We start from the raw sequence: 475,165 nt of genomic DNA, 5'->3' as shown, positions 1-475,165 counted from the left end.
TAAACGCAAGGGAGTCTCTTCTTGGCATCCGAAGCAAATTGATGCATGAAGCAGAAAAGCAGGCATGCCATGATGTTAAGCACCGAGGCACCAGGTGGAGAAGATAAGGTTCAACAGGAGCTCGAGGGGGGAAACCTATTAGCAGTGGATTGTGGCATTGTCTCTCCCTCATTTGCCACAAACAGAAACCAACTTTTGATTGAGTACAAGGCCATTTCCCCCTGCGATGAACCTCTTTGGGATTTAAAGGCTATGTGGAAACAGTTCGTCAAAAGAGCAGTTGGTTTATGTATTGAAAACACCAAGGAGGGGGTGGTAATTTAGGTTCAAATTAAGCCTCTTGAAGAGAAAAGTCATAGCCAAAGAGCAAAGAGGATTCCACACACACCGAAAGCCATCAAAACAACCAGCCAGTTTCTGGAGAAATTCCAGCTCACCTCATTAGGAAAGTGGTGTGAAATATACTCAGAGTATACTCAAAGTGATTTCATGCTCTTTATTCAGCTCATAGTGGTGAGGAGGAATGAATGAAAGTCCCCTCACAGTATCTGCTTTATATACATTATTTACACAATGGGCTGCACATGATTGGCTAATTCCGGAATTCTACTGTAAGCCAATCAGGTTGTGGATTCACTTCTATCTGGAGCAGGATTGGGTGGTTCCTGCCAACCAATCAGACTGCTGCATTCTGAATCCTATTGTTCTAGGACCAATCAGACTGCTGCATTTTGGATCCTATTCAACTCAGTACATAATATGGTGGTTTTTTAGGGTTCAATCTCCAGTAAAAATACAACAACCAAGCAGTAGCTGAACAGAAAGACTCGTTTTTCTGAGACCCTGGGAGGGTCTGCCTCTGAAGGCAGACATTCCTGGGTGAAATGGGACAATTAGATTCACCTGCTGTAAGGCAACTTCCTCTGTGCCTATATTTTGATGTTTTCCTCAGGTAAGTTCACATTTGCTTTTCAATTATAATCCTGTGCCGCGAGATGGCAAAGCCTCATCCCTCCAAACAATATCAGGAACCTATTGTAGAAAGTTATTTCTCTCCAGCTGCCAGTTTAAATGCTGAGTGGCCTCGGCTAATTGGACCTTTATTAGAGTTCTTACCTGCCATTTACCGGAAAGTCCCAGGGCAGGCTACAACAATGTAAAAACACAATCCTTTATTACTTTGGGGGGCTCCTTGGCAATCTAGAAAATCGCCAGAAGAATATGAACACACACAAACACGCACACTTGCCACGACGCGGAATGGAATGGAACTTCCGAAAGAATTTAATACCTCATTTCGTGTGTAGTGACGTTTTAGTATCGAATTGTGTTTAGAAGCTGAGAACACAGCCTCTTCTTGCGCTAACAAATGCCGTATGGTCCACAAAATCTTCATGCCATCATTTTATTATCATTATTATTCAGGAAGGGGCCACTTCACTCTTCAGGGTTTTGTTGCAACCACCTAAAATGGCTACCCCTCTAGAACGTGGCAGTGTTGGCTTGAAACAGTATTCTGACACACTGAGCAGCATCCAACACAATTGTCCCATTAGCAGAGTAGCTCCCAAACTGTTTTCAGGCCACTGCCCACCTGGCTCCATAAACTCATCCCCGGTGCTCTTGCCCTACAAAAAGCATTATTCAGAATAGTGTAGGGTTACCAGACGTCCCCGTTTCCCCAGGACAGTCCCCAGATTTGCGAATAAGTCACTGGACAAATTCCATCCCCGAAATGTCCCCGGATTTCATCTAATGTCCCTGGGAAACGCAGCAGCGGCAGTCTCAGCAGCCCGGAGCAGTTGGCTCTGGCTGGCTTCAGGAGCTGCTCGGAAGTTCCCATATGATGGTGGTGCAGGGGCTCTGAGATGTAGCTTCCGGGCTGCCTCCACTTTCCCTGACCCCAGCAACTAAGCTGTGAAGGGAGGCTTCATGCTGCCTATCGGAGCAGCCTCCCAACTCCTACTTGCGTGCAAGCAGGAGGGAGCAGGGATCTCTCAGGCAATGGGAAGCTTCCCTTCCCAACTGAGGGATCCTCGCCCCCTCCTGCTTGCCCGCAAGTAGGAATGGGATTGGGTCTGCTCCAATGGGAAGGGAGGCATCGCGCTGCCCAAGCCTCACCACCGCCCCCCTTGGCCCTCCTTCTCCGCCTTCCATGCCTTACCCACCGTGCACCACTTCACCACCACCACTGAAGAACCAGCAACTCAGGGGCTGCCCAGGTTCATGGAGAAAGAAGATAGAAACCTCGGAGGAAGGGGAAACGTGGCAGTTGAGGTCAAGGCGGCAGCCGCCCCTCTGCCACCACCATCACTGCAGCAGCAAAGTCCCAAACATGTAGTATTTATTTATTTATTTAAAGTGACCCCAGGTTCATTGAAAAAATCTGGTAACCTAAGAATAGTGATTTGCACAACCCACTGAGGAAGATAACACCACAATAAGATTCAAAACAATAATAATTAATTGTGGGTTCCCCAGTGGCCGCTGCTATGACCAAGTTAAGTTTCCTGATTCATCACAATGCTGTGGGTACTGAAGAAATCAACCACAAATCCCATTGCACCAGACAGCTTCCATCATTTCCAGTGGTAGCCCCAAGACCTACTTTCCTCAATCCCATTTCGACTTGGAAGTTTTCCATTCCAGGCTGAGTGGAGAAAGACGGACTAGAAGTGGCAGGGACACTGCCCAAACATCAGAGCATAGCCTGTCTGACTTACTTGCTTATTGCTCTAGTGAGGAAGCACCCAGACCCCATTATGAAAAAGCCCAGGCGGCCTAATAGGCAATTCTGCTGTAATACACACTGTAATAAAATGGTTGTCTGTAGATATCTGTGTTCCGATTGGTTCTGTGGTTTGGAGATCAAAAGTGAAGGCCTCTGGAACTTTTGAGTCAGGGGGAATTCACTGGACCCCTTGCCCTAGACCATCCTTGTTTGAGGACCAGGACATTTGCAGGGAAACCAAAATGCTTGTTTACAAAGCTATTGTACTACCAAGCTTACTGTATGCTTGTGAAACATGGACCACTTATAAACGCCATTTCCAACTCCTCGAAAGATTCCATCCATCTCCGCAAACTTTTACACATCACTTGGGAAGGCAGGCAAACTAATGCCAGTGTACTGGAAGAAGCAAAGATCACCAGTATCAAAAAGATGATTCTTCAACATCAACTTTGTTGGACTGGTCATGTTGTGTGGATGCCTGATTATCGTCTTCCAAAGCAACTACTCTATTCTGAACTTAAAAATGGAAAGCACAATCCTGATGGTCAACAAAAGAGGTTTGAAGACTCTCTCAAGGCAAATCTAAAAAAAAAGTAGTATATACACCAACAACTGGGAAACACTGGCCTGCAAGCGCTTCAGTTGCAAAACAGCCTTTACCAAAGGTGTCATGGACTTTGAAGACACTCAAACTCAGGATGCAAGGGAGAAACATGCTAAGTGGAAGGCATGCTTGGCAAATTCACACCGTGATCAACTCCTGCCCGGAAACCTATATCTCCACTGTGGAAGGACGTATGGATCCAGAATTGGCTTCCACAGTCACTTACGGACTCATTGTTAAGACTGTGTTCATAGAAGACAATCTTATTCGGCTACGAATGGTCGCCAAAGAAGAAAGAAGACGACTCAGTTTGCTTCATAGCTGAGTGAGAATTTGAATTCAAGTCTTCCCTTAAACAGTAGACTATGCTGGATTTTCAGTGGCATAGTATTGTGGCACCTTAGAAGAAGAAGAAGAAGAGTTTGGATTTGATATCCCGCTCTATCACTACCTGAAGGAGTCTTAAAGCGGCTAACATTCTCCTTTCCCTTCCTCTCCCACAACAAACACTCTGTGAGGTGAGTGAGGCTGAGAGACTTCAGAGAAGTGTGACTGGCCCAAGGTCACCCAGCAGCTGCATGTGGAGGAGTGGGGAAGCGAACCCGGTTCACCAGATTACGAGTCTGCCGCCCTTAAACACCAAGAAATGTACAACAGTGCAAGGTTTCTTGGACTATAGTCCATTTTGTCAGGTGTGTGAAGTGTTGTTTGAAAACTCATGCCATAATAAATTCCGTAGTCTTTGAGGTGCTATAGGACTCTGTTGTTTATGCTGCAAAAAAAAGAGCAATTCCTCTGCAAATTGTTAGACTTAAACAGTATTTGATCATTGGCACGTAACAGTATTTTCTATCAACAGTATTTAATAGTTGGCATACAGTGGTATTTTGAATTTCACAATTGTTGATATCTGGCATGCAATGGTATTTCGCATGTGGCTGTTGGCATGCAATGGTATTTAGAATTCGGCCGTACAGTACTTGATAGCTGGCATGCAGTGCTATTTTGTATCTGACAGTTGACATACGAAACTTTACAAATATTTGATGCCTTCCACAAATCAAAAGATGCAAGGAAAGGCGATGAATCCAAAGAACTCAAATTTCAAAGGCTTAGGCTGAAATGCGATGCAAAAAGCTAAAACCTTCACTTGGAAATTTGAATATCTACAATTATTTGAAATTTCCCACTGCCTCTGCTAGACATGGATATAGATATTAGATTACAATGTGGTCCAGGGTTAGATAGCATGGTGCCCTCCAGTGGTCAAGGATGATGGGCTTTGTAGTCCAACAACATCTGGAAAAGAACACATTAGCTCCCCCAGGCACTATTACACCACTGTCCTGGCTCTGAATTAAGACATCACCTTATGCGTTTTTTAGAGTTAAAAGCTTGTTGCTGCTTTTGAAATGCTGGCTTTCATAAATAGTCAAATTCTGGGAAAGTTAAGTGCAGGATCCAGTATTGCCAAGCAGAAACTCAGAGGAGGCTTGCGACCAGAAACCGCCCCAGACTCATCTCCCCAACCGAGACTGGAGACTGGGGCAGGCCGGCTGTGGACGGGGCCCCTCCCTGCACCACAGCCGGTTTAGTAAATAGATGCCTGGCAAGGGAGAGCGGCCAGTCTGTCCTGCCACTTCAGAGTACAAAGCAAGAGGGAATTTAGCATTTAACATCAATGTCAGCAGAAATGTTTCATGACCTTCAACAGGCCTCCTGCTCCCCGCAGAGTTATTCATCAGGAGGGGGGGGAAACATGACCAAGCTGTAGAATCATCTCAGACACATTTGAGGGCCTCCTGCAGAGAGCATCAAGGGCCGGCAGCACCAGCCGTGATTAGTCTCTCCACCCCAGCTGGAGTTGCAAAGATGCTCTCCCCCAAAAGATGCTTTTGATCAGGCCGCTCAGTCTTGTCTGGGAGTGGGAGAGAGACAGAGAGAGAGAGAGAGAAAGGGCCTTTCTCAGTGATTAAAAAACAGATTTCAGCACAACGCTTCCTCCCTGGTCCAAGTAGCCAAGTAGTGTGATATCTTGCCTCTGCGTAATGGGCTGGGAATAGTAATTTGTTCTCTCTCACACACACAAAGAAATTGAGATGTGATTTCTGGAGAGGGAAAAAGGAGAGGCGTTTGAAAAAGAAAACCCCACAGACAGAGGGGGAATAATTCACAAAATGATAGGGCAATGCTGGGCTAAAGAGGGGTGGTGGCATAGGAGACAGCCTACTGCTCTGGCCATTTTTACTTTAAGCTACACGTCTCCCCTTGCACTTGAACGCAACAGTGCACAAGACGTACCCTGCAAAGTCTTACAATCGGTCCTGGGGGCCAAATACAGTCCTCCAGGCCTGTTATGTACTGAGTTGAATAGGATCCAAAAGGCAGCTGTCTGATTGGTCCTAGAACGATAGGGTCCAGAATGCAGCAGTCTGATTGGTCCACAGGAGTCTCCCAATCCAGCTCCAGGTGGAAGTGAATCTGCAACCGGATTGGCCTACAGGTGAATCCCAGAATTAGCCAATCACGTGGGGCCCATTGTCTAAATAATGTATATAAAGCAGACATTCTGGGGGAACTGGCATTCCTCCTCACCACTATGAGCTGAATAGAGCATGAGCATATTTCAAGGCCTCTCTCTCTAGCTCTCTTTTTTTTATATAAATTTTTTTATTAGTTTTACAAAAAATTTTAAAACAATACAAACATATAAAAAGACATACAAACACGTATAGTTTCATAGCGTCTTTTTCGTAAACCTTGTTTCTCAGCCTCCCCCATACCTCCCCTTTCTGCATCCCAGTGTCCAAAATTTTTTAGCAACTTCTAAATATTTCTGTCAAGCCTCTGTCCTCTTAATCTTTCCTTCAGTCTAATCTTATGTCACTGTAACCCTTTCTTTCTCAAAACCTCAACATTCTAACATTCATCGAGTTTATAGTAGTCCTTAAGATAGATTTTAAATTTCTTCCATTCTTCTTACGCCGTCTCCTTCCCCTGATCGTGGATTCTGCCAGTCATCTCAGCCAGTGTCATATAGTCCATCACTTTCATCTGCCATTCTTCCAGAGTGGGTAGATCTTGTGTCTTCCAGTACTTTGCGATAAGTATTCTTGCTGCTGTCGTAGCATACATAAAGAAAATTCTATCTCTCTTTGACACCAATTGGCCGACAATGCCCAAGAGAAAGGCCTCTGGTTTTTTAGAGAAAGTACATTTAAGTACCTTTTTCAATTCATTGTATATCATATCCCAGAATTAATCTTCGGGCATGTCCACCAAAGGTGATAGAAAGTACCTTCAGTTTCTTTACACTTCCAACACTTATTGTCAGGCAGGTGATAAATTTTTGCTAGCTTGACTGGGGTCATGTACCACCTATAGATCATTTTCATAATATTTTCCTTTAAAGCGTTACATGCCGTAAATTTTATACCGGTGTTCCACAACCATTCCCAGTCAGCAAACATAATGTTATGACCAATGTCCTGTGCCCACTTAATCATAGCCGATTTAACTGTTTCATCTTGTGTATTCCATTTCAGCAGCAAATTATACATTCTTGACAAGTTCTTAGTATTGGGTTCTAACAATTCGGTTTCTAGTTTTGATTTCTCCACCTGGAAGCCAATTTTCCTATCTTGTTTGTAAACCTCCATTATTTGATAATAATGGAGCCAATCTCGTACTTTAGGTTTCAGTTTCTCATGACTCTGTAATTTCAATTTGTCTCCATCTTGTTCCAAAATTTCCCAATACTTTGGCCATTCGGCCTCCATATTGGGCTTTTTGAATGCCTTAGCCTCCAAGGGTAACAACCATCTAGGGGTTTTATTTTCCAACAAATCTTTATATCTTGTCCAAACATTAAACAATGCTTTTCTGACAATATGATTCTTAAAGGCCCTATGCACCTTAATTTTGTCATACCATAGATATGCATGCCAACCAAATGTATTATTAAAACCTTCCAAGTCCAAAATGTCTGTATTCTCGAGGAGCATCCAGTCTTTCAGCCAGCAAAACGCTGCTGCTTCATAATACGATTTTAAGTCCGGCAGGGCAAATCCCCCTCTTTCTTTAGCATCTGTCAGAATTTTAAATTTAATTCTGGGCTTTTTGCCCTGCCAGACAAATTTCGAAATGTCTTTCTGCCACCTCTTGAAACAATCCATCTTGTCAAGGATTTGCAAAGTTTGAAACAAAAATAGCATTCTAGGCAATAGATTCATCTTGATAACTGCAATTCGGCCTAACAATGATAGTTTCAAATTTGACCATATTTCTAGATCTTTTTTAATTTCTGACCAACATTTTTCATAGTTGTCTCTCTCTCTAGCTCTCAAACCTCCACCGCCACCAGCCAAACTCCTCCATAGCTCTGCCTCATAGACATCCCTGGTTTCACATGATAACTGCTGCTTCCCTGGCTGGAGTTTAGAGATGGGTGTGTACAGTATAGAAGAACAGCCTATTGCACAAATGGGGGGGGGGAGGACTGTTGCTGTCAGTTTTTCAGTGTCCCTATTTTCCTAGGACACCCCTGATTTAGAGAAGCCGTCCCAGTTTCTCATTTGATCCCGGAATGTACCGCTTTTCCTCTGTTGTTGTTGTTTAGCCGTGTCCGACTCTTTGTGACCCCCTGGACCAGAGCACGCCAGGCTCTCCTGTCTTCCACTGCCTCCCACAGTTTGGTCAGACTCATGCTGGTAGCTTCGAGAACACTGTCCCACCATCTCGTCCTCTGTCGTCCCCTTCTCCTTGTGCCCTCCATCTTTCCCAACATCAGGGTCTTTTCCAGGGACTCTTCTCATGAGGTGGCCAAAGTCTTGGAGCCTCAGCTTCAGGATCTGTCCTTCCAGTGAGCACTCGGGGCTGATTTCCTTCAGAATGGAGAGGTTTGATCTTCTTGCAGTCCATGGGACTCTCAAGAGTCTCCTCCAGCACCAGAATTCAAAAGCATCAATTCTTCGGCGATCAGCCTTCTTTATGGTCCAGCTCTCACTTCCATACATCACTACTGGGAAAACCATAGCTTTAACTATACGGACCTTTGTCGGCAAGGTGATGTCTCTGCTTCTTAAGATGCTGTCTAGCTTTTCCTTAGGACGTCCCTATTCTCATCAGAGAAATGTTGGAGGGTATGGAGTTATCCGACCCCCAAGCCTTCTTAAGGCAATCCTGTTACCCAGGAAATAATGTCTCCATGAGCTGCAAAAAACAAAAACTGTTCCCCAATATAGGGGAGGAGGTTTCAAAGGTGAGCCAAGCTGTTTAAGAACATTATCAGTTCATTCCAGGGCCTTGAATTATTCCAGTGGATTTGTGCTGAAGAATAGCAGACCAGATGCTGAAGTGCAGCTATTATGGGATATTATATTCACTGCACAGTTCTTCTCAATTCCAGGAGCAAACTTCTCTGCATGGCTCTTTTCTGACCCACTGGGCTTCTCACGTTTGTGCTGACGGAGTCTTTGCTGCTCCAGGTGTAATTCCAGCAGTTTCATCGGCTTCCACTGCCAGGGAAAGCAAGGAGTTCGGTAAACTGCTTGCGTGAACAGAAACCAGCCGGTCGGCTCCTTGCTCCCTGCCTACGGGAGGTTCAGGGTTTGCCAATTCCCCTGCGAAACAGCAAATTGATTAATTACATGTGACTAGCACAGGTTATTTACTCGGTAAGGGACTAGCATGGTGATCGCTATCCCTTTTCTGCAGAAGCATTGTTAAGTCTCTTTGATCCGGCACTTTGGTAAATAAACAACAGGTTAATGCGATTTCAGAATATGAAGCTTGCGTGACAGTGACAGCAGATCATGCAAAATGCGGAGCAGATGGCACCTCTTTTTCTTCCACGTTCTTGCCAGCAGAAAAAACAAACAAACAGCAAGCAAATGGACAGTGAGGCGCCGGTATGCGGCTTGCAGGCAAAATGGGAAATAGGAGGAAAGCTTTAGAGGTTGCAGCGTGACAGTGATGGCAAACTAAGGCCGTTCTGCTGAGCTTCTGAAGTCCTTTGCATGCAGAAGGTCCCAGGCAGGATTAGGAATCCCCCTAATGCCACCACTGGTTAGTGCAGGCAACATGAAGGACTCAGCTACATTAGTCAGAATACAGCGTTACAAAAGCGTTATGACACTGTGACACCAGGTGGCGCGGCAGAGCTGAAATCACAACTCAATGATATTTCAATTGTGAACTTTACAACAGGTTTTTTTTGCAGAGCGTTTCTAGAGCGTTTTTTTATAGCTGCATAGATCTAGCCTGCGCTAGATGGACCCCAGCATCTGAGTGGGTGCAAGGCAACTTCCTGTGTTCTGTTTTGCAATGTGGAGCCACTGCTACAGTACAGCGAAGGCAGCAATCTGTTTCTGGACATAGCTAAGACAATTGAGCAAACGGAGGCATCATTGGACACAGAACACTAAGTCAAATGTCGTGCTTTGGAACATGCCCCTGATTTTTACCTGGCCACTTGCCTTTCCCCATGGGCCCAAGTTATGGGAAGACTACCTCCCTACCTGCTCCCAACTGCCTGCCTGATTTTCCCATTGTCCACCTATTCAAGTGGCCCCGACTCTCTTCAGCCTGCAAACTGTCCAGGGAGGAATGTTCCCATCTGCCAAAGCTCATGGATTCACGTTGACTCGGCTAGAACCAACGCGGATTCTAGTATTTCATGACCAGGAAGAGCCTACATTGGGGAGGCTCACAGGTGCCGTAAGATGCTATTATTTTATCCTCCTTTGTGTAACGGATGCCCAGAGAGATCTCCTCCATCACGCAGGTCTGCAGAGACTCCACAGCCAGACGTTATGTAAATTCTGCTTCTATTTTAATACTTTTGAGGTAGCCATCAGCAGATGGTGTGCTGAAACGCTCGTAATTTTAGCCAGTGGAATTGCAATTACCAACTGTCTTCTTTAGCGTGCCACGATTAGATATATTGCTATTAATAATCCCTAATAATGAAACGCAACGGCCGGTGCCTGGAGCCCTTGTTCCCAACAGGAGAGAGAAACTGCCATGTTGGTGCCACACTTGCTTATGACAGTCTCTGCAATGGGGAAGTATCTGGATCAACTGCGTCTTTCGTAGCTATATTTTGAGCACACCGGAACTAAGAGACAAGGAGTCGGTGCTTTTGAACGACACCATTTCCAAACTCTATAAAGCACTTCCCAAGTAATAAACGAGCAGGAAGCAAGACCCCGGGGCCACAGTATGGAGCAACTCCTTAACAGCAAAGAATTCCCAGGTGGCGTGATCCTAGGAATGCAGAAGGCTGTCTTGTATGGAGTCAGACCATTGATCCACGTAGCTCAGTATTGTCTACACTAACTGACAGCAGCTCTTCAGGATTTCAGACAGGATGTTGTCACGGGCGATCAAATTCCCGGCTGAGGATGTCAGGATCGTGGGCAAGATGGTGAGGTGGGAGCAGGAACGAGAGGCCAGAAGCCAGAAGTCCGAGGGTCAGGAAGCAAGGGGTCAAGAAGTCAAGGATCCGAGGATCAGGAAGCAAGGAGTCATGAAGTCAAGGGTCCTAGGATCAAGAAGCAAGGAGTCACGAAGTCAGGGGTCCGAGGATAAAGAAGCCAGGAGTCACAAAGTCAGGGGTCCGAGGGTCAGGAAGCAAGGAGTCACGAAGTCAAGGGTCCAAGGATCAAGAAGCAAGGAGTCACGAAGTCAGGGGTCTGAGGATCAGGAAGCAAGGAGTCACGAAGTCAAGGATCCAAGGATCAAGAAGCAAGGGGTCAAGGAGCCAAACACAGCAAGGCAGGAAGCGTGTTGCTGTGGCAAAGAGCCGAAGGGAAATGCTGACCTTATATCCCTTCCCGGCTCTTGCTACCAGGTGCTGTGAGTTACCAAGCGGCCTCACCTGTGCGGCCGTGCCGTGCCTCTTCAGAACAAACTTAGGAAGGCCCCAGTCCTGCAAGTCCTACTGGTCACAGGGCCTGGCTCCTGCACACACTCCTGACAGATGTTCTCTGAGCCGCACCTGAGATGCTGACGATTGAACCTGAGACCTTCTGCATTCATAGCAGAAGTAGTAGAAGGCAGAGCTTGCAAGTGTAGCATCTCGCTTTGAAAATCAATTATGGGGTATTACAGCCCAGTTTTAGCTGCCCAGTCTCCTCCCATGGAAGCAAGAGCATGGAGAGGAGTCAGAGGGGGCTGTCAAGACCTGCCACCTCCAAGCACATTATCTTTGCATGCCAGCCAGACTGGAAAGTGCAAGGAGAGTGAGTTCCACCTAGCTTTTCAGCTGCTGGGGGTTTTGATGCCACATCAATCAATCAATGCAGTAGCTAAGGGGCCCATAGAGATATAACAGGGGCACAAACTCCGAGACTTCGACTTACATACAGATTCTTAGCAGCAGCCGCCGCCGCCTTTGGATCAGTGTTTTCCGACAGCAAGAAAGCAGCAAACATGCGTCACTGTGGCAAACTGATTTGTATTCCACATGGAACGCTCGGTGGAGAGTTGGAGGTAATCGCAGATGGGGGGTGCTTTTTATTTTTAAAAAGAAATGTTTGTGTTTCTGCCCTCCCCCCCTCTTTTCCTACACATCACTTCAAGGGGTTTTAATTAAGCCAACACCTGATTATGACTTTGGCAGCCAAATTATAGTTTGCAGGGTCTTTATCACGAGAGATGATTGTTTTCCAGGGCTAGCAGCTATTCTGTGCTGCTCACTGCTAAAATCTAAGTGACAGGCATGTGTTTAATTCCATGTGCCCATAAGAGGGAGGAGGGAAACAGAAGTTTTTTTTTTAAATTACACACACACACACACACACACACACACACACACACACACACAGGCATGCATTTTTGCTTCCCTCTCCAGCATGCAATTATTTAACTGTGGGAGCAATCCTATATGGGACTTATTCTGGCTAAGGGGGCTTTAGGAATCTGCAGCAACGCCGGTCCTTTGGGCCAACCCCAGCTACGACGGCAGCACAAGCAAAACGCCAACATAACACTCTCAGTGTGCCAGTATATTGACTAAAGGGCGCAGGACTGGGGTGGGACAATAGAGAAGCCCACACACTCCATATCCTTTTGCTTCTCCGCACCACCACTGTGAATGGCGCCAGGCCTGGTGCTGGAATTTCCTTTCCATTCAAAAATGGCTGCCATTGCCTTGAGGACAACACCCCTGCCCACATTGATGCCACTCAGTAACGTCTGGCACCCCCCAAAAGAGGGGCAAAAGTGTGGGGTGGGTTTCAAGGGGTGGAAGAGGATATATTAATTGCAATATATCCCTCCAGGAATTTCAACATCCCATCCTTGACAGCAAAATTAAAAGCATGGGGATTGGGCATCAAAACCTTTGTTTTGAGCAAGTCCAGTTACAAAGTCCAGCTTACCTCACTTAACAAAGAATCGGGCAACAACTTGGGAAGTAAGTGCAGAAATAATATTTGCTTACTTTATAATCATGAGTTGGTTCGCAGCAAAGGCAGCAGTAAAAACCATACAGACAAAATACTTATATATACAGTACTACACAAGCTTCAGGTATGTGCCTCAAGCTGGAGCAGGAAGGCACATCTGAGAAGAACAGGAAGTGCTATAGGCCGCTTCCTTTCAGGAGAGGAGGGGAAATGACATCACACAGAGCCCTCTCTGCCAATTGTACGTCTATGGTCTCAGTATCTGCCTATCAGCAATACAGCTCTGTGGACTTACTGTACAGTGACTTACACCTGAAGGAGCATCTCCAGCCCACCCCCACCCCCATCGTTCTGCCCGGACACTGAGGTCCAGCTCTGAGTGCCTTCTGGCAGTTACCTCGCTATGAGAAGCAAAGCTACAGGGAACCTGGCAGAGGGCCTTCTCAGTAGTGGCACCTGCCCTGTGGAACGCCCTCCCACCAGATGTCAAAGGGAAAAATAACTACCAGACTTTTAGAAGACACCTGAAGGCAGCCCTCTTTAGGGAAGCTTTTAATGTTTAACAGACTACTGTATTTTAATACTTTGTTAGAAGCCGCCCAGAGTGGCAGGGGAAACCCAGCCAGATGGGTGGGGTATAAATAATAAATTATTATTATTATTATTATTATTATTATTATTATTATTATTATTATTACACAGACTTACAAAAACATACATACGGAGAACATACTGAAATGCCTTTTGGCATTTACAGCTTACTTCTGTGACGCAATTCCTGTTTTCACCTTTAAGCCGCTAAGCCGAATTCAAGGCAGCTTCAGTTTGCTCTTTTTATTTTTGAGGCACAAAACATTGGTGCGAACTCACCACCAATCCAAAGCTTTGTGCATTTCTCATCTGAAAGCATACCGTGCATCGTGGAGTCATCCGTGAGCAATTTTCACAACCTCCCATCATTCTTGTCAGTGTCTCCATGCACCTGAGAGGTGCTTGCCGTGCCTGACCTTCCCTACACACTTAAAAAATAAGGTCTTGGCACATGGCATAGGATGAATTCGGGTCCTTGTGCCCTTTAACAGCTTTTACCTGACAGGTTGGTTTCCCTGCTAATCCAATTGTCCTCACGGCTCAGGCTACATCTCTACAGAAACCCGGTCAAACGTCTGCCAATACCTCACTGTTTCTGTCTCCCGTTTTCTTGCGCACGCCTCGTACAAATCACCTCACCCTTCCCACCCACGAGGCCCAACAATTCCATATTAAAGTGATAAATTTACGCTATTAAACATTTAAAGAATGATACGACAGGAAAAGGAGAAATGGTGTATACATATACCGTATTTTTTGCACCATAACACTCACTTTTTTCCTCCTAGAAAGTAAGGGGAAATGTCTGTGCGTGTTATGGAGGGAATGCCTACGGGTGGCATGCCTACGGATTTTCCTCCTCTAAAAACTACGTGCGTGTTATGGTCGGGTGCGTGTTATAGAGCGAAAAATACGGTATATACTTTTTAAGCCTCAAACAATTACTGTATATGTTCAAATTTAAAATGTTGCATTAAGCTTGATGAAGCTGGGCTTTTCATATCTTACCATTTTCACAAAGAATGCTCTGTAATTACCACGTATATTAAGAAGGCACCATCTTGTCATTTTTGTTCCATCTCTGTTGTCTCCCCTTGACTTTTATGGCACCATGAGTTTGTCAGCGCTTCTAAGTATGCAATATTTAATTTTTGCCTCTTCTGAACCCTGCTCAGTTTTAAAGACTCCTTTTTCTTTCTGGGTTTCCTGCAGCTTAAAAGCCTTTCAGGGATTATTCCTTGCAAACCTGTCAGGACCTGTCAGCTGCCAAGGCCTGAATCAGAGAGGACCAGGGCTGGCCCAGCCATTGGCCTGGAAGAGGCCCCTGCCTCGGGTGGTGGAAGCCCCAAGGCAGTGTCAGGAGGTCCTACACACGAGTAGGAGTCCAGCAGAGACACATGCCCGACTGACATGTTCTCTCCCTCCTGGTAGATCAGGAGATTCAAAATCTTTCTCCAGCCCGAACATCACAGCGACTGATACCTCAGAGGCATCAGCACACTTCAGGACCAGCAGAGTATAGGCATTCAGCGTTCAGACTCAGTCCTACATCGTGGAAACACAGTACAGTGGTACCTCGGGTTAAGTACTTAATTTGTTCCGGAGGTCTGTTCGTAACCTGAAACTGTTCTTAACCTGAAGCACCGCTTTAGCTAATGGGGCCTCCTGCTGCCGCTGTGCCGCCGGAGCACGATTTCTGTTCTCATCCTGAAGCAAAGTTCTTAACCCGAGGTACTATTTCTGGGTTAGTGGAGTCTGTAACCTGAAGCGTATGTAACCTGAAGCATATGTAACCCAAGGTACCACTGTAATAAAAGCATCCTGACTCCATCACTTCCCACAATGTGGAATGAAAACATACAGCGTCATGTGATAGAAACAATCCCATGACTGCAACACGGGGAAGGAATCCTAACAGGCAGCGCCCCCACAGAGAGCCAGTGTAGTGCAGCGGTTAGAGTGTTGGGCCTGGGAGAGGCCAGGGGTTGAAAGCCCACTCAGCCATTAAGCTCACTGGGTGACCTTGGGCCAGTCACTGCCTCTCAGCCTCACCTACCATGAGAGATAGCTCAGTCGGTAGAGCATGAGACTCTTAATCTCAGGGTTTGCGGTTCGAGCCCTACATGGGGGGGGGGGAGGGTCCCACGTTGCAGGAGGTCAGGCTAGGTGACCTGCATGGACCCTCCCAACTCTACAGTTCCTTCAGGTCTACAGGGACGAAGCCACTTAAAGGCTTTAAGCACTCTGAATTGTGCTCAGAAACGTACTGGGAGCCAAGATGGCTTAGCAGTGGCTCCCCAATTTTGGAATGCCCTCGCCAGGGAAGTTCGCCTGGTGCCTTCATTAAACACCTTTAGGCACCAGGCAAAAATGTTCCTTTTTAACCAGGCCTTTGGTTGATTTGATTGAAATCCTATGCCCTTTTAAAATGTGGGGGTTGGGGGGGGAGGGTGTTATTGGCTTGTTTTTATTTTGATTATATATTTTGTGGTTTTATGTTCTGATTTTGTTCTGTGAACTGCCCTGAGACCTCCAGGTATAGGGTGGTATATAAATTCAATAATAATGATGGTGATGTAGGTCTTTCAGGACTGGTGTTATTATTAGTATTATTATTATTTAATAATAATATAATATAATATAATATAATATAATATAATATAATATAATATAATATAATATAATATAATTATTATAATTATTTATTTATTTATTTATTTGTATCCTGCCCATCTGGCTGGATTGCCCCAGCCACTCTGGGCAGCTTCCAACAAAGATTAAAAATACATTAAAAACTTCCCTGGACAGATGTCTTCTAAAAGTCAGATAGTTGTTCATTTCCTTGACATCTGATGGGAGGGCGTTCCACAGGGCGGGTGCCACCACCAAGAAGGCCCTCTGCCTGGTTCCCTGTAGCTTGGCTTCTCGCAGTGAGGGAACCAACAGAAGGCCCTCGGCGCTGGACCTCAGTGTCCGGGCAGAACGATGGGTCCTGGCGGCTGCTCCCAGTCACCAGTCGGGCAGCTGCATTCCGGATAAGTTGTAGTTCCTGCAGGATGAATGGCTTTCTCCATATAGGAACACAGGAAGGTTCTTTATTCCAAGTCTGACCCTTGGTCAATGTATCTCAGCATCGTCTTCACAGCCTGGCAGTGGCTCTTTGAGGTTTCAGATGGGTGCATTCCCAGCCCTAACTGGCGAACGAACCAGGAAACTTGGGCATCCAAACCAGATTTTTTCTCTTTAAGTTAGAGTTCTTCCCTAGGTTGCCCCCTTGCTGGAACTCCCAGCTGCCGCCAGAACAATCAGCCCCAGCCTTGATGAAACAATGTTATGGCTCAAAAAATAAAAACCCCTGCTGCTGATTCTTGTTCCAGCCTGATATAATTAGGAGAGGAAAAACGATTCTAATAGCACCAAGCGTCGTTCTCTTTCCCCTGGTCTCCCGCTAATCTTTTCTCCCGCTTTTGAACTCGGCTGCTTTGCACCGTATCAAGTTCAGTACATAGATTTAAATATAATAAGGCGGGCTGCGTGCATTGATTTTCTGCGGAGGTCAGGTTGATAAGATTATATGGGCAGCGAATAAACACAGAGTTTTATTAAAGAGGAGGAGGGGGGAATCAAACGCCTATCTGTGTTAGATTAATTAAAGATCCGCTGTAAAGGAAACATCCAAAAGAACATGGAATTTTTCCCAGCGCGCGCAGGCTAATAGCTGAACCTCCTGCAAGATCAAAAGGCGGGCGCTGCCGGCCGAACAATATACAAATTCCTCTTGGAGAAATCGCAGCGGCAGGCAGAGCTGTTCACAAGCACAAAGGTTACTTTGCCCTTCCCCTATTTCAAGGAGAAACCACCATGTAAAATAAACAAACTTTGTAGCAGAACAGCCACTAGCCTGCTTAATTTTTTACCACCATTTACCAAGGCAACGCGAGGGGGCAGGGAGGAGGGAAATGGGATGTAAATGCTCAGTCGCTTCTCATATTTTCAGCTATCCAGCACTATCATAGAATTGTAGAGTCGGAAGGGGTCCCCAGCGGTCATCTAGTCCAACCCCCGGCAATGCAAGAATCCCAACTAAAGAATCCCTGACAGGGGGCCATGCAAACTCTAGTTCCAACGATGTTAATTATGCTAATGCAGGGCTTGACGCACAGGTCTTGGCAGGGATTGCCTCCCGAACCTATTTCCTTTAAAAATAATATTTTTGCAACGATAACAACAAGGATGCTCTTAGCCCAGAGATGGAAAGAAGAAAAAGTACCGACCAGAGAACAGTGTGTAATAAACAAAATCTGCCCTTATTCCCTTATAGGGAACACAAGAGCCCTTATGGAGTCCTTTGTAAGTTCTCCATCGATAGGAGAAAATAACAGACGCCAACCAGAGAATATTGAGAAGCAAAGCAGCTAGTAAGCCTGATCTTTCTTGATCTGTTGCAACAGGGTGCTCCCCTCACACACAGGAGAGGAGGACCCAGAACAAAGCTGTGGCTGGACTTATATAGACATTTTAAATTGCCTTCCCTGGAGCTCAAGACCACCCCTCCATACATCATACATACATCACAGAAGGGGTGTAACCCAAGACCACCCCCCACAAATATCACACCTACATCACAGAAAAGGCGGTCTACAACAGAAATTTGAATGTTGTTGTTTTTCCTGTCTGCCAGGTTATCTGATAGTGTCTTATCTGATTGCCTTTCCCAATTCCTGAGACAATGGGAAGGTTCCCTCACCCCCTCCCTCCTTGTTTGGTCAGTTTGGAAGTCAAAATGGTTTCAGGGCGGTTTTCCTGCACTGCTCCAGATGTGTGGTCCACATATCCATGTACGTGCTTGGTTGGTACATTTATGAACATTTATGATATATATATAAGACCTTAATTTTTTTATTTCAAGCAGCAGACCAAGCTGATGGAATATGCCAAAATGGCAAGATTGACGGGAAAGGTCAGAAACCAGGAAGACCAAATATTTGTGAAAGACTGGAATAACTTTTTAACGTATTTGAGAGACCACTGTTAACAGTTGAAATGATTGGCAGAAATACAATGACACTTGTAAAGTAACATGAACTTTGGATACTATGGATATATAATAGATAGCTTACAGTAAAATATGCAGGAATAAAATTTAGAAACGGAACCCAGGGAAGGAGGGAGCGAGGCAGGTCTGAAGGTTCGAGAGAACGTTTCCCCCCTTTCTTTTTGGTTTTTTCTTTGGAATAGTTACGCTTGTGGTGTATAATCTCTATGTAAAACTAATAAAAAATGATAACTAATAATAACAACATTTTATTCTTTTTCCATATTGAAAGTTATATTTGTTACTCAACAGTTATACCCGAATTCAACAAAACTGGCGACTTATCACTCCCCCAACACCAATGTTTATAACCCAAATTACCTACAATTGTGTTTTAAGGTTACGCCTTGTCTAATTTCATCCTCTTCAACATGTTTCTTAATATATTCTGCTATTTTCTTACACTTCAAACCCCACTGTGCTCTTTGCATATGGGAAATAACTTTTTTAATAGATTAGAAAGGGTTTCTTTAAAGGATTCTAAATCTGCATCTCTTACCAGTGACATCAGTTTTGGCATCTCTGCATCTTCCAAGATTTTCATCAACCATTTTTCCTTTGAAGGTTTTCTCTTCTCCTTCCCTTTCTGTGCACAGAGAATCCTTGACCCCCAACCTGTTTCCAGAGCTGCTTATTTTCACTGTCCTAATCTTGTGCCTTTAAAGGTAACGAGTAAAGGGACCCCTGACCATTAGGTCCAGTCATGACCGACTCTGGGGTTGCGGCGCTCATCTCATTTTATTGGCCGAGGGAGCCGGCGTACAGCTTCCGGGTCATGTGGCCAGCATGACTAAGCCTCTTCTGATGAATCAGAGCAGCACACAGAAACGCCATTTACCTTCCCACCAGAGCAGTACCTATTTATCTACTTGCACTTTGACGTGCTTTCGAACTGCTAGGTTGGCAGGAGCAGGGACCGAGCAACGGGAGCTCACCCAGTCGTGGGGATTCGAACTGCCAACCTTCTGATCGGCAAGCCCTAGGCTCTGTGGTTTAACCCACAGAGCCACCCACATCCCTCTTGTGCCTTTAGTAGCAGCTAAACCATACTAATGAGGGGATTTTTCCTCATCACCCTACCAGGAGCGCAAGTGATGGGCTGCTGCCAAAGGCACAGGAGTAGAGTAATTTTAGAAAAGTGGTACCCTAATGTCCATAAATAAAGAAAGAAAAAAGGAGAATTCCTTTTATCATATTCTGGGCAAGGTAGGGAAACAGGACCATGGACAGCGACAAATGAGTTTTCACAGAAACCAGGCAAGAGGAGCACACATTGGACCAGTGTTTCTCAAGCTTTTTCCGACTGTGGCCCCCTTCCGACCTTGTTTCCTTCCTGTTGCCTCCCCCCATATCTGCAGTTAAAGGGGGCATGGGGGGCAGCTGCCACCCAACAAGTAAAAATCAAATCAATGCAAATCCAAGGTTCTGCCCCCCTAACAAAAATCCTGGCTATGCCCATTACCGCCCCTCCTGTCTTACTGGTGGAAAGGTAGCTATTAAAACGTTTTGCCCCACTTACCAACCTGGCAGCTGCATTCTGCACTAGCTGCAGCTTCCCGCCTGTCTTCAAGGGCCGCCCCAAGCACAGTGCACTGCAGCAGTACATAAAGTAATACAACACAAATGGAGAAGCAGAGAGTAGAGGGTGGGGCAAGGCAGGTGGAAAGAGGCCTTGCCTGACGAAATCTCTCTCCTCACAGTTCTTCCTCTAGGCACAGCTCCCTCATGAGGAGTCCCAGGGCCAGGGGTTGGGGCAAGGCAGGTGGGGAAATGTCACAGTCCCGTTCACGGGCAATCGAAGTCGTGCCTGGGGACATCGGGACCGGGGGCAAGATGGCAGGGTGGGAGCAGGAATGGGAGTCCAGGAGTCAGGAAGCCAAGAGTCTGAGGGTCAGAGATCTGGGAGTCAAGAAGCCAAGCGTCCAAGGGTCAGGAGCTGGGAAGGGATATAAGGTCAGCATTTCCCTTTGGCTTTTTGCCACAGCAACACGATTCTTTCCTTGCTGTGATTGGCTTCTTGCTTCCTGATCCTTGGACCTCGGCTTCTTGACTCCTTGCTCCTCAAACCTTGGACCCTTGACTTCGTGACTCCCTGCTTCCTGACCCCCAGACCCCTGGCTTCTGGATTCTCGTTCCTGCTCTCACCCTGCCATCTTTCCCCAGGTCCTGACGTCCTCAGCCGGGACTTCGATCGCCTGTAGAGCAGACCGTGACAATGGATTTGCTGTTTGGCTGAATTCATCTCCAAATCATCCACCTAGAACACAATGGTTTGAACCATCCATCCTTCTTCTCAAGGAATTCTGGAAATCGTAGCTCTGTGGGGGGAATAGTGGTCTCCTCACTAAGTTCAACATCCTAAGCAAGCTATAAAAGCTAAAGGTAAAGAACCCCTGACGGTTCAGTCCAGTCAAAGGTGACTATGGGGTTGCTGCACTCATCTCGCTTTTCAGGCTGAGGGAGCCGGCATTTGTCCACAGACAGCTTTCCAGATCATGTGGCCAGCATGACTAAACCACTTCTGGCACAACAGGACACCATGACAGAAGTCAGAGTGCACGCAAATGCTGTTTACCTTCCCGCCGCAGTGGTACCTATTTCTCTAGCACTGCTGTGCTTTCGAACTGCTAAGTTGGCAGAAGTTGGGATAGAGCAATGGGAGCTCACCCTGTCGCGTGGATTCGAACCGCTGACCTTCCAATCTGCAAGCCCGAGAGGCTCAGGGGTTTAGACCACAGCGCCACACGCGTCCCTACAAGCCATAATAGTGTTTTAAATGTATGGTGTGTGGCTGTGGCTTGGCCTTCCAGACAGAGACACATTCAGGGACTGAGGTCCTTGTTGGAACATTTCTTGCAAAGCTCCTGTTAAATTTCAGTCGGTCCTGCACAGCAGAAGTTCTCAGCTTATTGTGCCCTCAAGATTTTGGTTCATTTTGAAAACTGTGAACTTGGGACTAAGACTACATAAGAGAGACAAAAGTATTTATTCTTCCTGCTTTGCAATAAGCAAGCAACTTCTGACACCGAGGCTGCTCCATTGCACAAAGGCCTCTGGTGGTTGAAACAATTGCCATCAGTGCACTGGGCATCTGCAAACGAACATGGCTGAAAGGAAGAAAGGAAGGGGATATAAATATATAGATATTTGCCTGCAACACACAAACTGTGGATGACAGGGGGTGGGGGGGCACAAGGCATTGGGTTGAAACAATGTGCATACTTGAGCATGCGGTGGACCAAGGCAAAACACTAAATAGTTCTCATTTAACTGGAGTTGCCAGTATATCCGACTCAAAAATACATGATTGTAACAGCTCCTTAGTGTGTCTTTCCGTTTCCATTTTGAAAAAAGGGATGGCAGATAATAAACCACAGCAACATCCCATGAGCTCAGAGGGTTTAATGAAGAATTAAGGCGGTTGTAACCGCACAGCTGAAATAATAGGAAGGAAATTGAATTATTCTCCCCATATTAAATGCATATATTCTTGAGCAATTCTGCCAAAATTACTTTGCTAACCCGCGGTGTGAAATATAGGCTGTTTTCGCTGGGGTGCATTAAACAAAGAAGGCTGCTTCTGTGCAAGTGGATTTGGAGGGGAAGGAAGAGGAGGAGGAGAAGGGGGTGAACTCAGGATGAAGAAGCGCACCCAGCTTATGGTTATATCGGCTCTAAATTGTCTCACAGCTGTTTCTGGCTCCATTAGACGGAAGACCGGGTAATTTATGGAAGTCATTTTTAACAATTTGATTGTTGGTATATATCTGCTGAATTGATTGGTTGGCGAGACAGATCTTTATTTTTATAATAGCAATAACATCCTTTGCACATTGCTGCTCAATTTATCCCCGATGTTAACAGTGCCAGCCTGCATCTATCAATTTATAATGGGGCGGGGGGGAAATACGCTGCTATTTCTTAATTAGCTGTCTAATTGTGAGGGAGCAGGCCCACTGCACCAGCAGATGAGCCTGGCTGGACAAACGTGGAAGCTCACATAGCACTACTGAGTACGCATGCAAAGCAAAGGCAGTGGTTCTCACGGGACTGTGCTGGGGTTCACAGAATGCTTACCTGTATTCCTCAATGGGAAAATCAATAGGTGATAAACTGCCCATGAAAGGCAACTAATCCAGAATGTGGCAGCTAGACTGCTGACCGGGAGCAGCCGACGGGACCATATAACACCGGTCGTAAAAAATCTACGCTGGCTCCCAGTATGTTTCCGAGCACAATTCAAAATGTTGGTGCTGACCTTTAAAGCCCTAAACAGCCTTAGCCCAGTATACCTGAAGGAGCATCTCCACCCCCATCGTTCAGCCCAGACACTGAGGTCCAGCTCCGAGGGCCTTCTGGCGCTTCCCTCATTGCAAGTAGTGAAGTTGCCCTGTTTGGATTTGGATTTGATATTCCGCTTTATCACTACCCGAAGGAGTCTCAAAGCGGCTAACAGTCTCCTTTCCCTTTCTCCCCCACAACAAACACTCTGTGAGGGGAGTGGGGCTGAGAGACTTCAAAGAAGTGTGACTGGCCCAAGGTCACCCAGCAGCTGCAGGTGGAGGAGCAGGGAAGTGAACCCGGTTCACCAGATTACGAGACTACCGCTCTTAACACTACACCACACTGGCTCTCCCATCATTTCATTCATTCATTCATTCTTTTCATTTATTGAATTTATATTCCGCCCCATACCCAGAGGTCTCAGGGCAGATCATAAAAAAGATCATAATCTATAAAATCACAATAAAAACAACACTCCAATAACGTACCCCCTCCCAAAAAGAGCCACATTTTAAAGTGTATAGGGTGTTAATCAGGTCAGCCAAAGGCCTGGTTAAAAAGGAACATTTTTGCCTGGCAGCAGGTGAACTTCCCAGGGGAAAGCATTCCACAGATGGGGAGCCACTGCAGAGAAGGCCCCGTTCTCGTGTTGCCACCCTCAGGAGGGCCTCAGAAGGTGATCTCAGGGTCCGGGTAGGTTCATATGGGAAGATGATGTCAAGGAGATAATGACTTTTAGATGACATCTGCAGGCAGCCCAGTTTAGGAAAGTTTTGATGTTTGATGTTTTATTATGCTTTTGTATGTGTTGGAAGCCACCCAGAGTGGCTGGGGCAACCCCAGTCAGATGGGCAGGGTACATGTAATAGAATTATTATGGCCCTGCTACTCATCTTTCCCTACAACATGCAGCCACAGGACGGTGTTGGGTGCATTCTAGGTCACACCGACCATAGAAAGCTCCTTTATACTAAGGCAGACTGTTGGTCCATCTAACGCAGTACCGCTTACACTGACTGGCAGCAGCTCTCAGACGTTTCAGGCAGGGGTGTCTCTTAGCCCTACCTGGAAATCCTGGGTGTTGTCCCTGGAGCATTCTGTGTGCAAACTTGTGCAACAGTTCTTAAACTGAGTCAGTCTGTGCGGACAGGGAGACCCAACCAGTTTGAAGATGGAGTGTGCCTGAGCACAGAGATTTCCAAACTTCCTACCTTCAGGAAATACTTTCCACAGTGGCTTCTGAAGACACCTGAGCATTTACCCTAGAGCCTGCTGCATCTTTCAGGGCTCATGCTCTGTTGGTAGCAAGCTTCCAGGATCTCCATGAGCAACTTTTTCAAACTACTGCCCAAGCTATTGCCCCAGAGGATGCTGCAGCCCATTGAACTATGGTTATATAATTCAGACTGTATGCACCCTTGTAATGGGACCCAGTGTTATTAACAGGACTGTAAGGTAGGGATGTTTATACAGGTTTGCCAAGCAGGGTTTATTAACAGGGCTATATGCACCTCCTTGGCAGAGGGGATCATACAGAACCACCTGAAGCAAGTGAAGGCATTTCTATATCACAAAATCTTTCCTGGACCCATGCATGTATTTCCCCACTCCCTTCTACTGTAGATATCTTCTTTCCACGCGCTACCCAGCCACCCACAAAATTGGTTTGTTTTGATGGAATCATAGAATTGTAGAGCTGGACAAAGGTCCGTATAGTTCAAGCTCTGGTTTTCCCAGTAGTGATGTATGGAAGTGAGAGTTGGACCATAAAGAAGGCCGATCGCCAAAGAATGGATGCTTTTGAATTATGGTGCTGGAGGAGACTCTTGAGAGTCCCATGGACTGCAAGAAGATCAAACCTCTCCATTCTGAAGGAAATCAGCCCTGACTGCTCACTGGAAGGACAGATCCTGAAACTGAGGCTCCAAGACTTTGGCCACCACATGAGAAGAGAAGACTCCCTGGAAAAGACCCTGATGTTGGGAAAGGGCACAAGGAGAAGGGGACGACACAGGACGAGATGGTTGGACAGTGTTCTCAAAGCTACCAAGTTGAGTTTGACCAAACTGCAGGAGGCAGTGGAAGACAGGAGTGCCTGGTGTGCTCTGGTCCATGGGGTCATGAAGAGTCGGACACGACTAAACAACAACAAGAGCTGGAAATGACCATGAGGCTCATCCAGCCCAAACCCCCTGCAATGCGGGATCCTTTTGCCCAACGTTGGGCTCAAACCCACATCCCTGTGCTCTGCTGACTGAGTTATCCCAGCTGGCTTCGATTGCTTTGAGTGTGAAAGAAAGAAAGAAAGAAAGAAAGAAAGAAAGAAAGAAAGAAAGAAAGAGAGTCTAATAGACTTCATATAACAACAAGCTTTTTGGAGATAGGCCAAGAGGTGATCTGTAAAACTGCAGGATATTAACATGTTGTTCATCTAAAGATTTTTATCCTACCTTTTCACCCTGAATATACAGTGCTCGGAGCAAGTCACATCAGATTAAAAAACAAGATGCAACAATAACAGAGCTATTGATTTGCAATGTGCTTTGTATTTGGCTTGTCTTATTGTATATGCAGTTTTACTGTTGATATTAGGCTGTTTGCCACCATAATATTTTTTTATTAATTTGGGAATTGTATATATGTGTGTGTGTGTATCCCTTTAATGCACAGCAATTATTTGTGTTAGGGATGAATAATTTGTATCATACATAAATACATAATTTTATTTGCCTGCTCAAGGCTTACATCATGAAAACAATGCTGTCAGGGGCTCAGGGACAGAGGCACAGGGGAGAGAGGAGATGGAGAGCGAAGGGGAAGGATCTGAGGGCAGCATAGGGGAGTATGACAGTGACCCGAGAGATTCCATGAGCTTCTCCAGTGAATCAGAAGATTCCCAGAAGGAGGCGTCGATGGTCAGGGCAAGGGGGGCCAGCGGGGACTCCCAAAGCAGCAGCTGGAGATCAGGGCCAGCTTCCCCACCAGAGCGTCGTGGGGGGGAGGAGTCCCAAGTGTCAGGTCCAACGGCTCCTCCAGCAGGGAGAGGAGATAAGTCGAGACTGACCACGCCTCTATCGGAGAGTGGGGGAAGCAGTGACAGGAGCAGTGTAACTGTCAGGAGGAAGGTTACCGGCTCGGCGCGCGCGCTAAGTTCAAATGTACAGGCGCGCGGGACAGCAGAAAGCCCGGATCAGGAACCAGGTCCTAAAGCCCGTCGGAAGCAGGGAGAAGACTCAGGGGAATCAGCGTCAGAAGAGTCTAGGAAGGGCGAGACCCCAGCTGACAGGCGGACCCAGAGGAGGAAAGAGCGGAGGAAGAGGTGGAGCAAGGCTAGGGTCTTAAAGTGGTGTCTGGGGGGAGGAGACTCAGACGGAGCTTCAGCGGTCTAGAGTTTCAGACGTAGAGCTGCACGCTGCGGCTGTGATAACGAAAATGAACTTCAATAAAGACTTTTGTATATAACAACGGAGTGGCGTTGGTCCTTTGTGAGCTGGGACCTAGGGCAGCTCTGACAAATGCATTTTAAAAATAGTGAAACAATAAATAAAACATTAAAAAATACACAACCAAACTGAACAACTGTTTACTTACAAGCTCTCCAAAGGTCAGATTCATGTGCTTTATCCATACAGAAAACACAAGCAGTAAAACTTGACTTATTTACAGTGGTGAAAGTTCCTAAATTATTGGTATAGGCACATAAGAATGGCTTGTAAAAGCCATGCAATCTGAGCTTGGAGCAACCAGCTCAAAGCTCTTTAAACACTGAGCTTCTCAGGTAGACTGAGGTACAACAATATGCTTGATTACCTTCCTCCCAATGTTAGGGCGAGTGACTTAGTTAAGCCTGGCAGGACAGCTTGCTCTATGGCATTAACCCCTTCATGCTTTAACTAGATTTAAACATATTGGTTATATAAGGCCATATCCCACACAAATGCCAATTCAGGTTTTCAACCAGTAGCCATTTGCTCCAACTGAGCTTTAAAGAGCGGATTTTCACAAGGAAAATACTGGAGCTAAAAAAAGGGTGAGGGGGGAGGTTCTCAGACACAGAGCTTCAAAGTGTGGACCACATCTAAAAAGAATGGAGGACAGGTAAGTGTGCATAAGTCCTCAGATGAGTTTAGAGCCCTTCTGAGACCTGTCCATTTAACTGCTCCCTGGGTTTCTGGCAGAGAGTCGCTCCCACCCCTGCCTGGAGATGCCAGTGTGGTGTAGTAGTTAAGAGCGGTGGACTCGTAATCTGGTGAACCGGGTTCGTGTCTCCGCTCCTCCACATGCAGCTGCTGGGTGACCTTGGGCTAGACACACTTCTCTGAAATCTCTCAGCCCCACTCACCTCAAGAGTGTTTGTTGTGGGAAAGGAAGGGAAAGGAGAATGTTAGCCGCTTTGAGACTCCTTCGGGTAGTGATAAAGCGGGATATCAAATCCAAGCTCTTCTCTTCTTCAGGGATTGAATCTGGGGCCTCCTGCCACTGAGCTACACTCCCAGCAGGCTCACCTTCCCTAGAGCTATTTAAGCAGAGGCTGAATGTGTTGGGAATTCCATTCCACCCTTTGCTGCAGATATGTGGGATTGTTACATGACACATGTCTGTTTACATTCCAGCACAGATTGCTGGAGTCCATTGAGTGGAACATCCGCTCTGTTTTGCTTTTGTTTTCTCTCTCTCCGAGAAGAACGACAAGGAGAGAGGCCATGTTTTTCTTTGTCCTGATTTATGTGGAATAAATGCATAGTTTAGTACAGTATCCATGCCTCGCGCCTGATCTGTTGTGTGTTTACTCTGTTGAGTAATGTGTGCTCTTGCATGCCCAGCAGCTTGAGTCGCAGATACACGTTGGAGGAACATGACTGGTGGATCTCCACAGCGGCAAGGCTGAGAGGGGAGACGCTCCTGGTGGGGCCAAGCCAGCTGGCTTTTCATCCCCGGTTCCAACAGGGTGGTCATCTCTGCTTGCAAGACTCCAACACTGGGCATGGGGTAGATAACCTGCACAGGCCCTTCCAACTCCAAAGTGCTCCCATCCTAAGCAAACATTGGCACCTGAGAAAGCGTATACGTTTCTGCATTCCCTCCCCAAAGTTCTGTCGGATCTGTGTGGTGCAGTGGTTAAGAGCGGTGGACTCGTAATCTGGTGAACCGGGTTCGCTTCCCCGCTCCTCCACAAGCAGCTGCTGGGTGACCTTGGGCCAGTCACACTTCTCTCAGGTCTCTCAGCCCCACTCACCTCACAGAGTGTTTGTTGTGGGGGAGGAAGGGAAAGGAGTTTGTTCGCCGCTTTGAGACTCCTTCGGGTAATGATAAAGTGGGATATCAAATCCAAACTCCTTCCTTTCTTCCTTCTTCCCTCCCAAGCGACGCTATTATCTCTCCCTGAATATTTAGATTGGGGTGAGCACTTCTGGGACTTGTCAGAGCGAATCAGAACTAGCCACCCTTCAGCTTGCAATGTGTGGCTTGTAAGCGCCTCTCAAATCTAATTTATTAAAAACACATTTGTCTTTGAGAGCATCAGATCCCTGATTAATTTCCAGCGCCTGGGCTTTATTTAACGCCGCAGGTTGGATTGTCATTTCTGATTTTTCCAAAGAATGCCTGATTGATAGAAGCTACTGAGAAGGTGTTCATCGGCTGCATTGTTCTTGTCAAGGAAGGAAGGAAGGGGGGGGGACTTGTTGATGAAAATAGCAGAGTGTCTTTTGTTATTGGGCTAAGTCGTCATGCTAATGGATCCCGGACGGGGGGGGGGCACACAATATAAGTAAGTAAGTAAATCACACACCACGTTAATGTTGTGCAAGAGGTACGGCGAGCAATTTAATTGCTATGTTCACACGGCACCGTTCTATTTCTTTAATTTATCTTTACCCCCCACTATGAGAAAGACATCGCTCTGTCCTCCTCGGCGCATCCTCTTGCTGAATGGTTGGGGTGTAAATCCATGTAAATGAGGATTTTCATTTGAAAAATAACTCTCCGCTTTAATGGCTAGCTCCCTTGAAAGGAATTTTTCATGCCTCTCGTAGCTGGGCCCCTTTAACTCCCCCAAAGGCAACGCAAACTGCGGCAGTTCCCTTCGCTTAGGAAAGGTGAGGCATGTTGTTGTCATTGTCTGTCTTGGGAGACAATGGAGTGTGCCTCTGGGGGTCAAACTGTTGCATTAGCGGCACCAGAGTGAAATCCCTGGGACGCAAGCCTGGCCATAGTGTGTGGAGGTCCTGGTTTGCCAAACAACAAGACCCTCCTCTCGGCTTCGCTGGTGTGGTCCAAAGAAAAGAAGAAGAAGAAGAAGTTCGCGTCTCCGCTCCTCCACATGCAGCTACTGGGTGACCTTGGGCCAGTCACACTTCTTTGAAGTCTCTCAGCCCCACTCACCTCACAGAGTGTTTGTTGTGGGGGAGGAAGGGAAAGGAGATTGTTAGCCGCTTTTTTAAAGGGAGTGAAAGGCGGGATATCAAATCCAAACTCTTCTCTTCTTCTTCTTGAACTGCTAGGTTGGCAGGAGCAGGGACCGAGCAACGGGAGCTCACCCTGTTGCGGGGATTCGAACCACTGGCCTTCTGATCGGCAAGCCCTAGGACCTGTGGTTTAACCCACAGCACCACCCGCGTCCCATTTGGGACCCGATTAGTGGGACATAAATGTAAAAATCAATAGTGAATTGGCATGGATCAAGGCTTGCCTGAGAGCCAGGAAGGGGTGGAGCCTCCAGTCTTCGCTGCTGAAGCCACAGCTCCAAGTGGCAGTGTAAAGTCTTCCTGACCAGGGGTAGATTGAAAGGTCTTTGGCCTGATTCGGAAGAGCTCTTCGGATGTGACCTCCCTGCCGGAGGGGGCCTGCCCTTGCATTTCCTCATCAAATTGGCTGTGTTGCGAAGGTCACACACACCTGAAACGGAATTAGGAGGGAGAGATTTCTTTTGGAAACACAGCCTAGAGATGTTTTTAATAGCAGAGGAAACAGCCTATGCATAGAAATGGGCCTCTTTACAGGTAATCAACCAGTCACATCCTGATGGGCCGCAGAAGAGAACATTTCCCCCCCAGGTAGGAGATCGCAGCGGTTTGCATAGCCTGCGGTGTGAGCTTAGTATTAGCGGAGGATAGTTCTCAAAGAGTCCGGAGCTCCGAACACTTTATAGCCTGGACCCCTGTGCTAAATGAACTCTGCAAGTTGATACAATCAATGCAAATGCCCTTATTTGCATAACCCTTTCCCTTTCATTTGCATATCTTCACCTCTTCAGAGTTGCGGTCCCTTTTTCTTAAGAACAAGATGGGTAGCCATCTGTCCCATGGGTAGGCAATCTAAGGCCCGGGGGCCGGATCCGGCCCAATCGCCTTCTAAATCCGGCATGCGGATGGTCCGGGAATCAGGGTGTTTTTACGTGAGAAGAATGTGTCCTTTTATTTAAAATGCATCTCTGGGTTATTTGTGGGGCCTGCCTGGTGTTTTTACATGAGTAGAATGTGTGCTTTTATTTAAAATGCAGAACAACCCGTGAGGCCCTCAGAGAGCAGTGCTGAAGGGGCCTGCAAAAGCTGGAGCCAATCCTCACATCCTAAATTATTCCTGGAGCTTACAGCTAATGGTACAAAAGATTAAAAACAGAGGAAATAAAGGGAAAACCAAACAGCAGCATACCTTTGCTGTTCAATGAGTTGGGGCGCTGGCAAGGAACACTCCGTTTCACTATTAACGTTAAATTAGCTCATTCAATCAGCTAATTATGCACAATATACACAGATCTCTCCACCTAGAACAAGCAAGCATGACAAGGGCGGGCTGTTCGGCTGCAAGTAGTTTGAGGAAGCCGCTTTCCAAGGTGAGTAATTCTGGGATTCTGGCCCCGTTTGATTCAATCAGATCTTGGCACGAGTCCAGGAGCCTGCTCTTGCCACTGGCTGGTATCCAACGCTTTGCAGAAATATTAACGACATCTTGGGCTAACTTGGCAATATTTTCAAAACTCTCAGACAGGCTAGTAAAAATATCAAAAGTACGTTTTTTTTTTTATTAAAAAAAGCTGCTTGCTGATGCAAAGAACCAGCCTTGATGACCCAAGTTATCTTTCCTGCACTAATTTACACCATCTTAAAAAACAAAACAACAAAAACAGCAAAATTAATGCAAGTCATTAAACTCAAGTTTTCCCAGTGGCTATAATGCACAGAACCGCCCCTGTGATTGCATCCAAGTGTATCCAGATTTGCCTTTGAACTACCCTACCCACATCCAGGAAACTGTGATGTGTATACGCCATACGACAGCATGTACAAAGGAACAGAGGAAGAGAGAGGTGAGTCAGACCATATGGTCCATCTATGCCAGTAGGATGTATGGAAGTGAGAGCTGGACCATCAAGAAGGCTGATCGCAGAAGAATTGATGCTTTTAAATTATGGTGCTGGAGGAGACTCTGGAGAGTCCCATGGACTGCAAGAAGATCAAACCGATTCATTCTGAAGGAAATCAGCCCCGAGTGCTCACTGGAAGGACAGATCCTGAAGCTGAGGCTCCAAGACTTTGGCCACCTCATGAGAAGAGAAAAGACTCCCTGGAAAAGACCCTGATGTTGGGAAAGAAGGAGGGCACAAGGAGAAGGGGACGACAGAGGACGAAATGGCAGGACAGTCTCACTTCCATACATCACTACTGGGAAAACCAGAGCTTTAACTATACAGACCTTTGTTGGCAAGGTGATGTGTCTGCTTTTTAAGATGCTGTCTAGGTTTGTCATGTTTATTAATTTCGGGGGGGGGGGTACTCTGAGAAAAACATAGTTGAATATCACCCCTAGTGTTATGAATCACAGAAGAGTTGGAAGGGACCGCAAGGATAATCTAGAAGCAGAAACCTTTTCTCTACTTGCCTTTTCTCCAAAGTAAACATTTAGCTCAGTTAGCTAGAGTGTGCTGTTGATACCACCAGGGTTGTGGGTTCAATCCTCATTTAGGCTACCTGCAGATTCCTGCATTGCAGGGGGTTGGACTAGATGACCCTTGTAGTCTTTCTCAACCCTACAGATCTATGATTCTAAACAGGGCCAGATTTAGGTTTGATGAGGCCCTAAGCTACTGAAGGTAATGGGGCCCTTGATATGTCCAGCTGTCCTTTGTCAACAACAAATGGTCGCATTTTTGTGTTGCATATATGCTATATGGTAATTTATGGACCTAATAGGTATCTAAAGCCATTGGCACACAACAAAATATGTATTTTATCAAAGTAATTGTTGAACTGAAATACAATTAAGAATAAGTATATTAATAGTGAAATTTTTTTGGGGGGGGGGCCAAAGAGTGGGGCCCTAAGCTATAGCTTGTTTAGCTTATATGTAAATCCAGCACTGATTCTAAACCACACGTAAGGATTTCTTTCTTAGTAATCCTTAACCCTCTCATAGAATTATAGTTCTGATAGCTAATTTGCAACTAGATGAGTAGGTGGCTGTGGAGTAATAAAATCTTGGCAGGTCTATTGTTTGCAGTGTGGGCATGTGTTACACTGGGGGGACATTTCTAAATGATTTTTCTCCTCCCCCTTGGAATGTTGAGTTATTTGTTTTGCAAATAAAAAAATAATGCCCATCAAACTCACTCCCGATTCATTAACTCAAATCAACAATTCTTAAAGTTGGTTGGATGCTATCCATCGCGTTGCTTCCCCTCACCCCAAACCTAGTCAAATGTTCCCCTCATCATTTTGCCAACACTTCCGCTGCAAATTTACACTTCCACAGAACTGTGAAGGGAAACAAATCTCATTATTAACCCCCCCCAACTTTCCTTTCAAAGCAATTGCTATGCCATTGTGCCAGCTTACCTGGTATGCAAATGCGATTTTTAAAATCCCTGCCACAGCACCCTGCGGAGAGAACATATGCCGCGGTCTCCGAGTGTGAAGCTAGCAGCTGTGCGGCAGATCGAAATGAAGTCCAGATATGCCAAAATCGCCCAACAAACAAGCCATTGAGAGATCTTTTCAAAGCCCCCACTACCGTTGCAATAAGGTTTAATGACAGCAACTAGCGTCTGCTTGGGAGCAGCTTGATGCAAAGTTTCCTGTAGAAGTTGACAGACATCTTCTTCTCTGTTGCATTCTGGGATTACTGTGTTCCAGTACGTTTCCGGGCGCAATTCAAAGTGTTGGTGCTGACCTTTAAAGCCCTAAACGGCCTCGGCCCAGTATACCTTAAGGAGCATCTCCACCCCCATCGTTCTGCCCAGACACTGAGATCCAGCTCCGAGCGCCTTCTGGTGGTTCCCTCCCTGCGAGAAGCAAAGCTACAGGGAACCAGGCAGAGGGCCTTCTCGGTAGTGGCACCCGCCCTGTGGAACGCCCTCCCATTGGATGTCAAGGAAATAAACAACTATCTGACTTTTAGAAGACATCTGAAGGCAGCCCTGTTTATTATTCCTGCTGTGCGAATGGCACTGAAAGAGATGTAATCGGTGGTGGCCAACTTTTCATTTTCTTTCTACAAGTGTAGCTCCACAAGTCAAGCTGAAAGTGTTACAGTGGGGATGGGGAGGTAAAAAAGTAAAAAGGTAGAGGACTCTTGGATGGTTAAATCCAGGTGACTATGGGGTGCGGTGCTCATCTCGCTTCAGGCCAAGGGAACTGGCTTTTGTCCACAGACAGAGAAGCCACCCAAGATGCTGAAGGATGCGTGACTCTGGTGAGAGGCAGCTGACCAAAACATGAGAGGGCAGTGGAGTGTTCCAAGCTGTAATTCCAGCCACATCACGCACAGAGAGGATGGCTCAGTCAATCCTAGCACCATCTGCCAAGGTACATGTGTAGGGGGGAATCAGGCAGTTTACAAGGTCAGGACAAGCGACCCGCTGACCTTGTTTGCTGATCCAAAGCATATGGGCTCAATAAACGAAGCAATAATTAAGGTTACTACAGCGTGTCATTGACCTAGCTGCTTAGCACCAACACTGGGCTTTGGTTCCCTTGAAGCAAGGGCGTTTGTGAGGTTTCAGGCGCCAAGAGCAAATGCAATCCTTGATGTTAGAATCACGGGGAGACAGGGAACAGCTAGCTGGCTGTTGCTTCAGTTGGAACAGCTTGGTGGAAACGTGCACATATTAAAGATCCAGAATGTTCAAGTCCACACACATTTCCTCACGCAAAACCAAAAGAAGAGAAGACGAAACCAGAGTGTGATCACGTCTTGCACTCGTTTAACCTGTGTGATTTCAGCTGTATGGGGGTTGGTTGAAATTGAGCAAGTTAACGGTAAATCCAAGCAAGGCAGAGAGTTTAAAAGTTCTTTTTTTGTGCCAAGTCCACTTGTGGTTACCTGTTGTGGAAATCTTTTTTTTTAACTCTCCGCTTTGCTTGGGGAGTAGAGGGCAAGGTCCTTTTGGTGCACTGGCTCTGGGAAGCTCTCGCAAAATCTTGTGAACCCCTCTTGAGTTCCTGCGATATCTTGCGTAACCATCCCTGGCCTTCCAGAGCTGGTCTTGCCTCCCAAGCAAGATGAGGTATGAAGTGAAATGTGTAGACACTATATTCTCATCCTTTGTTTTGTGACAAACCAACCTCTGTTTGCTTATTTATTTGGAGTGTTTGCTTTCTCCCACCCCTAGGGAACAATCCTGTGCACACTCACACCTTTATGATATGATATGATACGATAATCTTTATTGTCATTGTTCTCTACAGAACAACAAAATTGGAAAAATCTACATCAGACATTCAAAAACCAACAAGCCTGCTATCCCAACTATCCCAGCCAGGTTAGCCCCTAAAAACTCTGATACCCCATTTTAAAATACAATATACTCCCATAGTGACTACCTTACACTGCGTTTAAAACCAAAATCACATTTGGATAGAAACTGTTTCTCAGGCGGCTAGTTTTAGTCTTTATAACCCTGTACCTTCTTCTAGAAGCCAGAAGCTGAAAGAGATCATTTCCGGGGTGCGCACTATCCTGCACTATCTCTGCAGCTTTCTTATGGCACCTGGAAGCATAGATTTGATAGAAGGTGGGAAGAGTGCACCCAATTATTCTCTCCGCAGTCTTTACAACCCTGGACAGCATTGGTTTTTTCCCTGACTGTGCAGCTCCCAAACCACACACAGAGACCATAAGTTAATACACTCTCAACAGTACAATGGTAAAATGCCATCAACAGATTATTTTTCCTCAGGATTCCCAGAAAATATAACCTCTGTTGTGCTCTCTTCATCAGGTCTTTGCTGTTTTCTCTCCAGGTTAGGTCATCTCTCAATTCCATTCCCAGAAATCAAAACACCGAGACCTGTTCCACACACTTCCCCTCAATAATAAGTGGGTGAATATTCAATTTACATTTCCTAAAGTCCACAATAATCTCTTTTTTTTCCCCTTTAAGTTAAGTTGTTTTTCCTGCACCACTCCCCCAACTGCTCAACTTCCTTCCTATAGGCTGCCTCCCCCTATCCAGCCATGATTACACCAACCACCGTTGTACAGTATCATTTGCAAACTTAATGATCTTATTACTGGGGTATTTGGGGCACAGTCAGCTGTATAGAGCATATATAAAAGTGGGCTCAACACGCACCCCTGCGGCGTCCCCGTATTCATGATGAGATTCGCAGAGAGGTGTGAACCCATCCTGACCTGTTGGGAATGGTTTGATAGAAAGTCTAATATCCACCTGCACAAACACTTCAGCACTGTGAATAGACTGTCCCTTTGTTCCCATGGTACAGTCCCAACATTCCCATCATGTTTTGCTTTCCAGCCAGCTGCAGCTCGCTGCTTCATTGCATCTATATCGTAACATCTTGGTGGTAAAGCAAATACATGGCGTTCCAGGTTTGATCACCAGTATCTGCAGGTAGGGCTGAGAAAGACTTCCTGGCTGAAAACTAAGGAGAGGCGCTGTTAGCCAATGCAGGCAATATTGAACTGGATGGGCCAATTGTCTGAGTCAGTGTAAGATAGCTTCCTATGTAGGTCACTGTGGGAAACCAGGATGCAGGATTATATGGGCCTTTGCTGTGATGGAGCAGGGCCCTTGTGCTTCTTTTTGTTTATTTTTCATATCCTATCGTTCCTTCCCGAGGGGAGACCAAAGCAGCTAAAAACAAGGCAGAAAACAGCGTGAAACAGCAGAGTGAAAGTCAATAACAAAACGTCGTGTATATCAAGTAAAAACTAAATGCATGTCACACAGTCACAGATACAACTTATTAAGTCCAAAAATTAATAGGATCCAAGTCCCACTTCTGGCATTAAAGTCGCATACCCCGTACTTGTCTTCCTAAGGACAGTAGGAACCTTCTTCGCGGTGCAAATCTCTGCAAAGGCAGCAGCGACAGGTTGGCCTGAGCAGAAAAGAAAAAAGTTGCTCTTCCCTGTGATTCCTGAGCCAATCTAATCACCAGAGCTTAATTTCTAAAGAGAGAAATAATGAATCAAATGCTTGCTTGAAAAGGCACACCTTTTTTTGGTAACGCCTGCTCTCATTGGCTGAGGCTGAGTGGGCAGGCTGTAGTTATTCTATAGGGATGGGAAGGCACTCTGTACGTGCTTATAGCTACACCTATATTTTTGCTTTATTAGAATATGTGCCCCGGGACTACTGAAAAGAGGGGTGAAATTAAGCAGCAACAGAGTCTGCTGCAGACAGAGCTCTCTGCCCACCCACCCCCCTTAAAAAAGCTGCATTAGCAACAGCATTTTTTCCAAAGGTTTCTGTAGCATATTTGGCTTGTAATGTCTGCAGCCAATTGACGAAGACGCGATTGAACGATCAAGGAGATGTTCATAACCCAGGGCTATGCGCTTATTGCTTTTTCCCGTGGAAAATAAAAGTCAATATAGGTTTTATTACATCCTCTCCAGTCCCTCTTCTCCTCACTCAGTTGAGAAGGGGGTAAAAATCACACTGACAGTCGTGTTGTTCACCCTTGTGCTGCTATTGATTATTTTCTGTTTATCTTCTTGGATTCATGGTCTGTTACCTGCAGCTTATCTGATCTATTGCTTGCTTGGATGCTGCAAGGCCCAAATAGCCTGCGAGGAGGAAGGCATTGCGATGGATGCTTCCTTTCCATCAAATAGCAGCTAAAGAAGTCACATACTGGCTTCCCCTGGGCAGACCCATCCCTGAAATGGGAGCGCAATTTGCCGCTTCCCTGCTTGCTCAGAGCAAACAGCAAATGGCCGCTAGGTGAAGAAAAAGTGCCTGTATTATTATAGCACTGATAAACAGTATGGTGTAGTGGTTAGAGCAGTGGTTCTCAAACTTGTTTGGGCTCATGCCCATTATTCATAATAGTGGTTTGCATGACCTATTAAGATAACAACACAATAAAATTCAAAATAGTAAGAATCAATTGCACGTTTATTTAAAATCCAATTAAAACCCTTTATTTTAATTAATTCAGCAAAACTGATGAACTTCATCCAGTGTTGCCAGCTTTTCAAAGTCTGAAAGTCTTTATAATGCAGACACCCCCCTGCTGCCCCTTTGCCTCTTAGCATCCCCCTAGGCAATCCCATTAACCATTGGGGAACCACTCAGAGTGTCAGGCTTGGACCAGGAAAACCCGGGTTCAAATCTCTACTCAGCCATGGAACTCACAGGGTGAGTTGGAGCCAGTCATTTTCTCATAGCCAAGCCTGCCTTAGAAAGGCTTATCTTGCAAGCCTGCGGGCAGGGACTGTCTTGTTTTAATTGATTTTATGTAAGCCACTCTGGGAGCCCTTTTGGCTGAAGAGCCCTGAACAAATGCTCCAAATAAATAAATAGAAATATTAAAAAAAAAACTGTTGTGAGAATCCCTTGTGCTTTCCTGAGCCCCTTTGAGGAAGAGCGAGGTGGAAAAATACAATAAATAAATGATCCCTGGTGGATTTCGCAATCACTTGTAAAATCTGAAGAACTACACCTCTGTTTCTGCATCCCTGATGGATTTTGCAAGACTAGTCTCTAATGCATAAAGAGTAATAATATGGATAGAAAATCCAGGGGATCAATATGGCTCAGTCAGATGCTGTAGTGCAGGGACAGGAAACCTCAGCCCTGGGGCCTAAATGCGGCCCTCCAGGTCTCTCTGTCTGGCCCTTGGGACTTTCCTCGGACCACATCCCCTCTCCCCAGGTTACACTTCTTCCCAGACCAGTTTTGCATCCTCCTTGAGTGCTTTTGCCTGCCTGGAATGTGGATTTGAACTCTGATAATGCTTCTTACTAGCCTGAATGGAGGATAATTAGGGGCGTGTGAATGTGTGTATATACTGCCCAAAGCTATGTTCCATGTTCGTTGCTTTGGCCCGATTTGCCTCCATCAATCCTTTGATACTCGCTGCTTCCCTAGTTCAAGGGTGCAAAAGCCGATGGTGTAAAAACTGATGGAGTTTGGCAACATCTGGACCAAGGCTACCCTCCGCCCCACCTCTCAAGATGAACTTGGTGCTGTACATTGAAACTAGTCAGTCACATTTGAAAGATTTCTTTACGTACAACCATTTGAACAATAATCTTGTCTTATTTTCTATTCATCAAAATTTATATGCTACTTATTCAAGTGGTAATTAAAAAAGCCTCTTAGTACTGTATTCAATAAAATATATAGTTTTAATTCTATTAATGTTTATTTGTTTTTGGTTTTTAATCATTGTCCCCACCCACTTCTGTTTTTAGCTGTTCCTATTTTATCTGTAAGCCGCCTTGAGTCCTTGCTGTGAGTCCCTGTCAGGGAAGCAGGTGGAGTGTGTATGTGTATATATATTTGTATATATGTATGTGTGTGTGTGTGTGTGTGTGTGTGTATAAGTATCTACTACTCCTACTACAAATAATAACAACTGATAAAACAGAATTAAAAATGGTAGATGTAATAACATAATCAAACTGTAAACTAAATCAGTAGTTTAAAAACAAACATTCCTAATAAAATCACGTTTGTGTAGGCTTGCCTAAACAAAATAGTTTTTTAGCAAGCATCAGGAAAGGTACAATGAAGGCAGCTGCCTAAAATTAATAAAAATGTAATATTATTAATAATGTTAATTGTGTGTTGCCTTTTTCTTGTTACGACTACGAGCGGTTTCTTCTTTTCCATCTTACCGCAAGGTGTTTTGTGAATTTATCATCATACTAAATAAAAAATCAGCAAATATGAAAAGCAAGAACCCAAAATTGCTATTCCGCTTCTCTCGCTGCGACCGCCTCCATCCTTGGTCCATTTGCCTCCCTCGCCTCTCCCACCTGTCAGCCTCCACCTGAGAAGCCGCTGGCAACTACAAGCCCCAGAGTGCAACGCGCGAAGACGCGCAGCGCCCGGCGTCCTCCCCGCCTCTCCCCGGCCGCTATAGGGCGATTGGCGGCTAGGCTGCGTGCGGATTGGCTGGAAGGCGGAGCGCGGGGGGCGTGGGCGGGCTCGACCCTTGTCGGAGGCTGAGCCCAAGATGGCGGCGTCTGAGGCGACTGGCCGGTACAGGAGCAGCATGAGCAAAAGCAAGGACCCTTCCGGCCTGCTCATCTCCGTCATCAGGTAGCGGGGCCGGCCCCTCTCCCCAGGGCCTGAAGGGAGGTCGGGCAGTGGGGAGCCGCCCCGTCCCACCCCCTCACCTTCGCGGCTGCACCTGAAAGGCCCTCAAAGGGGCCTGCGCGTGAGGGAGAGATGCTCTGTGAGGGGTGTGGGGTGTGAGAGAGTCGGTGGCGGAGGCAGGAGAGCCAGCTGGGCCCTGGCAACGGCATTTGTGGGTGCCCGGCCCCTTCATGGTTGGATGTCGTGGGTGCTCGGGCACCCCAGGGAGTTGGCACCTATGGGGGTCGGAGAGTGTGTGCCTCTGAGAGGAAGGAGTGTGTCTGAGAGAGACAGTGAGATTGTGCATCTGAAGAAGTGTGCATGCACACGAAAGCTCATACCTAGAACTAACTTAGTTGGTCTTTAAGGTGCTACTGGAAGGAATTTTTTTATTTTGACTATGGCAGACCAACACGGCTACCTATCTGTAAGTGAGATTGTGAGGAATTAATGCCTGTATGTGTGATAGTGTGTGTGTTTGTGGGAGAATTGCCTGTGTGTCAGAGATTGTGTCTCAGAGGGAGTGTGTTTTTGTGTGTGTGTGTGTGAAGAGCAGTCATAGGCAAACTTGGCCCTCCAGATGTTTTGGGACTACAACTCCCATCATCCCTAGCTAACAGGACCAGTGGTCAGGGATGATGGGAATTGTAGTCTCAAAACATCTGGAGGGCCAGGTTTGCCTATCCTATGCCTGGTCAAGAGAGTTTGGGAGAGAGAGAAGGAATGTGTGTGTGGGGGGGGAGAGATTGTGAGAACGAGGAGGGGAGAGGTGTGTGTGTGAGAGAGAGGGAGAGTGTGTGTGTGCAAGAGAATGTAGGTCTGTGAGGAACTGTCTGTGATGGAGAGTGTCAGTCCCAGAGACACAATGATCCCTGGAATCCCTTGCATTATTGGAGTTCTCCCCCTTTAACTCTGCTCTAGAGCATAGCTGTCAACTTTTCCCTTTTCTTGCCAGGAATCCTATTTGGAATAAGGGAATTTCCCTTAAAAAAAGGGAAACGTTGACCGCTATGCTCTAGAGAGATACCTGGGTCTGGCTTCTGTCACCGAAACCTGGTTTGATGAGTATATTTGTGTTACCTTCTCCCAAATGTGACAACCTGGTTGTTGGTGGTGGTGGTTGTTGTTGTTACATACAGTGGAATCTTGGTTGTCGAATGTAATCTGTTCTGGAAGACCGTTCGACTTCCAAAAAGTTCAACAACCGAGGCGCAATTGCCATTGAAAAAATGGAGAAACGCACCTCAGAAGCCATTCGACTTCCAAAGCACATTCGAAAACAGAAGCATTCACTTCCGAGTTGTCTGTGTTTGAAAGCTCAAATGTTCGACTTCCGTTTGACAACCGAGGTTTCACTGTATTTATTTATAACCCACCTTTTCCCCTGACAGGGACTCAAGGCGACTTTCAGATAAAAATAACTGCTTAAAACCTGAGGAAACAATAATTAAAAAGAATTAAACATGGCCCGAATTTAAACTTATTTATCTATGTAAAACCCATTAAAACAATACAGATAATTACAATAGAAACTGCACCACACCAACTCCTTCATTAAAAGTAGTCAGTTTTCAAAATTCCATAGAAACAAGATCTTCTTAACCTGCCAGTGGAACGATAACAAGGAAAGAGCCAGTGTGGCTTCTATAGGGAGGGAGTTCCAACATGTGGCAGCAGACATTGAGAAGGCCCTTCACTGTGCAGTGACAGGTGGGGTGGGAAGCTGCCTAATACAGAATCAGGCCATTGGTTCATTGGTCCATCTTGCTCAATATTGTCTGCACTGTCTGGCAGCAGCTCCTCATTCTTTCAGGCAGAAGACATTCCCAGGCCTACCTGGAGACGCCACTGGGGATTGAACTGGGATCCTCCCACATGTAATCTCACTGTATACAACTTGTACAAGTGACAATAAAGTATTTCAGTGTAAGGGCACTGAGCTACCGTCCCTTCTCCAAGTAAAACAACTAAACAAATATAAGTCATGTTTGATATGATGTGATTTAACATGGGTTTTAGGAACATAGGCCCTGTGCTGAGACCAGCAGTTCATCTTGTTTACACTGTTTGGCAGTGGCTCTCTAGGCTTTCAGACGGAGTCTTACCTGGCCCTACCTGGAGATGCCAAGGATTGAACCTAAGAAATTCTGGGCCCTTATCCAGCATTGGTCCAGAAGTTGCTTGACTACAATCCCCCTTTGTTCCTGACCATTTGTCTTGCTAGCTAGGGTTGGTGGGAATTGGTGGGAGATGTTCCTACCATTGATCAGGTACCCTGCCCAACAGTTGGCCACTTGAGCAGCTCTACCTAGGTTTTTTTGGAGGGGGGGGGGGTCTCAAAAAAAGGGTGGTGAAGTTCTCCACTCTGTTCTAGCAGTATTTCCGCTTGAATTGGTGGAAGTGAAGCCTTATAGCCACAGGAAAGTGTAATATTAATGCCTAAACTAGGAGTTCATTTCAGAGGGGTTGGACTTCCTGCATTGCAGGGGGTTGGACTAGATGACCCTTGGGGTTACCTTCCAACTCTATAGTTCTATGAGTCCATGAAGAATAAGGCAGTATTCATGATCCTCTTCCCTCCAGTTTATCTTTACAACAACCCTGTGGTCTGAAAGAGAGAGCAACTGTCCCAAGGTCACCCAGTAAGCTTCATAACTGACTGCATATTTGAACTTGGGTGTCTCCAGGCTTGTCTAATACTCTGTCCAGGTGCAGCAGGGCACATGTTGACTCTTCTGTGCTGGATCAAGGGGAAATGATGTTAGATGCAACTGCATCAAAACACTCCAATTGTACAAATAAGTACCTGGAAAAGTAGAGGGTTGTGTTAGCACCCCTCCTTGGCTGAGACTGTTTGTGTAGAAGTGAGTGTTCCGAATCAAAATCAGAGTGGCTTTACAGCTGCAGAGGTAAAAGAAAAAATTTAAAGGACCGGCTAGAAAGGGCCTCAGCTTCTTTTAATTTGAGAGACTCCAATGCTGTGGAGAATGTGAAGTAGTAACAAGAACGCCATTGAGTAGGCTGAGATTATATTGAGAGGGGGTATTAGTTAGTGATGTAGAAAGGCAGAGGTAAGACTTGCATTCATGCATTTTAGAAATGAAATGAGTCTTCTCACATCTTCTGGTCATATCTGTATATGGGTCTGTGGGGCTTTCTTTCATCTATTTCTTTAGGTCCAGATTCAACTAAATAGGTGTGCTAGCTGCAGCCAGTCCAACAAGTACCACAAACGTAACTGGCCATTTTCCGCTTTTCTCTTCCTGTGCACTCCTCCTACAAATTGACTCAGGGGAGGGGGTGAGGAGAACCCCCAGGACAGAGTGTAGGAGAAGAAGAGAAGATTTCATTCCATCTGGCAAGCAGAAATGCTTGCACTGTTGAATCCCACCCTCAATTACATTTATGAATCACTATGAAATATCCTGAAGCAATTTAATAAAACCATCAACAATAAAAACATATATAAAACAATTTCATATATATAAAAACAATTTCATATCCAATACAGTTATTGATGGGATAAAATGGTCCTCTTTGAGGGAAGCTGATATTAGTTGATTTAATCTGTGCTGCCTACGTCTTGTGAGTAGGTTGGCTAGAGCCAGTGTGGTGTAGTGGTTAAGAGCGGTAGTCATGTAATCTGGGAAACCAGGTTCGTGTCTCCACTCCTCCACATGCAGCTGCTGGGTGACCTTGGGCCAGTCACACTTCTGTGAAGTCTCTCAGCCCCACTCACCTCACAGAGTGTTTGTTGTGGGGGAGGAAGGGAAAGGAGAATGTTAGCCGCTTTGAGACTCCTGAAGGGGAGTGAAAGGCGGGATATCAAATCCAAACTCTTCTTCTTCTCTTCATTGTTGCTTTCTGAAATGAGCCTTTCCTCAATTTCGTTTTTTGGTAGTGTTCCAATTTGTTGACTCTGCCCACTTTTGGAGTATTGTAACTTTCCATCTGGGTGGACGCGGGTGGTGCTGTGGTGTAAACCACTGAGCCTAGGGCTTGCCGATCGGAAGGTCGGTGGTTCGAATCCCTGCGACTGGGTGAGCTCCCGTTGCTCGGTCCCAGCTCCTGCCAACCTAGCAGTTCAAAAGCACGTCAAAGTGCAAGTAGATAAATAGGTACCAGTCTGGCGGGAAGATGAACGGCATTTCTGTGCGCTCCTCTGGTTCGCCAGAAGCTGCTTAGTCACGCTGGCCACACGACCCGGAAAAATTGTCTGTGGACAAACGTCGGCTCCCTCGACCAGTAAAGCAAGATGAGCGCCGCAACCCCAGAGTCGTTTGCGGCTGGACTTAACTGTCAGGGGTTCTTTACCTTTACCTTTTAAACTTTCCATCTGCACCGTGTTGCTGTTTTGTTCACATTCCTTTCTAAAATACGGGTAGATGGTATGGCACTTATGATCACACACTTGGTTGGTATAAACTCATGTGTCAGCCTATATTTATGCAGAATCCCTTATTTATGAATGTGAATGGATTGGTGTAACATCTTTCATTTTTTTTGCACTTGTGAAGTTTCACTCCGTTTAATTTTGGAATGCAGTAAAGTGGGAACCTTAAACTGATGTGGATTGGGTCCCCCTCCCCCACAACGCCTCCAAAATCATATCCCAGAGAGTTAAAAGGGTCTTGCACTCTCAGGAGCTTTTTTATAGGGTAGGTGTGGATCTGGAAAAGCAGGACAGAAAAGGAAGCTCCATTGTGTGCACTTGGAAGTCTGTTGTGTAAACGGAGCTGCAGAGTTGGATATATTCCTGTGCCTCTCCAAGATGATCTCACCTGAACTACCTTTAATCAGTGAGGCCATACAATTATTATTTTTATTTTTATTATTATCTTATCAAGTGATACAAATAACTTTGCCGTTCATCATTTGATATTATTATTTAAGTTGTATTTAACCATATGTGTTTTAAAGAAGGACTGCATGAGGGCCAGAGCTCACATTTATTTATTACTTTTACACAAGCCCTTTTTTCCAAGGAGACCAGAGTGCTGCTTGCAGTTACCTTGTTTTATTCTTACAGTAATGGTCAGATGGTGATTTGTGAACTGCATAAATGGATAAATTACCTTGCATTTTTGCCTTCCCCTTTCCATATATTGAATGTGGGGTTGAGAGACCTAATCTAAGGTTGTTCATTTCTGTAGCTTAGGTTGAAAATGTAAGTTAGAAGATTATACAACAGAGCTGTTAATGAAAACTGATCTCATGAGTTCTGACATTTAGGATACAAAAGAAATCGATTGAAATAGTTCTTGTGTGGGCACTGGAAGCTTGCTCCTGCCGTGTTTGCTATCAAGGCATTGCGGTGCTGAGGTACAATATGAGGTTTTGAAAGTAAAACTGACTGGAAATGAAAGGTGACCTATTAATTTTATTGTCCAAGCTGACTGCAAAAAGTAAATGGCACATAGGAAATTAAAGTGGATGCTCTTTTAGCAGGAGCTTGGGTTTTAAAAAAGAAAAGAAAGACTGTTCTGAATAGGCGCCATTTTTTCCTTCCTATTATGAAATTCTGAAAAAAGGGTGTTTTCAATCATGATTGGATTTCTGGTGGAGTTGAATGAATTTATTTGCCGCTGAGGGCCTCAGTGAAATCGAACATACTCTGGAGGCTTGAGGATGACATATCTTTTGCTAAAATTTACTGCAAATTGGATTCCTAGATGTGGCTAGATTGCTGATGAGGCAACCAGCCAAGCAACATACAACACCTCTGGTCTAAAACATCTGCACTGGCTGCCCATATGCTACTGCATCAGGATCAAGCTTCATATGTTGATATACACAGTCTTGAACAACTTGGGTCCAGGGTACCTTATGTCCCCTGAGCCCTTATATCCCACCTTGATCGTAGAGATCATCCGGAGGAGCGCTATTAGTTGTCATCAGTGTTATAGAGGCTTGACTGGTCTCAACTAGAAGGTAGGCATTTGGTGTGGAACACTGTTCCAGCAGAGATTCAGCACATATCCTCACTTTTGACTTTCAGGCGTCTCTTGACCTTTTTATGCCGGCAGGCCTTTGCAGTTGTTTAATATTTAATTTATTGATTAATCAGTCACTTTAATTAGTATTTGCATTATTTTTAATGGTGTTTTTATTGTTACACTCCACCCTAGTATTTTATGATATGGTGGTATAGAAATAGCTAGTAGCTAAACGAATGAATGGATGATGCCACTGCTTCTTCAAATAGGCCCATTACCTTTGACTTTATTGCCTAGCATTTAATTCAGGAAAACAACTAATGACTTTTTTTGGAAACCATAATGGGATATTTTCCACGGCTGAGACTTTTAAGTCAGAAGTGTCTTCTGCTTTTTGGTCCAAGGGCTACATGCATCCATCTCCAGCCCCCCTGGGACCTCATTCCAATCCATAATCTTTTGTGCACACAGGCACTCACAGCAGCACTTCACCTCCCACAGCTGACCTGTACTGATCAGCTGGGAAGGGGGTTATTGCCCCACTCCACTAATTAAATAATCAACTTGATCTGTATCCCTACTGGGGTGCTGGGCTGGCAGAGAGGTGTTCATATTATTTATTTATTGCTGCTACTACCAAAATTGGTGAGATCTGAGCAGGACAGAAAAAAATGCTTGGGGGGATCAGCTCAGCTCCCAAGACTAATGTTTAACCTCCCCTGCTTTAAATTATTTCAGATAGTGCAGGCCCTTTTTTAGTGGACAGAACTTCTGAATAAACAGAGATTCTTACAGATGTGCCACTTGTCAAGTCCCAAGGAGGATATAGTCCTGCTACTCTTAAAAAGATAGCAAATGTGACAGAAGTAAGGGGGAGAAAGAAAGTCAGATCACTTTAACAATAAGAATAATCCATCAAAAAGATAAATAATCCATCAATCCTAATGTAAACATATATTTTACCGTAACCTCTCCATAAGTCCAAATAGGAAATTGACAATTATAATATGCATTCAAATAAAATCAGGTAAGATCTTCAGACTATTGAGGAATGGATAGTGAGTGTTTGTCTTTCCAACCTTGAAGTATATATAGAAATCTTTGCAGCAATAAAAACTTGCAGGATCCATTTTTGTTGTCCATCTGTTAGTCCCCTCATCACAAGAATCCACAAATATCGAAGTTAATATGGACAATGATTTCTGACCAAACGAGCAACACCAGAGGACATACCCACCTCATAAGCCTCTTCATGTCACTCTTAGTGGATGCTATACTATTTAAACATCTTGCCATCCTAATTGCATTGAGATGGTTTAACACTCTGGTAAGCAAGAAAGGCTCAGGAAAGAGCTGTGTCTCTTCTCACCCAGAGTCAGCTTTGGATAAGAACTGAAACAGGTGTCCCCCATCACCCCATCTTTCTGCAGAGAAGAAAGATTCTTTCTCTTTGCCCAGTCCTTCCGCAGGCACAGAGGGTTTGATGGGAAGGCTGCCTGAGGCTGCCGTGGGTCTAGTGCCTTTATTTTGCCTAGCTGTCTAGATCCCTCTTTCTGTGTCACTTGCAAAACTAATGTATGGAGAAATAGAAAATCATAGACCTCTTGTCTTTAAAGTGTTGCCATGAATTTGGGGAAAAAAATGCATCTTTTGCTTTGCAATGTTTATGGACTGCTTTCATTTTCTAGTTTATCTCCTCAGTTGTAATGTGCTAGTGAATAATCCACTGACCATTTTTTAGGTATTTGTTAAAGTATCAACATTTCTTCAGAGTTTTTTAATGCACCAATTTACGGTGAAATAAAATTGTGCTGGGTATAGATTTAAAGGCATGGTTGACAACTACCTAATGGATGTAAAAATTCTAAAGGCTGTAATTGTAGCTGCTGTCTAAAAACCTCTTGGTGGACTGAGTGTTTGAGATGCAACTTGATCTGTATTTGTATCTTTAAAATGTAGTGTACTGGGTGGAGAAATCCAGCCAACTGGTGAAGGACAAACTGGACAATATTGTCTTCTAGAGGGATATGTTTATGTGCTTCTATTGATTTCTTTCTCTCCCCTCCTCCTCCTCCTAACCTTTTGTTTTGCCCTACTTGGTTGGAACGGCTTTTGTATTCTGAAACAAGCTATCTGGCATTTAGCAAATGCTATGTCTTGGTGAGAGCTTGTCAGAATTTTTTTAATTGGTGAATGTATCTGCCTTTATTTATTGTTAGGATTTTTGTTATCTAGTTCAGGCTGCAGTCCTATGCACACTTACTTGGAAGTAACCCTCACTGAACACAATGGGACTTCTGAGTAAACTTGCATAACGCTGGACTTGTAAGGATTGCTTTAAAAATGACAATCCCACCAACCTTCTATCTTAAAGGCCTTCTTTAATTGGGAAAACAAAGTTTGGTTGTTACGTAATGAGACTGTTTTTGTCATTGGGACACACTCTGAATGTTAGGAAGGATTATCTGGTTTCAATAAAGTTCGAATTTCAGAAAGGAAATAGGGAAATAGTATAGAAAGGTATCCACTAATACGGAAATGCACACTTAACTTGAGAGCAAATCCTGTTGAACTAATCTGGACTTACTATTAAGTAATGAGTGAGTTTATATATATTTGTAAATACTGAAGGAGAAGGTAGTCATAGCTTACATATACTGATGGATGTTCTTATAGGATCGTGAAAGTAGTAGAGGCCCAGTTCACTAGGCTAAACCATGGCTGAGCATGAATGAATGAGTATGCAGGGATGCACAGGAAAAATTGCAGCTTCTTCGTTCCTCCTTCATTTCTGCTGCCACCACACTACCCCACGATAAGCCATAGTTTGGCTTACTGTTGCATCTGAGTATGTCTTGCTCTAGAAAAAACATGAGCCATAACCCAGGCTTGTTCTTGGCTTACCAGTTACCACTTGAGGTTAGTTTGTGGGAGATAAACCATGCATCCAGGTTGGGACCTAACACAAGCTACATACACTATGACTTACCGTATTTTTCGCCCTATAGGACGCACCGGCCCATAGGACGCACCTATTTTTTTTGGGGGGGAAATCAAGGGAAAAATTTTTATTTCCCCCCAGGTTTGCGCAGCCATCCCCAAGCTAGAAGAGGGAGACGGAGCACTTCGTCTCCCTCTTCTGCCTTCAGGGACAGCCTCCCAAGCCTCTGTGGGGAGCGCTGCCATCCCGCTATTCCCCGACCTGATCTGGAGGTTGTGGGGCTGGCGGGGGGAGAAGCAGGCTTGCTTCTCCCACCCCCAGCCTCCAGTTCAGGTGGGGGAATAGCGGGATGGTGGCGCTTCGCCATCCCCCTATCCCCCGAGCTTGTGGGGCTGGCGGGGGGAGAAGCAAGCATGCTTCTCCCCCCGCCAGCCTCCAGATCAGGTCAGGGAATAGCGGGATGGCGGCGCTCCGCCATCACCCTATCCCGCGAGCTTGTGGGGCTGGCGGGGGGGGGGGAGAAGCAGGCTTGCTTCTCGCCCCGCCAGCCTCCAGATCAGGTCGGGGAATAGGGGGATGGTGGCGCTCCCCCACCCCCCTATCCCCCGAGCTTGTGGGGCTGGCGGGGGGGAGAAGCAGGCTTGCTTCTCCCACCCCCAGCCTCCAGTTCAGGTCGGGGAATAGCGGGGTGGCGGCGCTTCGCCATCCCCCTATCCCCCGAGCTTGTGGGGCTGGCAGGGGGGAGAAGCAGGCTTGCTTCTCCCACCCCCAGCCTCCAGATCAGGTCGGGGAATAGCGGGGTGGCGGCGCTGCGCCTCCCCGCTGTCCCCAGCTTTTGGGTGCAGGCTGCTGCCCGCAAGCCTTGCGAGCCCGTGGGACATCCCGCCGAGCTTGCAAGACTTGGGATAGCTTCCTGAAGCCTGGAGAGCGAGAGGGGTCGGTGCGCACGGACCCCTCTCGCTCTCCAGGCTTCAGCGAAAGCCTGCATTCGCACCATAGGACACACCCAGATTTCCCCTTCATTTTTGGAGGGGAAAAAGTGCGTCCTATAGGGCGAAAAATACGGTAGCTCTTGGTGGTGGCAGCAGGAGCAGAAGAATAAGGCAGCCATGTCCCTCCCCGCCCCCCGTGAGTGCTTACATGTTCATACTTAGTGTTGATTTGGTCTAGCATAATGTCTGAAACGGCCCAGTGATTTCAAACTACCAGGAACATTTGCTAAGAGGTACCAGCAAGGCAGTTGAATTAAATGTGTTTCGATAAGGCACAAGCTCTCATCTAGAACAAGATCATCATCCCTCTGCAATTCAGGAATCTTTTGCCCAATGTGGGGCTTGAACCCTGAAACCTGAGATTAAGAGTACCATGCTGCTCCAAAAGCACATTGTTAACTCACTCTTTGGCTTGCCTGTTTGTGGTTGGTGCCATTAGTGAGAGCGCGTCTCATGTTATGAGCAGCTTCGGGTTACAAACGGACCTCTGGAACGGATTAAGTTCATAACCGGAGGTACCACTGTAATACAATTCAAGTGTTCTGTGTACCTCATCTTAATTCGGACAACAGTCATGTCTTATCATTCTAATATTGATGGGGTAAGGATAGGTTGGAAGCTGAGGCTGAAGGAAGCAAGGTTTTCCTGAAGTACCTTGTTGAGGCTGTGGTTAAGCTGGGTTTGCTTTCCTCAGAGCAGCAAACAAGCATAGTTAGTGTCTTATAATAGAACTAAAAATTCAAGTCCATCTCTACTGGCTTGTCCCATTGAGCCTGATGCCTGAGAGCTTCCTAGTTTGGCAGTGTGATAGCAGTTGACAACACATTCTCCTTTCTGAGAATTAGAGCTATATCACAAATTCCACTGAGGGAAGGATTTTAGTTGTGTCTGGGCACTTGTCAGTTCTTGCTGTTGATATCCCTCGTTCCCACAGTCCATCTCTATTAACAGGTACAAACTGATATACCTTCCAGCAAATGGCTGGTTCCCCAGGTGCATATTTTATCTCCCATATATTTTAATCTGTAGCCTTTTCAGCTCGCCTTTTTTGTTCCACATGCCCTGCTTTCTAAATAGGTATGCTCAGTGAAATTGAAGAAATAATGAGATAATGTGTTATGCATTTTAGGTTAAATCACTAAATATCCCTATTTCATTTATCTTGAGTATATTTTAGCTTATCCCCCCCCCCGCCAATTTGTGTAATTGCTTCAATGGGATTTCAGAATGTATTATCAGATATCTATTTTGAGGTTAAGTACTGCCAGAAGCTGTAGATAATTTCATATGGGAGTTGTCCTTAAAAATAACTTTTCAATTATAACATTCAAATAAGATTTCTTACATTCTGAAAGCAGTGAACACACACACCTCTGGACACTTACTAGAATATACTCCATGTCCAAACTTGGGCTTTACATAATGTTTATTTATTATTATTTATTTGAGAATGCTTAAATTACCAGAGTTTCTGTCTAAGCAGTGTACATAAAAATTAAAAAGCATGCAGTGGAAAAATGTAGCGGTGCTACATTTTTTGGATGCAGACCAGTGGCTGTTGTCAGTGATGACTGGTGATCAAATACACTTTTATTGTTTAGGGTTGACAGAGTGAAATGCAGCCCTGCTCCCTAGACATATATAAGCTGAGATAAAGATTTTGGAAGGCTTGTTGAAAGAGGAATGTCGTTTTCAGAGGCCAAAGACAATAGAGAAGGAACATAGTTTTCCTAGTTTTCCTTTCTATAGTATTCAACTCATTTCACACATTCTCATCCAGCACATCTTTAGCATAGTGAATGTGCTATGGTATGTGAACTCCATATGTATGTTTTAATAAATTACTTTTTTATAGATAAGCTAATTCCTGTCAAAAGGTGGTTCTTCATCCTTTTAAAATGAACGGCTAGATGGACTTTTCCAAGAGAGGCCACCACAGAAAGAATCCTGTTCTGCTTCCTCTTAGATTTTACAGCGTGAATAAATGTTGCCTGAAGTAGACCTTTTTTAGATGATCCCAACAAGCTTGTATGTGAAGTAATCCTTTGTTGTTGTTTAGTCGTTTAGTCGTGTCCGACTCTTCGTGACCCCATAGACCAGAGCCCACCAGGCACTCCTGAAGTGATCCTTAGGACTACCTGATTAGGCAAAAGCTCTATCTAGTCCACTGTTCTTTAGCGAACAGTTTTATCAGGTTTCCAGTTTTTTTGTGCATGGCCAGAGATCCCTGTCAGCCCTAGTATCTGAACTATGTAATGCTATAAATGCTCAGAATTACGTAACAAGACAAAGAAAAATAAGCCCATTCAGATAATATTGAAACATTTGTTTTCATGTGAAGTTGTTCAGATCTCTGTGCTTCCAATGCAAAAGAAGCAACCCTGTCCATGATGGATCTTTCTGTTCTAGCAAAAAATTGATTTTATGCAGATTAAACCATGAGCCAGAGTTAAGGTAGTGGAGGAAAGAATTTAGCTGTAACTGCTTTGTGAATGGGACAGTCTTGGATAATGAGGAATATCGTTTATGGAATCAGAGACATAGGTACAGTGCCTCTAGCCAAAAACATTTTCTCTAAGGGCCATCTAACATGGCCAAAGGCATTTGCTGAAATCTTAGGTGTGTCTTTCTGGCAGAATAGTAAGGTTGGAAAAATACACATTCATGTTTAAAGTTGAACATTAAACCATGGAGCAGATTTAACTCAATAAAACAATGATATAGCTTGTAGAATAAATATATCTTAGCTGATGTTTAAAATTGAACTTTAATGAAACTCTATGGTAAAATATGTGAAATCAAGTTAACATAAAGCCTAAGGAGTCATATTCCTCCTCAGTTTTCCCATTTAGATGTGGAATGGAAAGGAAAAAATATGGCACACAAGGACAGATGATATTACATGTGTGGCACATGTAGTCAGTCTGAGGATGCTTCTTTTATGTTCTTTGTGTGGTATCTTTCTCCACATGTAATTGTTGTGATGACAATCTTATGGCAGAAGTTCACTTCCAGTATGTGTTTTTTAGAGTAGCAGGTTGTCAGGGCTGGCGAATTATCAAATTGTTTTCTGATTGATTGCCTAATATTGCAGACTGGTGCAGTAATTATCTGTTGTTCCTCTGTATCATGCAGTAGAGTGGAGTCTGTAGATTTGTCTTGTGAGGTCTTAATTCAGTGTTGCTTCTTTCCACGGCTATGAATTGGGGTTGTCAACTGATCAAATGTTTTAGTTGATTAAGTGTTGTGCTTTAACTCATTAATCAAAGTAAATATTGTATTACCTCAATGAAAGTGATATTTCTGAGGACATGCAATGAAGACAGCAGTTGCTTTCAAGTAAATAAAACTGACAAATTGTTTATTCCCAGGAAAATGATTTCAGATGTCTGAATCAATTCTGAGATGTATAAAAATGGTTCAGGGCAGCACTAAACCACCCTTAAAAAACACAACCCAGCCACCTTGTTTCTTGGAATCTAGATAAGCAATCCAGTCCTCCTTCTGTTGCATCACAGTACTCTTGCAGTGGGCAGAGCTGCTTCCATGGATTCAGGCCCAGCTCAATTTAAAGTTAATTGTGAGTGCTGGTTTAGCTAGGCAGTCTTTTTGCGAGCTTTGTTCAAGAACTGATCTAACCAGACAGTGCTAGATCTACAGATTTTGCCATGGGACAATGGTCTGCGCTTCTGTCCCCACTCTCCCTAATTATGAACTCCAGTCAGGGAATATGATGGTTATAGTCAGTTTTCAGTAGCTGAAGTTCGCGATAAGGGCTGCTGTCCCCAATTCAATAAATAAGATTAATTGTATTAAAGCTGGCTTTCCACCTATGCAGGATACACACACACATAGAATCATATAACTGTAGAGTTGGAAGGGACCCCAAGAGTCTTATAGTCCAACCCTCTGCAATGAAGGAATCATAGCTAAATGTTCCCTGACAGATGGCTACCACTCAAACATGCCATTCAAAACTAATAAAGGTGACCAAAAAGAAAATTATAGGCCAACCAAGAAAAATATCATGGTGGTTTTTTTAAGTGCTTCCTAATTCCTTTGGGAGTCTCTCCATATTCTTTCCTTCTCAGCTTCCTGAGTGTGGTGATGGTACCATTCCCTGCCAGCAGCCCTACTCCTTAGCCCAATGGGAGTGGCTGACTTACTCCCAAGTAAGCCTGAGGGTAGCAAGGCACCTCCTCCTACAGCAGAGGCCCACCCAAGGGCACCCTTCCCCATATACTTGATTGGGTCTGGCAGTCCATGGAGCCTGCCCAGGGAGAGGTGTGGACTGGTGGGGGCACCTCCACCAGTGCAACTGAGCATGCTTCGGAGTGCTCCTTTCTGCCCGATCTGCAGTACCTCCCTCCCTCTCTCCTTTTAGTGGCTACACCATTGAGGCAGGATGTGTGGGGCAGTGTGCTCCTATCTTTTCTTCCTAGGACCCCTCGTCTGCCCTGCCTGCCTTCCACAGGGCTGCGGGAAGGGGGCTTCCAAGGACAAAAGGGTCCCTCGGAGGCTCCCATGCTTGCTTCACTAGAAGAGCAGGGGAGGGAAATTTTACTGCCCCCTCTAAACTTCAACCTGGAGCACATGCCTCTTTTCGCCTCTGCTAGATCCAGACCTGTAATCAGCCCCTAGTAGTTTGAAATTTTTAGAGGAGTTAAAATCCTTAGAAGCCAATATTAGACTTTTTTTTTTAAAGTGCCAGTCACATAAAGTATCAAGCATTTTGCTTCTGCATAAATGGATAGGCACTCAACCACCTGAGCTGGTTTTTAGAAGGGAGTGATTGCTCTCTATGGAAATGCTGGTTCAGTGCATTTACCCACATTTGTTATTTTAGGTGAATCTTGTTGTCACTAGTATTTTCTGTCATGGCAAAAAGCAGGGATGGAGAGTGAGGAATCATTTTTGTCTTTTGCAACTCCCCTCTACTTGCATGAAGCACATAAGGCACATAATCTGGATCTCACCCATTCCTCCTTGATTTTACTTGGTAGCTGAAACCTAGAGACACCCTGTCCTGCCTTTTCAGCTTCTTGTCGGTTTTTTGGCCTTTAACGAATTAGCCCAAATTAAAAGTACACACTTTAATGCCTTTAAAAAACAAAACAAAAACCTCAACCTTCTATTTCTTTGTTGCTGCTCAGCCTGGATGAGTAGCCAAGTGGCAAATTGCATGGCTGTTTGCATGTTTTCTAACACTCCCATTAAAAGTAACTTTGTGTTTTTAAAACATTGCATCTTATTGCAGTTCTTGAGTTGGCAGGCTTGTCCTCCATTTATAAATGCATATATCCATTTTTCAAGAAAAGCTTTCATAGAAGAATACAATAAAATCACAACAGTGCAGCCAAAATAAACATTTAAAACATAGGGTTGTATCTAGCTAAATTCTGCTTGGAGTAGGCCCATTGAAATGAATAAACTCTAGTTAGTCATTCTTGTTAATTCCAATGGGTCTACTCTGACTAGCTTTGGATGCAACCCACATAGATTATCCAGTCTATGCAATGGCAAAACAAGAGGTGCTGTTGAGAATTCCTTCAAATAAATATTATCTTTAAAGATTAAGCATAATTAGTGCTTGCCTAAATAGAAAGGACTTAAATGCCTGCCTGAATGGAGCAAGGTCCTAGATTTAGATAATGTACTAGCAGGGCATTGTACATGACTTTACTTCATTATGTATATGCCAGAGGTAGTTTTGAAACTGAAGGGTGGCAAATAAATGTGTTTCTGAAATATATGTTCCAGTGCATACAGTTTCAAGATACTATCCTGCTTTCGCTGGCATTGCATAGTCAATGTTGTTTTGGCTTTGTGGCCAGATCTAGTCCGAGAGGGGCAGATTCAATATGAACACACAGTTAACCTCTCAGAGGAGCTGCTGGAGATAAGGCCTTTTGGAAAATGCAATGCTGGTTTTGAAAAAGTGACAATTGGTAGAACAATGGGGTTGCTAGTTATCATAAGGTAGATTTTTGAGTGATTTTTGAGTGTAGTAGATCTTCAAGATTTTTTACTTACTGTTGTTTAAGAATAGTAACCCCCCCTTTTTAAAAAAAAACAAAAGGCCTCCCCCTTTTTAAATTTAGTTGGCATCCCCTAGCATGGTCTTTCTGGGCCTGTGAGCAGGTTTGCAAACTGGAGAAGCTGTTGTGACATTGTGCATGCTCTGCACCCTTTCACACTCATTCCCTGCCCATGAGCAATTACCTAACTGGAGTGTGGGAGGGATGATTTTGAGGGGAATCACGGTTGCAAAGAAAGGGTTGGCCCTTACCATTACAGTTGCAACCCCTGAAATTACTGTTCTCCTCCACCTATGCTGCAGTTGGGCTTGAGAAAACAACAATAGATATATTTCAAGCCTAATTTCAGCAGAGTGGGTGGGTGGGAGACAGGACACTGCAGGTGTCAGGGAATGTGCCCCATGGGCCAGAGGGATCATGAAGGTTTGGAGGAAAAACCAAGAGTGGATTTTTGTGTGACAGGACTGTCAGGTTAGTTCTGATACTGAAAGCAAATTCCTGGACTTAATTCTAAGAGAATGGTGCCACCTCTGAACCACTTGCTGGTGAGGTTTATTTTGCGGCTTCTAGCAACCCCCCCCCCCATTTGATCCCACAAGCCTGAAGGCTGCCCACCCTTTATCTAGGTAATTAATGCAGTATAGCTTATTATTTTCGGAGGTGCGTGGTTGCCAGCAGATCAAGTTGAAATACACACCAGCTTTTTAATATTTATGTATTTATTATCCTGCCTTCTGTTTGCAGTAGTGTTTTCAGAAGTTTGAAAGCAGAAAAGTTTTTGGGTTTTTTTTTTGCTAGGGCAAACACTTCATTTCTCCTCCTCCCTACCTCCTTTGCAAACACTTTGTTGACTTTGCTCCGACAAACATTTTAATGGGACCACAGTGAGTGTTCAGATTCCCTTCATTTACTTTTCTGCAATCTCAGCAGGAATGTATGTAGAGTCCTGAGAATATTAAGTATCTCTTGCCTTGCTCTGAAGGAACATAATGTTTGGATCATAATGGCACACCTGGTGATTTTTTTTCGGAGGCTTTTTGCTAGGCTCTGACTGAAAAGAGCATGGTAACAGTCTGAATGTGAAGAAAAACTTTTGTAGTAATGATAATAATAATAATAATAATAATAATAATAATAATAATAATAATAATGGTTCCCAGCTAGATTGAGGGAGGATTTTTATTATTGAGGAGAAGGATAATTATTAATATGGAACAAAATATTGTGGACTAATAAAAATAGAGTCTTGTGAAAAAGGTTCATAATTTAATGGGAGCAGTGGTGGAAATGGGCCCTGGAAGATGCATGCCCCGCATAAGCCATTTCTTCCTCCCATGTAGTGCTTTTTACTGGGGGGGTGGGGGGCTTCCCTTCCTTACAGTCTAAAGGATTCTATAGAGAGAAGAACTGGGCTTGAGTCCCATTGCTCAAGCTGCACACTTCTCAGTTCAAGAAAAGAGGCTGCAACAATGCAGTTGTTACCTCTGCCTCATGGGTGGGCAAATTAAGGCCCGGGGCCCGGATCTGGTCCAATCACCTTCTAAATCTGGTCAAAATATGGTCTGAAGCTCAACATCAAAAAAACTAAGATCATGGCCACTGGTCCCATCACCTCCTGGCAAATAGAAGGGGAACAAATGGAGGCAGTGAAAGATTTTACTTTCTCGGGTTCCATGATCACTGCAGACGGTGACAGCAGTCATGAAACTAAAAGATGCCTGCTTCTTGGGAGAAAAGCAGTGACAAACCTTGACAGCATCTTAAAAAGCAGAGACATCACCTTGCCGACAAAGGTCCTTATAGTTAAAGCTATGGTTTTCCCAGTAGTGATGTATGGAAGTGAGAGCTAGACCATAAAGAAGGCTGATAACCAAGAATTGATGCTTTTGAATTATGGTCCTGGAGGAGACTCTTGAGCAGCCTTTCTCAACCTATGGGTCCCCAGATGTTGTTGGACTACAACTCCCATCATCCCCGAGCTCTGGCCTTGCTAGCTAGGGGTGATGGGTATTGTAGTTCAACAACATCTGGGGACCCACAGGTTGAGAAGGGCTTGCCCCATGGACTGTAAGAAGATCAAACCTATCCATTCTTAAGGAAATCAGCCCTGAGTGCTCACTGGAAGGACAGATCCTGAAGCTGAGGCGCCAATATTTTGGCCACCTCATGAGAAGAGAAGACTCCCTGGAAAAGACCCTGATGTTGGGAAAGATGGAGGGCGCAAGGAGAAGGGGACGACAGAGGACGAGATGGTTGGACAGTGTTCTCGAAGCTACCAGCATGAGTTTGACCAAACTGCGGGAGGCAGTGGAAGACAGGAGTGCCTGGCGTGCTCTGGTCCAGGGGGGTCATGAAGAGTCAGACTAAACAACAACATCAACAGTAGCTAAACATTATTGACACATGTTTCACAGCTTTTTTTACTTCCCATTTAAGTCTTGCTAAGACACAATAGATGATTATCCTGATGTGAGTGTCGTCCTTTCATTTGATCAGCATTTAGTGGCATGAGTTATGTAGTTATTTATATATATTTCTTATTTTCTTGGTATTTTTAATGTTCTAAGTTCTCTGATCAGTGCTTTCTTACGAATGTGACAGGTCCAAAGCCATCACTTTGGAAAAGAGGCTTGTGCACTTGAGTATTTCTGATTTGGGACTTATTATTAAGAAGGTCTTGCATTCTGCTCCCACTGTTCTTTCCAGTGTCTGTACTGAAAGCTTTTGGGCACATTTGAGAAATAATTTCCTTCCTGTTTTCTCAACCATATAATTATTATAGGCCCATTTCCATTTATTCTTCTGCAGGTACTGTTACTTCCAGAAAAAGAGAGGACTTATTATTTGACTGTAATTCATTCTCACTTTCTCCTGTGCTTCTTCACTGTGTCGGAGGTGAAATCTACACACATATAAAAAAACGTGAAAATGCTTTTTTAAAAAAACATTTTGAAAAATACATTGAATTTGCCGTAGCTCACTTTTGCCATCTAGTGTCACATTTGTATATTGTACTTTACAACACGTTTAAAACGTTTTATTTGCAGCTGTATAGCTGAGTCCCTAGTCTTAGGTGGGCATAGTTTCAGTTGTTTCAACAAGTTCAGAATTGAAAGGCAAATTGTACAAGAGTGGAGAGCTATGTTGACCTTCAGTGATTTTCCCTTCAAACCACTTGACCTATTGCTCAAAACTATCTGAGCAGACCTTGAAAAGGAAATAGACAAACACTTTTGCTTCCACGCATGGGCTATTGGCAAGTCAGAAAGGTGAGAGCCAGGACTGTTCTGACATTCTATTAAAAATAGTGGGAGAAAATTCTAGCTGTTTGGAATAGCTGAGACCTGCTGCCACTGCTAGTTCCAAAAGTTCAGGATCATACTGAATTTTGGGGAGGGGAAAAATCATTATAGAGGTTTTGAAATAACGAGATTCAATTTGAAAAAAAACAACAACCAGTACAAGATTCACTTAGGCACTTTGTATGTTGTTACATACAGTCAGTACCATGTAGGCAGCAAAAGCCTTCTGTTGTCTAGTCTTGTGACAAAATAAATATGCTGCCTATGTTCATTTTTTTCTACTCAGAAACTATATTTGTTTTGAAAGTTCGTGCCTAATAATTAAGCTGATAGGGACAGTCTTTAATGGTTTGAAATTAACCCGTATGGTAGCAATGAGATTGCTAGGGAGGAGCAGGCATGTGTGGACTCTTAGCATTTGCAATATATTTCCACATGACAAGAGAACGTCTGTATCTGGAAAGGCCCCTAAAATTGTCTGATCAGCCCCACTTGCTCCAGAGTGAAAATCTTTCTGCATGCTTGAATATAGGGTACAGATTCAGGCTTTCTTTTGTTCTCCTCTTTGTTTCCCCAGGATCTGATTATCTGTTGTACAATATGAACTCTTTGCTGGATATTGAGCCTTCCATTTCACATAATAGGGCTAATAAAACCCTGAAATCATGAGACGGAGTAGGATAAGAATGAATACATAAATTATAATAAGATGCACACAGGTGATGATGGTGGGAGGTCTTTTCAGATCCGATGAGTGTGACCTCATTAGTCCTTTCTTACAATAGCTAATGAGGATTTTAAAGGACCTCTGGCTTATACAGTGTGATGCTAGTGACAGGTTGTCTGCGTGCAGTTATGTGATCTGAAAATAATATTCAGTGAATTATAAGGAACAATAAAGTAGTGGCACCTTTCCAGGATGGAGGCCTTCTGTGTTGTGAAGCCATTTCTTCAATTGCTTTTTTTTCTTCTTCTTTTAGGACTCTGTCCACCAGTGATGATGTTGAGGACAGGGAAAATGAGAAGGGTCGCCTGGAAGAAGCATACGAGAAGTGTGATCATGATTTGGATGAGCTGATTGTTCAGCACTACACTGAACTTACTACTGCCATCCGCACCTACCAGAGCATCACGGAGCGCATCACCAACTCGCGCAACAAGATCAAGCAGGTGAAGGGCTGTGCAGTGCAAAAGAGAAAATGCTTCATTTCTGCCAATATGCATTTGGTTTTTCCCACACAAGCCTGGATTTAATTTACTTACTTATTTACCTGCTGTTCTGTTTTTACAAGTAACCAGAGCACTACACAAATCATGAAGCACTCCATTAATCATAGTGAAATCAACACAAATCCCTATTCAGTTCAGGGGTGAGTCCCAATGCTTTGGTCTGCTTGCTTAAATAGGCTTGTAAAGCCCTAGAGGTTCACCCACCAGACTGACCAGGCCTACCTTTCCTGGGTCTGATATTATAAGTTGTCAGGTGCTGGAAAGTTTAAACCATGGGTAAACAGAAGAAGAAATGAGGGCATGCTTGTAAATGTACTCCTGATTCTTCCTGTACATCCCTGGCTTGCGTTTTTATATTGTAAACAGCCCTGTGATCTTCAAATGAAAGATGGTATATAAATTTAATTTACAGCAGCAACAGCACATTTCCTTTTCAGCCATGGCTTGAACTCATAAGAAACTGCATCTGCAAAGGAAGAATAGCAAGCACACTTAAAAGTAGTCTCCCAATTCTTTTGGTAATGTCATGGTGAATCAGGTGATTGACATGTAGGCAGCTTCTTTTGGTAATGTCATGGTGAATCAGGTGATTGACATGTAGGCAGCCCACTTGTCAAGGGAGCCAACAGGAAGAAGCTCAGGATCTGGCCTGCTAGACGGATTCTGTTATCCAGCACTGCAATAAAGCATCAGGAGCTGCTGAACATTGCTTCATGTGGCAAACTGCTCCTTATCTAGGACTACCTGTGCCCAGGCTGGACATCGGCTGTTCCTGGGTGGAAAGGAGTATAAGACTGGTTATTGTCTCAGTGGTGCTTTGCTTGAGTGATAAGATCTTGTGTTTTGATCTTGCTCTTTGTTCCTCATCCCTTGCCTGTTCTGCTGGTTCTGCTCTCTGTTCTTGATCCTGACTCTTGGCTTTTGTGGGTGTGGGTTGGTGGTGGAGGGGAAGCCAGGGAGCAGGAATTTCTTCCACCCACACAAGGAACGTTTTGTTGCAGTGTGAAATTTTACACTCAGAAAACCAACCTAAACACAAAACTCAGCTCTAGAGTCAGTAGCAGGTCCAGTCCTTGAATAAAAACCCCAACATCAGCCTTCAGAGAGCAGAAAAGGCTTCTTGAACTTTTTAATATTATTATTTGGCAACAGAAACTAGTTAGGGCTGACTTTCCTTGGGAGAGAATTCCACAATTCCTCCTCACCATTGCAAATATTATTTGTGCGCAGAGCACAAATAATACTTCCTCTTTTCTTTCTAGCTGCTTGAAATACTTTGATGGTGTCTGAAGAAATTTTAGCTTGGTTATTGTTTCCTAATTCATTTGAATTTAAAGGTTAAGAATTACAGTGGTGCCTCGCAAGACGAAAAGAATCCGTTCTGTGATTCTCTTCGTCTAGCGGTTTTTTCGTCTTGCGAAGCAAGCCCATTGACGGATTAGCGGATTAGCGCTATTAGCGGCTTTTAGCGCTATTAGCGGCTTTTAGCGCTATTAGCGCTATTAGTGGCTTTTAGCGGCTTATCTGCTGATTGGATCAGCTGATAAGCAGCTTAGCGGCTTAGAAAAAAGGGGGGGTGGAAGGGAAAAAAAACCAGCAGGAACTCGCAAGACATAGTCGTCTTGCGAAGCAAGCCCATAGGAAATTCATTTTGCGAAGCATCTCCAAAACGGAAAACTCTTTCGTCTAGCGAGTTTTCCGTCTTGCGAGGCATTCGTCTTGCGGGGCACCACTGTATACTGAAAACATCAACATGGAACCGATCTACATATCACAGACATGTGTAAAAACCGGCAGTGTTTTCTATAGACCAGTGAGCGGTGCTTACGTTGGCTTAAGAGTTGTCAGGTGGACTGTGACTACTCAGTAGTGTGGGAAAGAGTCCGCACATATGTTGGAAGTTGCCCATTTCATTGTTACCTTTTGTGTCCTGGGTTGATTCATAAGAGGGAGGGAACCATACCTTGGTGTGCGAGAACATGTCTTGCATCTTTAAACTTTTGGTTTTATTGCCTAACATTAATTTTAAAGGAGCACAGTTAGCATTGCTTGAGAAAGATCTCTCATTGAGATCATTGTCCAGTAGCACCTTAGAGACCAACTAAATTTGTTCTTGGTATAAGCTTTCATGTGCATGCACACTTCTTCAGATACACTTCAGATACACTTGTGTGAGTGTGTGTTTAAGTTAAAAAAGGTAAAGGACGCCTGGATGGTTAAGTCCAGTCAAAGGCGACTATGGGATTGTGGCGCTCATCTCACTTTCAGGCCGAGGGAGCCAGCGTTTGTCCAAAGACAGCTTTCTGGGTCATGTGGCCAGCATGAATAAACTGCTTCTAGCACAATGGAACACCGTGACAGAAACCAGAGCGCACAGACACGCTGTTTATCTTCCCACCGCAGTGGGAAGTTGATATGCATGTTTGCCCAAATAGTTCAGGAGGCCTGACTTTTCAGCTCAGGCACATTATCATCCAGCTCTTTAACAACGTGGTGGTGGCTTCTAGAATTGTAGAATTACTTCTTCAGCCTCAATAGGGCTTGGGAATAAAAATGTGACAGAACCTTGCTAAATAGTGATGGCAATATTTCTTCAGTCCTTCCTGGAAGCTTAGGGTGTCTGCATTTACATATATTTGCATCGGTTTCTGTGAACAAGGAATAGGATTGTGAGATTCTGCATTTGCTTGTGATTCCTGCCAAAAATCAACAAATGTTGCAGAAAGCAGATGAATGGGTATATACAGGTGTGCAGAATGGAGTGAACCCTGTCTGGAAGCATAGGCATGCATGGTGGAGTACCTGGGTAGGTAAAGGCTGGGCTGAGCATATTATGCATAGAATGGAATGTCCTGCTTCCCAGGCAGAGTGGAGGGTTCCTTTCAAACTGGCAGTCTGTGAAGAGAAGGGCATCACTCCTCTGGAGACTGTGAATGGCAACCCTTTTGAACTTTCAAATTCATTTAGTATTTTCAAAGAGGAGTGAGGCTAGCCTGATCCCTTCCAAGGGTGGGAGTTCATTTCAGGGATTTATGTACAAAGCTCAGCTCTCTGTGAAGGCAGAGATCAATTACACGAAATTTGAAATAAACCATAGTCCAGGCTTACTCAATACAATTAAGCTCTGCACAGGTCAAAACCAAATGTATAGGCGTAGTGACCTTGAGATACCACCTTAAAATAACCACAGAGGATGAAGGACCTTTTGGTATTTACTGTTCCTGATTAGATTCAGTCAACATGTATTGAAGGAGCTTTCCTTTAACCTCTTGGGAAGTGACAGTCAGCATACTAGGTCTGATTTCTTTTTCTCCCTCCTTTTTCTTCCTGATTGCCCTGTTAAATTAGCAGTCTTACCGTTTTTGTGTCCCCTGTCTCGCCCTCACAGCTATAAGGTGACAGATTTTATAGACCTGGAGAGACTTCTTCCATCATAATATATACTTGATTCAGACTTTTTTTTGGTCTGCCTTTGTCCTTGGAGTGATTGGTTTGGGATTGAAAACAACTCTAATACAGCTTTTTCTTTCCTTTTGAATTTTCTTAGAATTGTACACTGCTTTATCACCCAAAGGTCATTGAGGCTTATTAATCTTTTCTTACATTATTAATTTGCTCATCAGGCTTGAGAGGTAGGTTAGTAGTTGTGTGTATGAGAGAGAGTTTCAAACCATGTCTCTAAGAGAGGTAGGTTCAAAGCATTCTCTAGTCTAGCGTCTAGGTTTTAGAACCAGGGTGGGGGGAAATGATCTGTGAACTGCTTTTTTCTGAGGGGACGCAGCTGTACACATATCCCTAAACATTTTGTGAATTTAAGTTTGGCGTCATTGAGGAGCAGTATTTCAATAGGAGTAGGAAAATGAGAGTACCTCTAAACATTTTTTTTAAAGCACTGGTTAAATAGTTCAAAATATTGTCGTACTTTACAGTGGTGCCCCGCAAGACGAATGCCTCGCAAGACGGAAAACTCGCTAGACGAAAGGGTTTTCCGTTTTTGAGCTGCTTCGCAAGACGAATTTCCCTATGGGCTTGCTTCGCAAGACGAAAACGTCTTGCAAGTTTGTTTCCTTTTTCTTAACACCGTTAATACAGTTGCGACTTGACTTCGAGGAGCAACTCATAGAACGCAGTGTACATAGTAGCCTTTTTTGAGGTTTTTAAAGACTTTGGTGATTTTTGAAGCTTTTCCAAAACTTCTTTTGCAGCCATTTGGTAAGTTAAGCTTTTAAAACTTTTTAGGGGGTTTTGGATTTTGGGTTGGGGTGTTTGGAATTCAAGGACTTGGTGTTGGGAAGGGGTTTGCAAGAATCTGGAAGCTTGTGTGTGTTTTTTCTGCATTTTTATGATTTTCTGTGACCATTGGGCCACTCTGCTGTGTTTTTTTTAAAAAAAATCTGGGTTTGAATTTTGAAATGCTCTTTACAGTATGTGTGACTTTAAAGAGCACTTAATAAACTCTTGTTGTACCAAATTTGGCTTTGTTTGGACTTTTTTTGACCATAGGAACGCATTAATTGATTTTCAATGCATTCCTATGGGAAACCGTGCTTCGCAAGACGAAAAATTCGCTAGACGAAAAAATTCGCGGAACGAATTAATTTCTTCTTGCGAGGCACCACTGTACTTTGCAAGTAAAACACCTGGCTTTCTTTTGAACAGAACTCAGCATTTTTTGCTTAGGGACATGATCCCTCAGATCACCAAAGGCAACATCTGAGAAAGCTTGTGTTCCTATTCAGAATTTTCTCTTACTAGCAACAAGGATGTAAATAGCACAACACTCAGTGGAGGCTGGGCTATTGGGGCATAGTTCTCTCAAGAAGAATGTCAAGCAATTTAAAAGAAAACATTTTCTCCAAAATCTCACAGCCACAAACTCTTTCCTACTCCACACACATTTTAATACTACATTTAACTCAGAGAAGCTCTGCAGACATTTTTGTCAACCTACTGGTCTGCACCACTTATACAGTTCTAATCCGAAAGTATAACTGTGACAAAGATGTCCTTCCCTGGTCAGAAAAAATGATGTGGAATTTGAGTGTTGGGATAGTTAGCTTTCCAGCCCTTGTTGTGAGGGTTCCCTCTCCCTCCTGTTGTTATGAGGGCAATTTCAGCCTCTGTAGGGCTAAGTAGGGCTGCTTGAAGAGCAGTCCTCCCTGCTTTCTGAGCATGCTCAGAGTTATTTCCTTGAAGACCATACCTCCAAACATATCAAAGCACATTCTTTGTAGCTAGCCAGAAGAAGGGTGTGATTGCTATTTTAAGCAGCTTGTTTTTGATTAATATTTGTTAAGAGAACAATGGTGGCTGCTTTTCCTAGTCCACTTGATATCCTTCCACACTTAACAAAAGGTTGGCCCCCACTGCTTTAAGCTTTCTTTCCATAAATGAAGCCACAGTTTGTACATCACTCAAAACATTCATTGCAGTTGTGGAATTGGCACCTGAGTCTTGATCGGCATCGGCTAAGGTGCAAAACTTTGAAGCCAGATTAGAAGAGAACTTCCTGAGCAGCTCTAAGGTTGATCTATGGACCTATTTTCCCATTATGTGTTAGTTTTGTGTGGGCATTTGGATTTAGCATTCTGTTACATGTATGGGGCTTGTATGAATGGTGCTATAGTGGCATCCAGGGGTAGGGAACCCGTGGTCCTCTGGATGTTGCTGGATTATAACACCCATCACCCCTGACCATTGGCCATGTTAGGAGGGGTTGGTGGGAATTGGAATCCAACAACATCTAGTGGGAGATTACTCACCCTTGCTGTAAAATCCAGTAGCTGGAATCCAAATAACTACTTCAGGAATGTTGAGTGGGATATGTGACTCCCAGTCCCAAATGCGCTTTAGATAACAGAGTCCTCTGGCTAACAACAATCTGGCTTTGCATGTTCCTGCAGTGTTAAAAGCAGCTGGCCATGTGGGATGGTTCACCTCTTGTGGGTATAAAACTAGTACTGTAGAGTAGTTCTCTGGAAGTAGTGTAGTTCTCTGGATCCTGGCCAATGCAAGGAAAAGCTCTGGCCTTTTGTTTTTATTGTTGGCCTTTTCCACTTAAAGCAAGCTACATTTTGCAGGCTTTCGTAGCAGCAGCAGTGTGGAGGTGTACGAGATCAGATTCCCTTAAAACACATATTTGTGCATTGACATGTCTCCATATTTGTGCTTCAACCTGTTTCATTTCCCGCCTACTGATAACAACCCCACTCAGGAGGTGTTGCTTGCTTGTCAGCCACCTGTTAAAGAGGGGGAAATCTGCATTCTGTGCAAGACCAGAAGGGGGAGAACTGAAGTTTCTGAGTTAGAAGGAATTGGACATAATCCAACAAAAGTTAGGGAAATCAATTCCATTGCTTTCAGCTGGGCTTAGTACTAATTCTTACTGAGCTATGTACGTTATGTTGCTGCTACTTAATTAATTTATAAGAACTCTGCTTCTGTTCTTAAGCAGCACATACACAACCAACCATCTTTGCTGTTCACTGCTGTTTGTAAGAAAAAAGTTTTTGTACCATGTTGGGGATATACCAATGTATAGCTGCTGCTTCCAGAGGTCAGTTGTCTGTATCTGTGTTTGGAGAGCAGGAATTTGCAGAGAGATGTCCAGTGTTTACTTGTATGTGTGTTTTAAATCCTTCCAATGAAAATCTGCTAAAGCATAAGCAAGAATGTGTCATAAATCTTTCTCTGTAGACTGGCTTTAGGGAGAAGGGTTGAGAGATCAGCATCTAAGGTTGAGAGTTTTAGCATGATGTTTTTTTAACTGTTTCATTCAGGTTTTTGTAATTCAGTTATGACCAGAAGCTTGCAGCCTCAGGCTATAAATTGATGTGTAGTTCATCACTTCTCCATCTCTACTCTTTTCTTATTTTGTTTGACCTCATTTTAGAAAGTAACTTTGTTTTTCGAAATGGAAGCCATCTCCATTTTTCTGAAGAACTATCTAGCTAAATTCCTACCCATTATTTCTTAAAATTTCCTTGGTCCTTGGTCTACTGCCTTCTCAGGTCACTCTGAGCTTCTGTTTTCCTAGACTCCCAGCTGCTTCAACTCCCCATTTCATCTGGACTTTGCCTGTCCTGCCTGTCTAGGACTGGAGGAACTTGGGCAATGATAACCAAAGGCTGTCTCGTCTCTCTGACGTAAGGGCAACTAAGCCAACCATTGGTTTCACCTTTCTCACCTAATCCATAATCACTGGCAGTTTTTAATCTGTTGCTACCTACCCTGAGCCTTCTTGGAACGGCAGGCTATAGATTTGAAAAAAGTATTGTGTGTGTGTGTTTTTGTATGTTTTTCCCTGTTAGTCTAGGTTGCAGCATATCGTGGTCTGGAGTGTGGAGGCTGATGTGTAGATAATTCTTATTTGTAGTGGCAAGTCAACCTTGATGGCCCTCATATACTTTACATGTGGGGCCTGAAAAATCATGTTGTAATGTGGAGTGCTCACGGCTAGCTTGATCTCTTTCCAGGATATTCCATTTCATTCACCCTCCTTCTTGGTTTTCTGTAGCGTGGACCACAAACTCAGTATTCCATGACCAATGGGCATGCTCAGTTACAGGGATGTTTTGGAGGATCTCCCCCCTGCTTGAGAGCTCCCCAATATATTTTTGTACCTTCGCAAACTTTGGGGTCCCTCCAAGCCTGCTCATACCTCCCTCTTGTGCACATGGTGGATCCTTTAGGGCTATATAAGGGCTGGACCGTAGAACCAAAATCTATTAACATATATTTTAGTACTATGATTTGACATGGGCAGGCTTGCTCTAACCAGAAGTCTGTTGATTCACTTGAGCTGCTGTGGTGTATTTTTTTCCAGGTCAAGGAGAATTTGCTTTCCTGCAAGATGCTTCTGCACTGCAAGCGGGATGAGCTGCGCAAGTTGTGGATTGAAGGCATTGAGCACAAGCACGTCTTGAATTTGTTGGATGAGATTGAGAACATCAAGCAAGTGCCCCAGAAGCTGCAGCAGTGCATGGCTAGCAAGCACTACCTCACGGCCACGGATATGCTGGTAAGAGGTGATAGCTGGTGCTTGACAGACAGCTGTCCGATAAGTGTCTGCTAGATTTGCTATCTGGGTCTGAGTAATTAGATCTGCCATTTACTCACCTACTGTATTGTTCTCTCTGCCTGTCTCATTTGCCCTCTTCTGTCACTCACTCCTTTTTTTATCTTCAGTCTATTAACCTCTTTGGTTGCTTTGAAAACTCTGCTGACTTTGACCCTGTGTCCTTAACCTTGATTCATGCCTTCTCAGCCCTTGGCTGCTGTTTCTGCTTTAAAAATTTCTGTCTCACTTGTGTCCATATTCCAGGTGTCACTCTAATAGACTATTACAGACTCTTCCATTTTGTTACCTCTCACTTTGCCATAATTGTAATTTCAGAATGACTCCTCTTCTGCAGTTGCAATGATCACATCTGCATTGTCCCTGCATTGTCCCTCCTGTTGCTTTCCTTGTTTGTCCCAAGATCCTCATTTGAACAGTATTTGCCTTTAACTCAGGATATATTTAGGCAACAGGCTTTCTGTAATTATGTTCCCTCAGTGATATCCTTAATGAGTATGGAAGAAGTCTAGTGTTATTGTAGAAAACTAGATTGTTGTGGTTGATGAGAAATCTGGTGCTTTCCATGGGCCATTGAGAAGTAAACCTTTTATTGATGATCCAGTTCCTCAGTTCTGCAGGTATCCTTGTGAAAAGGGGAAAAGTAGTAATTTGAGTGCACAAATGTTTGCTCCCCTCTTTACTCTATTTCTCCCTCTGTGTTCACATCTCCTGTTTTCTCCTTGCATGATGCTCCCTTCCTCTGCTAAATTAACTTGCCCTGTCCTCCTAATTTTGTTTTCAAAGCATTCAAAAGAATATGATGCTCAAAAGAATTAAACCTCTGGTTATCCCATATGTGTCAGTGCCTTATTAAAGATCATCTATCACTGCTGTTATGTGAATTTAAGTTGCACATGTCTGTTCAAAATTATGGCTGAAGAACTCCCAGCTTCCTGATAGAGAGCAGCAATAGCACTGTCAGCTTTTGACATATTGGAAAGCATCAGATAAATTATTTAATTTTGGGTTCTCCTTAAAAAACAGTTTTGAGGGTCATTCCAGCCATTTCATTTTGGAAATACTTTAAAAAATGTGCAGCTAATAATGCAATATGTGACTGCAACTGACACAGATTTGCAGACATTTGATCATAGTACACTGACCAGCGAACAGTGACTGGCTGAAGTCTTTGTTGAGGGTACCCTTGATGGCAAACCTGTGTAATATGTCATTAATTGACATCTTCAGTTTACTCATTATTAAATAACACTTTTAATTTCCAAAGTTCCTTTTCAAATGCTGCTGTTTCCCTTCAACTATGAAGCTATTAAGATGTTGTGTTGCATCTCACAGTGAGACTGCTTAGGTGGAATGCAGATCTTCCATGTTCAAGTCCTGCTCTTAGTCCACAGTCATTAACTATTATGTATTTCGTAGCTATATATCGCCTTACCCCACATGTGCCCACTTGGCCACTTTGTTCTGCATAATTGGCACTGCTACATGTGCCGCATAATAACAGCATTTGTAAGAACTCAATTGTTTAGTTACATTTTGGAACTCCCTGCCTATTCAGATCAAGCAGGCGTATTCACTGTTCTCTTTTTGGCACCTGCTAAAAACATTCTTGTTTAGACAAGCCTACCCAGATGCTGAGAAAGTTGAGGTAATTTTTAGTATGTTAACTTTTGTATGTTTTAAAGTACAGTTGTGATTCCTCCCCCTCAGGTTTATTGTTTTATCTTTTGGTAAACTCCTTCGAGGCTTTTTATAATCGGGTGGTGAATAAATTTTATGAAATTAAAAAAATAAATAGTTCAGTCAGTAGAGCGTGAGGCTCTTAATCTCAGGGTCGTGGATTCAAATTCCACGTTGGGCAAAAGACACCTGAATTGCAGGGGGTTGGACTAGATGGCCCTTGTGGTCCCTTCCAATTCCACAATTCTATGATTCTGTGAAAACTTCAGACTGGTTAATCTCTTGGTGCTATAGTGGACTGACTTCTCTGATTTGTGGAAATGCTCTTGCTCTCTACTGACTCAGCAGTGTAGGCTTGCAACCCCTTTTTTCTGATAGCACAGATAATTTTTGCTGCATCGGTGTGTTAAATGCCTCTAGAGTGGAGCTCCTTGGCGTCAGCCTTCTTTAGCCTAGCTCTGTCTCCACATTAGAAAGATGCGGTAATTGTGCTCTAGCTGTTGGGTAGTTCCATTCTCTTTCATTGTATGATCTGAGTGGTATATAAAATAATTATTAAACTGTCAGGGATGCATAATGTTTCTTGTCCTTCGTCCTCAAGGTAAACAGCTGTTGGCTTATCAAAAGCCTAAAATGATCCAACAAAGACACTGATCTCTCGTGTGTTGAAATGGGAGAGCTGATAAATATTGTTGCCTGTAGCTCTGTGATATGTGCAGTCTAAATTAGACCTTTGCAGTCATTGTGTGGGCTTGATGCAAGCGCATTAATGGCATAATTTCTGGTTGCTGCATCACATTTCTGCAGTCTGTTCTTTGTATTCCACTCACATTAATTGAAGTAATTTTGCCACTGAAGCGTGTTTCCAACCTCTGCATTTAAATTGAAATTTTAATTCCCTTATTGTTTGGCAAAGACGTCTGAAGATGGCTTGTTACAGGTTTCATTATCACTCAAAACACTCCAGCTGGTTCTAATGTACAATGATTAATTCTGGAAAGACTTATTAATGTAAGAAAGGCAACCTTTTCCCAGAAGCAGGAGCATAGCAGCAAAGGTATTTTGGTGACGGCTGGTGTTTATATGAAGCTAGATGAAGAAAAATATGTGTTTGCTGCTGGCTTGTGACGCCAGCTTAAAACTTATTGGGGTGATCTTTGCAGATTATCTGGGTACAGTTCTATACATTTATAAATGAATGGACCCAGCAAAAATAATTTTGGAATTTTGAATGCCCTGTAGTTAGGCTGGAAAATAAATCCTGAAAAGACAAACTTGCTAACTATGAAACGTCATGTTTATGCTGGCATGCGGGGACAGGGACTCCATCTTTTATTACCTCAAGGAGGAGCAGAAATTATTAAGTTAGGTTCCTGGTGAGTTGGATGTGAATGGGGAGGCTTACTTATTTTGTGTGCCCTACTCTCTGTTTGCACCCAATGTTCATGTGTGAGTGTGCATTCTTCTGCATATTGCTTGCATGAATCATCTTGGGCTGTTGTGTCTATAACGACTTATCCATAGTGCATTTCCTCCCTGTAACACCCGGTGGCCTAGGATGCATTGACAGGGGCCTGTCTCATTCCAGGGATTGTGTCGGGCTTTTTGTGCTGTATTTTGCCGCAGGGAAGCAAGAACAAAAAAGAATACTTGCTCAGGGCATGACTCTCAGCGGACTTGGAAGAGAAGAAAACATAAAGGCAGCTGGGGGTGGGGGAGAGGGATTACTGAGTAGGAAGTAGTGCTTCTGAAATGGGTTTGGGAGCTCTAGGGGAATAACAGATGGAATATGAATCAACAGTGTGATGCTTTGGATGAAAACCCAATCTTTTTTCCAGTTGCATCAATAGGAGTGATTTGTTTCCAAGCCAGTTTCTCACCCAACATCTTCAATCCGTAGTCAGTATGCATAATGAAGTACAGTGGTACCTCGGGTTAAGAACTTAATTCGTTCTGGAGGTCCATTCTTAACCTGAAACTGTTCTTAACCTGAGATACCACTTTAGCTAATGGGGCCGCCACACAATTTCTGTTCTCATCCTGAAGCAAAGTTCTTAATCCGAGGTACTATTTCTGGGCTAGCGGAGTCTGTAACCTGAAGCGTCTGTAACCCGAGGTACAGCAAGGGTAGTAAACATAGTGCCCTGCAGATGTTGTTGGACTCCAATTCCCAGCAGCACCAGCAGCATGACCAATGGTAAGGATTTGTAGTCCCAAAAGTATCCAGAGAGCACCATGTTTGCTCCCCCAGATATACAGGGAAATGTGTCATGCTCATGCATATGCCCTGCCCATTGTGTGCATAGCAATGTATTTCTCTGTATGCATATAACCAATGTGCATAATCTATATTTTGCAAAATTGGGAGGGGGATGGATAGCATGGTTGTATGATGTTTTAAACACAGAAGTTCTCCTGTACCACCATGTGTATAAAGTCTCCATAACTGGGTGGATCGGGCTAGAGACATCTAGGTGAGCTGGCTCCAGAACTTAGGAAGCTTTCATACTACTACCTTCCATCTGAACGACATTCTCTTTGAAATCCTGTTTTGTGCAGCATAGTTGTAGAATGATAATTGCTGATCTGAAAGGATTCCAAGAGCAGCCAAGGTGATTAAAGGTTCTGAATCTTGTGTGGAGTTGCTAATGTAATCAGGGCCCTGACTATATATAAAAATAAAAGATTTGGTGCTACATTTACCCAAGAGAAGCTAGGTTTGATGAACTGTAAAAACTAAGCAAGCCATCACATATTTTGCATAATTCTGCTGTTTTCGTTGAAGAGGGGCAAATAATCACTGCTGCATTTGGTTTTGAATGATTCTGGCTGGTTCCTCAGCCTTCCTGTGTTGACTGTCATTGTTGGGGCTTTTTTGCATCTGTACAAACAGCACATAGCTCTTTATTTCTGCATCTGAAGGTGAATAATAGCATTCCGAGTTCCCCCCTGAGTTAGATGTTTGCTTCTTGGACCAAAGCCTGCATTGCTGCCACCTTCTGTTCCGTTCTCAGAACTGAACAGGTGGAGCCATCAGTTTTCTATTGCGTTCGATTGGAATGTGTTCAGCCAAAGATAATTTGTTCAGAACGGGAGCCTTGTTTGCAGTCAAATTAGCTCATTTCCTATTGTTGTGCTGACACGGCAGGCCCTGAAGCATGGCAGTTTTTCCCACTGCACCTTTTTGTTGCTATATTTGAACCTTGGCTTCAGAGCCTACCTTATTAAGCTGCGAGATATTTCTACCAGTTTGGGTCAAGCAGAGTCTATTTGCTTGGTGCTGTGAAAAAGAAATTGGAAAGCGGCTGGATTGTCCATGAGCTTTCATCCATTCTTAATGGCAAAGGATTGTTTGTTTGGGCCTGCTGGGGTCAGAGACAAATGTTTTCAGGCAGTTCAGGAGCAGTCAGAAGAAAGTCAGTCCAGAATCAGTTGACATGATCTAAGATGGCCTGGTGGTCAGGTTCTAGTGCAGTCAGACAAGAGGGCAAGTCAACACAGAACAGCTGCTCTGACTGTTGAGCCAAGCCTAATCCTTTCTTTAGATAAGACTAGCCGGGCCCCTATTGGCTCCTCAAGTCACCTGAATTTGCTGAAAGCCTCCCTTGCTGCCACTGTTAGAAGGATGCTGTGGAGCAGTAAGGCTCAGGCCAGCCATTCCTTCCCTCCATGAGCTGTGAATTGTGCCTCTTGACACTCAAGTGGGGAATGGGTGCTAGGCCCAAATTTGACCCCTCCCTTGTTGAATGTGTTGGTTGTTCTGGCCAGAGTGATTGGAGTGGGATGATAGTACCTTGTTACCCTCAAGGGCTCTTATTGGCTGCCGTGGGCGCACACATGTGGGGAAGACAAGGTACATATTCACTGCTCCCCTCCCTGGTGCATAGAGACCCCCATCTGGTCTGTACTCCCCTCCTGTTTTCTGACTGCTGGTTTTCTCCAGCATCTCCTACTCCCACCAACTTCCAACCATAGCCCTCTCCTCACATTCCAGCATCTTAAAAAGCAGAGACATCACCTTGCCAACAAAGGTCCGTATAGTTAAAACCATGGTTTTCCCAGTAGTGATGTATGGAAGTGAGAGCTGGACCATAAAGAAGGCTGATCGCCAAAGAATGGATGCTTTTGAATTATGGTGCTGGAGGAGACTCTTGAGAGTCCCATGGACTGCAAGAAGACCAAACCTATCCATTCTTAAGGAAATCAGCCCTAAGTGCTCACTGGAAGGACAGATCGTGAAGCTGAGGCTCCAATACTTTGGCCACCTCATGAGAAGAGAAGACTCCCTGGAAAAGACCCTGAGGTTGGGAAAGATGGAGGGCACAAGGAGAAGGGGACAACAGAGGACGAGATGGTTGGACAGTGTTCTTGAAGCTACAAACATGAGCCTGACCAAACTATGGGAGGCAGTGGAAGACAGGAGTGCCTGGCGACTCTGGTCCATGGGGTCACGAAGAGTCGGACACGACTGAACGACTAAACAACACATTCCAAACCTCCCAATGATGAGGTGCAACATTAGATGAACCCTGTTTAACGAAGCAATCAGCACGGGGACATAGCCACTGCCACCTCCCACCTTCCTGCAATGAAAATAATATGAAAGTGGCATTTCTTTTAGCTGTTTGAAAAGAGATTGTAATGGATCTTAACAAGCACAGTGTGAGAGATATATGTAGTTGAAATAATAACCTGGGAGTGGACCTTTAACTCCTCTGCCTCTGCTGCTGTTTTAATGCAAGCGCCTCTTTACATAGGTTTCCTCAGTTTCCCCCTATATGCTGAATGGGGATAGTTCTTAATGAGACACTCTAAATGTTCAAATAACGAACAGCAAGCAACACTTTATGAGCATGTATATCTTTAAAGTGCTCAGCATTATACTCAGCCAGATTTTTCATTATTGCTTCTAATCCCATTTTCTGATCCTGTTCAAGTTTTGTTTTGTTAATTTCATCATCGAGATGTAAAGATATTTTGAAAGCAGGAGCACACAAGCAGAGAGAGGATTTCTTTCCCTTTGTAACATCTTATCGCCTTTTCTTCCTTTAATATACTTATCAATAACTTCATCTCTTTCCTTTTAATCTTGTAAATTCCATTATCTGAGGCATTTTGTTGCATTAAACCATTAGTGCCTCCCATTGCCTCATTTGCATTGACACGTGCTTGACCTCGGCCCCTCTCCTCTTTTCGTTAATGCATCAACAAGCACTGATATCTCTCTGGAGCATTATCATTTGGCTGTTAGCTCAACTAATAACAACCATTCATTTAAGCTGATGGAGGTTTATTAAATAAAAATGGGCGGTAATGAAGGTGGTGGAGGAGCAATAGCTAGCATCCTCATTTTTTATAGTGAGGGCATTCAGTCTCTCCATAAAGTGTGCTGGGTTTGGTGGAGGCGTCTTGGCGTTCAAAGGCAGGTGTTATTGGGGTCTGGGACAAGATCAAGATTAATTAACTTGTCACAGAGCTACTCCCCCCAGCAGCAATTTTGCATCTAGTTCTTCCTGTGAGGTTTTATAAGGAAGACAGGTGTCAGTAGTCTGTTTCCTGCTCATCTACCCTCCAGCAGAAGCCACCATTGATAGAGAGGGGCAGAAAATAAAGTTGTGATGTTACGACCCTGAGGCCAGGCTTCTTTTCTTCAAGGGTTGACGCTAGACATATGAAGTGGGAGAAGGAATTTCTTCCGGGGCAGCCACAGGAATACATAACCAACCAGAAGAGGAGTCCATGGTGTTAGTATCTCTCCAGCTTGAGGACTTTGCATTACTCTCCTCTGACTCAGAGGTCTCCACCCCAGAAGTTCTAGTGGAATCATGATCTCCCTTGCTCTGTCAGCTGACAACTGCTAAAGTGGCCTGGGCCCCTTTAAATGAAGAGGCTGGTCATACCAAAGGCAGAACTTTGGATATAGCAAAAGCCCCTCTCTCGTCACACCATGCCACAGACCTAGAATGGTGCTGGAGGGGGGGGGGGCTTGCTCTGGCATAGTACAGCTGGGGTACTCCTGATTCAGGTGGAGATCCGCTGGATCCTAAATCTCATCTCAGGGGATCTTACCTTAGGATTGTGCCGCAGGTATTCTTCAGACCAATATGAAAAAACGTTGTGCAATGTTTCCTAAATGTGGATTGTTCAGAAGCTAGCTTCCTTTGGCTGTTGTTGTATTTCAGATGCTGGAGAGGATTGGCTATCATAGCACTGAAGCTTTCCTAACAGACTGGATGGTTCATCACTGCTGATGACTTGCATTTTAGTTGAGCTGGAAGATGTCAGATTGCTAGCCAGCATCATCCATAAGAATTTTTTTTAATGAAAAGCCACCTTCTGCCACAGGGACTTCTGAGAGATTTTATTATGAGGTTAATTTGTTAAGGCTTCTGTTATGAGACATCTTCACATTTGTAACTACTTCAATTTCTCCTAGAGTGCAGCCGAAAAAGAACATTTTCTAGAACTCTGATATTATTTTGATTGTTTCTCAAGCTCTGATTTACGGGCTTATAATTTAGTCCCCAGTAAACTAATGAAACTCTTACAAAGGAACAGGAAATGCTCATGATCTTGGGGATAATGGAGCAACAAAGTACAAAATTCTGCCAGAGAAACTAGATTGCATTTCTAAATGTAAAGTTGCACAGTTTTTATAACCCCCAGAGGGACCAGGAGAAATAGTAAGAGTTGGATTAAAAACATGTATAGAATCGCAGTTGGAAGGAGGATTCTGTGGGTCATCTATTCCAGCCCCCTGCCATAAAACAGGGTCACCCCACCCCAATGCACTGCAGATAGTTTCTTGTGCAAACGCCTGGTTTTAATCTTTTCTTACAGTAAGGAATAATTTATCATTAGATGAGCAAATATTTCATTACCTCATCACCCTAATGAAGCATTATGTTTTCTTCCAGTGCTGATCTACTCTTATGGTAATGAAGAAATTCCTAAAGTTTAGCACATTTCCAGAACTTCCGGTTAGCGCCATCGTCTAATGGCGGGTTTCCCTCGGTGCTCCTGAGGGAGATCTGCTTCGCGGGTTCGGGTCTCGCAGCTACGGCGAAGCGGGGACCCCTAAGAATTACAGGCACGAAGCCTGTGAACCGGAGACTCGGCGGGCACCTTTGCGCCCCCCCGAAGTTGCGAAAGAGCCTTTTTAAAGGCTCCGGAGCGGCAGCGGGTGTGTGGCGCGGTGCTGAGAGTCGCTTGTACCCAGCCTGCGAAGTGAAGCCGCGTCGCCATTGACGGAGAGCGCTGACTTCTTCCTTCAATTTGGATCTAAAAGAGACTACTATCCGTGAGTAGGAGAAGGACAATATAATTTGAATTCGGAGCTAAATAATTGAATTCGGACACTGAGACGGGAAAGGATTAAAAGGAAGTCTGCCTTCCCGCTCTGCAGCAAGATCAAAGCAGAGGACTATTAAGCTTTAACTTTGAAGTTGTTTTCTTTTTTTTTTTTGGAATAAGAGATCCACCGTGTTAGAGACTGAGACCTTCCCCCCACGGGCAGGAGTGGGGGGAAAGAAAGACATTGAGTTGGAATCCTGCCTGTTTGTTAAAACTATTGACAATATATTGCAGTATCTTGACTCCGGAACGGACTGCCGGAGAAAGAAAGCCGGCTGTGAACTGTGGCAACAAAGTATTGAGGTGTTTCAAATTGAGAGACATTCTTTAAGTACGAAGATACACTTTCTCTGGAATTGTGAGGATTAAGTGGACTTTGTTTCAATCCGGTGAAACTAACATTGTGGTCCTTTGCAAAGACTTGGAAACTTGTGGGACTTTTCTTTTTAAAAGAAAATCCTCCATATTAGAACTGCACGGACAGTAATAGATATTTTCGCCCCCTGGAGGAGATTTGGTTGGTTTCAGCAACAAGTGAAGTTTAGTCTGCTGAATTACTGGGAAAGAGAATTCGGACTGTGGGAATGACCTTGGCTCTAAGATAGTGGTATGGCAAATGAGCAAGACAAAGGAGAGCCACAGGAGAAAACTCTGAGATCTGGCAGACAATACAAAATAGACACATTTATGAAAAGAAGGGCTTCTGCATCTGGGCCATCTGGAGCAAGTGCTAACCCACAGGAAAAGACAAAAGTCATGTCTGAAGAAGCACTTTCGAAAGCACTGAGTAAAATCAATGAATCTTTGGACCAGTTAAAAAAGCAAGGAGCGGAAACAAGTAAACAAGTTGCTGAAACAAATAAGACTGTTGCTGAGATATCAGGGAAAATAGACTTAAATACTAAAAGTATAATTGATTTGGGAAATAAAGTTAACACCAACACAGAATCAATTGGGAAATTACTTGAGGAAGCATCAACTACTCGAAAGATTGCTGAAGAGGCCAAAGAAATTGCAACGGCTACTGACGAAAAATTTTCCCCGGTGTTTAGGAAATTGGGAGAACATGATTTGGCATTGTCCATGATTGAAATGCAGAGGAAGGAGAGGAATCTTAGGATCCGGGCAATACCTGAGAGTGAAGGAGATAACTTAGTGGAATTTCTAACAAAAGAGTTCTCCGATTTCTGGAAACAGGAACTGGAACAAGAAGAATTTAAGATAGAGAGTGCATTCAGATTGGGTGCAAGACAAAGAAAGAACAAAGTAAGAGACTGTCTGGTAACGCTAAGATCTAGAGAAGAGAGAGATAAAATTTTGAATTTGCACTACCAAAGAACCTTGCGAATTGAAGATTCCTTTGTGGAAATTTTTAAAGATATCCCTAAACATATTCTGGATGCAAGAAGTCAATACAAAGATTTAGTGATACTACTGAAAAAGAACAGCGTGCCCTTCAGGTGGGAATACCCTCAAGGCCTTTCCTTTAAGTACAAAGGGAAAAAAAGGAAAATAAAGACTGTAGAGGAGAAAGATAAATTTCTAGAGCAACACGAAGAGGATCTCTATAAAGGGGCGGAATCAGGACAAGACTACTCAGGAGGAGGAATTTTGGACAAAGGCAAGCCACGGTTGAGAGGGACACCACCAACAGAGGAAGAAGAGCGACTTGGGGCAGTAGGAGGAGAAGATAAATAATCCCATCATGGCATTGCGACTGTTAAGCTGGAATTGTAACGGTTTGAACATCCCCCGGAAAAGAAAAAGTGTCTTCCACATTTTGAAAAAAGAACAATTGGACTTGATATGTTTACAGGAGACACATGTGACGAGGTCACACAGGAAATTACTTATAAATAAAAGACTGGGTCAAGAATTTATCTCCTCAGATAAGGTAAAGAAGAGAGGAGTGGTGATTTATGTAAAGGAAAAATGGCAACCGAAATTGATTTTTAAAGATGACCACGGAAGATATATAGCTGTTGAAATTCAAGTTCAAGGAGAAAAATTTTTGATTGTGGGAATCTATGCACCAAATGAGGGGAAAGTGGAATTCTTTAAGACACTTCATGAGGCTTTGATGGACTTTATGGACTTAAATTTAATTTTGATGGGAGACATGAATGGAGTTGTTTCAACCAATATGGACAAATCTCAAAGACAGATAGTTACTAAAGAGGGAAGACTACCAAAAATCTTTTTTGAAATGACTGACAATATGGATTTAGTGGACATTTGGAGGATAAAACACCCACTTGAAAGAGAGGGAACCTTCTTTTCGGAAGCTAAAATGACCTGGACACGAATTGACCAAATTTGGATAACTAGAGGAACGGCGCCAAGGATAAAAAAAGTGGAAATCTGCCCAAAAACTTGTTCCGACCATAACGCGGTAAAGATGGTAATGAACTTAACAACAACTGGTACCTTCAGATGGAGGATGAATGACACTTTGTTTAGGGATGAGGAATTTTGTAAGAAGGCTATGAAAACTTTGAAGGACTATTTTGAAATTAACATGAGGACCAATGTAGAAAAAAGAATAATCTGGGACGCAAGTAAAGCAGTCATGAGAGGATTTTTGATACAACAGAATGTAATTAAAAAGAAAAGCCAGAATGAGAGGAAAGAAAGAATCCTGGAAAAAATAAGAGATGGAGAAAAGAAATTAAGATCAAAACCAAAATCACAGGATATTTTGAAAGAAATTAAATTATATCAGACACAATATATGGAGATGACAAATCAAGAAATAGAATGGAAAATTAAGCAAATGAGACAAAAGACTTTTGAATCAGCGGATAAATGTGGGAAACTGCTGGCTTGGCAAATAAAGAAGAGACAAAAACTAAATACAGTTACACATCTAGAAGTGGAAGGAAGGATCATCTATAAACCAACAGAAATTAGAGATTGCTTCCAGAGATATTTTAGTCAACTGTATAAACAAGGTCCTCAGAGTGATGCAGAAATAGAACTGTTTTTGGAAAAAAACGGACTGAGAAAGATTTCAAAGGAAAACAAAGAAATCCTGAATCACAGAATAACAGAACAAGAAATAGAAGGTGCCATTCAAAAGATGACATTGGGTAAATCTCCAGGACCGGACGGGCTTACTTCCAGATATTATAAGACTCTGAAGGAGGGATTAATACAGCCTTTGATGGAAGTTTGTAATGAGATTTTGGAGGGAAAAAAGGCACCTGACACGTGGAAAGAGGCATTCATCACACTTATACCAAAGACAGAGACGGAAAAGACTCAACTTAAAAACTACCGCCCTATTTCCCTACTAAATGTGGATTACAAAATTTTTGCAGACATTTTAGCAAAAAGGTTGAAAATAGTTTTGATGGAGGAGATTCATAGAGATCAGGCAGGCTTTCTACCGAGAAGACACTTATCAGACAATGTAAGGAACATAGTAGATATCTTGGAAATGCTAGAACTGAACATTAATACTAAAGCAGTCCTGATATTTGTGGATGCTGAGAAAGCCTTTGATAATATATCTTGGGATTTCATGATGAAGAATCTCCGGGGGATGGGGGTAGGTCAAGGGTTTCAAAACGGTATAGGTGCGATATATTCTGAACAAAAAGCAAAACTTATTGTAAATAACGTGGTTACAGATGAACTAAAGATAGAAAAAGGGACACGTCAGGGGTGCCCAATCTCTCCATTGCTTTTTATATCGGTCCTGGAGGTGCTGTTGAACATGATTAGGAAGGACCAATTGGTCAAAGGTGTACAGGTCGGAGCGAAACATTATAAACTGAAAGCATTTGCAGATGATCTAGTACTTACTTTACAAGAGCCTGAATCTAGTACAAAAAGAGTTTTAGAGCTAATTCAAGACTTTGGTCAGGTTGCAGGATTTAAGCTGAATAAATCAAAAACGAAAGTATTGGGAAAAAATCTAACATCATTGGAAAAAGAAAGGTTCCAGAATGAGACAGGGTTAACTGTGGTTAAGAAAGTGAAATATTTGGGTGTTAACATGACTTCAAGAAATTTGAATTTGTCTAAAGATAATTATGATAAATGTTGGAATGAAATCAAGAAAGATTTAGAAATTTGGTCAAATATGAAGCTTTCCTTGTTGGGTCGAATAGCAGTTATAAAGATGAATGTGTTACCTAGAATGTTGTTTTTGTTTCAAACTTTGCAAATATTGGACAAGATGGATTGTTTCAAGAAGTGGCAGAAAGATATTGCTAAATTTGTCTGGCAGGGCAAAAAGCCAAGAATAAAATTTAAGATACTAACTGATATAAAAAAAAGGGGCGGATTTGCCCTGCCAGACTTAAAACTTTACTATGAATCAGCAGCTCTTTGCTGGTTGAAAGAATGGCTCCTTCTTGAGAATACGGACATTCTGGATTTGGAAGGGTACAACAATAGGTATGGGTGGCATGCATATCTTTGGTACGACAAGGTTAAAGCGCATAAAGGGTTTAAAAACCACATTGTCAGGAAAGCACTATACAATGTTTGGACTAGATATAAAGATTTATTGGAAAGTAAAACTCCAAGGTGGCTGTCACCGGTGGAGGCAAAGGCTTTTAAAAAAGTTAATATGGAGGCCAAATGGCCAAGATATGGAGAAATTTTGGAACAAGAAGGAGATAGATGGAAATTGCAAAGTTTTGAAAAACTAAAAGAGAAAGTGAGAGATTGGCTTCAGTATTGTCAAATAATGGAAGTGTTTAAAACAGATAGAAAAATTGGCTTCCAGGTGGAAAAATCAAAATTAGAGACAGAGTTGTTAGAACCCAGCACTAAGAATTTGTCAAGAATGTATAGCTTGCTGTTGGAATGGAATACACAAGATGAAGTGGTTAAGTCTGCAATGATTAAATGGGCACAGGATATTGGTCACAATATTTTGTTTGCTGACTGGGAAAGGTTGTGGACCACAGGTATGAAATTCACGGCGTGTAATGCCTTAAGAGAGAACATTATGAAAATGATATACAGGTGGTACATGACCCCAGTCAAGCTTGCAAAAATTTATCACTTGCCTGACAATAAATGTTGGAAATGTAAGGAAATTGAAGGAACATTCTTTCACCTTTGGTGGACGTGCCCAAAGATTAAGGCTTTCTGGGAAATGATCTATAATGAATTGAAAAAGGTACTTAGGTACACTTTCCTTAAAAAGCCAGAGGCCTTCCTCCTGGGCATTGTCGGCCAATTGGTGTTAAAGAAGGACAGAACTTTTTTCATGTATGCTACAACAGCAGCAAGAATACTCATCGCAAAGTACTGGAAGACGCAAGAATTACCCACCGTGGAAGAATGGCAACTGAAGGTGATAGACTATATGGGACTGGCGGAAATGACGAGCAGAATCCGTGACCAGGGAAGAGATACAGCACAGGAAGACTGGAAGAAATTTAAAGAGTATTTAAAGAAATATTGTAAAATTAATGAAGGTTAGGAAAATGCTGGATTGGTTATTAAGGGGTTAAAAGCGGCAAGGGATAATTAGAAGAAAACAATTTTCTTTTTTTTTAAAAAAAGAAAAAAAATTAAGTTAAAACAAGGGCAAGGATTTGCTGACAATTGAATTTGAAATTGGAATACAGAAAGGGAAGGTACGAGGAAGTCGTGAAAGTAAGTTAAAAGAAAGTAAACTCTGGAGTTATACATGTTTGTTTTTCTTTTTTTTTCTTTTTATTTATATATGTGTGTATTTGTTAGTATGTTATTGTTATGGTATTGTTACTGTTGTTGTTATTGTATTGTGGTGACTTGTTAAAACTTCATTAAAAATTTAATTAAAAAAAAAAAAAAGTTTAGCACATTTCCAGATGTATATTTTTGTGTGCGGTGACTTTTCGGCTATTCTTCCTTCCCGCTTTCCCCCTCTCAACGTCATGCTATAGTTACAAAATTCCCTTATACCTGCTCTTCTCTGCGTAAACCATTCTCACTGTTGGTGCATTCCCACCGCATTCGTGTCCCATTGCCTTGCATGCTCACTTGTTAAGCTTCTGCACAGTTCACGAAAATGGTATGACACACGAGCAATTAAGCCAATGGCTAGGATAATCTTACTTCAATTTGGTAAAGCCTGAGCTCTTATAGTCAACTGCTGAAGTATGTGTTTACTTCATTTCTACAACCTCTTAATATGAGTTTATTATTTATGAATGTTTATATGTACTAAGAGCATATACCCTGTTGCCACTTCTCAGGATGCTGATGGTCTCCTGAGCAGCAACTAGTTTTGCAGGGGAACTACTTCAAAGAGGGTGTGGAAGGGACCTGTGAGCACAGCCACAATTTTTTCATCCACAATTTATTCTGCACCATTTATTCTACTCCTTCTGCTTCGATGTTGGAAACTTGGGGAAGACAGCTGTATTTGATCCTAAGACCTCCAATGGCTGATCCATAATGTATTATGCCCATGCAAGCAAACATAATGATAAAGTAATATTTTTGCTGGAGCTGCATTGGCTCAGTCAAATCGCAGTTTTAGGTCTGGCCTGCTGCCCAAAGTGATGAGGATCTTGTTAGTTCTTCCTAACCTTCATGAATGTTTCAACTGACGTGTTCTGGAGCAAAGTAGTATTAGTTGTTCAGTAGTGTTACTTTGATATCTCTCAGTAAAAGTACTTGCCCTGTGGGATGCACTTGCGGCATTGGGATTATTCACTTCGAAAACACTGGAAAAAATAATGCCCTTGACTCCATTTAATATTAATATATTGTACCCCAAAAAAGACTTTTGTTGAATTGTGGAAGGTAGTTTTTGCTAAGTTCTGCATATCTGTAAGGTTCTTTTAACATTGACTCTTGCAATGGTTCTGGATTTTCAGGAGAGGAGGATTGTTAGGAAGACTGTCTTCCTTTCGATTTTGAGCTGTGGGAAATATTCTACCCCTTCTCTTTCTTCTGGAGCGGGGATATATGACATCTGTGAAGCGGTTCAGCAGAAACAGTAATCTGAATGTGGTCTGTAAGGTTGTTAGTACCTGCCAATTGGAACCAGAAATTTTAGCAGTCTTCTGTCTTAACTGCACTACTTTTTCCACTTAACAGAAAAACCCACCCTCTATTTTCTACCCAGGATAGAATCTTATCCACCCTTGTTCATTGGATCTTCAAAGTAAAAGTGATTTCTTGTTGACCAACTGTAGCAATGCGGTGGTTAGTACCTTTAAAAATAATTGGATTGTGTTTGTTTTTCTGTTGCCTAAGCAACAGGTTCTACTGCACTTAATGTTTTTTCCCCCTCTACTGGACCTTTCCTGTCTACTCACCTGCTCCTGCTCCCTTCTATCCATCCTGATTTCTCCACCATTCCATTTGCTTTTCTCCCATATCCAACTGATCTCTTGATGCACTCTGAATATTGTTCATATCTTTTTCCTTGGATTTTCTGCACCTAGCCTTCATGGCAAACGATGGCCTTCCCCAACCCAGTGCCCTCCAAATGTTTTGGGCTACAACCCCCAAAAGCCCAGCAGTAGTTGTAGTCCCAAACAACTGAAGGGCACCAGGCTGGGGAAGGCTAATGTCAATCTTTCCTGTTGACATTGTGCCCTTGGTTTTTGGTATATGCAGCAGCATCAAACACTTCCTAAAATGGTGTGGGGGGGACGACGACACATGCTCTTGTTGCTAATCCTTATACTTCCTTCCAGGACTGAAAGTGTCTTATCTTGAGATTGGGAAGGCAAAGTTCAAGAAATGGAAACTCAGCATTCTGTAGACTTCTAACTCAGTGACTAGTTAAGCAAAATGTCCAGACATTCAGTGAAGCAGCTGGGCTACTGCCAAACAGAAGCATTCCCTTGACAGCTGATGCATGGCTTCACTGCTCCGGAACAGCCTGTGTCTCAACTAATTCACAGGATGAATAGAACAATTTGGTACTCTGGGTACAAGAATGGGGTATCCTGAGAGCAATCTTGATGGAATTTGGTCAATGTGTCTCCATGTTTGCACAGCAGATTACTCTCAGCCAACTGGCTCTTTAACACTTGCCATTCTGTGCGGGGGGGGGGGGGAATACTTGTGTCCAGGACATTATTTTTTGGTCAAGAATCTGCTGCATTTGTTATCCCTACACCATTACAAGTGGGCATGTAACTGAATGCATGTGCCAAATGATTTTGCACTGGGGAGAGGCAATTAAAGTGTATGCACTGACAGTAATGGAAGATTATGCTCCATTCTGCTATCAGAGCTACTCTTGATTGCCCAAAGGTCAGTTCTGATAGAAGCTCCTATAATGTTAATTCCTGGTGCCCATCTGTGAACTTTGAAGCGCTATTCTAATATGGACACCTGCTGCGAAGGGTAAACGAGTTGAGCATGTGAATCCTTTGTCTAAGTTCTCAGGATAGGATAAATAATCCAGATAAAATCTTTCAAGATATTTAGGAACAACTTCACATGGCTGCAGACCAGTTGGATATGTTGCACTGGACCCTGGGGGAATCAGTACCCAAAGTGGCATGTTGAGCTGATTTTTTAATTTTGATAAACCCATAAATAAACACAAGTACCCATGCCTTCATCATGTGATAATTGGGAAGAACAAGGTTACGAGGCCATTTTATACCTTATGACATTTGTGGAAATGTTGAGTGGAGGTATTATAGCAGCTCCAAAACAGCTATATTTAAAAGTGGATCTAAATTATTCCACTTCAGTGTGATGATCTGAGTTCCCGAAGTGGGCTTGGCTTCCTTTTCTGGCTATCCATGTTTTCTCAAGAGAATTGTTTTGCTTTAAACATAAGTGTCTTGGTAATGGGCAGTAATGAAGAATGAAATATGTGGCTGGGGGAAGAAAGGATGTTTAAATGGGGTTTGCTGAAGTGTAGCTTTGATACTTAAGAAGCCTTCTAAGCCTGTGTAACATTGCACCTTGACTGTTTACCTCGAGAATTCAATCACTTTAAAAGCGGCATTTCCAAGGCCATAACTCCCCAGCATGTGTCTCAACAAATATGAAGTGTCACATAGGCAATTTTTTAAGAAAAAAGATGGCTGCGTTTTTCACCAAAGGGAGAAAATTAAAGCTCCATTGGCATCTCCCCCACCCTATTTTAATACTACAGTAAATGATTGACACTTCTGTTTGCTTTTTATCAAGGCTTGCCTGAGAGCTTTATGTTGATATAATAGTTTATTCTTTGTGTATCGTCATTCTTTTCAAAACAGGAAAAGCAAGTGAAAAATGGGGCGTTGGCATTAAATAGCACTTTTGAGAGAGACCACGAGAGCCTCACCTGCCTTTTAAACTGATTTTCCATATTCCTTTTGATCCTCCAAATCAGGGCCACTAAGAAAAAGTTCAGGCACTGTAGTAACCCATTCCCAGCCAGAATGTCCAAGAAGGCCATCCTGACTGGGGAAGCTTTGCATTGGTATCTGTGGCCAAACAGAAGGCTGGACTTAATGTCGTTGGAACCTTAATAAGGCCTTGTAGATCAGACTTCATAGGATGAAAGAGCCTCTGGTATCCTTGAACTCCTGGATGATGCTACAATTAATTAGTTTGAATAGGACTTGAATCAGAATCTGTGTTACAATAATGAATTGTCTCTGAGCATGTGCGGATGCTCACATTTCCTTTCCAAATGAGTAATCACAGCCAGCCCCAACACCTCTGAAATTAGTGAGCAAAATTTTTTGTCAAGAAGGTCACAGCTTAGAGGTAGACTTGACAGTTCTTTTAAAAAAGAAGAAATGAGTCTCTAGACTACAGTCTATGTTTTGGTAAATGCTTCCAAATTCAGGTTTTGGTGTCTGTCTCCATTATTGTCTTACCGTTGATGCTCGGTGAACTTAAAACCTGTGTGTCAAAACAAAGCTCATTTCTCATACTAACGATGCCTTGGATTTTTAAATGAAATATTGTTTAATTTGCTTCAAGCTATTTATGCTCTCTGCTTACCTCTTGCAGTTCTTAAGATGTGAGCGCTGAATTCCTGCAAAACGAGGTTTTCTTTTTTGTTGCCGGTCACCTTTGTTTTAATTGCTTCGTGATGAAGTATTTCCAGTGCTGCAGGGGAATCATGAACTGATAAAATTAAACAGAACTGCTGGAGCATTTATCAGCCATTGGTTTTATTAAACCATGTCTCATAGAAGGGCACCTTAAACATTGTGTCAAATGTACATTTGCAGTGTAATTGTAGTCACTGGTTTGGCCCTTCTCTGGGCTTGAGATTTCTGTTTACTTCCAAGGTGTGTGTAGAAATTCCTATAGATTGTAGTTGGTGAGCAAATCTCTTTTGCGTCTTGATGTCTTTGATTGCCATGCAGCAATGGCAAAAATAGGTCTAGAGCAGGAGTGGCTACTACAGGTGCTCTTGGACTGCCGTTCCCATCAGCTGCAGCCAGCACAGCCATTGGTCAGGATGATAAGAGTTGTGATTCTTGAACATCTGGCAGGCCACATGTAGCTGCTCTTGGTGTAGAAGTTAAGAGCAAGCCTACACTGGGGGAGGAACCTTTTATCCCAGCAGGCTTGATCTTTACCTCCCCAACACAGGACCAACCATTTATCAATCATCTGATATCATGATGATGTAAGATGAATGTTAGGTGGGCCGTTACACCTGTCCTTCAGAATTAACCTATGGGGATAGGGGGAGGGGTCTGCTTCACCAGTGTATTCGCCTCTGCTTATCAGGGATATGAGCAGGCCTTACCCCTCTGTCGTGAGTCCTGTGGAGGTGTTGTGGAGAGGGTGCTTGGATATTGAGGAAGAGAGGATGGAGATTGGGAAGCTGGAGGTAGAAGACCCTGGAGAGGGTCCTAGTGGGCTGGAGGATAAGGATCGGGGATCCCAGGAAGAGACTCTGAGGTCTGAGTATAGTTTTGAGTTGGAGGAGGAGATCCAGGTTAAGTCCTGTTGCTTTGGCTGTGTGCCAGTTCTTGGTGGGGCAGGCTTAGCCATTGTAGAATTGCATCCATCAGTTGGTGTCACCCAGTGATGACAGTTGATTGGCAGGTGGGAAAATGGCCTTATGGGCCATCTTGGACCCCCATGGGGACCCCATGGGGTCCAAGATTATATTGCAGGCTGGTGGTTCCCCAACACTGTCTTACAATGACAAGCAAATAAGTATATTGTCAAAGTGCACCATTCCCATCAAACCTTGACTTAACTCCTTGCCGCTTACTGAAATTAAGGCTAAGTATCTGTACTTGAACATCCATTTGTTGTTCCTTGGGACAGGGTCCTGCATTTTTGCTTGTTTCTCTTTAAAATATAATTATTAATGTTGGCATAATAATTTGACCAAAGGAGAAACTTGGAACACTGGGTACTGAGAATTCTGAGTAGTAGTTAAAATATATCATGGATTCTCTTCACAGGTTTCAGCAGTGGATTCCCTGGAGGGACCCCTCCTTCAGGTGGAAGGACTTAGCGATCTGAGACTGGAGCTTCACAGTAAGAAGATGAATATGCACTTGGTGCTAATAGATGAACTGCACCGCCATCTTTACATTAAATCCACCAATAGGGTTGGACAACGGAACAAAGAAAAATGGACAAAAAGGTTAGTCCGTTCTGATGCAGTAGAGAAGGCTTTGGTCTTGGATTTTGTTTGGAAAAGAGCTGTCTAGACTAAGTCAAACCTGAATAAATATTCAGTTGCTCAGAGAGAAACATGAGCTTGCTGCAGCTTTCAAGAGGCAATGTAGAAAAGCATTTTTATGGCTGGCCAAGTGCTCTAGGACCATTTTAAGCTGTAAGATATTTGAAGATGACTTAATACCAAACTGACACACTGGTCCATCTAGCCTAGTCCTGTCTATGAAAACCAGCAGAGGACTTCCAGGGTCTGGGGCAAACTTACTTTCTCATCCTTCTATTTGAGATGTCAGGGAATGAAGCTGGGACCTTATGATTGACTGGTTATTTAATTTCTATACCTCTTAATATACTAAGAATATATCTAAGAGGTGTACACAAAACTGAAGAAACAACAGACAGCTTAAACAAAATATTACAAAAATACAGTTACATATAAAAAATACACATTAGTACAAAGTTGCTAATATATGTATAAATCAACATCAATTCATTTTCCTCCTGACACACTCTCCCTCTCAGCCTCTGGGTTCTCACCCAGGGTCCATCAAACTCTCAGCTCACTCACAAAAGTCTCACAGTGAGAAGACATCCTGGAAACAGTGTACATCACCCTAGTCTCTCACTCTAGACTTGCTTTTTATGGGCTGGCTCAAGGTGGATGGTACTGCCTCAGGCTCCCCACAGCTGTGTTCCATTCAGCTGCATCCTCTCCTCACCCAGTTCCAGGTACAGCAGGTTTGCTGAGTTTTCCAGGGGGTCCAAAGGATGGGAAGAGGGGCCCCCCCTCCACTCACAGCTCTTTCTTTACCCTCTATCCTCTCCTCCTCCCCCAGCTGCTTTGCCACTGAGCTTCTTCTCTTTACTGTTTTTAGTATCTATTCTATGATTATAAGATCAGCTATCTAGTTCAGCATCCTGTTCTCACAGTGATCAGCCAGATGCCTGTGGGAAGCCTGCAAACTGGTCATGAGCACAGTAGCTTTCTGCCAATCTGCAATTCCCAGCGACTGGTATTGAAACGCATAACGCCTCTGACCGTGGAGGTAGAACAATAGCCACTAGTGACTAGTAGCTTTGATAGCCTTGTTAATATAGACAGTGCAGAACTGGACAATTTTCACTGAAAGAAAGCTTCAAAGTGAGAGCCCCCCTCCATATTTTAATGGTCATGGGATTGTGAGGGGAGACAGGAAAATGGCACTCTGTAGATTCTGGTGCCCGAAATATTTGCTTCATGTCACCTGATGGTAAGACTAGTTCTGTACCTGAATTGGACACTTTTACTTTTGATTCCACCATGAGTGGGGAGCATCCATGGGTGAAGGATCTGCTTTGTGAAGAGCAGTAGTCTTCCCATTTGCACCTCCGCTTGTTGACTATGTCTACTTCAGGAGTTATTTCAAGTTTCATTTTTCTCTGCTACAGTTCACATGTGAAGGATGCCTCCCCTGTGCCTCTGCTCGATGTGACTAGCCTGTCTACTCCTCGCAAGTACCTTGACTCCTCTCAGTTCAGCACTTCTGGAAGCTCCAGTGGTGAGTGGCAAAATAATAAAAGACGTTTTACATATGCCTTTTTCGTTAAGTATGTGTGTGGTTTTCCCCAACCACACTGATAAATTTTGGGGATGGTTGAAGTAAGTGTGAATACCAGGTCCGGAGATGACCCAAGCTGTAATAAGGGGGTTGTGACAGCAGTTTTCTAATCTCATGTGTTTGCTTACAGTCACGTTCAGTTGTGCTTCCAAGGCTGTCCCCAGTGCAGGCATATAACAGGAGCAGCTACATATTAGGTGCAAATGCTACACGCCCAACTCATTGTTGTTTTCAGAAAACCCTTTTTTGGGAAGGGGTGTGTGAGATGGAGAACCAGTAGTGGAGAGGGGGAAATGAACAGAACCTTAGTTTAAACTGTGGAATTCATAATTTCTGAGTAGAACGTGCCTTTTGTGTGTGTGTGTGTGTTCCCAGTTTGCATCTGTTTTGGAGATGTTTTAAATAACAGTGGAGAACTCTGCCACATCCCAATTATTTTGTTGGTCCCTTTCTACACCTTTTCTAGCCCCACAATACACCTCCCCCCCCCAACCAGTGGGATGAGCAGCACTGTATCCAGTATATCAGACGTGGATTCAGCATTGTATAGCATAGCATTGTAGGTTTACTTAAAACATGATGATACTGACTGTCTCATTTTCAATCGATTTCCTAATAATCCCTTGCATGGATTTTGCCTTTTTTCTTCACCACTTCACATTGATTTGATGTGTTCAGTGAGCTATATATAATCTTTATGTATAGATTACTGCAATGTGTTATACGTAGGGCTGCCTCTGAAGACGGTTCAGAAACTTCAGCAGGTGCAGAATTTAGCAGCCAGATGGCTCACCAGGGCAAGATGGTTTGAGCATATTACACTGATCTTGGCCCTACTGCGCTGGCTGTCAATTAGTTTCTGGTTCCAGTTCAAAGTGCTGGTTTTGAGCTATAAGGCCTTAAACAGCTCAGGACCCCAATACCCCAAGGACCGCCTCTCCCCATATGAACCAACCCAGACCCTTCAATCATCATCTGAGGCCCATCTTTATGTGCCTCCTCAACAAGAGGTTTGGAGGGTGACAACACGAGAATGGGCCTTTTCTTTGGTGGCTCCTCGTTTTGGAATGCTCTCCCCAGGGAGGTTCACCTGTTGCCTTCATTTTGTATCTTTAGGTGCCAGGCAAAATTGTTTCTCTCTAACCAGGCTTTGGGGTGATTATTATTCTACAACCCTTTATATAGGTTTGTTTTTGTTTTATTATGCCTTTTGTTTTCTCAGTTTGTATGTATATGTTCTGGACCACCCTGTGATCTTCAGATGAAGGGTGGTATACAAATTTAATTAACAACAACAACAATAATAATCACAGCCCTAAGATATCTTTCTTGATCACTACCACTTCTGACCACATCAATCTCTGTGTGTGAAATTTAGGGTTCTTGCCCCACTGAATTTCCCTCTCCATTTTGCTATTTTGCGTAAGGTAAATATTATGGAGCTGATTCCATGATTCAAAATATTTGAGAGATTGTCGTTGTATATGATTGGGCAGAGTACTGTGTAGAAGTGGGAAAAGACAAGAAATTATTGAGAGTCTTTCCAGTGCTCCTACCTAGTTGCTTATTAGCGATGCAAATTGGTGCAAGGGAAAGTTCAGCAATGGGAATTCTGCTGGAGGTGGAGTTTCACGAACTCTCAAAGTAGCCCAGTGGGGCCCCATGAACCTCTGTCCTTTGAGATAAAAAGATGCAGTAGAAGCAGGGCATAATACAGAGAAGCATAAATTATGCAGAGTGTGGCATAAAATTTTACTACCTGCTCGTAAAAAGCAGGCAGCTAGTGAAATACACTGATAAATAGTAGCAAAATTTGATCACTCACATGACCATAAAAAAACAAGACCCAAGAGGGTGTTCCTTAGCTGATATATTCTTTGTGGTGATTTGGGCAGTGGGATGGGACTCGGGTAGTTTAATGCTGCCTTGCCTGAATGGTGCATCATACAGATTAGTCTGACATCAAATTAGAAAGTTTGTTTTTATGGGATGAATCATTGACTTGGGAAAGGACTTAGAGAAATCATTAGTTAGAGGGTGATAAATCTGCAGAGGTCAATGCTTTCTATTCCTAGGGTGTTAAAATTCTTTGTAAACACCTCTTGGTTCAGGTTTGTTTTGTTTATGCTTTGAAGTAGTGAAGACTGTTTTTTCCCTCCCTGAACCAACTGGTATTGAAGCAGGAATATGCATGCATGGTCCAGAGGATTTTTCTAAATTCTGGAGTGCCATTAAACCCCTAGTGTGCCCTACATACCTGTCTAGGTTGGTAAATTATGCCAGGTGGGATGGGAAAAGAGGCAAGGGAATATCAGGTGGCAGAAAACTTTTGAATAGGTGCCCCTTTTCTCCTAACACGTTGTGCATCTGTTGTGCATCTGTGAGGGGAGAGACTCCATCAGGCAAGGCCTCCTTCCACCTGCCTTGTCCCACCCTCTAGTCTCTGCTTCTCAATTTGTATTATATTATTTTATGTACTATGGCTTGCCATTGTTTTATTGATTATAGTTTAGAAATTATTTATTGTGTTTAACTTTTATGTTGTTATTATTATTTAATACTATTCTAATGATTGTTGAATGTTACTTTTTTGATGTAGGTTGCCGATTTTAAAGTTATGTTTTATTATCACATTTTTGTATTGCATTAGATTGTTGTAAGATGTACATTTCTTCAGCTTGTAAACCGACTTGAGTATTGTTAGATAAAAGACGGTATACAAATTAAAAATGATGATGATGATGTTAAAAGATATAGGAGTCCTTCCAGGAAATAGTTGTCTCACCACCCTCCATTTATCAGAAGAGGATAATATGTATTTTAAATAAAATAAAATGAGCACATACCCCCCAACCATAAAATAATGTTATAGGAGAAAAACGAAAAGATGTTGGGCTCAGGCCACTTTGCTGTTTCTACTTTCTGGGAAGTCATGGGGCGAGGGGCTGGCCTGGGCTGCAGGGCCCTGGACATTGGTCCTGAGGTCTAGACCTAGATGCACCACTGCCCTGGGCATGTAATAACCACCTGTTTAGTAATTCCCCCACCTCCATATTTTCCAGGGAAGGATATTAGCTTGACGGAGATCAAGGAAGATTTAGAGATGGATCCTGAGGAGAACAGCTCTATCTTTATGGGCATCCTCATTAAAGGCCTGGCCAAACTGAGGAAGATTCCAGAGACTGTGAAGGCCATCCAGGATCGCCTGGAGCAGGAGCTGAAGCAAATCGTCAAGAGATCTACCACTCAGGTGGCAGACAGTGGCTACCAGAGGGGAGAGAACATAGTCCAGGAAAACCAGCCTAGGTAAGAGCATTGCATTAAAGAAGGCTTCAAAATAATTCACACCAGTTTTGCACATCCACTCATTTTAATATTGATGGTTATGCTGATTATTTCATGATGTCCTGTATAAAGAATGGTTGTAGACTGGGCATATAGATTATATATCTTTAGCATTGCCTCATGCTATCTTAGCTATCTTTAAAATAAAATGTAATTAATTCTCAATATTGTGAGAGAAACATTTGAAAAACTAAGTGATTGAAAGGAAAAAGGTCAAATTTCATCTTTTCAACTCACTACTTTTTCACATTCAAAGACAACAATTGCAGAATAAGAATATTTTGAATAATAATGCAACACATCAACTGATCATAGTTCGGTATCTGCCATGTTCATGAAAATGACATGCAAGTTAAGTTAATTACATACTGTAATGCAAGTTGTTTTTCACACATTGTGTCATGTGTATAATTTCTGTTAATGTTTCAGTGTCTGCAGTTTCTCCCTTCCCCTTTTAAGAGCAGGCAACTAGTATATTGCAGAGAGAGCTTTCTATACAGAAAGTGTGAGAGAAGAGGAGCTGGCTGACTGAGTTAATGGGTAGCCTGAAGCTGTTGATCCTGAAATGGTGGCTGTCTCAATTCATTCCAAGAAATGCCTCTTTAGGTACCAAGGATGGTACTTTCAAGGGTTGATTCTGTTGTCTGTCTGTCTTGTCACCAAAGCATTTACAGTGGTGCCTCGCAAGACGAAATTAATTCGTTCCGCAGGTTTTTTCTTTTTGCGAGTTTTTCGTCTTGCGAAGCACGGTTTCCCATAGGAATGCATTGAAAATCAATCAATGTGTTCCTATGGAGACTGTCCGGGGACAGAGGGGAAGCGCCGTGCGCCTTCCCCTCTGCCCCCGGACCTGTTTAAAGCAAGGGGCGGCGGGGAGAAGATTGCTTCTCCCCGTTGCCTGCCCCGCAAATCTCCGGGGACAGAGGGGAAGGTGCGCGCGTCTTCTCCTCTGTCCCCAGACCTGTTTTAAAGCAAGGGAAGGGGCAGCGGGGAGAATCGCTTCTCCCCGTTGCCGCCCCTTGGTTCAAAAGGGGTCCGGGGACAGCGGGGAAGACGCGCTGCGCTTCCCCGCTATCCCCGGAGATTGCAGGGCTGGCAACGGGGAGAAGCGATCTTCTCCCCGCCGCCCCTTGCTTCAAAAGAGGTCCAGGGACAGCGGGGAAGACGTGTTGCGCTTCCCCGCTATCCCCGGAGCTTGCGGGGCAAGCTTCGTTTTGCGAAGCAAGCCCATAGGGAAATGCGTCTTGCGAAGCGGCTAAGAAAACGAAAAACTCCTTTGTCTAGCGAGTTTTTCGTCTTCCGAGGCGTTCGTCTTGCGGGGTACCACTGTATCAATGCGGAGGGGCAGTTCTCAGACTTTGAAGGCTCATTGAATCATTATAGGCTGCATAAAGAACACAGCTTTTGGAACATTCCAAAAGTGCACCTGCTCCACTGCACCGTTCTCCTCCCTATCATGACCAGTCAGGTGCCTTTGAGCATCCTCAAGCAGGACATGAAGAGACTAATCCACCTTTGCTGTTTCTGCACTGCAAGCAGCCAGCTTTTGGTGGCATACTGCCTGTGAACATGAAAGTTTCATTGGGGTATTGTGAGTAGTAAACCGCAGATAGACCTTTCCTCCTCTGCGGGTTTGTCTAATCCTCTTTAAAAGCCATATGCACTCATGTCCATCACCACACTTTTTTGTTTATAAATAAGATTTCAGAAGAGGTGGGTTTCATGAAACAAAATACCTTAACTATAAATGACCGGGGTGTTTTTCCAATGAAGAAGCTAGACCCACTTCTGTAGGGAGGGAGTTGCACAGTTAAATCTTCTGGGTCACCATTCTCTGCACTTGTGAGTGTGGTGGAACTCTCTATGCTGATCTTAATTATGTTTTGTGTGATGAACTACTTCATTTTGTCTGCCCTAAGCATATTGTCCATCAAGTTTCAAAGGATGACCCCAAGCTCTGGTATTATATGAGTGGAAGAAAACAATCTGTAACCACTTTTTCCATTCCATGCAGAATTCTTAAAACATTTTTTTGATGTGCTCTCCTGTTTACCTTTATAAATCTCCAAATGTTTTAGCATTTCCTCACAGGGAAAGTGCTTCCACCTGTTTGATCATTTTGGCTGCCCTTTTCATACCCTTTACATTTAACTTGTGGGTGTTCAGATGAACAGGACTGCTTCAATTAATACTGGGACTGAAAGAAGCCGAAAGCTCCACAGGTGGGGAAGTTATTCCCCTCTCCCTCTTAGAACAATGAAGTCAGAAAAGCCTGGTAGAGAAGTGTGAATTGGCTAAGTTATCATAACATGCCAAGGAGAGTCTCTTTACTGTTTAGCAACTGCCTTGTTTCCCCATATCACATTTTTGACAACTTCGAATTTTGAAGAGGAGGAACTTGACTCTGAATACTTGAGCCTTTAATAGGCTCAGATTTTTTAGCTGTTTAAAGTTAGCCAAGAGCTTTGCAAATGCATGCTTTTGTGCTGATTTTTAAACATCCCCCCCCTGCCATTTATCTACGCTTCTGACTGCTGCAGTGTTCCTTTTTCCTGGAGCAGAATATTGTCTCATGGTTCTAACACGGGGGTGGGGGTGGGGGGAGTGGACAGCTGCTTGGGCTTGAAGAAGCAGCTGTGACAAGTACGTTGCCCTTATGTTAATGTTTTCTATGCAAGAGAGGGAACCATGTGAGAAAACAGTTTTGAGAAAAGTTATTTAGAACTTTAAACAATCAGAATATTTAGTGTATGCATATGTTTTAGCAATTAATATCTTACTAGTTTGGGCCCACAAAAAACTTGATAACACGGCTAGATAAAAAAGCTTTAAAAATGTGAAAGATCAGCAGTGGCGTAGCGTGGGGAGTGCAGGGGGGGCCGGCCGCACCGGGCGCAACATCTGGGGGTTAGGGTTAGGGGGCGCAAATCCACGGGTTAGGGGGCGCAAATGCACGAGTTAGGGGGCGCAAATTACTTGCCTTGCCCCGGGTGCTGACAACCCACGCTACGCCACTGAAGATCAGCACCTAACAGAGCAAAAATCTCATGACAAATGGGGCAATATTTCATTGGCCTCCAAGACAATCAATCAACAGGAGGGAGGGCCAGATACGTTTAATCCTTATATGCTCAAACAGAGGGTGACAGTCAAGGTACTCAGTAATGCCTCACTCATCCTTGACTCACCTATGAATGGTTAAGGAAAAGTATCTGTAGTGAGGTCATGTGACCTATAGGGATCTCCTGGGACCCTATTAGCATTATGTGAGTAGGCTATGTGTTTAGAAGGGGCAGGGTTGGATAAAAGATATAAAAGTGGGAATTCCTATATGAAAGGATTATGTCCTAGTGAGGAATTCTGATCCTACTGGAAGGAGTTTCCAGCAAGAGACAAGGTTTGTGAGCCAAGAGAGAGATCTCTAGGGCAGGCATCACTGCATCAAATAGAAGCAGAGTAATTGCTCTTGGAATCAAAGCTCAGTTGTGTCAAGTTTACACTAAGGGTTTTTTGTTTCACCAGTGAAAGCTGAATTTGATATGTTAATGTTTCAAACTCGATAAGTTAAAACTTGAGCAGGGTGAACTAACACCCTCCTTGAATTTTTTAACAAGGGGTTTGGGTTTTTGGCCCTTGTGGCTAATGACCTCAAGACTTGGCAGGGTTTGAGTTTTAGATCATCAGTGAACCAGCGCCCCGTGTAATGCCTCTAGGTCTTTGATAGTCAGTGAGCACATTGTCTGTCTGGCTTTCTGCTACTGTACTTAAAACCATAAAATTATTATTGGTGCCTAATAAAATGACTAATAAAATGTGACAGACCCAAAGGGGTCTTATCACCTTGCTGAGCTGAAATCCAGGCAGCTTGTTAGCACTGCTCGGTTTGCTCCAGTGAAAAGGGTACTTAATGGTATTTCAGCCTGGTCAGTATAGTAACTTTTTGGTACCCAGCAAACCTTTCTGGAAGGCTTCCAGATATGACCAACCTTTTGCCCCTGAGAAGGTTGTAAAAACAATTTGCCATACTGCCCTGGGGCCAGGGCATTTAAGGATGTTACTGACCTATTCCTGCTACAGCAGTATACTTTCCCTTCATAGAGATGTGGAGGGAAAATGCTGTTTGGTTTGTGAACTTGACCTTAGTAGGGCAAATGCTGATGTAGTGGCAGACCCCTCTGATGGTAAGAGTACATGGTTCTGAACATCGGGCTCATTCTTGGCCGTCTGTGCTGATGGTTGGGAAACACCTTTTCTCTCCTTCCTCTGGCAGCAAATCTGCCTGCCCCCTCAGTAGATAGAGCATGAGCTCCTGTTGTGATGTGTTTGTGGACTTTTAAATAGCAATGGTCTTCTCCCATTCTGCAGTATGAGACTAGTAGGTGGGTGTTTGTCTAACTTCTTTCAACACATTTGGGCAGTATACAGTCTGGTTGGGTGTAAGAAGACGGGCATTGAGGGAATATGTAATCCATAGTGGTAGGGCATGTGCATGGAATGCTTTTTAATTGGATCATTTCTGTTCTCTAATTCTGTGTCTGAAGTCCAGTCCCATCAGATCTATATTGCTTATGTCACTTTAGGTTTCGGGAAGTAAGTTCACCTTTGGTTTTCATTGTTCTCATTAGCAAGTGTTAAAACCATTTTATGAGGCCAGCTTCCCTTTTTATTTGCTTTCAGTGTGAAGGGACAGTAGTTTATAAAGTTTACATGGTTGAAAATCAGCTGCTCCTCTACCAGTTAAGAACGATGTAGAGGTTTTCTTGCATACAAAAGTGAGAAGCCAAAATGCAAAGAAAAAAAGGAAATAAAAGCAATTTCAAATGTAATATCTTTAGATATTTCACAGTACCACATACTTATTAAGAACAGTTATTAAAACAATCCATCTCCATTAGCCATAAGATCAATTTTGACTTGCCAAATATATTTATACCATATGGACTTTGGTGTTGACTCATATTTAAATAACTTTCAGAAAAAGTGTAGAATTTGCAAAATTCACTGTGGCTGCTGATTAATTTCTGAAGTTACTCAAAGACATTGTTCTGCCTTAGAATTTATCAATTTTGGGGAGGGGTGCTGGGGGGGGTATTGGGGAAAGCCCCATTGTGCAAGTGGATGCCCTTGTGCAGGGCTTTTGCTGACAAGGTTCAAAAGATTGACCCCACCCTTAGCAAAATTAATGTTTATAAAGAAGTTTTTTTAAGTTTCAATATTGTGTTTTAGAGTTACAGGATGTACATTTCATGGGAAAGGCTCTGTAGATGTGTGAGAGATATGTATACATTCACATTTTTAAGGATGCACAGTTTTAAAAATCTCAGGAATATATCTGGTGGTGGTGGGGAATGTAGTGTGTGAAGAAGCAGTGTTCAGAGTGCCCCATGATGGCCCCATGATTTAGTTCCTTGCAACCTGGAGAGGTTGGATGACTTTATGAGTTTGAAGGGGTTGGAAAGTACACAAGTTGCTCATGTCCCCTGCTCTGTGGGGACCTGAGTTTGGTCCTGAGAGGGCCATCATTTTAAACAGGGACAGTTGTTCCACCCTGTGCTCAAAGGGTAACCATTATCCAGATGCATCAACCAAATCCTTTGCAACCTGTGTCAACTTTTTGTTACTTTGTCAATTTGAGTTATGTGCCCTTTTCCAACTTTTACTGAGGAAGGTTAGCCTGATCCAGAAAAGCATGTTGATGAATGCAGCGTGCGTGAATCACCATTGGTGACCTCGTTCAACTATCAGCAGTCATATTGCATCATGCAATGCCCCCTTACTGCCCAAACATGAGCGGCCTCGGGGCCTGTGTCACTTTCTGTCGACATATTTACTGTGTTTTTGTGGTGATGCTATGAACTTGGACTGTCAAACTGCCCAAGTGGACCTTTGTCAGTGTAGGCAGATGTGCTGTGGAGGTCACTCGTCCTTAAAAGAAACAAACAAGTGCCACTGGGTAGGCAAAAGAGAAGGAAATGCTGCTTTTTACAGCAGCCTTTTGTTCCCTTCTGCACCGCAACTATATTTGGTCTTCGGTCACCTTGTCTCAAAAATGGAATAACAGATTTACAGAAGGTCCAGAGAAAAGGGACTGCAAAATTAAGCCACGAGGTTTAGGGACATTTCACTATGGAGAGTGTTGGCATAAAGTGAGAACAATAACAATAATAAACTTGGCCGTAGTTCAGAGTTGCAGGATTAATACTCTAAAGTCTGGAGTAATAAATGTTCTGGCAACACAAGCTTATGGCATCGGGGTGTGACACTTGAGCAGCACTTACAAATGTAACAAGGGTCTAATGTGACATTAGAAGGCCTGTTGTATTTGCAGGCTGAAAATGAGTTGAGGTATCTCATCAGCGTTAAGTAATTTTCTGGAATTCAGTTGAGCAAAAGTGGACCAAACAGAGGGAGAAGGCAGGAGGCAGGTAGTGCAGGGCTGCTGTGCTGGTAAATCAAAACAATATTTGGAGCTGTTCCTTGCAAGGAAAAGTTACAGTTCAGATTGCTCAAATTGTCTTCTTCTTACTACAGCCAATTAAAATAAAGTCCTATGTGATTTGTTGTTGTTTAGTCGTTTAGTCGTTTAGTCGTGTCCGACTCTTCGTGACCCCATGGACCAGAGCATACCAGGCACTTCTGTCGTCCACTGCTTCCCGCAGTTTGGCCAAACTCATGCTGGTAGCTTTGCGAACACTATCCAACCATCTCGTCCTCTGTCGCCCCCTTCTCCTTGTGCCCTCCATCTTTCCCAACATCAGGGTCTTTTCCAGGGAGGCTTCTCTTCTCATGAGGTGACCAAAGTATTGGAGCCTCAGCTTCATGATCTGTCCTTCCAGTGATCACTCAGGGCTGATTTCCTTCAGAATGGAGAGGTTTGATCTTCTTGCAGTCCATGGGACTCTCAAGAGTCTCCTCCAGCACCATAATTCAAAAGCATCAATTCTTCGGCGATCAGCCTTCTTTATAGTCCAGCTTTCACTTCCATACATCACTACTGGGAAATTTGATGTGATTTATGTACCTCTAAACAATTGTGCATTGAAACATCTGAACTAATGTAGGATGCAATTCTTCTTTATGCCCACAATTCACTCTCTATACGGTTAGCCACAATAATATTGAAGCCAGGTGTCTGGCACGCCGTTGATATCAAAACCATTTCTGTTACCTTGCAGCTGCATCTGTCCATCTAACAATGTAAGCAGCAACAGACACTGGAAATTTTCTGTTTTCTAAGTAATGTTGAATTTTCAGTGTGGCAAGTTGCTGCCTTGGCCACAGAACAGTTATGGGTTTTGTCATGGTACATTAGTTACAATAACTGGACCATTAAAAAGGCATAGGGACAGTTAATGAGAGAGCCATTTTGATTAGAATCTAGCAATAAGCACCTGATGTATAATAGGATATCTTGGTAATTGGTACAGTTGATGAGGCTTGAGGTTTTTTGAATTTGCAGGTTTGGTTTTAAGGCTCCTCCCCAGATGTTTCTATGGAGATACCATTTAAAGGGCAAATGGGATTTCTTCAGCTCCAGTCTAAGAACGATATGTACTTTCAAACACTGAACTCTCTTCATAAACCTGAAGCATAACATTTATTGCATTTGACCAACTTTTCCTGTTATTTAAAAATGCTTTGAGATGGTATGAAGCAACAATAAGTTATGCATAGAACTGTGTACATGAAGGTGTGGAAATGTTTTATTTGGGTGGGAGGGTGGGATGAGTTTTTTTGCGTTTGTGAGAGGACTTTTTTAATGAAAAATGGGAAGTTGGACAGAAAGTGGAAAACTAAGTTTTGAATCTGGTTTATTGAATTAGTCTTCAGACTATATAAATAAGCACAGATAGTTTGAAGTAGATGGATTCATAATTACACACATCAAATAATTAAACTTAAAAACTCAGTTTCAAAATGTCCATGGCATAAGAAAACACATACATACACTTATGAGCTACTCTCTCTTTAAGAATGATGAATGAAATGCTCCATAAGGCAAGGTGTTAAAATTTGTTGTTAGCTGCCTGTTAGCCCTTCAAATTGCTTTCTAATAATTATATACAACAATCTAAAGTTTGGCAACAATCTAAAGTTAGGCAACTAAAATTCCCATATACTATGAGCATGTATGACTCTCAAATCCTCTTGCTGGTTTTTAGATTCTTCCATCTTCTGCAGCATGCAAAATAAATTAATCTGTGCTTGAAAATGTACACACATGTGAAAGAGCAGAGAAGCTTATTTTGGTCTGTGCAGACCTTCAGTTCTCTGAAGTCTGTCGGAAGAACTCAAGACATTTATGTACTTGAAATGTTCATAAATATACCAAAGAGTGCATTTTTGTATGCCAAATTATACATAATGTGACAGGATGATTAGACAGCTGTGTAGTAAGGCGACTATATTCATTTGTGTTATATTCCTTAAGTAGCAAAGTAAATTTAGATTTGATCAGAAAAGAAACATTGCATATCGTGTACACACACACACACACACACTTCCAGTTTTGTCTGGGTGGGTGGAGTGGAAAGGAAGAAAAAGTCTGGCTTCAGAATTTCTCCATACTACAGAAACTGCATTTTAGCAGCGTGCACAGCTTCTCATTTCCTTCAGCTGAAGTCTATTAGCAAACACCTAGAACTTCCAATGTAAGATGAGCCAGCAGAGGAGAAATTGGCTATTAAAATAACTGATGCGATTCATTGTTTTTTGACATCCTTAATCAATGATGGCCAGGGATGGTCTGTGTTTGGTGCATGTGCCTATTTTTTCTGACTCTGGTCTAGGAGCTGGAAGGGTGCATTGTGCCTCATAAACTGACTCCATCACAAGTTGTCAGGCTCTCCAATGCAGTTGGCTCCATCTAATGCTAAGGGCTTCAAGTTTAATGAGCATGTGCATTCAAGCGTTACATGAAAAACCGAAAGAGAAAATTTCACTGAATATCTCCATTAAAAATTCCATCTTGTTTTTGGTTGGCTTTTCACCATTTTGTGTCAATGCCCAGGTCACTGCTTGGAGTTGGGGGTCATGGCAGGACTTCCGTAATGCTGCTTTCTTTATTTAGTGCCCTTGAAATGTGAACAGTATTAAGTGACGAATTATATGTTTTTTTCTCATCCCTCTAAATGATCTTTAGATTACTTCTGGAGCTTCTGGAGCTTCTCTTTGAGAAGTTCAATGCTGTTGCTGCTGCTCATGCTGTTGTCCTGGGGCATCTTCAGCAGACTGTGGCTTCTCCCTCCAGTCAGTATGATGGCGATATCAAGTTATATGACATGGCGGATGTGTGGGTAAAGATTCAGGACGTCTTGCAGGTAAGAACTTTAGATGTGTATACATCTTTGGAATTTTCACATCTGCCTTTGCTTGTGGACCAGTGACAGGACTCCAGTGTAAGAGAGCAGGATTTTACTAGTTTTTAAATAATAAGATGAAGGGTTGAGCTATATAAGCCACAGAGATGCCTTTAAAAAACCCCAGCATCCTTGTGGTGAATCATTCCCTCTGCATTGTTTAGGAATACCTACAAAGAAGAGAAGAGTTTGGATTTGATATCCCGCTTTATCACTGCCCGAAGGAGTCTCAAAGCGGCTCACAATCTCCTTTCCCTTCCTCCCCCACAACAAACACTTTGTGAGGTGAGTGGGGCTGAGAGACTTCAGAGAAGTGTGACTGGCCCAAGGTCACCCAGCAGCTGCATGTGGAGGAGCGGGGAATCGAACCTGGTTCACCAGATTACGAGTCCACCGCTCTTAACCACTACACCACACTGGCTCTCAAATGTAAGAAGAGCTTGCTGAATCAGGCCAGTGGCCCATCTAGTCCAGAATCCTGTTCTCACAGTGGCCAACCAGATGCCTGTGGGAAACCAGCAAGCAGGATTCAAGCACAAGACCACTTTTGCCTCCTGCGGTTCCCAGCAACTGCTATTCAGAAGCATTGCTGCCTCCAACCGTAGTGGCAGAGCATAGCCATTGATCACCTTTTGCTATGACTTTGGTGCCTTTAGGTTGTGAACTTATCTGCCACCATTCCGCTGGTTGGAGACACGGAAACTTAACCATGTGATAATGTCACATTCTTGGTAGTCAGGATAATCCCAAGACTAAGTGATAGTTGCTGAACGAATAAGCTCACATATGTTTGTTCACATGATTTGATATATGCTAATAGGCTTGCTTTGATGCTATGTTTATCTTTGGGCTTGAGGCGCTTGGTTATTGGTCTAGGGAAAGGAGCTATCTGTAGTACTTGGATATTTGCCACCTATGCCTTCATTGGCAGGTGGACCAATGGGAAGTTCTGGCCAAAATGATGCATGCTGGGCTTTTTTGTATAAGTACAGGCAATCCTTGTTTTGCACTGGGGTAAATGGAATACGCAAGATAACAAAGCGTACAGTATGAGCAAATCAAAACATTCCCTTAGAACACTCCCAAATACAATTCTGGGTCCCACTGTGGAATCACATGTACAGTGGTACCTCAGGTTACATAGGCTTCAGGTTACATATGCTTCATGTTACAGACTCCGCTAACCCAGAAATATTACCTCGGGTTAATAACTTTGCTTCAGGATAAGAACAGAAATTGTGCTCCGGCGGCGCAGTGGCAGCAGGAGGCCCCATTAGCTAAAGTGGTGCTTCAGGTTAAGAACAGTTTCAGGTTAAGAACGGACCTCCGGAATGGATTAAGTACTTAACCTGAGGTACCACTGTAATTTACAAGCTGGCACCTTGTAGACCCAAGTCTCTGTGTGTCTGGACCATAGGAATTAAATGAGCATTGCAGATGCCATCTTACATGTGAGTATGTGTTCTGTGATGCCGCCTATGATGTAACTTGCGTTCACCAAGCACTGTAATTGTGCATGATGCAGCTGTTGTAGGGGGGGAAATGTTCAGGTTTTCAGGAGTCTTAAATGTTGAAAACTGTCCTTGATGACACTGTTCAGGTTTGCATTCTGTGCACAAAGTCTTTTGCATGTCTTTCTGAAATAAAGTTTAGAATGTGGAGAGTTCTCTCTTCTTTCAAACTGACTGAGGTCCCAAGTGTTTTCATGCCCTCAATGTCTTCCTTTGCTTTGTCCTAACATCTGAAGAGCATGAGGGAAATGCTTGCTAAGTTATCAAATGTTGCATAAGCAGATTTCAACCTTCTTGTACTTGAAGGTGGGACTGCCGCTATCTCTTGTAAAAATGCCGCAGTTCAAAAACACCTGTCTCTTTCTGTCATCATGCCTCAGGTACAGCTGCTGGATAGATTCCTGCTGGGATTTCCAGTGGAGAATTGATTTAGGCTCTTTTCCAAAATGGTTCCTGCGGAGAGCCTGTCTGGTTCTGGCCAGTCTTTTCCTTAAATACAAGTGCATAACTGAACCAAGATAACAAAGGGGCATACAACCAAATATCCCAATGGGTTATATCCTGTATAGGTCTCATTGTTCATATGCTTTACATCAAGAATGTAACATCTGTGGCCTTTCTCATTGTGGCCACAACCACTGGCTGTGCTGACTGGGACGGATGGAAGTTGGGGGTTCAACAAAATTAGGAGGGGCACAGATTCCCCTTTCCTTCCTTTCATAAATATCTGGCCAATGGCTATAAAGATATGCAGTGAAATTGATACCAGAGGCATACTGTCTCCAATACTGGAGGTAGTACAAAGCGGAACTGCAGAATCTTGATTGTGAGGACAGTCTGTATAAGGACTTTTGGTCAGTGCCCTATCCCCTTGACCCCCACTGGTCTACTCTGAAGCCAGAGAGACCATTAGAATAGCACATCATTTCTTGCAGCAAAACAACTTGCTGCTATTAACATTATTCTAACACAGAACTGTTAGCTTTGTTTCGAGCGCTCATAATTGAGAACCTTAACTCTTTTAAAAGTGAGGGTACCGTAAAGCATAGCTCAGACATATGAGATTGGTTTTGTGGGTGTCTGAATCGTTCCCAAACACTGATGCATTGATGCATTTTGTGAGCAGATGGGAGTAGTGGGCAGAAATTGGGTGAAGAAGCAATTGTCAAGATTAGTGCAATCACGCCTACGTGGTGTGCCGTGTGCTTTACCTCATGGCTGTGTTCCTTCAGCTTAGAGATTGTTTGTTGCAAGCGATATCTTGACCTATTAATACCCATTTTATTTTTGTAACTGTTTTTAAGCGGAGGGCTTTGAATAGTGGAAGAAACCTTAGAGTGCCTTTAAATCAAATAAATAATGAAGGTTTTAACTGAGTAACTAACAGATGGGGGAAATAATCCTAGGATGAAGGAAAGGGAAACCAAGGTATTGATGCTGTTAAAAATGAATGGAGCCTTTCCATCTTCCTTCTCTTTTTCTACCTTTTAATCCTCTGTGTCCCAAGCATCCATGTGTGCAGTCATTTTAGAGGGAGTGTTTGTGGGACCATCCTTCTTTTTGGATTTTCTCTTTTATAGAACACTAGGTTAAGTGCTTTCCAGAGCAGGCATGTTGGGTGTGCCTCATCATTGAGACTTGGGAAGCTTGGGAACCTTTTCTTTTAAAAGCAGGCAGATGAGAACTGATCTTGATGTGTGTCTGTTTTTGTTTGTCTGAAAATGTTTTTATTTTATAGCTAGTGGCAGATGGATTTGGGGCAAGAGCTAATCAAAACTAAGCTCCTTTAAGTCTGGTTGATTTCAAGATTTAAGTATGTTCAGATAGGGTTGCCATATTTTGAAGAGCAGAAGAGAGGACACATTTGCCAACTTCTAGTTTTAACTATGGATTGCTTTGACAACTCTCATTCTACATGCCTATGAAAAAGAGGATGTGTGCTGGAAAAAGAGGACATATGGCAACCCTATGTGGCACAACTGAAAGGACATGGGACTCAACTGTTGTGCAGCTAAGGAGGAGGTGGAGGAGCAACACATCCTGGCAGAGATTTATCTTGGGGTTTTCACCGTGATATGCCCCAGATCACATATTCTGCCTTGCTTAATATTAAAATAAAAAGTGCAGTAACTTGCCTTTGATTCCTATGTGTTTGCAGCAGCCTCTCAGGTGCATCCCTGCATCTGCACTCTCTAGTAACAGAGACATTAGATTTCTCTCTCTGACATTTTAGGCATGTTACTAATTTAGTTCTTTAATTTAGCAGTTCGTTGAGAGCATAATTACTGCAGTACTAAATATTTGATTGAAAAGAACAATAAGACACCTCCAGTTAAAGATGTAATAGCACGTATAAGCTACTCCAGGATAAAATGATTAATGGAGTTGTAGGCTCTTTTGGCACAATTAAGGTGCTTCTCTGAATTTTTTTGCATGCCAAGTTGCAGAAAGCACTGCCGTTTCAGGTGGTGTTTGGGGAAGAAGGATCAGATGCAGCACAGACTCAGCTTCTTGCTGAATTTGGATTTGTCTACAACAGGGTGAGGGCGTTGCTATGTCCCTCATTGCTTAGGGGTTTACATTGTTAACAACAAAAGCTTGAACTTAGTTTGGTAGGTAATAGGCAGGCAGTGCAGCACTTTCAACCCTCTGTATATGTGTAAACCTGGGTATCCAACTGTGCACTCCACCAACTGCATTTTGCACTACCTGCAGCTTCCAAACTAGGCATAAGAGTAACCCCACATACAGTGAATTATGACTGACTAGTTGTGGAGTTATCAGTGTTTGCCCAGGCCTGCTGCCCTGCATAAAATGTGAAATGACCCTTAACCAACTCCTTATTTTGCCTTTAGCTTGCTGTCCATTAGGTCACATATAATAATATTTTAGAGGCAGGAGAAAACTCCAAAATGGGTTACAACCCTGTGCTATTAGACATCATGGCTCTCTCCTTTCCAAACCAGGGAACGGTATATTTCATCCCTCTTCCTTTCCTCTGCTTTCACATGACTGTTTGTTAAGATCCCTTGAAATATCAAAGTACCTGGTGGAATCAGTTCTGTGAACATGGACAAAATAGGCCTGCAGGAAAAGAACAAAGGAGTCAACAGCATCTAAGGCGGAGAGGCCAATGCCTAATTCAGTTTCCAGATCAGTCTTACAGTTGCAAATTGAAGGAATCCCTCCTTTCTAACTCGAGTACAGGGTTCAATTCCCTGCAGTGGGGTGATGGGGCTTTTGGTATTGGTGAGTTGTGGCAGCTTGGCTAAAACGTTTGATTTGCAAGCACCCTTTTGCCCATGCAGTGCATTAAAAAAACCTATTGCAAAGCCATACGATGGTATATTACCTGTGGGGCGTGATTCTGTACTGCCAAGTTTGTACTATCAAGTCAGAAAAAATGGCTCATCATAGGTTCAGGACAAAATGCCCAGAAACCTCTTGGCATTCAGTTTTGCAGGCCAGATGGTCAAATTCTGCAAGAGACCTGGATTTTTATAGGCCTGGTTTATTCTATCCAATTTTTTTCTTATCCTCTTTTCCTCTAGAATCTAGTTTTTACAAAATCTTTGTTGGAGAGCTTAGGCTCTAGGCTGCCTCAATGAACCGCTCTGTGTACTACACAACACTCTCTTCTGTCAGGGAACTGCTATTGGCTCAGAGGCGAGAGATAGAGGGGGAATTGTGTTACAGGGAGCCTCCGAAAATCTTGCAAAGCAGTTCCTCTTCCTGCGAGGAGGAAACCCCCATCTCCAGTGGAGAAGAGTTGCAAGAACCAGAGGATGCTAGAAAGAGCCTTAACACCGCGCCTGAGCAAACTAGAGAGGAGGGAAGCACACCCCTGCCTTCGCCCATCATGCGCAGTAGCTAGAGGCGCAGGGAGGGGCGGAAAAGGCTGGGGGTGACAAAACTTTTATGTTGGAGGAGGTACAAGAACAGACCACTCCTGGATTCTGCTAGCAATTGAGCCAGACATGAAGTTATGACGCTCTGCACTGTAAATAGTTTGCACCAAAATAAAGCCTGGAAAAGACAGGTCGGAGTCCTACCTGGTTACTCTCGAGCAACCACAACAGCACCTGACATCTTCAGGAATTTTTTTGCAGATGTGAAAGGTTTGATACACACGGGGCATATGGCCACAATATATGTTTGATACATATGGGAAGGGTGATAGTGCGAGACAAGGGTGACATGGGAGTCAGTTGTTTGGTGGGAAGATCTGGGAGTGGGTGCAGTTGGGCATCACTAATTTTGAAAATGAGTGGGGGCTCTAGCCACTATTGCTCATAAGCACGTTAGTATAAATTCTAATGCACGGTTTTGCAGCATTCCAAGAGTTTAGAAATATTTAATGCCCAGACTGTGTTAAGCTTGAAAACAGTGCAGTTAATGTGATTAATGCCATGAGGGTCTGTTGGTTTAATATCAGCACAAACCTTTTCCAGAGGCTGCGGAAATCCCTGGCATTGCAGTTCCCTCCAAAATTCAAGGGTTTGTCCTCCCTGTTACCTTCCATGTGGCCTCAAGTGTGCTGCATCGATGTCCTTGAAATTCTGATTGCAGTGGTCTCATTAACATTGTTCTTCCATTTAATTTGGAAGATAGCTGGCGGATGGTGATTGGCAGCTGCTGCGGTTGAAGGATGTTGCTGAAGGAAAGCTTGACTCGGATGAGAACAAAATAATACTCCTGAGGCTATTAGGCTCTTTAAAGTGAGACTTTCAAACTTTTAGCCCTTGCCTCTTTGATATTTTTCATTTCATTTCTTAAAAGAACACACTTGCTTCTTTGCTCCCCCCCCCCATTGCTTTAGCAAACTAACAGTGATACTTAAAACAATGGCTGCTTCTTTAGATTGGGTGACTTTATTCTTTGTAAAAAGTTAAAATAGACAATGACCTTTAAAGAATTGTGTGGCGTTCTTGAATCTAAGGAATACAAGTTCCCTTTAGAGAAAGATTAAAAATAAAATTTGACCCTTCCTAAAATGTTTTTCATTAACTTCTGAAGCTCCACTATACAGAGATGGATTCTTCATCTTCTTTTGTCCTGCACCTTGAATTCAGAAATAGTTGGTCTATTAGTTCATTCATGGACTTTTGTTTTGGGGATCACTATCGTATTTTTCAAAAGAGTGTCCTGTATTTGCCTGATATCCTAGCTTTGGACACCTAGAGAAAGTTCATAAGGTACATGAGCTATGAGGAAGGGCTGTAACTCAATGATAGAGTAGATGCTCTGCATGTCAAAGTCTCCAGGGTCAATGCCTGGAATCTTCTCTAATTAAAAAGGATGAAGTATCAGTAGTTTATAGGAAAGACCTGCAGGAGACTTCGGAGAATTGCTACCAGTTCGGGTGGGCAGTACTGGGATAGGTGGACCTAGTGGTCTCAGTACAAGACAACTTCATATATTTCAAATGTCCTAGCATAAGCCCTCCCAATTCAGATGGAATAGCTTTGATTTTCAGAGGCCCATCAAGGTGAAACTCTCAGCTTTTCGGTCAACCTCTGTTTCAGGCAGCAGTTGTTTTTCTGTTTTTATATTTTATGTATATACCACCTTTCATGTAGAATCCCAACGTTTTTGGAGTAGTAAACATAACCTCAACACACATTTAGTTGAAGAAAGTAAGAGCTGAGCCTGGCTGTGTGAGGACGAGGATAGATGGATCAATGGCTTTTTATTTAGAAATTTTGTGTAAATATCATTTACAACTGCTGCTTTGTTCCCTGTTTATAGGATTAATATTTCTTAAAATTCCCTCCCTAACCTGAATCCGATCTGATGCAGGATTAGTTGCATGATGTAGAAGTGAAGTGTTCTTAAGGCTTCCTAAGAGTACCTGAACAACGTAGAATTTGGCCAATGTTTAGTTATTTTTTTAATGATCGATTTTTCTATGTTTTTAGTGGTTCTTATTTTTATCTGTAAATTGTCTTGAGTCCCTGTCAGGGAAAAAGGCGGAGTATAGATTAACAACAAAACAACAATTTGGCAATGGACTATAAAGGATGTTGTTGGTCAATGTGGCTTATACAGAATATTGTATTGTGAGTTGTTACCTGAAATACTTGAGACAAATTCTTCTGGGCTGGTAGAAAGAAAGATGCCCCTGTGGTGAACCAGGAACTATTTGGTAACTAAAAATTAGTTGGATAAAGGGAAGAATATTATAGCAATTTAACTAACAGACATCTTAGGCTGTCTCTCCACTTACCAAATTCGGAGTCCCTGCAGTGATGATTCAGCAGCTGGCTATTGCCTGAAAGTGGTGTGCATATTAACGAAATTCAAGTTCTACAAATTGTAGCAGTGCTAGTCTAACACATTCTGCAATAAAAACATTATTGCAAAGGAAAAAAAGACAGACAGAAAGACAGAAAGCAAGCAAAAAGCAGTAAGATGCAACAAATCCCGTTGTCAACCTATGGTGTCAGCGAGATATTCCAATCCATTATTTATTCTAGTATCTGTTTCCCTTTTTGCAAAAGTGAGGATGAGAAAGTAAATATGGAAAAAGCTTTTTGCACATTATGAGTGCTATATAAATGATTGATAATAATAGAAGCCCCTGGTTCCTTTTCATTTGAAAAGCCAGCATAGCTACAAAATGATTAACTTTTTTGTCCATTTGTAGAACCTCTCTCTCATCACGAGGGCGTCAGTGTACCATCTATGCATTGAACGCAAAAGTCATATTAATTTTAAGCTCCATTAGAGATGCAAGGAGGAAGAGAAAGATGTTCATCAAATGGGAAAGGACTAAATTAGTAAGGGATTTTTTTTAATTTCAAGGTTCAGGAGAGTAGCACAAATAATGGAGTTCTTCTTTGTTTTGTTTAGGGAAAAGTCTCCATCAAAATGTGTCTGTTTCTGTCCTTGTAAATTGAAGTTCATTTATATTGCTGTTGTGCCTACAACTCTCATCTCAGATCAAGGCTGTACAAGCATGCAGTAAGAAATACTTTTATTCCTGTAGAGTTTGCAGTATTAAAGGAAAATACAGGTTTATAGTGGAGGGGGAAAGGGCTGTTCATCTGGTAATGGGAAAAATAGTTCTGGTCAATTGAATCAACTTTGTTACTCCTTCTTTGGGTTGTGTGTTTTCTGCAGAAAATGCTGTGCTTGAAATTCAGTGCTGGTTGCAGTACTCAGCTTTATTTTTTAAGAGCACGCTTCCATCCCTTTAACGTTGCAGTAGTGTTGTGCGGTCAGTATCTGCCACAATGGAGCCTTGAATGCATGGGATAAAGGGGGATTATAAATGTTAACCATTGAACTCTTAAAGGTCAAGTAGGACTTCCAACGCTCACTGGGTGCGCCTTTAGTCCTTGTCCTTCCTTATTGCTTGAAGAAATAAGATTATATTCTGCAAAGTTAACTACTATGGCAAGTGTGCATAATTGAAGAATAGTTGCAATTTTGGAACTCTTCTTGACTTACTTCTTGTGGTTTGGGGGAGGGAAACCACAAATGTGGGTTAGCACATAACGTTAAACCAAACAATGGCTTAGCTTGTGGTAGTGCGACAGTAGTGGATGTGGGGTAGTAGTGAAGAAGCCACAGTTTTTGCTCCATGCAGCAGTGTGCTTGCTTGTTCACTCTTAGCCATTTTCTGGCTTAGAGTTATGTGCCAATGAGGCCAGTATAGTATAGTGGCTCTCAAATTTTAACAGGCAACAGGTTTCCTTGACTTCAGTTTTGCACTTGCATTTTTCTGCATACAGTCGTACCTTGTTTTGCGTCCGGGATCTGTTCCGGAGCCCTGGCCGCTAGCCGAAAAGGATGCAGGGCAAAGCTCTGCATCTGCACACGCCATGGTGCACCTGCATCAGCTTCTGCACACGTGCAAGCGGCAAACCCGGAAGTAACCCATTCCTGTACTTCCAGGTTTGCCGCAGACGTTTGCCAGAATGGACGCTAGACAAGGTGGACGTTCGTGGAGGCATTGCTGTACATGAAAAATGTACAAAGCCACAGCTTTATTTACATTATAATCCAGAGCTTTTATTGGCTGCAAATATTGGAGCTGGAATCTGCAGAAGAGTGTAATTCTGTTTCCTTAAAGAGGTTTCCCCCCCTTGCCAGTCTGAGAAGTCTCCTTGTTTTCCAGTTTATCAGCATCCTTTGACTGTCAGAAAACAAATTAGGCAAGGCATTGAGCAATTAATCAGCATTTGTGGTCAGGGTTTATTAGGATCATAAAATCTCAGTCATTTTGATGGTCTGAGCTAATTCATGTTTAGGCTGCTGGTGATTAGATTACGAGGTGATGAGACCTACATTTCCCGGCATCACTAGCACTGCAGATGGAGAAATGATTCTGCCTGGCCTTTTCCATGTTGCTGTCAGCCTATCTGGGCAGCTGACCATGTGGGCACAATGCCCATTGAATCTCTAGCACCACAGCTGTACAGGCAGCTGTTTTTGTTCCCCAAAATAGGGAAACTTTGTATTATCCCATCACTGTCTTGCTTCTTCCCCATGTTTGGCCATTGTTCTCTCACCTCTTCCTGTATTCCAGGTGGCTGCTATCTCTCCAATCCCCAACATCTTGTGTCCATCCTGGTAGTATGTGCTATATTTGTCCAACCTACATGAATTATATACTCCAAATCTCTAAGCGGTGATTAATTTCTGGCGTTGTGACCCTGCATGTTGATTATTTTAGCTACTCTGGCCTAAAAGGGGAATGGTATTTAGGAATTTAGGAAATACTCTTTATCTCACAAGGAGCCTATAGAAATTATAAGGGTATCTATTAAATTGCGGAGGAAGGTTGTTGGCTTCAAGCATTGGGTTTGCAAAAGTTGATATGAACTGTAGAGTGGAATAAAATTGGCAAGGCTGCGGCAGCTAGTCTGCTTTTTTGAACTATTGCAGGACATTGATATACAGCTTTCTCCCTGCCCCACACAGCAGAGAATGGTTTAGTTCACACATGCATATTTTCAAGGGATGTCTTTCATGTACGAGTGAGCCAGCACAAACCATACACCATGAATATAACTTTCATATCAACTTTCATCATCTGCAGCATGGTGGGCTGCTTCACACTATTAACTGAGAGTTTCAGTTCGAATGTGTAACACTCAACCAAGGACAATTATTTCAGTCTCAAGGTAATAATTGAGGCAAATTAAATGATTTATTGATACACAATGCTTAATTCGGGAACAGAACTTACCGTAAATGTGACCACACAAGAACAGAAGAGAAAATCCATCCAGGCAGTACAATGTGATAATCAACAGCATCGTGGAACAGTGAATAAATGAAGAACTAATACTATAGCAACGTGAACAAAGAAATCATTATAATAATGGAATAAGAACACAAAACAAAGCTACTTTAAAAAAAGCAGTGAGAATATAATCAATCTCTGTATTGTCAGCCCTACACTTAATGTTCCTACTAAAATGTCCCCCAACCCTCTAATTCAAAGCATGCTACGTTTGCTAGCTGTTGAAACTGCATCACATTTTAGCACTCTTCAATATAAATTCATAGATATTTCATTGTAGCTGGTCAGAAAGTCCAAAGAACTCTCCAGTAGACCAGAGCAAAGCAGTGAAGTGAGAGGGCAAAAGGGAGTACAATCAGAAGTGCAGTGAGACTGTGTCTCACCAGTGTCAAAATGGGGTGGGGGAAGGATGATAAGGAAGAACTCAAATGCACAAGAGTGGATCACCTCATGGTGATCAAAGATGGGACCAGACCTTTATGTCAGTTTGGAACCAAGCCCAAATAGAGACACCAGAACTTCTTTATTCTTCATTAATGTTCAGAATTTTTCAGGGAAACATGTAACAGGCATTTCTACAATATACTTATTGTCACAGATGTAATATAAAATGAACTCAGGTTAGCATCTTTTCAAAACCAAACCGAGTGTCTTATACTTTCCCCAGCTCTGATGTGTAACCATGTTCTTCTCCTCTTATTGGGTACAGTGTACAAATATCACACATGAAATGCCAAACTATGGTTTGGCATGATGCTAACTCCTGCTAACTCCAGGTCAACTAGTTGCTTCCTCTTGTGTGCAAATTATTTGCTGATGTATCTGAACTGGCAAAATGTGGTTTGCATACCTCCGCAAACCATGTTGGGACACCAGCTTTGAACCATGGTTTGTATTCCTGACTTACAAGGCAAGAGGGAAACATACTTTGCTAGTTCAGATGTAATGGCAAACTCTGGTTTGTGTTGAAGAAGTAAACAAATGAATGGAAGAGTATTAGGGAGGGGAGTATGGAGACCAAGCAGTTGGTACAATTATTTAGCACCAAGTTGTAGGTTGCCTTGACTCACTCATCCTTTCTGGATTTATAGCCTCAGCTTTCTGAAAATAAAACCACTTTTTTTTTAAAGCAGTCATTTTAAAAATCTGGTGTGTATAAGCAGTCTTGGTTTTTTCCATTTACTCGTAACATCCTAGTATGTTTTTTTCATTATTTTTGACAGTGTGCTTTAATAGCTGCTCTGTCTTCAACATTTATATTACTGTTATTTTTAAGGCAAATAACTTTGGGAGAGGACAATCACAGTGCTTGTAATGAGAGCTACACTGGATGTGGTTTCACCCAAAGGCGATGGGTGGGTAGGGAATTAGTTAATTAAAGTGAACTGTATGCTGTCACTGGTGTAATTAAATGACTTGCAACGCTCTTTTGAGGTCCAGGGTTACCAGGAAAGATGGTAGGACAGCTTAATTTATTGGCAGCAGGGTCTCTCCCAAGTCACCATGCAGCTCTAGAGCTCAGAGGTCAACAGTTGACATGATTTTTTTCACTGAGTCAGCTGCAGGAAAATTCTGAGAGCAGAGATGCCCCTTGTACACCACTTTCATACACCTGATGAAGGCATTTGATCTCACCAGCCAAAAGGATTCTTCACACTGCTCAATGAGATAGGATGCCCACCTAAGCTGCACAAGATGATCATGTCCTTCCACAAGAACTTGTGTGGCACCGTCTAGTATGGTGGCTTATCCTTGGATGCCTTACCTTTAAGGAGTGGTGTGAAACAGGGCTATGTTCTTGCCCCAGCTCTCTTTGGCATATTCTTCTCAGGGCTCTCAGATGCCTTCAGCTTGACTGAAGACAGTGTGTACATCCGTTCAAGAAGTGCAGGGTTCTGTTCAGTCTGGCACATCTCCACGCCAGGATAAAAATGCAGTGGGTACTTATCCAAGAGATGCTGTTTGCACATGTTGCAGTCTTGACAGCGCATTCTGAGGAAGCTCTACAGAATCTTGCAAGCCTGCATAGAGTTTGGCCTTACCATCAGCCTGAGGAAGATCGGCTTCCTGGATGAGGACATCACCAACACTCTGTGCATCAGCACTGGTGGCCATATACTTGAAGTGGTAGACCCTGGGCTCCACCGTAACCAGCAACCATTCTATCAGTGCTAAGTTGGACAAGCGTATTGGCAAGGCAGCTACGGCAACATCTTGCGTCTCCAAAAGGATATGGAAGAATGTAATGCTAATGACCAATACCAAGATGAAGGTGTACCAGGCTTGCGCGTTGACCACACTGCTTTATGGTAGTGAGACGTGGGCGGCTTACACCAGCCAGGAGCAACAACTCAACGCCTTCCATGTGCCCTGTGTCAGGAAGATTTTGGGCATCACATGACAGGACAGAGTCTCAAGCAAAGGCATGCTTTCCCAAGCCCATCTTCCCAGCATGTTCACACTGCTGTCTCAGTGATTGTCTAAGCTGGCTGGGTCATGTCTACAGAATGGAAGATGGCAGGATCCCCAAGGACATGCTCTATAGGGAGCTGGCTTCAGGCACCAGGCCCATTGGCAGACCAGCTCTGTGTTGCAAAGATGTCTGGAAACATGACATAAAGGCTGGCAACATCAGCACTGCAGTATGGGAATCCCTTACAGACAAACGCATTGCCTGGAGACGGGCAGTCAAGACGTGTGACCGCAGCAGTGACTAGAGGAGGAATGACCGCTGGGAAGAGCTCAGAGAGAAGAAACGTCATGGTGCACCTGCATCAGCACAACCAGGTGCCTTCATCTTCCCCAGCTGCAACAAAACATGCCTCTCCCGTATCAGTCTCTACAGCTGCAGCCGGAGCTGTAACTCTCCAATGGTTTGACTTGACACCTGAAGTCACACTCTGTCACTGTCTCCCAAGATAGACAGATGCCAACCAGTCTTGGTAAGCATCCGTGAAATAGTAAGCTGGAAAGAGTTGGCCGAACACTATTATTTATCATTGTAATAGAAGTTGTGCTGCATCTCAGGGGGTTTAAACGTTTCAAAAAATAATAATAACCAGGATATGATCATCATCATAATCCAGGGCACTGTTTAGATCTGTTTATTTTTGTTACGCCTCTTTACCTTTCAATCTGTTGCTTTGGCCCCAGTGATTTTACTTACTTAGAACTTTTCCTAATTAAATTCAGTTACTTATCTCTGGCCAAATTCAGGCTGTCAAATTCAGGCTACTGACCATGATGACGATTCTTCCTCCACACTTGGTGGCAGGAATGTTTCTTTATACCAGTTGCTGGAAACCACAGGATTGGAGAGGGCTCTTGTTCTTGGGTCCTGCTTACGGGTTTCTCAGAGGCGCCCGGTTGGCCACTGTGAGAACAGGGTGCTAGAACAGATCAGCCGCCGGCCTGATCCAACAGGCTCAGCTTATGTTTTTAGTCTGAAACATTGCTACTCGATGGGTCTCTGAAGAAGAATTAACAAAACACCCTGATTAAAGTGATTTGTAAGCAGCAGAAGAGATGGGGGAGGGGAACAAAGGTGAAAGCAACCGGAATCTGGACAACTGATTTTGTTGTCACAGGTTTAATCTGTGTCAGTATATCTGCCCTCTTGCCTTAAACTGCGGAAGGGCTTCTGCATATGGAACATTTGTATTATCCAAATCAGATAAAGCTTCCCAGCAGGTTGGTAAATAGATAAATCATTCTCCTCCCTTAAGCATAATATTCCCAGCCTTCCCCTATTGCTCACAAAGGGCCGTAAAAAATGAACCAGCAGATTTACAAATGATTAGCTGGGACACAATAAATGGATGATCTCACTTTATTACAGTGATTTGGTGCTGCATTTCCTTGCCGTTTAATCAGAATGTCACATGTCTGATACCCTGTTAGAAAAATTGCGTTTCCCACTCGCATTAGCTGCCAAAGTGATAAATGGCGGTGCACACTTGGAATTATTCTCCCTTGCGAGCTACTCATGATAGCTTACCTTTATTGGTAGTGATGTCTTTTCCTTCCAGCCAGGGTGTCCTGTTGTTGAATAGGCTCTCATAATTTGGGGCCACATACAGCTTTATTGCTAAAGATGGAATGAGTGCATTTTGGGTGCTACTTGTCTTGGGTCATGGGGAATGAGAGGCTTCTCAACCTGTGCTGTCATATGCTGTTCATATGAGATTCTAGGTTCCTTCCTGAATTCTTAGCTTTCTAACTTTTCTTTTTAATTGCCATTTACTTATGGAGGTATAAGTAAGAAAAAATTGGAGCCTTCTATGATGGTCCCTTCTTTCCGTGGCTTTTGGCAAGTACATATATTCAGATTCATCCGTTAATATGTTTTTAAAATCTGCTACTTGAATCAGGGCTGAATTCTATTTGATCAAAAGTTGATTAATGTACCAATGATTATGTTGCCTTCCCCCAATTATTTGGTCCCATTTATAGATGTGTGATAACTGTTTAAACATTATTTCTGCAGATGGGCCCAGTTTGCCAAAAAAGTGATGTCATGTGATCAAGATGCTTATCCTTAAACATGCTTATGCAATTTTAATATGATTAGGATGTTATAAACTTGCACTAGGAGACATAGTTTACATTGTGGCATAAGTTCCACATTCAAGGCTTTCTATGGCATGTGTTGTGGAGTTTTTCCAAATTTCTTTCCAGTGTCCTTGAAATTTCAATAGGGCCTAATCTGATTTAGCATGCTTACATGACTTTATAGCCTAGACTGAAGTATTTGATAAGGGGGGGGGGGAATCACTTAAAGTGCACTTAAAGTGGCTTAATTGCTATTTCAATCAAAGCTTTATTTGGAAATTTACTTTTTGGGAATACAGTACTTTAAAATGCCTTAAACTAGGAGCGGGGAGCTGTTAGTTTTTTTATATTATTATTTTAAAATGATATTTATTGGGAATTTAAAGTTACAGAAAAGAGAAAAGAAAGAAAAGCAAAGAAAAAAGAGATTAAACAATACAAATCAATAAAAAGAAAATAAAAAGTACCAAACATACCATACACCAAAATCAAAAACAAGAACAAAAATAAATAAATTTAAGAACAAATCCAATATTCCCATACCCTTATCTTCATTAACTTATTTCCTCGACCTCCTCACACCTCCCTTTTTTGTATTCTAATTATTAATTATCTCAGCAAATCCTTGCCATCTTTCACTGTATTCTGTCCTTTAGTTGTCTTAATTTATTTTAGCCTTATCTTACCATAAAAAACCCTAAAACTTAAAAACTTATTTATACATAACTCCTTATAACATTTCTACTAAAGCCTAATAGTTTCATTCCAAGATTTTCCTAACAGTCGTTAATTTTGCAATATTTCTCTAAATGAATTTTTAAACTTTCTGCCAATCTTCATCCACCGTCTCTTCTTCCTGGTCTCGGGTTCTGTCAGTCCTTTCTATCTGTTCCATCTAGCTCATCAACCTGGTGATCTTATGACCGAAGCTCTTAACTCTTTTCCATGTCCCTTCTGCAGATCTTCTTCATAATTGTACCTGCACTTTACTTTGTCTTCTGCTGGTCTTGTTCTTAATTTCCTTCCTTTGTCTCTGAGGAGTAGATCTCGGGGGAACAACCTAAGAGTGTCTTTATCCCTTCTCGGCCGGTCAGCCCGTTCTCCATGGTTAGCACTAAAATCCAAAAAATATTCCAAAACATACTTCAATGCCCCTCCAAAGTTGAGTGCCTCGACCACTCCAATCTCCTCCTGGCCCAAAACCAAATCCCAAAGGTCAGAGCATCCCTGCATAGGAGGATCTGACCAACTTGCCATCTCCAGTCCCTACAGGATTCCGTCTCTCCAAGTCTGGCTCACTCCAGATTCAGTCCTCAGAAACGACAGCTTATGCTCCTGCAAGGCCGCATCTCTCTCAACTTGTATTACTTGAGGTTCAACAACAGCCTCCTCCTTTGTCTTCTCCGCAACTTGCCCTGTCAGGGCAGATTCCTGGGTCAGTTGTTGAGCAGATTCTATATGAGTGGTCACTGTTTGACCGAAATTATCAATTGCAGTAGTCATCAAATCCATCTTCGCATGAAGCTGCTCCAACAAAGCACTTGTCCTGCACAAAGCAGACACTAAGGTTTCCTGTGTCAACATTCTTATCCAAGGTCAGAGCCTGTTTCTCACACTCTCTAATCTCTACAGCTGTAGAGTTCCCCAGGTCCACTCCAACAACAGTTCAAAAGCTCCCTCTAGAGGAAACAATTTCTATTTGTATCCATCCTTTTACAAGCAGATCCAGCAACAAAATTGCTTTTGTTTTTTCAAATCTTTGTTCCTTTTTAGTGCAAAAGGAAACATTGGAATCAATATGTTTCTCTTATTTAACTATCTGTCAACATGCGTTATTATTCACAGTCAATGAACTTTCCCCAAACGTCTATCTTTGATAGCCCGTTCCCAGGTTCAAGATGATAGAAATTTATCTTTCTTTACTCCCTCTCCTGCAGGCTTGAACAATTTAAGATTTCCCCCCTCTTCTCCTGCTTCCAAGGGGGGTTTGTAGTTTTAACCTATGGAAATTTAGTCCTTTACAGATGACTTTCCAGACTTTAGCTTGCGATGTCTTTGCTTCAAGCTGTTTACACAAGCAGAAGGTGGACTTCCTGTTTAGACCTTCCCGCTCCGGTGCCAAATTACGAAGTTTAATAATCCAATTTTCCGTTCTACTCACGGGTACTTGTTTAGAGTCCAATTGTCCACAGGAAAAAAGTCAGCGCTCTCCGACAACAGCAATGCGGCTTCACTCCGTGAAAAGAGCAATCGATTCGAAGCACCGCGCCGCTCACCCCACGTCGCTCCGGATCCCCGTAGTCGGGTTTCCCCACGAGTAGGGGAGGCGCTAAAGGTGCCAGCCGAATCCCAGGTCCACAGGCTTCTCCTGCCTGTGGTTTTTGATGGGTTTCCGCCTTGCCGTGGCGGTCCAGACCCTGATTTTCACGGAGCGGGTTCCTCCAGATCAGAGGAAGCCCGCCATTGCCGGTGGAGCTAACCCGGAAGCTCAGCCTGGCTTCCAGTTTGACCCACAAAGTCCTTCCCTACTACCACTACCACTTGGCATCAGGTTTGGGGCCATAGAGATGTATCAGCATGTTACTGATTATGGTAATTTTTATGAAACAATTCACTTTTAGAAATGAAATATTCCATGGAAAAATATTGTGGCAAAGAGTAATTAAACTTCACTGTCCATGTGTTTGTAGGATTCCAACCTTAATTGTGCAACATCAGTCCCCACCCCACCCAGATCTATAAGGAATGATTTCAGACGTATTACTTTATTGAGGCACTTAAATAGAATCATAGAAATGTAGAGTTGGAAGGGACCATTTGGATCATTTAGTCCAGCCTCCTACAACGCAGGAATCATTTTCCCTGTGTGGGTCTCGAATCTACAATCCTGAGATTGAGTCTCATCCTCTACTACTGACTGGGCTATCCAATGTAGTAGTTAATGTGTGGGTTTCACTTTGGAAATAGAAAACCAGGTATATCAACTGAACCTTCTTTCTTGCCATCCTTGATAAAGTGTATCCTGGATGAATTACTCCAAGTTGCCTTTGCAATCATATCTTCTGATTCAAAGAGGTGAAAATCCTTAGCATAGTTTTATCCGCATAAGTCTGTCAGCATTTTAACCAAATCTCTGTAGAATGATCTTCAGAATGAGTCTTCTTTACACAGGGGTTGCCAGGATAAAGTGTGGATCTTGAAACAGCTCCTCAAAGCTGTTTTGGGACAAATATTAGGTCCTGTTGAATAGGATGTCACCTTGTAGGTTAATAACATTTCATAGGAATGCACTGATTGGCAAAAGAAGCAACCCTGCTTGGATGAGGCATGTACTGTAAATCTAAGCCATGCATTCAATTGCAAATTGCTTACACTTGTTGGGAGAGTTTTTGCTGTACACTCCAGATACAATCTGTGGCCCTGCAAAGCAGATTAAATTTATTCTGTGTGCTCCAGTGGCAGTGAAAAAGGATAACGATTTCTTACAGTCAATTTAAACACATATTGATGTTCCTTGTGAAGTCATTTGAATGAAAATCCTAACATCGCATGCTGGAGCAAAGGCACCTGCACGTGGCCAAGATTGTGAGTAGATTAGGAGACTTATCTCTAAGGTCACACAAGTGTTGTTCTGGGTTCTTGAAAAAGGTATGTGTAATGTCAAATGTGATGTTCCTTCAGTAGGCCCCCTTGGAGCTTTCTGGACTGACCAGTACAACTAGCTAACTCAGCCATCTCAGTAATGACCATATTGAAGCCACAGACGTTATTTATACCAGCGTGGTTCAGATTTTGCCTGTGGTAATGCACAGTTACAAGGAAGGTTACAGTTTCCTGGACACATAACAAGGAGGCCAGAATTAACCGTTTTTCTAAGTCTGCTACAGATTGGTAACTTCCTGCTTTATGGGATGAGGTCGAACCCTTTTCTGGCCAGCTCCCGTGTTGGTTCTAAAGCATAGCAGAGAGCCAATTGGCATTACAGTGGTACCTCAGGTTACATACGCTTCAGGTTACAGACTCTGCTAACCCAGAAATAGTACCTCGGGTTAAGAACTTTGCTTCAGGATGAGAACAGAAATTGTGCTCTGGCGGCGCGGCAGCAGCAGGAGGCCCCATTAGCTAAAGTGGTGCTTCAGGTTAAGAACAGTTTCAGGTTAAGAATGGACCTCCGGAACAAATTAAGTACTTAACCCGAGGTACCACTGTATCACCTCTGGCAAGGAGCTACTACTAGAGATGCCTACCACAGAATGCTCAAAATGGAGCATGGTATCCTAAATGCATCATGACATTATGGTGTATGATTGATGAGAACAGGGCTCAGGTTGATTTTTCATGGTAGAACCATCAATATCTTAATTGGGGACATCTTACTGCAGACACGGCTCTATAACCATCATCAGATTTCAAGGATGAGTCCCCTGCAATATTTTTATTTCTCCATCCTCATAAAAGTCTAAGACTGCAAATTCAGGTGATGAGCCTTTAACAACCTAGACAGCTTCTCAGAAGGTGGAACCACCCACTTTCTAGTTCATGTTAGTTAGTTTACATAAGGTTTCAACTGGCTTGAGCTCCTTGCTGAGACAGCATCTTCCTATATCTGTCTTAAGAGGCGAGGACTTAAGCTATCAAGGTCCACTTGGAGTTGCTGAAAGTCCTTTTCTTGTCTGCACTCTGTTTAAGAGAGTTTTGGCTTGGCTTTGTCCACCTTTCACTTTTTTGACTTTTGAGTTGACTTTGCTTGCGTTCAGACTTTCCTTGCTTGATCTGACCTTGCCTGCCTTGCCTGACCTTTATCTGCCTTCATTAGATGATATTTGCTTCCTCTGTAAGCCTCAAGCGCCTCTGAAGCAAACAAAGTGAAGCATTATCCATGCAAAGTAGTGCATAATTAGTGATGGAATGAATCATTTCCATAACTAAGCACCTTTACCCTGAATTATGTATATCACAGAATCATAGAATCTTAGAGTTGGAAGGGACCCCAAGGGGCATCTAGTCCACAAGGGTCATCTAGTCTTTAAAAGAGTACTTACTTGTCATAATTAGCTATGGAAAGTTGTGGGAGCATACTGGGAATGTCTCCCACACAAAGTGATGAAATGAATGAGTTGAATAAGAACAGGATTTTTGCTCTTGCAATTCTCTAATTTTATTTCAGTGGAGCAAATGCAGGAGACATTGCTTGTACCTGTGTGCATGGTCAACAGGAGGGGAAAAGACCATCATATACACAGGTTGTATCCCAAAGCTGTTGTTTTGCTTCTGGCAATATTGGACTGTTTATATAGAAAACAGTAGGATTCCATTTTTCTATTCATGCTCTTGAAAAACAACAATGAAGGCCATTGGTTACCGGTTGGAGGTCTCGTTGAACATTTTCTCCCTCCTTTGTGTTGGAGCTTTTCCACTGACAGTGTAATTAACAACCCCCTTAAAGATCTGGCCGATAGATTCATACGTATTAACTGAAGCTATGGAATCTGGTCCTCCAATTGGGTATTCATCATGTCCTTTAGATTACATGATGATCTATTTACTCCTGATGCGTCACATCCTTGACACATTAATAATCCCTTGAATTTCTATTTCTCATCCTAGAGCACTCCATAAATTTAACACACAGGCACACACGGATCACTGTAAGAGCCGCAGAATTTGTTGGTGCTTGCAAGCAGAGCTTAATTGCTATTTAACAAGAGTTCAGTGGAGAACAGTGTTTAAGAACATAAGCTCTTGCTGGGTCAGGCCAGTGACCTGTCTAGTCCAGCATCCAGTTCTCTCAGTGTCCAACCAGATGCCTATAGGAAGCCGGCAAGCAGAACCGTGTGCAACCCAACTGTCCATACTTGTGATTCCTAGCAACTGGTATTCAGAGGCTTACACTGACAACGAAAGCAAAGCATATCCATCATGGCTAGTAGTCCCTGATAGCCCAATCCTCCATGAATTTAGCTAATTCTCTTTCAAAGCTGCTCAAGTCGCTAGCCATTACTTCCTCTTGTGGGAGCGAATTCCATGGTTTACTATGCGCTATGTGAAGAACTACTTTATTTTGTCTTGGCTATTGTTTTACATATTTACTGAATACTATGTTCATTGTTCCCAGGTCAACAACACTTGCATCTCACAACAAGATACAAAGAATGCTCAGTTTTAGCTAGACATGGAATTTAAGGAGCCTGACGGTACAATACTGAAAAAATGGGTTATGCTTGGTTCCAAAAGATTATTAAAGTGTAAGTAAGGAACTGCAAACTTTCACCAGGCAGAGAACCTTGGGCTATTTAAGCATCTCAAGAATATGCTTAGAAGGCTTAATTTCAAAATATTTTGAATGTTGTAGGAGTTGGAAACCTTATAGCCTAGGCAAAGGTAAAAGCTGGTACAGATAAGCACAAGATGTGCTGGCTGTTGCTTATCAGTGCCATTCTAACTTGTATCAGATAATAATTCATTTCAGGATAAAACAGTCTATGAGCAAAACTGATGTGTCGTGTTCTGTACTAAACATGATAGGCTGCCACCAATATGTACCTTGGAGATGTGCGATCAGTTGTATTTAGATATTCAAGTATGATAAGTTACATTCTTAGCAAGTGATTTCAATATCTGTAAATATGGGTCGATTGTATCATTGCCTAACCAGTTATATGTGTATGTATGCCTTTAAAAAATATGTTAACAAAAACTTGCAGAAGTGGTGGAGTCCCTAACATTTGGGCACTGGAGAGGTACTGCTGGGTGTCAAAGTGGTTTTTTAAAAAAAATATACCCGGAGAGCAATAATATGATATTCCCACCCTATGTCTGCAAGTCACACAATTTTCCTCTTTGTCAAGGCTGAGGGTCCTCCTTGCACCAAGAGACTGCTCAAAGTACTCTAAGCCAGTGTTTCCCAAACTTTTTTGGGCAACGGCACACCTGTTTACTGAAAAAAAATCTCGCGGCACACCACCATTAAAGCCCCGCCCCGTGACGTCAGCGCGCAGCGTCACGCCGGGAGGGACGCACGAAAGTGAAAGTTTTTTCCCTCCCCCTTACCGGGGAACCTCCAAGCTTTGGGGGTGGGAGGAGGCAGCAGAGCGAGGGACTGAGGGACGGCGGCAACTGAGGCGGCGGCGGCTGTTGTGGTGGTGGCGGCGATAGCGGGCGGAGGAGGGGGCGGCGGCGGGGCTTGAGGAGCCGTCGCCGGGAGTTGCTGCTGCTGTTGTTGCTGCTGCTGCCCGGACATGCCAGCCTCCTCCTCCTCCGCTGTCTCGCGCTCCTCCCTTTTGCACGCGCTGCCCCGCCGCTCGGCACCACCACCGCGGAGCCGCCCCCGGCTCGACGCGGATCCTCGCCACCGCCGCCTCTCACCGCCCGACTCGCCCGCCTCCCTCCCACGGCACACCAGCCAATGTCTCACGGCACAGTAGTGTGCCGCGGAACACCGGTTGGGAAACACTGCTCTAAGCCATGGGTAGGCAAACTAAGGCCCGGGGGCCGGATCCGGCCCAATCGCCTTCTCAATTCTGGCCAGCAGATGGTCTGGGAATCAGCATGTTTTTACATGAGTAGAATGTGTCCTTTTATTTAAAATGCATCTCTGGGTTATTTGAGGGGCATAGGAATTTGTTCATTATTTTTTTTCAAAATATAGTCCGGCCCCCCACAAGGTCTGAGGGACAGTGGACCGGCCCTCTGCTGAAAAAGTTTGCTGACCCCTGCAGTCTAAGCAGAAGAGGAGGCTTTTGCTTATCTGTAGCATTACTGGTAGGCCAAAGCCACCAGTTGCATTCTTGGAGAGGTGTTGAATCCCAGTTCTCAGGGTTTTCCCTGCTTCTTGAGGGTTAACAAAACAGTCTGGTTTTTAAGTACCGATAATAATATACACTATATACAATACAGATGAACTCTCAGTTTCATGCACAATTGATGTTCTTTTTTAAGATTTACTTTTATGTAAGAAAAGGATGTCCTTTGACTATTTGTCATTTTGTGGCTTAGTTCTCCAAATGAGAATGGAAGCTTTCCTGATGATCTGGGCTGGTTTGTTGAAAGAATTCTTTAAGTGAAACACATTCTTGTGGCTTTCTTTTGCAGGGGAAGTGTAAAGAGCTAGTGTGTATTGTGCTCTCTGACAACCTCAGTCTGAATAAGTGTGCTGTGGACTAGCAGGCTTCATTCAGCAACAGATGCTAAGAGTGCATTTGTGGTGCTTTTTACTTCAACTTGTGGAACACGTTTATTCAGCATTGAATGGAAGTAACACCCGTGTTTAATTTGAATAGTCACGAGAAATGCAGGTATTTAATCTGAACGAACCAGCAGGCTACCATTATCTTGGTTCTGTGAACAGGTGTGGTGTTAAGTATGCACATTTGTGCATCTCTCTACCAGTCTGGGCTTGGTTTTGTAGATGTTGATTCATGTGTGCACTCTGTACATGGGTTTGATGTTTCCATCATACCTTGTTCTCTTTCAGGACTTTTATTTAATGACTGCACCCCCCCCCCCCCAGATGCAGATAGGAAGGTCTGATTATGCTGCTCTTTATGTTGATTGCTGGCATTATAAGATTTATTTTTATTTTTTGCATGTAGCAATATCAAATATTTACCACCTGCCAAGTGTCAGCTCTTGGCACAGCGTGGAGGATTGACTTTACAAGGAAAGCGTCAATTTGAGGCAAAAAATAATTTGTGCAAATCATTTTTTATATGATGGCAGCACAAGCAACGACCCAGCCAATCTCACTGATTGTTTTCATCGTTTGTATAGTGGGGCTGTGCACAATTATCCGCACCAGGTCAGTGCAAAAGGGTAATTTTTATACAAATGTAGATTCATATCTGATTGAGTGTGTGGTAGATGTAAGCCCTACCAATCAAGACAAACTGAGAGGTGGAATGTTTTTAAAATCTCAAGTGCAAGAGTGTTGTTCGAATATCCCTCATGCAGGCAGCACAGGAAAATAGTGATTAGAACTGGCTTGGTCCATGTAATCTATTTCCTTTTCAAGAACTCCTTCCCTGTGGTTGTTTGTGATGAAAAATATTTGGCACCAAGGCTCAAACCTGCCTGGAAATCAGAGTCTCTGAACTGGAAGATCTCTAATCTGAGATATGTAGAGGCTGGATTTAGTTTCTTGGTGCTGAAGGAAAGTGCTCTGCACAGTCTCTTTTTAACATGAATGTTAAATACTGTACCTGATTTTTACAAAGTTGCACCTTAAATTGTTTCATCTCATCTTGGCCTGGCCTAAAGCCAAATACAGTGGTACCTCGGGTTAAGTACTTAATTCGTTCCAGAGATCTGTACTTAACCTGAAACTGTTCTTAACCTGAAGCACCACTTTAGCTAATGGGGCCTCTTGCTGCCGCCACGCTGCCAGAGCACGATTTCTGTTCTCAACCTGAAGCAAAGTTCTTAATCTGAAGCACAATTTCTGGGTTAGCGGAGTCTGTAACCTGAAGCGTATGTAACCCGAGGTACCACTGTATATAAGTTCCTGGTTAGGAAACAAATATTAAACCAGAGTTCCCGCCTTCGTATTTAATGGAGCACCCTAGTTCAAGCAGGCCAGGATTTCAGCTCCAAAGCCAGTCTGGGGAGACAAGGGAAGGGGCAAGGGCGCCACACATGTTCTCAGCTTACTCAGCTATGGTGTAGTCAGCTAGGATCACTATGCCTGAAAGGGTCCTGCTGTTTCATTTTTCCTGCTTCTCCAAGTAGCGGGACATTTCAAGGGCAGCTTTTCCCAGGGTCATTACCAGAGGCACAAGGAGCACAATCTTCAGTCCAAATTCAGCCCATGCAATTCTTAAGTACAATGGCTTTCAACGTAAGAATTATGCACACAGTTGCGATTGTCTCATTGAATTCAGTGGAACCCAAAAGAGCCCAGTGTTGACTGGATTGAGCCCATTATATTTCTGTTATACCATGGGGGGTTTTGTTTGTTTTTTAAATGCCTACAAATTGGGGAGGGAAGTAAGTCAGCAAACCAGAGAGATATATTGCAAGTTTTTCAAAGTAGAACCAGTTCTTCGAAAACAACAGCATGCAGCATATCAGGCTTCTGTTTTCTTCAAAACTGCCAAACTCTTGTTTTCCTGCTGTAGACAAAGAGACAACACTGGTCTTTGCTTCGTCTCCACCCATCCCTGTAGGTAGGAGTGGCTTGCACCTTTGGCTGTGGAATATTAAGTGTTCATCAGTCAAGCACTCTGTTCTTTGTTAAAAAAATATTGCTATTAATGATAAGTTGTAAAAGAACACTGTTCTCTCTGCAAATAAAACATTTTCAGAACACTGAGGTTATTGGGTCTCCTCCCGACTGCGCTGAGCTAGTTTGACACATTTCAAAAAGTGCCCCCCCAACTTCTCTCTCTCTCTCTTTTTAAAAAAGAGACTGACTTTGAGCATATCATAAGCTGAAGTAAAATGACTGAAATGAGTATTTTGCCAAGATTGTGCACTGGAATGTAAGTAGCAATTAAAGAAGACAGAAGACACGTTCCTTCTAATAAAACTGGAGATAAGATGACAGGCTGACCTGACACGTTCAGGGAGCAGTAGGAAAAATCCTCCTTTGACTGCATTTAAAAAAGAAAGAAAGAAAAGGAAATAAGACAAGTTTAACAAAAGACTTTAACATGAACAATGAATTCCCTCCTGCAAATATATCTCAAACATATTCTGTTGAACAGAGTAGAATATTAATAATAGAAAAGGAGAAACCCAAACGTAGTGTGGGTCTTTGCAAACATATATATATTTAAAGGGTGGAATAACACATCACTTGGAATCTGGGGCTGCTGCAGAAAACAACATTTGTGTGTTTAAGAGGTGATTTGTAGGACAACATTGCCACTGTCCCTTTGTCATCCCACCATTGGCTGCTGCCAGCAAGAACGGGGGACTATGACACACAAATGGAGGACCCAAGGACCCCAAATAAGTTTTGCTGCTCGTAATTGTGTCATTCTACCCATAGATAGGGACGCGGGTGGCGCTGTGGGTTAAACCACAGAACCTAGGACTTGCCAACCAGAAGGTCGGCGGTTCGAATCCCTGCAATGGGGTGAGCTCCCGTTGCTCGGTCCCTGCTCCTGCCAACCTAGCAGTTCAAAAGCATCTCAAAGTGCAAGTAGATAAATAGGTACCACTCCGACAGGAAGGTAAACGGCGTTTCCATGCGCTGCTCTGGTTTGCCAGAAGCGGCTTAGTCATGCTGGTCACATGACCCGGAAGCTGTACGCCGGCTCCCTCGGCCAATAAAGCGAGATGAGCGCCGCAACCCCAGAGTCGGCCACGACTGGACCTAATGGTCAGGGGTCCCTTTACCTTTACCTTTACCCATAGATAACATATTAGAATTTGATGATGATGAGAAAGGAAACAGAAGATGCCAGGCAAGAACATTCTCCTCCTCCCAGGCCTTTGGCTAATGAAATAATCTGTGGCTTTTTAAACTTTGTTTGTTTGTGTGTGAGGGGTATTGTTTGTCTTACTATGTTATATATGTTTGTGTTTTTATATTGTAACAGTCCTGTGATCCTAGGATGAAGGGCGGCATAGAAATTGAATAAATAATAAAATTAAATAAAATCTAAGGTGTTCTGAATTGTGTTACAGACAGTGGAAGTGGGGAAGAGGGAGAGCCTTTCTGCCTGGGTGAGAATTAAATGTGCACTCACTGATTATCAAAGTTTTTTCTTTTTTTTGAGGAGGGGGAATTAACTGTTTTGCAAATTATTTTTAATTTCAGTCAATGGGGAATAAATTAATTATGAAGAAATGTGCTTCTGGCGGTGGATGGCCAAGGGTTAACCTAAGAGTGGGATGGCTGAGCAAAAAGCAATAAAAGGCTTTACAGGAAGGGATGAAGAATTGCAAGTGGAAATGAACTTCATCTAGACCAAATCCATCATTTCTTGGCACAATCATTTCTTTTTTTCCTGTAGGTTGGCTGCCATCCTAGTCAATGCATACTTCAATATATTTTAGGGTAAGCTTGCTCACACCTGGGCTAGTGCCCCAAGGCAATAATATATTCCGCATAGTGGAAGCAGGAACCACAGCCCTGGCGGGGGCTGCCTCTTTTTGACACTGCTCAGTGACATCAAGTGGAGCTGCTGTGTATCAGGGAGAGAGGCAGGAACCAGTGTCAATGGGCGTAGAAGAGGCAGGGGAACAGAGCAAAGCGATACTCCCAGAAATGCCGTGCTTAGGTTTCCTGTGGTCAAATCACTTGAGAAGGTGTATGGCGACGTCACATGTTTTCTACTTTCCAGATGATAAATCTCCCTGCCTGTGGAAATACTAGTATGCCAGGGTGTGCTCTCTTGTGGATCCATGTTGGCGGGCACAGACGACTGAGGTATTCAAAGATGTAAGGGCCTTTTTTGCCTTCATTGCACCAGTGCTCTTACTTGGGGGCAATCAGGTGACCTGCCTCTGTGCTTCCCGTATTATGCCTCTCAGAGAGAGACAGAGACAGAGGTGCAAACCGAGCTATTAACACTCAGAAGAGAGAGTTCTGTGCTAGACTGTGATGTAGTACGGTGGTACCTCGGGTTACATACGCTTCAGGTTACAGACACTTCAGGTTACAGACACTTCAGGTTACAGACTCCGCTAACCCAGAAATAGTACCTCTGGTTAAGAACTTTGCTTCAGGATGAGAACAGAAATCGTGCTCCGGCAGTGCGGCAGCAGCAGGAGGCCCCATTAGCTAAAGTGGTGCTTCAGGTTAAGAACAGTTTCAGGTTAAGAACGGACCTCCGGAACGAATTAAGTACTTAACCCGAGGTACCACTGTAGTTACAATGATGGACTTAAACTGTGGGATTTAAAATCTTGGTATTCCCCAAAGTGTACAGAATGTCCTTTGGCCACTCATGGTCTCTCAGCCCTAATGTTGTTGTGAGGATAAAAGGAAGGTGGGACCATGTGCACTGTCCTCAGCTCTTTTGAGGAAGGGGTGGAATAAGTAAATATGCCCTCCCCAGCTCCTTCCTTACAGGATGTAGAAGAAAGTATCTGAACAGGGAGTGAGAATGGCGATTCCCACTCTCCTTTGCAAGTCCTTTGGAAGTCCAGGGATGGAGAAGACAGTGAAAATTCAGAAGAGGGAAGATTTGAAGACACCCCTCCCCTGCCAGCTTGCTGACCATCTTCATTTTAGCAGGATGCTGCCAGACCACATTTTGTTCTGTAAATAATTTTGCTTCATGTTTGATGCATTTAGAATGCATCACACAAACACCGGAAATTTCTTAACTTATGATTGATAGGATGGGCGGTGGAGTGAAGTGCTTCGAGCTTTAATGGAAATGAATAGAGAATAGAGAAGCATTCAAAAAATGATGGTTCATGCTGACAGTGATTTGTTTGAGGTATAGCTAAGACTGAAAATGTGTCCGTTTTCTTTTTCTCAGGCAAAAATGCTGCTACTTGTCAAGCAATTGAAAATAATGTCGGTTGGGTGGACTCTTATTTCTTGAAATAGGGTTAATTTTTAAAAAAACCAACAACCTGATTGCTGCCTGGGACAATAACTTCTGCATTTAGTCATTAGGCTGTGCTGTTGGGATATCCTATAGAATGCTCATGAACATTTTGATTACTGATGAAGGAATTTGACGTGTTAACAAAAGGTGCAGCTGCTACTGCATGGGAAGGCTAGGGCCACCTCACAAAGGGTTTTGATATAGATCCTACAGATTCAGATGCAGTATATCTAGGAATCACAGGTGCTGTAAATCAGGGGTCAGCAAGGCTTACCTTGCCTGGGCCAGTTCACTGCCATGGAGCCCCCTTCGTGGCCAGATTGCAGGTGCGTGTGAGCACCCATGCCTGCAATTTCTGGCATCTGCGTCTATACAGAGGCGATTTCCGGAGCCACAAAAGCGAGTCCCCGCGCTGTGCCGGTTTAGCCCAGCGTGCAGGGACTCGCTGAGAGGGCAGCTCAATTCAGGGGAAGCTCGTGGGCCGGTAAAATGACCCTGGTGGGCCGCTTGTGGCCCTTGGGCTTTAGGTTGCCAAACCCTGCTGTAAGTGATCTGTTGAAAACTATTGGCTTCATTCTCTCTTGGTGGGCCTCCCAGAGGCATGTAGTGGGCACAGGTTAACATGAGAATAGATGGATTCATAGAGGGACCCAGCAGGGCATCCCTTCGATTTTTAGATTGTGTGTGTTGGCAAGAAGATAAACTAAAATTTAGATTGTGTGGGTGGGTGAAGATAAACTAAAGACTCTAGGTTGCCTAGTACAAAGGAACTAAGAACTGACTAATGGAAAAAGGACCAAGTAAAGCATTGACCTGAGGGGTCACCGTGGAGGCAAGAGATGAAGAGAGCAGGAGTGACAGTGGGCTGTGAACCAACCTAATGCCCACCAGGTTTTGCTGAACATCAGTGCCCTGCAGCTCCAGTTGTCATAGTCAGTGGTCAGGGATGATGGTGATGGTTTTCCAGCAGCATCTGGAGAGGATACCTAGGAGAGGAGAAGATTTCTGTGGTGGCATACTTTGATTTACAACAGCCAGTCCAGCCTCCCATTGATCTCTATGCTAAGTGAATAGCCAAGAGCACAGTTAGCATTGGAACTTGCGATGCCAACAACCAACTTTGGGCCAGGCATCTCATCCTTGTCCATCAACTTAGCTGTGCTGCCTCCTCCTGAGAGTTTTGAGCCATTATGTCTCCTGCTGCGTTGTGTGTTTCACATCTGCCAGGTAACAGTGTTCCTCCTCCGAGTGCTGAGCGCTCTGCTGCTGTTACAAAGGTTGTTTTGTTTCCTTTGAGTAATTTATTCTTTTTTGGAGCTTGAAGGCTCTGCTTGCCCAAACCTTGTGTGTGTGTGTTTAACAAGTTGAAATAGCTGCATTTTATCCACTGGAGATAAATTGCTGTCACATCAATAAATAGGGAATGCTCATGGCTGCCAGCCTTATTAGATGGTGGAAGACAATAAATTCATAGACTCCCCTGTGAGTTGCAAATGTCTTTTAAAAAACCTTGCAAGTAATTATATAAAACAGAGACAAGTTAATACAGGTTTGCAACCTACTCATTTTTCCATCACTTCTAATCACCATTGTCTGTGCTTAGAATCCAGTCTGTAAAGGTATCTCGCGCCCCCAGCCCCCAAAGTAATGGAAGAATAAAATAAATTAAGCATAAATGAGACAAACAGACAGGTAACCCTTCAGTGGCCTGTTGCTTTAATGGTAAATATACATATTATATATGAAAACATTTTGGTTTTCAGTCAGTCATGAGAAAATTTTAGGGCATGATTTCCCAGGGCTGTATCTCAGATTATCTGCTTCGCATTCAAAAAGGTTTCAGGTCACTCCCAGGAACTGCCAGCTGAAAAGGATATTAGGTAGGAAGGGTTGGGTTGAAGAGCCATTTTCTGCCAGACATTCATGGGTTAGATAGATGGACCAATGGTCTGTCCTTGAAATTCTGTGACCTGTATGAATTATGCAGAATTGTATAATGATTCTTACTTTGTGGTTGGTGCTTTATTATGTACAGCATTTGGCAAATATCTAATTTTGCTAGTCATGAGGAAGGACAAGGGCTCAGGCATGACGCTGAAGCTCTACCCCCAATTATTGGAAGCCTTGCTCAGCTAACTCTCTGCATTCAGCAAGCATTTCCCATTGATTTTGAAACATACTTTTGCAACCATGTTATTAATTAATTAATTAAATTTGTATACTGCCCTTCATCCATAGATCCCAGGGCAGTTCACAGCATAAAAATACAAGATAAGAACAAGAACAGAAACTAAACCAACCAGTAACCCCCTTCCCACCTTCCATATCAGCTGGAAACTTTTTTTAAAAAATGAAAGCTGCAACACATTCTTCTCCCAGTGCAGTACCACACTGTTCTGGTTTTCTGTACTCTATTGGAACTGTGGCATACACAAATCCCTTAAGGCTTTGATCAAGAACGGCAGAGGCATTTCCCTCTGTTATTGGAATAAAGCAATTAGCAAGTTGAGAATGGAAAATTATTCAGGTAGAAAACTTGTTTTGCTTGTGGAAGTTTTCCCAGGTCAATCACTGAACTCTCCAGTTAAAGAACCATTAGCGGGTGATGAAAGAGACTCCATGGGATACTGGAGAGATGTTGCCAGTCAGAGTAGGCGATACTTGGCTAGATGGACACATTTAATATAAGGAATCTTCTTGCTTCCCAGCTACCATAGAAATCCTCCTTGGTTTTTTGTTTAGTTTTAATTGAGTGGACCATGCTGGACAGGAAGAGGAATTGCAAGCATTGCAAACCAGTGCACATTCTTGAGCCATTGCTGATGGACATTACATTTGGACATTCCCAATTACGCTATGCTGAGTTTTTACTCAGAGCAGTAGGTTGGCTGTAGAGAGGTATGTGAGTTTTGTTGCAAATCAAAACAAACCAAAAGTCTGCAACAGTGATTCTCATTTCTGCATATCCACAGCAAGCGGGGATTAATTATGCAAATAGCATGGATTATGCAAACGTGCTATGAAGAATTATTTGTCCAAACTCTGTTTGGCATCAGCAGAAGTATAACTATTCATATGACAACATGTGACTTCACTAGGTTACATCTTATTGTCCTAATGGTTGATAAGTGTAATAATGACGCTCTAGAGCACCATTTATTTATTTTAAACATTTTTAGCCTGCCTTATATTGTGCCTGGGCTCGTAACACTAATGAAAATGGCAGCAGAAAAGCTAATAAAATAATTAAAAATAAATTTCACATAACCCATGGTCTCAGCTCTCAAATGCCCTGCTGAATAAGTAGCAGCATTTTCTGAAGATTATCAGGGGTGTATTTTGGCAAATTCTTACTGTGCCGAGGTTGATTCAGTGACCAAAGAGTAGCCACCCCCAAATCCCTGCTCCTTGCTAAATGTGTGTTGACTTAATGCAGTGGTGGATATCTGGTGCATATCTTAACTGGTGAGGAGGGGAATGTAGGAGAAGAGGTAATCCTATAGGTATGTAGGCTCCAGAAATGTGAATATAGGAAGAGCCTGCTGGATCGGACCAATGGCTCATTTAGTCTTTCATCCCATTCTCACAGTGGCCAACCAAATGCATGTGGGAAGCCCGCAAGCGGGACTCAAAGACAAGTGCACCGTCTCCTCCTGCGGTTTCCAGCAACTGGTACAATGGTACCTTGGCTTAAGAACTTAATTCGTTCTGGAGGTCCATTCTTAATCTGAAACTGTTCTTTTTAAAAAAAATGATATTTATTAAGGTTTCAAAGAAAAGAATTACATGAATTAAAAAAAAGAAGAAAAAGAAAGACAAAAGTAAAAATAAAAGAAAAAATACAAAATACAAAAAAGATAAAAAACACTTAAAAAGAATACATCAGTCTTTCCATACCTTACATTCATTTCCTTGTTTCCCTGACCTCCTCACACCTCCCTTTTTTGTATTCCAATTCAGTTAGTTAATTCAGCAATTTCTTTCCCTCTTTGTTTTTATCTTAGTCCTTTAACATAATATATTATAACTTTGGATTCTCACCTGTTAACAATCCATTTTTACATACACCTTTATAACATTGCTGCTTAAACCACTTAACTTCATTCTGACATCATTCTAACATTCATTAATTTTGCAATATTTCTGTAAATAGTCTTTAAATTTCTTCCAATCTTCTTCCACCGACTCTTCTCCCTGGTCTCGGATTCTGCCAGTCCTTTCCGCCAATTCCATGTAGTCCATCACCATCTGCCATTCTTCCAGAGTGGGTAGATCTTGTGTCTTCCAATACTTTGCAATAAGTATTCTTGCTGCTGTTGTGGCATACATAAAAAAGTTCTGTCCTTCTTTGGCACCATTTGGCCGACCATGCCCAGGAGAAAGGCCTCTGGTTTCTTCAGAAAGGTATATTTAAATACCCTTTTCATTTCATTATAAATCATCTCCCAGAAAGCCTTAATCCTTGGGCACGTCCACCAAAGGTGAAAGAATGTACCTTCAGTTTCTTTACATTTCCAACATTTATTATCGGGCAAATGATAGATTTTTGCAAGCTTGACTGGTGTCATGTACCACCTGTATATCATTTTCATAATATTCTCTCTTAGGGCATTACATGCCGTAAATTTCATACCTGTGGTCCATAACTGTTCCCAGTCAGCCATCATTACGTTATGTCCAACATCTTGTGCCCATTTAATCATAGCAGATTTCACTGTTTCATCCTGTGTATTCCATTTCAACAGCAAGTTATACATCTTTGACAAAATCTTAGTTTTGGGTTCTAGCAGTTCTGTTTCTAATTTTGATTTTTCCACCTGGAAGCCAATTTTCTTGTCCAAATTGTATGCCTCCATTATCTGATAATAATGAAGCCAGTCTCGCACTTTGTTTTTTAATTTCTCAAAACTCTGCAATTCTTAATCTGAAACTGTTCTTAACCTGAGGTACCACTTTAGCTAATGGGGCTTCCTGCTGCCGCCACGCAATTCTGCTCTCATCCTGAAGCAAAGTTCTTAACCCGAGGTACTATTTCTGGGTTACCAGAGTCTGTAACCTGAAGTGTCTGTAACCTGAAGCGTCTATAACCCGATGTACCACTGTACAGTGGTACCTCTGGATGCAAATGGGATCCGTTCTGGAGCCCCGTTTGTATCCTGAAGCAAACGCAATCTGTGTGTGCGTGGGTCGCGTTTTGCCACTTCTGTGCACTTTGAGCGCATGCGCAAGCGGCGAAACCCAGAAGTAACACGCTCTGTTACTTCTGGGTCGCTGCGGAGCGCAACCCGAAAATGCTCTACCTGAAGCTCCTTCAACCCAAGGTATGACTGTATTCAGAAGCACTTCTGCATCCAACCACTGACGCATAGCCCTCATACTAGTAGCCACTGATAGCCTTTATCTTTCATGAATTTGTCTAATCCTCCTTGAAAACTATCCAAGTCGATGGCCATCGCTACCTCCTTTTGGGAGCAAATTCCATGCTGTGTGCAGTCCTTTCTGTTGTCTGTCCTGAATCTTCCAACATTCAGCTTTTGTGAGAAGTCCACTGTGTTCTGAGAGAAAGAGAAAAAAATTTCTCTATCCACTTTCTGCATGCCATGCATAAGTATATATACTCTTTTCATGTTGGCGCTTACTTGTTCTCTAAATTAAAAAAGCCACAAATGCTGCAATCGGTTCTCAGAGGGGAGTTGCTCCGCCCCCTTCGTTTCTTAGGCTGCCATTTTCTGAATTTCTTACAACTCTAGTTGAGGTGACTAGAACTGTACACATGGTATTCCAAATTTGATCACACCATAGATTTGTATAACAGCATTATGATACTGGCAACTTTATTTTCAATTCCTTTCCTAATGTTTCCAAGCATGAAATTTGCCTTTTCCACAACTGCTGCATATCGGGTGATCATCTTCCTCAAGCTATCTGCTACAACCCCAAAGGTCTCATTCCTGGTCAGTATGTATTTAGATTATAGAATTGTAGAGTTGGAAGGGACCCTGATGATCATCTAGTTGAATCCCCTACAATGCAGAAATAGGCAACTGTCCCATATGGGGATTGAACCTGCAACCTTGGCGTTATCAGCACCACGCTCTAACCAAGTGAGCCATCCTGTTGTATTTGACATGCATCACTTGACACTTAATTACATTGATTTGCACTTGCCATCTTGGAAATATCCTTTTGGAGTTCTTCACAACTATTTTTTTTGTTTTAACAACTCTGAACATTTAGTGCCATCAGTGAACTGCTGACCCCCAACTCTAGATTGTTTTCAGCTGCGATGCATTAGCAAGAGATAACTTTCAGCTAACTGATGAGCATGGTAGGGCACAGGGAAGGAGATGTATTGGGCCCAAGCCATTTTGGGCTTCATTACCTCTTTGGAATTATTTAGAACAGTATCTACATAATTGATCACCCTTCTGGCCCAGGTGAGTCTCTAGCTTGCCTTGTTGGCACATCACTTTCCCTTGGCTTCCTGGCCTTATGCCTAACATTCTGATGTTTCCCCTTTCGTCCCAGGGTAGGCTCGTGTCACTGAATCCCTTGGCTTGGCTCTGCTGAGATGAAGCAGCGTTTCTTTGTGAGGCGCAGGAATTAAATGGCAGTCGTGGGATAGATGCTGGCAAAGCTGCTCTGGAGCCATCTGCCTTGCTCCTGTCTCTATGAATTGGTGTTAAGGCTGTGTGAGTTTCACAAGAGCGCCCATTTGAACTTCACACTTGCTGGTGGGAAAATAATGAAGTTGGGTTGAATAGATTGGGCTGCTGTGGTGCAACTTGCCTTCTTGTCTGTGTTCCGTTAATGCTGCTCTGCTGCTTCCAGCCATTTTAGCGGTACTTTTGTTTATATTAGGCTAGATGGAATAATAAATAGAGGTGCAAAGCACTAAATGTAAAAAGAATACAGCTGCTTGTAAGTGTGCTAGCCTTTCCCTCCTCCTCTCTGTGTGTTTAATAATCAAGTCACTATTCTCCTCCTTGATATTTCTCGTCTCCCTGCAGTGCAAATGCTTGTGAGTAGAAGAGCAGAGAATGCAGTTTGAGAATATTGTGGTCAGTAGGGTCAGAGTAAGTGAGAAAATCCCGCAGAGGTGGCAATATGGATGGAATACCGGTGGAATTCAAGTGGTTGTAGCACAGTAAATATAAACTTACAGTCTTTGGCAGAACTCAGTGCCAGGCATTCTTCGTTTCAGTCTGGAAGTGGTGGGGAGCAGGTGAAGACAGCATAATTAAGTTCTGCTGAATAGCTGGGCTTGATGCCTTCCAGGTTCAGGACATGAAAGCAGGGATGCTGTGTTCAGAGCAGCAGGTGTTGCACTTGATCCAAAACATTTGCTTAATAGAGTCGGGCAGTTCCATTATTGCCCACTACAGGTAGTTACTGCTGGCTGTGTTATTATAACCATTTATTAAATTTTAATCCAGTCCTAGCCCACGAATTGTAAGGGTTTTAAGAGCACTGCTTGAAGAGCTGTAGTGGTTGCCCATTGTTTGCGGGAAACAATTTCAGAATGCTGCTTATTACTTTTAAACCCAACTTGGACACTAGCTACCTTGAGAAACACTTTCTACCTTGGTTTCACTGAATGCCTCAATATCATATAAAGAGGCTGCAGTTGTTGAAAGTTCAGTTGGCAGCAGTAAAGACTAGGCCATTCTTGGCAGTGCTGTCCGACCCCTGGACCTCCCTGCCTTTGGAGGCCCATTTTAATAGTTCTCTACTCTATTTTAAGGAAGTTTGAAAAAAAATTCAATCTAGAAAGGATTTTTGCCTTTTCAAAGCAGCTTTGAGGGTATTGCTAGGAAGCGGGATGGAAACTAAATTAGCAATCATAATACATCCATGAAATACTAATACAAAAGTTTATCACAATGCCAGAGGAAGATAATAATAATAATAATAATAATAATAATAATAATAATAATAATAATAATAATAATTTATTTGTACCCTGCACATTTGACTGGGTTGTTCCAGCCACACTGGGCAGCTTCCAGCATATATAAAAACATAATAAAACATTAAACATAAAAGTTTTCTTATACAGAACTGCCTTCAGATGTCTTCTAAAAGTTGCATAGTTTTTTATATCCTTGACATCTGATGAGAGGGCATTCCACAGGGAGGGTGCCACTATCACAAAGGCCATTTGTGAGGGCCACCAGAAGTCCCTCAGTGCTGGACCTCATTGTTTGGGCTGAACGATACGGGTGGAGACACTCCTTTAAGTATACAGGGCCGAGGCCATTTAGGGCTTTAAAGGTCAGCACCAACTGAGATCTGGAGCTGTAGTTAAGATCCTTTTAATGTTATTGTCACTGACTTCAGAAAGACACCAGGTTTGGGTCGAGAGGTGGGAGCTCTCTGGGCCTCACACATATATGGGCAGAAGTTTTCAAGCACACACAAACAGCTGGGGATTTGCATGATAGTGTCCCACACTTCAGCCTTCAGTTACCTGCAGTAACTGTGCGCCCAGTCTGTTTAAACCATCATTATTGCCAATGCTTGTGATTCCCTTCTTTGAGTAAAGCAACGCAGATATACTTCAGGAATTCAGCAGCTCCTTTCAGATTGGACCGTCTATCTTTTTATGGCATGTCTGTTTAAAAGCACAAAGCGAGGACTGTAGGCAAGGCTGCACACAGTACCTTGAAACTAATGACAATGCTGCTTTTCCTAATCCCATTATGGGAAGCCCAGTATCATTAGATGCAAGCGGCGCTGTTTAGCTTCACTTGATAAGTTGATGAAAGAAAGGCTGGGGAAAAGGCTCCCTGATGCAGAAACGCACTTACACTTCTGCTGTAATGGAGCATGTTTGGAAACATTATAATCCGCTTAACGGTGGCATTTTGGTCGCCCAGTGTTGTGCTTTTCATAGCGGAGTGTAAATGACAAAAGAAATGTGGGGTGGAGCATGAAGGCTTTTTTAAAAAAAAGAAGGCAAAAAAGAAAGAAAGAAAGAAATGGTTTATGTTGCAACTTCATGCGTAGATATTTCCCTCCTTTTAACAGCTTCTTTGTGAATCTTCTCTTTGCTGTGAGCTCCCCCCTCTGGTATTAGTTTCTCACCTATTCATTTTTAAACTTCTCTAGTAAAGCCAGTAAAAGCTTTGCTGGCCAGGATGAATTGGAAGTGAGTGTGTGTTTGATGTTTGGTGGAGATAGGAAATGGTCTTTCCTGCTGCCTTTCTAGAAGGCTTGGAAATATGGTTGACATCTTTTCAATCAGGCTGGGACTTAGCAACACAATTCAGAGTGCTAGAAAACTGGCTTAAAAACAGCTGTGGTTTTGCATTACACCTGTTTAATTTCACTGGGGCTTGTGGAAGAGAGGTTCAAGGTAGGGGGGTGCCCTTGATCAGCAGTGCAAGTTTGTGATTCCATATGATGGCTGTTTTCTGAAAGCTTGCACTGTTGTGGACCTTCAGTTTTGAAGTCTGAACGTGTGTGTGTGTGTGGTTTTTTTTTGATGTTTATTACTTTTACAATTATACTTTTCTGTGGGATGCAGGGTAGAATACCTCTCCCCCCCCCATTTTATACCTGTAACAAGCCTGTAACAAACCTGTAACAAGGTAAATAAGGTTGAGAGGTGGTGACTGGCTCAAAGTCATTCCAAGAGTTTGAGCAGTTATTTGAACGGAAGCACACTCTGGTTTTTTGGCAGTGGCCTGGGGACCAAGGGAGCCTGAATGCTTTGCCTTCCAATGAAAACATCATTGCAAAGGGGAGACAAGTGTGTCTCTGTCCAGCCATCCAATCATCTGAAGGAGCTGCTGCTGGGAGCTGTTTTTTCCTCACAAAAAGATCATTCTACCCCAGTTGCTAATTTCCTGGGACTGTGAAACTGAAGGGAAGCTGGGTCTGGTTCCATCTGCTAGCCAGGGGAACAAGTTGCTAGGTTTCGTGTATATATATGAGCTTTGGGTGTGCAGGCTGGATATTATTGCAACCTGTTGCAAGCCAGTTTGAGAATCATTCACTTGAGAGCTGGGTCTTAAATCTTCTACAGAAAGAAAGAATACTTGAACCCTTGGTGTAGCACTCCCTAGACCCTAGCAGCTTTCATTCACGCAGGTTTAGATTTGTACAATTAATACAACTCCAATTTCTAACCTGTAGGAAAGAAGTGGTTTCTGAGTTTATTTGGAATATCTCATTTAATTCAAATTCAAAAACCCACCTGGAAAGAGCATACTATCTAAAGACATTTCTGAATTGTACTGGCTATTCCACACCCATTTTTAGTGGCCTGCCTATAACTAGAATCAGCTTTACTGTTTTACACTTTTATACTTCCTTAGGCATTTGGTTAAATGCTGCATCATCAGTTGCTACTTTCCTACTATTCTCGACCCATCTTGCATATTGGTTAGTAGATCTAGTTGAGATTCCTGCATTGCAGGGGTTGGACTCAATGATTCCCGGGGTCCTTTGCAAGCTACAATTCTATGTTTCTTCTTAATGTCAATATAGAATTGACTTTCTCTCTTCTCCCTTTCCTCTGTCTGTAAAATAGGCTATCATCTCAGCAGCTTATACTTTGCAAATTCCTTTTTTTAAAACATCAGCTTTCCCTTGAGCCTCATTATGGCACCAGAACCAGCCTTTGTAACAGGAGTAGGGAAATTGTGGTCTTCCAGGTGTTGTTGGACTCCCAATAGCATCAGCCGCCATGAAGGTGGCCAATGGTCAGGCCTGATGGGGGAACTGTAGTCCAATAGTATCTGGACAGCAATACATTCCTCACCACTGCCCTTTATGGATTTTGAGTGCGACCTTAATAGATTAAAACCTACTGGATGCATTTTGATTCAAGGTTTCCTCAGTGGCGTTAATAGTATTCGTATGTACAATGTTTTAGCTATTCAAAATTTTCTGCACAGGGAGGTATATATGCCTGGCCTGATCTAAGACTATCAGATATATAAAGAAAGACTATTTTCCCCAATATTTCTGTTTAGACACAGTTTAGCCATGGCTTGCTGGGTGCTAACAAACTGTGGGCTAGGCAAGACTGCAGGGGTCAGCAGCCTTTTTCAGCTGTGGGCTGGTCCACCGTCCCTCAGACCATGTGGTAGGCCGGACTCTATTTTGAAAAAAAATGATGAATGAATTTCTATGCCCCAGAAATAACCCAGAGATGCATTTTAAATAAAAGCACACATTCTACTCATGTAAAAACACGCTGACTCCTGGACCATCCGTGGGCCAGATTGAGAAGGCGATTGGGCCGCATCCGGCCCATGGGTCCTAGGTTGCCTACCCCTGGGCAAGAGCCTATGTTTTTGTGCTTTTTGCCTTGCTAAAGCACCAGCAGTTTCAAACCTGGGACTCATGTGCCTTCATCTCTGCAAGACTGCAGGAAGGAACTGCTAGCCTGCTCTCTGCTGCACTGCAGCAACTCCCTTTGCACTTCCTGGAGAGTGTTATTGCAGTTGGCTCAGCAGGAATAAGGTGACACAAAGGGGTCTGTAGTGTTCCACTTAGTCTTGGTATGCTCATGTCTCTGACCTAGACTCTCATTCTGGGAAATTTGTTGCTGGGACACAGACCAGGCTTTTCTTGAAATGCCCATCCTTGCTCATTACCTGAAGCCCTGATTTATGTGGCTTGGCATGGAGGACTTGTGCAGCCCACAACTATTTGCTGTGTAGCACCTTCTGGGGTGCCCCGACTTTTTTCATGTCATCAAGATCGCCGTGGAAGCTAATAGGGTTCCAACTTCCAACAGGGCATAAGACAATAAATCAACAAACCTTCAATATGGTGCACCTTTCCCTACCCTTACCCAAACAAGCAGAGTCGGGTTAAGCCGTAGGACAGCAGTGGGACATCACAGGCACGGTATTGGAATGTGGCCCTCCAGATCTCTTTATTTGGCCCTCGGGAATTTGAAGCCACACCAAGTAGTGAGACTTACTGGTGGTTGGCTCTCTGCTTTTTCCAAAGCAACCCCACACCATGGGGGTACCCAGGATTTATGTTAGCGGGGACAGGCTTTTTGTTGGGGGAGGGAGCAGAACCAAGCTGTTAATTAAGTATTTATATTCTATTTATTTACTTGATTTGGGCATGGGGCAGCTGCATCCCCCTGCATGCCCATGCCCCCCCAACTTCCAGCTGTTAATTCAGTGCTCCCTGAAGTTCTAGACTCACCCTGGTAATGATGTTTTGGGTGTTGTTGTTGTTTTTATAGACTCTTGACAGAAATATAGGAGGGATCTCCAGAGAACGTAAATCCTTTTGAATCATGCCACTCAAAGTTTCTGAAAGGGAGCAAATGTACTGGGGCCTCTCTTACTGAATATTTTGTCACGTTGGCAAAATAGGATGCCAGCAATACTCTAACGGCATTGGATTCTGGGAAGAGGAAGTGTGGGTTGTGTCAAGGTGTCTGAGAAGGCATTCCGTTCCCTGGAAGAGAGGATTTTTAAGGATAAGCAGAGAAGGGGAGAATCCCAAGGCATTTTCTTCCCTTCCTCCCTGCCGTAGGAATATTGCGGATTTTTACTCAAGTGCCTGATTAAATTTGACATTTGAAAATAGAACTTCATGCAGAAATGAGTACTGTACTTCTGAGCATTTTAATTAAGATGTTTAGTTCCTGTCAAAGCTTGATAGTTCTTTCCCCCCTCCCTCCCTTTTAAGGGTGACACGTCTTCAACTTCTGAAATTTCCGAAACCTGTACTTAACCTTTAATCGTCATTCCATTTACATAGGAGTCTGATTAACAACTTTCTAAAGTTCAGGAGCTTGGAGTAAATGAAACTAAGCCCTTTTTGGGAGTCTGTTATTAAGTAGTGGCATTTAATGAAGACTGAGGGCATATACTGTTACCATCTTGACTGCAGCAGGATGTCTTAAGTAATTAGTTGGAAGGATGAAGAACATGAAATACACTGTATTATCTAAGAGTTAACATGCTTGGTATTTAAACAGTATGCCATCTCCCCGGGCCCTCTCCCCCTGCTAGTGAATTGTAAGTGCTAGCCTCTGAATCATCTACTTGTTCTTAGAGCAGCGCCAGATTTAGGGTGGTTCAGGCAGTTCCCCCGCATAGGGCTTTGAGCTGAAGCAAAATAAAAATAAATAAAAAAGGAATTACTGTGAAAGTATGAAATATTTAGGGGGAGTGCTGAATGTTGTCCTCACTCAGGGTGCTGTATTACCAAAGTCCGCCCTGCTTATAGCACCTTAGTTTGGTACATTAACGATTAATTATGTTGCAGCCATTGAACAGCATTGCATGGCCACAATTTGCAAAACTTAAGGTCTCAATAAGGAAGGGAGGTTTTGATAGTTCGTGGCCATGATATTCCTCTCCCCACCCCGATCATTGTTGATCCATTGAGCCAATCCCTTTCTGGCAGGCATTTAACCAAGTTTTAAAAGACTCTGTTGCACATTGAACGGTAGCCGACCAGGATTTGCCACTATACATTAAATTCCCTAGGAAACCCTCACCTTCCAATAGTCCCATTTTTTATTTTTTTTAAAAGGTCGGGCCTTCTCTATCTTTGCATGTGGACATGCAGAGCTTAATTTGACGTCCCTGGGCTTAGGTACCATGATCTTGGAGGTAGGCTGGTTGGCTTTGTGTACTGCATTTAGACTTGACAATTTTAAATGCATGCCTAAACTTTGCTTTGTGTCACTTGACTCTGAAATCTAAAGACCATTGGTGGCTCTCTTGTCCAGCTCTTTTGCTGTCCTTTGAGATAGCAGCGTGGTCCTCTAGGTGTAGGGATATGAAGCAGAGGAAATACTGCATTATCCCTAAACAGCTTTTTAGTGGGGGAAAAGTGGGGAAGAAACAACAACAAAAACCTACCAAAATGTTGGTTAATGAATGAGGTCATGGTGAGAGGAGAAAAGGGTGCATATGATACTTATTTTAACCTCAACATAATTGTATGTATGGAAAAGAAGTTCAGCAACTGTTGATTTTTACCTCAATGGCTTCATGCTGTGCTATCTGTTATCTCTCTTTGGACAAACTGGGGACTGAAAATAATATAAGTGTAAATGAGTTTGGGTTTGATAGTAACTAAAAAAAAAAGGAAGAGGAAAAGGGTCATATTTGGCTGCTCCCCCGTCAAACCACAGAATTCCTTTGTTTTGCAGACATGCAGGAATATTGCAGGAATACATGCAGGAATGTTGGTGTAGGAAATCACTGCACATGAGTTGTGCTTATTTGTGGGTGTTGCCATTAAAAATGTGTCTGGCTCTTAAGAAGGCTTTAAGAAAAATCAAAATATATTTAATACCCAGCTCCTACTGAATGGTGGTGGTGGTGGTGGTGGTGGTGATAGTGTAATGTCTCATTTGTTCACCACATCTTTGGAAGAAGTAGTTGATTCTTTACTTTCTTTAAGAGGCCTTGTGCTTTTTATCATCCCTTCCTCCAACTGCTTTTAAAGATTTTTGTGACCAAAACTACAAAGGACACTTTGTAATTAATTATTGTACTCATGGGTCATGTTTCCAGAAGAGATCTGCAGCAGATAATACAACTGAAGGGATGTTTTGATGGGGAAAGCTTTGAAGAGTGACAGCTGACAGGTGTCTGCTGTTGTCTCTGTCAAGTTCTTTCTCCAACATCAATTCATGTCTTCCTCTTCTCCCTCCCCTAACATATTGTGTACTTAACATCCTACTATTTATTGGCTTCATTTGTCTTGACTCGGAAACTCTCTGTGGTTAGTGAAATAGATAAATCGGGTTGTGCTGTTTGCTTGGGGTTGATGGGAAATAAACCCCTGGATGGGAATGATGATTAGGTCTGCAAACTTTCACTGGCAGATTAATCAACTACAACTTTAGCTCATGATTGGGCAGCCTTTGGTCCTCCAGCCGCTACTAGACTTCACTCCCATCCTTGAACCTTGGCCATGCAGAGTGAGCTTGATGGGAGTTGGATTCCAACAATGTCTGAAACACCACCGGTTCCCCAACCCTTCAGAAGCTGCTCATTGGAGAACTGAGAATTGTTTGTTTATTTTTTTGAAACTATTTTGGTTCTATAATGATAATCAAACAGGAAATTTAAAAAAAGAAAGAAAAGAAAATGATCAAGGTGGTCTTTCCTCCCAGGAGTGAGCAACTTATTTTAATGAATGGTTAGTTATCTCACACTTTATTTTTTCAATAAGGCATCCTTACTGTGGCATTGGCAATCTGCAAACCTACTGAAATTTAATTGATTTGGTTAAAAGCCAGATTATTAATCAACTGAAATTAATGAGCTGTTTGACAGCCCTACTGATGATGCTTAATTTGTGTATAGCATAGGAAGAATTCAACCCTGCCATCATTTTAGAGATGGAAATATTGCTGGATTTGTCACTCCCCTTGAAGTGTGTGAGGTGGGTCTACTGCATGTTTGTCAGATCTACTTTGTTTTTCATATGAACCCCAAGACTTGCCAAGCAGAGCTAGGTACAAAAGGCATCTATTTAGAATTAAGAACACTGTTTCTCTGAGTACATTCTGAGCCTCAGATTTGAGATAGGGCCAAATGAAGCTCTCTGAGTTGAGGTGATGGGGCTTCTTCCTTCTATGTAAAAGGTAAAGGGACCCCTGACCATTAGGTCCAGTCATGGCCAACTCTGGGGTTGCAGCGCTCACCTCGCTTTATTGGCTGAGGGAGCCGGCATACAGCTTCCGGGTCATGTGGCCAGCATGACTAAGCCACTTCTGGCGAACCAGAGCAGCTCACAGAAACGCCGCTTACCTTCCCGCCGGAGCGATACCTATTTATCTACTTGCACTTTTTTGGCATGCTTTCAAACTGCTAGGTTGGCAAGAGTCCTTCTATGTAGCTCTTAACATATCCTCATGGCTATCATTCATTGTTTCCCAACAACCTCAGGTCATTGCCAGTGGTTTGCAACCACCATCCCCCAATGAACCATGAAAACTGCTGAGGGTCTTGGCAGACCAGTTGCTGTTTTCTTTCTGCGCACTGTAGCAACTGTAATGCACTGTGCTAGATTCTGTATGGTTTCTAATAATATTTTTATTGCTTTTTTATTCCTTATATTGCATTAAGTTTTGAATTCCATAGAACTCAAATTGTAAGCATAGATTCATAGAATTGGAACGGACCATGAGGATTATCGGGTCCAGCCCTTCAATGCTGTAATATGCAACCTTGGCATTATCAGCACCACGCTCGTAACCAGCTGAACTACCCAGTGCGGCCAGGGTTGGAGGGAGCTGCATGTCTAAATGCACCCCCCTCTTCCAACAAAACAAAAATAAACACTGGACACAAACTGACAGCATCACAAGGAGAAGGGTTTAGCGTAGCTTTCTCTCTGCATAGGCCTGCATTGTGAGAAAACTGCAAATATCTGTCCATTTGCTGCCAAATAAGGCAACACACACACCTGTGAATTTGCCACTGACCTGTTGCAGCTTCTTAGTGAAGTAAACGAAAGGAATAGCCGTGCATATGGATTTTTTTTTTAAAAAATAAGCAAGTAAGAGGGTAGGGTAAGTTTGTATTGGGCGTTTGGAAAGTGTAGAGTGCTGCTTTGTTGGGATACTGCCAGGGAGACAAAGTCCATCATGGCCCCACGACGGCTGCCGGACGATCCGTCGATCTCCCGTAGACACGCAGTATCAGCAATTAGCGACATGAGCTCCAGAAAATAGCTTGCCACATTCTGGAACTGATGTATCAGCAGATAATTCACAGCAGAAGTTGCACGCAGGAGAGCATATTTACAAGTTTATTCAGCGTTGGTCAGAACAAAGAAAAACATGACTGCCTGCATCAGTGTCTCCAGACACAGAGAGAAAACGAAAGCAACAGGAAACATAAACATCCTGTGAACAGGAAATGCGCAGACTCTGTGACTCACAAAGCCTGCTCCCTTTTAAGGTGGAACGGAAATATCCTAACATGCTTCACAGCACACACAGTGAAATGGAGCCCTGGCCAGAAGGAGATGTCCAGGCATTCCCAGAGAGAGCAGCAAGCCTGTTTGGAAAGCAGTGGCAGCTGAAGGAAGAGGAAAAGCAGACTGCCCCACTGCCGCTTTACACAGTGGCCACGGCAACCCCTCTCTCAGGTGCCACCCCCCCGCCACATTGGCAGACTATTGGGGTTGCTGCAGTAGGCTAACAGCTATTCCTCCAGAGTACTTAGGCTTTAGTTTTAGCTTTTGGAAACAGTAGTAGTACTGTAGTAATAATAATAATAATAATAATAATAATAATAATAATGCTTCATTGGATCTCTCTGCTGTCATGTCCAGATTTGTTTGTGATTAGTGTCTAATACACGGATGGCTACATTCAACCTCTGTTGAACAGGAAGTCAGAAGTCCTTGTTATAGATGGATGGGATGCTGCAAACTGAACAGTCACTCATAAATCTTGCTCTTTATGCATTTGATTAACGTCTAACAAGGATTTTGATGGATGGCTTTGCAACGAATAATTAAACATTGTAGGACCAAACACTCGTGGCCTTACTTCATCCTCAGGCAAATATTACTAATCACTTCAGTGAGCAGAAGAAATTGGGTTGTGTAGCTGCATGTTTGCCAGCCTCCTCCTCGCCTACCAGTTTCAAGCTGTAAAATTTAAGTTTGGTTTTTTGTTTGGTTTCTTTTACTGTTTTTGGTTTATAACTAAATATGTAGTTCGGGAAATATTAGAAGAGACCTGCTGGAGGGACTGACGTTGATAGTGGGGTATGACTTTTACTAGCCTCTAACAGGGCACATAGAAGAGAAGGGGGGAAAGGTACTTGATAAGAATTAGATGGTGATGATTATGATAATCATCCAAATTAACAACAACAATGGTAATTGCTGTTGCTCTGTGAACCTGGTACTGCAGGATGCTAATTAGAGAAAATCTCCAGCAATTCTTTTCTCCCCACTGTTGGCCCTCAAATGTGAATGTTTTGCCTAAAGTTCTAAGAATTCTCAGCCAGCTTTGTCCCTTGTCCCTCCTACATTTTCTGTAGCACCCAGCCACTGCTCCAATTTCATGTGTTGCAAGATAAAAGTTAAGGCTCTTGAACCCCACTCAGAACTCCTTGAAAGCAGAGAGGTGTGCAAAACTGGCAGATATGGAGACAGTTTAGACTGGACTGCTCTTCCCTTAATGCCCAGGAAACGTTTTGTATTCAAATGCTGCGTGCTTGTTTGAGAAGGACCCTGGTTGGTGGTGCCCAACTCCCTTTCCTCATGAGCTTATTGACGACTTGGCTTTCTGAAATCTGTGTGCTTGAGAAAGTAACTCAGGAATAACCAACTGTAGTGAACATACCAAAGATTTAAAGCACCCTCCCCTAGGAATCCTGGGAACTGTACTTTGTTTAGGGTGCTGGGAATTGTAGCTCCATGAGGGTGTAAACTATGTTTACATAAGCAGAGGTTGGCTGGCCTTCTGTCATGGTTGCTTTAGTTGAGATTCCAGGGGGTTGGACTAGATGTCCCTTGGGGTCCCTTCCAACTGTACAATTCTATCATTCTGTGATTTCCCAGGATTCTTTGGGGGTGGAGGGGGATATGTTTTAAGTGTACTGTATGGTGTTTCTGCAGCCTGGTAGTATTCCTGGCTCTCTGATACGATATGCATATTTCTGAGCTCATGTTCTTTATCCACATTCTACGGTTTTCGGTGCACATTAGCTTGTACGCCTTGTATACCTTCCAAAAACATAATGTGTGACTCTGCCTTTAAAAGCGAACAAAGCAAGCAGATAAGTTGCCGTGAAATATGGCCACACACACGCTGCTGTTTTCTTTGCACTGGAATGAGAACACATCAGAAGTCTCTCTGCTGGTGAACTAATTGAGATAGTTAGGGATAGAAATCAGGTTATCTTTATTTAATTTTGTTGTATCTTTTTTTAAAAAAAGAATTCTCAGTTGTGTCTAATTAGCAGCTTAGTACTGTTGGCCTGGTTGTTATTTCATGCTAATTTGTTTAAATAAGATCCTTCCTTCACTGATACATTCCACTTGTTACCTACAGTGTGCTCTGTAATGTAATAAGGCAGCTTCCTAACAGGGTGAATTATGGTTACCAATAATCCTGCTATGCTGTTATGGGCCCCAGGTGTTGTCAGTGCTCTAATATGTGCTGATCAAAATAATTTATTTTTCTGCTTTTTAAAAAAACTTCATTTTTCACTCTAAGCCAGTGCAAAGAACTTTGTGAACTGTACCTTGTTGTGGTTTTGCTGGGAAATCACAGGGGATCTCCTCCTTACAGAAAAAACATTTCCCATGGCTTCTCGCAAAGAGGGAGTGGTTGTTAAATGAGTCTAGATCTGTATTGAATATGCTCATCTGAAGACAGTGGGTTCTTTTCAAATGCTACAAAATATGATCCAGTGTGGCAGACTAAATTTTTGTCTGTAAAGGCATCAGTAAATCTCTGTATGCTCAGGAATTTTGGTGAAACTTTTGCTGCAAATTTAAATTTTACTGCCCTTTTTAGAGCTATCTAAAGGAGTGTCTTCTGCAAGATAATTTCATTCCACATGACATGGGCTGTGTTGGCACCTAAATGTTACTGTTATTATTTAATGTGTGCATATACTGCTTTTTGTTGAAAGTGACCTCAAAGCAGTTTACAAAAATAAATAAATCACAAAACACAATTACAACAACGGTTAAATATCAGCACCAGTATCAATAATAGCTATAATAAAAAACCCCAAATCAGTACTATAAAATAAAGATTCAAAAACAGCCTAACCTAATTACTGTAATTTTTACTGGTGTTAGCCACCCTGAACCGGGCTCTGGCTGGGGAGGGCGGGGTATAAGTAAAATTTATTATTATTAACCATAGCCATCAAATTCTAGGAAAAACAAAAACATATTTCAATTTAAAAGTGAACTCCCAAACATAACTTGGCTATCCTAGCCTTCAAAAGGAGGGTGTTTCAGAACTGAGGCACCACTACCCTACTAGAGTCATTGCTGTTGCTGTTGCTGTTGTCCCCCTCTGAGTGGGTTGCCCCAGCCACTCTGGGCAGCTTCCAACAAATTAAAACACAGTACAACATCAAACATTAAAAAACCTCCCTGAACCTTCAGGGATGTCTTCTAAAAGTCAGATAGTTGTTTTATTTCCTTGACATCCAATGAAAGGGAGTTCCACAGCCATTCCACACCAAATGGCTGGCTTGTTAGTTCAGAAATCTGCCAGGTTGATGCGTAGAACCAAAAGCTTTCTTCTGACGAGAGTTTTAATCTGATGGTAAACTTTTGTGCAAACTGTATTCATGGATTGTATGGGTTAGTTTTCCGGCATTAATTTGAGACTTTGTTTACAAAGCCTTTAAAAAACGTGCTTCTTAAAATGCTGTTCCTCCCTCCCTTTCTCTCCAGATGCTGCTCACGGAGTACTTGGATATGAAAAATACACGGGCATCTTCGGAGCCATCAGCTCAGCTTAGTTATGCCAGCTCGGGACGGGAATTTGCAGCATTCTTTGCAAAAAAGAAACCCCAGAGGCCTAAAACCTCCCTCTTCAAGTAAGTGCAGCGCTGCTTCTCTTTTCCAAACTGTGTTTTGCATAGAGATTATCTAGTCCATCTTCAGTACTGCTCTGTGCTTGATAGTTACCGAGCTTTATTTTTAAGAGGAGAGATGGTTGCTTAATTTAGGGAGGAGGCTGCAAACACTTAGGTCACGTGGAAGTCAGACGTATGATGCAAATGGACTCCCTCATTTTCACATTAAATGTGGGTCTCCCCGACCTGAGTTTTCTAAAGGAGGCGTGAGAGTTGGAATCCTGGCGGAGAAATGGTGATAAATAGTAGTGGAAGGGGAGTCTGATTCTCTTCTCTTTCCCCCTGAGACACAGTATAAGACTGCTTTATCCATCTTCATGAATTGGGGAAGGCAGAGAGGCTGGGCAAGCTTATTGTCCCTCTGAGGGTATAGAGAACATACACATACAAATAATGTTGCAGAGGAGGAAAAGGTTGCTGGTTCTTGCAACTGTCTGAATAAATCATTGGGGCTGTTTTGGCTCCACAGCTGAAGTTCAGCCACTTTTATTTGTTTCAGAATTCTCCACATCCGACTGACTTACACTCTTGCACAGACATGCGTGGGAACATGTGTTACAGAAAGTTATAGAATGACAAGGGCAAAGCTTGATCTGTGTTGGCAGTTGTGCTTCTTCTGTTCCATTCTGTTTTGATTAACTCAAGAATTCTGTCCTTGGTCCATTGTGTGCCTCTTTCTCTTGATGCTGCTTCAACTGGATGCTGTTAATCACTGCCGTGATTTTTTTTAGTCAACATTTTAAACATGAGTGATTCTGGGGTTAATCTTTTGTACTTCCGGCTTCCAGCCTTCATACAGCAGTGCCACTGCCCTGCATTTTTTACTTTTCTTTTACCATTTTCTTGGCTTTTCTTTTGGAGACCAATAGCCCAGAATAAGCCCCTTTGATTAATTAGTGGTAAACTGGAAATGCATCTTTTAAATTAATCACTGGGACTATGGCATCATGGATTAGATATCTCTCTTGGTCTCAGTTTCCTTTATATATGCATACGTGCCCATTCGACTGCTTCAATCTCAGAACTGGCACTTTTACAAGTATCACATATTGTTCATTCTGCACTTGCAAGGAATCAAACCTTCAGTGTAGCAGCACCTTCTCTTTGGAACAACCTGCCCATTAATATTAGGCAAATGCCTCTGCCTGTAATGTCTTTGGTGCCTGTTCACTTTTCCTCCCAGCAAGCCTATCTATGCCTATAATTTTATCACGTGTAATTACTGTAATTGTTTTAAAATGTGCTATATAGTCACACTGTTGCGTAAGGTAAAAAAAGGTAAAGGACCCCTGGACAATTAAGTCCAGTTAAAGGCGACTATGGGATTGTGGCGCTCATCTTGCTTCAGGCCAAGGGAGCCAGCGTTTGTCCACAGACAGCTTTTCAAGTCATTTGTCCAGCATGACTAAACCGCTTCTGGGGCAACACAACACCATGACGGAAACCAGAGCGCACAGAAACACTGTTTGTTTACCTTCCTGCCATGGCAGTACCTATTTATCTACTTGCACTGGCAAGTAGATAAACTGTAGGCTGGCAGAAGCTGGGACAGAGCAATGGGAGCTCACCCTGTTGTGCAGATTCGAACTGCTGGCTTCCAGTTGGCAAGCCCAAGAGGCTCAGTGGTTTAGAGCATGGCGCCTTCTCCCCTTTTGTGTAGGAATTGCAGGTAGCCTGCAACTTCACACTCAGCATCAAAGGACTAGAACCTTGTTGAGATTCCCTCATAGATTCCCTGGAATCTTTGGATTTCTTGCAGTTTCCCTGCTGATCCTGAACTGCTCCCATCCCCTGTTGCTTGGCATGTTAGCTCGTCAGCTTCTTTGCTCCAGCCCCACACACTCATTTCTGTCTGACGAAAATGAAGTAAGGCATAATTGCTTAATAAGAAGCGCATGTCCCCTGTTGCTCATTCTCTTGTCATTGCTTTAACCACAATGACAGCCATGCTTGCTGGGAACTCTGGTTGCTTTATCTGTCAGCTGTCACTGCATCTGCAGAGATCTTGCCATTAAAATGGCATTTTTCATCCTGTTGAGAGGTGTAGTTGTTTGATAATGCCTCGGTCGTGCTGTTTTCTTCTTCCTTTGGTGTTTGTCTGGCCACACAGAGCAGCTGTCTCCCAACCCTCTTTCCCATTTTAGAGGGCTATCTACCTGCCAGAAGGCTCTCTGCATTTTCAAGAGCCCTCCTTGAGTAATCAGGCTAAGTTATGGAGAGGGCCCTAGCTCAGTGGTAGAGCATCTGGTTGTTTACCCCATCCTCTCTAGGTATGGCTGGGTCCCCTGCTTGAAGCCCTTGAGAGCTGCTTCCAGTCAGAGCAGACAATACTGAGCTAGTTGGGCCAGTGGTCTGTCTTGGTGCAAGGCAGCTTTCTATGTTCCTTTGAGTTATCATACAGACAGAATAGGGAGGCCTGCTGCTAGGCAGACTTGCATGGCCACCTAAAGTGGCATTTTCCCAGGATGTTTTCTTTCCTTCTGTAATGGTTGTGGAAGAGACTGTTCTTCCTACCTTATAAGCAGAGGGCTTTAGAGAGTCGTGTGTCTGGGGTAAAACTCTTAAACCAGGGGTCAGCAAACTTTTTCAGCAGGTCCACTGTCCCTCAGACATTGTGGGGGCCCGGACTATATTATGGGGGGGGGATGAATGACTTCCTATGCTCCACAAATAACCCAGAGATGCATTTTAAATAAAAGGACACATTCTACTCAAGTAAAAACATGCTGATTCCCAGACCGTCCGCTGACCGGATTTAGAAGGCGTTTGGGCCAGATCCAGCCCCCGAGTCTTAGTTTGCCTACCCATGTCTTAAAGGAACTATTCTCACCAGTTTCCCATGGCCAGGAATATTCAAAGAGTTGTGTTTTGTAGTCTGACTTTACCTGACATGGTAAGTGGGGAGGAAGGAGGAAGTGTCCATTTTGCATAGGGTGTGGCTGGAAATGATCAGTACAAAAGTGTTGCTTTGAGTAAATGACCTATGTTCCTTGTTAGTGCTCATGATGCCAGGGGCCCGTAACACTCTGGAGAATATTCAGAAGAATGTGAGGTACATGCCACAGGCTAAGATTTGGTGCCTTCTAGTTAGGATCTTAGCAGCAGAATGAAATGTATGAGATGATTAATAATGGGGAGGGATACGGGGACTCAGTCAGAGATCAACAGAATTAGCATCTTGTTTAGCTTTTGAAGATGGCCACTTTCTCGCTCTCAGGATTACACTGTCAGTATATGACCATGCATATTGGAACTGGCCTTGACTTTCACATCGATTCATCATGCCTGCTGACGTTCTGTGTTTGTCTCATTGCAGGTTTGAATCATCTTCCCATGCCATTAGTATGAGTGCCTATTTGCGGGAGCAGAGGAGGGAGTTGTACAGCAGGAGTGGTGAACTTCAAGGTAGGCCAAATCTGGTTTCAAATGAACACTTAAGTAACACTTTTTCACTTACCTTGATAGCCGCTGTCTTTTTTGAAATAAATTGGAAACAGATCAAAACTTCAAACTAGTTGTTTTCACATTTTAAGTCAGAATTCAAAATACCGGACTGCAAGATAAAACTCCATGGTAGCAATATCAGTTTTGATTTTTGTCATGATATTTGAGTTTTACAGTACAGCCAGGTTTTGATACCCACCCACTCACAAAGTATGTTTTGTAATGCTTTCAGGATGATAGATTTCGCTGAAATTTCTTTCCAGCTGTATTATATTTGGGAGGCCAGTATAACAGATGGGAAATAGTAATGCAGTAGACCTGGGCATGCGTGCTCCTCCCTCCCTCTTTCTCCCTCTCTCTTCCTGCTTTAAAGGAAATATGGACCAAACAGCAAACAGTGACTTTCCTCAGACCAGGGAAAGAGATGAGAAAATGAAAACATCCGAGCTATTGCAGGTTGCAGAAAATGTCAGTCTACTTAAATTGCTATTCTCAGATCTCCTCCAAACACTCAGTTGCATGCAGAAGTCACATTGATTGGAAGCAGACTAGTTGCACTTTTAATTGTTCATAAAAAAACCTAAACTAAAAAGCACATAAAGATAGACCCAAGTTGGAACAAATGTTCTAACTATCACTGCAGCTCAGTCAGTAGAGCATGAGATTCTTAATCTCAGTCGTGTGTTCAGACCCAACGTTGGACAGAAGATTCCTGCATTGCAGGGGGTTAGACTAGATTACCCTTGTGGTCCCTTCTAATTCTACAATTCTCTGATTCTCTGATTTTATTGTTCTTAACGTTTGTATTTGTATTTTTAATGCTAGGCTCTGGTAGTACACACACACACACACACACACACACACACACACACACACAGAGAGAGAGAGAGAGAGAGAGAGAGAGAGAGAGAGAGAGACTAGAGACCCACTGCAACACTTAGTTGAGAGGGCCTGCTTGCTGCTTATGATAGAACCATCCATGTTCCTGGCCCTTTACAGCATTGTTGGAAGAAGAAAGGAAAGTAGGCTCCTGACCCAGGGATCTTTCCATTCAAAGTTCTCTGCATTTCAAAACCAGATGCTGGGTTGGAAGGGGAGAGGCAAAGGCTAACAAGGGATGAAGGTGAGCTAATGCAATTACCCAGTTATACACCGTGGTTGTGGTGTGTATGCAAGGGGTGAGCTGCTATAAAATGCCAATCTAACAGTGAGAGGTGAGATCTTGGCATTTCCTTGATAAAAGAGAGAGCCTGTTTGCGTTGTTTGTGTTTAAAAATTTTGTATTCAGATGAATTTACTATTACATCCCTAATAGCTTTCTTATACATTACACTAATAGTATAGTTAATTCCACCAAGCGGCATGGTTGTCAAAGAGCTGCACAGCACAGCCGTCACCTTCCTTGTAATTAATGAAGTGCCCTTTGCATAGCAGACACTATAGGATTTAATTACTGTCGCTACCAATGCCCCCTGCTGATTCTGACTCTGCCATAAAATGCGGAGCCAACGTGACTTGGAGGTGGATGCTCAGAGCTTTTAGAGGAACAGCCTCTCCTGCTCTCTTGCCTGCCAGGTTTCCTGCGTTTAGAAACTGGCTGGGGGTGCAGCATTCACACCAGCACACTGACACAGTTAGCCGAGAGGGAAGTGCCATTCCCTTTTTAAAGTTACCCATTAGCTGCAAAGCAGTAAATCTGACACCACAATTCAACAGATCTGCAACAAACCCTACCTTGGTGTCATGGGGGCAGGGAAGGTGTGGAGGGAACAAATATATTCAATTTTTAGCTGCTTTCTCAGGAGCAAAGCCAAATTCTCTCTAGGATTGATTCAGGAGCTAGTTGTTTTGAGTGTTACAATCCAGCACCAAATAAAGGCCTAATTAATCTGATGAGTCAGTAGGCTTTTGCACATGTAGCTCTATATTGGGTTATGGCCTTTTCATTCAGAAGCACATTTCTTCCAGACTTTCACTTTGCAATGGAGGAGAATGACCTGTAAGTTGTTCTGAGAATATTCAGAGTTTTCCTGTGTTCTGCTTCCTAGGGAGGAAGCTGTCAGCCTTTCTGTGATGTGCAGAGGTATGCCGTTCATATGTATGAGCATTCATTCTATATCCCAGTGTACTAACTAATGCTCATGGTGCTATATAATCATTCACATTTTACCTTATGAGGTAAGCTAGGCTGAAAGGTAATGACCATTCCATCCAGTGAGCTTTGTGAAAGAAGCTGTTTGTGGCCCCCTAACCTGCCTCTTCTCACCCCTCCCCCTGATCTTGGTCTGGTATGTCTGCACATCAAGTATTTGGAGCTTGCCTCACAAGAAATGTTACAGCATTTAATGCAGATGACTTGCAATATTTGGAAGTGAATGGAAGGTAACTTAGAATTGTGCAAGGGAAAAACAGCCCCAAATGCAAACTTTAATTCAGATTATCTGGCGCATTCAAGAAGTGGAGCTGGTATAATGCTTGCTTATATATCCATGCCAGTGAGTTACATTCAACAGCAGCTTAGTCAAGAGTCATGGGTGATTACATTGGAAGAGACTTTCTGTGTCTGACCAAAGGGCTATTCCAGCATTCATTCTCATAGTGGAGAAGAGAATACCCCAGTGAGAAGCTCACAAGGATACAAGCATAGTAGCTACGGCCAGCCCTGCTATTAGTCAGGCTGCTGCCTTCATCACTAGATGCAGGGAGTGTAGCAAGCTGTTGGGAAGACAGAGCTGTGTGTGCCACACTGGCTGCTCCACGCCAGCTAAGCTATCCTTCTGCTCTCAGGAATAGTGGAGGCTCTTGTCCCATCACTAGTGAGGAAGACTCAGCTGCTGCCTTGCTTGTGTTCTGTATATGCAGTGAGGGAGGGTCTTGTTCTTCACTTCAGGCAGCAAAACTTGTGCTGGCTCTGGCACCAGCAGTCTCTGATCATGATCCCCAGCCACTGCTTTTCAGAGTCATTTTGTCTCTGATCCTGCGGGTTATATATAACCACTATGACCAGCAGCCATTGCCCTCCATGAATTTGTCTCATCCCCCTTTAAAGTCATTCAGGTTGGCAGCCACTACTATAATCTTATGGGAGTGAATGCCATAGTTTAACAATGTGCTGTGTGAAGAAGTGCTTTCTTTTGTGTCTCTGGAATCTTCCAATGTGGACAGTCACAGGCTCTAATAGTATGAAAGCAAGATAAAAAAAATTCCCCATCTACTTTCTTAACACCATTCCTAGTTTTACACCCCTGCATGATATCCCCCTTACCTTTCTTCTAAATGAGAAATTGACAGATCTTGCAGCCTTTCCTCATAGGAAAGTTGCTCCAGACCCTTGATCATTTTGGCTACTGTTTCCCAAACTTTTTCCAACATGGGAATGTCCTTTTTGAGGTTGGAAGTTTTATTTTCAATCCCTTTCCTAATGATCCCTAACATGGCATTTGCCTTCTTCACAGCTGCTGCACACTGAGTTGCCATTTTCATCACGTTAATCACCGCAATCCCAAGATCCTTTTCTTGGTCCCTCACTGCCAGTTCAGAACCCAGAATATTAGGATTTTTTTCTTTTGCTTCAGGGTGCATCATTGCAAAATTTGGTTAGCCAAGATTTAGATCAGAGCTTTCCAAACGGTGTGTCGCGAATGTAGGTGTTTCTCATGAACGCTCCCCATGCTCTTTCCGGGGCTGGAAAGGGGTTAATTTAACCCCTGGTTTGCTAATAAAACTGAATTACCATGTTGCGAAATGATGCATGTTTAAAAAGTGTGTCACCAGCATGAAAAGTTTGGAAAGCTCTGGTTTAGATAATAAACATCTTAACTATTAATGGAGGCTGTGTTTATAACTTTACCTTTACTAGATAAAAATGTTGATTAATAATATATTTTCAGAGCATCCTTCCTCTATGTTGGGTTTCAAGTGAAATCAACATGCCGAAGGAGAGATCTGGTTACTAGGATGTGTCTTGCAAGCAAGTTGCATGTTTTTGTCAAAGCCAGTGTGAATCTGAGATTTTCGTTAGATACAGCAGGTGATATTTCTGTTCTAAGTCACCATAGGGAACCCAAATCATTTCCCACGCTGATGCAGTGCTCTCATATCAGTTTGCCAACTAAGTCCATGAAGAAAGTTCATGCGGTGAGAGAATTTGAAGAGCCTCAGGGGGGCACAAAGAGGCAGGGAAAGCAACCGGCAGGTTTCCACCAATATTTAGTCTTCCCAAGTTCTGGAAGATAATTGCAATGTTCTCTTGACAACTTACTTCATGAACCAAGAACAGAACAGCTGAGTCTACCTGGTTGCAAAGCAGTCTGCCCTTTTCTGTACCACCTTCTTGTGCTAGCTTTTTCTACGTTCAGGGAATTTTTGAAGCGCCTTCAGAAATTTAGTTCCCTATGCCTGCAGTGGGATATCGTAAAGTTCAGAGCAGACACTGATTTTGCTGAGCATGTAGTTCAGGCCTTGTTTATAGGGAATGGCATTCCCAGGAAGAACCCACCTCTTCTGAAAGGCACAATCTATTGTGGCTCATGCAATTTGTGTTAACCAAGAACAGCAGCAACAAAAAAAGGCAGCCTAGGACAACCATCTGTGTTCTCTGGTGACACAAACTGCTTTTGACGTTTGGAGTAATGAAAATTCAGTTCAGCACTCTTAGAGTTGCGTATGATAATACGCTGTCATTCAGAGGAGATAGGGAGGGGGAAGGAAGGACTGATGTGTTCTTGTCTCATTTTTAAAGAGGCATTGTGGCAGGTGGATGCCCTAAGTTTTGAAAAGGAACCTCAAAATGGCAGAACAATTTAAATGAAGAGCTCCTTCTGCCTTGAGGAATGCAGCTAGGGGACTTTCTGTTCTCTCGGGTGTCTTGGTTGCTCCCCACCCCGTCAAAATCGGAGCTTTATTTGAGGTTGGGGCAGAGGGATTGCTCCTCTTCGCTTTGGCTGTGTTAATGCAATAATCTCATTCAGACCTTAGAAGCCCACTTATTATTTCCTCTGCGTGCGGTTTTTCTAGTGTAGCAGATTAGCAGCAACCGTCTCTTCAAAGGCTATCCAATCAAGAAGGGGTTATTAAAACCAGGGCGCTTTATGACTGAGAATTAATTAGAGCAGCATTTTCATGCAAAACATCCAATTTTTTGATTAGCAATGGAGCAGGGTCACAATTAACACTCTAGGAAGCTTAAATTTCCGGTATTTTGATTTTCAGGAAATGAGATTATCAAACAGAGGTCAGATAACTTGACAGCAAAGGAAAAGGGGGCGGGAAGGAAGAAAAGAGAAACAGAATCTATATGTAAGGAATTAAATTGTTTATCCATGTGCTGCAGAGATTGCTTTTAAGTCTGTAAGAATTCTGTTTTGGTGATAGAAGAGCTCCTCCCTTCTTCCAGATGGGGGTTATTTAGACAGGAAGTGCAAACTCCCTCTGGTGGGAAGAGCCTAACACAGCTTCTATCTTGTTTTTGCTGACAGGCTGGACTTTCCTATACCCCCCCAGCCCCCCAAATAATTTGTTGCATTCCATATCCAAGATGGCTACAAGGCTAACAAACACCTCTAGCCGAGGAAGCCCAACATTGTCATGAACTCATCCTTGGCAAGAGGTGGCTGCTTGCCTTTCAACTCTCATTGAACTAAGATATGGGAAGCTCTAGGCAGCAGCACTTCCTGTCTCTTGGCCAGAGGACACAAATGCAGCAGCCATACTGAGTCCTAGCATGGGGGACTTCCCTCAGGGTGGTTGTGACTGGGATCTAGTCTAAGGACAGAGAGGCAGCTGAGTCCAGGAGTTAAGGGAGCACATGACTTCTAGACACCACCCTCTCCTTCTCCAATAGTGCTGAATGCAGCCTCCTCTAGAAATTTTTGGAGCTGTGCCTCGGAGGAGGAAAATGGCTGAAGTTAACAACCTGGTGGGCAGCCCCTGTAAAAGCAGCCACAGCCCTCAGTGTGGCATCAGTGATACAATCCAGAGATGGGCCTGCTATATGTACCAAGTAGGCACCTCAATGTGAGATCTTTTTTTGATGGGGGACTATTCTCAACCCCGCAGTGATACCTGTGATACCTTTTTAATACTAATGGAACTAGATGGCTGGTGCTTAATATCAAAGAGCTTGCAGAGCGACTTTCAAGCTGATTGCTAGGAGAAAAGTGACTGGAACTGGACAAGGGATCTGGTTTGGGGGGACTGATCACTAGGGGGTAAGGGTGAAAACATTTCTGTCTGAATGGGAAGGATGGACAATGAGCTTGAGTCAAAGAGTCCAAAGAGCCAGCATTGCTACCACACATCCCATGTGAGGATGTTCTCCTTTACTGAGAACATAATGTTGGTACAGTACCTGCTGTGCATATTCATTTTTCTCAGAGCTTGGTCCTTCTAGAGTTGTTTGTTTCATATGAAATTATTTTTGCCTGTGATTTCTTTGAAGCTGAAGAGAAGCCCAGTTCCTTCTCTTGAGTTAGTCAGCCATAGTCAGTGTCCTGGGAATGATCCTTTTTCCTGCCTTCCTGTATCCTCTTTCTTGCTGGGGCTGCAGGTTGAACAGTTGTTGCAAGCTTTGCCTCCTCGTGGTTCACATTTTATAATCTGCAGCTCTCCAAATTAGCTGGGGTATCTCCTGCTGGAATTCATCTAGGTTTCCTGTTTTGCATACCCTCCCCCAAAATATCCAAAGATAGCTACTGTGTGGAATAAATCCACCCAAAGATGTCCACTGTGTAGAATGAATATTCATGATACCTTATTCTTTTTCTTGTATAGATTATGTGGGGAGGGCACCTGCTTTCAAAATGGCTACAGAGGATTCACCCTTTCTTGATTAGCAAAGCATCTTCTGCATTTTTCGCGTCTGAATTACAACAGCATTGCCTTATTAGACAACAGCTGCTGCTCTGCATTTTCCGGCAGACAGACACCTTTACTGAGATTCCTCCTTCTGAACACTCAAAATATTGATAGCCTTTTGGGAAGAAGGAGCCTTTCTATTGACACAAAGCTTTCTCTCCGTGTGTAAGCATTTATGACTTCAGCCATTTTCTGATCTGTAGTTCCTATCTGGAGCTGTTGCTTATTAAAAATAAACAAACCCCAACTCTTTCCAAGGCCTAAGTGTCTGTGATAAGGAGCAGGACAACTTAATCCCTGCTGTGTAACACACAGAGCTGGCTTAATTGCTGTCGAAAGGTGCAAGCAGTCGAAAGCTTGACCTTGGGAGCTTTTCTGCAGTACTGTTAGTGTCTCAACTTCAGAATTTGGGAGCACAATACCGTCTGGAACAGATACCCAGTATGGGCTGCCAGAAAGTGCTGCCAATAGAGACCACCTCATGTTGCCAGAAATGTGATACCCCAACAGGGAGGAATACCTTGTTGTTTATGGTATAAGACAAGACTATAGAAAGACCAAGTTGGAATTTCGCCATACATATGCATTATAAATCTTGATGGGGTCAGGGAAGAAAGAAATGTGATATCTCAAGCGGGAAGTTGAATTACTTTGGTTTTAAAAAATGGCCGTGAGTGAAGTAGCTAAGAGGCTGAACGGTGAACCAGGAAATCCTGAGTTCAAATCTAGTATTTGCCGTGAACTATGGGTCAGCCTCTTAGATGGTATGGGGCGTCAACAGCGGAGAGCTTAGCTGTTGAATGAAGGACAGCATTTAAATACTTGAAGGTCAAATATCATTGAAAATATTTATTAGAAGCTTCTAGCTGGAGGAGACTCTTGAGAGTCCCATGGACTGCAAGAAGATCAAACCTATCCATTCTGAAGGAAATCAGCCCTGAGTGCTCACTTGAAGGATAGATCCTGAAGCTGAGGCTCCAAGACTTTGGCCACCTCAAGAGAAGAGAAGACTCCCTGGAAAAGTCCCTGATGTTGGGGAAGATGGAGGGCACAAGGAGAAGGGGACGACAGAGGACGAGATGATTGGACAGTGTTCTCAAAGCTACCAGCATGAGTCTGACCAAACTGCGGGAGGCAGTGGAAGACAGGAGTGCCTGGCGTGCTCTGGTCCATGGGGACACGAAGACGCAGACACAATTAAATGACTAAACAACAGCCCTAAGCAGATTTTCTGGGGAGAGGGGGTGGCTTATAGACAGGAGAGACCTCTGAGGCATGCAGGATTTTATTCCTTAAGTTTCTCCTTCAAGTTATCCTAGTATTGGTAACAGCGCACCTAAAAGCCAGATGTGTGTGTTTGTGGGATTTTCATAGGGCCAGCATTCTGCATGGTACTTTAGAGGAAAAAGGCACAGGTCTAGACCCCTTCACCAAGAAACTTAAAATCTACATTTAGACAGTGATAAGGGTGGTGAGGTGAAGAAAAGTGGGGGTATGTGGGCTAACATGTTGATGAATGTCAGCCAAAGCAATTCTGCATACAGATACTTCATTATCATTGGGAATTATGACTTCGGGGTCAAAGCTTCATCGGAAAGGGGACCAAAGTGGGACCTCTGAGAAGTTCTGGGATACAGTTGAAAGCCTAGGGGAATAATCCATACAATTTCCATTCCCCCAGAGTTACAGACAGCAGGTTAAAAAAAGTTCAGTGCTAACGTTTGCCGAATATGGAGGTGCTGTTCTGAGACTCGGGACTTTATGTCTCCATCCTACCTATGTTTAAATTGGGAGGCTCAGTTATGAATCTCTGGATTTGGAAGTGTACTATTTTGGGGTATTGAGGGTGGGCTTTCTGGTTAGGAAATGGCCTCAAATGCCCTTATTAAAGTGCTCCTGTCAAACTTTTTCATTGCTATCGTGCTGTGGCTAAAAGGTGCTCCTATTGAAACTGATTTGAAATATTCACCATTCATTTGTTGTTTTTGCCTTTTTAATGCTCTCAAAGCATTTTGAGGTGTGTGCAGCAACTCCCCCGGAGTTGAATGTTAGACCTTCCATTTCACTCAAGTGTAGAAAAATGAAGATATTCCCCTCACTGCACCATTCTGTTCTTATCTCTGTCATGCCTCATGTTGTGATTTGAAACACGTCCTTGGCCTTCTGGCCTCGTGGGATTTAATTTTTCTTAATTAACCTCAAGGACTTGCCATGCACCACCTCTGGAGTTTATCCATGTTCCTGTCCTTTGGCGTTTGTGTGAATTGATTTTCCGTTATCCTGACTAAGCTCACTTACCTGGAAGTAAGCCCCAATGGATTCAATAAGATTTACTCCTGAGTAGACATGGTTAGGATTGCACAGTTAGAAAAACCACAGTCAGGAAATGAACAGATTTATAAACACAGCGGCTAGGATACTTCATGCACAAGGCGGCACCTTGTTGGTTGGAATGAAAAAGCAGCATTTATGCTGATAGTGTTATATTGTTCTGTGAACCGCCCTGAGACCTCTGGGTTTAGGCGGTATATAAAAATTCAATTAAAACTACTACTACTACCACCACTTCAGGGACGCGGGTGGCACTGTGGGTAAAACCTCAGTGCCTAGGACTTGCTGATCGTATGGTCGGTGGTTCGAATCCCCGCGACGAGGTGCGCTCCCGTCGTTCTGTCCCAGCTCCTGCCCTCCTAGCAGTTTGAAAGCACCCTTAAGTGCAAGTAGATAAATAGGTACCGCTTTATAGCGGGAAGGTAAACGGCGTTTCCGTGCGCTGCGCTGGTGCTGGCTCGCCAGAGCAGCTTCGTCACACTGGCCACGTGACCCGGAAGTGTCTCCGGACAGCGCTGGCTCCCGGCCTCTTAAGCGAGATGAGCACGCAACCCCAGAGTTGGTCACGACTGGCCCGTACGGGCAGGGGTACCTTTACCTTTTACCTTACTACCACCACCACCACTACTACTACTACTACTACTAATAATAATAATAATGTAGAAACACACACACACATAATCTCCATAACCTTCATAGTCTGTTCTTCCAGCTGGTCTTGGGAGCTGGAAAGCTTGCCAAGGTAACTGGGCCATTTGAACTCAATGCCTTTTGATATGAGTGTCGATGGTGTTGAGCTTGTCCTAGACAGACAGAGTCTCTAACAGACCATGTGGCGACTGCTGCTCAGACTCTTGAGTTTGTATTCATGGTGGCTGATTTATGACTCTCCTGCTCTTTGCCTCCAGCCCTTCCTTCTCATTAATACATATATTACCAATGCATCACTTCTCCCTCCTGCTTTGCTTTCTCCTTTTTAGTCTTGTCCCTCAAGGTGCTTGGGTTGTGGGTCTTCAATTAGTAGGAATTGTCTCATGCCTGCATATGTTTGAGTGCAGGATCTCTTGGTTCGGCTGAAAGCTTTTCTCTGCCGTGAAAGTAGCTGGAAAATGAGTGTGTCAGTCCAAGGCCCATTCAGATCTTACCCACAACACAATCGCACAGTCTTTGTAAAAAGACCCCTAGCTCTTGTGGAATCTCAAGGTGGTGGTGGTGGGGACTTTGCTTTTGCTTTCTGGTTTCAAAAAATGCCCCAGAAACTGTATCTACTCCATCTTCTCACAGGTTCCCCACAATTTTCCTCCAGGAACCATAGAATTGTGGAGCTGGAATGGGCCATCTAGTCCAACCCCTTGCTATGCAGGAATATTCAGCTGTCCCATATGGGGATTGAACCTACAACCTTGGTGTTACCATCACCAGCTCTAACCAGCTGAACTGCCGCTAATAGAGTCAACTGGGGAAAACTCTCTGCCTCATTTCCTATCCAAGCCAGTCATTTTTGCTGTTTGAAAAAAATGTCACATGGTGGCACAACATGTTTCTGTAAAACTCCTTCCACTAACCCTGCTTATGACTATTTATTCTGAGTGACTTGCAAGGGCTGTTTACTAGTGCTAGTTGCGCTTCCCCTTGTGTAAGGGGAGCAGTTTAAACACTCGTTAATGTTTCTGAATTCTGGGCTAATTGCATGACAATATTATAATAAAGACTTGATGGTCTGAAGCTTGGAATTTCTAAAATGATATCAAAACTATTGTAAGTGATTAGGAGCTTGGATTGCTTCCCGTGTTCCTCTCTGGGAGTTTTAATTGCCATGATCAAGCAGTTGTATTTGACTTAATTGTCATCCTCAGCTACTGGAGAGTCTCCCTAGTGTAAAAGCTGCATGTTTGTCGCAACAAATACATGTCAGTAACTGTAACAAAATGACACTTTCTCTGTGTTTAATGAATATGGAAGTATTTTTGGAGGGCCTCTTCCCTAGATTTAAAGACGCATTTCTCATTTGGTGGTAGACTAGTAAACAGTACAGTAAAACTCAGGAGGCTTTTTGCATCTGTCAGTGTGCCCACTAGTGAAGAGGCTCAATGGGTTCATTAGTAAGCAGTTACCTAGAATTCTTGTGAAAATGAGGTTTTTAATTTGGTCACCACCCTCTTGTCCATTGAGGCAACAGGACCTGGGAGGTTATAATCTGTTTGGTAATATGTGTTTTAAATATACCCTCAGAAGACCAGTAAATAAATTTCAGTTTATAGAGTTGGAATGGACCCCAAGAGTCATCTAGTTCAATTCTGAGGGAATCTGTTCCACTATTGGACAGCTCTTACTCTCAGAAAGTTCTTCCTGATGTTTAGTTGGAATCTCCTTGTGACGTTACCATATATGAGAGAGTGCTAGAGGGGAAATAGTTAAATAGGCTGCACAGACAGAACCCGGGGGGGGGGTTGGAGTCAGTGGGTCTATAAAGGAGTTCTGGGAGGAGTTGAAATTAGTTCGTTGGGAGTTGTGGGTAGGTAGTTGGTTGTTTTTGAGTGGGTTGGCTGGTTGGGAAAGGCAGTTGGTAATAGAGAGACAGTTAGGGCAGTTGGTCCTTGAGTGTGGGGTGGTAGCAGAGATAGAGAGAGGAACGTAAGAATAAGAAAGTAAAGAGGAACACTGTTTGGAATGCCGAAATAGTTTTGTTTTAAGTCTGAAATAAAATACACTCTTCTTTATGAATTGAAAAGCTGACTGAGACTGAAGTGATTTTACCAGGGAGGACCTGGTTGGTGGCCACGGATTAGTGGTGTATGGGTCAATAGTCCGTGAGACGACCGGGGGGTTCCGTACGAACGCCACACTCCTTTCTTGTCATCTGAATCCATTGGTTTGTATCCTAGCCTCTGGAGCAGGAGAAAGCAATCTTGCTCCATCTTCCATGTGATCGCCCTTTAGATATTGAAGATCTCCTCTCAGTCTCCTCTTTCCCAGGCTAAGCATACCCAACTCCTTCAACTGTTCCTCATAAGGCTTAGTTTCCATAAAAGCATAAAAGTATCAGGGAGAAATCAAAAGCACATTATACATAAATGAATCTTGGAGAAGGGACAATATGAAAATTTATTTATTTTATACAATTTATATACTGCATTATTTTAGAAAAAACCTCAAAGTGGTAAAGTAGCCGTTATATACAAAGATTGCTATATGCAAGATTAACTTAACTGCCAATGAATCCTACATTGGCCCACCTAAACTCCACTGATTCTCTAGTTAAAGTTTACTGCATAATTCCAGCTGTCCTAGCTAGATGGTCTTAAAGTTTGGGGTAACATAGCTCCCAGTCCTGAGAAATAAGCAGTTATGCTATTAAATGCATATTACTAGAAATCAGAGTATAGGATCACTGGAACTAAAAGGCCATCTAGCTCAAAAATCCACCTGCTAAACCTTCTTCCTCCACCTTCCAAAATAACCATATGCAACTGAGGCAGCAGTGCAGTGCAGTGCAGACAGAAAGCAGATCCACCAAAGACTCCTATTAAGTAAGCAGAAAATGATTTTGCCATGATGAGCAATATTCAGAATTTTGTACACTCTGTATGTATACTCCTCTTCCTGGTTTCTTAATTTTAAAAGTAAGTTTCAAGTCCTTACAGCCAAGGTAGAGAACAGTAAGTTTGAGGAATCGTAGACAGTGTTTGTTAAAATCTCATAAGCTATATGGGGGATCTGAACGGGACTTCCAGCTGCTTGAGTGCTGTTGGGTTTCAGTGCTTTGCCTTCCTCTGTTGCTAGTGGCAGCAGAGTGGATTGTGGAAAATAAGGAAATCTGACTTCATCAGTAATTTGACAGAAAAAAGAGGAACATAACATGCAGCCTGATCCTTCGGATTCAGTCCAGCTGTCAAAATGTTACCCTCATGAAACTGTACACACTCTGCAAACACCAACACCTCTGTACTTTATGCCAGAGTTACCCAAATCCAGCTCCAAGATAGAACCAAATTCTGATACCTGTATATGCACATGTTTTCTTGGAGGTCATTCAGTTATGCTCCCACCAGCTGAATGCTATGCAGAGTGCTTCCTGAACTCCTGGCAGCACATTGCCAAACTTCCATGAGACTGAATGCAGGGAGAGTGTTCCAGGACTTTCCCCCTATTCCTCATAATAAGGCGTTGGATGCAAATGTTAGTGGCTAAGCAAATTCAGATACTTTTAAATAAAAGTGTGTGGAGTTGAAATTATGGGTTTGATTGTCTTCATTGGGAGTTAATAACAGACTTTTAGAAAGGCGATGTCGTGGAGAGGAGTGCTGGCAAAATTAAACCAACTAATTTTGGTGCCTGGAGATCCCGTTTAAAGCAATAATAAATAATAAATTAGCTGTGGAGTTCTGCAAATGAATTATGTTACAGGCTCAACGTTTTAAGCTCTTCAGAGTCCAGCCAAATAAAGGTGTAATAGAGAGTTAATGGTTGCCTACTCTTGTCATTAAATAGCTATCTACCTTTTAGTGGCAAGAAAGAATAGCCTCCAGGTTGGGAGGCAGGGAACACTTCTGAAGGCTGGAAGTCACAGGTTGCCTTCCTTTTTGAGTGTCAAATGTACCACAGATGATTAGCAGAGGTCTTTATATAGCTGCGAACATCAGTAAACACAGCTAAAATCCACAAGCATTCAGTGTCTTGTGCATTATGTACTTTGTTGGTCTTTCTTTGAGGAATTCTAAGACTGTTTCTGGGTGAATGAGTTCTTTCCTTTTCTCTTGTTCTAGTGCGGAGCTTTCCAAGCTGTGTGTTGTGACACATTAGTGTGTCGGCTTCAGTGTGCAGGTGTGTCGTGTGGCGCATCTCCCAGGGCTGGAAAGGGGTTAGTTTAATCTCTGGTTTGCTAGTAAAACTGAATCACTGTGTCGCGAAATGATGCATGTCTAAAAAGTGTGTTACAAACATGAAAAGTTCGGAAAGCTGTTTTCTACTGCCTTAGAGGGGAGGAGCAGAGGAAGGGAAGATACGTAGCTGAGGTAGATAGCTGAGGTTCAGCACCGAGGACAGCTCCCTATGGAGCTCTCATCAGAGTTATGTTGGTAGCAATTAAACAGGTGAGCTCGCACCAAAATGTTGCAGTGTGGGGGCATTCCTTTTCAAGAATCCAGTCAGACAGCTGTGCCAGGATAGTTCGTTCCATTCCTCACCATACAGACCAGGCTGCTGGCCTGATTAATTATATGCTGGCTTTGCTTATTTGCTTTCCTGCCCACCCCTTATCTGCCTTGCCTTGCCAGGCGGTGGCTCCGCTTGGTTGCAATCTGCTGGCTGCCTTTCAAGCGTCTCCTTGACTGTGCCTTCACTCTGCCAGCTCTGAAACTGAATCATCTGTTTCCCCCAGTTTCATGAATGTACAATTTTTGCGTGAAATCTTAGAACAAGCAGGGATTCCTTAAGAGTCTCTCCCACCCCTCTGTGTTTGTGTGTGTGGTTTTAAGCAGAAAAATACTACTCAGGAATGTGCAGATGTGTTGGAGAACATGCACTCATTAGTAACTATCCAGGAGTTCTGTACAATAGTGAGGGTGCATTTATTATTATTATTATTATTATTATTATTATTATTATTATTATTATTATTATTTTATTTCACTGTCACTTTGACACTGGCATACATTTGAGCTGGGGATCCTGAGGGCAGACTGAGAGAATCCAGTGGATCTGGTGCAAACACTGGCTCTTGTGTTCTCAGACGTAAAGTGTTTGCTGCTGCCCTGCTTCCTGTTGTGCCCCAGCAGCTGCAGCCGAAAGTGCTAGCACAGCCTAACACAGTTAGATGCTGAAATCTTGGCCATTAATTGCCTGCCAGGGTGCCTAAGGTTGCGCAGTGTTCCTCTGATAGCACTTGTCTGCTTGCTTTCTGGTGTTACCAAGGGAACCAGCCAGAATCATCCCCGGTCAAATTTGTGCAGCTCTGTTCACTGCAAATGAACAAGATCCTGTGCTAAGCTGAGGGAGTGGAAGAATTGGGGAGTGAGCAGCTTGTGGAGAGCATGTGAAAGGTTAATGCTCTGGCCCCTATATTTAGGCAGGCACTGGGAGCAGGCACTGCTGTTCATGAACATCCAGAAGAAGGCCCAACTTATTAATTAGCCTTGGTGGCAGTCTTGGTTCCTTGCTTTTCCACAGCCATAACCCTTAGGCTTAGTAATTGACTCTTGGTGCAGAAAGGGACATGAACAGGGAAAGGGTAAAGGGGAGTATTCATAACTTTATTTGTGTTTCACAATTCAAACCATGCTCAAAGTAGCTTACAGCATGGAAAAATTACATGGCTACAACATAACAGAAGCAGTAATGAACAATGAATAAAATGTTTAAAAACACACAACCAAACTGAACAATTTTCACATAAATCACAGGAAGATCTAAAACAAATACAGTGGTGCCTCTGGTTGTGGACGGGATCCGTTCTGGAGGTCTGGTTGGATCCCGAGGTTTCCACAACCTGAGGACTGTTTCTGCGCATGCGTGTGCGCCAAAACCCGGTAAAATACTTCCGGGTTTGCCGCTTTCGTATCCCGAAGTTTACGTAACCAAAGGGTTACCTAACCAGAGGTACTACTGTATACACAACAACAACAACCCCCCACCAAAAAATCCCAAACAGCACCCAAGCCCAAGAAAATATGCACAATATCTAGTAAATAGGTTGAGATGGAAGTTAGGTGAAGGCATACCAGCTGGGAAATGAGAAAGAATTTGGCTTATGAGTAGGGCTTTGGGCATGGATTTACTGGTCCATATGATTCAACAATGAAACAAAACCTTTTGCGTGATTATTTATTTCCTCCTCCTGCGTTTGCCTCCTCCCGCCTTCACTGCATCTCTTCCATAACCTTAAAATGTACATTTAAAAAAGCACAAGCAATATTAAATGTAATGTAAAAGCAGGAGTGGAGCACTTTGGGAGCAAAGCAATCTCATCTTAATGTACCTGTTGATGAGCTCTAAATTGGCTTTGACCATCCAGGCAAGCCTTGTTGTTGTGAACATAGTAGAAAGCTCACTGGAAACCTTAGCTCAGTATTCTGTGGCAATGTAAAAAGGCAAATTCAGTGTTGGGAGGAAAATATAAGAGGAAAATACTCTAATACCATTATAAATTCAGTATACCCATAATTAGAAATATTGTGTGTGGTTTTGGATGCCCCATCTCAAGTTCCAGAATTAATTGCCACAGGATGTAATGATAGCTATTGCCTCAGATTACCCTTTTATAAAAAATTTTGTCATTCATGGGCAGGTTAGTTCTATCAGTGGCTGCCATTAGGCTGATTTAAATGGATCCTCCATCTTTTGGAAGGGAGGAAAGTCAGGTTGTGCCCTGCTTTGAGAGCTTCCCAGGAGGACCTGGCTAGCCCCTATTGGAGACAACAAAGTTCCGGACCAGGTGGACCTTTTGGTCTTGACCCAGCATGACATTTCTCACCATCTAAAAGTGCAGCATTTTACATACCTTCTGAACAAACTAATGGAGGCTTTATATAGCAGAAGCTGCTGGCTGTTGAAGCTGTCCTTGAGAAAGAATGATAAGTGCTTGTTCCAGTACTGAGAGTACATTTGAGTGTCAAGGCTCTCTTATTGATTTCTGCCTTAACTTAAATCAAGATACAGTTCTGCTTGTTCTGCTGGCAGTGGAGGAAAATGACTCTTGACAAAGAGTATCTGCATAGGCTTCACTTTTGGGAAGGGGCTAATGGGGCTAAGTTCTACACTTTGGGCTTTGGACTTGCTCCTTCATGTGTCTGTCTGTGGGTGGTATGTATAGAAATCATAAGGAGGTTCCAAGGTTTTAAGGTTAAGCTGTTATCTCCGGCTTAACTCTTGTCATCTACAGTTAGAGGAAAGAGGTAGCAGATGCATAAACAAGAAATCCAAGGCTATTGGGTGAAGAAATTTAAAGAAATGAAGCCTTGGCTTGTAGCTTTGTGAGTTGTCTCGGGGTTGACTGCTGTAGGCGCATCTATTGCATCTGGTTATGAAGCAGTTGTTCCTCAGCACAGCCAGTAGTCCTCTGAATAGATCAAGCGTAATGCAAGACTTTGCTTCATGTCCCTCCACAATCAGAAGTCAGAAAGAGATGGGAAAAGGTCTTTTCAGCAATGGCCTCCAAGCTATGGAACTCCGTCCCCTGAAAGCTTCAAATGACCACTACAAATTCTTAGCTGAGCTCTAAGGACAGTTGTATTTCAACAAGCTTTTGACCCTGCTAGATTTACCCTTAATGCTATGGCGTGCTCTCTTATTTTTACTTCTCTGCTTCTTAAAAAATTAATTGCTTTATGGTTGTGCACATGAAGAAACACAGATGACGCCCTTGAGGCAAGCCACCAATCTACCTAGCCCAATGTTGCCTATTTAAGCTGTCTGTGGCTGTCCAAAGTCTCAGAAAACGCGAGCTCTTTCACAGACCAGTTTTAGTTGAATGGACTAGATTTGAAAAAAGTGCCGTTTAAATACATGGAAAGCTTATTTTCTGCCATATCCCACTGTCCATGAGCAATAAACCCTGAACTCCCTTTAGACTGTCATAATGAATTTTCTACTTTTCTTCATAATCACCACGGTCTCTTTCTGTATTGTACGGTTCCCTCACAATGGGCGGCAAGGCAGTTGGCTGTCTTCTGTTACACCAGCCTTCCCCAACCTGATGCCCCCAGATGTTTGAGAGGCAACCCCCTTCAGCCACAGCCAGCATGGTCTTTGGGGAAAGATGCATTGCACCAAGTGATCGCTTGTGTGAGCTCAACCTGAATCTGCAAGCTTTGCCAGAGAAAGGATATGTGAGTGCAATCAGGGAATAAAGCTTGAAAGAAAACCTTACCTGTAAGGAATAGCTGGCTAATGGAAGCAATTCCCAAAGAAGCTGATGGAATTGATCATGGATTAGGTAAGCGTACATCAGGGATGGCTGAAGTATAATTAGTGGAGGTTAAATGGCAGGGTGATGGATGAGAGGAGCTTTTAAGGCACCTTAATATTCTTGGTGGTTGTTTTTTAAATTAAAAATAATCTGAACAATAATATGCAACCTTCACCCATTCTGTGGCTACTTCTCATTTGTCCTTTTGAACATCTTCTAATTATGTGCCGTTGAGACTTCAAATGGTAAATAAAAACAACTTTACATGGACTAATACTTCCCCACTTTTTCTGCTAAATGCCACTGTATTCAAAGAGAGGCAGATATAACCTTGCTCTGTGAGCTGTTGCCTTTGTCATCTTCAACACAGAACTGAGATATGCCTTTCAAGAGGAGAAGCACACCCTCCCATTTCATTTTAATCAGTTATTTTAGAGTTCTGCTATAAAAACCTGTGTTTTGTGAAGTCTGTAACTTCCCCAAATTATTTTGGGGATAAGATTGTTCATGTTTGCTTAGCCGCCATGTATTGATTGATTGATTGCTACTAAACAATCATTTCAGCCTTTTTCCTTTAAAAAGTTTCAGGATCTGGTTTCAGGATTGGGGGTTCTAAGCAGTGGTGTGTAATGGGGGAGGAATCTGTACCCAGAAATAACTTCGGAGAACTTCATAGAACTTACATGCCAACTGGCCATATCTTTGTTCTTACGTGTGGACTCTGAATTACCTTTGCTGTATTAATGTTTATCCAGCAAAATACCCACCAAATGATAGGGATTTTTAAGGAAATGTCACTCTACTGCTAACCAATGGCTGAGTGGATGAGGAAATGTGAGATGAGGATGCCAGTGCAATCTGCATATTTTTTCACATAGATCACAACCTAAAGGCATGGCAATATTTGTTCCAAGTCTCACCTGTTTGACATTCAGTTCCAAGAAATCTAAATGATAGACATAATACAAAGACACTTCTCACCTGGATTAGTTACTAGGCTTTCTCCTGTACTATGTGAACATATATGGCACAGCAGGCATTGCTTAACTGTATCTACTCCCAAGTTCTTAACTCTCATTTCTAGGTAGCTGACTTTGTTGGAACACCGCACCCAAACTCCAGGTGTGCTTAACCTACATTTGCCACCCTTGACTTCAAGAGAGGTTCCCTTTTCACTAATGGTAAACCCATTACGTTTCTCTGACTGTGAGACAAGGCATCTTGAATTTACCTCCCATCTGCAAATTAGTTGGGACAACCCTAACCTTCTATTTTTGCTTATCCCCTTTTATAAACAAAATATTCTTTTGTTTGCAATATAATTTTCTAGATTAGCCATTATTAATATTCCTGCTTAAAAAGGAATTTACATTTGAATTATCTCATTACTTCTGAACCAGCCAATTATTGTCTCTAGTGAACAAAATAATTATACTCGTGCCTCCAGTGCTCTCAGCGTTTTCCTCAGAGATCCTGAAATATTGACAGCTACTGAATGCTCTGACTGCACAGGTCGCAAAACGTGTGGGCACCTGTGTGAATTGACATGCCTGTGTGCATGGCAGAAGGGATGGAGGAAATTTAGGCGGTTAAAACATATGCAGTTACTTGACATGAAATAGGCTGATTGCAAAATAAGCTAAGCTTTTCCAGTACCTTGCATAGGTTTTGGGCGAACTATAAGCTGAGTGTTTCATGTTGCTGCTCCCATGCTGTGGAACACTCTTCCAGCACAGATTCAGCAGACATCCTCACATTAGACTTTCATGGGTCCCTTGAAGACTTCTCTTTGTGTGTGTGCAGACAGGCTTTTACAGCTGTTTAATTTTTGATTAGCCAGCCACCTTAATGATGACCTGTGTTTCTAAATTAATTGTTGTTGTTGTTTTAATTTAAGTGTTTAGCAGTGTGCACTACCTTGAAATTTCATGATCCGAAGGTATGGAAATAAATAAAATAAATAATTCAGCACTCTTCTCCCTTCTCGCCACTGTCAGGAACTTTCAGTGTTTGAACTGGGGTTCTTGAGGCAGGAGGCTACAGCCTAAAGGTAATCAGGACTGTTTCACTCAGGCCCTGGAGCCCTCCTTAGGCACAGAAGGGAATTGGAGTGTGCAACCTCAAGATGTGTCCTGGGCAAGATATGGGCTGGCTAACTGTGAAGGCTATGGTGCTTGGCCTTAGTCTCTATCACTGCAGGGGAGGGAACCTTTTCCTTGCTGTATGTCAGAGTTCAGCTGAATTTTCCAGCTCCAGGAGCAGTCTGTAAGGATAGACCTATTTCATGTCTGCTTTGTGGTGTGGTTGATGCTGGCACCGGCCTGGCCCTACTAACTTCCTCCTTCGCACCAAACAAAGAAGACTTGGTTTTGACCAGTTGAAGCTTTCTTTCAATTCCTGCCTGCCAACATTTCGTTGCAATCTTGCTTATCCTGATCTCACTAGAAATTCCTTATTTGCCTAAATGCAGTATGTCTCATACATGTGGTCAAAAGAAGATGGTTGGAGAGTAGGGCAGCAAAGCCCAGCCTCTAGAAGAGTATGAATCAGATTGATTGCTCAGGAGGCGAGCCCTAGTCCGGCTTCCCTTGGGCAGTGTCATAAAGACACCCAATGGCTGAGTGGGGTTCTGAAGACCAGTAGCAAAAACAAAGAACAGTGGGGGTCATCCTGATTGGAAGAGGTAAGGGCGGAAAGAGACAGAAGGTTTGTCTGTCATGATTTTGTCATTCTGTGTGCTATTAGAGGATGTGCATCTGGATTCACAAATTCATTGTGATAAAAGGGAACATGGTGCTTTTATTCAAGAGAGAGAGAGTAAACTGTACATGAGCAGGATAATTCATATAGCTGTTACTGGGGAACCTTGTGCTGGTGGTTTTTGATAGAAAAGAGCATAATGCAGATGTCTTGCAGGTGTTTACAGTGGGTCATATATATACACACACACAAATGGCTTAATTGCCTTCCTTGTCCTGTGGCTAGTAAATGCTCTGCTTTCATCTGCAACAGAAATAGATTTTAAGCTTGAAGGCTAAGTTCCTTCCTCCTCCTTTTTGTAGCCTTCCACAGTAAAAAGAAAAGAAAAAAGGGCTAATTTTAATCAAGCCTGAGTCCGTCATTCTGGTTCATCATTGTCAACGGTTGCATCATTCCCGTTCATCAATGTCGCATTAGGAGCAAATCCGAACTCTTTGATTATTAAAGTGGATGGAAAATAACAGCTCTCTGTGTGGCCAAATAGCTACTCATCAGCTGGATTTTTTTTATGGGGCCTGATAGTTAAATGCAAACCTTAATCAAGGGTTCAGAGCTGTTTTCTTTGCTGGCTTTTAACTCTATTCTTGGAATTTCTGTCTCTCTGCCTCTGTTCTCTGTCTGTCTGTCTGTCTGTCTGTCTCTCACAGAGAGATATCCTTGAGTGATTTCACCTATGCACACTTTGTATAAGTAGTCAGCTCAGTACATTTCTATATCCATTGTACATAGAAGAAAATGGTTTGTGTCGAGGATTTCATTTTTCAAGAAAAGGAAGTGTAAAGGTCAAGCAGTACAAGAATAGGTATGTGCCACAGTATTATGAGACAACAGGTGAAGAAAAGGTCAAATCAACATCGGTATGAGACCAACTCAGAATGAATTTAACTCTGTTCCCTCCCATCTAGTGGCAGGGATGATAAATAGACATAGCAAGATCAATAAGCACCTAAAGAGGGACTTCCTGTAGTCAGCTAGCCATTCTCAGGATTTGTTGACACAAAGATCCACAGTGTCAGATTTGCTAATGAGTTTTACACTTGATTCACCATTTGAAAATATTGCCTGGAGTATAATGAATTGAAGGCCTGTTGAATATTCTGGGAGACTGAAATGCTCCCCTACTGGTTTCTGACTGTTTTTCATGTTTGATTAGGAAATGGCAATTTTATTCATTCTTAGTTTATGGCAGCAATGGGGTGTGCTTAGGAGCAAGGAGTCTTTGAACCAATATCCTTCTTGGTATTGGTTGGCATCTGTCTGTCTCGGGAGTGACGTCAAACTGTTGGAGAGTTATAGCTCCTGCTGCGGCTGTAGAGACTGATATGGGAGAGACATGTCTTCTTGCAGCTGGGACAGATGAAGGTGTCTGGTTGTGCTGTTGTAGATGCACCAGGGCATTTCTTCTCTGTGTGCTCCTCCCAGTGGACAGCATGCAAGCCTCCCAGTGTGGTCAGCATGCAAGCCTGGTAGACCTTCATCTTGGTATTTGACCTTAGCATCACATTCTCCCATACCCTTTTGGAGATGCGAGCTATTGCCATGGCTGCCTTGCCAATGTGCTTGTCCAAGCGTCTGGTCGCCCACGCTGGTATTGGTCTTCGTTAGGTTGATAGTAAAGCCATACTCCCTGCAGGTTTGGGCAAAACAGCTGGTGAGTCTCTGTAGCGCTTCCTCGGAGTGGGCTGTCAAGATTGTGTCATCTGTAAACAGCATCTCCCAGATAAGGGCCTGCCACAGTTTTGTGTTGGGGTAGAGACATGCCAGGTTGAACAGACCCCCGCCGCTCCTTGAGTGAAAGTACACAGTGAAGGCATAGGAGAGCACCAGGGAGAAGAATACGCCAAAGAGAGTTGGGGCGAGAACACAGCCCTGTTTCACGTCACTCTTTATAGGAAAGGTATCTGAGGATGAGCTGTCACACTGGACAGTGGTGCACATGGAAGGACGCAATCATCTTGTGAAGCTTAGGTGTGCATTCTCTCTCGTTGAGGAGTATGAAGAGTCCTTTTCCTGGTATAACTTGTGGATAAATTGTCCATGCCCTTACCTCAAGACATTGGATGCTAGCAGTAATGAGGATGTTCTGTACATTATCTAAAAATTGTGTTGTGTGATTCTGCCTTCTGTATCTGCAAGTAGGATGCCTTGGAAGGAGTGTTGGTGTGCTCTCACGGAAGCAGCTACAAATACCGGCATCTTTTCTTGCCAATTAATTCCTGTTCTGGAGTTTCCTTCAAACACCCTGGAGATTGGGAACAAGATTTTTCTTTTTCTTTTTTGTATTCTACGGAGCTGTGGTTTCCTGAAATCATTTTGCTTTAAAAGGAAAAGTTTATCAGATGTCCTTAAGGCCTGCTTGACAATTGAATTTCCGCATTCTGGAACTAAACCAAATTGCCTGCAGGTATATCTGCCCTTCCTTGGGTTAGAGGCTCTTCACATTAAATTTGCATGCCTGTTCTAAAGCTCATATGGACAGATTTGAGATTACCCCTCCTAACCTTTGCACATCATTTGTCATCCTTAAGCACTGGGCTTCCTAGGCAGCTGCAGGAATCTTCAAATGGCAACAATGATCACATCCCTTTCTTTACACTTCCATGGGTGAAGTAATAACGGGGTGAACATTTGCCCTTTTCGATTTCACTAGCAACAAAGTATTTGAATGTACATATCAAGAAACAGTTGATGGTGTTTGGAGAATTTTGGATCATGGCAGTGGTGAAAAAACTGCTGTATCTATTTGGCCCAAAAAGAATATGCATGTACCATGTTTCTATTTCAGGAATGATTAGCAGTAGGAAAATTCAGGTTTTAGGAAGCAATCATAAAATAAAAATCACAATCACTACAACTCAAAGTCAAGCACCGGTGATTATGAATATGAACACCTTGCAAGCTTTGAACTAGAGCTGAATCAATGCTGCCTTCTGGCGTTCGTTTTCTACCAGTTTTCTGCAGTCCTTGGGTGCTACCACGGAAAAGACCCTCTGTAGTATAGGAGCCCCCCTCCCCTCCTGCAGGTTCTTAATTCTGAGCAGTCCATTTTGCAAATGTTTATCCTCATTTATCATTTGCAAGAATTCTTTACCTCCTTTCCCCCCTTTTTACTGTGTTAATTTAGGATTAACTTGTCTAGTAAGTTTTTGACTTTCAACTATGCAATTGTAAGGTGTGTAATTAATTTCCCTTTTAATTGGTACATTACTGTCAAGGTGAAATTAATAAATATAATTGTTATAAATCTTTTTTTCTAGTCCTAGAAAATTAACATGCTGTCTTCTTAATCATCCCCCTTATTAAGCTATAGGATGTCGAGCAACTTCAGCTCTTACAGATTTTTTTTATCTTTCATTTTTGTTCCCCCCCCCCCTTCCCGGCAGAATATGCTTTAGTTCTTTGCACTTAACTGTACGATAGAAGATGGATATCTGGTTTAGGTTATTAGGAAGGCAACTTTTGCCCTTCATTCTGTTCTCTCTGATTTTTCCTTAACACTGATAAAAGCTTCAGGATCTAAGACAGAGCATGGCTTGGATGTTTCCGAGCTGTGAAAAGGTTCTTGTTAAATGTCTATTTTGGATTAAAGTGAGATGCACAAAAAGGAATTCATGTTTTAAAAGCTGTATGTGTGCCTATTGTGGCCTCTGTTGGTTTTTCCTGGTGTGAATTAAAGTAAAATAATTTTGGCACAATCTACTTAAAGGTAATTTTGAGAAATGCATGTGAATTGTGCAGGAATGTGGATGTCGTCTTGTTAAACTCCATTAATTTAGCAGAATTTGTACAATGAAGGTTCTGATTGATTGTATTCTAGGGATGAAAGCCTCTTTTCTGGACCGCTTTGAAGGCAAAAATCAACAGACAAGGCGATGGGTATGGGGTTCCTAACTCCAAAGTATAGTTGATATTTAAACTAAGAAACAACAAAATGTGTAAATCAAAATGTTCTAAAATTTGATAGGATTTTTAAAACATTTTTAAAATTAATATCTATTATGTACATTTGTGTCCTGCCTTTTCTCTAAGCAACTGAAACCTGTGGATGTGGTCCTCTGTCATTTAAATTCTCAAACAACTCTTTGAATTAGGTGAGGCTGAGAGCTTGTGACTAGCCCAAGATCGCCCATAGAGCTTCATGGCTGAGTGGGGTGGGTGTATTTGAATATATCGCTCTAATTTTATTGTTTCACACCGTGTCAGCTCGTGTCACATTATAAGAAAATAGAGGCTTATATTTAAAGCTCAAAATAAGCTTTTGTACTGATTCCTGGGCCTGTCTTGCTTCCAGCTTGAAAGCTGACCTGCCCTGGTATGAACACAAGTTTTATTTCATACCCCACCCTTCAACAGTTCTCCAGAAGGGGGTAACTTACAAAAAAAACCCCAAAAAACTTACAAATCACAATGAAGCACACCTAAAACTAAAATATTACAATGCCAGAATGTAAAATATAATTATAAACACATCGTCTAGCACAGTGTTCCCCAACCTTGGGCCTCCAGCTGTTTTTGGACTACAATTCCCATCATCCTTGACCACTGGTCTTGCTAGCGAGGGATGATGGGAGTTGTAGTCCAAAAACAGCTGGAGGCCCAAGGTTGGGGAACACTGGTCTAGCAGATTCAAAAGCAAATACCAAGCTGTCTACAATCAGTTTACAGAAGCTTGGAAAGCCTGGGAAAATACCCCCCCCCCCGACATCAAGGTGGGTGCCAGGGGAGTGTTCCTGGAAAAAGCATTCCACATTCAGCATGCGAGTGCAGAGCACTTTGTTCTGCAGTGACCTGCCATGCTTCTGATGGTGGGGGCACCAGAATAAGGGCCTCTGTTGAAGACCTTCAGCTGTGGGCAGGCACCTGCGGGGACCAGTGGTCCTATGGGTCTCATGGTTCCAAGCCTGAAGAGCATCAAAAGTGAAAAATCAGCACTTTGCCGTGGAGCTTTTGCAGTTGGTGAAGCCCAGGCCTAAACCACCCTACTTCATAGTATCACAGCTGTATTTTGGACTAACTGCTGTTCCTAAGCTATCTTAGGACCATGTACAACATACTGCAGTAGTCTAATACCAGGGCTTCAATCCCGGAGGCTTGACTACCTTAATCCAAGGCAGCTGCTTGCACCAACCCTGAGCTGGTGTCACAAACACAGATTAGCCCCCAAAACTGAACATCAAGTTTTACAATGTGAATTTCAGAGTTAAAAATGGAAAATTCTGCATGGAAAGTATTCACTCCCCCACCCCCAATTATTTCCATTGTGCTACCTGCTTCTGCATATCATGATAGCATCTGCTTCTTTTAAGAGCTCCAGGCTAGGTGCGGCAGAATTTAATTTCACTTTCCTGGAGATATTTTTAAGAAACCAACCACCTTCAGCAATCCAGGAATTTGCAACCTTCATACGAGTCAACAGGTGCCTGATACATCAAGCCATCCTCTATTAATGAAGTGTACCTTCTCACTAGTAAAATGGAAGGTAATGTTTGGAATGAAGCATGGTCACTGAGGAAAAACAGGACAAAAATACAATAAATGGGAGGAATAAAGGGTGCTTAAAAATTAATACTGTGGACTTGATGATCCTTGTGGTCCCTTCCATGATTGTATATGAGAGACTAGGACACAGCTAAGAGACCCTTCAACCCAGATCATTAAGACAAATATCATGGAGGCAGTGCTCTTTGTTGCTTTTTTATTTTATTTTATTTTTCTTTATGAAGTAGGGTATGTTGAGGGGTGTATGATAGGGCTGGGTGATACCTGGTTTTCAACATCATGATATATCACCAGTTAAACATTGTGATATTTCAGTATATCACAATATCTGAAGTAAGGCTGGAGCTATGCAGAGGTGAACATGGTAATGTCCTGGCAAACTGCTACTACTTATGGGTCTAACTCTAAAACTGATATATTTTTACTTAACATATTGTTACAACTGTTATGTTATAGTACTATTGTACCAAGTATAGCACATTTTCTCTAAAATTAAAGCTGTAAAAGTAACTAGTAGCATAGATATCAAAGGTTCCCTAAGAATGTAATTACATTAAAAAGGTAAAGGGACCCCTGACCATTAAATCCAGTCATGACCGACTCTGGGGTTGCGGCGCTCATCTCGCTTTATTGGCCAAGGGAGCCGGCGTACAGCTTCCGGGTCATGTGGCCAGCATGACTAAGCCGCTTCTGGTGAACCAGAGCAGCACACGGAAACGCCATTTACCTTTCCGCCGGAGCGGTACCTATTTATCTAGTTGCACTTTGCCGTGCTTTCAAACTGCTAGATTGGCAGGAGCATGGACTGAGCAATGGGAGCTCACCCTGCCATGGGGATTTGAACCGCCGACCTTCTGATCGGCAAGTCCTAGACTCTGTGGTTTAACCCACAGCGCCACCCACATCTATACAAGAAAAAAAAATTCAGTGTCACACTTAGCTATGCAAATATAATTCACTGTTGAGTCTCTGTTGAATGTATACATCACACAACACCAATTATTTGATTGTTTGTTAATTTTCTTTTCTAAACCAGGCCAAAATAAAAAGAATGGAATGGATAAATTTTAACTGAACAAAATATGAACAAAATTTATATTATTATTGCCAGGAAAATTTGCTTTTCTTTTATAAACCAGGCCAAACCAGAAAGAATGGATAACATTTTACAGAACAAAAAATATTAAATGAAATTTATGTTTTTTGGCATTCTCTGGCAATAGAGATGCCCTTCGTATTTGAAGAACATTGCCAGCCATGCTTTCAGATGGCACACTTGTTCCTGGGATAGCAAAAAAACCTCTTTGCAAGCACCTTCAACATTGGGCAGGATGCCTCATGTGCCCTCCACCACATCCGGGGGCATTAGTCAAGGTCCACCCTTGGCATAGCCTTATAGGAGAAAATGGGGAGCATAATGAGGTGGAGGGAGATACAGAAGAGGATCAAAGGGCAGAGCAGGGGGATGTGAGGGCGATCTGGCTGTGACATCTGTCACCCCATTGATCGCCAGGGTTGATATGGCTGATCTGGCTGGCTAGGCGGGTGTCCCCTTCCTCCCTCACCGCTCCATGTGCGTCCCTCCCGAAGCTGTGCGCTCGGTGGAAGAGGACGACCGTCCCAGATAGAAGGAGTGTACCGTTCTTCGGTCAAGGGTATACGATAGCTGCGCTCCCCTGCTAGAACCTCCAAACAAAGGGCAGAGCAGGGTGGGTCCCCCCCTTTTACTCTGAAGCAACTTGCAAGCCAACAAACATCTCAAGAGTGTATTTCCCTCCTGAGTGAGGAGGAGGGAGCTGAAGACTGGCAGAGTTAACATGGGACTGACAGCATAGATAAGAAGTCTCTCAGCCCCACTCACCTCACAGAGTGTTTGTTGTGGAGGAGGAAGGGAAAGGAGAATGTTAGCCGCTTTGAGGCTCCTTCGGGTAGTGATAAAGCGGGATATCAAATCCAAACTCCTCTTCTGCCCCAAAGAAAGGTACACACAACAAACACTAGGTATTCCCCTCCTTTTATTCTAAAGCAACTTGCAAGCCACACACACACACACACAGAGAGAGAGAGAGAGAGAGAGAGAGAGAGAGAGAGAGAAGCAGGGAAGGAGACTTGGGGCTCCTTCATGGAGCAAGGAAGGAAGCAACTCGAAGGAGAGAGAGAGAGAGAGAGCGCGCAAGCGAAGCACCGCAGGGCAGACTGCACTAAAGAAACACGGAGCTAAAGAAGCCTCTCTGCACAGCTCTGTGCATCTCCAGGAAAGTTCATTGCCATGGTGCCATGACTCCAAACGAAGCATCAGCTGGGCATACCAACAGAGGGGGCAAGGAGTCAGGGAGACACAATCACACCTCCCCCTGAGCAGTACAGTTATACCTCGGGTTAAAGTAGCTTCGGGTTGCACTCTGCGGCGACCCAGAAGTAACAGAATGTGTTACTTCCGGGTTTCACCGCCGGCGCATTCGCAGACGCTCAAAATGACATCACGTGCATGCGCAGATGCGGCAAATCACAACCTGTAGATGCACAGACATGGATTGCGTTCGCTTCAGGATGCGAATGGGGCTCCGGAATGGATCCCGTTCGCATCCAGGGGTACCAGTGTACAGTTTTATCAAGGTGCCTGCTGCAGCTTACAGGAAACGAAGTGTGAAGTGTTGGCCAGGTTAATTAAAAACAACAACAACCAGTGCTTTTTGCTGGCACATCCCACCAAGGGAAGGGGGGAGGAGATGCACATAGACACTTGCACAACCACAAACAGTACACACATGCAGATGGAAGAGGGAGGAATGACAGAAGAGGGTCAAATGCAAAAGGAAGGTGTCTGGGTTGTTGTTGTTTAACTAACCCTAGTTTATGTTTTTACGGGAGGAAAGGGCTCCAGAAGTCTGAACCTGCAGGCTTTCCCCTAAGCCAACTACCACCCTGGCGCCTTTAGGCAAGAGCCTTGAGGGAAGAAGTCCCTGCTTGCCAGCTGGGAGACAGAGAGCAAACCGTTTCTCAAAGCTCTGCTTGGCGATATTTGAGTCAGCCTGCTGTGGGTAATTTGTAGTGTTTTGCTGCTGCTATAGGAGACGGGAGGTTGAGACTCACGGTGACTGTTAACCGGTTCTCAAAGCTCTGGTGATATCTGCTGGGCGATATTTAAATCAGTGATTTGTAGCTATTTCTTGTTGCCACAGGAGGCATTGAAGAGCTGACTGAGATGGCGTTAGCAAGGGCTGCACACACAGGAAGAAGCATCGGCTTTCTGGTTTTCCAATATTTTGATTTTTTAATACCACACACACGATATCTGATAAATTGCAAAGTCATTAAAAAAACACCAGTTGTCACAATTTGATCTAAAACCCAATACCGATATCAGATGCTATATCGATTTATAGCACAGCCCTAGTGTATGATGCTTCTGTGCAGACACAAAATGGGGATCATCTCTTTGAATGATCCCCTGTCTAAAATTCCTTGTAAAAAAAACTAAGGAAAGCAACGCTTTCAAATGAGAATGGATGGAGGCTAGCTCACTCCCTGACTGCTAGCTTTCTGCTTTGCAGGGATAGGAGGCATATAAAATGGCCACTCCCAACTGCAGCTTTAAGTGGTACAGTCTAGTCCACCTGTTCATTCTGCCGCAAATATAGACTAGGCCTGTCCAGGGGAAATCATGTTGCTTTGGTGTAAAAGGGGGTACCAGCCATGTACCCATTGTTCCTCATCAGGGAGTCAATAAAACTTGTTGTTGAATAGATGAAGTGGCTAAATTAGGAGTTTCAAGGTGTGAATGGGAGCTGGCAAGAGGACTGTGCCAGGTGTTAGGTATAGCATTATGCTTAGGGCAAGGGGTGTGATGACAAGCACAGGGGCTGATATGAGTGCCACTTGTTGGAACTTCTTAAAGCCTAACTATGGGTGACCTCTTAAGCCACCAGGGTCTGTTGGAGTGGGATTTTGTCACAGTCAGCTTTTATTGCTTTCACATCCCAGGGCAGTCTCCAATATGGATTCATTGCCAAAGCATATGGATCTCCATATGGCTTCCCTTTCTGCGTTTATACCATTTTTAGTTAAGTTGATTTCCCGTCAGAGAACCTTCAGCAGGGAGGGGGAAAGCAGAGAAGGCAAAATAAACCCTGTAAGGAAAATAAGGTGGCAGTGTTAAGCCTGTGACATTTTTATGTGATTTGCCTTTATTGCAATAATTACTGCACACAGAGAGGAAGTATTTAACAAGCATGGCATTTGATGCACAAGCTATTGCATTTCCTGGCATCCTGTGGCCGTTTGTTTCTTGGCAAAGCTGGAAATTTGTTTGGTTTTGAGTTAGGAACACAGGAAGCTGCCTTAAACTGTCCCTAACTCAGTACTACCTGCACTGACTGGCAGTGGCTCTCCAGGGTTCAGGCCTGGGCCTCTCCTAGCCCCACCTGGGAGTATTGGGGGTTAAACCTCGGGCTTCTGTATCCACAGCAAATTCTCTGCCACTCAGCTACAGTGTTTGAGCTGAGTTACCTCAATTCAAGCATCTTTCAGAGTAACAAAAGGCTAATGGTTTTAAGCACAATTTCCTCGGTTCAGTAGGAATTTCATTGCAACAAACTGTGGATGGTATTCAAATAAGTCATTCACCAAATAGACCCACTGAAATAAATAGACTTAAATTACTTAGGTCAATTGATTTCAGTGGGTCCTCTCTGGGTATGTATGACCCTGTATGTTTTATTTTCCCCTCATCAGAGTGTTATTAGTCCCATGTGGCTTTTCTGGCAATATTTTCCCATCATTTCTTTTTTTATAAAGTTGTTTCCATTTAATCTTATTCATAATACTAGTTGTGTTTGCGGAATTTGCATAGCTATGAACATAAGAAGCTTCCTTATAGTGATTCAGGCCTTTGGGCTATAGATTGCTTAGCACCAGCTACTCTGTCAGTGGTTTTTGAGGGGGACAGGCAGAGATCTCTCCGCATTAGCATCTGTCTTATCCCTTGCACTGGAGATGTCAGGGATGAGAAAGCTGCCTTGTATACCAAGTCAGATCACTGGTCCATCTTGATCAGTGCTGCCTCTCCAGCAACAGCTTTTTGGAGTTTCAGACAGGGGTCTTTCACTGCCCTACCTAGCGATGTTGGGGTGGGGATTTGAACTTGGGACCTTTTTCATACATCAGACATGTTTCATCACACCTACTGCTATTCTTTGTGGGATTTTAAGCCCAGGATCTGCTACCTGCTCTGCTACAGAGCTGTAGCCCTCCTGAATGTGCAGTTGCATAATACTTGCATGGGCCCCAATCTCACTTACATTACAAGGAGATAACAGAATCATCATGCCAGCTCTCTTTGCTAAAAAGTCAGATTAAGCATTGCTGTGACCGAAAAGTAAAGCCTCTTTTTACAATGTTTGAATTGTATAGCATTATCATTATTAGTTTGCAGCTACCAAAGATTTGACATAGAGTCATAGAATTGTAGAGTTGGAAGGGATTCCTTGCTATGCAGGAATCTCAACTAAAGCATCCCTGACAGATGGCCATCCAACCTCTGCTTAAAAACCCCCAAGGAAGGAGAGTTCACCACCTCCCGAGGGAGTCCATTCCACTCTTGAACAGCTCTTACTGTCAAAAAATTCTTCCTGATGTTTAGTCGGAATCTCCTTTCTTGGCACTTGAATGCATTGGTTTGGGTCCTAGCCCCTGGAGCAAGAGAAGGCAAGCTTGCCCCATCTTCTGTGTGACAGCCCTTTAGATATTTGGAAATGACTATCATATGTCATCTCAGTCTCCTTGCCTCTGTGTAAGGATACCCAAGAAGACATGATCACTTCCTCCCAAGGTTCCCAGTACTTCCGCTTGGTTGATCAGTTCCTCCCTGTTGATGAGGACCAGGTGCAAGAGAGATGACCCCCTTGTTTGCTTCTTTCACCTTCTGGGAAATGAAATTGTCATTGAGGCAATTGAGGAATTTGTTGGAGCTTACATTCTTGGCAGAGTTTGCATTCCAGCAGATATCAGGGTAGTTGAAGTATCCCATGACACCGACACCTCAGTGTGTTCTGGGGTTTACTACTGCTGTTCTTGCTCCTCTGGCCAATAATCTGTGCCCGAGGTGAGGGCATGAAATTAGTTTTGCGGCTCAAGAGACACAGCATGGCTCCTGACAGTCTTGCTTTTTTGTGTAATGCTCCTCTGAGGATCTACAATGTTGTAAAGTGTATTCTAGGGTTTAATTCTAGGTAGTGAGGAAATACGTAATATGCACACAGTATTCTGTAGATTTCTCAATAGCCAGCAGAAGCCATCTTCATGTAAACCATTAAAAGAGGAATGTAGAGTATTAAACAAAAAGAACATATGTTGGGGTAATCCTTTTTCTAAAAAGAGAGGTGGGAAAATCTTTATTCAGCACGCTTCTTTGTTTACATGTGTAAAACAGAGGGTAAAAAATCACACCATGCCGCTTTTGCTAGTATCACAATTAGTTTCTCACTGTTAATTGTTACATATTTGCACCATCTTAAATCTGCTTTTTAGCCCAAAAGGAGCTGTTTGCAAGATCTGTAGTAAGACAGCACTAAACCTCAGGCTTCTTATCTCTAAAAAACATGACATGGTAATGAAAAAGGGATGGGGAGACAGGTGACTCGCCAAAAAAGCTCAGGTGCCAATTCTTAAAGCTACAGCTCTTATAAGGAAGGTTAGGTAAGAATGTGACAGCTCTTATTTCACCATTGGCTGATCTTATTAAAGAGACTGTGGTGGTCAACTTAACTGCAAAAAGGGCTTGCCTTTCATTTTAACCCTCTTGCTAAGTTGGTTAGGAGTGACAGTGATCCCTGGATCTGCTTGATAATGCATTATTCCCTAGATCTGAATTTGCACTACCGTTTCTTTTGCAAACTGAAGCAATTGGAAATAACACAGAAGACTATGTTTTATTTTTAGTTAAGAATACTTCAACCCACTTCCCCCCAAATGGTATACTTTAAATAATTCACCTTAATGCAAACAAAGCAGTTCTGCTACACATTGATATACCCCTGATGTTTGATGGATTTTCATGTGTTTCTTCTTTCAGTGGTTCTGCTTTTAACTCTTAATTGCTCCTAGATTGCCTTCAGAGAGGCTAGAGCAGGAAGTTACCTTTGGGACCCTGTAACTTTGAATGATGCAATTCTGCTGATGTGAAAGGATGTGTTGAAGCTCTGTATTGATGGGCAGATGCAGGAGGGTGTTCTTCCTTCATCCGATTACAGGCCCTGTCAATGGGTGTCCTACAGGCAGCTGGTTGGCCACTTTGAGAACTAGATGCTGGTCTAGAGAAGCCTTTAGCTTGATCCAGCAGGGGTTGTTCATACTTGGTGTTCTAGCAGTTTAGCAGCCTCCATTTTGAATTCCTTGACAGTATCTGGACAGCAGTCAATGTCTGTTTCTGCTACCAAGCTTAATTGGTCAGTGGAAAATGTACTAACAGAGCTCCTTAGAGCTGCCTCTGGGGCCAAATTCTGTTCCAGGCACATTCTTATCACCCAGGAGGCAAGAAGAAGAAGAAGAAGAAGAAGAAGAAGAAGAAGAAGAAGAAGAAGAAGAAGAAGAAGACCCACAAGAGATAGGGTCCTCATTGCCTTGAGTGGTGGATAATTATCGATTGCATCCCGGCTAATTACACACATCATTTTACTTGTGTCTTCTTCTCTTACTCTTGGACTAGGGTTTTATACCATGATTCTGGCTTAAATATAGGTGCTATAAAAAGCAGGCTCGTCTGAAAGCACACTCATTCTATGAATCTTAATAACAAAAGCTGAACAGGCTGAAATATGTTTCTGGCTGCTAAGTTAAGCAGAAGAGACAATCCTCTTGAGAATAGAAGTAACAAGGCGATTTGGGGTCTCATTATCCAAAAGGCACTTGCTTTACAATGAGAGGTTTCTCATAGCACAGCAGGATCCATATTAGATTATTGATGTCAAGGCAGCTTGGATTGGGAAAGAGTGCAGCCAAGGCCTGGAGTTTGAGGTTAAGGCTAATATGTGCTACATTTTGTCTGCTTCCGCTGTCATTCATTGTCAGTTATATTTCTGGTCTATTTAATTCCAGGACTTTTTGCCCCACCTTATTTTATTTATTTGCTATTTTGGCATGTAGCTTTTTATTTATTGTCTTTTTCCTACCAAAATAGCATTCCAGGCGGCTAATCAACATCATGGAATCAACAAGTTTTTAAAAATGCAATACCAATCGGAGGGAAGTAGGCAGTAGACAAACTATGGTGGGTTCTAGAATTTCCAACATAGAACTATGTTAAATAGCAAGGTGAATAAACTTTGAGGAGTTGTGCATAATCTGGGTGAGACAGGGCAATCTCTTGGGGAAATTAAGTAAAGGTGTTCCAATCTGAGGTCAGAGAGTTTGACTGCTACAGAGTCTACAAGCATCTTCAGCCTTACTGAATTCTGCTATCCAGTTTTCTGCTGGTTCATTTCCCACAATGCCTCTAGGCCAGTTAGTGTTTTCCATTTGTGTCTATAAGGCAAGCATTTTAATGAGCACTAGATAGACTTCAAAGAATGACAAAGTTGTTTTATTTAACGAAGGCATCGTAATGGACAATCTAAATTGCTCCTTTGGGGGGAAAAACGTGCATACAAACAAAAGTTGGAGCTCATAAGAGGAGAATGCAGACCAATGCCAATATGTTTGTCTGCTGGTGCTGTCCCCCCCCCCCCGCCCCCTTGCAGCTGCCCATAGTTAAATCATTTAAACACAGCAGCCTACCTGTACTTGTGAACAGATAGGTCCCTTAATGGATTGTTGCAGCTTTAATGAAAGCTGTTACTGCTGAATCACTAAACTTGCCTTTTTCCTGGAATGTTTGTTATTGGGACCTGACGGATCACCTCTCCAGTGCTTCCAGACGGCCTGGCTCTCTAATTCTTCTCCATAACGAGTTTTGTGCTGCATGATAAAATATTCATGTTCAAATAGGTTCTAAACTAATTATCTGCAGCCAGCAGTTGCCTCTGCAGTCATTTGCTCTTAGCTTGGCTCAACTTAATGGCTTGTATTTCAGTTTCAAAAAGGCCCTTTTGGCTGCTCCCTGTCGCTGATTCTTATCCTAAATGAAATTTCCACGCACATCTAGAGCTAATTCTTCAGTTTCCAAAGGAGGCTTTCCTTCCTTGCACACTCTGGCACTTAGGAGGTGCCGTGTGTGTGGTTTTTGCACAGTAGCTGTAAATACATACTGTTCTGAAACTGTTCAGGAGGTCACTTTTTGCATTCAGTGCATTACATTTTAAATCACCACATTTCCAGAATAGATTTTACACCAAAAGAATATCACTGGCATGGATATGAAATAGCTCTTACCTTTCCTTCCCCACCCATGCTCTCTCCCTTTCTCACACGCACACACAGAAAATAACCTAATTTTGAAATTAAAGTTAAAGAAATTATCTTTAGTAATTTGATCTGGGTCAGAGGGCATTATTGAATTTAAAAAGCCATTAGAATAACTGCTGATAAAACTTTAAAAATAGAAGCTTAATTTTCTAGCATTGAAAAAAAAAGTTTTAACATAACTCTTCTGTTGTTGTTCTTATCAGGTACAACTATTTACAGTGCAAGATTCGATGAATAAATATAGATGCTCAGTCTGACTGAGTCTTTTGTTTATTATCAATGCTGTCTATCTATCTGAGATTTAAAGAATATGACCGCCACAATTGGTATGCAACATTTCTTTGTGGGGAGATGTAAAATATAATATGGTGAGAATGAGCTCAGGTTAAAAACAATAAAAAGCTGTTCGGAGGCTATGTGAGCTAGTGTGGCGTAATGGTTAGGGTGTTGGACTGTGACCTGGGGAGACTAGGGTTCGAATCCTCACTCATCCAGGAAGCTCACTGGGTGACCTTGGGCCAGTCACCGCCTCTCAGCCTAACCTACCTCACAGAGTTGTTGTGAGGATGAAATGGGGAGGAGGAGAAACATGAATACCACCTTGAGATCCTTGGAAAATAAAGGTGGTATATAAATGTAATTTTAAAAAATAGATTCAAAGCAAAAGGGAGAACAAAGAAGTAGTATTATCACATTGTGATAATAGAATAAATGATGCAGAAAGGGAGATTCAGTGCAAAACAGGAAGAGAGGTGACAAGGAAGTACCTAGCTAAGGGTCCAGAGATGTTGCCTGGAGTCAGCACCAAGTTGTCCATCCAAGTGGCCTGTCTCTTTCCATTCCAGCTCCTGGGCTTCAAGCTAATCCCACCTTTGCCCCCCTGTAGTGACCTCAGAGCTACCCCCCTCTGGCAGGCAGATTAAGAGGCTGGAGTATATCTGTCACACTCTTAATTCAGATCTTGGGCACTTCTGTCCAAGACAGGTGCAGGGATCTGAAAGAATTTTTTTATGCTTTGGCTTTTTAGTTGGGACAAGCATTAGTGTTGTCGGAAAAGTCTTCCTGATTTCTCCCCAGCCCACAAAGTGGAGCTGCTCTTTAATCTCCCTTGCACTTAATACGAGCTTTTAACTTTCATTTCCCAAGTCATCACATTTTTGTTGCTTTGCTAGCCCCCTGTGGCCAAAGCAAATGCCTCCCTAATTAATTTTAATAATAGAGAGGCTCATTAGCGACGTGTGCCGGTCTGCTGGGAGAAGCCATGATTGAGATTGATACTGGGAAAGTGAGCAAAATGGTTATCAGTGTTTCACTAGGGCTTTCCCCAGAAAATAAGGGCATGGAGGATCAGAAGCTGTTGAGTGGGTGTGGGAAGAAGTGGGTGCTATAGACAAGCCATGAAGGGGTTAACAGTTTATTTTTTGTATTGAGCTAATCAGAGAGGGAAAATTACTCACAATTAGATGAACGCTGGTGTGTGTGCGTGTGTGCGCGCACACAACCAGTCTTCTGAAGCTTGTTTTATGAAACTCGTGCATTGGGGCAGACTTTGGTCTTCTTTCATAATATGGCACCCTTTGTGAGGCCGAAATTCTGCACCCCCAAATGGATTTTCACAGTTATGGATTTTCTCAATGTTGCGTCTCCTTGGCTCAGTGCCAAGTGTGGCAGAACCACCAACACCTCCCTAAATGTGTTGTTGCATGCATCCAAGGGGGTGGGGAAGGGCAACTAATTTATTTATTTATTATTACTGCTTTTTTTACTTTTTGAAATTTTGTGCCCCTAAGAAGTTTGGCCTGGGGCAACTGCCCCTGTGGCCCCTCCATGTTACGCCATGCTACTGCCACACACGTAAGTACTCTTGCAGCCACATTTTGCACTAGTTGAAATTCCCAGGCCATGTTTAAGCTCAGCCCCACACAGAGCTCACTTGGCCTGGTATAATAGATCAATTAGTGTGAATGGACAGAGACTTGCCCATAATTTCCAACTAATTGCCAGATACTGTGGAAAAGGGATGTGTTTAGTAACTCAAACCCCAGGTTCACCATTGCTGTCTTGCTCAGATAAAGCAAGAGGCTTCAAAACCACTTCGCCACGTCAGTGAGATGTTGCTTGTGTGCATACATCCCAGACAGAGTTTCAGAATCTGCAAATGCACAACAGCCTTGTGTGCCTCCTTTGAGGAAAGCATGTTCCATAGAGCAGATGCCTCATTGGCAGGAAATGTTGAGCTGAAACAGAATAGTGTCGTGTTGGTTTGCACTATCAAGATCAAGGAAAATATATAAGAATCACAAAACAGAGAAACCAGTAGGAGAACACTTCAATTTCCCAGGACATTCTATACAAGATCTCAAAGTAGCTGTTTTACTACAAAGGAATTTCAGAAATAGACTGGAAAGAGAAGCTGCTGAATTGCAACTCATTACCAAACTTAAAACCATGGAGAGACCTGGTCTGAACAAAGACATTGGATTCTTATCACATTATACATGACTAAGCCATTTCTCACCTTCTCACCCCTTGCCTTTTCCTGTAAGACCTATTACAGTCGTTAAGAGTCGTCAACAGGCTCATCTCAGCTATCTGCCAATCTCCCATTCCCACCACCCTTCTGAGTAATACCCCTCCCCACCTTCTCACTATATAGAAGGATCTGGCAACTTCTGTTTCAGTGTATCTGAAGAAGTGTGCATGCACACGAAAGCTCATACCAAGAACTAACTTAGTTGGTCTTTAAGGTGCTACTGGAAGGAATTTTTTTATTTTAAGGAAAATATATCTATGAGATGTAGTTTCTAGCATCTGTTTGCAGAGTGAAATGGTTAGAGAATTGGGATAGGACTGTAGAGGAGAGCCCTGGGTTCTATTTACCATATTGCTTGCTGGGTGACCTTGGGCCAGCTAGTTTCTCTTCCATGTGTTATTACGAGAATAAAACAGGGTGGGATGGAGAACTGTGTATGCCTGAGCTTCTGAAAAGAAGAACAGAAAAAAAATGTAATGCAATGTAACGTTTCCTGCGTTCCAGCTGGGTAAGGAGGTGATCCATGCATTTCTAACTACTGACATTTTCAAGAAATATAAAATTATAAGCTCTCATTAATGCTGGGCTTGCTCATTCATCAAAGCTGTTCTTATACCCCATGCTGGCTCCTCTCTCCCTCCCCCCCTTTCTCCCTCCCCTATTATAATTGTCCCTCATTTCCTTGGACCTAGTGACTTCCAAGACTGCTGACACCTCCTGAGCGACTGTTTGGAGAAGATGTCTTTAACTCTTTAGCAGTCTAAACACGAGCTTGAGTTTTGCAGAGTGAAGAAACAAATTAGCCGGCCAATTCAAGAGCTGTTGGTTTTCTGTGAAATCAAACCTTGCTCTAAGGATCCTGCCGGTGACTCATCCAAATGACAAGTAGTGAATATTTTTGCAGAGTGTGGCAGCTCCTTCTCCTACTGTAGCGTGGCTGCTGCATGACTCTGCAGTCCTGGCTAAATGCACCCCACCATTATGTCCGAAAGAAATGTTTGATGGGCTCACTCATGATTTGCAGTACTTCCTCAGTGACATGCATGGGCTGCAAGGCAACGTCCTGCAGCAGTGAGCTCTTATTTGCTGCAGTTAATGCTAATACTCTTCTGATACCTTTTCATTTGAGCAATGAAGGCTCTGTATGGAATGCTCATGATGCAGAACGACAACTGTGAGCAAGGGCTTTAACGAAAAGAACCTTGTTTTCCAAGGCACCTTCAAAGGAGCTTTTAATGTCACTGTTCCAGCATCTCCCTCTCTGGGTCAGGCTGTGATCAGGCACACTGAGGGGAAGACCCTTTCTTTCAGTAATACATTTTTCTTCACGAGCTCAGAATAGGTTGCAGGAAATCCAGGAAACCTTCAGAGTTGATAGATGGAGCCACTAAATTGCTGAAGTCCCTCCAACAGGCAGGCATTTGGTTACTATAGAAAGCCAAATGATACTAACAAACTGGGAATGCTGCCTCCCATTTCTTTTAAACATTTAACCCCAAAAGACTTCCACAGTAGCTTACCTATCAATAAAAACACACTGGTCCCTGCCCTCAGGCTTACAGTCTAAAAGATGCAGCATCAAAGGAAAAGGGGATTGGGAGGGCAGAGGGGGAAAAAATCAACTCATGCACCAGTTAAGTTAACCACAGTTTAATGGAAACCCTGATTAGCATCAACTATGGTGGATGTCAGTGCTGCCACTTATCATGAAAGAACAGCTTATGTGTCTCTACTGACTCTCATCCTTCTTTTGCACCACTCTAAGTTTCTGGGCTGGCGGAGGGAATTATTTACTCAAGGCCTGGAGGCTGCGTCAGTTTGGTGGAACAGGGAACAGAGCCTGGTTTGGAAAAGCAAACCTGCTCAGTGCCATAGGGAGAGGGGATGAAGGAAGAACTGGAACCTTTAGTCTGCAGCTGCCAAATTTGATGGGCCTTTACCTAGCAATTAGTAGCAAAGTAAGTATAAATCCATGTTTCTGCTTACTTGAGATGGTTTGTTGGTTTAAACTTGGCCTTATGTTTCTCTATCCTGCACAGCAGGAACGCTGGCCGACATCTTCTGTCAGTAGTTTCTCTCCCTGCCCACCCCTCCTTTTTGTAGTTTTTAAAATATATAAGTCAAAGAACCTACATCCTTTTGCCACCCTCATGACAAAATGACAGACACCTCCTGGGACCGAAGACTGTTTGGGATGACAGTCGCCTGGTAAATTCTCCCCGTTCACCTGCTCAGGTGGACTGATCCCTACTCCCAGAAGACAGATCTGCTTTTATATTCTTTGGCCTGATGCCTCTTGGCAGCCAGACAGGCTGTGGTTGATGGCTTACGTCTGAAAAGGGCTTCGATAATTGCTCGTTCTGTTCGGCGACTTTGTCAGTGACAGATGGTCACACTGAATGTTTAAAATGTTCGGGACCTCTGGATGCTCCTTATGCTTCCGAGTGCCAAGCCTTGCCAACATTTTTAACTGTTTGGTGGAGGGGGAGAGAGCTCTGTCTTGCTGTTTCTTCTCCTTAAGCCTCTTGGCATGCTTCGTTTGGAACTTTTCTTTCTGCAGTTAATTTTCTTTCCTTGGCCGCCCTGTCAATCCCCCTCCTTAAAGAAAGTATCAATATGTTAGTGCAAACTGGGATAGAGCAAGTGCCAACTGCTCTTGTAGATGTGTTAATGGAATTGGTGCCCCCCCTCCCTCTGCTTCCTGGTAACTGTACAAATGGCCCAGAGTGAGAAATAGCGGGGCAGGAGGGAGAAGAGCCTACATTTTAGCATGATAATTTAAAAAATCATTTAATATTTGGGGTTATTAGAAAATGCATAGTACTATCTATGCCTACGATTTTGTCCTCTTCCTCCCAAACCCAGAGCACACGAAATTAATGGACCATTTTGGAAATATATTGGGACATCAGATTCACCGGAATAAAATGGAATCCATGCCAATCAGACTAGCCCCAAGTGCCACACAAGTAGCTCACTATTCTTTTTCCTGGAAAGCAGATAAATTGTGTACCTAAGTGCCTCTATCCCCAGACAAAGTTAATTAAAACAGGCAAACTTAATTTAGAAAGTTGGCCTGCTTTATGGATTTAGACCAGATCAAATGGGCAGGTACATTAATCATAGAATCATAGAGTTGGAAGGGACTCTGAGGATCATCTAATCCAGTGTTCCCCAACCTTGGGCCTCCAGCTGTTTTTGGACTACAACTCCCATCATCCCTCGCTAGCAAGACCAGTGGTCAAGGATGATGGGAACTGTAGTCCAAAAACAGCTGGAGGCCCAAGGTTGGGGAACACTGACTAATCCAACCCCCTGCAATGCTGGTATATGTAGCTGCTCCATACAGGGATCAAACCTGTAACCTTGGGGTTATCAGCACCATGTTCTAACCAACTGAGCTATCATATGAGTCTCATCAGTTATCCTCAGAATAAGCAATAGTTTGGTTCTATGCAAATCCTGCTCCTTGGGTTCAAATGTACCACCATCTCCTGTCCTCCTCTGATATACACTATAGAAAGAGAAACCTCAATTTATTGGTTTAAACTAACCATGGTTTATCATCACTTTCAAATCAGGAACTGCAGTTAATTCAAACCGGTTTATTGAAACAACTCTGGATCAGAAATTGTAGTTTGGTCTTGAATTTTGCAAATACAGCATAGTTTGCAGCCACAGATTGTTCTTACTGAACATAGCTGGAAGTGTGTGTTTCTGATCTCTTCCTTGTGACAGTGCCAGAAAGGGGGGCAGCATCTGAGCCCAAGGCTCCTCTAGGTACATTCCATAGCTTAGCACTATGTTCAAACTGGGCTTACAAGAAGTAGTTACCACTGTCCCACAACATTTTTAAAAGCGGATCAAACAAATGTTCCGAAAATAAGCATGGAGCATAACTGAAGTCATGGATTGGGAATGTTAAACTTTTTTTAACATTGAATTTATATGTCACCCTATACCCGGAGGTCTAAGGGGGTTCACAGAATAAAATAAAAATATAAAACCACAAAATGCATAATCAAAATAAAAACAACAACCCAATAACCCCCCTACAAAAAACAACAACCTACAATAACCCCCAAAGAGCAGGTCAGGGAGCAGCGGAAAGGCGCAGTGGAGAGGCTCCTGCCATAGCCGCGCGTCACCTCTCTAGTCGGGAGAGGGTCACGGGGCTATGGCTTCTTTAGCCCTGCGCGCGCTCTCCCAGCTGCAGAGGTGACGCGCGGCTATAGAGGCTCCTGCCATAGCCGTGCGTCACCTCTCCAGCCGGGAGAGGGTCGTGGGGGGCTGCTTTAGCCCCGCGCGTGTGCTCTCCCGGCTGGAGAGGTGACACGGGGCTGTAGAGGTTCCTGCCATAGCCGCGCGTCACCTCTCCAGCCGGGAGAGGGTCGTGGGGGGCTGCTTTAGCCCCGCGCGTGCGCTCTCCCAGTTGGAGAGGTGACACGGGGCTGTAGAGGTTCCTGCCATAGCCACGCGTCACCTCTCCAGCCGGGAGAGGGTCGTGGGGGGCTGCTTTAGCCCCGCGCGTGCGCTCTCCCGGCTGGAGAGGTGACACGGGGCTGTAGAGGTTCCTGCCATAGCCGCGCGTCACCTCTCCAGCCGGGAGAGGGTCGCGGGGCTATGGCGTCTTCGCTCCATAGGACGCACACACATTTCCCCTTCATTTTTGAAGGGGAAAAAGCGCGTCCTATAGAGTGAAAAATACGGTAATAGTGCAGGCATCTCCCCCTATTGGCCACCCCCATCTTTGGAGTGGAAATGCACCAACAGCATCCATTGCTGCAATTGTTCACCAAGAGAAACTTTTTACATTTCACCTCTGTTCAGAAAAGAGGGCGGCTGAGTGTCTAATCCTGGCATTCAGTGAAATGTTGGCATGTCTGCAGGTGTGTGGTCAGTGGAAGATACGCTGAGCCATTGGAATCAGAGACTGAACAGGAAGAGCAAGCAGCTCTTGTGTATTGTGGGTTTTTGAGTGGGTATTTACTGATACCTTTTAAAAGTATTATAGATGATACTGGTGAACAACCCCTGAGCCAAAATAAGCAGAAGTCATAATCTAAATACTATCTGTCATTGAAAGGGCTCTTTTACAGAAGCATTGTCCTATATTTATTTAAAGCAAATTAATTCTTTATTTATTATATGATTCAGTGTAAGATGGCTTGACAGTTGTAATAAACTATTGTGGTCTTTGGTCATTCAAACTGAAAATATCTGGTTGTGCTCCAGTTTCACCATTGAAAGTTTATGTGTGGAATAATTTATCAGGTTTTTGATGTTCTTGTGAAATGTATTAATGGCCGCCGTTTGCCTCCAGTGCTGCATGAAGCCGTTGTTGTCACAGGAATCAGAAGGGTAACAATTTTATTTTTTATTTCTTCAAAGAAAAATGGAAAAGCCTTTCTTGACATGGCTTCCTTTTGAGTGTGATAGTAATGACTCGTTCTTGGAGATGCAGGTAGAAGAAAATGCAATAATGAACTTATTCATTCTACCATGCAAGGCATGGAAGGGTTTCCTAATATTTAGTTACCGCTACAAATCAAAGTAATATAGAATTTAAGAAGTTGGCACTTCGATTCATCACACCAAGCAATCCATTTTTGCTTTTGCTGAAGCCTTCTTGGGGCCTGAAAATGATGAAAACTTTAATAACTTTTTGCCTGCACACATTCTCCCCCGGGGCTTGTGGTAAATATCAGGTACCAAGATACTGTTGAAATTAACTTGAAAACATAAAAATGTGAGACGTCCCTCCTCCCCATTCCTGCCATCCTCAATGTCAAGGAAAACGTATGACTTTATGACACTCTTCATAATAGCTCTGCCCCCAGCTCAGAAAATGCTGGCTGACTTGAAGAGCTCTTGTTAATCTGAAAATAAACCGGCAGGATTACATAAATAATGAAAGAGCTAAAAATGCTGTAGTTTTGTAATGTAGATGAAGGCAAGGTGTCGTGTCAGGATCACATTTGCATACTAGAATGATTTAGTTATCATGCCGTCTACTCTAAAGAAGCCAAAATGGCTATGAATATTCATGGCTTTCAATTAAAATATTAATGACACACCAGTACTTTTGTGGACTCTGAGCATCCATAAATAGTTTGGATTGTGTGGCGAATGGAAGGATCAGGTGGAAAACGAAGCAACAGAATGATGCACCTACAGATGGGATGATGATTTGCATTTGTTCCAGAGTCAAAAGATGGGCAGTTATTTATTTGCACATCAGTATGTAGCAGTTAAACCCTTGCAAATATTGCCCATTCAAATACACAGTTGGGGTGATGATTTATCAGAGACAGGAGACATACCTGTCTTGAAGTCTGCTGTTCCATTTCAAATCTACTTTGAAGACATAGGGGGGCTCCCTCCATCTGTGCTAAAATGTGCCCTCTTGCATGTATCATACAATTCTGATAGTCTCTCTAGCTCTGGCAATGCTACTACAATGCTAATACTTCTCAGCAGCCAAGTTGCCTTGGCTTCCATTATCCCTGCTTCAGTTTTCTCAAAGTCAAACAGCATGTGCTACATGCTAGATTCCTTTTTTTTTTTTTTTTTTGACATTTTTGAGATACATTGATTCTAGGTGCCTAAAAGTGCCTAGCATTTCAAACGCACAGCTCCTGGAGTTGTCTGTGGAAGAACAAGCAGGAAGAATGTCAGGGCTGATAAACAGTAGGTTGGATGAGAAATGACTGAAGCAATGTTGATTTTGCAGAAAATAAGAGGCATGACTGAAGCATAACCTGTGCTTCATGTTCTACACTGTTAAGACTGTGTTCATGGAAGACAATCTTACTGGACTACGAGTAATTGCAACAGAAGAAGAAGACTTAAAGGCTATAGTTCTCCTTCCTCCATAGCAGACAAACTTTTGAGACCTGGACACATGCCTGTGTGTTCTGATAGAGCCCCCCTGAAGCCTCCCTGTTCAGCCAATTCTCTCTCAGTGGGATTTTGCATGCCACCCTCATGGCTGTGTTCTGTAGGTTCTTTATTCCTTTGTTGGTAGAATATTTCCTGCAATTTCTTCCAAATGAATTGTTGCATTTCTGCCAATGGAGCAATCAATTGGAGGCCCACTGTAATGGGTTTGAGTTACTCATGCGTAAACTGTCCCCGTTAGGGAGCTTAATTGCCTGGGTTAAACCGTCCCGACTGCACAGCCCATCTCAGCGTGGCTGCCTCAGTCGCTAGCAGAATCTGTCTGTGGGCGTTTCTTAAACCTTTTCCAGCATAAAAGCTGTTTGACTCCCAGTCGTCTCCGCCTCTCACTGCGCGGGAGTCTTCTGCGCAGGGAGGGCGTGGGTAGTGCTCTCCTCACTGATGTCTAGGGAAGAATCCCGGAGCTCTCCCTCCGCTTCCCCCATTTGCCCTCCTGGATCCCTGGTGTTACACCGATTTCCTTCCCCCTCTACCAAGCTGCGTCTCCCCCTGGTGCTGGTACCTTCTCCTGCAGAATCGGGGAGCCTCTCCTTCTCCTTTCGCTCTGATGTCAGTTCCCTGACACCCACCTTGCAAATAGTCATGTTTGGGGAGTGGGTCAAGCTGAAAGGGGCCCACCAAGTACAGTACAGTGGTACCTCGGGTTAAGTACTTCATTCGTTCTGGAGGTCTGTTCTTAACCTGAAACTGTTCTTAACCTGAAGCACCACTTTAGCTAATGGGGCCTCCCGCTGCTGCCACGCCACCGGAGAACGAATTCTGTTCTCATCCTGAAGCAAAGTTCTTAACCCGAGGTAGTATTTCTGGGTTAGCAGAGTCTGTAACCTGAAGTGTATGTAACCCGAGGTACCACTGTATATCATTCCAAATTGCCAAACGAGGGAGGTTTTGCTCTGTGCTCTCTAATATTGGGTGGGCGAATGTTGACCAGCAAGTACTGTCACACTATTCAGCATGTTTTTCCTTGGGCACCTGAGGTCATTACCTTGTGCTTTATTGGATGGCAAATGGAGGCAAGGAGGAATCGTCCTTTGCAGTGTGCTGCACAGCACAGTGGAAGAAGAAGCATCTCACTTGACAGGGTCAAGGGGTTGAATTGTGGCTGTAGGGGAGCATGGACCAAGCCTTCCTTCTGCATTCCAGTCAGTTGCTCTGCTCTAATGAAAAACCTTGCTGCATTTGGCTTGTCTTTTCTTCTTCCAAGCTTAGCTCAGCTTTGCCTGTATTTCAAGTTTTACCTTTCCACTTGTGTTACCTTGATCTGTAGTATTCCCTCAGATAGATCCCCTGACAGTCTCTGCTCTGTATTCACCCTCTGTTTGGACCACTCTTTTAGCACCATTTCTTATGATGATGATAATCAGACTCATCCATGGATCATGCTTAATATGGGCAGAAATAGCTGGCTTAGTCTGGTCTAGTCCTGCCTGTTCTGACTGGCAAAATCTTTCAAAGTTTCAGGAAGAAGTCTTTCTCAGCCGTGCTATGATTTCCCTCTTCTATACCATTGATTCTTAGTCCTTCCGCTAGAGCACATGATTTGCATGCCAAAAGATCCCATGTTCAATCACTGGCGCCTCTAAGTAGGTAGGAAAAAAATAGGTTTGGAACTGTGAAGGTCCCACTGCCAATCATTGTAGACAATACTGAGCTAAATGAGTCTATGACCCAACTTTGATATAAGGCAGTTCTTATACTCTGGTGGTACGTTCAGTGTATGTGCTTCTATGATTGCACAGTGACTTCTCCAGGAGATACCACACTTCATGATGAGCCCTTTTTGCTACCCAGAGGATCTATCCCATTCCTTTCTGCAAATCTTCATGAAACGAATAAGTTCATTTAAAGCTCATTGTCCATTGACCAAGATCTCCTTGTGCAGACCGCTCAGATTCCTGGTGAATGAAAGATACAGGAAACGTCCAACCTGAAATCAAATCATCTGGGAGAAAGACCCTACTTGTGATTCCCATCAGGAGAAATAATACAAAGAACATGGACCATGGCATTCTTCAGGAAACCACACTTAGGGTAGCACTTGGTATAGAAATCCATCCTGAGAGAAATCAAACAATCCTTCTCTTTACCTGTATTCAGAAAACATGTAAATACTTTTTATTTATTTTTAAATCCAGGCTTCTGGCCAATAGTTTTAAGACCTTTTTATATTGCTGGTTGTAACTGCTGTTTGTAATATATTATAATGTTGTTTTGAATTGTTTTACATAATTTCACGGTTATCATCTGCCCTGGACTCCCCTTAGGGACAAATGGAGGGTTATAAATGAGAAAGAATAAATAATGAAATTAAACAAATAAAATTACCCTAGGCGCAGCACTTTTTTTGGCTCAGAAAATCTTAAGAGCCGAGATATCAGTAGCCTGAAACCCCAAAGAACTTGTGTACCTCTGTTGTAGTGGATCTCTTTATTGGGACTAGCCAGCAGATATTTCCCTTGACTGTGCCAATTTACAGGAAAGAAATAAAAATATTCGTGAAGGCAGAATGGAAACTGAGCAGCAGATGGTCCAGCAAATGTCAATGAGGCATACAGATTGAAATTTTTAAGAGAAAAGGTCAACTTGCTAAGAGAAAGACGAATAGGAGTCTAACACAGAAGAAGGGGCACAAAAGTCAAACCATTATTTTCTATCTTTCGTAGCAATTTCCAAGGAAGAAATAGGTGCTATTGGCTTGCATGAAAATGGACGGGAAGCTTTCCCAAATTAAACCGCACAGTGAATAATGTAGCAGCTCTTACAAATTCATTGCCCTGACATAAACCAAAAAAGGTTGTCTATCTTAAATGAGCCAGAGTGTTGTCCTTTTCCCTTACTGGCTAGTAGTAGCCCTACGGTAGTCTTGCATTACGTTCTGTGGTCACAATAACCTTTTCTGCCTTTCAACCTGATGCTAAATTGTCAGCCATGTTTTAATGAATACAGTTCTGTTGGTGCCAAATGAAGCCTATCTTGAAATTTTAGAACCCAGGAAAGCCTACCCAGTGTTTATAGTGAGAAATGGCAGGATTGGGGGGATCAACTCAGTCTATTTACCAGAGGTAGCAAGTCCCCTCCCAGGCAGGTATCTCACCCCCAAACCCCCATTGCTGCCTCCCTATGGTTACTTGAAAAGACCCTCTCCTTCCATTTTGGGACAGAATTTTAGGAAAGAGCTAATAGGGCAGAGGTTTTTGTGAATGTGACAACCCAGAGGGACACTTCTTTCTCTCCACTGCTCCCCAGAATGCTTCCTTGCTGAAATCCTCAGATACCATTGAGTCTTCCCCAGGGAGCATATTCAGTTCTACAGACCTTGCTTCTTCATCCCATTAGTACCAGAGGCAGTAGGAGACCTGCTAGCCCTGCCAGAGCACTGACTGCCCTTTCAACTGCATGCTGATCTCCTTCAGGGAAGTGAGGATGAAAACACGAACCTCCAATCCGGGGTATTTTACCCTGGGGGTGGGAGCAGTATGTGTGGGTTATGCCACAGCACGACAGTGAGCTGTGTCTGCCCTTACAGCTATCTGCCAGGCCAGAGAAAGCAAGAGAGAGCAAATGAATGCACGCCTTTATGCAAATATAAAGGGGAACACTGATATACCGCTGACATATACATTTATAATGAAATAACTCGTAGCACTGGGTGGGTGGGTGGGTGTATAAAACCAGCCTCAAAGGGACATATCCAGGAGCTGTCAAGCGAAACCTGCGGGAAGACATTATTGTATTTATTTTGAACTTAAAAAAAAAGGCAACACAACAGTTTGATTAGTTTGAGCAGTTTCCCCCGAGGGCTGAATGTGGAATGAAACTTCATTATAAAATATAGTGCCTGGACTTCAGCTTGAATCAGGGTTGCCATTTTTCCCTCTCAGTCCTTCGGGGAATTGACATTTCTTCACACACAAATCTCCCCTGACCAAACTCCTCTTCCAATCTTAGGCTAGCTTATTATCCCTAAACAAAATGGTAAAATTTACTTCCTTGGAGTCAGAAATGGCCCAAGCTAGCTTAAATTGACTTAGTAGGCAGAAAGGAAAGGCAGATCATTATGGAACAGTGGCACCTCAGGATACAATTAGTTCTAGAAAGATGATCCTGTAATCAGTTTAAGCTGATATTTCCTTGAAATAGTTGTGTTTTGAAGACTAAGTGATGGGGGAGGAATAGCAGGTTCTTGGGTATTTGCCGAAAATTAAAAATGTGTATCACAACTATATACCACGTCCATTCTGATAATGAGTACATATTTTTTTCCTGATTTTTGTAGCCTCTAGCTTTCAGAATAAGGAGCTTAAAAATCAGAGGTTCTAATCAGGTTGTGAGATTTATGAAGAAGTGTTGTTTGTCTGGCATCCTGGTCCTTTTACATTTCGGGCCTCTGTTGAATCTACTACCATCAGCTATCCAATCTCGTGTTCTTGGCTATTTTGAACAAGCATTCCAGTGTTATTCGATGGCCTGTTGGCCTCTGTTCTGCAGCCCTGTGGCTTGGGACTGCATTATTGTCCCACCATGACTGCCTGTATTACTGCCTTTACATTTGTTTAGTTTCAACATTGTTTATTGAAAAGAATGGGAAAAGCCGCATAGGAATGTATGTCTTGCAAATACAACCACCAGCACAGAAAGCATATGGAGAAATGTTAGGAAAAGAATTGTGTGTTAATAATAATAATAAATTTTATTTATACCCCGCTCTCCCCGGCCAAGGCTGGGCTCAGGGCGGCTAACATCAAATATATAATACATTAAAAGCACAAAATCAAACGATTGATTAAAACACAGCTCAAAATAACAGTAATATCAAAATAAAATTAAGTGGCCAACCCACGACTTCTAGCCCATGAGGGTAGGAATATTAAATGTTTGCCAGGCTCAGTCACCTGTGCTGGTCCCATATGGGCCGATAGAAAGGGCCAAGAAGGCCACTTACATACAGGGTTTCATGGAAAGAAGGGGGGGGGAGTGTTGTGGGGAACCTGGTAGTTCTGCACACCCTAAAAGCCATGTCTTTGTAACACATATCCTGGGTGTGTGACAGAGCTTGGGGACTTGAATAATGCTTTAGTTTTACATCATCGTTAGCATTAGCTAGATGCTTTTGCACTTGTTAACTAACCCTGCTTAATGTCAGTGCAAGTGTACCGATGAACCAAGATTAAAGCCAGAGGAGTTAAGAGAAGCATTAGTTCTGGAGAGGGAAGTAGAAGAGTGAAGGATCATGTGAGCCATTTGTTTCTGATCCTTGAACCATATTTAAGAGATGGACAGTGTTACATTGACTATACACCTATTTTACTCGGCACCCATTTAGTCTAGGCTGAATATCTCTGGAGACTGAATATATGACCAAAATATAATTTTGTAGATCAGATTTCAACAAGACCTCAAAAGATTTAGGCATTCATGGCAGCAAGCCCATTTACTGGGAAGTGGGAGTCTTGCTAGTGGAGAGACACTTGCAGTTTCAAGCACCGTGATGAATGCACAGATACACAGTCACAGAACCAAGCCAGTTGCCTTTGGACACTTGTCTGTTAAGGCTTTCAGATTGTGCAAGACCAGTTCTTTGCAGCTCAGAGAGAAACTCTGCCACCTTTTGTGAAGCAGAGGATCTGTTTCCATGTTCCATTCTCTCTCTTTCTTGCTGCTTGTCATTCAGCACAAGAATAAGCAAGGAAATTATTACTTCCTGCTCCAGCTGACATTGAATTCTCTGCCCTTCTCCTTGAAATATCACAAGGGGAGAAAAATAGCAGAAGAAGGGGGAAATTAAATCATCGTTCCTTTCTGGAAGATGCTGGTTATATACGAGCTGTGTTCTCAGTGTAGGAGCAGCCTTGTGCTGCTTTTGGTATAGATCACCCAGAAATATATGGAAAAGTAAACTTTTCCTCCTTTCCCCAAGAGTCTACTAAATTAGGGTTCAGCATGTTTTTGACACAGTGACTTTTATGAAATTGGTTTTTATTAAAGTCTGCAGGTTGCTGTGGTTGCCTGCCATGGCTTTGATTAAGCATGGTATTAGGATCATATCCTGGGCTAACAGTATTTCCAAATCCCTGACTGTGTTTTCAAAGAATTGTGATTAAAGTTCTGGCTGCTTTCCCACAATTGCTAATATCTGCTGAGGGGTTGAGTTACCATCTTGGTTATTGGTGCTCAGGTTTCTCCTACATATGGGCCCCTCTGTGTTTTCTCACCAATATCAGTCAGCATCGTCTTTATGGGAGCTACTTCTGCATTGAAATGCAAGGATTAAAGCTGTAACCAAATTAACACCAGGGTCTTGAGGTTTCCTAATGCGGCTGGGGAGTCAGCGCGCTGGATGCTTTCGAATGCCTAATGCACGTTTGATTGAATCTTGGTCAAAACAAAGCAATGAAATGAGGAGGTGGGGAAAAGCCCATCTGAAAAAGATTATGGATGAACAGGTTGAGTAATGCCATCTGACAGCTCGAATTCTGAACAATCTGATCATTTCTGCTGCAGATGGGAGTTGTAGCTTTGTACTTTGTGCTTTGCTGGCATAGACAATCCATTTAGGGTCCCCTCCGGGAAAAGCCCATATTATTACCCAGATTCTGTGTACACATTATTTGATAATGAATTAATTCAGACTCCTTTTGTGTTCATTGAAGTAATGGCAATCTCTCTCTCCCCCCACCCATGCAGATTGATAAAGATATCACAGCTCAGAATAGCCAAGTAGGATTTTCTCTTGTTTGAGCTTTGATGTAGCAGATTTCAAGCAAGACTGGCAATGGTGTCTTAGCTTGATGAGGACCCAGCAAGTTTACCAGTATCAGGAGCAATTTGTTAAACCGGCCCCTGGAGGGTTTGTTAGTCACAGCAACGCTGGAGCTGGCAAAGCTCCTTAATCCTTAGGTATTTGTTGTACCAATATCTTCCATGCCATATTTAATCTGTCTACGAGTGTTTATATGTGGGGACACACTATATATAAACACTACGAGTGTTTATATATGGGGACACACTATATGGTTTTATTGACCCAGTGTGCGCGATTAAGAGTAAATGATAATAGATTTGTTGATTTCAGGTCACTATTCCGAAACAACACCTTTCTACACCAGCATGAAATTTCAAGTTGTTTACAGCCACACTGTGACTGGCTTTTTGGTCATTTGGAGGCCCTTGTGTGTTTAGAGGCAATTTTGCCATTTGGGCATGTGATGCAGTAGGCATCCTGCTATGTGCACCAGACCCACTTATCCTGTCCACTTGGCCCCCAGCTTGCCTCATCTGCTTCCTGTTGTCACTCAACAGAGTACTGGAATTGAGCTTAGAAGACCTTGTTGCTTAGCCATGAGATCTCTGAATTGCCTTCGGAAATGATATTTCTGTGGTGCTTCTGCCCTCTGTCCTGGTTCTTTATTTCATTTCAGTATGATTGCTCAAATGTTTTACATTAATTGCCTTCTGCATACTTATAGTACATCCTTTGGAAACTGAGGTTGAGAGTGTCAGGACCAAAAGGTGCAACCCTTTGTCGGAAGTCAGGAGCGCTGCCCACATCAGCCCAGCTATTTAGGCTGAAGTCTTTAGTACATTGACTAGGGATCAAACCTCTTTGAATACAGTGGGAATTAGTTCTGAGTAAACATGCATCATAGCTCAGTATGTTAGCTCAGTATGTTAGCTCAGTATGTTTCCTCTATGGCTCAGGCTTGGCAGTAACAAATAATAGCAGAGATAATAGCATTCACCCAAGTACTACTCAGAACAGACCCATTGCTATTACTGAACCTAAATTAGTAATGTCCATTAACTTCAATGGGTCTACTTTACCAAAGGTGTCGTGGGCTTTGAAGACACTTGAACTCAGTACGCAAGGGAGAAATGTGCTAAGAGGAAGGCACGCTTGGCAAATCCACATTGGCCTCCGCAGTCACAAACTCATTGTTAAAACCGTGTTTATGGAAGACAATCTTACTTGGCTATGAGTGATCACCAAAGAAGAAGAAGACTTTGAGTAGGACTAGCAGTGAATACGAGCCTAAATATCCAGCTTAAAAGGTTTGAGAGGAGCTGTACAGGGAAGGGATGTTCACTGGATGCTCTGACAAGATTGTGGGGAAAATACTGGGAATGTAAATTCTCCCAGTAGTGGAATGGACAAAGCACTAGACTTAAAAGCCATTGTTTCTGATATTTGGGGGATAGAATAGCTCACTCTGAATAAAGGTTGTTGGGTGTGTGTGGATGGCAACCTTTTACTGTGTTTTGAAATGGCAGCAAACCATATGCAAATATAAGGCGACATGTTGTGGTCTAATTGCTTGCAGCATTTCTGTTATACTCCATATTGTTTTAATTTTACATCATGACTAAAAATGCTGCTGCATTCTCTTGGTGGAGTTTGTGCCTAGGGTTGTGACGCAACTGTGCTGTTCAGTGGCATTTGGCGTAGATAGGGAAAATAGTAAATACGGGAGATGGCAAATATATTAATCAAACCTCCTCCTGCTGAATCCTGGTCAAAAAATAAGAAGAGAGGGGAAAGCAGCTTGAATTTTAAACAGATTATGGAGTCAAAAAATATTTTAAGTGTGTCTGACTCTGATCAAATGATAAAATGTAGCTGGGGCTGTTCCCCCTCCCCCATTCTTTATAGGGGGGCAGATGGAATGAGAGAAAGTAATAAATCATGTTTAGGAATAGCAGGCTGCAGCTTAGTGGAATTGGTGTGGTGGAGAATCAGTGGTAAGTCTGGAAGATGGAGAGGTTGGCAGAGCCACACCTGCGAGTCGACTGCAGGACTATACTGTATTGGTATACATAGACTACTAAAATGCTCAGGAATACAACCCGTGGAGGGTGACATTTTTGTCACAATAAGCCTTGGAGCCACATTGGCTTGCCGGTAAGTATGTTATGATGTGATGGATTGAAACAAGCTGTTTACGTTACTGTTTAACATGTACAGTGGTACCTCAGGTTACATACGCTTCAGGTTACATACGCTTCAGGTTACAGACTCCGCTAACCCAGAAATAGTGCTTCAGGTTAAGAAATTTGCTTCAGGATGAGAACAGAAATCGTGCTCCGGCGGCGCGGCAGCAGCAGGAGGCCCCATTAGCTAAAGTGGTGCTTCAGGTTAAGAACAGTTTCAGGTTAAGTACGGACCTCCGGAACGAATTAAGTACTTAACCTGAGGTACCACTGTATATCGAGAATCCCTCCAATATTTAGGAATTCAAAGTCCTGACTTTGGATTTTTGAACACTCAATCTGCTGTGTTTGAGAATCATAGAGAGCACTCTTGGTGGGCACAGGGTCTGTAGGTTAGTGGTTGGAGCACATTCTCTGCGTGCAGAATGCGGCAGATTAACCCCTTGGCATTTTATTGTAATAGGGATTTTTAAAACGTTCGCTCTCCCTCATAAAACCTTGGGTGCTAGGCTACCAGAAAAAAATAATCTCAGTAAGTAAAGTCTCCAGGTCAAAGGGTCATCAGGTAGAAATTGATGAGAAAGGACCTTTTCCTGGAGAATGCCATGGACTGGCTGGGAGGGAGGCACCAAGGGAACTCCCGGGGAAGAAGACCAGGGGAGTGGTGGTGGGATGATGATGATGAGTGGTCAGAGGGAGCAGACTGGGGTACCTTGGGTTGTCCCTTCACCCCCATCCATTTACACCCACCTGGATAAGGTGGAAGCAAATCCTACCAGGAGTTACAGTTTTCTGCTTCTAGCAGGAGTTTTAAGAGTGCACTGATGTACTTACTCTCAATAAATATTAATGTGGTTTCTTCCCTTCTCTTTTGTTCAAAATCCTTGTTTAAAACCTTGGAAATAGCAAGGTCTTCTCTCAGTGTAGAAGAATCTAGGAAGAGAGGACAGCTTTTTCAGCATTGAAGGCCACATGAGCTATTCATCAGAAGTGTAGAGCCATAGTTCAAGAATAGAGAAAATTATTTGCATTGAAAAGTATTTGGTTTAATTCACAATATCTCCGGTTAAAAGGTTTCAAGGATGGCTGTGAAAGACTTCTCTCTGAGATCCTGGGGAGGAACTGCCAGATGGATGAGATTGCATTGGAAATTATTCACTCAAAATTCAGAATCTTATCATTGCAGAGTTGAAATTCTGACACCCTATCACTGCCCACCCAAGCAAGGAATTCCATGGTGTTTTGGGTGCACACATAGTTTCTAGTTAACTTGGATGGTTCACAGATCTTTGCATTACTCCATGAAACTGCTAGCTCCTCCCAATAGAGATAATAAAGGTAAAGGTAAAGGGCCCCTGGCAAGTTAATTCCAGTCACAGACGACTCTGGGGTTGCAGCGCTCATCTCACTTTACAGTCATGTTGCCAGCATGACTAAGCCGCTTCTGGCACAACGGAACACTGAAATCAGAGCAGTGCATGGAAACGCCTTTTACCTTCCCACTGGAGTGGTACCTATTTATCTACTTGCACTTTTGGGCATGTTTTCGAACTGCTAGGTTGACAGGAGCTCACCCGTTGCGGGGATTCGAACTGCCAACCTTCTGATCGGCAAGCCCAAGAGGCTCAGTGGTTTAGACCACAGCGCCACCTGTATCCCAATTACTTCTGGAGTAAGAGAGAGGCGGGGGAAATGCTTCTGATCTTGTCATAGATAGTTGGTGATCTTTTTTGCTTTCTTTAACCTCTGATTAATGTCTTATTTTTTTTTATAGGCTTCCAGAAGTTGAAGTGACTTCTTGCTTGTTTGTTTTTATCCTCAAACAAACCAGTCTTTTAAAGTCCCAAGAAATATTTGAGGGTGGCCAGTTCCCTCATAACATCCCAAATGGCTGCTCTGTTAGACTTAAATGTCTTGTACTGCTCAGTTATAGGAATCGTAGTCATAGTCTGAAAACCATCTCTATGTATCTATCATTATAGTCGCTCATGGCACTAAACTCCTTGGCTAGGATGCTGGGTTTGCACTTTCAATGCTGCTGGCAGGTGACCAAGGAATGGCTCCTTAGGCATATTAAGTTCTAAAAATTCCACTGCTAACAATACTATTTAGCTGCCATATCTATGTACCACTGGATAACTGTGGTAACATTTTCTCCCTCCTCTTTTTGGTATTAAAATATTTAGAACCTCCACTGAGTTCAAATTTCCTCCAATTATTACAACCAGCAGGATATACATGGGGATAGGTTGGGCAGGTTTTAAAATTGGAAGAATCTAGAGCCTTGCTGAGACAGGTTGGCTGGTCCATTTCCCAGTCAACTCTAAAACAGCATCTTTCCAGGCTGAGAAATTTGTTCAGTTATCTACAACTTATTTCCAAATTCTCTGCATTATTGTGCATACAAGAACAAGCTTTATTTTGTGACAGGACTTGAAAGAAATTGGCTTCAAAACCAGTTGTTTTGTGTGTGTGTGTGTGTGTGTGTGTGTGTGTGTGGCTGGTCTGGCTGACTTTTATGGTGTTATTTAAAGGATGGCTGAGTGAATGTATGCAGTTTGAAATTTGTTGTTAATATAATAGAAACAATATTAATTTAATCTTATTTATTACTGCAATTTCTCTTCTGCCTTTCTAAAAGCATATGGCAGCATACAAATTTAAAAACATATAAATATTCCTACTAATAATAATTCTTTGCTTACTAAAACAAGAACCAACTGTATCAATCAAATTTTAAAACAGCAGCACAACATATGGTCTAAAACAATATTCCAGAAAAGCCAGTTGAATGAAAGCAATTTTGCTGCAGAGTGAACTATCAGAGACCAAGGGAGGTTGTCCCAAATTCAGGACTCCATAATGGTCAGGTTCTAACACTGGTTCCAACCTGACATGTCTCAAATGTTCCAAGAGATCTGGAAAAAGGTTTCAGAAGGCCAATGAAGCATATTTTATTTAAAAAAACAACAACCTAAAATTAGTGGAATGTGCTCCACTTCTACATTGTATAAGAAGAAGTATTTGGAAAAGGACCTGGGCTCCAGGATCACTGCAGATGGTGACAGCAGCCACGAAATTAAAAGATTCCTGCTTTTAGGGAGAAAAGCAGTGACAAACCTAGACAGCATCTTAAAAAGTAGAGACATCACCTTGCCGACAAAGGTCCATATAGTAAAAGCTATGGTTTTCCCAGTAGTGATGTATGGAAGTGAAAGCTGGACCATAAAGAAGGCTGATCGCCGAAGAATTGATGAATTGAATTATGGTGCTGGAGAAGACTCTTGAGAGTCCCATGGACTGCAAGAAGAACAAACCTATCCATTCTAAAGGAAATCAGCCCTGAGTGCTCACTGGAAGAACAGATCGTGAAGCTGAGGCTCCAAGACTTTGGCCACCTCATGAGAAGAGAAGAGTCCCTGGAAAAGACCCTGATGTTGGGAAAGATGGAGGGCACAAGGAGAAGGGGATGACAGAGGACGAGATGGTTGGGCAGTGTTCTCGAAACTACCAGCATGAGTTTGACCAAACTGTAGGAGGCAATGGAAGACAGAAGTGTCTGGCGTGCTCTGGTCCATGGGGTCACGAAGAGTCAGACACTACTAAATGACTAAACAACAACAATAAGTGTTTGTGTGGTGCCTGCCAAAGATCTGAATCCATGGTATCTCTGATTTGAAAAAAGGGTAGCAGGTGATGGGGAAGAACCCTCTCCCCAAGATCCTGGGGAGCTGCTGACAGAGTAGAAAAGCCTGGGCTAGATAGAATGCTTGTCTGATCCTTGCATTCCTTTCTACATTACCTGATTTAGGCTTGCCCTCTGATTGGAAGGAGGGAAGCGCAGAGCACACTCACAAACCTATTAGAGTCCTTTGAGAGTGTCAGTCAGCAGCATATAGATAGAAGTGATCCGGTTGACATTGTGTATTTGGACTTCCAAAAAGCTTTTGACAAAGACTTCTGAGTAAGTCGGGGAAGAAGAAGAGAGGTTCTCTTGTGGACCAGAAATAGGTTAAGTTGCAGGAAGCAAAGAGTAGGAATAAATGGACAGTTCTCCAAATGGAGAGAGGTGGGAAATGGTGGAGTCCCCCATGGATCCGTATTGAGACCTGTGTTTTTTAACTTTTTCATGAACAGTATAGAGCTAGAACTGAGCAAAGAGGTGGCCAGGTTTGCTGATGATACTAACTTGTTCAGGGTTGTTAAAGATGAAGAGAGAATGTAAAGAGCTCCAAAAGGACTACTTCAAGCTGAGTGAATGGGTGGTAAAATAGCAAACACAATGTAAACAAGTGTAATGTGTTGTATGTTGGGGCAAAAAATACTAATTTCACAGATATGCTCATGAGATGACGGACTAGGAATAAACTCTATGAAGATGTTGACCCAGTGAGAAAGGCAAATTCCATGCTAGGGATCATGAGGAATGGAATTAAAAATAAAACTGCCAATAATCATAATGCTGTTATAAAAATCTATGGTGTGGCTGCATTTGGAATACTGTGTACAGTTCTGGTTTCCTTACCTCAAAAAGCACATCATGGAGATGGGAAAAGTTTAGAAAAGGGCAAACCCAAATGATCAAGGAGATAGAATGACTCCACTTTGAAGAAAGGTTACAGTGTTTGGGGCTTTTTGGTTTGGAGAAAAGGCAAGCAAGAGGTGACATGATAGGAGTTTGTAAAATGATGAATGACATGGAGAACGTGCGTAGAGAAAAGTTTTTATTTCTCTCTCTTAACACTAGAACTCATGAACATCCAATGAAGTTGATCCAGGAGGCTCTTCCTAGATTCCTATGCAAAGTGTTAGTAGGAAACCCCATTGAGAGTGGGCAGTTTTGCTGTGTGTCTCTGCTTTGGGCTCAGTTGGATCATTAAGTTACATACAACAGACCTTGGTAGCAGTGAATTCTTTCTCCCCATGGAGACACCTGTGCAAAATAGCACTGTTATTTCAGGGTCCCTTATGAAAATATTCAGCTACATTGCTGATGGACCCCATCTCTTCACTCCTAGTTATCCTTCAGTTTATGATAAATTTTGCTTCACATCCATTCTGCACTCCCCCCAAAAGAGAAACCTTTTGGTTTATCACCAGGCAAATTAAATCAACATACTGGCACGCTTCCTTGATACAGCAGCTGGAAAATATTTAAAGCTTTTCTGCTTGCTGTAAAAAGTAGCCATAACCCATTTTGAACCATAAAGATATGAAAAATAAAAGAACCGTTAGTAAGAATGCGAGATTTCTGGGAATGGTGAGGAGGTCACAAAAGCTGCTGTTCCTGGAATTCATAAAAGTAAAAACAGCGTTCTGTGAAGGTGAAGGTTGTTTTTCATATAGGACTTCATAGGAGCAGTTGAGGACTTATTGGCATTGCAGAGATACCATCATTTTCAAAATGGCTGAGAAGTAATGTGGCTGAAAAAGGTCCACCGATATATACATGGAGAGATTTGGCTCAATTTTTTTTTTAAAAAGGTAGCATGTCGCATCCTCCTTGGTTCTAGGGTTGGGCATTTGGGTAGGGCAGGTAGCTTATCACAAAGCTAATGCAGTCATAATCAAGTTGCATTTTCTCGCCTTGGTTCCAAAGCCCTCGCATGGCAGGTTTAGTTGTTGAGGAGTCCCTGGCACAGCCAAACAAAGGTTTATTTAAGTACCGTATATACTGATTAGGTACGAAGACCTGCTGTTTTTGTTTCCAGGCCTTGGAACTTAAAATGTAGTTAACATGACCTTTCCCTTCTAAGTTAAACTGGCGAGTTAAAATTCTATGCATAGGAGGCAGAAGACTGTAGACAAACAACAAAGGAGGGCTCTTGTCCATGTCTTGCTTGTGGGATATTCAGAGGCATCCAGAGGTGGAAGCCTGGTAAATCTCAAGAAAACTGTGCAATATTGTTTTGTAATAGTGCGGTTTGGCTTACAGTTTCTGTTGGAAGAAGTTTGGTCCTGTCTGTAAATTTCAGTAGTAGACTGGTGACAAAGTAGAATGTTGAATAATTACCTTAGACTAGTAGCAATTGCAGCTTACTTGGGTCAGAAAGGGTTGTTCCCCTCTGTCGCTTTGGGCATCAGAAACTGGGAATTCTGGGTGGGGTGGGGCATTAGGTAGGATGGATTTAAACCCCAATAAAGATGTCTCATTTGAAGATTCCATGAGTTTTCCTCACAGTGTTGAACCTTGGGGTTGCTGTGTATTGCATAGGGGAAAGAAACACCTATCCTGGACTGTGACTGGTACCATGCTTCTCACTTGTGCAGTCTTCTAAGTAACTCCATAGAAGTTACCAACCTATCTGCCCATGCATATCAACATCCAAAAAAAGGGGGAAGGGAGTAAGCAGTTCTTAAAAAACTGCAGCATTCTGATCCTACTCAGACTGGCATTTATTCAGAGCTAAGGTCGACTAATTTAGATGAGCATGAGGGCAGTTCCTGAAAACAAACTTTTCCATGTTTTGTGTGTTTCTTTTTAAGGAGGTCCTGATGACAACTTGATCGAAGGCGGTGGGACAAAGTTTGTCTGCAAGCCAGGAGCCCGAAATATCACAGTCATCTTTCACCCGCTTCTGAGGTAACCCTATCCTACTGCTTTGTGTAGCATGTATCTGTAATGTAATAATGGAAAAAATATACATTTATTTATTAGGCTGTGTTCAGACATTCGGTTTGTTATAGCAAAGCTTTGGGCTGTTCCCAATGGTTCAGTGAAACCTTATTGTTTCGTATTGTGTATAGAATTCAGAATCTTGTGACCCTCTGCTTCCTCTGGAAAGGAAGAAAATGTCAAGCATCTACTTTATTACAGCTGTGACATTGGCTTGACAGTGTGGAGGAAGTCACTGCTGAAATCTCAGAAGCCAAGAGGGGTGTGCTGAATAGGATTTCTGATGGTCTGGGGGTTTCATCATGCTTCAGTTTCTTGCGCCTCTCCATAACTAGCAGAAGTAGACTTTATTGTGCAAACAATTCAGGCAAACTGGCAAAAAAATCCTGGGATATAAGCATAGGTTGATTAGCATTAATTATGGTTGATACCTGTGTGGGTAAAATGAACCAAGAGAATTTACCAAACAGAAAGGCTAGGGCAGGATGCACATAAAACTGCACCCCACTTCAGTTTTCTTAACTACATTAACCTACATCGTGTAGAATCTGACATTTGTTCTTATTGAAATTCCGTTGTTACTTTTGGCCCAGTTCTCCAATCTGTCCAGGTCATCTAGAATCCTGATTCTGTGTTCTGTGGCATTGGCTACCTCTCCCAGCTTGGTGTCATCTACAAATTAGATGTGCATCTGCTCAATACCTCAGTATCCAAATTGTTCATAAAGATTTAGAACAACTACAGGCCAGAACAGAACCCTGCAACTACCCACTTGTCACTTTTTTCCAGGATGATGAGGAACCATTAGTGAGCACTCTCTGGATTTGGTCAGTCAACCAGCTACAAATCCACCCCACAGTTATCTCATCCAGCCCACATTTTACAAGCGTCTCCACAATAATATCATGGGGAGTCAAAAGCCTTCCTGAAATCAAGATACGCTATGTCCACAGCATTCCCTTTGTAACTCATCAAAAAAAGAAATGAGGTTTGCCTGGCATGGCAATCCATGCTGGGTCTTAGTAATCAGTGCATCCTTTCCTAAGTGCTCACAGCCCAGCTGTTTAATTATCTGTTCTAGAACCTTTCCTGGTATCAGTATTAAGCTGACCGGTCAGTAGTTAGATCTATTCACTCCACTTTTGAAGATAGAGACATTGACAGCCTCCAGTCCACAGGGGCCTTACTTACTCTCCAGGAATTCTCATAGATTATAGACAGAGGCTCTGAAATTACATCCACAAGCTTCTTTAGTACCTTTGGATGCAGCGCACCAGGTCCTGGAGATTTGAATTGGTTTAAAGTGGCTAGGTGTTCCTTTACTTACTACCTCTTTCTTTCTTGGGCTTCAGCTCCCGTCTTGCTGTTTATTATGTTATCACCAGGTTGGACACTGCTTTCCTTTTGGGTGAAGACAGAGGCAAGGCAGGTTTGAGCAGTTCTGTCACTGATTTTTGTGCCTGAAAGTGGAAGCCAGGATTGGTTGCCAGATCCATGTTTTGAATAAATCTAATCTTTCAAACAGAACTTCAGATCAGTACCAGTACAATGCATAATGACAGAAGCAAAGGAGACAAGCGATATAGGACAAAACTGGGAGGAAAGCACAAGAACAACGTCAGAAGGCAAAATTTGTTATTTACTGACCTGGGAAACAAACCTGCTGCTGCTGCTGCTTAGTAATTGATGATAAAAATAAAATTAATCATCATACTGGAAAGTGGAAGGAGGGAGATTAAACTTGAATGGTGCTCTAATAAGCTTCCCATTTCCACCTTACTTAGCTCAGGTATTTGCAGGTTCCAGCAGCCCCTGATGAGTTTTCCTGCTGAGAATTTCTAACGTATTTAAATAATTGACACACTGCTTCCAAAGGCAGAGGGGCCTTCATTTGCAGTCTTGTAAAGTTGAAACCTGTTTATCAAGAAATCAGCTTACCTTGCAGCGGCTGCAGCATTCGCTTGCTGCTTATTAATCATAACTGGCAGTGAATGATAAACAATTTGCTACAAGCCACAACTAAACTTTCCCCCACTCTGGATCAATAATAAATTACATTGTTTGCCGCCAAAGGGGGTCAAGCAGACAAATAAACCCGGAAAGAAAGCTATTGAGTTTTTAAGAAGCCGAGAGAGAGAGAGAGTGCATTTGCTGCAAAGTTCCCAGGAAAGTTGCACAACGATATGATAGAAGCAAGAATGGGTCAATGCAAAAAGGATGATGCATCATAACCATATAAAGTCTATTGCTCTTTGCCATAAATCTAACACTCATCATGTACTCTGTATCGATGCAGATAAAATGTTCTTAAACAATAAAAAATACATGAGCTCACATATATAAGCCATGTTCATGAATGAAATGGGAAATCTTCCCAAAGAGCCAACTCATGGATTGCAGTTTCAGGATTTCCTGTGGCAAAGCAATGACCGCTGAGAGCACGTTAGGTTTGTAGTGCAGACATGTCATTTGGGCAGAGGTTGGTACAGCAGCCCCTTGAAAGGGCTGGATAGCAAATGATTGACCAGGGCTATGAAGAGAATGGGCATCAGCAAGAGGGTACAGCTTGCAATTAGGTGGAACAGGGCAAGGACATATGCAAGCAAGATAATGAAGTGTTTGAGTGGCAGGGTGGATAGTACCACAGTCAGCTGCAGTGGCAGCAGCATCTGGAACAGTTGCAAGTGCTGAAGCAGCTGAAACTTATGAGAAATTGAAAGGCTTGGAGTCACATGGTGGTGCTGTTGGATAGCCTCAATTGGTGCCTGTTGCTTCCTCACCTGGACATTTCATGGGGAACTGATAGCCTTAAATGGTTGGTGGGCCAGCATGGCAAGGGTTTGAGACTCATCACTTGAAAGGCTTGACCCAGCACTTCCAGATGCAACCAACACACTCTCCTCTTCGGAGATCCCTAGGAAGTTCCTTCCTCAGAGATGATATTGGATGCAGCAGCTCTCCTGTGATCTGGACTCCCCAGTTGAGAGTCACTGTCAAATGGGTTCAGGGGCTGGGCTATGAGAGTCTGAGTCTTGTGAAAGAACTTGAAGGAGGGCAGGGTGATGACCTGAACAACAGAGCAGAGGAAATGGTGCTTATGGGAATAATTAGAGAAGAGCGTGCTGCTATTGCAATCACATCCTTCTTGTGGTTGGTCAATGTGAGAACAGGATCCTGGACTAGACTTTGGCCTTTGGCCTGATTCAGCAGGGCTGTTCCTATGCTCTTAATCAGGGGTCAGCAAAGTTTTTCAGCAGGTGGCCAGTCCACTGTCCCTCAGACCTTGTGGGGTGCCGGACTATATTGGAGGGGGGGGGGAATTAACAGATTCCTATGCCCCACAAATAACCCAAAGATGCATTTTAAATAAAAGGACACATTCTACTCATGTAAAAACACGCTGATTACCGGACCGTCCACAGGCCAGATTGAGAAGGCGATTGGGCCGGCTCCGGCTCCTTGGCCTTAGTATGCCTACCCATGCTCTTATTGTTTGAAACAGTACTTTCTTTTGGTCTGCTCTGAAGCTAGTAACAGAGACAGCAGGGGATCTCCAAGGTCGTGGGCAGAGGCCTTTCATATCACCTGCTACCTGATACTTTTTTAATTGGAGATGCTGGGGACCTTGTGCATGCAAAGTGTGCACTCTGCCATTCAGTGATGGTCCACTTTATGCATAATTTTAAAAACCACCAAAATGCTCACATACATTGCATTATCTTACTTCTGCTTACAACAAGCACTAGGATGAGCCAGGACTGGGTGTGAGGTGAGGTTGAGCCTGTCTGCAGCCATTGAGTAGGTTCGTGGCTGAAAAAAAAGAATGCCCCAGGGACTTCCTTGGCCACACAGAGTTGCTACACCCAAGTGGTCCTGTTGTAAAAATAAATAAAAAATTGTTGCATGAATTAGAAGGTGCAGGGCACCATGCTTGGTCCTCCTCCTTCTCCCACCCCTCAGTGCTTTTAAAGCAAGGGAAGCGTTGATTTGCAAACCTACGTGCCTTGTTAAAAACAACAACGAAGCAACACCAGTTGACAAGCAATCTGTTTAGATTCCTTGTGTTTGTGAAGTACTTGCAGCTAATGACTCTGATGTCAATAAACTCTTGCTGGCTTAGAGCGCATTTCATAAAATCATCAGCCACCGCGTTGTGACAGGAAAGACGACTGTTAGGGAAACGCTTTCTCCAAAGTGACCGCTTCACCGCGGCGTGTAGTTCTGGCTGTTCATCTTTAGCGTTTCTGTCAGCTTGTCATGGGCGATCAGATATTATCTTCATTGCTGACATTCAACAAGCGTGTAAGGCATAATGAAAACTTCCTCTCTCTTCTCCCACCCCCCTTTTCGCCTCCTCCCCGCCCCAGCCTCTGTCAAACACAGATGACACATTTTGAATAGCAATTTTCATGACACACTTTGGTTTCATTACCAGCTTGATGGGTAGGCAGTGGAAATAATGTGTGTCATAAAAACGGTTAGGGCAAGATTTACGACGGAAAGATCTCTTCTCATTGTACAATACGCTTGTCACACGGGGAGGAAAAAAGATGGCATTTGCTACATCTTAACCTACTTTCCCCCCCTTGCCAAGTAGCACATCAATAACTGCGGGGGAGAGGAGAAATGGATTTACAACAGAAGCCCTCCTACTCAGGCTAGCCTTGTAGTGGAGGCTGATAGAGAGGAACAGGCTTAGAGTACAATGGTGTCTTCAGTGCAGTATCCATCAAGGCAAGAAACCTGGCTTCTTTCTGTGACTGACACACCTACAGCTACTGTGCTGCAATGACCAAGTGTTGCATCGTTAGGAAAGGCTGAGATGGATGCTCAAGACTGTTCTACAGAGGGCTGAAGGGATCCTTGTCTTGTGGGTAAGAATGTAGATTTGGGTGGTGACAAATTTCAGCAGGGAAATCACTATGTTTTCTGCCTCCTTCCTCTGGTGTGGCATTTTTTTCTGAAGGAACAAACAGGGCTATTTATCTCCTGCAACCAAGCTTTCCCCCTTTCAATAATTACAGTGTTTGTGAACTTTCTGTTGTTACATCACAGTAATTCAGCCAATGACTAGGGGGGCTAGCAGACAGACACAAGCCATACTTTCTATGTGTGTGATTTTCAGAATGTGCACGGGTAGTTCACAAACATTCCTGACACTGCTGATTTTAATTGTATTTTCATTGCTTCTAATATTATTTCTACAGTATTTTATTACAGCTAGAATTCTATGGGATGCAAATGGTAATGCAGCATAAGAATTATATTACATGTATTATATTGCATTATATGTAATACAACATATAAAAATACAACATAAGAAATAAAAGAAGCAATAACACAGCATCTGGCACAGTGCATTACAGTTGCTGGAACAGGCAGAAAAGCCATTGTGGTCCACACAAAACCATCAGCAGTTTTCAGGTGGTTTGCTGGGGGGAAATGGGGTGGGCCTTAGACCATTTTCTGGACCCATCCTTGAAAGTACATCCACCCAAGATTGCAAGGAATTATCCCCGCAGGGCGACAATAATGGTACAATGCTGGAAATCCAGAACTGGGGAGCCAATAAAGGGGACCTGTTAAGAACTAGCATCTAAATGAAAAATGACCAGCAGCATAGGTCTCTGATGGATTTGAAACTAAGATCCATCTACTCCGTTATTGTTGTTTTTCAGCAGTAGCCAGCCAGATACTCAACACAGAGATACTTTAGTGCAATATAGACTGCAATCTCAACCCTACATATTAGGCAGTTTGTCTCATTAACATTACTGGGAACAACTTGTGAGTAATCCTGCATGTCAAGGATATATCAGCCTTGCTATGGCCAGTGCTCCTCATCCTCGTGGTACCCTGCAGGGCCCAATCCTTAGCTTACCAGTTCTTGGGTATAGGTGCTTGAGCAAAGGTTCCCAAACCTTTCCCCCATAGACAACTTGAAAATTGCTGAGAGTCTCAGCAGACTGCTTCTGCCAGTTGTAGCAATTGTAATGTGCTATCCTATATGCTGTATGGTTATTCATTGTATTTTTACAAACATATTGGGGACCACTTGCATGGAGCCTGCAGACCACACAGAACACAGTTTGGGAAGCCCTGTGCTAGAGAATAAGGTCAACACAAGCACTCCCATCTGTAAACATATTGAATGAACACAAAGCGTTGAAGCTGTATCTCTCAACCTTTTATTGGGAACAGCAAGCCAGAAATGGGGAGTGGAGGGATGTGTTGGCTCTGAAGTAGACAGCCTAATTTCCAGCAGGACAAGTGTAATGCACAAAGGCCCAGATTAATTACCAGCGCTTAATGGGGCTCACTTGCATGTAATAAATGAATAGCAGATATTATTTTCTAACGGGCAAGTGGTTCTTTGAAAGGAGTTGATTCCTGGGAATAGATTTTTACAAAGTTATGAAAAGCTAATTAGACATCCAGCCTGATGAGGAATACACACACATGATGTTTCCTTGATTAGATATTGTGGGAGGTGCTGAAGTATGAAAATTAGCACTATGAAAGAAGTTTGGTCATCGTCTCTGTCATTCACTGAAAGCCAACATCTGCTCAGATGCTAATATTCTAGGCAGAGGGTGGTGTTGCTCTATGGTCGCACATTTCCCATTGGTGGGAAGGAAACGAGGTTGACCAAATCCTGTGAGTTGCTGAGTGGGCTAAGGAATCTCAGCCCGGCCACCAAGCTGGGTGTAGCGTTTGTTCGCCACCAATGAGTTTTCCTTTTGTTGGTTTCAGCTGCCGTTTGAAAGGCACTTGGCTCTTCAGGGTAATAATAATTTTACATATGCTTTATGGAGTATGTTTATTACCAGACAATTGGATAACAGATGTCTGCGGTCTCAAGGCTGGTGGAGGGAAGGCAGTGAAGGAGCTGTAAACAGGAGGGAGAGGGGTGGAGATCATAGCGTTTCAGACTGTGCAAATGCTGTTAGTCCTAATCCTTTGAATGCTGGGTGCCAAGGCTGCTAGGATATCTCAGTATCAGCCACACTTCATTAATATCAGGCAGCAATTAAAAATGGTTGCAGGGAAAGGAGTGAAGGGGCTTATTGGCCTGAAAGCAGTAGTTCTATCCAAATCACTTTGTTTGTATGTCACAAAAGGGTGGAGAAGTTAAATGAGCCTGACACCCCAGTTTTCCTCTGTCTTGGAGGAGACGGCATCTGTCAGGCAACAGACTGCTTGGATGGAAAGCTGACGGTGGTACATCCATCACCGACTCTTGGATCTCTGCCTCTGATGTAGTGAGAGAAGGCTAAATAACCACCAATATCTTGTCTTGGATAAACTCAATGAGTGGCAGGAAGCTGCCATCTTCAGGGGTGTTAGCCTGCTGGAAAGCTCCATTTTGTAATGACCCAGAACTGCTTTTAGGCAATCAGATTCACAATATTTTACATTTGGGGGAACCTGAGTCCTCCCAATGTAAAATGACAGCTTCTATTCCACATATCTTGCCCTTATTTCTTCATTAAATGTTGATGGATTTTTTGTTTTGTTTTTGTTTGAGGGATCAGAGCAACCTCTGTTGCATCATAGTGATGTAACAGCAAAGGAAGAACGTATTTGTGATAGGTGGGGGTCACATGCCAGAGATTCTGCTCTGATTCAGAGCACACCGGGCATTAATTTTAATTTTTTTCCAGACGGTGAACCATTTGTAATAACTGCGACTTTTGTTATTTCTTCAGTCTTCCTGTTGTTCTGTGGGGAGGTTTTTGTGTGTGTCATATGCTGTAAATGGGGCTCTGCATTCAGAGATGTCCATGGCCTCTCTTGCTGCCATTGGCTTAGCTGTGCTGTTGTCACAGAGGGTCATTACCCTGAAGAGCTTGAGTGATGAGTGCTCAGAGGGATTTTGAGACCTTAGAACTGGATTTTGAAAGTCAATGAGAAACTTCTATTAAACCTTCTAAGTATTGCTTGTGTGTTAGGAGCTTTTGGGTTGGTGTGGATTGGTTAAATTCATTCGGAGCCTTCAGGACAGGGGTGGTTAACCCTTTTTCATCCAAGGGCCGTATTTACCCATTGTAGACACTCTGGGGCATGCACTCCAGCAGGGGATGTAGCCACCTCCCACTTTCCGTCTCTCCTTGCAGGAATGTTCTGGTTCTCTGTAGAAGATCAGGGGAAGGTACCAAGTGTTCAAACAGGTGCCTCTGGATTGGACACACAAAAGGTTCATTTTCACTAGTGCAAAACAAAGCAAAAGGTCCCATGATGACATAAACTGTGCATTCAAAAGGGGTTGCATCTCATTTATTGCTAAGCTAAAGTCGCATAGTGTTATACTTGCCCTGCTGGCAAAAAAAATTGTGCCCGCAGAAAGCTGTTGCACAAGATAACACAGAGGCACGTTATTGGTGAATTTGTTGCACAGTAGTTTGCACAATCTGTTGTGCAGTGAGTTTCTGTTAGCAGAACAGTTGCACAACATTAAAACTTACCTGTCCACTAGCTTTAGAGCCCTTGCACTAGTAGACAGAACGTTGCAAAGAGCCCATGTTTAGTGCTTCCACCTGACTCCCAATTGCAGCCCCACATGAAACTTTAGACAGTCTATGGGAGGGAGCAACAGATGTTAGAACTGGATCATCTGTACTTTTGTTTACTCTTTCTTCTGGGTCTCCAAAATTCTGTGCTGTATATAACCGAATTATAAAGGACAATTTAAGAAACAGCTCATTGTACAATCAGTGTATGGCCTGCTTCATGTGCCACATTAAACCATAGTTAAAAACAAGCTATGGTTTAATGTGATGTGCAAACCAGGCCACTGTGTTCATTTGTGTGCCATTGTTAATGCTTTATGAGAGCTGATAATCTTGTTGCACATGCCTTATTAGAGGTGACAGCTTATGAAAATCCTTCAGGTGAGGCTGTTCATTTCCTCCGACAGCCAATAAAGCTCCCCTTCCTTCCGCTGACACACGAGCACCTGGAAGCAGCAGAAACAAAATCCCCTTTCCTGTGTGATGCATTTGTCTTGTTCCCATCTTGTCAGGGAAGGTGCTACATCTGATCAGTCAAGTTTGGATTTTGCAAAGATGTTTTGTCTGCTCTATAAATCAAGACAGCCTGTCATCGGTCGCCTCTCTCTCCAGCTCTCTCCCCAAACAAACTTGGTGCAGAACTAAACAATATACACATTTTGACACATCCGATAATACGAGTGCCTGACAGTCATATGTGGCATTCAAAGTCTTGCCTGGTAGCTCAGAAATGTAGAGTGTTCCGACATAGTGCACCAGCCACCAGAAAACAATTGCACCAGAAAACAATTGAGGTTGCAGTGCGTGGCTAGTTTTTCTTTCTGAAGCATTTTGCAGAGAAGTCCCTGAGCTTAACCCTTTGGAAAAAAGAAAGAATATAAAAACGATTTCTTTCTGGTAGGAAATCTGATGTTCCTCAAGCTTATGCTCATGTCATCTAAAAATCCTTCATGTTGAGAGTAAATCCTTCATGTTGAAAGTAACCATATAGAAAAGCCCTTATTTCAAACGGAAATATAAAATTGTTGGATTTCCCATATGGTCATTTAGAAAATTAGCGAGAGATCTTTCCAAGGAGTCACCTCACTACCATCACCAGTAATCGTTTCCAGTAGGGTATACCCATCATACAGATTATTGGCTGCTGTCTCATGCTGACAGCTTTTAGGAGTCACAGTTGAGAGTTGAGTGCAGGGTGGGGACCAAAGGTGGACGGACTATCCCAGAAAGAGCACAGTGTGTCCCACACCAGAGGTACCAGTCCCCTATAAAACCCAATAATAATAATAATAATAATAATAATAATAATAATAATAATAATAATAATAATTTATTATTTATACCCCGCCCATCTGGCTGGGTTTCCCCAGCCACTCTGGGCGGCTTCCAAAAGAATATTAAAATATAGATATATTGGTCAGATATTTCCAGATCTTGCATAATGAAAAATCAAGAATTGTTTCATAGGCTTACAAATGGAGCACTGCAAAAAAAACTTTTGTTAAATGCTTGATTTTGATGTGAAGGTTGACATTCCACAGTGGTGAAGCATTTATCAAAAGACCAACCACCGTTAGCAAAAGAAGTTTTATTCACCCTGAACAATGTTCTTAGAACTCTGATTATACTTATTTGGATGCATAGGTATCTTTTTGGCACTACAAGTCCCATAGTGGTCCAGATTTCCCAGCATCATGTTCTATTATCACAATGATGTTCTGTGAGAAGGTGCTTTATTTAAAGTGTGCATAGGTATTGCCCTTTTAAAGCTAGGGATTTGTTGTGTAGCCTTATTGGAGTTCAGCGATTGGGTTTGCGTTGCTCCCAGACAGGAGGAAGGAAGTCAAATGACACCGAGGGTTGGTTCAGAGAAAGAGTTCTTTATTTCTGCTCTCCGGAACAGCAGAAAGGCACCTGCGTGGTCAGTCCACAGCAAGTCCAAAGAAATGAGAAATTTCATGCAGTATATATATCCTCCAGGCACCCTCTCCCTCCTTCCCTAGGAATCCAACCACGTCAGCCTATACACGCAGGTTGATATCACATATGTTCCTGCTTCGGTATTCTTAACCATAAAAGGGTATTCCTTCCTGTACTTCTGACCATAAAAAGGATATTCCTGTTCTTATACTCTTATCTTGGAGCAAGAGGTCACCAACTCCAAGAACACACTCTGGCGCTGTTCCCGGACTAGGTCTGTGCATCTTGTGGTCTTTGTGGTCAGGATGTAAGATAAGGCCCAGAGTGTCATCCCTGTTCCACTTTGGAATGGACAAAGCCATCCGTCATTACCGGCCTTCATGGACTGATAAGGGAGAGAGTTTGAGCACTTATTTATACAGCTGGGTTTTGGCTCAAGAGCTCAAGTTAAAGCATTTTAGCTAAGGAAAAATAGGGATTTTGGTGCAGTTTCAAACTGCCTGCACAGTCAGTTTTGGATTTGGGAAACCCATTCCTTCAGTTGAATCTGTATAAATTTCTCTTACAGACTCCTCACCAAAGGGACTTCACTTCTGATATCGCTTTCTATTTTCTCTCAGTCATTTACCTGGCATTGCTCTTTTCCTGCAGTTAGTCCCCCCCCTTATTTTTGCTGCTATTGGGAGGCAGGATTCTAATTTAGAACAAACATTTTATCTCATTTTAACTCTCCTTTCAATGTAAAGTGAGGAACACAAGTCAGGGTGGGTACAAGAACGTTATTGACAATTGACCCCTGTTTACAACTTCATCTAATAGTAACTAGCATGATTTAACTAACATGATTTACCTCCTCTCTCGTGTTTCCGAAATTATACATCACCTAATTAGGTCTACATATACAAAGTAGCAAGATGACGGTTACGGTGTCTGGGCCAGGCCAACAGTGCCTGCTGCATTATACTGTTGAGCTAAGTCTTAATTAATGAATGTATCGAAGTGATGAGATGAAAGGTGTCAAAACACCCGCGCAGCATGCAATTTCTAACATCATGCTGGGTGCATAAATGCTTTGGGGCCCAGCTATGTAAAGAGCAGGGTAATTTTTTTTGCTGAAGCTTTTGACTGAGGAACTGAAGCTGCAGGTTTCATACAACATTAGGAAAAATTTCTAGACTCAAAAGCCTCTTGGCAGTGATGAATGCCTCTGCATTGTGTTCAATCGTTGGAACCAAGTGGCAAGAAGACAGCCATTCACTGCTTGCTTGTGCCATTTTCCCAGTTCACCTTACATTGCTTAGGAAAGTTGTAGATTACTATTACTACTACTACTACTACTATTGTTATGTAATAATCATAATATTAATAAATAATAATAATAATACACCACTTTTCCCCCAGATGGTGACTCAAGGCAGCTTACAGATTAAAACAATAACCACTAAAAACATAGAACGGTCAATCATTAAAATACAATTGAACATTGATAGAATTAAGAATATATACATATATAAAATCTGTTTTAAAACATACCAGTAATCACAATAAAAAAAACAGCATGGCGCCATCTCTTTAATTACAAGCAGTCAATTCCCAAAAGCCTGTTGGAACCAATAAAGTTTTCACCTGCTGGCAGAAGGACAGCAAGGAGGGAGCCAGTCTAGCTTCTATAAGGAGGGAGTTCTGAGGTCTTGGGGCAGCCACCAAGAAGGCCCTCTCCCTCATCCCCACCAAGTGTGCCTGTGAGGGTGGCAGGACTTCCCCTGAAGATCTCAAAAGCCATGCAAGTTCGTATGAGGGAATACAATCTTTCAGATCGCTTGGACCTAAGCCATGTAGGGTTTTATAGGTGATGTCCAGCACTTTGAACTGTGTCTAGAAACAGAGCAGTAGCCAGTGGGGCTGCTCTAGGAAGGAAGTCATATGCTCCATATATAACCAGCCCCAGCCAACAATCTGAATGCAGCTATTTGAGCCAGTTGATGTTTCTGGGCTGAATGCTGAATTGGTACACAGAGCAACTGCATAAAAGGTGTGCCGTTGAGAATGGTTGGAATCATTCTGTGTAAGTGTACTTGCATTTAAGAGACACAGGTGGTGCTGTGGGTTAAACCACAGAGCCTAGGGCTTGCTGATCAGAAGGTTGGCGGTTCGAATCCCCGCAATGGGATGAGCTCCCGTTGCTCGGTCCCTGCTCCTGCCAATCTAGCAGTTTGAAAGCACGTCAAAGTGCAAGTAGATAAATAGGTACCGCTCCGGCGGGAAGGTAAACAGCATTTCCATGCGCTGCTCTGGTTCGCCAGAAGCGGCTTAGTCATACTGGCCACATGACCCGGAAGCTGTACGCCAGCTCCCTCGGCCAATAAAGCGAGATGAGCGCCGCAACCCCAGAGTCGGCCACGACTGGACCTAATGGTCAGGGGTCCCTTTACCTTTATTTGCATTTAACGATTGGTTGACAGTCATACAACGATAGCATTGGAGGTATCAGATTAGAATTTTGGGATGGAAACATTCATTGGTTAAAATAATAATAATAATAATAATAAATTTTATTTATATCCCGCCCTCCCCAGCCGAAGCCGGGCTCAGGGCGGCTAACAACACTAAAATAGTGCAACATTATAAAAACATCATAAGAATTAATTAAAATCAGAATTGATGGCAACCATGAACTAAAGTACTGTAAAGATTGCCAAAGGAGGGAGTCAGGCTGTGCCCCAACCAAAGGCCTGGTGGAACAGCTCTGTCTTGCAGGCCCTGCGGAAAGATGTCAAGTCCTGCAGGGCCCTTGTCTCTTGTGACAGAGCGTTCCACCAGGTTGGAGCCGCAGCCGAAAAAGCCCTGGCTCTAGTTGAGGCCAACCTAACCTCTCTGAGGCCTGGGACCTTCAAGATGTTTTTATTTGAGGACCGTAAGTTCCTCTGTGGGGCATACCAGGAGAGGCGGTCCCGTAGATACGAGGGTCCTAGGCCGTATAGGGCTTTGAAGGTTAAAACCAGCACCTTAAACCTGATCCTGTACTCCACCGGGAGCCAGTGCAGCTGGTATAGCACCGGATGAATGTGATCTCGCAGCGAGGACCCCGTAAGGAGTCTCGCTGCGGCATTCTGCACCCGCTGGAGTTTCTGGGTCAGTCTCAAGGGCAGCCCCACGTAGAGCGAGTTACAATAATCCAGTCTGGAGGTGACCGTCGCGTGGATCACAGTGGCTAGGTCAGGGCGAGAGAGGTAAGGGGCCAACTGCTTAGCTTGGCGGAGATGAAAAAATGCCGCCTTTGTTATAGCTGTAATCTGCGCCTCCATAGAAAGGGAGGTATCGAAGATTACACCCAAACTCTTGACGGACGGTGCTGGCACTAATTGCACCCCCGCAAGAGATGGGAGTTGCCCCCTCAATCCCATATCGTCCCGTCCCAGCCAGAGGACCTCTGTCTTCGAAGGATTTGACTTCAACCGGCTCCCACGTAACCATCCAGCCACAGCTTCCAAGCATCTGATCAGTGTGTCTGGGGCCGAGTCAGGATGGCCATCCATCAACAGATAGAGTTGGGTGTCATCAGCATACTGATGGCAGCCCAGCCCAAAACTCCGGACAAGCTGGGCGAGGGGGCGCATAAAGATGTTAAAAAGCATCGGGGAGAGAATCGCACCCTGAGGCACTCCACACACCAAGGAGTGGCGGGATGACAGTTCCCCCCCAAGCGCCACCCTCTGTCCCCGACCAGAGAGAAACGAGCGCAGCCATTGAAGGACTGTGCCCTGGATCCCCACGTCGGCGAGGCGGTGGTCCAGAAGTTCGTGATCGACCATGTCGAAAGCTGCTGACAGATCTAGAAGAAACAGCAGCCCCGACCCACCTCGATCCAGCTGTCTACGAAGATCATCTGTTAGGGCGACCAGAGCCGTCTCGGTCCCATGACCAGCGCGGAAGCCGGACTGGAATGGATCCAGAGCCGATGTTTCATCCAGAAACCTACCAAGCTGTTCAGCAACCGCTCTCTCAATCACCTTACCCAGGAATGGAAGATTCGAAACTGGGCGGTAATTGGATAGATCTAAGGGATCTAATGATGTTTTCTTTAAGAGCGGACGCACCACTGCCTCCTTCAATTCCCCTGGGAATGTCCCGGTGCCAAGGGACAAATTGATGATATCCCCCAGGGGGGCCCGCACCTCGTCTGGACATGCTCTAATCAGCCAAGACGGGCACGGGTCGAGAGGACAAGTGGTGGGCTTTCCAGCTCGGAGGAGTCTGTCCACATCGGCTGGGGATATCCGGTCAAAGTGGTCCAGTACTGGACCCGAGGACAGTCGAGGGGCCTCCAGTTCCTTTATTGTATCCAAATTGGCAGGGAGGTCATGGCGGAGCGACAGGACCTTCTCCGCAAAAAAGCTCGCAAATGCCTCACAGCTGTGTGTCGAATTGTTATTTAAATTTGGCTGTCCTTCGAGGGACGTTAAAGACCGAATTATACTAAATAATTGTGCCGGGCGAGAGCTAGTGGATGCAATGGAGGCCGAGAAGTAGGACTTCTTAGCGGCCTTCACTGCCATCTCGTAGGTTTTCATAAAAACCCTATAAGATGTTCTTGAGGCTCCGTCACGGGCACCCCGCCATACTCGCTCTAGCCGTCTGAGGTCCCGCTTCATTTTCCGGAGCTCCTCAGTAAACCAGGGAGCCCGGTTTCTGCGGGGTCGCAGAGGGCGCTTAGGTGCGATCTCATTGATGGCTGCCAGGAGCTGGGTATTCCAGCCCTCAACAAGCTCAGTCAATGAGTCGCCAGGGGGAGCAAGGTCCCGCAAGGCTTGGCGGAATCTATCAGGGTCCATCAGCCTCCGCGGGCGAGCCCAAATCGGCTCACCACCTAAGCAGGGTGGGGGTGGAACATCAATCCTGGCTTTCAGAGCGTAGTGATCAGACCATGGCACCTTCATCGAAGGAGACATGATCACATCTATACCAACGCCAAAGATCAGATCCAGCGTGTGGCCTGCTTGATGTGTGGGGCCCGAAACAAACTGGGAGAGCCCTAGTGTCGCCATGGAAGACACCAGGTCCAGAGCCTGTGAGGAGGGAGTGGCATCAGCATGGATGTTGAAGTCCCCCAGTACCAATAGGTTAGGGAACTCCAAGGCCCAGCCGGCCACCGCCTCCAGCAGGCCTGACAGGGTGGCTGCTGGTGCGCTAGGTGGCCGGTACACCAGCCAGACAGCCAAGCTCACCTCGGAGCCCCACACTAGGCCAACACATTCAATGCCGGGGATCGATGGCGGTGGTAGAGCCCTGAAAGAACAATCTTCCCGGATTAATAATGCCACCCCTCCCCCCCGGCCCACAGTCCGTGACTGGTGGAGGACGGAGAAACCCGGGTGCGCCATCTCTCGTAAGGTAACAGTTACCCCTTCGCGCACCCAGGTCTCCGTCACACAAGCCAGGTCGACCCCCTGCGAGATGATGAAATCTCGCAGGGTGGCGGTTTTATTGCCTATAGACCTGGCATTGCACAACACCAGTGACGGAGGTGAGTAATCCTTTCTCACCCTACCCTCGTCTCTCGGGATGGGGCGCAGATTGGAAGGGGTACGAGCATATCCGTATCTCGATCCCCTTCGCCTATGCCATCTGCCCCCACCGCCATACCTCCCTCGCCCCTCCACAGTAGGAATCCCAAGCCTCATACTCGCCTCCATTTACAGAATATAAAAGCAAACAAAAAATACACCGAAACAAAACCAATCCCCACCCCACTCAACAAACCATCCCACCCCAACCCAAAATAAAACAAAACAAAATAAAAATACATGGATAAAAAACCACCGTTTCTGGTGGTACAACAAAATAAAAAGTAAAACCCCTTTAAAACATTTTAAAATATATAACACGCTTAAACATTTGCTGCCACAGCAGCAGTGTCCTTAGAGTTGTGGCGGTGGTGAGTATGGGGGCCGCCCCCAGGCCCAAGGTGGGGAGTGGGCTTGCAGGGGGAGCGGTCCTCCCCAAGACTCACTGGCAGAACAACAGCAGCGATGTCCCGAGGCCTCCTTGGAGCCTTATATGCTGAGGTGGAGTATGGGGCCCGCCCCCAGGCCCAAGGTGGAGAATGGGCTTGCAGGTGGGGTGGTCCTCCCCAAGACTCACCGGCAAAGCGGCAGCAGCGATGTCCCGAGGCCTCCTTGGAGCCTTATATGCTGAGGTGGAGTCTGGGGGACGCCCCCAGGCCCAAGATGGAGAGTGGGCTTGCAGGGGGAGCGGTCCTCCCCAAGACTCACCGGCAAAGCGGCAGCAGCGATGTCCCGAGGCCTCCTTGGAGCCTTATATGCTGAGGTGGAGTCTGGGGGACGCCCCCAGGCCCAAGATGGAGAGTGGGCTTGCAGGGGGAGCGGTCCTCCCCAAGACTCACCGGCAAAGCGGCAGCAGCGATGTCCCGAGGCCTCCTTGGAGCCTTATATGCTGAGGTGGAGTCTGGGGGACGCCCCCAGGCCCAAGATGGAGAGTGGGCTTGCAGGGGGAGCGGTCCTCCCCAAGACTCACCGGCAAAGCGGCAGCAGCGATGTCCCGAGGCCTCCTTGGAGCCTTATATGCTGAGGTGGAGTCTGGGGGCCGCCCCCAGGCCCAAGGTGGAGAGTGGGCTTGCAGGGGGAGCGGTCCTCCCCAAGACTCACCGGCAAAACGGCAGCAGCGATGTCCCGAGGCCTCCTTGGAGCCTTATATGCTGAGGTGGAGTCTGGGGGCCGCCCCCAGGCCCAAGATGGAGAGTGGGCTTGCAGGGGGAGCGGTCCTCCCCAAGACTCACCGGCAAAACGGCAGCAGCGATGTCCCGAGGCCTCCTTGGAGCCTTATATGCTGAGGTGGAGTCTGGGGGCCGCCCCCAGGCCCAAGATGGAGAGTGGGCTTGCAGGGGGAGCGGTCCTCCCCAAGACTCACCGGCAAAGCGGCAGCAGCGATGTCCCGAGGCCTCCTTGGAGCCTTATATGCTGAGGTGGAGTCTGGGGGCCGCCCCCAGGCCCAAGGTGGAGAGTGGGCTTGCAGGGGGAGCGGTCCTCCCCAAGACTCACCGGCAAAGATTTTAAAAAAGATTTTAAAATGAGCATATTCTTAAAAAAAAAAATTAATTAAGAGCAGATCCCTACAGATGCATATGAAAGGTTGAAGACCAAGGAAGGGAGCAATAAATAAGACGCGCCAAGCACACTTACGTCTTTGAAGGACCTCACCCCACCTGACAAAGTTGGAGCCTGAGCATTAAAAAAAATAACCTGCTTTGGATCTGGAGATTGCTGCTCTTCAAAAACTATGTTTAGGAGGCTTAGATTTTGGTACAAGGAGTATTTTATGCTGCTTACCAGATAAAAAAAGTTGACACCCACTAGCATTTTGACTAAGTGCCCTATTATGGGACATTCCCCAAGCCTTTTTTAGCCTAGGAAGAATAAAAACCATTTAGGGAATCTTAAAGCAAGATAAAAAATATGTTTGTGTTTAATATATCATCTTATCTTAAAGGCTTGTAGATTAAATTGCTATTGGATATTTCTTGTAAACGTGTGTAGTTAATAGCTGCTATCCCTGCTCCTTTATATATGTAAATAAATATATTTTCATGTTTAACCACCAAGCTAGGCCTGCCTGCCTTTTTCCTTTATTTGTGCGGTTTAATAATGCTTCTCTCCGGATGGGGAGAAATGTGGTCAAAAATTAGGATTGTAGGATCAAACTGGCAGGGAATTTTACTGTACTTACCTGCCAAGGAAAGGGAGCATAGTTCAGCAGGAATGTATCTTAATGGAGGATGGCCATTGCTCATTGGTGAAGCATCTTAATCCTGGGCATCTCCAGGTAGCGCTGGGAGAGTACCCTGGGGAGGTGCTGACAGTCAGTGTAGACAGTACTGAACTAGAGAGACCAGAGACCATGGGGCAACTTCCTAAGTAGCCACTGAAATAATATGATGTGCCCTTTGTCCCGCTCTCATTCATTTCAGTGGGGCTCATGTGAGAGGTTTCTGACCGGCTGTGGCCCAAATCCTGACGATTCCATTTTAACTTCTTGAAAGAGGTGGTAGCTCTTTATGAAAAGCATTTCCAGAGAATCACGCTGTCTGTGAAGGACCGTGACCACCAATAAACTGTTTTCGCTTCTGTAGGAAGTCTGGCCTGTACGACACAGCCAAGATTTAATTTGTGAAATGAAGCTTTAAATTCAATTGTGCCGCCTGATAGTGGCGACTCTGTGTTGTAAAAGCCAAGGAGCACAGTTTAATGTCAGTGATTTAGACTTATTTATATTGTTTGGTTTGCAGTATTGCTTTTGACTTTCTGCTCTCTGCAAATACCGTGAAATAAATGAGACAGAGGGATGCAGGAGTGTCACTTTTTTATTTTAAAGAATAACATCTTAAGTGCTACTTCCTAGAACAGCACTTAGAACTAATGAAGTGGGTGCTCCGGGATGCCTTTTAAACTATGGAAGAGCATCTTCTATTAAGTTTTTATATTGGCTTTTCGTAGAAAGCCTCTTATCGAGTGAGTGTCCTGCTGGGGGAGAACACAGCAGAAGTGCCATTTGTATTGTGACTGTGGGGAAGTTTGCTCCTTGCATGCAGAAATAACAATATGTATCTGCCTCACTGTTTGAATAAGTGAGATTCAAACCCTGCAGCATTCTTGACTTCATGTGCAGCTTGATCCCTTCTTGTCTCTCTGCCCGCTTCCCAAAACATAGGTCTCTCCTCACTCTGCTTCCCAAGTAAGGTCTTTCATTCAGCCTCTGCTTACAACCTTGACTTCTCCTCTTTACCCATCTCTTTTGAGCTATCACCCACCCCAGTTAATTTGCCTCCCCTGTACTTTGCTGCAGTGGCAGTGGTAGATAGGTCTTTAATCCCTTCCTTTCCTACAGCAGCAGCCAGTCCACATGCCCTGGGAAATACAGTCATGATGGCTCACATGCCGAGGATGAAGGCTGGATCTATCTGCTGTTGCCACAAACACCACTGTGGGGTGGGGTTTTAAAAAGGCTCAGAAATAACCCAACTATTTTCTCCATTTTTAGTCAGAGAGCTCTCTTAGCCACAAGCCAAATGGCTCAGTTTGCCCATCAATGCTCTTTAGTGTGTGAACAACAACAACAACAACAACAACAACAACAACAACATATTATTATTTATACCCCGCCCATCTGGCTGAGTTTCCCCAACCACTCTGGGCGGCTTCCAATCAAGTGTTAAAAACAATACAGCATTAAATATTAAAAACTTCCCTAAACAGGGCTGCCTTCAGATGTCTTTTAAAGAGAAGATAGCTGCTTATTTCCTTCATATCTGAAGGGAGGGCGTTCCACAGGGCGGGTGCCACTACCGAGAAGGACCTCTGTCTGGTTCCCTGTAACCTCACTTCTCGCAATGAGGGAACCGCCAGAAGGCCCTTGGCGCTGGATCTCAGTGTCCGGGCTAAACAATGTGTGGTTGCACACTTCAAACACATATATAGTGGTACCTTGGGTTACATACGCTTCAGGTTACATACGCTTCAGGTTACAGACTCCGCTAACCCAGAAATATTACCTCGGGTTAAGAACTTTGCTTCAGGATGAGAACAGAAATTGCGCGGTGGCAGCAGGAGGCCCCATTAGCTAAAGTGGTGCTTCAGGTTAAGAACAGTTTCAGGTTAAGAACAGATCTCCGGAACGAATTAAGTATGCAACCAGAGGTACTACTGTACTAGATGGGGATGATAATGCTGAATCAAATAACCTTGGATACCCCTCAAAATTCTGGTGGCAGGAGCAGCAGCAACAATATCAAATAATAATAAGTATACTAAGTATAATAATAATAATTCTGATAACTGTTTTAGCAGTCTCCCTCCCCCTTTCCCCCTCTTCTTATTCTCTTTCCTAGTTAGTTGACAATTCTAGTATGACCCACTGGCCAATTTAAACTTGATAGTGTACCCTACATTGCAGTGCAGCAGCCTTGGCTGCTGTTAGCAATGATATAGCATTGTTGGGTAATGAGGCCAAGCTCTGGCCTGGGTTCCTGGGAAATCTTTAGTATCCTTGCAGTGCTGAAATTGTGGATAAAACAGGGAGAATGCTCTGTCAATATCATTAGTGTGATTATGAAAAGCCACTTTAAAGCCCTCTGGAAATAACACTCAAGTGTTGTGAGAGGGGAGGAAAAGATCCAAAGAACTGTCAGGTCCAGTTTTCCCCTAATAGGTCTCCAGAGCTCCAGGTAAAACTCGCTCTTCTGCCAGGTTTCATTTTGATGAAAGTGACTGGCAGCATTTTCTGAGATCCCTGGTCTAGTTAGGGCCCAAGCAAACGAAGAGATCACAGCGCAGAAGATCAAAACACCCTAGTGCACAATGGAAAAGTTTTGAAATTCACCCAACTTTTGTAAGGTTTTGTGGAGGGAGGGGAATAGGAGAAGATTTCCTGCTTGCACTTCACCTCCACGAAAAGGCCAGCTTCAGCCTAGAAGCAACTTTTCCTCTTTTTATTTATCATGCACTGCCGTTAAGCTTCACAATTGCAGCCCCGGCCCCCTCCCCCGGCCACGTTTATCTTGAACAGAAGAAGCATGGTTGCATTGAATGAAAAGTTGTCTTTGGAAGAAATTCATTTAAAAGACTGTGCTAAGGGCCTTTCCAGACAACAGTAGAGGAAAGGAAGTTGTTATTTCCTTGAAAGCTGCATCAGGTTCTGTCCTCCATTGTGCAGGCATGGTCAGAAGCTGTGCAAGGACCGGAGAGCAATTTTTGTCCCCTGCTTTTATTCTTATTTTTTAATCCTTGTCATATACACTATGGGCTCCTTATTTATAAATAAAAATAGGCAACCTCTCTTTTCGTTCTTTTAGCTTTCTACCTTCTTTACAACTCCCTTTATTCTACAGATTTCAATTTTCTTGTTAAACCTCACCTCCAAGTTCTTTGCCATATCAACCCATTTGTTGTTGTTCTTTAGTTGTGTCCGACTCTTCGTGACCCCCTGGACCAGAGCACGCCAGGCACTCCTGTCTTCCACTACCTCCCGCAATTTAGTCAAACTCATGTTGGTAGCTTCGAAAACACTATCCAACCATCTCGTCCTCTGTCATCCCCTTCTCCTTGTGCCCTCCATCTTTCCCAGCATCAGGTTCTTTTCCAGGGAGTCTTCTCTTCTCACGAGGTGGCCAAAGTATTAGAGTCTCAGCTTCAGGATCTGTCCTTCCAGTGAGCACTCAGGGCTGATTTCCTTAAGAATGGATAGGTTTGATCTTCTTGCAGTCCATGGGACTCTCAAGAGTCTCCTCCAGCACCAGAATTCGAAAGCATCAATTCTTCGGCGATCAGCTTTCTTTATGGTCCAGCTCTCACTTCCATACATCCCTACTGGGAAAACCATAGCTTTAACTATACAGACCTTTTTCGGCAAGGTGATGTCTCTGCTTTTTAAGATGCTGTCTAGGTTTGTCATTGCTTTTCTCCAACCCATTTTGGGGTGCCCAAATACCTGAAGGAGCATATTTTCCTTATTTGCCTGCCCAAGCTCTTAAGGTTACCATTCCATGATTAGGAGAGGCTTGTTGAGGAGCAACATGGGGTGGAGCCCTTTTTCATGGTGGCATCCACTGTGGAATGCCTTCCCCTAACAAGTCTGTTGGGTGTGGAAGGTTGTAACTTTGGCACCAAGCCAAGATACAGCTTTTAGGTGAAGAAGAGAAGAGTTTGGATTTGATATCCCGCCTTTCACTCCCCTTCAGGAGTCTCAAAGCGGCTAACATTCTCCTTTCCCTTCCTCCCCCACAACAAACACTCTGTGAGGTGAGTGGGGCTGAGAGACTTCACAGAAGTGTGACTGGCCCAAGGTCACCCAGCAGCTGCATGTGGAGGAGCGGAGACGCGAACCCGGTTTCCCAGATTACGTGACTACCGCTCTTAACCACTACACCACACTGGCTCTTCATGCTTTCAATAACTTTTAACATTCTCCTTGATTTAGCTTTTTTTGTTTTTAAAAAAATCTTTGGTTTTTTGTTTTTCAAAAAATCTTTGGTTTTTTGTTTTATTAATGAATGTCCTGTTCTGGGCACCCCAATTTAAGAAGGATATTGACAAGCTGGAACGTGTTCAGCACAGGGCAACTGAGATTATCAGGGATCTGAAAATGAGTATGTTTAGCTTGGTAAAGAAGAGGTTGGAAGTAGGTGTGATAACCGCCTTCAAATATCTGAAAGGCTGTCCCATGGAAGATGGAACAATCTTGCTTTCTCCTGCTCTGGAGGCTAGGACCAGAACCAATGGATTCAAGCTGTAATAAAGGAGATTCCAATTAAACATCAGGAAGAACCTTCTGATGGTAAGAGCTGTTTGACAGTGTATCAGACTCCCATGAGAGGTGGTGGACTCTCCTAAAACTCCCCCCCCCCGCCCTTGGATTGCTTGAAAAGTGCTGAGAACCATGGTGAAGCTCTGCCAGTTGTAGCATCTGTAGTGTGCTGTGCTAGATGCTATGTAATTTTAAATTGTGTTTTTGTTGCTTCTTTTATTTCTAATATTGTATTCTATTGCATAGCAATCTGAATTCAATAGAAATCTAAGCAGAACACAATAAAATACAAAATGAGAAATAAAAGAATCAATAAAAATACAATTAAAAATCAATATGAATATTTAATTCAGACACATCGTGGACCACCTGAAAGGCACGTACCACAGTCTGATAACCTATTTTAATTTTTATTGTCAGCTACCTCTTTTTTTTTATTGGGTTGGCATCTAAATGCCATAAATAAATAAGTAAATGTCTGAATTTGAATGTTCCTACTTCTTCCACCCCACTTTCCCCTACCTGGGCCACAACAAACATGATATTAGGTCAAGACCTTTTTCCCCCAAACTGCAGCACTGAATCCTTTTAGGAAATAATTGTGAAAGTCCATTCATCACACCCTTCTTTCCCCCACCCTTCCATCTTTGAAACCAGGAGAGCAAGGACTTGACAGTACAGATATGTACAGAGCCTAATAGGCATGAATCCTGCTCCAGCTGGAGCCAGCATGAGATAGTGAGCCCCACATAAGGGCATGTCAGTGTCACCTGAGGACATTTGCGGCAGCTTTCCCTGTGTTTCATGGCAAGTCCCAGCAGCTCAATGCCAACAAAAGTCAAGCTGTCAGAACTGTTTGGGATTGTCACTTCAGAGACCTTCATCGGGGCACCCTTGTGGAATGGCCCTCTTTGTTGAGTTGAAGTAACTGGGACAATCAACCTTAATGCCTAGGCGACTGCAGCTGGGTGTCTGTGGCTCTGAGGTTTTTCATTTTGCCAACAGTGAAAATGTTTTCCTTTCTTAGATACGATGTTTTGGTGTCACTCGTCTGAAACAAAAGAAGGACACAAGGAGCGGTGCTTCTGCAGTTTCATTTGGTTAGAAATCCTCAGAACTGTTAGATGCACCTCTGCTGAGTGCAGCTTGTTAGTGTGATTCATTCATCACCCTCATTATCGGGATTTCTTGTTTACAGACTGGTGTCAGAACCACCCTAAAGCCACTGCCAACCAAATCTTTGCTCCTCTTCTGTAGCCATTATCTTGGTTACTTTCCTGTGTATAAAGGTAAAGGGACCCCTGACCATTAGGTCCAGTCGTGGCCGACTCTGGGGTTGCGGCGCTCATCTCGCTTTATTGGCGGAGGGAGCCGGCATACAGCTTCCGGGTCAGCATGACTAAGCTGCTTCTGGCAAAACCAGAGCAGTGCATGGAAACGCCGTTTACCTTCCCGCCGGAGCGGTACCTATTTATCTACTTGCACTTTGACATGCTTTCGAACTGCTAGGTTGGCAGGAGCAGGGACTGAGCAACGGGAGCTCACCCCGTCACAGGGATTCGAACCACTGACCTTCTGATCGGCAAGTCCTAGGCTCTGTGGTTTAACCCACAGCGCAGTTCAGAAATGGTTGAACCACTAAGATGAATCTAGCTAAGGGAAAAGAGAGAAAGAAGTGAACGCAAATAACTTTGAGCCTGACCTTGGACTGATATTTTTCTCATTGGGGGCTTTAACTTTTTAAAAAAATATCCTTATCATAACCAAAAGTGGTGATGGTGGTGGGGACATCCTCGCTTTCCATGAGAATCCTCTGCACACAAGCCCAGCATGTCACAGGGCATTAGCTGTTCAAATTTTGTAGTTCAGCCTGGCAGGTCCTCTCCCTTTGGCAAGCTCCGTAGTGATCCCTCCTGCAAAATAAGGCATTGGAGGGGAAAGGACATTGTGAGCTTCTGTGGTTAGAGGGCCTGTCGCTTGAGCAGCATGCTGGGATGGTCATTGGCCCAGAGGGGCTTCGCACTGAGTTGTTGGAAAGCCTTTACATGGTGACACTTGGGGTCTGCCAAGAAGTCCATGTTGCTCAGAGATGAATGGAGCGCAGCCCTTTGAGGCACGAATGTGGTCAGTTCATGGCAGGAGGAGAGAGAGAAGCCTCTGCACCCTCCTCAGGCCACTTGGAAAGTGCAGCTGCTGTGTGTGCTGGGAAGACCATCAGTTTGGGGCACTCCTGCCTCTGAGGCCTTTATAGTAACTTCATTTCAAGTTATGCTTCCCACTCTCCACTTGAGTGCTTGTCAAATATAAAGCAGTACATTGAATCTGGAATTGATCGCCGCTGCTTATGATGTTGCTGTCCACTTGTGTCTCTCTCCACACCAGTCTCTGTATCTTGCTTGCTGTTTCCCCACATGTCTGAAAGAATTTGCTCAACCCTTAAAACAATAAAAATAATAAGAATGAGAAAGTAAAAGTCTGCAAAACTGGTGAAATAATGGAAGTCTTCTTTTTTGCATGTGCTTCCACAGGAACTGAGCTTCGTGCTTTCAGTACCACGGGCTCAGTTTTCATGGATTCTGCATTTACATGATCTGCATCCAAAGCGTAGGTAGCTTATATGGGTAACTTATCTTTAGTCCATTGAGTCCATTAGACACTCAAATATAAAGTAACAGCCTTGTAGTTCTTGTTTCCTTGGCTCCTGTTGGGCTGGACTGGGGTTTCTCATTACACTAACTTGAAGGCTGGCATGGAGTGGCTTCTGGTTGGTTTGGCCTCCATCTCTGAAATAAACATTCTTTTGAAAGTTGTGCACTCTTTGGGTACCTTTGTCATTCTTTCTACAGTCGCCATCTTTTGCACCAGTGGCCCTGTTCCAGCATGCCTCCTTGTTGGTCAGCTGACATTTGGATCCAAAGTATAGCTTCTGGTCACAGTGGTTCACCAAGAGTTTTGTGGGACTTCTATGGGTTGGGGTTGCCTTCCCTTGTAGAACATTAGAAGTAGACAGTTGCTCATTTCACTTCTGAAATGGTGAGTACTGATATTACATGCCCCAAGATTTGTTTGACATTTGTCAATATGAGGTTTTCCATATTGCCCTCAGGATGTGTCTGTCACAAAGCAGTGAATATGATGTTCCTTCTGCAAAGGTCAAAATGACATTGTTCTTTGACATTTATGGCGCCTTCAGATTCATGTTCAGATAGCTGAGTGACAATCCTCTAACTGCCAGGAGCTGGATGCTGGCAGGTGGCTGAATCGCGCCATGATCAACCTATTCTTGCATGCGCACTCTGAAGCTTCTGGTGTTGGCTGCTGCTACTTGCAGTACTTCCCCCCACTTAACCTGGAATAGGCAAGGCATGAAAAGTGAGGATTTTTCAATGCTGCATCTGAACTTCTTGGGTGCTACATGTGCTGTGAGGATGGCAGCACCGTTGAGATAATGCCTGACCTTCTGGCATGGGCCCTTGACCAGCTGGCTTGCCATTAATTGTCTCTCCAAAGCTGATATCACAGGGGCTGTTCGATAGGCTTAATAATGGGAACTTTATTTTCCTCCTCATTATGTTTGTAAGTCTGGAATGGCTTTGTATATCAAATGTAGAGGCAACCCAGGGAATAGCAATGTTCTTGGTGAGAATCCATGTGCCAGGAGGTATTGGCATTAATATACATAGTACCTTCTGAATTGCATACAAAGCAGAGAGTGTGATCTGACACATTTCTGAATAAAACAAATGTTGGAAAGGACACAACCCAATTATCTTCCTTTTCTCTTGGCATGGGGAGCCTTTGGGCCCTTGTGACTTGATTTTTTAAAATAAAAAGCATCCAATATTGCCATTCATCTCAGGAATTTCCATAGTTTCGACATTCAGAGGAAGAGGCTAGGAAATGTACCTGTGGCTCATAATTATCTGATGATATGCAAATAGCATCTCCCAAGTAGAAAGTCAAATATTCACTCAGGAGCCTTGACTGATATTGATAAATCTTAAGAAAACTTTGGTTAACCTAAGACTGTTCCGGTCCCTAGATAGGTAGCAATAACTTGTGAAACATTAGTAGATATTTAGCTTTGACTTCAAACTTATTAATCCCAGTCCCTCCCTCACTCATGTTCTTTCTTCCTGCTGCATAAAGTTGATGCCTTTTAGTTCAAGGGCAAAAATGGAAGAGGAAAAAGTTTGTGATGAGCTTGTCTGTGTTGAATTACAAAGGATAGACTTGAAATGTTAATTACATGCAAAGAAGAACTGAAAATGAAGTGGTAGGATTTGGAAAACAGGTTTCAGAGGAGCTAATATTTTCTCTCCCACCCTCCTTAAACAGAAATGAGAAAATAAAATTTCATTGTTGAATGTTGAAACTGAGTGCGTATCGATGAGAACATATTGCTAGCCTGTCTTGAAAGTGCAAGACAGTTCACAACAGATTTTTTAAAAAGCAAATGCACAGGTACAGAATTTAGTAGAACCATTGTTGTTCCACTTATTTTTATTGCAATCCTGAGAAGTGAACTCAATTAGGCTTGCAAGTATCTTGAAAAATTTTGAGGGTTCAACAAGTTTCCAAGGAGTAGAAAGCTATGTACAAAGTTGACATTATTTAGTGGGTAAGTGAAGAACAGGACACAGGTGGTGCTGTGGGTTAAACCACAGAGCCTAGGACTTGCTGATCAGAAGGTCGGCGGTTCGAATCCCTGCGATGGGGTGAGCTCCCGTTGCTCAGTCCCAGCCCCTGCCAACCTAGCCGTTCGAAAGCACGAAGTGCAAGTAGATAAATAGGTACCGCTCCAGTGGGAAGGTAAACGGCGTTTCCATGTGCTGCTCTGGTTCACCAGAAGCGGCTTAGTCGTGCTGGCCACATGACCTGGAAGCTGTACGCTGGCTCCCTTGGCCAATAAAGCGAGATGAGTGCCGCAACCCCAGAGTCGGTCACGACTGGACCTAACGGTCAGGGGTCCCTTCACCTTTACTTTTTAAGATGAAGAACAATCATCTGGGTTGTCCTCAGTTCAAATGTCTCATTGGGCATGAATTCATCAGAAGAAGAAGAAGAAGAAGAGTTTGGATTTGATATCCCGCCTTTCACTCCCTTTAAGGAGTCTCAAAGCGGCTAACATTCTCCTTTCCCTTCCTCCCCCACAACAAACACTCTGTGAGGTGAGTGGGGCTGAGAGACTTCAAAGAAGTGTGACTGGCCCAAGGTCACCCAGCGGCTGCATGTGGAGGAGCGAAGACGCGAACCCAGTTCCCCAGATTACGAGACTACCGCTCTTAACCACTACACCACACAGGCTCTCATTCATCCCCCTCTCTCTCCCTCTCCCTCTCTCTCCTGGCCCCCCTTTATAATATGGTTATAAGAGTCTAGCCAGCTGTGCAGCAGTGTTGCAATTATTGAGGGAGTCTGCATAAAGTGTGAGATTTTGACCAGCTTCGGCCCATCTGAAGCTGATACAGGCTCGTTTTATCTTGAGCCCAAGCAGAGTAGTCCACACAGCAGAAGGATAAGCAGTATGTGCCACATTCTTAACTTTATTTCCACTCTATGCTGAGAGAATACAAACATGCATCTTGCCTCTGTGAGAGCAGAGAAGCAACCGTCTCTCTAACAAAGAAACCGAGAGAACAGTGAAAAACAGGAAACCAGTGTACGTCACATCCAGTCTCCCATTCCCGTGGGAATCCAACAGTAACTTTGACTGTGGAATGCAAAACAATGTCTTGTGACTGCAGTTGCTGCTCAGTGAGGGAAATAGAAACCAACACAAAGCACCTTGAAAATGTAATTGTTAGTGGTTGTGAATGTTTTTTTGAGGACAGAAAGGTGGTATCGATCACCGCATTTTTCGCTCTATAAGACGCACCAGACCACAAGATGCACCTAGTTTTTGCAGGAGGAAAACAAGAAAAAAAATATTCTGAATCTCAGAAGCCAGAACAGCAAGAGGGATCGCTGCGCAGTGAAAGTAGCAATCCCTCTTGCTGTTCTGGCTTCTGGGATAGCTGCGCAGCCTGCATTCACTCCATAAGACACACACACATTTCCCCTTACTTTTTAGGAGGGAAAAAGTGAGTCTTATAGAGCAAAAAATACGGTAATATACAAACATTACATTTGGAGAAAATTTTCTAGAACCATTGTCTTAGTGTTTTTTCTCAATATACTATATGTATGCTAGTGATAATAGGGTGTTCGTGTCTGCACTTTAAATTCGCAATGGGGACGTTGAGAAGATGATGATTTCCTAAATCAGGGCAGACTTTTTAGAGATCAGTTATAAATACTTCAAACTACTTTGAATTGTGCTTGGAAGAGAGAAGAAATGCAGTGCAGATGTTGTTGAAGGACTGGTTTAAGTTGTGATCCAGTTGTGATCCAGCCACCACCACCATGTATGGATCCCACCAAGGACTTGATCTAACATCTTTCTTTGCCACTTGCCCTCTCTGGATAATTAAGGAGGGTTGTTTAAAATAGTGACACTTCTGTCTTCTTGGAAGGAGGCCAAGTAGTAACGTAATGTAGAAGCCATGCAATTGTTCATGTTGTGAATAGAGTCTCATAGGCACACAAACCCTATAGTGCTTCAAAGGTTACCCAAAGTTATCCTAAATCTTGGTGCAACTTGAATGCTGGTCATCATGAGCTTTGAAATGTGTTCACAAAAGTAATTGAGAGAGGCCAGTTTGGTTCCCCACGAAGCAAAGAAGTATATCTGCTTGAAAGGGGTCAGATAAGCTTCAAGGTCCCCTTCTGTCACTAACTTCTGTGATTACTTTTGGAATTGCACCAGCACTTTTCCTCAGCTGTCTTCAAGGCTCCTACCTGCCATGTGCTAAGTGTCAGACAAAATTAAAAGCACTCCAGTGTTAAATTATTTGCTCTCATATGGCTAAGACACACTGAATGTCTCTTGACATATGATTTATTCTGTGCATGTGTGTTTTGGGGAAGGGGGGCGGGAGAATTGGCAACACACAGTTTGTTATGAAATTTCAAAGCCTATATTTAGTGATGTGAGCATTATAAAGTCCAGACAGCACAAGTATGGAACTCTTCGCCCCTAAAAAGTTTGCCAGATTTCTGTCACTACGTACAGATCCCACTGAAATACTTTGATCAAAAGGAATCTGATCTGTTATGAGCTAGTGCCAAGACCTATGGGACTGTGTGTGTGTGTGTGCGCGCGCGCATGCACTGAGATGAGATGAGCATGCAGTTTGACCTTTCTTCTCCCACCCCTAGGTTGCTCAGAGTTTTCCATAGTTGTGAGCAGAATCTAGAAACTAGGTTAGACTAGGTAACATGGGTCTGGATAGATGTGCCAATGTGCACAATAATAAAAATTATCAGAATTGAATGGTATATTAGATTCAAGCTGCATGGCACACTAGAGGAATAAATATCATATGCAGGCCTGGCTTGAATTTTGTCAGACACTGGCCAGAGATTCCACAGGCAAAAATCAAGGCGATACTGAATCAAAACTGCTTCGTGAATAAGAGTGAATGCCCTCCCTTTCTCTTGTGCATGCTTGCATTCTTCCCATAGGCATTTGGTTGGCCGTTATGGGAACAGGATGCTGGAGTAGATGGTCCATTGGCCTGATCCAGCAAACTCATCAATGTTTTAAGGATTCATTGGGCAAGGCAGCCATGCTGGCAGGGACACATGGGAGCTGTAGTCTAAAATGTCTGGAGGAAATCAACCTGGCAAAGACCGGGGAAGGGATATGATTTTTGAGTGTGTGTGACAATAAATGTGCACGGGGTGGTGATGAGTGTCACTGTTTCCTTCCCTCTCCCAGCAATGCCTCAAGCCCTGTAAACAATACTCATTTATAAGTCGCATACAGCAAGTAATGATCTAAATTAACATTTTAGAAATGGCATCTGCCAAGAATGATCAAAGTGAGGGTGTTGCGCGGATAGGAGGTTACACCAGCAGGCTAGGACACAAGAGGAGTGGTGGTGAGACAGGCACACGTGCAAGGCATGTGCTCCCACAGAGTCACCTTTCACACCCCAGCTGCCTTGTTTGATCACATCTCTATTAGGATGAATGCCGCCCCCCACCCAACACACACACACACACACACACACACACACACACACACAGTCTTTTATAGAGTTCCTAATAACAGCATTTTCCAAAGCCAAAGAAAGAACTGCAGCCTCTGAACACAACTCATTTTGAGGAAGACATTTAGCACTTTGAAGCTATTTATTTACTCAGCACTATAAAATGTAATGCAATAAATAATGGGTCCCACAGGGGTGTGCAGGGGGTAAAGCCAGTGATCATCTCCTCTGCAGGCAGACAAGCACAGCTCAAGTGGAGAAATAATGATCCAGATCCACAATGCTCTGCTTCCTAGGATGCCATTTATATACCTGGCCGTTGACGTAAATACAGTACTAAAACTGTGGGATCTGGATATGAAGAGGTGGAGATGAGGGATGCACAGTGCATCAGGGAAATTGGTGGGTTTTACACAAGGGACTGAAATCACGTGCTTAACTCTCCAACTAACAGCATCTCCCACAGGGACATGGGTGGCGCTGTGGGTTAAACCACAGAGCCTAGGACTTGCCAATCAGAAGGTCGGCGGTTCGAATCCCCGCGACAGGGTGAGCTCCCGTTGCTCGGTCCCAGCTCCTGCCAACCTAGCAGTTCAAAAGCACATCAAAATGCAAGTAGATAAATAGGTACCGCTCCGGCAAATGGCGTTTCCGTGCACTGCTTTGGTTCGCCAGAAGCGGCTTAGTCATACTGGCCACATGACCCGGAAGCTGAACGCCGGCTCCCTCGGCCAATAAAGCGAGATGAGCGCCGCAACCCCAGAGTCGGCCACGACTGGACCTAGTGGTCAGGGGTGCCTTTCTTTACCTTTACCTTTTTAACAGCATCTCCCACCCATTTGGTACGTTGTCTCATAGCTCTCTGCATAGTACAGACAAAATGTAAGGAAGGTTGTGTGCATGAAAAGCAAGGGTGGCCCAAGATGTTTTGGGCTTTGATGTGCAAAATCTATATGGCCTCCCAGCCCCTTTTGCTAATTGACAGGGGCCACATTCCAATGGCAAGTCTTCCCATGCAGGCCTCACTGAACCTGGACAGCCTTGTTCTGATGCAGTTCCTAACTGTTTCAGTAAGGCTTGCCAAGAAAGCATCACAGTAGATGGTGCCCTACAGGATCAGCTCTGCGTGGTTTCCTCTTCTGCTGTCCTTAGCTGTGCCCCAGATCTGATGTCTTAATTTTTTGCTTTACATTTCCCTTTAGTGCAGCCATGTCTTGCACAGGGAAGGAAAAATTGAGTAAGAGTGGTTGGCTTAGCTGAGGTTTAACAGGCACATTTCTATTAAATGTATTGAGTGGTGGGGAATTCTGGGGAGCATCAGTTTTATTTTAACATTTTCGTTTGGTGCACTGGTGTTCCCTCTCTTTTGCTTTGTTGTTGGGGTCCCATAACACATCTATCTAACAGTTTCAGACAGTATATAGAAACCTATCAACATTCCCAAATCTTTTGAGTGGTAATACGTACCTAATTCACAGCCTCTCTGTCCAGGTTTTTGCAGCTCTACCTTAGCATAATTTTTCAACATGCATCATTTTTGTAGCCACCTCCAGTTACTTTTCATCTGCTGCTTACTTGTCTACTTTTGTTGTGGACTCCAGACTTGAAAAATATCCTATGTTTGTTCTTTAACAGTAACTGCAGTTATAATAATAATAATAAAATCACACAATAACTTTTTTTGGGGGGGGGACCCTGCTCTACCTTCTGTGTTTTCCACCTTACGTCTCTAGAATCAGGTTGTAATGGGGGAGGTTAAAGGTCATCGCACAACTAAGGAAAAGCAATTTGCCTGGAATGTCTTGAGGTCAATCTGTCTTCACTAATGTGACATGTTCTTCATGAATGTTGCTTATGGGCTTTGAAAACGAGGAAAGCTTTTTTCTGAGTAGTAGAGTTGAGTCACTTTTGGTATGAAATCTCTGTACATAACTTTCTGTAAGTGGCCATCCTGGAGAATAATGAGAGAAGTTTGAGCGCTGGTGGGTAGGGAGTTAAAGAACTTTGTTCCTATAACCACTTCGTTGATGGCAGCAATACATCTGCAGCTGGGAAAGGAGTAATGAAGACGAAAATCACTGGGTCATAAGTTCCATACTTTGTCTCCCTTCGGTGTCCAATTCTGCATCACAGAGAAAGTTTATGAGCAGGACTTGATGGGAAATATCTTTTCCCTTTTCTTGGTCCTCAGAATCCAGTACACAGTGCCTAAGCATGGGGAGTGGACTTCTGACTGTTGCTACTAGTATCTTCTAGGCATATCCTTTGAATGCCACTTATGCTAGTGGCTTCCAAAACATACCATGGCATGAAATCCTGTTGCCTGACTGTGCACTGCATTTTTCAGGGGCAGCCAGTGTGGTGCCCTCCTGAAGTTTTGGATAACAATGCCTATCAACCACTGACAGCATGTCCAATAGAGGATGATGGGAGTTTTAGTCCAAGACCAAATACATGCATGTCTACTAACAGAAGTTCTTGTTCTGACTTACAATATATTTAAAATACAATAAAATAAACAGTGATCAGTAGTCACTGCTGCAGGGTAAAGGTGTATGTATATAACCGCTCCCCCTGCCTCTCCACATTTTCTGATTTGCCAACAGATGCCATTCTGTTGCTGAATCTCCTGGCTGTTGAAGCTGTCCCCCAAAGGCCAGGATGTCCTCACTGGGTGGCTGCTGCTGATTTCTCCCACAGCCCTGGTGGTAGATACAGGAGGTGCCAGGTGGAGCAAAGTTCTCACAGGTCTTCTTCCCAGTTCTCAGGAGTTCCAGCTGCCCTATGGGGACTAGACAGCTGAGAGGATGTGTGTGTGTATCTTGTCCCAGGCCATCCAGTGAGCTTCAAAGCCAAATAAGAATGTCTCCCCTCTTTTCACTGCTATAGCAATAGTAACGCTGACCTGTTGTTTACACTGCCTAAGCTGTCTGTCCTGTGTTTTCCTTTTATTTTGCATTACTGCCTTGTTTTGTGGACACCAACAATCATCAAATCAATATTTTACTCTGTAGGTTTTACAGATATATATCTGACATTTGGATACCTTCTGTATTATTTCCCATCTCCCCCGTTTTCTAGACGATACCCCACTGATTGTTTTATTTGTGTTGGACCATTGTTGGTACCCATCAAAATGTGTATACCGATAAACATCCTATCATCCTTACCTCCTCAACACACTCAAGATTGATGCCTATTCAATAAGCTTGCCCAGCTTAGATAAAGGAGTTTTGTGATATATTTTGAGATCAAGCCGCCAAAAAGTTCTGTTATAGGTCTTGGTTTTCTATATAGTTGGTGATTGAAAACATCTGTGTGGTTACCAATTCCCAGGCAATCTGACCCGGTGCCTTGGCCTATTTGCCATGCACAGCCTGTGATTTACGCTTTGAGGGTGTGCGAAGTGCTGGTCTGTGTGTGTGTTTTTTATGGCTGTCTCTCAGTAGAGCTTATCAGATGGAAAATTTAGTTCTCTAGTGCCAAACTGGGGGAGCAGTGGTTGGGTGAAGGGGAAGTGGTTGTTTTTTCATGGGAAAAGTGGGTCAGTTGAGGAGGGGTTTGAAGTGTGCAAGAGTGGTGACATCATGCAGGTGATCTAGGTTGAAGGCACAACCAGAAATTGGAGTGACCATCAAGAACACCTCTCCATATACCTTTGGTTTTCTATTTTATCAGAGAATAATTACCCTTTTATTTGTCTTTTATAAACCATTGTACTTTTGATCAGGGGTGTGAAACCTCAGTGGCTTTTTCCTCACCCCTTTAATTAATGCTTGTTGGGATTCTTGCTCATCTGAGTTTTTGTGAATTGGTCATTACTCCAGATTAATTAATGCTGAGTGCAAAGGCTTGACCATATGGATGTGGCAGTAGGCAACATGATGAGACGGGTGAAGAGGAAATCGTCTTTTCAAGGCTAGCTGAAAACTGCAGCAATCTGACAGTTGCACACCAGAAAAGCTATTTTGCTATGAAATGTAAGATTTGCAGCGAGGAGAAATAAATCAAGGCATCTTTTTGATGTCTACATTTCTTCTGAAGCTCTTCAGTCTCTTGGCTCATTTTCTGCCAGCAGTGTGACCCCCACCCCTTGAAATTTCACCTGCGTGCTCTCCAGTTCCATTTCTTCCCTTGGGGATTCTTCCTCTTCCGAACCACCTTCCTCTGCTTTCTTAATGGGGCAGGAGCACGTTTATCCATATTTGGCCCATGCTACCTGACACCTTTTGTTTGTGGTAGCAGATGGAAGAGGCAGATCACCAGAGGTAATGAGCATCTTGCAGCTTGTTTATTTTGTAGGAGCGATGTTATTTGAGAAGTAGACTTCAGAACCATACCATTGCAGGAACAAATCATCTGATGAATTTCCAGTGTTCACTTCTTTTAGTTGGAAACCAGCAAGAACTTAAAGGAATGGTGGAGCACTGGCTGACTTAGAGGACAAAAAAGAAGGAATGAGCTCTGGTGTTCTGACTTGGAGGCTCTGATAGTATTGTAAGCCAAGCATTATCATGCTTTCTCAGCTGCTTTCTCCCACTGCTATTTCTGATCCAACAGCTGCTTTTCCTTAGGTTTGTTTATTTCATTTTAATATTTTTGCCATCTGTCAAACAAATCTCCAGTGGGCACCTGAAATGGTGGCTAACCATGTGATTTGTAGATTGTTCGGTAATGGTTATACATTAGCACCCACTGGCTCTTTAGTGCTTTGCCATTTCCATAAATCTCTGGTGCTCTCAGGGGTGCTATGCATTGTGTTCTGGTCAATAGCACTGTGAGTATATTTCAGCTTCAAAATTACCCATGTTTCCGAGAGAAAAGGCCAGGTATACCCTGCCAGCTTTCACAGCTCCAATACATGAGTAACTGTCACCAGGCAGAGTTGAGTATGCCTGCAGGCCACTTTGTGCCACGTAGCTGCTGGTACCAAAGTGATTATGTTGGTCCGTTGCCAATCCAACCCACAACTGACTCACAGAATTTTGCTCTGCATGGCGAGCAACCTGATCTGGTGACCCCTTTAGGGGTGTGCTATCATTACGATTGCAGATACCAACTAAGTCCATGTGCCCATGCACAGAGGATTTTGAGCTAGAATTAAAATGTTATAGGGGGCTTTTTGCATAATCTGTTTGCCTAATTTTTCTTTTTTCACCCCCTTGCATCACAAGTAGGTCTGCTGCATTTACTAATGTTTTCTATTTCTGAAACACTCTGGAATTTGGTCAGTTGCTCCAAGCATTCCTAGATGTGTTGCACTTCCACAAAGGAAAAATAATGCAAGGCAATTAAAAGATCCTCTAGTTTCACCTATGTGAGCCATGAGAACCAAAAATATTGGATGGATATCCAGACATGGCCTCTCCATGTATCACATGGATACTTTAAGAACTTTGAAGATGACAAAGAACAACAGATCGGATTTAGCAATAAAGTTTGTAAATAAGATTATTCAAGGCAAATCATATATATTATTGTATTAAGCCCAAGAACTACAAGTTAAGTGGCTTGTGGTAAGCTTTGTTATTTCCTTTTTAGTTTAATACTTAAATAATTGGGTTTTTTTGTTTAGTTTTTGTTCATCTATATAAAAAGAGAGAAAATTACTCCGAGCCAATCAAAACACACAGCCCCTCTAGTTCTACCTCTATGATCCAAGAGGACCAGAAATGTTGGACAGATGTCCAGACATACATATTGTTCAGTATGGAGATGAGTTTAAAAGCTAATTTGCACCTCATTAGTAAAGTGTGAGTTGGTTGTGATTAAGTGGCAGTTATTCTCAAACAGCTTCATTCACACCATTTGAAAGTGTGTGGTGATCCCACAGTTCAGTGTCCAGATAGATTTGGTATAGATCTACTGCTGGTGTGAATTAGGATAACTCTACTGATGCCAGTGGAGCAAACTTACATTTAAAAACCCCAAAAAACAAAACACCAAGGATCTGTGTCATTTATGTTGTTTCATCCCTTAGAACCTAGACCTCCTTGACTGCATGATTCGTTACATTTCAGCAAATGCAAATAGCAGCACAAACAAATTGGGATCCCTTGCACCCAAGTTGTACCTGTTATAGCTAAAAGTCTGTCTAATCTAAAAAAAGAGCACCCTTGCAGGAATTCTTCCATTTAGTACCAGACCTCAGGAAAGCCCACGTCACGCTAGGTCCCTGCCATGGGTAATCCATTATGTGGGGAGAGGTGTGTATACCTAATGAGTTTATGTGTATGTTGCTCTAATCTATTTTATTTATGTGCATTTAATGTAATTGGAGAGGCTTCTACAAGAGGGAAATGGATCTTGAAAAGGGAGAGGGGGCACGCGTGAAACAATAGCTCCCAGCATTTTTGCTCAGAGCCCCAGTGGATTAGCGGTAGTCGTTTGCATTAGCAATGACAGTTCAGAGATGATTGCTCTTCCCTGGAGAGCGCCAGAGACCGAAATGGTGCTCCATTATGCTGCTCATTAGTATTCGGCGCGGTAACTGTCACTGCAGGCTGCGGAGTCCAAAGAACAGAGTCGAGCAATGGCTTTTAAATGAATAAAGTTTTTATTTGAAGGGAGATGAAATTATTGACATGAAGATGGTGTTTGCTTTGTGCTGAAGCGATGAAATAAATCTTCATAACACAGGATTTTTTTTTTATTGCTGGTCTTAACCCCTCAGTTGAAAAATGGTTGGGATCCCCTTATATCAGTCCTATTTAAATTTACCTAGTTTAAGGCAGACAGATGTTGGAACAGAACGTCACTGAGTTGTGAATAATAGGGGCCTCTTGCACAGTGATTTTTTCCCCCTAGGAAAAAAATGGTCCTGATCCCTTTACTCCTACCCGTGGGGGGGGGGGAGCCACACCTTCTTTTGACTTCTTCTTCCAGCTTGTCTCTCTCCAGCCCAACTTCCTTAAGAGTAAGGGAAGCACCTCCCTTCCCATGTTGCTGACACACACAGTGACTTTCCTGGTTTTATTCATTTGCAGCAGGACCCTTGCAGACCCGAAGCCTCCATTCTCAACTGCTCCCTGCCTCATCCCACAATCACCACCCCAGGCTTCTTCACACTGGGATGGGCAGCGACCGGGTCTCTCCCCCCCCCATGGGTAATGCAAATTTACTCCAGTGTGCCTCCTACATAATAATCCCAAGCCACCACATTTAGAGACATCACCTTGCCAACAAAGGTCCGTATAGTTCAAGCTATGGTTTTCCCAGTAGTGATGTATGGAAGTGAGAGCTGGACCATAAAGAAGGCTGATCGCTGAAGAATTGATGCTTTTGAATTATGGTGCTGGAGGAGACTCTTGAGAGTACCATGGACTGCAAGAAGATCAAACCTCTCCATTCTGAAGGAAATCAGCCCTGAGTGCTCACTGGAAGGACAGATCCTGAAGCTGAGGCTCCAAGACTTTGGCCACCTCATGAGAAGAGAAGACTCCCTGGAAAAGACCCTGATGTTGGGAAAGATGGAGGGCACAAGGAGAAGGGGACGACAGAGGATGAGATGGTGGGACAGTGTTCTCGAAGCTACCAACATGAATTTGACCAAACTGTGGGAGGCAGTGGAAGACAGGAGGGCCTGGCGTGTTCTGGTCTAGTCTAGGGGGTCACAAAGAGTCGGACACGACTAAATGACTAAACAACAACAAGTGCCTCCAGGCTCCCTCCCTCCCTCCCTTGACATCTGCTCTGCCCTCCTCAGGAGAAAGCCACATTTGAAAGGCATCATCCTTGGCTTGGGTTTGACGAGTGGGTCCAGTTTCTTTATCTCCCTTTTCTACTCCTCCTTTTGGGTGCTATTCATTCATTGTGTGTGTCGCATAAAAAAGTGGGGGAGGGGGGAGAGAAGGAAAGAGATCCAAGCCAAGTCTCCTGCCCTGTCATTACAGTGGTTGCTCTGCATTCTTGGAGTTCATGGGCCAGAGGCTCCTCCTCCAAGCAGCTCCGCATTATGCGCGACAGAAGGCCCATGCTTCCGGTCACAACTCGTGACTCCTCCTCGCTTTATAATTGGGACTCCAATTCTCTCCCTCTTGTCCTTTCCCCACCCCCCTGACTCCCTAACCATCCCCTGTCCCAGCACCCATCCTGCCCTCCTTCCCAAATTTTATACCTCCTCTCTGAAACTTCTCCAAACTTTCCCCAGCACCACTGAGACAAACAGTTGTGTTTTTTATGGAAGTGGGAGGAGAAAGAGGAGTCAGTGTCTCTTCCTTCTCTTTCTCTGTGTGCCTTTCTGTTTGCTATTTCCCAACAAAACCTTGCCACCATCTCAGTAAATCACTATATATATTTGGGAGGGAGGTGCCAGTACTGTGTTCTGTTGAGTACCGTCAGAAAAAAGCACAGCACTTGCACATGAGAACCAGTGTTCTCTAGTGTGCTGGTCTTGTGGTTAAACGGATGGGACAGGTATGAAATTCACGGCATGTAATGCCCTAAGAGAAAATTTAATGAAAATGATTTATAGGTGGTACATGACACCAGTCAAGCTTGAAAAAATTTGTCATTTGCCCGACAATAAATGCTGGAAATGTAATGAGACTGAAGGTACATTCTTTCACCTTTGGTGGACATGCCCAAGGATTAAGACATTCTGGGAGATGATTTATAACAAAATGAAAAAGGTATTCAAATATACCTTCCTGAAGAAACCAGAGGCCTTTCTCCTGGGCATGGTCGGCCAATTGGTGCTAAAGAAGGATAGAACTTTTTTTATGTATGCAACAACAGCAGCAAGAATACTCATCGCGAAGTAGTGGAAGACACAAGATTTACCCACCCGGGAAGAATGGCAGATGAAGTTGATGGACTTCATGGAACTGGCGGAAATGACTGGCAGAATCAGAGACCAGGGAGAAGAGTCGGTGGAAGAAGACTGGAAAAAGTTTAAAGACTATTTACAGAAACACTGCAAAATTAATGAATGTTAGAAGATTGTTGGAATGAAGTTATATGGCTTTAGTAGAAATGTTATAAGGAATTAAGTATAAATAGATTAATAGAATATTAAAGGAAAAATAAGGTCAGAATGTGTTAAGATAATTATAGGATAGAAAACAGAGGAAGATGGAAAGGAATTGCTGAAACAACTAACAGAAGTAGAATACAAAAAGGGAGGTGTGAGGAGGTCGTGGAAATAAGTGAATGAAAGATAAGATACTGAAATTGTTTGATGTGTTTTAAACTGTTTTTGTTTGGTTATGTTAGTTTAATGTGTCAGTGTTATGTAGTGTTTTTGTATTGTATTGTATTGTTCTTTTTTGTAGTGCTGTGTTTAAATTGTTGGAAAAGTAATAAATATTATTTTCAAAAAATAATAAACGGATGGGACAATCTGATAAAGCTTTCTGCGTGAGTCAGGCCTTGGGGCCAAAGTTGTGATTCTGGCCAGAGATACATGTGCAATGGAAACAAATAGCCAGGACAGATCATGCTCTCTTTCTTCCTTTGATGTGCAGTGTGACCCTTCAGATGCTGCTGGACTCCAAGTCACATCAGCCCCAACGGACATTGCCAATGAATGGTCAGAGTTGTAGTCCAACACAGTCTGGAGGGCCACAGCTTGCTCACTCCTGTGTTAGATTGGAAGCCTAGAGGTAGCGCAGCCTTTATACCCTTGCTACTTGGAGAGCCTAGTACCTAAGGCTTGCAGACAGCCACTTGCCCAGTCACCTTTGGAGAGAAAGATTTGGTTCCTGGTGATCACACAGAAAAACCTTTGTAAACTGAGAAAGCGTTAGGAGGCTTCCCCCCCATTTGAGGCTACCATATATATGTGTGGGCAAATAGGATAATAACATTTCAGACAACTTACTTGAAATACCATGTTATATTATAGGCAGAGGAGGAACTCAATTTCAGTTCCACAGAGTCATTTTCTTTCCTGGGTTTTTATTTTGCCACTTTGCATGTGGCATGGAGAGGACACAACCTTTCGGATAAGAATGCATCTACTTTCAACATAGAATTGGTACAGACTCCCCCTCTAGTTTATTGAAAGCTTTTCTCTAAGCTTCTGAGACACATAAAGTTCAAAAGAATGTCACCTTAAGCCCCTACAAGATGGGAAATTACTCTGGTCACCCTTCAGCAGCACTCAGTATATAATCCGTTTGAGATTGAATTGGCTCTCAGCAGAGAGTAATCCAAGTAAAGCATTCTGCTCCATGGCTTCCTGTGCTCTCAAAGCCACATAGGCATACTGCTAAGCAGACTCTGCTTTGTTTTGTTGCGAATTACAGTGTATCTGCATAGAAAATTGATGGTGGCGGTGGACAAATGCTTTATGCAATTAATAGCTGGGCCTTTAAGTTAAAGAGTTTGATTCTTCTGTTTGTCCCAGCAGGAGAGCTACAATGCAACTTTGCTTCTTCAGTTTGGGGTTGGATTCCCACATGCAAGTGAGGGATTGACATCACTTCATTATTCCAAGTTGGGTCACTGGTCTATCTAGTCCACCAATGTTTACACTGATCGGCAGGCACTCTCCAGGGTAATCTACAGGGAACTTCCCCAGCCCCGCAGCTTGAGATCCTTTTAACTGGAGGTGTTAAAGCCTAAACATGGAACCTATATGTTCCAGGCATGTGCTTCACTGCTCAAGTATGGGTCCTCCCCAGGCTTAATCATCATCATCATCATCATTTATTATTTATACCCCCGCCCATCTGGCTGGGTTTCCCCAGCCACTCTGGACGACTTCCAACAAATATTAAAATACAATAGTCTGTCAAACATTAAAAGCTTCCCTGAACAGGGCTGCCTTCAGATGTCTTCTAAAAGTCTGGTAGTTCTTGTTCTCTTTGACATCTGGTGGGAGGGCGTTCCACAGGGCAGGTGCCACTACCGAGAAGGCCCTCTGCCTGGTTCCCTGTAACTTGGCTTCTCGCAGGGAGGGAACCGTCAGAAGGCCCTCGGCACTGGATCTCAGTGTCCGGGCAGAACGATGGGGGTGGAGACGCTCCTTCAGGTATACTGGACCGAGTGGTGGGAGGAGATTTAAAAGGTGATATGGCCTCCATAGGCCCCGTATTTGAATCCACAGTGTTTAATGGCATAAAAAAATAGATATTGGACAAATATGTGAACCAAGTCTGCTCATGTGTGGTTTCTAACTCTCAATACATATGTTGTATTTTCTTTTGTGAGAGGCTTCCGATCAAGGCATATGAAAAAGCAAATAATTTTGAATACTACTTAGCTAGCTTAATGGCAAGAGCTTGTTGTTTTGCAGAGGAAAGGCTGATGCGATGAATCATTCATTCATGATCAAGCTCTAAAGGTTGCTTTTTGTTACGTTGTTACTTTACCAAAAAAGAAAGAAAGAAAAAAGACTCAAAATTTTATTCTTTTCCTTTAACTAAAAATAGCTCTTTCCTTAGCCTACCACGCAGGATAAAAGTGGTTGGAGACATGTATGCATCAGCTGGAGCTTGAAGGGGTGGACAGGATAAAAACATAGTAATAATGCAAACAATATATATCTGACAATTTTATGACGAGATAAAATTTAAACTCATCTGGTGCCACAAAACACCCCCTTCCCAATGGCCAGAAAGGGAGGGATCCTATAATCATTTACACCTCAGCGAAACCCTCTTTTGATTTAAGCTGATTGCCACAGAGTTTCTATCGTTGTGCTGGAGACCAGATGCCCAATCTCGAATAAATTACACCGCAGACTACCTCTTCCCCTCTCAGGGAAATAACATTGTTGTCGAGAAGAACTCTCCATGTTGCTGTGGATATGGAGCACAAGAGACAGCTGCCTGAGAGCATATGGGCCATTATATTAAACCACAATCAAAGGCTTGTGTTTAACTAGAAGCAGATTGGCCTTGTAAAAATTCAGTACCTGGCTCACAATAAAAGGCTGGAGGAATGATGAAATGGGGTAGGCCCCACAAAGGTGGAAAAGGTGGTGAAATCCCGTGAATCTTTATGATGGATCAAGAACAACAGTCTTTTATTTTCATGTCAGACAAAAGACAGAACACTGGGAAAAAATTACTATGGCATTTTCTCCTTTATGAGAGAAGGCACCACCTCCTGCCACCGGATTTAACTGCAGAATGAGGGTTGTTCCAAAAGTTTGAAGTCACCTTCAAAAGCTAGGAGAAACACACACACACACACACCGGTTCCAATGCCACGGTGATATTAAATTCAGGCACTAGTGGATACAATATTTACATGGTTATTTTCTTATATGGTCTCTGTGGAAGATATTCTCCAAGGCAGCTAGCTCAGTTGGTTAAAGAGTGGTGCTGAGGATGCCAAAGTTGTGGGTTCTCTCCCCATATGGGCCAGCTGCACATTCCTGCATTGCAGGGTGTTTGACTAGATCAGCGGTTCTCAACCTGTGGGTCTCCAGATGTTGTTGGATTACAACTCCCATCATCCCTGAGCTCTGGCCTTGCTAGCTAGGGATGATGGGAGTTGTAGTACAGCAACATCTGGGGACCCACAGGTTGAGATAGGCTGGATTAGGTGAACATCAGGATCCCTTCCAACTCTACAGTTCTATGATTCTATTCTATTATTCCTTACCAAGATTTTTTCACAAGTGAAGCAGGATAAACCAGATGCTGCTTACTAATAAACAGGAACTGATGCAGGGAGGTGCCCAGCCCCTAGAAATGGGTGTGAATTGCACACACAAAAGGACACAATCTAAACCCCGGACATCTCTAGGTAAAAGATCTTAAATAGTAAGGCAGGGAATACCTTTTTACCTGAGATCCAGAAGAGTTGGCGGGAGGTGGGTGTTGGAGGTGTAAATGACTACCAGACTTTAGAAAGTTGGCATCACTAAATTGAGTTCATCAGTCTTGTTGAATTAATTAAATCAAATCGTTTTTATTGGATTTTGAATGAATGTGCAATTGTTGTTGTTGTTTAGTCGTTTAGTCGTGTCCGACTCTTTGTGACCCCCTGGACCAGAACACGCCAGGCCCTCCTGTCTTCCACTGCCTCCCGCAGTTTGGTCAGACTCATGTTTGTAGCTTCGAGAACAGTGTCCAACCATCTCGTCCTCTGTCGTTTTCTTGATGTTGAGCTTAAGACCATATTTTGCGCTCTCCTCTTTCACCCTCATTAAAAGGTTCTTTAATTCCTCCTCACTTTCTGCCATCAAGGTTGTGTCATCTGCATAGCTGAGGTTGTTGATATTTCTTCCGGCAATCTTAATTCCGGCTTGGGATTCATCCAGCCCAGCCTTTTGCATGATGAATTCTGCATATAAGTTAAATAAGCAGGGAGACAATATACAGCCTTGCCGTATTCCTTTCCCAATTTTGAACCAATCAGTTGTTCCATATCCAGTTCTAACAGTAGCTTCTTGTCCCACATAGAGATTTCTCAGGAGACAGATGAGGTGATCAGGCACTCCCATTTCTTTAAGAATTTGCCATAGTTTGCTGTGGTCGACACAGTCAAAGGCTTTTGCATAGTGGGCGTCAATTGGGAGAGCGTTCCAAAGGGGAAGGGTGAGCTGCACAACCCAAAGGGCCCCCTCTCTGTTGCTGCCACCCTCTTTCATAGGGGTCTCATGGAGAAGAGGCTTTACTGGACAGTCATATGGTCAAAGTCTATCCTTGTCAGAAGAGGCAGCCGGTTAGATATTGTAGTACCGGTCCATGTACTTGTTAAGTGTATATGGTCGCTAACACAAAAAACCAAGGGTTGGAATGTGCCAACCTTTCTCTTACATCTTGTATCTTGCTCTGCCTCAAGCAATACTAACTTCCCAGTTCTTAGCTGGTCATATCTTCAACAAGCCTGTTTCTTCCTCTGTTTTTGTTTTTTAAACCCCTGCAAAGCGCACATTACTGTGGAGGATCACCCACTGTTTCTCTGGATTGTCCAAAGCTTTGGTTAACTGATGCCTTAGTCAGACACTTTTGAAATGCTTTTGAAATGCAATAATAAAAATAAATAAATAAATAGTCTCCTACTATTCAAACACAAAGGCAGAATAATGACTAGAATGTGCATTAGTTGTCTGTGGTACCAGTGGGTCCCCTCAGGGGGATTTAAATCCTGCTGCTATCAGCCTCATACTCAGAGACCGAATAAACAAAAGCCCCCCATGATGGATACAGCATTGGAGGAAACAACAGCACTGTGCTTCCTAGGGCCAGATAAGACTCCTTAGAGCAAGCTTTGAAAATAGCTTTTCTCCACTTTCCTTTTATAAATGTTTTTGTTACCGTGTAAGGCAGCACATTGTTCTGATGGCCGATAGCCAGCGCCGAATTTCATCCAATAATACATTTTGCTAGAAAACGTTTCTTCCTAATCCCACATGTGACTAAGTCTAAGATAATGAATAGTGAGGCAAAGTAACTCTGCACATGCTCAAAACCCCAGTCAGACGCTTGAAGGGCTCCTATATAGATGGTAGAGCACATTTGTTTACTGTTGCTGTTGAATAGAGATGGGCATTTCCGCCCCCTTCATTAAAAGTTTTTAAACTAGATGTGGCCTCATGTCAGGGATGTGGTAGCAGTAGACCTCCTGCATCAGCAGTGGATTGGGCTTGGAAGGCTTTTCATATCTCTTCCAACTCTATGGTCCTATGAAAAGCACATGCCCTTATTTGTTTCATGATTCACATGTTCAAAGGTTTAAGAATTATGCTGAAATGGGCTCCCCACTGGTTATGTTGTGCAGGTCATGTTGTATGGATTATCGTCTTCCAAAGCAACTACTCTATTCTGAACTTAAAAATGGAAAGAGTAATGCTGGTGGTCAACAAAAGAGGTTTAAAGACTGTCTCAAGGCAAATCTAAAAAACCCCCCACAAATGTAGTATAAACACCGACAACTGGGAAACACTGGCCTGCGAGCACTCCAGTTGGAGAACAGCCTTTACCAAAGGTGTCATGTACTTTGAAGACGCTCAAACTCAGGACGCAAATCCACACCGTGATCAACTCCCGCCCGGGAACCAATATCCCCACTGTGGAAGGATGTGCGTATCCAGAGTTGGCCGCCACAGTCACTTACGGACTCATTGTTAAAACTGTGTTTATGGAAGACAATCTTACTCAGTTACAAGTGATCGCCAAAGAAGAAGAAGAAGACTCTTAGTCCTGGTCTAATCTGAGCCATACTACAGCCACAACCTTTGCTTTGAGGGAGGGATAACTGTATTTGATGGGGTGAATTTAGTTAATGGTTGTTACCCTTGATAGTCAGAGCTGACGCAGGATGCATACAAGATAGGTAAAGGTAAAGGTACCCCTGCCTGTATGGGCCAGTCGTGACCGACTCGGGGGTTGTGCGCCCATCTCACTTAAGAGGCCGGGGGCCAGTGCTGTCCGGAGACACTTCCGGGACACGTGGCCAGCGTGACGAAGCTGCTCTGGCGAGCCTGCACCAGCGCAGCACACGGAAACGCCGTTTACCTTCCCGCTATAAAGCGGTACCTATTTATCTACTTGCACTTAAGAGTGCATACAAGATACTGTAAGTTAATTGCAGGGGAATGGGTGTAGGAAGGTGACTAACACTTGTAGACCACATGTCTCTCAAGGCAGATCTTAAAAAATGCAGTATATAAGCACAGATAATTGAGAAACGCTGGACTGTGACTGCTCCAGGTGGAGAATAGCCTCTACCAAAGGCATCATGGAATTTGAAAAGAACCCTGAATTCAGGGTGAAAGGGAGAAACGAGCTAAGAGGAAGACACATTTGGCAAATCCTCACCATGATCAACTCCCACCCGGAAGCCTATGTCCCCACATATGGATCCAGAATTGGCCTCCACAGTAAAGGACACACCATTATGACTATGTTCATGGAAGACAATCTTACTTCGCTATGAGTGATCACCAAAGAGAGACCACATGGTTTGCATACTCTTGCCCTCAGACTCAACCCTTGGCAATCTCCAGTGTTAAAAGTCTAAGATAGCAGGGTGGGAAAGACCTCTGCCTCAGACCTTGAAGAGCCAATGTATTCAACTGGATAGTATAGCTCAGTATAAAATAGCTTCGTATATTTATCATGCCCTGCTTGTGAATGATTGTGAGTTAGTTGGAGCCAGACAATGGCAGTTTCACCCGAATCCAGACCTAGGGTGTGTGTCCCACAATTCAGAGTCCCTAAGATCAGTTGTTGGACCTTAATCGTGGGTTGGAGCCAAAGCGAAGACTTGATTTGGAGCTATGTAGCCCAGACTATAAAGTTCAGCCAGCTGCTCCAGTACTCAAGGCAACTTGCTTTTTTCTTTCTTAGTTTCAGAACTGCTGATCATGGCCCCCCAATGAGCACCTTAGTCCCTGTCCAAGGTCCTGAATTTCCTTAATCTTAAACTTTCAATCTGTTCTAAAAGCCCAGACCTAATGGTCTCTGTCTTTCTTGAACTATCTTCCCTTATTGGTAGACATCACAATGGATCAAGACACTGACCAGCTTGGACAGCAGAACTCCAAGCATGGACGGTGCAACATAATCACAACATGCCTAATGATTTACAAAATCTGTTGCAGTTCTGGAAAGAACCAAATTTCCACACGGTGGGGGAATTTAGCTGGAAACCTCACTCCTCTCAGATGTAAGCATAGAACTGGATGGGTAGTCACTGGTCATCTATCACAGTGAACTGTCTTCTATTGCAGTCTTTAGACAGGGATAGTTTCTAGCTGTGAAGCTCTTCAGTTTTATTGAAATGGTAACCTTCAGACAATATTAACATTATAGCTTTCTTTGCCAGACAAATCCTTAAGAGAGATCTTTGACATATTACTGTGTGTTTTTAGACACCTGTGCACAATTTTTTTAAGGGAGTGGCTGTGGTGCTTTTTTAAAAACACACACACACAACTTTTAAACAGAACAGCTATCCATCCGAAGAGCTCCATATGGAAAATAAGGACAAAAAAGAGTGAAGGGGGAGGATATTAGAAAGTTGATGAAAAAACTGCATGGAGGATGTGCTGCACCACAATGGTTCTATTGAACAAAGGCAATAGAAAATGAACTGTATTATTTCTCACTCACTTTGTTCAGTCAGTGATTGAGGCATTTCGGAGCACAACCAGGAAAATAATAGGTTGCTTTCACAATGGTAGGAGTTTAACAAATGCTCAGTCATTCATCCGACATCATTGTCATCTTGAGCATGAGAGCTTTACCATATGATATTGATGCCGGGCTTCGTTCTTATTGCCGTATTCTTTTCAGATTCAATCTGTCTGCAATGGACCACTAAACATTTCAATTTGCTACCTGTAGAGTTGGATTGAAAGGCTCAGGCGACAGAGAGAGAGGAATTATTATTTTTTTTGGGGGGGGGGAGACACAGATTGAGTTGGCTCCTTGGATTTATGAATAAGGCATTGCATTGAAATGCTAAGACCGAGACACAATTTTCTTGTGAATGTCTCTCATACCCACCAGATAGTAGACAACAGCTCAGTGATGTTTATAGAGAAATAAGTATATTCTTTTCTGCCAACTGGAAACGTTTTCCCTGTGTTATGTGCTGTTGGGGAATAATTTGCACATGCTTAAGAATAGGGTGAGCTGTTCTATATGGTTTCTTTTAGGAGTCCTGTGGTCTACTAATATGTATTACATTTACAAAGCAAGAGTGCGTACTGGGGTCTCTTAACAATTAAGCGCCTTAAGTCATCTGAGTAGGCACCCTTGGTTGAGAACATAAGTTAAATATTGCGGATCTAAGAAGCACTCAGTTGAAAAGTTACTTGTGTGATTTTGAAAACCTGTTTACAAACCCTAAATCAAAAGAAGTTGCTTCAGTTTTAAAAAACCCATGTATATGTTACAGAAAACTCAATAAAAAGCATTTTTTTAAAAAAACAAAACAAAAAACCCCAAAGCCCTTTCTTTTCAAAGATTAAAACTTATAGTGCTGCATAATCCTAAAATAGAGACCAAACAAATGCAAGGGTTTTTTTTTGGGGGGGGGTGGAGTTACTTTGTTTTTGACTAAGACTTTCGTCAAGACCGTACCTGTCTTCTCCAGGCAACTCCACTCCTGATTATCTTCTGTTCCATTCATTGTAGAGTTGGAAGGGACCATAACTGTCATCTAGTCCAGGTCTTGTTTGTCATCCAGTCCTTTTTTTTAAACTGTGAATCCTGCTTCCCACCTTTGCCTATCATTTATGTTTCATACAACACCCAGTTCCAGTGTTGATGCTAAATTAAATGTATAGTGATGGTCATAGGAGTAAAATTTTTGCAGGATCCCTTCTTGATGGATCCAATTAAAGAGGGAAGGGGACCTGGAGAAGCCTGGATCTAATTTGTTGCAGAATTAAGAGTGGGTCTTTTGTGGTCAGATGTCAGCGTGAGCACACACACACCACAACCAAACAGGCTTTCTTTTTGCTGCAGGACTGTTAAGAACATGGGTAGGCGAACTAAGGCCTGCGGGCCGGATCAAGCCCAATTGCCTTCTGGATCCGGCCTGTGGATGGTCCGTGGATCGCCAGCACGCGCGTTCTTTCCCTCTCCCTCACTTGGCAGTGCCTCCTCCTTCCCTCCTCCTGGCTTCTCCCCACCCTGCCTAGGGGAGGAAGGGGCTGGGCTTTGTTAGTGCCAGCAGCAGCAGCTCTTGAGCGGCCGCCATTTAAAGCAACCCCTCTCCGGAGCCCTTTCATGTGCCGCTCATCCTCCCACCACCGCCAGCCCCTGCCACTCGCAAGACACAGGTAAGCAGCCACTGGGCTCGTGGTGCTCTTGCATCATCCCTCCCCCCAAAAATATAGTTGGGTCCCCCACAAGGTCTGAGGGACAGTGGACTGGCCCCCTGCTGAAAAAGTTTGCTGACCTCTGGTTAAGAACAACCTTCTTAATTTGCACATTTATCAGCTGCTCCATCACCTTGCAATTTGCTGCTTCCCTTTGCTTGGAGAAACCTATTACAGAAAGACAAGCTGTCTCAACAGAACTAAGGGCAAGGCTACCTCCTCCTCCTTTCTACTTTTAAACCTGCTGGGATTCAAAATTATAAACAAAGAGGCCATTGCAGAGAATGATAACTCTGAAATTTAATCCTCTTTAGGTAATAATAGTGTTTTTCTCCAACTTTTCCTCCTGATCAGGAAAAATATCTTTGGCTCCCTAAAGGGAAGATGCAACCCTCTTAATGCTTGACCTCCATCACTGCAGACTTCAGCAGATTGGCAAGAGACCCCTTTGCTGCCCAATCAGGATTTCTCAGACTGCAGTCCAGAATTAACCAACTGGATTTAACAGGTCATCCACCCATTTGGCACTGCAGAATTGTTCAAATATTCCCAGGGCTTTCCCTCCCTGCTTCTTGAGAGTGGAATCTCTTCCTAGTGTTTTGTGTCCTATGCATAGTGCTTCGTGTTCTATTAGCGTGCGATGTTTCAAGAAGGAACATAACAAATTGCCTTACTGGTCTGCCTTTGTCTTTTATAATCCGATGTTGATGACCAGCAGCACAAAGGATCTGCTGGCAGTTTTGACAAGCTAAAGTACAATCAGCGCACAGAAGAATATAGCTTTCTAGGCAAAGTGGCTCTAAACCTCTGACTAGTAGAAACTTTGATTGATTAATGGGCAGCTGATGCAGTCTATGAGTTATCTATTTTGTAGCAATTGATAAGGAGCCTCGTTTACTCCTCAGCAAATTCACAAACAGGGAACATCACTGTCTGTAGGTTTGCCAATGAGTTTTTATGACCCACATCCACAGAAAAAAACAGGCATATTAATTGTACACAGGAGTCACTCCATATTTGAAAGAGGTAACGTGGAACTCTACTATTTTTGTTGGATGGCATCAATCCTTATTTGCAGGAGGGAAATTACATTGGTATTGTAAGTGTGCTCTGAAAAAACGCTAACCTTGTTTTAAAATTGGCACATCAGGAGCACATGCACTGTTGTATCTGAAATTATGGTAGGAGAGATACTCAGAAATGTGTTTCTCATAGAATCATAGTTTGAAGGGACCCTGAGGATCATCTAGTCCAACCCCCTGCAGTGCAGGAATGCAGTGGTACCTCGGGTTAAGAACTTAATTTGTTCTGGAGGTCCATTCTTAACCTAAAACTGTTCTTAACCTGAGGTACCACTTTAGCTAATGGGGCCTCCCGCTGCTGCTGCGCCGCCACTGCACAATTTCTGTTCTCATCCTGAAGCAAAGTTCTTAACCCGAGGTACTATTTCTGGGTTAGGGGAGTCTGTAACCTGAAGTGTCTGTAACCCGAGGTACCACTGTACACAGCTGTCTCTTATGGGGATTGAACCTGCAACCTTGGTGTTGTCAGCACCACACTCTAGCCCACTGAGCTATCCTCCTCCTTCTTTGTTTTAGGATATTGAAGTGAAGCTTCACTTTGGCATGGGTCTGCTCCCTTCCCTTCACCCATCAAGGAAGTTGCATACATGCCACTGCCCACTATAGCCTTTTCTGACCAGGGTTTGAGGACACCACAACCATATGCTCAAAGATGCATTCTGAATAGTATTGGTACATTGGTGGTTTTAGATCTCTAGTAGGTCCATACACAGGTTTCTCCTTCTTCTTAAGAGCTGTTCCCCTAGAACAATTTCTATAATATTTTGTTCAGGCTAGCTTATTGTCAAGGAAAAGCAATCGAATGTATTCTGTGACAGGGAAGAAAATGTGACAGGGAAGAAAATGGCACTTTGGAAGGGAAAAGTGGTACTCTTAAACAGAGATTTGGGTAATTAAGTGTTCCCATCTCTTGCCTGCAAGCTTTTTGATAGGTCTTTCAAAGCTTCAGCTATATTGATAATAAGATTGTTGCCACAAGCAGAGGTGAGAACCATTGTACTATTTAATGCAACTTTTCTGAGCTACAAAGAGGTCAAGAGAAGGAAAAATCCATGCATGAGGAATGGTTTACTAGCCAGGTTATTTAAAGATCAATGTTAGCATTTCTCAGCTGATTGCAATGCAAAATGGCACATAATATCACTGCTCTAAATTGCACCAAATTGCGGCATATACTCCCCCCCCCATTTTTTTAAAGAGAGAAATCTGAAATGCCTTTGTTTGAGTAATAGCTTCACCAAGTGTACTCTGTCTTGTCGGTTGGATTATTTCAACTTTGGTGTCATAGCAAGAAAAATGAGTGCACATCAGTGTGAATTGCAGGTTTACATATATTATTTAAGAGTGTGCTAAACCTTTTCCCCAGGTCAACCATCATCTGCTTTCAGAATGCTTTTATTCTTATCCCATCGAGGGAGAAGATGGTTTGCTTTATGGATATTATTTATGAGCCAAATGTTGCTTTATCATTTACATTTAATTCTAATGCATTATTAACATGTTTAGGAATTTGAGTTTAGTATGTCAAAACTGATCCAAGGCATTCCTGATATTTTACTAGCACTGTTTCTAAAGCGGGGTACTTTTAGAATATCAGCCTCACCCACAGAGTAAATGAGCTGGGTGTATGAGGTTTATAGGTGTTTTCTCCCCATCCCGGTATTGTGAACTGGTGGCATGTAGAGACTAAAAGCATAAGCTCTGAGCCAGAAGGTCTCCGGTTTGAATTTCACCTTGACTATGACCTCTCTAGGTGACCTTGAACAAGCCACTCAGCTGCTCATCTGAAATACAAAGTGGACAACAGTGTCCTTATCTTATCTGGTGAGATGAACCAAAGGTGTGACTCTGTGAAAGGCAGGCTTGCATGTATATATGTATATGTTACGTATATCTCAGACAGGAGAGGGTTGGTAGTTTTAAATACCTGGGCATTTATATCCCGGAGGACCTCTCATGGACTGCAGATATTAATATGGTTGTGAGGAAGGTGCAGGGGAGGTTGTATTTCCTGAGAATGCTCAGGGGGCTGAATCTATCCCAGCACCTACTTCTGTCCTATTATCATAGTACCATCGAGAGTGTCCTAACCTATAGTATATTATCGTGGTATGGGAGCAGCTCTGAAACGGATAAAAAAGCTTTACAGAGAACAATTAAAATTGCCCAGAATGTTATTGGGCTCCGACTACCAACCCTGGATGAGATCTTCACGTCTCGCATCTTGAAGAAGTCACATAATATTCTGAGAGATCCCACCCACCCTGCTCACAACTTCTTTGAACTATTGCCTTCGGGCAGAAGATATAGGACAATGAAAACACGAACCACACGCCTTCTGAATAGTTTCTATCCAAGAGCTCTGATTGCACTAAATAATGATCTCAGGGCCAGTTGCAAGGTTTAGTAAGCAGGGAGTAGGAAGGAATGAGATAGGTTTTAGGTTATGTTATGCCTTTAAATAGGTCATGCTATATTCTGGATTATGTTATGTTTTATAGATTATGTCTAAATAGGATGAGAGTGTCGGAGATACGTGCAAATGTATATGTGAACCCGGTCTTTGGGTGGGTGTTTGATTTTCGTTGTTGTGTATACTGTGTATATACGGACAATGACAATAAATTTATCTAATCTAATCTAATCTAACATTTGTGTTGCACCTCACATTTCCATTTGAAAAATCCAGATGTCATCTCATAAAAAGGCAAAATATTAAAACAATCCAAACAAAATGGTAAAACTAGCAACAGCATCAAAAATGTCCACAGGAACAGGAAATACAGAACTAAAATCAGGTCAATTCCAGAACCCTAAAAGCTTAGTATAAGAACAGGTTTTGGCCAACTGCTTAAAAGACAGAAGAGAGTTTCAGTTTTGGTGCCACTACTGAGAAGGATGTATCTTACATAGGCATCCACTATATTTTGATCAAGTATGTATGCATGTATGTATGTATGCATGCATGTATATTTCTTACCAATGTAGTTGTGAAGTTCCTAAGATGATGTGTGATGCTTACAACATTCAAGAAATGCTATATACCGTACATTGTTCTTACTAATTTCCTCATTAGCATTCTGAATATTACTTTCTTCAGGTGGAATTCAACGTAGCGTTTATTGGGGTATGTTTGGGTGGAACAAGGTCTGCTCCCAAAATGGGACTTGTCACCGTTCTCATCTTCCTTTGTTTCCCCAAAACATGTTCTAAGGTTTCTCCCAACTCTCTAGAGTAGATTTAGGGGGTGTGCACAGCTATAGGATGCTGTTGATAAAATGTAAAATTCATATTGAGCTTTGAATACCCTTATTTACTTTTTTGGCTTATCTCTAACATGTATTTATTCTATAATATCTTAAAAACTGGAACTCTCTTCTGTCTTTCAGGCAGCTGGCCAAAACCTGTTCTTATACTAAGCTTCTTGTACTGCATTCTCCAAATTATAGATAAGCCCAAAGCATCACACAGTGTAAATGCCAAACTTAAACATCATGCAAATGATAAACAGTAATCAAAGTAGAAAACATGATACAAACTAGTAGTGAGGAGAGCAATATTACTGTCATTGTGACAGGGGGAAATCATACCAGCAACACACAGGACTGTTACAGCATTGCATTTCAGAAGAAACTCTTTTCTTGATGACTACACCCATGGCAATGTGCAAAGAGAATGATGTCTGACAGGCTGAGAGCTGCTTTGGTGACAAAGCCCCTTGGACAAAAATGTTTTGCTGACGTGGGCGAAAGTAATCGATTGGTGCTGGCATGTAGTTTCTGGCTAGGCTGCTGTTTGCACCAACGACATTAATCCGTTCTTGGCAATTGAGTAGGGGGGATTAATATTAAAATTCTGCATTGTGGTCCCTCTCTGTCTTCTCATGGAGCATGGCAAATGCTGTCCAGCTGTGTCACATTATTTCATTCAGAGTGAGTTAAAGCCCACCCCATCTCCAAGGGTGCATCTCTCCAATAGCTCAACATGTTCTCAATTCGGTGTGTTAGTGTTTAGCCTCTTGCCGTACAGTTGATCATCTAGGGACAAGAACTCCTAATAGAACAACCTCTGGTTTTGTGTATAATTCAAGGAGAATCATGTCTCTTTCATCCTTGGAAAAAACATGAGCATGCAGAACAATAGTGGGGTTCTCCTCTCTGGTGAGATGGTGTTGACAGTGGCATGTTGTTGTTTAGTCGTGTCTGACTCTTCGTGACCCCATGGACCAGAGCACGCCAGGCACTCCTGTCTTCCACTGCCTCCCACAGTTTGGTCAAACTTATGTTAGTAGCTTCGAGAACACTGTCCAACCATCTCGTCCTCTGTCGTCCCCAACATCAGGGTCTTTTCCAGGGAGTCTTCTCTTCTCATGAGGTGGCCAAAGTATTGGAGCCTCAGCTTCAGGATCTGTCCTTCCAGTAAGCACTCAGAGCTGATTTCCTTCAGAATGGATAGGTTTGATCTTCTTTCAGTCCATGGAGCAGGAACCGGCAAGCCACTCCAGTATCTCTGCCAAGAAAACTCCATGGACAAAGACAACAGACAGTAGCTTAGAGAGTAGCAAATAAGATAGTGAACAAGACTTAAACATTATGAAAGTTCTTGTTCATATGCTTGACTACTATTATATATCTTGAAATTTACATAGAACAAAGAAGTTCACAGGGCAGTTTACAAAAATAAGGCAGTATAGAACAATACATGATAATACAATTCTTATAAATGACATAAAAACTTTATTAGAAATGACATCAGCTTCTGAAGCCACTTTGGTCACCTGGGCACTAGTGTATACAGAAACAGCCCCTGACTAAGAACCTGCTAAAGCAACTAAACCACCCACCCACTGTGCTTTCATCTTTCCAGGTCTGAGAGTCAGTTTGTTGGCCCTCCTGCCTTTTTTCTTCTGCAGTGATCCAGTGTTTCAGCTCCATCTATTCAGTTCTTTAAGTCTTCATTTCTCCACCTCTAGCTGCCCTATTTCCAGCTGGACTACATACACAATATTTTCACTCCCCTCCCCAAACCTTTTAGCCAATCAGAAGATCAGTTGCCTCATGCCTTCATATCCTGTCTCTCCATCATTGCCAGGTTCCTAGGGTGAACTTTTGACCTTCCTGTGCAAACCTTTCTCCAGTGACCTTTTTATCCTCCTATACACCACTTTCCTCTGTGCAAGACAGCCTCTGAAATCAACCATTTTGCACCCCAAATTCTACAACCAAAAATGAAACGTCTGAAAGTTGTGTTCCTTCGCAATTAATCATGCCATAGATTGAACCTGAGATATTCTACATGCAAAATATATAGGTCTTCCACTGAGCTGAAGGTCCTCCCCTAAACTGAAGTGCAAAGTGCTCAAGGAGGAAGCTATTTTTTTGACAGAAATGTTGTTTTAAGTCACAAGAGTGACAAGGCTTCCCCCAGGTGATAGAAATGTGCTCTTGCTTCTGAGTGGAATTAAAAATCCCAACAAAATACGTGGAACCCTACTTTCAATTAAAACTGCCTATTGTCGGCTCCTGTATTGTTGACTTTCCAATAACAGTGGTTGGGATAGCTCATTAAACCTTCTAATTGCACCAAGAAAGGGTTTTGGAGCAGTCCATTAAAAGCCACTTAATAAAAACCGGAAAGAAAGTATTAATATTGAGCTTTTTAAAGATTGTTTTCCCTCTGGGTTCCTAGTGTAATTTATATATAGCAAATACCCTTATGTATAGGTTCGTATTAGAGGTTTTATTCGGCAACTATAAAAACCCAATTTTGCAGCTGGAATTTAATATTCAGAATGGGGAAATTAGCATAAAATTCATTATTTGAAATGGTTATTATTAAATTAATACCAAATACTGGAATTACTCTGATAGTACCATATTTTTTGCTCTATAAGACTCACTTTTTCCCTCCTAGAAAGTAAGGGGAAACGTGTGTGCGTCTTATGGAGCGAATGCAGGCTGCACAGCTATCCCAGAAGCCAGAACAGCAAGAGGGATTGCTGCTTTCACTGCGCAGCGATCCCTCTTGCTGTTCTGGCTTCTGAGATTCAGAATATTTTTTTTCTTGTTTTCCTCCTCCATAAACTAGGTGCGTCTTGTTGTCTGGTGCATCTTATAGAGCAAAAAATACGGTAGATTTTTGGTTCTTATTACGGCCCTGCACTGTACTGGCAAGCTAGAAAGGCAAGACCACAATTCAGATCTCCTCACCCTCCACCGCCTGGTCATGGCAAATCTGGGGTGTTAATGTCTCTTGAATTGCAGGCTGGGCTCTGCCAATGTCAGGGCCAGATCTCTGCAGCTCACAATGTTGGGGCCTCCCAGGACACCACCTTGCTTACTGGGGCAGCAGGGAGGTGGCTGAAAATGATGCTTACGCTGCTGATCATCAGCTCGGGGTCCAAACGAGAGATCTGGTGGGTTTTTGTTTTTGTTTATTTATTTGATGGTTACAGGCTTTGAATTGGCAGAAAGTAGGAGAGGAGGCACATGGCGCTGTGGGTTAAACCACAGAGCCTAGGGCTTGCTGATCAGAAGGTCGGAGGTTCGAATCCCCGCGACGGTGTGAGCTCCCGTTGCTCAGTCCCTGCTCCTGCCAACCTAGCAGTTCGAAAGCACGTCAAAGTTCAAGTAGATAAATAGGTACCGCTCCGGCAGGAAGATAAACTGCATTTCCATGCACTGCTCTGGTTCACCAGAAGTGGCTTAGTCATGCTCGCCACATGACCCAGAAGCTGCACGCCGGCTCCCTCGGCCAATAAAGCAAGATGAGCTCCGCAACCCCAGAGTTGGCCACGGCTGGACCTAATGCTCAGGGGTCCCTTTACCTTTAGGAGAGGAGGCAGGCCAGCCGGCTGCATGGGGGATTTGTTGCTTGTGCAAGAGGGCAGATGTGACCTGGAGGGCAAAGCGGGGAGGTGGCAGGTGGGACTCGCTGGAACTCAATTCTGGCACCTTTCAAGTGGGCACCATTGCCATTATAAGAGAACAAGTGAGGCATTCATGGTGAGTTCCAACGCCTCTTTTTCTCGAAAAATAGACCTGGACAAGGACATGTCCATCCTGACTGGTAATGAAGAGAGCAGCAGCAGAGGAAAGGGGGTTGAGCGGGGCCAGGGATGTGTTGAAGGGAAGGCAACAGGCTGTGGCTCAGTGGGTAGAGAATGCTTGCTTTTCATGCAGATGCAGAGGGTTGCCACTTCAATCCCTGCTGGCATCTCCCATTCAGACAGGGGTGGGATACTTCTTCCCCACAGCATGAGGGCCAGCGTGGTGTAGTGGTTCAGAGCGGTGGACTCGTAATATGGTGAACTGGGTTCGCTTCCCCGCTCCTCCACATGCAGCTGCTGGGTGACCTTGGGTCAGTCACACTTCTCTGAAATCTCACAGCCTCACTCACCTCACAGTGTGTGTGTTGTGGGGGAGGAAGGGAAAGGAGATTGTGAGCCGCTTTGAGACTCCTTAGGGTAGTGATAAAGTGGGATATCAAATCCAAATCCAAACCCTTCTGGAGCCATATGCTGGAAGCAGTGGGCACAACCGGGGCAGAAGTGATTGACGTTGGTTGAATTCAGGTGCTTTAGTTGTGATTCCTGCATTGCAAAGGTCTGTATTAGATGACCCTTTGAGTGTCCCTTCCAACTACATTCTTCTTTGTAAATTGTAGGGGACCCAGCTTAGAGATGAGAATTAGGATGAAGGATGGTGACATGCAGACCATGTCTGTGGGTGTTAGCTAGGAACTTTGATGGCATCTCGTTTCTCAGGCTGTTTGCATGACATTTAAGTCCAGCCTGCCTTATCAGGTATTCCTGTTTTATTTATTAGTTATGTCACACCCCACATTTAAATGCAAAGTATCATAATGGCAGTGTGGTCATGGCTGTGCCCAGTTTGCTAGTCGCTGCAGCTTCCTCCTTTCACGGGGGGGGGGGGGGGAATGCATAGCAGTGAGAAACCTGTCCCCATTCTTCCATGCTTCATCTGAGGCAATAGACACCAGTTGCTCGTGGGGAACACAGTGCAAGATTAGATTAGTTTGATTCTCCATTTTAGCCCTTAAATACAGCTGCAGTACAATGGAGTGAGCTGTTGAAATGCAGTTTCACCTGATCTCAGAAATTGCTAAAGTGAGCCACCCTGAAAATGAAAACAAAACAAAAATGATGAAGGTGGTTGTACAAGCCCCCGCCATCGACATTCTGTCATGGCTGATGCTATATTTTTGCATCTACTGGGTTCAATATATGGATTTTTATCCAAACCATTTACCAAGCTCTGGAGAAGAGCACCTTTGGCAAATCAGGCTGGAATCAGTGGGTGAATTTGTTTATTTTAGGTTGTAAGAGAGTGTCAGCGTGACACCAGAGTACCTTGCTCCCTGTCCAGTGGCTTGGCTTGGGATATTATTGAATAAATTTTCTTGTACGCTTTTACGGGGCAGGGGGGGTGGGGAGGTGGTGGAACAGTTTGAAATGAGTTTTCATCTCCTACAATCATTAGCACATTAAGCAAGATGGGAGGACTGTGCTTCATAAATGCCAGCTTCATTTTACTTAAACAAGAAGTGGCAGAATTTAAATGGGATCTTTTGGAGCTCACTTACCTGAGAATAATGCGGCAGGCGTTTTTTTGCTTGCGCACCGACAGCAAGTGTTGACCCTGCTTATATATGACAAGTGGGGTATTAGCATGAAAGGTGGGTGAAGTGGCCTTGGGTGCACCTGAGACCCCGAGGGCTGTTGTAGCAAAGCGGAAACAGATCAGTGGGACACATTCCCCAGATGTCCCTCAGTTTTTCCCTGCGGACCAGAAATAACAATATTTCCACATTCCACAATCTCTTCCCATACCTAGCAGTTGATGTCTGTGGGTGTAGGCCAGCTATTCTTCCTTTGTTGTTTGTTCGTTTAGTCGTGTCCAACTCTTCGTGACCCCCTGGACCAGAGCACGCCAGGCACTTCTGTCTTCCACTGCCTCCCGCAGTTTGGTCAAACTCATGCTGGTATCTTCGAGAACACTATCCAACCATCTCGTCCTCTTGATCTTCTTGCAGTCCATGGGACTCTCAAGGGTCTCCTCCAGCACCATAATTCAAAAGCATCAATTCTTCAGCGATCAGCCTTCTTTATGGTCCAGCTCTCACTTCCATAAATCACTACTGGGAAAACCAGAGCTTTAACTATACGGACCTTTGTTGGCAAGGTGATGTCTCTACTTTTTAAGATGCTGTCTAGGTTTGTCATTGCTTTTCTCCCATGAAGCAGGCGTCTTTTAATTTCGTGGCTTCTGTCACCATCTGCAGTGATCATTCTTCCTTTATCTAGTCATATATAAATAAGGTGCAGAAGTTCACCTCCTTTCAAGCATCTGTCGCTAGGTTATACCAGGGGGTGGGGTCATAACTCAGCAGAAGACCAAGTTCTTTGCATGCTGAAGGTCTCTGGTGCAATTCCTGGCATCACCAGGCAAAAGGGTCTCAGTAATGGAAAATATATTTACTTGAGATCTGATGGAGCCATTGCCACACAGAGTAGATAGTACTAAGCTTGACTGACCGGCTGTCTGGCTTGGTATATGGCAGCTCGTTTAAGATTTTAGGTGGTGGGTGAACATTTGAATGGTTCCTTACATGGTGGCATTTGTAGTGTACCATTGATGTGCACAGTGCTTTGCAGAATGGCAGCCTTTTGCTGTGTTTGCACTCTGTAATTTGATGAGGGGGAGAATATCGCTGCACATAAATAACTAGCGTGCCTGGGAGGTGGTTCTAGATCGGTCCCTCACATGTATTTTTCTTATGTGCGGAGAGATGTTGGGATTTCGTGTGTGTATGCGAGAGAGGGGAATTTAAACATTCTATGCTCTATTTCTTAGCACATTCATGAAAGTTTGCCCCCTAGTGGTGAGGCTGCTGTGGCAATAGGGGGTCTTCCGAAAGCAGCGCCGCATGCAGCCAGATGGAGGCCGTGACACGCCATCTGTGAAAACTCAGTCCCATGGTGATGTTTTATGCAGTTTATTTTAACTTTGCAGAGGGGTAGCCCAGTTTTATGGGTCATTTAATTTCATTTTGTTTCTCATTGGCTGCTGTTCTTATCGCCATACTGGCAGGCTGCACGAGTTCAGTCAATAATTGTACGTTCGCTGGAGGCAATCAATACAAAAATTAAAAAAGAGAGTTGGGGTAATTAGGCTAAAGCTGTGGCTTATGAGTTTTCAATAATTACTTTTAACTTCCTGCCTCCTCCCTCCACCGCCCCGCCTGAGCCTTGAGAAAAATGCGGCCTGATTGAAGGAGTGGATAATGTTTGACTGAGGACATGTCAATGTTTCCACAAAGAAAAGCAGGAAGTAAAATCAGTGTCTTTTTGTTTTTGGCACATTAAATGGGGGCTGCACAGGATGGCAAGGAAACAATAGGCTTGATTTAGGCTGCACTGGTTTGCAGCTGTGCTGTTCTTTGTTACCTGTTTGGCCTCCTCTTTGACCTTAATGGTTTTCAGATGTCTTAGCCCCAATGATCCAATTCCATTTACCTGCCAAGGGAGTGCCATGTTTCTGAAGGTTGTTAACCTGTTCAAGTTCCATGGAGGAACCCTCAAAGCAAGGCTGGTCAGTTGCCACAAATCTGTGGAGAGCTTCTGAGGAAGCAACTTCCTCTGACAAGGGTTGGAAGTGAACTGAGACCTTTTAAGCCTCAGCTTCTGGACTCCTCCTTTTCTACTTAGCCTTCTTTTTGGGCACTAGATACCTTAAAGGGATTCTAAGAAGAAGAAGAAGATATTATTTATATTCCGCCCATCTGACTGGGTTGCCCCAGCCGCTCTGGGCAGCTTCCAACAAATTATAAAACCACAGTAAAACATCAAACATTATTTAGTTTTCCTGCTGAGAAGATTGGCTCAGATTATGTGCAAGATTGTCAGCCCGCCAGTTTGATGGGAAACCTAGGACACTGTGTTATAGATAATGCATCTTAGAACTCATTTTCTGAGCCCCTAGTGGAGCAGAAGCCAGACTTTTAAATATGTGCCAGTTCATGACACATATGGAAGGTACCTGCTTGATGGTCTAGAGCAGAGATGGGGAACCTGTGGACTGAGAGTGATGGGAATTGTAGTCCAACAACACCTGGAGGGCCAGTAGGTTCCCCACTCCTGGTCAAGAGCCTTGGAGCAGCAATAATGCCTCATTGGGCAACCCCAGTATCTGCAGAGTATGGCCTCCCAGTTGTTTAAACCCTTCTTATGGTGTGTATGCATGTTTCAACTGTGGATAAAAAACAATCTGTTCTGGAATGAGAGCGCAGAATTATATTTCAACTGCGTGGCTTGTCTGCTGTCTCCCCAAGAATTAGAAAAAAATGGGCTTCAACAAAATGACTTTGCTTTCTTTCTACATGAGAGGGCTGTTGCTGTCTTGATCGTGTGCATAAGTTAACCGGTAAGGACCACCCTTTAAAGACTTGGTAACTCCATTGCAACAGCAGAATTTTAAAGGTGCTGTAACTGTTCATTTCTTACAAGTGAATCACATGAAATATTCTTCTGAGGGAGGGAGATTGCTTGCCTGCTTGCCTGCTTCATTCATTCATTGTTATTTCACCTTTCAGCATGTTAAAGCCTCCCTAAATAACTACAACAATAAAAACAACCTTTAAAACATAGCAAAGCAGCCTAATAAAAGCCAAGTACTGCAATAAAGTCAGCAGTAGGGTGTCATCTTTGCGGCCTCCCAGTTCTCAGGGCCTGGTGGAACAAGGGACTTTTTTTACTGAATGTCCCACAGCACAGACTTGCTGGGCCTCTCCGTGGAGGGGATTTTATTGGGGAGGTGCCAGAACAAACAAGGTCCTATCTTTTCTATGTGCCTAAGGCAGTATTCTTAAAAATGTGTCCCACGTGACTGAAAACTGGAACTTAGTTTCTTTGCAAAAAAATGGGCATGCAAATTCATGCTTAGCAAAATCTGTTGTCGTGGCAGCTCAACCTCTTGACAGATGCCTTATCGTCTGTCATCCTCCCTTTAACCTTTTCATTCCAAGGCCGTGAAACTTTCCTGCAAGTTGACTGTAATCCCATTGCCAGGCTCTCTTGCCTCATCTTGCTCTGCCTCATGTCTCTCTTCAGCTGCCACTAGATGACTCTGAAAGAGGATGCCATTATCTCTTTGCGGGGGACCTGTCTGAGATGGTGAGTGACAGGTTCTCCCAGCAATAAAGAATGAGTGTTGTGGGAGCTTCACCTTATCAACGTGCCTTGCTCAGTTATCCTTTCCTTGAGCCAGTAACTGCACAGGAAGGGCAGCCCTCATCAACAAGGTGACTTCGCATCCCCAAAAAGGACTTTAGATCTCAAACCCTTTTCCAGTCTGTATCGACTCTCCTTTCACATGACATGATCTGTTCCTTCCATCCTCCTTCTCCAGCTGTCTCTGTAACTTCTCCCTTTTGCGGTACACCTGTGTCTGCACTGTCCCACTTCAGGGCAGCAGGAAGAACCTATTATGATGAAATTGCCCTTCTTCCATAAGCACGTTGAGGACAAGCAGCTAAGCCTTCTCCCTAACTTCAACCTTTCTGTCTGGGGATGAGATGATGATGATTTCAGTCATCAGAGCATTCAGCCGCATCTCCACCTACACTACAGTGTGAGAGCAACGGATTTCCAACTGAGCAGCTTGAAAAAGTGTGTGAGATGCGGGCGCTCAGTGACACCCCACCCAACTTCTTTCTGGACTGGTACGTAGGAAAGAGTAATAGACACTGCTGGGGGGCAGTTGCATCACAGACCCCCCTGGAAACAGCCATTCACTCCTCCTCTCCATCTCTCTTGCCCACAACCAATGTTCCCCTTGTCCAATCAGCGCCCATCCCTAACTACGTGGAAATAAGGATAAAGGTTTCCAGTGTAATGGGGGGGGGGGGGAATCATTTAACCTTGTGTTTAAGGAGAGGGCTTCTTGTTTTTGAGTGGGCAGAACAAAAGATGGCCGCCAGATGAGCTGGATTCATGCAGTCCCTGTGTCTTATCTGCCAGTCGCCGACTCCATCCACTAACAGGATAACGTTTTATCTTCCCCCTCCTTATGTGCCAACCCCGCTTGAAGGCTGTCTGTCTTGGAACATATAATATGTGTGTGTGTTCACACAGAGAAAAGCCATGTTTCATTACCGTACACGTTTTTTTCACTTCTCTGTCGAAATTGACCTGTCACTCCAGGGTTCACAGAAAGGGTCTTGTATTCCCAAATCTCATTTCCCAGGCAGGTTGCATCGCAAGAGCAACACAAAGCTGCAAGCCGAGGGACTGATAGTGGAGCTAATTCAAAAGAAGCGCGCCGGGTCCTTTTCATTTTCTCTCCAATATTTCAAAGTCGTTGGGGAGGATGGGGTGGGGGTGGGGGAGCGACCAAACTGCCTATCCTCTTTATTATCCCTCCCTGAGCGACAGCCGCCGATCTCTTTCTGACTCTGTTTGGGGCCATGAAATGGAACATGTTGCTCTAAGGGTAGATAGCTCTTAACTGGAACTGATTTAAAGGGGAAAGAGGTTTGTAATATCTCTATTTATTATATTCTGCCATTCCACACACACCCCCACTCGCCCCTCCCACTTCCGAGCACTTCTGCGTGGGAAGTGTCAGAATTAATTTAAAAGTGGGAGTGAGAAGTGTGTTGTGCAAAAGGGACTCGAGGCTGCCAGAATGTAGACATCTGTGGAGAGACGGTCAAGGCTTTATTATTTCGTTTTATTAATAATACATTCTCGCTCCCAAGTTTTAAATTGGAATACCAAGTCCAACCTGAACTGGTTGCAGCTCTAGTGGGGGGGGGGGGGAGAGAGAGAGAGAGAGAGAGAGAGAGAGAGAGAGAGAGAGATATGCTCTGCATGCCGAATTCATCCCCGGCATCTCAAATCTCTGCTAGCAGTGCTAGGAAAAGCGTCTCTTTGCCTGAGACCCATGAGAGTTGTTACCAGTCAGAGAGAAAGCAGACTGGGCTCTGTGGGCCAGTAAATTCAGGCGGATTCCTCTGGTCATGTGAGCGCTAAGACTCTGCATGGCAGGGCACAGCCTGCCGCCTCTTGATTCTGATGACAAAATGTTAGGGGGAGATGCTTAATTGATTTGTTAATGGCCACATTAATGTAAACACTAGCTACGGAACTGAAAGAAGCAGGACTTCCAGAAGCAACCCTGCAGCTAACCCGTGATACAAGGAAGGTGTCAGAAAACATGGTTTTGAAAAATTCAGGTCTCCATTTATTCAATAAATGAATGTTCCCCCACCCACAAAGGTTTTAATAAAAGTGTGTGAGTGTGAGAAAGAGTGTATACAGTCATACCTCAGGTTACCGCCACTTCAGGTTGCGTTTTTTTAGGTTGCGGACTGCCAAAACCCAGAAATACCAGAGCAGGTTACTTCCGGGTTTCAGCAGTCACGCATGTGCAGAAGCGCTAAATCGCGCTTTGCGTATGCGCCGAATCGCAACCCGGGTTGCGAACGTGCATCCCGCACGTATCACGTTCGCAACCCGAGCGTCCACTGTATTAGCTTCTAAAACATACCTCTTCCTCCACTTTGCAATGCCATGGTCTACATAGATAATAAGCAAATAAATGGTATAAATAAACCTTCAAATTCAGCTTTCTGGTTGGCCTAGAAATCTATTAACCCATGTCTCCCATTTAGAATAAAAGAGGTGGGGTTTTTGTGATTAATGTCATGGTCTCATACTTTCCACTTAGTCCATTTTGGAATGTATATGTAAGAAAATCCATCTTTTGCTGTGGTGTGAAGGTGGGAATGTACTTCATGTACTCTGTTTTGTGGGAAAGATGATTTGTTTTCAGGATGCCTTGCAAGGCATTCCACATTTCAGCATTCTTGAAAGTGCTTCATATCCTCTGTTTTGAGGGGAGAGATTCAGGTTTGCAACATCTTAGTAACTTGGGTGCTCTAATGTCTAAAGTGGTAACAACAGAGCAGCCACAGCCAGACTCTGTAGAATAAGCATTAAATCTATATTTAATGGTAGACACTGAGTTGCCTGAACTGCAGCTTCAAACACAGCAGGCCTGATCCACAGTGAGGACTAAAGCGCATGTTGAACATGAGTGTGGCAGACAGTACAGCCATGCTGACTTCCATGTGCAAATGGCACAACGTGACTCTGTTCTTTTGCATGTTTCTCACATGAGGGATATCCCGCCTCCTTTGCCACCACTGTTCCGATTTGTCAGGCAGCCCCCTTCGGAGACCTTTTATTTTATGTACAAATGAAACCGTCAAAATGTTTTGAAGGCCAGTTCATTTTCCAGCATACAGCGGGCCCTTGTAATTGCTCACATTGAAACAGTCTCTTGTCTTCCTCCTCCCTAACAAAGCTCTGTCTATTAGCATTTCTATGGTTGTTATTTGTAATTGCCTTGCCGTTCCTGATGCCTGCGCATTATAATTAAATCATTTCAGATTCCTACTTAGAGCCCTAAAACAGCTGCACCAAATTACAGCCAAAGACTTATGCTGGAAATATGCAGTTCCAATTAGCTAAATATCTGGGGCATGATGGTGCAGGGAGGGGGAGGAAGCACCAAAATAAAACAAGAGGCCAATAATAGGTTACAGCTTTTCCTCTCCAGATTTCTCGAAAGTGCTAGGTTGGATTGGGAGACTATTATTATTACATTTTTATCCCACCCTCCCTCCAAGGAACCCAGAGTGGCTTACAAGTTATTTATCTGTTTATTTGAAACCTGCCCTTCAGCGCACAGGCGACTTATAAGACGTTAAAACACAGGAACTTAAAATTGTGAAATTCTCACATATGCCCAGAGCAGCTAAATATTTGTTTTCCAATTGCAGTATAATTCATGCAAAAACAGACTTGAATAAGGTGATGAGTTTGGGAGGGAGATCCAAAGATCTGGGGCCACCACTGAGAGAGCCTAACACCTTGCCAACCTAGTGACTTTTGCTGGCAGGCTAAATAACGGGGTAAAAGTAAAGGGACCCCTGACCATTAGGTCCAGTCGTGGCCGACTCTGGGGTTGTGGCGCTCATCTCGCTTTACAGCTTCCGGGTCATGTGGCCAGCATGACTAAGCCGCTTCTGGTGATCCAGAGCAGCACACGGAAACACTGTTTACCTTCCCACCGGAGCAGTACCTATTTATCTACTTGCACTTTGACGTGCTTTCGAACTGCTAGGTTGGCAGGAGCAGGGACCGAGCAATGGGAGCTCACCCCATCGTGGGGATTTGAACTAGGGTCTGTGGTTTAACCCTACAAGCTGAGAGCTCTGCAGAGCATGAACCCCTAATTTTTGCTGCAAATTCTTCTCAGTTATAATGTACAGGGCTGGATTTAGGTTTGATGAGGCCCTAAGCTACTGAAGGTAATGGGACCCTTTATATGTCCAGTTGTCCTTTGTCATCAACATATTGTTGCTGTTTTTTGTGTTGAATATATGCTATATATTTATGGACCTAATAGGTATCTAAAGCCATTTGCACATAACAAAATATGTATTTTTTGAAAGTTGATCTGAAATACAATTAAGTATATTAATAGTGAAATGGTGGGGGGATTGGGGCCCTAAACTATAGCTTGTTTAGCTTATACGTAAATCCGGCACTGATTATGTATGTTGGTGTATGACTGGGGTGTTACCACCAATATCTCTAGCTTTATTTAAAGTATTATTTAACTGTGCTGATGGTATTGTTAGCATCTTTAAAAAACAATAGAACCTAAAGCGGCTCTTTCAGCTTAATGCAGTTGTATAGTATATTCTTGCTTTTAAAAAGAAGAAGAAAGGATGCACATTCCTTGCATCCTTCTGGTGGTTTTTCTTAAAGCGTATTTGTGCTAAATTGTGTATTAAGTGGTTTTTGCCTTGTGCAAGAGAGAGGATAAGCAAGCACTAACATCCTGGCTTAGTGCAGATGAGGCTAGTCTTCTGGGATGAGTGTCTTTCAGAGAAAGATAGCAAAATCCCAAATCCAGAATTAGATTAGGGCCGGGAAAAGATTTTGATACTGAAAGTCAGTCATTGAACACAACGGTATTTTAGAGCTGTGGTTAAGCAGCTCAGAGGTTTTCTCCAGTTGCCTTTCCCCCCTCTTTTTGGAAGAGGAGGAGGAGAAATGAGAGGAACAGCAGTAAATGGGTTTAGGCTTGAGGCTTTCCATTTTCATTCAGCCCCTCACTCTGCTTGCTGCTTCTGTGGTTCAGAAGTTTGACAGGTACCGGGAGGATTTTGTAAGCGATGCCCAATGTTGGCAGAGGCACAGAGCAGGAGAAATTCTCTTGTGACACCAGGTTTAAAAATCCGCTCATCAGATTTCTAGGCAAAAGAGGAATTTACAAAGTGATTTTCACTTCTGAAGTTTGAGAAGGGCGAAGCCAGCCTAGCAAGGGATTTGAGCTGACGTCCCTTGGTGAACATGAAAACCACAAATTCTGCAGTTGATAAAAACAATTCTGGGATTCTTGGCTCACCTGTAGGATTGCAACAGCCTCAGCCCCTAGCCTTATTTATTTCTCCTGAATCTCAAGATGAGGCGTTCTTCCCCATCAGTAAATGTTTGGGGGGTGGTCAAAGCTCTTTGACTCTAGCTACTTCAAATGTGGATGGAAAGTTATCCTTCGTCCAAAGGTTGTAGGTTGAAACCATGTTCTGGGTCTGATTTGCTGGTTGCTAGGACAGTTTTTTCAAAACAGTTTTTGATTTTATCATGTTTGGAGGTGATCTGAATTTTTAGTGGCCGGAACTGATAATTGTAGTGTGAATTACCATCATCATTATTTATTAAATTTATATACCACACTTTATTTGATGGCTTACAGCATAAAAACAAAAAATGCATAACATAACAACAACAACCACAACCACACATTTTAAAGGCCATAGTTTGTTTAACAGCCAAAGGCCTGGTTGAGGGTTGAGTAGCATTGCCTGTTTGCTTGTTGTTGGGTTCTCACATTACCTGCACAGCTTTTTAACATTTCTAAATGAATTGGTCCTTGCAATGATACAGTAAGTCTTAAAGTGAACTTTCTGTGAAGACTGCCCTGTGCTCATCATCTGTTGGAAAAGGGCAGAGAGAAAAAAACATATGGCCATGAGAATGAGTTGCAGGAAAGTAATTTAAAGTTAAAATAAATGAATGAAGGAGACTCAGAAATGTAGTTTTAAAAGAAACAGTGTGATTGCTGTCTAAATAATCTGCAATAAACAATCCTAAAGAAGGCTTCCAAATGTGGGGTACAAGTCACAAGTGTTACCCAGGTTGTCCAGTGTTGGATGACTACCTTCATAGGAAAGAAACTCATTTTTACCTTTTAGACTCAAAGGGGGGCAGGCAATGACAGGGGAAGACATTACACCAATCAGATGTAGCTGTTATGTCGGTAAATAGATTTTTTATTCCTTTGAGCATTCTTCTAGTAAGTCATCATAATATTTTTTCCAGTTCTGCTGCAGGGATCACTGAATACTTTCAGTACAGTCATACCTCATGTTACGTTTGCTTCATGATAAGTTTTTTCAGGTTGCGTCCCACAGCGACCCGGAAGTACCGGAAAGGGTTACTTCCCGCTTTCGCCACTTGCTCGTGCGCAGACGCGCAAAATGACGTCACGCGCATGCTCAGGAACGGCGAGTCGCAACCTGCGCGTGCGCAGACGTGCTGCTGCGGGTTGCATTCTATTCATGTTGCGAACGGGCCTCCGGAACGGATCCCGTTTGCAACCAGAGGTACCACTGTATCTTTAATCAGGAGAAGTTTTTTTAAAAATTGTATCCCTCTCTTGAAATCTTTGTACCTTATCTCATGGAATTCCACAAGACATGCATGCGCAATACCATGCAGGTGCTTATTCAATCTTAGGACTACGAACCCATAATGCAGTGTGACTGTGAATAAAAACATTCATGCGCTTCCTCAACCCTCAAAGAAAAGCAGAATTGAGGGCTACTTACAAGAAGCAATTGGCCACTTTAGAGGAAGAGTTGTGGAATTAGAACTTGGAATCATAGAATTGGGATGGCTGTGGGTCACCTAGTCCAACCCCTGCAATTCAGGAATCCTGCCCACAGCCATCCCTGGGTGGGCTCAAACCATCAACCTGCTGGTTAACAGCCATACACCCTATGCCACTGGAAGCCACACTTCAGACAGACAGACAGATAAATTTGTCACAGAAACCTGCTCTTTCAGGCCAGGGTAGGGTATCTGCTGATAATATCCGCCCTCCCTTCCCCACAGGTGGGCGGGGTTTGCGGCACCGAGCGGGGCTCACCTGGGCGGGTGCCACCCACCTGCTTGAGCCGGCCTTTGACCTGCCCTCGGCCAGGGAGGACGGCCAGCGGGGGGTGGGCCCAGGGCCAAAAGAAAAGAGGCTGACTCCTTGGCACAAGCCTCTTTTGCTGTTTTTCCTTCCAGGCCCGAGAGGGCGGAGGGCGCCCTGGTGGTAGGCCGCATGTCAGCCACCCACTGAAAAATCTTAGTAGCATGGCTTTCAGTTTTTCTGGTGGGGGGGGGGTTATGTCATGCCGCATGGCGGTCATGTTCACACCCCTCCCCCTGTTCTTTATAGCAGGAGCCCATGATTAAGGATGTGTGCTAACTGTTATTCCTCTTTTGCAGTTTTAGTGTTTGTGCGCAGTTAGGTTGGCTGGTTCTGTCCTTAGCCCAAATCTTTTGATTGCCAAATAATAATAATAATAATAATAATAATAATAATAATAATAATAATAATATTTTTTAAAAAACACAAAAACAAAAACCTGCCATTTTACTCAGGTATTTTGTGGGTTCCAGTAGTGGTGGACATCGCTTCTAGGTGCATTATGTCTCTAGCCGTGGCAGCTGAACAACTGGAAGGTTCCCCCTTGCACACACTTGGTGCAACTCCAAGAGCTGCAGCAAAGGGCACCCCTAGCAATGCCGTAAAGGCAGCCAACAGAATTAAGAAAAGGGCCTTGTCTTCCGGCTGGAAGGTCCCACCTATGAAGTTAATAATCTCTAAGAAAAAAGTGAGGGATGATGGCCCCTCCACCTCTGAGGCCAAAATTCCACCTGCAACCTTTGCACATCCCTGATACAACTAACTGTAAATGGTTCAATTAAAAATAGTTACACCAGCACTTCCTATGCCGGCATTGTTGATGTGCCATAATGGTGCTGTATGGCTTTGCAGAGAGGTGCCAAAGATGCCTCCAGAAAAGGCAGTTTGCCATTGAAGGCACATTAGAAAGAGGTTTATTTATAGCTACGGCTTGTGAAATGCTTTGCAAATGCGGCGAGGATGCAAGAGCCAATTTTCCTACCTGGTGCCAAGAAATGATGAGAAAAATTAAAGCTCTGTACACCTAAAAGCCCCTCAGGCAATATCACACGTGAAATAATAAACAATGCAAATAATCATAGGGAGCTCATTGTGCAATGCTGGTACATAGCCTGAGGCTGAAAATGAGCAGAGAGCTCGGCATGAACAATACATCTTTGGGGCTTCGGCCTTTGCTGGCTGCTGAGCATTCCACGAGTAAAATTAGCATTTTGCTGCTACTGTGGAGGCACATGTTTACCTCCAAAGCTCACGGGGACAGCCTGTGAGTTAGAAGAGAAGCCCCAACAAGCATTTCAAGAGATGTCCAAGCACCGCACAGATGAATTGATTTAATTAGCCCCTAGAATGCTTATTGCAGCGAGATAGCGCGGGAGAGATTAGCTCCACAGACAGCATTTTCTCTCCTGTGGAGGTGACCCAGGAGCTCCACACGGCTGCATCCCACTGAGCACTCAGGTCTCCCCCTTGAGCAGCCCCACATGCAACCCATGTTGCATCTCTTCACACACCCCCAACAGCCTTCTGATGGCAGAAAGTGAGGAGGAATTAAAGAACCTTTTATTGAGGGTGAAAGAGGAGAGCGCAAAATATGGTCTGAAGCTCAACATCAAAAAAACAAAGCTCATGGCCACTGGGCCCATCACCTCCTGGCAAATAGAAGGGGAAGGAATGGAGGCAGTGAGAGATTTTACTTTCTTGGGCTCCATGATCACTGCAGATGGTGACAGCAGCCACGAAATTAAAAGACGCCTGCTTCTTGGGAGAAAAGCAATGACAAACCTAGACAGCATCTTAAAAAGTAGAGACATCACCTTGCCAACAAAGGTCCATATAGTTCAAGCTATGGTTTTCCCAGTAGTGATGTATGGAAGTGAGAGCTGGACCATAAAGAAGGCTGATTGCCGAAGAATTGATGCTTTTGAATTATGGTGCTGGAGGAGACTCTTGAGAGTCCCATGGACTGCAAGAAGATCAAACCTATCCATTCTTAAGGAAATCAGCCCTGAGTGCTCACTGGAAGGACAGATTGTGAAGCTGAGGCTCCAAGACTTTGGCCACCTCATGAGAAGAGAAGACTCCCTGGAAAAGACCCTGAGGCTGGGAAAGATGGAGGGCACAAGGAGAAGGGGACGACAGAGGACGAGATGGTTGGATGGTGTTCTCGAAGCTACCGATATGAGTTTGACCAAACTGCGGGAGGCAGTGGAGGACAGAGGTGCCTGGTGTGTTCTGGTCCATGGGGTCACGAAGAGTCGGACACGACTAAATGACTAAACAATAACAGCAAACAGACTTCTAATCTTCCCCAAGTGTTGTGTCTCCTTCTGCCAGCCAGACCCTCCCTCACTCTCGCTGTTAGCCAGTCCACAAACCTGGGAGAGCTCTCTCATTCCTAGGAACTCTTGGTCACCTCCCTGAGGAAGGGAAGCAAGGGGCACATACCTGCTTTCCCAGGTCACTTGCAAATTCAGGTTTTTGTTTAAAGCCAGGGTGAGCTATTGTAAAGGGTGCTACTCTTAATGATGTTTCAGCTGGCGGATGATGCTGAGCCCACTTCCTGATGGGGATGGATTGCCGGGAAAACATAGCTCAAGGTTCTCGCACCTGGACTGGTTCCACATTGTCTCCTGGGCACAATTCCAATGTGCTGATTAACCTATAAATTCCTAAGCATCTGGGACCCAGCATTCCTTAGAGTCTGCCTCAGTTCTTATGACCCATTGTTGCCTCCAAACCCCAGTAGGATCACCCTCTTAAGTTTAACATCCACACGCCAAATTAGGTTTGTAGGAGAAGCGTTTTGTTGGAGGCCCCTTTACTTTAGAATTTCCTCCTGCATTTTCAAAACCGTTTTGTGTGAACCATTTATTTTAAGGTTTTACTGTTTCATATTATTTTGATATTTCTTTAGAAAGCAAACGCAAAGTATGTATGCCAGTCCTTAACAAGGAAATGCTAGTAACAGAAATATTCAAAAGCAGCTCATTATTTGTGTTTAAAGGGGGAATTCAGTCTCTTTGCTTCAACATTTCTTGGGGGTGGGGAGGGAGAGACAATTCCAGCACCTCCACTCTGAACGTTCAACACTTAACTGGCTGAGCAAAGTGTCTGTTTTCTGGCGATGCTCAAATCAATCTGTTGTCTAATTAAGTGCTACTAATTAAGAAGTTGACCTTAAAACATCTTTGACACAAGTCTTGAGGGCTCCATTTTCTTGTACCACTTGCTTGTACCACTAATTTAAAAACTATGAAATATAGCCAACAGATTTTTCAGAATTTCATCTGTGGGGGAGTCATCGTTTTAGTCAAGGAAAGACAAAAATAGTTTGTTGGAGTAGCGCAGTTACATCAGAACAAATGAAACAAAAACAAGTAGCCGGGATGTCTGCTTCTTTTCTCGTTTTTAACAATTCCTTTTCCTTACTGGTCACTGCCTCTTTCCAACCACAGTGCCTTTTTTAAAATTTTAGTGCACTTTTTACACATTTCATTCACCTCCCAGTTTGACTGAAGATTAGGGCACCTCTTCCCTTCTCTGCTATTTTTGAGAAGAGACAATATGAAAGAGACAGTGTGGTAATGCTGACAACCAGAACAGCCTGTCTTTTTATATTTTGATTTGTTAAATTTCTTGACAACTTCCTTTCTCCCTTCCTCTCTCTCTAATCTGGAACGCAGATGAAACAGTACAATATGTTTATTTATGACATGCTTAAGTACCTGCTGTTCATGCCTGAGAAACGTAAAGGTATTCTGAAGCCACCTTCCATAAAGGAACCTGTGTCTCTCCCCTCCCCCCTTTAGGAAAGGAATTGAATATAAAACTGCCAATATCATACCGCCATTATAAAAAATCCATGGTGCTGCCACTTTTGGGGTACTGTGTACATTTATGGTCGCCTCACCTCAAAAAGGATGTTGTGAAGTTGGGAAAGGGTCAGGAAAGGGCCCCCAAAAGGGGATGGAGCGACTCTCATCTGAGAAAAGGTTGCAGCATGTGGGGATTTTGAGCTTGGCGAAAAGGGGCGTAAGAGATGAAATGTTTAAAAAGTTATAGAACTATGAACGGCAAAGAGAACTTGAATAGAGAAAGGATTTTCTTCCTCTCTCATAACACTAGAACTTGTGGCCATCCAGTGAAACTGAATGTTGGACCATATACGACAAATAAAAGAAAGTGTCTGCTACCACTTGTTGGCGAATGGCCCCCTCGGGAAAAGCTGACTCCTCTTCCCAGGCACTGGGGCCTGTTGCCGGTGATCTGCCCCTGGCTGGTCTTCGGTCAGTCCAGGGAGATCAACAATAAGCGACACCTCCCTTTTGAGAGATGCACACTCCCTTTCCCCTTGCATCTCAGCAGAAGAAAAAAGACAGTCTGAAAGTAGTCTGACTCATTCTACTTTATTCCCGGACTGCACACTGTACAAAACATGTCTGCTCTCTCAGAAACCTCCGTACAACTCTCTCACTCCTCCTTTGCAGCAACAACAGGAAGGTCTCAAGTTACACTGAGAACACAACCTTGAGAAGAGCGAAGAACATCCTGTCTCACGCTCACTCACATCATAAGAATCACGTGGTGTAAACAATGTGCTGCTGGTTTGCAGCTGGTCAGCTCTCATATTACAACACTTATTCCCCCAGGAGGCAGTGATGGCCACCAACTTGGATGGTTTTAGAAGAGCAATTAAACAAATTTGGCTATTGATGGCTACTAGCCATGATGGCTAGTACAGTTGGAGGCAGTAATGCTTCTGGATACTACTTTTACTTTTCTGTGTATAAGACGCCCCCTATTTGGGGGGACTAAAAATTAAGAAAATGGGAGGAGATTGCCAAGAGTTGTTGAGCTTCCTAACGTCTGTCCCAAAGCTGGCAGAAGCAGCCTATTGCCTGTCCAATTGCCGCAGCAACACCCAATCAACACCACCCCTTGCAGCAGACACCAATAACACGCTGCAAATCACCTCCGGTTTGCAGCTTCAACTAATCCCACACCCCCTCCTGGCACTTCCCATGTATAAGACGACCTATTTTAGGCATGTCCAAAGTCTGTTTTGGGGGCCTAATTCGGCCCGCCGGTTGATTTAATCCAGCCCCCGTGGGCAGTATATGTCCTGGGCTAGAACCCTGATCCACCAGGCTGTTGTTGCATTAATATGTTCCTCCTCCTTTTTCTCCTTTAGCGTATGTGTCTTTGTGAGTTTTGGATGTGCCATGTTAAGCCTGCTTTCAATTTCTTAAACGTTTCCTCAGAGTTCACATTGCAAGACCCATAGAACAAAGCAAACTTTGAAGTAGCATAAGAATATGCCAACATGACAAACCACAATTACTTTGTCGTGCATCTTGTTATGTTGGCATAGTAGTTTAATTGAATTCCTTGTTAATTAGTGCTGTATGTACTAGTGTTAATTATTATTTGCTTACTACAATCAGCAGTTTACTTCTTCTCAGAAAAGCGGCATGCTTCCGAGTTAATTTACTGAGTTTGTGCACTTAAAGAGTGGTTATATCATTTTTGTCCAATAATGTGCTGCTGTTCTTTAATGTAAGCAAAATTCACTCTAAACTATGTAGGGTTTCAAACCTAGAGTTTGAACTAACAGAAATTATTAGATCCCTCTTGTTGCTCAGAAAATCAAATAAGATAGCTGCCTGTTGTCCCATTACAGACTTTTCCTTTGATGATGATGATGATGATGATGATGATTTATTTATACCCCACCCATCTGGCTGGGTTTCCCCAGCCACTCTGGCTTACAGCATATATAAAACATAGGGAAATATATAATCTGAACAATACATTTAAATATAAAAGTATTGCAGCAGCATCTACACTTGCACAAAGTTATTTTTATTATGCTGTGGAGTCTCAACAAAAGGGCTTTTCCATGCACCTTAGAGTACTGTAGTCTAAAGAGGCGGTTACCCGGACATGGATCACAACTGTCCAATCCCAGTTAGAGTTGCAATTCCTTATCGTTGCTGTGGTTTGAAATTGTCATTTTATTCCTTTTGCTGTCAATTTTATGGTTATTTTATGGCTGTGTGGATCGTATTCTTCTTCTCCACCTTGGGAACCTCATATTGTAATGCAGATTTTAAAATCATATGAAGAAGCATAAATATTTTGACTGTTATATTTCAAAACATGTGATTTGTTGATGGTGTTAATTCCATTCTTTTAACATTGTTAGAAGTGGTATATGCCTAGTTGGTTGTTTGTGGTAACAAAATCCTGGTGCTTTTCCCTCTTCCATGTTATATTCTTTCCTTTCTGCACATATACTAAGAGCCTTATTGACATTCTGGTCATCTCCTATCTCAGCTCCTTCATGCTGATCTTCCACCTTGCCATGCCTCCCTTTCCAGGTGATTTAGAGAAGGCATTTTCTCATACTCGCTTTGCTATGTTTGTATTACCCCATCCTCCTTTGTCAGCTTTTCTTTGCTTCTGTGCATCTACCCCTCTCAGTCTCTCTGCCACAGCTGCTGTCCCTCTATTTGACTCTCCTATATTTTTATTTTGTGTTTAACACAACGTATGCAACACTTGACTGTACTACAACCTCTAAGCAGTGTACAACTCCTGACGCCTCTATTTCTCCACCCACCATCTATGTCATTCCCAGTACTCTCCCACCACTCCCATCTTGTCTGTTGGTTGTAGATTGCAAGCCTTTGGATAGGGACTAAGGGGTGATCCACACATACCACTTTCCCTGCTCTTTCCAGGCCCAGGTCTGTGCTTGAAAGCTTCATGTCCAAGCATTTCTTTCTTTTTTCTTCTTTTTTGCCCTAGAGCTTTCACTGCAAAAACCTGCTCTTTGGAGCTCAATTGGAGCAAACATCAATTTGGACTTTCAGCGGAGTGACATTTGCTCTGATTGAGCTTTAAAGAGCAGGGCTTTACAGGGAAAGCTCTGGAGCAAAAAAAAGGGGGGGTGCTCAGACATGGAGCTATAAAGCACAAACAATGTCTGGAAAGAGCAGAAGAAAGGTAAGTATGGATAAGCCCTAAGTTACATCTCTGTTTTGTACAGCACCCAGCTGTATAAGGAGACCCAGTGTGGTGCTGCTGGGGTAAGACTTAGACTAAGGAGACTGAAGGTCAAATCCCTGCTTAACCAAAAAAAATGGGGGACCATTGGTCTGTTGGACCTTCTCAGCCTGCCCTTCCACCCATCGTTGTGTGGATGAGATTGGGGAAGGAAAATTCTGTAACCTTAGGTTCTTCAAAGGAAAAGCCAGGTAAAGTTTTGTAGAAACTGTTGCAGGGAATAATGGAAATATGTTGTTGGCCCTTTGGCATGGGATTGACACATAAGCAGGGTGAGTGTGGCATAGACAGGAACAGTCTCCGAGTTTGAGGAGACACCAGTGACATGGTGTTGATTACTGCAAATTGGGGCTTGGAGATGGTGGCTGGAATGCTACGGTCTGTGTTGGAAGAGCAGAAACTGTTGCTGCACAATTAAACTTGCCTGGCAAAGGAAGAAAATCTCCAGATTGAAAAGGGAGTAGTGAAAGGGGAAAGCAGATATGGCTTTAGGAAGAAGAAGAGCATGGAGGGAGGGAGGGAGGGAGGGAGGGAGGGAGGGAGGGAGGGAGGGAGGGAAGGAAGGAAGGAAGGAAGGAAGGAAGGAAGGAAGGAAGGAAGGAAGGAAGGAAGGAAGGAAGGGAAACAGCTTGAGAGCCTTGTCATCTTCTAGACCTCCTCTCAGTTTGGGAGATGCAGGGCTCCCTTCTACTGAACCAGCAGAAAGTTAGGGCTCATCCTGACTACCTTTTGTACCACACTTCCCAGGCACAGCTCAGCGCTTTAAAGCTCTGTGGCTGATCAGCTGTGGGCTGCAAAATCGCAGTAAAGCTTACTTCTCCACCCCTGTTTCACCATCACAGTATATTCCAGTGGAGCAGCTGCAGGAGGCAAAACAGGAGACCGGTTGTCCCATTTAGTAGTTACTTCATTTCCACTTCCCGTGGAAGTGAGCCCCAGGGGATGCTGGGTAATTGAGTGACTCTTCTGGAACTTGCGGTTCCTCCTCTCACCGCTACCTCCCAGGGTGGCAGCGGGATTGGTCAGCGTTCTGGCTGACCTCATCCAGCAAGGGAAGAGGGTGAAATGGATTGGTAATTGAAATGTGAAGCAGTTCCCAGTCCTACCATCCACTTGAACAGAGACAGAGATTGATTAGCGTCCCCTTTCTCCTAATTAATAACAGAGGAGAAGTAAGGTCTAACCGTGCTGTGCAGTACTGCGAAAATAAGCCCCGTAAGCGGTTGCGGTGGCTGTTTGGGTATAATTGTTTCATTAGTCATCTAATAGTTTTGCAGACAGCTTCCCCTTTCATGTCATATCTGCGCTCTGATCCTCCTCCAAGTCAGCAGAGTTGGGAGCAGGCATGGATGTGGTTTTAAATATCCATCACCCGCCTGTCCCCCCCTTCATGCAAGCAGCAGGGAGAGAGTTTGAGGAGGGGGTGCAGGAGGAGGGGTGCAAAAGGAACAAGTTGTTTAATAAGACAACAAGATTCATTCACCAGCTTGGCACAACAAAAAGGGTCCTTTTTAATATTCTGGAGCTAAATTAGACAGCAGATCCAGCATAGGCCTCAGGCTTTGACATGTGTTTTATAATGACAGTTAATTAGATGTTGTCTACTGCAATCATAGGCTGTCATTTCTAATACATGTCTAGAAACTTGAAGGACAGGAGAATCACCCTTCTTCCTCTCCTCCACCCTGCCAATGGCTTTCCCCCTGAAAAGAAATCAGTTGGTAAAATTAACAATGAATATATGAAGTGTTAGTTTGACAATTAATCTAGACTCCCTTTTGCATGCCAGTCAGTGGGGCTCCCTTTAATCAGTCTCTTTCAAGCTGCTTGTGTGCTCTTGGGGATAAGAGTACCTTGCAGCAAGGCAGGGTATTGTGCTGTCCCCACCACACCTTGTTCCCAGGTTTAAAATTCAGAACCATTGAGTCCAAAGAAATCTCTTCCAGTTGAACTCCACTTCTGCACAGTCATAGGGCAAAGAAGTCATTACCATTGGGATTTTGGCTTAAAACCATTCAAATTCCAAAACAATTTTGCCATCAGTCATGCTCATATGTTTCCCAATTCCCAACCATTTTTGCTATTTTTCCTGTGCTTCAGAGGAAGAGCTAGCATCCTATTCTGATATGCCTAAGGTGTTTCCAATACATGGAGCGAAACCTATTCTCTCTTTTCCTCTCTCCCCTGGCAGGCCACATTGAACTTATGACTAGCCTTGGAAATTTGTTGGTGCAACCAACAGATGCAACCAAATCATGAGTCTAGATAGGCCTGCAAAAACAGAACAGTATTCAGCAGGCATCAAAAAAGGCAGAGAGAGAGTTCCAAAGTACAGGTGCTGCCACTTTAAAGGAGTAACCCCTTACTAACACAGAATGGAAGTGCACAGATTGCACAGAGGGAAGTGATCAAATCAGAACATATGGAGTAAGGTGATCCCTTCAACTGGTCCCAGTCTGTAAAGGGCTTTATGTACCATTTGTAACACCTTGAACTTACAGCCAGTGCAGTTCATTGAGCACAGGTGTAATATGTTAACAGAGTGTGGCAGTGTTTTGCATTTTCTGGAAACAAGCACAAGGGAAGTCCCATGTAGAGTGCATTGCAGTAGTCCAGTCTTGGAAGTTACCAATTCCTAAACCACTGTGGCCAAGCTGTCCTGGTCCATGAACAGATACAGAGGTTTTACCAGCTGAAGCCTATGAAAGACACCCCTAGCAGGAACATCCCAAAGCTGCGTGCCTGATATGGAGGCATCTTTATATTGTTCCATGCAGCAAGCATTATTCCACAGAAAACTGCTCATATGCAGCAACTGATTCAGCCATTGCACATCTTTTCTTTTTTGCTCCTTTGCAATATTGTGGACAGAAGTCTATGTGACAAGTTCCTTCATGCAAATAGCTAATGTGGTAATAGCCATTGCACAAAGCAATTTAAAGAAAATTTCCCTGTGGCAACCATAATATATAATTTAGCTTTTAAAGTAGTAAAATACTGTATAGCACCCGTATCAGTCATGGAAGCAAAGAACTGTCTTGATTCGAAAACAGTTGGATGCAGCATTGACACCTCGATTGGCTCCAACTAAGGTTAAGAAAAGCCTTTAGTGGAAATGTCAGCCAGAGTTCTGAAGGCTCACCCTCTCCCTTGTTCTTCTGGCAGACTCATAAAGACAATAGGCATTAAGAGGCTGGCACAGTGAAGCCCCTCCATATGGCACTCAGAAATTTTTAGGAAGCTGTTCAATAGCACAGCATATGCCAGTCTCCTGTGACCAACATGATTATAGCAATAGAGCATTGGGCACCATTTACAGCCCTAAAATTCTGGAGACATTATGTACCTGTGAGTTAGCACATTGGGCCCAACAAAATATATTTTGCTGGGTCCTCAAGTTGTTGCTCCTTAGCTATTACTAATATTGTTTCTCTTGTTCAATCCTGGTCAATTTTTCCGCAAGTGTGCCCAAAATCTAGTCCACAGTTTTGGATTGTGCCACCCTATCACCCACTATAGTTCATACAATTCCTCCCTGTCCCTTGGGTTGATTTACCCTCTAATCTACTGAGTCCGCGGGGCTATCCAGACATTAAACCACCAGCAGCAACCTCCCTACCTCTGGAGTACATGCCACAAATTGCCCCTCCATGCCTAAATTCATAGAATAGGCAAGAGAAGAACCTTGCATCCAGCTCCTAAACCATTACGCTTGTTTGCATATGCGCCCTGGAGATTCTCTTTCTCAGAAACCAGACCATTAGTCATCTCAAGCAAGGTCATAGGAAAATAGGAAGCTACCTTATACTGTACTGGACCATTGGTCCATCTAGCTCCGTTTTTGGCAGCAGTTCTTTAGGGTTTTAGGACAGAGGATGTTCCCAGCCCTACTGGGAGATGCTGAGGATTGAACCTAGTGTCTCCTGCAGGCAGTGCAGATGCTCTGACACTGAGCCATGGCCGTTCCTCCCTGTGTAGTCAAGGAGTACCACGCTGTTGGCCTACAGTGGTACCTCGGGTTACAGATGCTTCATGTCAGGGAACTGCCATCAGCTCAGAGGCGAGAGGTGGAAGGGCAGATGGATTACAGAGAGCCTCCAAAAATCGTGGGAAGCAGCACTTCCTCAGTGGAGGAAGGAAGCCCTGCCCCTAGTGGGGAAGAGCTGCAGGGCTCGGAGGATACAAGAAAGAGCCAGGACACTGTGCCTGAGCAAAGCGGGGAGGAGGGAGCTCCCCCTTTACCCAAGCCTTCTCTGCGCAGTAGGCTTTCACGCAGAGAGGGGAGGCGTCGGCTGGGGGTCAAGAGACTACTCTGCTGGGGAAAGTTTAAGGACCGCCCACTCTCAGATTCTGCTAGTGAGTGAGCAAGACATGGAATAGAGGCGTTCTGCATTGTAAATGTTTTGCACCAATAATAAAGCCTTTGAAAAGACCAGTGAGGGACCTTGCCTATTGCTCTCAAGCAACCACACCGATAGGCATAACACTTCAGGTTACAGACTCCACTAACCCAGAAATAGTACCTCGTGTTAAGAACTTTGCTTCAGGATGAGAACAGAAATCTCATGGTGGTGGTGCAGCGGCAGTGGGAGGCCCCATTAGCTAAAGTGGTACCTCAGGTTAAGAACAGTTTCAGGTTAAGAACAGACCTCCAGAACGAATTAAGTTCTTAACCCGAGGTACCACTGTATAAGGCTTTTGCTTCACCATGGACCTTTGCCCTCTTCCTCAATAGGAATCCCAGCAACTATACAGAGCCTCTCAAACTGCGGCACTGATCCTCTGCTTCTTTCCTACTGATCACCACTTCTCCCGGACGGTTTCAACATCTGCTGGTATACCATTCCCATTTTCTGTGTGTTCTTATGTATCCTGCACATTGCGGGCCTTACAGTCGCACACACAAACCTAACAAACTACTGCTTACACCTTAATTGCTTCATCTGATCCCTTTATTAGTCTGTAACACGATTTGCGTTCTGTCAGAGACACTTCTGTTTAATTTAAATAAAATGCTAACAATATTCTGCTCCTAATTTATCCCCATCTGGGCCGCTTTTGAGGCTTATAAGTAGATTGTTACGGTATTAATTATGATTTCACGGCAAGGACCGTGTTCCTCAGTAGGACTGATGGGATTGTGTCCCCCACTGTGCTTTCAAACAAGGAATCTACATTCATCTCTGTGAAGTTCCCTCCCCCCTTCAGAAGATTTGAAATAATGGAGGGGTGATGAAGCAATCAAGCCCAATCCTATTTACCCATCCCTGCGAGTGTAATTCACGCATCACCGGGCATAGTCAATGGAAAATTACCTTGGGAGTTTAAATTTCCATTCCAAAGTTGCATTATAAAATTATTGTTTTCATGTTTCCTGATGGGCTACAGGATGTGTGTGTGTGTGTGTGTGTGTGTGCGCGCGTTTGTGCATGTTGCCTTTGCAGACACTGTGAAATTTCTATCCACTTAGCATTTCTTCCCTTGTATGTATGAGTAAAAAGTTGAAATACAGTGGTTAGAATTTCACAGTCTCTGAAAATGAGCCATTTAAAAATTATATAGTCAATGTAGTTCCTACTTAGTTTTTTTTTTTAACCTCTTGTCTGGATGTTAACTACTAGGTTGAACCTTTTTTAAAAAAGCCTTGCCTCTGAGGTCCAACCTTAAAAAAGTTTTGATTAAGTCATTTTATTAGAATACCCATGGCTTATGAGAAAATCGGCTTACAATACATGATCATGATAAGGGCAAAGGAACTGCTGCAGGAATTGTTTTTCATTTCTTTGGCACACTGAGAACGAGGCCAGGTTCTCACTGACATCATGTAAACTGGCAAAAAACTGTTCTGGGACTCTGTCACATCAGCCTGCAAAAGGGTGGGAGGAGACCACATATCTATATGTTTCCTGGGGGCGGGGATGTTTGCTACACATCTGAAAACTCAGTATATCAATGCAAGGCAGGATAGGGGAAGCTGGGTAATAATTATTTTTGCACGCACAGAAAATCTGTTTCTTTCTTTTCTTTTTTTAAGCAGGAGCAATCTCTCCTATGCCTTCCTTCCACACAACACATTTCAAAATGGTTGACGAACAGTTTTGCCAACATACCTGCTGTTTCTATGAAGGCAGTCAATATTTCTTCAAGCAACCTTCCAGGGAATGGGCAACACAGTATTTCACTACTGTACTTTCCCCCAAAGGTTCATAGTTCTTTCTATATTATATAATATATAATCCTGTCCACTGAATACAGGACAAGATTCAATAATTTTAAGTTACTAGGAAGTCATTCAAATTGTGCATTCTTAGGACTGAGCCAAACTGCCTAAAGGACGTTGTGAGATCATCCACCTTGATGCTTTTGATGACTAGACAAGCAATTTAGGAGCAATAAGATGTATATTCTCTTTTAGGACCGGAGACATGACCTGGATAATATGCTAAAATCCCTTCCAGCCACACTATTCTATGGGTACAGATAGCAGTGTATTCCATAATGCACTGAACATCTCATAAACCTAATTGTCAATTGTAACTGGCCACAGGCAGATTAGAATTGCAGATTTTCTAAGAGCTGGGTTGAAGCTCTTGTGAAGCACTGCATCTCTGTAGAAAACCACTGTCCCTTCCTTACCCTTGTGCAAATGTCCCCTTTCTGCTAGCAGACTTTGGACCAAACTAAATGTGTGCAACTGCAGCCTGATGGTATTGAGCTTGAAAAACGTTGGAGAGAGAACAGTTAAGCTTGCAGAAGCAATTAGACTCTTAACACTTCCTCTGTCTAATGTTACAAAACATTGTATCTAATGTTGCAAACTGTCCCATTTTAAGCGGGGCATCCCAGATGGAGAAAAGCCTCCCCTACTTCTGATCTTGATCCTGGATATTCCATTCTCTGGCTGTGCCAGAGCGCAGGACCAAAAGACAGGTGTGGGGTTTTTTTTTGTCCTGCCCTGTGGTGCAAGTCAGTTGGCTCAAAGCAGAACATGGAATTAAAAAATGGAAGAAAATGCTTACTTTGCCCCCACATGTTGCCATGTTGTTCTCCTTCCTCCTTCCAGAAGCTGCCTTCTGGGTGTATGTCTATCCCTTTCTCAAAATGACTTTGAAAAGGTGCTGTCTTTTTTTGCAGAGCTGAGTTGTTGTATATAAGATGCAGGGTAACCCCTTATGCAACAAAGCACCTATAACAGGCATAGGCAAACTCGGGGCCTCCAGATGTTTGGGACTACAGTTCCCATCATCCCTAGCTAACAGGACCAATGGTCAGGGGTGATGGGAATTGTAGTCCCAAACATCTGGAGGGCTTGAGTTTGCCTTTGCCTGACCTATAACATGCAGCTTACATATAGGTCCTGTGAAAATGCAAGCCCTTTTCTCCTCCTCAAAGGCTCTGGGCCTGCAGATGGGCACAGGGATTCCTCCAATGTGTGATAGTGGTTTGCAGGTAAACTGTGACTGTAGAAATACCAGGATTAAACATGGCGAAGAGGGGACAGAAACTGGAACCTTGGAAGTGGAGGAGACTCTCTTTTGCTGTTGAAGTGAAGTGGAGACTTTTAGACTTTCTTCAGGGGCCTGAAATAACTGGAGGCCACATTCCCCAATTCAGTGTGATCCTGACAGTGCATGTTACTAAACAACAGGTAGAATGATAGCCAAGTTTCAACTCCGATTTAAGCAAAAGATTTTTAGAACAGAGCATTGCCCTCCCCCGCCCTAGGGAAAGACAACAACTTTCGCTCCTGGTTTGTCTTTTCATTTACAGACTTCCCCCCACTCCGAGCCATGCCCAAGCAATATGGCATAGTTTGTGTTCTCCATCTGGAGAGCTGTGAGCGCCGGCTGGTTCCAGCCATACTTTGTGCTTTCTTCCTTTTGAGCCTGTAATTAAAACAACATTGCTGAGCTTTAAATGTGTTGGTAGTAAAAGTTAGGAGGCTAAAACGTACCATTAAAGGCAAAAAAACTGTTACTTGGTATTAAAAAGAAGCACAGGCCACTATGCTGCCACCGGAAAGCCACAGAGTAGGGTAAACCTCAATTGATGATTATTCATTTCTAAGAGATTTAAGGGTTGAGTATGTTATGATGCAGGGGCAGCAGGTTAGGGGGCCCCTGAAAGGGAGGTTTTTAAAAAAAAAACTGTGGAAAAATGTTAATAAAGCTAAATATCTAAATGACTGCAATAAATTAACGTACTATATTTTTTGGAAGGTTGATTGTGTGCTCTGGATATGTTAGTCAAAGTGGTTGTGTGGTTGGCATTCTCAGTTTACATGTCTGAAGTGTTGCGAGTTCAAGGCTTCCTTATTTTGGCATCTCTGATCCATCCCTTGTCATTGTCTTAGACAAGGTCCATTGAGTTGCTTGCCAACCTACTATTTCTACTACTACTACTAATAATAATAATAATTTTCTTATTTTTACTCCGTCCATCTGGCTGGGTTGTCCCAGCCACTCTGGGCGGCTTCCAACACATGTAAAAACATAATAAAACATGAAACATTAATAGTAACAATCTGATCCAATATAAAACGTCACAATAACTTTGAAATAAACAACTTGTATCAAACAAAGCAACATTCAGCAATCTATCAGAATGTAATAGTAAACAGTAAAATTAAACACCAGCAAATAATTGTTAAAGTTTACACTTATCAGCCACAATAAAGAATTACCAATCTGTAACAATAGAAATAACAGCAAATTGCAATGCATGAAATACCATGTAAAAGGAAATATGTAAAAGGATCAAACTGAGACTCAAGAAATGCTCATGGAATGCTCTTCTCCCTCTGAAGAGGCTTTGCTGTGGCTTCCATCTGATGTAGATTAGCCTCAGTAACTGCATTTCTTGTGCATTCTGTAGTACTTTTACTCTTTACAGGGTAAGTAAGGCCGTGCATCACTCTTTACTCTTTCTGAACAAGGAAAGTGGTACCATGAAAGACATGCCCTTGATTCCTGCTGTTGCAGCAGAATGTTTCTTTTTTTCTGCCTAGTCAGTCACCAGAATCACTTTACATTAGGACTGGCCTTACTTAAGAAAATCCCAATTTTGTCTCATTCATAAATGAAACCTCATGGGCATAAGGTTAGGTCAGAGACCCTTCTGTTGCAGTTCCTGGATCATTAGTGGCAAACATGAGTGGCAGCATTCCCCAGTTACCGCAGGAGACCCACTGAGTATGGGATTTGATTGGGCCAAGACACTGCTTACCAAGCTGTGCTCTAAAGAAGATACTATGTGAGGCATAGGGAACTTGTGGCGCTGCAAATGAAGCACAACTCCCACCATTCTTGACAATGGCCTGTGCTGGCTAAGACTGATGGGAGTTAGTGTCCAACAACATGTGAAAATGCGCATTTTCTGTATTGTAAGTACATAGCGAAAAACAGATCAAAGGCCCATGTGGTTCCACCATTCTTCTTTTAGGGCACAGCAGCCATGAAATTAAAAGACGCCTGCTTCTTGGGAGAAAAGCAATGACAAACCTAGACAGCATCTTAAAAAGTAGAGACATCACCTTGCCAACAAAGGTCCGTACAGTTCAAGCTATGGTTTTCCCAGTAGTGATGTATGGAAGTGAGAACTGGACCATAAAGAAGGCTGATCGCCGAAGAATAGATGCTTTTGAATTATGGTGCTGGAGGAGACTCTTGAGAGTCCCATGGACTGCAAGAAGATCAAACCTATCCAGGAAATCAGCCCTGAGTGCTCACTGGAAGGACAGATTGTGAAGCTGAGGCTCCAAGACTTTGGCCACCTCATGAGAAGAGAAGACTCCCTGGAAAAGACCCTGATGCTGGGAAAGATGGAGGGCACAAGGAGAAGGGGACGACAGAGGACGAGATGGTTGGACAGTGTTCTCGAAGCTACCAGCATGAGTTTGACCAAACTGCAGGAGGCAGTGCCCGGCATGCTCTGGTCCATGGGGTCACGAAGAGTCGGACACGACTAAACAACAGCACACCTTTGTGCACATTCGGAACTTCTTTTTTGCTTCCTTAGAATTTCATCCATTTGTTCCTTGTTGTATGATGGACCACTGTTACTTTCCTTTAAGCAACTTGCACCTAAGTTGAAAATTATATGACTACTGCTCCACGGCTGCTGCTTTTCTAGATTTGGCAAGAGTTCAGTCTTAAATTCAGTCTGCTTTTGAATAAACATACGAGGAGAGCCCCTCTGGTCATCATCATCAATTTTATTGGTTTAGCATGTGCTGCCTCCTAGGACAAGCAATAAAATTTGATGGCGATGCTCAACCTACAGACTTTGCTGGATGAGAGGCCTGCTCAGCTGAAACTGTAGTGTGGGGCGCAGCTGTTTGCTTTAGATGGGTTCCCCCTCCCTCCTTAAAGCACAATATTGCTCAGTGCCATTGAGCTGCGTTGTTCTGCCAACCCAATAATGAGTCTGATCAAGGTTCAAATAGTACTTGGCTCAAGCATAGCTTAGCTTTAAAGTGAAAGATGGATTTTGGATTTGGTGAGCACATGTCTGCCGCCATCCAGCTGTTTCATGTGCCTAAACATCAGATGCAGTTCCCACAATATTATTGTTGTTTTATTACATTTGCATACCGCCCTTCATTCAAAGTTGCCAGAGTGGGTCACAATAGAAAAAACAAAAATGAGAATACAAAATACATAATTAATAAAGAGCCAAAATAAAAAGGATGGTCATGTTGCTGTTTTGGGTTGTATCCAGTGCTACTCCTACTTAGAAACTGATGGACCTGACAGGTTCATTAATTTCAGCGGGTCTCCTCTGAGTAGCTCTTTGACGAATACAACCATTTGGACGTATTTCTCCAGGGTGGAGTTGCAATTGGATTATATCTTGATTAAGACTGATCTTGTCGTGTAGCAGCATTGAGCAGCTGCTGCTAGCAGCATCAGATTCCGAAGTACTTACCATTTTCCTTCCTCCAGTATTAACAAATAGGACTCCAGTGCTAGAGAAGAGAGAGTATCGTTCTGAAAATTTATCTTAAGAAACATTGTAAAATTAATGAATGCTAAAATGTTGAGGTTTTAAAAAAAAGGAGATTACAGCTGTAAAAGATTAAGTAAAAGAAAAGAATAAGGGATAATTTGATAAAACTAAGGGATAGGATTTGCTGAAATAAATTTGGAAATTGGGATGCAGAAAGGGGAGGTATGGGGAAGTCGGTGAAGTAAGGTTTAAGAAAAAAGGATTTGAAATTATACATGTTTGTTTATGTGTTTGTTTGTTTGTATTGTGTAATGTTTGTGTCTATAAAAATTGTGAAAAAACTAATAAAAATTTTATTTAAAAAAAAAGAGAGTATCGTTCTGTTTCAAATGTGAAAATGTCAAAGACTAGCATTGCTTCCAGTTTTGTGGTGCATATCAAAGTTGAATCTAACACCGTAATATAACCTTAATCTACTTCTTTAGCTCCTAGGATACCATTTTTCTTGCTTTGGTACCAGATCTTCTGAAAATGTTAGAATTTCATTGATGGCTTCCAATGCAAGAAAAATGTATAGATTTTTGATAACCAAAATATAAAAACCTGTGCTTTCCAACTTTGAAATGCAGTCCCACAAACATTTTTTAAAATAATAATAATAATTTAGTCCCACAAACATTTTATCCTCATGAAAGGAGATGGTTAATTCTCTTCACTTTTCCCCCGCTATAAAGAAGTGGTCTCTAATATAGTACTCCGTTTTTGTGAATTCACCTGCTCCCTCCTTTCTCCTTTTGTCTATGCTCAGAGATGTAACACAGGGCTCTTTCCAGTTACGGCTTTTTATTTCACTGGAGCTCTGAGATGTGGAGAGTGCAGTCATGGCCACAGGCAAAGCTGTTGTGCTCAATTCTGACTGTAACCAGCTATGGAACAGAATTAGTCCTGGACTCCTATATTTCTCTAAAGAGAGTAGCCAGACTCTGATCCAGTAGAAACCAAGTTAATGGACATAACAGCAGCAGCATTGCGTCATCATCACACAGGGAATCCTCTGCTTGTTCTGCGTATTAGAAGAAGTAAACCGAGACAGTGAGGTTGGTCAAAGGATTAGCTTCTGTGAATAATGTTGTAAATTGGGTGGTGCGCTTCCTGTTTTGCAGATCAAATAAGCAGAGTTGTCGATCCCCTAAGAAATCCTTCCTGCGTCCAGGGGTATTTGTACCTCTCAAAAGAGAGGCAGCTTGCTTGAGAGCTCTACGTCCAAGTCAGTGTGTGTCTGGTACTTGGGTGATGTGGAAAAGAGGTGCACGATGGTGCCATTGCTGGGATGTGGGTTGGAAGTGTTTACGTGTGATGCAACAGGCATCACAGTGGTATGCTACCCCTCTGGCATTTTATCCACTACTTTCTATTCATATTAATAAGCTGTTGGTTACAAAAGCAAGCAGCGACCCTGCATTCCTCAGCCCCAGATGTGTGAGCGTGAGTTGAGAAGGGACCACAGAAGGTGTTGGAGCTCAGTTTTAGCTGTGTTGGTATGCTGGATGCAGCTTTCGTCCCTGCCCTCTGGCATTTGCCCCTCTGGAGCTTTCAGTCGACGAACACCTGATTGCATTGATTTCTGCGCTCCTGTGCTGCGCATAAGCGGCTATTCAGTCAGTTGAACGATAATGAAAGATCTTGCCATCTGTCGGCTTTATTTAATGGAGTGTCAGCACATCCCAAATAGGAAATAATTGGATTGACAGACACACAGCCAGTTATTAGACTGTTTGTTATCTGATTAGAAAAGGGGGGCATGAAGTGGGAAGGGGGAGCAGCAGGCAGGGGAGCTGGGAGCAGTAATTGAGTTGATCTGATCATGTTTGGCACTGAAGGCATGTGTGGCCCACCATGGAGATGGTTGGCAATTCAAAGTTTCCCCAGCCCTTTTGAGTTTGTGCAATTTCCATTTCTTCTAAATGCATGCGTAGAGAATTTTGTTTGGACCACATTTTTCAGGAAATGACTCTAATTCACACCTCCCAAACTAATACATTGATCAGGAAATAATTATTTTATAGTTTTGACTCAAAAAGCATTATCAAAAGGTAGAAAACAAAAATCCATATTTGAGACTAAAATACAGTTACAAATTGAAATAATTAAATGTTTTGTTTTAAGTACATCTTTACATGCGGGGTTTTTTTGTACAGTTTAGTTTTAAGAAAACAACAGTAGATTAATGAGGAAACAGGACAGAACAGATTTTAAAATAAACACATGTGAAACTGACCTATCCTGGAAATAGACCATTCCAGCCATCCCTCGATGCCCAGCATGTTGTTATGGTCCATTCTCATTGAACGCCAGCTGCATAATGATGGCTCCCATTTATAAAGATGATGCAATATCTGACACGTTAAAATGGAGCCCATTACTAGAACAATAAACAAACTAGGAAACAGAGCAAAGCAATTTCAAGGGAAAGAGAAAGCCATGTTTTTGGCTGCAGCCTTTCATACGATGGGCATTAACTTCACTGTACATTGAAACTTCTCTGTCCAAAGTCAGTGGACATGACTTACAATCCATCACTCATCTCCCTGAAGTATGTCTGTGGTGGGTGACCTTCTTTATTATCTTTTAGGTCATCTCTTACTTCTTTTTCTTTTAATCCTTCTTTTCATACATGCATTTCTTATTTGGTTTTTCATGTTGAAGTTACTCAGCTATGTTTTGGTAGACATAGAAAAAAGTATCTACAATTCACCAATCATTAGTTTTTAATAGGCATTAGGGATATGATCACATGGATGCCAAAAAAACAACAACCCCCAGCTTCCATACAACACTAATGCAGTGAAGTTGTGTAACACACAAGTGTGAGGGTGGGAATGTTCTGGGGATTGAGTAAACTCAAGGATGTGGTTGTGTCTGCCCACAGGCAAACACTTGTGCTGCTTCTAGCCTGTGGAACAGGTTCCTGGTGCACAGCAACTTTGCCAGTTTTCTCCATATTTGCCAGTTATCTACAGAAAAATCATCAGTTTGTTTGTTTGCGCTAAGTTTCCTCTTAATGGTGTTTACTGACAATAATATAACTAGGGCAATGCAAGATCTCTGAAGGATTAAAAAGCCTATGGTCTCATTTTCTTAGTTTCTCCACCATTGGTCTTGAGCCCTCCATTTGATCCTTGGTACTGCCATCTTGAATCATAGCAGTCACCCGAGGGGTGCAGTGATGGTGCAGAGGGCAATTTTATTATTATTATTTATTATTGGGGGCAGGAATTGAGTCTGTAGCAAAGGGAGGGTGGGATATCTAGGTTGGATCTTGCTAAAGTCGCAAGGCACTGATTTCTCTGTGCAGGCTCCATTACTTCTGTAATGAAGCTACCTCCAACGCTACTTTCAAAGAGTCTTAGGAGGAATGCTGCTAAAATAGAAGCCATTTGCTCTGGCACCTGGGCCGCAGCCTCTTAATGAATATTTCCTATGGTAGGAGAAGTGGACCGAAAACTAGCTTTACCACGAGCCAATTCCTTCTTTTTATGAAGTCCTTTCATGCTTCAGTGCATGTGCTTGACTCTCATTAAGGCTAACTGAAACGAATTGAGCGCATGGGGAGGGGAACTGGGCCATCTGCTGGCAATGCTGTGGGGGACATTTTTGGTAGCATTGAGCTACAGGTAAGAGGAAGCTAATAAGGCTGACATCTTCAATAGATCAGTGTGATGCAAGGACTTGGGTATGGAAGGCACTGGTTCAAACACTTATTTAGGCTATGGAGAAAGTATTATGGTGGACCAGATCCCTTTCTGTGAGTACAGCCGTTCACTTTTTCCTTTAGGGTTACGGAAGTTACTTCTAAGATTGAGAGGTTCAGACCGAAATGGCTCCCCGGTGATCACTTGCACCATTGCAGCTCTTAGAAGGAGTGAGGCCCTCTCTCTTTCTACCAGCCTGGCTAGGCCAGGTGCTTGACTGTTCACCTTTCATGAATTTATTTAACCCTATTTTAAACCCTCTTCGTGTTAAATCTGTGTCTGTGTGTATTCAATCAAAAATTTACTTGATATTGGGCGCAGCAGCCCAAGAAAGATCCATTGTATTTCAGTCCCATTAACATCTGTGCTCTGTGTGGCATTGTGTTTTTTCTTGTAGTGTGCTTGCTGTCTTAGAAGTTGCATGATGATGACAGTTTGTATCTTTGAAAACCTCAGTGCTCCAAAGCACTTGAGTTTAGTTGCTACTCAGTTTAGCTAGAATTGCCATCTCATGTTGCTCCCCAGGCTCCACTTTTGTTCTATGCATTACAGTTGTTTATTGTTGCTAATAATATGATAGCTCAGCACTCCCCTGGTCAAAGGGAAAGGCTGTAGTTAGAGATTTGTCTAGAAAGATGGATGAATTCTACTGCAGCAGTTGCCTTGACACATTATACTACTATGACTGTTGGGTCTACAGAGTTTCTTTAAAGCAACTCTTAGATACGCAACTTGGGCTCATCACTGAGCCTCTGAATATTGGCAGCTTGCATTTGACACCACCATCTTTGGATTCCTTCTGCTGCTTCCTGGGCCTTTTTCAAAACAGCCAAGCCTTACCTTGCCACTTCCTGACCTCAGCTCCCTGACCTCAGCTCTACTCCTTATTCAGGGCACTTGAGAGAAGTACTGCTAACAAAATGTGAAATATATGTTTAATTAACAGCCAACCGACCAACCAACCAACCACTGGATAAAATCAGAAAACAACAGTTACAAAAAGAAAGCACAAATGAATACGGAGTGCAACAGCAATTCAATAAAACAGATGTACTCAAAATAATATGCATCCTTTTCACATAAGGAAAATCATCCTCAAGGAAGAAAATGCCCTTGAAAAATCAAAGTGGTTCAGTTTGAAGCTAGCTTGAAGAGAAATAGTCAAAAGTTCAAGTTGTAAACTTTTAAGTGTTAGATTTGTCTGAGCACTTGGCTCAGTCCTCTGTTTCAAAGAAATCTTTTTCACACGTGTGAGCAAGCATATTACAAAAGGAGGTGGCATCGTATCTATAATATATATTATAAAATATAGCATTATACCCTTTATCAATCCCTGACTCCTCTGTCCCCAGTCTAACATAGATTGCAAGCATTCTGAGTTGCTTTTATGTTCTGTTCACCATCTAACATCATTGGACCAATTAAAAATTGTCAGCAGGTTTGTCTTGGACACTCAGTGGGGCAAATTATTGGATGTAGGCCATGTGGACCAGGGAGACTTGGAAAGGGGTATACCTCAGTGGTAGAGCACCCGCTTTGCATGTGGAAGGCCCCGGGTTCAAACTCTGATATCTCCAGGTAGGGCAAGGAGAGACCTCTGCCTGAAACCCTGGAGATTACTATCAGCCCATGTAGACAATACTTGTATCTGAATCCCTGCTTAGCCATGAACATCTCTTAGCAGCCTTAGATAAGCTGATCTCTCCTGTCCTATCTACCTCACAGGGTAGCTGTGGGGATACGTCTTGTGTGCTGTACCCCATGCATCTTGGATAAGAAGTTGGTGATGTTAGGATATTTCCGTTCCACCTTAAAAAGGGAGCAGGTTGTTGTGTCACAGCCTGCGTATTTCCAGCTCACAGGAAGTTTCTGTTTTGTATATAGCTTTTGTTTTCTCTCTGTGCCTAGACACACAGGCAGGCAGTCATGTTTTTCCTTTGTTCTGACCAATGCTGAATAAAGTTGTAAATAATGCTCTCCTGAGTGCATCTTTTGTTGTGGAAACTCTGCGAAAGGGCGTGCACGAGTCCTTGGAATGTGGACAGCTGTTTCTGAGGCTTGTGTCTCTAATTGACTGATACTGCGTTTCTACGGGAGATTGATGGATCGTCCAGAGACGACGTGGGGGCATGATGGCCTTTGTCTCCCTGGCAGTATCCCAACAGGTTATACCCATCATGACTGGATGGTGGAGTAGTAGTCACCTCTGGTCTGGTCTGATTTCATACGTTGTATGAATGTTATGAGCCCCATGGGGATTTCTTGGCAGGATTTATCAGAGCAGGAGGAGGAATGGGATGGGAGCACTGAGACTGTTGGCAGGGAGCATCTGAGTAGTTCCACTAGACAACTTCCTTGTCCTGTTGGTGGCGGATGTCCCAGCAGAGGAGGGAAAGCCGAGTAAGCCAGCCCCATCCCACCTCCTGGGAGTGAGTTTGCTCCAGCAACCGGGGAGGGGTGTGAGCTTGGGTCACTCAGTGAGTCAGCTGGGCAGACTCAGACCCTGTCTCCAAGGACATCCCATTGGCTGTGGTGGCATACGTAAACCCAGCCTATTCATGAAGTGCCCTCTTGCTTGCTCAGCCCCATCACTTGGGAGGAGAAATGTCTGTGCCCATCCCATGCTTCCAAGGGGTGTGCCAGGTGTTGGGACAACGTCTTGGTTTGTGCCAAGGCCTGTAGCTTAGAGCTCTACTTTGAACTTCTGAACTGTGTAACCAGAAACTATATATGTTTAAACCATGCGGTGGAATTTGTGGGAAGAGTTGAGCTGAAAGTCCTAGTTCTGCATCCGAGGGAGAGTGATCCACATGGATGCCAGCTCATCCACAACAGCCCAAAATGGGTTGCAAGCATACATGGGCAACTTTAAAGCAAGGTGTTGAATTCAGAGAATTGTTGGTTTCCTTTCAGCATTACAGTAGGAAAAGCTGGAGGCTGAATAGAATGAGAGCTGCTAAGGGGGAGGGGGAGATTTGGGAGCACACAGTGCAGACAGAATGGTTTATCTTTCCATACACCGAAGTATTTGTCACCAGCTTGTTCTTAAAAGCAATATCTGTTCTGTAATAAGTGATAATACTGTAGCCCAATTCCCTAGTGTCTAGTTTCCCTCTTCAAATGCTGTGCATTTCTCCTTTTAGTACCTCCTCAATGACTGTGTCTTCAGTAGCAAATGATCTCTGGCGCATCCAGTAAGGTGGATGCTTTATGTTCATTATATGCATTAAGCTGCCTGCATGTTTAATCGTCGGCATCCTCTGACACTTTCAGAGCTTCAGTAAGATATCTTTTCTGCCAAGAAAGGGAGGGAGGCTGCAGGAGATGGTGTAGGAATGGGATGAGAAAGAAGCTTTCATCAACTTAGTTTTGCCAAATGCAGCTTTGTCCACTTGAAATGGCTGCTGTACTTTTGGAAGAGAAAAAGAGCAATATGGTGTTTTCATTCTACACAAAGGGGACCATTAGCACTTTGGCACTTCTTGGATTGGACGTAGCCATTATATAATGCTTAGATCAATGATGGACTCAGCTGCAGCCATTCAAGGGCCATGAGCTGACAGAATATTTTAAAGACATGCCAAGGACTATCGTGTTTCCATAAAAAGCAGAACTCCTTGATATTCTGGGTTTGTAAATCCACTTAATCATGATCATGAAAGGAGCATTATCCTGAAGTTAATACTTTTACTTCTATCTGCACAACCAAGGAACTCCAGAGAGTTTCATCCCACACACATTGAAGGGTATGGGCAGTAGCGAAGGCAGCCAGGAGGGAATGACCCACACAGGGTGGGCGTCTGTAGGGCATCAATATTTTATGTTGGCTTATGGTCAGCACAAATGGGTGGCTGCCCTAAGAAAAAGCTTGGCGACTTTGATTTCCTCAGGAAAGCTCAAGAACTTTGGTCCACCCAAGGTGCCGGCAGGGGTTGCTGCACTAGGGAATGTTAAATGCTATTTGCCATAGATAATAGTTATAGTCTTGTTCACAGGATCATAGAATCATAGAATCATAGAGTTGGAAGAAACCACAAGGGCCATCTAGTCCAACCCCCTGCCAGGCAGGAAACTTGGAATGGGTAGCTTTTCCTACCATAACGCTTAAAGGAAACTCATATAGGTAAAGGATGCCTCTTGGGTTTGTAAGCAGTTCAAAAGCTGAAGTTACGTTCAAGGGTTTTTATTCCAGGGTAATGGATCGTATGAGCTGCCCTTTGGTTCTTTCCGTAGAAGTGTTAGCTTTCCGTAGGAAGATCTCCTAGGCTCATTCAACCATCCAGAGGATGACTTCTGAAAATATTTATGTGGCTGTCCTTGCTCAGGGACGCGGACTTATACAAAATATTGGGGGGGGGGCCGGGAAAGCTCATGAATAATAAATAAGCTCATGAATATGCAAATAAAGTGGCGCCGCCTCCTCGTGAGCGAATAGGGGAGAGCGTGCTGCACCTATTAATCAGCTCCGGAACAGCTGATATGCGGGAAACGTGGGGCTAGCCGGAGAAGAGAGGGCGAGCCCCCTCCGCTCCGGCCCTAAATAGGGCAAGCCACACACCCCCAGCCAGCCGATTGGTACCCGGTCGGTCGTTCTCGCGGGGGCTGAAACCGCCAGGAGGAAGGAAATTCCCCCCGGCAGTGCCTTGGCAGTGGCGGTGGTGTTGCGAAGCAGCGAGGCAGGAGCCCCCGCCCCCGGGGATTCCCTAATCTCGCGGGGGACGGCCGGGGCTCTCCGACTAGGGCGCGCGGCTGGCTGGCTGGCTGGCGAGGGAGCAGGTGGGGAGGAGGCGGGGGGCGGCGGCGGCGCTCTGCTGGAAGGGCGCCCGAGATTATTGGGGGGGCTGAGCCCCCCCCCAAAAAATTTGAGGGGGCTCGAGCCCCCTCAGGCCCCATGGAGTCGGCGCCTATGTCCTTGCTTCAGAATGGTGTCAAATTCTGCCCTTTGCTAAAAGCAATCTCATAACACAAAGCCACTGAAACAGTGTACTAGATAAAAGCAGAATAAAACACAAGTTCTTGAAACAAAAAGCAATCATGACCAGGAAGGAGGAACGGCGTGGTCTCAGGCGGATACAGTAAACTAGGTCGGCTTACGGTATGGTTACCAGATTTTTTTCAATGAATCCAGGGACACTTTTTTTTTGAAGCTGAGTAGCAACAGGGAGTCAGTAGTGGGGACGGTGAGGCAAAAGATCCTGGGCCCAAGCACACATGCATATTGTATAAAGGGGCAAAGCCCTTCTTTCGCACCTTGTGAAACATAAATGCAAGGAGTTTTTTAAAAAACTGGGCAACGGCCACCCGCCCGCAAGTCCCGAGCCTCCCCCGATCAGTCAAAACAAAGGGGGCAGGAGATCTGTACCACCAGATGTCCCCGGTTCCCCTTCAGCAGTGGCAGCAGCAGCAGCGGTCAGCAGCCCAGAGCCAGCCTGGTAGCGCAGTTGGCTCTGGCTGGCCTCTTGAGCTGCTTGCTGCCGTGGTGCCCACCAGTTTGCCTCCCAGAAGTCCCTATATGATGTGTCTTGTGCACAACACACCATATGGGGACTTCTGGCAAGGAAAAATGGCGGGCACCATGGCAGCAAGCAGCTCCTGAAGCCAGCCAGAGCCAACTGCGCTACCAGGCTGGCTCCGGGCTACTGAAGCTGCCACTGCCACATTTCTCGGGGACAGATTTGCAAATCTGGGGACATTCCGGGAACAGAATTTATCCAGGGACAGATTTGCAGATCCGGGGACTGTTCCTGGGAACCGGGGACATCTGGTAACCCTAGCTTACAGCCCAGAGTAGCCTGCTCTGGTGATGGAGAACAGGTCATTTTTCACATAAGATTGTCTGAGGTCATTGCAGAATGCCTGATAACTATCCCAAAGGAGTGCAAGGCTTGCTGGAACAAACTTAGAACATCACTGGCCTCATAAAACCTAGTTGTATGATCAAGTTGGCAGCTATATCAAACTACTGGTGCTGTGATAGAAGAGGTATTCATAGATCATAGAATCATAAAATTATAGAGTTGGAAGGGACCCCAAGGGTCATCTAGTCCAACCCCTGCAATGCAGGAATCTCAGCTAAAGCATCCATGACAGATGATCATCCAACCTCTGCTTAGAAACTTCTAAGGAAGGAGAGTCTGCAACCTCCCAAGGGAGACCATTCCACTGTGGAACAGCTCTTACTGTCAGAAAGTTTTTCATAAGTTTCCTTGGAATCTCCTTTCTTGTAACTTGAATCCATTGGTTTGAGTCCTACCCTCCAGATCAGGAGAAAACACAATTGTTTCCTCTTCCATGTGACAGTCCTTGAGATATTTGAAGATGGCTATCATATTTTCTTTATTATTGCAATATTCTTTTACAATTATTTAGCGAAACTGCGTTTTTAAACATCTCTTGTATAAGAAGTGTTGCAACAGAAAAAGCAAAAGACTGACATAATTTGCAAAAGATGCAAAAGTCATCCGTTTCCTTAACAAATCTGTATTGCAGGCTAGCTTAGGCAATAAAGTTGGGAGTTAAAATTACTTAAGTTTTCGGAAACAAGTTGTTACATGAGTAACAATAAAAATACAATGACTTGTCATGGGGGGGGGGGGGAGAAGGAGAAGAAGAGAGACACCTGATTTTACCTAAAGTGCTTTTCTGTCTAGAGGGACTGCTTAATTGTAGTCACAAATCACCTTGAATGCTTTCCTAGAAAGATAAAACAAGTTAAATTTGTATATCACTCGGCAAGCGCTTGCCTCTGAATTGGATATGAGATGGAGCTTTCAGCTATTCCTCCTGCATTTTTAGGGCTTCCTCCCAGACCCTGTTCTTCCCTTCAGGCATTTCATAGCCTTATGAGAACAGGCAAGAGATCCCCCCCCTTCCCGCATTCAGCTTCATTAAGTTTTTGGACACCCCCCCCCAGCTCCCCTCATCAACTGGGGCCATGGTCTAGCAACCCAGAAATGTTCCTTGCTTTGCATTTTGATTTGCAGAAATCTCCTTAGCATTTTACAAGAATAAGCACTGCAGTTGTTATGTTAAATAAGTGTAATTACCATGCGTTAAGGGAATTTTCCATCCTTGACTTGCCATATGACTTGCTCTCTCACACTGAGAAAATACACCCCACAGGGCTTTTTACCTTTATGGGTTTTTCCTCCGTTTTCCTCTGCCGGTGCGAGATAGTTTCATTTGGGACCGCTGAGAGCAGAGTTTGATTCCCTTGGAAATTTACATCTGGATGGTTCTTTTCTTGATGAAATGGTTTAAGAAAAATTTCCCGCATAGACCTGCATGTCACGTTGGACCCACTCAGCCATATGCAGGATGTCAGCCACAAATTGCGGCTGCCAAGTAATTGAAAGGGACTTTAGCTTTGTCATCTTCTTCCTTCCAGGCAGTGATGGGCTGTTCTGATGCACTGGCTGTCCTCTGGGTGTCCCAATAATGCACGTATTCCCCCACCGCTTGCCCCAAGCCAGTGTATTCAAGGAGTAATCCCATAAACCCTCTCTGTCCAATGATGCCATTTTAGGTAAAGGTAAAGGACCCCTGGACAGTTAAGTCCAGTCAAAGGCGACTATGGGGTTGCAGCGTTCATCTCACTTTCAGGCTGAGGGAGCCAATATTTGTCCGCAGACAGCTTTCCAGATCATATGGCCAGCATGACTAAACCGCTTCTGGCACAATGGAACACCATGACGGAAGCCAGAGTGCACAGAAACACCATTTACCTTCCCGCCGCAGTGGTACCTATTTATCTACTTGCACTGGCATACTTTCAAACTGCTAGGTTGGCAGGAGTTGGGACAGAGCAACGGGAGCCCACCCCGTTGCGGGGATTCGAACCACCAACCTTCTAATTGGCAAGCCTAAGAGGCTCAGTGGTTTAGACTGCAGTGCCACCCACATCCCTGATGCCATTTTAGGCTCAAACTACACATTATAAAATTGTATGGGGTGTTAGCAGAGGGGTAGTACCTCTGGTGGGGGTCATGTCATGCTCCTTCTGGAATAGTTTGTCCACCTTTGGTCCCCACCCTGCACTCAGCTCTCACCTGTGGCTCCTAAAAACTGTCATCATGCGACAGCAGCCACACCAGGGCAAAGGCATCTGGCCCATGGGCTGGTGGTTCCCCAGCCCTGTTTTAATGGGAGCTGTACAAATGATAAGCTTTTTAAGATAAACGGACTTCTTTCAATTCTAGTAGGAGCGTGTTTCTGAAAGATAAGGTAAGGATTCACCCCTTGTTCCATAAAACGTCTGGAAATGGTTAGCTGAAATCTAGTTCCATTTGACTCGGCAAACATAGTAACAATGAGTTTCCCCTGCTTTAATGTGTTTCAGATTTATTCAAGAGATTGAGCACGCTTTGGGACTCAGCCCAACTAAGCAGTGCCCACTCCGGGAATTCCTCACCATGTACATCAAGAACATCTTTCTTAGCCAAGTCCTGGGAGAAATCAACAAGGAAATTGAAGGAGTCACCAAGATAACTGAGCCACTGAAGATCCTGGCCAGCGCAGACACCATGAAGATGCTGGGTGTGCAGAGGCCTCTGTTGCAGGTAAGAAAGCGGCAGCATTTCAGAAAGGGGCCTCCCCACGAAGGCACTGGTGAAGCTTCAATGCTCGATGTTCCCATGCTTGTTTAGAATAAGTTGCGATTCCAATATGCCCTTGAGAAGCCTTCCTTCCAGATTCATCATACATGGTAGAATGTAAGCATTTTTGACAGAGGCATCATGATAGCAGATAGCCCAGTAAAACTCATTCTGAAGGCTGCCTGCACAGCTGCTTCTGCCATAATGAGTTGCTTATGATAATGAGGCCATTCCTGGGATTGGCCTTCTCTCTCGCTTCTGGGGGAGATCACTTGTGGCTCTCCCAAGAAAATGTCATTACCAGCCGCGATGGCATACTGTTCTCATCTTGTCAAATTACTGTACATTAATCAGATGGATGTTGGTGACGAGAGATGTTCAAATGGCCACGGAGAGCTGCCAAGCGAGTTTTGTTGTTTAGTGCCATAAACAAATGAGTTTTCTTTCAGGTCCATTTGCAGCCATAATCAGAAACTATTAGGCTGCAGTCGTAGCCGATCAATTGTGCATTCCATGCTTCTCAAGGGTGAACGTGACCTTTGAGACACAAGTGAAAATTCTGATCAATAGATAATACTTTGTGCAATGTAGTGATTTTCAGTCTCATCTGAAGTGCTTTTTTATATATTTGCACCCCTATATATGTATGTGTAAGCGTAAATTATTAGTGGCTAAACTGAGACACCAAGAGGTTGTTTAAGACTAGGGGTAACCTGGCTGCAATCACAGGCTTAGTTTGAGGTTAACCCACAATTAAGGGCAAACGGAGAAATGCAAATTTATTTGGGGTATTTATGCCTTCATTTCCCCCCATTGATCCCAATTTGAATACCCACAGCAAATAATTGCACTATCAGTGTAAAAATAGCACATTTAAAAGCAACCATGTTCACTGGTTGTTGCTAATTTACAAATACAGTTTTATTCTTCGTATTCCATCTACAATTATTTGGTCAACTTAGGTAGGTTTTTTTTTTTAAAAAAGAGTTGCGTGCTTTCTTTGGTACCTTGTTGTTAAACCAAGATAGATAATTTACAAGTACATTTAATAGGGAGCATGCAGAACATAGTACAGGTGTGTTAATGAGACCTGCAAAATCTTTCTAAACCTTTCTGCTGGTTCCCTACAGAATAAGAGCTAACCCAAGGAGGGGGAAATACCTTCCTCGTGAAACTGTGCAAGAAAGGAAAGGCATGTTTCTTTTTAGTTGTGACTTGGACTGAATCTAGACTGCCTGGACATACTGATGGATTGTATGTGGTCTGAAATATTGAGACTCAGTCCAGACAAGACAGAAGGGCAGTAGGCAAGCCTGTTCTGGATGAAAAAGAAGCACTAGGTTCACTCACAAGCTGAAGGGTATTTTGGATCCAGCATTACTCCTGGAGGGTCAAGTGGCTGCATTGGCTGCTACTCCAGCTATAAGCCTTTGTGGAGGAGAAGGGGGAGGATCTGGCCCCAGTGATTCATGCCTGAATCATCTCTTCCTTTAGGTTATTGCAGTGTGCTCTGTGTGGGGCTGCCCTTGAAGAGTTTCCAGAAACCTCAGCTAGTGCAAAATACGGCAGCCAGACTGTGACTGGTGTGCACTTTATGGACCAAATGGACAATATCAATTACCCTGCCTTTCAGTCTGAGCACAACTGAAGATGCTTGTTCTGTTCTATAAAATCCCAAATGATTTGGGGCCAGGATAACTGGAAGCTACTTTCAAGAAGAGGCTGGACATGGACACTGTTACTTTCTACAGTGTTTGTACTCCTGCTTACAGCCTTAATTTTGGACCCAGGGCAGGCAAACCTTTGGGGATGCATGTGCAGTTTCACACAAGTGTTTTCCAGTGTTCTGGACATATTACCCAGTGCAACTTGGATAGAACAAAATATGGCATTTCCCTTGTCCAGTGACCTGGTCCCAGAGCTAGAGGCTGCAGGGGCAAGCAGATGGAGAACCGGGTCTAGGTCAGGTTCCAGAGATTCCTGGATTGCAGGGGGTTGGGCTAGATGACTTTCAGGGTCTCTTCCAACTCTACAATTCTATGTTTCTATGATCCTTTAAGTAGAAACAAGGCCTTCTGCACACAGCATTGCAGCTGTTGTTGTTGCATCATTGCAACTGTTTTGGAGCGTTATTTACCAAACAGTTACTGTAGATAGAGCAGTAAAACCAACAAAACATTCTCACAATCTGGTACTGACACACACAGATGTGCATGTGCAAGCTCACACACAGATATTCACATACAAATATGCTTTTCCATCGGCACATCTTGACATTTGGTTTATACCCAGCTTTTCAGCTGACCTGGCCTCAGACACACACTGTGTGATGGATTATTTTAATTAGCCCAACGGCATGGACAAGCTTGCCTTCACAAGGCAAATATTGTGCTCATAAATCTTCATTTTTACCCCTTCGACCATATCTGTGTAGCTGCTCTCATCCCCTTGTCCACATCCAGGAGCCGTTTTGCTGGGAACTGCTTAGATTTGATTAAAGGTGTTTCTTGGTTCAGACCAAGGCTGAAATTCTGAGAATGAATGAGCTGCCTTAACCACATTGGAACGGATGCCCACCTATGTCATTATCCTGCCTCGACCAGGGTTTGGTATTGGGTGCCAAAGGGAAATATTAGTAATCTGTATCCATCAGCTCTAGATTTCAAAACTCTGAGATTTAACCTTTCACCAGCAGGTATTGATATTTCTGCCCTCAATTTCTTGATCTGAACCCCATAGCCACAATGTCCTGCCATCGGTTCTAATGACCAGTGGTGCATCCAGTTGTAGGAGTATCCTGCTGGTTAGTGAAGGCAATAATTAATCAGTGCTGTGCTCTGTTGTTGGTAGTTGTGAATTTCGATCTCATCTGAAGTTCTCAGAGGGTGACGGGAAATACAGAACAGCTGTCTTCCATGGTAGACTGGGAACCAGTTAGAGGAGGGTACCCACAAATCAAGAGTCCTCTTCCACACCACCACCCTCAGTCTTTCTTCATTTGTTCCGTTTCCCAGTGTGGTATAGTGGTTAAGACTGGTAGCCTCGTAATCTGGTGAACCAGGTTCGCTTCCCCATTCCTCCACATGCAGCTGCTGGGTGACCTTGGGCTAGTCACACTTCTCTGAAGTTTCTCAGCCTCACTCACCTCACAGAGTGTTTGTTGTGCGGGAGGAAGGGAAATGTTAGCCGCTTTGAGACTCCTTCGGGTAGTGATAAAGCGGGATGTCAAATCCAAACTCTTCTTCCTTCCTTTGATGCTTGATTGTATATCTCTGAATTGTTCAAAAACCAGAACTCTTGCCAGTCACATAAAATGCTCATAACATAAAACAGCATATATAAATGCAGAGAGATACACTCGTTTGGAAAATTGCCTGAGATAAATAAGAAATTGTGCATGAAATCAAGGAAGAAGCTGGACAGCGGCACCAACCCCAGAGTAAACATTGGTTGCGTCACACATTCAGTCGATTACTCATCTCTTGATGACTGTCAGCTGAATATGTGAAATGCCTTACTCTCAGCTGAAAACTTGTGTTTGAGTTGGCATCAGGTGATATCATAGTTCTCATGGCAGTGATTCATCTAATAGCTCATTTGCACAAAGAAGCCATCACTTGATGCTGTGGTCAAGTTTCAAACATGCATAAGGGCCTTTCCATACACTGGACAGTGGGAACCCTGGGTTTCCCATTAAAGCCACAGTTTTCTTTTTTTTTTTTTATATAAAATTTTTATTGATTTTACAGCATTTTTAAGAAAAACAAACAAACACTAAAAATGACAAACATACACGTATAATTTCAAACATATTTTCATAAACCTCTTTTCCTGGACTTCCCCATACCCCCCCTCTCTGCATCCCAATGTCCATAATTCAACTAGCAACTCCCAAATGTTACTTTCCAATCTCTATCATCTTAGTCCTCTTTTATAGTCTAGCCTTGTATCCCTGTACCCTTTTGCTTCCTGAAACCACAACATTTTAGCATTCATTAAGTTTATAGTAGTCCTTAAAATAGCTTTTAAATTTTTTCCACTCTTCTTCCACCGTCTCTTTTCGTTGGTCACGGATTCTGCCTGTCATCTCGGCCAGTGTCATATAGTCCATCACTTTCATCTGCCATTCTTCCACAGTGGGTAAATCTTGTGTCTTCCAATACTTTGCGATGAGTATTCTTGCTGCTGTTGTGGCATACATAAAAAAAGTTCTATCTTTCTTTGTCACCAATTGGCCGACAATGCCCAAGAGAAAGGCCTCTGGTTTTTTAGGAAAGGTACATTTAAGTACCTTTTTCATTTCATTGTAGATCATTTCCCAGAAGGCCTTAATCCTCGGGCATGTCCACCAAAGGTGATAAAAGGTACCTTCAGTCTTGTTAGGGATTGATTAGCTGCTTGTGCGTGAAAACGTGCTCCCTCAGAGTTTGTGCGACCCCACAAACCTCCGTGTGTGACGGAGCTCCTCAGACATGTCTGCTCTAGTCACTAGTAGAGTCCGACAGTGGCTGTCTGCGGAAGCGTTTCCAGCAAAGGAGCTCCTTAACGGAAACGCGTCTCCTGGACTCACGGCGTGACAGTTTCCGGCGAGGTGTGGGTCTCCCTATGGGAGACTCAGATACCTCCCCACTGTTCTCGCTGGAAGCGTCCCTGAGCCCTCCCTCCTGCTCGCATTCCCTCAGAGATCCACTCCTCCCCCTGCTGGTCCCTGCTTCAGCTGTTGAGTCTCTTTCTTCCTCCCTGAGCCCCTCCACCACCTGATGCTCCGATGGCAGTTCCCTGACATCCACCTCCCCTCCAGGGCCCCCCTCACCCCCTCCCATTTCCTCTCCCCTGGGAGGTGAAGGGCTAAAACCCCGAAAAGAATCTTCCTCATCTTCCGACGTCTCGAACAATTCCCTCCATCGATCGTCGTCCTGGCTCGCTGAATCCTCTTCCTCTTCAGAATCTGGGAACCCCTCCAACTCCTCTTCCTCGTCGGTGGTGGCAAAGTATTCCCTTCGGAACCTCGCTACAGGCTGAGGTTTACGTGGGAACCTCTGATGAAAAGTCTCTATTAAAACTTCGTCATTGACATCCTCTGCCCTAACCCAGGTGTTTTCCGACTCCGGTTCCCCTTCCCACATTACCAAATACTCTACTTGATCTCCCTTCCACCTGGAATCGAGGATCTCCGCTACATGGTAGCTGTGTTCCTTCTCCTCCATTGCTGGTCCCCTAGTGACCCTCCCTTCACTGTCTCCTCTATACGGTGACAGCAACGACCTGTGAAAAACTGGGTGCAGCTTCATGTGGTTCGGTAACCGGAGCCTGAAAGCCACTGGATTGACCTGCTGCATGACTTCAAACGGACCCAGCCTTTTGGGTCTTAATTTCTTACAACCTCCTTTGAACGGCAACCCTTGGGTTGACAGCCACACCTGGTCCCCCACCCTGATGCTTTCACCTTCCCTTCTGTTTTTGTCTGCCTGCCTCTTATATTCCTCCTTAGCCCTGTTTAAGTTGAGTTGGAGCTGGCGATGGATCGCTTCCATTTCTTCAACGAACTGTTCAGCAGCTGGAACGCTCCAGTTCTCCCCCTCCCCCCCTGGGAAGGCTCTGGGATGGCACCCGTGATTAGCCAAAAAGGGGCTCATCCCCGTGGACACGTTCTCTGCATTGTTGTAGGCAAATTCTGCCAACGCCAGCTTCTCCACCCAATCATTCTCTCTGTCATTAACATAACACCGCAAATATTGTTGGAGAACCCCATTTGCTCTTTCCGCCTGCCCGTTGGTTTCTGGATGACGGGCCGTTGAAAAATTAACCTCTACATGCAGTAAGCTCATGAGCTTCCTCCAGAACCTGGAAGTAAATTGTTTCCCTCGGTCTGAAACCACCCTCAAGGGGGCGCCATGCAACCGAAACACATTCTCTACAAACAATTTGGCTGTTTCTTCTGCTGTGACCGCATGTGAGCAGGCTATAAAGTGGGCCATTTTAGTTAACAGGTCTACTACCACCATGATGGCTGTTTTCCCTCTAGACCTTGGCAGATCCGTCATGAAATCTATTGCCACTGCTTCCCACGGTCTTTCAGGTGTGGGCAGTGGTTCTAATAAACCAGCCGGCGCCCGCCTCTCCCCCTTGGCTCTTTGGCATTGTTCACACCCTCTCACATACTCCCGCACATCTTCCCTGACCTTGGGCCACCAAAATTCCCTGGTAACCAGCCACATGGTCTTGTGTTGCCCAAAATGCCCTGCTGTGGGGTTATCGTGCAGCTGCTTGAGTACCTTCTCCCTCAATTCCCCTTCAGGTATATATAACGCTCCCTTATAATACAATGCCCCGTTTCTCTCCTCAAAACCACCGGATTTGTCTTCCTCCCTCCTGAGACCCCTGAGTTTGTCCTGGGCGTATGCATCATGCACCGTACCCTCTACCAATTCCCTTTGCCCCACCAAAGTCGCCCCACACACCCAGCGGTCCTCTGGAATGATATGGGTTTCTTCGGGTGCTCCCTCCCCCTCCAAATATTCAGGTTTGCGTGAGAGAGCGTCCGCCCTAACATTCTCTGGGCCTGGCACGTAACAAATCTCAAAGTTAAATTTGGAGAACTCCTGGGCCCATCTCAACTGCCTTTGGTTGAGCACTCGCGCAGTTCTCCAGTACTCTAGATTTTTATGGTCCGTGCACACTTGCACCTTATGTTGTGCACCAACTAGCAGATGCCTCCATCTCCGGAACGCCTCATGAATAGCAAGAAGTTCTCGGTCGTACACCGTGTAGTTCCTCTCGGATTTGTTCAGCTTTCGCGAAAAGAAGGCACACGGTCGCCACTCTGACTCCTCCTTCCCCGGCTGCAGAAGAAGCACCGCCCCTATGGCTCTGTCAGATGCGTCTGTTTCAACCCTTAGCTTCTTTCGTAAATCCACATGCAGAAGTTGTTCTTCAGAGGCGAAGGCCCTTTTCAGCTCCTCAAACGCTCGCTCCGCCTCCGCCGTCCATACAAACTTCTTTTTACTGCTGAGACAGTCAGTGATGGGCGCCGTCAGGTGGGCGAAGTTGCGGATGAACTTACGATAAAAGTTTCCAAACCCTAGGAACCTCTGCACATCCTTCTTGGTTTTGGGTGTTTTCCATTCCAGCACTGCCTGTACCTTGCCGGGATCCATGGCCAATCCCTTGTCTGACAGGCGGTACCCCAGGAATTCCACCTCCTTGGTATGGAACCGACACTTCTCCAGTTTGACCCACAGCCTGTTGGCTTGCAGTCTGCTCAACACTTCTCTGACGTCTCTCACATGTTGCTCCTCATTCTCCGAATACACCAACACATCATCTAGGAAAGCAACGCAATTCTTGTAGAGCAAAGGGCCCAGTACGTGGTTCATAAAAGATTGAAAACACGCTGAGCCTGCTTGTAATCCAAATGGCATAACGAGGTATTCAAATGCCCCCAAAGGGGTAAACATGGTGGTTTTCCATTCATCCCCTTTCCTTATGCGTATCAGGTTGTACGCCCCCCTTAGATCCAGCTTTGTAAAGATCTTTCCCTTCCTCACCCTGGTCAAAATATCATCAATCCTGGGCATAGGGAAAGCCACTGGTTCAGTCACTGCATTTAACCTCCTAAAATCACATACAAGTCTCGGCTTGTCCGCGTTTTTTTTGTCCACAAAAAACACTGGGCTACCCCCTGCTGCTTTGGACTCTCTGATGAAGCCTCTCTTCAGGTTCTTGTCAATAAACCCTCGCAACTCCTGCATTTCTCTGTCTGACATGGCATACAACTTGCCCACGGGAAGCTGTGCTCCAGGGAGTAAATTGATCTGGCAATCAAAGGGCCTATGAGGTGGTAGTTGGTCAGCTTCCTTCTCGCTGAACACGTCGCTGAGATCTGCATACTGTGGTGGTACCTTCACCTTCTCCATTACTTCAGTCCCTGCTAGGGTGGCTTGGGCCCCTGCTGAACCCTTTTCCCCTTTGCAGTGTTCTAAGCAATGTGCTGAACCAAAGGACACCACTCTTTGATGCCAGCCAACCAGCGGATCATGTAGAGCTAGCCAGCTCATTCCCAAAATAATGGGAGCGCCTCCCAGGGTGGCCACATTAAACGCTATCAGTTCTGTGTGCCTTGCCACCCTCATTATCATTGGGACAGTCTGCAAGCTGACTCCTCCTCCCAACAACTCCCTGCCATCAATCGTGGTCACCTGCAGGGGGTTGCTTAAAGGGATAGTCTGTATCTGGTGTTCAGCAGCAAACTCCTTGCTCATAAAATTGCAGGAGCTGCCTGAGTCCAATAGCGCCTTTATTTTTAGGGGGTGCCCATTTTGCAGCTCTAGCGACACTTCAATCACTAGAGCAGGTCGAGGAGCTTCTGGCACGGGCACTTTCACTGCTCTTTGGCCTGGCTGCAGTGCCCCGATTGTGGCAACCAGGCGTTGGCTTTTACTTGCTCCGTTCCCCCCTGTTCTCCCCCCTCAACAGCTCCCACCATCCCTTGCCATTCCTTCCTCTGGGGGCAGACTCTGGCAAAGTGGCCTGGCTGTTGGCAGAGATAGCATTTCCGGGCGCCCTTTCCCTCCTTCTTAGCCCCCTCGCTGGTTTTTGAAAATGTGCGCGCGCGCGCTGTTCCGATTTCCATCGGCTCTGCCGGCGGGAAAGCTGGCTCAGGAATGTCTGGAATGCGGAACTCCTTCCAACGTTCCCCTCTCCCTTCCCGCCTCTCCAAGGCTCTTGCCTCCTGCCGCGCTCCTATGGTCAGCGCAGATTTGGTCAGCTGATCCATAGACCCCGCCCTGGGGCTCCGTGACAGCTCGTCTTTCACCGCCGAAGAAAGACCTTCTTCAAATAGCATCTGAATGGGTGGCGCCGATAAATCCCAACCCAGTCTGTGAATCAGCATGGTAAACTCAGTCCAGTACTCACGGACAGATCGACTTCCCTGCTTGCAAGCCATTAGCTGTCTGCGCACCACCCCTTCCTCAATATCGCTGGAAAACATGATATCCATTGCACGAAAGAAATTCATCGTGTCCTTTAGTACGTCATTGTGCGTTGCCATTAGGGGTCGAACCCAGTCTCTCGCCCCTTTCTCAAGATGCCCAATTACGAAAGCAACTCGCGATTCCTCATCAGGGAACTCATCGAACTGCACATTAATGGCATATTGCATCTCTGTCCTAAAGGCATGGTAATCCTTGGGGTCCCCCCCAAATTTCTGCACCAATCCTGGTACCTTTCTGGGGAACTGAGTGGCTCTCCCCTTCTTGTCTGCATCCTGAGCCCTTCTCTCCTCCAGCCTCGCCGTCTGCAGCGCCAGTTGGACCTCCAACGCTCGGTATCTATCTTCCAAGCTTGGACCAGCTCCAGCCCCCGCTCCTCCGGTTCCGGTTGGTTCGCTCATAATGCTTTCTCTTGCACAGGCAGCGTACAGAGACTGTCGGACTGCTGTTAGGGATTGATTAGCTGCTTGTGCGTAAAAAGTGCTCCCTCAGAGTTTGTGCGACCCCACAAACCTCCGTGTGTGACGGAGCTCCTCAGACATGTCTGCTCTAGTCACTAGTAGAGTCCGACAGTGGCTGTCTGCGGAAGCGTTTCCAGCAAAGGAGCTCCTTAACGGAAACGCGTCTCCTGGACTCACGGCGTGACAGTTTCCGGCGAGGTGTGGGTCTCCCTATGGGAGACTCAGATACCTCCCCACTGTTCTCGCTGGAAGCGTCCCTGAGCCCTCCCTCCTGCTCGCATTCCCTCAGAGATCCACTCCTCCCCCTGCTGGTCCCTGCTTCAGCTGTTGAGTCTCTTTCTTCCTCCCTGAGCCCCTCCACCACCTGATGCTCCGATGGCAGTTCCCTGACAAGTCTCTTTACACTTCCAACATTTATTATCGGGCAAATGATAGATTTTTGCCAGCTTGACTGGGGTCATGTACCACCTGTATACCATTTTCATGATGTTTTCCTTTAAGGCATTACATGCCGTAAATTTAATACCGGTGTTCCATAACCATTCCCAGTCAGCTGACATAATGTTATGTCCAACATCCTGAGCCCACTTAATCATAGCCGATTTAACTGTTTCATCCTGTGTGTTCCATTTCAACAGCAAGTTGTACATTCTAGATAAATTCTTAGTATTGGGTTCTAACAGTTCGGTTTCTAATTTTGATTTTTCCACCTGGAAACCGATTTTCCTGTTCTGTTTAAAAAATTCCATTATTTGACGATATTGGAACCAATTTTCTACTTTATGCTTCAATTTCTCCTGACTTTGTAGTTTGAACTTATCTCCATCCTGTTCTAAAATTTCCCAATACTTCGGCCATCCGACCTCCATATTGAGTTTCTTCACTGCTTTAGCCTCCACTGGTGACACCCATCTAGGGGTTTTATTTTCCAATAGATCTTTATATCTTATCCAAACATTAAACAATGCTTTTCTAACAATATGATTTTTAAAGGCACTGTTAACTTTATCATACCAAAGATATGCATGCCAACCAAAAGCATTATTAAAACCTTCCAGATCCAAGATGTCCGTGTTCTCGAGGAGCATCCATTCTTTCAGCCAGCAAAAAGCTGCTGCCTCATAGTACAATTTTAGGTCCGGCAGGGCAAAACCCCCTCTTTCTTTAGCATCTGTCAATATCTTAAATTTAATTCGGGGCTTTTTGCCCTGCCAGACAAATTTCGAAATGTCTTTGTGCCACCTCTTAAAACATTCCATCTTGTCAAGAATCTGCAAGGTCTGAAACAAAAATAACATTCTAGGCAATACATTCATTTTAATTACTGCAATTCGGCCTAACATTGACAATTTCAAATTTGACCATATTTCTAGATCTTTTTTAATTTCTGACCAACATTTTTCATAGTTGTCCTTATACAAATTCACATTCTTAGATGTTAAGTAAACCCCTAGGTATTTCACCTTCTTTACCACAGTCAAACCTGTTTCCTCTTGAAATTTCTCCTTTTCCATATCTGTTAAGTTTTTCCCTAAAACTTTAGTTTTTTGCTTGTTCAACTTAAATCCAGCTACCTGGCCAAACTGTTGTATTATTTCTAAAACCTTTTTCGTACTAGTGTTTGGCTCTTGCAAAGTCAATACTAGGTCATCTGCAAACGCTCTTAACTTATAATGTTTAGCTCCGACCTGCACACCTTTGACCTGCTGGTCATTTCTTATCATGTTCAGCAACACCTCCAGAACTGAAATAAAAAGTAATGGGGAAATCGGGCACCCCTGTCGTGTTCCTTTTTCTATCTTAAGTTCCTCAGTCACAACATTGTTTACAATCAGTTTAGCTTTTTGTTCAGAATATATTGCAGCCATACCATTCTCAAAACCCTGGCCTACCCCCATCCCATGAAGATTCTTCCTCATAAAACTCCAAGAAATATTGTCAAAGGCTTTCTCCGCGTCCACAAAAATCAATACTGCTTTAGTGTTTATATTCACCTCTAGCTTTTCCAGAATGTCTATTACATTCCTTACGTTGTCTGCCAGGTGTCTTTTAGGGAGAAAACCTGCTTGGTCCTTATGAATCTTCTCCATCAAGACTCTTTTAAATCTTTTTGCCAAAATGTCTGCAAAAATTTTGTAATCCACATTAAGGAGTGATATTGGGCGGTAGTTCTTGAGTTGGGTCTTTTCAGTCTCTGACTTTGGTATGAGTGAAATATATGCCTCTTTCCACGATTCAGGTGCCCTTTTTCCCTCAAGGATCTCATTACAAACTTCTCTTAGTGGTTGAGTCAGCCATTCCTTCAGCGATTTGTAGTATCTGGAAGTCAGTCCATCTGGTCCCGGAGATTTGCCCAGTTGCATATTCTGAATGGCAGCCTCTATCTCTTGTTCTGAGATTCTCTGGTTCAAGTCCATCTTACTTTGATGAGAGATGTTTTGTAATCCATATTTTCCAAGGAATTTGTCTATATCTTCTTCATTTTGCGGGCCTTGAGTGTAGAGTTTTTTGAAATAACTTAAAAAGCAATTTCTAATTTCATTAGGTTTAGATATATTCTTTCCATCCACCTCTAGGCTTGTAACTGTATTTAGTTTCTGCCTTTTCTTCAGTTGCCATGCCAAAAGTTTGCCACATTTATTTGCTGATTCAAAAGTCTTTTGCTTCATTTGCTTTATCTTCCATTCAATCTCTTGGTTCATCAATTCCATATATTGTGTTTGATATAACTTGATCTCTCTTAAAATGTCCTGAGATTTTGGTTTTGTTCTTAATTTTCTCTCTCCTTCCTTTATCATTTCCAAAATCTTCTCTTTTTTCTCATTTTGTTTTTTCCTCTTTATTGAATTTTGTTGAATCAAAAATCCTCTCATAACCGCTTTACTTGCGTCCCAGATCACTCTTTTCTCCACGTCGGTCCTCAAATTTATTTCAAAATAGTCTTTTAGGGTCTTTTGGGCCTTCGTGAGAATCTCCTTATCTCGAAAGAGGGTGTCATTCATTCTCCATCTAAATTGACCAGTTATTGTGAGTTTCATCTCCATCTTCACGGCGTTATGGTCGGAGCAAGTTTTTGGGCAGATTTCCACTTTCTTAATCTTTGGGGCCATTCCACTAGTAACCCAGATTTGATCGATTCTGGTCCAGGTCATCATTGCTTGGGAGAAGAAAGTTCCCTCTCTCTCCAGAGGGTTCCTTGTTCTCCATATGTCTATCAAGTCCATATTTTCTGTCATTTCGAAAAAAGTCTTAGGGAGTCTCCCTTCCTTGCTAACTGTTAGTCTTTGTGCCTTGTCCATGTTGGTGGAGACCACGCCATTCATGTCTCCCATGATTATCATATTGTAATCCAGATAGTCAGTGAGGGTTTCATGGAGTCTCTTAAAGAAGTCAGATTTGTCTTCATTTGGTGCATAAATTCCAACCACTAGAAGTTTTTCTCCTTGTATTTGTATCTCCACTGCCAGATATCTCCCTTGTTCGTCCTTGAATATCATTTTTGGAGCCCATTTCTCCTTCACATATATTACAACTCCTCTCTTCTTAACTTTGTCTGATGAAATAAATTCTTGTCCTAGCCTTTTATTTATAAGTAATCTCCTGTGGGCTCTGGTTATGTGAGTTTCTTGTAGGCATATCAAGTCCAGTTGTTCTCTATTCAATATATGAAATACTTGTCTTCTCTTCAAAGGCCCATTGAGCCCATTACAGTTCCAACTAAGGAATTGCAGAGCCATCTTGCTATTTTCCTGAGGCTCCTCCAACAGCTCCAAGTTGTTGCTCTTCTTCTGATGGTGGTGGTTTTTGTCCAATCGAGAGATTCAGGATATCCAGTGCTCTCCTCTGTTCTGCAAGTACGTCCACAGTCCCCTTCTGTAGGTCCTCCTGGTATCTTGCCAAAAATTTGTCTTTATCTTGAATTGTCTTTATTTTCACCTTCTTTGCCTTGTAGTCAAATGACAGTCCTTGTGGGAATTCCCACCTGAAGCGGATAGAATTTTTCTTTAGCAAAAGAGCTAAGTCCTTGTAGAAGTTTCTTAAGTCCAGAATGTATTTTGGGATGTCTTTGAAGATCTGTACAGCTGAATTTCCGATTTGCAAGGCCTTTTCAAAGTGTAGTCCTAGTATTTTGTCTCTTTCCTCCTTGGATCTGAGTGTGATCAAGCAGTCTCTCGGGGTCTTTCTGTCTTGCTTTTTACCCAATCTAAAGGCAGTCGTAATTTTGAATTCGTCTTCCTCAAGGTCCCAGCAATCCGCAAACTCCCGTGTCAAATATTCCACAAGGTTGTCTCTTTCATTCTCCGGAATCAGTCTTAATTTTAAGTTTCTCTCTTTCCTCTGTAACTCCCACAAGGCCAAAGTTGCATCATGCTCATAGACCTTCTTGGCAATCGGCTCTAATTTCTCCTGTGTCTCTCCCGCAGTGGCTTTGGCATCTTCCGCAATTTGGCGCGTGGTGGCGTTTTCCTCCACCAATTTATTTATAGATTCTGTATTCTGGTTTAATCTTGCTGAAATTTCTGTTAATTTTAGTGTGTTCTCTGAAGTCTGTTTTGTCAAAGACTCCAGAGTTTGGTTTATCTTGAGCAGGGCGTCTGTCACAGCTTCCATAGAGACGGCTGCTCCTTTGTCTTGTCCTGTTGTTCCTGCTGATCCGGCTGTTGCGCCTGAGATTGAGCCTCTTTTCTTTACCTGTTGCTGCTGCAGCTGTTGTTGTTGTTGTTGCTTGGTCTTGGCTCTTGTAACTATCTCTTCTTGTGAGCCACTCATGTCAAGGTCAATTCCCACGGGATTTATTCTCCCTTGGAAAATTCCACTGTCTTAGGCCGTGCCGGACTTTACTTTATCCTCTAGAGGGAGCAAATCAAAATGGCCATAGAGCAAAATTTCCAAATACGAAAACAAAGGAGACTGTCCAAGATGTAAAAAAGGAGATTAACACAGTCAAAGTCAATGTTACTAAGAACTTGTAACTTCAAATTGCCACAGTTGCCCAGTTTATGCTGTTTCTTCTTGTATTATACAGTAGCCAGGCACTGTGGAAACTTTGTATCAAAGTATCACTTCACAGGGAAAAGTCAGTTCAGTGTGCTAAGAAGGCAGACCGTTTCATGCTTTCAGATGGGTGAGACAGCAGAGGTTTTTTACTTCCAATAGATCATGCAGTTATTGATCAAATTCACCTCCCCTCTGCCCTGCTAGCTAGAGGGGAGATCAAAGGTCTAAATGTCCGGTTTAGCTGATCAAAGAGCGGGTTTAAACGGATGCAAGTTTAGAGCTCCGTTGCTTTCGCTTTCATGCAGTCGGGGGGAGGCAGACTTCCTTTGTTTAAATCTCCCCCGTTTTTAGCCCAATTTTTAAAATTTAAAGGGTCCCGATTATCTTTCAGCTCTTACTCACGGGAATTCAGTCCAAATTTTCTTTTCAGGAAGGAATCGGCGCTCTCCGCTTATGGCGACGCGGCTTCACTTCGCAGGCTGGGTAGCGACTCTCAGCACCGCGCTCTCTCCCGATGTCGATCCGTAGCCTTTAAAAAGGCTCTTTCACGGTACCGGGGGGCGCAAAGGTGCCCACCGAGTCTCCTTGTTCTCAGGCTTCAGCGCCTGGGATTTTAGGGGTCCCCCGCTTGCCGTAGCGGGTAAGACCCGAACTTGCGAAGCAGTCCTTCTCCGGAGCTCGGAGCTAGGACCGCCATTAAGCGCTGGCACCGACCGGAAGTCCTAAAGCCACAGTTTTCAGGCATCCTGCTATGGCTCCCTAATGAGGGGTTCTGTATGAAAAATGTTTGCAAGCACAAGTTTACATTGTTCACACTTTACATTTTTTCTGGTTTTCCAAGTACTTTTCAATGTGAAGTAGAAGGCCAGTAGAAGGACTTCTGTGAGTCTACAAGTTGCAAAGCATCTGCTACTGCATAGCTTCAGGTTTCCAAGTTCCTCCTAGCTCATAAGGCACATAATTATACCTAGTTGTTTTGTGGGCTTTGTTTTTCAAGTAATATGAAATCCGACAGCAAATTCTTGCAGAGACAAACGAAAGATTCATCACTTTTCAAACAAAGCTAGATAAGTTATCTTTTGAAGCACACGCGCGCGCGCGCACACACACGGCACAACTGAGAGGGAGGATTTTGCCAAGAAATACCAAAGCTGAAATTGCACAAGTGCTGTGGTCCCAGTGTTCATTTCTAACATGTTGGTGCTAAATAGCATCTAAGGAATGTGAAGTCTGCCAATTAAAAAAACCTCCCTCTTATTTTCTGCGGCAGAAAATAAATAACGCCTTTTGAGTTTAAAAGATTGCACACTTACATGACCACATGGCTGCACTCTTGAAGATTCAAAATTTGGTGAAATCTTTGAGATGCTTTGATGAGTGTGATATGAGCTCTTGATTTGTAAAGACGCTTTAATGGATGTAGTCAGTAGAATAATCAATCAGGACTGTAGGGTTCAGAGCAGCTCTGCCAGGGCCCCGGTGTCACCTTACCCACCCACCAACCACCTAGTAAGTCGGGAGCTCATTGCTTTTCCAAGCATGCTGTTACTCACCTGAGACCCCACCACTGCCACCATGGCAGTCTATAGGCATACCTGATCAATCTGTTGGGTGGCCAGTTCTATTGGGAGGTCTAAGACTAAGATGCACACTTACTTTTCAAGGGATATGTGGAAAAATAGAGGGGGGGCAGCTTTTGCCATTTCTAACCCTCCACTACAACTTGTGGAAGCTCCTCAGTAAATTTTACCTCAACCCGCATCTTCAACATCATAATGTCCATGCGTAGGAATAAGGCCCCCGGCCCAGACATGGTCCCGTTGGACCTTTTCCTGACTGATCCTCTTTGGTGGAGTGAACAGCTGACTTCTGTATTCACCGCTATCTCCTCCGCCTTAGACATCCCCGACTCCTGGAGAGAAGCTACAATAGTCCCGATTTTCAAAGGCGGCCAGCCAAACATCCCTAGGAACTATCGCCCCATCAGCTTACTATCTATTCCGGGGAAAATATTTGCCACTGTCTTACTGGAAGAACTTCTTTCATGGGTCCATGAGAGAAACATTCTACCGCCAGAACAGATTGGCTCCCGGAAGTCAGCATCAACCATGGACCACTGTCTAACTCTTTATCACCTTGCCAGTAAATACACTGCACCAAGGCAAGGCCACCTGTTTGCCGCTTTCATGGACCTGGAGGCCGCCTTTGATTCCATTCCTAGACAGAGATTATGGTCCAAACTTGCCCATTTGGGAATTGATCCACACCTCCTTTCCCTAATTATTTCCCTTTATTCAAACACCACAGCTCGCGTTCGAATTGGTCCCAACGGCTACCTTACCACCCCATTCCCAACGGCCAGGGGCGTCCGACAAGGTTGTCTCTTGGCCCCTTTACTGTTTAATCTTTATCTTCATGACGCCCTTTCCCCTTTGAAGCTAGCAACTAAGTACCCTCCTCACTTAGCAGGCCACCCCGTTGCTTCCCTTTTCTATGCGGATGATGCCGTCATCTTATCCAGAACAGCTGCGGACCTAGCAAATGCAGTTAATGCATTTATCGCCTATTGTAAGGCGGAAGCTCTTAATATTAATTATAAAAAATCGAAAGTTCTCCACTTCACTCGTTCCCGCAAACTCAAGCTGGAGCCGCTTAAGATCACAGGTGGCTACTTAGAAAAGGTAAAAGCCTTTAAATATCTAGGCTTAATATTTACTTATAATCTCTCCTGGACCACCCATCTACAATCTGCCTCTCTTGCTGCAACTACAACCTCTAATGCCATTGTCCGATTTTATCACCAGAAGGGCGGCAAACACCTTCCAGCAGCAATTCAAATGTTTAATGCCAAAGTTGTCCCTAAACTATTATATGGCTGCGAAGTATGGACTACAGCAATATCAGGTAACTTGGATCGCCCACTTCACATGTTTCTGAGATCTCTTTCCGGCGTCCCAAGATGTGTCTCAGGTGCAGCCTTACGTCTTGAGTTCGCCCAGCCCTCAATTGTAAAACGAGCATGGAGTCGAGCCATTTCCTACAGCTCCCACCTATTAGCATCGGATGCTCGAATTAGAGGTGGTTTCTCCAATCTGATCCTAAGAGATATTCATAATTCTCCTTGGAAAACTACAATTAATCTCAAATTCCGCTCTCTTCTCAATTTGAACCGCAAAACTGTTTTTAATTTAGAGTGTATAAGCCCGGCAGCCCTACCTCTAATCAAAAAGAAGCTGCAGCAACTTGACTTCTCTAACACAGCTTCCCATGCAAGAGGGCCGTGTTCAGGCTTAGCCCTAGCTATTCCACCCCCTGAAGGGATCCCTCTATACTGCTTTACAATTCCTTCGGAGGCTAAACGAAGGGCCTTTACCTGTGCCCGTCTCAACTGTTTTCCTACAGCAGTTCTGTCGGGTCGTTACTCCAGAGTTCCCAGCGCAAATAGAACATGCTCCTGCAATGACACGGTTCTGGAGACTATGGAACATGTAATGCTCTTCTGTCCCAACTGGACAGATGAAAGATCTCGGTTCCTAACTCCTCTCGTGAACAAGCTTCATCTCCCAACCCAGCCTTGGATAGTGTCCCTTCTTCTGCAGGACTCTGACCGTTGGATTACCGAGATGACAGCTAATTTCCTGCTTAGTGTGATGAAGAGGAAAGCGGCACCAACTCCTTCCTCAATACCACAGATGTAGTCGATACGCCGCACAATCGAACCTGTTTTTTGTATTCTCTGTCACTCAATGTTTTAAATCTCCCGTTACCTTTGTTATCCCCATTTTCTCAAAGTATTCGCCCAGAACGGCATACACTTTTATCTCCCCACCCCCATTTTATGTTGTTATTTCTATGTATATTATGCTATGGCCGCATGGCTAATGCAATAAAATCATTATAACTTGTGGAAGCAAATTCCATAGTTTAGCTATGTAATATGTGAGGTATTTTCTGTTTGTCTGTCCTGAATCTCCCAATATTTAGCTTCATTGAATGTCCCTTAGGTCTAGTATAATTTAATGCACTTCTATCATGTCCCCTCTTACCGTATAACGGCAGGTGTTGCACCTGCCTTGATTAGTAATATAGACAACGCAGACCAACTTAACTTTGCCCCAACTTATGGCAAACCTGTAGTATAGACAAGCCCTCAACCTCTAGCAAAAAAATGCCACTTTGGTTTTATTTCCCCTTGTTTATTCATGGGGACATACCACTCACTTTAACTGTTGTTGCAAAAAAATTGAAACTAAGATTCTCAAATCCTGCATTTTTGCACTGAAGGCTATACAATATGCCCTGTAATGTAGAAAACGCCATGAAGCCTCCAGATCCCTTGACAGTAAATATGTAGTTAGTATACTTCATTGCCAGCTGTCCGACTCTGGTGACATTTCAGTGTTGACAGAATATCTGTCCAGTATAAATAATAATTTGACCTTAATAACTGATCATGAAAAAAGTTCAGGAAAGGTCAGCCAGATGGACTGAGATGCAGACGTTAAAGGCCTTGAACAGACGTAGGAGGTTCCTTCAAATATGTAATTTGGAATCTTTGAGACCTTCATGTGGTCAGAAGATGCTCTGTGACTATATTTGCTGTTGATTCTGACAGCTGCTAAAGCTGCCTGGGCTTTGACTTCCAGTCTGGTCTCCATGCCCCACACGCTCCCCCCTGGGCACATGCCTGCCCATTGGCTCACTCACTCTTCAGAAACACCTGGCAGCTTCCAACAGTAGAAGAGGACTAAGAAATATGCTACACTTTCTCTGTGACTTTTTGTTCCTTGTGTGAATGAAGACGCCAGTGGCATTACAAGAAGTTGCAAGGGGCTTCTCCACCGATGGCTCCACCCGAAGCCACCTGAAGGCTTCCAGCTACATGGAGACTCCTTTGTAGCTACTTAACCTGCTTTGCATTTGGCTTGCAGTGCAGTGGTGATGCAAGTCGGATTTTAGGTGGGGCTAAGGAAGATAATCTACCTTTAACATGGCCTAACAATGCTGCCATAGATGTCACTTAAAGGTAAAGATAAAGGGACCCCTGACCGTTAGGTCCAGTCATGGACGACTCTGGGGTTGCAGCGCTCATCTCGCTTTATTGGCCAGCATGACCAAGCCACTTCTGGTGAACCAGAACAGCGCACGGAAACGCCGTTTACCTTCCCACCGGAGCGGTACCTGTTTATCTTCTTGCACTTTGACATGCTTTTGAACTGCTAGGTTGGCAGGAGCAGGGACCAAGCAACGGGAGCTCACCCCGTCGCGGGGATTCGAACCGCCGACCTTCTGATCGGCAAGCCCTAGCCTCTGTGGTTTAACCCACAGCGCCACCTGCGGCGCATGTTTATTATTATTATTATTATTATTATTATTATTATTATTATTATTATTTATACCCCACCCATCTGGCTGGGTTTCCCCAGCCACTCTGGGCGTCTTCCAACCAAATAATAAAAACAATACAGCATCAAACTTTAAAAGCTTCCCTAAACAGGGCCATCTTCAGATTTCTTTTAAAAGTAAAATAGTTGCTTATTGCCTTGACATCTGCTGGGAGGATGTTCCACAGGGCAGGCGCCACTACCAAGTAGGCCCTCTGCTTGGTTCCCTGTAACCTCACTTCTCCCAGTGAGGGAACCGCCAGAAGGCCCTCGGCGCTGGACCTCAGTGTCCGGGCTGGATGATGGGAGTGGAGACGCTACTTCAGGTATACAGAACCGAGGCCATTTAGGGCTTTAAAGGTCAGCACCAGCACTTTGAATTGTACTCAGAAACGTACTGGGAGGCTTTCAGGACCGGTGTTATATGGTCTTGGTGGCCACTCCCAGTCACCAGTCTGACCAGTCATGTTATGTTTTAAGTGGACAAAATGAAGTTGGGCAAAATGAAGATGGATTGCCACTCTGTTCTTGAGCACCACCAGGCTTCACATTAAGCATTTCTTTTGTGGTGCCAAAGTTGCTGTTGGATCTCTCCCCTTTATTGCCAAGGAGCACTTTAGAAAGATGACTAGCTTCTGAAGATGAATTACCTCCATTCCAAGTTAATTTCTGTTTCCCAGCAGGACCCCAGCTGAACCCCGCTGGGTTTGGAAATGCCACTGATTGGGTAATGGATGAGTGCTTTGCGGATGGCTGTGCCCGCGCTCGCCTGGTGCCAGCTTAGGCTTCCCCGGTGCCCTTCATTTCCCGCTTTGCAGCCAGCCTCGCTAGAGCTAAATGGATTTTTTCACAGGACAGTAACTTGACTGTCGTTAGCATGGGGGAAATAATGTATGAGAGCAAGACAGAATTGAAATGCTTACTCTGTGAAATCCACAACTGCCTGGGAGTTCTGTAGAGCAAGATCGGCAGGAAGCCATCTGCACTGGTAGCAGACATAAATCAGGAAGGGAAAAGGCCAGTCCGTCTATGGGCCTTCTTAGAATAGCTACACGGTTCCATAGGCACCATTGGCTCAGACCAGTGCCAAAACTCAGGACATTTCGACATACTCTAAGGAGCATAAGAGTTGCCCAACTGGGTCTACCAAGGTCCATCAACATAGATACACATTCTGTTCCTGAAAGATTTTATGGGCTTTTGTTTCTGGACTCTCGTTATGTGCCTCAGGGTCGGAACTGTAAGAGATAAATATTTTAAACAAATGGCAAGTCAGATGCCCTGGGAAACTTGGAAGCATTTAGGTAAAGGTAAAGGACCCCTGTTTAAGGATGAACTGTTTAAGGATGAACAAGGAAGAATGATTGGTATACAGATAACATCACAAGGCGAGAAGATAGTAATAATTGGAATATATGCACCGAATGAAATAAAACGTGAATCAAATCTCGATGCAATGATGGGGTTGGGCTTGATAACCTTTGGTGGGTCCCTTCCAAGGCAGCTCTGAATTTTCTTTTTCGAATGATGGACTGACTGTGATTGGTTGCTAGTTAAACACCTGGCTAGTTCAGAGGACAACCTTGAACTCGGTTCAGAGCTTTGAGAACTTAAAAGAAGAAAAGTCACTTGATCCAGGAACAGTCCACATCTATTTTGGCCTATTCCTGCCTCTTTTTCTCAAGCGTGATGCAGACCATTCATAACGTGGGGATATTCTTCACAGCCGCGAGCAGGGCAGGGGAAGTGAAAACAAGCGACAACAATTACCGGTAACTACAAACTTGTCCACTGCTCCTGCTCAGACGGCGCAGAAAAAGCATTTTGCTTCCCAAAATTCATTTTGACTGTGCAGTCCGGGATATAGAAGGCAGAATACAGTTAAGTCCAGTCAAAGGCGACTATGGGGTTGCAGCGTTCATCTCACTTTCAGGCTGAGGGAGCCAATATTTGTCCGCAGACAGCTTTCCAGATCATATGGCCAGCATGACTAAACTGCTTCTGGCACAATGGAACACCATGACAGAAGCCAGAGTGCACAGAAACACCATTTACCTTCCCGCCACAGTGGTACCTATTTATCTACTTGCACTGGCATACTTTCAGACCGCTAGGTTGGCAGGAGTTGGGACAGAGCAACGGGAGCCCACCCCGTTGCGGGGATTCGAACCACCAACCTTCTAATTGGCAAGCCTAAGAGGCTCAGTGGTTTAGACTGCAGTGCCACACACATCCCTGATGCCATTTTAGGCTCAAACCACACATTATAAAATTGTATGGGGTGTTAGCAGAGGGGTAGTACCTCTGGTGGGGGTCATGTCATGCTCCTTCTGGAATAGTTTGTCCACCTTTGGTCCCCACCCTGCACTCAGCTCTCACCTGTGGCTCCTAAAAACTGTCATCATGCGACAGCAGCCACACCAGGGCAAAGGCATCTGGCCCATGGGCTGGTGGTTCCCCAAATACCTCCAAAATTTAAGTCAACTGTGCTGGCTGGGGCCAATGGGAGTTGTAGATCAAAACATCTGGATGGCAGCAGCTTGGTGAAGCTGGTCTAATACTGTACTTGTTAAAAAGAAAGTAAGAAGCCATGGGGTAGGCTCAGTCAGTGGGATCATGGGTTCCAGCCCCATGTTGGGTGAAAGATTCCTGCCTTGCTGGGGGTTGGACTAGATGACCCTCATAATCGCTTCCAACTCTACAATTTTATGAATCTAAGTGAGTTCCACAAACTGAGTCGTACTGTGTGAAGCAATTTTTCTGCTCTTCAGCCTACTGCCTGTCCATTACAGTCCTACATTTAATATTTATTCTTTCCACATAAACCTGTATCATGTTTCTCCCTCAGTAATCTCTTTTTTAAAAAAAATAAAAAATAGTACAATATTTGCAGCCAGTCTACAACCTGGAAGTTCAGAGAGGAGTAACAGTTTGCTGGGGGGGAAATACTGATATTATATATATATAGAGAGAGAGAGAGAGAGAGAGAGAGAGAGAGAGAGAGAGATGAGGCAGACACCTCTCTACTGTTTTCTGCTCCTGCTTGTTGAAGCAAACCTATCCAACCATGTAGATGCTGACATGGTTTAATCTATTTTACTGTTAATTTTAAGTATTTATAAAGTGTGTTGATCATTTTTACCTTTTTTATTGATACCCTTGTATTTCTTTTAAACGCCTTAGAGGTTTTATTACAGTCAAGAGGTATATAAATTTTGTTAAATAAGCAAATAAAAAATAGACTGCCTGTGTGCATCCAGTCCTGCAGCGTTATAGCTGGCAGTGACCCTCCAGGATCACCTAATTCCCAGGATTCTGGTATGTGTTGCTCGTATCTTGAGCTCAGTGGCCTGCAGACCACTCTTATGGTCACTGCAAACACTTTTAGTAGTGTTTTTCCTGCAAATGAGCTTTTGCACTACCACACACAAATTATAGGTAAAGGTAAAGGGACCCCTGACCATTAGGTCCAGTCACGGACGACTCTGGGGTTGCAGTGCTCATCTTGCTTTATTGGCCGAGGGACCTGGCGTACAACTTCCGGGTCATGTGGCCAGCAGGACTAAGCTGGAAACGCCGTTTACCTTCCCGCCGGAGCAGTACCTATTTATCTACTTGCACTTTGATGTGCTTTTGAACTGCTAGGTTGGCAGGAGCAGGGACTGAGCAACGGGAGGTCACCCCATCGCAGGGATTCAAACTTCTGACCTTCTGATCGGCAAGTCCCAGGCTCTGTGGTTTAACCAACAGCGCCACCCACGTCCCTTAGTGTTTTTCCTGCAAATGAGCTTTTGCACTACCACACACAAATTTATTTATTTTTTATAAATATTTTATTAAGTTTTCACAATAAAAAAGCATACAAAGACAAAGAAAATACAAAATCACAAAAAAACAATACAATACAAAAATACAAACATTAAACACATCAAAAGAAAAAGAAAAAAGAGATAAAAACACATATAGTAACAAAAAACAAAAATTCCCTCTTTCTTAATTTCTCATCTTCTATTAACTTATTTTCCCGACTTCCTCACGTCTCCCATTCTTGTATCCCTTTTTAAAAATTAATTCAGCAAATTCATGTACAATTAATTTATCTGTTATTAATCCAATCTTACATTTTACTTTGTTGCTAAAGCCCCTGCGATTCATTTCAATGTCCTCAACATTCAAAAATTTTACAGTATTTCTGCAAATAGATTTTAAATTTCTTCCAATCTTCCTCCACCGACTCCTCTCCCTGGTCTCGGATTCTGCCAGTCATTTCCGCCATCTCCATGTAATCTATTAGTTGCATCTGCCAATCTTCCAAGGTGGGTAGATCTTGTGTCTTCCAATGCTTTGCTACCACACACAAATTATAGAGGCTCACTAAATTTCACATCAGGAAAATAATCCCAGCACTGCAACTGGCACCCAAGTATGTTTGTGTGCCAGGTGCTGGGGGTGGGGGAACCCAAAGCATTGGGTTCCTTGAACCCAGGTGGCTGAACTCAGGCTGGGCATGTTAGCCAGATAGACTGATGCAGATGTTGTGAAGGCAATTTTACCTCTGGTGCTATCTTTCCTAGCAGTGTTCACACCAGTCTTGAAATCCTGTCAATCTCTGTGAGTATCACAAAGTACTATGGCCTTAGGCTCAAAGAGAGGGTTGGGGAAGGCTGCTTGTCTCTGCCTATAATGAAATGACCTTTGAGTGAATGACAAGTGTGAGGAAGATTGGAAGAGAAATTAAGTGTGCTCTGTACCAGAAGCCATCCCATTCTGCACCAGCAAGCAGGCCTTCCCGCCTGGATTCTGTGATCAGAGTGAATTGTGCATGTGCTGCCAATTCTGTATGTATTCAAATAGAGTGTAAACGATAACGATGACAAATTCTATGAAATTACAATCTTGCCCTGTTCCTCTGTCTATTATTATACATGTAGATGGGCGGTACACTGGGCATTGGTTTAGAGTAAAGCAAGTCCACCCATGTTTTAAAAGTTCCTGTTCCTTTTCTTTATTGTAGCATCCTTGATACAGATTTCCAGTTCATTCTTATCAAAGGCTTTTTCCACACCCAGGAAAATAAAGGCTGGTAGTTGTTTGTTTATTACATAGTTCTGTTCAATCCACTGCCTTCTTGGCACTAGATTGTAATTTTCTGTTCCATATAAACATTGTTTGGTCCTGGTGTATGCATATTGGAATAATATTGCTTAACCTGTTTGCCAATAGAGGGCTCCATATTTTTACATCTTGATTAAGGAGGGAAATCAGTCCATCTGATTGTGGAATCGTCAAATCTTTTCCTGCTTTTGGAAGTACTTTTGCAATCACTTCTGACTATGATGTTGGCAAATTTCCCATTTGCAAAGGCTTATTTATCATTTCCCCGTAATGTAAGTGCTTTTTCCCCGAAAAAGATTTTTAAAAACTCAGCCCATCTGGTCCTGATGCTTTGTTATGAAGTCAGCTATTATCTCATTAATTTCCTTTCCCATTATTAGGACTCCCAACATTGCTATATCTCCACTAGTGACTTTGGGCACAGTGATTGTAGAAAATATTCTATTATCTGTTTTGTTGACGGGTGTTTCCTAGTACTTGGTAAACTTGCCAAATATGTTCACTTATATCTTGTGAGGTTTCAACTGTTTAGTTCTTATAATTAATTGATGGTGTTAGGCATGGCACTTGTACTTTTTTAAGTATGTTGATAATGGCGTTTATCAATGCCATTGATAAACCTTTAAGTTTTGAAGGTTTATTCCCATATTGAAGCCATTTTTGTTTGATATTCTTAGTATATTTTTCTACTTTACTCAGTTGCATTTGTTGTTACAATGCTCTTAAGAGGTTCAGTTGTTCTCCCCGTCCTGTTTCTGTTTCTGTTCGTATTCTTTTCCTGGATTTTAAAAATAAATTCTTCCGCTGATTGGCGGCGCTTCAGGAGCCCCAAGCATACTGCTCCTGAAGTCTTAATGCTCAGCAGGATTTCAAAGCTGAGGGCAGGGCTCTTTGCAAATCCTTCAAAGGGGCTTGCAAAGAACTTTGTGTGCACTTTGAATTAATCCATTGATTTGGGGGACTTCAAAGCACCGTATCATGTGAAGCCCACCTGCCAAATTTGGCCCAGAAGGGACAGGGGCAATAGGGACCTGATGTGCTGACCAAAGCCAGTTTTCTCCCTTCTCTAGTTCAAGGGGCCCCCATAGAGAAGGGTCTTTGGCTTTGGGGCAGCCTTTCAAAATGGCTGCAGTTTTCCTCAGAGCTGTCCTTCTTCAAGCTCTTGTTTTAATTGAAGTTGCAGAAGCGTTTGGAGCCTCTGATGTTTTTCGCTGCTTCAAAGCAAGGAATGCAAGCTCTGGAAGTCCTTTCCTGGGCCCAATATCTCTAGCCAAGAGATAGCGAGAGGTAGTTATGGATAGATAAATATAATAGATATTGATGTATCTGTATGATAAAGTACCAAAAAGCAGAATGGGTGCATAAGAAAGATTATGGACTGGCAGGCCCAGTCACACACTTATAATCTAAAGAGAGATACAACACATGAGGATGAAAAGGTAGAAAATGGAAGGCATGCAGGAAGCAAATCTTACAGGAAGGCCCGAGTAAGAAGATGAGTCCTGTCTCTCTCCTGGAAAATGTGGAAAAGAGTAAAGCAGGTGTCAAAGAAGGGCTGTTGCCCCATGGTAGAGCTTCTGATTTGTATGCAAAAGGCTCTACGTCAGGCATGGCCAAACTTGGCCCTCCAGATGTTTTAGGACTACAACTCCCATCATCCTAACAGGACCAGTGGTCAGGAACGATGGATTTGAATTTAGGTCTCCCCAGTCCTGGTAGTGTAACCAAAATCTTAGTTTCCTTAGAGTTTGCGCAGTTGAATTTTGTGTCGCCTACGTTGAGGGAATAGTCAGTGTGAATTAAGTTATGCAAGAAATGTTTGTGATGACACTAACGAGGATTTGAATCCCCCTTTGCTTGTCCTCCTAAGTGTGCACTGAAAGGACAGAAAAAAATCCACCTTTCTGCCACTTTTCAACCACCTTCCCTGTGAATATATATCAGGGTGGTTCAACTAACCTTTAACTGATGTTGAGTTTGCAACCTGGGTCTGTCTCCCAAAGCCTTCCCTCTCCCCAGCATAACAGTTCCCCTGAATAGCTCTTAGAAAACATAAGAGCCCTGCTAGATCAAGCCAGAGGCCCCTCTAGATTATTATTATTAATCATCACCATCATCATCATCACAGGGCAGTTTTCAATATGCAAACACAAAAATACATAGTGTAGTAACAAACAAAAACAGCCCTCTCCTGGTCTTTGCTCCCTAACATTCAAAGGTATACTGTCTCTGAACATGGAGGCTCCATTTGGCTGTTATTGTTAAGAGGCGCTGATAGAGCAACACTCTGTGCTAAGTTTTGCAACTGCTGTTTTCTTATAGGGGATCATCCCTCTCTCTCCCTTTAGCTGCAGTCTCACTTCTCTGTGCTACACCCTAAAGGCACAGGAGGAGCTGGAGCTAAGCCGATTTGTAGAGAATCTTGTCAGCCTAATTGATTACTGCGCGGTACACGCTGCTGACGACAGGTGAAATGGCGTGGAGTGGAACAAATCTGTATGTATCGCACATTCCCGCTGGGTCGGGCCAGGGCTCCTTCCTCTGACATGTTGATTTATATATTTGCAGCTCCCTTCCCTAATGAATAGTGCCCCATCACGGGTCACTGGAGCCCCCTGCTGTATAGACCCCATCAGTGCCACATCGAGGGAATGAATCATGCTTCCCAAAGCCTTATGCTGTGAATTTATGCGCTTGAACACTTGCAGGAGGCTAGCCAAGGAAAAGTAATTAAAAACCCCAGATATACGCAGGACACTGACACAAACACACCCCGCCAAATGTCCCAGCAGGAAAATTACACATACACGTATACAGGGTGCTGGTTTCTGCAAAATTTTCATCTCTGGTTTGCTTGAATTTTAAGATACACCATCATGGTAAAGTACAATATCTGTGAGGCTGAAATGCTTTCATCTGACTTACACAGATTTGTTGTGTGATGGACACCAGAAGTCTGCATAAAGGATCAGATCAGATCAGAAGTTTCCTCTCTTCCATGGGCCAGTCAACCCCTGTTTCTCTTGTTTGGGCAAATATTATCCAGGAAATCATTTCAAAACATAGTACATGCGCTTCAGACAAACAATATTTTCAATATTGCAACGTTCTTTATTTTTACTTTTCCTGTGTGTGGTCCTCCTAATTTTATTTTTATTTTATTTTATATTTTTATTAGTTTTAAATCAATTTACAACACCATGCAAACAAAAAACTCAACATACACAACACCTTCACATAGACAACATTAACTATATAATATACAACACTCCTAATTTTAAAACCACAACAACCCATGCCTTCCTCCTGTGAAGTCCCAAGCAATTTGGAACTCAAATACCTAAAATACCACCACCCTCGGTATCAACCATCTCGGGTCCTACAATTGGCAGAGGAGGCCCTGTTAGTGGTGCCACAGCTGGGTGCTGCCTCGTTGGCACTGACCCATTGACAGGGCCTTCTTGGTGGGGGTTCTCCATTGGTGGAGTGACCTCCCTAGTGAGGTGTGGTCTTCCTCATTAAGGAGCACATAAGGTAAGATCCTGCTGGATCAGGTCAATAGCCAATGTAGTCCAGCATCCTGTTCTCACAGTAGCCAACCAGATGCTTGCGGGAAACCAGCAAGCAGGATTTGACCACAGCATACATAGATGCATGCGTACACCATTGTATTTGCATGCCACCTTTCCATAGTGAAAACCATGCTCAAGGCAGCTTAAGGTAAAGGGACCGCTGACCACTAGGTCCAGTTGTGACCGACTCTGGGGTTGCGGCGCCTATCTTGCTTTATTGGCCGAGGGAGCCGGCGTACACCTTCCAGGTCATGTGGCCAGCATGACTAAGCCGCTTCTGGCGAACCAGAGCAGCGCACGGAAACACCGTTTACCTTCCCGCCAGAGCGGTACCTATTTATCTACTTGCACTTTGATGTGCTTTTGAACTGCTAGGTGGGCAGGAGCAGGGACCGAGCAACGGGAGCTCACCCCGTCGCAGGGATTCGAACCGCCGACCTTCTGATCGGCAAGCCCTAGGCTCTGTGGTTTAACCCACAGCACCACCCGCGTCCCTCAAGGCAGCTTACAACATGAAAAAAATACATATAATAAAAACAGTCGTAAACAATAAATAAAACACATCGGAAGGTACACAACTAAATTAACAGTTTCCACATTAAATCTTAATAAGATCTAAAAATAAAGATACAAAAAGTATTGGTGGCAGCAACAACCTGCTTCTAGGCTAGAATGCCTTCTTTGGTTGGCAGCAGCTCTCCAAGGATGGGTTCGGGCATAGGAGGGTCTTTCCCATAACCTCCTTCTGGATCCTTCTAAAGAAATACTTCCAGGGTTGAACCCTGGTCTTACAAAGCAGATGCTCAGCCACTGGTCTGTAGTCACACTCAAAGCATCAGTTTTATCTGCAGTAGAGATCTGACCAGTGGTGTGCTCAAATCCATGACAGTTGCCAACTGAAGGGCTTCTGAAAACAAGGAAGCTTGACATTTGGTCAGTTTTACCTTCACTGTGAGTCTGAGAAACCAACGACAGGTGTCCGAGTTCATAAACCTAATTTCTTTTTTGCCCAGAGCACGTGCAACCCAAGACTTTTATTTTCAGATTCATCATCTCTCATCCTTATTGTAGCATCTGGTGACTTTCATTGGGGCAATTGTTACAATACAGTGGTACCTTGGGTTAAGAACTTAATTCTTTCCGGAGGTCCGTTCTTAACCTGAAACTGTTCTTAACCTGAGGTACCACTTTAGCTAATGGGGCCTCCCGCTGCTGCCACGCCACCGGAGCACGATTTCTGTTCTCATCCTGAAGCAAAGCTCTTAACCCGAGGTAATATTTCTGGGTTAGCGGAGTCTGTAACCTGAAGCGTCTGTATCCCAAGGTACCACTGTACTAGATATTCCTCCAGGGACAATTGAACATGACATACAAACATGAAGTTGGAAAAAGAGAAGATGGAATGTTTTGAAGGACAGTAGAAGGTCTGTGGGTCAATCCCCAAAAGGACCTGTTGAAACCCAGGAGTGGGATCTGTTAGTCCTTCTGGCTGGGAGCTGCCATGCACAGTTTGTGATTCAATCTTATGCATTTAACTGAAATTGTAAATATTGTACTTTCAGTTCTGTGCTGGTAAGAAACAGTTCCTTGGGCTCAGAAGGGGCAATAGGTGTGCCTCATTCTTGGTCTCCTACACAACCATCTGATGTCTGTTTTTGATGGTGGGACTTTGCTCCCTGTTTGCCTAGGGGCAACTGCCACTACCTAGATACCTTGAGAGCCAGTGTGGTGTAGTGGTTAAGAGCGATAATTAAGACTCGTAATCTGGTGAACCGGGTTCGCGTCTCCGCTCCTCCACATGCAGCTGCTGGGTGACCTTGGGCCAGTCACACTTCTCTGAAGTCTCTGAGCCCCACTCACCTCACAGAGTGTTTGTTGTGGGGGAGGAAGGGAAAGGAGAATGTTAGCCGCTTTGAGACTCCTTCGGGTAGTGATGAAACGGGGTATCAAATCCAAACTCTTCTTCTTCTTCTTCCAAGGCTCAGTCCCATCATATATATTTTTAGTGTTCTGGCTGGCCAGGTGCTTGACCAGCCCTACCTCCTTCAGCCCCAGGCAGCCTCTGAACAGGAGCTTCCTCAAGCCCCAGGTGGGCGGAGGCAATGACCGAGGGGATACCTTCAGCTCAGAAAGTCACGAGTTGTACAGGGCAGCTGTGGAATATCAGTCGATGTGCAGAGCTGAAGTGTTTTTCACCACCCTATATTCCCAGCCAAGGACACTCTCTGCAAAGTGCCTTTGACGACTGTCAAACTTCCCTCGGAATAACGTGCCGCACATGCAAAGGGCCGGGTTGCAGCGCTGAGCGAGGGGGAGGCTTCCTTATTCTTTTTAGCAGCTTGGAGAGCAGAATCAATTCCTGTCACTCACCGGTAAATCTGCAGGAACAGGATTATGGATCTGGGTCCTTCTTGCAGTACTTTAATCTTAAAATCGATGCTGAGAAGGAAGCCAGGCTTGGGGGAGGGTAGCGGAGAGGCTCCGGCTTTGACTCTGATGAGGTTTTGCAACTTCAAATGCAAAAAGTGTCCAACTCTCTTGCAAGGGAGGCGGGGAGAGAATGCCTCACCTGTCGGAGTCAATGGAATCAGCTGCACGGAGGACTTTAATTCAATATGTAAACCAAAGCAGGGCTTGGGAGATGCTTCAGCCTCTTGCTTTTAAGTGCGCAGCTCAGAAAATAATCCTGCTATTCTGTGAAGCGAAATATTATTTTGCAGCGTGTTAAATTGGTTAGTAATTTTTATGGTGCCACAAGACTCTTGTTTTTGCTGCAAGAAGCTAACACAATTGCCCCTCTGGAAGCTAGTTTTACCTTTCTCTTTCTTTCCTGCACCCATCAGTGGGGCTTACACGAAAGAGAAGTGTGCAGATACCCAGACAGCGTACAAAATGCTGTAACAGCAAACCAGCTGCTTTGAGAAGACTTGTGGGGATGTTGGCTTGAGCCACTGGCTCTTCGGGGCCAACACAAATTGAGAAAGGGATGTGGAGGTTCTCATAGAAACCAACTAAATATATATATATTCCTTACCTGGAAAAGATATAGAGTAAAGCAAAGTGATTGGGGGCTGGAGCACTTTGCCAACAAAGAAAGGGTGGTGTGTTTGGGGGAATGGGTTAGTTTGGGAAAGAAAGAGAAACCTTTTCTCGCAGTGACCAACCAGATGCCCATGGGAAGCCTGTAAGCCGGACCTTAGCCCAAGAGTGCTTGCCCTACTTGTGAGTCCCAGAAACGGTTATTCAGAAACATACTGCATCCAACAGTAGAAGTTGTACACAGCCATGATGATTAGTAGTCATATCCTTACCCTCCATGAATCAGCTCTGAAGGAGAGGATTGGTGGCCATCACCACGGTGGATTCCGGCGTCTTAGGCGACTGGGCGTATTAAATGACCCCCCCAAATTGGCAGCTGCAATTTGGGGGTTTGTTTTATAAGCCCAGTAGCCTAATATGCTGGGCAGCTCTGCGCCGGGAGAAAGCCGCCCAGCATGGAGTGGAGCCCGCCGCCCCTGCTGCTGCTTCCGAAGCAGCAGTGGGCGGGCTCCGCACCGGGCGACTCTCTCCCGGCGCGGAGTGGAGCCCGCCACCGCCAATACCCGGCGTATAAGACGACCCCTCTTTTTCGTGGTTAAAAAGTCGTCTTATATGTCGGAATCTACGGTACATCTTGTGAGAGTGAATTGGTTAATTCAACTATATTCTGCATGAAGAAGTACTAAGTACCCAAGGTTGAAAACAAGAATCTTACGCCATTGTATTGAATTGTTGCATTTAATTAAAACTAACTATGGTGTTCTTGGTTTGCTTGCTTGTGCCAAATAAACTTAGAAAGGCTTGTAAAATGTTTTTCTTGGTAGGGGCCCACCATGACAAGCCTTTAAAAAACTTCTTTCTTTCTTTCTTTCTTTCTTTCTTTCTTTCTTTCTTTCTTTCTTTCTTTCGGCAGAGCACAGTGATTGTGGAAAAGACTGTCCAGGACCTCATGAATTTGATGCACGACCTGAGTGCCTACTCTGACCAGTTCCTCAACATGGTGTGTGTCAAACTCCAGGAATACAAGGACACCTGCACTGTGGCCTACAGGTAAGGCTTGCTTGAGGGCCAGGTAGCACCCTTCAGGTCCTTCCCTTCAAGGACAGACTGAAGCATTTGGAGGTTTTCTTCTTTAGGAGGAAAAGGCAGATAAGGGAATAAGTTTAGATTTCTTTTACCTATAAGTGTATTTCTACACTGCCAACTCATTCAAAAAGATTTCATGGCAGTGTGCAATAAAACCATTAGGACGTCCTAAAATTGTAAAATACAGACTACCGCTGCATTGTAATTTGTTTTGACTGCTTTTAATATTGAATTTTAAATTGCTGAGGCGTGCCCTGGGACCTGTTGGTGATGGATGGGTTTGATGGTGGCAGTAGGAGGAGCAATGCTCCGCCCATGTAATGCATAATTAAGACATACCTTTGTAGTAAATAATGTACAAGAAAAGACAGTAGGGATATAGCTACAAGGATAAAGGTGAGACAATAACTAGCCTATTTGCACATACATAGTTAATACCCCCAGTCCCACTAATACAAAACTTACCTGTCCCCCTGCTTTAAGTTGTTTACCTACAAGTGAAGTTACAAGTGAACTCTTTATTTATTGCGTTTGCAGTGGCGCAATTAGGTCAGCCCTCAGCCCTCATTTCAGTGTCCAATCCCTGATTACAGGAAGAGGAGGACATAAAAGAACACAGAAAATACACTACTTGGTCTACTAGCTCATGCTAGGTACAAATAGAAGTCATTATGCCCGTTATGTGACTAGGAAGAGCATAATGGGGGCACAAGATGTTCTCCTAACTCATTGTGAGATAGGGAGAGAATGTGTATAAGAAACTGCATGGTGCTAGTTATTTATCCAGCCCTTCATGTCTTTAGCGTTTCCCATCCCAGTTACCCAGAACCCTTTAACTGGAGGTGCCAAGTCTTGAACCTTGGATTGTGCTCCCCCACTTCTGATTCATAGCCCATCCTCCTGTCATTTAAAGCTGCCTCGTGCTGAATCGGACCACGGGTCCATTTATCCTAGTGTACTCTGACTGGCAGTGGCTCTCGCAAGACCTTGGCCAAGGATTATTCTCAGCTGTCCCAGCCTTCCTGGTCGTATGAAGAACTCAAACTCACACCTCCAGTCCTGCCAAAGGTTTTAGTGCATTTATCAGATTAGTAAAGGTAAAGGGACCCCTGACCATTAGGTCCAGTCGTGGCCGACTCTGGGGTTGCGGTGCTCATCTCACTCTATAGGCTGAGGGAGCCGGCGTTTGTCCGCAGACAGCTTCCAGGTCATGTGGCCAGCATGGCTAAGCTGCTTCTGGCGAACCAGAGCAGCTCCCGGAAATGCCGTTTACCTTCCCGCCAGAGCGGTACCTATTTATTTACTTGCACTTTGACGTGCTTTCAAACTGCTAGGTTGGCAGGAGCAGGGACCGAGCAACAGGAGCTCTCCCCGTCACGGGGGTTTGAACCGCTGACCTTCTGATCGGCAAGTCCTAGGCTCTGTGGTTTAACCCACAGCGCCAACCGCGTCCCTTCAGATTAGTACATAAGGCAAACTGCAAGTTAAAGGATTCAGCAGGTGCATGAGAGGTTAAATGCACCTCTAAGTTTAAGCTAAGGTGTTAATCCTACACTTCTCTTTTGAAGTGTTACCTGGGCACAGCTATTTTCATGGCAAGCAGTTGGAATCTATGGCTGGAGAAGCGAGCAGACACTCCTTGTGGTTTGGCTAGTGAAGTTTGTTTATGCTGGCATCTCCGTGTCTGTGGTGCCCCCCCTGTCCTAATGGACATGTTTCCCAAGGGTGATGTGCTACATGTCCATGCAGAATATTAACTAGGGGATGTGGCAGTCAGCCCTAGGATGCCAGCAGCTGTCAGAAGTGGCAGAGAAAATGCAAGGACCATTTAAGGGGTTGGGTGGGAGAAACACAGACACCACAGACTTGAGAAGGTGGCATACATTGAAGAACAGAGCTGTCATCTTAAAACTGATACCGGAATCCACCCACCACCACTATCTCAAAGCAGCTAGCTATGCAATTTTTCCTGTTCTGGTAATAGGGTTAATCATCACCACCAGCACGACAATCTAATAATTGGTTTTTGGCTCATTGGGCCACAGACAGAGCCATCTGTGTTGCTGTGTTGTATCTGGCTCCCAGGAGGGGGCTAGGAAAGGGGCGTAACAGACAAACAGGTGACAGGGCATTGCAGAGAAAGGCCCGATTCCCTTCACGGCTCAGTGCGTTGAGTGCATAAGACATCTGCTTGAGATGACATAGCAGCTCCAGAACCTGCACTGCTTCCAAAATTCAAATGGCTGCTAATAACCCCTGGAAACAAAATAGCAGAGTGGCTCGGGACTTTGATTAGGGAACATCTGGGGGCCGCTGGGGCTAATTGAGACTCAGGTATTTAGTGACAGAAGCACCCCAGGAGTCAGCAACAGATTTCACTTTCAGATTCAACATGTCTGAATATGAGAAATTCATGCTCATCCACAAATAGAGCAGGTCTCTTGCCCCAAACACATATCATGCACCAAAGCATGGAGTTGCAAGGAGGAGACTCTAGCTAAGTGGTACAGTGTCTGCTGTGTGTCCAAAAGGTCCCTGGTTCACTTCCTTTTATCTCCACCTAAAGCAGGAAGCAAAGGACATGGATGGCACTGTGGGTTAAACCACAGAGCCTAGGACTTGCCGATCAGAAGGTCGGCGGTTCGAATCCCCGCGACGGGGTGAGCTCCCGTTGCTCGGCCCCTGCTCCTGCCAACCTAGCAGTTCAAAAGCACGTCAAAGTGCAAGTAGATAAATAGGTACCGCTCTGGCGGGAAGGTAAACGCCGTTTCCGTGTGCTGTTCTGGTTCGCCAGAAGCGGCTTAGTCATGCTGGCCACATGACCCGGAAACTGTCTGCGGATAAACACCGGCTCCCTCGGCCTATAGAGCGAGATGAGCGTGCAACCCCAGAGTCGGTCACGACTGGACCTAATGGTCAGGGGTCCCTTTACCTTTACCTTTACATTACGTCACCCAAACTGGAATCCTCGAGGAGACCAAAAACACAACCTTCCATCATGCAGCGGGACAATCATTTGCCCACCCCATCAATCCACACAATCCAGACCAAGGTTTGCCACAGCTGATCACATAAACAGAGCCGCTTGCTCCAGGTGGCACAGGTAAGGAATGACAAAACTGGGGTGGAGTTCTGAATTAAATATGGCATCCCCACTGCTGTGACAAATAACTATTTTATTGTCTTCCGTCTTACGTGGCATGGTGACTTTCCAGGGCTCTACTTTTCATTACTCTCTGGAATGTCTCTCTTCTTGAATTATTAGATAAAGTTTGAAAACACAGGGAGAGTATTGCAAGGGCTTATGTCTAGGAGGCACATAGGATAAAATGAACCTAAGACTATAATTCTGAGGTGCAGGATTGAGAAGAAAACAGTTGTATTTGTTAGACTGTGAAATAAACGCCCCAGAGTAGTAGCAGCCTCATTGCTGTTGTCATTTCAGACTTGAGTGGTCAAAGCATACTGGTTAACGTAGTCTAGCAAATAGGCCCTCGATGAGAAGGAAATGACCAAATTCCTCTCTTCCTTCAAAAATAACTATGTTTTTCTGATATTCTTAACAGAATACTAGGCAGAACCATTGGATTTTCTACAGTCTGAGCTGGAGGGCTATTTGTTGTTCAAGACAGCTTTTACTTTTATCTGCTTTTCAATTTTGCGTTGATTTTTGATGCAGCTCAGGGGTTGATAGTTTAGGAAATGGGAAAGCACATTGTTCCAGAGAGTAGTGAAGTCTGAAATGGAGATTTAGGCTCCGGGATCCTGCAGCATTTGAAAACTCAAACTGCGTCATTTTGCTTTTGGCAGATTGAATTTAGAAACTAAGAAGTATCTCCCACTGAACCAACCTGTTGATTAAAACCCTTTACAACCTTTTGAGTTGCAAAGAATTCTTCATCAACACTGCTGATTTTCAGTTATGCAGAGATCAGAGTTGATTATAACATATATTAAGTAAAACAGAAACATCGCCAACCGACCCCGTCCCACTCACCTTTCTCCCCTTTTCTTCCTAATGTAACACTAATGTCTCAACAAATGAAACTGATCTGTAAAAATGTAGCTTGGAAAAAAAGAGAGAGACATTGCTCATACTTTTGTAAACCAAATTTTTTAAAAATAATAATAAAAAAGAGTTGTTTATAATTGTCTCTGTGGTATGGTATAGGGACACACTTTATTCCACAGCCTGGACCCCCATCACATTTGAGTGATGGTTTATTTATTTATTTCATAATGTGAGCTGGAATATCAAATAATCAGGAAATACACCTCACCTCTTCCTTACATCACCATTTCTCATTTGATGTAGGAGCATTGTTCAATCTGATGAAAAGCTGGTCATCAGTGCGTCTTGGGCAAAAGATGATGATATCACGAGACTCCTGAAGTCTCTTCCAAACTGGATCAACATGGCCCAGCCCAAGCAATTGCGACCAAAGAGGGAGGAAGAGGAGGATTTCATAAGGTAAATTATTCCTAAAATGATAGTGGCAACAACAGGTGGCCTTGCCATGAATGGGTTGTCTTATCTTTCAGGGCAGACATGCGTAGCCCTCAAATTCCTTTGAATGTGCAGGATGAATTTCTTCAGGGTTGCCTGTTACCAGGAAATAGATCTGAACTGTGGAGGGTTCCCTTTGGGCATTGTAAGTTACTTAATAATGTGTGTTCCTTTAGTGGATGACTCAGTGTTTGACCGCCTGACCCCATGATCAATTTTACTAGCCTTCTCTGTCCAGCCGCCCAGCCCCTCCCTCTGGGACATCCGAAAAAGCCTGTTCATGAGCTACTAAGTTGTTTTAGAAATCCCTCGTGATGAATGAGAGGCTTGTTATTACAACTTACCGGAATCCATTAGGAAAATTATGTTAAGGAATTCTTCACCCTTCCTTGTAGTCTGGAGCCAGCCTGGTCGAGCTTTGAAATGGGTCAAACTCCTTCACATGATTTAGAAGAAAGCATGGATTGTTGATTTGTTGTGCCATTTATTCTATTCTATTTTTTAACTTGGGGGGGGGGGATACAACTCAAAATGATATAGCATGCAAGAATAAATATAATGCAAAAAAGGGGCTTTCTCCATCTTGACAGTACATACACGTTAACTTGCTGCGGGTATAAATTTTGTAATGAAGTTGTGTCTCTTCTTCTCCTTCCTTCCTTCTTCTTCTTCTTCTTCTTCTTCTTCTTCTTCTTCTTCTTCTTCTTCTTCTTCTTCAAAACAACACATTTATTCAAAAGTTACACTACAGCTTTGTCCACTGCCATAATACTGCAAAACGATCACTCCAATCTTGTTTTGACCTACTGTTGTTTGATTCTTGTTTTTAATGTCTGGCCATGAGCTGCTTCTAGCTGAATAGTGGGATCAAATACCGGTAATTTTAAATACATTAAACTTCAGTAAAAATGAGTCGGATCCAGACTTAGTTGTGCTTTAGTCCTGTTGAAATCAGTGAGGCAAGTGTATCACAACTAGCATGGATTTCAGTGAGGCTAGCATTCAGATTATCCTGGTATCTGATCTTTTCTTACTCTGTACAGATCCAGCCTCAAAACTCCATTGTAACGTCGCTGGTTGCACTGATAAATAATGCATTCAGGTTATCCCAGTTTCAGGAATCAAGAGCACCTGACAGGCTGATGTGGGAGCAGCATGGGCTCAGATGGACGTGCAAAATCCCACACCAGGAAAAGCCCCCCAGACAAATCTGACTGAGAAAGTCCTTTTCTTTACACTATTGTTGAGTTTTGTATTAATTGTATATGTGCCTTGTGTTTTTCTTGTTCTAGAACCGCCTTTGGCAAAGAATCCGAAGTGCTCATTGGGAACCTGGGTGATAAGCTGATTCCCACACAAGAGATTCTCTCTGATGTCAGCGACCTGAAGGCCTTGGCCAATATGCACGAAAGTTTGGAATGGCTCTCCAGCCGTATGAAGGCAGCTTTCTCCAACCTTCCAGTGGCACAAAGTGAGTCATCTCGAGACAAATAAATCCCTCTTCTCCCAGGCCTTTGACTAATTCATGGGTAGGCAAACTAAGGCCCAGGGGCCGGATCCAGCCCAATTGCCTTCTAAATCTGGTCCGCGGACGGTCTGGGAATCAGCGTGTTTTTACATGAGTAGAATGTGTCCTTTTATTTAAAATTCATCTCTGGGTTATTTGTGGGTTATGTTCCCAACACCTTGAGCTCCTCAGCTTCAGCAGTTTCCCTGGCTTGGTCAGGATTTGGGGTTAAGACACTCTTCTTAGGGCCCTCGTATTTACCTGGACCGCCTCTCCTGGTCTGCCCCGCAGAGGACCTGAAGGTCCATGAATAACCATAGTTTAGAGGTCCTGGGCCCTAAGGAAGTTTGACTATCCTCCACCAGGGCCAGGGCCTTTTCAGTGATGGCTCCGACCTGGCGGAATGCTCTGTCCCATGAGACCAGGGCCCTGCAGGATTTAACCTCCTTTCGCCCGGCCTGTAAGACAGAGCTATTCTGGCTGGCCTTTAATTCGAATTCAGCCTGTTCTTTTATTTCCCTTCTCTTTCCTCCCCATCCCCTTTTATGAAGATCACCCGCTCTGAGACCCCACAGCTAATTCTCCCCTGGTCTCCTTGCTGGCCCAAATAGGACTAATTCAGCCAACTAGCCCTGGTGACTAATGTTTATTGGATGGATTTCCCCCAAATTGATTTTTGAACTTTGAATTTTATTGTTATTCATGCTTTTATACTGTATTTTATGCTGCTTCAATGTTGTATTACAATTAAGCGCTTTAAACTTGTTGTTAGCTGCCCTGAGCCCGGTTTTCTGAATTGGGAAGGGCGGGGTATAAAAAAAAATGTATTTATTATTTATTTATTCTTCTTTTTTACAGTATTTGTACAATATACAAACTGGGCTGAGTGACTTTATAGTTAATCTGTCAAAGGCCTCCCCTTCCTACAGATAAAAATTCAATAACCTTTTTTTCTGTGTCTCTGCCACAATTATCACTCATTTAAAACCAGCCCAGCTAATGGAGTGTTTTATCACACCCCACAGTCTCTCCCTCGTTCATTATTTAGTGTTTGCTAAGCTGATGGCACTTCCACAGCTCTCCCCTTATCTGTGCTTCTTCAGAATTGGATTTTTGTATTTTCCAAACCAGTCAGATATGACACAGTCATTTTTGTCTTCTCCTGGATTGTTTTTCCTCTTCCTCTTCTTTCTCTTCCCCCGCCCGCAAAGAATGCAAACTTTACTCTTAGCAATAACTGTTTGGATGCTAAGGTTGTAGCGTGTAGCTAAACTCACCAGAGTGCTCAAGGAAATTCTTTTTCATTCATTGGTTTCAATTTTGCGTTCACCACTTCCTGAGAACTTGGGTCTGGTGGTGATATTTGAAAACAAAAACTATGTCAAAGAGCTGAAGTGTATTGCGTTTATGGCGGAGAAGCCTCTGCTACTGACTGGCTGAGCAGGAATGATGTTCTTCGAATGTTCAGTTGCTCAGGAAGCAAAGCAGTTTGCAGGCCAACAACTGTGAGGAAAGGGTAAGCTGTTGTTTTTGCTGGGAATAAAACTTCTCACAGATTCAGGCTAGAGACTTAGAAGAGGTCCCAAGGAGCAGTGAAGCTAAGGGACAGGGAGATAAGAGACCAGGAGGCTGAAGGCAGAGGGGAGAATAAATGGACATTCCACAAGCAAATTAGGATGAGTACTGAATGAGTAGAAATTGAATGTGCAACAATCTAACCTCCACGTAAGCTTTGTGCAAGCAAATCAGAGCTATAGTTCAATAAATATAGGCTAAATGCAAGCAGCGTTTAAGCATTTCCCTCTTTGTTTCATGAGTGTGTCATGTTATCTGCACACTTTGGAATTCTGTGCTAATACAGCATTCAGAATTTTGTCCTTGTGAACGGCATCTGTATACTGTGGGGATCTCTTCTCTTCTGGACTATCCTTTGGCCTTCATCTAGACTGTATTTTGGTGTGGCACCTGACTGTGCAAACACACAAAGAGTGTGAGCTGAGCACAGTGTTCCCCAGATTTCCCCGACCTGGCCACAGTGATCCATGCAACGGGCATCTCCAGGCTTGGCTACTGTAACTCACTCTACGCGGGGCTGCCCTTGAAGCTGTCCCAGAAACTCCAGCGGGTGCAGAATGCTGCAGCGAGGCTCCTCACGGGGTCTCTGCCATGGGAGCATATTCATCCAGTGCTTTTCAAGCTGCACTGGCTCCCAGTGGAGTACAGGGTCAGATTTAAGGTGCTGCTTTTGACCTTTAAAGCCCTTCACGGCCTAGGACCCTCGTACCTACGGGACCGCCTCTCCTGGTATGCCCCATGGAGAGCCTCAAGGTCCATAAATAGCAACACCCTAGTGGTCCCGGGCCCTAAGGAAGTCAGATTAGCCTCAACCAGAGCCAGGGCCTTTTCAACACTGGCTCCAGCCTGGTGGAATGCTCTGTCTCATGAGACCAGGGCCCTGCAGGATCTGATTTCTTTCCGCAGGGCCTGTAAGACAGAGTTGTTCCGCCTGGCCTTTGGCTTGGAGCCAATTTGATTCCCTCCCTCCCTCTTTTTCTTTTTTCTTTTCCTTCTCCTCCTGCGAGGAGGCTATATTTTAATATTTTAATGTTTCAGTATTTTAATGTTGTATTTTATTTTTGTTTTTAAGTTGTAATCATTCAACTTGTTTTTATTATTGCTTGTAAGCCACTCTGAGCCCGGCCTTGGCTGGGGAGGGCGGGGTATAAATAAAAATTATTATTATTATTATTATTATTATTATTATTATTAGTCACTGAGGCAGGCTTTTTCAGAATTAAAACTGGCAGCATGGTGGAAAGGTATTAGAAAAGCAGGCTGTGATAGGAATTGCCATATGTTTCTGTAGGAGATGCTCTTCTGCAGTGCTCTTCCTCCGGATTTGTAGCCCTAAAATGCAGAGATGCAGCCGGCAACCTCAGAGGCTCAACACCAGAGACACACAGACACACCTCATGGCATACAGAGACACAACTCATCATCTTTAAAGGAGAATCAGATTTTGACTCTTTATCTCACAGACCTCTTGCATCTCTTCTTTGGGGGCCTGGGACGCTAGTTTTAAAATTACCCTTTAGTAAATTTGAGCAGCCAGTTAATGCAGCGTGGGGAGGGAGAAAGAGGGTTAGCACAAGAACAGAATTGCCTTTTCTCCCCAGAGAAACCGTCAGGAGCAGGGTTGGGACAGTTGCTTCGCATGGCGTGTTGATATGCATAATCCTGTGTATACCCAAAGATTTATTTGTGCCCAGCATAATCGCTCATTAAGAGTGTTGTCTCTGTCTCCTGTCCCTATTTAGGGAGGATTACAGGTTGCTTCAGGTTAATAAACCTTGAATATTTCTTGGTATTTAACATTGGCTGGCTGGCTACCTGAAAGCTTACCTTTTCTAGAATTCCTGTTTTTGAGTGCAGGTTCATTTTCTGGGAAAGAAGGGCTTATGGGAAAGTTCAGGCTCTGTGCGGAGAATAAGTCCCTACAAGAAACATGATGAGTTGGCTGTAATGACCCTTTCCCTTTGCTCGCATCCATTTTTCCAGTGGGCAGCTGGGCAGCAGCTACTTAGCACCTGTCCTCAACTGCTCCTTTACCATGGTGTGCTTCCGTGCTAGAGAATCCAAAGTGCAACCCTTAAACGCTTCAAGATGCTATCTTGTACCTTCACATTGTGTTCAGGGCCATAAGCAGTTTGGGGAGCCGGAGATAGCCAAGTGGGCAGGGACACAAGGCAGACTGCTGCCTGATCAAAACCTAAGCCAGACTCAGGAGCTTCTGTTGCTGCTAGAACTAGAGGAAGCCACTGTGGAACATCTTAGGCCCAGGAATGCTTCATGCAGCAAAGCATAGATCCAGAAGTTCCCAATTCTATCTCCAGACTCCTGACATTTCTAAAGAAGGGGCAGTGTGTGGCATTAACATGCTTCGTGTGTGCATGCAGATCACCCTGGAATATGTTTATGTTTGTTTAAGTCTCCATTCATTATGATTTTTCCACCTTCTGGGATTTCTAAGCCCGTTATGTGAATTTTGAGGCACTGATATCAACATTTAAACCAGCACAGCTAAATTCACCAAGAGTGGTGGTGGTGGTGGTGGTGATTAATTCATGATTTGGGCTGTGTTAGGAATATTCGTGGATCCTTGATTCTCTTTTTTATATTTTCTGATATCAGATTTTGTACTGCAAACCACCAACAAGAATCTGCAAAGCCAGGTGCCCCACTTTGGGTAGATGTTCTTCTACTGTATTATTTTGTTTTTAAGAGATTTGATAGTGCAGTCCTTTCCAGCCAAACTCAGCCCTACATCAGCTAAAGGGGGAGATGGTTCTTCAGCTGGTGGATTCGTCTTTTAACCAAGAAACCATCTTCCTTCCCATCCTTGTGCAATCAAGGCCCTGATTATGTTGATTGCCTCTGCATTAATAAGCACTGATCATCTTGTGTGTGTGTTATCTGAAAGAGGAACACACCCAGAGCTGTTAGCTTTTTAAGAGTTTGCTGTGAGTCCTACTTTTACCTCATCTGGCTGAATTAATATTCTTCTTTTTTTGTAGCAGAGGCTCCTTATCAGTAGATAATTGTCAGGGGTGCTTCTCAGCCAAAAGAATGCACATGGCAGATAGTTAAGTATTTATTGTCCAAGATAACACTTAACAATTGCTTCTACAGCTCTGGAAATCTACGCATACCAATCTAACAACTAGGCTGCTATTCCCAGGTCAGCGCTGTATGGAACAGTTGCTGTAACAGGGGACCACTCCCCCTCCACCAGTTAATGTACCTCCCCCTGATGGTCTGCGTGCATGCAGCCGGAGACTGCGCCTGTGTGGATACTTCTTCTGTTCATCCTTTTTCAGTCCCCTCCTGGTTCTGTGAGCCAGTGGTGCAGGAGAGGGTGGGGAAGCCCTTCACTTCCTCCTCTCCTTCCGTCCTCCAACTCTGAAGCTTCCCCTGCCTGAATCTTGCCTCCTGGCTGAACAGGCCCCCACAAACCACTGCCCTGAGTCAGACTCCAGCCCCCCTGCCCCTGGTGCACACTCGCCAACAATGAGCCTGCCAGTCCCTGACAAGAAAGTATAATGAGAGATGTTGCTTTTGGATGTTGATGTTGTTTAGTCGTGTCCAACTCTTCGACCAGAGCATGTGTGGTTTTGGATAGCACTTGCTTTTATGCGCTGCATGAATCTCCCACCAGAACAGGAATCCGTAAGAATATTGGAAGATCCCTGCTGGACCATAACAAAGGTCCATCTACAAAAATTCCTTCCAGTAGCACCTACTGAAGAAGTGTGCATGCACACGAAAGCTCATACCAAGAACTAACTTAGTTGGTCTTTAGGTGCTACTGGAAGAAATTTTTTTATTTTCACTATGGCAGACCAACACGGCTACCTATCTGTAACTGGAACCATGGAAGGCACCACATTGAGCTGCATGAAATGGAAGTCCATCAACCTCACCAAGAAACTTGCACAGGTACAGACTGATATCTTCTTTCTTACTAAATGCAAGAACCTGGACATTATACTCAAGGGTCTTAGAATTAAAAACCCTCTACAATCCACGTATCCCACTGAATATGCAAGAAGAAGAAGTGTGCATGCACACGAAAGCTCATACCAAGAACTAACTTAGTTGGTCTTTAAGGTGCTACTGGAAGGATTTTTTTTATTTTGACTATGGCAGACCAACACGGCTACCTATCTGTAAAAGGTCCATCTAGTTCAGAGTTTTGTTTCCCACCTGGTTGGGTAGCCAATCGGGTGTTTCAGGGAAGCCAGTGAAATAAAAAATTTAAGGTCTTATATATGTACATAAAAGATAAATATTCATAACTGCATATATAAACCACATGTCTGAAACCCCCCAGAAAAAGTCCTGAAACCATTTTGTCCCTTGCAAATTGACCTCAAATATTGCTCTGCAAGGTTGAAGGAAAATGGAAAAGCCTCCCCATTGTCTTTTTGTTCACAAATCCTGTCTTAAGGGTATGTCTGTCTATGAATAGGGTGAGCCTGTGACCTGGCTCAGGAACTAAGTATTTGTCATTACAAAAGACTGGCCAGGCTCCCCAGGGTATCCAATCAAGTGACTATTAACTGGTAACCTGCCAGACAGGAGATAAACAATGCACTCAGATTTCTGTTGTAGACTTCCCTTTCTGTGATGTAGGTATGATGTATCTGGGGGGTGTTGAGCTACACCCCTTCTGTGATGTATGTATGATGTTTCTGGGGGTGGTCTTGGACTCTGGGCATTTTAAAATGTCTATATAAGAGTGGGCACACCTTTGTTTGGGGTCTTCCTCCTTCTCCAGCGTGTGAAGGGGGCACCCTGTTGCAACAGTTCAATAAAGATCAGGCTTATGAGCTGCTTTGCTTCTCAATATTCTCTGGTTGGCCTCTTTCTCCGACCGATGGAGAACCTACAAAGGACTTTATAAGGGCTCTTGTGTTCCCCATAAGGGAATAAGGGCACATTTTTGTTTATTACACCAGTAAATCCCCATGTCCAGTTCTCTCCAGTCCCTTTTGTAAAACATAGCTAGTTTCCACAAGTTGTCAAAAAGCCATCGTTGGGCGCTAGAGCATATAAGGCAGCTTCCTGTGTTTGAGAAGGGCCTTTGCTCAGTGGAAGGACATCTGCTTTGAATGCAGAAGGTCCAAGGTTCAATCCCTGGCCTCTCTAGGAAGGGCTGGGAATTCCCCTGCCTGAAATCAGTAGAGAACTGATTTCAGTAGAGAACTGCTACCAGCCATTATGTACAATGCTAAGACCCAGCCTTATGCAGATTCCTGTGTTCCTCTTTCTGCTGCACTGACTGACGTTGGCAGGACAGATAAATGCACAATGCAATGATATCAAAACACAAGCTCTGGAAAGCGGCCAGGTTGCAGGGGATGGGGAGAGCACAAGCCGTAGGTGCCAGCTCCCTGTTACACACAAACACCAGTTTCCTTCCGACTGCCTTTGCTAAATGCAGGTTAGGTCCTTTGAGTGTGATAAAAATTCTCAAAGAGGCTTGCCCAAAAAGACCCACACCATTATTAACACAGTGTAAAATCCAAATAAAATGATAAATAGGAGAAGCATAAAACCGGAATAAAATGCGAAGAGCCGCAGTAAAATTTAAGAGCGGTGGTTAAAATGAATCACCATTCAGTTCAAAGTCCAAGCAAATGAAATGAAAAGAAAAGGGAGCCCTGGGCTCCTTTGGGAAAGACAGGATATAAATTGAATTATATTAATAAAAGTAATAATCAATAATACATACACATGGTTTTTGTAACTAGGGGCCCACCAGAAAGAAGGCACCTCAGCTCAATAATACTGATCAGCTTTATGAGGTTGTTGTAAGGATGTGAAGCAGTCAAAAACATTCCTTTTTACCTGGGTTTTTGTCCCTTAATTTGGAGGACTTTAGATGTTTGTGGCTTCTTCCAGTTGGGAGAGGTTAGACCACGGGTACGCAAACTAAGGCCTGGGGGTTGGATCAGGTCCAATCGCCTTCTAAATCCAGCCCGTGGACAGTCCTGGAATCAGCGTGTTTTTACATGAGTAGAATGTGTCCTTTTATTTAAAATGCATCTCTGGGTTATTTGGGGGCATAGGAATTCGTTCATTCCCACCCCCCACCCCCCAAAAAAATATATAGTCTGGCCCACCACAAGGTCTGAAGGACAATGGACCAGCCCCCCACTGAAAAAGTTTGCTGACCCCTGGGTTAGACCTACCTTTTGAATAAGTATGGTGTGTTTGTATGTTTTTGTTGTTGTTGTTGTTCTAGTTTCATACTGCTTTTACACTGTTTTGTAAATCGTGTTGGGTTGCTTTTTGTGAAAAAGACAACAAATTAGTGCAATTTAATACTGTTGTTGTTGTTGTTGTTGTTGTTGTTGCTGTTAACAATCCTGACCATTTTGAGCTCAAAGGGGCCATAGCTCAATGATCGAAGGATGTGCTTTGCCTGGCAAGGATCTCAGGCTCAATCTCTGGTGTCTCCAGGTAGGGTTAAGAATGGTCCTTGTCTGAAACCCCGGAGAACTGCTGCCAATCTGTGTAGACAATACTGTGATCTAGCTGGATTAACACTATAAAATGTTATAGAAGTGCTTAGTAGTAGTAGCAGTAGTAGTAAATTGTATGTGCCAAATGCAGACCGCTCCTTCCCATGCAAACTTAGCAGATCCCGCCTATGTTGTGCTATGTGCCAGTGGTGCCTTTCATTGCTGAATGTACTTCTTGAGCTGTTTTATTCTGAACTTACTGTGCTGTGCCTTGAAATTCTTTGAGAATCACACGTTTGATAAATAAAATAAACATGGCACAAGAAAAGCACCTGGTAGGTTGCTTCTGGGTCATGGAAAGGGGCCGACAGTTCACTCAGGAATGGACCAAGCTTTAGAGAACTTAGAAAGTCTTTATGGAGTCTCTGCATGAGCGGGAATTAACTGCTGAGAAAAAAATAAGGTATCATTTCTCCCTTGCCGCACCACACTCTGTAGTTCGCGAACCTGTCGCCCTGAAGTCCAGCCGCACAGTTTCTGCAGCCAGAGTTTTGATTACACCACCAACTCAGTTGCATATATTTATGTGATAGTTCTCCACATACATGGAGGGTTAGGAGGTTGAAGGGCGGGGAGGGGGGCGGGGAGGAAAGTAGGACAAGGAGCAATTAGCGTAATCATAACCTCAAGCGCAAGCGTTGATCCCAGGACACAAGATCAATCTCCAGGAGAGCAAGATGTGCAGTGTCTGGGAAGGAAGGCTATCAACTCTGCGCACTGGAGTCTGGAGAGCTGCTTTCTAATTCTCTGGCTGTTAAATATTTGATGCAGAGGTTCAGGAGGGCTCCGGCTGCTAATAACCTCTGCATCAATCTTTTTTCTAAGGCCCCACTAAGAAGTTGGACCGTTGCTGAGGGAGGGAAAAATAGAGAGGAACGTTCTCTGCCCAGTGTCCTTGGTAGGATCTGTGCAGGTTCAGCACCAAGCCATGCTGGAAGAGGATACGGTTTGGCTTCTTTAGTCACTGTCCCAAGAACGTAGAAGGCAAGACTAGCCTGCTCATGGCGTTTAAGGGCCAGCAGTCTCCGAGTCCAGATTGCACTGAATCCAGTGTGAACAGTTGGACCTGAAGGAAGGAAGGTGCAAGTGGAACAGTGCTAAGCATTTTCAGATTCCTGCCTGGTGGCAATGCAACTCAAAGCCTTGTTATTCTTACCTTGCCCTGCCTACCTACCTACCTACCTACCTACCTATTTCTTTACAGTGGTACCTCGGGTTACAGATGCTTTAGGTTATGGACTCTTGCTAACTCAGAAATAGCTCCTCAGGTTAAGAACTTTGCTTCAGGATGAGAACAGTGCAGCGGGAGGCCCCATTAGCTAAAGTGGTACCTCAGGTTAAGAACAGTTTCAGGTTAAGAACGGATCTCCAGGACGAATTAAGTTCTTAACCCGAGGTACCACTGTATTTATTTTGCATACCACTCTATACCCGTAAATCTCAAGGCGGTTCACAACATAAAATTACAATGTAAAAAACACAGAATACATAACAACAACAACAACAACAACAACAACAACAACCCAATAACCCCCCCCCATTCCACAACAAATTTGAAAGGTTACAACAACAACAACAACAACCCAATACCCCCCCCAATTCCACAACAAATTTGAAAGGGTATCAGATGTCAATCAGCCAAAGACCTGGTTAAAAGGGAACATTTTTGCCTGGTACCTAAAGGTATAAAATGAAGGCGTCAGATAAGCCTCCTTGGAGAGAGCATTCCACAGATGGTAGCCACAGCAGAAAAGGCCCCACGGAACTCACAGCAGATAGGTCTTCAAAGTGCTGGGCAGGCTCAGTCTTTTGAGGCTGTGGTGTGTCAGGGCAAGCAGGGCGTTTGTCCCACAAGACTCACATCAGATGCGATCTTCATCATGTGACACTGCTTCAAAAGATTATGCAGCGAAAGGCCATTCCCTTTGTATGATTCTGGGCCAAATCAGATGTCACCATAAGCACCTCTGCCATCCCCTTGGTAACATTCGAGTGAAGAAAATGCACAATTTGATGCCATTGTGTTCAACAGTTTTCTCTCCCAGCTGAGTCCCCACAAGAGGCAGCCTCTGAAGTGAAACTGGGGGTGAGGAGAGAAAGCTGATTGCAACAAGGTAGTCTATAAGCATTTCTCAGGAGACACAGCAAATGTAGGTCAGTGTCAGCCATATATTTATGACAATGTGTAGTTTGGCCCTCCAGGATAAACAGTTAAAATGGAGAGGAGCTGGATGAACTTGCTCATGGCTTTTAGCTAAATATGGAGGTCCAAGTAAACCGAACGTATATTTGGGAGATACTTGTAAGATTTATCGTCTGCCTGTGAGAGCTCTGGGTCAGTCCGTGGTGTCCATGGAAAAGAAAAGCACTTGAAATGTATTAGTTTAAAATACTAATAGCCGACTTACATTGCGGTACGGCAGGGAGACGCATAAAACTTCTCTTAAAATCTACATTTATTGCAGTAATGAAACACCAACATTCATTAAGACTGGCTACTGCTGTCTGAGGTCAGGCAGACACTAAAGAATTTGTAATTCTGGCTCTAAACCAAATTATGTATTAATAAAAGATCTAATGAGGGAGAGAAAGGGAGCAAAGTCCTCTCTCAGTGGGGACTTCATAGTAAGGTAGGGGGTTAAACAAAGTCATCTCCAACTTGAGAGACTGCAGCTGCAACTTAGACGCTGCACGTTAAAATTGGTGTCAATTTACAAACTTAAGACAGGGGATAAGGATTCATAGAGAATAAGACTGTTGATGGCTACTAGCCAGGATGAACTTGTTCTCCTCCCGCTGTCCGGGAAAGTATCAATTTATGTGAATAACAAGTGGGTTGATAGCTACTGCGTTTGGGTTCCTGGAGGCAGCTAGTTGGCCACTGTGAGACGGGCCTTTGGCCTGATCTACCTGCAGGTCCAGGTAAATTTGCCAGCAAATTTGGAAAACTCAGCAGTGGCCAGAGGATTGGAGAACATCAGTCTACATCCCAATCCCAAAGAAGGGAAGTGCCAAAGAATGCTCCAACTACCACACAATTGCACTCATTTCACACACTAGCAAGGTTATGCTTAAAATTCTACAAGGCAGGCTTAAGCAGTATGTGGCCCGAGAACTCCCAGAAGTGCAAGCTGGATTTCGAAGGGGCAGAGGAACCAGAGACCAAATTGCAAACATGTGCTGGATTATGGAGAAAGCTAGAGAGTTCCAGAAAAACATCTACTTCTACTTCATTGACTATGCAAAAGCCTTTGACTGTGTCGACCACAGCAAACTATGGCAAGTTCTTAAAGAAATGGGAGTGCCTGATCACCTCATCTGTCTCCTGAGAAATCTCTATGTGGGACAAGAAGCTACAGTTAGAACTGGATATGGAACAACTGTTTGGTTCAAAATTGGGAAAGGAGTACGGCAAGGCTGTATATTGTCTCCCTGCTTATTTAACTTATATGCAGAATTCATCATGCGAAAGGCTGGGCTGGATGAATCCCAAGCCGGAATTAAGATTGCCGGAAGAAATATCAACAACCTCAAATATGCAGATGACACAACCTTGATGGCAGAAAGTGAGGAGGAATTACAGAACCTTTTAATGAGGGTGAAAGAGGAGAGCGCAAAATATGGTCTTAAGCTCAACATCAAGAAAACGAAGATCATGGCCACTGGGCCCATCACCTCCTGGCAAATAGAAGGGGAAGAAATAGAGGCAGGGAGAGATTTTACCTTCTTGGGCTCCATGATCACTGCAGATGGTGACAGCAATCACGAAATTAAAAGACGCCTGATCCTTGGGAGAAAGGCGATGGTAAACCTAGACAGCATCTTAAAAAGCAGAGACATCACCTTGCCAACAAAGGTCCGTATAGTTAAAGCCATGGTTTTCCCAGTAGTGATATATGGAAGTGAGAGCTGGACCATAAAGAAGGCTGATCGCCAAAGAATTGATACTTTTGAATTATGGTGCTGGAGGAAACTCTTGAGAGTCCCATGGACTGCAAGAATATCAAACGTATCCATTCTTAAGGAAATCAGCCCTGAGTGCTCACTGGGAGGACAGATCCTGAAGCTGAGGCTCCAAGACTTTGGCCACCTCATGAGAAGAGAAGACTCCCTGGAAAAGACCCTGATGTCGGGAAAGATTGAGGGCACAAGAAGAAGGGGACGACAGAGGACGAGATGGTTGGACAGTGTTTTCGAAACCACAAACAGGAGTCTGACCAAACTGCGGGAGGCAGTGGAAGACAGGAGTGCCTGGCGTGCTCTGGTCCATGGGGTCATGAAGAGTCGGTCACGACTAAACAACAACAACACCTGCAGGTCCCTTCTGATGTTCTTATGCTTTAGTGTCATAGAATTATATGATTCTACACTCCCATGCAACTCTCCAGATTTGGAAGCAGGATACGAGTAGCTATTCCTATGCATTGGTTCCCTTGACTCTCAGTAGTGGCGCCCGCCCTGTGGAACGCCCTCCTTTCAGATGTCAACAAAATAAACAACTATCTGACTTTTAGAAGACATCCGAAGGCAGCCCTGCTTAGGGAAGTTTTTAATGTTTGATGTTGTTGCTTTTTTATTATTGTTGGTGTTCTGTTGGGAGCTGCCCAGAGTGTCTGGGGAAATCCAGCCAGATGGGCAGGCTATTACTACTACTACTACTACTACTATTAATAATAATAATAATTTCTTCAAGGATTCATTTGTATTTCAAGCCTGTCTAGGGAACCATTCTGTTTTTCCAACCTTAGATCACAGTATACAGATTGATATGAGTCCTATTCCTTTCTCCCTCTCTCTCTCTCTCTCTCTCTCTCTCTCTCTCTCTCTCTCCTTTTCAAACTTTACTCTTCTCCTTACCCCACTCCCTAGCAATAAACCCTTTTTGGGGGCTGTATATATGCAGAAATGGGCAGAAAGCAAGCCACTTTTTCAAGGAGTTATTGCCTTTTTAAAAAGTGCTAATTTCCTTGTGAAATTTATGCCTGCCAGCAGAGGCGGCTGAGGAGCACCCCAGGCAGTTCTAACGAGACAATTCATTAGCCGACGAGTGTACACACGCCATAAAGAACATTAATTCGCAAAATGAAAAACTAATAGAGTGTTTAGCCGGCTCTTTATCACCAGTGACAGTCGGCACTCTCCCAATCATTAGTGTTTACTGAGCGGATGGGGGCCGCCGCCCTGGCCTGCCTTATCGCCACTCATCTCAAATGAGATCCTTGTGCCTTTCCGGCTCAGCTGCTCTGCCTCTCTCCCTCACCTTAAACGTTTCAACCTGCTGTACTTAGCTGCAGAGATTTATGGGCTCCTACTCTCAGTGCTGGAAGGGGAACAGCTTTCTCTGTTGTAAACATTTTATCTGCCTCCTACAACACCTGGAGTCTCTCTCTCTCTCTCTCTCTCTCTCTCTCTCTCACACACACACACACACACACACACACACACACAAACTTTCTGCAGGAGAGCGAGAGAGCCAGCTAGCAAGGCCAGAGCTCAGGGATGATGGGAGTTGTAGTCCAACAACATCTGGGGACCCACAGGTTGAGAACCCAGGTCCATATCCACACCTTGGCACAAAGGTGACCGTGGGAGCAGCCTATTTCCCTTTCTCACAGGGTGGGGATAGAAGTGGGGGCCACGTACACTGCCCTAAGCTCCCTAGAGGAAGGACAGGGTGAAATCCTATATATGTTTAGTGAACTTAGTTCTCTTGAGTGTTAATCCTTATGCAGCCAAAATGACATAAGCCCCCATACAAGAGAAAAGTTTCCGCCAGCTCGGGAGAATCCCGGAAGTACCAAAGCAAAGTTAAGAGGAAGCAACCTAAGCAGAGGAAGGGGGAACCCAAAACAGATGAATGAGGGCTGAATGTACTCAGTGGTCATGAAAGCCTGATGGAAGGGGAGTGGGAAATTGAAGGGGAGGAGAGAAGGACTAGAATGGTGTATTCTGAAAGAGGGTGTGGCTGGCACCCTAGCCATTCATTGCAGGCCCTACCTATATAGTAACAACAAAAGTTTCTCAGCAAAATCCCGCTCGTGGATACATTGATTTCCAGTCCCCTGACCCCTGCAAAGCAGTTGTAATTACCTTTCCTCATAAAAACTGTAACAATGTTAACCACACAAGTCAGAGACCCTCCGCGCTCCAAGAGAAAGGGATTTCTGACTTTGGTATGCATACCAATTATGTAGACCAACGGGTAGTATTCAACTACTGAGAGTAGACTTACTGCAGTTAATGAAACTAAGTTAGTCACAGCCCCTTCTTCTTCTTCTTCTTCTTCTTCTTCTTCTTCTTCTTCTTCTTCTTCTTCTTCGCCCATCTGACTGGATTGCCCCAGCTACTCTAGGTGGCTTCCAGCAAAATATAAAAAGAAAATAAAACATTAAAAGCTTTCCATACAGGACTACCTACAGATGTCTTCTAAAGGACATATAGCGGTGTATCTGTTTGTCATCTGATAGGATGGTGATCCACAGGGTGGGCACCACTACTGAAAAGGCCTTCTGCCTGGTTCTCTTTAACTTCAGTAGGTCTACCGTGATCAAGACTAGCATTGAATACCACCCCATTCAGCTATTTTTAATGGTAGAACTGAGGAGTTGGCTGGAAGAGAGAGGTGTTCCTGGAACATGCCATTGGGTTGGTGGGTACTGGAATCAACAGCACCAGCAGTCTTTGGAAGAGGTTTAGTTTTGGGTGATTCTTTGAGGATGCAGCTTTTCATAGTTGCAGGAAGCAATTGAGGGCTGCTGCTGTACTTCCCATGGGCATATGGATGCAACAGAACGGGAGAGAACACCCGAAATTAGGAAATTAAGTTGAGACATAGAGGGTCTTGCCAGAATGTAAGCTGTTCATTCATTATTTGTTAAGGGTATGAATTGGCTCTATGTGTGCCTTGACTAACAAGAGTGTTTTTTGAATAATTATCTCACGTTCCTAAGTCAGTTTGCACCATTAACAAGGTTTCTCAAGGCAGATGAGAGACCTCCTAAGCTTTTCAGTCACTCCATGGCCTTGGTTTTTACAAAAACGTTTAAAAAAATGGCCTATCTCCTCCTACCTCCGCTGCATTTCTTTCTCCCCCCCCCCCGCCCCCGTTGCAAAATCCAGCTGACTGAAACTAATTCTTTTTCAAGAGGGAAGGGGTGGGGATTGTTTTGATAGGCAGGTATAGCTTTTAATGACAGCGCATTACAGTGGTACCTCAGGTTACATATGCTTCAGGTTACATATGCTTCAGGTAACAGACTCCGCTAACCCAGAAATAGTGCTTCAGGTTAAGAACTTTGCTTCAGGATGAGAACAGAAATTGGTCTCCGGCGGCGCGGCAGCAGCAGGAGGCCCCATTAGCTAAAATGGCGCTTCAGGTTAAGAACAGTTTCAGGTTAAGTACGGACCTCCGGAACGAATTAAGTACTTAACCTGAGGTACCACTGTATTTTATTAGGCCACTCCAATCACAGTGATTTGGGAAAGGGGATATTAAAGTAAATAGAGTTCTTCAACAGGGGTCAACCTTCTTCTCTGAGTTCCAGCTGTGAGAGCAGGTATATAAGCGGAGGAATTAGACTATTGGGGCTGCCTGCTGATTTCTCAATTGTTCTTTCCGCCCCGCCCCCCCAATAAACAATTAAAAATCCTATTGCTCTCTTTTTACTTCATGAGGGGAGGGGGAAAGGGTGACTTTTCTAGTATTTTTCTTTTTTTCTTTTTTAAAAAGGTAAAATAAATTAACGTGGTAGCACCTGGGCCTACATCTCTGAACTTTAGCAGGTTTCCTCCCTCCCTCATGACCTTAGTTTTCCAACTGATTGCCCAGCAGAAAAAGGAGGAGATGTGATTTCTATTTTCCCACCCAAAGCTGAACAACACGGAGCAGATCCAAAGCAGATTGGGGTCTCAGAGCAGCTTACAATAAAATAAAATTAAAAATCAATAAAAAATAAACAAGCAAACTGTTGCAGTCAATTAAAACCAGTACGGAGCAGAGGCAGAAAGTCACCAGCTGAAGAGCTGAAAGACTAAAAGGCCTGGGGTGAACAGAAAGGTTTTCATCTGGCACCAGAAAGAGAATAAAGATGTCATCAGGTGATTAGTCTGGCAAGAAAGCACCAAAGTTAGGGTGCCACACTTGAAAAATCTTGCTTCTCGTCACCACCAGCCTTACAGAGCTTTGTAAGTTAAAAATGGCACCTTGATTTGGGCTTGGAAAACTCTGTGAAGCTGCAATAGATGTCAGAGTGCTGTTGCAGTATTCACCCAGCCCAAATCTTTCCAGAAGCCCCTGGACCCAAACACTGGTATTTGGGTACTGAGGTGCATGTTGCTGTTGTCAGTGAAGATGGATTGATTGATTGATTGATTGATTGATTGATTGATAGTTGGTCTTCTACATAAGAAATGTGTCACAGCGAAGGGAACAGGATCCAGGGGATTGCAGAGGGGGTACTTTGCTTTTTGCTCCAGAATGTATGGAGACTGCTGGAATATTATATGAATGTAGATTGTCTGTTATCAGAGCTGTAGCCGAGAGCTCTCTCAGCTATAGTACAACTTCCTTCTCAAATGCTGGTTTTCTCTTATTGTGAGTTTCAGAACTGTGTCAGAGGGGATTCCAGAGAACAATTTGTGTGCATGTACAAGATGACATGTTATACCTTTAAAAACTCACACGCTTCATGTTGCGCTGCAACCAAGCCAGAATCTGAAACCCCAAACTGGTTTTCTTCCCACTGCGATTAAACCATTCAAAAGTCTTCCCTGACATTCTGTTCAATCAGGAAGTGGTCCGTGGTCTTTCACAATGGGCCTTGATTTGCTACAAAGCAGTATGCTTCAGGAGCACCTCAAGTCCTGTTTCCTGTTCCTGAGCTCTTGTCATTTGCATGCATTGATTTGCAGGAGTCAGTTTTTCAAGAGGCGCTGCCATTCTTTCGTGTAACAAAATGATTGAAATCGCTGGTGACAACCAGTGCAAATGACTTAATTTCCACCCCCACCCCCACCCCTTCACTTTGCCAGAATGAATGATTCCTCTGTTTGTCAGGACAGGTTATTGTAAAAGCGTTTTGAGCTGTCAAGAAGGGAATGGCCCACCTCCCAAATCAGTCCTATTAGATAAAATAGCGGACCCCTAAACAACTTGCTAGATGGAAACATGGAATGATAAGCAATCCTTGTAGTTGGGGTAGTCATAGAAAATTGTGTGCAGTCTTGGCAATCTTGTGTGTATGTTCCTTAAACAGAGCATTTTTCTAGCCCTCATTGTTGCAAGAAAAGGCAACATGGTGCAATGAAAGTATCTGATCAAAATAATTGACTTGAGGGAGTCTTTGAGTCTCCAGGGGAGGATTTCATTCTTCTGTCCTTGGATCACAAAAGATAACCAAGATCAGTCAACTCATGTGGGGATGTTCAAGAGTTCCATGAGACTGCAGTCCTCGTATTTATGGTAGTAAATATGTTTTTTGCATAGAGAATATTTTTATTGGGTGGCTCATAAATTGAATGAATAAATAAATAAATAAATAAATATGATAGGCATTTCATTGAACTCTCTGAAGAGTCCATAAACTAGCCTTGCCATGGAAGCTTTTCTTTTTTCTTTTTTAATGCTACACTGCCTTTCCTCTCAGCCTGGTGCTTCAGCTGCTTAAATCCTCCATGGCTGTTCACCACCGAGAATAGCTCTGCTGGGAGGCATTTTGGAGCCACATCATTGGAAGCAAATAAGATTTCAAGGGCCCAGTCTGTTGCCTAGGAACGTTGACTCAACATCTACTTCAAGAGCTTAGTCCATGTGGCCTTTCCTCCCCTAACTGGGCTGACAGTTCAGTAGATGCCAACTGAGATGGCACAGGTGCTGTGATGGAATGTCCCAGGCAGTCATCGCACCCCACTTTCTCTTTCATCTGCAGTGTCACCTGGCCAAGATGGACATGCCAACATGGATCTCCCTCCAGTGTCTGAGCAGATCATGCAAACCCTCACTGAGCTGGCCCGATCCTTCCAGGAAATGGCTGACCGCTGCTTGCTGGTTCTGCACTTAGAAGTTAGGTATGTATTCAGCTGGTTATACAGAGACACCAGTGTGTGCCTCCTTCAGTCTCACTATTGCATTTGCAGAACTCGACAGGGAGGAGGAATTGGTGGCGGAGTGGGAAAATTAGCTGGCTCTGCCTAAGATTGTTGGACTTTTCCTTGACTGGTCCCAATGGACACCAGCCTCCATTGGACTTTAGGGATACTTTTTCAAGATGTATCACACTTGCATGAGGATCCATAAAACAATCGTACAAGGGAAACCAGAATCCAGAAGCTTCTCCAAGGCTGACTCCGTGACTGAGGCCAGGGGCTTCCATTTCACAGCAGCGAATGTTTCAGACTCTCTGTGCCATTAGTTGTTTTTGAGGGCCAGTGCTTGGAATGAAGTAGTTCCCATAATGGCTTGGTGAACTGGACACGAATTAAGTTCATTTTGGTGTGCAACTTTGAATGATTCCTAGTTCATCTTCAAGCTAATTTACTTACATGTGTTTTTTTACTCTTCAGATTCTTTGGACCTTTAAGCTTAATTATCACAATTATTAGGGGAAATATTGACAGTTCACATTTCACTATGTGTGTGTTTTGATGTTTTCTTAAAACTTTTAAATTTATCTTATACCTCAGCAAAGCAGTTTATTACATTCTTAACGCTAAAAGGTTGCTCCTCTGCTGATGATCATTTGGATGAACTTGAACTGTGTGAACGAAACTAGCTTGTTTTGTAAAGGGGCAAATGTGAACTGGAATTAATTCCTCTTGGGACATGTTGAACTAGTTCCTTTAAGAAATGAACTTTCCAGTCTATGAGGGGGGAGTGGTTAGTGTTGTACAGTGGATCAGAGTGTTGTCTTTGAGTGTAAGTAGTTGGGCTCAAACAATAATAATAATAATTTATTCTTTATACCCCGCCCATCTGGCTGGGTTTCCCCAGCCACTCTGACCGGCTTCCAGCAAAATGTTAAAATACAACAAAAAATAACCATTCAACCAAAGTTTTGTGCTTTTATCTGACATTTTCTCATCACCATGGGCTGGCTATTTCTTTATTGTAATAAGGGAGCTGGGCTTAAACTCAAATTCCATAGTGTTCTGATGCTGGAAGATTTTCCAGAGGGATGTTAGTCTGTTGCAGCAAAAACTGCAAATGGTCTTGTGACCAACAAAGCTATCGGAGCAGAAGCTTTTATGGACCAGACACCACTTCCTCAGATTCATGAAGTGCAGCAAAGTGGTCTCTGGTTCATGAACACATTTGCCAAAATAAATTGGTTAGCCTTCAAAGTGCTACTAGACTCTGTTGATGATCCTAGAAGGAACCTCATTAGTTCATTTTTTTTTAAATAAAGCTTTTAAAATGATGTTTTATCTCTAAGAAAGCAGTTGGGTTTGAGGGTGGGGAGAATTCCAGATGAGAACCCTTCATGGGGGCAAAGGTTTAATATATACCCTGCCAATGCTCTAGTCAAAGCATCCTTCAGTCGCCTTAAAATGTCAAAGATTTAAAAATGAAAGAAAAAAGATTGGTCATTGTTTCAACGCCTCTTCCTCACCACAGCTAATTCGGCGGCTCCTGCTCTCCAACCCGCTTTTGCTCACGTGTTTCAGAAGGGCCCCTCTGGCATGAGGATGCAGAACGGAAGGGAGTGCATAAAAATAGAGCAAGCCTCCTGAATCTGAGGCTTCAGTAGGCAGGTCCAGTGCTGACCTACAAATGCTTGTTCCACATCCCCCAAGCTCTCATTAGCCTGGTTATCACTCCAGACTCCTGTGTCACCACTTGAGGATTTCATTTGAAATGCCTCCAAAGGACGTATTTGCTGAACCAGCATATACTATGTCGGGAGAGCCAAAAGAAAAGGAACATTTGGCATTTTACCTGTGACAACTTGCGCTGTATCTAATCAGCACAGGCCTTTATATGTATTTTCCCCACAGGGGGGCGGGAAATGACAGGCTGAAATGGTGGTTACATTTAAAGCAGAAATCACCTACCAGGATTCTTCCCCTATTATTATTATTATTATTCACCTATTTGAACTTTAAAGGGAAAATACTACGTTGTCACTTTATTTTGAGAATGTCACCTTTATCAGGCAGTTTCAGTAAATAAAAGGTCTGCCCTTGGGTGGGGGGTTAGTGATTTGGCACCAGCCACGGATCACAGTTAACAATCCCGAAGAAGCATTTTGCAAAAATCAACCTCCCTGCTGTGCAATCAGCAATGTTTTCAGAAAACCTTAATGCCAAAGTTGCATCAAGGTCAACACAAACATGTCAGCACAGAGACAGGGGAGATTCTGGGGGCGACAACTGCGTGATTTGTCTTTTGCACTTCATTATGTTTTTCAACCAGCCATGCCATGGGATGGCATGGATGCAACTGGGTCTCTGTCTTAACTGCGGCTTAATGAATCCAGAAGTAGCCTTAGGAGCAAGTGCTCCCTCCCTTGACCAATTCCTTCTCACCCTTGGAATAAGCAAAATAAAAAAATTCCTTCCAGTAGCACCTTAAAGACCAACTAAGTTAGTTCTTGGTATGAGCTTTCGTGTGCATGCACACTTCTTCAGATACACTGAAACAGAAGTTGCCAGATCCTTCTATATAGTGAGAAGGTGGGGAGGGGTATTACTCAGAAGGGTGGTGGGAATGGGAGATTGGCAGATAGCTGAGATGAGCCTGTTGACGACTCTTAACGACTCTTAACTCATTACCAAACTTAAAACCATGGAGAGACCTGGTTTGAACAAAGACATTGAATTCTTATCTCATTATACATGACTAGCTATTTTTCACCTTCTCACCCCTTGCCTTTTCCTGTAAGACCTATTGCAGTCGTTAAGAGTCGTCAACAGGCTCATCTCAGCTATCTGCCAATCTCCCATTCCCACCACCCTTCTGAGTAATACCCCTCCCCACCTTCTCACTATATAGAAGGATCTGGCAACTTCTGTTTCAGTGTATCTGAAGAAGTGTGCATGCACACGAAAGCTCATACCAAGAACTAACTTAGTTGGTCTTTAAGGTGCTACTGGAAGGAATTTTTTTATTTTGACTATGGCAGACCAACACGGCTACCTATCTGTAATTGGAATAAGCAGTTTGCCACCTCTGTGATTAACTGCTGTTAACGGGGTCCCCCTGTTTAACCAGAATGTGAAATTATAGGTTTCACACCATGGGTTAAGGGAGAACCCTGGCTCATGGTTGTTCTGCTGACCTGCTTAGATGTGTTTGAAGAAATGTGCTTCAGAGAGAAGGTGACGAGGGCTACGGAGCCAGCATTCGCATGGCTAGCTCTTGGTTGGTCAACTGGGTGACAGCATCACAGCTAGCTCGGCCTACAGTTGGACAACCCAGGTGGCCACCCTGTCCAGCCCCCCTCCATATGGTAGGACCTCACCCACATCAGTGCCCAAAAGCTATCTCCATAGTTCTAGGCCTGCACAGGGCACTGCACATTGTGCCTTGCAAGGCGGGAGTATCAGGGACTCCAGTGTTTGAACCAGGAGGTTCTGAATACAAAGCTGAAACCAAATATCATGTCTTCTTCACCTCAGCAGGATAATGAGCTTCAGAGCCTATTCTAGGAGCAGAAAGGAAATAGGGGTTTGCAACAGCAGCCTCTGTGATTGGCTAGCAGTATGAAGCCTCTAGATCAGCAAAGTATAAATACTAGCATCCTGGCCTTCTGCCCCCTGTAGCTCCAACTCCAGCTCCTGCCATTGATCTGTGGCACCCTAGGCTGGTGGCCAGATGGTCTGGGAGGGGCTGTGGCAGCAGCTTCTTCTGAGTGTCTGCTTGCCAGTTCTCTGCCTCCTCCAGCTTTAAGTCCTTGCCTTCAGAGCTGCCTTATTCAAGCAATCAAGGCAACCACAAACCCCATAATCTGCAATTGGACTGCATTATGGAAATCGGGCCCATTAGCATAAATGTATGTAATTGACACACTTTACAAAATTTGCCTTTTGTACAGTTCAGTTCAGATGCTCTTTGGATGCTCTCCTGAAGCCATGGGGAAGGAAGCACAACCGACTTCTTCTTAATTCTATATCTCTGAGTCTTAAGAGCTCCCCGTCTTTGGACACAGCCCAGGCCAGTTTGCATATTCAGTAGAATCAAGTGGTGCCACCTTTCCTGGACTCTACCACTTCAGACTTCCGGTTTGGGGCAGGGCAGTTTTCCATCAGAAATAGTGCGAGGGAAATGGGTTTGTGAGGCACAGGAGATAGATGTGATATATAAAATACCACAATCATAATTCTATAGCTACATACCGGGAAGATTCCAATAAGTAGGCAAGACTACATGTCTTACTTTGTGGTGAAGATGAATACTAGCCAGGTTTTAGAGAAAAAACAAAAAATCGCTATCCCATATCCCACACCCCAGACGCCATTGCATAAGACTAATGTGTTCAGGAAAAGATGTAGTTGACGTTTCTTCTTGGCCCAGGCCTTAATTCTCCCCTACCTTGGAGCAACAAGAATAATGGATGGTTTTCAAACTGAGTCCTACTCACAGTATACCCATTGAAAATAATGAACCCAAGTCTACTCTGTGTAGGACTAGCATTGACTACCACCCAGTGCTACTATCTTCTTTAGTATAAAGAAGGCGATATGGTGTTTGGCACATCCATAGATTCCCCATGTCTTGTCCAAGGGATCCATGGATGATTTGGATTTCCCCACATGCAAATGTACACTCAACCATTGGGTCTTGGCAGCTGTTGATTAAGCTAAATATTTTCTCTGATTAAGTAGTATGACGGCTATCATTGCCTTCTGTTTTGCAGGGTTCACTGCTTCCACTATCTGATCCCCTTGACTAAGCAAGGAAATTACGCCATTGTTGCCAATGTGGAGAGCATGGATTATGACCCCCTGGTGGTGCGACTCAATAAGGACATCAGCTTCGTTGAAGAAGCCATGAGTGCCAGTCTTCAGCAGCACAAGTTCCAGTATATCTTTGAAGGTCATTTGCTTTCCAGTGATTTGGGGATGATGACACCCATTTAGTTCAGCAAGCGGGTGGTATGGGGGAGATTTCCATTTTCTGGGTGAAATCAGGCCTTAGTGAGCCCATATATGGAATTGCAGGCTGTCTTGGGTTAAAGACATGAGTCTTGTTGCTAAGCCAATATATGACTTCATGAGAACGAGCAAGCATGTGAGTGCCCCGGTTAGTGTGTTAGACTAGGACCTGGGAGACCAGGGTTCAAATCTCCACTCAGCCATGAAGATCACTTGGTGACCTTGGGCTAGTTACTGCCTCTCAACCTAACCTACCTCATAGGGTAGGTTGTGGAGGTTAAATGGGGAGCGGAAAGAACCACGTTCACCACCTTGAGCTCTTCCCCCTTGCATTTCATCAGGCAGGGCAGCCAAAACTAAAAGGTTGCACAAATTCTGTGCTACGGACATATGTTGGAAAGCTTTTGTGAGTGCCCTGAAATAAATGGGACCCAGGAAAAGGGCAAAATGTTGCCTGTTTGATGTGCCTCATTAAGCAGAATCAAGTTGTTTCCTAAGTTACTGTTTTGCTGATTTTATCTTTCTGTCTTAATCCTTTCTTCTTACCGGTCACCTGTATGTGAAATTTTCCTTATCTTTCCTGCTCCATCCAGGTTTGGGCCACTTGATTTCCTGTATTCTCATAAACGGGGCCCAGTACTTCAAGCGCATCAGTGAATCTGGCATCAAGAAGATGTGCCGAAACATCTTTATCCTTCAACAGAACCTGACCAACATCACCATGTCACGGGAAGCGGACCTGGACTTTGCAAGGTGAGAGAGGAACTTGTGCTGCCTCCAAAACGTGGACTGCAAAAGTTTAGTAAAGGAGGATGGGCTCAATGTCTGAGGGCATGTTTTGCATGTAGAAAGACCTCACTTCAGTTGGATTTTGACACGGTGGCCTCATGATCATTAGCATGCAGTGTGGATGCTATTTTGTCACAAATCCAGCCTTAGGGCAAGAGTTTGGCCTGGATGACTTTTCCAGACACAATTCCGCTGTAATTCAGTGTGGGCCATGGACTGGTGCCCAGGTTAATGAAAGCAAGCATCAACAGCCCCCCTGCCCACCCCCAGCACCACCAGAAGGATTGCATTGATTTTGCAAACAGATAGGAGAAGTGCAGGTTGCCTCTCTCTAGCCGATTGTCTCTTTAATCTTGGCATTAGTTATTTCAGCAATGGACAGCTGAATGTATGAAATATTCATAAGGATATTTTTGGGGTCAGGAATCAAAATGCCTGTCTGGACTGAGCAGAAAAAGCTTTTGTGTCTGTCCCCCCGTGCCTTGGACTCGGAATAATCCACCAATAATGGAAGGGGAAGCTCAGAGTCTTTTGTCCCCTTTTTTCCTTCCCCGAGACCGAATTAGATGGGTGAAGAAGTCTGACTTGAGCAGATTTAGGGGGAACAAAGTCCGCTGGTGAGCTTCAATTATTTGGATTCTCATATGGGGAATGATCTCATTATTGAGTTAGCCTATTCATAATAACATTGACATGGGGAAATTACAAAACCCCGAGGCAGAGAGGGGGGCTCCATTACCAATTCTCTCCGGAATATAATTCTCAAATTCAATCATTTCCTTTTTAAATGATTTAAAACACACACACACACAACTTGAAATGTTAACTAAATTAGCGCAGGTTTTTGGCAGGCGGCACAGGACTCGAACATGTGCTGACAGCAACTGGCACCCATATCGGAGACCCAAGCGCAAGAGAAGGTTGGCAGCGGAATGAGCCAAGGCAGTGAACAGACAGTGTTTGGGGCATGGAGGGCGACACTTGCTGGGTCATCCGCTCTGCACGTTATCCCCATGTTGGTCACCACCCTGCACTGCCTCCCGCCGGGGCCCGGCCTTACGAATGCCAGGGCGTCAGGAAAAAGCAACGGCACCACATTCGCATGCTTTCTCATCATCAGCCCTGTATGCCCCACTGGATGGGCTGTGGCTCATCTCTTCAGCTGCCACACAAATGAGGTTCTGCTCACAGCTCACAGTAAGCACTGTTCGTGCTTCCATATTCCCCCTTTGCGCAGGGTAGGCCACACTTCTTGCTGGGCAATTCTCCTTCTCCTGCTAACCCCGGTCAGAGGAGCCCCACTCTTCGGAATTCCGTGCCTTTTTAAAAAAAAAAAAATTAAAAGTTTTTGGCATAAAATGCAATCAAAGCCAAACTAAGCTAGAGAAGAAAAATGTGAAAAAAGGAAGAATAACAAAGAATAATGAAAAGAACAGAAGACGAGAAAGGGAATAAAAGCCCAGCCTCTATTACAATTCTATGTTGTCTCTTACCCCACACACAGAAGGGTGAACCCTCCCAGCTCTCACCTGGTAGCTTCCACCTCTCCAAGTCTATCTCCCATGCACCTCTCAGGCCCAGCACTGCTTACTGCTGAGGAGTCCAATACGTTCTGTTGTTGTTGTTTAGTCGTTTAGTCATGTCTGACTCTTTGTGACCCCCCTGGACCAGAGCACGCCAGGCACTCCTGTCTTCCACTGCCTCCCGCATTTGGTCAAACTCATGCTGGTAACTTCGAGAACACTGTCCCACCATCTCGTCCTCTGTCGTCCCCTTCTCCTTGTGCCCTCCATCTTTCCCAACATCAGGGTCTTTTCCAGGGAGTCTTCTCTTCTCAGGAGGTGGCCAAAGTACTGGAGCCTCAGCTTCAGGATCTGTCCTTCCGGTGAGCACTCAGGGCTGATTTCCTTCAGAATAGAGAGGTTTGATCTTCTTGCAGTCCATGGGACTCTCAAGAGTCTCCTCCAGCAGCAGAATTCAAAAGCATCCATTCTTCGGCAATCAGCCTTCTTTATGGTCCAGCTCTAACTTCCATACCTCACTACTGGGAAAACCATAGCTTTGACTATACGGACCTTTGTTGGCAAGGTGATGTCTCTGCTTTTTAAGATGCTGTCTAGGTTTGTCATTGCTTTTCTCCCAAGAAGCAGGCGTCTTTTAATTTCGTGGCTGCTGTCACCATCTGCAGTGATCATGGAGCCCAAGAAAGTAAAATCTCTCACTGCCTCCATTTCTTCCCCTTCTATTTGCCAGGAGGTGGTGGGACCAGTGGCCATGATCTTTGGTTTTTTTTGTCCATTTTGTAGCCATTTGAGAAGCAGGAGCAACTCTGACTCTGCTTCCACTTACAGTCTCCCCAAGGAGATTCACATAGGTCAAAGGCAGTTTGTTTCAGACTTGTTTTCATAAAGCTTCTTTGGACTTGCATGGAGTGCCAAATGCATTTGGACAACTGGGCAGTGGCCCTGCCTCAGAACAGCGCCCTCAAGACTGTTCTTTGGCCCAGTGTTCTTCGCATTCCTCTACTGGAGCTCCGATCTTCTCTAGCTGTACAGTTTCCAGCACATATCTCATATTTGCACATAAGTCAGCTTATGAAACTTGTGAATCACATAGCTGCCATTAGATTAAAACCACCGTGTGGTGAAGGTGGGGGACAGCTGCAAATGGCTTTCAGCCATCCAAGTGTTCTTAAAGTATCAAAAAGCCCAAGCAGGGCTGGTGAGGAAAGGGTTCTGTGATGAGGGGACCACCACTGAAAAAGCCCTGCTCCTTGCAGCTATTGGCCAGGCTTTCTGGAACAATGGAGTTCAGAGCAAGGCTTTGTTCACGGGTTGTAGCAGTGGAGGATAAGGAGACCCGCTGCAGTCCTCGCCTTGAGTTTGTCCCTTCCAAGAGCTTTCTCAAATTGGTACTAAAGCATGCTCCCGTGCCCATGGACTCATCCACCCAGGTGAGTTTCCCATGTGTGTGTTGGGGTGCTTCTGTGGCAGTGACGGTTATATTCAGTGTTTATGCAACACCATCAAAGCACTGTATAGGAGTGTGCGGGCTTTGGAGTTTCTCAGACCTCTTCATCTCACAAGATGAGGGGCTGGGGACTGGATGGTGTGCGTACCTCTAGAGCCATGACACAGGTCTGGCTCACATGCCCTGCATGCATGAGGTTGCTGGGCCCCACGCTGGGCCAAAGATTCCTGCATCGCAGGGGGTTGGTCTAGAATGAGCCTTGGGGTCCCTTCCAACTTGTAGGGTTCTATGACTCTAGAGCAATAGAATATAGCAGTGAGATGGACCAATGTGCTATTCTGGTTTAAAGCCGATGTATATGTGTGTGCAACAATTGTTAAATGAAGCAAACTGCAGTCCCCGAAATGCTGCTGTTTAAATGGAACCTCTTCTACGGGATGTGATGTTGTGATTGATAAGCAGCAACCTGAGCATTAGAGACGCTGAGATGTTTTGGATTCGATTCAGCTCCCCTTGAAATATTTGGCAACACACTGCTTGATTTCGACAAGGGCCGACTCAGTGGCACACATCCAGTTGGGATCCAGCTCTGTTGAGCTGGTGCTGTGCGGCAAATTGCACCCGGTTGCCAAGGTCCCTTTTATGCTGTCATTGTGTGGTTCTGTTGTTTTTAATTTTGTTCTCTAGCAAGCTGCAGGGGTTTTCCTCCCCAGACTACTTGTAATGTGTCTGTGTTCCTGCAGCAGCCATTTGGTAATATAATGCTGCCATCTACTGGTGTTTTCTGGCAGGAGCTGGACATTTATTTACTTACTTTCCCATTTATGCGCTGCGCTTTCCCCCAGTGAGCTCATAGCAGGGTGCATCATACCATCACAAAGCCCCTGGGAAGTAGGCTCCATAGAAAGCATTTCCCACAAGGCTGTGCTTGAAGCTGGAACTCTGCATCCATTATAATATAATATAATATAATATAATATAATATAATATAATATAATATAATATAATATAGTATAATATAATATAATATAATATAATATATTGCTGTTCAGTTGTGTCCGACTCTTCATGACCCCATGGACCAGAGCACGCCAGGCACTCCTGTCTTCCACTGCCTCCCGCAGTTTGGTCAAACCCATGTTGGTAGCTTCGAGAACACTGTCCCACCATCTCGTCCTCTGTTGTCCCCTTCTCCTTGTGCCCTCCATCTTTCCCAACATCAGGGGCTTTTCCAGGGAGTCTTCTCTTCTCATGAGGTGGCCAAAGTCTTGGAGCCTCAGCTTCTCGATCTGTCCTTCCAGTAGTAGAAGAAGAAGAGTCTGGATTTTATATCCCGCTTTATTACTACCCTAAGGAGTCTCAAAGCGGCTAACAATCTCCTTTCCCTTCCTCCCCCACGACAAACACTCAGGGCATTCAGGGCTGATTTCCTTGAGAATGGATAGGTTTGATCTTGCAGTCCATGGGACTCTCAAGAGTCTCCTCCAGCACCATATTAATATATAAATTTTATTTTTGAATTTTTCTGTTTTACATACGTAGAATAAAAACAAAATACACATACCCCTTTTAACTTCCCTCACCCCCTTTTGTGGATCCTTATGTTATATTTCCCCCCCCCTGCATCTCCTTTATAACTCCAATTTTTGATAAGTCCTTAACTATTCCTTAATTCGATTTTTTTTAACTGCAGGTTTTATGTTCATCCTACTAATGACTTGAATTGTTTACAGTAATTTTCAAATACATTATATACTCCCCACCTTCCTATTTAAAAAATTATTCTTCCTAGTTTCAAATTCTTCTAGTAAGTTTTGCCATTTTGGCCTAGTCCTATTAATGCACGAATTAATAAATAAACATTGATGCACCATTTATTTATTTATTTATTTAGGTTTAGGTAACCTTTCAACGCAGCAGTATGACATCTATAAAAGCCATAATAGTTTTAATTCTTTTTATAATTATTATTTTTTTGCATTTTCACAGAATCTTATCAAATATCCTTTTATACATTTAATATTGGTATTGATATTAAATGTAGAAAAGACATAATAAAACCACCCAACTAACACTGAAAGATATTAAAATATTGGGCAAAACAAGAATGTCTTCACCTGCTGCTGAGAAGAGAACAGCATTGGCACCTGTCCTGGGGAGCATGTTCCAAAAGTGAGGTCTTCAAGAGAGGGATCCTCTTCCTGGGTTCCACCTGCCTCACCTTGGACTGTAGAGGAACCTACATAAGGTGGCCCTTATGTGTGGCCCTTAATACCCAGGCGGGCTCAGGAGAGAGAAGGCACAGTCCTTGAGGTCTCCTTCTCCTAGCTGGTTAGGGCTTCAAAGGTTTAGAATGATTAAAGGCCGCTTTAATGGCACCTCCTTGGGCCCGGCTTTCTGTTGGTGCTTAAGAACACATGCTTTGCTTACTTTTCAATTAAGAACTTGGCTCCCAAAAATACTTCCTTTCCCTTTTAAATTTCCCCCTGTCTTGTTTGTCTTCTTCCCTGTAGTTTCTGCCGAGCTCTGATCTCAGCATAGCTTTAATTAGTTCTAATTAGCACTTGCGCTACATTGACAACAACAAAAGCCCCCAAACATGGTGGATTAAGCCCGAACCCCCCTCTGCTTTGCTGTGCCTTTCCTCATTGTGGTTCCCTTTGCGTGGAGCGATCAAAGTCTGGGCTTCCCTTCTCTTCTGTCGTCAGTAGCTGCCTCGGCAGGAGAATTTTGGGCAAAACGCTACCATCGTTTTCATTATCTTTGTTCCAACATGTGCTGCTGTGCCTGATGGGAGCTGTAGTGCAAAACATATGGAGGGCACCTGGTTGGGGTAGGGTGCTTAAGGGCACAGCCAGCTTAGGAGTGTAAATAATAATAATAATAATTTATTATTTGTACCCCGCCCATCTGGCTGGGTTTCCCCAGCCACTCTGGGCGGCTTCCACAAAGACCAAAAATACACTAAGATGTCACACATTAAAATCTTCCCTGAACAGGGCTGCCTTCAGATGTCTTCTGAATGTCAGGTAGTTGTTTATCTCTTTGACATCTGATGGGAGAGCGTTCCACAGGGCGGGCGCCACTACCGAGAAGGCCCTCTGCCTGGTTCCCTGTAGCTTTGCTTCTTGCAATGAGGGAACCGCCAGAAGGCCCTCAGCGCTGGACTTCAGCGTCCAGGCAGAACGATGGGGATGGAGACGCTCCTTCAGGTATACTGGGTCAAGGCTGTTTAGGGCTTTAAAGTCAACACCAACATTTTGAATTGTGCTCGGAAAGGGAAAGGGAAAGCAGGCATAGGCAAACTCCAGCCCTCCAGAAGTTTGGGACCCATCATCCCTAGCTAACAGGACCAGTGGTCAGGGATGATGGGAATTGTAGTCCCAAACATCTGGAGTTTGCCTATGCCTGGTGTAAAGTGTTAGGAAATCTAGCAGTGTCTTCCTCCCTGCACCTTGATAGCACTCTGGCAGAGAGAGTTATGGGTTGGACCTTTGCTGTCCTGCAGAGCCTCCCGTAACTTGGCCAGAGCTGGTTCTTCCACCGTTCAGTCCAGCTGGATTAGGTGACTTGAGGAATCAAAGAGAATCTGGCTGGCCTGTCTATTTGCTGCTCCAGCTTTGCTTCTTTCCTTCCTTGCTTGCTTGCTTGATTTTATATATCGCCCTTCATCAAAAGATCTCAGGACAGTTCACAAGATAGAAACACGAGATAAAAGCACAAATAAATAGTTAAAGCAGAAACAACAAAACAATAGCCCCCCTCCCACAAACACATTCTGCCCGTCGTCCAGAAAGTGGCAAATTGCAGTTTTCACTGCAATGGGGGACATAGTCTGAATAAATGCTTCACATGGGAAAGTTACAGGTAAACATCTATGCGTGCACATACAGGGGTCATCTGTGAAGTGCTGGTGGTGGCCACTGTGGCTTGAGAAGTCTTATTTCGCAACTTGTGAGGAAATCCCTTAGCTCTGGAGTTCCTCCGGCTTCAAAGCCAAGGAGAAAGCAGGTGATGGCAGTGACTGGTGTTACCTCTCCGCTGCAACTGCGCCACTGTTTGTGCAAGGAGGAAGCAGCCCTTTCTGAAGTTCTGTCTTCAGAGCAGCTTTCAGAAGGCACAGAAGGTCCTGCCCTGGATTGGACAGGCCTCTACTCTTGGGTGCCATAGGATTTCTTCTTAGCTGGCAGCACACTGTGCTCCGTCGCTCAGTCCCGCTCCTCTCTTTTTCTGAGCTAGGCCTTAGACCGGCCACTCTCCCCATAACTTAAGTCCTGCTCCTTCTGAAACCCTTCAGGTCTTATTCCTCAACTCAGGCTTCTCAGGCTGCCAACTCTCACAAGCCAAGCACCTCCAGCTATCTCCTGGGCAAAATGACCTTTGCAGCTACGTCTTGGGCTGCTGACAGCCTTGCAGGCCTCTCCTCTCTGCCAGCCCTCCCCAAACTCTGCCTGCTCCAGACTCCAGCCTTCTAAGAACAGCAGAAGGGCCTGGCAGCTGGATTAGGTCAAAGTCCCGTCTAGTCCAGTATCCTGCTCTCACAGTGGCCAACCAGATAATAATAATAATAATACAGTGGTGCCTCGCAGGACGAAAAGAATCCGTTCTGTGATTCTCTTCGTCTAGCGGTTTTTTCGTCTTGCGAAGCAAGCCCATTGGCGGATTAGCGCTATTAGCGCTATTAGCGGCTTATCTGCTTATCGGATCAGCTGATAAGCGGCTTAGCGGCTTAGAAAAGGGGGGGAGGAAAAAACCCCGCAGGAACTCGCAAGACGTTTTCGTCTTGCGAAGCAAGCCCATAGGAGATTCGTTTTGTGAAGCACCTCCAAAACGGAAAACTCTTTCGTCTAGCGAGTTTTCCGTCTTGCGAGGCATTCGTCTTGTGGGGCACCACTGTAATAATAATAATAATAATAATAATAATAATAATTTTTATTTACCGTATTTTTCGCCCCATAGGGCGCACTGGCCCATAGGGCGCACCTAGTTTTTTTGGGGGGGAAATAAAGGGAAAAAAGTTATTTCCCCCCCCCCAGGCGCAGGGCTAGGGCAGGGGAAGCCCGAGCTTCCCCCGACCCTAGCCCCCAGAACAGGCTGCTCTGCGCAAGCCGTGGGAGGGCTCCCGCGGCTTGCGCAGAGCTACCTGAAGCCCAGGTGCGACTGCTCAGTGCTCCCGGGCTTCGGGGTGCAGGCAGCTCTCCGCAAGCCGTGCGAGCCCTGCGGGAACTCCGGCGGGCTCCCAAGGCTTGCGGATAGCTTCCTGAAGCCTGGAGAGCGAGAGGGGTCAGTGCCCACCGACCCCTCTCGCTCTCCAGGCTTCAGCGAAAGCCTGCATTTGCCCCATAGGACGCACACACATTTCCCCTTCATTTTTGGAGGGGGGAAGTGCGTCCTATAGGGCGAAAAATATGGTATACCCCGCCCTCCTCAGCCAAGACCAGGCTCAGGGCAGCTAACAACCAATAATAAAAACAAGTTGATTAAAATACAATTTAGAAAACAAGATTAAAATACAACATTGAAACATTAAAACCCACAAGCAGGACATGAGTGCATTGGTTTTCTCAGCAACTGGCATTCAGAGGCATAACTGCCTCGGACAGTTGAGGGACATCATGGCTAGTGGCCATTAGTCTCTGGCTTTTCTTCTCAGGCATGACCCTACTGCTTTGAGAATTGCAGTTAAATATCCGTCATCTCCTTGCAGCATCTCCTCGGATGGAATAGGGTTCAAACGGGTCAGAAGCACGAGTTGCCAGAAATGATGTTTGTGTTTATGACTTTCATTGGGTAGCCTGTCTCGTTCTGAACAAGTAATGACATGCAAACACATGCCTGTGCACCGTTAAAATAGCAAGAGAGCCACCTCAAAACGCTAAAATAACCAGCTTGTTGGTTCTACTCCAGCCCGCTGAGGACAACCCAGAGAGCTCAAAATGCTTCCTGTAGAGAGTGTTCCCCCTGAGCATGCAAGCTGAAGATGCAGAATGAAGTCAGGCAGACTATAAAAAGAGAAGCCACAGCAGGCTTTTTGCCCGTGGTGTGAGCTCAGATTCTTCTCAGCTTCACAGTTTGCATGCTAGACATATATCCCAGCGTCAGTCTTTTTAAAGAAAATAATAAAGTGCCATATGTACATTTATCTGTTCATCTTTCCATCTTGAGAGGAAGAAAAAAGAAGCCCTGCAAACATTTTTTTTTAAGAGTTACTAAAGCTGCTCTAGGGGGTGGTAAGGGGAGGTAGGTTTGTGACATTACAGGCATCCGCCAATAGGCGCACTCCACAAGGGGATTCCCCCCTTTCGTCTTATTGAATGAAAACCCTGCACAGCCACTTCTGCCACTCCACCACCCCGACCGTCGTGGAACAGAAATATTGTGTCTGCTTATAAAGAGGCAAAACTTCCACTCTTGCAGCAGTGCACACCAGGGCTGAGACAAAAAATGCTGAAATGTTAATTTTGGCAATTTTTTTCAGAGGGAAGGAAAATGACATGCATGCACCAAAAATACCTCCCTTCCGCCACCCACATAAAAAACACAGTCCTTGTTTTTGCTTATTTTCAGAGAGGTGACAAAACTCATCCACATTCCGGGAGGTGGGCTTACCATCGGTGGGGAATTAATTTTCCAATACCACGGGGTTCAGCAGCAGTCCACTGTTTTCCTTCTCCTAGAAATCTGGAGTGGAGTCCCTAAAATCCCCTGTACGCCTCTTTCCGACAACTTCTGCAGCCAAGCCGGTGCCAAACGTCTTGCTCTTCTTTCCTTTGGACCTCATCAGTGAGGCCAATGGTGGGGTCTTGTCATCTGGGCAGCCCAGGATCTCCAGACACACTCCCCATAGAGTGCCCCCTAGAGATCACTTAGGTGCTGCTAACACAGTGGTTTGGACTTCACCCCCAGAGGCACACTCCCTTGTCTTTCGAGACAGACTGATCCCAACAACAACAGAATGCACTGAAAGCAGCACCCTTTGAAGTGGACTGGGGATGGTAGCCCCACAGGGTCTGCCCACCCTGTACTGTTTTCCTGATTTAAATCAAACAACCCAACCTATCTGGGGAAATGGGGATGGGGATTTTCACAGAAAGGAAGGGTTCACTCTTCTTCTTCTCCTTCTCCTTCTCCTTCTCCTTCTCCTTCTCCTTCTCCTTCTCCTTCTCCTTCTCCTCTTCTTCTCCTTCTCCTTCTCCTCTTCTTCTTCTTCTCCTTCTCCTTCTTCTCCTCCTCCTCCTCCTTTTTTGGTGTTCATTCATAGCCAAGTAGTGGGGTGTGGGTGGCGCTGTGGGTAAAACCTCAGCGCCTAGGACTTGCCGATCGCATGGTTGGTGGTTCGAATCCCCGCGGCAGGGTGCGCTCCCGTCGTTCGGTCCCAGCGCCTGCCAACCTAGCAGTTCGAAAGCACCCCCGGGTGCAAGTAGATAAATAGGGACCGCTTACCAGCGGGAAGGTAAACGGCGTTCCGTGTGCTGCGCTGTCTCGCCAGATGCAGCTTGTCACGCTGGCCACGTGACCCGGAAGTGTCTGCGGACAGCGCTGGCTCCCGGCCTCTAGAGTGAGATGAGCGCACAACCCTAGAGTCTGTCAAGACTGGCCCGTATGGGCAGGGGTACCTTTACCTTTACATAGCCAAGTATGATTGTCTTCCATGAACACAGTCTTAACAATCAGTCTGTAAGTGACTGTTGAGGCCATTTCTGGATCCACACATCCTTCCACAGTGGGGATATAGGTTTTCAGGCAGGAGGTGATCACGGTGAAGGTTTGCCAAGTGTGTTTGAACATTTTCAAAGTCCATGATACCTTTGGTAAATAAAGGCTGTTCTCCAGTTGGAGCGCTTGCAGGCCAGTGTTTCCCAGTTGTCAGCGTTTATACTACATTTTTTAAAAATTGCCTTGAGAGAGTCTTTAAACCTCTTTTGTTGACCACCAGCATTACACTTTCCATTTTTAAGTTCGGAATAGAGTAGTTGCTTTGGAAGACGATCATCAGGCATCCGCACAACATGACCAGTCCAACCAAGTTAATGTTGAAGAATCATTGCTTCAACACTGGTGATCTTTGCTTCTTCCAGTACACTGGCATTAGTCCGCCTGTCTTCTCATAGAATCATAGAGTTGGAAGAGACCACAAGGGCCATCGAGTCCAACCCCCTGCCAAGCAGGAAATACCATCAGAGCACTCCTGACATATGGTGGTCAAGCCTCTGCTTAAAGACCTCCAAAGAAGGAGACTCCTTGGCAGCAAATTCCACTGTCGAACAGCTCTTACTGTCAGGAAGTTCTTCCTAATGTTTAGGTGGAATCTTCTTTCTTGTAGTTTGGATCCATTGCTCCGTGTCCGCTTCTCTGGAGCAGCAGAAAACAACCTTTCTCCCTCCTCTATGTGACATCCTTTTATATATTTGAACATGGCTATCATATCACCCCTTAACCTCCTCTTCTCCAGGCTAAACATGCCCAGCTCCCTTAGCCGTTCCTCATAAGGCATCGTTTCCAGGCCTTTGACCATTTTGGTTGCCCACCTCTGGACACGTTCCAGTTTGTCAGTGTCCTTCTTGAACTGTGGTGCCCAGAACTGGACACAGTACTCCAGGTGAGGTCTGACCAGAGCAGAATACAATACAGAGCAGAATTCAATACAGAGCAGAATTCTCAAGTGATGTGTAAAAATTTTCAGAGACACCAATGATGGAATCTTTCAAGGAGTTGGAGATGGTGTTTATAAGTTGTCCATGCTTCGCAAGCATTTTCACAGAAAGAAAGGGTTCACTACTATTCCCAACAGTGTCCCACTCCCGATTGCATTGGGTCAGGGCGGGGGGCATTCCCTGCAGCTGTTATTGAATTGTTTGTTTTTTGAACAACAACAACAATCAGCGGAGTCACCAGTCTCTCGCCATTTCATCCTTATTATCCCAAAACAGCAAGTGCAGTGGAGTAAGGGTGGTCCTGGCCAAGCGTTTTTTTGAGCTAGGACCATCCTGATTTTGTAGCTCAGAGCTCCTTCAGGTGACCTGCTTGTGGAGGCAACCTCAATCCCCTAGCTTCTCCAGGATATACGTGTGTCAAACAAATAAATGAGCTGCACAAACTTTCTAAAATAATCAACATTCGTCTTCTTTTAAGCAGCCTGTTCAAAAGTGTAGAGCACCTAGCAGTAAGTTGGGCATTTAATACTCCAGCCTGCCTGCCCTCTGCACACCACTGCCTTTCTCTTCTAGGTGGTTTCCCCTTTTGCAGCAAAGATTTTATGTAGATCCGCCATTTGAACGTTTCCTGGGGGCACTTTTAATCCTTTTGCTCTAACCTTTTAAATATAAAGGTGTACGTGGCCTTGGTAATGATTTTCACTGCCTGAATGTGGATGCTATTTGGTTGCTCTTAATGAAGAGGTGCAATTCCATTTTCTTCAGCTAAAAATACCATTGTCAGGGGTACATTGATGGGTGAAAATTTAAGGGCGGGGAGGACCTTTTCTCACCTGGCAATTTTTGAAATTGAAGGGGAGCGTTGACTGTTTGATGACCTTTTCAGTCTACAGGAAACCTGTTTTCACATTCTCAGAGACAAGAAATTTCATATAGGAGCTGAATCCAGTACTTTCAGCCTCCTCTTCCTCCTCTGCTAGGGGCTGTGCTGGCAGAGTAGGAATACAGGCACCAGAAGTTGGCAGTCTCTGGGCCAAATCAAAACTCGTCCCCTGCAACCAACCCCAGAATAGGCAAGGGGCTTGGTCTCACCACTCAAAGAACCTGGCCCCTTGGTTCCTTTCTCCTCTCTGAGTGGGACGCAGGTGGCACTGTGGTCCAAATCCCTGAGCCTCTTGGGTTTGCTGATCAGAAGGTCAGCAGTTCGAATCCATGCAGCAGGATGAGCTCCCATTGCTCTGTCCCAGCTCCTGCCAACCTAGCAGTTTGAAAACATGCCAGTGCAAGTGGATAAATAGGTACCGCTGCAGCTGGAAGGTAAATGGCATTTACGTGCGCTCTGGCAGTCATCACAGTCCTCTGTGCGCCAGAAGCGGTTTAGTCATGCTTGCCACATGACCCAGAAAGCTGTTTGTGGGCAATGGCCAGCTCCCTCGTCCTGAAAAGCAAGATGAGTGCCGCACCCCATCGTCGCCTTTGACTGAACTTAACCGTCCAGGGGTCCTTTACCTTTTACCTTACCCTCTCTGGGTATCGCCCCAAATGCAGCATTGGACCCAAAGGGGTGCAGCAAATCCAGTGTTGGAATAACAGACCAGGTATTGTAGGCAGATCAGTCAGCAGTGCTGACAGGTTGGAGGACCATCAGGCAGGAGGAGCAGGCTGGGCAACAAGACAAGTATCCGGGGGCAGCAGCAAGGCAGAGAACAAGCTGGGACCTTGGCAAGGATCACACTCTGGTTGCCCCCTCAAACAAAGCACCATCTGGGCATGTGCTGCAATGCTCTCCATCCCACAGAGGTGGGCTTAAGGCCATGTGTGTATCAGCCCTCCTTGAACTATTACCAACACAGAGAGATGCCTGGGGACAAAGGGAGTTGCTTCCCTCTTGCACATGGAGATGCTGTCCTTGTCCGGCAGGCGGAGGTGTCAGAAAGAGACAGGAGGGTGAAGAGGGGAGGAGTGTAGGGTGAGACAAGGGCTGGATCTAGGCACATCAGTTAAGTGTACAGTGGCACCTCGGGTGACATACGCTTCAGGTTACATGGGCTTCAGGTTACAGACTTCACTAACCCAGAAATTGTGCTTCAAGTTAAGAACTTTGCTTCAGGATGAGAACAGAAATCGTGCTCCGGTGGCGCGGCGGCAGCAGGAGGCCCCATTAGCTAAAGTGGTGCTTCAGGTTAAGAACAGTTTCAGGTTAAGAACGGACCTCTGGAACGAATTAAGTACTTAACCCGAGGTACCACTGTATTTCAAACTTTGTTTGAAATTGGGTTGGCAAAAACAGAACTTCACAGCGCCACCTGGTGTCACAGTGTTAGAATGCATAAACAACACATATAAAGCACTTTTTCTTTGCCAGTGTAGCTGAGTCCAAGATAGAAGCAGGGTGAGAAGAAGCACCTTCTGCTTGCAAATTCTGCTTCCCTCCCATCTTTTCCCACAGCCTAAAAAGAAAGGCGGGTAAATATTGAATTGTCAACTTGAAAGGAGAAGTCTGTCACTTTGTTCTGACCTCTGAATGGGAGGAACTCTTTCTTCTGGGCTACTTCTTTGTACCAGGAAGCCCGTCTAAAGAAGATGGGGAGCCATTCTGCCACCAAGGTGTTTTTCACCTCACCATAGGAGGCTATGCTGCTTCATGCTTGCCTCTCCGTAGACAGTAACAGATATTTCGCAGAAGGTAGTATCATTCTGTTTCAGTGTACACCTCAGTGGGACCACTTAATCCCACGTTTTGCATATCCCATTGTCCATCTCTCCCTCTTAATTAAATTAAGCTGGTGCAGTGAACTTTTCAGCTGTCAGGAGAGGCTTTTGAAGCTATTCAGAGAACAAGATAAGCCAGCAACAACACTTCTCTTCTATCCAGAGTCACTTGACCTTGGTCGGGGGATGCTGCGCCCGCCCCCTGCCCCAATGCTTACAGTTCTCTGGAGCACAAAGGCATCACTTGGGAATGGCTAAAATTGACCAGCTGAGTACTGTACACTTTTTGTGGAGGCTTCCTCCTCTTCAGATTCAGATTGTAAGTGTGAGGTGCGGGACACTTCCACACAATGAGGCAGTTCTCCAGCCAGGTGAGGTTTTGCTTCACCCCTTACGTGTTTTCTGCATTCCACCTTCCTCTGTTTCCCAAGAGAGCCCTCTATAGCAGTGGTTGGGCACCTCCGGCCCATGGGCTAAGGTTACCAGATGTCCCTGTTTCCCAGGGACATTCCCCGTATTTACAAATCAGTGCCCATACAAAATCCATGGAAGTGGAAAAGTGCCCCCGGGTTCATTGAAAAAAAATCTGGTAACCTTACCGTGGGCCCAATCAGGCCTCCCCGTGTGGCCTGTGGAGCACTTTGGCCAGGCTGAGCCACAACACCCCTGTCCTACCCCTGACGCATAGCTGTCAAGCGTCCCTTATTTGGCGGGACAGTCCCTTATCCCAGCGCCATGTCCCGCTGCTGTCCCTTATTGATGATGTCCCTTAAATTAAGCTACTGAAGGTAATGGGCCCATTCTATGTCCAGCTGTCCTTTGTCAACAACAAGTTGTTGCTGCTTTTTTGTGTTGAATATATGCTATATGGTAATTTATGGACCTAATAGGTATCTAAAGCCATTTGCACGCAACAAAATATGTATTTTATCAAAGTAATTGTTGATCCCTTATTTTGGCTGCTGATCCCTTATTTTTGAGGCTGCTGGTCCCTTATTTTCAAATCTGTAAGTTGACAGCTATGCCCTGACGTCATATAAGATCTGGGTGTCGTGCAGGTAAAGATGTAGCTGTCGGATCCATCAGGGCTTGCAAAACGCCATGCTCATTTCTATGTTCCAGCCTAGAGTCTATGGCTTTCTCTCCAGCCTCTTCTATTTTGATGCCCATCCTGCTCCCCACTCCCTATTTTAATCTCAAAGGTGGACCCCACCTCGGTTGCATTAGGTTCAGCCCTCTAATGGCCTTCCATCTACGGGCTAAGACCTTTCTGTTTCCAGGGGACTTTGATTGATTGCACCGATGTTTTTTCTATGCCGTTGCACTGCTGCATATTTATTTATCTTTAGCTCAGAGCTGGCTGCTGGTCTTTATCTGTGGTGTTCATCGTTGTAGTTTTCGATAAGCTATTGTGCCGTGTTCTGTATATTTTACGGTTTTCTTGTTAGCTGCCTTGGGCATCTAAACATGGAAAGGTGCAATAAGAAGTAAACAGGGAGGGAAGCCACCTTCAGAGCTCATCTTTGGAGTAAGAGAAAACGACCCCACCAAGCAAATCATAGCACTCAATGGGCCCCATCCCACAGCTCAGATGGCTTTGTAAGAAGGCAGTTCTCCTGCTCTGTTCTTTTGCCGCACCTTTGAAACACTGTGCCAGAAAAGCAGAGAGCATGGCACTAAAGAGGGAGATTATTGATTTTTGCCGTTGGATTAGCATATCTGGCAGATGGAGGCTGTCTAAGAACGGTTCAGAGTGGCATCTGTGAGCTGCCTGATGGGAAGCCCTGAACTTCACACATCAGATGTGGGATTTCAGCAGTGTGTGTGCGTGTGTGTGTGTGTAATGCAGCAGTCCAATCCACCACACCATCAACCAGCTCTGTGCGGCCAAGAATAAACATTTGCCGCTAGCAGAGATTTAAGAGCGCAGATTTTCATTTTTGGCATGGGAGGGGAGGTGCAGGGACGGGGGAAGTTGAATGCAAAATATATTGCGCTATGCAACTGAACATTACTTGGCAGAACCGATAAGCTAAGCTAGATCCTGATATTCATCTGTCTACCTGACAGACACACTGTGACTGTATTAGCTTAAATCTAATTACTTTTTGAGTAAATTGTGGATAAGCCTGTATTTGTCAAATAAAGCCCAGTCCACAATCCAGTTAGCTGGTTTTGCTCTTTCCTTTCTATTCTTCCTTCAGCCCCGTTTGTGGAGAACTGGATTAGCTGGTGAACTGTTCTTGGGGCCAAGATTACAGGCACACGTTGCATGCCTCCAAAAACACTCCTCATGTGAACTGGGGTCTGTTGTTCTCCCTCAGGTAACACACATCCTCATCAGCCACCCATAATGGCTCCCTTTTGTATACCTCTTAAGATCAGGCATATCCAAAGTCCATTTCGGGGGCTTAATCTGGCCCTTTGTGACAGTTTATTTCCTGGGGTGAAATCATAAAAAAACACCTCAACAACTTCAATCCTAAAAAATGGTTAACAACTGTGGTTGGCCCTCACGGCCCTTCACTTCATCGAATCTGGCCCTCTTTGAAAAACGTTTGGACATCACTGTCTTAGATGGATTTCTGCCAATATGAGGCCTCTTCCAGGAAGGATCAGAAGAAGGTGGGCGATCTTGTGGCTTGCATCTGAGGAAAAGATGACTCCCTGACCCTCTCTAAATCAATGTCCTTCGACCTTGGGTCCCCAGATGTTGTTGGACTACAACTTCCATGAACTGTGATCATTGAGTAAGCTGACTGGGGGTGATAGGCATTGTAGTTCAATGACATCTGGGGACCCAAGATTGAAGACACTGCTCTGAATGATCCTTCTCTCCTTCCTTCCTTCCTTCCTTCCTTCCTTCCTTCCTTCCTTCCTTCCTTCCTTCCTTCCTTCCTCTTTCTTTCTTTCTTTCTTTCTTTCTTTCTTTCTTTCTTGAAAATAGATATAAAAGACTGAAGGAGAGCAGCAATATGTTCCAAAAACCTCTCTCCTTCTGCAGTTTTCTCCTAATGTATTATTGCAATCTGCAGAGGTAGTTTGCAGTTGTTTTCTTGAAAAGAAAAGAAAAAACTGACCAGAGATCTACTCTATTAAGGATATAGAACTTCAGTGCAATCTGCTGTGCGTAGCTGTGTTAACACCTGACACTACTAAGCTCCATGCCTTGCATACAATAGACTCCATATAAAATTGCATCACCACTGCAAATAAAGGGCACCAGCCAGTAGCAAAAGAGTCTGAAGTGGATGGAATTCATGTTTAAGGATGCAAAGTATGAGGCCTTATGGGGAATTGTGGACGCAGCAGACTCTCATCCCCCTAGGAACACCAAGTGCTGATACCTTCCAGATGTTTGGGACCTACAAGCCCATTGGGATTGCACTGGGGTCATTAAAAGTAACCAGAGCTGCCTTGGACCAAGGTTGGTTCGTTTCAGTGGAGCTTGCATGGCCCTAGAGAGTATTCCCAGATTTTACCCATGTTAATTAGTGGGGCCATTTGGATTTTCCAACCCAGGTGCCAAAATGTTTTCTTCTGCCTTTGGCCATCAGAATCTTCTCTTCTGTCCTGTCCATAGCTGTCAACGTTTCCCCCCTTTTTAAGGGAAATTCCCTTATTCCGAATAGGATTCCTTGCAAGAAAAGGGAAAAGTTGACAGCTATGGTCCTGTCCTGCTGCTTTGGAATGGGGCACAGCTGGGGTTCATTTGGCTCTCCAGGCCTTTACACCCCTCAGCTTTCCCCCCACCCAAATATATCATTCCCAAGAAGACAGTTGGCTGGTTGGTTGGCTATGTCTGCCCAGAACAATTTCCCTGTTCCTCATCCTCATCTTCATCTTCCTGCACCTGGTTTGGGGGTCTCTGGTCCTAAGTGACCTTCAGCCTCTATTTGAACCTTTCCCTGAAGCCTCTCTCTATGCCCTTCTTCCTTGCCCTCCCATTTCCCCTCCTTCTGCCTGCTCTCTTATATTGAGCCTGATCCCATCTCTCCTGTCCAAGACCTGATACCATGTTCTGCCTACATCTGGGCAAGATGTTCAACCCTGGTTTACCTGAGACCTTGGGAGAGTCCCTTCCAGCCAAAGAAGGCTATGCTGAGCCATACGGTCTTCGTACAAATCAGCTTCATCTGCCACCAAGCTATCTTTCAGCCTCAGTTCCCTGTCTGTGAAATGGGATCATGGTTTCTTCTGAAGGCAAAGGCACTATATATAATAAAGCAGCCGGTGATTACAAGCGCCGTATACATGATAAATCACAATAGCCCCTTTGTTTCAGCATCTGGGTCCACTTCCCACACAGTTCGCGTTACGCACGCCAGGCTGCTCTCTGCTGCATTTGTTCTTCCCAGCGGGCAGCTAAAATTGTATTTTATTTTGTGCTGACTGGCGCACTCTTGTCGCTGCCTTTTCCACCAAAGTGCTGACTGTCTCCTTCCTCTTCTTCAGGGAGGCATTTCATTCCCACCTCTCCCCCTTATTTGCAAGGAGGGAAGTCGCTTAATATTCTTTATAAAGTGGCATCCAGTTCAGATAATTTTTGTCCTTTGTGCAGTAAAAATGCAAATCTGTCTGACTTACGTGCAATGGCAAGCATTAATAAGTGATGTTTAAATAGACTGGATTAGCAGTTTTACTGATATATGAACAAGATCCCAGCTCTCTCTCTCCTCCCTCCCTGCCCCTCCTCCCGAATAATTTGCACATGCAAAATCAATTTGAATACAACACACTAAATTCAATTTAGTTTTTGTGTAGGAAATTGCACTTATCGGCCTGAACCATTAAATTTACTGTTTAATATGTACTTTCCAGCTCACTTGGTTAGAATTTCATTGCCCTTTATCTGTATAAATTTAATTAGGCCTGATATCATCAGTATATTATAGAACTAATTAAAGATTTAGATAAGTGTGGAGGGTGTTTCTTTAATGCCCTATAAAGTTCCACTTGGCAAAGGAGGGGATTTTTCCCTCCTGCTTTGCCACAGCACTTTGTGGGAGGCTACGAGGACCCTGAGTCAGAGAAAGCTTTTGGAAGCAACATGCAGCAAGTTTGAAGGTGTACAACCTGACTTTCATACTCTTCCATAATTAATCTGCAGTGTCTAGTTTGGGGTAGGGGAGAAATAAATTCCCTAGGTGAAGAGTGTACACACAGTATGACTGCTGCGGTGTGACATGACTATTTGCTGACTCACTGGATCTCCCCAGGTTGCTTATCCCATCATAAAGTAAAGGTAAAGGGACCCCTGACTGTTAGGTCCAGTCGTGGATGACTCTGGGGTTGCGGCGCTCATCTCGCTTTACAGTGGTACCTTGGGTTAAGTACTTAATTCGTTCCAGAGGTCCGTTCTTAACCTGAAACTGTTCTTAACCTGAAGCACCATTTAAGCTATTGGGGACTCCTGCTGCTGCCGCGCTGCCACCGCATGATTTCTGTTCTCATCCTGAAGCAAAGTTCTTAACCCGAGGTAATATTTCTGGGTTAACGGAGTCTGTAACCTGAAGCATATGTAACCTCAAGCGTATGTAACCCGAGGTACCACTGTATTGGCTGAGGGAGCTGGCATACAGCTTCCAGGTCATGTGGCCAGCATGACTAAGCCGCTTCTGGCAAACCAGAGCAGCGCACGGAAACACCGTTTACATTCCTGCTGGAGTGGTACCTATTTATCTACTTGCACTTTGATGTGCTTTCGAACTGCTAGGTTAGCAGGAGCAGGGATCGAGCAACGGGAGCTCACCCCACTAAGGGGATTCGAACCACCGACCTTCTGATCGGCAAGCCCTAGGCTCAGTGGTTTAACCCACAGCGCCACCCGCATCCCTATCCCCTCATATCTGGCCACTTAGTCATGTGATATCCCCTGGCCAGGCATTTCCTGCATGTTAAATGGGCTTTGTCTTTGCAGGAATGGCATTGAGTGCCTGTTTGGAAACTATGGCTGGCTCAGAACGATTGATGAGGGCCGGTTATTTGCGGCATGCGACTCCATTGCTTTTTAACCTGCATTGTCTCCTGGTGGGCTGCCAAACCCCATTCAAAGTTCTGGTTATCGCCTTCAAAGTCAGGTCCATTTTGGATCCAGTAGATCTGAAGGACCAGCTGCTCCAGCATGATTCTTCCTACCCACCTCTGAAGTTCTTCTGGGGAGGCCATTCCTCTGCATCCAACCGGTCCATGACAGCCACACTTTACCACAATGTACAGTGGTACCTTGGGTTAAGTACTTAATTCGTTCCGAAGGTCCGTTCTTAACCTGAAACTGTTCTTAACCTGAAGCACCACTTTAGCTAATGGGGCCTCCCGCTGCCACCACACAATTTCTGTTCTCATCCTGAAGCAAAGTTCTTAACCCGAGGTAATATTTCTGGGTTAGCAGAGTCTGTAACCTGAAGCATCTGTAACCTGAAGCATATGTAACCCGAGGTACCACTGTATTCATCTCTGTACGCATTACTCATCTGCAGAACCCAGAGAAGTGTGAATTTTGAAGAATGGCAGCTTTGTGGTTTGTGTATTGTTTTGAAAGTGTGAATTTGGTAGGTTCACCTCTAAATGCACGCTGAGTAAATTTATTTCTATCCCATCCCTCCTTGGGAGCTTGCTTTAGCCGCTTCTCGGTAGTCTTCAGGACCGCTAAAACTGTTTCGTTCAGTTGGGCTGTTAGTGCTGTCTGATCTGTGGAGTTTGTTTATGATGCTGCATTTTTTTATTAAGTTAGTTGTTTGTTTTCAATTAATTTTACTGCTCAGGTTCTGTTATGTTTGTGAGCTTCTTCAATGATTCCTGTGCTTTGGGCCTCTTCACTGTGCAATTTCTGGCTGTGGGCCTAATTAAAGGTCAGTCCAGCCCATTGCTATCAGTCATTAAGTAGCCAAGGGTCTCAAGAACAGAATCCAGCTCTCTGATCCTGTTGCCTTTTTCCTGCCCTGTCACTGGAGACGAGATCAGAGACAAGTCTGGACTCTGCAGCAACTGACCCCTCAACTTCCTTCCCATTCAGAACATACAAATGGAGTCTTGAACCAGAAGCACACCTTAACAAAATAAAATATTGGTGCAATTCTTAAAAGCCTTTTTTTCCCCCCCGGGAAAGCTCTGTGGGGAGAAGCAATCCTATCTTGAACTGCCTGCCTTGGAGGAAAGTCCCTAGATATTTAAAAATAATAATAATCTCAGTGGAAAGGCAGCCAAGATGAAACAATCTCCCATGAGTGCCATCAATACTTTTCTCCATTTAAATGCTAATTTTCACCTCTAACCCTGGCTAGCCTGCATAAACAAAACAAAACAAAACAAAATGTTTCAAGGGGTAGTCAGGGGAAATTCCTGATTGAATCCTGATCTGGATAAGATTTGATTTCTTCTCAAGATGGTGGCTGGGGGGGGCAGGGGGGCTTTGCATTTAATTTGAAGGAGGCAGCTCCTCAAACGTTCCTGAATCCGTCTGCGGAAAGTAGCTTGCTGCCTTTGCCTTTCCCATTCCAGCCTCCTCTCTGCTTATATCCCCTTTTTGTCTCCCACCCTCCCCACCCCATGCACCCCCTTAGAATGAAGAATTTCTTTGGGGCAGAATTTCTTTCCCTCTTGCTCTCCTTCTTTCTTTCTATGCATATTGATGGTTCCAGATAAATAAACAACAGTAGTAGAGGTTCTGTGTAGGAATTGGAATGGCAGTTGCTTGTCGATCACGCCCTTATTGCATATAAACAGATTGTCTTCCACCGAGTCCTGGCATTGGTCCATCTAGCCCAGACTTTTCTCTGGCTGTCAATGGTTCTACAAGGTCTGAAGCAAAGGCTTTTCTCATTGTCTCCCTCCTGATCCTTTTAAGCAGGGCTGATTTCAGACCTGGAGAAGCACTATGTGTTTACAATAAGGGTAAAGGTAAAAGTAAAGGGACCCCTGACCATTAGGTCCAGTCATGACCGACTCTGGGGTTGCGGCGCTCATCTCGCTTAATTGGCCGAGGGAGTCGGGGTACAGCTTCTGGGTCATGTGGCCAGCATGACTAAGCCGCTTCTGGCGAACCAGAGCAGCACACGGTAACACCGTTTACCTTCCTGCCAGAGCGGTACCTATTTATCTACTTGCATTTTGATGTGCTTTCGAACTGCTAGGTTGGCAGGAGCTGGGACCGAGCAACGGGAGCTCATCCCGTCGTGGGGATTCGAACCGCCGACCTTCTGATTGGCAAGTCCTAGGCTCTGTGGTTTAACCAACAGCGCCACCCGCATCCCTGTGTTTACAATACTTCTCGGTTATTTGGAGGCCACCAACCGCACAAGAGCATGGCAGTCACTACCCTCTAATATTGTCCAATGCTTCCTTCCCACCCCCCTCCACAAGCTGCATCAGCGTCGTCATTGGCTCTCTGACCCCAAATGATTGGCCACAGTCAATGCCATTCTCCTTTTGGGGGACCTAAATGATGTAAACTCAGATGGCAGTCAGCTAGACCTTGGCTGCTGCTGTTTTTATTTTATTTTTTTATAAATATGTATTAAGATTTTCAAAAAATTACAAAAAAAGAAAGATACAAAATAAAAATAGTTAAAAACAATTCAATATTTCCATCACATATTTTCATTTGCTTATTTCCCAGACCTCCTCACGCCTCCCATTTCTGTATTCCAATTCAAATTTTTAATTCAGCCAATCCCTTCCCTCTTCAATCATCTTAATCTTTAATTTTAAAATATTATAACATTAAGTTTTTACCTATTAATAACCATTTTCTCGTATTCTCTTATAGCATTACAGCTAAAGACCATTTAGTTTCTATCCCACATCATTCTAACATTCATTAATTTTACAATATTTCTGTATATAGTCTTTAAATTTCTTCCAACCTTCTTCCACCGACTCTTCTCCCTGGTCTCGGATTCTGCCAGTCATTTCTGCCAGTTCCATATAGTCCATCACCTTCATCTGCCATTCTTCCAGGGTGGGTAGATCTTGTGTCTTCCAATACTTTGCAATGAGTATTCTTGCTGCTACATTGTTCTAGAAGTGGTTTGTTCAGATGTGACTTTGCAAACCAAAGCTATGCTGCCATGTTCTTTTTAGAGAGACGAGGCTTTCTCCTGGAAACCCTTCCAAACAAACCACACTTGTTTGGTCTTTTTCTAATTGTGCTGTCACAAACTTTAACATTTAACATGTTAACTGAGGCCTGTAGAGCCTGAGATGTAACTTTTGGGTTTTTTGCAATTTCTCTGAGCATTGCACGGTCTGACCTTGGGGTGAATTCACTGGGACGTCCCCTCCTGAGAAGATTGGCAACTGTCTTGAATGTTTTCCACTTTTGAATAAGCTTTCTCAGTGTAGAATGATGGACTTAAAATTGGTTGGAGATTACCTTAGAAAATCCTGTTTCTTGGGAGGCAGCACTTGCTTCTCTAAGAGCATTGTGTCGTCTTTCCTTCTTTGCATTGTGTTAAAACACCTGAATGCTCCAGACCAGCAAACTGCTAAAACTTCGGCTTTTATAGAGGTGGGCACATTTGCTGATGATCAATTAAGCAAGGGCATTTGATTAGCAGCCCCTGTCTGCTACTTAGCCTCTTAATTCCTACGGGAGCAGTAAGGATGTACTTAGTTTTTCACACTTGATTTCTCCATCGGCTTAAATAAATCATGACACGATGTAATATGTCATGTGTTGTTGTTCACCTGGGGTTGTATTTGCCTAATTTTAAGACCTGCTAGCAGGGACGCGGACTTAGAAAAAATATTGGGGGGGCCCGGGAAAGCTCATGAATAATAAATAAGCTCATAAATATGCAAATAAAGTGGCTCCGGCCCTAAATAGGGCAAGCCACGCCCCCCCAGCCAGCCGATTGGCTGGCTGGGAGGTGTGGCCAGTCGGGATTCCCCTGTTCTCGCGGGATTTCCGGCAGTGCCTCCGATTAGGGCGCGCGGCTGGCTGGCTGGCGAAGGAGCAGGTGAGGAGGAGGCGGGGGACGGCGGCGGCGCTCTGCTGGAAGGGCGCCCGCCCGAGATTATTGGGGGGGCTGAGCCCCCCCAAAAATTTTTTTGAGGGGGCTCGAGCCCCCTGAAGCCCCATGGAGTCGGCGCCTATGCCTGCTAGGGAACAAATGATTGCTATTATGTCCTGGAAAGTAAAACCACAGAATTCAAAGAGGGTCACTTTCTCTTTCCCATGTGCACCATGTGATTTTCCTGTTTGGAGGAGGTTGTTGGCTCCCCAGAAGCTGAGAATGAAGCACCCAGACCAGAAAAGCAGTGTGTGTGTGTGTGTGTGTGTGTGTGTGTGTGTGTGTGTCTTCCTGATGATTTAAAAATTGTGCTGCCAGGCAGAATGCCTCTCTCTAGCCTCTCCTAAAAAAATCAAACAAAACATTTCTGATGGCTGGAAGCAAAAACTATGAAAAGGGAACAAAGGCTAATCAAGAGGCGAATTCTTCTCCCTCTCTCTCTCTTTCATATTTCATTATTTGATAACATCAGGAGAGCAGGCCTATCAGAATTGCTTTGGCAAAGGCAAACAGGAAGCACGCCTGATCAATATTTATTAATACTTTTCAAAGACAGGGGAGGCAAACCTTGAGCGGAGCGGCTAATCGAGTGAGTAATTCCACATGCGTAGGCCGGCTGGCCAAAGGCAACACCAGGCCAAACAAGGCAGTGGTTTTAATTGCAGCCAATTAAAAATGCAGGTTTCTCTCTCCCCAGCCCCCGCACCACTGCCTTTATATTAATTGTTTATTTTAATTAGAAAATAATCTGATCTCTAAGGAGTGGCAAGTAACTCCTGGAAGCAGTGAGTTCTGGATTCTGGTCAGAATGTCCTTTTGCAACTTCAGGCATTTGGCCTCCTGTGGATGGAGTTTGTGGACTCATCCAGTCTTCTACTTGTCCCGCGACTTTCCCCTGGGAGAACCCAATTTTTTGCCGCTGAATCAGAGCAAACGTCAATTGGGTTTTCTGCAGATTTCCGTTTGCTGCGATTCAGCACGGAAGAGCGGGTTCTCCCAGAGAAAGTGGAGGGGCGAGCAGAAAAGAACTGGGACCCGTTCCTAGAAAACATGGGACAAGCAGAAAACCACCCAAACCTTTCTTTCTAGGCATGGAACAAGTGGAAGCATGGATGAGCCCTCTGTCTACTCAATACAGTGTCAGATCATGGCCTCCTCATTTCTAATAGGCTGGGTTGCACTGGCTGAGTGGGAGAAGGTAGGCATAGCCTAAGCACCTGTCCCCCTAGCGCAGTGTTGCCTACACTGACTGGCAGCAGCTGCCCTGAGTTTCAGATGGAGGACATTCCCAGTCCTACCTGGAAATGCCAGGGAATGAACCAGGGACCTTGTGCATGCAAAGTAGACCTGCCACCATTGGGCTACAGCCCTTCCACTAGGACAGCTCTTCCTCTGGAGGCAGATAATAGTTCTTGAAAATGACTTTCCTCCATTCTAGTCCCAGAACCACTTTGAACCCTAACCTCCTACACAGAACTCGTTTTAATTTTCTTTCTTATTTTAATCTATAGTCTCCATTTCCCCCTTTCTTTTCTAACTGTCAGCGCGATTCCTGTTTGGTCAGCTGACAGCACAGCTGAAGTGAACGTGGAACTTTCTTCTTTGCATTGCAGGCAATACTACGAGATGCTGTACAACACCGCAGACGAGTTGCTGAATCTGGTGGTGGATCAAGGGGTGAAATACACTGAGCTGGAGTACATCTATGCCCTGAGCTTATTGCACCGCAGCCAAACCGGCGTTGGGGACCAAACCACCCAGAACATGAGGCTGCAGCGCCTGAAAGAGATAATCTGTGAGCAGGCAGCTATCAAGCAAGCCACCAAGGACAAGAAAATCACCACTGTTTAATTTATGCCATTGTGGGAGGGCGGCTAGCCAGAGAAGCTTCATGCTTGCTTGCAGCCAACGGGAATTGCATTGTTTTTGGCGCTGCATTGTTAAAGCGGGGTGTCTGTTTGATATTTGGGTCTTACGCCCTTTTCATGAACATATTATCCATGGGGTTTTTTGGGTGGGTGTGGGTTAGAGGCCAGTTATGTGGCAAGATGAGATCAAGAAATGTCACCATGATGAAATGGAATGCAAATGACTGGTGTGCCTGTCACTTTAGAGCTTTGATGGATTTAGCTGGCGTGAGGGAGGGGGGTAGAAAAAGGAGGTGTACCTGTTGTTCACTTGATCTAGTTGGATCTACAGCATTGAGAAAGACTGATAAGTAATTTTTAACTAAAATTCAGTTCTAGCTGTCAAAATGAGAGGGACGGATGTAGCTGAGATTCCTGCCCCCTTCCTATCAAGTGGTTTTGATTGTGCCAGTACTATCATGATACACAGCTGCCCTTATTTCCAAGATTCTCCTTTTCCCAGGTAAGCTGCAGATGAAGCTTGTCCACCATCTTGAATAGCATTTAACTGGTTTGTATGGGAAGGGGAGAGAGAGAACCAGATGCCACATGGCTCCACTGCTTTGGATTTATACCGTTTACCATGGTATACAGCCTGTTGCCTGTATCATCTAGCCAAGCAGTGAGGAAAAGTTTGTCACTCCTTTCCCCCCGGTATTCTAGTTGGTTGTGGAAATATTCTCTGCGCCACTCAGCAGTCGACCAGCTCAGTAAATGCTTACATGCTTACTCTGTGGTACGTTACCACTTGATGAAGAGAGAAGGCCATTTGCCTTCCGTAACCAATATCACTGGGTCTCCCTGAAGATGCTGGCTCTAAATCCGCAAAGCTCATTAGCTATCTAATAGGGGATCATTGGTTTCTTTCAAGGTTTTTCTCTCCAGTTCAAAAGCGGAAGTTGGATTGTTACAACTTTCTTCAGTGGCTGCAACTCAAGGACACTTCTTACATTACAGCAAGCCTGAGAGGTTGTGTTTGCTCATACAAAACACACTTGATCCACGCAGCCCATAGGTAGCTAGTTCTGCAAGGGGAGGGGTCTGCTACCTTTCTTGGCAGAGGTGGCTATAGGACCAGTATGTGGTCAGCAGGGCAGACTCCAAGCTGTCATTGCAAGAATATCAGTTTGCTGTCCTTCAGGCACAACCAGGTCAAAGATGATGTCTGAAAGTTGCCAAGTAACCTTTCTGTAAAAGTTTAGCACATCGCTGCCACAGCTAGCTCAGATCTGTTCTTAATAATGACGAGGTTTGCAGATCACATGAAACCATAGTTAAACATAAACTGTGGTTTGCTGTGAATGAACAGCATGCTGCTCCACACTGCTCAGAAGTCCACTTTTGTCCATCCATCCGTCCCCCCGGTTCCTTCTGTTGTTGCACCAGAGAGGAAAGAAACCCGTGTCTTGCTTTGCTTTTTGTGTGAACCAGCACTTGTAGTATGCTTCTCACCAAACAAACCACAAATGGAAGCCATTCTCTCCCTAGACTTACCACTCATGGTTTGCTTAAGGGAAACAAACCACAAATGCTACTTTACACGTAAACCACAGCCAGCCTTTGGTTTCTATCCCCCCCCCCCGGTGCGACAGCCACAGGAGCAAAGACTTTTGAACAGCTTGCACCCAAATGCTGCTCATTCATATTAAACCATGGGTTTCCTTAAGCTATGGTTTTGTGTGTTTTCCAACGGTGGGCCAATGTTACATTCTGGCCGTTGACTTAGGTCAGCCAGCTCCATAGACGCCTCCCTTCCCTTCATCTTGGAAAGCCTAGAAATATTGTCTGCTTCTCTATAACCTTTATCGAAAGGGAGTCAGGTCAGAGGGGAGGGCGATACAACGCTGACACTGTGGGCTTTGCCCTTCACTGCAGGACAGGCTCTGTTCTCTCCTCTTCGCACAAGATTGCGCACTCCCTTTGCCTACAGCTTGAAGTAGAAGTTGCCCTCTCTGAGCCGGTTCTTTTCCCTTGCTGCTTACGTTGCTTTCCTCTTGGTTCGACTGGAAAATTAAAGGATAATTTTGGAGCCCTTAATTACTGTACAGTGGTTTGCTTGGATGCACTGGTACTCTCCAAGGCTTATTCAGCAACTTCCGTGCAGTGATTTTTAAGGAGGTTGCAAGTCAGGCTTTGAATTCCCTGAGGAGGTCAGACTTTCCCCACCATCCTATGAACAGCAACATTTCAGGCACGAAGAGGAGATACACTTAATTAAGGTCACAGGAACCCAGGAGGTCCCCTGGAAGATATTGCCGTGCCTGTTCAAAATGGCTGTGGGCTGTTGGTGTCTTAGTGGTGAAACTTAAGAACAGCTTTCACCAGCTCGCTCCAAACTTCAACATTTCCCTCGACCCTGCCTGCTAGTAGCATGTGGAAGAAACCCATAAAAAAGCATTTGAGTTCTTAATCCACAGGAGAATAACGCAGAATAGGATTTGGCCAAACACAATGAAATTAGCTCTTACAAGGGAAATGCATAGTTTCCAACTCAATATTTCCCTTCTAATGCTAATGGGATGAGCAGATGCTTGAGATACAGGATTGGCAAGATGGATGGATGATTCTCACCTTCAAGTACCATTTTTAAAAGAAGTTTATCTCCAGCTGGAAAACCTGAAGTTAGTTATTTTGGGGGAAACTGTCCAGGGGGGAATATCTGTGGTAGGTGGAAAGGAACCAGCAGGTGCAGGAGGAGGGGTTAAGCACCTCCATCCCTTCAAGTGACCCTACCCCCACCTGCATCCTTCCATTCCTGTTAACTCAGCGTAAGCAAATGCAGTCAAGGAGGACTACTGCCCAGGTCTGCATAGGGTGCCAGAAGCAGAGGCCAGTGAAATGAAGGAAGACACAAGGTGCTTTTTCCTCCAGTCCTTGGTATGCACACAACCCTAGTTCCATGAGAATTTCTCCCTCAAGATGCTGTTGGCACTGGATCACACCATGAAGAATAAAAGTACTTGGGCTGGGGAGAGGGAGGATGATGTGAACTGAAAAGATCCTTTTGTGTATGATCTGAGACAAATTAATAGGCGGCACTTGCACATATTCTATATGGGTTTTGCTATTAAATATTAACACATGTATACATCCTGCTTTGAGCTTAATTTGTTCTTTGAGCCGCATCCCAAACATAAAGGCCTTCCAAACATCGGAAAGAGGCAAGCCTCCAGGAAAAAGGAAATTATGCAGTAGGCAGATGTAGCCTCTTACAAACTGGTGCATGGGTTATAATCAGGAGGACTCTCTCTGCTGCCTTCCTATTCTACACAATCTAGAAATATTTGCTGAGAGACCTAGTCTGTGATGACGGTGTACCAGCCAGACGTAGTGAGAAGCAGCTTTGGCTATTAGAAAGCCCAATTTCAGGTTCATCCAAGAACAAGCAAGGGCGACTTTCTAATAGAGCGGCTGATGATTTGCCAAAGGTATTTTGCTGCACAGCTCAGCAGAGGAAATTGCAAATGCTCGCGCATCCAAAACCCTAACAAGCCAATCTTCCCCCTTGATTGCCACTTGCTCCTACGCCTAACAGAGTGAACTGTGAACACTGATGCAATGAACATCCTCATAAATTGCCGCTGATGAAAAACAAATTTGATGATTACGGCTGGGCAATAAGCGGCCTGAATTGTGTTTATTACTGCCTCCTCCTCCACCCCCGGCTCAGTTGGATAGATGAAAGCAGCAAGAGACGGGAGGAAGGCAAAACATGGCCCCGCGATCACAGTTATTAAGCCCGCCTCTGCGCACTGGGGGTCTGGATGTGGACATCCACGTTCACATCTCTGCTCAGCCATAAAAGCTTATTGCGAGCCAATTACATACAAGACAGGGGCTCTGTGATTTTATCTCCCAATGTTTCTCTCTTTCCCTAAAAGCTGCTACTTGGGTGAGGGCCACAGGATAGGATACTTAAACACCCCCCTCCAATTCCATTATGCAGCTCACATCCACGCACAGTGCCAATTTGCCATGATTCTGTTTGAATCTCCTGCACCTTGCATTGCTTGGCCCCGGGTGCATGTGGCCTGATAGAAATCACTATCTCTGGCTCACTAGCCTGCTTCAAAGGATGCTTGCAAAGGCAGAATAAGAGACAAGGAGTTCGGCATGTTGCTTTTGTTCTCAGCCATCTGAAGCAGAAGGAAGGGATGAGGAAGCACTTGTTATCCCAATTGACTCATGTATACACATGTACACATGTACCTGTATCTTACTTGCAAGTTCACAGCGCTACTCTTTTGGTGGTGAGGGGGGAGTTTTTGCTGGAGAAGATTGCACGCCACAGACATTGTTGGGATGTGCACGATTATTTTAAGCGCACCCACTTCACCTTACTTAATGTTTAGCCTGGAGAAGAGGAGGTTAAGGGGTGATATGATAGCCATGTTCAAATATATAAAAGGATGTCACATAGTGGAGGGAGAAAGGTTGTTTTCTGCTGCTCCAGAGAAGCGGACACGGAGCAATGGATCCAAACTACAAGAAAGAAGATTCCACCTAAACATTAGGAAGAACTTCCTGACATTAAGAGCTGTTTGACAGTGGAATTTGCTGCCAAGGAGTGTGGTGGAGTCTCCTACTTTGGAGGTCTTTAAGCAGAGGCTTGACAACCACATGTCAGGAGTGCTCTGATGGTGTTTCCTGCTTGGCAGGGGGTTGGACTCGATGGCCCTTGTGGTCTCTTCCAACTCTATGATTCTATGATTCTAATTGGGTGAAATGAGCACAATCAAAACAGTAAATCCCAATATTATCTTGCCTGCTTAGGGGAGTTAGCAAGAAAACATGCAGTTACAGTGATTAAAAATATTTGGTCCCAAAAAATGGCTCGCATAGAGTAAAAATTGGTTTTGAGGCTTGAACAGAAATATGAAAAAGTAAGCTAGTTAGTTGATATAAATAGCTAGAGTTTGAACTAATGTTTCAGGCAGAAGGGAAATAAGGTAGCAAGGAGGAGGAAGACACCAATAATTACCTCTCCCAAGAAGGGGAGGACAAAGAGAAGCAATCTCCTTGGTTTCACCATGGATGCCTGGTCACAACTCAGTGCATGCTTCCTAGCACTGAGGAGTTGATTTGGCTGGTAGAAGAGATCCAGACAATAATGTAGAATTGGTTTTAACTGTCTTTGCTCCCTGTTACAGACTACAACCAGCCCAATAAGGCTTTTCCCCAGTCTTGCCACAATTTCCATAAAACAGGTTGCTGCTCTTCCCATTTTATGGATGAAGAACAAAGGCTCAGAGAAAGAGAGACTTGCTTAAGGCCACTCACACTTAGGTTTGGACCCCTTTGGCATCTTCTGCCTCGCCCTGCTCACCTGCAACTCAACAGCTCTCAAATCTCTCAATCAAAAGTGGATTTTAATTGGCCACTTCACAAAGCAAGGATGCCCAAAGCCGAACTTTGTGGGGCCGGGGGGGAGGGGCAAAGAACACAACACACAAAAGGCACTTGTGTGTTTTGTGTCTACATGTGGGAGCAAGAGAGAGCAGCTACCTCCACCCTGTTTCTTAGCCTGTGTGATTTGATACTCTATCTACCCCGAAATTAAAGCCTACTGAGATCTTAATAAGGAACAGCCTGTGAGAGAGATTGGAAAATTATTTAGATATAGATAATTAGGGCTTGAGACTGCAGCAGCAGAAGCACAGGAACTGATAGAAGCTTCTGCTCTGATTCTGCTTGTCGGCTTTTGAGTATGGAACAGCCACTAGTTACAATTCTGTCAAACTGAATTGGCTCTGTTGTATGTATATGTATACACCGTCCCCCAAATATTTTACAGATCATACACTGAGCATTAAATTTCAAGAGAGAGAGAGATCCAGATTGTAGCTTTGCAACCCAGCTCGGTCACTTTAAAAGAGCCAATGTGGTTCAAAGTGTGTGTGTTCAGCTGAGACCAGGAAGACCCAAGTTTGCTTGTTTGTTTTTATTTTTATTTTATACTACCCATTAGCAATAAGTTCAAATCCCCACTCAGCTTACCCTGCTACTGAGCTATGGCCCATCCTTCCCTAAACAAAGGATAGGAGACAGCTTCCATGTCCTGCTTCTGTGATTCCAGAGATAGGGTTGCCATATTTTATATTTATATTTTATATTTTGTTTTTATTTTAGTAGGTCTGGGGTAGGAAATACTTCAAGAAACCTGCCTGGGGTGGCCAAGCGGAGTCTCTGGCCACCGCAGGCCACAACTGCAAACAAAAGGTCTTCGCTTATTTATTTGGAGATACTTTTGGATTCTGTTTTTTAAAAGGAACCGGTCTTTGGGCGGGTGCCAGCTTCAGTTTTTAGAAGGGGCTATTTTGCCCGCTATTCTCCTGCACCTTCTCTGAGTCTTATTTTTTTTTAAAAAGAACCCTTTTCCTGCGGCAGTGGCGACGCATCCAGCATCCGAAATACATATGGCTAATGTGATCAAAATGGAGAGCCATTGCGGCGAGGTGCCGTCAAGGAGCCATTCTGCTGGAGATGAGCAAAGTGCCAGCCATTCCCACCATGCCAAAGTGGAGCAGATGGCGGTGGCTGCTGCTTCTTTTTTCCAGTCCTGAAGTTTTTAATAATCCCTTCTTTTGGCTGAACCCCTGTGAATCCCAGTGGAAGGGGCAGGCATTTTCCAGATGGTGGGAAATAAACTCTGGAACACTTCAGTGCGGAGAACTCATTAACCTAGGCTGGCGTGGTGCCAATTTGCACAGAAGTTCATGGAAGCCGCCCTGGCACCAGCCTGTCTCTTCCGTGAGCTCCTACCAAGTCAGCAGCTCAAGTCTTCCACGGACGGTTTGCCAGCCTAGCCGTTAATTTGATTACGGGCGGTGCTTTTTGCACAGGGAGCCTGGCTTCTCCAGCTGAATTCTCAACAGGATTTTAAGAACGCTTATCCCCGTGGCTGTGCCTAGGCTTGGAACTGAAATTCTTATCAGCTAAACAGTCAGGTGCATCCCCTATCAACTTTATTTGAGAAGAGCGAACCAATACAATTTGCTATCATATATAAACACGCGCAATGATCTCAATTCTCGGAGTGCCAAATCTTATACAGCCGTAACTGCACCATCCAAACACAAGGACAAGGTATCTGTGAGCTCAAGGGAACCCCATGGTGTGATAAATAAAAACAAAGCCAGAGCATGATCAGTGGACACAGAAATGCTGAGTGACGGGGGGTGGAGTGGAGGAATTTAATATCTTAAACAGGAGCATCCCACACTGCAAGGTTTTGCTACAGCTCCCATCCCTCCAGGTTGGTTAGTATTTCCTCCCATTCCTTATCACAGTAGCTTAAAAGGTAAAGGGACCCCTGATCATTAGGTCCAGTCGTGGCCGACTCTGGGGTTGCGGCGCTTATCTCGCTTTACTGGCCGAGGGAGCCGGCGTACAGCTTCTGGGTCATGTGGGCAGCATGACTAAGCCGCTTCTGGCAAACCAGAGCAGCGCACGGAAACGCCGTTTACCTTTCCGCCAGAGCGGTACCTATTTATCTACTTGCACTTTGACGTGCTTTCCAACTGCTAGGTTGGCAGGAGCAGGGACAGAGCAACGGGAGCTCACCCCGTCGCGGGGATTCGAACCGCCGACCTTCTGATCGGCAAGCCCTAGGCTCTGTGGTTCAACCCACAGCACCACCCGCAGCTTAACAGACTCAAAATAGTCAAAACAGTAAGTGAACCCATAACCCCATCAATTAAAATTGGCTCCTTCTACCACCAATTCAGCCAACTGGGTGCGCGTTGGATTAATACCAGCCACATAGTAAACACAGCACATATTAATGTATATGCCTGGCATATGCTCCTAATTAAGATGACTAACTTCCTTTAAACTGCATCCTTCGTATTTCAGAATAGTAGCAACAGTGAATGGAAGTGAGATCAAGGGGGCTCAGATCACAGCTCCCCCCACTGTAAAGCTGTCATAAACCAGTGGCTCACAACCTTACATGCCATGTGGGTTGTGAGAATTGGCTAGTGCAGCCTAGTGGTTAGAATGTCAGACTGGGACTTGGGAGGCCAGGGTTCAAAACTCCACCCAGCCCACAAAGCTCGCCGAGTGCATAGCTGTCCACGTTTCCCTTTTTTAAAGGGAAATGCCCTTATTCCGAATAGGATTCCTCGCAAGAAAAAGGGAAAGTTGATAGCTATGCCCGAGTGGCCTTGGTACAGTCACTGCCTCTCAGCCTCACAGGGTTGCTGCGAGGATTAAATCAAGAGAGGGAGAAGTGTGTACACTACCTTCAGTTTCCGGGAAGAAAGGTGGTGTTATTAATTAATTCATTGGTTAATAAGGAGGACTGTCCAAGACCACCATCACCCTCCTTCAGTGGGACTCTGATGAAATGATACTTGGTGAAAAATATAGAGGCCCCTGTCTCTGCATGTGGCTGACTCAAGCTAAAAATTGGGTATCTTCCTTGCCTTTAATCTGCTGCTTTCTGAATATTCCCCAGGTACTTTGACGCAACCCAGGCTTCACTTTAATGTCTGCTTCCCCCCTTTCAAATGGGCTTAAAGAGGTATACGTAATGTGGTTTCAATTTATTTTATCATGGCTTCTTTCTGTAATTTGTCCCAAGTGCTTGTTAGTTAGGGCTGTATGATTATAAATAACATTATTATGATCATAGCATATTCTAATTGTTCTCTTTGCTTTAGCTAATGGAGAAGAGGGAGAATTACTTTATTCCCCGAGCGCATTGAATTATATTTAATTCAACAAAGTTTTCTATCAAGAAATCGGTTATGGACAATTATTGTTTCCCAGCCTATCCCAGTTGGGATTATACGCACATGTATCATCAGTGCTTGTTGATTGCAGACTCACATGGGTGATCAGTCATCATAGATGAAATCTACTCTTCTTGAACCAATACTTGAATCAAAACACATTTGTCTTTAGGAACCTGCGCTTCTGTGATATGTACTAAATAATGTATACAAAAATACATGTATATATATGTGTATAAAAATGCATATATTAAGAGAATGTCTCCATAAAAAGGCATCTCTTAGAGAAAACGACACACAAAAGATGCATTAGGGAGAACTGCTTGCAAGAAGAGTCAAAACTGAGAAATTCACACTAAAATGCTTATAAATTTTTCACAATGAGGTTTTTTTTTAAGATGCAAATTGCTTGGGAACCGTAGAGAACAGAATTCATTTTAGATTAGAGAAATGAGAAACTAAGAGTACTGAAACTGACAGATTCATCCATCCCCACTACGGGCACCCTGGAATGCACTACTCATAGGACAGCTCTCAAAAGTTGTTGCCAGCCCAACCTGAGAAGCAGCACAGGGCCACTACAGTGGTGCCTTGGAGGTTTGACTTCCAAAAATGTTCGGAAGCTCCTGCAGCCAATAGGAAGCCATATCGGACATTTGGGTTCCAAAGAACATTCGCAAACCGGAACACTCACTGAAGGAGCGTCTCCACCCCCATCGTTCTACCCAGACACTGCGGTCCAGCTCCGAGGGCCTTCTGGCGGTTCCCTCACTGCAAGAAGTGAGGTTACAGGGAATCAGGCAGAGGGCCTTCTCGGTGGTGGCACCCGCCCTGTGGAACACCCTCCAGTCAGATGTCAAAGAGAAGAACAATTACCAGACTTTTAGAAGGCATCTGAAGGCAGCCCTGTTTATGGAAGCTTTTAATGTTTGATGCATTATTGTATTTTACCATTTTGTTGAAAGCCGTCCAGAGTGGCTGGGGAAGTATACATAATAAATTGTTGTTGTTGCAAGGGGGCAGAAGGAAGGGGGAGTCTCAATATGTGACTGGACCTCATTGTGTGCATACAATAACTCAATTGAATCCTGCCCACTGTTATTATTTTGGGAAATCCTTGGGTGCCTGAGGCAGAGAGTGCCCTCTGATACAGAGGCCCAGCTGGCCTCACCTGGAAGTTGGGCATTTTGTGTCTCCATTAGGCTTTTGGCTTTCAAAGGCCCTTTTATGCCAATTGGACTTTGTAGATCTTTAATATTTTCTGATGAGCCAGTCACTTTAATGATGATGTGCACCGTTTTTAATGGTGCTTTATATTTTAATGCTGCAAACCGCCCTGGTATTTGATGGCATGGCAGTATAGAAATACTTTTATAATTAAAATAAATATTCAAAATTGAGGGGGAACAATGATTTCTCATATACTGTGTGCTGGCTCGCTCTTAAAAAAAACACCAAAAACTTTTAATACCTCACCCCCTCTTTCCTTCTGAAGTTCCAGGTCCCCTCCTGATTTCCCAGAGTTCCTTGGTTAGATCGACACATATGGACGAGAAGTCTTCCTGAGGCAACATCTGAAGTAGGCAGAAGGGTGCTTAGTTGAAAAGGAGTCACTCTCATTAAGGGGCTTTCGCGTTTATTGCCGGCGAGATAATGAAAGAAAGTCGTTTGGGTGACTTTTATTGCCGTTGTTATAACATTTCCCTGAAGCAGAGAGATAAAAGTCAGCGGATGATGTCCATAAGAATTTCTTCTCCTTCTTCTTAACTGATGGGCGCAGCAATCAGAGATTATTCTGACATTATGATTGCTAGGTGGAAGGAAGAGTGAAAAGAGAGGAAGAAAGACAGCCGGAGTGCAGCAATCAACGGTCCAAAAAAGGGGGAGAAATGGAATTTGCAGCAAAGATTTGTAGATCCCCAAAGGGAAACAGTTAGGGCTGACTGACAAATAACAGACGGTACTAACTGCAAAAATGAGCATCAGAATCCAGACTTGGGAACCAGACATGGGATTTGACATGTCTCCTGAGAGTAGCTCTGGAATGTAGATTTTATTTATTACACTTTTATCATGCACTTCCTCTAGGGATTTCAGGGTAGCATATGTGGTTCTCTCTCTCACAGCAACAACAGTCCTGCGAAGTAGGTTAGCCTGAGAGTGACTGGATCAGAGTCAGCAAACTTCATGGCTGGGCCCAGTCCTCCTGCTCATCTTAAGGTAAAGGTAAAGGGACCCCTGACATTAGGTCCAGTCATGGCCGACTCTGAGGTTGCGGCGCTCATCTCGCTTTATTGGCCGAGGGAGCTGGTGTACAGCTTCCAGGTCATGTGGCCATCATGACTAAGCTGCTTCTGGTGAACCAGAACAGCGCATGGAAACGCCGTTCACCTTCCCGCCAGAGCGGTACCTATTTATCTACTTGCACTTTGACGTGCTTTCGAACTGCTGGGTTGACAGGAGCTGGGACAGAGCAACGGGAGCTCACCCCGTCGCGGGGATTCGAACCGCTGACCTTCTGATCGGCAAGTCCTAGGCTCTGTGGTTTAACCCACAGTGCCACCTGCGCTTAGTCTGACACTAATCACTACACGCCATACGGCTCTTCCCATCAAAGAAAAACTTGGCTCTGTAGACATACTGAAATATCAAAGCAAAGACGACTACAGAAGTCCAATCAATTTATGGAAATCAGTGCCACAAGAAATGGTGGTGCCTGCTAACATACAGGTTTAAAGGGGGATTAGATCAGTTCAGGGAGACCAAGTATCGGTGACAGCTAATGTATTAGCTCCAGAATCAGATTCAGTGCACTTCTGAATACTAGTGGCTGGGGGTAAACAACCTTAGAAGCTGATCGTGGCTGGGGGTAAACAACCTTAGAAGCTGATCGTGGCTGGGGGTAAACAACCTTAGAAGCTGATTGAGGAGGGCTCCTCTTATTTAGTATGAAATTTCTTAATTAACGAAGCAAAACCCCCAGCCCACCCCCCAGACTGGAGATGTGCTTCTAGGGAAGCAACAGCACCCTGTGAAGGAATAAAGCTGTTTTCAGCTGCTGAAATAGACTCACTGCAGAATCTTATATCTGAGAAGGCTGGACGCAAATGTGGAGCGCAGAGAAATGAGGAAGAACCTGTGCCAAGTTTCTAAATGAGCAATAATGCTTAATTTGAAATGTTTGGTTTGGTCTCTGGGGCGGATTTCTATCTCACCACCCCCTTTCCCCCCCAACAGAAGCAAAGCAAGAAAGTCGAGTCATTCCAGTGAGCCGTTATTTTCGGTATGCCAAAGTTTTCTGTTGTAGGACTAGCCAAATCAAGTGGCAAAGCTGGTCTTAGACAGTGGCACTTCAGGCTGAAGTAGAGGCTGGAAATTTCCACCAGGAAAAGGGTTTTAGGTCAGCGGTAGGGCCTCTGCCTGGCATGCCGAAGGTTCAGTCCTCAGCAATATCGAAAGCAACATGATGGCCAGAAACAATTACAGTATAGAAAACTTAGTGGCTTTAAGCTCGGTCTCCCTGTTATCAGTATCACCTGGGGCTGGCTGTATATATTTTTCAAAAATGTTGTTAGTAACAGTGACTAGCAAGGACAAACCTGGACAGCATCTTAAAAAGCAGAGACATCACCTTGCCAACAGAGGTTTGTATAGTTCAAGCTATGGTTTTCCCAGTAATGATGTATGGAAGTGAGAGCTGGACCATAAAGAAGGCTGATCGCCGAAGAATGGATGCTTTTGAATTATGGTGTTGGAGGAGACTCTTGAGAGCCCCATGGACTGCAGGAAGATCAAACCTCTCCATTCTGAAGGAAATCAGCCCTGAGTGCTCACTGGAAGGACAGATCCTGAAGCTGAGGCTCCAAGACTTTGGCCACCTCATGAGAAGAGAAGACTCCCTGGAAAAGACCCTGATGTTGGGAAAGATGGAGGGCAGAAGGAGAAGGGGAAGACCGAGGACGAGATGGTTGGACAGTGTTCTCGAAGCTACCAACTTGAGTTTGACCAAACTGCGGGAGGCAGTGGAAGACAGGAGTACCTGGCGTGCTCTGGTCCATGGGGTCACAAAGAGTTGGACACGACTAAACGACTATACAACAACAACAGTGACTAAATAATCGCATGAGCACTGCTCCAGAGTATTTTTCATTCTCATGTATATTATATCAGTTGGAAAAAAGATTGGGTATGTAACCTTTTTATGTTACAGTTTATAATTTCCACACTATTTGATGTTATTGTTATGTACGTGCAGGTCATCGTTTGCATATTTTATTTTCAGTTAATGAAGAAATTATACATCTTTCTACATACGTGTGTTTGTTGAACTAATTGGCTGATGAAGAACTGAACGAAACAGTGTTGTTATCTGGAAACACTGTTCAGCAGAGTTCAGAGTTGGACATCAGAATTGGACATTTGCCAATTATACAAAGCTTTACAAACTTGATATCTGCTGGGCAAAGTCTGGCACTGTGACTTATTCAAGGATTTCAGAGACTTCAGTTCGATAGTTTTGATGTTTTGCATTATTCCATAGAGTTTTCTATACTGTAATTGTTTCTGGTCATCGTGTTGCTTTCGATATTGCTGAGTCATATTTTCCAACACAGGGGTTGGTTTGTTCACTCATAGGCATCTTCTTCAGGTAGGACTGGGAAAGAGCCTCACCTGAAACCCTGAGGAGCTGCTGCCGGTCAGTGTGGACAATACAGAACTAGATGGACCCAAGGGTCTGATTCAGTATAAAGGCAGCTTCCTATCAATCTTACCTTTCATTCATTTACTCTTCACGTGTGTTTGCCGTATTTATTTTGCAATTAAGAAAACTGGAGCTGGAGCCAGGGTTTAGGAGGCTCCCAGAAAGAGACTGCAATTTCACACACCACTTTGCACTGTGCTTTCTTACTGCCACTTGCCATTGTGAGTCGTGGCCATTGATAGACTCAACCGCTATGAATCACTAGAATCCCTTTGCAAAATCATTTGCAGCAGGGAGCTCCTGTGCAAAGAAGCCCCTCCTTTGGATCTGTCCCCCCGACTCGTCTGCCATAGAGTTCAAATCCTAATTGAATACAATGCAACATGAGACATAAAAGAAGCTGTAAAAATGCAAGCCAAAATCAACACGAACCTTCAGTGCAGTGAATGCTGTCTCCATCTTCAGCTACAAATCCACGGACTCCTTGCGGACCAGCTGGACCTGTTTGCGGACCCCTGCTCCTTGTCCTTTGTACTCTTCTTTGTGATTTGTGTAGTGGGCGGAGGCAGGACCGGCCCACGCAGGAAGCAAGGTGAGGCGACTGCCTCAGGCGGCAGAATCCACAAGGGCAGCAGATCTCAATGTAGATCTTTATTCACCTTTAGTTTCTGATATCGATCTTCATTCCCCCGCTTCTTCCTTGGGTGGGAGTGGGGCGCCATTTTATGGTTCATCTCAGGTGCTAAAATGTATTGGGCCAGCCCTGATGGGGGATGGACACTCTTACATAAAGCCAAGGAAAGCATCACAAAAACAGTGTGCAGGCTTCTGGGTTCCACAGAACTCTTCCTTAGGCTATGGGCTGTACACTGAGCCAAAGTGGGGGACAATTTGGCTGATGGTCATGCCATGAAATTTAACAAATAATAATAGATCTATGTTTATGGGGGGCTGTTTCTGTTGGTTACAATGGTATGTATTTTTGTTTTTTTATATTGTAAGCTGCCCCATGAACCTCGTCAATATAGAAAATAAATAAGTTAAGTAAGTAAGTATGTATGTCCAGTGGCGTAGCGTGGGGGGTGCAGGGGGGCCCGGCCGCACCGGGCGCAACATCTGGGGGTTAGGGTTAGGGGGCGCAAATCCACGGGTTAGGGGGCGCAAATTACTTGCCTTGCCCCGGGTGCTGACAACCCACGCTACACCACTGTGTATGTCTCCATTTGGAAGGAGTCTTAAGGCAGAATGTGAGAGGACAGGGAGGATATTTCTGGCTGTAGCTTAAAAACACCTTTAACTTCTAAAAATGCATGTGCTTTAATTTGGGTTTTTAGCTTATCATTGACTTAACTCAGTTCCAACCACATATAAAATGGTCTGGCCTTTTTAAAGGGAAAATAGGATTAATTAAAAAGTTAGATTGATTGATTGCTTTGTTTGTTTACATACTGCTGCATTGCAGCAATATATCAATGCGGTTTACAATGTAAAAATAAGATAAATGTGCATCTAATTAATGAAGTCATTTGGTTTGATTATAGGTTATCGAAAACAATGAACTCTGTACAGAGAAAATTTGATATTACAGAGGATCAAATATAATGTTCAATCAACTTAATCCAACTTGTGGAATATATATGTCTGTGCAGTGCTTTGTTTTTCTAAAAAAAAATGTTTAGGGGTACTCTCATTTTGACTCCAGAAAAATCACCATTTTATAGTTCAAATCAGGAAAAATACTGTAAATGGACAAAAGTACAAAGATTCACAAAATGTTTAGGGGTATGCATCCTCTGCTGCCCCTCAGAAAAAAGCACTGTGTGTGTATATATGTATACACAAACATAAATATATGTAATGTAATCTGAATCCTGAAATATTGTTTCAGAGGGGGGTTACATTTTATACCCCATCTATGCTACTTTTGGTAGGGTTGTCATATTTAAAAAAGTTAAAATCTAGACACAAAAGTTGTTGAGCTTTTTCGGCAGTTAAAAAAAAAACTTTTTTCAGCTTTCGGCAAAAACAACGCAACTGACATGGGTTGCCATGGGCTGTTTTCCCAATTTCCTTCTGGACATGGATGCCGGGTTCCATGTTTGTCTGGGAAATTCTGGGCGTTTGGGCAGCCCTACATTTGGGGTGTAGTTGTTCTTTGTAACATAGTTTTTATTCAATTTAACACGTAAGCATTGAGATACATCTCTGCTTACATCAGAGCCTATGACATGCAACAGTTAGGTGGAATAAAAATAGCAAAGCAATGATAACATTCAGATAAACATTTCTGAATACCAAAAATGTTTCAAAGTGTAAATATGCCAAAATTATTAGTTATTACAGATAGGAAATGATGCATCCGCATTACTTTTGTAGTACAGCTTAGTGTGGTAAAGATAATTAACAATAAGAATAAAAGAGTGGGGTGGTTTCCACTGCAATCGAGCGGTTGTTTTTGTGTGTGTGTGGAAATAAATAAGGAGCCATTTAGAGATATAAGTTTCGTGGCAGTAAATAAATAAGCCACCATTTCGAAACCCGCGCGCTCATTTCTTTTCTGACAGGCCGAACTACACTTCCCGCGATGCACCGCGCGCGGGCTTCCCGGGCGCCGTATTCGCGGGAGGAAAGCGACTACAACTCCCGGCGGGCCTTGCGCCGCTCCCCCCTTTTCCGCCTCGTTGCCCGGCAACGGCAGGGACACAAGATGGCGTCTCCCAGGCGGCCTCTTTTCCCCTGAGAGAAAGAGAGACCGAGACCCCCACGAAGGACCCCCTTGGCCGACATGCATTCCCGCTCGCCTTTCTACGGGCGCAGCGCCATCCGGAGCGCGCACAGCGGCGATGACGCCCGGTCGGTCGGGCTGCGCTCCTGGGCGACCTCGCCGTCCGTCACCTTCTCGCTCCTCCTCAGCCGCTTCGACGAGCGCTTCCCCAGGGGCATCGCCACCGACGGCCTGGAAGGCAACGCCACGTTCAACCAGGAGGACGAGGAGGAGCTCGCCGTCGAGGAAGAGGAGTCCACCGAGTCCGAACCGGAGCCCGAGCCCATGGAGGTGGGTGCAGGGGGGGGGGTTCGCCGCCCCTAACCTGGGTTGGCATCTCTCTGTCTATAAAGGGAGGGGGCGCTACTCGGCGAACTACGGGCACGGGTTCGTTTGGGGAGGGCGCCCCTACAAGGAGAATTACGGGAGCGCACGACCCTTCTTTCCGCGGGGGGGGGGGCGGAGTCGACGTGCTATTTGGATAATTACGGGAACGCCGACCCCGCACCTATAGGGAGAAATACGGGAGCGCCCCTCTGGGGAGGCGCGCCTAGAGGGAGAAATACGGGAGCGCCCCTCTGGGGAGGCGCGCCTAGAGGGAGAAATACGGGAGCGCCCCTCTGGGGAGGCGCGCCTAGAGGGAGAAATACGGGAGGCTTATTTGCATGGTGGAGTGGAAGGGTTCGCGCTACTCGAATGATTACGGGAAGTTTGGGGTTAAGGGAGTGGGGGGGGGAGCTCGCGTGCCCGGCCGCCCTTTGTAATAATAATAATAATAATAATAATAATAATAATAATAATAATAATAATAATAATTTATTATTTATACCCCGCCCATCTGGCTGAGTTTCCCCAGCCACTCTGGGCGGCTTCCAATAGAGTGTTAAAAACAATACAGCATTTGTTTGTTTATTTACTCCATAACATTTGTATGCCGCGTTTGCAAAGCAATTTACAAAAAAGCAGAAACCCCCTGGGTAGTGCCGGGAGAAATCTTAGAGAGCTACTGCCAGTCTGTGTAGAAAACACTGAGCTAGATGGACCAATTTGAAGCTTTCTAAGGCAGCTTCTCCTCCTGATCCCATTTGGGGGAAGAGCCCATGTATCTCAGGGGGTAGAAACATAGAGTTGGAAAGGGGCTGCTGGGAGGAGTGCAGAGAGAAGAAACGCCACAGTGCATCTGTAGCAGCACAACCAGACGTCTTCATCTGCCCCAGCTGCAACAAAACATGTCTCTCCCATATATGTCTCTGCAGCCACAGCGGATGCTGTAACTGTCCATGGTCTGAGTTTGACTTCACCCCCAAAGGCGCACTCTTCCATTGCCAATCAGGGTTGGACGGGACCACAAGGGTCATCCTGTCCATCCCCCTGCAATACAGGAATCTTTTGGCCAACACGGGGCTCAAACCCACAACCCTGAGATTAAGAGTCTCATGCTCTACCCACTCAGCTTTCCCCGGCTTTGCAGGCAGAAGGTCCCAGGTTCATTCCCTGGCAGCATCGCCCAGCAGGACTGGGGAAGAGCCGTGTCTGGAACTCTGGAGAGCCGCTCAGTTTAAGACAGTTTCCCGTGTTTCTGTTTGGGAAGAGCCATAGCTCAGTGGTTGAGCACCTGTTTGGCATGCAGAAGGCTCCAGTTTCTGTTCCCAATGGCATCTCCAGGTAGGACTGGGAATGGCTGTGCTGCCAGGGACCCCAGAGAGCCACTGATCTAGATGGAGCACTGATCTGGCCTTAATAATAATAATAATAATAATAATAATAATAATAATAATAATATATTGCTACCCCGCCCATCTGGCTGGGTTTCCCCAGCCACTCTGGGCGGCTTCCAACAGAAGATTAAAAATACATTTATAGCGGCTTCCTATTTGTTTTTACTGTTTAATACAATTGTTAAATTAACCACTAATGCTTATATAAAACGAAACATTCATTCTCACGAGGATTGCCAGATGGAGCCTGCACCTGTCGGTATGCTAAGGTATCCTACCTCTACACTGAAGGCTTCAGGCGAGGACCTAGTAATGCCAGTATAGCTCTTGTTTCATGTGTTACATCATCCAGCTGCATCCCAGGGCCCTAGAAGAGGCAAGGCGGATGGTTACTGGAACCAGGATTTTTATTGAGCATCTGTGTGGCAAAGTAATGTTCTTAGTGTACCAACCACTTTTGTGCTGTTGCACCTACCTAAATGTGTGGAAATGATCAACGACTTGGTGGGGGATCCCTGGGGCCTCATGCCATCCATTCTGATCTGGCACTTTTATTATATAAATAAGATGACCTACAAATTATCATAGATAAGAATAAGATACCGTATTTTTCGCCCCATAGGACGCACCGGCCCATAGGGCGCACCTAGTTTTTTGGGGGGGAAATAAAGAAAAAAAATTTATCCCCCCCCCCCCGGTGCAGGGCTGGGGCAGGGGAAGCCCGAGCTTCCCCCGACCCCAGCCCCCAGAACAGGCTGCTATCCACAGGGATGCAGGCAGCTCTCCACAAGCCGTGGGCGCAAAGAGCAAAGTCGTGCCAGGCTCCCGCGGCTTTCTGAGAGCTGCGTGAAGCCCGAAGCCTGGGGCGCGCTGAGCTCAGAATGCAGGCAGCTCTCCGCAAGCCGTGGAGCCCGGCGGGAACTCCCGCGGGCTCCCAAGGCTTGCGGATAGCTTCCTGAAGCCTGGAGAGCGAGAGGGGCCAGTGTGCACTGACCCCTCTCGCTCTACAGGCTTCAGCGAAAACCTGCATTCGCCCCATAGGATGCACACACATTTCCCCTTCATTTTTGGAGGGGGGAAAGTGCGTCCTATAGGGCGAAAAATATGGTAATTGCTATCCTCCCAGTTTCTGGGTTGTAGCCCAATGATGGCAACATTCCCTAGTAAAGGCTGCAACCTCACCTCACCCCTGGCATTGGATCGTTTTCTCTCCTGGGCTGCAGCTCATCACTTTTGCCTGGTTGGTGGCCTTACAAGCCAGCGCTGAGGCTGCTGTGTGCCTCACTTGGAAACGGTGTTTGAAACCCAGATATATAAGCTAATTGCCAAATGGCAGGTTTGCCAGAAATGGAAATGGGCTCCTGACACTTCTAGTCTGTAGCCCTCTGTTTATTTTGCACTGATTGAGTGAAGGTATTTGTCATGTTCCTCTGGGGAAAGGACCCAGCTGGAGCCCTAATGTTCTCTCACAGTTGGCCATACGTCTTTAGGGAGGTTGTCCGGCTTTGATTATTTTAGCCCCACCAAAACTCTGCCTTTCTCTCTCTCAGGAGGAATTTGATGGTGTGCTGACTGAAGAAATGACTGCTGAAGCCCTGCAAAAATTGGGGCGTTCAGCCCCGGGCACAGAACATGTCTACCTCGATCTGTCACTTTCGGTGAGTTAATGGCAAATAGTTTTGCGGTCAAGCTACATCCTCTCCCATTTGAATCCTTCACTTGGCCTTATTGGCTGGACTGATGACCTTTTGTTTGAGTTCATGATCATGTGCTTCTAGCCCTATCGAATATGTGATATTTGAGGCATTAGGTCTGATGCTTCATTAAGAAATCCCCTCTGCCCACTAGAACTCTGCTGCTGCAAAGGACCAATGTTACTTGAAACTGTTACGATTTTGAAATGATTGCATGGTAGGGTGGGAAGAGTGTCCAACCTTGTCCCAAACGCAGGGATTTGGTTGCTTTGAAGCGTTTTATAGGAAGCAGTTCATAAGTGGAATGAGTTAAATAACCAGGAAATGTTTTTCCCAGCTGCATAAAACAATAATTGTTTTTCAGTGTTTCAGTCTGACATATGACAATGAGAGATCTGCATTGGCTCCCAGTACGTTTCTGAGCACAATTCAAAGTGTTGGTGCTGACCTTGAAAGCCCTAAACAGCCTTGGCCCAGTATACCTGAAGGAGCTTCTCCACACCCATCGTCCAGCCCGGACGCCGAGGTCTAGCGCCGAGGGCCTTCTGGCGGTTCCCTCACTGCGAGAAGTGAGGTTACAGGGAACCAGGCAGAGGGCCTTCTCGGTAGTGGCACCCACCCTGTGGAACGCCCTCCCTTCAGATGTGAAGGAAATAAGCAGCTATCTTATTTTTGAAAGACATCTGAAGGCAGCCCTGTTTACGGAAGTTTTTAATATTTAATGCTGTATTGTTTTTAACACTCGATTGGGAGCTGCCCAGAGTGGCTGGGGAAACTTAGCCAGATGGGCGGGGTATAAATAATAAATTATTAGAAGTACTACTACTACTACTACTACTACTAGTATCTCATTCAGCAGCCTCATTATTTATTATTATGCTGTGTGCTTTGGTTTTTTGTAAACTGTCATATGAAGGCAGGGCACCCCCAAATGGCAAGTGAGAATTCTTAAATAAATGATGTCCAGCTGATTCCAGATCAAATTGAGAATGTAACAGAAGAGCCTGCTTCATCAGGCCAGTAGTGAATTTGATCCATCATCCTGTTCTCCCAGTGGCCAACGGGATGCCTCTGGGAAACCCACAAGCAGGGGATGCTCTCAGTAGCCCTCTCTTGATCATCACCATCATCATCATATTTATACGCTACCCATCTGACTGGGTCACCCTAGCCACTCTGGGCAGCTTCTGTCATATACAGAAACATAACAAAACATCAGACATAAAAAACTTCCAGGTACCTTTTAAAGGTTGTATAGTTACTTATCTTATAATTTCTCTTACTCTTGATCCCCATCCCCTGGTGTTCAGAGGCATACTGCCTCTTGAAAGGTAAAGGGACCCCTGACCATTAGGTCCAGTCGTGGCCGACTCTGGGGTTGCAGTGCTCAATCTCGCTTTACTGCCCGAGGGAGCCGGCGTACAGCTTCTGGGTCATGTGGCCAGCATGACTAAGCCGCTTCTGGCGAACCAGAGCAGCGCACGGAAATGCCGTTTACCTTCCCACCGAAGTGGTACCTATTTATCTACTTGCACTATGACGTGCTTTCGAACTGCTAGGTTGGCAGGAGCAGGGACCGAGCAACGGGAGCTCACCGCATTGCGGGGATTTGAACTGCCGACCTTCTGATCGGCAAGCCCCAGGCTCTGTGGTTTAACCCACAGCGCCACCCGTGTCATACTGCCTCTTAGGGTAGAGGTAATGTATTCTTTGGGTAGGGAGGAGAGGGGGAGGGAGACAAGCAAAGGCAGCACCAGGACCTGCTACAGTGGGGATGGTGGTTTTGGGTTTGGAGCACATTGTTTTGGGGCTATCTGTTGTGTTTGGTAACTGTTGAAAAGAAAGGAAGCAAACAGGGGTCATGGAGACAAGTTGGGGATTCTGTTGGTGTATCCCGACTCCCGTTACCTGGACACAGACATGTGTTAATGGAACTTGAACATTAGGTTGTTAATTTGCCCCAGTAGGTGAGAGGATGATGGCCAAATGGGACTCGAGGGGATGAATTCTTTTTGGAAAGACTTTAGGGGGTTAATGAAGAACCTCATTTTCAGAACTGTGCCTTGGTGTCTTCTTGAAAGAGAAGGCAAGTGCAGGGTTACACATGCTAACTCCTTTCCCCCGTTTTCTTCCCACAGGACCGCAAATTAAGTGACATTAGCATTCTCTGCAGATATGTCCACCTTGAGAAGCTAGATCTTTCTTACAATAAAATTGATGGTACGTAGTTGCCACTTTTGTAAGTCTCTTGGCCGTAAAGCTCTTTCAGGTATAAGGAAATCAAGAAGAAAGGAGGAGAAAACAATGAGAATGATAACATTACATTGTGGCCTGGAATGAAAATAAGAGTGGCCCCTCAAAGGATGTAAGGAGGGATGGGAGAGGTCCTGAGCACATAAGAGGGAATGGTCTGTACAGAGGCCTGTGAGTGTGCAGGAAACCTGCAAGGTATGGAATCTGCCAATTGTAGAATTGGCTGCAAAGTTCAACTCCCTAAGAATCTCAGCCTTCTTTTTAAAAGGAAAGGAAGAAGTTTCTAAATCATATTTTTTGCAAAGACAAACTTACGCTCATGTGGACAGCATTTTGTGAAATAAAACAGAATTGCTGAATAACACTTCCAGCTGTCATCAAGTAGTGTTTTTGAGATCCTTGTCCCTCCCTGCCCCACCACCTCATGGTTAGCAGAGGAGGAACATGTACAATGGTGAAAAGCAACAGGATAACTTATGCAAAATGAAGAAAATCCTGCAAATTGACTCATTTTGCATATGTATCCTGGGCGTATGACATTGTTCTCTTAATAGCAGAGTAGGTATGTTTTCATAGCTCTGAGTCCACACAGACCTTACATCCAATTTCTGCGCTCCATGTGTTTTTCTTACTTCTACCCCCTGCCCCGTGTTCTTTCGTTTCCAGATATTTCATGTGTGAGTTACATGCCTTACTTGTTGGACCTGAACGTTTCCCATAATGAACTAACCACATACTTTGACTTCAAACCACCCAAGAATCTTCAAGTAAGAATTTTGTGGGTTCTGTTTGAGTTCAGGTCTCCTCAGTGCAGCTGGCTAGCCAACCAGATTCTAAGCAAGTAAGGAAAGGAATGATTTCATTTGCCATTTCTTGGAAATCTTCAGCCAATTGAGCCTGTATGGAGTTGAGCCTCAAGTTTTCTCTGAACTTCCTTGCAGCACCAACAATCTTGTTCTGCCTCTGGTCCCCATGTACGGTTTTTCCTTGCATCGCCTAGTTGTCCAATGCAATCTTAAGACAATGTGGCAAAGGTATTTTTAGATTCAAAACGTGTCGGGAGCAAACAATGCCATCTTTAGAGGCAGTTGTGATCCAAAATTTCTTTGGGTCCTCAAGCTGGTAAATTAATAGAGAGCAGAGAAGATTGACCCAGAGCATGGAGGCATATAAAAGAAATGAAACTGATGTCGAGATAGTGGTGATCTTGTGGCAACGGTCTTTAGTAGCTGAAATTGGCAGGAAAAGGTGCTCTGTTTGTTCTCTTCCCTCAGGGGTTCCTTTCAGAACCTGTCACGGCATGGAGAACTCTGTGTGTGTTTATTGTTGCTCCAGTATGCATTCTGAAGCTTCTGATTCAACATAGACGTGTGCAAGTGGAGCAAAACATTGCTAGAAAATTTCCAAAGTGCTGTTTTGCAAAATATTTTTGTTGTCTCTGAACAGGCCTTGTTACTAAGCCCCCAGAAGTTGCTAGTCTGCAAAGAAATTGCTGCTAGCAGCCTAGTGAACGGATTTCCAGGTTGGAAGAAGGACAGCTGTTGTTACGCTTCCCCTGCTGCCTTTTTTCTTCCCCATGGTCATTCTTCTCATCTCTTCCCCATCCCTTTTTTTACAAGGCTGTGGTATAGGAAAGGATCCCTTTTCTTCCTTTCCTGTACATGCTCCAGGCATACCCACTGCCTTCTTTTGCCCAGGGTGCTTCTGGGTCCTGTAACGGGTGCGTTTGGAGCTGCATCGGGCAGCACTTTGGCCCTGGAGCCAACTGGGCTGCCCTGTGCAAAGACAGACAGAACATGCTTCTTTGCCAGCCCTGTCAGCTAACTGGCTGGTGAAGCCGAGCAGCCTCTCTCCACTTTGTCAGCCGGATTCCTCAGTGGCTGTAAAGCAGTGGTGGAGCCTGATCAACTTCTGTACCAGCCACAGGGGAAGTGATGCCACTTCCATAAGCCACTGCCAGCACAGAAGCAAGTCAGGCTGGTAAAGCCACAGGGGAAGTGATGCCACTTCCATAAGCCACTGCCAGCACAGAAGCAAGTCAGGCTGGTAAAGCCAAGCGCTCTTCCCCCAATTTGCAAGCCTGATCGTTCACCTACAGGCAATTTCACACATACGTCTGCTAAAGCCAATGACGACCAAGCAAGTGGTTAAATGCAGGCAGTTCTAAACACATGCACACCCCATATTTGTGCTCCAGTCGTGCGTCCAATTCGAACAGAAGACCTTTGGGTTCCGCAGAAAGAACAAGCATACAAATAACAGACCCCATGATGGTATCTTTATGTATTCTCTCCACCCACCCCACCTCCAGGTAGCAGATTTTTCGCACAACAAGATCCAAGTGATGCAAGATCTTTCTGCCTACCAGTCACTTAAGAAGCTCATACTTGACGGTATCCTTTTGGGAGTGAAAGAGAAATTCTGGAGAGAAGAGTGTTGGAAAATCAACCCTGGGGGCTTTTAAACAAACACACAAATCTTCATTCTGTGATCGAGTTTGGTCCAGGATGCAATTTAATGTTGATTTTGTTTTCATCGGTGGGTTGCCCTGTCCAGAAGGCTGGAATATGGTTTCCATGTATGTGGTTGTTGTTGTTTTAAAAAATCCATACCAAAAGATGGAATGATAGCGCATCATACGCTAAATGCATTTTTCTAATTTTACTCCAGTAAAATGCAACAACAGCAGATCCCAAAGGCAACAAGATTGCAATATTCTTCTTGTATATATTCAGTGCAAGAGAAATCGTGGTGAGTTGAAATGTATCTCTCTTGAATTACCCAGATAGTGAGCCTGGCCAGCTGAAGTTTCCTTTGGGGTGATATTGTTGTGCCCTTGGATAAGCTGGATATCTGGGGTCGGGGTGCCTTGCTTTAGTGGGAGGTCTCCCAAAAAGATAATTCTGGATTGGGCCTTTCAGACTCATGTACTATCCTAATCTGTTGCAAATAGGTTCATTTTCTATCTCTCTTCTACCCACACACACACACACACACTGTTGATCTTGGTCATTGTGATTCTGGATGAAGGAGAAGTGACTTCTTGGGCACATAACCAAAAGAGAGGGGTGGGAGCTGTAGAGCAAAAGAATATTGAAACCTGAGTACTTCTAATATCAGTATGAGGGATGCTTGCTAAGAAGATGTTCGTCTTCCCCAGGGAGGCTGGCCCTGAGTCATTCTCTCTCCCAGGGGGCTTAGAGAAAAAGGGTAAACAAGTCTGCTGGTCTCTCTGCATCACCTGGATACAAAACACTGGTGCTTTAACTCTTGCTTCCCTGGTCTTTGAAATGAATTTGGTGGAAACAGTGCCAAGGCAGCCTTAGGGCCCACGCTCTTCAAAACTGTCCAACTGCAAGAATTTCTACGATGTGCTGGCAAGGGAGCTGTCTAGTAGGGCAAGATTGTGCCCTGGCCAACTTCCCACTCCTTCATGCAATTGCCCTCCTAGCAGAGTGCTGGAGGTCTCAACTTCATGTGGCTCAAGAAGTGAAGCCAATGTACTAAAGGAGAACATCTGACCTGGGGGTGGGGGTGGATGGGATTCCTGCATAACCTCAAATGTGCTGATCACTCAGGTCCTAAGGATATCCTCGTGGCTCAGACAAGTTGCTGGAATAGCTCCTGTCCACCTGTATTCATTCTCTTTCTCTCTGTGTCCGTCTGTCTCTCTCACCCACCCACCCTTATCTGACTACCTCAAAGAATCATAAGAGTTGGGAGGGACATTTGCCCAATGCGGGGCTTGAATCCACAACCCTGGGGTTAAGAGTCTCATGCGCTACCAATGGACCTTTACTCAGTCCTGGCGCCAGGCTATTTTGTGCTCCAGGCAAGGCTAACTACTTGCACCCTTGCTCCCAAATCACTCACTGCAGTTTTCAAAAACAGGTGCCTTGGTATGAATTGCTTCAAAAATGACGAAATTCTTCAGAACGTAAACTCAAGAGTCAAATATCAGAAATCCGTAAGATGCAACAAAAACTAATCTTTGTAAAGCGGTGTCCCTCACAGGTCAATTCTGCTGCCCTCTGAGGTCTGTGCCCTCGGTGGCTGCCTGGCTGGGCCAACAGCCCCAGACCTGCCTCTTTGTTTATTCCCATGTGACATCCCAACAAGCAAAGGGACCCAGGTCAGCCCTGTCCTGCCATGGCCAATCTGCTTTACTCCTTGATTGTTGGTGGAGATATAGGATTCTCTCCCTTTCCCATTCAGATCACGGTCCCATCTTTCAGACTGTAAAATTCTATGCTCAGTTTGATCTGCCCAAAGGGCTGGGACCCTTGCCTTGCTAGATTATGTCAGGCTGGGGGTGTTGGCAAGGAGCTTTGGCTTGACTTGCACCCCACTAGATAGGCCAAGGCATATCTCCTGGCACATGTGGGCATCCTGTGCTGCATTTGCTCCTGGCTGCTCCCTGGACCGTTGGCAACCGCAGAATTGTGGCTGCACATTTTCAAAGAAGAAAGGGGAATAAGATCTAAAATGGCTCTACTTCAAAAGAAGCAGGCCACAGCTGTCCATCCAGCCCAGTGTCCTGTTTCCAACAGAGGACCACCAATTTTTCTGGGTGGCCCCTAAGAAGCAGGGTGTGAACAAAAGAGGCATCCCCTGTTACTTGGCCCCCCTATTCCAAGCAGCTGATCAGCAAGCTTAACATGGCTAAGAGCTGTGGGAAAGGCTGAGCTCAAGGAATATGTGTTTGATTCCATTTATGAATCGCTTCCCATGAAATGTCTCAAAGCGATTTTTCAATAAAAGCATCAGCGACGAAGACAATTAAAAACAAGTCCAGACAATTCATATATAAAAAAACAATTTCAGATTCAGCACAGACTCAGACTGGGATACAGATCTCCACTTAAGAGACTTTTTGGAAAAGGAAGGTTGCCCCCCCTTTCAAGGCAGTGGTGGCCACCTGTTGCTGCTCTTTTCTGCCTACCCTCTTGCCTCCAACGCCGGCCCTCATCCTGCCAGCTTGCACATGATCGAGCAGAATATCATGCCCGTCAGGTTCCATTTCAGCTGGGGGGTTTTTTCCCAGCTTGGCAATACAGAGCTCAGTCTTGGCTGTTCAGGTTACATTATTTGTGTGTTTCACAAGGTGTTCGGGTGACATCGCTCTTGTCAGCCGGTGGCCTAGCAACTTGTTCCCTTTGCAATTATAATTTCCTATAGCAGAAGCAGAAATAATGTGACAGGAGTGAAATGCGGGCCAAGGCTGATTATTGCTCCTCTGAATAGAAAGAGGATGTGTGGGGTTGGGCGAGGGGCGGGGGAGAAAGGAATTGCTTTGCATGCAGCTATCTCGTGCTTCGCTCATTTGTATTGTCTCCGGCAATGTGGCCAAATCAGCCACGATGTCCGCGGAACAAAAGGAAGATTGTGACATACTGAGCTAAGAAAAGATTCTGTGCACCCCAAACAGGAAAGCTTCACTTGGGCGATAGGACCATGATGGAGAGAGTGGGGCACAGAGATTGGAAAGAGCTTCAGTTGTGCAGGTTGGATATTAAAATGCGAGCCAATACCGGCCAGGATGCTCTCCAGACACCAGGAAAGATGTTGTTGCTCTTTCCCTTCATCTCTGTTGTAAAAGCCCTTGTTTAGCTTGCAGTGAGAACAGCACCAACCCTCTATTCAGTTTTAACTGAAGCCCAAAGAAGCTGCCTTATCCTGAATCAGACTTCTGGTCCATCTAGGTCAGTGCTGCTCACACAGACAGGCAGCAGCTCTCCAGAATTTCAGGTGGGGTTCTCTCCAGCCCTTCCTGGAGATACCAGGAGCTGAATCTTGAGAACTTCTGTGCTCCAAGTGGGTGCTCCACCACTGAGTTATGGTTGCTCTGTTTGTTAGGATCAAAGCGTGTGCTTTGTCTCACCTCTGGGTCCTCGCACCTAGAGAAAAACAGAACTGGGAAGTTAGCAGGAGTAGAACCTGCGCCTCCCACTCCAGGTAGCAGCAGTCGGATCCCCAGCAATAGAGAAACTCTCTGATTCTTGTCCCATAGCCTGGATGTTTTCCAAAGACAGCGCTGAGCGTTTTTGTGTTCAGGGTGGCTTTGAATGAAAAAGCCAGAGAAGAAACGGATGGTGTGCACTGCCATTATATTGCCCAAGCCGAGGGCTGTTGCACAGCTCCCCTTCATTTCACTGTGGTGGATTCTTCAAGAGGAATTCCTCGCCGGACTCCCGACTGCTAACCACTTTGCAGTGCAATCTTGTTCCTTAAGTCTTGATGCTGATGCACAGATAACGAAATTGAGGAGATCCAGGGCCTTGAGAATTGCCAGTGCCTGACCTACCTGAGCCTGGCAGACAACAAGATCACAGCCATCGATGGCCTGAAAAACCTGCCTATCAAAACACTCTGTCTGGTGAGTCACAGAATTTTGGGGTTGTGAGGTGATGCTGGACTGTGATACTGGTGGGACGCGGATGGCTCTGTGGGTTAAACCACAGAGCCTAGGACTTGCCAATCAGAAGGTTGGTGGTTTGAATCCCCATGACGGGGTGAGCTCCCATTGCTCGGTCCCTGCTCCTGCCCACCTAGCAGTTCAAAAGCACGTCAACGTTCAAGTAGATAAATAGGTACCGCTCTGGCGGGAAGGTTCGCCAGAAGCGGCTTAGTCATGCTGGCCACATGACCCGGAAGCTGTCTGCAGACAAACGCCAGCTTCCTCGGCCAAGAAAGCGAGATGAGCGCCATAACCCCAGAGGCGTCCGCAACTGGACCTAATGGTCAGGGGTCCCTTTACCTTTAAGGTGATGCTGGACATGTTGCATGCAGTGATTGGGAAATCCTTGAGCAGGGGTGGAGGACCTTTTTCAGCTCGAGGGATGCATTTTTTCATGCAGGTGCCAGGTGAGCCTCTCCAGAGAGAGCAGTCCACAGCCAGGGAGCCACCACTGAAAAGACCCTCTCTTTTGCTACTGCCTTCTGTACTTCTAGAAGGGCTTTACTCCACCTCCCAGCCCTTTGATCCTGTGTACCTTTCCTAGTCTGTAGTTCCCACTCTCCTGTTTCCCGTCTTTCCCCCTTTCCAAAGTGCCCTGCACCGTCGGGGTTGGAACTATTGATAAAATATTAGATGCAGATATGCGGGTTGATGGCGCCGGATGTAGGATGAAAACAATCTAAGAGGCGGGGCTGGGGGGATGCGACTCAACCCAGCTTGGAGAGGTTCATTTGACAATAATGAGAAACCAAACTTTTAGTTTCATTGGCCCAGTCCTGTGGAACTCTCTGCCACTGGAGATTCAGCAGGCACCTTCTGTGCCAATTTTTAAACACCTGCTGAAAGCTTCTAATCCACCATGCCTACACAGGCAATTAAGAACACATCTTTCAGCAATGGTTAATTGACATCTTCTTTTTTTAAAAAAAAATACCATTTTACTGTACAGGTTTTTTTGGTTTTTTTTGCTTTGTTGCAAACGGCTGTGATATATTTTACGATACGGTGGTATATAAATATTGTTTCTAGATTAACAAACAAACAAACCCTCATATTATACCAGAAACTCCAGTTTTAAGTAGGACTAGTAACTAAAGGTAGAAAATCAAGAGGGAACTGAGGAGTAAAAGAACAAAAGTAAAATGTAATCAGATCTTAAAACTGAATTAAATGACAGTACATGAAAAATGATTTCAAAATGATGGGTCTGGCTGGGTACAAGGGAGGTGGCTGCTGATGCCCCAGCATTTTCTACCTGAGGCTGCAACCTGGCTCACTCCTCCTTATGCAGAAGCTCCTGCTGGCCCTGGAGTGTCTGAGCCAGGTCCAGGTGTAGAGAAATTAAGTGATCCCCTCAAAGCACATGTGAAGGAGATTGCCGAGTGAGTCAGTCAGCCTTAGAGAGACAGCAGATTGCCCAAGAGACAGTCGTGTGTTCATAATTCCTTTTGTCGAGGGCTTCCCAAGCTTCTGATTACTTTTGCAGAAATCAAACCAGATAGCGAAGGCTGTTGGCTTGGAAGAACTGAAAGTTCTGCAGAAGTTGGACTTGTCTGACAATCAGATCAGCAGTTTGGAAGGTCTGGAAGAGCACAACCTGCTTGAGGAAATCAACCTAGAAGGTAACCAGGTAAGATCTTGCACACTAAGTAATATTGTTTGGACAAAATAAAAAAATCCTTCCAGTAGCACCTTAGAGACCAACTAAGTTAGTTATTGGTATTAGCTTTCGTGTTCATGCACTGAAGATGGCCTCCTTTGCAAGTTTGTATGATATCTCATGATGTGGCAACTGATCAAGGGCAGTGAAAGGGCCAGTTTGGGCATTCAGAAGAGCTTTTTCAGGGTTCCATTTCAGGCTGCCCGTTGAGGAGGTTCTGTGCCTTTACTGCACATTCACAGAGCTCTGGTCATGGAATGGGTCCCTAGAGTAAATTCTATATTTTCCTGCATCCTATCTAGGTGGCTGAGCTGGGTGAACTGGAATATTTTGAATCCCTGCCTCTCCTCAGAGTGCTTAATTTGATAAACAACCCTGTGCAGGTACGTCACAGTCAACAGAAAGGAGGTACAAAGGAAGAAGGTAGATAACTGTTCCATGAGTGGAAAGCTATGTGTTGCTGCTGGGCTGCGTCTATATCACCAAGGCTTCCCAAACTTTGGTGTCTAGCTGTTGTTGGACTACAAATCCCATCATCCCTGTCCACTGGGTCCTACTAGCTAGGGATGATGGGAGTTGTAGTCCAACAACAGCTGGACACCAAAGTTTGGGAAACCTGGGCTATATTGTTTTGCCAAGATGGTGCAGGGTCAACCTTTGGTTTGCTGGCAGATTTATTGCATTTTATGATATTTTGTGTCAGCAAATACCCCATATCAGAACCCCAGAAAGGAGACCTTGGGCCCCAAAAGGATTTCTGATTGAACATTAGGAAGAACTTTCTGATGGTACGAGATGTTCTTCAGTGGAACAGATGCCCACGAAAAGTGGTGGACTATCCTTCCTTGGAGGTTTTTAAGCAGAGGTTGGATGACCGCTTGTCATGGATGATCTAGTTGAGAATCTTGCATTGCAGGGGGTTGGACTAGATGGCCCTCAGTGTCCCTTCCAACTCTATGATTCTGTGATTCTTTGCTCACCTCAAGAAGTTCACCTGGGCCTTGGAATGCCCAGGTGCTTGGGTACCAATGCACACTGGGGGGAAAAATCATCTAAAGATGCAAAGGGGAAAGGGTGGCTTTTGAGCGGCAGCTTTCCTTTGGAATCTGGATGCAATTTCCGTGAGGTGGACTCACTTCTCATTCAAAGGGTTTGACAATCTCTCGTGATTAACGAGCTGCGGCATCCCATTTGTCAATGACAGCAACGTTTAGAGCAGAGTCAAACCTTGTGCATCAGCACATGTTGATAACTTGTCCTGAGCAGTGTGGAAGATTAACAGCACCGGCATCTCAATTTTGATGGGTTTGAGATACCCTTTGAAATGATTTCCGGAGATCTGGGAAAGAAAAATTACACATATCTCAGCACCGTCTTCCTCGGTTAATGTCAGTGGTACAGTCCACCGGGGATTGCTCTTTAATTTTGATGGAACCTGTATGGGGTGGAAAAAAATCATTCTATCTCTGTAAACCTCTGAACCTTTGCCAAAAGAAGACTAGATATGCACTGGCAGGCTCAGGGCCGTTGGCCCGCATGGCATCTTCGTAAAAGCAGGTCTACACCAGTTTCCCAAACTTTTTGTGTGCTGGGCAGACATTCGGAGAGCTCAGAAACTGTTGTTGGCCCTGTGAAATATCCATTCCATGGAAGAAAACTGGTGGTGCTTGGAACCCTCCTCCTGAAATAGGCAAAACAAGTACAGTGGTACCTCTGGTTACATACGCTTCAGGTTACAGACTCCACTAACCCAGAAATATTACCTCGGGTTAAGAACTTTGCTTCGGGATGAGAACAGAAATTGTGCTCTGGCGGCATGGCAGCAGAGGGAGGCCCCATTAGCTAAAGTGGTGCTTCAGGTTAAGAACAGTTTCAGGTTAAGAACAGACCTCCAGAACGAATTAAGTTCTTAACCCGAGGTACCACTGTACACACACCACCCCAACAAACAAACAAACAAAACACAGACAAAAATTAGGCCTTACTCCAGTTTTGGAGTAAGAGTTCAGTCTTGGACTCTTCCCCCCCCCCAAAGCAAAAGCAACCCCTCCCGCAAAGCCAAAAATTGCTTCAATTAAAAACATTTTAAAATAAAGAAGGGACAGGGTGTTGGTGGACTCCAAGCGGGATGTAGAAGGCCAATGTGCCCACAGCAGCTCTGCTTTGGAGCTTAGACCCATGTTGTTCCTGTTAAGAGAGGGAGTAAAAGGTAAAGGGACCCCTGACCGTTAGGTCCAGTCGTGGCCGACTCTGGGGTTGCGGCGCTCATCTCACTTTATTGGCCGAGGGAGCCGGTGTACAGCTTCCGGGTCATGTGGCCAGCAGGACTAAGCCGCTTCTGGTGAACCAGAGCAGCGCACGGAAACGCCGTTTACCTTCCCGCCGGAGCGGTACCTATTTATCTACTTGCACTTTGACGTGCTTTCGAACTGCTAGGTGGGCAGGAGCAGGGACCAAGCAACGGGAGCTCATCCCATCACGGGGATTCGAACTGCCGACCTAATCGGCAAGCCCTAGGTTCCCTGGTTTAGACCACAGCGCCACCCGTGTCCCCAGGGAGTACTCAGTCTAAAAGTTGGCAGTGGGGAGAGACAGCAAGGCAAGATGGTGAAGAGGCAAGGTTAAACGAGAGGTGGGGAAGGCAAGTACAACTCAGGACCTAATGTGAGGAACTGCTCACACCAGTATGCCAGTATGGGTATTTGTATTTTAATATGAATTAAACCTATTGGGCGGAGTGCAACCCTAGTTAATTAGATTCCTTATTGGTAATAAAATCAGTACAGCGGTACCTCGGTTTTCGAATGTCTCCGTTAACGAACATTTCAGTTTTCAAATGCCGTAAATGCTTTGGTTTTCAAACATGCCTCGGAAGTTGAACATGCCATGTGGCTTCCACTGAGTGCAAGATCCTGAGGCCTAGCTGCTGGCTATTGAGTTTTTGGTTTTCGAATGTTTCAGAACTCGAATGGTCTTCCGGAACGGATTACATTTGAAAACCGAGGTACCACTGTATTTATAATTAATACAGTGTTTTAAGGGAGAAATTACAGGGCAAAAAACCCCGACTCCTCAGCTACAATGTTGTTTTTATTTCATTAATTTATTTAAAAGCATTTATAAACCACTTAGAAATCTCTGAGCTGTGCACAATATGAAAAGCAAAGTATATTTTTAAAACAATAATGCAACCTGAAACCAATGAAACAGCAGTATAAAAGCCTCTAAAAGCATCTAATGATGAACAGAATAAGGATTCAGGGATTTCAAACATAAAACAGGGTCAGGGAGGAAGCCTGGGCAAAAGAAATATTTACAAGGCGTCTGAAGTAACTGATGGTTACTTCTTTGCATGTGGCAGAAGAAAGGGCATTCCCCAGTACAGCGGCAGAAGCATAAAATGTCCATTTCCAGGTCATTACCCTATGAGAGTCTATAGTTGAATTTCTTTAGTTGATCTAAGGGATCGTAGGCAGTCTTTCAGGTACTCTTGTCCCTAGTTGTTCAGGGCTGTAAATGCTAACATCGAGACTTTGTATGTAGCCCCATAGTTGCTCAGCAGCCACTGTGGTTCACTCAGCGCAAGTGCAAAATATGTACCGTATTTTTCGCTCTATAGGACGCAATTTTTCCCCTTCAAAAATGAAGGGGAAATGTGTGTGCGTCCTATGGAGCGAAGACGCCATAGCCCCGCGACCCTCTCCTGGCTGGAGAGGTGACGCGCAGCTATGGCAGGAGCCTCTACAGCCGCACGTCACCTCTCCAGCCGGGAGAGCGCGCGTGGGGCTAAAGAAGCCCCCCGCGACCCTCTCCCGGCTGGAGAGGTGGCGCGCGGCTATGGCAGGAGCCTCTCCGCTGCGCCTTTCTGCTGCTCCCTGATCTGCTCTTTCGCTGAAGGGGCGCTGGGCAGAGAGGGGGAGAATTTTTTTCCCTTGTTCTCCCCCCTCTAAAACAAAGTGCGTCCTATTGTCCGGTGTGTCCTATGGTGCGAAAAATATGGTACATCCAGGTACTCTACTCAGTGATCTAGGCACAACATTCAGCCTCATATAGGAGAGCATCTCTAACTAAAACTCAGGCTGTTTTCCTCTTAAGCTCTCTTAAGCCTTGCTAGGCAGTGCTCCTTAGATCAGAATTTGGTCGTTTTTAAAAACGTCTCTCCAATTAATCTGCATGGCTTTTTAGTGATTTTATGAACGGAAGTGGCAATTATGTTAAGACAGCATTGAATTGGTTTGAATGTCAGTGATTTGGCGTGACTTGGCTTTCCTGAGACAATGCCTCTAATCAAGCTGCCAAGATGTTAGTTTTCTCATTGACAGTTAATTATTGTACCTCTTAAAGTTATACTTCAGACAACTAAACTTTATTTTTTAATATCAATTTACAGTTCCGTTTAGCATCTCTCCCCTTACTCTTTATGCCCTTTAAGTTCCTGTGACACTTCCCTTGCAATTAGGGGGATCATTACTCTGACCAAATTTGAGTTTGGATAATTAAACCTCATCTACTGCATTCTCTTGAAAATATTCAGTCCCAGATGGTATTTTCAGGCCTTTATACACACTTAGTTGTCACAGGATAAAAAACAACAACAACCCATAAATTAATTTAACACATTCAGGGAATGAAAACCTCAGTAAGAGGGTGAATTTGAAAAAGAAACAGCACATTTCTTTTTTTTTCATGTTCCACGAGATTAAAAACAAACTTCAGACAGAAGAGTAGCTAATCAGGGGTAAACATTACAGTCCAGGCTTTGCCAGCAATATGGGTTTTCTATCTGCATTGAGGTGTTTTAGAAAAGAAAAGAAAAGGAAAGGAAAGGAAAGGATTCAAAACTGTCACACACACCCACACACCAGTCTGAAGAGATACATCCCATTCCAGCATTTCCCAAACTTGGGTCTCCATCCATTTTTTTGGACTACAACTCCCATCATCCCTAGCTAGCAGAACCAGTGGTCAGGGATGGTGGGAACTGTAGTCCAAAAACAGCAGGACACCAACATTTGGCAAACCCAGCCTCATTCTACGATTTCAAACTGTTAACTCCTTGATTTACTGCCTATGTAGAATAGGTCTATGATCCAGAACTCCCCAGGAGCAGGATTTGTGCGCATCCTTGGGGTTTCACTGTTATGTTGAAGCTTAGCATATGTATACCTGAAGGAGTGTCTCCACCCACAGCATTCAGCCCAGACACTGAGGACAAAGTTCCGAGGGCCTTCTGGTGGTTCCCTCATTGTGAGAAGCAAAGCTACAGGGAACTAGGCAGAGGGCCTTCTCGGTAGTGGCATCCACCCTGTGGAACGCCCTCCTATCAGAAGGCAGTTTAGGGTGAGAGGGACCAATGCTCTCACTTCCTATGTTCCTAAGTCCATGGAGAACTTTAAAAACAGGGCTGGAAAACCTTTGGCCCGCCAGCTGTTGTTGAACTGCAGTATCCACCAGCCCCCATAAGTGTTGCCAATGGCTAGGAATGTTCAACAAAATTGGAAGGTCCTTAGAAGATAAGGACAAGAAAGAAGATGGGAAACCAGGTATGGGAAGAGGAGACACCTCACATGGTTTGAATGTTCAATTTTCCAAGCATTTTAACTGCCAACCTTGCCCATCTTTCGCTCTGCCTGCCATGTGGCTAAGTTTCCTTCTCCGCTTTGGAAGAAGCCATGATAAAGAGGGTTGTCAGCCTGTTCCTTTGGTTGAGTTGCTCTCTCATTTTCTGTGGATGTCTTCTGCTTTCCTAATATCCTGTGTCAAAAGTAGGATAAAATGGCTTCTTGTGTATTAGTTCAAAGAGCTGAATTTAAATTATCGCCCATTCAAATGAATCTTCAACCTCTTTGTTATATCAATATCAGCAACACAAGGATTATTGGCCCCTGGTCATTTTCATGCTGCTTCGACTCACAGAACTGGATCATAAGAAAATCACTGTGCAAGAAAAGGTAAGCGTGCTCTTTCGGTTGATTCATCCGTATTGAGATATAAGTAGGGGCCCTGCAACAAAATGTTGCAGTGTGGAGTTCCAGAAGGAACATATTGATTAATCAGGAAGGAATTCACAAACTCATTTGGCCACCTTTGCTCAAGCTGAAGGAATTGATGTAATTAATGAATTGATCCCTCTCCTCTTAATCCTTGGGAGCAGGTTGCTGCTGTCAACAAGTACGACCCTCCTCCTGAAGTGGTGGCTGCGCAGGATCACATGACCCAGATCATGTATAGCATGATCCAGCCACAGCGGATTTTTGACAGGTAAGCTGGGCGTCAGTTCCCCTTCCACCCTGTAGGTGGCGCTCAGGTAAAGCTGTCACAGGGATGGGACATTTTCCATTGGGGGGGGGGGGGGAGAAGACTCTGTTGTCGGTACCAGGACGGAAATCAGGCAGAACTTGCTTGGCTGAGCAGATTACGAAACGAAGTTTGATCGCTCACCTCGGAGCTCCAAGACAGATTGCACACCGCCCCGTTCCTTTTAAACAATCTGTCGGAACAGATGGCCACTCACATCACAAACGGAGAGATGCGAAGAGGCAACAATCCTCTTATCGATACCCAGTGACGATTACCAGCGACGAGTGCTTGCAACTGTAATTTCTCCAGGCTGTCTCTAACTCTCTCCCGTCAATAGCGTTGGCATCTCGTGGCGGGCAAAGTGGCCATGCCTCCCGCTGTGGATCACAGAGGCTACAAGAGGAGCACTCACAAGGCCTCCTCATTCTCACCCTCTTCTAGCATCCATCTGTACCCATCAGTCTCCTTTTCACCAGCCCTTCTCTCATTTCTCAGGAGGCGTTTCCATTGGGGGGCATCCATTGCGACTGTGTTGGCATTTTCTAGGCAGTTTCCCCCTTGCACGTACATGGAACTTGATGGCTCTGTTCCCAAGCAGCTCAGCCCTGCTCGTCTGGTGTGTTGCATCCAAGGCATCACATAGGATTAAATTAACAGCTGCCAGCCCACGCCTTCTGTTGAGTCTATAAATAATGCTCCAAGTCATAGGAAATATTTAATTTGGGTGTTTGGGTGAACCCATCATCTCCATCTAGTGCAGAGCTTTCCAAACTTTTCATGCTGGTGACACACTTTTTAGACATGCGTCGTTTCGTCACACAGTAATTCAGTTTTACTAGCAAACCGGAGGTTAAGGTAACCCCTTAAAGCAGGCATAGGCAAACTCCGGCACTCCAGATGTTTGGGACTACAATTCCCATCATCCCTAGCTAACGGGACCAGTGGTCAGGGATGATGGGTGTTGTAGTCCCAACAACATCTGGAGGGCCGGAGTTGCCTATACCTTCCTTAAAGAGTGCAGGGGGCGTTTGCATGACACACCTGCACACCGCAGCCAACACACTAATGTGTCAAGATGCACAGTTTGGAAAGCTCTGATCTAGTGAATAGAATCATGGCCTTAAAGTATCCAAATCATTTTTTTTATTTATTTATCTGTCTGTCTAAAAGCAGTCTGTCCCACCATTTCACCACCCCCCCCAAAAAAATATGCATTTGTTTATTTTTATTAGACATATGCCATCCTTCATCATAAGATCTTACAAGATAAATATCCAAAGTAAAAGCACAAATAAATAGATAAATCCAACCCCGTCCCCCCCCCCCCCACAAACACATTTAAAAGGCTTTAGAATATTAATCAGCCCAAGGCCTGGTTGAAGAGGAGCGTTTTTGTGTGGTGCTTAAAGATAGATAATTTAGGCGCCTTCCTTACAAGTCCCAAACATAACAAGAGCTTAGGACAGGCACCCTCAAACTTTGGCCCTCTAGGTGTTTTGGAACTACAATTCCCATCATCCCTGACCACTGGTCCTGTTAGCTAGGGATGATGGGAGTTGTAGTCCCAAGACATCTGGAGGGCTGAGTTTGGTGATGCCTGGGTTAGGAGATACCTAGAGGGGAGCTGTGTATATTGTGTATCGCATCCGAATTCCTGTGAGAAGGTTAATGGCGGCATCTTTTCCCTTCTCTCTGTGCAGCACCTTACCCAGCCTCGATGCTCCCTATCCCATGCTGGTGTTGACCGGACCCCTGGCCTGCTGGAAGCGAGAACTTTGCCACAGGCTCTGCAGAAAATTCAACAACTATTTCAGATACAGGTACCTCTGGTCCAGAAACGTTCACGGTGTCCTTGGAGACTTGCTGGAAATAAAACAAGGCAGGTTTTCTCAGAAAGATAAAAAAAAAGCTTTATGGAAGGCAATTATGCCCTTCTCTGTTCTACCAGTTTTAGTTTCCCCCTTTTATTTTCTTCTTATCATCTTATATTGCCCTCCCCATCAAATTCAGGGGAGAAATCATCTGGTTGGTAGGGTACTTTTCCTGCAACGTATCTAAATCAGATACTTTCCATCTCGCTGTGGACCAAACACAGATTGATGTTAATTGTAGGAATGCAAGCTTTAATCAGTACATTGTGGCTGATTTCATACCACTGTTTAATTGGGTGGGACTGACTTCTAAGTATTTAGAAGTTTGATTGTCAGAGGCCAGTTTTAATTTCTGAGTGCAAATTTTAATGGCGTTAAATGCTCTCTCTTTTTTGAAGCTATTTTAGTTCTGCTGTGTTGCTCTAAAAGGACGGGGTGGCTGGGTCTAAAATGACCTTTCTTCTTAACAATGAACAGTAACTACATACTTACAAAATTGTGAGTTATCTTGCTTTTTGTTCAAAATAGCCAAAAGGCAGCTATATTGAGCGTTTGGTAAAATAACCACATAGATTAAGTTAATCAGGGGGAAAAGGTTTAATTGAGCAGTGTGAAACCATTCCCAGCTGGTTCCTCCAGCCCCCCGTGGGTCATTTTGACAGGTGGGCAGGGACCACCCATCAGTCAATCATTTGATGTCACAATGACACCAGGTGACATGCTTTACTTTGCCTGCCCAGTTTGAAATCAAAGGGCTTTGAAGGCACCGCTGATTAAGTAAACGATTGACAGTGTCTGAAAACCCCACTTTCAGCAGGGAGCAACTTCTTCTATTGCCTCTGACCTGACATAATATATGATGCCCAGTGTAGGACTGGTTCCTGTGGGTTGACCTCATTGACCAAATGCTAAGGGCTGCTGCCCCTGATTCATTAGGTTGGTGGGCCAGAGGTTCCTTGCCACTGGTTTAATTGGTTGTGATGGACTTAAGTAAAGGTAAAGGGACCCCTGACCATTAGGTCCAGTCGTGACCGACTCTGGGGTTGCGGCGCTCATCTCGCTTTATTGGCCGAGGGAGCCGGCATACAGCTTCCGGGTCATGTGGCCAGCATGAGCCGCTTCTGGCGAACCAGAGCAGCACACGGAAATGCCGTTTACCTTCCTGCCGGAGCAGTACCTATTTATCTACTTGCACTTTGACGTGCTTTCGAACTGCTAGGTGGGCAGGAGCAGGGCCCGAGCAATGGGAGCTCACCCTGTTGTGGGGATTCGAACCGCCAACCTTCTGATCGGCAAGTCCTAGGCTCAGTGGTTTAACCCACAGCGCCACCCGCGTGTGATGGACTTAGCCACTCACAAACTGCATTGAGCTGTCCAGTCACCGCTGCAAATATATGTACACCTAGACATTCATTTCATGGCTTAGCTACAGAACCTGACCCCATTCATGTTCAGCGCATGGCAACTTGTATTTTTATAATGCTGGCTCCAATCCCAGGGTAGGGTTTCATGGCAGTCCAGAGAGTCTGTCCAGGATTTGTGTTGGCTTTCCAAATACAGTGGTACCTCGGGTTAAGTACTTAATTCGTTCCGGAGGTCCGTTCTTAACCTGAAACTGTTCTTAACCTGAAGCACCACTTTAGCTAATGGGGCTTCCCGCTGCCACCGCGCCGCCGGAGCACGATTTCTGTTCTCATCCTGAAGCAAAGTTCTTAACCTGAGGTACTATTTCCAGGTTAGCGGAGTCTGTAACCTGAAGCGTCTGTAACCTGAAGCGTATGTAACCCGAGGTACCACTGTATCGCAGTATTGGACTGATGGCCTGAACAGAAGGGAAAGCCAAAGATGTAGTTGAATACAATATTATTTACCGTTTCCGTTGTAAAGAAAAGATACACTGGATTTCAGTGTAAATTTCACTGCTTGCTCATGCACATCTTGGAATCCCTGCCACTCGGGTTCTTTATGGGACCTTTCAGAAAGCAAGCCTGTTCCTTGCACTTCCCCTGCCTCTTATGGATGGGTGATGGCAGAATCTGAATGTACACAAGGATAGCTCCAGTTCCTGGGTGACCCATTTGGGCGTCTGACTGGCTCTTCCTCAGCTGTCCAAAGGTTAGCAGTTCCTGATCTACAGTGATCTACAGGTATCTGAAGAAGTGTGCATGCACACGAAAGCTTGTACCAAGAAAAAACTTAGTTGGTCTCTAAGGTGCTACTGGACAATAGGGCTCAGGGCAGCTAACAACAAATTTAAAACACTTAATTGATGCAACAAAAAACAGCATAAAATACAGGAAAATACATGAATAACAATAAATTCAGAATTCAAAAATCAATTTAGGGGGGAAATCCATCCAATAAACATTAGATAATCACCAGGGCTAGCTGGCTAAATTAGTCCTATTTGGGCCAGCGAGGAGACATGGGGAGAATTAGCTGTGGGCTCCCAGAGTGGGTAATCTTCATAAAAAGGGGAGGAGGAGGGAAGGAAGGGGAATAAAAGATCAGGCTAAGTTCAAACTGAAAGCCAAGCGGAATAGCTCTTTCTTTCAGGCCCTGCGGAAGGAAGTTAAATCCTGCAGGGCCCTGGTCTCATGGGACAGAGCATTCCACCAGGTCGGAGCCATCACTGAGAAGGTGGAGGATCCTGGTGGAGGATAATCTGACTTCCTTAGGGCCCGGGACCTCTAAACTATGGTTATTCATGGACCTTAAGGTCCTGTGTGGGGCAGACCAGGAGAGACGGTCCCGTAAATAGACCTTAGACCTTCTTAGACCTTAAAGCACATACTTTCCTACCGGTATGTCATAGAATTGTAGTGTTGTCAGGGTCCCTGAGAGTCATCTTATGTCAAGATTAGCAAGCCTGGCGACTTCCGGATGCTCTTGAACTGCAGCTTCCATCATCCCAAGAACATCAGAAGAGTTTTGCTGGATCAGGCCAGTGGCCTCTCTAGTCCAGCATCCCGTTCTCACAGTGCCCATGGGAAGCCTGGAAGCAGAACCGAGCACAATGGAGGTTTCAGTGTGTTGTAAATCAAAGACTTTGAAATAAATCTCCTGGCTGAAAGGGAGTAGTGGGTGGGGAGAGACATCAAATACAATACATATTAAATAAATTACACAGTTTGAAAAGCCTGGCTGGAATTTCCCAGTAATTGAAAACTGCTGGGGATTTTCCAAACACCTTCGGTTTTCCAAGAGCCTTGTTGTGTTTTATTTTATATTTTATTCCCTCATAAGCATCATGCACGTGAAGAACAGAGAGCAAAGCAGTCTTAGCAGAGCAGAAAATTGCTACCATAAAGCAAAGCTGCATTTTTATTATTCAGAGGAGGTTTCTGTAGCTTTCGTGTGCTGCTTTTAGAATTTTCAACATGCCACTTGTTAAAACTGTATTTTATGGAAGATACTGGGCAACTTCAAATGTAAACATGACCTTGCTGTTAAAAGGAGCTTGTAACATAAGTTTTTTTAAAAAAAGAAGGCCATTCAAAACATCTGGTCAGTGCCCAGGACTGACCTTTTGAGATGTGTATATTTATAAAAATTGCTGAGAAAATCACGCCTTTGAAGTTTCAGCTTTATAGGGTCCACGTGCCTCATACGGTTCTCATTTGACACAGTTATTGAATAAGATGGTTCCTGAATCCCTTTCCCTGGAGTGTTGTTGTGGCAGGGTTGGCTGGCATTTTTAGGCCTCCCCCACAGGCACTATAACATCTGAAGGACGTGGGAGAATCACACACCACTCAACATTTCACAGATGTAAATAGGGGGGGACATGCTCTGTACTTGTAAAACAAAAAAACATGCACACATACACACACATACACACACCTGCCAAATTCTAACCCTAAGCATCACTCTCCGAGTTCCCTTCTCCCATAATTCACATGGATGATGTCTCTTCTCTGATTCCTTTTCTTAATTTACTCTGCAATGTGGCCTGTTGGCTGCATCTAGCATCAGTGTGTGAAACAGTGAGTGCTGTCATGTCTTCAGTCCAAAATCTGTGTTATTCCAGTTCATCAACACCAGTCTTTTGGCCACAGTTAGAACGTGTAGAATCCACTTTTGTTGCCCAGTTGTCAACTTCTGTTTATACCAATAGGTGTAAAATTCAAAAGAATATTTTCCACTGAATTTTTTAAAGTTTTTCTGTGTAGTCATATTCATGCAGCCAAACACATTCCCCCAAAACTTAGTACAGGAAAGTGTAAGAACATATGTTTCAAGGAGCCATTATCCTTATTATATCTCCAACAAAGAACTGCATTAGACCAGGCGTAGGCAAACTCGGCCCTCCAGATGTTTTGGGACTACAACTCCCATCATCCCTGGCCACTGGTCCCGTTAGCTAGGGATGGTGGGAGTTGTAGTCCCTAAACATCTGGAGGGCCGAGTATGCCTATGCCTGCATTAGACAGTCCTTTTCTATACAAATGTAATGGAGTCCAATAAATTCTAAGTATTAATTTCTGTTGTATAAGATGCATTGTGTGGCTATCTTTTCTCTGTCCTGGATTTACTGCCAATCATGTGAAGGGGGTAGATTTCTGTCTCCACCGCATTTATAATTTTCTCAACCTTTGCTATGTTCATATGTAAATATATATATACACATACACAAACACACATACTTTACTGCCTAACACTATGCATGCTGAGATCAATAGGATTTACTCCTGTCCTGAGTAAATGTGCACTAGATTGCCCTCGAGCTCTTTAACAGTGTCATCTCCCTTCACTTGCTTATTCTGTTTTCTCTCCGGCTTATCTTTCAGTCCCTGCCACACCACGAGGACTGCTTATTTTGGAGAAGAAAACAGATTAGATTACTATTTTGTTTCCCAGGAGGAGTTTGACAAAATGGTGACCATGGTAAGGCACGAGCTGATTTGCCCTGCTTTCGCTTGAGGGAAGGATGCCTGGCAGCTCATCACAGATTACGCTAAAGGGTGAGGGTGCGGAAATCCATTGAGGCTTGAGCCATTGGAGAAAAAAACGACCTGTGGGACCGTTTGTTTAACTTGCCTGTCAAAAACATGTTGTTGTTGTTTAGTCGTTTAGTCATGTCTGACTCTGCGTGACCCCCTGGACCAGAGCACGCCAGGCCCTCCTGTCTTCCACTGCCTCCCACAGTTTGGTCAAACTCATGCTGGTAGCTTCGAGAACACTGTCCAACCATCTCATTCTCTGTCGTCCCCTTCTCCTTGTGCCCTCCATCTTTCCCAACATCAGGCTCTTTTCCAGGGAGTCTTCTCTTCTCATGAGGTGGCCAAAGTCTTGAAGCCTCAGCTTCAGGATCTGTCCTTCCAGTGAGCACTCAGGGCTGATTTCCTTCAGAATGGAGAGGTTTGATCTTCTTGCAGTCCATGGGACTCTCAAGAGTCTCCTCCAGCACCATAATCCAAAAGCATCAATTCTTCAGCTATCAGCCTTCTTTATGGTCCAGCTCTCACTTCTATACATCACTACTGAAAAAACCATAGCTTGAGCTATACGGACCTTTGTTGGCAAGGTGATGTCTCTGCTTTTTAAGGTGCTGTCTAGGTTTGTCATTGCTTTTCTCCCAATAAGCAGGCGTCTTTTAATTTTATGACTGCTGTCACCATCTGTAGTAATCATGGAACCCAAGAAAGTAAAATCTCTCCCTGCCTCCATTTCTTCCCCTTCTATTTGCCAGGAGGTGATGGGACCAGTGGCCATGATCTTAGTTTTTTCGATGTTGAGCTTCAGACCATATTTTGCACTCTCCTCTTTCACCCTCATTAATAGGTTCTTTAATTCCTCCTCACTTTCTGCCATCAAGGTTGTGTCATCAGCATGTCTGAGGTTGTTGATATTTCTTCCGGCGATCTTAATTCCGGCTTGGGATTCATCCAGCCCAGCCTTTCGCATGATGAATTCTGCATATAAGTTAAATAAGCAGGGAGACAATATACAGCCTTGTCATACTCGTTTCCCAATTTTGAACCAATCAGTTATTCCATATCCAGTTCTAACTGTAGCTTCTTGTTCTACATAGAGATTTCTCAGGAGACAGATGAGGTGATCAGGCACTCCCATTTCTTTAAGAACTTGCCATAGCTTGCTGTGGTCAACATGTACTGAATAGTTTTTAATCTCTCTAGCTGTTCCTTAATTGCTGAAGAGCCTCCAGCTCACTTTCAAAGGGTGCCATTCTCTTCATTCTGTGAGAGGGTTATGCACACGAGCAACAAATCTGAGCTTTTAATCTTTCTTTTTTAATGCGTTCTGTCCTCCCAGAAAATGCTGGTTCACCTCAGTGTTCAGCAGAGTAGCCTCTGGTCAAGTCGTAAAAGTGCTTCTTGCACCCAAGCCAGATGGGCTGCTGCTTGTGATCTTTATGCTCTGCTTTGTGAGGTTTCCAAGATCATGTGCCTGGCTGATGCTTAGAGCCAGTGGTGGTCAGACTGTCAGAGTCCAGAGTGTCAGACTGGGACCTGGGAGGTAAAGGTAACGGGACCCCTGACCATTAGGTCCAGTCGTGACCGACTCTGGGGTTGCTCATCTCGCTTTATTGGCCGAGGGAGCCGGCATACAGCTTCCGGGTCATGTGGCCAGCATGACTAAGCCACTTCTGGCGAACCAGAGCAGCGCAGGGAAATGCCGTTTACCTTCCTGCCGGAGTGGTACCTATTTATCTACTTGCACTTTGACGTGCTTTCGAACTGCTAGGTTGGCAGGAGCAGGGACCGAGCAACGGGAGCTCACCCCGTCGCGGGGATTCGAACCGCCAACCTTCTGATCGGCAAGTCCTAGGCTCTGTGGTTTAACCCACAGTGCCACCCGGGGCCTGGGAAACCAGAGTTCAAATCCCCACTTAGCCATGAAGCTCACTGAGTGACCTTGGCTCAGTCTCTCAGCCTAACCGCCCTCGCAGTAGGTTGTTGTGATAAAATGACAAAGGGGAAGAACCGTGCTCTCTACCTTGAGCTGCTTGGAGGAAAAGGTGCTGTATGAATGCAATAACTAAATAAAACAAAGCAAATAAACTGAATGCTGGACTTGAGAGCCCGACCTGACGTGGCATTCTTTTTCTGTGATCCTGACTGAAGGAAATTTTGTCTTTCCACTGTGCGGGTCTCAGATAGTGCGTCTTGAAAAAGTGATGGAGGAAGGAGCAAAATGGGCCGTCTGTTATGGCATTCCTAGGGTAGCGTGCGAAGGGGAAATTCATGTGACTTCCCTGTGGAGAAATGCCCATAGGCTGAGCTCACACATCTCGTCGCCACAGGAGTGCTTCTCTTGCGTGGGGAGCACCCAGATGGGCTGTTTATTGAGCAAGCCTGCTGATATGCTTGCATGAAACTTGGGACGAGGTTATACAACTTTGCCTCTTCCATGAGCATCCGTCCCCATCTGTTCGCACAGACTTTGCATGGCACTGCCAGCTAGCTGTTGTCACTCTCCACGTTTCCCAGAAGTGCAGTTTTCCATCACTTTTCTTGTCTGGCTTTTTGTGGTTAGAAGACTGGTGGGATAACTGGGGTAGAAGAGTCTTCATCAACCTGACACCCTCCGGGTATTTTTGGACTGCAACTCCCATCATCCCCACCTGGGCTGAATTAGGAAGCCCGACGCAATTATCCTATTTTTTGTGTGCCAATAACCAGTGCTTCCTCCTAACATGCAAATCCAACCTTAGTGTCCCAGATGGGCTGGAACTTCTGTCAATGAAATTAACGACAACATCACTATAGTATTTATCAAGTGGATTGCAATGTTCACAGCATGACCAATACTGCCTTGCTGTTTTTAGAAGCAGGAGATAAATTCAGGGGTACGTCGGAATTGCTTCTCCCATATTTATTTCAGTCCTCCCATTGCTATAACCCATCCTGGGACCTGCTGGAGAAGAAGATAAATACTTTGATGGTGGGGTCTTCTGGTTCATAGTTCCATCTCTCACCCACCCTTTTGCACAAGCTCCTAGTCAGCACATGCGTCAACCCTACATTTCCTGCCTGCAGCAGGAGAGATCAAGCTGCCATGTATCTGAGGTGAGGAGCGGCATGCCAGAGTATTAGATTCTGGGATCTAGATTATAGTTTCTGGCAAGAGCTTTCCCCTTGTTCTTTCTTGTTGCCCAGGCTTCATTCTTTTCATTCCAGGGGAAATTCATTGCAACTTTTAAGTACAGCGGCTTCTACTATGGAATGGGCCGGGACACAATCGAGTCCATCGCTAGGGAGGGACTTGCAACCTGCATTCATATGGAAATAGAGGTAACGATGGGGATGGAAGCACCTTAAGCCATAGCAAAGTCGGTGTAATTACCGTATTTTTCCATGTATAACATGCCCCCATGTATAAGACGAGCCCTAATTTTTGGGACCACAACTAAATTTTTTTTTAGGGGGATTGCTCAAAGTTATTGAGCTTTTTAGGGGGGGGTCACCACCGCCAGTTGCTCTACAGCAAATTGCACGCATCACCGCAGCCAACAATCATCTGCACGCTCGCCACCAAAAGCCCATCTGTGAACTCGATGAAACCACTTGTCAATACAGTATATCAACGTCCAATTACCACAGCCACAGCCAATCGTCAGCAGGCCTTGCCGCAGCAACCAATCACACGTCCAATCGCCGCTGGCAATCTCCTGCTGACTGCTGACACCAATCGCCCGTTCCTCCCTCTGCTGTCTGTGTATAAGATGACCCACAATTTTTGCCTATTACCATATTTTTCGCTCTATAACACGCACCCGACCATAACACGCACGTAGTTTTTAGAGGAGGAAAATCCGTAGGCATGCCACCCGTAGCATTTCCTCCATAACACGCACAGACATTTCTCCTTACTTTCTAGGAGGAAAAAAGTGAGTGTTATGGTGCAAAAAATACGGTATTTTTAAGGAAAAACTATTGTCTTATACATGGAAAAATACAGTATGTTTTTATCATAAACCAAGAGCTGGGCCTGTGTCAAGCGCTAGATCCAAAGCTGTGGTTCATTGAATCATCGAATGGTAGAGTTATATAATAAGTTAATTGTTAGTTATATAATCAATAACTAAGTTATATAATCTATAGCTAAGTTATTAATTAGATGCTTTTTCCCCAGAAACATGAACTCAAAGCAAGAACCTCGTTTGAGCTGAAATAATTTCCCTACTCCTTGCTTCACTGCCCCACTAAAGAGGTTTAAGATCCATTTAACAAATGAATATTACTTATTTGTGCAGCCGAAGGCATTGGAAAAAAAAAAGATACATAAATCAGAATAAAATACATTACACAGTTAAAATAATTATTAAAGCCAGGCATTCTGTAGGATAAGAGTGCTCCCCTGAACAATTTAATTTAGCATTCCACCATATTTTCGCCTTAAAATTGTTGCTCCGAAACAGGCTGTTTTTTCAGAGGTGTAAGGGGACCTGTCCTCTGATAAGAAGTTAATCAGATGCCCGATCAATCTGTCAACTGAGAGATGCCCACAATCCAGACTGCTGGCTCTGCACCTAAAATCCGGAGAATCCAGTCTTGACAGTACAGTTGTACCTTGGTTCTTGAATGGAATCCATTCTGGAAGCCCGTTCAACTTCCGAAAATATTCGCAAACCAAGGCGCGGCTTCCGATTGGCTGCAGGAGCTTCCTGCATTCAATCGGAAGCAGTGTCGGAGGTTTGGCTTCCAAAAAACGTTTGCAAACCGCAGCACTCACTTCCGGGGTTGCGGCATTCGGGAGCCAAAACGTTCAAGTCACAAGGCGTTTGAGAACCAAGGTACGACTCTACTGGTTAAACAGTCCTTACAGCCTTTGCGTCAATCTGGGGTCATGTGTGTGATTTAACAACTTCAGCCAAGGCCTGTGAAGCCTTGAAGTGAATGATAACCGAGTACCTCTGTTTTTTAAAGGGTGTTAGAAGCTTGAAGAATTCCTACTTCCAACCTCGGTACATCCTACTGATCCCAGTGAACAAAGAGAGATACGGGGGTCAGCTGCGACGGATGGGGCTGTTTAGTAGGGCAGAGATCGAAGAAGCAGTCCGCAGGGTGGGCATGTACATCCAACTGAACCAGGACTTCCCAGGGTTCTTTGACGCGGTCATCAACGTCGGTGAGTCCATCCCTTTGGAACCCAAGTCTCCTCTACTGGCAAGGTAGCGCTGCAGTCTTCCTGGGAAGGCAGTCAAATGGAAGAAGCAGAGTTTGCGCAGTCCATCCAAACTATCATAACAAGCACTCCTAACTCGCCTAACTAACAGCACCGAGGGCCTTCTGACGGTTCCCTCACTGCGAGAAGCCAAGTTACAGGGAACCAGGCAGAGGGCCTTCTCAGTAGTGGCGCCCGTCCTGTGGAATGCCCTCCTACCAGATGTCAAACAGAATAACAACTACCAGACTTTTAGAAGACATCTGAAGACAGCTCAGTTTAGGGAAGCTTTTAATGTTTGATGTATTACAGTATTTTAATATTTTTTTGGAAGCCGCCCAGAGTGGCTGGGGAAGCCCAGCCAGATGGGCGGGGTATAAATAATAAATTATTATTATAACTCCTAACTTTCCCGTCCTGCACGAGATGCTCATGGGGTTAAAGGAGATTGTCAGCACATGCGCCAACATCCATGTGATGGGGGGGGCAAGATAAATTGCCTGAACATTCATTCTCTGTATCTTGGGGGTATCTCTGTATCTGGGGGGTGGGGGAGAAGTTACCAGAGTAGCTGGTGCCCACAACACTTAGTCAAAAATCCAGATGTGCCCACAAGCCTAAAGAAATGGAGTGATCTCTGCCATAGGCGATACTTCTGACTCTCTCTCTCTCTCGTATTTAATATTGCACTGATTTTGCTAAAATGTTCAAATTTTTTAACACAATGAATATCAGCATTTTCCATGGATCTTGATAGACAGACATGGTTTCAATTCTGTTAGTGTTTAATTACTTTTTAATGACTATCTTTTTAATGTTTTTAGTTTGTTTTTCTATTGTATCTGCGTTTAAGTTACGGTGCAGCTCCAAAGGCATAAAGAATTGACTCATACATATAATTCCCTTTTCAAATAATATATGAAGAATAAAAGTTTTGTCCATCTGTGAGTTCCATAACTACTGAGAATAAAGATTCTATAAAGTCTTAGATGAGCCAGACGTTTGCATATACTGGTGGTGCCAAGTGACTGGGCACCTTAATATAAGAAATAATATATACTATAAGAAATAAAACCATGCCATTCAGCAATTAAATATGGTCATGCAAATTCTGCCCTTTAGCTACTTTTAGTTTATGAGATACCTTTTCAAGGAGGGCAATTTGCCACATTCTAGAATGTCAGCAATCCAAATTGTCACAACTGAAGGTCTTCCAAGATTTGGCCGTGTTAATTCTTTTCTTCTCTCCATATGTGCATCCCTTCACGTTCAGACGATTTTGACGAAGCATTCACCAATCTGAGCAAACTCATTGAGGAGTTCCTGGGGATAAAGCAGCCATCGGAAACCGAGGTCAGAGTTTCTGCATTGGACACCAATCTCCTTTCAGGTATGGCATTGCAGATCCCCCCAGGTGTGGCCTGACAGTTGTGTTGCTTCCGGGAAACGAAATGGGAATTTGCCACAGATAGCTTGTTCCACCTGTTGTCTTTGTCCATGGAGTTTTCTTGGCACGGATACTGGAGTGGCTTGCCGGTTCCTCCTCCAGGTGAATCACGTTTGGTCAAAACTCTCCAATATGACCTGTTCATCTTGGGTGCCCTGTTCGGCATAGTTCATAACTTCTCTGAGTTATTCAAGCTCCTTCACCACGACAAGGCAGTGATCCATGAAGGGGAAAGAAGTTCAACAAGGCTGTATATTGTCTCCCTGCTCCCAAACTGGAATTAAGATTGCCGGAAGAAATGTCAGCAACCTCAGATATGCTGATGACACAACCTTGATGGCAGAAAGTGAGGAGGAATTAAAGAACCTTTTATTGAGGGTGAAAGAGGAGAGCGCAAAATATGGTCTGAAGCTCAACATCAAAAAAAATGAAGATCATGGCCACTGGTCCCATTACCTCCTGGCAAATAGAAGGGGAAGAAATGGAGGCAGTGAGAAATTTTGCTTTCTTGGGCTCCATGATCACTGCAGATGGTGACAGCAGCCACGAAATTAAAAGACGCCTGCTTCTTGGGAGAAAAGCAATGATAAACCTAGACAGCATCTTAAAAAGTAAAGACATCACCTTGCCAACAAAGGTCAGTATAGTAAAAGCTATGGTTTTCCCAGTAGTGATGTATGGAAGTGAGAGCTGGACCATAAAGAAGGCTGATCGCCGAAGAATTGATGCTTTTGAATTATGGTGCTGGAGGAGACTCTTGAGAGTCCCATGGACCGCAAGAAGATCAAACCTATCCATTCTGAAGGAAATCAGCCCTGAGTGCTCACTGGAAGGACAGATCGTGAAGCTGAGGCTCCAAGACTTTGGCCACCTCATGAGAAGAGAAGACTCCCTGGAAAATACCCTGACGTTGGAAAGATGGAGGGCACAAGGAGAAGAGGACGACAGAGGACGAGATGGTTGGATAGTGTTCTTGAAGCTACCAGCATGAGTTTGACCAAACTGCGGGAGGCAGTGGAAGTCAGAAGTGCCTGGCGTGCTCTGGTCCATGGGGTCACGAAGAGTCGGACACGACTAGACAACTAAACAACAACAGCTTGTTCCATGCAAACATTTGCACTCATCATTGAAAGAGGAGGTCCTGTGCTAGGCTTGCCAGCCATTTGGCTTTGAAGTTGGCATTTGTATAGCATTACGTCCAGGATCACTGCCCCTCTGATCGGTTTCATGCCCAGGCATTCTGGGCTATCTAGAAATGTTACCTCTTCTGGGTGCTTGTATATCAAGTCCATTTGCGGGAAATTGAGCTCACCCATTTCTAGAGCACTTTTCCTGCCTAATGCGTGTTTGATCTCATTCTCCATCTCAAAATGCATTTTGTTCAGCACTAAATAGTTCTTCTCACCTGAGATCGCCACCCACAACGACTCCATGGAGGAGTCTGCCTCTTGAGGATTTTTATCTTATTGGACTCCAGATCCTCTTTGAGGTACAGACAGACACCACCTAGACCTGATCCTTCCTATAGAATTTGTATCAATTTGTTCTCTCCATCCCACCAGGTTTCCATTAGGCTTGCTATATCTTGTTCTGAGACCAAGCACTCCAGCTTGCCCATCTTGGCTCAGAGACTCCCAGCATCAGCATCAAACACCTGTATATGAGGAGTATGTCTCCAGCTGCCTCTGCTGCATGTGTTTTGCCCTGTGGCACTTTGGCCTCTCAGAATAGCTGTCATACGCCCTTGCTATCCTTGTCTCAATGCTCATAATCATGAACCTGCTGGCTTCCTGACCCCCACACATCCAATTGAAAGCTTCTCTGCCACCTCTTTTAATTTAACCTGCCAAGTGCTCAGCAGAAAGTCACCTTCAACAGAGGCCTTTGGGCATGTGAGCCAAAAGTTCACAAAACGTGAAAGGCTCTTTCTTTCTTTCTTTCTTTCTTTCTTTCTTTCTTTCTTTCTTTCTTTTTCTTTCTTGCCTCCTTGGTGGATCCAATGATTAAGGAGGGCAGAGGAGTTAAAAAGGAGCCCTCCTCCCCCTTATCATTTTATGTTGTGCCATAAACCATCTGATATTCCTTGCAGGAGCTCTTAATGGCCTCTAATGTCTTTGCCGTCCTGTCAATTTGCATTTCTTCGTCAGCCACAGCAACTTCATTATGAGCGCTGAGTTTGGGCAATTCCACCATCCATAAAAGTAACTTTGAAATTTACTACGCTCCATTAAATTCATTTAGAGTTTCATTTGTAGGTGTTCCGAATTAAAGTAATGATCGTATTTTTTGGGGGGGGGGGAGATTGCTCTTTCCTTATGGATGAGGGGAAATTGTTTGTTTGTTTGTTTAGGAAGGAGGGGGCGAAATCTTGCCTCAAGGTTGACTCTTTAGTATGAACATTTGCAGTAAGATCATAATAGGGGGAGATTGGATGTTTGATATAATGGGAAGCTATTAAAAATCTTCTTCTTCTAATGAACAGACATCCGTGAGCTTTTGCTAATGGACAGAGAGCAAAGAGGCAGCTGTGGGTGGAAGTGGCATTCAAGCAGAGTGATGGAGGTGCCATAATTGTTGCCCTTGGCCAGCTCCAGCCCCAAACATATTTTGGGTCTGGGAACAACAATCCTAAATGATGTTCAGAAATGCCATTTTCCTGCGCAAGGCCCATTCGCACATTTATTCACAGTTCCTGGTCTTTTTAATAGGGCTTTCGCCGAAAACCTTGTGGGTCCACAGAGAGCTTTCTGGGGCCCAGGAAGTCAAGAGGGCCTGAGCTAAGCTGAAAACCCAATCCCATGAGGGGGAAAACCCAGTGGATAACCCTTGAGGGTGTTTATGAAAATCTACTTCCAGTGTCCAGATTCTGCATTCTAGGCTGAACTTAATTAGCCATTTTAGAACAGAGCAAGCAACGTTCTTAACCCTGGGCTCCATTCCCCTTCTCCATTTCTTGGAGGGAAGCAGAGAGAGAGAGAGAGAGAGAGAGAGAGAGAGAGAGAGAGAGAGGGAGAGAGAGAGAAGTGTATAGCTTAGGTGGGGACCCTGGGACCCTCCAGGTGTTGCTGGACTACAACTCCCATCATCCCTGGCTGCAGTGGCTGATGGGTCCTGCAGTCCCATAGCAACTGAAGGGCCACACAGACCCCCACCTTCCCTGCTGCAGGGGGATTCTAGAACAGGCCGAGAGGCCCGGAGGTGGGTGTCGTCTTCCGTGACGTGCTTTCTCAAGAATGGCAAGTCCCCAGAACTCCTTAATGCCCACTGGCCTTTCTGCCGATTCCGTTTGCCAGGCTAAGTGAGCTCACTTTCTCTTTCTCAGTTCCAAACGGGATGCTCACAGTGCCGCCGAAAACAGCCTCCGTCAAAGGAACCGATGGGGTAGCGCCATCGCCCACCCCCACTGAGTTTTTGGACTCATCGGCCAAAAATTACTCTGCCGTCATATCGGCCAGACTTTCAGCAGAGAAAACACCAGTGGTAAGTGTGTGTGTGTGTGTGTGTGAGAGAGAGAGAGAGAGAGAGAGAGAGAGACTATGATTAAAGGTAAAGATAAAGGGACCCCTGACCATTAAGTCCAGTCGTGACCGACTCTGGGGTTTCGGCACTCATTTCGCTTTATTGGCCAAGGGAGCCGGCATACAGCTTCCGGGTCATGCGGCCAGCATGACTAAGCTGCTTCTGGCGAACCAGAGCAGCGCACGGCAATGCCGTTTACCTTCCCACCGGAGCGGTACCTATTTATCTACTTGCATTTTGACGTGCTTTCAAACTGTTAGGTTGGCAGGAGCAGGGACCGAGCAACGGGAGCTCACCCCGTCGCGGGGATTCGAACCGTCGACCTTCTGATCGGCAAGTCCTAGGCTCTGTGGTTTAACCCACAGTGCCACCCCTGTCCCTTATGATTAATCATATCCAAAGTCTTACTTACACCAAGGGTTCCCTACATGATCAGTACAGCCAGCTGATTCTGCTCGTGTTGCAGCCCATGGAAGTGGCAATCAGCGGCCACAGGAGAGAGGGCCTTTTCTGCTGCAGTGTCTCTAAATTCTCCCTGAGCTTTGGCAAGTGCCAACACTGACGATGCTCAGGTGTCTTTTAAAAGACCTAAAGGCCCACTCCCAGACCTTTATATCTCACTATATTAGAATTTTATACCTGTCCTATTTGAGAGAGAGAAAACTATAGCCAAACAAAATCGTGAGCAGGATTTGAATAAGAGACAAGGAAAGGAGAATAAATAAATGATTGTAATATAACTTACAATAGAAAATAAATGGCAGTTATGGCAGCAGATAAAGGAATACAATAGGAACATCCTGGACGTAAGGATGGGAAGCCAAAATGTAAGGAATTATTATATTGAAAGTGAATTGAATGATGTCAAATTATAAAAAAATATATTATAATGTCAAATTATAAAAAATGAATAAAAATTATTTTAAAAATGAATTTTAACTCTGCCTCAGTTTTTCCCTTTAAAATTTCCTTCCTGTATTCTAATATTTCCATATGTAGTTTAATGTTTTTGTGCACGTGGCTTTAACTGCACACTGTGCGAAGGAGTACCACGCCTGCTATCTGCCCTGAATCCGCTGACATCCTGCTTCCGTGGATGACCTTGACTTGTAGCATTCTGATGAGAGAGGTCTCAGGTTCAGTCATTCCCCCTCTAGTTGAAAGGATCAAGTAAAAAAAGTGATGGGAAAAAACAACAACTCTGTCTCGGACTTAGAGAGCCACAGCCCATCAGAGTAGTCAGTGTTGAGCTACAAGGATAAATGATCCGTTATTTGCCAGCTTCCTATATATTCTTGTGCAACTAATCCTCCCCGTATGACAGCTGGAAGGAGTTGGAAATCCAATGGAAGCTGTTTTTTAAAACACACACACACACACACAGGTTCTAGAATGATGGTGTGTAATAATGCTGAATCTGAGCTCAGCAGGCATGGCAGCTATGGAATTATTATCATCATTCCTTATTGCTAAGAAGATTTGTTCCCCAGTTTTCTGGAGTTTGAGTTCCAGATGGAGAAGAGAAGCCGGAAACCGATCCGTTACCCACCAATTAGCAAAAGGCTTTCGTTTCTCTGGAGAGAGGTAGGGATAGGGAGGGCAACTGCCCCCCACCCCTTACCCATGCCTTGAACATAATAATTATAATAATAATTTATAATTTATACGCTGCCAATCTGACTGGGTTACCCCATCTGCTCTGGGCGGCTTCCAACAAATTAAAACAACAGTAGCACATAAAGACTTCCCGATACAGGGCTGCCTTCAGATGTCTTCTAAAAGTTTTGTGCTTGTTTATCTCCTTGGCATCTGGTGGGAAGGTGTTCCACAGGGAGGGCGCAACTACCAAGAAGGCCCTGTGCCTGGTTCCCTGCAACTTCACTTCTCGCAGTGAGAGGACCACCGGAGGGTCCTCCGAGCAACAACAGCATCAAACATTAAGCAATCAAACCTTGTGATTAGCACTGCCAAAAATGACAGCCTAGAAATATTTTAAAAATAACTAAATACAGTGGTACCTCGGGTTAAGTACTTAATTCGTTCAGGAGGTCCGTAATTAACCTGAAACTGTTCTTAACCTGAAGCACCACTTTAGCTAATGGGGCCTCCTGCTGCCACTGCGCGATTTCTGTTCTCATCCTGAAGCAAAGTTCTTAACCTGAAGCACTATTTCTGGGTTAGCGGAGTCTGTAACCTGAAGCATCTGTAACCCGAGGTACCACCGAATACAATAAATAAATAAATCCCTCCACACAGAAATTTAGGTGTTAGGGAACAGAGCTGCTGATTAGCCATCACCCTGATAACCTAGGTTTCTGTGTTCAAGGATTGATTTTGTGTAAGCCCCCTCTCACCCAGAAACAGGTCTTTCCTCCTTGCTCTCTCTCTCTGGTTTTAGGCAGAGAGGAGCTTCTCTGCTGTTTCACAGCCCCTCCCTTCTCTGCTGTTTCACAGCCCCTCCCAAGTTTTATTCCAACAAGTTACCTGTGATTCCTGCACGGCAGGGGGTTGGACTAGATGACCCCTGGGGTTACCTCTACAATTATATGATTCTAAAGTTGATTGTGCTTCTTTTTCAGGAGGAGGCTTCTCTTCAGAGGCGGCAGCAGACGGCCAAGCAGGGACTGACAGGGAAGGCTGTGAGTTCCTATAGCCAGCTGTTTCAGAGGTAAGGAAAGGCACGGGAAGGGGCTGCAATGAGCTGGAGCGGGAAGGAGGCTTCTTCCGTCATCCCAAAGCTCTAAGAAACCAGGAAGTGAAGTATTTATGCTCATTGACTGGGGAGCTTGGCAGCCACACACCCCAAGCCACACTCTGCACTATTAATTCCCGACCACTTTCGTCGGAGGTGCTGAAGTCTTGATCCCGCCAAGGTTTTTGCAGGCAATAAACAGCTTGTTTTCCAAATATGTTTCAGAACACATGAAGGACAAAACTTGTGATGGGATTTGATTTCTTAAAAGATATATTCAGAAATAACAACAATCATTATCAATAATAGCAATTATATGAACAACAACAATTAATTTGTACCCCACCCATCTGACTGGGATTCTAACGCAGAGGAGTCTCCCTTGTCTGTCTTATCCTCTCATTTTTACATTTCTTGCTTGGGAAGAGGGCTACATTTCATCAGGAGGGATGGAGGACAAATTCAGTTTCATTTTCATGAGAAACTACCTGATCTGCACTTTCCAAATGCAATAGGTGGACCAACGCACAGCCTCCCTTCAAAATGTGCACTTAACCGAATTCTGCAATGCCGTTCTCCAGTAAAACAATATGTACAAAAATACATATATTAGTGAATCTAAAACACACACACACACACACGTTATGGGGAATTACTTGCCAAAATCTGTATATTAGAGAAAACGGCAACTAAAAATGGGTGTGTTGAAAGAAATTTGCACTAAAATGCTGACAAGTTTTCATGAATAATATTTTTTAAAAATCACAAATTACTACAAGAATGTGGAGAACTGAATTTAGGACTGGCAAAATACCGTATTTTTCACCCTATAAGACGCACTTTTTCCCCTCCAAAAATGAAGGGGAAATGTGTGTGCGTCCTATGGGGCGAATGCAGGCTTTCGCTGAAGCCTGGAGAGCGAGAGGGGTCGGTGCGCACTGACCCCTCTCGCTCTCCAGGCTTCAGGAAGCTATCCGCAAGCAGCGGGAGCGCTCCCGCTGCTTGCGGAGAGTTGCCTGCATGCCGAAGCCTATGTGCGCTGGGATCAGCGCGTCCAGGCTTCGCGGACCTCTCCGCAAGCAGCGGGAGCCAGCGCTGGGCTCCCACGGCTTGCAGAGAGCTGCCTGTTTGGGGGCTGGGGTCGGGGGAAGCTCGGGCCTCCCCCGCCCCAGCCCCGTGCCTGGGGGGAAAATAATTTTTTCCCCTTTATTTCCCCCCAAAAAAACTAGGTGCGCCTTATGGGACGGTGCGTCCTATAGGGCGAAAAATACGGTAATAATAATAATAATAATAATAATAATAATAATAAATAAATTATACCCTGTCCATCTGGCTGGGCTTCCCCAGCCACTCTGGGCGGCTTCCAACAAAACATTAAAATACTGTAATACATCAAACATTAAAAGCTTCCCTAAACAGGGCTGCCTTCAGCTATCTTCTAAAAGTCTGGTAGTTGTTCTCCTCTTTGACATCTGGTGGGGGGGCATTCCTCAGGGAGGGCGCCACTACTGAGAAGGCCCTCTGCCTGGTTCCCTGTAACTTGGCTTCTTGCAATGAGGGAACCGCCAGAAGGCCCTCGGTGCTGGACCTCAGCGTCCAGGTAGAACGATGGGGGTGTAGATACTCCTTCGGTCTGGCAAAATAGGAAACAGAGAAACCAAAACTGACTCAGCCATCCATTCCTGGCTGACTTACACCTGTTGCCAAATTTAGCTTCCTTTTGGTGCAAAACCTAGCAGGCGCGAAATACCGCCAGTTTTTGATGAGCTCTCTTACTCAGAAAAGCTCCTCTTGCTTTGAATTTGTTTTCCCTGAGACTTTGGTTGATTGGAACACTCTTTGTGAACGTTGGGGGTCAGAGAGGAAGTCCGTCTCTCTGAAAAGTAATTGCAAAAAGCCTCAATAGATCTCTGCCTTTTCCCTCTTTCTCCTTCCTTGGCTGAGCTCTTGGGGGGGGGGGGCGAGGGAGAAAAATCATCTGCTTTGATTTAGAACACAGTGGCCTCTTTCACGGAAAGTAGTTCTTTGCTCCTGGAGTTCAGTGGCTTTGCGTTTCTCCATCCAGCCACTCTGTTGCCAAGAGACAGAGGGGCGGCTTTCTTTATGGAGAGCTCTCTGCAAGACAAAGGTTTGAGTTCCTTCTCCCTGTCCCTTGTGGGCACCGCAGCACAGAGCGAATCTAACGTCACTTGATTAGTCAGGGTGCTAATGGGCTAAAGAGAAGGCTGTCTCCGCAGGGTCATGTCTACTTCAAGCATAAATGGGAAGTGAAAAACATTTTTTAGATTAGATTAGATTAGATTAGATTAGATTAGATAAATTTATTGTCATTGTCCGTATATACACAGTATACACAACAACGAAAATCAAACACCCACCCAAAGACCGGGTTCACATATACATTTGCACGTATCTCCGACACATTTTGTGCACCTATCTGAGAAATGCCGTGTAAAAAGGTCTCAGCCGCCTTGAAGAGGGATGGCTGCCGTCTCTCGTGCACTTTTGCTGCAAGTCAGCCAGTTTTCTCCTAAATGAATGCAGCAGTTTGGATTCCGCAGGGTGGGTGCAAATTTGGCTCAGAGGGGCATCTATTTGCATTTTGAGCTCCATTCAAGGTGTGAGTAGTAGCATGCAAAGCCTGAACGGCTTGGGACCCAGGTATCTAAAAGGGCGTCTCTCCCAGTATTGAGCAACTCGGGCCCTACAATTGGTGGGGGAGACAAGGGAGACACTGGCTGGTTGGCTCTGACCCATGGTAGAGCCTTATCTGTGGTGGCTTCCCGTGGCCTCCCTAGGGGAGGTGCTTCAATCTCACGCATTATTAGCATTCAGGAATAACTCAAAAATGCTCCTGTTTATCCAGGCATTTGATGACTGAAAAATGCTGCTCCTGGCAACCTTGATATTATGAGCTTTGTGGTCATATGATTGTTTTTTGATGTTTAAAACACATGTTCAAATGGAAAAGGGGGGAAACCACCAAAGAGGAATTCAAACAAATAGCCTGCACGTGTAGACACAAAGTCAGAAAAGCTAAAGCACAGAATGAACTCAGGCTTGCTAGAGAGGTTAAAAGCAACAAAAAAGGCTTTTATGGGTATGTTCGTAGCAAAAGGAAGAACAAAGAAACAGTGGGGTCACTCAGAGGAGAAGATGGTGAAATGCAAACAGGGAACACAGAAAGGGCTGAACTCCTCAATGCCTTCTTTGCCTCAGTCTTCTCCGATAAAGAAAACAATGCCCGACCTGAAGAATTTGGAGCAAATGATTCAGCAAAGGAAACACAGCCCAGAATAGCTAAGGAGATAGTACAAGAATACTTGGCTAGTTTAGATGTATTCAAGTCTCCAGGGCCAGATGAACTGCATCCAAGAGTATTAAAAGAACTGGCAGATGTGATCTCAGAACCACTGGCAGTCATCTTTGAGAATTCCTGGAGAACAGGCGAAGTCCCGGCAGACTGGAGGAGGGCAAATGTTGTCCCTATTTTCAAAAAGGGGAAAAGAGAGGACCCAAATAATTACCGCCCAGTCAGTCTGACATCAATACCGGGGAAGATTCTGGAGCAGATCATTAAGAAAAAGTCTGTGAGAACCTAGAAAGGAATGCTGTGATCACCAATAGTCAGCATGGATTTATGAAAAATAAGTCATGTAAGACTAACCTGATCTCGTTTTTTGACAGAATTACAAGCCTGGTAGATGAAGGGAACTCAGTGGATATAGCCTACCTTGATTTCAGTAAGGCATTTGACAAGGTGCCCCATGATATTCTTGTAAAGAAGCTGGTAAAATGCGGTCTTGACTATGCTACCACTCAGTGGATTTGTAACTGGCTGACTGACCGAACCCAAAGGGTTCTCATCAATGGTTCCTCTTCATCCTGGAGAAGAGTGACTAGTGGGGTGCCACAGGGTTCTGTCTTGGGCCCAGTCTTATTCAACATCTTTATCAACGACTTGGATGATGGACTCAAGGGCATCCTGATCAAATTTGCAGATGACACCAAACTGGGAGGGGTGGCTAACACCCCAGAGAACAGGATCACACTTCAAAACGACCTTGACAGATTAGAAAACTGGGCCAAAACAAACAAGATGAATTTTAACAGGGAGAAATGTAAAGTATTGCACTTGGGCAAAAAAAATGAGAGGCACAAATACAAGATGGGTGACACCTGGCTTGAGAGCAGTACATGTGAAAAGGATCTAGGAGTCTTGGTTGACCACAAACTTGACATGAGCCAACAGTGTGACGCGGCAGCTAAAAAAGCCAATGCAATTCTGGGCCTCATCAATAGGAGTATAGCATCTAGATCAAGGGAAGTAATAGTGCCACTGTATTCTGCTCTGGTCAGACCTCACCTGGAGTACTGTGTCCAGTTCTGGGCACCACAATTCAAGAAGGACACTGACAAACTGGAACGTGTCCAGAGGAGGGCAACCAAAATGGTCAAAGGCCTGGAAACGATGCCTTATGAGGAACGGCTAAGGGAGCTGGGCATGTTTAGCCTGGAGAAGAGGAGGTTAAGGGGTGATATGATAGCCATGTTCAAATATATAAAAGGATGTCACATAGAGGAGGGAGAAAGGTTGTTTTCTGCTGCTCCAGAGAAGCGGACACGGAGCAATGGATCCAAACTACAATAAAGAAGATTCCACCTAAACATTAGGAAGAACTTCCTGACAGTAAGAGCTGTTCGACAGTGGAATTTGCTGCCAAGGAGTGTGGTGGAGTCTCCTACTTTGGAGGTCTTTAAGCAGAGGCTTGACAACCATATGTCAGGAGTGCTCTGATGGTGTTTCCTGCTTGGCAGGGGGTTGGACTCGATGGCCCTTGTGGTCTCTTCCAACTCTATGATTCTATGATTCTATGATTCTATGATTCTATGATTTTAATTGTACCATTTTAACGGTTTTGCGTTGGCCATCCTGAGTTCCTATGGGGTGGAACTCCACGAAGATACCTGCTTCAGTGCTGCTGGCCTTTTATTAGGCAGGGGTTAGATCTTGGGGGCCAGTAGTGGCCTGAGCCCCCACCATTCCTCTCTGTTGGAAGGTAGAGCTGTGTGCCGCATGGTCTAATCCAGGTATAGGCAAACTCCGGCCCTCCAGATGTTTGGGACTACAATTCCCATCATCCCTAGCTAACAGGACCAGTGGTCAGGGATGCTGGGAATTGTAGTCCCAAACATCTGGAGGGCCAGAGTTCGCCTATGCCTGGTCTAGTCTGTGCTGGAAGATGCCGTCCTCTCGCTGGGAGAATTCAACTGCTACCCTGTTGCCTCTTGTGTGTTCAAAGGGGGGGGGGGAGGTGCCATCTTTTCCTTTGCCCTCAGGCCACCCTGAGCCTCAGAATTTGTGGAGACCAAAAGGGTGAACACCATTTGCTCTCTCTCCACGAAAGCAAAGCTGGTTAGCAAGTATTAATAGTATTCCCTGTACTATATCACTATAGTAATTTCATGCCTGGTGGCAATTCCAGCCTACTGGAGGTGATTGGCACCCTTTGGAATGAGGACATGGTCCTCACAAGAAGTAGGACAGGCATTTTCCAACATGCCAGGCAGCCATGCTCCCCCAGCTTCTACAACCATAAAGCGTGCAATTATATGCCATGCATAGGGTTGCCTCTGGCGTTAGACCTACTCTTGAGTGGACCATTGACACTGATAGACATAACTATGCTTGGTCCATTAATTTGAGTGTGTCTACTTGGAGGGAAACGTGGTTGGAATCAGACCATAGTTAATTTATGGGTTTCTTAAAAATAATTCTCTGCCTTGAATTGTGGCGTCCAGTAAGTAGCCCAGCTGGCTTTAAAGGGGGACTGGACAAATTCACGGGTGGTCGATGGAGTCAATCATGGACATAGGCTGTGACAACTACCTGGAATCTCCCATGTTCAGAGAAGCATCAGTCGCTGGGGAGCAGCAACAGCAGAGGGCGGTTGCCTTTGCATCCATTCCTGCTTGTGGGCTTCCTGGAGACGCCTGGCTGGTTATTGCAAGCCGGACTCTGAGCTGGGGGGAAACTTTGGCCTGATCTATCAGGGCTCTTTGTACATTCGTATGAATGACTGCAGCAGCAGCAAAGCGTTCCCTATGGACAGCCATGCAACCCTACTAGCTTGCCTAGCACCATGGAGATGTATGAATTGTTGTCTTTGGATAAACAGCTATTGATCTCCCCTGTGACCGCCTGGAAATAATCTGCCTGCTAAAGGAAAGAGCACAGGGGTTTCTGTGTGCGGTGCCAGCGGACCTCTGCATTCTCCCCCATATCCTTTTCTCCTTGGGAAATCCTCTAGCTCCAGGCACGAGCAAGGGACAGCATTTTCCAGGTGTGAGTACAGGTGTACTTGCATACCTGCTCAGTCATGTCGCTAATATAATCTGAGCACACCGTAGCATTTACTTGTTTTCTAAGCTGCTGTTGAGAAAGATGGGATTTAAACAAATACCCCAACTACAACAACAACAACGTGGCCCTAGTGTGCCTTTTCAAAGCAGAGAACTCAGTTTGACGCAATTTTGTTAAAGTAATTTGAGCCAAGGCACCTTTGGGGAAATTGGAATAGTAAATGCTGACGTGCCTATAGCTAAAGGTAAAGGGACCCCTGACCATTAGGTCCAGTTGTAACTGACTCTGGGGTTGCGGCGCTCATCTCGCTTTACTGGCCAAGGGAGCCGGCATACAGCTTCCGGGTCATGTGGCCAGCATGACTAAGCCGCTTCTGGCAAACCAGAGCAGCGCACGGAAACACTGTTTACCTTCCTGCTGGAACGGTACTTATTTATCTACTTGCACTTTGACGTGCTTTCGAACTGCTAGGTTGGCAGGAGCAGGGACCGAGCAACGGGAGCTCACCCCGTCACTGGGATTCAAACCGCTGACCTTCTGATCAGGAAGTCCTAGGCTCTGTGGTTTAACCCATAGTGCCACCCGTGTCCCTTAGCACTGTTCAAACTGTCCACAAAAATAGCATTATTTGTCAGCTTAATGTATTTGCTAGTAATTATTTCTTTCTCCTATGGAAAGATGCTTCCCACGGGCATCTGGCTGGCCTCTTTGATGGGCCACTGGCCTGATCCAATGGGCTTATATTCTTACATTTAAAATCCCTTTCTGTCACCCTCTGGAAGGATGTTTGTGTCACCACCATGGCCCTGTAATATTTTGCCTCCGTGCAGGGCAGTGATGGGGAAGCTGAGCCCCCCTGGGTGATGCTGGACTCCCGTCAGCCCCAGCCAACATCACCAGGAGGAGGAATCCAGCAGCATTCAGAGCGTCACAGGTTCCCCGTTCATGATGTTGGCACCTGTCTGTCTCAAAAGACAATGGAGTGCGCCTCCAAGGGCAAAGTCCAACTGCTGCATTAGCAGCACCAAAGTGACCTCCCTGGGGCGCTCGCCTGGGCAGCGTGTCTGGAGGTCCTGGGCTACCCAGACGACAAGACGCCCTACTTTGCCTTCTGTTGTGGTCCAAAGAAAAGCAGAGCAAGGCGTTTGGCACCAGCAGTTGCCAGAAGGAGTTGTACAAGGCACCATCCAACCGTCGACTCCAGATTTGTGTAGGGTTTGCTCCTGAGCCTTTTTTTCTCCCGAGGATGTCCCGCAAGACAGCAGAGGCTTCCTTTTCCTAGATGGGCTACCTTCCATGTGGACGAGCCCTGTGTAAGGGTTCAGAAAAACTGCTCTTTGGAAAGAAGATGGCTGTGCTACCCAACTGATGAGAATGATGAAAACTGCTCTTGCAGAAAAGCTTGGAGAGGCATAGAGCACCCATGATAATTCTTGGAGATGCCACACGGCAGCCCCCCCATAGGCCCCCTCCACCCACTGCAGAAAATGAAAATATCTAGTAAATCCCAATGCTCTATTCTCCCAACAAAGGGAATCAGACAGAGGGCCTCCTCAGTGGTGGCGCCCGCCCTGTGGAACGCCCTCCCATCAGATGTGAAGGAAATAAGCAGCTATCTTATCTTCAAAAGACATCCTGAAGGCAGCCCTGTTTAGTGAAGTTTTTAATATTTAATGCTGTTTTGTTTTTAACACTCAATTGGAAGCTACCCAGAGTGGCTGGGGAAACTCAGCCAGAATGGGCAGGGTATAAATAATAAATTGTTGTTGTTATCAGGCTAAACGTGTCCAAATATTTGATCTCTTTAGCAGTCTTTCCCCCCTGCAGAATCCAGTATAACACCTACAAAATCACTGGGTTGTAGGAGACCCTAAGAGCCATATCATTCAGCACCATTGGAACAACATAGGGAAGAGAGGCCCGGGTTGACAATGTGAATTGGGGATGTTATGCTAAGGGGTCATCGCACTGGAAAGAAGGGAACGAATCTTGACTTTCTCTCCGATGCATATAACAGAGAGAAGTCCTCATATCCTTCCTTATGTGTCATTCCAGCTATTTTGACGGCACCTCCGCAGCAGTTGGCTTATCACATGCTCGGTTTTTGGAACCCCCATCTCAGGATTCGAGGTTGTCACCCAGAAAAGACAGCAGCCCAGATCGTGGTGTCCCACCGGCTAGCCCAGACCGAAGGTGGGTAAGGGCAAAAGTGTTCGTTGACAAGGGGCGAGGTGGGCAGGTTCCCCATCAGGCAGGTTCTGCCATACAACCTCGCCTGGAGTGCGTACCTGGATCCTAATGGCTCCTCCGGTTTCATCAGGGACTGATTTCTTCCCTGTGGAAACCCCTTTCAGAGGAGCAGCCCAGCCAGTCTGGAGCAGCCAAGAATAAAAAAAGGCTTTGGCACAGAAACCAGAAACTGGCTTAGTGTGGAATGCACTGTCACAGACAGTATCCTGTTTCATCTGATGCAATCCATGACTTGCGTTGTAATTGAATATAAATGCATTCTGTAACCTACCAAGGCTAATGTAACGGCACCTGGAAGGGCTGGCAGGCTTCTTTTGGCTTGGTTGAAGCTACTACTAGCCTTAAGGGCAGGAAGGGTGCCCAGGGAAATCCCCGATGATCCCCACATCTCCATGACAGCTCCTTTCCCTGGCCCATTCTGCCTTCTTGCTCTCTTTACTCAGTTTAAATTTGCCAGCTGTAAAGATCTCTAAGCTGGCTGAAGCCTGCGTCATGCGGGAGGTCCCTGCATTTCTTTGTATCTGGGGAAACAAAACCTTCCTTCCTTTCCATTTCCTCACCTTAAGGTGTTTTAACTCTGCAAGCGCCTGCACTTAGCACTCTTAATTGTGTTTGTGAGAAATCAACTGTGAGCCAAGCTTGCAAGGAAGCAGGCTGCATGCACTCAGTCATTCATTCATTGTGTGTGTGTGTGGGTCCCAACTGCTGTGTGAACTTGTGCTCCACAAAGTGAAGATCCGCACCCTAAGGTGGTGCAACAGCTGGCCAAAGGGATGCAGAATATTCAGCCTTCCTGTCTTCTACTTTGCATGTGAGTTTTGACTGGAGCTAGAGAGAGGGCGGCTCATCCCATTTGAGAACGCAGGGAGAGAACCATGCTGGGTCAAAAGAATGGCCAGTCCTGCCTCCTGTCCAGCCAGGCGCCACCGAGCTCCCTGCAAGCTGCCAGTCGGAAGCATATTAGCGGGATGAGTGGGGGGGGGGCCCTTGGGGAGTCAGCCCAGCAGTAGCCTGCACCCCTTTCCTAATCAACATATTCACCCTTCGTTTCCAATTTCATGCTTCCATTGCTTGGGACTGAAGAGCAAGTAAAACAAAAAATCAGTCCTGGTAAGTTTGAGCGAAAGTGTGACCATGCCGAGATGTGGAGCTTGTTAATAGAGGTGTGATGTTGTTGTTTTGTGAACTATTTTTATCATGTCTGAGCGGCTTGCCTGGGGAATTGTGGGTCTCTTCCCCCCCTCCCCCAAATCTTGGAGCCTCCAGCATTTTCTAAAGCAAAGGGTCACAAGCCTGGTGTTCCCGATGAAGAGAGCGAGGGGTGCGGCATCGTATGGGTGCTGCAATGCTCCTGCACAGTACATGTAATAGGGATGGGGAGGGAAATGGATTTAGATTGCATTTAAGAGCACACCTCATTCAAACCTCCCAAAGCAATACACAAGTCGAAACACAGCTATGTTTCAAAATTTGTGTTATGTTTGTGAAAATAGGCAAAAATGAGTGCTACCTTAGGGAACGTTGCTTTGCAAAAATGTGCTTTATTAGGCAAAATGCCATACACAAACATGTGCATTTGGAGAAATTAACACTAGAATTCTGATCTTTTAAAAAATGGAAACTGGTGTGGATTCCTGGAGAGCTGAGCTTACAACTGGAAAATGTTAAGAACCTGAGAGAAACCGAAATTGCAAGATTCACCCATCTCCATTGGCTCAGTATGATGGGAAATGCAGGAAGGAAGAAGGAGCTCCAGGCGGTGAACTGGGTGATGGTGGGAAGGAGGGACTGGCTTTGAGGTATCCCTGCCTATGGCACTTGCTCATTTGACTTTACCAAGGCTTGCAGTTCTACATCTGGCGTCAGCTCGACTGCAGAAGAAACCTCGGCACTCACCCTGGTAATAGATCTGGGGGTGCCAGTGAGGCAGAAGTGAACCAAGGAGTCCGCAGCAGGATCCCCTTGCTCTGCTCCCCAGCTGGCGGGACCACATCTCTTGATTATGCACAGCTGATCTAAGCATGGAGTGCCTGGCGCCTTCCGGCTGTTTTGGACTACAACTCCCATCAACCCCGCAACCACGTGCTTTGTTGGGCCTGATGGGAGTTGCAGGCCAGAGCATCTGGAGAGGCACTAGGTTGGCACAGACTATCTGAGCACACCCTGGCACTCATGTGGCAGTGCCAAGTCGGAGGGGTGAAACATCTCAGGCAGACTTGGGTGTTGTTGTAAGATTCTGCAAGTCGCCCGAGTTGCAAAGTACGTATCGGTTTTCTTCTGCTTGCTTGCTTGCTTGCTTGCTTTTTTGTTCATGAGAACCAAACTTTCCTTTCCCAGCCCCAGAGAGGCACACGGCACACCAAGATATTCGCTCAGCCTTTCGCCGGGAGCACTTTCATCGAGAAACGCGGCTTCTCAGCTGCCACCCGCTGCCCCGGTTCCGCCAGCCGAGGAGATGGATGGTGAGCAGGAAGGCAGGAAAGGTGGGAGTGGAGGAAAAGCTTTGGCCATGAGCTCTGCTGGGCCAAGACGGAAACAGCACATGTACAGCCCATGGGGGCCGGTTTCACCTACCTGTGATCCAGACACAGAACCTCCTCTGCTGTTTTTATGCTCTAAAGCAGGGCTGGAGAGCCTTTTTTTAATTGGAAGGACACATTCTCAAAAGGGCAACTTTGTGGAGCTCAAAAGCAGGGCTTAAATTGCTTCGGTGTGGGTTGCATGCCAGCCATACCAAAGTTTCTAGCCCACTGCCCCTCCCCAATGCACACACATCTCCAGAGGAATTGCCACAGTTCAAAGCACATTCCAGCCATGTAAAGGCACTCAAGGACAGTGGGGAAAGGGTTGTGGCAGAAGGAGGAAGAGGAAGCATGGCTTAGGGAGGTGTTCCAATGGCCAGGTGGAGACCCCAAAAGGCTGCATTTGACTCCCAGGCTTGAGGTTCCCCACCGCTGCTCTAAAGAGACCAGTAGCGAAGCCAGCTATTGGTAGGATTCCCTGGAGCAAGTCCTGAGCCTTCAGAGCGGTTCTGCATAGTATGTCCCTGACTCAAAGCTACAGGGATACAAAAAAGAGAAGGGGCAAATGGCAGGGAAAGGAAATAATCCCTGCTGCGCTGTGCTTGTGAACTTCTGCAAAGGAGTTGGCAGACCAGCCCCAATATCCAGCATTAGCAGTTAGGTGGCAGAGAAGTGTGCTGCTTATTGTGAATGACGTCACGCCCAGCCCCATGCATCAGAAATGCTGAGACACGAACCCCAATCCACCCATGGCAAAGAACGAGCATATTTCATGACGCGGCAGTTAGGCGCTGCACAAGCGGGAAGACCCTTTGTGAAGCGGTTCTCCTTGAACAGGGTGTTTCGTTAAGGTTCTCGCTGTTGGGCGTCTGCTAGAACCAGGACTCTCCTCCCATCTTCCCTGGCCGGGGCTGATGGCAGCTGGAGTCTTAACCCCACAGCCGCTACTCCTCTTCTAACGGCGGCTGCTTCCTACTCATCGGAACTGCTGACGAATGCCATTTTCCTTTCTTGCAGAGGTGACCCTTTCTCCCGAGTCCAAAGAGAAGAAAGCACCCAAGCCCAAGCCTCCTCCTCCCGCCGTCCGCCAACTCGTAGACCGTCCAGGTTCCAACACCAAGCCAGTACTCCCTCCCATTCCGTCCGGGGGGAAAAGAAACAAACCTGCCGCAGCAGAAGGGCAACCATCTTCTCTGTTGTCTAACCCAAAGCCTTCGTCGTAGCCGTTGTCCCCTCCATCCCCAGCCCCTTCCGGGAAAACGCCGCACAAGACTCCTTGGCTTCCAAGTGCTCCTCCCCGCTGAGATCTGCCTGCAGCTCGTTTGGAACTCCTCTTGCAGGAAACAAGCCACTCATAACAGGAGGCTTGTTTTGGGTGACATGGGAGCCATTTGGAGGGCAGTTGGTGGGCTATTCCTCACAATTTATATGTACGTCTTGGAATATCCAAGTCCCCCCTATGGTCAGCCATTTGACAGGCTGTTTTAGTTTTGGTAGATATTTCTAAATCGCAGGCTTTATGGGGGTGACGCTGATTATGATGCCTATCAGAGCTCTTATTTTTCCCCACGTGCCCAAGGAACAAAAGTAGCTTCTCATTTCACTATAAAAGATCTGAATAGCCAACGTGTCTACTGTGTTATTTCAAACAAGCGTTTGTTTACAGTTGGTAGGCCTTGAAATACGCCAGTTTAGTCAATTTATTCCTCAGTTAAAACACTGACGCAGAATCATCTGAGATTGCTTTAGGTGAGCGATAGTCCTAGAAACACTTCACATTCAAATGGCAGCTATTTGAAAATTGTGATGGGATCCTTCGGACCCAAGTGGAAAGGTTAGGTCAAAATGGCTTAGCTGTGTACGATAATGGGAAGTAGACTCTAAGAGGCATGTAATATAAAAAGTGGTCCCATTTACCTTGGAAGAAGGAAGACCATTTTAGGATCCAAATAAAAAATAATAAAATGCAATCTTTTGATCATTCTGTTTGGGACATTCTCTTTGAAACGTCAGCAATTGAAACACCCCACAGAAAATAAATCACCACTTAGTCTAAGCACCTAAAGCACTGGAAACATGTCTTTAACCCTCTGAAAGACCAGCTTCATCTCCCAGCAGCCGAGAAGGAGACATAAATCTCCAGCGACCAAGAAAGAGAGTTATAGATGAACCAGCTGGGAGCCATTAGCCAAGCAGGTTGCTTTCGGGTGTGTGAAATGGAAAGCACCCAGCAAACTGGAGAGCTTTAAAAAAGACATCTGCACCTGCTCTGCACCTCATTCTCATTGTAGGCATGATTCAAGGCCGCTGAGCCTTGTGCCAGCTGGCACCTGAAACCTTGGGAAAAAACACTGATGCAAATTTAACAGTTTTGCTATAAAAAGCTCACTTCACAAATCTCTCTGGTAGAGAGGTATGGGTCAGACTGGCAGTTCTGCAACAAGACAACGCATGAGCTTTGTTGTATCACGTTAAAAATAAATGTGCTAATTTGTTTGCGATCATAGTAGGTTCC

General features: G+C 44.3%; 2 protein-coding genes and 1 long non-coding RNA gene across 5 annotated transcripts; 2 read left to right on the top strand and 1 right to left on the bottom strand.

Moving 5' to 3' along the window:
• Window positions 1-38,994: 38,994 nt before the first annotated feature.
• On the top strand, window positions 38,995-408,659 carry EXOC4 (exocyst complex component 4). 2 transcript variants are annotated; one of them, XM_083461060.1, is made up of 18 exons: window positions 38,995-39,234; window positions 59,460-59,649; window positions 67,535-67,729; window positions 88,171-88,355; window positions 89,819-89,928; window positions 93,051-93,294; window positions 102,476-102,653; window positions 151,904-152,049; window positions 155,405-155,493; window positions 216,186-216,282; window positions 316,432-316,651; window positions 349,163-349,299; window positions 353,651-353,806; window positions 355,135-355,313; window positions 373,363-373,501; window positions 378,289-378,467; window positions 379,120-379,279; window positions 405,278-408,659. In XM_083461060.1, exons 1-18 carry the CDS (start codon window positions 39,149-39,151, stop codon window positions 405,513-405,515), a joined length of 2,928 nt encoding a protein of 975 aa, XP_083317186.1. In that variant the 5' UTR covers window positions 38,995-39,148; the 3' UTR covers window positions 405,516-408,659. The 2 variants fall into 2 exon arrangements, with proteins under 2 accessions (XP_083317186.1, XP_083317187.1); XM_083461061.1 differs by lacking the exons at window positions 216,186-216,282; window positions 316,432-316,651; window positions 349,163-349,299; ... (4 more) ...; window positions 379,120-379,279; window positions 405,278-408,659 and adding an exon at window positions 162,304-162,574 and having other exon boundaries at window positions 39,101-39,234.
• LOC310687259 lies at window positions 289,898-291,090 on the bottom strand. Its single transcript, XR_014516341.1, has 3 exons — window positions 290,964-291,090; window positions 290,487-290,512; window positions 289,898-290,109 (listed from the first exon to the last, which is right to left on the bottom strand). It is a non-coding gene; the product is annotated as an uncharacterized lncRNA (long non-coding RNA).
• Window positions 408,660-421,577: 12,918 nt separating the features above from the next.
• On the top strand, window positions 421,578-474,631 carry LRGUK (leucine rich repeats and guanylate kinase domain containing). 2 transcript variants are annotated; one of them, XM_083461096.1, is made up of 21 exons: window positions 421,578-422,063; window positions 425,041-425,148; window positions 427,323-427,404; window positions 428,104-428,204; window positions 429,749-429,830; window positions 433,689-433,813; window positions 435,381-435,524; window positions 435,857-435,937; window positions 441,419-441,505; window positions 441,709-441,815; window positions 443,555-443,674; window positions 448,516-448,612; window positions 451,870-451,983; window positions 453,619-453,820; window positions 455,130-455,246; window positions 458,626-458,783; window positions 461,402-461,490; window positions 469,934-470,071; window positions 471,212-471,238; window positions 472,466-472,590; window positions 473,668-474,631. In XM_083461096.1, exons 1-21 carry the CDS (start codon window positions 421,794-421,796, stop codon window positions 473,871-473,873), a joined length of 2,580 nt encoding a protein of 859 aa, XP_083317222.1. In that variant the 5' UTR covers window positions 421,578-421,793; the 3' UTR covers window positions 473,874-474,631. The 2 variants fall into 2 exon arrangements, with proteins under 2 accessions (XP_083317222.1, XP_083317223.1); XM_083461097.1 differs by lacking the exon at window positions 471,212-471,238.
• Window positions 474,632-475,165: the final 534 nt, after the last annotated feature.

Source organism: Podarcis liolepis (genome assembly GCF_965112155.1).
Source record: "Podarcis liolepis genome assembly, chromosome: 10".
In the NCBI taxonomy this organism is placed as follows: domain Eukaryota; kingdom Metazoa; phylum Chordata; class Lepidosauria; order Squamata; family Lacertidae; genus Podarcis; species Podarcis liolepis.
This window is presented reverse-complemented; position numbering and strand designations above follow the sequence as displayed.

What these genes read in the sequence shown, in the direction of transcription:
- LRGUK (XM_083461096.1), top strand. Translation starts at nt 421,794, where the DNA reads ATGCATTCCCGCTCGCCTTTCTACGGGCGCAGCGCCATCCGGAGCGCG. An exon ending in TCAACCTAGAAGGTAACCAG is followed by an intron (nt 435,525 to 435,856) that starts GTAAGATCTTGC and finishes CATCCTATCTAG; the next exon opens with GTGGCTGAGCTGGGTGAACT. An exon ending in GCCAGCCGAGGAGATGGATG is followed by an intron (nt 472,591 to 473,667) that starts GTGAGCAGGAAG and finishes CCTTTCTTGCAG; the next exon opens with AGGTGACCCTTTCTCCCGAG.
- EXOC4 (XM_083461060.1), top strand. Translation starts at nt 39,149, where the DNA reads ATGGCGGCGTCTGAGGCGACTGGCCGGTACAGGAGCAGCATGAGCAAA. An exon ending in GTCCAGGAAAACCAGCCTAG is followed by an intron (nt 93,295 to 102,475) that starts GTAAGAGCATTG and finishes AATGATCTTTAG; the next exon opens with ATTACTTCTGGAGCTTCTGG. An exon ending in CAACCTTCCAGTGGCACAAA is followed by an intron (nt 355,314 to 373,362) that starts GTGAGTCATCTC and finishes TTTCATCTGCAG; the next exon opens with TGTCACCTGGCCAAGATGGA.